Raw genomic sequence first — 414,331 nt, forward strand, 5'->3', positions numbered from 1 at the left:
GCTGTCCCAGATACGACAGGGCTATATGCCTTTAGGACTGGATACAAGGACTAGCCAGCAGCAGAGCTTCTCCCCTGTTATAAGATCAGTTCTCTCTTTTCTTCTTCATTTTTTCATGCTTATATTTATCTTTCCTCCCATGATCTTTTCTTGGGCTCTCCTACTTATCTTTTTTTTTAGGTTTTCTTCTTTTTCAGAGTCCATATTTAGTCAGTGGCTTGCTCTCCCACCAGTCCCGTGGTATCTCTTCATTTCACAAATCTCCTTCGCCTTTCCTGGATGCACTCTACCCTTCCCTCTGAGATGTATTTTTTGTGACAGTAGAAGGATGGAGGAGGGAAGGAGGAACACAACATGATGAGAATAAGAGATTGTGTCATTTGTTTCCAGCCATGCTTGAGGATGATTTAGAAAAGCAGTATCAGCAGAAGGAATAGCATGCACAGATCACAGGCCTTTCATATTGGCCTCTCATGACTCATGCTGAGAACCCATAAGCTTGAAAGGGTGGTAGAGATTTTAATCAAATTCTCTTCTCTCTATGAGCAAATGGATTGATAGCATTAAGCTTTGAGGAACACTGGATTCTCCTAAACAAGATGCTCTTTGGGTCATGCTTGCTCTGAAGCCTTATCGTACTGTTAATGTTATATTCAGTCCACTAAATATAGATAATTTTTCTGATATTCAGAAATGAAGAAAAGGTAATTAGTAGTGTTTGTGTACAAAAAAAGCTGATTTGTGCAGGGAAAACACAAACTCTGCCTCTCTCATTTCCATGACAGAAAGCAACTGTAAAGCTGTAACATACCCATATTCTCTCTTGCCTCCTCATGGAGAGGAGGATGGGAGAAGAAAACTGACTTCTTTAGTCAAAAATGTACTCAAAGGAATTGGCAAAAGTTCATTCAACACAATATCTTAAGCAACTTTTAACTGAGTATGTTTAGTAGCAAGTCATGTTCATGAGCAAATGAAAATTAGAATTTGGATAATATCAGTTAAATTAACTTAATAGAATGACCTGATCCTCGACTTGTATCCATCAGCTTAGCTCCATCGGTTGAAGATCTAACTGCATGTGTCTGACCCTGTTGATGATGTCATCAGAGCTCTTTTGCAACAGGAACATTAAAGTCAACAAGTCGATAAGAGGGAGAAGAATGAGCAATGGGGACCCCTGCTGCTCCTGAATGCTCCAAGAAGTCTGGGGATGATTCCCACGTACAAAGATAACTGCAATTCTTATGCTTAATGAATCTCAACCCTTGGCTGCATCTGCCTATTTAGCTTGCTAGACCTACCCTGCTCCTACACCTCCAGATGATCAGCAGTGCTAGATGGGTAGCCTGAGTCTATTAATGCAAGGAGGTGGTGGCATCAAGTTGCAAATACTGGTTTGGGACCGGAGGTATCTTACCCTGCTGTAACAGTGTTGTATTTTCCCAGTAAGTGACAGTTTGAGATTCTTATGCAGTAGAGCATCCGTATTTATGTAACAGAGGTAGCTCTAAAATGGGTTAATGTGAGCTCTATAAACCTTACTAGATCATTCAAGTCAGTGGTAGAAAGTGCATAAAGACACTAGGTACTGGTGGTATAAAAACACCTTTCAATGTGAGGGCAATCCATGTCAGCTCTATTAACTGGTGTATAGGAAATAGTCTTTCTGTGGCTGACTTTCATCAGGCTTAGGCATTGCAGGTGTATGCTGAGGATTGGTGTCATGTGCAATGGCAGAAGCAATTGTAACTGTGAAAAGCCAGGCAGTTTTAAGTGATTACCATGCTGTAGGCCATGCTTCACCCCCTGCCAACCTCGGTTTTCACTTCTGACTTTCTGAGACTGTGAGGAACTTTGGAGGAACAATTCTTCGTGAGAGGTAGGTCAGGATCCATTGGGCAAATACCTGTCTTTTAAAGAAACTGTCTATAACTCTTAGAGCTCCCCAGCAGTGTTAGCTATGTGCAAAATGTTGCGTGTAGATAATAAAGCTAATGCTGTGCAGCTTGCAGAGTGCTGATGCATACCCTCCAAGAGAAAAATGTCACTCTTGTGAGCCTGATGGAAAGGTACTGCCTCTGCTCAGAGGATCACTGAAATGGTATTTCATTGAAAATACAGATCTTGGAAGGGACTGCATGGCAATCCATGGCATTTCCCTCATGCTTTACACCAATATCCTTCATAGTTCATGTTTCACTACATGTCATGTCACTTTTTGTATTCTTTGATTTTACTTTTAGGGGACTTTGGAATTACCGCTTAAAAACTGTCTCCATTCCTTTTAGTCACTAAATGCAGATTTCTCAAAATCCAACACTGAAAACAATTTTCAATACTTTAAAATTCTCTTGGAATTGATTTAGGACCTAAACCAACAAAACCAAAATATTATTCTACACAATTGCAGTGCAAATAATGCAGCAGCTGTGGTGGCCAGAAAGTGCATTGCATGAGAAACTGTCATAGTGCAGACTGAGGGAGATGCAAATACTGAACACGCAACATGCTTAATAGTGTTTAAATAAACTTGTAAAGGTTTTATTTTTAACCAATTCAAACAAATGTTAATTCAAATACTTGCTGTTGAGCTATGCTGATGGTAAAATGGCTGTGTGTTACTCTCCTTGAGAAATGTTTAAATGCAATTGAGTGTGACATTAAAATGACAGTAGGGGAGAAGGAAAGTCCCCAAACTTGATACTGAATGTACAAGGAGTTTTAACACTGTCAGTCAATCAGTTAGTTCATTAGGAACAAATTCTTACTCACATTTTTGACCTCACTCTCAAAAGTGCAGAGAAAACAAAATCAATTGTTATTTCTGTGCTTGGGTTTGATTTTCACCACCTACAAAGAGTTCATCTTGTGCAGTAGTCACCTTTGCTCCTTTAAGTGTTGCAATTTCAGATTTACCTGTAATGTACTCTACAGCTGAATCAGTACATCACTGTCTCCGCAGATGACCTTTCTGTAGGCAGTAATGCATAGTCCTTCAGAGACAATGGCGTTAGCCCTAGAAGGAAGGGAGAGGATAAAGCCTGGAGGGATCTGTATGAATAAGAAGAATCAAAGAAGCTAGAGTCAGGAAGTCAGAGAAATGTTAGAGGAAAAAATGGTAGCAAAGAAGGGGAAAAGAGCAGTTGGGCAGATTTTGGAAATCCTCCAAAATAGGATCATCTTAGAGAAATAAACCAGTGGGATACTAAAAAGACTGAAAATCAAGACCATGCATAATGGCAGGTTTTCTAGGATCAGGGAGCTATATTTGGAGGTTACCCTTGTTGTGAACCTGTTTTGTCAGGACACGGTTTCAGTACAGATTAACTCTGTCTTGCCCTGTAAATATCACCAACATAAACACAGTTGTATTCCAGAGAAGGCGTGTTCTTTCAGTTGCAGTCTAGTCTCATGATGGACATAGCAGTGCTGTGTTTGAAGCATCTCAGCTCTGACTTTTGTAGTGAAAAGATGTGTTTTCACCTGTTCCGTTTCAGTCAATTGTTTTAAGTTTGTAGAATTAGGCAAAATGGGTTAATATTTCTCAAGAATGTTTTGCTTTATTTTTACATATTCACATGTAACGGTAAGTTTGACATGTTGAGGCTTTGGATAGAGGTTGAGGTTTCATTTTAACTTTCCAATTGGAGAGTTTTTCTTGATTGTGGAAATTTTGCACTTTTTTTTTGCCTTGATGCTTTGGTTTGCCAAAAATTATATAATATGCCAGGTCAGTTTTCAGCAGGCCAAAATTACCCCTCTTCTAAATATTTCTATGTCATCATTAATGAACTGGAAGTTCCTACTTCCCTGCCTTATTCAAAAATGCACCGGCATGTAACTGATTTTCCCAGCAGTCCTAGAGCTTGATAAGTATCTTAGAAGTGAATATGAAGGATCTAGTAGATCTTCATTCAGTATTTTTTTATGAGACTATGTGAATGGGTCTGTGACCCATGGGGTCCCCACGGGTGTTGCCCATGAGATCTTTTCCCTCCCAAAGATGATGGTCTTTGGCCCTTGATGCTCCATGTTGTCTTACCAAGGTCAGGAAGTCCCTCAAGGACCAAACACATAAAATAAGATTTTTCGATTTACCAGCAGGTGGCATTAACAGTGCAGTCAAAGACACACTTTGGGCTTTGCCAGTGAAGAAATTAGCTGATCTGGTGTCCTGGGAAGTTAGGTTTATTCTTGTTACCATTTTACTCACCAATTCAGTCATTTAGACTGCACTTTTTTTGGCCTCTCTGCCACTTTCAAATCTTTTGCTGAATAATTGCCTTCAGTTTCTGTTGTTCGCTGCTCTGGTTTTTTTTTTCTTTCTTTCTTTTTTTTCCCTAAATCATATGGCCTTATTTCTCTTCTCTGACTGGATGACTGAAGTATGTTGCTCTACCAGGCTTGGATAAATTACTAGGAACAAACTTACAAAAGAATAAACAGATTTGGAAAAGTGCTTTAGGTGCTCCCAGTGTGAATGAGAATTTGTATACCTAGATTTGTTATTCATTGAAAACCAGTCACTGCAGTTGTTGTCAGCTGGAAGAGAAGATTTGGGATCAGAGAAGCTTTCAAAATGAAGGCATTCTTTCATCCAAATGGATGTTCTTCTCATGTATCTCAAATTACCATTCACTTTCCCCAATTACTATTCAACAGAAAGCTAACTTCCTTGTCCTTTATGATGTCCTTTGGTTGCTGAGGGAGCAAATCCTTCACATTTCCACATTGATCTGCTCTCTGAGAAAACTTCCAATGGATCTTATGCCAACCAGCATCTCAGTGCAAAGGTTTCACCTGGGCAAATAAACTGATGGATTTACAGCAAAGATTGTGTATCAAGTGCAGTCTAAAAGGTGTCCAGTCTCCTCTTTCAGAGAGTCTTAATAGCATCTCATGTAATCCTTTATTAAGGACTAGAAAAAAAATAATTTAGACTAGAGACTCATGTATTTAATGTGAGTGGGAAGGTTGTTAATACCTCACTTTGCTCTGTAAAGGCTGTAATTGCCACCCATAAACCAAGTATTCCTAGAGGCACTCGCTGCTGTGCAGACATTGTAAAAGAGTGATATGGATTTTTTTCTAGTGTCTAGTGTTGTCAGAGTCCTCCAAGTAAATGGGATTTCTGGGCAAATGCCTTGGTCCATCGAAGGCAGAAGGAGTTTTCCTATCACCTTCAACATAGCTAAGTTTTTTCCTTGAGTTTGGATGAGGCATCTGAGTGAGAAAGGCAGAGACAAACCCAGTGTTGAAATATGTGAGTATGTGCAATGCTGGGAGTGAAAAATGTGGGATTGGTCTGTGCTTAAGAAGACCTGGGCTGAGGAGCTGGGCAACTTCCAACCTCAGTAGGAACTAGAGCCAGAAGCAGCTGCCTGGTGCAGAAGGGAGGTCCCATCTCTGGGGAGAGCAGTGCGCTCTTGGTTCTCAGCTCTGTAACCACCAGAGGCTGTGAGACTGCTGAATTCAGAGCCTGGTGGAGTTTAGGCAGTCCTGCAGGGAGAAATCCTGTCTTCCCTAGCAGGAGAAGCTGCCCCAGTTGAGCATGGAGAGTAGCAGGGCTTGTGAGCCAGGAACTCTTGACTCCTAAAGGGCAAAATACCATAAATCAGCAATGCTTACAGTTGAGCACCAAGGGCTCCAGAGCTGCCCTGCTCCCTAAGCTGGCCTGCAGGACCCCAGGGGGGATGGCTCCTGCAGGCCTCCCGAATGCAGCGATCCCCTCCAGAACAGAGTGGAGCTCGTATCCCTCCCCTTCTAGCATCAAGCATGTTCATGGTGGTAACCTTCCAGCTCTCCCCAGCTTTTTGTTACTAGACTTGGCAAATTGATGCTTAAAAAAAGGATTAGGGGGTGGTGAAAGAGGGTGGCTTTTTCCTGACTCAGCAAATATAAATGCTTTGAAGGAAAATGGAGTGATGTGGAGGCAAGCAGACTCATCAGTGTCAAAATAAGTAAAGAGAAATGATAGTTAACCAATATTTAAGAGCCCATTCTTCGAAAGCCACCTTAGAGGCTAATGGCATGCTTACATCCATTACTTGTCTTAAAGAACTATTTTTCTGACCACCATAGGTGACGTGATATGGAGGCTGGAAGCCTCCCAGGGTGCCAGTTTAGTTTGGGAACAGTGTCCAAGTCTGTTAGCATGCAGTGTACATGCTCAGAAATAACCAGCACGTATTCAGAAAATGAGGAGGCCAGAGAAGGGAATTCTAGGTAGAATTCCCATATTATTTCAGTTTATTAAATGCAAGCTTTGAAAAACTCACGCTTCAGCGGTGATGTTTGCACATATGTGTTATTTTGTCTCTGCTGGCTAATTATGATTCTACCTATGTTGTACTTGGCAAGCAGACAGCATTTGATCAAGGGGACTCTTGCCAGCTGTGCTGCTGAAAGTGCTTTTCAATAAGATTCCAATTTAAATGCTTTATTAATATTTATTATTTACTGGTTGCGGTTGTTGGTAACTTGTATTTGCCCAGGAGAGCTCAAATGAAATGCAGCAAGGTTTTGCTTGCTGGGGAGGGGAAGAAAATGATTCTTCAGTTGCTTGCATTTACTGTGTGGTGTCTAAGTGCTGATGCAAATCCAAGCATGCGTACTATGAGGGTTCTCGTTCAGTAAAGCAGAAGTGCAGATACTTGACCATGAACAGGAAATTTAATGGTTTGAAGCTAAATCAGGTCTCAATATTGAAAGTTACCAGCTGATGATTTATAGGTGTGCCAGAGGTGCTGTCTGCTGTGATTGCTCTCACTGCAAGAACTAACTTTCATTGAAGATCAGAGACCTTGCCTAGGATTAACCTTCCTGACAGATGTTTCCGTCTTGCCTAGTCATTTGGCCCCCTTTCTAGTTGATGGTCCTTCAAAGGTGTGGCTCATCTGCCTTCTGATGAGAGAAAGGATAGCTAGATTGCCAGCTCAGAGGGGGACTTCCACTCTAGACCTCCAATGTTAGGTGAGGTGAATCCTTCCCCCTCTGTCACCAATTTAAACTAGCTTGTTAGGTGTAGGAAAAACTTCACTGGTGCTGTGCAATAAAACTGTCTTCTATTAGTAACATCCACATACACTGGTTGTCCTATTGTCTTTCTGGGAGTTACCCACCCACCACGCAGCGTAGCATGACTGGCAGTCTCTGATGGAAAGTCAGCCCCCACTTGGTTGTCCAGGTGGTCAGCAATGAGAGGGATTGGCAGCCGGTGCTGGAATGGCATTACTCCTGTCAGTGTTTTATATAAAGCAAATATTTTCAACGGTGATCCTCAGAAACTGAAAAGCGAGGACACATTGGGCACAACATTTTCATCTTGGTCCAGTACTGTACCAAGAAAAAGAGCTGCCTCCTCTCATACTAATGAAAAAGCTGAAGTTGGCTTGGCTATTCAGTCACATTGGCTCCCAAGTGTCCACTTGACTCAACACATTTGGACATTTTTAGTAGAGTGGATTGGCCCTTTTTATTAATATTTCTGTACAAGATGGTTGTAGCCTTGAGGCAAAGGCCCTTCTCTCTGCTATCAGAAGTAAGTGTGAGAGAAAAGCAAGAAAGAGTTAAAGGTTTCCTAACATGCAGAGTCTGACAATCCCAGTCTTTGAATTAAGCTCCTGAAAGTTGGATTCAGACACCTCCTTTGGCCATTGCAGTATCAGTCTTCAAGTGTATAGCACATGTGATCACCACTTACCAAAACCAATTTCTGACCTCCAAGGCAGACCTTTTGATTTCTACCTTTCAGTAAGAAGTTGAATGCATGTAAGTGTAATTCTATGAATTCAGGAAAAATCCAGGTTTTATTAATGTGTATAATTACAGGATCTTTTGAGGAAAATTTGTACTAAATATACCTGAAAGTATGTTGCTTTAATATATTTTTCTCTTAAATCAGGAAACAGTATTTAACTGTAAGAAGGACAAATATTCTATTTCTGTAGCATATTTTTCAGTCCTTGAAGCAGCAAAGAATAAACAGGCCTAGGAAGGATTTAGTAACACAAAGGACAAAGTGTCGCAGAGAGGAAACTCGCTTAACCTCTTCTGGAACAGCATCTCGCCTTTATTTTGGGACTGCATGGAGAGGCAAGGCCATAATGCAGCTTGCCAGAAGTATTGTTCAGGAAGCATGAGTACCTGGGAGGGAAAAATGCAAAGGTTCACAAATATAATACATATTTCAATATTAATGATGAGCAGGAATCTCCCAATTTTACCACTTCCTCACATCAGGGTTTTTTTTGAACTGTCAATGCATTTGTTGTGCATTTATATTAATCTCTTCTAATGCATGGTAGCTCTGCTTCTGTTGTTATACTGATGTCAGTTGAGAGTAATTCCAGCAGAGTTAAGCTAGTATGAAGCTGTTGTAAAGACAAAAAGAACTTATTGCGTTTTTCTTTAGGACTGATTGTTTCTTGTGCATCTGAGCATTTAGGAATAACTGTCAATTCTGAACCCCATTTTCCTTCCCCAGGATTTCCTGCTTAAGAAAATGCTTGAGGAGATGAATTGCTATCTGAGAGATGCTTGAAACTTGTATTTGAAGGCAGAATAGACTGCCATCTAGTAAAAGATAAGTCAATATTTCTTGGGGATAGTTCTTGAGACTACTTTTTTGTATTAATCTTTGCTGTACTTCACACTTTGCATTTGTAAGTACTTTTATAAATAAGATTCCTAGCTGGGAATGTTGTTTTCACTGCTCCATATTGGTAACTAAGTTATCTTGATACTAAAGATTAAACTGGCCCTACAGTTGGTGCACAGTGATAGCTTTTTACTTAGGTCCGGTCTGTCTTGATTGGTAAGACTTATGTATGTGCACGGGAAATTTTTCATATGATTGAGAACTAGTGATATTGGTGTATTCACAGGTATTCATTTACAGGAGCAAATTTCATTAATAAATGTTGATCTTTACATGGATTTAAATAATTCATAGAATGTCTGAGCACAGTTATAGTGAAATATTCTGTAAAATTATAGTTAAACAGGTTCACTTCATGTTTAGACTAAAATAAAAGAATCTGGGACTTTTTATTGTTACTTACGCCATATAAAATCTTTGTATTTTTTAACTCTGTTGATGAGAATTCTTATACCCTAGAAGTAATGGGTGCCTACCTGAAGAGTTTGATTTCCAGTTCCTAAGCAAATCTGCTTGGAGATCCTTTAGCAGAGTTTCAGTGCCATCATTACTACAATAATATATAAGCATTCCCACATCGGTGAACTGCAATTTCTGGTTGTCATACATGCACTTAGTGGTTTGCATGCTTCAGTGGTAACATCCTAGAGATGAATCTGGCAGTGCATATAAGCAAGGTGACAGCATCCAACAAACTTACACACTTGAAGGGAAAATTGCTCTTGTGTAGAGACTCCATTTTTGGACAGAGTGAAATCCGTAGGCTGGGACACTCATAAAAGGAGTAGTGTTTGACTTAGCAAAGCTTGAGTAAGCGGTCCAGTTTCAGATATTTAGGGCTCAATTCTGGTGGTGACAGTTGGGGAGCTGCTATAGAGAGTGTTATGAGCTTTGTATATTAAACTAGCAGAAGTTGGCATGGTAGGGGAAAATGGTTTAGTGGGTTAACTGAATCTGGTCAAAATACTTTTCCACTTTGGTTCTAGTAAATATTTTGAAATTGATTTGAGTCAGATGGAAAAAGAGCCAATGTGCAAGTTGCCTAGGACTGAGGATACATCCTGCCATAGTTGAGGGTTGGAGGAACCCAACCCAACCCAGTTTAGGGCTGGGAGAATCGAACCCAGCCAGGAATGAAGCAGGCTTTCCACCCCAAGAGGACATGCCTCACAGGGAGACTTCTGCCAGATTCTTTAAAGTAGACTTCTCTCATGTGTAACCAGAACATGTGTCAGGGCATGGTGTATGGGTCTGCACTTGGCCCCTTGTCCTGAACATCTGAGAGTGGCTGGAATAGAAATGAGAACATCATTTGTCAAGATGGCCCATGTTTTCATTAATATGTAATCCTGCACCTTGTAATAGGATAGATAGCTGTTTGAGGATTGAGTCTCGTATGCAGTGAGTAGGAGCAGTGAAAATTAATTTTTATTTCATTATCTTGAATGGTAAGCCCATCTGCCAGATACAGAATGATGCTGTAGATGGCTTTTTCCATTTTTCTGTGGGGAAACTAATTAAATGATTATAGCTTGTGTGTTAAATAGCTGTTCAAAATATATTGGTGGCACTGCTTGCCATTCAAATTTCATCATGTTGCAAGCAGCAAAGGGAAAGCATGCTGACATTTCCCTCTCTTTGGGATTTCCATATCATTCTCTTTCTTATCTAATCTCCTATCATATCAGATGAGGGCTTCTGTTGGTTAAATGAATGCCAGTAGTATTTCCAAAATCCAGTAGCTATCAGGGTTACTTTATGCAAGGCCCCACTGGCAGTGTCCCGGAAAACTTGAATTTGATATCCAAAAGAGAATTTACTGACTTCTTGCATTTTGCATAATAGATACAGTTTTGGCACACTTCAGGGCTTGAATCAACAAGTCATTGTTTCTGTGTGATAATTCTAAAATAAAGTCCCCTTAGCAAGAACGCTGAGAAATAACTACTGTTAACTGTGGTCATTCCAGTTGGAGTGGGAGTTGCTGCTGATAGCAAACGTAGGTTGATCTCTTCAAAAGCAGCACCCTGGTATCTGGGATCCCATCTGTTCCTGTAGCCACTTGCAAGTTAAACTGAAGTATCACTTAGTACTGTACTGCAGTTTTATCACAAACTTGTTCTGTCCTAAAAACATGAGAATTAAGTAGTACTTGGCATTTGCAAAGAAGAGTTTTAATAACAGCTCAACTGTGGTTCACAATTACAAGTGAAGGAGTGGGCTAGATCTCTCAGATCTACCACAATTTCCAGTTTTAGATGTTGCTAATTTTAGTGACTTTTAAAACTTAAGAAATGAAAACATTTTTGCCAGAGAATTTGAGACAAAAAGAAGAGTAAATTGAGCATTTGAATCTTTTAAAGTATAATGATCAAACTAGGAAAGTAGAGCACGCAAAAGTTGAGAATTTGGCCAGTCTTGCAGTTAGGTTACTACCTAACCAGCCAGCCGAGTTGCGGGACTGACTGTAGGAGAGGGAGTAGGGCATCATAAGCACCTCGATTCCCTTTGTGCCCATAGGGTGGAGAAGCTTAGAAGAGTCAACCTAAAGTGCAGTGGGTGGGTAAGGTGGCAAAGGACACTGCCAGGTGTGGCAACCATTTTTTATCTCCCACCATAAGGACTGGGTGAGGTCTTAACCATACTGGATCCCTTGGGAGTCTAGTCAGACTTTGCTGGCGCCAGGAATCCCCTGTGCCTTCTCAGCTGTGGGCAATGGCACCCATCATAATGATTTCTGCATCTCCTAATTTGCTTTCATAGTGTGTATACCAGTGGCGCTGATTTCCTTCTTGCAAGAAGAGCCCCAGGCTCTGTTTAGCTTGTATTCCTCATCCACGCTGCAAGAACAGGGACTGTAGATACAGGCTGTGTCAGAAAGAATGGAACAGAGAGAAGGAGCAGGTATCTGACTGATTTTACGGATGACTGACTTGTTTGTTATTCATCTGCAATAGTTTTAGCTTGTCTGTGCAGGTTATCTGTGCAGGAGAAAAACAGCAGGTTGGGATTCACTTCAGTTTAGAAACTTCATGCCTACAGGGAGCAGGCTTTGATCAGGACAGTAGGTGACTGATGGCTGCATCTCCTTAGTGAGCACAAGCTTTTCAGGCCATTGTCTCACCATCAGTAAAAGATGGAGTCCATACTGGAGCATGGATATTGCAGGACTGTAGGTGGACATAGGCTCCTGGCATGCATCCCTCCCCTGGCCTGCAGACCATACAAGCCTCTGTTGTTGCTCCCACAGTATCCTCCTTGCCAGAAGTGCAAAGGCAGGTGTGGTTAAGGAGCCTGAGCCTCCATCAGAAGTGATCCCAAAGCCTTGGCCTGGGATGCAGCTCCCATGCTGCAGGACCTCATGACATAGTTGTTTGCTTTGCAGTGTAGGCCATTGCCTTCCAACCCATCTAGACACATTCCTCCAGCCACCCTCGCAGGAAAGCACAGCCCCCTTAGACAGAGGTAGGAGGCAGTAGCACTTAGGTGGGTGCCTGCTGCACACTAGCTAGGGCTGGGAGAGGTGTTACGGAGAGCTTCCTTGTCCCCTTGGAGGTGATGGAGCTGCAGTGGGCAGTAACGCGAATGTGTGGAACCTGTTTGGTCAGTGATCTTCACCTATTTTAGATACTCTAAATAAATTGCTCATGAAAAAAGGTCCAAGGCCTACAAAACCCAGGGGGACTCTGCTTCTGTTAGGAATGCTGATCTAGTACTGGATATGCTTCCATAAGCAGAAGACCATGAGGATTTAATTGTAGTCCCAATAAAGATTAGCTCCAGCGGAGATTAAATTGTGCCTGTGAAGTATTGACATAAACTAGTTTTTCTTTCTGTGTCCTTGTTATTAACACTCCATACTGAAGGCCAACTAACAGCAAAATGAGGTAAAACACTATGTTGACTGTTATTTATTTGTAAGAACCATGAAGTAAAGAGAAGTTAATATTTCATCTTCAGTCTCTAAGTGCAGATATTTAATTACGCACTGCAACCTGGTTAGCAAGGAAGCCATCTGTCATGAACTGCATTTTTTAGCAAATACCTATAAAATGTGAGAGGTCCAATAGTTTAAAAATCATTCATCTCTTATTGGTCCGCATGAGAGAGGTGAAAGCTCAACTATTCCTTCAGTGCTGTATTCCTCAGTGCAATGATTAATGCTCCTTCTATTCAAATAGGTATTCCTTCATTTCATTAGTTTTCACCTTCTTTCTCTGTTTACATAGGAAAATAACTTTTTTCAGTAGCATTAATAGTTTGGGAACGACAACTTTGGAAATCTGTTTTGGAAATGAAAGATTAGTAAGTGGTCTTTCCTCTCTTATTCTGCAAACGATTTCAAGTCTTCAGATTTTTCTGCTTTATCTACCCCTTGTAGGAAGAAATTACTGCTCTCGAACAGTTTCACCAACCGTGCTTGTATGACACCTGTGGGGTGGTCAGGGGACCTACTATGACTAAAATGTGAATCAAAGCTCTGATTTTGTGTAATAGGTATATTTTTTGTATTGGAATTATACTAGATCTTAATTTCTGCATTTTCTGCTGCTTGATATAAGCAAAAAATCACAAACTGCCTGTTGGTGTCCCTTTGGGCACAGCCCCTAGCTGCAATTATTTGTTTTTAAGATTATAATAGAACTGTTGTTAGCACTGTTAATCCCCTCCTTCTGTGGACTGAACCTCCCTTGAAAATGGGATAAATCACAGTGCAACTGGATGCAAACCTTTTGCAGATTTTGTTCAAGAAGAATAGTTTTGTGCCTTGATCTCTTTACCCTGACCTTTCTAAATGAGAACAGTTATATTGATATGATAGCAAAGGCATTATTTAAGCAAAATGGACAATTATTGTGTCACAATTTGTGACAGCTGATCCCAGTAAAGCCATTAGTAAAGTTGCATTCAAAATAGAGGTCACAAGTAATGAGCCATTGATGTTTTAATTCTTTTATTTTTTTGATCCAGGTCTCTGTTCACTTGAGGTGATTCAGTCTTTCCTTCCAGGAAGGATTCCCCACAATCCTCAGAATTATTTTTTCTCTGTACTGTTAAAGTTCTGCTTTCTGCGTTATTACATTCTCTTCCTGGCTGAGATCCTCTTTGGTTCCTCCTGTTTCCTCCTGCTTCCAAAAAAGCAAAGGCAAGAGCAAAGCTGCTTATTACTGATGATCACAAAAAAGAAAATCCCTCTAGTAATTCTTTACTTTCCAAATATTTTTAAGACTATAGGAAATGTAGATTTTCATCTTTTCAACTGAGGAACTTGAGGACATGTTAATGAGGTCAGAAGTAGTGCAGCTATTACCAAAAAGTGTTTTGTTTTCACACCCCTATAGTGTTTTACTGCAGAGTTCAGATGAGGCTTTGTGTGAAGTTTTAAAAAGAACTTGGAAAACCACTTTCATTTAGCTGATGGACATAAGACATTTTTTCCTAGACAATCTAAAAGCACACTACCCTCTTATTTATCCTGTTTGTGAATGCTTTGAGGACAGGACAAAGAGTTACTCCCAAAAGGGGATTTTCACATCAAGTGCTGTGCTGCAAAAGGCATAATACTACACCCTTCTGGGACAGTCTGGAGGGTGTCCGGTAAGGATGGAGGATATGAACAGATGAGCAAATGCCAATTATTTTCCCCTTTTGCCACACAAAACCATGTTTTTGATGGTATTTCCCAAACTAGCTCTTTTAGTTATACTTTAATGTGAAATTAAGCACAAAGAGATGACAGACTGTACACAGCTCTGTAACATTGCCCATAGGAGACTTGTGTATGGGACTCAACAGATTTGCTACAAACACATCACTAAAGAACGTGCATCAGAGAGAGTCACCAAATTCAGGCTTTGGGTATTGGAAAACAAAAGTGTGCAATGACAGACTGGGCAGACAGGATGTCTGATCATTCATTGCAGACTTGTGTTTCCCAATATTAGTTTAGTCATCCCCCTTCATCTGTAACCACCCATCTGAGCAATGAAGTCAAGAGCGAATCAAAGCCTTTGGTGGAATCATTTCTCCACCCACAGACAGTTTTCCTACTAGTTGAAAATGCAGTGTTAATGGTAACTGTTGCTACCTTGTGGATTTACTACTTCCCTTCCAGGCAGAATAGGCCTATACTTGTCATACTGGGTGAAGAGTATCTCCTTTTATACATCTTTTTTGTTGTCGTTGTTACTTGGAATGGTTTGCACAGGGCTTGATTGTGGTGTTCACTTATATTAGGTCTTTTCTCACTGAAAGTCGGGAAGGAAATAATAGAGGCTGATCTGGGGCAGCAGATGCTTATCTGGTCTGATTTACAGTGAAGGAGAAAGGGCTGAGGAATTGGGCAGTAGTTATAACCAGATTGCCTAGAGAGAGGACAGTGTCTGCCCTCAGTTGTGCCACTGCTTTATGAGGAGGAGAAGCTGCACTGAATGTAGAGGAATAAGGTGGGCCTGGATATTCAAACTGTTCCAACCTTAGCTTAAACCAGTTTAGCTGAGGCTTCCCCCCCCCCCCCCCCCCCCCCCCGCCAACTGAAACGCTGACAAGGTCTTGCTTATGCTTTTCAAAGTGCAAGTTCCTTTCTGCCAAGCAGTGCTATCAATATGTTAGCCCCGTGGCTCAGGGCTAACATGAGCAGTGGGAGAGGAGCTTTTGTGTGATGGAAACAAGGATGCGAATGGGAGCGTGCCTGCCGGGCAGCGGTACGACTGCAGCTGATGTGGTCATGCCAAGCTAGTCAGCTTGCAGCTGGCTAAGAGCTGGTAGGAGCAGTCCAGGGGAGAGCTGTGGCTGAAGCCCATACTCCAGGGCTATGCTGTAAGCCAGCTCAAGTGTATCTGTACAAGGTGTGAACATGCCTTGGATTGCACAGCAGACCGATCGGTGTGTGGATCCAACTCCTACCTTCTCTCTTGTTTCTGCTTTTGTCTTGCTTTGTTCTTCTAAGAATTCAGAAAATGCCTTCACGGTATGTTCCCCAGCATAAGCCACCACCTGGAAAGAGTTTGAGGATTAAGATTTAACTGTCTGCACAAAGTGCCTGAAGTCACAGCATAATCAGTTGAAGGATCTCAATTCTGTAGATTCACCAAAGTCTAGGCTCCTGTGTGCAGCTTAGAAAGCTGGGGCAGAGACGCAGCAAACTCCACGGTTATCTGAAACTCAAGTGTAAAGAAAAAATAAATACATACCGAAGAAGAAGAGGACTCGTACTAAAACCAGAGCCATTATTGTATAATACAAGGCCTGAATCCTGCCAACGACTGACTTCAGTGTCTTTTCTATGTATATTGTTAAACATTTGCAAGACATTTTGAAGAGCAGAGTCTTTTAAGGGTCCAGACATGATTTTTATGGAAATTCAGAATCCTGAAACAGTTTTGAAAACCTCAGTCCAGAAGTACCAGCTGTTCCACAGCTTGAATATTCAGTTAGAACAAGAGGAAGATGAACAGTGACATTAATTGTCTTATACTTCACCTTAAGTTGGGGGTTTGTTGAGGATTTTATTATGGGGATGTTTAATGGAAAAAGCACTTTGAATTTAGGGCTTTAAAATTCTCTGAATAGTTCTAGCACCATTCTATATTTTTAAGATTTTTTTTTAAATACTTTTGCTCTCTGGAAGTCTGAAAAGGATTTTGCGTGAGTCTTTTAACCAGAATTTGTGGAAGTTCATGTGAGTGATATTGGGAATTGTGTGCTGTTATCTGAGTAACAAATAAGCAGGTGCCTAGTGCCTATTCTCACCTAGGGTAAGCTGACTTGCATCTACTGAGACCAACAGTGCTGTGTTACTTTACACTAGTTGCTAATATGCCCAAATTGAGTTCAAAGGACTGTAAACAAAACACCCCTATTCTCTGCTATGTTCAGTAGAAATACACATAGATTTAATTTTTCCCATACAGTAAGATATCTTCTTATAATAAGAAAAAGTGTAGCAGCCTTGAAGTTTTTTAGTGCTTGCAAGCTTAATGTTTTTGACTAAGATCGTTATTTGATTCCTCCAAAGGCAATTAATATTCTCAGATGATTGACTCTTATGGCTGGAACAGCAAGTTCTCAGAGCCCGAAGACCTGTAAAGCCAGAGAAGCAGCTGATCCATGTGCTGGTTACTGAGGAAATTCATCAACGCTTCTCATTAGAGTGGTGAATACATAAGTGAGAATATCACATTTACATTCTCTTAATACAGAGAAACAAATAGAATCATCTTAAGATCTGTCTGAAAAACAGCATATTTTCCTCTTAAATTTGGAGTGGATGATGCAGTGGATGAGTTGTTCATCTGCTTCACAGATGTAACTCCAATGCTGTCCAGCCACTCCTCCTTCTTCCATGTAATTCAGCAGATTCGCTCTCTGGTTCCTTCAGCTCTGACTATAACTGCTGCCAGCAAATAGCCAGGTGCCAAATGTAATTGTTTCTGGGGAGGAGAACAAAGACTTTTTGTCTCACCGTGAGAGTTGATTTTTGCTTTTGACATGGAAAGTTTTCTTTTTTGTATCAGTAGCCATTTAGTCATGTTTTAGAATCAGTGTATGTTTATATTGCAACCAAGGATTACTAAAGAGAGCGAGAATGAAAAAACAAATGCCGAAGCACTGAGCTGATGCTTCGGAAAACTGGGCACATGCTTAAATGCCCAGCTATAATCTGTGTCACTGAGCCCATCTACCTGTACATAATTCCAGTACTACCCCAAGTGGCTCCTGGTTTGAAAATGCAGTCATGTACCTACTTTTGCACCCACTGAAAATAAGAGGATGACTTGTCTTTAACTTCAGGAGAAGCTGAATCCATTCTTAAACAGACCAAGGAGTCACAGTCCACTAGAAAGAAGGCAGTTCATATCCTGGAGACCTAGCAGATACTTCTGTCTGGAGGAAGGTAGTATCCAGAATCGCATCAGGTGAGAGTGCCTAGAGGGGACTGTGGAGTAATGTGTTCTGCATGTGGCTCTGTCTTTAAGGAGATATAAGGGCAAGCTGTGGTGGCCAGAGACCATGACATCCCAGGTCTAGAAAACAGGTCTCTGTCATCTTGTTAGCAACTTTTTCATCGGTTGTTCAGGAGCAGGTTCAGAGACGTTTACATGCATTTGATGTGCTTTTTTGAGGGAATTTAGATCATGAGGCCCTTTAGAGTCTTCTGGAAATTATTTCATCATTAAAGTTCCTACTGCTTCTGCCCTAGCATTGAATTGCATCCTTAGTCCTTTACCAATAGGAAGGATCAGTCGAGATTATCGGAAAGCTCATGTGTTTGTGTGTTTCCAACACCAGCGAAGTACTAAGGGCTAGAAAAGACGCCTGTGTGAAATCAAGATCGCATGAAGTGTTGTTATTGGACTGTATATATTTCCTGTTCTTTTTCTTTCTTCAGAGCGTACCAGTTTAACTCCTTGGCTCCAAGCCCCTTCAAGCCTTCTCATCATGGCAAGAATAAGGGAGTAGGGATTGTAATTTTAGAGAAGTGCCTGTACAGTACAAAGTGCGGGAGAACTCTGACCCTTGGCACGTTGTGATATTACATGTGTATCCTATGTCCTGACTTTGGGAGGACTTTGTGTCCTTAACTTTGGTTAATTTTTAAAAAGTGTACTTACAAGAATTCTATGTATAACTGATGACTGGTAGCAATGACTGAGACCTGTTACAGTAACTGTGTATTAATGGCCTGAGTATGTCTCTGATCATTTATAGCTGTCTGTGGTAAGTAAAGATTTCTGTGGCCAGCTTTTCATATAGTGCAGTAAGGAAAAAGGCCAGAACACTTGGATCAGACACCTACAAGACACTCGTGCTGGTGCTGAAGTGCAGAGTGAAATCTGTGAAGCTGAGGGAACTAGTGTAAAAACATGCTCAAGGAAGAACTTGAGATTGCAAGCACTTTAATTTTAGGGCGTTTATAAGTATAAAACAATCCTTTACTATTTAATGAAAGTTGTTACTAATTTTTTTGACAAACTGACATTTATTATGAGCATTTAATGGGTCTCTGCTCTTCTGCATAAAGCCTAAACACAGTGTGAGTATGCAGGACTGCAGTTCAATTCATTAGAAGCTGTGCATGCACATCCAAGAGCAAAATCTCTCTCTAAAAGATTAAATGAGGACATGGACAAATGTCTTGGAATTTAATTGAAGTTTGGGACTAAGAAGAAAAATGGAAAGCTTAGTAATGTCTTAATTTATAAAAATGAAGCCAAAAAAAATTTAATTCTAAGATAGAGATGGTATTTTTTAATCAGATTGTCCACGTAGATGGAGGAATCTAACTATTTGTCTAATACTTTTCTTTGTCTCCTTCCAGCAACATTTTCTGAACATGCTGTAACATAGCTGATGTATTAGGTAGCATATTCTAAAAATGATTAGTCTTGGCAACAAATATTTATTCTATATTGAGGCATTTCTGTGATATTGGAATGAAATGAAATTACTGGCATAAGTGTATAGGAGAAAGTTCCAGGATTTGTTTTCTGTACAGTTTAGAGGGTATAACCTCTAAAACGCTGGTACTGCGCTGTTGTTACGGTCACACCTGCTCCGGAAACAACAGACAGAGGGTAGTTCTGTGAATGGACTCATGGTTCAAAGCACAAAGACACTGCAGTGATTAGGAGGATATCTGTAAGTTTACTCTTAGTTAAGATTATTACTAGAACCCAGGAGGCTGTTTGGAGATTGTTAAACAGATCAGCAGAATGTACTTTCTAAGTCCAAGTTGGTAAATAATAAATGAGCTTTTGCCACAACCTCACTCATAAGAGAAGAAAGGTAAAAGGGTTTATCCTTGGCTCAGGTTGTTGACAGCAATGAATCCAAGGTTGAGTAGATGAGGAGTAAAGTTGTCTTGCTTAAAAGGCTCCTATCTCACATGCTTGCCTGCTGCAACTTGCACATACACACATACCCCCTCCATATGCAGATATGGCTCTGCGTTCTCCCCCTTCAGCCTCTCACCTGGTAATCAGGCCCTGCAGGAAACAGTCTGAAGAATGGATAGCGATCCAATGTGATCGACAGGATGTCATTTGCCGTGACATCTATCTTAGCAATGATTATGTCTTTGCGACTTTCATATTCCTCTCCCAGTTTGTCCCAGACTGGCAGGAGTTTTGTGCAGTCATCGGACCAAGGGGCATCTGCAATTTAAAAAGAAAAATAGAAGTATACAGTCCGGCGGAAGAGCATATACTGGTGCAATTACTGGGACCCATTTAGCCCATAAAGTTTGCAGGGTTTTAGATTTCAGCTGTGGCCAGTCTCTACTTGAAACCATTCAACCTTCATGAGTTTCGTGCCCTGACTCACCAATACTCTGGTGATAACCAGCTACTTCCCTAGTGCGCTTCTGATAGCAGTGCTGCTGTAACTCTACTTAGCCTGTCATTGCAACAATAAACACACAGCACTTGTCACATAACTTTGCTAGAGACGAGTGCCGGTACAACCCAAATAAAAGTCTTGGAGTTCAGGGGAGTACAGCTAGTTGTCTGTATTTATTTTCATGCTGCATGTTTTCTATGCTGCAGTAACTAAGGCCCAAGCTACTACTATTACTAGCTGATATGGAATAGGGTGGTGGTTTGTTGCTGGGAAGGGTCGACAGGAAGATGACTTCCCTTTGCAGACAGAGGAGGAAGAAAAGGAGTTATTTGCTAAACCACAGCTTGTCTTCAGGGTTTAATCCTAGAGCACTGTAGCCATACAACCACACTTACTCTGCCTCTGTCCTTAGAAGCAGCCTGACTCGTACTGTATGGCATGTTATAATGTCCCATTGTACAGCATGAAATTCTAATATCACTTTGTCTTTCAACTTTGAGATTTGATATTATCTTGACAAATATTTACTTAAGAGATTCAGTGTTATTCAGTGCAACCTTAAGTCAGCAAAAGCATCAGTGTTTTCATTGATATGACACACGCTTTTCTTTAATGCTTTCATCAGACAGCAAAAATTCGTTAAGCTGGGCTTCTGTAAAGTACAAGATTTAGTTTGGTATGGAAATGTGAGCTTTCTTTTTTCACCTCCAAATGATCACATTGAAGCAACTTAGTATCTGAATACAGTAAAGGCACTTACAAAACATTACAAACACAGTCATGGTCTCATTGAAGACAATCCTGTTGAAATTCTTCCCGACAAGCACTTTGACAGGCAGCTTGTCCCAGTCATCTGGAATTTCCTCACTAGAGAGATGTAGCTAATCAGAAACAGAAACACAGCTGTGAAAATGCAGGGAGCAGTGAGAAACTGTACTCCAGTTCAAGTTAATGTGGGACTGATTGGATGTTTCTCTAATACCCATCATTACTGTACATTACTTCTGCTATCTCTGTATCTTATCCAGCCTTTCTGTGCTACTCTCTTCTCTCCCTTGAGTAGGGAGCTGGGGTCTGGCACCCCTGGATAGCTGGGAGTCTGGATTACCTGTCCCTCTCTTGAATACAGGCATCATAGTAGATGAGCTGAAAATGACTTTGGCACACAGATGAACTCCTTGTCCTGCATTCTTGTTGTCCAGCATTCAAAAGCTGGAGTACTGAAGAGCTTACATACTGCAGTCTCTCAGAAGAGTGGTGTATAACCCATAAGATGTGTCATACATTGCTGCCTAAATTTCTTCCTTCCCCCTCAAATACAGTCACCACATGGCTCTTACAATGTACATTATGTTTGCTGGCCATTTCTTTTACACCAGCAGTGCAACAGAAGAAAGAGCACATTCCCCATGGGAGCTTGTTTCAGAGTGGGAGTGTGCCACTCTAACAGCTCTTGTTGGAGAAGAAATGGAGACATCCCCATCTCTTCTCCCCTCCTCCTCTCCCTCAACACCAAAATCAGGATCTACTGCTTGGAACTCTTAAATTCTGTCTGCTGTCAGGTTGAGCACTTCATCTCTTTTCCTTATTACGGAAACTAAAGTAAATCACCCTGAAAAGCACTGAATAAGCAACACATTTTAATGTATTTTTCACATGGGTATAGAGGATGATACCTCATTATGACAACAAATGCTGTATTATCAATTGGGAAAGATACCCTCTGTTAAAATTCACTCTGTGACAAGGAGCACTAGGAGTCACAAAATTAAGTTTAAATTCATTTGCAACAAATGCCAAATCTTATTCTACTTTGAAACTGTCAATTTTCTATTTACTGGACCTTCCTGCAACCTCAAAACCCTTTGCGATCAGTCATGAAGCTTCATCTCTCCCAACTGAGGAAGAGAAATATTATCTCCATTATATGATTGGAAAGATTGAGGCACAGAGAAGTTCTAAGCCACTAAAATGTCAGCTGAAATCAACTAAAATATTGGGCCATAAATGATTTTCCTGAATTTACATAGGAGGACTGGAGAACTTTGTAGTCCATCTCAGTTGATCTGTCAGCAAGTGAAGATGAGTACATTAGAGCAAGTGTAAATTCGTAGACTGATGATCAGAACAGTACACAGTGTTTTAGTAATTTAAGGGATGCTTCAGCTTTTCAAGTTTGTTAGTATTTTAACTGGTACAAAGGGACATCTCATTAGTAATGGACATACCTTTGCTTTCCCATCTAGGTAGCTCTGACAAAAATGTCTTAGGTTCTCCACAGTCACCTCATCTGCAGGCATTTTGTACTTTGCATCTCTTGTCAAATTTAGGATTCTCACTGCAGGAACATCAGCTTGAGTGATGCGAAAATACTCAAAAACTCGTCCGTTCCTTGTTTCATTAGTATCCACCAAGACAAACATTATCTGGTAATAAAGAAGCAGTCAAACATCTGGTTGAGTCCTCCGGCTTTGATTCAGACATGTTAGAGAAATGGATCATGCTTGGAGTTTGGCAATGGTTGGGATCGAGCTTAAATGGAAGGAGTCATGTGGAACCATTTTTTGGGGTCAGCCCAGCCAGCAGCTTTGTGGACTTTATGATACCTTGATCCAAGCTCATAACAAATGCTAAAGCAAGCGAAAGGGATGGAGGCTTTCCCTCTGTGCTTTCACACTGGTTTGCTATCATCTATTAAATTAATTTTGCTAACACATCTAAATTTACCCTACAAAACTCTTATTGCTTGCCATAATAAAACTTAGCAGGACAAAAGAGCTGAAATACTTGTAATCCAGATATCTTTACCAATGCTAAAGCTGAGTGCTCTATTACAAGATGAATTACCATTCCGCAGCATTCTGTGTATTTGGAGCAGGAGTGGCACCATAATGATTGATGATGGAAGCTGAAATATCTCTGTGTATGACTGCCTATACCTGTTTGTATGTGTGAATACACCTGTGTGCTGCAGGCAAAAGGCTGTGCAGACTCCTTGCAGTTCTCTTCAGGTTTCGTAGTTGGTTTCAACTCTTGATTAAGGCAATGGGCTGAGATCCTCATGGCATTTCCTGGTGGTGCCAGAAATTGCCAGAACCCTGCTAAAAATGTCTTTGATTGGAAGTTGCTTCTAGAAAGTCATATATGTAAAATCAGAAAGAGGTTTATTGGGCGCAGCTAGAATGAGTGTTGGTTTGTGTGATCTTTATGTTTTAAAGAACCATTCTCCTGTGAAGTTTATTCTTTGAATTTTCCAGATCATTTGCTAAAGACCCAAGCTGAAAAGTAGTTTTTCCAACTATTTTTAAATGGTTTGGTAGACTTAGAGTCAGACTGACAGCAGTGTACTTTTACCAACAGCACTGGTGAGTGTTTTTCAGTTGATCTTTGGCAGTTGGTATTTGCAAAGCAGGGTTCAGCGTTACAAACCTTTCCTCTAAATTCCACAGCAGCAGACTTGTAATTTTCGTAAGTCGCGTTGAATGTCTGTGAGTTCTTTGGGGCGAACAGCAGGATGTGACTTTCAACAGGGACATCAAAAATCTTCACAGATGTCTGGGAAACGAAAGATGCAACATCTGTTCTACTCTTTGTAAGCAGAACAGTGAATCAGATGCTCAGATTATCAGTGTCATTCAGTTCTGGTATTGCAAATTTTACTTTTCAAGACTCAGATAGTTCCCAATCATTTCCATAACCCGTAGATTTTTTTCATTGTTTTAAAGAAGATAAAGTGAGAAGAATCAGCAGCTGCTGAGTATTTGCTCTGTTCCAGGAAAAACCTCATCATTATTCATAGATTTTACAGTCAGAAGGGACCATTCTAGTCTGACCTCCTGTGTAATGCATGCTGAAGAATTAACACTAAAGATGTGCTGAAAGTAAAAGGTGGTATTACCCAGGGAGGCCCAGCTGCAGCAGCTAGACCTGGTGGGGCACTTGCTTCATCAGCAGCTTACGTCTCCTTCCCTGCACAAAGAGCTGTCCTTTTTTTCATCCCACTCCATGATCAGAGGCTACGGGGAAGTAGCAAGTAACTACTTCCACGTTTTTCCCCTTCTAGCTGCCCTAGTGACTGTTACTGCCAGTTTCTTCCTTCCTTGTCTTGGCCCAAAGGACTGGGTTGCTGCATGGGAGTGGAAGGGTTGGAGCCAAGGTAGGGACTGACCTTCCAGCCCCCCATCCCACACAGTTTTTCCAGAAGCAGCCTGAGCCTTCACGTTGACTCTGCATGTTCAAGCTGCATTCGCTGCTTAACCAGCCATTCCCTGTCTCCTCCAAGAAACAATATCTTGCCAGAGAGAAGCATTCCCTCATCTGGATTTGCCAACAGCTGCCTGTTGGGTTCTGCTGATGTTTCTAGATTTGTTTATGGTTGGCCTAGTCGAACAAAAAAAATCCTCAAACACTAAGGAGCAGGCTAGCCAGGCTTAATCTTGGCTTCAGCTATTTTGTATTCAGCTACTTTGAAAAATTGGCAGGACTAGAGCCCCATAAACATTTGCTGAGCAGTGCAGGTGGCCATGTAGCTGTTGGAACTGGGTCTTTTTCTTTGAGTTCCTGTGCTGCTCTGCTGTTGGGGTCATCGCTCTAAGGCAGTGCAAGATAACATCTGTTAGGACAAGCAGGAGACACAAGCACCCTCTCCCTCCCCTGAAATCTTCTATGGAGGTTTTACATTTGGGTATTTTTTTTCCCTCTTCCTTTTTTTCCCCCTTCCTTCCTTCCTTCCTTTCTGTAATATATTGTAGAGGTACTACAATTGAAAGTTTGTAGCAAATGAGAAAAAGCATATAAAATATGATATGTGTTAACCAAATCCCCCTTCTGTTCCAGGCCCTGACTTGCCAAGATGTATATGCACTACTGTCACATACTGCCTGCAGCAGTCTAGTAGCCTACAAACAAGAAATAAGGGGGGATTTCTCATAGATTCATCTGTGAAATGTTACTGGCCTTCTTTCTCTTTGGCTTTTGTTAATAATATGAAATAAGCATACCTCAAGATTATATTCAGTGACCAAATCCAAGGTAAAGGTTTTGATTAATCTTGTTAGCTCCAGTTTGTTTTGGCTGCCATCTTCAAGCACTTCATTATGCACAGGCTTTCCCTTGGATAAATAGTAAAGTTTTGTAAGGTTGTTGGCTTTATCAACTGTAGGAGCAAATATAAAGTCTTTAACATGTTGTTAATCTCCGCTTTGCTTTTTTATGATCCTCAGTAAGTGAAATTCCATATCTTGTAAAATAAATGTCGCAGCTAGGTTACAGAACAAGATTATAGCTAAAATTCAAGATACAGCTGACTGTTTTAATTTGCTTGGTAATCTTAACATCCTGAAAGATCTTTTCTCTATCTAGACACACTATCTGTGACATACGAGTCTTCACTCAGGATGTCCTTGGTCTGACTACTTTGTAGCCTAAATATTGGCGCTACTTCTGTGTGGTTTTGTTCTTATTGTTGGGCCCTTCTTCTAATGTGACTTGAAAGAAGAGAAGATTCCTGACCTAAAACAGGCACAAAGGAAAAGAGGTGAAAATCTGCAAAACTCCCTGAACCTGGTAGCACCTATAGATAATTGGTGGGTTATAAAATCGAGCTGTTTTATCCAGGTCCCTAAATGTAAATTGGGAACCTGAATGTGGGCAGCCAGATTTGAAAGTATCAGTTGTCCAAAGGTTGCTTTTTGCCTCCTCTTGTCTGTAAATACAATATTTGTTATGCTAAACTATGGGAATTTCAGCTAGGAAATTATTTAACCTGAAAAATTCCCCTGCAGCCTTAAGCTGCCATTGCAGTGCGTCACACCTTGCCCGTGAGGCTTGTGCTCCTACCTTCTTGAACACAACAAGAGTGCTCTTTTGGATGCCGTAGTTAGCACAGAGTTCCTCACTGGTGGTCATCCCAAAAGGCATCTCCGGCACGTCTCTTGCTGTCTCACAGAAAACGTCCACACTGTCGTCATGAAGTTCCTAGTCCCAGAAACAGTGTTTTATAAAGACCAGTGTCCTTCGTCCTGCTAGGATGTGAGGGAGTGAGAGCCACAGTGAGGCAGGCCCCTGAAGGCTTGCAAGGTACAGAGCAGAGTGTAAAGTGTGTATAGTTTGCTGTGATTGCCTTCAAGGGAAGATCTTCAGCACAGAGGAGGTCAGGAGGAAAGCTGTGACAGCCCTGCTGCATTCTGCTTTCCAGCTGGTGTCTGCTGGGCTGGGCTGAGACAGCAGGGGTACTGCATGGTCCCGGCCTCCTTCCTGCTCTGATCTCCTCTGCCTTGTACTCTCCCAGCGTTTCCATGCTCCGTAAAGGCGTCTGCAGCTGGGGAAGGATCATGCCGGCAGCTGTTCCCCTGCTGCAGCCTGTCGGCATAGGAGCGAGTGATCTACCCTGACAGGGTGCGAAGGATGAGAGAGGGGCCCTGCTTGCAGGGGGACCTGACTGATGTGTGTAATGCTCTGACTGAGTGCTCTCCAAGGCACGGACCTCCGCTCCTACATCTGTCAAATGCTCACTCTGCTGTCCACCCTCAAACTAATAGTAAATAAGCATGATGAAAGGCAACAGCTCTTCCAGATTTGATTTAATTAGACAATTATTTCGTGCTTGATGAATAGTAATTTATATGCTGAGACCTCCCAAAACATTCTGGCGCTTGCTTTTGTGAGCAGACTGTGACTAATAGGAGGCCAAATCCAGCCTTGTATTTTCTTGGACAGTATTTTCTTGGTTTCTACCCGCTACGTTTCTGGCATGCCCTAGCTCATACTGATGCTCATCTATTGTCACTTCAGCCTCCAGGTGAAATCAGAGTCCAGTCAGACACATCTGCAGGTGCTATCTGCTATCAGCTTGCTTCAGGGAACTCTCCAACATCACTGTGACACCAAGGGCTTCACAATCCGGCCCAGGACTGGGAAACTGCCTTCCTGCACAAATGGCTGCAGGCAGACTGCTGCGAAGCAGCATTCTAGGCACTGTGAGCATTTTCACCATTTGTCCTGTTATGCTGCATGTGTTCACCAACTCTGTTACTCTGGCGCAATTTGGAAATGAATCCTGTTTTCCTCATCCATAAAACTTGGACTATCTACTGTAGCCAGGGTATTTGGGATTTTATCAGTTCAGATACAAGCCAGACATCGTGATGGTAGCTGGGCAGAAAGATACCAGATTCCTCAGTTAGGAAAAAACATTGATGGAGTGTTTCAGATTTTAAAGGTTTCAAGGACCTTCAAGGACTGAAAAAGCAGAAAAAATATTTCTATTTTACAGGCTTCTGACTGCATGCCATGACAGCTTGTATTTACTCTGTGCAGTTTGACTATTGTTCTATATCATTCAGCCCCAAATCCTGAGAACCTTATTTTGCTCTGGAAATTAGTAGGAGTTTGCTTGAGAAAGAACTGCATGAGTTGGATCATATACAATATATTATTTTATGATTTCCTATCCATGCAGATTTCTTAGCTGGCAAGAGCAAAAAAACACAGTTTGCATGATATTTATGAAACCCTGTTCCAACCCCCCTCAGTTTCACTGAAGCTGTTTAAATCGTCCCAATGAAAAGATGAAGAAAAAGCTCTCTTAACATACTAGACAATATTTACTACTTTTTTATGGAGCTAAGCAGGAAGGTACCATTTCTTCACCTGAACAGCCTGCAACTGTTCATGTCTGTGATTTTACACTGTCTTTGAATAGAAATTAGCCTACCTAGATTTTGAGGTCAGTTATTACTCTGGGCAGGGATTACAATGTTTTGCTTGTGGAAAGCCCAGCAACAGTGTATTTGTCACAGCAGCAATGGGCTAAGTCTCTCGAAAGGAAAAGATGGAATAAAATAAGGGTAGGTAAGTCCATAGCTCTGCGTTCCCACCAGCTACAAAATTTGGGATGGTTTGGCAGGAGCCTTTCCTGTGAGGACACAGGAGAGTCTGCTGTGACCAGGGCTCTGAAAACACTGCTGTGGCATCACGCGCTCAGAAGCTGCTGACAGGATGGAAGGTCTCTGTGCCTGGGTTTCATGCTGCATTCGTGCAAAATGCAGCTGAGTGAGATGTTCTCACCTCTGCCTGGGCTGCTTATCTGCAAGTGCAAAAATGTAGATAGGAATAATTAAATATGACGAAATGCAGAGAAAACTGATGGCCTAGTTTTTCAGGCTAATTCTAGGTCTTTGGGATATCTGGGGTTTGGTAACAGTGGCAAACAGTATATCCCAAAGTCAGAAATCAAACCACCTTTTGAGTTTTCCAGTGAATTACCTTAAAAAAACCAATCACTGCCAGATCTTCAGCATTTATCATGTCTTCAGCCTGAGCAGTAGAGTTGATTAACACAGTGCTAGGTCCCGTTCTTCTTTTCACCCATGTAATAAATGTGGAGGCCTCTCTGACTCCTTTGGAAGGAGAAAGGGGTTAAAATGACCATCAGAATGACATACAGATTTCTGAGCAATCAAGGCAGAAGCAGTGGAGGTGCAGAAGGATGCTGAGTGCAAACAGGCTTGGACTCCTGAGAGTGGAGGTCTAAGTTAATTCAAGATGGGCTTGGGCATCCAAATTCACACTCAGGGCCTAGCCACCATCTAGTCACCATTCTTCTGACTCTAGAAAATCACTGATGGATCAGCACTGTGCTTTTTGGGACCTTTACAAATTACTGTATTTCTAATTAACTTCTTAATCATAGGTGGAGAATAGAGATGAGGAAATTTGGACAAGTAGAAAACCAGTTCTGTAAGATTTCATGTGTCCCACAAGTGAATCAAAGTCACAATAAGGTATAAAGAGCTATTGACCTGAGGTTTAATCCAAAATGACTTCAAACCAATTGCAGAGTTTATTGAACTGTCTATTCAATTAAATTAGGTGTCAAAATTGTTCCTTTGCTGCTGCAGAAGGGATCTGATAGGTACAGAGACATGTTAAAATTCCTCTGTGGTCTTGCAGCTTCACTTTTTAGTTTAGACATGAGAATTGAAGCTGAAAACTGTCAAAGTTGTCCTTTAATTCTTGATTGTTCCATCTTTTGGGTCCCAAATTACAGCTGTCAGTTCTACTGAGTTTACAGTCAGTCTGTTGTATTTGGTAGATTTTCTTCAAGCTTTCAGGAGTTTTAGGACTCTTGAGTTTCTTTAAAATATATAGTTTATAGCTATGATGTTTTCAGAGGAATTGGAGCCATGAACTGAGGCTCAAGAGTTGAAAATCACAGCCTTAAAGTAGCCCTTTCACTTCTGTATGACATCCTTGTTGAAGTAGAGCAGGAGGCCAGCAAAGGGTTAAGAAAATTGTATATGAAGAAGAAAATGTATGCCTGTATGCTGTGCAGTGTTAGAGTCAAGATGCACAGTGTAAGTGGGTTATCAGAGATGCAAGTCCTGGTGCTGTGCAATTTAGCAATATGACAAGATCAAGATTGAGTCAGACTAATTCATTTTACTGCCATCAAGTCATTTTGCAGCAGCCTTCACTGCAACTGGTTCAAAATACTATTTTTTTCAAGGCCAAGTAGGCAGACAACCACTCAGGAGCGTATAGGCTGCAGAGTAAAGCACAGAGCAGTATCTAGTGGCCAAACAGTGTTTGACTTCTGCTGTCTAAATGGAGAATCAAGCTCTTGCAACTTATATATCAGCTGTAAAACCCCTCAGCACATATTTAATTTGGTTAATCTTTGTTGGCTTACTTTAAACAGCCTGTAGTTAAGTTTCTTTGGGCCAAATTCTGGCCTTGGTGCTGTAAACAATGATTTTACAAAGCCTAAGATTTATCATTCATGTTATGTCCGCTGTCAGGACAACCATTCAGAAAGTTCTGTCAAATATTTGAATGGATTTCTTAATTTAAGCAGTGTCTAGAGTTTCTTTTGTATCAATATTTATAGGTTTTGTATAATAACTCACTAGGTGGTTGCTGTGCATTTTCAGTTGCCAAGTCTGAATGGTTTAAAAATTTTACCTGATAGGTGAAATTTTACTAGTTGTTGTACATAATCATTTACCAGTCAACAGAAATTAGTTAAGCCATTATTGGTGGTACATGTGTTCTGAACAGTTAGTGCTGTCTTGGGCAAATCGCAGAACAGAAAACAGTTTCTTAACTTCTTGCCCCTTGTTAATTGGTGTCGCTTAAATAACAGGTCTCTGCTGAAATATGACTGTGTGCATGCTGTGTTATGGTACTCTGCATTCACTGTTTCTCAAAAGCATATCTGTCAAGTTCCCCAGTTCAAAAGATGTTCTCTTGTCAACCCTATAGATTTATCAGAGACTCGAGTTGAGTGCTTTCATTCTCATGTAACAGCACTCCTAATAAATGGTTGGTGGGGCAAATCATGCCTTCAGTGGCAGTTGTGCAGCAGCTGTTGTTTGCATAAATCTAGGTGGGACCTTGGTAAGAAATTCAATAGCTAGTATACAAGGAGAAGTAAGTTACTGAAACACTTCAGCTTTCAGCAGCAGCAGCCACAGGGAGCTCAGCAGTTAGAAAAATCAGACCCCTTATTGTTTACAGGCTCAGGAGGCGAACTTTAGGTTTCTTCTTGGGGGGGTGGGGGGCATTGTATGAAACTTGTAACCCAGCTCTGCACAGATACCATGAACAGACACTTGGCCAAGTCACGCATTTCTGGTCAACTCTGTAGAAGTTCATCATTTTAGAGAAAAAAAAAAAAAATCTTGTACACATTTTCAATGAGAGAGAAGCTCTAATAAGGTCTGCATTTCCCAGGATTGTTCAAGTCAGTCGTAATCCAATATTGTGATCTTTGCTTAATAATTTTAAATAAAACAATAAAATTATTTCTTTTTTTTTTTTCTGAGCCACATATGAGCTCCCTCTGATGGCTAATTGCAAAATCTTTTCTTTGGTTTAGAGGTGTAACTTGTATACTAAGGAACCTAATATATTCTAAATTCATTGTTAAAATATGTAGAGTATTGCTCAAGTCTACTTCTGTAGACACACTATCCGTGGAAGTTGCAGTGAACTAATAAAAGTGCAAAACGAGCAGGTTTGGGACCAAATTCTTCTTTGATGTAACTTTTATTCATGTTTATTGTAGTAAATGGGAATAAGTTATCTTATTAATTCTCTGTACTCAGTGGAATTATGGCAACAATGAATTTCTTCGACTGTGTCAATTATACATAGAGAAGCATATTCAGCTATAAACTTGGAAGGTGAATTCAAATCCAAGTTCTTGTATGGATACAGAGGTAACTGTACATTTAATATCAGGGCAAAATCAGTTTGGTAACTTGCATATTTTTTATCTGAGCATTTATGTGCATTTATATGCACAGCAATATAACAAATTAGTACTCCCTGTAATTATACATGCTCATCAGTGCAAAAGACGGTTTACCTTTGCAGTCAATGGGGTCTTTCCTGCTGCCATCCACAAAAAACTTCACAGTAGGAAACTGCTGGATATTAAATTCTTTTCTCAAATCATGTTGGTCTGTGACATCAATTTTGCCAAATTGGATTCTTGGAGCTTCTTTTTTAAGCTGTCGGGCAGCCTCAGCAAATTCTTCGGACAAATTCTGAGATAGTTGAGATAAAGAAACATCTGAAAGGGGTCAACCAAGAGAGAATGGGTTACATAGTCTGCAGTGTGGAGCTTACTAGTGGAAATTGTTGTGTCAGGTAATAGCTGGAAGGGCTGAATAAGTTTGTTTATGACTCTGAAATAACTGAGAAACTATCTTTACTTTTTACTTCTTTCTGTTGATTCTGATTATTCACCATTCCCTGTGTGCTTGGACTGGTCACAGTGAACAACCAATAGAACTGGTTGTTAGTTAGAATAGTGTTTAGACTATGTTGTTAGAATAATCTTTTGTGGGGAAAAATCACATAGGGTTAAAAAATAGCTTGACTAACTGAATATGGGTATGAGTCATACCTCATGGTTGGGTGTGAGTTTAAAAAGGGAGTCCAAGGGTAGAATTAGATATTTTCATGTGAGACTCTTTGATAAGATACCTGATTTTTGAAAGCACTTCACTGAGACAAACTTTTGTAATGCAGGAACTACTTTTGCCAGATAAGATATGGAGGAGGGAAGAAGAGAGAATAAAAGAATACTTTTAGAGACTGGCTGTAGATCTAAAAGAATAGATATTTCTGTGTGCCCTGTGCCAGCCCATCCTCTAGCTCAGATACCTGTTGTGTGTTTGGGGAAAGGAGGAGGCACATTTGCATCTGGGCTCTGTAATTGTAAGCTATATTCTCGTGAAGAAAGGGCAAGAGAAAGAAACTAGGTGCACATTGCTGCTCCTTATTCAAAGGTAAATAAGAGGTAAAGGCCTGGAGCTTTACCATTTTGCAGCTTGGGTTGAAAAGAAAATTAATTTAACTTTCTCTTGATAAAGTTGAGATGCCCTATCTTGTTAATTTTGCTTTACAATAAAGAGCAAAAGCTTTTTCTTTAAACCCTGCACAGAAACTTTTTAATTTCATCAATATACTCTTCAAATAAGAACATATGAAAAACATCCAGTTAGTCTCTGTTTCATAAGTATATATGTGAGCTTATGTGTGTAGATATAGATATATGTATACATACACATGCACACATATGTGTTCCAAACCATAAATCTAACAAAGTAACTATCTTTTGTTCTTTCACAGAATTGCAACAAGAGCATTTCTCTATAGCCTGCCCAGTTAAGACATTGCCCTACATAACTGTAACCAGCAAGCGAATGATCATTTCTATACAAGTTCTAATAAATGAACGAAAGATAAAACCTCTGATCTAACTCAGTGATCAGTCACATTTCTTGCATTATTCATCATCATCATTCTCACTCTGAATCCCAGCCATCAATCACTTCCTTCCACCCACCTGCTACAGTGAGGAGTATGAAAAGTAGCGTTAAAAAATGTTATTTTCTCAAAATATTAACCTGATAGACCCTTCCAGATTCTTACATACATAAACCTATCTTGGCTCAGAGCTGTTGTGAACCCAGGTGCTGGAACAGCTGCTCCAGCTGTTAATATGCCAAAAGGGATCCTTACTAGTAGAACAAAAGTTAGCCTCTATTCAGGGGGCACTCAACTACCATGGTGATGAATAGAAGGTACTTCTTTAAATAAAGTAAATGAGCCTGAAGGCGTCAGTCCAAAGCAAATTGTGTTCTAATTGCCTATAAAATTCCTGTTTCATCAGATAAATGTATTTTGATTTTGCAGAGAGATTTTCTGGTAGATTTTATCCTAATTTCAATTTCTTTTTTCCTAATTATAAAAATGATCTTACCAACCTTTTCCCCAACAACTTTGTAATGTGTTTTCTCTCGTCACTGAAGAGTGTCAGTAGTATCTCAGTTCAGGTGGAGTTTGGTAGATGTAACTACAGAAAAGCAGACTATCTAATAGAAGTTCTGGCCTGTCAACATAAGAAATAGCATATCTACCATATAAAAATCTTGCTGTTTCTGTGGGACAGTGTCGAGCCTTTGTGAAATATTTTTGCTTAAAATGGGTGTAAAGATATGTGGACTTTTTAATGGCATAGGATGTGGTGAGCGAGCATGGACTTGCTATGCACTTTAAGAATGCTGACACTTAATAACTGTATGAATACTGCATGTGACAGTGAGCCTAGAATAGTTAGACTGAGTTATTTGGCTTTCCACTTGGAGGGATATATTGGCCTGAACAGAGTGCTGTTGGTATAATAAGTAAGAAGCCAGTTAGAGACCAGCACCTTCTAGCTAACACCAGAGACAATTTCAATATAATGACTTTTTTCCTTGTAACCTGAGGTTGCACAGCTGTTTTACCACAGCTGGGCATTTGGGGCTCAAATGCTTACTACACGGTGAAATGGGACTCTCTTGGGAAGGAGCCATATAATGGTTGGTTAACTCCAGACAGAAGCAAGCCCTGCAGGACTGTCTGAAGATACTTGGAGGCTTCCCAAATATACAGGGAATAACAAACTTTATGGACATTAGACATGTATGTTGATTGTCTGGTATTCTTAAGATCCGTTTTCCTCTGAAATATTTGAATCCCAAATAAATAGTTTGTTTTAAGAACAATCTCTCATCACTGAATGTCCTGAAGAGGCAGAGTTGCAGGTACAAAGCACAACTTGTCTGTTTAGATATTCAGAGTTAGCATTTGTGGACTCCAGCCCCACTTGAAGCTGAGAGAAGTGAATGCCACCATCCCCCAAAAGGGGGACTGCCCTCAGAGACTAGGAGAAATCCAAGCACCATTAACCTGATAACTGTGAAATGGAGAAGTTCAGCGAGTGAACAACCTTCTTCATCAGACAGATAAAGACTGTTTCCTTGACTACCCACAGAGCATGTGGAAGCATCTGTCATGCACCTTCCCCCTACTTCCCTGAGTGATTAGACTCCTCTTCAGCTTTCCATCAATTCCTTTCTATTCCACTCATTCTCTGTTTGCCTCCCAGGTGCTTTATTTTTCAAGTCACTTCAGTGTCACAGGAAATCATCACTCCTTTTATTTGAAGCCTTCTCTTGAGTTTTGTTTCACTTCCCCTGTTTTAGATTTTCTAGACACTGATCACTTTGGGCATGGGGGCGAGGAAGCAGCTGCCGAGGCTAACCCAGCCTCGCAGGCTCACGCTTGAGGAGAGCAGGGCACCGACAGAGGACAAGGACAGGCGCAGGTGAGACGGGATGGAGTTAGCAGCAGGGTCACCAGGGCAGACATGCCTGGGTGGTGGGACACCTACACGCAGACCCCCTCCTTCGTATACAGGTATGCTGTGCTACAGCTGGCAGAAGTGAGAGGCCCTTGAAATGCTGTCAGCTTAGTAATTATATTGTATTTAATAACAGGAAAATGTCTTCATTATCAGTAGTTTTATTTTACTTGTAAATAAATAGCGAGTAATTTAAGGCATTGTTAGGGGATTTTTTCTTTTTTCCTAGATAGTGTTTTTGACCTGTCTCTTGCAAGCATCATTAAATTCACTCTCACACTGTGTCATTGCAGTTTTGTGAGGTGTCCTTTTCAAAACAGATATGAACCTCCCAAGGAGCATTTTGTCAGCAGATGGAGAGAGTTTGAGCATGGGCACAGAAGATATGGAAGAAAATTATCCAGCATCTGAGAACAGCTCAAGCCCCTTGGCTCAGATATGGGAAGAAGAATAAAGGGCCATAGAACTATGGGAGTTAAAAACACCTGTGAGTATCCTCTTGAATTTTCACTGTTTTTTTTTTTCTTTTTGATAAAAATTGATCTGCAGCCAATCACTTTTTTTAAAACTTGGCAAGGGGGGTCCTGCCTCAAGCATCATTTCTATAGCCACAGACAGTCAGAGAGTATGTTGTCTTTGTAAGGGGAAGCCCCACACTGAAGAGTTATGGTTGTGTTTTTCAGCATCTCCCTTGATTTCTGAAGTTTCTCTTATTTTAGGCACTGCTGTATGAACACCTCCCTCTAATGATCATGTAGAGCAAATCTTAGATACACCCTCATTCCCCAAAGGAGAGATAGGGTGGGAGGGTTGCCACATTTTCTATTTCCTGATGTATGAGAAAGCTTGCATATCTGAGGATTTAAACGCCTTTTTTATATTCTATCTGTCTCATATGTCAGCAACTCAGATTTCGTCAGTTGTTTTCCATGGGCAACCAGAAAACTTGATTAATGTGAAATCACATACGCATTCAAAGCAAAGCCTGATGAACTGAAAGAGAATATAGATTTTTAATCAAACTGTCAAAAATAGTAATTTTTATAGCTCAAACTACTAATACTCTTGTTCTAGGCAATGTAAAACATTCTGTGAGAAACAAGCCCTGCTGCTCTGAAGAACTTAGAGCATGACTGCACAAGGATCAAGATCAAGGGGGTATCGTCAAATATCATCACCTCTATCTTAGAAATGGAGTCAGAGTCATAATGTATTTTGCTTGAAGCCACATTGAATAGATGTAGTAAAAGCGGTAAGAGAATCAGAAATCTTATACTTCGGGAGACTATTTCTCTTGAACCCTTTAATAACCTGAATAAGCCATTGCTGTTTTTTTCATAGCACAACTTACTGAATTAAAATATATTGAAATGTGGGCAGAGGTGATTTTTGCCAATACATAAATGTGTTTAACAGCCCTAAAGCATTCTTCAAGTGTGCGAACATGAAAGTATGATGAGTTAGTTAATTGCTGTTGGCCCCCAATTTCATCCTGCAGTCTATATTGATGGTCTAGTGATTGCTGCGAGCATTGTGAGTCTGCCTGTTGTCATGCTAAATACCAATTTCCTAGCTGTTAGTTTCTGGCATGGTCAGGGAATAATTTCAGCAGTCCCACTTTTCATCTTTCACTGCGTAGGCTGCTTTTACAGTTCCTCTACAGATATATAATTTTCTCTGTGGAAGACTCTTGAGAGGAAGGACAGTTTTGTGTTTAATGTATTAGAGTGGAATTCAGAAAAGCAGGATGTTAATCTTACTTCAGTTGCAAACTTTCTTGTGTGACCTTGAATGAGTTCCCATTCTCTTTCCCAGTGCCAAATACAGCCCATAATCTCCTGTGTCAACCTCTCTACTTTTAAACTGAGCAAATGTAATGTTTGCAGTTTGCAGTGTACTTTAAGATCTTCCGCTCTGCAAATACTGAGGTTTATTCTAGAGTTTGGATCCTTATTCAAAGTATTCAATAAAATAAGCATGTATAAGAGACACCTACCTAAATTGCACATGCTATGTGTCTCTGCAGCAGGCAACTGCAACATCAGCCACTGACTCTTCTACCTGCCCAGACATGTGTTTCCACTGTCCTGCTCACTTTTGGTATGCATATTGTGCAAACAAGTGACTCTTTTCAGAAGATTTACTCCTAAGGACTGACGCTGGGATTGCCAAAGAAGCCTACAAAAATGAGGCACCCACATCCCACTATGTTTCACAATGCATTAGGTTCCTGTAAGAAATATAGTTGTGAGATGCACCTGCTCTGGATGGTTTTGAACTGTTTGCATTCACCCAGACTAGCCAAGCATGGAGAGGAGACCGCTGTATGTCAAAATCAGTTCTTAGGACAGGGGTATGTTTTGGATATTGGCTTTGTGAATGAGCTGACCATCTGGTTTACACATTAATTTAAAATCAGTTGTGCTCCCCCTGTTCCCTAGAAATCACCATTCTTATGAGCTACTTATCTGGACAACAGTTTCTGCTTTTTCAGTAATATCACCTTCAGCTTTTGTGCCTTGAGAGGCAATGTTTGTCTTTAACTCCCATCTTGCCTGTTAAATGTCACTATTTCAGCATGGATTATCAGTCATAGACTGCAGGAATGCTACAGCTAACCCAGTGCCTCACTGGATGCACAAACCTTGTGCAAGAATAGATAAACATCACTTTTTATAAAGGGGAGCACGCTCGGAATACAAAGCAGCAGCACGAGGTCTGCACAGCTTGTGTGTTTATGTCCTATGGGGTTATTCCCCATATGTATCCATGGACTAAAGACTTCTCAGTGAACAGGACCAGAGCTGATACTCCTAAAGGTCAGGGGAGTCAAACATTCATTAATGTCTGTGTCCTCTCCTGGATGCTTCTAACATGAGGCAGAAAGTGGCAGTAGTGTGTGCTCAGCAGCCAGTCTGGGTTCCAAAGTATGCAACCAGCAGGTTAAAGCATTACAAAGCTAGAGCTTGAAGGGGCTTTAAGAGGTCATTGGTCTGACCTAAGGCAAGCTTAACCATATCTAAACCGTTCTTAACAGCTATTTGACTAATCTGGCTTTAAATATTACCGTGAATAGAGATACCAGAGCCACCCTGGGCATTCTCCTCCAGTGCCTCATTCACCCTCCAGCTTGAAGGTGGTCTTTATTCCTGACCATAATGTGGCTCAGCTATGTTCAAACCCATTGAATTGCCAGTGGACACGAAGAACGGTTTAGTACCTGCTTCTTTGCAGGAACAGTCAATGTATTTGAATGCATTTAACATGTCTCCTCTCAGTTGCCATGTGGTCAGTTGCTGATGTGGGCTGATGCACTGCATTTTACTTTTGCAGTAGGCATGTTGTGGGGGCTATTCCTGCCTCTGGGGGCTGGGAAAGCCTTAAACATGAGTGGTATTCACCATACTGTTTGGAGGAAATGAGGGCTGTTCTTGAATGGAGAGATATGGCACAGTTGCACAGTCCTGTGAAAACCATCTGGCAGTAAAAACTGGCAAAGGTTTATGAAAGGCTTTCCTCCTGCCTTGAAGAGAAATGAATTGGGAGATGTGTTCTCCTGCATTCAGACAGTGCTTGATCACAGTTGCTGTCCTGCTCCTTCTCTACCTGGGAAAATTAGAATGCAATAAGCTAACACGCAACTTGAAATGTTTACAGTTTGTAGTGGTGTGATGTTGTGTTTGTGTTTATGAGTATACTTGTGGATGCAGTTTATCCTCCCTGTGGTGACTTATTTTCATCAAAGTGCTTGGAGTTTTTTGTTTAGTTTTTCCTCTTTCCAAGATGTGCAAGTCAAACTAAAAAGCAACACTTATTCTGCAGTTAAGGTCAACCAAGAATGTATGGTGTAAATAGTAGAACCATGCAGACAACACCGATGTAAGGTCTACTTTCTGCTGGTGACAAGCGCTCTATTTTCCCTATGTTGGTAGGCATTTGAGTAATATTTAGAGCTGTTTAACAGGGAGGGAGATGCCACAGACCAGGCAGCAGAAGTGTGCGCTTTGAGATCAGGTGTGAAGAGCACATATAGGGCATGTAACTCAGCGAGACAGGCAGCACGGCCTGCATCCCCAGGAAGGCAGGCACGTTGCTGTGTGCTGCTTGCATGGTTTTCAGATGTTGTTCTCTGTTCTTGCCCAAAAATGCAAAGAGAAGCTGGAACTTTGGTTATTTTCTTGCTGCAGAAAGCAACTGGGATGAGGGTAGGAGGGAGCCAAATTTCTGGGTCGTTACTTCGTGTCCGTGCTGAAATTTCACCCTGTGTACTTTGCTCAGCTCACTAGCGTAGCCTCATGCTGCTTGGCAGAAATCAGCATATCTTTTTATAGTAAACATTGGCTGAAAGAAAGCAGACCTGGGACACTGTGAGGGTGGAGCTGAAGGGCATTAGGAGGACTTGAGAGTTGCTGGGCAGAAGGCATCAGAGCAGGCCCCACCTGATGAGTATTGTGGGACTGGTAAGTAGGTAATGATATACAACAGGGAAAGGGTTGGGATTTTCTCACAACAGATGGGCGTAAGGCAGATCTTAGAGCACTGAATCAAAGTTTGCAGCTCAGCTTTTCTCCATCTTGGTACAGCACCAGAACAAATCCCACTTTCTGGGAAATGTGGGATTCCTTCCCATTCTGTCTCTCTATAATTAAGAATGGGTCAAGAGGAGAAGGGTCTGAGATCTTGCATTAATTCTGAATTTCTGAAACTAATTCCTGGCAGCCCCACAGATTTCCTGTGTGATCTGGGGAATATTGCTTTATCTCTTGTTATCTCGTTTCCCTTAATAGTTCCATGTTCACATAGATTGTTTATTTACATAGCCTATTTTAAAAAGCAGGACATAAAATATTAGGACGTAAAGTATTTTATGGCCTCTGTGTGCAAGTGCATGTCCACATCTTGTCTTTAGCCTCTCTGTGCTGTGGCAATGCAAATGATTACAGCAAATGAACCAGCTGGTTGAGCACTGTGAACTCAGGTTTCCCTCATCACTGCAGGGTGGTCTCTCATTGCCCCAGTGGCTAGTGGCATGACTCCAGAGGGTGCTATTGAGAATGAGGCTGGTGATTTCCAGGTGATGTATCTGGACTCTGGAGCTAGTCGGTCTTGTGACTGATTTCATTATTTTCTGTGGGGACTGTAGGTGCCTGTATGGTTTGTGGGAGGAAAGGCAATCCGTGAGTTTTCGGTAAGCCTTTCAGATAGGCATGGCAACCTTGAATCCAAACCAGAATGTAGTGAGGATGACTAGAGCAGGAAGAGGTTGGGGAGCAGTGTTTCATCTCTGGCTTTTTCAGAAGATGAGGAGTAGAAGGGGGAGATCTGCTTGTCCTTTGCTTCTGAAGAAAGCCAGTAGTGAGGGTAGTGGGATATCAGAGAGAGGTCCAAGACTCTACCCTGAAGTAGATGGAACGAGTCTTTAGATTTCTCACATCCTGTGAGTGCCCAAATCCCTGGACTACTATATTCTGAATAATTCTTTCTTCATCTCTCATTTCTTTATGGAAATTTCCACATGTCTGCTTTCCATTTGGCATTAGGCTGAAATCCTGAAACCTCACCACTTTTTGCAGAATGGAATTGTTGATCAGTTCTGTCAGTACTAATGAGGCTTGGCTACAAACTTCTCTTAGTCCTGGGCATTTAGGTTCTGTGGTTTGAATCAGCTCTCACAGAGCTGCAAATAGAGCTTACTAGGGGGTTTTCTGGTAAATTATTTTTCACCAAAATAATTCATCTTCAGAGGGATCAAAAAAATTCACAACTGCAGGCTGAATTTGGCAAATAGCTTTAAACCCTCTACAAATAAAAATAAAGTCTTGCTTAATCTCAACACTTTCAAAAGTGTTTTTAATCAACATTTAAAGAAATTTCCAAAGTGATTGTTCTGAAAGTTTTTTAAATATTTAAAGCTTCATAAAATTGTTTCAGGATGAATGAAATGTTTGGTATGATCCAAAATTATTTTATTTTATTAGTTTATTAGTTTGCTTATTTTATTTTTTGTTGTTGGAAAAAATACAAGTGTTTTCAGGTTGACCTACATTTATTATTATTGCTGTTGTTGTTGTTGTTCAGGTTTGGTAGGGAGGCAAAATAACAAATTATACACACTTCTGCTAAATTAGGTTATTGCCTTGATTTCAAATATCCCTTTCAAATTCAGGATAGATTTGGGATTTTCAGCTTGTGTTTCTCTCTAACGATTCCTCCAAATGAGTGCTAGTTTGAAAGATTTTCGTATGATTTAAGGCTAAGAAGCTATATAAAAAGTCCAGTGGGTGTGTGTACAGAGCTCAGTAAGCAAAGCACAGTCGATAGTGCAGCAGACCAAGGTCAAGTCCAAGGAACAGAGCCAGGGCTTTTGTGGTCATATCCAGATTAAAGAGTCTCTTGCCCATAATCCTTAGACACGTCCATAATAAACCTATCTCAGAAAATGTTCCTGCCTTAAGTGCTGTCCTTTCCTGCTTGTTTGGCAGAAATGGCTCTTCCTGGAAATTTCCATCACTTTTTAGTTACACTGCTGTCTCCCTCCGGACTGCCTTATCTCTGCTGCTATAGCATCTCTTTTCACTGATCCCAGTACATGGTGTCTAACGTGAAATGTGAAGTCTGTATGCATTTTGACCTCAGTCCTGCTACAGGCTGAATGATCATTCATGATCCAGCAAAGCACTAAACACAAGGCACATATGCATGAAATCAGGCACATTCATTCAAATTCAGCATGAACTTAAGTGATCGTCTGGAGAAGGGATAGAATGAACATTGCCTCATGAGACTGGGCGCTCTGGTAGGTAACAGGAAATGAGAGAAAAATGCACTGAAGGAATATTTCAGTGCAAAACCAATACTATCCCCAGGCCACTGTGAATGGGGGATGCTCCATAAACCCCCTTGACATCCTGCACCTTGTGGTGCTATGAGAGGGGGGCTGCAGGAGGGCAATGTAACCAGAGCCACCCCATCTCCTTGCATCTCACTGTGGGACCCTGTGAGGTTCAGCACTGTGATAATGGTAAATGGAGGCTAATGGAAGGGCCACAGTCCTCTTTGGATCCCAGGTAAAGCCATGCCCAGTGAGTGTTCACAGCATCAATATTTATCACATCTTTAAAAATGTGTTACTGTAAAACAGTTCCCCACCAGCTGAATTCTCCTCCAGCTGTGCTGGTTGCTGGGGAATCTGCTCTAAAGCAATGTTTGTTCTCTAATGAGCTGCACAGAGATCATATATGGGCTTATTATGACTAGAGCCACTGGCAATGAAACTCAGAAGGGCCTTTGAACTCAGCCAATCTTCTTTGATCAGAAAATCATGCCTCTGTGCCAGGCAGAGGCTTTCCTTGTGCCCTGTCACTCCAGCTGCTGCTCTGTGTATGGGAATGGGAATATGTGACTTTGGGCACTGGCCAAGGGTGCCGAATTGCTCTTTTCAGATGCAACATGGATTTTTGCCAGGTTAAAGAGACTGTAATGTGACCCTCAGATATGGGTCCGTGGTCCAGCTGAGCCAATCTAGCAGCCAGCTGTCACTGCATGGAGAGGCCCAGATCTCCCACTCCCACTCAGACCAGGTATTCCCGTTGTTTCCTCAGCACTGGTCAGTGAGCCAGTTCAGGGAGCTAAACCAGCAGATAATTAACCCTACCAAAAAGTGCTCAGTTCCCTGCCTGCTCAGCCAAACCGGTCAGTGGGAAGGCCAGAGGCGTGCTGGTGCTGGGAGGGGTCCGGCGAGCACAGTGCAGGGGGCTGGCTCTTTTGTCCTGGTGGCAGCTCACCGTTAGGTTGCATTACCTGTGCATGGAACAGCAGCCTCGGGCTGGGAGAGGGCACGAGTTGCAGCATACAAGCCCCTGGAGGTGTTTTGCTGTGGCAGTGGGGCTCTCTGCTGCCAGCCGAGTGCCAGGAAATACAGCTTCATGTTTGTGGAGTGGGAAATGATGCAGCGTCTGAACTTCTAGATGAGTAACATCACAAGGATATAGCTTTTGGCATTTGCTTCTGCCATTTTTTTCTGTAAGGCTCTGAGGTGCAGCTCAGATGGTCAGACCTTCTAACTAATAAAATTACTCAAAATGCCCCAATTGTTTCCTCCCCTCACACAGTACATAAAACTAATAGAAAAATCACAAGCCTGCCTTCACCTAACCAAGTGCTAATTTCAAGGAAAGAGTCTTGCAGTCCTATGTAATGAAATTACAGACACCAGAATGTTGTAAAGAGCCATTCCCTGAAGCCCAAAGACCTATAGAGAAGAGATGCCATGCAGCAAAAACCTTATAAAAGCACTACAGCACTGACAAAAATGTGAGAGGTATAAAAGCCCTCTCTGATTTTTGAATAACTGGAGTTTCACCCATTACTGCTGCAAAACACATGCTTGCAAAATTAGGCCGTGGAAGCAGAGAGCAGTGAGTCAGGACTGTGCATGTGTGTGGACCCATCTTCATATCAATAGCTGTCTTATGTAGCAGACTGGTATTTAACCACCCCAAAAAGGAATAAACAGTTGTAGTTTTAGTCAGAAATAGATACATAGACAAAACAAACAAGGACTACTGGAGGACAAAGCAACAGTAAAATAAGCATATGTTAGTGCCCCAGCGTTAGTCGTGCTCAGCAGAGCCGTCACGGTGAGAGGCAGGGGAAATGGGTACTCACAGAACTCCACCAGCAGATACTTCGTTTCCTTCAATGCTCGGTCAAAGTTGCTCTTTTTCAACAAGAGGACGTTGTTCTCCTTTTTGATTTTTGGGAGTTTGGCTTTTTTTGTCTTCGTTTCATTTGGACTTATGCTGTTTACTGCTGGGAAACCTGTGAGAAACAATAATGCTAGAAGGAAAAACTGATGTGTCTTCATCCTGCCCTGCCTTTATTCACACTGAAAAAGAAGGAAAGGAGCACTAAGTGGCAATGTTTGCTGCTCAGATGGCCGTTGCTATATCAGCCAAACTAAGTGGTTGATAAGGCCGATAACAGAGTCTATCACCAGGGGAGCCAAATGTACCTCCTCACTGGAAGATTAATGCAGTTAAATACTTTCCCATTTTTAGCAATGCTTGGAAAAACAGTTTCAGTGGAGAAGGTGGGCTCTTACTGTTCCTGTAAATAACCAGAATATCTGGAGAGAAGGTGAGAGAACACATGAAGAAATACTTGGCCAGAGAAGAATGAGTGTTGATTCATAATGCTCTTCCCTAATTAGAGAACCTGCTTTTGTGGCCATTACCCAGCACAGACCTAGAGACACAGCAGTAAGTGAAGTACCTAGGAAAGTATTTGGTGGCTGCTTCTCTGGTTAATATTCGGTTGCCTGTTGCACTTATGGAGCTACATGTTGTCGATCTGATTCAGAGCATGGTGAACTCAGGGAAAATCTCTCATTGCTTTGAATGTGTAGTTTTAATGTCTGTGTTTCTCCTGTGCCTTGTCTGTGAGGTTCCAATCTCTGCTTTAAGCAAGTCCCATGTTATAGGTCAAGTAAGGTGCTACTTTGTGGGTTAAACCAGAAGATTTTGCCATTGGCCTTCAGTGGTGGCAGAATTTCATCCAGCATGAACAGCTTGTGACCCACATTAATCATCTAATATCTACACAGTAAACTGAATGTACTAGTTGATTCTTAGGACAGCTATAGACTGTATGTCTGTGTATGAGGCCTCCTTAGCTAGTCTTTTCAAAAGATGTTAAGAAATATCTTTGCAAAAATATTAAGAAGGTGCCATCTACTAACAAATGATTATTTCTGTAAATATTTGTCAATCTGTAATTGTAGCAGAAACATCTTTGACCCAGCCTTAAACTGTGCTGAAAGTTGGGGCTAGACTGTACACCCAAAGCTGTAGCCTCTCCAGAGGAGATCAAGCATCTCCTTCCTGGCGGTTGTTTCATTTGTGCAGGCAAGGACTGAGTTGACTTGAGGACAGGTTGGTCCAGATTAGTAGAACCAAACTGACTTTAAAAAGCTTCCTTCAATAAATAACACTTCCTTCCTCTTGAAGAGAGGAAAGCACTGCTTCCCTCTCTTATGCCTGTAGGCTAAAGGATGGAAAAAAGTGGTGTTAAGGCATGAAAGAAAGAAGTGGTCAGAATTGTGGTTGATGTGGTAGTCTCCATATTCTTGGGGGCAGCAGGTGACATTCAGAGTAGTTTGTTTTCATGCCAGGTGTGAGTGGGGTTAGGTTTCAAGCAAACCCTTTCTTATCACACTCAAAAGCTTTGGGTCATAATGCACTTTGAGACTTGCCCTGTTAGCACTCCTACAGGGCACCTAATGGAATAATAAAGAGTTGTGTATTCAGGCTGCTTGCAAGATAAGATCGCACATAAATACAGATGGAACAATCAGGTACTAAAGAAAAAAAAATCAGGAAGATAAGTCTCCTGTTTGACTTTGTGGTTTGTAACAGGCTTTTTTCCAAAGTTGTCTTTCAGGTAACATCCTAGGAGGGTAAAAAGCGTCTTCCAGAAGAGCAAGAAAAAACCAGCAAGGCGTGTTTGGTCTGCACAGGCCCTTTTGTAAGTTAGCCCAGAAGGCAGCCTAAGGCTCCTGGAGCACATGCAGGATGGCAAAGCCATTTGCTAGAGAGTTGTTTTTCCCCTGGCTGCCACTGAAGCAAATCAACTCAAATCCTTCCTGGAAACCTCCAGTTAGGGAATAGGCACCATATTGGAAAGGGCTGTTGACTTCTATGTCCTGGAAGGAAAATGAAGTAAGGAAAGGAGAATACAGAAGTCAGTCCTGGTGGGACGTGTTTCCAATGAGGGATCAAGTTACAATTTTGTGAAGGTGAACATAAAATTGAAATTTTAGGAGTATAATATTTTGTCTTAGGCATACAGCAAATTAGATCACCATTTCTGCACATTTCTTCATCAGTGCTAGCTAGATCTGGCTCTCTCATTTTGTGCTTTACAGTTTGAGAGTGCTGTGGAAAGTCTGCCTTCTGCAGAACTCCTGGGGCAGCCAGCAGGAAATGTCAGGTGCAGTATAAATACAATGGTTGGGCCTTCTGCTTTGTGGCCATTCACACGTTTCATATGTGAACAAATTCTCTTTCCCTTCTTCATTTGCCTCACAAATATAGAGATTTTAGTGATATTAGTTACTAATATTTATTTGAACACTTTGAGCTGCCACTCTCCAGCTACACTTGAAATGCATAATGCAAAGGTGAAAGTAACTGCATAGTATCCCTGTAAGATGGGTACACACTGTTGCCTATAAAACAAGGAGAAAGCCCAGGAAGATTTAAAAGCTGACTCCCTTGAACTGAGGGAAAGGTTCCCGTAGATTTAACAGGGTGTAGATCCTTAAGGACTTGGTTAGACTCACACCAGACTAGATTCTGGATCTGTGAGTAAAGACCTGATTTTCTTGACTTCTAGAGTGCGACTTTAGCTCAAGTATCATCTATTCTGTCTCTTTCTGTATTTTGTGTAGGCAAGACTAGGAGAGACTGGAAGTGGTAGAGTTTTCTTTGCAAGTATGTTTTACAACACATAGCTTTTTCAAAGTTGCACACCTCTGCTGAAGTGAAAAGCAAGTGAATGTCTTCAGAATTTCACCTTCGCTTGCCTAGTGTCACGTCATCTTTGCTATGATGGATGTTTTAAGAGCGAGGAAATTAAGAGTTTCTGACAGCGCCTACAAAGAAATAACAGCTAAACTGAAAAAGCGTTACAAAACCTTTTAAGTCATCATATAGTGGCTTCCAAAATAAAATTTTGTATTTATTCCATGCCTCCAATGAAAACAGAACTCACAAAGAAATAAATAACTAAATTCATCAGTTTTATTGGTGTGTGTTTAGTGTGGTGAATCGCCATCTAGTGTATTTTTAAGACATAGCATAATTACATGGATAGCATAATTACATGGATCATTTTAAATCAATGTAGTAAACAAAGTATCCTGAGCTCAACACATTTTCTAACTAATAGCAGTGCATCGTTTCATTACTGTTTTTCCATAAACGGTTAAAGTAAAAAGTAAAATTTACAGGAATCAAGAGCTAGCTATTTAGAGAAGGACTAGCAAGTGAGACCTTAGAGATGAGGTATGAGATACATTCATCAGCTGATAAACTGGAGGACAAAGATTATAATGAAAAAAAAAAGTTTACAATCTCTTTGCCAGCAGAGGCAGAACACTCATTTTAAAAGTTGCATAAAATCATGGGGGAGAAGGGGAAGAGACAAAAACAACCTGTTTATTCAAGCTGGTTTGCATTAATTCGTCCAGCATCACAAACTAGACAGCTTCCAATACCTGACTGTTTTTAAATGTTTTGTTTATTTATTTATTTCAGATGACTGATCCCTGTAAGTCTGCATCTGATTTTTCTTCCCACTGCCTGATAAATCATCATTTATCATGAGAATATTTGTTAAATTATCAATTCCTCAGTGCTTGCGGATTCTCAGGTCACCTTGCAGATCATTCCATGGATACCACAGGCTTCTTGCATCTCAGATTATTTCATATTATGATTCTATAAACCAGTGTGAAAACGAACCACCAGAATATTTCAACTTTGCAAGTGATGTCTTGGATAAATGGTCACAACTGGAAAAGGTAGTTTCTTTTACTTCATGGAAATCTCAGATGATGTAATTCAATTTTGCTGATGGATGCTGGATAGCATTAGCTACAGAGTAGAATTTAGTATTTTCTTTGTCAGAAATACAGGTATCACTTATGAAACTACTTGCCAAGGATGATTTACTTAATCTGGAGATAGTTTGGGTTGTATTAAATATTTTAAAGTTTGACTTCCTATTTTAATTTCTTCTGTTGCCTTTTAGGATGGAAGAAGACCAGCAAATCCAGCTTTTTGGTGGATAAATGATGAGGGAGAGGAGGTGAGGTGGAGCTTTGAAGAACTGGGATTTCTGTCCAGTAAGGCAGCTAATATACTCTCTGAGGCATGTGGTTTGCAGAAAGGAGACAAAGTTATAGTAGTTCTCCCTCGGGTCCCTGAATGGTGGCTGCTGAATGTAGCCTGTATGCGAACAGGTGAGTAACCTTACCGATTTTGGGGACAAAAAGAAAATAAATAGGAGAGATGTGAAAAACACACTAAATTAATTTAAAAAATTTAAACAGGAGTGAGGCTGCTGTGCCCAGTACATTTCATCTCTTTGTACAGCAGAAGAATTGGCAGCACCTGCACAGTGGCTGAAGCCATGTTGTACTAGGTGCTATGCAAACACCAATCAGTCAAATCACATCCTAAGTTGAAGCCAGTGGAAGCTGAATGCTTACAATCTAAGGCCAAATTTGGACAGTCACATTATCAGTGTGGACGTTTTTAGTGCAGTAAATTATATACCCAGACCATTTAACAATTCAGTATAATATATTGCAGATTTCAATCTTTTCATCTCTCATATGAGGAAAGGCTGAGAGAGCTTGAACTCTTCAGCCTGGAGAAGAGAAAACTGCGGGGGGATCTTATCAATGTGTATAAGTATCTGAAGAGAGGGTATAAAGAGGATGGGGCCAGACTCTTTTCAGTAGTGCTCAGTGATAGGACAAGAGGCAACGGGCACAAACTGAAACACAAGAAGGTCCATCTGAACATGAGAAAAAGCTTGTTTACTGTGAGGGTGACTGAACACTGGAACAGGTTGCTCAGAGAGGTTGTGGAGTCTCCTTCCTTGGAGATATTGAAAAGCCATCTGGACACAATCTTGGGCAATGTGCTCTAGGTGACCCTGCTTGAACAGGGGTGGTTGGACTAGATGATCTCCAGAGGTACCTTCCAAACCCAAACATCCTGTGATTCTATGATTTGCTGTTAGTTTTGCAAATTGTTAGGAAGAATTTGACCCCATTGCATTTTTAGGAGAAATTGGGTTGAACAAAATATTTGCTAAACATCCGTGATGGAACAATTCAGCATCAACAGAGACATGACTAGGTGATTTTGTCCCACTTCTAAGCTCTGTGACTATTGCAGGTTACAGACAGAACTGAGATTGAGGAAATCTAATTCTATTGATCTATCCAAGATTTCCTGCATCATGACTTGGACATGTCATTCAGAATCTCAGTGCCTCAGATTTCCAGTTGTAGAACTTGATAGGTACCCCTGAAGGTGCAGGATGACTGAAATCAATCATTTAGAACAAGTCTACTATAATCCTTGGGAGAAGGAGGTATAGAAACCCAGTACCTTGATCTTTTTCCTCTGAAAACTTGATTTCAATCACATTGTGCCCATTATCCAAACCCACATTTGTTTGTGTTATAAAATTAATCCCCACTTGAGGGATGTGTTGACTGAGCTGTGTATTTAAATACTTAAGATACCTGACTTCCATCTGTTTATCCCAGATCAGAGGTATTAATTCCTTATTGAAATGAACAATAGCTTTATCCCAGATGTAAATATAATCCAAATGCTGCCCTCATTCATATACTCGATTAAGTATATAATTGTCTCACCACTGACTTCCTGAGTTATGGATCATAAAGAGGGTTCTGAAAAACACTCCAAATCTAGATCTTACTAGTGGTGCAGATACCTTTAATATAGATGATGCAAACCCCAGCATCAGTGTTGCAGATTTTGGGTGCTTTCAGAACCAGCTAAGATCTGGCAGGTTGGGTCTGCCCCAGGTCATTCCTTGGCTGCAAATTTACCCAAGTTCTGCCTTTGTATATGACTTCTGTTTTTCAAGGAATAAATTCTTGGCAGGTAACTCAACTTTCCTATGGCTAGGGTCATCTCATATAAACATAGTAAGGAGGAATGGTCATTTTTCTAAATTGCTTTTTTTTTTTTCCCCCAGGAATTGTCTTTATTTCAGGAACATCCCAATTAACAGCCAAAGACATTTTATACCGACTCCAGGTTTCAAAGGCCAAGTGCATCATTACCAGTGATACACTGGCACCTGCAGTGGAATCTGTCATACCTGACTGCCAGTTTCTGAAAAGCAAAATAATTGTATCCAAAGGCAGCAGAGATGGGTGGCTGAACCTCAAAGAACTCTTTGCGTGAGTATCAGCTGTCTTATCAGCATCCCTGTGAGACGAAAGATGCTGTATCAATCAGGTGACATTGCTGAGTTCTAGAGGAATCCTTTGTTTTGGAGTTCATTTCCAAAATACAGACGAGTTAAATCTTTGCATCCCTCTGCAATCCATTCTTCCAACACACTTTTGGGGAGCTGGGTTCAGGTCTGTCAGCTTCTCCTGATTCAGCAGTCTGTCAGCTTCGAAAACCTTACTGCTTCCACTGTGATCACAAAGCAAGTGCACGGAGTACTAATCTTGCAAACAGTCATTTTGTGCCTGTCTTCTAGAGTGCAGCCTAATGCCTCTTGAATTTGACCAGAAGATATCTGTTGCTGACTCTGGGTGCCCAACTGACATGGTGTCAGTTATTTCTTGGTGTCAGTTATTTCTTGACAATCTTGGTAGCCCAGACAGTCTGGATTGCTCATCAGTCTCTTGAACTTAAATGATATAATGTATGTCTAAGACCGTAATCAATGCCTATATATGGCCCCCATTGATTTCAGATTGGGAGACTGTGTGCGTTGAGGCAGAAATTCTTTTTGCATCTACCTGCTGTTAGCCACAAGCACTTTGAGAGCCCTTACAAAATAGTTATAGGTAAAGACAGTGGAATATGCTCTAGGTGCTCACATCTTGAAGGTTATGGTATACAAAGCACATTTGTCACTAGCAGAAAGTCCTCTGTCGCTCTTTCCTGTGATACCTGGTGCAACTGTTTGTTTTGTGAGCTTAAATAATTTTGGACCAAACATTTTCCTATTTATCTCCTAAACTTTAAAAAATATTGCTTCCTTTGCAAAAAAAAAAAAAGTTCAAATAGTAATTGTCATATACTTTCTCTTCTGAAGGATGACATCTGCTAACCATAAATGTGTCAAGACAAGGAGTCAAGACCCAATGCTGGTCTATTTTACAAGTGGAAGTACAGGCTTTCCAAAAATGGTGGTGCAGTCCCACAGCAGTTACGGCATTGGATTTACTGTCACTGGCAGGTATAACTTACAGTTGCTCCCAATGTCCTGATTAAGTGGCATGATCACAATTAAATGAAAATGTGACAGTAAAAACTCCAGTAAATGCAGATATTTTGTGAGTGCAGGATCATACTTTTTCCTCACCTTGCCCCTTTCGCAGTAAAACACTGGTTATTAAAAGCTTTTTATAGATTCGGTTGAGATCATCAGCCACAGTGTTCCATCATTCACAGGGCTGACTGAAGAGTAGCAATCAGGACAACCTGCTTATAGCAAAACCAGACAAAGTTGAATTCTTCAGTATTACAAGGACATTTCTGGAAAACTAAAGCCCCTTGGACCATAGCCTTATCTGTTAAAAGTCATAGTTCATAGATTCCAATCTATAACTGAGCACTGCTTTGCTTTCACTGAATATCCTTCCCTCTGATTTATGCATCCGAAGGAGTGAGAAATATCATGAAAACCAAAGAATATATTTCCCAAGGCATTCTGAGTTGGAACTTGGTAGTATGGAGTCAATAGAAGTAATTTAGTTAGTTTCTTAGAAAAATAAGCTGTGATTTAGCTGATCTCTGCAATCTACAAGGTGGGGAAAGCCTCCCCCAAATGGTACGTTCAGTTTTTGTTCTGGAACCAGATTCTGTAATTCAAGCCATGGATGTTTTGCGCTATTCTGGAGTAAAGCAAACGTTGGAAATGTTGAACAGGAGGGAATGAAGGGAAATGAGAGAATGTTTAAGATTCCCTTTATCTCTTGTGAACTTCAGACTTTCTGAAGACTTTTCTTGCTGACACCACATCTTCTAAGGGAAGCCTCCTGTTCTTTCCTTTAATTATGCTGTGACCTATGCTCAGGTCTCTCTCAGTGTGTGAAGCATTTTTTTTCCTCTCTGCATTATCAGGTACTGGATGAACTTGACTCCCTCAGATATAATGTGGAATACCTCTGATACAGGTTGGGTAAAGTCAGCCTGGGGCAGTGTTTTTGCTCCATGGATCAATGGATCATGTGTCTTTATACACAATATGCCTCAGTTTAAGCCAGCAATTGTCGCAGATGTAAGCATAACATTTCATACTGTGGGTTTTATTTCCATTTTGCAAAACTGAAGCAATCTAGCTGGACTCCAGTGCATACCTACTCACTGCTCTGTTTGTAGCAGCATTCATGGTACCTCTCACATCTCTCTTCTAAAGCAATTGTCCCTTCGTTTGATGCCCAATAAACTAAAGGAACAAGTGGTTTCCCTCCTGGTTAGGCCGTGTGACACTGCTGCAAAGTGGGAGAGATGTGATGTGAAAGATGGAGGATAAAGTGAGCTCAAGGTTACTGCTGTCCTGTCCCACACTTAGCCTAAAGCTCACTCTGAGTATGAACTTCCAGCCTGTTTCAGGATGGGCATGGGTCAGTACTCAGAGTATGACATACACCTGAACTGGGGCCCTATTAACCTGAATTTTCAATGAGTTGCCAGCATGTCTATTCCTCCTCTCTTGTGTTTCTCAGAACCAGTCAGTTGGCCTGTTCTCCTCAACATCAGTCTCTTCTGTAGAGAGGAGAACCAGTCTTCTCCAATACAACTGGAAAAGCTTCATTCTAGTTCACTCTTGTCACTTAGCATTGAGTCTAGGACATAGTTGCCCCAGGAAGCAGAAAACAATCTTAACTAGAACCACTAGATGCACTCAGTGGTCATACATTTCCATGAGTGGTGTTTGTTGGGGGGAAAATATTTTATTTTCTACAACAGCAGGACTGACTGATAGAACTACTCCACATTCAGGATCTCTCATTAAGAAACAATCATTCTCTGTATTGAATGTTGAATTTATGTTGCGTTTTTATGGGTTTCATTTTGCAAACGTTTGAGTATGTAAGTCATGTTAATCACTCACATGTTTGCAAGGTCAGATCCACTGTTGCCTTTTTCTTTCAACAAAATAACTTTCTCTTTTTCTAGACTCTCTCAAGATACCCCATCACCACCTTTTGCACAGCCCCCACAGCCTACCGCATGCTGGTGCAACATGGTTTGAGCAGGTACTGCATGTCTGTCTACTACAGGGGTAGCAGAGAGAGGCTGGGATATAATGCTGTGACAGCTGTGGCTGTTTAGTTCCTTATGTTGCTTTGTTTTTTCAGTTAAAAGAAAGCTAATTAGAAAAATTTGCTCTCAAAGGAGAAGGCTGTGTTCTGAAGCATGTGAATAGCTAGTCATACCTTAGGCCATTCAGGCTCCAAGAATAAGTCTTTGAAAAGACAGCACAATGGAAATAAATGAGTTTTTTAAAGTGTCGCTTCATCTGAACTTAGAGTTCGCAGTTAGCTTTAAGTTAGCAAGGGTTTCAGGCAGCACTGGATCAGGGAATTACTGGAGTACAGTGGAGTTCCCAGATACCTGAAGATGAAGTGAGCTGTTAGAGGACTTTCACGTGCTGAGAGTTATTTAGCAGCTGTTCCCACTGACCTGTTACTTTATAAAATTTTCAGTTCAGGAGAAATGCTCAAAATGATTTGTAAGCAGTTTTCACACCTTCAGTAATGTACTTCTTATTCTCACACAGGTCTTTCATCTAGACGCAAACCAACCTTGTTTTAGTATTGAGCCCAGGCTCTATGTTGCTGGTATCAGATCCTTCAGCCTTCCTTTTGCTCTAGAAAACTCTAGTTGTCTTATTTAATCTTGGATGCTGGCATATAGCCACATATAGAATCTGCTTTCCACCAGCATCTGATGTGCTTGTCCAAATCTTTTCTACTTTTTTGTCAGCTCTCCCAAGAAAACACCTTTGCTCACTCTCTTTCCAACAAAATGTGTTAACACTTTCTTGCCTGGACTACTCCAGAGATAAACCACCCTGCCCTTGCTGGTGACATGTGTAGTCTAGGATCCTAATCCAGGACTGTGTAACAGGATGATTATTGTCATTTCCAAAGTAGCTTGTGAAGTTTTAGGCATGCCAACCCTTTGAAAGTTGAGGGAGGCTGCCCAGTTAAGACCATTCACTGCTTCACTGCTTTTTTCAGAAGTTAAGAAAATTATTGTTGTTTTCTATGCCTCTCAAGCTACAAGTTCATGAGTCTGAAACACTGTGTATCTGGAGGGGAACCACTCAATCCTGAAGTGATGGAGCAATGGAAAATCCAAACAGGCCTGAATATCCATGAAGGTTATGGCCAGACAGAGACAGTACGTTTGTATTCACTCCTGCAATATGCCCTTTCAAAGGTAACAATACTAAAGGCACAAAGTGCTTGATAAATCAGTGGAAAAGGTGAGAATCATTTACATAAACTTTTGAAATAAGCTCTGTATAATATGATTATATAGTTCCAAAATCAGCTAGTTGCAGCTTTTTAAGGTTTATAGGAAGTATTATGACTATGGAGTCCATCCCCCTGCACAAACCATGCACAAATCCTGATCAAATAACTTCATCATCTTTGTTTAGACAGCAAAAATAAAAAATAATTTGTTCTGGGTATCAACTTGCCCTGTCTGGGGTTCTAGTGGAAAATATTAAATCAGCTCATATCCAAGATCTCTCTGTAACTGATCATAACAGAGCTACCAAAAGTCAGATTTAGGGCATTCTCTCAGCTCCTGATTCAGTCCTTGTCAGGACACAGTCACGTGGAGGAAGTGTTTTGCCTAATCCAAGCCAAGGATAAAGTTTACAAGATGCTGCATAAATAAAAAGATTACTATCTATTGTGCAGGTGACAATATGTGCCAATGTGAAAGGAATGAAAATTAAACCTGGCTCTTTGGGAAAAGCCTTGCCCCCTTATGATGTGCAGGTATGTTGCTACATTACATCTTCTGAGTTCAGCTGCAGTTGTGGGTACATGAGTAAGAGAATGCTGGCTGTGCCCCTCTCTGTCTTCCCTGTGTGATATCACAGATATTTCCCTGAGCTAATCCAAGCAATAATGATATGTCCTTTCTGCAGATCGTAGATGACCATGGGACTATTCTCCCTGCAGGAGAAGAAGGCGACATTGCTGTCCGAATCCAACCTAAGCGACCGTTTTGTCTGTTCTCTCAGTACTTGGTAAGTTTGAGTTGGCCTGGCTGTGCCTGTTGAGAATCTCAGGAGAGACCTAGTGCAAAGCTCTGTTGACTTACTGAATCCTTATTGAGCAGGATTTCATCCAGTATGTTCACAAGGTCTCACTAAGTTCCTTGACCACTTTGAGCCTGCTCCCCCATAAAGGTTGCTGTAATACACTGTGAGCTCAGGTAGACTCTCCAAAGGGCAAAAGAAGCATCTTTTTCCCTCATACAACCATCTGAGACACCTACAAATTGATCTTTTAAATCTTTAAAAATTACACATTTCAGTATTTCTGGTGTCAGAGCAGGTCTTTGTCTAATTACCTATCACACAGATGATGTGCACAAGATGAGTGGCACAAAAACAAACTACAGCACAAAACCATCAAGTGTAGATAATCTAATGGCTTTGTGGTAGTGGCGTATATAACCTAACATGACTATTCAAATAGGACTATTCAAATAGCCTGAAAGTGGAACAGGCTAAAAAAATGTGTCAGAAGAATGGCTGTTTTGGTTCAGGTCAAAGGTCAATGTAGGTTAGTATTCTCTCTGGTGGTGCTGAGTAGTAGCACATACTTAAGAAAAAACTAGGATCAGGCAAATATAAAAATATTCTTCTCCATTGCATTTGGACCATCATGCTGAATAACCTTTAGGGAACCTGTCCATGTGCTTAATCCTCTTCTGAACCAACATAATATTTGAGTCTCTCTAACATCCCCTGTCCACAATTGGCACAAATTAATTGCTTGTTGTGTAAAAAAACATATATATATACTCCCTTTGGTTCATTAAGTCTTCCATTGTCAAGCTGTTTTTCCTGTACAATCTAGCCCCGATAAATCAATGTAGTTAATGAAGCTTTTCTTGAAGATCACCTGGTTTGTGCTTTGGTCTTGAAAGTCAGAAGTGAAGAGTTTCCATTGACAAAAGGTTATTGTGGAGATCCCCTGCAATAATAAATCATTTATCTAAGGAGAGTAGGTTATACACTTAAATAATTTGCTGTGATGGATGGGCATTCTGATGGAACACAGCCTTTTTTCTTTAGAACATGAATACACATCTTTTCCAGCTCACATATTTCACTGCAAAACTGCTAATTAATGTGGTTCTGGTTTTTTAACTAAAGGCATAAGAGAATAGCTATAAAATACAGTCTTGATCGTTTTTAGCACCACTGCAAAGTGAGAATTAGATTTCACTAACCATTAAATAAATATTTTGAAATGTTGTTTGACTGTTGTCAGGATAATCCAGAGAAAACTGCTGCCACTGTGCGTGGAAATTTTTACATCACTGGGGACAGGGGGATTATGGATGCAGAAGGATATGTCTGGTTTGTTGGAAGATCTGATGATATAATTAATTCCTCTGGGTAAGTCAGTTGCCTTCAAATTTGCTCATTTTCTTGTTAATGATGATCTGTTTTATCACAATATTCAGTTGGGAAAGTCCGACTGAATGGCTAGCTTGCTACTGCTGTCGTATCTGCATTCTCTTCTAGGTATCGTATTGGTCCATTTGAAGTTGAAAGTGCATTAATACAACACCCTGCAGTCTCAGAGTCAGCTGTTGTCAGCAGTCCCGATCCAATTCGAGGGGAGGTAAAAAAAAAAAAAAAAAAAGAAAAAAAAAAGAAAAGAAAGAAAAAAAAAAGTAGAAAGAATTGCATTTTACTCTAAGCATCAAGTTCCCTATGTGTACTAGGCTTACCTGGAATTAAATATGTTGCAGATTTTGAAATTAAAATAGGTTAAAAAAACCTATAGGTTTAAAAAAAACATGCCCTGACAGATTTTAGAATTTCAGAATTACTTCCCTGTTTGCAGAGTTTGATATGGAAAAAAAGTTTGCATTTTCAGATTTATTGTGGCATCTTTTTGTCCAAGAAATTGTATTCAGGATTTTATTTCTCTCTTTTTGCCAGTAAGCATGTGAAATGATATCCAGAGGGTGTCATTTTTCTTCTTAGATTTCTCAACTTTGCAACATTTCTTTGAGCTCTGGAGTGAGATTTTCAGTTACTTTTTTCTGTTCTGAAACTTTTCAAAAGTTTTAAAGAAGAAGAAAAAAGTGGGAAAAAAAATTAGCAACCCCCCCCATAATTCAGATTATATCCTTCATTGTATTGCATTCTGTAACAGCCAATAGAAAGAGAAAACTAAAGAAAAAACTCAAATTTTCACATTTCTGAATTTTGATACTGAGTTTTGGCAATAAAAATATCCCTTTATTCCCACATCTGGAAGTAACAGAGTCCCTTAACTTTTATGGTACAGGTAGTCAAAGCCTTCATTGTTTTGGCTCCTGCTTTTGTATCACATGATCCAGAAGAACTAACTCGTGATCTTCAGCAGCATGTCAAAAATGTGACTGCTCCTTACATGTATCCAAGGAAGGTAAGTACACCACTTTTCCCCATCTTCACCATAAAAAGACAGGTCTTCTAATTGTGCCAGAATTTGAACTGGTTTTGTCCTGCCTCAGCTCCTTTGTCAACTGTTTTCTGACAAACTCTCCAAACATAATTAAGTAAAGTAAAGATAAATAAAAAAGTCTGTTGTAGCTGTAGCCTTGGGTTCGCTGTATGTGCTAGAAAGGACCCAAAGAGAGGAAATGATGTGATTTTTCTTTGCCAGGTTCCAGTCTTCCTCTCATGGTATAATAGGGTTTTCAAGGGGCTCCAATAGACAGGGCATTCAGTTCTCACCAGGTCCTCCCTTGAGCTCTGTTCAGACTCCCAGCCAGAGCAAGAGAGAAATTCCTACTGGCATCAGGGGGTGGAATCCATCCCTTATACCCAGGAAAGATGCCAGTAACTCCCTGACCCAACAGCTTAAGTGCTGACCTCTTTGGGGTTGTGGTACTTGCCCCTGCAGCTGCCTGCACGATATGGCTAAAATGTACAGTAAGGAATTTCAGTGTCCCAGCCCAGGCTGTGCAGCTTCCCACCTTCCTACCATGGCCATAATACAGGTGTGTCTTTCCTTGCATCTCAGAGATTACTCAGAATGTATTTGGCTAAAAGTGATAATTTTTGCCATTCAGATTGAGTTCGTTCAGGCTCTGCCAAAGACTGTTGCTGGGAAAATCCAGAGGAAGGTTCTAAGGAACAAAGAGTGGGGAAGAGCATAACGTGATCCAGAAACTGATGAGAAAATATTTCTGCCATCCATACCAGCCATAGCACAGCATTTGGACTTGGCATGTTATCATTACCCAGAGCCCTAAGAGAACATATGGAGAACAAGCTATCAAAGAAACAAAAGAAAGGAGACAACACTCATGACTTTCATTGAAGAATAATTCCATCATGGCTATAACACAATATGTGATTTTAGGACCACTTTTGCCATCAATTTATAATTTTTCAGAAAGGAGAGAATACAAATAATTAAAAAGAATAAGGGAGGGAGATGGGGAGATTTGGAAGTGTACAAAGGTTCCGTTTTTTACTAGAATTAATATAAATAGCTTCCTTTTAAAAAAATGTCCAACTACAACATTTTGACAATTACAAATAAATGAGAAATTCATAAAAGTCTTTGTCCTGTAATCAGTATCAGTAGTGATGACGCGGTATTCTCCCTTCAAAAACTGTCACTGAAACATTCCCAAAGTCTTTTGGGGTGGAACGAGAAAGACATATTTTCAAACTACTTCTCTTTGCCTTGATGAATTCATAATCTAGTTAAATGGTTAAAACATGAGCAAAGAGAAGAGACAAAGTGCTTTGGGTTAAGGTGCAAACTGCACACACTTTACACCAATGTAAATGATTACAAGAAGTAGTATTGTACTGCCTGGTCTGTTTTATACGATGTTCTGTTCTCATCACTTCAAAAGAAGCAAATGACAAGTAGAAAGGGCTTCTCCGCAAATCATTTTTGATTGGGTGTCCAGATTTCACCTCTCCAAACAAAAGCTAATCTTTACAATACCTCTTCTGGGAAACACATGTCCTGAAAGCTGAATGAACCAGTGAAGAAGACCAGTGAAGAACCCTGGCAGCTCTCAGTCTGTACTGTTCATAGCAAACAGGTCAGGAATACGTGTTGTTTGTCTCAATGGTACTAGTCATTGAGAAAAAGCAATTGGTACTAAATCAGGAATAATCATTTCTGATTCTTGCAGTATTCAGAGGACTCTGTCATTACTGGATCTTTCCCTCAACATTCTTATTTCGTTTTCACGTCTAAGTTTGGAGGTGAAAAAGTGTTAAAGCTGTTGAAGGCACTCTCTCAGCAAAATTTTGAAGATATTTTTGTGGATCCCTAGGGAATCCTGAATTTAGAATGTTTTCCTCTTGCCAGTCTTGAATACTGTTTCCAGTCTTAATACTCTTCTTGAATATTCTTTATCTCCTCTTTTCTTTACCTGCTGTTGTATAGATTTTGTCATTACAATGCTGTTAAAAATCTATATATTATAGCTAAATCATAGAATTAAAGCAGACTAAGAAATAGGTAATATCTTACTATTATTAAAAAGAATTATCAAATTTATTAAGCTTTGCTATTACAGGAATGAAAGAGGATATGTTCTTTTTCAGTGTTAAGAGTGTTGATCACAACCTCAAAGAAAGGTTACATTTAACAAAAAGCTTGGTTTTTTTACTGCAAGCTCTTTTTTTTTAAGAAAAAAACAATTAAAATGAATATATATTTCAGAATATTACATAAAAAGAACCTCAATAATGTCCATTTTTGGTGTAGAATTTGGGGGATATTTAAAAGACCACCTTTCACCAACAAAACCTTTTTAGATTAATATTTTCCCACCAGCTTCTTTGTTAGTAGAGTTTTGATTTAAAATGTAAGTACAATCTAAGTTCTTAATTTTCTGCTCCATAAACTGATTCTGAAGTGGATGGTATACCTAATTCTGACATGGATGGCATGGCTCTCCTATATACCTGGTGTTGTGATCCCTCCAGTGTATGTACTGTAGTTATCTGAATGTTTGCGCTGGGTTTTAATCAATTTTGCTGTCCGTTCCCTGTATCAAGCACCCACACAGGAACCTGACTCTCTCTGTCAAGGGGAAAAATTCTCTTAATGCTGTTAACCTGGTTCTTTTATTTTTAAGGGGTTTATTTGTTGAGTTGAGGACTCCTTTACTTTCCCTCATTGTCAAAAAGGGCACTTAGAGACATAATAACAGTTTTTATATCCATGTTCTATGATTTTTGTTCAGGAGTTATAGATTTATTTACAGCTGGTCAGTATTTCTCCATCACCCTTCTCCATGTAGCCTTGGCAATGCTATGAATTACTATTGGTTTTGCCAAATTATCTGTTCTGGAGGGAAAAAAAGGGGTCCAAAATTTGAGAAAAATGCCATTTTCTGTGTGATGCTCTTTATTCTCTTAAAACAATCTTTTGAATGTATTCCAATTTTATATCTTTAAGAAGGCTTTGTAAATCTAAGCAAAACACTTTCTTTTTGGTCACTGAAATATTTAGTCTGAATCAAATTAATTGGTTTTAGTCCAATCAAGTTTTGCACATTTTTAATAGTTCTGAAGGTGCAAGTAGCTCTATTCCTGCCTGAACCTCGTTGATAACCATGAGCCAATATTACTGGGGATAGGGAGGCACAGCCGGGGTGAGGCAGCATTGACTCCCAGGGGAATGCTTGCGAGCCCTGGCTCAGCCCTTTCCATCAGCCACTGTTGCCAAGACCATGTTTCTCTTTGACCTTGCTGACTCCAGGGTCAACTAATCCTTGTCTATTTGCATATATACGATATTCCACTGCGTTGAATGTACATTGGCAAAACTTGGGATTCGGGCATGAAACCAGAGTCTCTGCCATTGTAAAAGCTCCTTGTTAATGATATGAATTTTCCTTTCCTCAGCAAATTAGAAGTGAAGAATCAGTAATTCTTGTGAGGGTGTCTGGTATTACTATTTTCAGTGATGATAATGAATGATATTGCTAGTCGTGAAATGTTTTATCATGGGGGAAATGATCCTGCATTAGACTGCAGCAGGTCCTGTCTAAGTACAGGACAGTTCCTGTACTGCGTATATCCAGTAAGTCATGCTTTTATTGGGAAAGATACTCATCACTTCATTAGATTTCAGTGCCTCACCAAAAATTACAATTGTGACAAGACAAATAACCATTCTGCATCCAGCCCACCAGATTTTTTATGCTGTCAAATATCACTGAAAAGATTAAATTGTGCAAGCTCTACATATTTGAGTTCATTTTCGTGATAGGCAGATTAAATATTACTATGACAGCTCCTGCTGAGGAATAAGGAAAGAAACAGACTGATAGATTAGTTACTTTGCCTTGGGGAATAAAGGTTTGACCAAAACTGAGATCAGTGTAAGAGGTGCTATAGCACACGGTGGCAAGCAGACAGCTTATGACAGTGACAGATGGTGGTGAAAAAGTTACAGGCACATCTGGGCAAGGTGAGTAAGGTTTGTCAAGGAACTGATCCGTTCCACAGCAGCAGTTTCATTTGGGGATGTCTCCTAAAGGTAGCAAGTTCATAAATGTGATGTAGAATGGCTAAGCTGGATAAAATGATGATCACAGTGCCATGAACTAACATTTCAGTTGTAAGACAAACCCTGGGGTCGTCTTGGCTCTCACCCTTTGGGCATTTTCCAGCTTAGTCTGGCTGCTCTTGATCTGCTTTGAGAAGATTGCCACCATGAGCCTGGGGAGCTAGAAAGAGTCGGTCCCAGGTATAAAGGGCTTTGGGGAATGTACCACATCAGAGATGTGAGGGTAAGTGGTTACGGCTGAAGATAAGGGACAAGGGGTGAGTACAGTGCTGAAGACAAAAAACAGGGACAAAGGCAAAACTCACTCTCTTTGCAACTTCTCTCAGGCCAGAGACGTTCCATGTGGAAAAGAATTAAATCAAGAGCATACCTATAAATGTCTTTTTTTTTTTTTTCCTAGTTAGTGGATAGCTTCATCCTTTGTGAGAACAGGAAAGAAAATTAAACCTGTATATCACCAGCCACTCACTTAACCTTGTATTGATCCTAGTTACTTGTGCTTAATGGTTAAAAAAAGAAAATCAATACATGGGCCCTGGTTTTAGATTTATCATGGGCCTCCAGGACTGTGCTGGCTCCTGCTCCCACTGCAGGGTCTTCCAGAGAGGAACCAGGTTTTATTCTATGCTTGATAATGTTCATGGACATTTACCAGAAGCTGCTAAATAGCATTAAAATCTCAGTTTGGCAAGGTCCTGAAACAAGCTTCCAGACTGTTGAAAACAAAAAAAGGAGAAAGAGAGTAGCAGTGGAAAGGAAGAGAGTAATTGGACTTCAGAGCATTTAGGAATATTATGGTGAGTACAGATGGAAGATAGCATTCACAGTGAACAAATGCAGAAGTGTCTAAATCAAATTTGAGAACTTATATGATAAAAATACTGAAGTATAGGGTCTTGGGATATATGTGGTGAATGTATAAATTGGCAAATGATCAAGCTAAAGCAGTGAGAAACTTGATGGAAATAGCTTGGAAACATCCTCCAGCTCCATGTGATGGAAGAGAAATAGAGAATCAGCTACTAGTGCTTTGGTGTAAGAACAAATAACCTTCTTACAATGCAGACAACACATCTGATCTTTTGTTTGACTAATGAGAGTTGTGGGCAATTAGCAGCCCCAGGGATCACATCATGAATCCATGAGGATCAGCTGAGCTACCGGCAAGATGCCAGATCAGTGCACTGGATTAAGTCCTTAAAAAGCTGGTAGTGCAAAATATAAAAAAGCAAGATAGGGAGCTTTCCATTTAATTGAATGGTTAAAAACATCAGCTTTGCCATGACTAGCCTAAGTGACTTCAATTAATGATTCCTCAATTCATAACTGGATCATCTTTCTTTCTTTGTCTGGAAAATTTCAGGATAATGATTGTCTGTTTTTTTTCATTATTTTTGTTCCAGGGTTCATAGCAGCAATTCTACCTATTTTCTTATATAGTCTACAGCATCTACATATACATCCTCTTCTGCCATGAAGATGTTGTTTAAATTACGGACTCTAAAATCCTCGTGGACTCTGAGGTCTCCTTGTAGAGTTTTCCATGAACACCCCAGGTTGCTTGCCTCTGATTTATATTCGCAGTATGAGTCTGTCAGGCGGGGTGAACAGGAAATGCCAAAGTACTTTAACTTTGCAAGTGATGTACTGGACAAATGGTCTGAGATTGAAAAGGTAGATGATCTCTGTTGTGCAGATGAGATACTTTAATTCATTTCAATTCTTTTATTAAAAAAATTCAGTTACTAAAAACAATTTGCATTAGAAAGTTATACAAAATCTCACTGTTTTCTGCTTTATTGTAAAAGTATCGTTTCCCTCAATTAGCCCCCCTCTTCCTGATCTCTCAGGCTAGAAAGAGTCCTGTGATACTGCATCTTCCTGTTGTTTTGTTTTGTCCTCTGCCTGTGCTACTTTTGTTTATTAGCATTCTGCAACTGTGTCCAGAATATCAGGGATATTAGGTGAAATATTTCACAATATAGGAGCATTAATGCTCAGCATGAGGCTTGGACTGAAATAGGTCTGAACTAGTACTTGAGTCTGGAGACAACTGGGCTGGTAAAGATTTAGGGTTTAGAAAGGGCGATTTTATTGGGAATATCTGAGCTTGATCCATAGCCATAGTAAGTCCCATGGGACAAAGGAAAAGTAATAGCTTATATGCAAGTTGTGAGATATTTGGATCCTCTATAATTTGCAGCTATTTGTGCATTATAATTTCCTTGTCTTTCAGAAGAAACTGTTTCTGTTTTGAATCCTTGTGTTGTTTTGTAGGCTGGAAAGAGACCATCAAACCCTGCCTTTTGGTGGATAAATGGAAAAGGAGGAGAAGTGAAGTGGAGCTTTGAGGAGCTGGGGTTCCTGTCTCGGAAAGTGGCCAATGTGCTGACTAAAGTATGCGGGCTGCAAAAGGGGGACAGAATTGTTGTGATCCTGCCGCGGATCCCAGAATGGTGGCTGGTGAATGTGGCTTGCATGCGAGCAGGTCAGTGAGCGTATCTGAGCTTTGGAGAAGTGTTTCTTAATGCAAGTAGGTCGAGACAATCAAGAATTTCTGTTGTTTATGATAAAAAAAATAATGTAAATTATTAACCTAGTCACTTGCCTAGCTACCAAATATGCAGGCAGTCCTGATGGATTTGCACTAGGTGCTAAAGGACGGGTGACCTGTGCAGCAAGCGTGGAGATGACAGAAGACCATGGAGGTCACCAGATAGGTCTGCATTTCATTCCTTACAGGAGAGCACAGAGCAGTTACATTACTCCATTGTAACTGTTTGGCTGGGAATGTCAGGGCAAATTCATCTCAGAGGTCAGTTTGGGAGTAGTTAATGGAGTTTATGGTCTTAGAAGAGGATCAGATTTAAAAAATGCCATCCCAAAATAACCTTATTGCTCTTCCAGGAATTGTCTTAATTCCAGGGATATCCCAATTAACAGCCAAAGACATATTATATCGACTCCAGGCTTCAAAGGCCACATGCATCATCACCAATGACACACTGGCTCCTGCAGTGGATTCTGTGGCATCTGAGTGCCAGTTTCTGAAAACCAAGCTAATTGTGTCCAAAGGCAGTAGGGAGGGATGGCTCAACTTCACTGAATTGTACAAGTGAGTATCCATTAGTGACCCTGGTCATGATGAAGAAAGCAGAGTTCTTCTCCACAAGTGCTCATTTACCAGTATTCATTGACTACAGGTATTCATCAAATACCGACATTAAGCCTTTGTGATGTTAATCACAACTGCCTGGTTGCTGTTTCCACATCAGAGCTGTTTAATAATAATGGTCTTATACCAGGAAGTTTCTATTCTGTTTTTCTTAAGGGGAAGTCTGTATGAGAGTAAAGTGTAACACTACGTTCTTTTAGTCTAATTTGGTCAAAAGCTTCTGTGAAGCTTGTTTAGGGTAAAGAGGAGTTTAATCCATGGATACATTTTGAAGTCTGTGTAAAGTAACTATTGAAGTCATGGTTGCATTCTGTGTTTTAAAGGAACCAATCTGCTGACCATTCCTGTGTCAAAACAAGTATTCAAGACCCAGCGTGTATCTTCTTTACCAGCGGAACCACAGGTTCTCCAAAGATGGCTGAACATTCTCAGAGTAGTCTTGGTTTCAGACCCCTGTTAAGTGAAAGGTATGAAAGGTTTGGGCCTGGCTGAACATGCATTAATTTGAGCTGCATAGTAGAGCTGATTAAAAAGTACTGAATAAGAAATACTTGATGTATGGCCCCAGTCCTGCTTCCTCTGATGTCAGACTAGAAGCTCCAGCAGATTTCGAGGGGAGTGGGATCAGCTCCTGTATTTCCCTTTTTTCAGTGAATGTCTCCTAACCCTTCCTTAGAGTGGTTCAAAGGACAGCCATCAGCTGGGAATAGTCTGGAGCACAGCACCAAGAAAGGTCATGCTGTTTGGGCTACAAAAAGCTTTGTGACATGTAGCTGCAAAGAGGCAGAGTTAATATTGATTTCACAGATCACCCTGGTGCCTCAGCAGCCTTACAAATCATGGTGAAATACCTTGTGTCCAACACAGCATCCATGCCTGCTGCTGCTTCAGCCTTATCTTCCTCCCTAATAGAAAGTTACTTCATTGGAATTCAGACTGCTCTCTTTCCCTTACTCTACCCTGTGTTATGACTGGCATCATTTATTTATCTATATATTTATTTATACATATGCAGGTACTTAAACTTTAGGTGTTCTTTTGCCCAATAGCTAGCTCATAAAATGAACCTACTGAGAGTGCCCTTTGCCCATGTACCTAGTTAAAAACCTTGGGCTTGTGTGTTGTGTTTTTAAGTTTTACATTACCTTTCATTAATTTGTTTTCTGCTGTATTAGGTACTGGTTGGATTTGACTCCCTCGGACATAATATGGAACACAGCAGACACAGGCTGGATACTAACTTCACTGGCATCTCTTTTTGATCCCTGGGTTTTTGGATCATGTATCTTTATACACCACCTCCCACAGATTGAATCAGCCGCCATCCTAAATGTAAAGAAAAACTCATGGAGATGTGTTAGTATGCAGAAAGTAGGGAGCAAAACTAGTTCTTAACTGCATATATAGATTTAATTGAAGGTTGTGCACACTGTTTTATTTAAGATACTGTATCCTTTCTCTAGAGCCCCCATTTAGATTTTTAATGTACACAGAAGGAGCCAATCCTTCATATTCTTCACTCGTAGCTGGCAAGTGCATGAATGAAAATCATCCCAAACACCGCACTAATTGCTTGCCTTTTGTTCCAGTGAATATGGAAATAGTATTAGCTAGTACTAATGTAAACTGAAACAGAAGTGATTCTATCTGTGCTGACCAAGATGAAAGTGAATACCTCCCCGTGACATGGACAGAGAAAGGCTTATTCTGCCCATGCTTGAGCTTTGCAGTGTGAATGACATGCAGACATGTTAGTTTGGGATTTTGTTGAATCAAGTATACTGTGATTCTCAGGATGCTGCACCACCTGTAGGAGGGTTTCTTATCCCGACAGGGAGTATGTAGTGTTTTTTTATATAGAAAGGAGAGCTACATTTGCCCCCTACATTGCTGGTTTACTGTACTTCCACATGATGATTTTTTTTCTGAACTTCATATGTCCGTCTTGTTATTTAACTCACTAGACTCTCTCTAGACACCCTGTGGGCACTCTGGTTGGTGCTCCAACATTGTTTCGCATGCTGGTGCAGAATGATCTCTCCAGGTACGTCAAGAGACGATTTACTAACATTTAATTATCTTAACTACACTTTAATGATCTCCCAGATCTAGCTATTTGACCCAAAATAGGGGAGTAATTTAGTTTAAAATATCCTTCATGAAAAGACAGTCATACAAAATGTGTGGACTTTGCAGAGTTTCATGATCAGGTGCAGAGGAACTTGATTCCCTCAGTGTGTGACTTCGTGTGGCCATTGTACATCGTTCTCTGCACCAGTTTGTCACCGACTTTGCTACTGCTTATTCCTCCCCTTTCACACCTTTTCATTTGGACTGTTGCAGGGGTCAGCAATCAGGGCTCTGGCTCAGCAAATCCCTGTGTGGTTGGTTATAAACATGTGCTTAAATCCCAGCTGACTCCAGCAAAAGCCTTACTTTAGGTTTCATGTGTGCTTAACTCTTTGACTGTTACTACTAGTGTGCATAATGTTGAGCCCAGACAAATATCTTTGCTTTATCAGGAGCCAAAGTAGCAGGAATCCTCTGATTTCCACACTCCATGAGAATAGCTGTCCCAGTAACCAGCTCTCCAGTATCACCTGTTTATACTTGCATGCCATTTTGCTACCAGCGACACCTGCAAACTAAACAGGTCCTTATGCTGGCCAATGGATTCAAGTGCCTCTCTTGATTTTTAACTCCCTGTGAAGCTACAAATTCATGAACCTGAAGCACTGCGTGAGTGGTGGGGAGCCAGTCAACCCAGAAGTCATGGAGCAGTGGAAAAGCAAGACAGGGCTGGACATCCATGAAATATATGGCCAGACTGAAACGGTACATTTGTAGGATTGATATTCTGTTAGATCATTATAATTCCTTTTTGCTTTACTGTGTTTTAATGTTTGTTTTCCAAGAACATGGTCTATTTCTTCCTTCATGTTTCTGTGAATGTTGCAGTAACCTCTTTCACAGATAATCACTGAAAGAACAGCCTTACATGGCTTTGTTTACAGAACCTGCCAGAAACATGGGTTGTTGGGAGAGGACGCGCTCTAATTTTTCCATAAATATTTCTAAGTGACTGTGATAGATGAGGGCATAGCCTGTGTCTAAGGAAAAAGACTGGCTAGCAGGAGGATGCATTCTGTACAGGTAGTGGACCAGAGTTCTGCTGGGGAGTTTCTTGATCTTGCCTATTTGTACCATATGGCACTAACATACAGGATCCTATGGATCTTAATTCCTCACTTTAGAAGTATGCTAGAGAATAAATTTATTGAATTCAATGTAAGTATAGTTTACTTGTTTACTGTAGCTAAAACTTGGTTTTGATTGTGATTTTTGCAGGGAATAATCTGCTCTGTTTTTAAAGGAATGAAGATTAAACCTGGATCAATGGGAAAAGCAGCTCCCTTTTATGATGTTCAGGTTTGTTAATGTAGTTTGTTGGCTGCTGTTTAGATGGTTTTCATAAGCGTTTTTTTTTTCCCCTGGAGTAAAACACATGTTGTTTTTCATTCTAGATCATAGACAAAAATGCTAATATTCTGCCTCCAGGACAAGAGGGGGAAATTGCTGTCAGAAACAAACCCATAAGACCGCTTGGTTTTTTCTCTAAATATATAGTAAGGAGTTTATTTTGTCCTTCCCCTCCCCACTCTCCCAAAAATCTCTCCAATTCCATAGTGGTTACAAAGGCTGTATATTTTTTTCTGGTTTCCAGGCTTGCTAGCCTGTCTTTGATTCATGAATTACAGTAGCAATCTGACTTTCTAGAGAGAATCTGAGAAGATTCACTTTGGAATTGAGCGGGAAAATGTAAATCCAGGCTTCAGGTCATCCCATTCTTTGATTCAGATTTTGGTTCGAGACCTTTAAAACCTGGATCTGAAAAAACAGCTTAAAGCGTTTCCCTAACATATCCTTACCAGTGACCATGATCTCGCTGAGGAGTACCATATGTGCAGTGTACACTATCTGAGAAGCTATATAAATATCTATGTTAAGGATTGACCAAAAGATCAAAAAAACTAGAGCAGAACCAAGTAATTGATTTGTTTGGATTGTTGGCAGTTAGAAAAGGAAAGAGAAGAATTTGTCTGATGTTGAGGCAAAAAAAGTATTTTCAAGCATTAAAACTGGAAATTTTTTTAAAAGTCAGCAGTCAAACAACATGCTTTTTTTTAAAGCTGTCTTACCGTCTTTTATAGCAATGTCAGTACAATTATTGAAGATCTTTGAATTAAAAATTAAGTTCCAATGAATTTAACATTGTGTATCATAGCATAATGTATAGCTAACACATACTCAAAATTTAAACTCCTATTTGTAAACCACTGCAAGGATAACCCTAAGAAAACAGCAGCAAGTGAACGCGGGGATTTTTTTGTCACTGGGGACAGAGGGACTATGGATGAAGATGGATATTTTTGGTTTATTGGAAGAGACGACGATATCATCATTTCTTCAGGGTCAGTTTGCATGCTTCTTTTCTAAATCTGTTGTTGTATAAACTTACATGCTGTGCTCCTGACAAGTTTCTGACATGATGGTCCTGTGGTGAATGCACTGGCCTGTGACTTAGGAATACTAGCTTTTATTATTAGCTTTTCGTATATCTGCAGTATCGTCTTGATCATGTCAGTGGCGTCCCTGCACCCCTCTTTGCCTTCAATATCTCATCAGTTTAAACAGAGAGTGGAGACTTCTGGTGGTAGAAGAGGGATATTAATTTAGTTTGTGGGGTTTGGGTTTTTTTTTTTTTTTAACTAAAATTGAAGGTCATTTCTATCAAAGTCAAAGAGCATTGAAACATTTTATTTTGAACATGTTGAAATGAAATGATTAGATATTGTATAGTGCTTGGCACAATGAAGCCCCTATATGATGCGATGCCATAACATGGCATCAGCTGGTACTACAGACCCCAACTATGAGAAGGATGCAGGCTCAGTCAGGGAGCGGCCAAGGAAAGGGGAGAGATGGGGAAGTAGCCAGTGCCCCCACAGTCCTCCATCACATGACCATCATGACATACTCCTGCTTTCTAACACATTTCCATTCTGCCTAAAGATTCTGTAGTGTTGTTTTAAAAAATAGCAATTAAAAAATTTCTTGGTACTGGTTTTCATAACACCAAATCCTTCATTATTCTGTTCTTACCTAGGTATCGCATTGGGCCATTTGAAGTAGAGAGTGCCCTGACAGAGCACCCAGCAGTAGCAGAAACAGCTGTTGTCAGCAGCCCAGATCCCCTCAGAGGAGAGGTAATGATGCTGAACAGCAGCTGGGGAAGCAATATGCTTGTTTAAATATGTAACTGTATAAAGCGGTTCCTGCTTTACTGAATAATGTACAGTTATAAGGCAGTCATGTCACCATGGATAATCCTACTTGGTGTGATGAGTACACCCTTCGCCATTTACATGCTCTGCTCTTCTTAGTCTCTATGGAGAACATTACAGTGACATATGCTTTTCCCTCATCAGACCTTCTTGTTATTAAGCACTTGTCTACACATTGAAGTTGTCTTTTCTGGCTATCTCAGTGTAGCCAAAGTTATACCATAACTGATCCAGCATTAGACTTGGCCTAAATGTATGAGGAAAGCACAGTCCTGCTCTGGGATGGTACAGGCCTATTGTCCCCAAGCATGAATGTCGGGGAAATAAAATATCCCTCAGCTTCAGGGAGAACTCTGCAGAGGCGCCTGTTAACCCCTCCTTCTAGATGCCCTCTGGGAGGATAAAGCAAATGCTCTTGCTGTGAAATGAGGGTCAGAAAACTGCACTTTCAACTTTTCTTTCTTTCATGTACATGAAGTTGGGCACAACCGCTTCATACATTGTGCTGGTTTCTTTGTTCCTCCCTTTTGCATGTCATGACTCAGAGCCATACTACTCACTGGTAAACAATGTATCAGCTCTTAAAAATTGATGGTGTCAGATCACTTTTATTGCTTTTATCTTGTAGGTTGTGAAAGCATTTGTGGTCCTGTCCTCCACCTTTTCATGTGGTGACCTGGAGAGCTTAGCCCTTGAGTTACAGGAGCATGTCAAGAAAACTACTGCTCCATACAAGTATCCCAGAAAGGTAAATGCTTCTGAGTAAAACTTTAAACACAGGACACACATCCATAAATCTCAGAAGAATTATTATTTGAGTTTCCGTGACTGATCTGAAAGAGACAATGGTCAAGATTCAGGTAGAGTACTGACTCCAGAAAACCTTTCTTATATATCATTAGTTTATGTTGTTTTTTATTTAGAATAAAGTTGTTTGTTTAAGCCTTACAAATATTTCTAGGCTGAGTATGCTATGCTAGTTAGATCTTCTCCGTATTCTGAATCAGGGTCAAAATCATAATTCTCCATCTTTTACTTCAACTTTAACCAAGCACTCTCCAGTGACTTTAGTGGAAGTACCTAACTGAATCTGAATAAGGATTTATGCACTGGTCCTCACAGTAAACAAATAAAAAGAATACAGAAGGATACACTTGGTGTTTCTCAGAAATCCCAGCACTACAGGAAGGAGCTACTAGCAGAGCTTTGGTTCACTTGTGCAGAACTCAAGGGAGCTAAGGACCATTAAAGACTTTGTCCCAATAACATCCCTTCTCTCTTCTTTTTCCGTTCATCTCTGTCCTCTGATATCCTTTGGCTCTTCATCCTTCTACTCCAGTACCCAATTTGGTTAGCAGGGAGGCAGCTACACAGATGTTTGGCTATCCAGGCAGCCAAAGAAATTGTTTCATAAGCTGCACATTGTGTTGCCTTGATTTGGCTTGGACTTGGTCCTTTAGACAAGCAGTTCTTACCGATGGAGTGCTCCTAAATTTTCACATGTGCTGAGAGCCAGTCTTGCAAAACCAACTCAAACTGACTCTGTAGTGAATATGCTACATTGTTTTCTGTCTTTTTTTATGTAGATGGAATTTGTCCAACAACTGCCAAAGACAGCCACTGGGAAGATCAAGAGGAACGAGTTGAGGAACAAAGAGTGGGGACGGATGTAACATTGTTTGGAAGCTAACAGAGCTCTTTCATTCAGTTAACACTGTGTAAATTTCTCTGATATAACTGCCCTCCTTCTTATCTGTTTTCTTTAAAAGCCTGAGCATCTAACATCATAGATAAAGCCAAGATGTGACGTTCAAGTCTGCTTGCAAAGCCTCTAATGTCAGTGCCACGGTTTCAGCTCCTGAAGCACTGCTGGGAAAAAGAACAAACCGTATAACTCCATTCTAGCCCTGGATGTTCCAAAGTTCACCAAAAATTTGCTGGTGACCAATCTCTTTTATTTAGCATCCAGATCAAAGAAAACTTGTTGCTGATAGTGATTGCCTAACTCCAAGCTTCAGAAAGGACAGGCATGGATCTGAGTGGTTCATATGCTCTGTCCTTAAAAGGCAGCATGCTTTCAGTGGAATGCATTCCTCCTAGCATTTACTGAAAATGGAAAGACTCCTCTATTGATATCACCATATCACCTTCATAGACCTCTCTGTTTAATACATGTGCTGCTGACAAGCAGGGCCAGCTTCTCCCATGCTCATCAAGTACTGTCTGATACCGAGAGTAGCCATAACTTTGTTGCTCACCCTCTGTACTGATCTTTACGCATAGACAAAACTCCTGTACTGCTTCTGACGGTCTGTGAAAAGAAGTTTGCTGTTGGACGACTGATCCAATCTTTAGAACAGACCAGAGCTGTTTGCCATGCTGGCTGCTTGCTGCAGGACGAGGCCATCACAGCAGCCATTCAGATAGCAGTGAAACCAGTGAACAAACTGCTGTAATCTGGTTTGGATGATTGCATCTCTGTTTAATGTTTAGCTTTATGAAGAAGCATGTACTGTACACAGCCTTACTTGTCACAGTTGCATATGCAATAGTGTGCCATGTTTTAAGGCTGTATTAGTTCTTAGCTGTTCATCCTCAGGCTTTTTTTAATTTTGTCTACTCAAAAAAGATTTCATTTTCTGAGGTGAATTTTCATTAGCTGACAAAAATGTCTCCAGCCTTCAGCAGTCCCATTCATTAAACAAGACATTGCTGGAGAACAGCAGTGTCTTTGGGCAGGAAAGAAGGTCTTTTGCAGCTGTGTCTTACTGTTTGGAGTTCTCTGTCTGCTGTCATCACAGAGTGAGATTTGGAGAATGCTACTTTTGAGAAAAGAAAACATTTTATTTGGTTATGTCAATGAAATAACTTCTGTACTAGTGACTGCTGAAATGAAAGCAAATGTCAATAAATACAATGTTTACTTCGTTCCTCTTTTTTGACAGTCGCTTCGTTTTTTCATGCTACTTAGCATTTCAGAGATTTCAGAACACTTTCAGGTTTTTAGGCGCATAGATTACATAATTATAAAACTAAACATCAAATTATCAGTCGTCTTTGCCCTCAAGTTTCTTGAATGCACTTGTCTGGAAGTGTCACTTGTTGCAGCCTCAAGCTCTTTTCTGTACCCAGTTCAGTTTCCCTTAAAAGTCATGTACTCCTGGACATCCCAGGGGCTCTTTACATCTTCTAGGTCTTTCTGCTTGGCTTTAGTCAAGTGTTTTACTGTTATGCACTCAGCCAGACACAAAAAGTGGGATGATAAATACCTGTGCAGACTGGAATTCAGAGCCCCTGGAACCTGTCTGTGGCCCTGCACTTAGCTAGTTGGGCAGTTAAACTCAAGTCATGTTCAAGGGTTGGGTTTTTTATTTTTTCCTCCCCAAATTTAAAGGCCTAAAATCAAGCAGCTAAATCCAGAGTGGGGAAAGTCAAAAGTCTAAGAAAAGCTCTGGATGAAACTGTACCACACAGAAGACAAGAGTTTTACTATTGATTTCAGTGCGGCCGAGAGTCTTCTGACTTTCTAAATTCTCCTGTGGTTAATTAAGATAATTTGCTCTAGGCTTCAGCACTAGAGCTATTGCCCGTTGTGGTCCATGTTTAGCTGACCCAGAACTGGGTTTCCATTGTGCTTTGCTTATCTGTTTTTTTGCCTGAATGGGCTGGGTTCAAAGTCAAGCAACTTGCCAAGTCATTCATTCCATATCCTGTGGTTGCAGTCCTGCTAGGTGCCACTGCTCCACGCTGCAACTCCCTCTTATTAGGAATATTGAGTATACTTTGTTGTCTCACGTGCAGGGTAGATGGTTTGTTTAATTCTTCTCCTCCGCTCAGGATCAGAGAGTCACCACTAAATTTCTTCTGATCCATGTGGAATGATTTCAGAGATGCAGGCTTGCAGCTACAAGTAGTTGGAAGCAAAATAAGTCTCTCTAACATGCAGCTTTCTTTTGGATCCCCAGAGGTTGAAATGTGATTGGATTGTATCCCTCTGGCCGAAATATGTGATTTTCAACAGACCAGCCTTTCCCTTTCAGGCCTCCTTCCACCCCTAATATAGCCCAGCTTCAATGTGATGTTATTCTCAGAGGCAATAGAAAAGGTAACAGATTTACATTTCTGTCTCAAATGTATTTTTCCTGTTAGGATTGTTTCCTTAGGGATTAGCTTCTCACCCAAAGCTTATATAAGTGACATGGAAATCTTGCTACATATGGTCTCTATTTGTTTTGGAATTGCAGAAGTGCATTATTAGGTTGAAGTTACAAAGCAGCCTCCCCCAGGTGTTAATACTGCCAGTGCCTCTGCCCATTTTGTGTAACTTTTCTGCAAAGACCATACCATTTTCCCTTGTTGTAAAGGATATACCAGCTAAACAGAAATGGATCAGGAAGAGGAAGATCTTGTGTTCTTGTGACTCTGCAGTTTCCAGCCATGTGCTTCAGAAGATAATTAACCCTTTTTCTTGGCATTTTAAATGTTTTTAGAACGGATGACACAGCTGTTCTGAGGACAGCAAACAAGTAAAATAGCTGATACCTACCATTCTCCTGAAGAGAGTTTGAACAGATATAAAAGCAAGCCTTATTATCAAAGTTATTTTTCTGGTTAAAATAAGAACTATTTATAGTAATTCAGTGATTGAGAAAATGAAAAAAATTCTAGTTCTGTTAAATGACTTGTTTCCTTCTTTTGAAGTTTTACAAAGTAGCTAGAAAGCTCCAGTTTCAGCTGGGTACAGGGAACATGTTTCCTGTTTGTTGTTTTCCCCTTAGTGGTGATACCAATTTTTTATGGTCTGGGATAGTGAAGTCCTGAAATTGTACTGTTCCATATGGGGGACTAATGGTTTTATTTCAGAAGATTCGAAATCTCCATTGTTGGTGGTAGGCTGAGCGCCACGTGTAGGACTCCCCTTCTTTTGATGGCATAGCACTGGTCCTCCAAGCACTGGCAAGGAGGGGAATTCCCAATGCAAAGTTTGATTGGGGATTTTTGTTGTTGTTTTTTTGATTGTGAGGCATGTTATTAAACATAATAAAGGAATAGTAAATCGCACAAACAACATGTATTTACTAAAGACTGTCTTAAAATGGAGATGAACATAGGACCACATGCTGTGCTTTAACAAACCCTCTGAGGCTGCTAAAACGAGAGCAGCAGTATATTTCATTAAGAATCTCCAGAATTGCTCAAAAAAACAAATTGAGAATTGAGATTATATGTAGTATATGAGAAGTAATTCCTTAATGTATGATGCTATTATAAATTATGAGAAACTAATAATCAGTTGTAATATTGCATATATGCATATATTTTGTATATATATTGTGTGTGTGTTTTGGCACATAAAAGTGCTCTGCTTGCACTGGTAAGAAAGTTAATATTTAGTTTTATGTCTAGAAATCTGTAATGGATTTCCGGATTATGTTTAGAACTTGGCCTTGCAGATTTGCTGGCTGGTGATTTTTGTGACTTTTCCAGCATTATTTTAGCCAGTCCATTGAGCAGGAGCATTTTATAAGTGATCTACAACTTCATCTCCTTTCCCACACTGTAAAAAAACGGCATAACGAAAAACAGAGCAGCGATGAGGTGAGTTTGGTTTTAGTTATTCATAAGGCATTTCAGACTGTTGATGCTAAACCAATTATTATGCTAATGCTTGATCCAAGTCATACAGTCCACCTATAAAAATAAACATGAACACAGTTTCTAAACAGAATAGCTCTAAGCAAATCCATATGGGAGGGGATTTGTTACTGAAAAGATCAGTTAGAGAAGAGGTAATTTGCCAGTTTGGGCCCTCATGTTGAAGTCCTGGATTTAAGATGCAGACCAGAATTCACCATTGATGTCTGAGCTTTCGTTGTCTGTGGCAGAGCACCAGTTTCCAGCGATTGCTTATTTCCTAATAGATTCCTCTACAGTCCTACAAGCCAAGAGAAAATTACTTTCAAGCATGATCTCACAAGCTTCTAGTGAGGGATAAACCTCTCTGAGTGCAGACAATGAAATCCCCCATGAGAGCAGGGAGTTTCTTTAATGTGATTCTACCACAAAAAAAATTGAGCAAAAGTCCATTGTGGTCAGATCTCCGGGCACGAGGGGCTGCGTCCGCCAAGGAACCCGCACTCCCCGCGGCTCCGCAGCCTGGTGCCTGCTTGAGGGAGTCAGGCTGCGGGCACTGCCGTGCTCAGCTTTTTAAGGCCTCTCCAAATGCTGCCAAGCTGCTCAGGAACACCGCGTTTCTGCATTTAAGTAAATGAATATCCTGGACATTACTCACCTAAGACAGCCCAGGGAATATACCATCCCTACGTGCCCGTTCAGCTGAGAGGACAGTCAGGCAAGGCTGCGAGTGTCACCCCAGCAGCTCAGGCTCCTTGGGCTGAGGACAAATAAGATGTCTACAGGTACTCACTTCAGTTTGGCAACTGATATTTTCTGTCTCCTGTTTCTTTCTGGTTTCTCATTCTCCAGTTCAGAGAAGTTCAAAGTACAGCTATCAAACAGAAGAGACATGATATAAGTGAATGGTCAGACAACATGTATGAAAAAAAGGGCTAGGTGATTTGGGCAGCTGGAAAAACTCTTCCAGGCTGCAAACTGTTAGTATAAATAGCTCAGAGTGTCTATGGATGCTTAAAGGAATAGGCCCCTTAATGAACAGAAAAAGGTTTGTGTCAACTCACAGTGAATAAACTGACTGCACTCACTTAATCCTATTTGAAAAATTCCTTTCTTGTTACTGTTAAATGTTTCCTTTACAACTTGTTCTCTCATTATTAGCAGGCTTTGGATGAATTTGAGTTCCTCTGATGTACTGTGGGGTCTCTCTGATACAGGCTGGATAAAATTTGCCTTTTCCAGTTTATTTGCTCCATAGATTCAGGGATCATACATCTTTGCACATGGCAAGCTACAGTATGATGCAGCAACTATTTTGAATGTGAGACTAAAAACAGTCAGTGTGATTGAATGCAAAAGCTGTTTTATTAGAAGGACTGTCAAATGGAAGGCATGAGGTGAGACAGTGCTCTCGGTGGAGTGGAAATCCAGAAACATGGGTTCAACTTTTGCACCGCCTACAGACATATCTCCTGCTGTATCAGGGATTCCCCCTTAGTAGAAGTCAATAATGAAATCTTCCTTTCCACTGTAAGCTATTCTGAGATCTGTTCTGTTCCCACTAAATGTTGTCACTGTCTCTTTGATTATTGCTTGGTATTTGCTTGTTGGAGCAAAACAGTTTGAACAAAAAATGTAGGCATTGCAACTTTTATTTCAATATAGCAGAGGAAAGGAAGGGCTACGTAAGCTCTCATTAGTTGTGCAGATCCAGCTGTCTCATGTTTTCATTTACTCTGAGACATGTAGGTCCGCTTGTCAAACATGGTCTGCCCACTTGGGGCAGCATATGTATACTTAAGCCATGTTCAAAGTGTATGTGAGCGAGTGTGTGCAGGGGGAGAAGGTTTGATATTTGCTCACGATAGGTCAAAGCTAGGATGTGGTACGGTATGGCCTCACTGCCTTGTACGTGACAAGAAGTTTCAGTGAGTTCACAGCAAATGTAACTCCTCTTTTTTAATCTCCAGAATTTGTCTGCATTTCCCATCACAAAGTTGTGTGGGACACCTACTTTTTAGCGCATGATATTGCAGCATGATCTTACGAGATCTTATCCATTCCACTGTTCTACCATGGTCTTGCCCATTCCGCCAGAGCCACCTCCCAGGCTGGTGTTTCCTCCTTCCAGCCCCATCCCATGCCATCTGAGTCACATACTCTCACAGTGTGATGATTTCAGAAGCTGGGATCCTCGTAGAAACCTGCATGGTTTTGATCTGTTTCTGCTTGTATGCAACTGGGCCCTAGGTTCAAGCCATATTCTTTCCTTCTGGACTGATTGTCAGTGATTCTAATGCATTTATTTCTTGGGTTTTCTTTTTTTCCAACATAAATGAAGTTACAAATTCAAAAGCCTGAAACACTGTGCATGAGCGGAGGGAAGTCAAACCACCCTGGTGTGATGGCAGAATGGAAAAATAAAGCAGGGCTAGATATCTCTGAAGGTTACAGCCAGACTGAATCAGTATATTTGCAGTCACTCACAGACAGCATATAACTTCTAGATGCCTCCCTAGCAACATCTAGAGTAGAAGTTCCCTGGAATAAATTTTGAATTCAGACTGATTCTGTCGTGTTGTTCCCTGGAGCCACTTCAGTGGTATAGATGAGGAGAAATCTCAAGTGCCATAAATCCAAATTTGTGGATTTGTTAATCTCCCTACAAGAAATATCTGTTTCCAGTCTAAAATGCTCGCACTAATGACACCATAGCCAAGAGCATTGTTCTGCTGCTGCTCGCACACTGGTATAAATTGGAGGACGTTTCTGAGAAGTAAAGGGAGACAAATTAGTGTAAAGCAAATTTAAATCAGAAGCATTTCAAGCCTAGCTGATTTAACCTCAAACAACGCTTTGAATGAAAACAGGATTTTTCCCGCTGAGTAAGATCTCTCACTGATGTAAGTCAATGATATTGCATGGATTTCTCCCAGCTGTGCTGGTTTACACCAATAGAGGAACAAGTGCTTGGCTTTAAAATCACAGTGGGAAAGCATGTTTTTAAAAGAACATCTCTTACTTCTCTAGAAAAGATTAACTAGAGAGTCAGCTGCAAAATTGTCCATTTGTATACAACAACAAACCTCATAAACTCAGTTTTCTTTTACAGGGTGTTGTATGTGCAGCTCTTGAGGGGATGCAAATTAAACCTGGTGCATTAGGAAAAGCAGTTCCACCTTACAATGGAAAGGTAACACTGGAGGGGGGCAGTTTATGTCACTGGGGACAGGAGTTATGGGGATGAAGATGGATACTTCTGGTTTGTTGGGCGAGCTACTGATATCATCAGATCTTCTGGGTATGTTTCTGTTTGTTGTCAGAAGATTCGTATTATTCTGTTAGAATTTTGAGTTATCTGCAAAATACAAATTCAGCTGCTATGACTGGATATTAAATGGTAATAGACTTATAATAAGAATTTCACCAAAATTGTGACTTAGGATTGGAATTCTGTGTGACTTTGAATCTAAAGAAAGAAAAAAAGTGCTCAAAATGGTTGGAATTTTTCATTTACACGATTCTTTTAATTTTTAATTTACAGCATTCATTTAATGAAACATTGCATTCTGATATTGTTGAAATCAAAAGATTTGGCTCTTCTTTTCATTTAAAACAGTACAACTTTTTGTTTGAGTATTCATTTGAATTTAAGAAAAGAAGAGTCAAATCATCTTTAAATACTTTATTTTTAACCAAAAAACTCTGCTGTGTTTCCTTTTGGCTTGAATGAAATGTTTCAGTTTGAAACTGACTGAAATCTTTTAACTTCTTCATTTTACTAGAAAGAAAGCAAGGAAATGTGTTGAGGTTTGTGAGTAGCTGGTTTGCTTTGCTTGGCTTTGCCACCAAACCAAAGATTTCAGAATGATTTGCCCAGCTCTGCTCCTAAACACCACATTCTTATGTCCTCTCCTAGGTCTTGCGTTGGGCCGTTTGAGTAGAGTGCGCCCTGGCACAGCACCCAGCAGGAGCAGAAACAGCTGCTGTCAGCAGCCCAGAGCCCATCGGAGGAGAGGTAAGGACATTGCTTTTAGGAGCTATATAAAACATCTATTGATGAAATAACTATACCTGTGGGGGAAATCTTGGCTGGTATTAACATAGTAAAGATGTAGACAGACATCTTCAAGTACATTTAAGGAGACTAAGCATCTAGCTTCCTTTGATTTCAGGAAGAATTAGGGGCGGCGAGGCCACTTTGGAAATCTGCCAATGGCTTCTGGGAATCCCAGTGAGATCCAATACCTTGAAACAATGTCCCCTGGCAATTATTCTTATGAAGACCATTAACCAAGTGTGGCCTGCCTAAGTCACCTCTCTTCCCAAATACCGCTTGAATCCTGAAAGAACGTGGCATGGCGGCTCAGACACTAGTGAAGAGCTGCTGGATACTGGGAATTCCACTGTGCTCCCTATGGGGAATTTTAAGGCCCCTTTGTGGAGTTCAACAAGCAATAAATAAAAAAAAAAGTGGCCCAGCATCTGGCTGGGAACTTACATGTCCACTTGCTTGCAAGCAATTTTATTGTAGAAAATTGTATTATTCATCTTAGTCTTTCTACTGAACATTATTCATCAAGTTCGTGATTGCTGAGTGTTGTCTAACTCTCACTCTCTTTTTTAGGTGGTAAAAGCTTGTATTGTTCTGTCTCCTGAATTTACAGCTCATGATCCTGAAAAATTAATTTTTCAACTGCAAGAACCTGTGAAAAAAGTTACGGCACCCTACAGATACCCCAGAAAGGCAAGTACCGCTGAGTTCTGAAAATACAAGTAGTTCCTGGCAATGCACCTTAAAATTAAAACTGCTCTAATCGAACCTAATACTCAGATTAGTAATACAATCAGGTTGCATTTTGGAATAGTAAAATTTTGTCTCCGTTTTTCTCCTGGCACATCACTGGCTTTTGATCAGGTTTTGAAATGTAACTTTGAAAGATCTGACCCCATCCAAGCTCTGTAAAGAAAGACAGCTCAGTTGAACTTCATAGGCCTGTGCTGATAGGATCTGATGTTGTCTTCTTACATTGAGAGTACAGATAAACTTATCTCAGATTTCACTGTGATTATGTACATGGAAATGAAGTGCTTCTTCATCTGATCAAACTGTGTCTATGAGCATAAATTTAGCCTAAATATTTTAAACAAAGGAATCAGAGTTTACAAATTAAATACAGTTACAGAATATCGCAAGTATTGCAAGACATTTTTAATGACACACTGAACAGAGAAGGAAGATGCTTTGGATGTTACAATAATGGAGGGTTTGGATCCTACAGAGTGGGCCAAAGCCTTGGCTGGTTACAGTCAGTGGCCTGTCAAGCTCTTCAGTAGAGTTATCACAGTTTGCACTGGTACAGCAGGTTTGGGGGAATCACAGCAGGTTTTTCACAGCTCATTCCTGGTGTCAGTGGAGTGTGCAAAGGCAAACAGTAACACAGCTTTTGCATGTGAGGCAGGAATCAGACTCCACCAGCACTGTATCTAGAATGGCTTCAAAGAACCCCAAAGTGTCCACACTCAGTGTTAAACATGATTAGTCTGCCAGGAATAGCATAATAAGCCTTATCTGGATAAGCCATGACATACCGGTTGCCACCAAAATCCCTGGACTTGGCTGTCTGTCTTTGGCTTCCCTCAGTTTCTGCACAGGTTTTCTAGAGACTAATATAGTATTATATTTCCCTACACTTCTCTTCCCTTTTCCTGAGTAATAGCTTTTTCTGGGAGATTAATTTTTATCTCCTTGATTCAAACAGAGCAGAAGGAAAACATGTTGGAGATTTTAAATATAATCCCAGTTTTGGAGGAGAATAATTATAAATAGCATTAGATTTTTAACAGCAATCATAAAAATATGTTGAAAAATGTAATCTGGTCACCGTTTCAGAATGCAATTCTTTTTAAGCACATTCAGATTTCGAATATGAGTAAATACTTTCTGGCAAGGTAATCCACTTAACTTTGTCTGAAGTAATCAGATTGTTCATGTAATCCATTTGTTTTGTGTAAGTCATAAGGTATTTTTAATGTAATCTAATTATGACCTTGGGAAGTAATCGGGTTAAGAGCAATCTAAAAGATATATGCTGGAAGAGATTCTGGTTGGTTTTGGTACCAGTCTGCACTGGGTTTTAAACAGATTTGGCTGGATTTTCGCCAGGAAGCTGTTCTAATGGTGTAAATCGCTCATTTACACCAGGGACGATCTGGCCCAGGAGGTTTCCTTTCTGCTGCAGTCACAGAGTTCTCGCTGTAAAGATAGGGTCAGTCAGACTCACCAGCATGTTAGTCCAGTTTTATAATGATATAAAATCTTAAACTGAACCTGACCAGCAACATCCTGAAGGAAAAAAAAAACCAAAAACAGAAACAGAGAATCACCACATTTCCGTTGGGGGTGTGGGAAGCAGTCCTCACGCTCCCTCATTTGCCAGTGTTTCAAGCAACCCGCTACAGACCCTCTCTTGCTCCCTCTGAAAACCATATTGTGCTCAAATTCAGCGGCGTGTGATTGTCTTACACCACTGATTTGAAGAATTACTAAGTCGCCTAACTGACAAGCTCTGTTTCCCTAAAAAGTAACTTACTGTTTTTGTTGAGCACTGGCACTGGGGTGCTGCCTGTGGGGTTCATCCTCGGAAGAGCTTGTACCTTGTAAAAAAGCAGGCCTGCCACCAAAAAGAAAAAGCTTAAAATCAAGCTGTATTAAACTGCTTGTTGTTATCATTCCTCTTTATAAACTAGGTTGAATTTGTTCAATAACTACCAAAGACGATCTCTGGGAAAATCCAAAGGAAGAAATTAAGGAACAAGGAGTGGGGAAGAGCTTAGCTTTGCTGCTGAACTCCTGGTCAGAACATCCTCATCCTGGTTGCTTTTCTGCCTTCTGGCATCTTATTCCCTATCAGTCTCAAGAGGTGCTGGAAAGTCTCCTGATCAAGAATAGAAGATGCCACTTTTTGATTTGGTGCTTTGGAGTGTTTCTAAAGCAATATATTCCCTATAATTTTAAGCGTGTACAGGAAAAACTGTATTGAAGATAATGATAAAAGAAGGGAATCAGACTTTCCTTTAGCTTTTGCATTTATTTTCATGTTATTTCTTGCTGAAAGGCACAACAAGTTTTAGGACAACTGCAAGTAGGTGTCAAATATTATTTAGTGAGAACGTTCTTTAATTGGTTTTAGTGATCTGAATTCCACATTAGATTTAGCCAGTGCCAGGTCACATATAATTTTGGGATTAGATACGATCAAGGATTTCCTGGGCTGAGTAGTCAGTCTAGTTTGTGAGATATTTCCGTAACAGTCAAGCACAGTTACCTGGGTACAGGTGCAGCAAAGAGAGGTTTAGATCATCCCTGTTAGATCTTATCTCACATTTCTTGTTATCCCGCCACATTGCTCTCACCTCACACACTTCTGCTACAGCACAGCCTGTGTACTCTTTATTCTTGCTTCAAAAGACATGAGTAACAGTTCAACTCCATGGCCAAGGCTTGCTGCATTTACTGGGAGCACAAAAACACCAGTGAACCAAAAAACCCAGGGTTATTTAATCTCAAAATTTCCTGGTTCTGCTGTAAACCCACTATGTGGCACCTTTGAGCACATCTGCTGTTGTATCAAGAGCTTGGGAAAACAGCAAACACACTTTATAGTAAAGCTGTTGATGACCTTTCAGGACAACTAATTGCATTATTAGCTGGCAAACAAACACGAGTCCCGGGAGAGGCTGTGCAGGTGGATCTTGCCTCTTTCATACCCTTAAGCTCTGAAATGGATATTGCTTTGCTTTCCAGCTACTAAGCACGTAATTGCCTGAGATAAAAAACAAAGAGAAAACAAAATACTGCGTCCATGTAGATAACATCAATCCAGATGGCTCTGATCTTGCACTACTGAAACCAGGGGAAAGTTTAAAATTGGTTTCTTTAGGAGCAGAATCAGACCTCAAATGAAAAATAAACCCCCCTCTCTGGCATATTTGCATGCTGTGAGTATTATATTTTTTAAGGAAAAGACAAAAGTGACTGAAAGGAGGGAGGGTTTATTAATCAGCCCCTTGGAGATTCATTCCCTGGAGAAAGTGTTTAGGCTGCCTTCAGTCCAAAGTGTTGTACTGTATCATCTCCCCTGGATGCTTTGCTAATATATTCTCATCGGCAGCTGCTCCGAATCCTACTTTCTGAGAGCAGGTAGTTATGTTTTGATGAGCAAATGAGAAACTTCTCTGGTGTTTATTGCTGCTGCCATGAAAATCATTGGTCAGCTGTTTTTTCTGTATGTGCTGGCAGAAGGCTGCTGTAGTACACTCTGTCCGACAGCACTGTTTGTGGGTTGTCACATTTTTTATTTGTTTGTTCTGGGACTTTGAGGACGAATTAGTCTGCCCCATCTGTGTGTGCTTCGCCCATCATTATTGCACTGAATAATGGTTAATGACATTTCCAAACAGTAGCAGCTGTGTTGTGCGTCTCCGAGTGCACTCACACGATGCAGGCAGCCAGGGGGTGTCACTAGAATTGGTGCTGTAAACCCCTGAAAGCTCTTAGGAATTTCCCATTTCACCCTGGGAAAAGCGCCAGGGCAAAGATTTGGCAGCCATGCAAACCTGTGAGCAAACTTGCTCATTGATTTCAGTCTCTCCAAACTGGGATGATGGCTTAATGCTGTCTCACGTTCATGTGTTAGAAACACAATGTGTTCAGGACATGTGTTGGTTTTGTGTGACACAGCTCAAAGGCCACTTACCAACCAAGGTAAAGCGAGGGATGGGAGAAGTCATTTGCAACATGGGGAGAGAAGATGGAAGATACTGTCCCTGCTACAAGGCATGAAGTTCCTCAGACTTCTGCCTCAAATCCCAACCCAAACATTTCTGCATGGAGCTGCCTCCTTGAAACCTGCTCCCTCTGAATTTCACTGTATCTGCTCCTGAACTGTAAATGCAAAGAACTGAGCACCCACTGTGTTTTTCCCCAGGATTTCACTGGAAATTTTATCTCATTATCATTCTCCTGTTCATCTTAATTTCTCTGACTGAGTCTGTGGGCTCCCAGGCATCTTAAGATTTAGTTATCCTTACTAACAATCCTACCTGAAAAATGGTAAGAGAAGAAGGAGAACCAATAAAATAGCCCAGTCAAATCAGAAAATGAGGTGATTCTTGTCTCACACTGCCTTAACATCACTTGATAGTGTCACTTCTGGCAGTCTGCTGAATGCCCTTTTTGAAAAAAATTAGAGACAGGTTGTCTATCATTACTTTAGCTTTGAGTTTCTGCTTTTTCAGAATATCGGATGTTATTTACCAAGATGGGGAGGGTCATCTCCTGACAGCAAGTTCCACGGGAATGGTCTGGGAAGTTGGCTCTGAGTCCACCAAGAGTCACAGAAAACAGGGAGAGTGAGGCTGTGCGTTACTGGTGCAGAGGCACTGATGACAAATTGGAAAGTTTACTTTTGAGTAATTTCAGAGCTTACAATCAGTATGCAAAAATGACTTAAAAGCTATCAAATATCCCTAACACATAGCAAGTCAGTGATCTTCCTGGAAGATGGGCATACATTGCCGTACCGTGCTGCCTTCAGAGCTCCCACATGTGAGCTCTGACAACCCGATCATGATTCTCCATCAGCCACTATCTATGCTTATTGTTTCTAGCATCACTCTGACTGTTTCCTGCCTCTGATCTTTAGTTGTATAGAGTTTATTGCCTCTCTACATAATTGCTTATAGACTTTATAACATATAGTCTATTTGTGCATTAAAAAGTAACTTTTATTTATCTAGCTCTTATTTTCCCCTTGCCGGACTCATTGCTTGAGATAGCATTACTAACACACTACATCATGACTACAGTAAATTCATCTAACCTAAGTCTGTCATAATTGAATAGCTGTAGCTCATGCATTATGTTGCTGCCTTCCAGAGAATGAGTTTTGTGTCTCGTCCCTTCTTTGTCACCCTGCTTTGTAGCAATAGCTCTATAGTTTGAGTTTTCATTGTCCTCCTCCTTTTCATTATTCTCCCCACCACTTCTGAACTGCATGCATTTGCTCTGCAGAAACTTCCATCGCATGTTATAGGTGATATTTATTGGCACCAGGCTTATGAAAATCTTCCTGTATTTTCATCATACCAATTCTCATACTGTGTTTAACTCTAAGATCTGAAAACAAATCCCCACCGTTGCAGTTTCCAAAGTCGTTGGTGCTGTGGAATAGAATTATAGATTAATGTATGGAGGATTATCCATTCTCCAAAGGCAGTGAATCAGAAATGCAGTCATTCATACTCGCACTATTTCCATCTTCTCTTACCTGTTTCAGTGATTGTGCCTTTCTTCAGAAGGTAATTGGAGAAACAAAAGCTACGTTCTCAGGAGGAAATAATCCCCACCACGGAACGTGACTTGCAATACAAATGAAGGGCTACAGCTGTTCAGAAAGCTAGAGTGAACCTGGAGAAGACAGGAATGCTGCGAAGAGGAAGGACATTGCAAGATACATTTGGTAGAGTTAAAAGAAATCTCACCTGATTAAAAATAACATCTCCAGGTAAGGACAACTTGTTTTTTTAAACATCCCAAGAAATTTGTATTTATTTCATAGTTGTTCAAATACTTAATCTTCTCAAAAATGAAAGATGCCTTCTGCTAATGTTAAGAAAATCTTTAAAGCAGATCTGGTTTATTCCTTTTTCTTCACATGAGTCTTACTTTTATGAAGGAGGTTAAGCGGCTAGAGAGCAGTTATACTTTTCTATTTTGTATCAGGCAAACTGAAGATGTAGCTTCTCTCTTCAGGAATATGTTCCAGGCCTGAGTATCCAATCACTAGCTCAGATCTAAAGGAAAAACAAAACAATAGCCAATTTGTACAAGGATTTCACTGATTTACGGTGAGTGCTGGAATCAGGCTTTTCTTGCATGACATGTTAAGGATGAAGATAAGAATCAATGTTACAAACAGACAATTCGAAAAAAGGAAAAGCCTCCACCTGTCTTTTAGTCTCTGAGGCTGAATGTATCGTGAGCACTACGTTCCCATACATACAACTCTAATTCGGTTCACTCTTTTGCAAAGCATTTTCAGGATAATACGTGATTTCTACTGGCATTTTGTGAAACCAAATGACTGTATGTATTTAGGGATAAGCGCAGTCATCGTGAAGACATTAGTCCAGTAAGCCAATCAATGTAGAAAACTACCTCTAAGTTATTCATGATACTTTGCTCTTCAATTAATATAATAAGGCAAGTGCTGCGCGGTTCATAATCTTTTCTTTGGGTGCAAGGAAAGCAGAGCAAACAGAGCAATGTGGAACCAAGTTCTGCTTAATGATCATTGCAGTAGCAAGAAAAGCAACAATAAGGAAGTTTGTCGCCTATCTTCAATATTGGCTAAAAGCACACACCCCATCGCAGCGCCCTTGCCTCTCCTTGCTAGCAAGTACCTTGGTCTTTGAATAGTTGTGTGTGATGGTCATATCCTGGATTCTGAGGCAAAAAACGGGGACAGAAGATGGCATCCATCCTGTAAACAAATCTGTGTTTGCCATTGGTAGCCCTGCAGGGCCGAGTAAGAGTCCCCTGGTGCCTAAAACATGGGAACAGTGCACCCAAGTCCTGACAAGCTGACAGCTGGATTGAGGACCAGACACCAAAAAAGGTTTCATAAATGGGAGGAAGGAATAGGGGTGGGAGGTTAAGAGGTATAAAAGGACCAGAATGACCTTTAAGTTAACTACACACACAGGGAGGTGGTTGTAGATCTCTGGAACACTTTTTTTTTTTGTCTATTACAAGTAAAGAAATCCCTGGGATGGGGAGGATGAGGTCTGTTTTCCTACTGGCATACACAAGAGCAAGAGGCTTGTGGTGAGGTTTTAAACAAGGACAATAGCTTTACAGATGGACTATGGGAAAGGTACACCAAAGAACATCTGAAGATATGAAGAAGGATGGCAGAGAACCTGGGGCAGGGTCACCGGTGTCGTCTTTGTTCTGCTCAGGCTAGCGAGGTGGGACCTCCCCAGGCTGGTGGCAGGGCACTTCACTGGCTCGTTCCATGCCCTTGCTGTGCAGGGAGAGGCTGTGGCACCTAGCATGAGGTGTCCCTGCTGGCATCCAGCTGCTGGACTGACGGGGCCCCACAGCCTGTCCCTGGCGCTGAGCCACAGCAAGCACCCGGAGCTGTTACCAGCTTCGGTCTCTCACTCACTCTCTGTCATGCACATTGCATCCAAGCAATAAATAATCCGAGTCCCTGGGAGCAAGGTTATGGACGTTACCTCAAGAACAGAGACTGAAGGGGAAGAATGAGCCAGGGTAGCCACAAAGTGGCTGAATATGGGAGCTATTTAAAGATAGCAGCAAGAAGGGAAACAAGTGGAGACCAACCAACCGCCTGCAAAGGGAAACTCTCTTGCTTTTTCATAAAGCAGGGAACTTTTCCTCAAAAGCTTTTTGATTTGCTAAGTAAAAAGGATTTACTAGTCAGTGTCTCAGCTGAGAACAGTTTCTCCTGAGTCCAAAGCTGTTTCTGGTGCCCGTTTTCCCCTAGTAACAACTATAATGTTCCCAGTACACCATCTCCAGAACCGAGTGAGCAGCCAGTCCCAAGGGGTACTGGATGTAGTGCTGGGGCACATTTTGTTCCAGGGGTTCATCCTTTCCAATTGTGGGCCAAATCCTCATGCTGCTTCCACAATCTTTTGGATCCAGGTCTGTCTTTGAAACATCCAGCTGCAACCATACCCATCCAAACTCAGTGGTCACACAGTGCAGCAAGAACTCTGTCACGTGTCCAAAGTTTCAAGTCCCTTCTTTGGCTGGGCAGAAGAGAAATTATCAGCTAGGAGGGGAGTTCTCTGAGGAACCTGTGGACAGCTGAGAAAACAGGAGACTTAGAGTTACTGGGGCTCTTGCTTACCCATAAGAAGTAGGATAAAATGTCATAAAGAGGTAGACTTTCTGCTCTGTATACATCTTTTCCATTTGTAGCTGACAGCTCAGTACGGAATGTGTACATTATACTACTATTTTGATTTTTCTGTCTCTCATAGGAAGGAAATAATCAAAAAGCTCTGACGGTTATCATCACAAAAAGCCCCTGTATACCTGCTTTTGTGCCATGAAGATTTTCCTTGAATTTCAAGCGTTGCGGTCCCCTTGGAACATCCGGACACTCTGCAGATTATTCCATCAGTATCACAGGGCTTTTGCACCTTTGAACTTCTCAGATTATGAAGCCATCAATCGCTGTGAAAAGGAAGTGCCTGAATACTTTAATTTTGCAAGTGATGTCCTGGACAAGTGGTCTCAAATAGAAAAGGTTGCATTTATGACCCTGTGGGTTCAGTATTTTAAGTGAAACTCTGGCCTCCCTGAAGTCAAGGATAAAACTTACTGACTTCAGAAGGACCAGAATTTCCTCCCTTATTTCCATTTTAGCATAATCTTACATTGTAGAAAAAGGAAAGGCAATTTGCTTTAGCATCAGAGAGGATATGGTGCTTTGTCTCTCTCTTTATGACTCTGCTTCAGCAGTGTGTGCAGTGCTGGGTTCATAAAAGCCTCTAAAAAATTTTTGAGCAGAAGTGCCATTGCAAATCAGATAGATATATGCACCAAATTAGATAGGTGCCTTTCAAAAGGGCTCTTTTAAACCAAAGCTAAACATGTGCTTCATATCCCGTCCCTGCAAAGCCCTAGAACATGTAATGTTGCCAAATTGCACCGTCTGCAGTATCACAGAAAATCTGCAAGGAACTACAGGAGCCAGTTACTACAAGTAACCAGCATGTCACTTACCCTTGTGTTGTGTGTAGGAACGAAAGGGACCATCAAACCCAGCCCTGTGGTGGATAAATGGAAAAGGAAGTGAAGTGAAGTGGAGCTTCGAAGAGCTGGGCTTCCTGTCCCGAAAAGCGGCCAACGTGCTTTCTGGCCCCTGTGATCTGCAAAGAGGAGACAGAGTTATAGTGATTCTACCCCGAATCCCGGAGTGGTGGCTGCTGAACGTGGCTTGTATGCGAACAGGTGAATTATATCATTCCTAGTCCTCTGTATAATGCTTGTGCCAAAAGTTGGTTAACAGTTCATTTACAATTACATTTCTTATTTGACTTTGTAGCTTGAACTTTTGACAATCAAAGGTGCTGACAGGGTTAGTCTCTTATGACTGATGGAATTACCTTCATTGCTTTTCCTTCACTTTCTGTGGTTTGTGTGGATTTAGAAATCAATTTAAATTAACTTCAACTGGACTTAAGTTAAAGCTGCTAGAGAAGTTTACGGCCCCAAAGTAGTATTTTATACTTACATTGTGCCTGGGGCAAAGGATCTTATAGAAACAGAAGTGATTTTATGCTTCCCACCTGCACATCTGTATTCAAGTAGAAGCGGAGTCCATCTGCTCGGGGATGTATGACTCACTTTACCCTCACCTCATTTCTGGGTTGAATGGTGCTGGCATTCAACAAATCAGGGGAAGCTATGAAGCGATCAGGACTGCAAGTGAAAAATATTTAATATATTTTTCATTTTATTGCACTTTTAGGTGTTATCTTCATTCCAGGGACAACACAACTGACAGCAAAAGACATTTGCTATAGATTGCTGGCTTCCAAGGCTAAGTGCATTATTACCACTGATGCACTTGCTCCTGCAGTGGACTCAGTTGCATCCAAGTGCCCGTCTCTGAAAACGAAGCTAATTGTATCTGAGAGCAGCAGGGCCGAGTGGCTGAACTTCAGCGATTTGTTCAAGTGAGTGCCTTCTGCCTTAGCTCCATCACAGTTATCTAACTGGAATATTTCTCTAAAATATATTGTTTAAACACATGCTTCTAACTTGTTAATGAACTAGATAACTTTGAGGGGGTGGGAGAGAAGGCAATTTAGTCATTTTTACATGAAGAAAGGGAATATTTGGGAACGGTCAAATGAGTGATTAAAAAAGTAAGTACAGTCTTATAGCATTTAAGTTTTTTACATATGACTAGGAAATAATATGGAAAAAATGGACAGGAAAGCTTCTTTCATTGACAGCTGTGGCCTATTTACCCTCTAAAGCTCAAATGAAAACATTCTCTACATATTACACCAATCCGTATTACTAAAACTTGATAATAGGACTTATACGGATGGCCTATCATTATGAAAGACTGAAAAAGCACATTGCAAAATGATCCTAATGCATTTAGAAATCCACCTCACTCCGTACTGAACTGCAGCTACCAAAACAGGACCTGATGGGCAGCTCATGCACTACAGTGCGTTTGACCACAGAAGGGGTGGTGAAACCTTGTGGGGGAGGAAAGCAAAATATCCTGCTGCAATGTGCCCAAGGCCTTACGTGTGATGTTGCCAGCTAACATTTTGTTAAAAGCATCTATCTAACTAAAATCATATTCTTTCAGGGTAGGATCCAAGCTCTTCCATCACTTTAAGAGCATTCTAGGATGTTGCATTTGCTCTCACAGCCACTGAAATCTTAGCTAGCATTGCCTTTACAGCAGTTGTCTCACTGTATTTCTGCCAGCTCCTTCAAACAGTTGCCCACCTCAGTGTCATCAAGCAGAAAGACCAAGGAAGCAGCAACACTGCATTCTCAAACCTCCTAAAGCTACTAAAATATGATTAAGTGGATTTGATGAATCTGCTTTCATGCTGGGCTGATATTGCAGGGGTCAGGTCCATGGCAGAGGATAACATTGATTTGAAAAAAAATAAAATAAATGTTGTCTAGAACTGCAACAGTCCTGTAGAGACTGTCGCTGGCGGTCAGGCAGGGAGCCCCACGGAGGCAAGGCATGGGCAAAGGATCCAAGCTCGGTTCGCTGAATAATGTCAGCCACTGTTTCATATAACCTTTTTTCCTAAGGGCTGCCCCTGCTGTCCATAACTGCGTGAAGACGAGAAGCCAGGACCCGACGGCAATCTATTTTACCAGCGGCACCACAGGCTCCCCCAAGATGGCTGAACACTCCTACGGAAGCCTTGGTCTGGGATTTTTTCTTTGTGGAAGGTAAAGCATTCAGTTCAGTTATGCCTCTGCAGCTCTGCAATGTGAAGCAAACGGACAGGTTTTTGTGCATGATGCAACTCTGATAGATGACAAGCCTCCCATGGTACTAACATGTAATTTCTTTTGGTGTCCTCAGCTGAATTGTAGCCAGGAAACAAGGATCTTGTTTGATATGGTATGTGGCACCGTTTCAGAAATGAAAACTTATCTATTTAAATCCAGGCTAAATAACATATTTCAATGAATAAGTTACCATATCATTTGCTTTTCTTTATCTTTGCCATCAGTATAAAGGATAAGCAAGAGGTATTTGTTTGAGCTTTGGAGTTTTGGATCAGATTTACCATGCCTTTCCAAGCAAAAAAAACAAAAAAGTTTTTAAATCTCCACTTGCAGACTCTCACATATTAATCACCTTTGTCTTCAACAGATACTGGATGAGTTTGACTCGCTCAGACATCCTGTGGAACATGTCAGACACTGCTTGGGTAAAGGCAGCTATTGGAGGTGTTTTTGGTCCGTGGTTCCAGGGTACATGTGTTTTTATACATGCCATGCCACAGTTTGATCCAGGAGCAATCTTAAACGTAAGAACACCATGCTGATAATGAGCAGTTACTCATATTTCATATTGTTTTCCAGGCAGGCCACAAACACTGAGTCTCATGGGTTTATGGGATTAGCTGTTTTAGAATAGCATAACCACAAGGTGATTGCGCTTTGAATAGGAATACATTTTGCAGCGTGACTTTTTGGGGCATAGGATATAACCAGCTGCTTCTGATCAGTGGGAGTTAGTAGCATTACTTAAACGTCTCCCCTCCTGTATTTCAGTATTGAAATGATAAATGAGCTGAATTACATGTAAATTAATATTTTAAGTAAGCTGCTATGACCCTTAAGAAAGGCAAGTCAGTACTGGAAAACACTGAAGGAGTGAGATCGGCTTGTTCCTAAAGGAAATTATGTTCAAGCTTCTCAAGCCAATGTCAGATTTAATCTTGTGGCATACAGAAAGGAGACTGCTATTATTAAATGGCTCAAAGCACGTTATGTGGAAAATTGTATGTTCCTAACACGTAGGGTTTATCTAGGGATTTTACCCTCAGTTTCATTTGCTTTTTAAAATGGTGGCTGCTAGTTTGGTTTTCACTTTTGTATAAATTTCTTGGCCTTGCAAGCACTTGTTTGCAGCATGTGTGGGGTTTCACATCTTGGCACAAAGTGCAGTAGACAGTAGAGGCTGCTCTACCCATGGTGTGGCTAGAGTGAAGACTGGTGAATGAGAGGCCTTCCCCTTGCTTTTATTTCCCTTGCCTGTCCCTCTTGCTGAGCAGATGTGAAGATAGAAGCAAGGTAAAAAAGTGGGGCTAAGTTCCACCTGAGTGATGGTGAATCAGCTGCTAGTGTTATGGATGAGAAATGAAGACATGTTAGAAAACAGAGGCTTGGCTGAGATCTTTATTTTGCTAGCAAGGCACTCTGTCCTCTGTGTTCCGTTCCAGCCAAAGGAGGATAATATGTTTACCTGCCCAAAAAATACCCCTTTTAATACAGCATCACCCTGGGCCCAGCCTGAGCTCCTGGTGATTCGTCCCTGAGTGCTGTACTGCTTGTCAGGCCCTGCGTCAGGACAGCTGAGGGCAGTGCAGCATGTCCGAAGCATTGAGGCTGTCCCTCTCAGAGAGTATGGGACCAGATAAAAGATTGACATAGGCAAAATGTTCAAAAGAAACCTCTTATTTTTAGGAGCTTACATTTTGAAGTGCCTGATTTCATCCTAGGGTGAAATGTGAGCTCTACTGAAGTCACCTGAAAAACTTGCGTTGTGCCTCCAGAGCCAGGTTTTCACACCAAGGGATTGTCTTTGTGGTTGAAGTGAATGTCAGGACAAACGTGGCACACCAGTAATTCACCACTGTCAATGTGTCTCACCTCTTCAGCTGACGTTTGTGGCACTGTAACTAAACACTGACAGTCACAGCCATTACTCTGGCTTTCCATGTAATTGAGGTTACAATCAGGCCTTATAATTTATGCCCTAACACAGAATAGAAATTAATAGTTAGCAGCAACTTTTTTTCCCCCAAAAAACAATGTTGTTTAACCTCTATTTTCTTTTTAATTTGTCAGACCTTGTGCAAGTATCCAGTGACAACACTGTGCAGTGCCCCAACCGGCTACCGCATGTTGGTACAGCACGACCTCACCAGGTACCTCCCTCCTGTCATCGGTGCGACTGTCACCATGTCTGTGCAAGCTACTGTCTGCTCTCTAGCAGTGCTTTCTATGGGCCCATATAGCCGCTTAAACTCAGAGTGGTGGCAAACGTGCTGAATGCAGGGGGCTCTCAGGAGGCACAACCTTTTCCTTAGCATTGCAGAGAGGTGGCAAATCAAGAAGAATTCTGAGGTGTCACAGACAGTGAATGCAGAGGACAGTGTTTAGCCCTGGAAGCTGCATGGGTGGCTGCACTGCCATCAGTCCGTGTGTCTGTGCAGCTCACCCTTTCCAGCCCCAGTCCAACTGGAGCTCAAGGCATTCTCTCAACCCTAACCCTCACCTTGCCCTATCCGTAGGCTGAGCCTTAGATAAGCCCCCCCCCCGCCCCCAGCAAAGCCCAGACCATAAAACACCCAATTTTCTTTGCTGCCCACCCTTTCCTTTGGCAGCCCCATTCCAGCCCCACTCCAACTGGAGCTGGAGGCTTTCTGCCAACCCTAACCCTTATGCTAAGGGAGTCACAGGGTTCAATATATGGGAGTCAGGGAGAGCAGAGTTTGTCCCTGGCTGTCCTCTGATAATCAGCAATGTCCTTTGTCTTTGAAGTTACACATTTAAGGCACTGAAGCACTGTTTAACCGGAGGGGAACCACTCAACCCAGAAGTGCTGGCACAGTGGAAAAGCCAAACAGGACTGGATATCTATGAAGCCTACGGCCAGACAGAAATTGTATGTTCAGCTTCATTTGTAAAGTGTTACAACTCAACTATCACTTAAAATTCTCAGGGGACTTGTATACAACATTCTTTTTGGTAAATATATAACTTTGCTATATATATATATTGACCAGGAAAAAAAAGATCACATTAGAGTATATGGCATTTGCCTACAAGAGGGTTTGTTATTTTGCTTACAAATTGGTTTTGATGCTGCTTTTAAGACTTGAGCTCTAAAATATCTTGAAATTTTTGTCCAAGAGTCTCAGTGAAGTCCACAAACACTTCGGCTCACACAGGTGGAAGATTTAGATCTTATGCTAGCTCAACAGTGAGCACAATAGAAGAACAGGAATAGCCTCAGCAATGATAAGAAAAAACTACCTGGACTGATTGTCTCTCTTTTGCAACAGGGAATTATATGTGCAAATAGGAAAGGAATGAAAATTAAGCCAGGTTCCTTGGGAAAGGCAACTCCCCCCTATGATGTTCAGGTATGTTGGTCATCTTTTCTGTTTGCTGTTGATTTCTTGGGAAGTAAAACGCAGGAAAGTACAACATACATACAGTACAACCTTCAGTACTGTACAGTCACAGTTAGGGCTGTGAGTCAAACTTTGTTGGTTGATCCATTAGTTGGTTAGTGTTTAGAACACAGCTCTCTTACAGTGGGAAGCTATAATCACTCACGTGCCTTTCTCTTGCAGTGGGAAACTATAATCACTCGTGCCTTTCTTATTGCAGATTGTAGATGAAAATGGCAGCATTCTCCCTCCTGGGAAAGAAGGAGACATTGCCATCAAAATCAATGCCAAGCGGCCTTTTACTTTTTTCAATCACTACTTGGTAAGCCAACAGTGAATTTCCAGAAAGCTGGTTTAGGCCTGCAGGGTGGAGTGTATTTATACCAACAGTAGGAGGTGCAGCACAAACGAGCTATGGCTCTTCTTTTTGACTTAAAGGTGTTAGCTCAAGTATTGATGGCAGCAAGATACAACAACACAAACTTCAGCTAAAGCTAGTCACCCGAACACTTCCCCGGACTATCTCGCCTTGAATCCTGTAACACTAGTACCCAAAACAAGTTGCCAAGCTGCAGCCCCTCTCTCCAATTTCCAAAGAAAGGGTGCTTGTTTCTAGCATATTTCCAGGCGGCCGCTCCACAGCTCCTACATCGCTTGTTCTTCCCCTTGTTTGTGGTGCAGAAGTATTAGGCACACCAGTCTTTCACTACTGCTATCCTCTTCATAATTACAGCCAGCTCTCAAGGCAAGAGGAGCTTCTTGAAATGTACCCCAGATAATGCACAGATATGCGGCATCTGTATTTGTTCCTTCCACAGTTTATCCCTTTTTAGCCAGAAAAATGTACAACAAGGATTGACTGATAAGAATCTGAACTGCACTGCTCAGATCTGAACTTCTTCAAACTTGGTGACCCAGCCAGGGTACAGTTATAAACACCCCAAGGAAAAGCAGCTGAATCAGGGCTAGGTAAAAAAATAGTGACTTTTCTATTTCTCACATTCCAACTAAGATACAACCTCATGGGGCAGGGTAAAACATCCATAGCGTTATAAAAATAAGGTATTTCTTTTTGGACTGAGCAAGGACTACGTGATGTGAAACCTCCATTCTCTCCCCCATTCTTCTGTAGACCTACTGTTTGACCTTCAGTTCTGTGTGTGCCCATGTGATACATTTTCCCCTCTGTAAAAAGCAAGCACAAGCTCTTACCCTCTTTAGACAAGAAGAATGCAATGAAAGATACTATGGATAGTGCCCAAAGAGGCAAAGTTCATCTCTAAGCTTAAGGCTTCTCAGTATTTAGAATATTTAATTGTTGCTTTGTCAACAGGATGATCCAGTGAAAACTGCTTCGACAATCCGTGGAAACTTCTATATCACTGGAGACAGAGGAAGCATGGATGAGGATGGATACATATGGTTTATGGGAAGGTCTGACGATGTCATCATCTCCTCTGGGTTTGTAGACTTCAGTTAAAATGCCAAGAAATGTTTAATAACTGTATACCTTTCCCCTAGTAAGCATTTAATTTCCCTCTCCTAGGTATCGTATCGGACCATTTGAAATAGAGAACGCCCTGATAGAGCACCCAGCTGTTGCAGAGTCAGCTGTTGTCAGCAGCCCTGATCCCATCAGGGGAGAGGTAATTAACGGTCCCTTTCCCGTTCATAAGGTAGCTTGTGTCACAGAGGTTACACTCAATGTCCACAGAATTCACAAGACTCTTAGCATAGCTATCCAAACTTTTCCACCACTTTATCAACAGCTAGGGGAGTGGAAACAGTTTGTGTGCCCCATATTCCATATTTATTTATATACCAATATGATCATTTTTTTCCTAAAGAACATGCCACTGTATATAAAGGTGTCTCTGGTCAGAACTGAAGTACAATTTCATCCACTACATGGAGAATTATATCCCTTAATTTAACAAAATAGGTTTACAGAAAAAGTCCTAGAGTCTAAAAACTGTAAAACAGTCCTTTACAGAACTCTTACAAATTTGGAAGCAGATTTTGAAACTTCACCTTGTACTACTTAGTACCTGGACTAATGTAAGGTAGAAACATTCTTTAGTCCCAATTTTAAATTTGCTTACAGCACAGGTCTGAAACAGCAAGCCTGTATTGCAGGCAATACTCACTTATTCTCAATTAACTGCCTCATTTGCTAGCTTGCTCTAATTTAATTAATACTGTAATTCTTATTTATCTTCCCTTCATAGGTGGTAAAAGCTTTTGTGGTCTTATCTCCTTCCGTTAAGTCACAAGATCCAAAGAAACTGACCTGTGAATTGCAAGATCATGTTAAGAAAGTAACTGCTCCATACAAGTACCCCAGAAAGGCAAGTAAATATGAGTGAAATAAAAAAGAAAAACCTTTTTTAACTGGAGAAAGGCTACGAATAAAGAGATTAGACTCAGCTCATAGCATCAGATTTTATAACAGACCAAAAAGCTAAAGTATGTACTATGCAATAAAAATGACAAACATTATTTTCAAAGATATTGTGGAAAATAATAGATAACTCACATCTGTTTTCAGATAATGTAGTATTTCCCCAGTCACCATATTCTTATCTAAACTAAATAAAGTGGAGACCTCTGCTGTTCTGAATCAAAATTTTATAAATCAAGTCTATTCATTTTACTTTTTTCCTCTTTTGCATCAGATTGAATTTGTCCAGCAGCTGCCAAAGACAATCACTGGAAAAATCAGACGGAATGAACTGAGGAAGAAGGAGTGGGGACAGATTTAGTTTTGTTAGGCAGTCTAAAAAACTTGTCCCCACCAATTCCACTCATACTGGAGCTTTTCCATTACAATTGTAAGTACCAGCATAGGATTATATTGCACCCATTAGACCGGGATTATGTGATAATGCACAAGCTTCAAAAAATCCAACTGTATGGACTTTAAATGTGTGTGTTCTTGCTTAACAAAAATCAAGCCTACCTAAAAAGCTATATGCAAACCCAGCATCTTCTAACCACCTAACACTGTGAGGCCAGATATTGTAATTCAGAAGAGGCTTATTACATTTAATGAGGAAATTATGATAGCAGGTAATGAAGTTCCCAGAGAAGGCTATAGCTCTTGCATGCATCCAAATTAAGTACCCTGCTTGTATGAATCTTGAAAGCCCCAAAGATTTTTAGGAATGAATGTATTTACAATGAATATTTACTAAGGTGAATTATGAAAAAACAGAAGTAGAAGAATGTGGACATCTTTAAGACTACAGCATAGGCAGCTTCTAAATGTCAGATGTAAACTTGACAAATAGATGGTGGCTATTCAGCAGTTTCTTCTGAAGACCTGTAGATCTTGCATAGAGTAGAGCTAGAGGTAGAAGGAAAAAAAACCCTGAACCATTCATGGGTCTTTGTCCTGGGTAATGCAAGTAGGCCATCTTTAATCCTGATCATCAGCATCACCCACCAATAAACATTCACAGTTGGCCTTTGTGTTTGGTCTCTGATGATTCTTTCCAAGGTGTGACCGAGACATTACTGGTTTTAATCCATACACAAAAGGTTTAAGATTTAAAGAAAACACTAATGGAGGTAAGAAAGCAGAGTTTTAATAAATGGAGGGGAAGGGACAGGACTAGGGAAAAAGTCCTCTTAATTTTCCAACTTCTAAAACAATTTTGAGAGAAGAGGAAATTATAAAAGGAACACTGTTGAGAGACTTGAACACATCCTTTTCATTAAACCAAGACAAGTAACACATGGTGTTCTTCAAGACAAGTCTTTTTCCATTTACAACCCACAGGCTTTTATGCTAGAAATGAAATACTGAAGCTAGACAATTGTATAGAAAGCGTACTCCAAACCCTGTTGGAAAGCAGATTATAGCTACACTATTTTGGTTGTTTTTTTAAATTCACTGGGATATCCAAAAAGCTGCTGACAATGGAAACACGCACTGATAGACATTATTTTCAATGTGAAACAAAATTAGTATTGTAAAGCTAAAACTGTAAACAAAAATTACCCCTGCCCCCACCCCATCCAATATGGTATAATAGAAAGCTTCTTTCATAAGAAATTTCCAAGCAGTATTTAAATTCAAGTTTTGAGACATAAAGAAAAAATAAGAACAAAAAAAACTATTCCCCCCCACCCACCCTCGGTAATTATGTCTTTGGAAAGAGCAGCAAAAGGCTACTTGCAGGAAATTACTCGAAAGGGTTCTGTTCAGCAACTACATACAGCATTTGCTATAAGCCAGTAACTGCTGCATACACAGCTATGGTAAACAGACATGTAGTTTTTGCTAAAATTCTTTGCAATGCCTGCACCGTACTTCTACTGTTCTAGAACAGACAATTTATTATTGTAAATTCTCTAACAATATTCAAGTATTTTAATCATAGCAGTTCTTCCTATATACTTTCAAGACTCAGCATATCCTTGTAGAAAGATGAGTGTGTCTGTGTGTAGATATATCCCTTCATCGTACAGGAAAGTTTTATCTCATTCTGTCCACATACAAAAATATATCTTTGAGGTCTGCAGTCACCCAAACTGTCAGATCACTCACTTCCCTAAAAATCCTCTGCAAACAACTGTCTTTTCCAGATCTCTTACTTCTGTCAATACATCCTGCTAGGGCTGATTCTGCACTGCCTTTTGATTTCTGTAGTCATTAGATACAATAAAGGAGAGTCAGTATATGTCAGGTTGGCCACATGTACATATGCATGCACACACACATGCTTTTTGTGCTAGATAAAGGCAATGCAGAACAAAGCTGTAGAAGAATGACAGCAAGTTTCACCTTTCTCTTTTGAGCACTGTTATGTCTGCAATAATGTCAGCTCCACCTGCAGATACACAGTGAGCATTAAAACTCTTACACATGTGGATTTAAAAAACAAGATTTCAAATGAAAACCCACTCTCCTCTTTAAAAAGCCCTCTCAGAACTCTAGGGCAGCTTTTTTTTTTTTTTAATAGGTTTCCTTTGTGTTTATCTTTCCCTTCTACCATATTTTTTACGCTGTCAGCATATCATTCCCCTTGGGCTTGGTTTCTAGTTCGCTGTCATTCTTGTTCTCTTGTTTTACTTCTTTTGAGTTCTCCTCCTCCTCCTCCTCTTCTGGTTTTACTACCGTCAAGTTTTTTTCTTCTGTCACACTTGAAGGCTTTTGCTGTGCATCTTCTTTGTTGCTCTTCACCACCTCCTGTAGATTGTATTTTCTGAATAGAACATAGTCTCTCACCACACTCAAGCAACAGACGTTTTTTATTATTTCCACCACAATAGTATATTGTGGGTTATTAAGATCCACTTTATTTTCTGGATTGAGGCTGCCCACAATTCCTATAAAACAAGAAATAGTTTAAAAGATGGAAAAATAGCATTAGCACACCCTAATGAAAGAATAAGGGTTAGAGAGGGAAAGCAACATCCCCCTTAGTTGTAACCAATTACTAGTTGCTGTAATTGCTTAAAATAGCAGAACAGAGCAGTACTCTTAGAAGACACCACCAGCAGGACTGGAGTAACTGAAAATCTATTCCATTGAACCTACCAAGAAACAAATACTCAATTAAGGTAGAGCTATTTCATGAGTCATATATTCAAGTGAAATAGCAACATGTTATTTCAATATAGCATTCAGGGAATTCAGACTCACAGTCTTTGAGAAAAAAGCTTTTGTAATTCAACATACTTAAGATTTGAGCAACAAAAATGTATGCCCATTAAGCCTACTTTGCTGGAATAATCTGACCTAAGTTATGTATGCAGTAGTGGGCAGCTTATATACTTGTTTTTAATTCTATGTGAGATATATACATACCTGCCAATTCCTTAATTACTTCTTCCCTACTCATATGACTGTTATTACGAGCTTTGTAAACAATCTGAAAAGTACCCTTATTAGGGGCTTTAAACCAAGGCTCAAAAAATGTTTCCGTGTATTTCTTCATATCCTCTATAAAAGCTTTGCAAGTTCCCGAAATGGGTAACATGCGCAGAATGACTCTTGTTTTCTTCTTTTTAGTGGTATGCATATCCTTTAATATATGGTGTACCAGGTTCTCAGGTTCTACAAGAAAAACAGCCAGGTATGAGAAACAAATTGGAGGCATTTTCTTCCCTCCTCCCCCCTTTAAATAATAAGCTGGGAAAACACGTGCTTGGCTGCACTGCTGTCAGCATCACATCCTTTTCTGAAAAGAGTAGATTTATTATACCAAAACCAGATGATCAAAGATTATTTTGCCAAAGCCATACCACTGCTACCTGTAGTGACTCTGATAACAACAAAATTCAGTGGGGAAGCAAAAGGGAAGGAGGAACCCTGTATTTGTTTAGTATAAGCTAGTTCCTCAGAAGTCACGCTCTGCGGCGTGTCGCTAACGCCGTCGCGAGCGGTTTATCCCCGCAGCGCCGCTTTCGCACCTATGCCCCGCGTCCTGATAAAGACGACATTGTTGGCGCCGCTCTCCACCGACTGGAACCGCCGCAGCTTGTGCTCCGTGGAGGCGCGGATCTGGTCCACCTCCTTCTTCAGGGCCGCCTCGACGTCGTCGTCCTCCTCCTCCTCTTCCCTCTCGCTCCCGGACAGCCGCTCCTCTCGATCTGAAAACTGTTCACACGGGTCACGGCCGCGGTAAGCGCGGAGCGGCGGCGCAGCGCCGGCCGCCAAGCGGGGCCCGGCCCGGCGGGGCCCCTTCGCGAGGGGCAGCGTGGGGGTCGCCCCACGGGGTCGCCGCTGCGTTTGGCAAAGCGGCTTAGCAGCACGGACCGTTACTTTTATACTTAATATAATTCAATGCTCTCGCGGCCGGTGCCGGCACGGGGAGGGGAGGGCGCTGGCGCTGCGGTGCCGGACGGTTACCTGCTCGGGCCCGTAGAGCAGGTCCCCGTACTCGCCCAGGAGGCTGTAGGCCTCCCCCACGCACTTGCGCTCGTTCATGTTGCAGGTGATGAGGATGCCGCGCATGCCGGCCTCCAGCTGCCGGCCGCCGCCCCCGCGGGCGCGCTTGGCCCGCGCCGCCGCCGCCGCGAAGTGCGTCTTGGGCCGCCGCTTGCGCGCAGCCCCCCCCGCCGCCACCGGCGGCCCCGCGGCGGCCATGCCGCGCCGCCCGCCTCGCCCCGCCCCGCCGCGCGTCGCGATGGCGTCACCGCCGCCGCGCCGCGCTGTGAGGGCCGGGCTGAGGCGGCGCGGCCCCGCCCGCCCCCAGGCGGCGGCCCCCGGCTCGCGTCAGGGTGCCGCGGGGGTGGGGGCGCCCCGGGGACCCTCCCCGCCGCCGCCGGTTGAGCGCCCTGAGCGGGGACCGCATGCGGTCGCTCCCAATCAGCGGGGCTTTCTCCCTCCCAGAACTGCAGTTCTAGGCTTAAAGTCCGGCTTTTGCGTCAATGATCCCGGACTTTAACAGAAAGGCGCGCTGGGGTCGCAAGGGACCCGGCCGCCTGCGGTGCTGTCGTGGCGCCGGTGCGTTAAATGGCACCGGCTGATGGGCCCCATGACGATGCAGCCAGGCCTTGGCCGTTTCCTTAGCCGCCTGTTTTCCTCATAATGTTTTCATGGTGCAAAGCAGCCGGTTGAAGGAGAAGCTCTATACAGGTAATTTTAGGCCTGGAATAGCAAAGAACATGTGTTGAAACAGAAGAAAACACATGGCCTTTAGCCTGGTTTCTAAAACAAGATGTCCTCCGCACGCCATCGTCCATCAGGGCCTCCTCTCCCTCCAGTAACTCTTGAGCTTCTTGGGCAATTTAAGGAAAATTTGCAAAAAATGTTAAGATCCTAGAAATTTTGTGACAAGAGGTGAAGGAGACAGCTAAGGAGACCTCCCTGAGGACTATCACGCTATTCACACCAGAAAATTTATGCGCTGGAGTAGGGAAAAAGCTTCACAAGTTCATGGCAGCAACTATCAGTTACAACTGCAAGAGCAGGTGGCGTTTTCATCTTATCTAAAGCTTTGTTCCTGCAAAGCCCTTTCTTCCTGAACTGGAAAACTTCCCTACATATTCCTGTGACATTCTCTTGACTTTCTTGTCACAATCCAGTTGCTGTTATTTTCTGTTTACTTCCCTGCCTCCTTTGGGGCACTGTAATCCTCTGCGTAGGGAATTCCTTTAAGGCTGTTCCTCTGCCTTTTCTCCAGAGGATTTTGTTGCATGCATTTCAAAGAGCTATTTAAAATTTTGCTCCTGCAGATTGACTGCAGGTTTCCCTTATTGCTAGGCAGAGAACAGCTTTGTTGTTTTGGGGGACTCTGTTTTGAATCAGTTTCTTTCTGCTGCAGTGAACGTTTCGGGGAGCTGGTTAACATCTCCTTTGATGCTGCCTGTCACAGACATGGGCAGAGCCCCAGCAGGGAGTTCTGGCAAAAGCACGAGACCTGAATTCCAGTGGAGACGGCGGCGTCATCTTCACTGACCAGCACCCAAAAGATCGTTCTGCTCTGAACAGGTAGATGGTGTCTGCAGTCTCTCTGCTGCCCTTAGAGCTGTGGTTTGAGGATGGAGATCATCCAGCTGGAGCGATTTAGGGTGCTGACAAGCTGACTTGTGAATCTTGATGCCCCAATTTAAGTTATGGCTGTCTCCAGCTCTCTAGCGGTTGCCACCCTTAGAGCAGAGGCTGAAGACAGAGGCACATACCAACACTGCAGCCAACCCAGTGATGACAGGGCACTGTGCAAGATGCTGGGCTGTGAACTGGGTGGCAAAGGAGCTGGCACACGTTCCCTTCTGCCTCTCCCATAGGTGGGGAGTGGAGGAAGCAGTAATGCTGGAGCCCCAGGTAGCTGTTTGCTCTGTGCGAGGCAGAGTCCTTACAAAAGCTCCCAAGGCTCCAGATGCCATGACAGAAGCACTGGCTGTGGCCTTGTCACTCACACTGAGGTCTGAGCCCAGTGTAGTGAACCTACATTAGGGAAGCGGGTCCGGGCACTAGCAGCAGCATGCCGGGGATTGATAGTCAGCATCGTCACGGCTGAACGGCTGTGGTGTCCTGAGGTGCCCTAAGCTACGAGCTGGGGGTTGTAGTCACAAAGCCGATCGCAATGCGGTTGCTCCCTGTGCTGCCCCAGCCGGAGCGCAGGTGTGGCTTGGCTGTAGTGAGGCCTTATCACTGTGTTCCCCTGTGGGCGGGAACAGGGGAGGAGAAGGAAAGGGAAGAGATTTGGGATTCGCGCTTTCTCCCTCACCTCTAAGTTGTGCAGAAGCACATCGACTCTTCTCACTGTGCAGGACTTGGCTGCCCCTCGCGTGAGTCCAAAGTACTTGGAACAAACCCAGGAATCCGCTGCTGGGCGCAGTAACAGCACAAGAGGAGGCTTTAAGTGGTGTGGGTGCACAGCCAGGAGTCTGAAATCTGTGTCAGGAGTCAAAGCTGTGACAGATCTCAGCAGATCCGAGGGGGCTCCGTTTCCGTGCAAGGCAGAGAGGCAGTAAGTTGGGACTGACAATCTTTTGACAAGGTAACTGGCCCTCCACCCACCCCTGCAAGCTGCTGGACAGGACGTTTTCTGGCACAGGAACAGTACTGATTTGCCTCTTGTCTGTCTGTGTTTTCCTTTCTCGCTGTTCCTCTCTTTCTTTTGGCTGGGTTTCTCAGCTATGTTTGTTATACACAGACTGAATGTCACAAATCCAGAAAATGTCCCTTTCCTTCACTAAATCACTAAAATCATGTGGTTTTACAGCTAGATAATTATTAATTCAGTAAGGAACTAGCAATATTTATATTGCTTTCTAAATAAAAAACAGTTGACAATGCATAAAAATAATAACTCTAGAGTTTTCAGAACTTCTGCAAAGTTGACTTTTTTTAAGATGAAAGGCTCTGCATCTTGGATTCTTTTTCAGGGAGTCTTTTAAAGTTTCCCCCTCTCATTAAATGATGCTTTTTGCTGACCACACATCAAAATGCTGTTTAAAGCATGAGTACTTAAAAACTTTTTGGGGCTTTGCTAGTTTCATTTCATTTCTGGCAACCAGTGTATCCCCAGCATTGATAAACTAGAAAAACTAGAAATATCATTGTACCAAGTAACACAGTGGTCAGCCAGTAACTAATGAAGGATTGCTGGATTAGCTGTGAAGCGTCTTGGTCCCCACTGTCATTTCTGCATTGTCAGTTGTTTTTTTCATTTCATTTACGGAAGTCACAGTTGAAGTGCTTGGGTAGTGTTCAGTGCCTCTCCATTATGGATGGTAACTGAAATGTGATCTACTGGATTAACAGGGTTTGCAAAGAGGGAAGGAATATGAGTCATAGGAAAGCTACCACACCGACAGGACTGAACGCTGCTGGCTGAATGCAGATTCAGGATCTCAACTGCATGATGGTAACTAGACAGCAGGGACCAACAGTGGCAGATGTGGAACTGTCCTCAGCAGTTATTCCAGTTAACAGTTGGAAGCTATTCCTGTGTAAGTGCAAGGCCTGTATTACACACTGCTTTGAAACCACATGGCTAATACTGGGTTTGTATCTGTGTCACTGTAGCATTTCTCAGAGAGATAATCAGTAAATAACCTTGGAAGAGACTGTTATGGTTCTTGCTGCTGTGCATTTTCTGCTGAAGGTCCCGAGTGCTATGTTCCTGCGGGCTCCCCTGAGAAGATCTCTCCAACTTTGTAGCCAGGGCTATCCAGTTTGCACCTCTCAGAACTCTAAGAATTATGAAGCCATTAAACAACAGTATAGACCAGAGGTGCCAGAGTATTTCAACTTTGCAAAGGATGTGCTGGACAGATGGACTGAAATGGAAAAGGTAACAATTATTTGACTTCTGTGGTGCTAACATACTTCATGCTGGATATCAGTACCAATCCAATAAGCAAGACACTGGAGTTGTGTTCTGATTATGACCTGGTGATCTCGTGCTATTTGAGCTTGAAGTTCCCATGTGCCGCATGGCTGCCCTGTGCATGCGTCAAATAGTTCCTTCCTTTAATCAGTAACTCCAGTGAGAGTGTGAGTCTGAATAAATATGTGTATAGTGAATGAGTCCATGGACTGGACCGCTCTAAATCTGGCACCAGTTCACCCATCTGCCTTGACTTGCACGCTACCTGGATGTGCTGGGCAATCACTTGACTTCCCTGTGTCTCACCGCCTACCCGTAAAATGAATAATATGGTGTAATGTCAAACCTCACCTTCTATCCCAAATGTGAAGTCTTTGCATCAGGGACTTTGAACATAAAAATCTGGATGACTGTGACCCCCAAAATAGACATGAGGTCTATGCAAGGAAAGGGAATATAGAAAAACCATGAAGTCTTTCGCCTTTGTTACTATGTAGGTCTGGTCTCTATAGATGTATGACTGGTTTTGCAGGCTCAGGTTGTTCATGATGAGGGGCTAAACCCATTTACGTCCAAATTGCCAGCAGGAGCAAAGCAGTGGTATAACCCCTCTGACACAAGGTAAGCAATTTTTGCAGGAGAAACAGATTTTGGCAGGCTGTAAACAAAAGGAGCACAGAACAGCCTCTGGAGAAGAGGCTTTGCTCTCCAAAGTGCACAGTTAAAATCTGTTCCCCTGAAAAATAACCTCAGTGTTATTATACCTTCAAACTGATAATAAGGTGCCATGTTCTTACTGCCCAGTGAGTTTTTCACTGACTTATGCAGTGCTACGACTAAGTTCATTTGGCCCCCTTCAGAGCACATTGTATACAAACATTTTAATTCACTTTTCACACGTCATTTAGGTGAGACATTGATCAAAGGTCACATTGTGTGGGCCTATGGTTTTGAACCTTTTTTTTAATTTTAGAAGCACTGAATAGACCCAATTCCAGGTGAAGCTGGAAATGAGCTCTGAGGGCTCAGAAAACTATCTGAGGCACAACTCAGAGGTACCCACATTCATCAGCTGCTTCACTGGCACAGCCTGAACCAGAAGGCTTTTTCTTTCTCGGGGCTGATTACAGTACAACCTCTTCAGGGTGTAACACAATGAGCTCAGAAGGGGAATATAAATTTATATTTCTAAAATTGAATTTATGGGCTATTCTTTCTGAAGGAGAAATTTTTTTGCCTTATTTTGAATCAGAGGCAAATTCCGGTTGCATCCCCAGGTTTATTCAGCATTCAATAAATGATGAATGTTTTTCTTCCTCAGGCTTAAGTTAAAGGCAACATGTTTCTTAAATGAAGCATTTGCACTGTGCCCTGTTGTCCTATAGGAGGGAAAAAAGCCTAAAAACCCTGCATTGTGGTGGGTAAATGGTGACGGAGAAGAAGTGAGGTGGAGCTTTGAAGAGCTGGGAGTCCTGTCCAGGAAAGTGGCTAACATACTGTCTGATGCCTGTGGTCTGCAACGGGGAGATAGAGTTATTCTGATTCTGCCCAGGATCCCGGAGTGGTGGCTGGTGAATGTGGCTTGCATGCGAACAGGTTAGTAAAAGCATAGAAATTATTTATAGATACAGATGTTGTCACATAAATCAATCAATCATTGCTATTTAATATACTCAGAACTACAAACATGCTAATGGGGATGAACATCACTGCCATGCTGGTCAAGAACATCCTTCATGCCAAGTTTTGTCTTCATGGTACTTTTAGAACTTTTTGAGCATGTTCTAGCTGTTAAGGAAATTCTGGGAGTCTCTGTACCTCTGTCATTCTCCTCTTTCCAGCACTTGTGGTGCATCGCAAATGCACCCTCTTATTAACTTGCAATGAAATTAGCACATACTTACCCAAGTGTTTCACATGTTCCCCTGTGGGCTATGTTAAATACTCGGCTTCCCAGTATTTACAGCCCGGAATGTCTGAGTGCCTCACGAACACTAGCAGCGTACCCTGTGAGGACGGCTACATCTGTATTTACTGTATTTACTAGTGAAGAATACAAATCCAGAGAGATGGCATGTCCCAGTGGAAATGCTTTCAGCTCAAAGAAAGTCCTTCTGTTGATTTCTTTTGCTGTCCTGTGTTGAGCCTAGTATTTTCTAACTTGCTTTGATCCTCCCATAGAATTTAATCCATTAAAAAGAACAGTATATTTACAAATGCAGATCTAAATCCTGCTTTTAGCTCAGACTTGTCCTACTAATAAGCACAAGGTAAGCTGAAGACTGTTTACAGGTACAAGTATTGTTCTTAAATATTGAGAATATTCTCCTTTAGGAACTGTCCTGATTCCTGGCACACAGCAGCTGACAGCAAAGGACATTCTCCATCGACTACAGAAATCAAAGGCAAAGTGTATTATCACTGATGATTCTGTGGCACCAGCTGTAGACTCAGTTGGGCCTGAATGCCAGTCTCTGAAATTCAAGCTGCTTATGTCAGAGGGCCACAGAGAAGGATGGCTGAACTTTAAAGAGCTCCTGAAGTGAGTAACCACTACTGTGAAAGTGCCACAGAAACAATGAAAGACAAGCACAGTGATTTGTTGTGAACAGGAAATGCTGGCATGTGCCAAAATATTTTCATCCCTTTAGGACTGCACAGTGGAAAAATATCAGTGTTTATGACACTTTTGATTGCTGCAGAAGTTATTTTAGCCAAACATTTTCAAGAATGTGTAATTCACCCTTTCAAATCACTTTATTCATCATTTTGCATATTTTAAAGACATGCTCCTTCTGATCACCACTGCGTGAACTCAAAGCATCAAGATCCAATGGCCATCTATTTTACCAGTGGAACTACAGGGTCTCCAAAAATGACTGAACATTCCCACAGCAGCTATGGCATTGGCCTCACAGTAAGTGGAAGGTATGGATATCACTTTAAATCACAGATGTATTTCTGTAGCTGGTCAAACAGCAGAAAGAAGGGAAACAGAAGATTTTACCAGAAGCTCTTTGTTTCAATTTTAAAAAACAGCAGTTCTATTAAATCCCAACAGGCCTTTTTCCTGTGCAACAAGGCATAGTTTGAGGTTAGCTGTCTTAGTGTGTATTGCACTTGGCAGTCATATAGAGTTACTAACTTCTTTTTAACATTTCTTTAACTTTTTCTAAACTCTTCATTATGTATAATTAATAGATTTCCCATTTACTGAACATCAGCAGAGAACAAGTTTATGAAGTGTGTACCATAAAAAGGGGGAAAAAACATGGGTCTTCGGCTTCTGAATTCATGTGTGTCTGATTTAGACACAACTCCCACAGGAACAAAATGCTGATAGTTCAGAATATAGGAAAGACTACATAGGCTCATGAGATCTTTAAGTTTATAAAACTGTTGTTTAGAAAATTGGTGTAGCAATGCATTTCATTCTAACTGGCAAAGAGTAACAAAACAGGAGAGACCAAACTAAAAAGTAAGTAAAACAAAAAAAATCCTTATGCCTAAAAAATGATTTAAACAAAACCCCAGCAATCTCATACATATTTATTCAACATCCTGTTTTGAGGCGATATTAGCTTGTCCATCAGTATAATTTTTCTTCGAGAAAAATGCAACATCAGTCTATCCTGATGACATCTTCACTGCACTGTGACTCACTCCTGCTCAGAAGTTCAGTCACTTGCTAATCATCATATAGCCAAGAAAAAACGGTGATGGATTTGCTTCATTGGCACATCTGTTGATATTTTAATATTTGCCCTCTTTCTGCCAGTTAGAGATTGTGAACTCTTTCACTGTGTTACCCAGGTACTGGCTGGACTTGACTTCCTCAGATGTATTTTGGAATACATCAGACACGGGCTGGGCAAAGTCAGGTTGGAGCAGCGTTTTTTCCCCATGGATTCAAGGGGCATGTGTATTTGCACATAAGATGCCACGCTTCAACCCCAGTGTTGTCTTTGAGGTAAGCAAGGAGAGCCCAGCAACAGCACTGTTCTCTCTGGCTGGTCTTCCCTAGATTTTCCCTTCCCCCAGAGCTATGCAGGGGGCAGTATGCTGCACAGTTGTAACCTTCACAGGGAAGTAACCAACTGGTATTTCAGTAGAGAAGGCTGTAAATATAAGCCCCAAAACAAGAGCATCTTTAACATCCCAAAAGTTTCATTCTGTGCTCTTCTGAAAACAGATTTGACTGCCCAAACATGCAAACATTCATTACTAGGCCTAAAAGTGAAGCACACAAGAAATGGGACAGGAATTTGTGGAGCACTTTGGTGTTGTTATTAAAATGAGTGACAATAGCAGATAACTGAGAGTTTTGGTTGCATGTACTGTATAACTCAACGTTAAGGAGTGAAGAGGCAGCAAAGCTAAATTTCTTTAACAAATGGCACCAATGTTATATTCTGTTACATCCTCTGCATGCAACTCTGTGAAAAAAAGACCACCATTATTCATTTTACACAGAATCACTTTATGATCATACCAATGTTACTTTGATGGCTGGAAGTTGTTAGCTAACGTTAGGATACACTGAAGAACACTTTATCAGTCATATACCTACAGAACATCTAAAAAAGTAGCTTTATGGTTTCCTTTGTTTTCTACTTAAGTTGAATTATGAAGAAATTCCGCAAGGGGGAGTGCAGAGCTTTCCAGAGCACAAAGCTTTGGTGTGTTGAACTAACTGTAAAAAGATGTAGATTCTGTTCTGAAGAACCTATTTAAATGTAACTGCTGTATATCGGTGTTGGTGAGTACAAAGCTAACTGCTTTTAGGACACTAACATTTTGTTCATGTGTTTCGTAAGCTAAATACAGAGATCATTACATTATCTCTTGCGATGTAGGTGAGACCTCATGTATTTTGGTAGCGACATCTACTTTTTTTATTCTAACTCTCTAGAGTCTGTCAAGATTTCCCATAACAGTCTTCTGTTCTGCTCCAACTGCCTATCGAATGTTTGTGCAACACAAACTGTCCAGGTAAGCAAAAACAAGGTATCCTTATTGGTGCATTTGGTCAGAACAGTGGACCAGCTGCTCTTCTCACCTTGACTTTACTTCAAATTTACAATGGTGTAACAGCAAATCTAGTCGTGTATTTCTCCACATCTTGAATCTTACATATTAGGAACAAAGCCAGAGCAAAAATTTTAGGGACGGCATAACCATCACAGATTTCACAAATTATAGCAAACTTGCATGAGGCTTTGAAAAGCAGTTTAGTTTATGATATAATAGGATAATAATGATACAATATCATGATTAACATATTTTCCAAAGTGCTTTTATAGTTAGATTCCCCTTCCCTTTGTTTTTCCCCTGCCTTCCCCCAATACCATGATCTACAAGAACAGTGTGTGTCAGTGCAGCTTGGCAACTCTCCTGTGACTTTTTGTTACCATTTTGTTTGAGACCCCAGTTTAGAGTCTAGGGTTAGAAACACTGTATCAATTATTACATTTTAAAATAATGCAGAAGTAAAAGAGCAAGTTTTTTTTTCCTTTTTATTTGCATTTTTGCAGATTTGTTTGTGTTTAACTCCACACTATTGAAATGGAATGTATAGGACTCAGTGAAGATGTTATTTTCATGTGGAAAGGACCCCATGATACAGGAACACGATAATGAAGGGGATATAGCAGATAGATCACTGTGTCTGCTTAACTCTGCCAATTATTTGCTTTCTCTTTCCCACCAAGCTATAAATTCAGAAGCCTGCGGCACTGTGTGAGTGCCGGGGAGCCAATCAACCCTGAAGTGATGGGAGAATGGAAAGAGCACACTGGCCTGGATATTCATGAAGGCTACGGACAGACAGAAACAGTATGTTCAGACACTTTACAGATACAGCAATAAATTCCATTAGGGTTGCCAAGAAAAAGTGATTAAAATGATTATACACAGTCGTGACTTTTAGGGGAAAAGTCAATTATAGTAATCAACAGTGGAAAAATGTAGCTTTTAGAAGTCATAGAATAATCATAACAGTTTCACCCAAAATCCAAGAACTGCTTTTCATTCCAGTGGGCTTTTGAATTGGGAACTAACACAAAAGAAGTATGTTCCTCATTGCTGCATGCCAAATTTTGCTTTAAAACCTTAAAATCTTTACAGCACTGTTACATTACTATTATATTATTTACAGCACTATTTACAGAATTATTTGGAGCTTTGATTCTTAGATCTGGGCGTTCCTGGAAAGGTGCATCAAGAACCGTTCTAGGTCGGCTGGTCTAGAACCATTATAGACTTGACCTACCTAGAACTGTTCTAGGTCAGCCAGTTGAGAACAGCTCTAGACTCATCAACTTAGAACAGTTCTAGACTCATCGACCTAGAACAGTTCTAGGTCAGGTTTGGATGGGTCGTGGGGGTTCTGTGTGAAAGTTCCAGATTTAGGGGATTCCTGGAAAGGTCAGTGCACCTAGAATCATTGCAGGTAGGCATTTTTGTGGGGGGTAGGTGGCCTGTGAGTCTAGAACCGTTCTAGGTCGATGAGTCTAGAACAGTTCACGACTGGCCGACCTAGAACAGTTCTAGATTGGGTCTAGAACTGGTCTGGAACCATTCTAGATCAGCAGGGGGGTCTAGTGACATTCCAGGTTGAGGTTCCCTGGAAAAGGTTCCAGACCAGGGCATTCCTGGAAATGTTCTAGGTCGGTGAGGCTAGAACCATTCTAGGTTCATGAGCCTAGAATAGTTCTCAGTCAGGGGCTCCCTAGGAAGGTTCTAGATCAGGTGATTCCTTGAAAGGAATGGCAATGGCAAAATTCCTGGAAAAGGTTCTAGGTCTGGAGATTCCTAGACAGGTTCTAGATTGGGGGATTCCTGGAAAAGTTGTCATTTATTTCTAGAAGTAATCATTGGATATGCGATTATAATGAAGACTTAATTAGCATTTCTCACAGAGATCATATTCTACCTTTATTTATTAGCTGAGCATTTTAAACTTAAGCTGAAGACTGAATATACAAATCACAGTTTTTTGTGTGTTTTTTTTTTAAACCACTTGTTACAGGTGCTGATCTGTGGAAACTTTAAGGGAATGAAAATTAAGCCTGGCTCTATGGGAAAGCCGTCCCCAGGTTATGACGTCAAGGTAACATACCTCTGGTGGCACTATGGATAAGAAGCAGCTCGCTCTCTATCGCGCTCTCTTTGCCTAACTTTGTCAGAAGAGGTTTGAAAGCTCTAATGCAGTTGTAGTTGTACCATGTACCATCATTTAACAGTGAATGAAAAAAATACATGTGTTTGTTAGTGCCCTGAACTGAGGATGCAGAATAAGCGATTGGCCCACTCTGTTGCACCATCCTCACCAGGATTACAGAGGTGACAACCTTCTGCTGACAATTAGATATCGAACCTTTAGATAATGACTGGCATTAAATTGCTTAGTTAAGAAAGAGCAGGACTGAATGTTGTTTCACGGTGAGAACAGAACTGCTGAGGCAGATACTAGCACCAGATCAATTTGTAAAATTGGAAGGATTTTAGTATCTTTCTGTTCTTAAATTTTCCCACCACATTACTTATCTTCCTCTCTGGTGGGTCTTACTAGCGTAATTTCCTGTTTGCATAGTGCTTGGAATTCCTCAGAGAAAAGACATGATGCAAAGTACACTGGATTACTAGTATTCTTACAAAGCAGTTGTCAGGGTAAGCCCCCCCCCCCCAAAATTGTTTTCCAATGAAGAAAAATATTTCAGTTAAGTATTTTAAACGAGCACCAAGATTCTAAACTTTAATTTAATGTTATGTCATGTCATTTGGTTCCAAGATAATAAAATGGTATTTTGTTTGTTTTTAGATTATAGATGAAAACAGTAATATTCTGCCTCCTGGAAAAGAAGGAGATATTGCCATCAGAGTAAAACCTACAAGACCATTTTGTCTTTTCACTTGCTATACTGTAAGGACACTCCTGCGGTTAAATTATATGCCCTGTTAAATATCCGTCATGAGGAACCCAACGCCTCATTTCATTCACAAAGACTCTGCTTCCTGGCTTGAAAAACCTGTGGGGAGGGGACAGGAGTTTTCATTCCTTCCTGCAGATGCTGTTCTACTTGCACAGAGACTGTCCTACCTGGCAAGGGGAGATCCACTTTCTTTCAATAGTTATTTCTTTTATATAAAGTAAAAGGCTTGAAAGACCACCCCCACCCCCCCAGTCCCATAATACTTCATGGCTAGGAGAAGTAGGAGTGAGTCCTCCATTCCAATCCTTTCCCTGAATTAGGGCAGACTTGGGCTCTGTGAAGTGTTTGTTTCATGCACGGCAGAATTTTTTTTCCTTTTTTTGTAAGAATTTTAGTTTCAGTCCAACAGCCAGGAAAAAACAAATGCATAGTGCTTTTAGTTCCGACAACTAGAAACCTTATTAAATTTTATGAGTGGTATCAACCTATAGTCAGGTTTTTCAAGTAGTACTAAGCGTGTGTATGCTGCCTAGATAACCTCTTCCAGGAGTCAGCTGCATTTGCTATATAAAGAGCACTTACTTATTAATTAGGCTGTGCTGATCCTAAACTTGTCATTGGGATGAAAAATATCAGGATAGGAGGTGCTAAAAATACAAAGGAAAAAAAAAAAATGGGATAATCACCTAAAAGCAAATTCTCAGTACCATTTGCTTGCATATTTCTTGCAGCCTTCAGAGGTTCCTAAAGCCATAAGATATTATTATTAAAACTTGAAGTCCCAATTAGTAAAATGTACTCATTTATCACAATTTATGATTTTTATTTCTAGTTTTGTAGCTTAGTAATGTTGAATTAATAATTCCCCATTATTAATTTCCTGTATTACAACTCCCTTGAATTTAATGCACATGACCATATGTGCCAGTCTAAGTTGACTGTACTATAACTAACTTAAATACTGAATATGCTAGAATACAATTTTCATTTATTTTCAGGCAGTTTTGTATGTGAAATGCAATTTAATGTTTCCTAGGATGATCCAGAGAAAACTGAGGCAACAATACGTGGGAAGTTTTACGTCACTGGAGACAGGGGGTTTATGGATGAAGAAGGATACTTCTGGTTTGTTGGAAGAGCTGATGATGTCATCAATTCTGCAGGGTAATTTAACGCTGGTAAACAAGACATCATTAAACTTGAATAATACTGGTGATTCAGCCATGACATTGTGTTATCAAACATAACTAACCCCCTTTCTTCCACTTTAAAGATATCGCATTGGACCATTTGAAGTAGAAAGTGCCCTAATAGAGCATCCTGCAGTGGTGGAAGCAGCAGTTGTCAGCAGTCCGGACCCCATCAGAGGAGAGGTAAACAAGTTAAACACACTTATTGTCTCATATATAGCTTGTGCACGGCAGAGCTAATAAACCCCAACTCCCAATGGATTTGTCTAGCCGTTGGATGAATTTTTAAACTAAATTTAAATCAGTATTTGCACCCTATAAGACACTGGAGATTCCACACAGGAGCAGACCATCCAAGATGGTTGCCCCATAGCCAATAAGACAGAAGTACCATGCAAAACTTCTCCTGTCACTAAAATACTTAAAGTCCTTGGTAAGTATTGAGCATGCATAAACTGCCTCCACAGTCCAGACAAATACTGAGCACACACAGACTTTGAGAAAACTATCTGCCCTATACATTAGTTATTCTGCAGTTTGTCAGCAACTGTTTTGTTTAAAAAAATCAACATCTTAGTGTTGTGTTATTTCATCAGCATTTGAACCCCCGCTCCCTTATTTTTTTTAAGGTAGTGAAAGCCTTTGTTGTTTTAACATCCAACTATGTTTCACATGATCCGGAAAAATTGATGAATGAGCTACAGGACCACGTTAGGAAAGTTACTGCTCCATACAAGTATCCTAGGAAGGTGAGTGCTTAAACACACAACTATTTTAAGTAATTATTCATCACCATAAGTGAGTTGGCATTAACTACCATATGACTCTCAAATATATGCCACTGAGGTTAAGAAAAAGTCAAACTTTAAGTAAATATCTTATTTTTTATTGCAATTTCCTCCCTTTCCCAATAGATGGAGTTTGTTCAACAGCTGCCAAAAACTATTAGTGGGAAGATCAGAAGAAATGAACTTCGACAGAAGGAGTGGAGAAAAGTTTAGAATTACTTGCTGCTTTTTTATAATATCTTTTACAAAGTAAGATACTGCTGATTTACACTGTAAAGTAAAAGACATTATATTATGGCCTTCTTAGTTTAGGTTTTCACAAATTCTTGTCTGAGTCCCAGCCTTTGGCTGTCCCACATGCTACAGTAATAGCCCATAGCAAGAAAAGAGGCAGACTGGTACAAATGAAATGGGAAACTAACACAGACTAAAGTGCCACAGTTGGTCCACATTAAATAAAATGCCTACAATGGTTTATTAAGTTTATCTTTATTGTTACTTAATTTAAATAAAACAGGAAAAGTTTGAGAGCACTGGTGTTTAAAGAATCACTTTTCAGAAGTGCAACAACTCAGATACATTTTTAAAAGTTACAGCTCAATACAAGTATGTTTAGAAAAATGAGTATAAATAAAATCTGTATCATTACAGTGATGTTTAAAGACTGGACTAGTAAAGAGTTTAAAATACATGATAAAGTAGAAATGTAAGATATTTAATGCCAGCTGTTCATGCTTTAATTTTAGCACTTGCAGCTTGATCAGTTCTCTCACTTCATTAATGAGATAGTTTATGATATATGGGTACTCCGTATGCTTGAGCAATTTCCACTTTTATCTACTTTAACCAAGCATGTCATTTTTGTCCCATTCTCAGAATGCATAGCTAAGATCATTTGACCATCCTGATTATAGTAAGCAGGAAAAAATAATTGAGTTTAAGATTTGGACAAAAAAACATCAATTTTCAAGTTCTCATAGAGGGTCTAAGACACAAATACTTCTTGTTGGAAGAATTTCCTGAAGTATTGGAAGAAGTTCCAAGAGAGGTTAAAGTATCTTCATTCACAGTGAGAACGTTAGAAGATTTCTCTTTTAGAAATGCATATTCCCACTTGAAGTATCCACAGCCTTTCTTATTACCTTCATGCTTACCAACAGGACAACAAAAAAATGCTCTGCCATGATTTGGACCAGTATTTGATACATACAATCTTTTAGCTCTTCGACCACAATTACACAGAGGGGGGGTTGGTTTTTCATTTTTCGCAGCTCTTGCAGATTGATTCAAATTGACTGTGGAGTTCAGAATGGCAGGAGACGCCCTGGACAAGTTTGAACTTCTTAAAGGTAAGGAATGATTAAAAGATGCAGTCTTCTCTTTATATATAGCAAAGGACTGCTTTTTTGCTGGTGGGAACATTTTTGGACTTGTTGGCTTTCTTTTAGGAGCCTCAGAAGAAGTGGAATCATTTCCAGTTAATGCTGAGTGTGATGAAGTAGCATTTACCTTTGCAGATGGTAACTTAAAAGCAGAAAAATTTGAAGTCTGCCTTTGGACCATTCCTACATTATAGATCGTAGTATCAGGACTTTTGTAAACGATAGACTTCTGAGGCTCCACAGGTACCACAGTTTTCCCCAAACTTTGAAGATCTGAACTCATCACAACTGATATTCTAGAAATTGTTGTTTCTTCAGACACTGTTAAAATATCTGTACTTGAGTCATCTTTAAATTGAACACAATCTGAATTTTGTTCATACTGTGATTCTGGTATTAAAGCTACATCTTCCCAGTCAGTCAGCAGAGATAAACAATCAGAACTAGTACTAATATCCTCATCAGAGATATTAACTGAGGAGATGGTAGTGGAGACGAGCACTAGTCCTGACCCCTGTACTGGAGAGCTATATTTGGCAGTACTCATCAGATGCCCGTTGTTGAGCCCTTTCCGAATGCCTGTATGGTGAGACAGCTGTGGCTGTCCAAGAGGAAGAGGAAATCTGTCAGCAGATGCTGTTAAAGAGCTTTGGGCTTGATCATGTAAGTCAGTCCTTGAGCTGCTGCTAGATACAACATGGATGTCTGCAGAGGAATTGATGGTACTTCTCTCCTGTTGTTCTTCCATTTGTACATTGGAATTTTTCATAACCCTGGTAGTACTGTTGTGGTTTTCCTCAGCTGGAGAGCTTATGTTGCAAGTTGTATCTCTAGATGTTTCAGGTCTGCTATTACTTCCCAGTGGAGGCTTGTCAGTGAAGTTTATACTCAGTGTTCTGGAAATCAGGTTCTCCTTTGGATGTGCCTGGGGAGTCCACAAACAAATGGAGATTTGGAGAAATGAATGTCCAGAAGTAGAAATCAAGGTAAATTAATAAGCATATTAGCCTAATGGTGTTCTGTTCAATTCATAGTCAAGATGCTGGGTTGTTTATTTGAATAGCTCATCTTTCATCTGTATGCCAGGTTCTGAAGGAAGTAGAAGGGAATATGTGAAAAAGTTACTAACCTTATCCAAAGATTTAGTAACCTTCAGCATACATCCATCACAAATCATCCTCCAAGCAAGACGGGCAGTATTCCGAGAATCATCCAACCCTTTGAAAGAATGGTTATATTAATAGTCTTCCTTTTAAACTACTACTGGGGATATTTATTATTAATGGAAAAAGGGCATTCAGGTAAGACTTACATAAATGAAAGGGATTCACAGAACTCTGACACATGGTTTTCTAGAGAACAGTTCAGAAAAGGACAGTGGCAGTAAAATTCCCTTTGCTGAACATCTAATGGTCATCTAACCAGAGTTTAATATATGTTCATGACTACTAAAATCCTTGTTTTATCACTTATATCAAATTCATTTTGTGCTCTTACACTAATAAGCTGTCCAGAGCTATCCAGTAAGATTGAGTTTCCTTGATTCTTCCTCAATTTCCTTATTCTTCCCCCACTGTTTTTTCTTTTGCACCCTAATAATTTAATGTTTGGCCATGTTGTGCAACATACACTTAAAAGTACTAGGCCAGATTTCAGAAGAAAAAGCATAAACTTAGAGATGACAAACTCTAATCTCTGAAGCATCTAGCCTTTCTTATTTTGATGTTTTTATTGAACAGAGCATTACATAACTTGAAAAAGTTACAGTAGCTATTTAGCTTTATTATATATATATATATATATATATATATATATATATATATAAAAAAAGATGAGGATCATCATATCATACTCACCAGAATGCTCCCGTCCTGCAAAAGCCATCCCCAAATCCTGCAAAGCACCTTTTAGCCCTTTAGGCTTCCTATTATAGAATAACTAAGAAAAAAAATGCGGGTGATTAATATACAGCATTTCATAGCCTCTTCACAATGAAGTAAAGCCATTTCAGAAGTACCACCTCACGAATAATAAGTCTCACAAAGTCATTGTGCAAGTCAGGTGCCTTTATTTTACAGTTGGGGTAAGTAAGCATAAGAGTAACTAACTTACCCTTTAACAGATCAGTATGGAAAGAACGATGAATCCCCTTCTCTCAGTCTTAAACTAATCCATTCCATCTTAGCCCTGTAACCATTCAGTTGAACTTTATGGCTGACTGAACTGAATAGCCTTGAAGAATACAACTATAAATAATATCTTGGCAATATTATTTTATATTATATTATGGCGACTGTTGTATATTGCAAAAGCATGGGCGTTAATACATTTGGCCCAGGTGTAAATGCCTTTCAAATGAGAAACAACATATTGCTACTCAATCCAGGTATCTCGTTGGACCACAAGAGAGGGCAATATTCACACTGTTTATTTTTAGAGACCTAATTCTGCTGCCTAAGTTAGGAGCCTAAGTGCCAGGAGTCAGTGGACAGGTAGACTCCTGGATCATTTTGAAGTTCCCCTGACTACACAGGGGAACCCAGGTGCTGTTAGCCCCTACATTAGAACTCTAAAGATCCAAATACCTCTCAAAACATGCATGTTGCAATGTTAAATGAGGACTACATAATACACATTCATTTTTTCAATATACATTCACATTCATGTAAAATATATATTCATTTTTTCAGTATTACTCATGCTGTTCAGAATACACTTACTAGGCAAAGCCCGGTTCACACGCTGGGGCCATAACTACTCTCTAAAAAGATAAGGATTACTATCTTCTACACAGCAAAAGGGCAGTAACGAGAGCATGAAAAAACAGGGAAGTTAAAGCAGCAAGCAGAGCAAAAAATTTCAGAAAAGGAAAAGCAGCTGGAAAAAATTCTCCTAGGATTATCACTTATATAGTGTCATTTAATCAAACACCACCACTTACCAAGTCGTTTTCCTAGAATTAAGATCTGTATTAAAATTCACGTAGTTCTAGGCCAGGGACTGTGACACTGAGTGATAGTAACATACATGGAAAGAAAACAAGTGGCTAACTAGTCACTCGAATATACAATATTTGTTTCTAACTTTAGATACAATTAGTATTGAGGTGATAATATGGGTATAAATGTTTCACAGTACTGATTTTCTCACTCTGTATGTTGCTTTGAGATCAATCCAGGAATTTAAAATGTCAGGTTTTCGCAGCTGCTTCCTTTTACACTCATAGTGCAAACAGACACCCAGGTCCCAGTCTGCACAAAAGAACAAATACAAATAAGCCTTTCATTTTTTAGTCCTGATGATTACCAAACAGGTATTTATTATATCTGAAGAAAGCAGAGGTTACTAAAAACACTAAACAGTTCAGCAAGAAGTAATGCAGCCATTTACAAAATAGGGTATGCAGAATATGAGACACTTGTTTAATTAGGCAGGTAACCAGTAAAGTTACATTCATCACTAAAGAACTGCCTAAACTTGGCTTAAAATCTACATAAAGGGACAGAACATCAACATACTAGTAGCATCCTGTACTGCTGAACAGGAAATACGAGGTAACACGTCCATATCAAAAATTTTCAGGTGAAAAACACTAGGATTGTTTCAGTCAAACATCAGGACAAGTGAGTACCTTATCTTAGTTAACAGTGACCTCATGATAGGTGAAGATCTTAAAGATCTCATTAAATCATTTAAGCCCATAAGAATGTTGACACAATGCACTATATGTAAAGCAGAAAAATGGGGTAAATATTGTAGACCATAGAGACAAAGGTGTAGTGAACAGATCAGAATTTAATATTTTTCATATTTTTAGCCTTATCCCAACATGATATATCCTTAATACCTAATAACAGGATTTTGGACATATGGGTGTAAAAAAAAAAAGTGGAGGGCATCTCACTAGCACCACCAAATGTTCATTTTTCTGTGCATTACTCCACAGTCAAAGCAAAGGAAAATTGTATTTACCTGTCCAAGTAACAAAGGTACATAGTTTTGCTTCTGACGTAGAATGGTTTGGAATATCTGAATTGAATAGAATTTTCTTCTCCTTTTGTATCTTTTGAATCCATTTCAAAAACTGTGATAAGCAAATATTTAGAGGGATCCCTTCATCAACTTGATTCTTTATAAAACAGAACAAGAAGTGTATATAAAGGTGTTAGTACACACTGAAATTAGTTTGAGGCTTACCTCTCAAAGAACGATATGTTAATTGTTCAGCCTCTGATAATGGTTTTTCTGTACATAATCTAGAAAACATTTCTGCTGACTTAAGATCCTAAAAGACTTGAGTGAAATTAAAGGCCTCTTTAAAACGCTACTGTAGGGCGATTATACCTGTGTTATGCCAGTCAGTTCTGTACAGAATTCGGAGAGAATGGGGTGCTCCTGAGGCTGGACATAGGTGTGAAATTCAGATTCAATCTCTCCTGTCGCCGTGTTTAGCAGGACTGCTGGAAATTCAACTATGGCAAAAAAGAAACAAGCAAACAACAGCAACGAAAAAAACCAACAGCCCCACAACAAAACAAAACAAAGCCAGAAGAGCTAAAGCTATTCACAGAAACGTGAGGTCACGTTAATCAGGGGTCGAAACGTCAGGAATTGAAGCACCGCAAGGCACCCCCAGCTCTAGGGCGCCTCTCTCGGGCAGGGGCCCCGCCGGACACTCACTGGTCTCGGGGCGGCGGCGCCCCGCGTCCCGCCAGCACGTCGCCTCCAGGTCGACGACGGTCACGTAGCCGAAGCGCTGCCCCGCGGCCGGGCCGGGCGCCCCCCGCGCGCCGCTCCGCGCTCCCGCGCTGCTCCGCGCCAGCCCCAGCTGCCTGCGGAGGGCGGCGGCGTCGGGACGGGACGGGCCGGCTCGGGGGCCGCTTCACCCGGGCCCGCCGACACCCCCGCCCGGCCCGGTCCGGCTCCCCCCGCCGGGGCCTCGGACGGACGGACGCTCCCCTCCCCCCCGACCCCTCGTCCCGGCCCCCTCAGGGCCTCGCCCCCCGACACCCCCCACCCAGCCCCGCCCCGGCCCCTCCGGGAGCCCCAGCGGGAGAGACCCCGCACCTGGCCAACCGCTTGGTGGCCATGGCGGCCTCCCTCAGCGGCGGGCGGGCGCGCGGCGGCCCCCCAGGCGCGCGGCGGCCATTTCAAACCTGCCGCCGCCGGCTGCGGCCCCGCCCCCAATCCGCCCGCTCGGCGGATCGGCTGCTCTGGCCTGCGCGCGCGGGGTGCCGGCGCGCGCTCGCTGCCGTGCGGAGGGAGGCCGCGCCCGCCGGCGTCAGGCGCAGGTAGTCGCGGGCCGAGACGGCGCGTGCCCCGGCGGTGCGGCGGCGGCGGAGGGACCGAGCCCGGCGGCCTCAGAGCAGGGCCCGGGCCCGGGGCCGGGGCGGCGGCGCGCCATGGCGAAGGGCGTCTGCGTGAACGGCTGCAAGAGGCCCCGCGGCGGCGGCGAAGACGGGGAGGAGCCGCGGGGAGCCAGGAAGAAGAGGAGGCTGGGGGATGGCGGTGTCTGCCCCCATGGGCCCAAGCCAAAGGTGAAAACGACGTCAGAACTTTTTTGGCTTTGCACGTGCACCGTGAGGGGTCCGTTGGGCTCGTGTAGCCCTGTGTTGTGTCCGACACCTGCTCAGCAGGCTTATCGCGTTACTTATTGGGATGCTGGAAACAGCAAAGGCCTGTTTTTCTTCCCTCTAACTAGAGGTTAGACTAAAGATAGGTACTAGCACTGTTTCTACTGCAAAAAAAATGTGGAAAATGAACTCATTTGAAGTATTAGTCATTTATATTTAAGGAATTTTGTTAAAAAATAAACTCTCCAACATCACTTGCCCTATAGAAAGTAGATCTTGGGAGCAGAGTTGTGTCTGGTTACTTCACACTTGACACGAGTCAGCACAGGAAGGTCCATCTGAACACAAGGAAAAACTTCTTTGCTGCGAGAGTGACGGAGCCCTGGCACAGCCTGCCCAGAGAGGTTGTGGAGCCTCCTTCCTCGGAGATATTCAAAAGCCGCCTGGGCAGGGTCCTGGGCAATGTGCTCTAGGTGACCCTGCTTGAGCAGGGCAGATGGACTGGCTGATCTCCAGAGGTCCCTTCCCACCCCAACCATTTTGTGATTCTGTGAACCCAAAGTTTCAAGCTCATGGTAACATGTTAGTCACCCAAGTTAAAATTAATTCAGTGCCCAGTATGGGAGAAGAGTAAGCATGTCTGAACTGTGAGATGTGGCTGGTTTGTACCAGATTAGAAACTGAAATTCCTGTGGTTGCCAAGTAGCCTTTGCGTGATGAAAAGAAATTTTTGCTGGTTATTTTGCAAATCTCTAATTAGGCTGCATTGAAAACAATGGTGGCATTACTTATTTGCCTAACATAGTATGAGAGGTGAAGGACTAATAATTATTATTAGCAGGTGATTCTTAACCACTTGAACCTAAAGGGTTGTCACCTCTGTTTAGCTTTCTTGCTCAATGACAAATAGCTTTAAAATTAAACCAGCTCAATCCCACTGGGGCAGGCTCTGTCAAACTTAATGGGCACAGAGCTTATTAGCGTGGTGGGGAAAAAACATCTTATGGTGGTTCTTTATCCTGTGGGATTTGATACTCGGGTTTTTTTTTTTTTATGCTCTCTCTTCCTGCACACCATGATGTCTTTCCATCACACAGCAAAGATTATCTTTAAAATTTTTGCAGATTGTAGGAGCTCCACTGGATCAGGCCACATGGCAAATGGAGGTCTCTACAATCATTTGTTTGCTTACTATTAGCTTTTAGGAGAATTCATGAGTTGAGAAATGTGGCTCTAAGAACGGTTGTGTTGACTTGTGAGGTACAGTTTCGCTCCATCTCTTCTATCTGATGCTTTCTTTCTACAGTTTCCTTAGAATTTACTGAAACTTTTTTTTTCCTGCAGGGGTCAGCAAACCTATCTCTCAAAACAGATCACATAATGCAAATGAAGTAAACAGGCTACATATAGCCCTTGTATAAATGCCCAGAGCTCTACAGCACAAGTGGGCGAATCGGTTGAGAGAGCAGAACACCATGTTTGCAAATTAAGTAACCTTAAGTCTCCCTAGCCCATATTTCTACATATGTTAGTCCTTATTAAATACATCTTTCAGATTAGGGCAGCTGGGTTACTGAAATATTAGTTAGTAAATTTAGTATTAAAGTGTGATCTGAAAGGGAACTTTTGTCGATAAGGATAGGAAAAATTTAAATGTAGTTTATTGTACCTAAATAGTAAATGGTTCTGTTTTACCATATAATTCCCTTCATTTTCCTTGAACTTCTATGATTACATAAAACCTTTCTTTACTAACATTTCCCTTTTACAGGAAAAGTCATCGCGCTTGTCAGCAGCGCTGTTTGGTGAGGACTGTGAAATCAGCCATGACCAGATGTATGAGCTGTTAAAGTACGCAGCTTTGGGAAAATGCCACAATGCAACACAACCCAGGTATAACACATGTTTGGGAAGCTATCGTGTCTCCTGTCCTGCAGGCTGTGAAAACTTATGTAAAGCCATACAGTCATGCTGGTTTGGGAATCCTTGCAGCGCGGTTGCCATAATGACCACCTGTATTATATAGATACAGTTGTTGTTAGACCTGGCCAGAAACCAGGATTCCTCTGCTGCCAAAAATGCGTCCATTTCATAATTTTGTTTCATGCAGTTGTCAAAAACTAAACAGCTTTTTGTGGAACAAAAGTTTCATACTATGAGGAATGAAATACCATGTTAAAAATATTAACATGACATGTTTTATGTCAGAAGTAATTGAAACGCTTTATAGAGTGTTTTGGGAGAAGCGTTTTAATCACTTTGCCCTTTTTTAACCTGAACTTTTCAGCAATGGAAGGGAAAGACTGAGGAGGGTATATAAAGGGTATATAACCTTGGATGGGAAAAGTATGGTGAAATGTAACAAAGCTTGAAATAAAACTGAAAACTTGAGGCAAAAGTGTTCTCACTTTAGATTTTTAATATTGATTGGAAAATGATTTTATTAAACTTCCCATTTTGATAAAGCGATTTTACTCATCAATTTTGTTGACTAGACTGCATCACTACAGCTGAATTTATTTATGTGTATTCATATTCTGATGCATGTAGATGAGGCAGGTTTTGATTTGAAATGCTACTGATGCAGAATTCAGCTACAATTCATTCTCTCTCTGTCTGCCATATTCTGTTGCTTCCAGGAATATGTGGCTGGTTGAGATAAGCTATAAAAGCCCCTTCTCATTGAAGTCATTTGGCACTCTGCCATTGACTGACATGAAAGCTGGACTGGCTCCAAGTTTGTTTTTAAGAGTATTTGATAATTGTTTTCCTTTGATTTTTTTTTTTCATTGCAGCTGGTGCCATATTTATCACCAAAGCCACCTGGCTGGGGTTGTGGTTATTGTTCTGCATGAAATGAGCCAACTCCATTTCTACAAATTCTATTTACAGTTCAAACACCTCAGAAAAGTGTTCCGGCATGTAAGTCCCCAAACTGTATTGCTGCCTACTACACTTCTTCCAGTCATGAAGCCATGTCCCAAGGTTTATTCACTGCAGTGAAGTTATTACCTTACCAACAGGAAGTGGCCATCTTTGAATCACAAAGCAAGATAATGAGAGGATCTACTGGTAGCTTTCGTCAGCTCAGAGCAAAGGCCAGAGCTTTGGTATTCAGAGATTTTTGAGACTTATGTCTTTGAAGCCCTTGCAGGTGAAACATTTATACATCCATGTTTCAGCACTCTGATTGTAATGCTTTCTGCATCTTTAAGATGCCAAGGAGATTAAAAATTATCTCAGTTGATTTGGAATTTACTCTGAGTGTGAGTGAGCAGAATTTCAGTAGTTGTGCTATTCCCACCAGTTGGAAATCTCACCTTTACTATTTGTACTTTATGTCAAGTTTCTCCCATTTCCCAAAAATAATATTATTGTAATTATTTTAATTTTCTGAGTTACAGCCAACATTTCTGAAGGAAGAAAGATGTACTTTGATTGAGACTTCTAGAGAATTCTCCCTCAAATGCAGCAAATGCAAATCACAAATTAACTGGAAAGTTTGGAACTTGCTTTAGTTTCTGTCAGTGAAAGTCTGAGATTAGCCTTCTTGATCATATTGGGCAAGGCAGAGCTATCCTTCAGTACAAAGACCTGTGGTGTATACCATTAAAACAGGGTTTTCTTTTTTTTTTTCTCTTGAGAGAATCTACAACATACTTCCACTACTTATAATTCCATCCTTCTTCTGCAAATTTGGATGGTTTTAGGAATAAAGAGACATCTCTCTATTATTTGCAGCACTTTACCTGATTTTTTTTGTTACAATTCAGAGCCTATAATGTGTCTCTTTTTTCAGAGATTCACGTTACCACCTTCTTCAGCTAACTTCCTAGCCAACCTGTATGGAGAAGGAGCAAACCTGAATCCTCAAAACACTGCACAAGGTATATTGCTTGGTTTTGCATCATCTCTTTCAACCACAGTGATTCACTTTGAATAGTAATTTAATGGCTATGCATATTGTGCAATCCCAACATGCTGCTATGGTAAACTTGTTTACAAAGAAGAACACATAATGGCTTAAACAGTGAGGCTAGTTACCCTAACTAGTTCATTTGCTCTCTCTTGGGCTTATTATCACAAGTAAATGCAAAAAGCAGAGGGAAGGTTTTTAACATATTTAATCCAAAATTCTGATGCTTCCTTACCCATTTTATGATCATTTTATTCTAAGATGTGTCTAGTAAAAGATACAGAGATCTAAGATAGATTCAAGCTAGATAGTTACACATTTGTTACTAATTTTCTTTGTTATACTGAGCAGCAAATCAAGGTAAAGAACAGGTGTGTTGACAACTGGTTTCCTATTTTTATACTCTTTATAGAGGTGATTGTAATCCTACAGGCTTGTACAAAACCTGCAAGAGACTGCAATGAGAACTTCACTGAAATCTTTAGAAGTGTAACACAAAGAACATTGAATTCAAGTCCTAAGTGGGAGAATGAACAGCTGTTACTTTCATTGTGTTGAAAAGTCCTGTAGCATCTGGACTGTAAACCTACTGCACAGTCACAGATCTGAGATGTCAGGTATATTTTCCTTTTAGTGTAAACTGCAGAGAATCCCTGAAGGTTTAACTTCACACACCTGTGGATTCTGGGGTCAATTCAATGTTTGTTTCTTTGTGAGCCACATTTAAAAACACATTTGCTCCTAATATTTGTGGGAAAGAATTTCACAGAGAAGGTTAAAAAAGAAAAAGAGAGAATTTCTTTTACAGCTCACAAAATAAGAGACTATTTTGCTGTCATGCTTGTGAGGAAAGTATGTTCTCTCTGTTACTGAAAGGGACATGGCACAGAGACTTGTAATGTGACTTGCCCATGATCAGCTAATAGTAGCTGGACTGGGAGTAAGATTTAGGTATCCTGAGTTACAGTTCATTGCTTCAGGTAGTGTTTTCCTTGAAAAGGTGCAGCCTCTTAGTGTACATACTAATGGAGAAAACTGACTGCAAGTAGGGATTGCTATCTGAGCTTGACAGATGATTCTGATTTCTAAATGTGTATTACAGGTTCAACCTCCACTAGCAGCCGATGTATTCCTAACAGCTCAAATCTGCAGTGGGATCCTATTATCCAGAAATACGGAGAAGAAAAACAAGGCCTGACTAGCTATACTTTAACTTTAGAAGAGCTGAAAAAAAATGATTATCCCATGAAAGGTCAGTTTTTGAGAGTTTTTTAGATTTTTGACAGTTAGTGGCATGTTTGATCATGTAAGATATGTCCATTGTACCCCAAAGTCATCTCTACTGCCTGCCTGCCTTACTAGATATGTGATGAGTTATATATGAGAGGGGTCTTAATCACAGGTATCTTTTCATTCTAGGCTCCCCTGGGTGTGAGGACTATATGCACACAGAGTGTGATCAGCAGAGGACAGACAGCAGCCCCCTCTTTGGTCTTGATTGTGAAATGGTAAAAATAAATGTGTGGCCTTACAGAGCATAGTCAAGCAATTGATCTATTAGCTATTCTACAGTGAGCCACGCACCCCATGTATTTGCTAAACCACCTCCAACACATTAATAACCACTGCCAGTCTCTTCATTGGTGGCACCAGTGCTAATGCAGCCTTGGGAAGGACTCAGAAAGCAGTTCTGAAGCCAAGAAAGAAATGTTACCTTTGTCCCGTGCAGTGCAGCAGAGCACTTGGTTCTGTCTCAACTCTCAGAACAGCAGCTAGATCCACCAGGCCTGTCCCTGATGCTGCAGTAACCTCCTGAGGAATTCTTCCTAGCCCTCCCCAAGGTTTGGGAGGGGAAGGATTTCTCCCTACCACACACACCTTTCCTTTACCTATCACAGTTCTTCTCACAGCTTGCTGTGGTGAAGAACCCTCCCTTAGCATAGTTTTGACCTTGCAGAAATGCCGAATTGTTATCACCTTTGAGTGACTAAAGATACAGCCAAGCTCTGCTTTTAAATTACACAGCTTCTCCAGAAAAGATGCTCTCGATGTCCGCTGCACAGTGCAGAGTATAAGCTGATTCTGTGGAACTGGCACTTCTTCATAATGGCTTTCTCTGTGATGCGCTTGCCTGTTTGTTTGCTGTGCTTATGGTGGGCCTCTAAGGGTTAAAATGAAGCATGCTACAGTATTAAGCAGCTAGCTGCAAGTGGTAGGTCTCTAAGTAACTCCTTAGTAGTGGTGCTGGCTGTAGCCAAAGCAGATGTTAGCCAAGGTTTTTGGGTGGCAGGCATCATGCTGATTCACCATCTGCCTCTGCTTCTCTCTGACAGTGCCTGACAGCAAAAGGGAATGAAGTCACTCATGTCTCTTTAGTGGATGCACAGGGTCGGTGCCTCTTGAATGAACTAGTCAAACCGGAAAGCAGGATAGTGAACTACCGCACCAGGTGACCTGCATATACCTTTTTACCTCTTCGTCTTTAAGATCTGCAACCCCTTCAAATTAAGCCTGTTAAATGGGACCTTTCGGAGGGCTTTGGCTTGTACACTTTCACAGTTGTCTGCTCCATTTCACTCAGTGTTAACAATACAGTTCTTACTATGTGGTTAGAATAACTAACATTATGCATGCACTTTTCTGCTACCTAGTGCCCCTGTGTCTAGGCAGAAGCCTTTTCATTCTGAAGTGTTCCAGGAAAAGTTGTGTGATGGGTTAATGATACACAGCACAGATTACCCTTTCCCTGCTGGCTATAAAATAGGCTACAGGATAAGTAAGAATATGGGATTGTAGCCTGGGTCTCTCTGCTCCATAGCTAAGTTTGCGCATCTGTAAAAAATGAATAGAGCAGCTCATCAGCTTGCACACAGCTCTAGGGTTGGGCTCAGTTTCATAATAAAAGCAGGCAAAACTCAAGCCATGTCTTCTCCAAAGTTTGGTCCAACGTTAGCCTGGAGGTAAAGTGCCAATCCCTTCAGGTTACTTGGAAGCATCTCCTTTCACATCAACCTTGCAGTGTTTCCTTACCTGTGCCATCTGATGCTAAGAGCAGCATCATTTAAGAATAAGTTATCCTTGAGAACAACCTTTAGAAAGACCTATGGTAGCACAACAGTTTAATATCCCTGCAGTATGTTGGAATAGTTTCACGTAGGAAGCAGTAAATAACATTCTGTCATTAGTCTGTAACACAGAGTTTATATTTTACATGCCCTGCTTGTAATGTCCTCCAGTAAGTGCTGTTGCTAATGTGTTGCTTTTGCCTTGTCCAACTTTTGTTTTGAAGATTCTCAGGAATCACAAGGAAAATTCTTCTTCCAGTGAAAACAAAACTGGCAGACATCCAAACCAGACTAAAAAAAATGCTTCCCCGTGATGCAGTATTGGTGGGTCATTCTTTAAATGCTGATCTTCAAGCCTTGCAAGTGAGTATGCTTTAAGAGCGTTTTTCCCAAGCCTGCGATATTCATTTCAGACCTAAAACTCCCAAACAATTCCTGGTTTTATTAGTAAGCACTTGTTGATAACAAAGGATTGCTTTCTGTTATGAACAGCCTTATGTCTGTAAGTATTTAAAAGAGAAGGACTCCCTGTACCTCTGTAAAACTTGCAAGGTGTTGTTCAGAACCCAAGGGGAAGGGAAATGTCTGTCCAGAAATAGATGTAGTTGCAACAGCAGATTTACCTCTCTGCTTCAGCCGGGTGCTTTTGATAGCTCTGTCATGGGAAGAAGTTAAGTCCCTTCTACATTTAATTTAACAAACCTAATATGCTTGAGTTATAATTACTCTTTCTAACCCAGTCTGGATCTTCCTGATAGAATGTTAGGAAGGAGATTTTGGCCTGTTTCATTATTCTTATCTGCTACGTTGTTGTGGACCAGTTATCTGTCAGTAAGAAACTGCCAGTTGAAATGAAAAGGCAGAAGTACAGATAGCCATGGAACTACTACCCAGTTCCCTGAGACTGCTGTTATATTAAATGCATGATGTTTCTCTTCTCCAGATGATCCACCCCAGTGTTATTGATACTTCATTGCTTTTTGCCAGAAATGAAGGTCGAAGATTTAAGCTAAAATTTCTAGCCAAAGCTGTTTTAGGGTAAGTTTATTACTGCATTGTTATCGGAAGTATTAGAAACTGCCATTGGAAGTCAAAGGGTCCTGCTCTTCCACCAGTAGCATCAGATTTTTTTTTTTCTTCAGTAAAACTCAAAAGGAAGGAGAAGGCTGTACAAACAGACTGATAAGAAAGACTTTACTGCCTCCTTGAAAGATCAGGCAGTGTAATAAATTGGCTAGTCTTTGGGCAAATGGATGCTGTGACACAACCAGATTTGAGTCCTTGTTTTGTACTTGAACCACAAAACTAGCTTTTTTGCAAGTCCGTAGCACTATCAGTGTGTTGAATTGTAAAGCAACAAAGGCACTCTGACTCACACAAATGAGATTTATTGCAGTTATCAAGAAAGAAAAGCTAAGGTATGAAAGTATGGTATACTGACTTAATTGTATTCCTCAGTGTACTAGCTACTATTGGATAGTATGTGTTAGTGATACAGTGCCCTCCATTCGTAAGGTGAACGTTAATACTCTGCAGTGCCACACTTTGCTGAGTTGAAGTTTGCCTCCCTGTCTGTGTGCAAATTGTGAGTTGGGTCATTGGTCAAGGAAGAAGTCAAATTAAAAATAGTTGTGCATCAAAGTACCATGTATTACCACTGCTTCTGTCAAACCATGTAAACAGTGTTTTGCTCAACATTGCAAAAACATTTCTTGCAGTAACTTTTGGGAGTATATGAGTATATCACAAGAATGCTGCTGCACAGAATTGAAATCCTTCTTGAAGAGGGGAAAGCTATTTTGCCCAAAAAAGGCACAGTTTAGAAAAGACAAGATGTTCATCAGTGTGGGAAAACAGATAACCTCCCTGTACATCTAATTTTGATGCCCTAGGAAAGAGATCCAATGTGAACAGAAGCTTGGACATGATCCTGCAGAAGATGCTAGAGCTGCACTCGAATTGGCTCAGTTCTTTATTGAGCAGGGACCAGCAAAGGTAGCTATATCTAATTAAGATTTCTGTCCATTTTGTAAAAGACCTTAATAGCAGAGCACGCAAGTTGTTGCACTTATGAAGAAAAAAACATTTCTGCCCAGCCTCTTTTCGATTTAAAAGAGAAAATGGAATTGTGATATAGGCCTCAATTTTGGCAGCTTTTTACTTTTAGCGTATAACCAGTAATCTCAATAATCTGGACCATTACCAGTGTTTCAGTACTCAAACACTGGCATGAATCAGGGTTGCTGCTGATCTCAAAGAGGAACACTGAAGCAAAGACTGATTTGGACACTTCCAGCCCTCAGAACTGCCTGCCGTTTTGCCAAATGAAAGAAGTGGGGACCTTATATGTCATGTCAGGGATTCAGCTTGTTTTCTGAGTCTCTTTCCTGTGTTGCTGGTTTCTGAGAGGACTTTCTGGAGATAATTGCTGGTTCATGCTGAGAGTGCTGCATGCTTGAAAAATGACATCAGGAAAGAATAAGGCGAGAAGTAAATGCCCGTGTTTCTCTACTATGATGTGCCTAGGTGACTCATAGAGAAGGCGCATGCTTTTTGGATAGCAACAATTAGCTATAATGAAAGACAACTACTGATCTTCCTCCTTCCCCAAGGTAGCAGAACTAAACTTGGAGATGCTTCTGACAACCGAAAGACTGACTGAGATATCACAGAATAAATCTGCGTTACAGCTGCAACAAAATACGATCCAGAGACAGTTGAATGATCCTCCACATTTATCCAAACCATGGTAATAAGACTCCCAAATATGCATGTTTTTCCTTTGGCTGACTCCTCAGTGAAATCAAAGTGTGTTATGTTTTCAGAAGCAATCGGTATCTTCAGAGAAATATAGGTAATTGTAGAATAGCCATTAAAAACTTTCAGAAGGTGTATCTTAGATTTCACAGAGTATTCTAGGCTTCTTTTGATGTTGAGGACAAGAGTATTCTTTAAAATTTTCTCTAATGAACTGTACCATTTTTCACTGACAGGAACTTCTTGAAAGCTTTTGACTTATTACATTGATATGTAGTGTGATTCATAGCTTTCTTTTGTCTGCTAGTTTTTTAGACTGCTTGCAGATGACTGGCCAAAAACCCCTCCTTTTGGGCAGACAGGAACTAGACTCTTCTGGCTTGTGTCAGAGTAACCTGAGCACTTCAAACAAACAGGTGAATGGACTTAGAGTGGGTTGGTCTAAGGAAGCATCAAAGTAGTTCAAAGAAGTTCTTCTTGTTCAGGGAGGGCAATGATTCCTATTTTAAAAAGCTGACTGACAGTAATCTTAGCAATAGTAATACCGTGTTAGCTAAATCTATTTTAACATTTTGGAAGTAAGCTTTGATCCTGTATCATCCTCTCATGACTCACTAAAGAAGACTTTCAATCCAAGTGACTCCTGCCTGAGGGCTTCCTTGGACAGTAATGAAAAGTAAAGTTGTGAATTAAGCTTGATAGCTTTGTTTCTGATCCTTTGCTGTACCACTGCTTTGCACCCCTTTGAGCCTTGCATATGCTGTTCCCTACAGATTCTTCAGAGAGCCCTAAAAGATGTTCCACTGTCCACTTTCAGTATCATTCAGTTCAGTTTGGATCCAGAGTATGTTGCACCTCACCTTCTTGCTGGAATTTGTGAAAAGGTAATTTTTTTTTTTTGAATGAGCATATTCTTCATTGTTGAGTTTGGAAAGAGACTATGTATTTGGAGGCACAGGCAGTTAGTTCCTCTGCTTTGTGAAGTTCCTACTCTGATTTGTGTTCTTGCAGGTGAAAGTCAAGCTGACTGACATGCTGACAATTTACGCAGGTCCTTTTGATGAAAGCTTTTGCCTGAAGTCTGTGAAGAAGGAATTTGGGAGGTGTGGGCCAATCCGATCTCTTACAGTAGTGACAGAAACATACCAGGTAAGGACCAGGCAAAGCATTCAGCTTGCTGACACACAGGGAATTCGCAAGTAATATCTTGGAAAGATGTGAATTCAAAACACTTAAATGCCACTTATTCTGTTTTTTTCTGGCAGCACAGCTACCAGCCATGAGGCTTCAGTGTACAAAAGCTGTTCTGCACAATGACAAAAATAAACACAGCTCGTACGGCATAACTGTTCAAGCTAGTTCCATAGGGTGACCATGAGCTGTTGAAAAAGCACCACCATTTAGGGGAGAGGACTTTAAACTGAGCACTGGGGAATCTGAGATAGATAGTTTCTGGCCCTCCTAAGGGAGAACGGATGTGCTAAGGTCTTTAATGGCAAAAGTGGTGTTATTAATTGCTGAGCTAATTAAAACTTGTTTCTAATAGCTAATGTGTATGGAGTGTTACATATAGAATATAGAAAGGTTTGGGAACTATATTAAAAAAATACCCTTACTGAGATCTGTCTTGAGAAAGGGAGGACTAATGTATTTGAAAAGCCTGAAGTGTCTTATCTGTCATCCTGTTTCAAGCCCTATGTCTGTATCCAGTACGAAATGCTGGAGGCTGCCCAACTTGCTGTGGAAAATCTGAATGGAGCTGAGGTAGCAGGATGCTGCATTAAGGTAAACAAAGCAAACAGCCAAAGCCTAAGTTAGGCTAAGCACAGGAATAGCATATGATATGCCTCCTTTAACATCTTCTGTTTGCAGCACAGTGTTTGGACTAGGTCCTGGCTGGCTGTGCTGTTACCATCTCCCTAGGCCACTAGCACACAGGGCATGTTTATAGCCCTCTTTTCTTTCTTTCTGCCTGCCAGCAGGAATTCTGACCTGGCAGCTGCATCTTTAAAAGAAAGAGCTGAGTAACTGGGTGTTAAAATGCCATATACATAGCAGGAGCTCATAGTTACGTAGTAGTTCTGTATTACAAACATGATTTCTTCATTTTTCATAAATAATCTAAGGTAGCCTCCATTAATCACATTTTTAAATAGAAGGAAAATAGCTAACCAGGCTTTGGTAAGGAGAAAAAAAATCATTGAAAATAGAAACTCAAAACACAGAGCTGCTTAGGCTGACATGCTAACATTTATCCCTGTTGGATCCACTCCAGGTTCAGAGACCTGTCACTGGAACGATGCTGGACTGTGATGTTCTCATAAAGGAGCTAGAATTAGATATAGAAAATGAAGGTGTGATTTATGTGGCGGGTCTAAAGAAGTCATTAACAGAGACAGACTTGCAAGAAGAATTCAGCCAGTTGAAAGACCTAGAAGCTTTGTTCCTGCCAAGGGATCTCCAGAGTGGAAAGCACAGGAACTGCTGTTTCCTCAGTGAGTAGCTTTGCCTGCAGCCCATTTATTTCCTTCAGGCTCGTTCAGCAGCCTTTGGGGACCTGCACAGACACAGCAGGAGCAACTGAAATTTGGTGTGTACAAAGTGGTAGTATCGGAAATGCTCCAGTGAAAGCACATGGTGTGTTGCTTTAAGGAGCAGTTTACAGCTAAATATTTAAAGAAAGAAAACTGCTAAAAAAAAACCCTTCATCTAGAAAAGTTCCAAAATTGGCTCCAGTCCAGAATGAGAGGTAACTACTGTGCAGCTACTCACTGACAAGTGGTCACCTTTAAAAAGGTGAGGGATGAACAACTGGATGGATGCTGTTGCATTTAACTGGCATGTCTATGGCTCTGATGCTCATCTGTAGCAAGCTGAGGATCTCCTTACTGCAGTGATTTCAGTTTCTCATCTCCCTCCTTTTCCACACCTTTAGTCCTGCCCTACAGATGCTAAGGAAAAGGGCAGCAACATCACTGGCAAAGCATTTTCCCCCTTCTTTTTGTTTTGCAGAATTCCAGAAATCAGAAAGTGCTGTGGATGCCCTTGGAGTTATAAACGGATGGGCAATGAGGGGCAGCAGGCTAAGAAGTAGGAAGGCTCTTGCTCCAGGTCACCTCTGGAGATGGATTTGGCAAATGGATCACCACAATGGGAAGCAAAGAGGAGACAGCTTATGTGAGAAAAAGGAGCAACAATCTGACCTTGTGAGTTTAAAGCTAAGTTCATCTTTACTGTAGTTAATGAGAAGGTCAGTGACATTGACCTGGGTTCTACTCTGGGAACCAGAAGTCATAACTTTGAGCAGACTTAGGTGCAGAGCTGCCTGTAGCAGGGTGATCTCTTTGTGCTGGAGCAAAGAGGCTGCAAAGCAGTCTGAAGACATAATATCAAGCAAGATAATGTGGCATTTGTGGGGCACTGTATAACCTGGAGAGCCAGCATAGCTACTTTGGGGCAGCAAGCGGTGCCACACAAGAACTGAAGCCTGCCACTTGAGAGCAGGCAGAGCAATACACAGGTGCAGCAAAGGGCATGGGCGTCACAGAGAGAAATGACTAGTTGTGTAGTCCTACAGGAAAGAACAGCTCTAGTTGCAGTTCTCATTTTTACTGGAGGAAGCGGCAGTGCCATTTAAGTAGGGCTGAACCATTGTGCTTCCAAGTGACAGCCAGAAACAGAATCACTGCTCTCCTCCCTGACAGTGCCATGGGGTCAGTCTCACCATAAGCGCAGATGAATAGGGGATTTTAATGCTTATATTCTGTTACACAGGAGCAGGAGCTAAGGAAAAAGCTGAAGAAGCTAGATCAGCATATCTGGAAGCTTTATAGAAGTCTGCAGAATAACACCCTGTGCGTTGTTCTCTTTCCTGGAGTGAACAGGTAATTTGCCACCTATTTTGCAAAGAGACAAGGAAAATACATTGCCAAACATTTTTATCCTAATCTATGAAAAATTAAAACCCTGCACAAGGAAATGAAAATTAGCTGTGAGAAGGCCTGAAGAAGCTGTTCTACTTACCAGGCTGACTTTCATGTTAGGCCAATAAAACCTGAACAGTAAATCCTGTCCATAAGCCATGCCTGAGCCAGAACCAAGTGCTGAAACCATTTGTGTAGCTGATGGTCCAGATTAGCAAGGCTGAAGCACATACTGTTAATTAGCAGTATAGTACTTATAAGGTCACCTACCATCCCTGTCAGATGTTTCTTCTCTAGTCTGAAGTTGGTTCAGCTTTGCTAGCAAGGCAAGTTTTATGTGCCCAAGAGAACTAAACCAAGTTTCCACAGCAGCCATATTTTGGTTTGGTTTGTTGTATTTTTTTGTTGTTTGGGGTTTTTTTTTTTTTAAACTACCTCACCACTGCAGCTCAGGCCACTATCTGCCCTTTGCAAGGCGACAGTGCCCTGAGTTGAGTTGGGCTTCAGCGCTAGTATCGGGGATGCTGCTAGATGAGGTGGGCTTCCTGCACTTCAAACCCTGGGGCCTGAATTGCCACAGTCATTCAGTGCTTAATAATTAACCAGAAAGGTTAAATCTTTCCCAGGCAAGGCCCTAGCTACTGAGTACATACTGATTTCAACAGACTTCACTCTGTTCTCTTACTGTGCCACTGTTCAGACAGTCAAACATAGGTCACCTCTACCCTTGCTTTTCTTCAGTTTCTCTTCAACAGAAGGGAGACCCTTCCTTTGCAGAAACAGAAGTATTTTATGCTGAAATAGAAGCAGGGAGACAGAGCTGCTCTCAGGAGCATCGCTTCTGCCCGGTTAGGCAGCTAGGCCGGGTTCTTCTTGCCTAGTTGAAAAGCTTCTTGAGGAAAAGCATCATGATGCTGTGTTATCCTCTAGACCAAATACTCTCTCTCTAGAAAGGAGATGTATTCCCAAGCCAAAGTACATTTAGGCTCAATGCCAGTCATAAACAACTCAGCAAGGTTGCATGCCAAGGACTGCTCTTGGCATGCGCTGCTCTAACAATTCAGTTTCTAACTTTTTAAAAATAATAATTATTTTTAAATAACTTGTTTCCTTAAGTAAAGATTGTTTAGCTGCTTCTCCTACACACATGCCAAAGGAATTGCCATCTCATTTTGTATGCTATTATTCCAGCTTACCAGAAAACAGTTGATTGTATATCTAACCTCATGCAAATGGTTTCTTGCACAAGCTCTTCATCAACTAACAGCATTAGTTTAAATTGGCCACGAGGGAGGCCTGAACTGAGGGCTAACCTCTGCAGGGAGTTTAGGAGTGCGCATGGTCCTTAGATCAGCAACTGCCTGCGTTTGAGCTGTAACTGAGTCAGCCTTTTCACTGCTGAACAGTCATTTGCCTCTTATCTACCAATTTATCACCTTGCTTTGTTTACTAACCTGCGAGCTCCACTAGAAAGGTTTGGGCAGGAGGTATCCGTGGAGTTACATACTGTCATATTTCTTCTGGAACAGATTCACTGGCCTCAGCAGGTCCAAATTTACTTCAAGTGCCATCTCCAACTAGGCTCACTTAGCGCAAACTTGCCTGTTGTCTCGCTTCAGTAAGGTGCATGAATCCAGCCCATTAGCAGAATAGGCAGTTTCAGGAGTTTGCATCCAACGGAGGAGACTAGATGCCCTCAAACACTAGGCTCCCATCTCAGGCTGTTTAGTGGCTTGGAAGAAGGGCACTCCAACCCAGGCTTGGAAGAGTTTCTTGCCAAGTGAGGTTCATGAATTACTGTTTTCCAGAGGCCTGACAATTCATAGGAGGTTTCTTGTTTGAGAAGAATGGCAAATAGTTATTGGAGGAGGAAAAAAAATGCAGGGTTTTTTTTCAGCCTACTGACCCTGAGAGTTGCAGGCCTCTCACTACTAGACCAGTTAGCTTATACGCATCAAGACTACTCTGACCAGAAATAACACTCCTCTTGTTTATGTTGCAGCATGCATGGATCACAGTCTGGCCTTGGTCTGATGGGAATAAAAGATGACGGAGAGAGGAGTGCTTGTTAAATTGCCAAGTTTTTAAGCAAAGTCTTTTGTTATGATATTTTTAATTACTTTAAATATTGATGTCTTTGTAAAGGGCTCTTACCATAAGAACAATAGGCTTTCACTCTGTATCTTTTATAAAGTCTAAAAATAAAAGCTATTCAAAACATCTTAAAGCACAAACCCTTTTCCATTAACCCTTTCTTGCTGTGTCACTGTCCCCTGGCAGAGAGCTAGGCAAGTGCTTAGGAAGGGCTGGGGCAACGCAGGGGAAGTGCTGCAAAGCAGCCTATCAATACTGGCCTGAAAGCTTTAATTCAGCAAGTGGTTCATGCAAAAGCCTGACATGCCAGCTGGGTTGGCTTCACTAAAACATTGCAGCTCATAAAACAGCAGGCCAAGTTAGTGTAGTACCTGCAGCAGCTGCTCAGAGGTTAAAAGCTGTTCTCAGGAATTGTGGGGATTTCTGGAAATGTGCTGTGCCAGCTGTTGAAGCAGAGTTGCTGCTTGCTTTCCGGGAAAGCACTGTACTTAGTCCATGGAATGGAGGAATTGGTGATTCACACTTTTTGGACAGTCTCCACTTTCTCCTCCCTCCCTGACCACCCCCCCTTTCCACCCGCCCCCAAAAAAAAGAAGTTACACTCCGACTGCAGAGGGAGGGGCAAGGGCCATTTTAAGGAAAATGCACGTCTAGGCAAACCTCACACATCATCATGTTTTCAGCAGGGAGCTAGAAATGCTGAGTTGCAGTAAGAGTCAGTGCACTACTACTACTACTGCTTTGCAGCCTGATGGCTTTAGACCTCCTGCGCTTTGCAGCTATTGCCACTCTCACCCCTTTTGCATTAGCAAAGTGACTGTCCAAACACAAGGATGCCTAGGAGAGCTTTGGGCACTGAAAAAAAAAAAAAAAAAAAGAATTGTTTGCTACAAGGTTTGAAAACTCAGGAAAAGGGAAGACTAAGGATTTCTTGATCTGAATTAAGAATAGGCCGAAATAAAGCTGAAAGTTATTTCAGCAATGATAAAATACAGCTGATGATAGACTATCACCCCCCCCTACTACCTTCCAACCCCAAGTTCACTTTGCTGGGCTCTTTAGCAAAGACCAGTTTATGGAGAAGTTAGGAATTGGTGCATGGAGGAACGGGCAAAGAAAGGCAAAGCCGATGAAGGCAAATGTAGCACTGGTCCAGAAGCAGCATTAGTGAACTGGTAGTAAGTGCTTAGATCCATGCTGTTCATAGCTAGCATTTAATGCCTCTAAAATGCTTGACATTAAAGCTCTTTTAGACAAGAGAAATGTGGCCAAGCTCTTTTTTTTTTTTTTTTTTTTGAAAGATATTTTATCCACTCCAAGTGAGCCTGACAGCTTAAGGTTGTAGCTATCGCACACAGGGACGAACATACCAACACCTATGTCAGCACTACTACAAAAACTCAAAGGGAGCCAGTCCCTTCCTGCAGCGCTGCCAGCCCCGCTGCTGACCTGAGCACCGCAGAGCACGCGGTGCCGGCAAAGTGCCCCTGGAGGGGCACAGCACGCTGGCCTCCCCATTCACCCCGCGGTAAGAAAACGCTCCTGTTAAGACTGCTCACATCCAGCATCTCCTTGCTGTAGAGACTTGCACTGCACAGTTGAAAAAAAAACCAGCTAGTTTTCATCTTATGCAGTGGTAAAATGATGTAGTCACCTCCCTGCATGAACTACACAGGATTTAGCAAGCATCTAGGATCCCTGCTTGAGAAACTCTGGAGATGACAAAATTGGCAAGAGTCCTATTTATAGGCATGAAAAAATAATTAATTTTTTCCCTTTTTAATTGAAAATGTAAAAAGGACTTCAGCTTTAAATAAGACATTTTGTACAAAGCTTCAACACAAAAGTGAACACCAAAGTGTGCATTATGTAAACACCACAAATGTTACTCATTTGTTCAGTATCGCACAGAACAACGTGCAAATTCCCTTTCCAGTGGATTGGATTTCTGTAGCTGTTCCCCTCCCTCCCCCCCCAAACCTTACTGGAATACAGGAAATCCAGAGGCTTTGGAACATTTACAAAGCTACAGCAGTCAGGATACATTGTAACTAAAGTCTTTTTTTTTTTTTTTCCCCCTTTCGCCTTTAAGGGTCTGATCATTTAAATATACAGAAGTACTTGTACAATAATCTCACAGGTAAATGAATGGCAGATTGGATTAGAAAAAGCACCAAAATATTTAATATACATCTGGCACAAATTCCACAAGAGTCAGTAATGGACAAACCAATACTTTGCTTGTAAGAGAAGAAAAACTCAGACTGCACTTACTTAATGCTCTTCTTTCAAAAGGGACTCAACAAAAAAACATTGCACTCGGAATTGCTATCAGGTAAAGACAACCTCCTTATTACAGCCTATTTGCATTGTGCATTAGATGATTGCACAGTCTATAATACGCTGGTTCCATTCTGTTCCAGACAACAATGGTGAGCAAAATTTGATACAAGAAAGTAACTAACTGTAAAACTACAAAGCAAATGGGACTCAGAAGTAGATGCAGCATCTTGAACTCCTCCCACTTTTTCTCTAGATCATTTCAATTGGTTTCAATTGATTTGGCCACATCCCTAAAAACAAACAAACAAACAAAAAAAAAAAAACCCAAAACCTACATGAAACAGAATTTACTCCAGCCATTTTCAAGCATTACATTTGACATAGCACGTCTGCTAGTGCTGTCTACCAGAGGAAGCATGGTTCTGCTCTAAGACAAGCAATACATTCATCGTTTTCCAGAGCGAGAAAAATTGGATCACATGTGGTATATCTCTTAGGTAAGTCCGAAAAGGCAAAAATGACTCCTGACACTAACTTATGGCAGATTTGATCCTATTTACCCTCAATACATAAGCACTAGAGAGATGATTGAGCAGCTAGGTGCATTCACATATAATTCAATGAAAGCCAGACAAAGTTGTGCTTTCATTATTTCCTTAGTTAGTAGTTACTTCTCTGACAGAAGATGCACTATCAAAACACATTCCTTCCATAAAGAGTGACTTAAGACAAAATTGGGGCCCAAGCTCCACAAGCAAGTATGCCAAGAAGCCTAACTGCATCAAGTAGCTCTCTCGAGCTGCCAGGTCTACCCCCTGCAGCCTGCTAATGCCTCGCAGTTGTTTCATGCCCTCAAGAGCAGCCAGTACCAACCCCCAAATTGCTGGGTTAGACCCTAATCCTGCAAGTCACATCCATTTCCCTTGAAACTCGAGATAATTCACAACAGCACAACCACTCCTGCCAGCCCGTTTCCTTTTTAAAAGGCTATTTTAACTTACAGATAAGAAAGAAAACATATTTTTAAGGTAACTATGTTTAGTGTGACTAAAAAGTCACAACAAAATACGAAGCACTATGCTATGACGTCCTCCTACGTTAATACATGTGGGACTAAAAAGCAGCAGCCAGCCTTGGACACCACTGATGCTCTGTGCAGATTTGCCACCCCTGGTCACACGATCACCCCTCTCACGGGCCCAGAGAAGAGCAAGAGTCAGCAGCTGTAACCGCAAAGCATGGCAACATTCAAGTAAACACACGCATTCAACAGTAGGCAACCTTTAGTCCAGATATAATTTACAGGAAAAAAAGTTACAGCAAGAACGTTTATTGAGGATAAATGTTGCTTCTGTCCGTGTGTAGAGTGACATTATCCAAAAAGGGCTTATCTGTAGAGTGCAAGTACACAAAGATAGAAGCATATATATAAAACAACAACAACAAAGTTGTAAAACCTCCAGAACCTGTTAATGTTTTAGAAGCTAACTACAGAAGGACTGAGGATTGCAATAGTAGTGAGGAACTGCTGCAATTTCAGTGATTTAAGGCAAGCTGTTTGCAGGACTAGTAAATTCATGCTCCTTTTACCTGTCATCTCCTAAGTCACCGCCATTCCCTTGAAATATGTGCAAGACAAATAGTGCAAGACTTCACACCCTCTAAAGCAGCCCTAAAATTGGAAGAATATTCTTGTAGCAACACTTGCTACAGCGTGGCATCTATTTCAGATTTATAATGACAATAATCATGTTGTATTTTTCTTTGGGGGAGGAGAGGAAAGGAGACAGATGTGTTGCATGAAAAAGAGATACCACCCAAATGCATCAGTGAATGCAACTGAGCATTGAAACCAGCGGGGCATCTCCAACACACTCCAGAGCTCTCCAGCTTTGCTCCGAGAGTAAGGGCTCTATCCTGACCAAGATATTGGCCTTAGGGAGTAAAAGGATGCAGGCAGCCCTTACACTTCTGCAGCTCCCGGCTTCGCTGGGCGTTACGGGTACAGCCCAACATGCAGCAAACACAGTATTTTTCATCAGAAGAAAAACACACTCATGGCACTACATCAAGTGGGGTCCGAAAGCTTTTCAAGGGCAAACGGAAAGGCTGATGGCTTGCTCTGCCGTCAGTACAGGCGCCCAGGCAGGGAGGCAAACGCCTGCTGAGGAAGGCCCCGAGCCGCCGGCGACTCTGCTGCGCTCCAAAACTAGCACCTGGAGGAGCTAGGCTTCTGTCTGCAGTTCAGCTTGGCTCCCTTTCAAAGGGTCGACTGCATGCAGATTAAACGCAGCATACCAGAGTACACAAATAGATAATACTTAACTGGGCTCAATTAAAAAAATAAATTACTCATCCAGGCATAAAATCCTGGAAGAAAAGGATAGTAACCTTAAACTATTCAAGTCTAAGAACAAGAGGTAGAGATACCTACGTACTTCATGGTGAAGGAGTTACAGCCTTCTGGCTTACAATCTCAGGTATTTTACTTCAGTTGACAATACAAATCCAAAGATTCAATCTTCAGTAGTCCAGAGAGAAAACTTAACACTGGTGTTTGCATTTGCACACAGTAAAATTTGAGCAGACACTGAGCTTTCACTATTAATTTGAAAGTTCTCTCAGTGCTTGTCTTTTGCGGTATACTGAGATGCTACCCTGAAGAACTTGGACTTCCAGGTTAAGCATCTCCCATTTTAATACGAAAGCCTAAATTCACATGCACACATTTTGAGCAGAGCGAGCTCAAGGGCAGAATTTGGTACGCAATTTATATAGGATTTTCTAAGAAAGGACCGCACTGCAGCACCCGAGGCTGCAGGACCCCCAAGCCTACGACAGCTGCTCTCTGCCAACGAACAGGGACGATACAGCCCCAGCCAACAAATCCCATCCCAGCTGAGGCGGCTCTTAATACCTGGCGCTGCTTTAACTTTGCTGCCTCGTTGGAAGCAAGGCTCAGAGCAGTAAGGAAGATACTGGTGTGGACGGCGCCATGCAAACACTACAGTCGTTAGTGAGCGCATGGCTGTTTCCAGGAACCAGGCGCCGCAAGCCGCCGGTTGTCCCGGGACACGGGTTCCTCCGGCTCCGGCAGACGGGCGAGGAGTGAAGAGCCCCGCAGCCAAAGCTGCGCCACCCCTTCGACAGACACGCTGCCCCTCGGGAAGAGCGGCCGCATCTATCTGCGATCGAATCTTAAGGCGCTCAGTTTTCAGCACACTGGGGTAAATGAGTTTTATGCTCTTACACAGACTTGGCTGAAAAGCTACCGGGTTCAGAGGCTGATCCAGGAGCAGATCTGCCGCCCCAGCCTGGGGAGGCCAGCGCTCGCCCCAGCCGCAGGCCGAGGCCACCTGCTTTCACCCCACCTGCACTGATTTTCCTGCGGTTCCTGCATTACAACCGCACAATACCAGAGAGCTGTAATTCTCCACACAGCATAGCACCAACAGCAAGTAAACTCACAGTTCGGCATTCAATTAATTCACTCAGTCATGTTTACGGCCAGCTACGGGCTGGATCCTGTAAGCCCTAACCGGAAACAAAAGTCTTTGACCTCGGCAACGCACCCACACAAATAAGATTTAGTACAACTGAGCCTCCCATCAACTGGGGAGCCGAATTTTAAAGGTGCTGCAAATTATAACATTGTGCAGGTAGTCAGTGTTTTATTCCTAGGGAGTAAAGTTTCCAGGAATTACATTTCTTTAGGTTTATAAGGGAAGGCAACAAAATGCTAGTGTGAATATCAAACCAGTTTTCCAGTATATTACCTAAACTGTCAAAATGCATATCTAGAGTTATTTATCCCAAGTTGTAGCAGATTCACTTCATGCATCAAGTTTTTTAATCCATACTAAAAATAATAATAATAATAATTAAATAGTTCCAATGGTTTCAAGAATTTCATCAGCATCATTGCCCACTTGCAGGCCTCTGGCCTATGCATTAAAGATTAAAATTATATAAAAATGAAGAGTGAATGTATTTGGCCTATTCCACAGAAATTCACAGTTTAACCATTAAACGAGCATATTTTCAGAGGCTCCAATATCGTTAAAGACTTCCCAGAAACATGTACAAAACCCCACTCCCACCCCAGATGCTCTGCCATTAAGAAGTAAGGTCTGTCGTTGAGAGAGGTCCATAAAATCATCAGGCAATGCGAGGCGAGGCCTGACGCCCTCCGTCACCTGCAGCACTGCGAGAGCTGCACCTTGCCTTCAGCTCCTGGTTTAGAAGTTTAAAATTCAGACAGGCCTGGCTTGTACTTTGTAACTTGTAATTCACAAGTGAAATTAGACTAGAAATAAATGGCTCTTGGCTAGATAGATCACTTGGCTATGTGTACAAGCAACCCAACAGGCTGGAGCGGCCCCTGCCAGGCAGAGCAGCAGCACGAGGCTCTTCTCTAGCACTGAGGACAGGGGACTTCAGCCGCGGGGAACGGTACGTCCTTTCCCCAACGGGAAATAAGACTTTTATCTTCCCGTATATTCACCACCACTATCTTGGAAAAAACTGCAGTAGGCTCGATGTACTGAAATGGTTAAACCTTGATGCGTTATAAATTAATTTCCTTACTGCAATCCACACTCGGAGCACAAGGCAGATGCTTTCCTTAAAGGACTCCAGCCCTGATCCCCGGGAGCTGCCGCAGTTCAGTGCACAAACCAGCAGTAGCCGCTAGGCTGATCTTGTGCGCGTGCACATGCACTGAGTACGCATTTGAGCGGTTAGTTTTCACATTTTGGACATTTTAAATTCTCTTCAGGAAGAAAAAAAAGAAAGTGATGAACAAAGCATTTAATAGCTGAACGAATGAGTAGTCTTAAATTTATAAATACAGTCTTCCTTTACTAACAAATCAGGTCAACATTTGCAACTTTTGCGAACAAAGCAGCCTCTGTTGGGGAAGATTTTTTCCCCCATAACAGCACCAGCAAAAGTCTCACCCTAAATTCAGTTGTACCAGCCTGAGCGCTTTGACCCGCTTTGCTCACCAAATGGGAATACGGCGCAGCGGCCAGACAGTGCTTGTGCTGCAGTAGCTGGGAAGGTTACAGCAGCAAGGACAAAGCTACGGTGTATTTACCTGTAAGGAACGAAGATGAGGGCTCCTCTCCTGCAAAGGACAAACTCACCTGCCTCTAAAACAACTGCATTTGTTTTCCACAGCTTAACACACCTCCTAACACAAGAGCTTGCAGGAGCAGCATGGATCAAACTCTCCTTTTGCCAGGTGAAAGAGATGCGATTTGAGGCTTGTGGGTTTGTTTCCAATAGTTTTAGATACCCACGTTTTGTTAGTGATTGATGATCTTGGACCCAAGCTATTGCATAGGCTGTGTACCAGCAAAGCCAATTACCAAGTTCAGACAGATGTTCCTATCGCCGCTAACCCTCCTGGGGCACAGCGGATTTGCAAAGCATGCCATCTCGGGTCTAATGACAAGCTCTATTTAAAATGTGTTTTCCTTTAGCTTTAAAACCTTTACATAGCACAAAAGCCATTAGATGCTATGGACGATTGTTCAGGTTTTTTTGTTTTGTTTTTTTAATTGAAGTCATTTTATGATCCTGAAATGCAGCTCTGAAAATAAAGATGTGTAATGGAAGCGTATCAAATTCGTTAGGCCAATGCTTAGCTTAATAGAAAGCCTTGGCAATCATCCCTTTTACCAAAAAGTGTAAAAAAGTTGACATACTAAAATTAAAAAAGGTAGCATCAATAACCAAAAAAGTTTCAACCAGTGTTAATAAAACTCCCTTTAAGTCACAACAGTTTCAACAGGCAAATAGTCCCAATACAGGCATTTTAAAATAATAAATTGACTCCTATCCAAATATTACCAAATCAGTCTAAAAATGACGCATCTACACTTTTGTCATTAAGAACACATTAAGAATTCACTTTATCATCAGATGCCAATATTGTTGCTCCAGAAAGTGTGGAGTATTAACTGCAATTTAGCAATTAAACATCGTTTTAAAAAAAATTGGTTTGTCAATATTAATGCAAAAGATAGATCCTTACATAGAAGTACTGTGCTTGCCAGACAAGTAAGATAATACTTTAGGTATAAATCAAACATATTAAAGCAGAGTTATACCACAGTTTTCCTTGAAGACTTAGGGTTTGTTTATTTGTTTATTCTGCTAATGTTTAGCAAACTTAAGAAGCAGAACCTTTGGTTCTTTTAATCAAGTAAAAATATTGTCATATAACCACAAAAATACAACTTCCAGAGAAAATGGAAGTCCATCAAGTCGCCCACTTTCAATAAAACTGAGGTAGTACTGCTCTTTTATTATATGATGTGTAAGAGATTTAGATACAAATCATCATCTACCACTCAGTTGACTGACAGGTACAGTAGTTTTATAAAACAACCCCAACATTTAGTTTGATACTCTGAAAAAAAGGAATGATTTGGACTCATTCACTAAAAGTTAGCTTAAAATGGGAATTAGCCATATTACAAAAAGCTGTTGCTTATGTTGTTTTTAGAGCCTTATTACCAGGGGATTAATGCATTTATAGTTAACAGTTAACACTGCTTTTCATCTTGGTATAAAACCTTAAAATTATTACAGCCTAAAATTTCAACAATGTAAACAGCACTACACACAGTACAGACCTGCCCTGACAGATGTAGTATGAAAAACTTAATCTGGCACTGTATAATTTAGCAATGTTAATTTAACCTAACTAAAAAGATCTACATTGTGCAAGAAATATCAGACTTACTTATACTAATCTGAAGTCTTAAAAAAAAAAAAAAAAAAAAGCTTAACTTGTAGCCAGGGTCAAATATTTCAGGGCAAGAGTAAAAGGAATAACCAAAATTAAGAAAGTGCCTAAAACATGATACAGCATTTTAGAGCCCTTTCAAATACAAGGCAGAAAAAGGTGTAAAGTAGAAAAATCTGGAGCCTCGGCAATTTCCAAAAACATCCAGAGTCTACATTTCATGAAGGGCAGCAGGCTGCTTTTGTCACTGCTGCTTAAATGCTGAAACGCTGTTAAGTCTGTTCTTCCGTACACAGCCCCTCTGTGTCTGAAGACGCAATAATACATTTGGTTTCCTCTTCCTTTTTCCTTCGTTCCATTTCCCACTCCACAAAGGTATCAAAGAGACTAGGCCAGGCCTCGTCTTCGCTATAGTTGCTAAGGTCTGGTCCAATCACCTGAGTAAAATTTAGAAACATGTTCCACGTGTCCCGGGAGATTCCCTTGATTCCTGAGGGGTTCTCGATTAGGAAGTGTAACCACTGGTCCAAAATAGGGGGTTTGTTTTGGGTGAAGACTAACTTCCAAAGGGCAATGGCTATTTCCCGATGTAACGACCGCTGTCCTTCTTCAGAGTCCAGGCCAAACTGGAAGGTGAAACGATAGAGATCCTTGAACTTGTCTTCCTGCTTGGCTTCGTTTAAGAGGCTGGGGAACCTTGCACAAATGCCATCAATGCTGTCCGCATTTATTGCTTTGCAGCCTTCAAAAAACTCCTTCCTATTAAGCAAGAGAAGAGAAATTAGTGAGAACGCTTCTCACCAACCTCACACACTGAACAAAGTCCCATCTCCATTCAGATAGGCCGAATCAACAGAGAGGTACCAAGAGGTACCCCAGCAACGTGCTGCAATACACGGCACGCTCCCACCCCTCTGCCGGGGTCTGAAAACTCTCGGCAATGAGAGCTGCCAAGAGGACAGCCATTTCCAGTTTCTTATGAATTGGGGACCACAGTCAGAACCCACCCACCCTGTGCGGCTGGGGCATTATCAGCGTTTGAAAGATATTTCACTTTACGGCTTTCTGACTACTTGATATTACCATATCCAGTGCCTTTCATTAAAAGAAAAAAAAAAAAAGTAAGCGCACCACAGAAGTGCACATCTGAAAACACTACATTTACTCCCTGAAGCCTCGTACATAAACCAGCTTGATCTGATACTGCCCGTGCCTAAATGCCCATGCTCTGGATGAACTGTTCTCAAGGAAAAGAATACTTCAGCTGTGGCTTTCCTTCAGTTTTTGGTTTCTCTTCCAAGACTGCAAAATAAAAAGGGTGCCAGCTGCGATGCCAGAGAAGGCACCTGCCGAAAGAGCGGATCAGAGCACGGCACCACGCAGCCAGGCTACAAGGCAGTATCTGAACAGAGTCAAAGCAGCAGTATATGAGGCCACAGGGGTAGATGGCTAGCTGTGATTTATCTAATGCTCATGAGCAAGCGCCACAGCATAGTAACCAGCCAATACCAAGGGAAACCACAGATTCTGACGTGGGACGGGGTGGAGGGAGGAACGGAGACAGCGCAGTGCTCCGGAGCACGGACAAGCGCGTTGCTTGCGCACTGCTTTCTGTAATGGGAGAAGCCAAAGCAGCACTTAGCACTTGCTGGATCACGTCTTGAGACCAGCACCAGGGAACGTACCGTTAAACACTGGTAACCTCTCACCCGGGCATTTGCCATCTCTCCAAGAGAATCAAAATGGTGTTAGTAACACTCAGGCTGGTTGGGCAGAGTCGTAGACACTACTTGTCATTCCCTTACCACGTTAGCACGTCTCTGCTCCTTCCGCCCCTAGTAAATCCACATTTGCACTCCACCGAGTACTCTCTTCCATTTGACACGCACCCACATCCACGACACCTCCGAAGAGGCGGGAAAAGCTATCTGTGCTCAGTACGCGACAGAAGGTTTCAGGCTCAGAACACCCAAGTAATTTTAATAGTTATTAGCTGAGTTAAAATAGGCACCATTACTCAAACCAACCTAGATAGGGGGGAAAAAAAAATAAAATTCTCTCTCAGAAAGTGTAGGCAAGTCCCTGTAGGAAGCCTTTACTTGCTCTTACCTGGACAGTGATATACAATCAGGTTTGGGGGGGGGCGTTGGCATTACTGGGTTTTTTGGTTCTCTTTTTGCTGGTAAATTTTAATCCTTCTGTTGTTTCTTGTAGCGTCAAGCATGCTTTATAAGCCTGCTGACTGAGTACCTTGTCCAGAAAGACAGACAGCGCTTTAAATGCCAATCACTGCCAACCAGCATGAAACAGCTACCACAGTGTCAAAAACCTTGGGTTTATTTCTCTATCTCTGATTTAACAAAATTATTCTTGAGATAAGTCACATTAAGTGTAACACTGGTTGGGCAGGAACTTGTCAGCCTGTTTTTTTTTTTTTTTTTTTTTTTTTTTAAACAGAATAACAGTTGACAGCAATTAGTAAGGAATTCCACATATTACTTTAAAGCAGAAATTAATTTCAGTGTGCAACCTTGTTATCATCCAGACGATGCTGGATACAGCAAAACTAGTTTTGGCAAATCAAGAATAAACTAGTTTCTAGAGAATGTCACTACACTGTTCATCGTTAACAACAATGTCCAAAACATGCTTTCAATTCCAAAATCCACTGTGAGGGGAGGGAAAGAGGACAATACAAAGCTTTCCTTCTGCAGTGGTAGGAATTAATTTGGTCAAAAATGCAAGTGTTAGAAGAGATAAGTAAGTGAAGCTAACGAGGTTGTCTCTCCAACATACAGATGATAGGATATATTTAACATATGAAAATAATTACAAGTTCTACAAGAACTAACCTTGTAAATTTGCACATGGTAGCAGCCTGAAATTTCCAAGCCAAAACTAGCACTTTAAATTCAGTGGGATCAACACAGAGGTCATTGCAAAATCGTTCCATTCCTTCTTCCAGTATGGCATCTTCCCGTTCATCCTTATATCTCCTAAACAACTCCCCAATCCTTTGGAGCGAAGACTCTTCTGCACTGGAAACAGCGTCTTTCTTTGTATCCCCAGAAAACGTTGGAGGCTGACTAGACTCTACAGCAGCGTCCGTTTTCTTTGTCCCGTTGACAAGGATATCCCCTGAAGACTTCCCGCAAACCGAAGCATGGTCGTCTTTGTGGACTGCGCTTCTTTTACTGTGCGACTTGCTGCCAGACTCTCTGTCCCCGTTTTTGCTGCCGAGGGTGGAAGAAGGGTTCTTGCACTTCGTGACGCACTGGCCCATGATGTTGCAAGCCCAGCTTCAGAGCAGCCCCCTGGCAGTCGGACACCCTCTCGGCAGCTGTTCAACACATTTCACCATGCCATCAGCGGCAGTCAACTAACCTGAAAAACAGTTCAGAGTTAAATCGCTGCTCCTACACAAAGGATATTGTAAGTGTTAAATACAGAGTAACATTCACCAGTGAGTAAGAGACCAACTTCAGGATATTTCAGTTTTGCATACTGAAAAGGTGTAGTGTACAAAAAGTTGGCATATGCCATAAATTTCAGGCAATTTCAGGCTGTCTTACCTATAAATCAACGCAGCTCACTCAGTGGCTGCAATATACTAACGGGTCCTAATAAAGGAAATTCCTAAAATTCTTACTGTAACATAGGTTACAAAGAGGTTGATTCATGTACAGACTTCATCAAGACAGACTACTCCAACACAGGAATATTTTACAGGAAATAGTTCTGAAAAGTATATCCACATTTTATATATAGAATACAAAACACTGAAATAAAGCACTTTGGGGGAAAAAAAACTGACAGAGACTTATGGTTTAGAATTAAGACTGCACCTTTGGCAAACTGGCAAAAGCTTTTTTTTTTTTTTTTTAAGAATTTGAAATCTAGATTTTTGTTTTTAAAACACACACAGAGCATGTTTGCAGAAAGGAGGCAACACTCACTTTTCACGCAAGATGGTATTTAAGGAATTATTCCTTGTTTCAAGTGGGCTCCTGCCCTTCAGGTAAGGAGAGAGCCAAGGGGCAGGGGGCCTTTTTAATGAAACTTTCAGCCAGACACATGCAGATAGGAAGAAGCCATACTTCCAGTTCAGTTTCTTCAATCTAAATTAAAATGCCATAATGATTTCTTCATACTCTGTTTTTAGAAATCATAATGTTAAAGCCTTGCATATTTGGAGAAGATATTTTACTCACAGAAGAAGGATCTTAAGCTATTCCTATTAAAAACCAACCAAACTCTCTCACAGCACCCTATCAGCATGCGGCCATGCCCTAGAATAGGCCATTTCTTAGAAACATCAACTCCAAGAAAGCAATTGCTTATCATATTCCTCCTTCCTCCACTTATTTGCATCTCACCTCTGCTGTCTGTTAGGCAGCAGGCTCCACAGTAGAAATTGTGTTTACCTAGTCTTTTTATTATAGCTTTTGGGTTATTGCTTCCAGGATACAGAATTAAAGCAAGTAAGAAAAGAGGAATTAAAAATTAAATACAAAGAAAGAAAACAGATGTGATGACAGTTTTTGTGTATTCCTTCTTTGGTAAAGCCCTTCAGAAACTGAACTCCTATTTTAAGCTCTAAGCCAACTCTGAACAGCAGCACCGACAACAGATGAATTCTCCAGAAATTATGATTACAAACACGTATCTTCTCCCCAGCTCCTCCCAACTGTTATATCTATTTTGGCAAAACAGGGTATGTGCAGTTTCACAAGTAAATTTGGTTCCTTTTGCCAACACAGTTTACTACAGCGTGGAGCTAGTTTAATCAGCAGGAGACCTTTTCCCAGCACAACTGGCTTCCTCCCTACCACTTTTTAACACATATAAACTATACCTCCACCAAGAAGTTTCCTCACATAGCAACAAACCTTGTAAATGCTGATTAGTCCTGGAGATTCCTCTAAAAGAAAATCTTAAAACAGACTACATAACCCTTCATACTCTTTCTTTTAAATAAGCCTTCAAGTATGGACCTGCAGCTTAAGAAGATATTTCTCTTAGCACAGGTATAGTCTTTCACTCTTGACCACTTGTTTTATTGCCAGCAGCCAAGCCAACCCCACAGGTTGCGTGTGATGCACCAGTTCAAACTGAAGTCCCTCTGTGGAGGGGAGAGAACATGGAAAAAGGAAGAAGGGAGAAAGAGGAAAGGGGAGAGGAAAGGCCATGGAGGGTAGAATGCAAGAAGAAATATGCATTTTCCTAAACTATCAGCCCAGATATCTACAGAAACAAGGAATAAGACATTTAACAACTCATCAGTTAAAAAATCCAATTTGTATAACTTTTTTTAAAGAAGCAGAAGGAACAAACATCTGGTACGTGCTTTCAAACTGCTAAAAGAGGCACTTTGTAACATCATTTTTATGGGCAAGTAAAGTTCAATCTAATGTATTCAAAAATAACTTCTTAGCTGTCTGCATTTTAAAGGATTCATTAAAAGACACATTTCCACATAAATAACCCATAAGGCGATTCCATGGGTCTTTGGTGCTTCCCAGCTCTTTGTGAATTGGAAGAGAACAGCCCAGCCCTGGTTCTGGTGCTGCCCTGCTGCTGAGGAACACTGTCTTCTCAAATCCACGCCACTTATTTCACCATTACACCAAAACAAATCAGATACGATTAGACACTGTAAATTACTGATTAGTGATTAACTGCCAGATACCAGCCTCTTTCCTTTTTTTCTTTAAATTCACCAGAATTCAGATGCTCTATTTACACATTAATACTTGTTCTTCCAGGAATGGCTTTTATCTATGGGCAGGTTAAGGAATAGCTGCTTATTAGCGAATGGTACTTTCCTCTGAAGTAGCTGGTGGCAGCCAAATCAGAAGCAGGATAATGGACAGAGATTATTAGTCTAATTCACTTTAGTAACCCCAATTTCAAGTTAAAAAACAACAACAACAACAAAGCAATTTACAAGACTAACTTACACACTCTATCCATGTATTTTCTTAACAGAAGTGATTCATGCTGTCACGCTTCCTAAGCAACTGCTTGTATTAACAACAAAAATACCCAGTATTCAGGTCTAAAATTTGACATCACCAGCACGACAAACAGATGGGTTTTATTGCCAGTTGCTGTCACGAGAAGACAGCATTACTTTACATGGAAGAAAGGTCAGTCAGCATTATTAAACCACTATACATCAGGAAGCATCCTCATGGCTGCTTCTGAAAACCCGTGGGGAGTACACTGACATTAATCTATAGAGTGCAAGTTAACCAAGTCCCCACTAACGCACCCCTCCAAACAAGCAACTTTTCTATTCTCCAACCCACTTGCCTCGCAAAGGGCTGATTGCTGCTCCTGAACAGATACAGCCTGGGCTCTGCGAGCGTTGGTGCTCCCTGCAATAACAGAGCTTCTTTCTTCCTCTCTACTGAGGAGATAGTCAAAGAGTAATCCTACTTACTACAAACAAACACTACAAGATACTCAAGTGCAGTTGCTGTAATTTCTCACTTTTCTGATACACGAAACTTGATGCCATGTTCCAGATACTTTGAAGCGCTCTACCCCCAAAATAGCAAAACCAGCTTAAAAATGTCAGACTGCATCCGTTGGCAATTTGCGCATGTATCTCGTTTTGCAAGAGACAAGTCTTACAGCACTCCATGAGTTATCCTTTTAATAAAATGCTTTCACTGTGCCACATCCACTTACTAGTCACCTCCGCTTCCTATATGACTCAGGTTTCAAGCCATGAAAGCAACAAGTGCATAGGAAGGCGACAGAAACAAGTGGGAGAACTCAAGACTTTGTTAAGGTAGGATGGAGAAGGGTTTCAATTGCAGCATCAGGAGTTGCACTGAATTCAGTGTTCAATGAAGATAAAAAGGCACTTTCAGGAAAGCAAATAGAGGTACTCATTTCACTGCAGAGCAAAGCAAATGTCATGTCTAGGTCAGGCTGCTTATGCCCAAGTGAGCACAAGGACTTGCTAAGATATTTCTCCCAGCTGGATTAGGAACCTCAAGTATAAAGTTCTCATGTACCCAAAGGCAATCCTGCACTGGTGGCAAAGCACCAATTCCCAAAAGGACCAGGTCTCAAGAGCAAGCTTACTGGAACAATTTATAAACCTTGACAGTGAGACAGAAAAGGCAGCACTGACCATTAAGTTTTGCCATTTTACTAATAAAGAACAAAATTCAGGGCTAACGTTGGAATGCACTCAGCACTACGGGATACAGGACTCCCAAAGAAGTTTGATTACTCAGACAAGTATTGAGCAATAACCTACAGTAAATGTGAATCACCAAGATGCCCATGAGGCCGTCTTCCACATAACAGGAACTGCAAAGCACAGATGGACAATGATGCTCTCTATTTCTTACTAGAAGGGAATAAGCGACTGGAAACACAGGAAGTCTAGCGCTAGTGACTACAGCCAGTTAAATGAAAGCCACCCTTTAAGAACAAAGGATGTGTCGAACCATACCGCCCAAATGAAAAACTAGGAAAAAAGTTTGGAAAGATCTTGCTAATGGTTGTCTTCTTTTATAAGCTTTGTAAGACAATTAAGTCTTTTCTCCAATGATTTCAAGAGACCAAATCACACGTAACCCAAGGTGTGAAGGAACCAAAACAGTGAAGTGACTCAGCAGTGATTCTCTGTTGGACACAGCACACCATAACACAACTGACAACAGCACAACTGGACAGGGTGAGAGCTGGCAGGAGGAGAGAAGATGTAAAGGGGATATTTAAGTAACCCAGGCAAGCATTTTTGTTTAATGACTATAGTGTTACTGTAGCAATAGAAACAGAATAACAAAACATAGTCAAGCATTATGCTGTTTATTAAAGTGTTGCATCAGAAGGTATTTACAAAGAGTTTCAAAGCATAGACAGTATCAGGAGAGAAGGGAAAAAAACATGTATACAAGAACACCGCAAAGTCAAGTTTAAGAAACCTCATTACAAAAGGGGACACAGCTCAGCCAACCATTAAATCCCTTCCCAAGTGGCAGTTCATCAGCTAAGGCGAAGACAACACTGCTAAAGATAAACTAAGCTTTCACCCAGTCTCAACTTTTTGCAAATAAACAGTCCATAGGGGAATTTCACTATGTATTTTTTATCTTTTTGTGGGCAGGGGGAATAACTTCTATAATAGCAGAGTGGGTGCCCCATCTTTTTCTCCCTCGGAACAGATACGCAAAGCTTTCCATTGGGGAGGCACAAGAGGGCTATGTGACTGTCAAATCAGAAGCAATCCCTGTTCTAAATTTATGCTTTGCCAGTGATCTTGTAAGCAAACATCTAATACTTACATATTTGCAGAGACGCAGAGAATCATTCCCCTAGCTTTTACAGCCTTCTTCAGGCTTTGGCTTTCTGGCTTCCACATGGAACACTGTAAAACAAAAGGACCACACAAATCTTTACATTTAGAAGAGACTACAAAAAAAAACATAAAATGCACTTAACTGCCTAGTAGTGACCATATGTATTTAATAAAACTCAGGAACTCTTTTATAGCCAAAACCCATTTGTTGAAAGAGCCATTTTATAAAACTATTTCACTTTTTGATCTATGAAGTACCATTAACACCACTAATGTGCATTATTATATAAAGCGTAGAGTATGTACTAAATATAACAGACTTAAGTTCAAACTTTTGTTAAAAGTAAACATACACTTCCATATACTTGTACAAGTTTCAGCAAGGAATGTTAATTCCTCACTTCATGCACTCAGGGCAAACCAGAGGACATACTGCCTTTGCCAGTCCACGAGTGCCAGAGAGTTGCTACCTAGCAATGCATAAATTGGGTCTAGAACGTAATTCTCTTTTCTCATTCTTGAGCACGTTCTTTTCCACATTTGTTTTCCCATGTTCAAGTTGATTTGGCACAACTTTTAACTTCCTCGCTCTGCAAATGTGACTAAGGAGGTCTGGAGAGAAGCTGATGGATGAGGGTGCATCCCGTCTGTGTAGCAAGAGCTGCAACTGCAGCACCTGGTCAACAGCTCTGCTAGTACCCAATCTAGAGAACAACTGGGAAAGCTCTGGCAAATCTCCTCTGCTCTACCATACTAACAGAAATACTAAAAAGTCCGATCTTTACAGCTCTGAGTACACCTAGGGAGCAGACAGGAGACGAAACGCTGCCTTACTTTTTAACATGAGAACTACTTTTTCTCATGGCATCAAGTGTGAGTGTTAGCTTGCGCTGTGCTTTCTTCAGCAGAAAGCAGGGAACGCATGTAGAAAGACAACCATGAAACAAATTCCTATTGCACATGCCAATCTCCACATAAGTTGAGTTTTCCCTGAACTTTGGAGCCCTTTATGTAGATTGTGCTGAGTGACCAAGAATAAATCCCAGTTCACATCAAGGCTGTTAAACAAACTCACTCAGGGAAACAGGCATCCAAAACACTTCAAGAACCCTAGAAACTGTGGAGTGGTATTTTTGCCCACAATACACTCACAGAGCAAAAACATTTCTCAGACATTTATCCTCCACGATGGATATTCCAAAAAGCCACTTCCCTATGGAGTTATACTCTCTGCTTCCAAACCTCACCTCCACACCAACACCCGTATCCTCTCCCTACAGCCGCACAGCTCTCTCAGAGCATGCCCCAACTGACAAGGCAACAACATGTGACACTGTTGAAGGCTGACTGGGAGCAGGAGCACCAACCGCCTTAATGCGGTACAGCCGCACACAAGTTCTTGCCTCTTGCAGTGGAAGTATGAGCTTGCTTTTCTTTCTATTTCATCCTAACTTCACATGAATTTAATGAATTTAACATCAATTTCTTGAGGCCACCTGCCATGAAAGAAGTCCTTTTACACGTAGGTTGAGGGCTGATGAAGAGACAAGAGGAGCTGCGTGCTGCACAGCCCTGTTTCCCCCAGAGCTAGCTCAAAGGGAGGAGAGGCAACATCTTAGACTCTATATTTTAAAAACTAATGTCATGGCAATAACCTGCAACCCAAGCACTTATTTGGAAGAAGCCTAGGAGCCACCTAATCTACATTTCCATTTGACTCCTGTACAAACTGGAAGCAAAGGCTTATTTTAAGTTCAAAAGAAGCTGAAAGCTGATGGAGTTGAGGTCTACCTAGCATGGGCCAAACATTTTCCAGGGTTGTGTGAAGCAGTTTCCATGCTGGCTGACCCGTAGATACATACGGTCTGGACCCAGGAGCCAGAAATATTACCACCTGCTAGAATTGTCAGATACAGTCCTTTCCCCGTTATTAGTTTTATTCTACTGTGTTGCACATTGACTGACACAGGCATCATGGCGCAGAGCCATCAAGTGCTAGACATTGAGAAATAATCCGGCTAGTTCTGGAACTGCTAGCAAACAAAAAAAGCTTTCACTTTTTTTAAATATAGTAGTAAGTCTAAACTTCTATGACAACACTCGATTACAGCATGTGGAATAAGGAGGTAGAATGAGTTACCAGTTAAAAAAAACAAGCTATTCAAGCCTGTATTTAAAGGTCATCATAGTTGCAGCAATGTGTTGCGACTGACTTTCCGCCCCCGCCACATTCATCTTGCATGATTTAGGTAAAGAAGCATCAACATTTTTGTGGCACGAGTTTTAATTCATCCGTAGGTCAAGCTTACGAGGACAGAGGCATCTGCATGACCACAGGGCGTCCCCCCTTGGCGGTGGCGAGCGGAGCGTTGCTACCGACACAGCTCAGAAACCAGCCCGGGTGGTTAGTTAGCAACCCCGCTCTGCAACCCATGGGGACAATAAGCAAGCGGGTGGAGCACACCCTCGAGACCATGGGGACCTTCGTTTTGCTCTCCTACCACTTTTTGCACCTGCGTCTTCCATCCCTCTGTGGCTTTGGCTCTCTCGAGCACGGGTGGGCAGAAGATTGCGTTACAGACACGCTGCAGAGCCAAAGCGGCTACAACCCTGAACGCTTGTTCGCAGCAGCTTCTCCAGGAGGAAGAGCTGATAATGTTCTCACAAAAGGCAGCTTTCTTTGCTTTTCTGCATGGAATCAGTGAAGAATTAGCCATATCGTTTCTCTCTTCAGCGGACAGAAATCAAGCATACAGAAGATTTTACTGTTATAGTGGTTTTATACTGCAGTACCAAAGCACTTCTAGCATGAATGAAGCTTGTATGAGCAAAACCATCACTTTTTGAGAATAGCTTATTGCACACCATACCCTGCAGTGAACCTGTCTCAGCAAAAGCATTCTGCCACAGTTACAATGGCTACATCACGGGCTGTCACCAGCACAGAAAACACCTCACCACGTCCCTAAAGGAGAACTGGGCTAGCAGAAGTCTATAATGCACATTTATGCAGAATTATTTAAGAGGAAGTCTAAAAGCAGGAAAAGTCTGCTGCAATTAGTTAAAAAGTGAATTGTAAGGCTTCCTGCAGTTCAAGAACCTTCCAGGGAACTAGAGCCAGGTTATGATTTTGGGAGAATGCAGAAGGGAACTTCTGTCAATCTGTTCCAAATCAGCTTAATAACCCATTTCTGATTAGCCTTGCTTTGAGTTTTGGAATCAAACCACAATACTGGGAACCCTGATCAAACTGGATAAAGTTTGCTCCTACAAAACACACTTGGTCTCCGAGTAGAAGCCAATTATATGGATGCATAAAAAGGGAGTGTTGGGGGGGGGGGGGGGAAAAACACACTTAAGTCCCACTCCCTGATTAACTCTGCAGCCAGCTGTCCACGGACAGACCATGCAGAGTTTTGACTGTCCCTTGGCAGAAGGCTAAACACCAGTCAATGGGAGAACCAAGCTATTAGCAGCCAGACAACATTTATGCTGAAAGCCTGAATACTTTGCCTCCAATGAGATGCAGACTCCTTTGAGAAAGAGCATGTTGGAAAGGCCAAACTAGTTTAGAAGGGAAGAGAGGCTCAAGTATAAAATCTCTCAAAGCCAAATTACAGCAGATCTAGAACCTGCTTCACCGTGCCTGCAGTCCATAACGCTGGGCCAGTTCTCGGTGCCAAGAATCACAGCTGTCACCAAACGCCCAAAGCCACCCTAGAACGAGTCCTGGAAACAGGCAGGAATCTCTTGCTAAACAACCACATGCAGACACTGTGTGCTCTCGCTTCAAGTCCAGGGCTGTAACATCACGGGAGATTTTTCCATTCAAGACTCTGGACAGAGGAAACCTGCTTTCTGCATTCTTTAAGACCGCTCTGCTAAGAGTTGGAGCGTGACAATGTACTTCATGTTCAAACAGCAACAACTAGTCTTAAAAAACCCTCACTGAAATAGAGGTTTCAGATCTGCAGTTCAGTGTGTGCACTTAATTACAGAACAAAGTTTGCTTAAGAAAAAAATATGAATAATAATGTGAAAGATGATAGGGAAAGACAAAGAGTAAAGGCACTTTACTACTTTTGTTCACGGAAGGTACACTGTGCAAAGCAGTTTTTTCAGCAGGCACACATGCAACATTTCCCTTGAAACCCTCCCTTTCTTTTACATTCTCTAACCACACAGTACCTTACAGACTGGTCACTTTTCATTATCTTTTCCACTTCGCCCCATTAGAAAGTTATAAATCTTTTAATAGTATGTACTTCACCTTTTGGGGTGGGAGGGTGGGATGACTTGTTAGGATTACTGTACTTTTTAGAGAGCAAATCCAAGAAGAGTTTGATGAAAAACCATTGGTCCAGTTAGCTAAGTAGTATAATCTTAGAAGGGTGCCTCCATGTAATGTAAATAAGTTAGTGGACCAGCTCACACAGCAGCAGTACTTGTTCTGAGAAGCGGATTTAGGCTATGAGCAACACAGCAGGAAGAGGGAAAACCAAGGCAGTCAGATCATGTGGCCATTCAAGATGATGCCAGCAGTTTTCAGTGAAGATGGAACGAGAACCCCAACCAGACTCTATCCAATTTCCTAGCTAGTACATGCTTTAACAACATGAACAAGCTTTTTTTTTTTTTTTTTTTAACTATACCTAACTCATCCCTGTCCTACCAGCTTTAAAAACCTCCATCTATTTAAAAACTATCAATCCTCCCTCTCTCCCCTCAGATCCTCCTCAAAGTCCACAGACCTCTCAAGGTCCAGCACTTTTGAAAAAGCAAATCATCACCTACTGATTTTTTTCCTCTAACATGCTGATGATCGTAAAAGAATAACACATCAGCATTTTTCCAGGTTTCATTAGAAAACTTTTGCACAGAATGATAGACATTTTAGCACTTCAGTATGTATTACGCATAGCCAAAGCAGCACATGCCAGGCAAAGAGCTACTCTGTGCTCAGATACACCTGGTTCACATCGCTGCAGCAGAGCTGCAGGTTATGGAACCAGCAGAAACCATGTTCCCAGGATATTTGATGCAGACGCATCGCACTGTAAGCAGCTGAAAGTTGCTGTACTACAAACATTTAATTTATAGAATTGACAAAGACAGAATAAGCTAATCTACAGAAAACTGCAACTATCCTGTAGCCAAACCAGAATAACTTTGAAAAAACACCTCAGTCTACACTCCACTCTGCAGTTAAAAAAAATGCTTACTTTTAAATAGAGTTAAGTGTTTGTGGATTTTCTTTTGCACTGAGTTTAGCTAGCAGACTTCACCCTGAAGTGGTTGAGGCACCTTCATACATTATGTTTGGCTAAATATAATTTAGGTAGACATCAAGTGACTCCCCTTACAATAAGATACATTTAAAACTGTAATGTAGTAAACGAGTAACTTTATATTTCTTAGTTTCCAATAATGAAGAAAGCTACACTTATCACACAAAAAAGAAAGTCCTCCTACCAGCTCTGGTTAGCAGTGTCCCATCTCCAGAACAGTTCAACAGCCACAAGAACCTCGGCCCACAGAGCAGTCCAACAGGCCCGCGAAGGTACGAGCCTACAGACGAGAGCCAGAGCACCTCCTAAGATCAGTTCTGGCAGCAGATGTTCACAAGGAGCTTACAGAAGCCCTGCTTGCCACCTTAGCAAGTGTAGCATCATTTACAGGCTGCTAGCCAAAAGAATCATTTATTTCATATAGTTGTGTGGGAACTTCACTAGCAGCTGACCATGCAAATATTGGAATAATATTTAAGTTATGTACATGGAACTGTTTTAAATGAAAGCCTTAAAGCAAGCTGAAATCTTGAAGTGTTTTAAGAGCATATGTTTGGATTTCTAAACTCTGCAGTTTTTAAAGCAGAAAATATACAAAACCACACCTGCAGAGACCTCGGTTCTCCCTACGGATTTGAGTCCTGCTTCCCCTGTTATAGCAAACAACAGTCTAACACCTTACGCTGCACAAACAGTGCAGGCATATTTAGATGTTAACTATCTCAAGAGCTTCAAACAGAAGAGAATCTTTGAGTACCTGACCTCAGTTCTTCAGCTGTAACAGACTCTCAGCTCTCCTTCAGAAGTCTGGTGGGAACACGCATATTCTGTTAATAGACTTTTACTTATCTTTCGTTCCATTCAATAGCTTTTTGTTTCAGAAAACTGACATGCTGTGCAGGTATTCTATCCTGTGTTGCACACTAACTACAACCATAAACTCTAAACAGAGGTAACTGTGCTTGAAGCTGGCATATTTTTATGTCAGACCTTTCACATTTCTTGACCACCCATCACATTTAAATGCTGAATCAGAGTACTTGAGACTCTTTGTACAGACTCATTTGTAATGGAGATACCCAGAACCATGTTCTTGAACATTTCAGTTCTCGAGTCTATTGCTAAGCACATGTGCTTCCCACAATCTTGGGTGGATGATTTTTATCCCTCCCTTTCAATTTTAAAGGGAAAGGATGAGACTGACAACATTAGATATTTCAAAGTGGCAAAAGGAAAAGTTGCATTAAATTACAAAAATCCAGAGCAAGAACTAAGAACTGCCACTTGTTTTTTTGCTATTGCTTGGATGCAAAAACCAAGATTTTGGTATTTTTCAGGACCACATAATCCTCACAGTCTAAAAATACTTATGTTCACTAGATAGGAAAAGTGAGATGAGAAGTAACAATGGCTGTCATACTGTCTTTGGTTGTCTGACTTTTGGGGTATAACAGAAACAGTGACTGAAGGTTGACTATAGCATCCTCACATATTTATAAATAAATTTTGTCTCTTGTAAAACAGACAACCCAAAAGAAACAGCACTTACACACACAACAGAAGATTATCATAGCTCATTCTCTTTACTGGAATCCTATTTGATCATTTATATTTTTGTTAGTTTCCGTATAATATTCCTACTACCATAAAAGAGTTCTTTAACACCTACGATTAACTAATCTCTCAACCATAGATCTTCTAGTGGCAAAACACCACAATCAAATAACCATTTCCTAAAATCTGAATTCTCTGCTTCCTTCGAGATGCAAATCACTTGACCAGAGAGCTGCTCCGCTAGACACACAGATGAAATATAGGCACGCTGAGTCTAACTGCGTTCGTTCCCAGATCATCTTTTGGCCTTTGATTCCCTTTCGTTGCCTTATTTTCTCTGTTCTGATTAACACTGAGATGGAAATGAAAAAATATCACCAAGCTGTCGTACCAAAGCTTCCTGCAGTAGGGGGAATTTCTTTACGCTGACATAAAAAAAATACGGGGTACTTCTGTAAGGACAAATGTGAGCTCCCTTTTGGTTTGCCAGCTACCATCATCCCTCAGACTTGCTCGCCAAAAGGCAGTTACCAAGAGCTGAACAGTTCCAGAAAACCTTTTCGCTGAAGGGTGAAGTCAAGATACAAGTGAACTACGTGAGCACATCTAGAACTCTTGGGTTTTCTGTTCCTGCTTTGGGAAGGCTTCAGCCAGAACTGTAATTATTTGACTCACACTATGAAGCAAAAAAAATAGACAGACAGATAGATACCTGACTGTTTCAAAAGATGCTTGAAACAACTTACTGTATAGAAGACACCAAGAGAACTAGCATAGACAATTTACTAGTGTCATATGTTTACAGGGGGTAAATTGCAGATGGCTCTTTACCAGAAGGCAACATTTGCTAATACAAGTCACCATGAAATTACCATTGTTTCAAGTCAAGTTACTATGTCATTACTGCTGAATAACTTAGAGTCAAGTATACAATTAATTCATGTCACCAATGCAGATAATCTGCAAACCACTGGAGCCATTTAATCTAGTGTTTTTAAAAGGAGGAAGGGGGAAGAGACAAAAGAAATTATTAGACTTCCAGCAACCAGAAGACAAAGCCTATCAGTCAGAGGCAAATAAAGGAAAGGAAGCCAGCAAGATAAGATGCAGACCCCTAGGGAGAAAAAGCTAGAGAGAAGGAGGCCAGTCTGGGAATGCTGATGGAGGCTGTTAAGGGGTTCCCTTTCATCTTCTTGTGCCTAGCAAGTCCCTCAAGTGTTTACAGACTGGTCTTTCATCCTGCAAGAATCCTGGCTAGCAATCTTCAGCTCTTTTCTTATTTTTAAGGATGAGGATGAAAGTAAGTTCTGTTTTTCTAACAAACCCCATACCTTCATTTTTACAGCCTCTTTTTACCCAGAGTAGAGAAGTATTTGTGGTATGTTCATTACTACAGACCTATGTGCCTAATGGAACAAGTACATTGTTTTTGCACTTCACAAGTTCTTACAAACAGCCCAACCCAAAGAAGATTGGTTTTATAGTATTCTGCGGTTCTAAATTAATTGAATTGATAAATGCCTCACCAGCACCAATAAAGAAAACAGACTGCTACAATCTGGGAAAGTTCTGAACAGTACTAGAGGTACTCACAGTCCTGCAGGCTTGAAACTTCATCTGTTCATATCCAATCCACCTTCGAATCACTTTCTGCCACACGAAACCGCAAGTTTACTAGGTGTGAACATTTAGAACAGTCATATCTATCCCCCATTCCTCCACTTCCTTTTCATTCACTTTATATCCCCCTGCCCCAATATACATAGACATGACATACGGGATTTTTTTTCCTGTTCCTTACGTTGAACCAAAGGAAGCAGCAGCAGCAGAACCAAGCCTCTTTCTCATCCACACAGAAATTTGTCAGAACAAGTCCTTTTTCTTAGAAGTCCATCAAATGGTCTGGCAGTCTTTTTCCCTCAATAAATACTTCTCCAATTAATTTTAACACAGCTCTTCCAAAATATCTGTTCTTGGCTGTCTTTCAAACCCATCCCTTTAGTGCAATTGATAAACCCTTTTTACATAATCCACGCTAAGTGCTATAGAAGCAAGATGTAATTATGAATGAATTTCCAAGCTCAGTAAATTTTAAGAACTACTGATGCACATTAGCTAGAATTTGCTATGAATGTGCCAATGTTCAACTACAAAATAAAGCAAATAACTGTACAGAGAAGGCACCAAACCCAGCTTCAAAGATCCAGGAGCAGATTACAGATCATATTGCAGGTTATCAGTCTCAACATGAAAAGGAGTTTCAAAGGCATCACATTGAGCTGTCAAGTAGTATCACAGCTATAAGTTCTTCCATGACTAGTTCTGTAAACTTGTTTAAGGATTAAAATTAGTCATGTCTGCATAGAACTTGCTCTTAGGAAATAATCAGAATTTTAGAAATCTTTATAAAAGTTGGTATTTGCAGCAAGTTTCTAATGCCAGTCTTATTTCACAAATTTGAACTAATACAACATGGATCACAAGCTCTGCTTTTTCTGCTGACCTGCAGGAAATCTTTGCTTTAGACTGTGCACTGCCTTTCATGTAAAGGGCTATGAAGGTTTTCCACAGACTATTAACTAACATCTGCGCTAGGAAGGTATAAGGTTTTAAAGACAAATTACAGAATCAACAAGAGCATGAACTCTTTACTTTCACATGCAGCCTTAACCAAGTGACCATGTTTCCTCTTCTGAGAAATATCTTATACCTGGAAAACATGCAACAACAGAGCTGCAGCAGAGTCCAGATGCACTCAAGAAATACTAGTACTCGGACAGTCTCTCTTTCCACTGCTCACTCAAATAAAGCGCTAATGCCTTAGTTATACATTAACTGTTTAACAAAACGGCTCTTAAACAGATAATAAGAACGTTTCTGGTGGGGATATCTTTTGATCAACTATTCTCCCAAAACAGACCATGCAGCAACACTAAAATTGACAGTGAGGCCTGTCACAAATTTTGAGAAATGTATGTCAGTCCTGTGCTTTTTTGTTTGTATCATTATATGCCTCTTCCTGAGCACTTAACCTATTCCCTCTTTAAGTTATACTGTAAGGCATAATCCTGTTAAAAAAAATGTTACCAGCTGTGGATCACTGCTGTATTTGGATACTTGGCATCTGACTCCTCAGTTATCAAAGTAACATTTTGAAGGAGAGCATATCAGCAGTGTTAACTATTTAAAGATAACCAACTATTCTTTCCAACAACCACAGCACTAACAGGAAAGGCATATTCTTTAAACCAATATTTGCTTAAAACACAAATTATGCCAGTTACAATTTAAGTTGCTATGAGTGGATTATTAGTGTCACCACAGCCCCAAAGAGTAAGAGTGATTAGCACAGATTGCAGCTTTCACAGCAAGGGTAAACATGTTCAGGAGAGGGAGGCAAAGTTAAAATACAAAGAAAAATGGCTGTGCAAAGGCTGTATGTTCAGGTTATGAGAACTATCTCAGAAATAAGTTGCCCTGCATTTTTATATCTCCACTTTTTTCTCTCAAAACAGTGGGTATATACACCTGTTAGCCTGCCACTTTTAAAGGCTGGATATGACGAATATTTGGGCAAAGTGGGTGATTCCTGTTGTCCTAAAGGGGCTGCCTTTCAGTACAGAGATAGGTGGCTTACAAAGAGACGCTGTAAGATCCATGTAGATGGCACACACCAAAAAAACAACAAAAAACCCCAAAGTGCGGCAGCACGGTGACTTCGGCCGCGGACAGACCGACCCAGGGCACCGAGCGCTCCGCGTCGCCTAAGCCGCTTAAACGGCCTGAGAGCAGGAAGCCCGGAGAAATAAGAACTGGAAAAGCACCCCGGACCGCACCGCACCGCGCCGCCCCGGGACGCCTCCCCCGGCTCCGCACCCGGCACCGCGAAGCCCTCGGCGGCGGCGGCGGCTCCCAGGCCCGGCGCGGAGGGGCTGCGGGGGGTCCCGGTGCCCCCGCCGGGGGCGGCGGCGCGGCCCGGAGCTGCCCCACGCAGCGCTGGGGAGCGGAGTGGCGCCGCCGCCGCCCCAGCGGCTCCCGGCCGAGCCGCGCAGCCCCGCTCGGCGCGCGGAGCCCCGGCCGCCGCCGCCCGCCACAGCGCCGCCGCCGGCCCCCGTAGCCCGGCGCGAGGCGCCCCAGCACGGACGGGAAGAGACATGGTCCAATTCACTCACCCTCCGCGGCTCCCAGCGAGACGCTGCCGCTGCCTCCCCCTCCCTCCCCTGCATCACTTCCGGGGATGAGGAGTCAGCTGGCGGCGCGCGGCAGCGGCGCCACGCCACGCTCCGCTCCGCGACGTGCCTGACGCCGCACGCACGCTGAGGGCAGGGCGGGCAAGGGGCCCGCGCCGCCACCGCCTCCTCCCTCGCCCGCCCGCCGGAGCGGGGGGACGGGGCTCGGTGGCGCCGCACCGCCGCGGGAGGGAGGGGAGCGGGGCCCCGGCGCGCCTCTTCCCGAAGGTAAAGAGCGGCGGCGGAGAGCGGATGAGGCGGCGCGGGGAGTGAGAGGGGGGCAGGGAAGGCCAGAGGCCTGGGGGCTGGCTACCCCCCCCCCGCTCCCCGCGTTGGTTTAGCCCAGCCGCGGGGCCTGGCGCGCGCGGAGGGGCAGAGCCGCCCGGCCGACAGGGGGCGCCGCCCCGCCCCCCCCCCCCCCCCCGCGACGGGCCCCTCGGGCAGCGCCGCGGGTGGGGGCGGGGCTGCCAGCGCCATCTTGGGGCCGGCCCCGCCGAGGCGGGCGGCCCGGCGCTTCTGGCGCGACGCTGCGGGGTGCGCGGGGTCTCCGGGGCGGCCGAGCCCGGACTGCACCTGCCGTTACGCCGGCGGGACGCGGCTTCGTGGCCAGAGGCGGGGCGGCCCGGGGGAGGCACCGTGTGTGAGGACCCCTGGGCCTCGTGCTGAGGCCTGTGGCCTCCGTGACCCTGGGTCCTGCTCCGCGGGGGGGAAGCGGCTTCCTCCCACGGGCTTCCTGGCCCCACGGGTTGGGGGTCCTCTCCCGGCAAAGGGCGAGAGCAGGTGCTTCCCCGGGCCCTGTGTTTCTGTGCCCTTGTGCCGTCGGTGAGGCAGCGACAGCAAGCGGCTGTTCCAGCAACTTCCACAAGAGAGCAAAGGCTTTAAAGCTCCCTTAAAACCTCATCCTGTTGAAGGCCCCAAAAGCTAATCCATACACCAGCTCAGCAGAGTCGAATGTAAACACTGATGAGGTTTTTGTCAGCAAAACTTCTGAATTGGACTTGAATTCATACATTTGGTTTCTAAAAAATTAATCTTTTTTCAAAATATGCCCTGGTATAGCGTTCAAATTGTGACTAAAAACCTTTAGTAGCATATGTCCTGGGAGTGAAGTATCTGAAAACTGAAGCACAGGGTTTGTGAAAGTTTTATTAAATGAACCAAGGAATGAGGAAAGAAAGGGGGAAGGGAGGATTGTTCCTCTACTGCATTAATATTTATACCTGTTCTCGAGTTTGGGAGCTGTTCCAATGCTGGGAAATATTTCTATTCATCCATTCAGTTGCATTTGGCTCAAAGCCAAGGTGGGTATAAGGTACATAAATCTATACTGGGTTTTTGTGTCCCTGTTGCATTTCTGTATGCCTTTATATTATTTAAGTAAGGTCATTCAAGGATAGTTGAGATTTTATTCTTTTCACTAAATTTCTAGCACTCCATTAAAACTGTTTTTGTCTGCTTGTGACTCATAGCTAAAAACAAAGGAGGAAAAAGTGTTTCTAAATCTGTGAAAGCATTAGTGACAGTGTTGCACAGGACTATGGTTGAATTTATATTCCTTCAAACTTTACCTGAACTATGTCTGCTTTTAGGAGAGACCTAAGAGATATTAGAGCAATTTGCTTTTTCTTCCCCCCCCCCCATAGTCTAAGTCAGCATTTCTAGTCTGCCTGAGGCAGCTACTTTATTAAAACACAGGAGGCACCCCCAGAACAAGTTTTTGTATGCCCTACCAAAACCAGCTAATGCCTCAACAACCGCAAAACTAAGAAAATGAAATCTATGTGACCTAAAGGGACTAGTTAAAGGTTTCCACTTCCACCTATTCAATTTAGAAAATGTTATAGAATCCTAATTGTTTACAAATTCACTTGTTTGAAATGACATAGGAAAAACAGTGATAAAACCCAAGCCTTTTACTGTTTAATTACATTCTCTTTGCTTTCAGTTTCCTTTTTTTCTGATCAAAAGACCACTCTGTATATAAGGGAGATCCAAGTTCAGTCCCAAATCCCAGGCATGAATACAATGGCAGAATTCGCATCGCAGTTGATGGACAGCATAAATACAAAGACTTAGAGAGGCTAGTTCAGAGGTGTTGATCAGTGTTTCAGATCACTTCAGTTTGCCAGCTGAAAGATACTGGCATAACAAAATCTAAAACCATGTGAAAGTCACCTTGTTTTCAGATGTCACTACCAAACAGTAAAATGGTTCTTTTTCACCAAAGCTGCTTTGGTTGTAAATGGAAACAATGAGGGAATACTTGGAATCAAATTCATCCCTGATGGGAATTTCTTGAAACTTACAGGCTTGCATCATTGGTAGAAATTGAGGATGTGACACCATCGTGGAAGAATATGATCTTTCTTCTTAGTTTGTTTTTCACTGTGTGAATATTTTGCCTCTGGTTTTGCTATGATTTGGGTTTGACTGAATCTTTGGGGGGAAAAAAAGTGTGAATACTAAATCAAAAATAAAAACCCAATCAAGTTGCCACTTTGCTAGGTATATGCTGCAGCCACATGTGGTCAAATGTTTGCAGTGTACTAGCTGTCACAGGCCACTAAATCCTGTTGATTTGAGTAAAAGAAAGTAAGATGACTGTTGTGGAAAGTGGATTTTGAGATTTAGTATCATTGGAAGGTCACTTGGGCGACCTGCCCAGCTATCACAAGAATCCTTGATCCCTTCTCTTCTCCCTCATGGAAATGAAAGGCCAAAATCACTGCTGGTGTAAGATTTGCCTAAAGGACAAATATGAACTGCTGACTTCTAGTTGCTGTAGACAGCTGTGAAATGAAGTGAATTTTTGATTATCTGTTGCATTAGCAGCAGGAGAGAGATTACAGGTGGAATAATTTAGCTTTAAAATAAAATAAAAAGCCAGATAGGCATTTTTTTTGCATTTCTTTAAATAAATGTTAGCCACAGTGTGGATTTGAAAATATGAGATATATATTTCCATACAGGCTGAAGTTGATAGTTTTCTATACTATAGTGTTGATACATAGCCTTTTGAATTATGTCACTTATTTCCCTAACAAAAATGTGACGAGAGCTTTGATTCAGAAGGCAGTCGCCCAGCAGTTTGTCACTGCGTCTTTAAGGCTCCTTGCCAGTAGCAAAGCAGCTGTCAAACAGAAGCTGTGTTGTCCCTAAATAAAACAATTTACATATGAGAAGTTCAAAGCTGCTTTTTCAAATTATTCCACCCAGGGTTCTGTTCCCCACCTTCTCCTCCCCTCAGCAAATATGGTTACAGCATCAGCACTAAGTGTCTGTTCGTTACTAATGAGTGCCCTAGTTAGCTCAGATGTAAGAGGAGAGATCCATTGTTTTAAAATATTCTTTTTTTCCCCACGGGCTATTACTTTCACCCTTTGTTTCCTAAAATCCTCTATGCACTGCTGGCAGATTTGATGTTTAAAGTCAGTAGCTGATACTTGACTTGAAAAGAAAGGATAAAATAAAATAGACTTACAACTTCAGCAGAGGAACTGTGCAAATAGGAGGAAGATGGTAGACACACATTCTTATTCCAGCACTCTTCCCTAGGACACAGCTCTAATTTAGCTGCTTCTGTATGAGTAGTCTCCTTGCAGCTTGCCCTCTGTCCTAGCTTTGCTTTGTGCCTGTGCTGTTGGGGGGCACTTTACAGTGCAGTTGACAGATTCCTTTACTTATTGTTATATAAACTTTAAATTCTATACAAACCTGCAAACAGCAAAAGAATATAGGTGTTTCAGATTATTGAACTTTTGCATCAACCATCCAAAAAACCAAAGGAATGTGTATTTGTTTCCTGAAAGAAAAACTTACTACATTTTACAGTCTAAAGGATTATTTGTTTTAATTATCACCAAAAACGTTTGCATTTTCATCATGCAGTAACTCATACGTTTGCATTTTCATCATGCAGTAACTCATTAACTACTCAAGCCTCCTTTGCAGGTTTGAATACAATGGGATATTTCATGTGCTTGATCTGCGTGTTGATAACAGGGGTTTGCATGTAGATCAAAAGAATGATACAACCCTGTATTGTCAGAACTGTCTGCCAGAGCATCCAGCAAATGCTTATTTGGAGGCCAGTGCTTGGCTTACTTCCAAAGACTTAATTCTAACAATCAACTCAAAAGAAGCCTGCAACCTAACACTTCTACCATTGATGCATTTGTGCATCCAGACCTACCTTTGACCTCTACCAGTTTGTTTTATGCAGTCGACACCCGAGATTTGCTCAGCTAATACAATAGCCATGTACTTTTGGACAAAAACGCCTGTGGTTAACCTCTGTGGGCTGCATTCTGCAATGAAATGAAGGGCGGTAGAAGTTAAACAACGGGTGTGACTACCACAAGATGAGTGTTAGTGGGAAAGTGGTGTAACATCCACTTACCATTCCTGAGATGTGCAATATAATTATGATTTAAATGCCAAAGATTTAAGTAGCAAGATGAGTAGCTAAAAGGACATGAAAGCCTCCCTTATCTTTCTTTCTGTCCCACTTGAATTAATTTTGCACACCCACAAAACTAATACAAGTAGTGTCACTTGACAAAATTACACCTAATGCATGATCTGTACCATCACTTACATTTCTGTAGGTGTGGGCTCTGTTTATACCAAAGAAAAAATTCCAATCTCATTTACAGGGTTTTAAGTTGAAAGTAATTCTGCTCCCTTAGTGGAATCACTCCATTTTTACATTGTCACTCAGATCAGAACCTGACCCATGCTTTGGACTTTGTCCTGTTTGCTCTCATCCTTGTCCTTGATAGAGGGGGAGGAAAGCTTCTCACACCTTCATTTAAGTATCTCTGCAGGAATGGTTTATGAGCAGGTTTGTAATGTTAGAAATTGTTAATTAAAGTCAGCAGTGGGAGCAGCTGGTTGCTGAGTATATATGAAAATCTGCTTAATGTCTTTTACAGCATTTAGTGCATGCAGCAAGGAAGCAATAATATGAATCTGCAGCCTGTATCTATACCAGGGGCATAGGCAAGGGGCTACACAACCCTGTATTAATTCCAGCTCTGAGAAATTAAAGAAAAAGTAAGTTCTAGGCAGGGGAGGAGAAGCAACTAGTGATAAAATTAAATTATAAAATTTTAAACAAAATCTTTATAGATGCAAAGAGACTCTTGGTAGTGCTCAAAATCCCTAAGTGACAGGTGTGATTACAGCTCTGAACAGAGGGTGTGCATGGTCCTGAGTTCTGGCCTCTGAAATTATCTGATGCTTAGATCAGAATTCAAACCTATATTGAAAGCTCTGTTCCCCCCCAGGGTATTCCTCTTATTTGTCTTTATAGATTACAAGAAAGCCTGAGCTGAAAGTCTCCAGGGCAGTCCTACCTTCTGTTAGCTGTCAGCAGGGAATAAGAGTATTACCAACTCAACCAGAGGTGAGACCTTGAAATAAAAGCAGAGGGGTGAGGCCAGGAGGGGCTCTAGGTGAGGACAAGATTTGGGACTTCAGGCTGTGCTAGGTCAGTTCTTGTAACTGGACTGTTTATAGTCTATGTAAAATAATGCACTCTACAGAGGGAGGCAGTGATTCTTCAGATACAAGTACATGCATAGCTTTGTGTATGAGTAATTTTATTGCCTGAAATGGAGCTATAGAGTGGATAATGTGAAGCATTTATTCCAAAGTGTTTGAAGATGTGGGACTGCTCATCTGTTTTATTGTGGATATTTTTTTCCAAGAAATATCGTAAACATTTACTAGAAATAATTTCTGCTGTATATGAAGAATCATTTTTATCTCTGGAGGGAAATATATGATTGGTTAAACATTTTAAAGTAAGAATAACAAATAAAAATGCTCTCTCAAGAATCAGAGAAAGACAGTTTTATGTCTGTAATTCTTAAAATCCGTAACAACATAAAACAACAAAAAGTCTTTAGATCATAGCAGTGGCTAACACAAAAAGGAGTATGGGTCAAATCCTGCCTTCAGGTTAGCATCTGTGACTCCGGTTTTGGTGAGGGGAAGATCATGTGAATGTCGGAAGTCACAGGAGGACTGTACTGAAAAAAAATATCTGAAGGTTAGCAATATTTAAGATTCAGCCACTTGAGAATTGTATGGCCTGAGAGGTGTTTGATTAAAAACGTTCTTCTACTCTCCAAAATACTGGTAATTGTCACAGACTGCAAGGAGATAGGGCAATACCACATCGCCCAATTTTTCACAGTAATTTGGGTGCGTGCATAGGGAAGCAGATTTTCCCGTATCACCAAGCGAGCGCGTGCTCCCTCCAGAGGGCAGTTCAGACTGCCTAGGTTACCTACCCTGCTCCAAATTGTCCTCCAGAGGAGCTGTCCTCCCATCGAAATTACCAGAGCGCAGGCCTGATTTCAGAGCAGATTCAGCCTCAATAGCTAGAGTTCCAGGTTGGCAAATGGATCCTGAGGCAATCAGATAATGTCCTGTCCTTGACACTCGTTTCTCTTTGCATCCGTAATAATCTTTTACTTACTCACTTTGCAGTGTTGCTGCGTTTTACTTGTGGACAGTAAGGCACCTTTGACAGTTCTGAAATTTTCTTCTCATTTTTTCTGCAAATCTAATCCAAGACAGAGTGGAATTTGATTTTGGAGAGGAAGCCATGTTGTTTTTCCAGCAGTGTATTTATCGCAGGGATATTCGAGGTCTGGGATGAAATACTGGCATCGCTTAAATGACAAAATACTCATTTACATAGAATGAGAATAGGATTTCATTCCTGATATTTCACAGAGATTCCTAGCACAATTGTAGGCTTATTCAGCAGGATCAGTAGGTACTCAGATTTCTGAAAAGCATGACAGTCAGGACTTCCCTAAATCCACAGTGAGAGTTTGCAACACAGCAGCATTTCTAACCTCTCCTGTAATGCTTAGATCAAACTGCTTTCATCATCTTTTAAGTATCAAACTCCAGCTGAATCATTAATACACACTGTAATGGTATCACAAATGAGCTTCTTGGCACCTGAAACCTCTACTGGTTTTCAGCAGTATTGTAGTGGCTTTATCATGTGTTCTGTTCACAGATTTCAAGGTGCTTTGCAAAGATAGGGCAGGCATTGTTACGGCAATTTTACAGAGAGAGGGATGCTCGGTAAGAGTTTCAGTGACTTGCCCAATGTCTTGTTGCAAAATAGCAGTGAAACAAAATCCAGGCATCCTGGATCCAGGACTGTGATTCAACAAAGCACTGAGGCAAGCCCTTAATTTTGAGCAAGAGCTTAAGCTGTTTGAATGGACACAGATTTAAGTATCAGTTTAAATACTTCGCTGTATTGGGTCTTCAGCTTTCAACAGCTAATTTTTATTTACAGCTATTTCAGTTCTTCTGCTATAACTCAGCAGATGGATGTTGGAAAATTTAGATAGATGTTGGAAATATTTTTAAACTAACTCAATTGTGTGAAAAATGTACTGCTTGGTGGCCTTCTAGCAACCCAGTGGTCATGCATCTGTTCAGGGTTTTGTGTTTTTTATTTAGATGACACCAGTTACTCGACAAGAAGTTCTTGGCCTTTACCGCAAGATATTCCGAATAGCCAAAAAATGGCAATCTGCATCAGGACAGATAGAAGAAACTATTAAAGAGAAACAGTACATTATAAGTGAAGCCAAAACATTATTCCGAAAAAACAAAAACGTACGTAGGTTTCCTTGTGCCTTTAATTTTCTGAATGATTCTCTCCTTGTGCTCTGTGTTCTCTTAGTGATTGGATATTAAGATATTAATGAGTTGATTTCCCAAAATTTCATTCACCTTAAAAACTGGTGCAAACACATTATAAGGTGTATTTATGTTATAGTTTAAATTTCACCCCAAAAATAATAATTAAAAAAACCATTTCAGATCATCATTAACTGCTTTAGAAGGCTAAAAGGTCTAGGGCTTTCATTAAAAAATGCCAAGAAAAAGCTTAACTCCAAAGATACTGCCTATGAAATTGTCTGAAGCAGCTTTTGATCTTTTAGAAAGCTAGCTAAGTATATCATTACCCATGCAATGGCAAGCAGGACTCAGTTGCTTCTTATACTTTCTTTTTCTTTTCAAAGCAACAGTTATTGGCACTTCTTTTAAAAGAGGCATGCCTTTAATTTTTTTAAGATACATGCACATCTTGATATTTCAGACTTCTTTCAAGAGGGGCAAATACAGACTCCACAGTAATCAAAGATCCTTTTTTTTTTTTTTACCATCACAATGTTTATTTACATCCTATTTCAGTATAGGACAAAATTCAGCTAATACAAAATCATAAAGTGAATGTAAGACCCAATTTACACCACATTTCTGACTTCAAAGGCAGTTTTCTACATGGAATGGTAACAGAATGTAGCCCAAAAGGTCTCTTCTCTTTTTTCCCCTAGCTACCTTGCAATATGATGAATGGGTCAGTGTTGTTTTTCATGGAGATAGTAGTAGTTTACATGTGTATTGTCTTTTTACCAAGAAAATACAGTGTTTGGGTAAAAACCCCCTTTCAGAGCCTCAGCTCTGACTTACTGTGGGCCTTAATATCCAACACCATCAAGCACAGAACTGTTGAGTCAAGGCAAGTGCTAATGTTACCTTTTATGGATGTGAAAAATGCAATCATTGTATGCTTGGGATTGCCAAAAAAACAAGCAAAAGAAAGTCATGTGGCTGTGCATCACTTACACTTGAACTTCTAATTGCTAATTGCCGTGCTTTCTCTTTTTACAGTTGTTTTAACTCTCTGTTATCTTAGGTAACAGATCCAAAGCTGATTAAACAGTGTATAGAAGAATGTGAGGCAAGAATAGAAATTGGACTTCACTATAACATCCCCTACCCAAGACCTGTGAGTATAAATCTAGTTGCAAGTCTTCAACTGTACATACTTAGCCCTCACTGGACACAGCACTGTCACTACACTGCATTTTTAGATAAGCTTGTACTTAAGTGCTGTGATAAATTGGAACCAAACGAGCCAAGTGTATATTTACATATTGTCCATCTGTGAATTGGCTAATTTCTTCTCAAATAAAGAATCAAAGCTGCAATGTAGTTGCATGAGGTAATCTCTCAAGGACTGCAAATATTTAGGTAGTCTTGACTGACCAATGAATCGTAATATGTAGAAAAAGATGGTAATGGAATCAAATGGAATCAAATCCGTTAATCTTTCCACATGAGAAAATAAGAATATTTAAATTATTTAATTATATTACATTTGTGATAGATATAATAATTTTCAGAGTCTATACCTCTTGTAAGTGTTCTTGTAATAAAAGGTGCCTGTCTACCTATCTTGTTGCTTCTGTTCACCTGTTCCTAGAGAAAAGCCTGCCAAATATTACTGAAATTGCTGGAAGTTTTAGTCGTCTTCTATCGCACTATTCAATATAGTTTCGTCACTGCCCTGTCATTTGTGTCTGTATTACTTTATGCTGCCTCCCATAGAGACTTCCTCTCTCTTCCTGTTGATTAGTTTACATTGTCACTTCTATAGTTTCCTTATCAAGCAGGTCATGGTCATAATTAATTTACATCTTTATTTATAAGATGCTTGCTGAGGATACAGTCACTGTTGGCTTCTCTTTCACATATAGCTTGTTCTTCTTCTCAGTATACAGAATAACAATGCACGTGTGGCAAGTAATGCTCCTAGGAATGGGCTTAAAATGTATGCTCCACAGTGGCTTAAAAATCCCAAAGGATCAGTCCTATAAGAGCTCTCTCACATAAACTTGATGATCCGTATTTTTCAGCTTTTACCATATCTCTGCTGCTTTAGTCAGTACTTTTACTACTATTTGCAGCTAAACAGCTATCGTAAAGGGCGACAGCCTCAGCAACAGTAACATCTGACTGCTAACACCTACAGTTTTCAATCACTTAGGGGGGATATAGCTGTATGACTCCCACTAAGTCTTATGAAGTACAAAGACTTTGTCAATCAACGCAAAAGCATGTCACCTATTGCTCCTTATGCTCGTGGAGTCAATGACATTGATTGTGCATTTTAATATGGTATATGTAATCATGACAGTAAGAAGGCAGTCTTTCAACACATACACAACTTGGAGTTATTTTGTGGCTTGTTAGCTAGGTATCAATAAAGCACAGCCACCTTATCTTTTAAGACTTCTACACAGGAATTTATAGTGTTTTCTGTGTCTTTTAAAGGCCTTGTTCTGGAATACTGTATGCAATACTATTTCAGCAAATGTTTTTCATCTCCAAGCATGTGGAGGACAAGAAAGTGATCAGGAGTAGTCAGCATGGCTTCACCAAGGGGAAATCATGCTTAACCAATCTGATAGCCTTCTATGATGGAATGACTGGCTGCGTAGATGAGGGGAGAGCAGTGGATGTTGTCTACCTAGACTTCAGCAAGACTTTTGACACTGTCTCCCATAACATCTTCATAGACAAGCTCAGGAAGTGTGGGCTAGATGAGTGGACAGTGAGGTGGATTGAGAACTGGCTGAATGGCAGAGCTCAGAGAGTTGTGATCAGTGGCACAGAGTCTAGTTGGAGGCCTGTAGCTAGCGGTGTCCCCCAGGGGTCAGTACTGGGTCCAGTCTTGTTCAACTTCTTCATCAATGACCTGGAGGAAGGGACAGAGTGCACCCTCAGCAAGTTTGCTGACGATACAAAACTGGGAGGAGTGGCGGATACACCAGAGGGCTGTGCTGCCATTCAGAGGGACCTGGACAGGCTGGAGAGGTGGGCGGAGAGGAACCTCATGAAGTTCAACAAAGGCAAGTGCAGGGTCCTGCACCTGGGGAGGAATAACCCCAGTCACCAGTACAGGTTGGGGGTTGACCTGCTGGAAAGCAGCTCTGTGGAGAAGGACCTGGGAGTGCTGGTGGACACCAGGTTAACCATGAGGCAGCAATGTGCCCTTGTGGCCAAGAAGGCCAATGGTATCCTGGGGTGCATCAGGAAGAGTGTTGCCAGCAGGTCGAGGGAGGTGATTCTCCCCCTCTACTCAGCCCTGGTGAGGCCACATCTGGAGTACTGTGTCCAGTTCTGGGCTCCCCAGTACAAGAGGGATGTGGCACTACTGGAGCAAGTCCAGCGAAGGGCCACAAAGATGATTAGGGGACTGGAGCATCTCTCTTATGAGGAAAGGCTGAGAGAGCTGGGCCTGTTTAGCTTGGAGAAGAGAAGGCTGAGAGGAGATCTTATCAGTGTGTACAAGTATCTGAAGGGAGGGTGTCGAGAGGATGGGACCAGACTCTTTTCAGTGGTGCCCAGCGACAGGACATGAGGCAACGGGCACAAACTGAAACACAGACACTTCCATCTGAACATGAGGAAAAACTTTTTCACTGTGAGGGTGACAGAGCACTGGAACAGGTTGCCCAGAGAGGTGGTGGAGTCTCCTTCTCTGGAGATATTCAAAACGCGCCTGGATGCAATCCTGTGCAATGTGCTCTAGGTGACCCTGCTTGAGCAGGGGGGTTGGACTAGATGATCTCCAGAGGTCCCTTCCAACCTCAGCGATTCTGTGATTACCATCTGACCACACACTACAAAACAGAGTTACTAAAGCTTAAAATTTACAGGATTTTAATATTGCCAGTGTATTTTACACAATAAATACAACATTTAGGGCCTGAAAGTTAAATCACTCATCATTCTCAGCCATCTGTCCTAGAAATTTAAGAAAATAACCTGGTTTGAGACAGTGTGGTTACCCTCTCCAAAGTGTGAAGAAATTATTTAAAGCTGAATGAAACCTAGTCTGTATAAATGTCTTTTTTCTTGTAGCTTCTCAACATGCAACTAACTGGTGGAATTCTGTTTTCTAGATCCATCTGCCTCCTATGGGTCTCGCCTCTAAACAAGGCCGTGCATTTAGACACCAGGAAAAATTGAGGAAGTTTTCCAAGCCAATATACCTGAAATCCCATGATGATATTTCGTAACCCATCATTTAAGCTGTGATGTGTTTGGACTGTAATCCTGCAACTTTTTTTCATCCAACTATGAATGAAGCTGTTTTGGTCACATGCTCACACATTTCCTGAGGCCAGAAGGTTAACTGAATACAATGCATATGATGGATAAGGTTGGTCTAGTATTTATTACAATTCAACCCCTGACTCATCAATAAAAATAATAGTTTTCAAGCAGTGAGGTGTGATATGAAGATTACTTTGACATCAGGACAAATTATAGCAGTTTCTAAAACTCTGCTGATCCATAGCAGGGTTCTTTGGCGGTTAGAATGGAGACTATATATGCTCAATTGTGGTTCAAGGTAGTGTCTTATATAAGGGTCAGCAAAAAGCAAAATGTCCAGAAGAATCAAGCAGGCATAGCGCCTCCACAGCTTCTGATTGCAAGTAGGAATTTCTTTCCTTTGGAGAGGGTGTGGGTGTTGAAAGGTAAAGTTTGGAATTCCATTACACAACTAAGAGTAAAACATTACAGTGTTGGGTTCCTCACGTTCTCATGAGTGGATGGAGGGAAAACCTTTTCCCTTCTGCGTAGCTATACAGGCGTAAGCTTAAGGTGCTTTGGGTATCTTCACCATGCATTTTTACATAGCTTTTCAACATAGTCAGCACCCTGGCTTTCTCACATTATGGACAGATTTCTTTATAAAAAAGTACCTACAACTACCTTTTCAGTCGCTTGAGTTCAGGGGATATTTCTGTTTCCTATGTCTCCTGTGAAGGGAAGTGAAATGAAAATCTTTCCCCCCCCAGTGGCCACAAATTGTTTTGGCTTCTTCTGATTCCTTTGGCTTTACCAGGCTATCTACAGAGTCTCTTCAGGAAAGTTAGTGGAGCCTTCCGTCCTTCAGGCTAGAAGTACCAATGAGACCAAGCTGTGGACAAGGGTCGTGCTGTACTGGAAGACTACGTAAGCACAGCCCAGAGCTGCTTTAGGGACAAAGGGCATAAGCAGAGACCTATTCTATCCAGAAGTTAGTGATGGCAAGAAAGCAAATTTGAAAAATGCAGTATTTATTATTTTCTGTTAAAGTGGGCAAAACCAATGAAATACCATTTTTCAAGATCTCCAACTCATCAGTAAAACCCTAACAGAAGATGGCAAAGAAATATTCTTGTCTACCATAAAAGAAAGGTTAAAACTGATCACATATGGAAGAGCATAACAGTTCCTCCCCCCAGAATGTACTTTTAAGAGTGAAAGAGATACAGGCCGATGAATGAGAAAGTACAAGGAAACAATCAGAAGTGCTAGTCAGCGTGACAGGTACTGGCTAGCCCAGTTCCTGACTACCCTTTATGGTGTCAGTCCACAAAGGTATCTATTCCCATGTAATTATTTCCTGGGAATGCCTCATGTGGGAAATACCCTCCACTGAACATGTAAAATGTCATTGTTCTGCCTCTCGTTGGAAGCTTTACAAATTTACTGCTGCCAGGAAAACACAAAACTCCTTTAGCCTAGGAAGAGGGGGAGGGAGTACAGAGACAGTAGAAATAACATGATTACACATTGCTTAATCCTTCACTGAAAGAAGTCTAAATAGAGTCTTTTCCTATCCTCATTCTGATACACCACTGTGGAGATATGTCAACTGAGCCAAACCAAAATTTGTAGAGACACTTTTGAATGGAAGCTTAGACTCAGTCTTTGTTATGAAGCTATGACTTGAAACTTTTCATTTTTAAAATTCATGTGGCTAATTAAGGTAGTGATGCTGTGACTCATCAGGTGAATAAACAGGCATGTAAATGAGCAGTCTAAATATACTGCCTGTATTATAGTCACAACTCTTTATGGAGCACATACTGTATATGCTGTGGATGCTGTAGATAATTTCAAAAGAATGCCCATAAAAGTACAAAAGATTTACACCAACCTGAAAATAACACTATGGGATTGAGTTTATTTCTTAAGGGATATATTACTATGCAATTTATAAGAGGCTCAAGTAGTCTAAAGTAATTCAGATGAGTATCCAACTTGTTTAACTGAAAATCCAGTAACCTGAATTGCAATAAGAGCATCATATTATTAGAGATATTTTAAAATGCTTAATAGCCCATTAATTTTTTGAAGTAAGTGTTTGAGAAATGATGGATTAACTAGTGCTTGATCCTCTTCACTTTCCAGCACTGGAAGGCCAAGACTGAAATTTGTTACAACCTCAGGCTCCTCAGCTGAATGAAGGATTAGACCAGCTCTATTGTCAAGTCTGGAGAGCAAACCTTCCCTTCACAGCCTAAGTTAAACCCTGTATGGAAGGGAGAACCTGCCTCAAACAGTATCCTTTGTTTTTGGAGGTCAAACTGCTAAACTACCATGCGGACGGAGCTTCATAAAAAAGAATATCCTCTGTAACTCACTCCAGTTGGTCACTGGTACTTGTTAAACACCAAGGACCATAGCCCCCTTGCAAAATACAACACCAAGTTCTTTGACAAAGTATCTTGAAGATACCACAATATGTCATTTCTGCACATTAATTTTATTTGCAAAAAGATGCTGCCCTAAAATGCCTCTGAGTTCTTGAGAGTTTGTAATGCACTGGGTTCAGTTGGTCAGTGCATACTCTGTCCTGTACTTCCTTACTCCCCTTCCAATAAATCCTGCCTCTTTCCAGTTTATCATGCTAGTCAGGAGATGCTTTAGAATAATAACCTGTCAGGTAGTTTGAAATTCTGTAGAAACAAAAACCTGAGTCAGCTGCCTGAACTCTCCTGTAAGCTAACCCATAGGCAATGCAGTGGTAATTTGTTGACATGACATCTGCCCTTAAATATCAAGTAACACCTTCTCTCTGGAAATTGTCTAACACCATCATTAATAAGGTTGTAACTTATGAAACAAAACATTTATTAAGCCAAATTCAACAGTAACATTACCAAGCACACAACCATTTAAGCAGATGGGATTGGCACCTGCTTATTGAGTGTACTCCTTCATGTTTTATATGGGTGAAGAAGCTCTCATTAAGTTGCAGCAGTGATCCAATCTATTCCAAGGGAAGTATCTTAGAACTGAGATATGATTAAGCTGGGTTAAGTCATCTGATCTGTCTTCTCAGTAATACAAGTTTGTTCTTGTAATACATTTTAGATCTGGAGAACATAAAGGCAACTTGGACTTGCCCCACTATGTATTGATCAGAACTGATGTCAACAGATCCATCTTTTATCCACAGACAGGTCACTTCTTTGATTATACCTATGAATTAATTTTCACGAATGTTAATTACAGGGGAGACCTTCACCTTTCACTAATTTTTCTAATCCTATTAGCCAAACATTCTAACTTACAGGAACTCATAAGAGGAAGAATTTGGGGCCTTTGCATGGTCTTTTTGTCTTTTCATAGTATAATTTTGTCTTTTAGCAGCCCAACAGTGTCAAGATCTGGTCTGCAGTAATTATAGGTGGGTTTTTTTGTAGTTTGTTTAATGTGAGTTTCTGACTGAAAAATAGAAACACTCAACCTGTAATACTAAGAATTCTACTACTACTACTACTACTACAAGGAACTTCATTTGTCTGCAAGTTTTTCACACTTTAATCATGAAATTAAAGTTGGTCCAACTAACAGCTGAGTTGCCTTTTTTTTTTTTTTTTTCCTGTTAACTCAACCAGCAAAGATTGTCAAGTCTCATGCTCAGCCAGTTTATCATTCTTCAGGAAGCCCTAGATAAAACTCAGCAAATAAGGTTGGGAAGCTCACTTCAAAAAAAAAAAAATCACAGAAACATATCTCTAAGATAGATATCTATGAACAGTAAATTCCACTATTTTTTCTCTAATAGTAAAAGCAGCTCAGGAAATCACATACTTCTTCAAGACTGCAGTAACCATGAAATAAAGCAACTTAGCCATACCTGATCTTTGCTGAAGGGGACATAGCAACTGACAGATGCATGAACCTTCTTTTAAAGTCTTTTCCCATATCTAAATCCTTCAGTCACATCTACAAAAGCTTGAAATAAATCTTTATGTTCTAATAGATGCCTTCATCTCAAGTCTAAATATCAACATAGAAGAATTTAGAAAATTATCACAATAACAAGGAGATTGCACACAATGGAGCAAAGACACTGTATCTTCACAAGAAAAGGAAGCACAATAACTGTGTCATTCAATAAACTATCCATTAGTGTTTGTTCATGAAAAGACATTAACCAGAAACCCACATGGCAAGCTACCACACAGTATTTTCCAATAGTTTGAAAGTAATTTATCTCCACAGAATGTAATTTAGCTAATACATACTAGTGAATCTGGTTTTTAATTTATAATGGCTTAATTTATTTAGAGGACTTTGTTCACAAGACTGGCATTATCTGAAGGAGGATGGAGAAACTCAATCCTTGTATTTCAACTTCTCAGTTTAGCGTTTTAAGAATTTTTACTGCACTGTTGCCCCAGTCTCCCTTTCAGCAGTGCCTCAATGCAGGGTATTATCACGGCAGGTAAGCTGTCACCAGGGTCACTTTAAAGCATAAGCTCCAAAGTCCAAACAGAAGGATCCTTCAGAGAGCAGTGACTGAACGGAGCCATCCGTAGGGATGGATCTACTACGCAGGTCCAGCCTCCCTGGGTCTGAGCCTCAGCACGACTAGTGTTGCGTGCAAAGGAGCTGGAAGAGGAGGCTGGTGACTGCTTTGTTCTCTCTGATGTTGCAGTGGCCTAATTAGTGGTCCAAATTGTTCATGGGGTTTTGCTTGCCATACATGCCATCATAACAGTTACAGGCAGCAATTTTAAAAATATGGTAATTACAATGTTTCTTTAAATATATGCACTAACTTTCAATTAATTTTAATGATATCAAAAGTAGAAAGCATCCATGATATTCCATTATGAAGACAAACAGGAAACTGTGTTTTTAAAAGACTAATTTTTCATAATTTTAACTTTAATTTACTTAGATCTTCAGAAACATAACTCCCTTCTCAAAAAAATCCTGTCAATTTGGGTGATCATGCTGTAACGTTCATATACGAGATTTATTTTTGCTGCACGTGCTAAATATAATTCCATCTGAACTGTTAAGATAAGACTAGTTTCTCCCTGTCAGTAAGCTGAAGCACCTGCACACCTCTATCAAATTTTTTTTAACAAATATGCATTAAGACTTCTGATCTGTATCTTTGCACTAGTAAAAATATAACAATAATGATGCACCAAATGCCAACTTACTGTACTGCTTAAGAGGCATCAAATATGGTAGATAAAGATACTGTACCAATTACCTATGTATATTTTATGCAGAGCAGCACTGTACAGTGTACCTGTAACACTGCTTGCTTACCTGTATATGTTACCATTCTTAAAAGTTACTGTTTTATAAGTATCTATATAAAACATAAACCAGTGGTTAATAAAACAATAATGAACACTGTTTTCTCTTATAATAGCTAAGCACAACACAACAGATAAGTTCCTATCATAAGATCTGCATGGTTTAATTAGTTGTAGCAGCATAACTTAATGATTGTAGCATAATACTGAGAACTGCTGAATTATAGCTGTATCTCTGACTTTTTGAGACCTCAAGCAAGTCATTAAGATGCTGCAATCTGGGCAATGAAAAAATGAAGAGACCCCAAATTAGTGGATGTTTATGTGTTGTTTTTTTTTTAATGTTTGCCTTGATCTTTGCGCTTCCCTTGTACTGTGTATAAAACAAGTCTAATGATCCATCGTCAGTAGCTCCTTGGCATGCTGTGGGGATTAGTTAATGACTGCACAGCTCTTTGAAGATGTTCAGGGCTATTTTATTTTTAATTAATGTTTGTAAGTTACTTTGAGCTTCTCTGATGAAAGGGCTTAAAACAAGTACAAAATATCAGCTGGTTATTAGTCCAACATGCAAAAAGGCAAGATGAGGAAGTAAAATCAGACTATGAGAGAAAGGAAGCTTAGCTCCATTTATCAGGCACCTTGGATGTGCATGTAAATAATACTGAAATAAAAAAATTAAAACATCATGAGACAAGCATACTGTTCTGAGAAATGGCAGGCTCCCAACACATGTGCTGTCTATAAGTTTTCTGTAGAAATTCTAGGGCAGATCTTCAAGGACTATCAGTTACTATAGCTTCCTAATACAGCTCTGGCAGTTTATTCTAGCTGAGGATTGGTTTTATATGTTGTGAGCAGACTATTCTCGTCTCCTCCCTCCTTGACCAACACACTCCTGGGATACAGAAGTGGTAGGCAGATCCAGAGAGACCTATTTGCAAGAGTTGTGGACTAGGTTCCCATTAAAATCAGCAGCAAAACTCTATCAATAATCTCTTTGGGCCCAATCTCATAAACAAAAAAGCCCCATGACAACAGCAAGGTGGTAATAGGGTTTCACAAGATTTGTAATGATGTGGGTGACATGCAGTTTGCTGGGAATTCTGTTCATTCTGATCTATTGCAAGATAAAGCCCTGGCCTTTGAAATACGTTTCTGTTTATAGTGTTCTTTCTTTAATCACTCTTCCCTAGTAGGTGAGAATGGCTAAAAACCAAAGGAAATTGGGAGCTGCTTTAAAGTCAGCAGGAAGTACTGATAAAAAAAAAAATGCAACCCTTGGGGAGTAAAGTACATCTTTTAATTATAAAATGTGAGTGTTTTGACTTGCAAACACTCAGTCATCTAACTGGCATAGTGCTGCCACACCTCGATTTATCCAGTGTTTCTGGGGCTTGTCTGAAGGGAGTTCGACTGAGAGAACATAGTTGGTTGAGTGGCCAGTAGTGGATAAGATACCTCTTCTTGCACTTGTCTTGTATACAGGACATGAATAGATGTTTTCATGTAGAAATCTGGAACTTTCTCCAGGTTTCAGCCAAATTATGGGCAAAGAATCATAAAGGATTTTTGGAAGCGATTCTCCAATCAGTAAGGATTCTCTATCCCATCGTGCACCTTCCAAAAAAAGGCCTTTTACATACGCCCCATCTTCTGGCATTTTCTCCATTGTGTGCTCCTGTTTCATCACCTGGAACAATTAAATCATTTGCTTTATTTTTATATGGAGTATACTAAATCCTGTAAGTGATAGTCTGAAACTATTCCTTTAAATGACATTTCTTTTCATTTAGAAACCCTATTCACTGCTGCCTCAGAACATATTTCAAAATGCTCAAAAAAAAAAAATCCTCTGCATTTTCTTACCTCAAATTCAAATCCAATATGATCAATTGGGATGGTGTATTTTCTAGCATAGTTCTGTGAAACGCCCGTCAAAAAAGACTGAGTGAAGTAGAATCCTGATATCCAGAAGACTGTGGGTGGTCCATGGATGACCCAATCCTGATTATGGGAGAAAGAACAAACAAGAAAAAACATATTCCAGGGCTTCACATTTTAAATTCACCACAAAAGGGATGTCTTTCCAGATATACTTGAACAGCACAATGAGTCCTCAATCTTGTTTGGACCCTTTGGATGCTACCATTAGATAAATACTATTCAGAGGCAACAACAAATCACAGAAGTCAGTTATTTATGATGGTAGCAAAAATAATCACTCATTCTGTAACAACCAGAGCTCAGTGCTACTGCAAGAAATTTCAAAATTAGTGTAAGCATATTTTGGTAAATCTAGATACTAGCCAGGAAAAAAAAAAGAAAGAAAGAAAGGATGGAATTTGGGCACTTTTATCAAAATATCCACTTTTACAGTCTTGCAAACACTGATCTAATATGAAAAAGGACCAGATTTTCCTAAATAGTATCTTTACCCTGCACTATGAGGGCAGTCTGTCACTACAGCCAGCACATATAGATCCTCCTGGAGGATATCATAAAGATGCCAGCCAAAGAGATCTTGGGCCAATATCTTTGATGTATATTGAAAAGGCAGTAGGAAAAACAAGCCAAGGGCAGAATGTCCCCATAATATTCTGAGCCATTAGGAACCAAAATAAATTAGAGAAGCCCACATGGTACTCTAATCCAGCAAACGGGAAACTCTTCTGCTTAAAAAAAATCTTCCAGACACTTCTTTTTCACCTCTCTCCTCCCATGACTTACCGTATGGGGTTCCAATATATATCTCAGTACCTCTACTGTTTAAGGTACATCTGAAATTTTAAGTAATTTTAAAAGTACACTAATAATGTGAGGGCAATACTTACTGGAAGGGTGAGTAAAGAATTAAATAGCCTGTTCAAAAAGTCTGTAGAAGTGGTATCACTTTTTACTGAACTTGAGTCACATATATAAAAGTCTATCAGTGCCTGTTACATACTATAGGATTGTTTCTAAAGCATTCTCACTCCTGATTCGGACTGCTTTGAGCAGGGAAGTCATTAAGGCATTGATGCAAAGTAAATCTGCATCTTCTAGAAATAGAAATACAGGACCTACCAAATGCTGCAGTGGATTAGCGCCAAAGTACATACTTCTGACTCACCCTGCTACGCAGCTGCAGAGCTATTTCCAATGCTATTAATTCTGTGTATATTTGGTCATGAATGTGTGCAAGCAGTTCACAATCTGGAGATGTAAGAGTACTACTGAGGGAGGACAGTACTGATACACATTTTAGCCATTTAGCTTTCAACTACCCATCCCGTAGACCTGTCAGTCTCAGTTTAGCATACCTGGAAGAAGACCAAACGAGACAGGAGATCAGATACATAGCTTCCCAGCGGCTTCAGTGATGGATAGGATTTGGCAGCCCACATTGGTGGTACTTTTCCCATTAACATGCTATTGAAAACATCTTCAAGTTCAGATGACATTAACACCTGACCTTTGATGGCTCTGCCTAAATTGACAAGGCTGCTCCGAACAACTTCTGTAAGCCTACAGATAAAAAAAAAAGAAATTGCAACCTCATTATTTATTTCCTATCTGGCAAAAGACCTCTGAGTCTGACGCGACTGAAGGGCTTATTGAAGCCGGAGAATGTCCTGTCAGAAATTCCTTATCCTACCTGAAGTTATCAGAATTATTATTTATCTAGGGAAAAAAACAAACAAAGAAAAAAACACACAAAAATCAAAAGATGGTGAGATTTCCCCTTTTAGACAAGGGAAATAAATGACAAGAGCTTTAAGATTCAGGCACTAGTTAACATTGTATATTGTGAATATTGGGGACTGGATGACTTAGAAGGAATAAAGTGCCTTATCTCAACAAAACAAACTCAAATCTGATTTAAGCTAACACTGCCAGAATATAGGTACTATTTCTGCATTCAGGTAGTCAGCTGCAGCTTTGAAGCTTTTTTAAAAGGATCATTCAAAGCAGAATCCATTGTGTTAAGAAGAATTTATTGTAAAAGGCTGATAATTGTCCAAAGCTTGTGAGCTGCTAGCACTGAGAAACGCAAGCATATTTCAGTATTAGTAATGCTACACAAAACATTAAGTCATACCTGTTGAATCGGATCAATTCTTGCCTAAGCACTGTATTCATGGACTCTTCATAAAGCACTGGGTATTTCTTCATAACCTCTTCAACGTTAAAGTCACTTGGTAATTTGGATAGGATGTTCTGTGCCAAATCTTCAACAGTTTCCTGAAATCACAAGTTTGAATGAGCTTTTTTTTTTTCCTACTTTTATTAAATAAGTTCATCAAAACTCTACAGGTTTCATATTTTTACTGTGTAACCACAAAGGTATTTTAGTCCATTTTCCTAAACAAATAAAGCTTACATGATCATACTCTCTTTGTACATCAACCTGTCTGTTTGTGCATGTGCCTGCTTGCTCCTTCCCTTCCTAATAATTTTAAAACTGTTAGTAACTTCAGTGTAATTTGCAAAAGGCTTTTAGGCAACTTTTGAGGAAACAGGAAGCAGGGTACACAAGCATAATCCTACTATTGCCATAATGAAGGAAAAGCCAAAGTATGCAGCACGGGGGAATGATGGGAAGACCACAGGAATACCCCAGCCATGGGAGAAGCTTTACTCACTAGCCAGCCTCACAGGAAATGAGGCTCCATTGATTCCACTATTCAAGAATCTACTTGTATACAAAATGTAGGAAGTCAAATCCTCAGGGGCTTGGAAGGTCATTTATGTATGTCTCAACGGGGCATGGATTTGACCTGAGTGACCTGAGGAACTGCCAGGATAGGATAAGGAAAGAAATTCCCAGCATCTCCACAACCAGGTCCCATGGAGGTGTAGACGACAGGGAGGGTCAGGGTTCAAGTGATTCCATTCTGCAAACTGCCCCCTTTCTTTGAGCCATACAAGTCACTCAAGCACAATTACAAGTTTGGGGCTGTAGAAATTGAAACAGCAAAAATTGCATCTCAGCAACTGAGCATTCAAGGGATAATAATATAGATTGGAAGTGCTGTTATAGTCCAGACTTCCCCAGGAAGGATACTTTTGTCTCTACTGGACTTATATTGCTTGCCTGACAGTTGAGTGACTTGATGCCATATCCTCACACCCTGGCAAGGCTGGCAGGGATGCTCATGCAACCACTGCTGGATGAAGTTAGGCTATTGCATGAACCTCTATCGTTGGAATTTGCTGAGCGGAATTAAATGTGATAATGTAAAATTGCTTTGGGATGTGATTCAAGGTGTTTACCAACTGTCATCTAACCAAGATTCATGACTGAGGTGAAGCACTTTGCTGTTATTTTAAACAGAAATATGAAAGAAACCTTCCTGCTCAAACTACATGTTCTACTCAACCAGATGGGATTGTGTGGTATTAACGTATTCGAATTCAAAGTCATTAGGATATCTTCTGTCTATAAAAGTTCTTCCACCCAAAATCTGACTGGATCCCTACAGGGACATTCATATCTGCTCCCAAACCTGCAGTCATGTAATGAGAGGTGTTAGATTCCTCTGAAATCTAATGCATGACAGGAAAGAGCATCTTTCCAGAATGCAAGTTGATCTTTCTTCGCCAGTTACCTGAGGGGACTTGCCACCTCCCCCTGCTTCTCTAGGCAAAGTCAGGAGCACTCCACTGAAAAGCTGGTTAGTCTCCTGGTTATCCTTGGTAATGTCCGCATTTTCATGAAGCCCAAACACTTCAGGGTGTGTTGTAATTGGTAAGCCTCGTAGGAATTCAATGTAAGACTGTAAAAGAAACATTTAGGTACCAAAAGTCATGCAATGATATATTCATAAATGATCAGTAAATACAATCCATCTTTGGCAGAACATTCCCATTTACAATCAAACGCATAAATTCCCAGTTAAATCGTCTATTAATTGCCTTGCCCAGTCCACAGAGATAAATATAAAAGTTTTGAATGGTTCAAAGACTCGCTGAGGATTTGTCCTCACTGCCCTCATGCAAGTAGCAAGCTCACCTAATTTCCTATGTTGGCTAATAAACTCCGCTACATTTCATATTATGCTGCTGAAATCCAGCATCAGAAAACAGTTTCAAAAAGCTGAAAGAGCTACATCTAGATAAGCCAGAAAACATACATTTTTATAAGTACAGAATGAACACAACATGGGCATACTTCCAGAATCCAAACACAAACATGCCAGCATTTGGAAAGACTGTACTGCCCCATCCATTCTGTATGGAAAGCAAGAGAAAGGAATGTTCATAATAAATATGCAGGGAGCACTAGTAGGAGTTACAGGAGAGGTTAGGGTGCTGAGTGTATCAGCCCCACAACTGCAGGTTATACTAATGGGTGGGATTTGAGCACATTCGTTACATCCAAGCAGCTGGCAAAAGGGAAAAAGGGGCAGGAAACTGAGGCCAGTGAATCTGTGCACTCATGTATATACCTGCCACCACCTCCTCACCCTGATCACTGCTATCATGATAGAAGTGGTTGCAAGGGGGTGCAGAATTCCCCTGCAAAGTCCTGAAGCCCGACTCATATCAGCTTTTCCAGAATTGTACTGGAAACCTGCACAGGGCAGGTCTCTGCACCAACAAACATCGGAATATTGGAAGATCCCTACCTCTCCATTCATGTGTGTTAGATATCAAGTACCAGATCCATATTTTATACATTAATGATACATTCTGGCATGGCTTTGTGACCTCATGGGGGTTTTTTTGTTTGTTTTCTGTTTGTTGTACTCAGAGCCTCAAAGCACACAGAGAGGCTTTTTCTAAATGACTTGTATCCGTTATCTCCTCACCTCATACGGACCATATGGTGGTATGTAGTAGTCATCTCCAGGTGCAAGCATATACTTGTCCTGCTCTATATCCTTGTTATAGACTATGGAAAGAAGGGACAGGAGAAGACGCCTGTCTTTATCATCTGTTACTCTCCCACCATAGTTACATTCCCCTGGGAAGGGACACAAAATCAGGATGAAAAATTGAAAGTCAACGAACAAGTAAAAACTGTTTAGCGTTAATGAATAGTTCCAGTAAGCTGAAGACCTGAATGTCCAGATCTTCAAAAGCTTTTAGGCACTATACTTCCATTGATTCAACAGAAATTAGGCGCTTTAATACCTTTGGGAATATGGACCTAATTTGTGCATCTTCATAGTGAAAGGTATAAGGAACACTCTGAGCTGGTCTGGGAAACTGCTTCTCATGCCACAGTGAAAAATGTCACATTTCAAATGGTAGCTTGTTTGCTTTAAATTCTCTTAGTAATAATTTTTTAGGCCAGACAACTTTCAAAATATGAACAGTGCTATATAGCTGCTCCTTGTCTCATTCCTTTCATGTAACCTCAAACCTGATTATATATGTACACAGCAGAAAAGAAGGGATCACAAATATGCAGAACCATTGTGCAGAGATTTAAGTAATGGGCAAGCAATGAGGGGAGATTTGTCCTTTGACCAAGACAGAAGAAATAAACAGCACTGATATGAAGTGCAGGAAACAGCTAAAAGTTCACAGTTTATTATCTTTTCTCCTTAATCCCAACCACCAAAATTATTTTTTATAAAGCTAAACATAATATTTGATGAATCGAAAATTGGGAATCATCTTTATAAGTGTGAGAAAGAAGGTGCCAATAACTAGCCATCCTTCTGAAGAATGAGAACTAAACAGCCACAGCAACCAAGAAATATCTTACTAGTTATTTACACAAGTCAACACCTACTGCTTTAACCTGATGAGGATTATCACATCCTCCAGTCAATTGCCAATGCTTACTCTGTCAGGATCTGACATACTGATCAGGTAAGGTGAACAGAAGCCACCAATGTTTTTATTTGACAAACACGAAACAAAGACCAGGAGGTTTGCTGGACCATTAGTAACTCTTCCAGCTATATATAAGTGAAGAGAGCAATCAGATCTGAGGGCTTGGGATCCAATTTGTCTGTATGTGAAAGGCCAAGAAAGTAAACCTGAATGGAATCCAATACATTTGTCAAGCATTTATCATTTTATCACTGTATCAGCTCAAAGTGCGTAGCAAGTCAACACATGGTAGCAAGCGCAACATCTATACCTGTTAGATATGTCAGAGCTTCAAATGGGATTTCTTCATATTCATTCAGAAACATCTGGATCTGTCGCATACTGATTCTGAGGTCAGATTCATTGAACTCATATGGAATATTCCACCCTGTTCAATTCAGAAAAGATATATCAGCAATGGTGCATTGTACTGATAACCCTGCTCAGGAAATGTCGATAGTATTAGACCTCTACTACAGAAGAGAAGAGAACAGCTGCCAGACAATACCTAGATGAAGCCATGGCATTTAGCTGGCTGTGTACTGCACAAGTGAGGAATATGACTCCATAACAATTTTTTATCCCGAGGCACAATTGCCATCATTCCATATAATTAAAAATGAACCCACAAACTCAGACATTTTCGCATCGCTCACTCCTGAACCACTGTATTTACCTGGAGTAAAATACAGACCTGCTTGTTACTTTATGCTGATCTGTAGCTCATTGGAGATGACAAGAACAGGCGTTTTAATTAATTAATTTTAATTTTTAACAATCTGCCCAGCTATTATCTTGTTTGTCTATAACATTCAGAGTAACAGTAAAATAACAATTAACCACAAACATACTCCAGATAAGAGAATCCTTCAGAAAACCTACACCTCTAGCACAAACTAACAAATAGGTCTACTTCTGCCACTAGACAACTGCTTGCTTGAAGCAGTAGATGTTGCTTTGGCAAAAGACCTCTTTGTGACTTACAAAATTCATGGTTTTATTTTAAAGCAAAAAATGATTATCTTCCTTCTGGCAGTCTCGTGCTTATTTAAACAGGCGTCTATTAAAATAGAGACAGTGGTTGTCATTCAAAAGATAACACTTCACCACAGTTACTGTTATCACGAAGGCAGAGACAGGTCAGAATGCAAAGCAGAGAACTTCACATACACCAACAGAATGTGTAAGTTTTACATAGTTGTAAAAATATTTATAATTGCATATATTTCTACATTTTATGAAAAACATCAGAATTCTATACTGTTTTCTAAATATGCCTTGGTCTTTTAAGATTATATACTAAATTTAATAAAAACTGAATCACAAATCTTACTGATATATAACTTGTCTTTTCATTGTTGTGTTATGATCAATACACTGCAACTACATAAATTTCAGTCTCACACCATGTAAACATATGCACTAGCTTTTCTAAAACAGAAGTACACACATAAACAACAAAAACATTACTGAAGAAGATGCATCTTTAATGCTGAAAATTTAAATAGAACTGCTTTTGATGAATAAATTACTGTAGTCGGTGAGAACCACAATAATAAACTAATAGTAATCTATTAAGTTACAAATTAATGTAAATAGTGTATGATACCTTTACTTGTAAAACTGCACTTTCTAGTCCTCACTATGATTAATACTTTAAGTAGCTTCAATAGTAGCTTTGACTGAGTAAGAATCCATGCAGTTAACAGCTTTTAAAAACTTTATTCTGTTCTGTGGAATACAGACTTTACTTTTGTATTGCTGTATTCTTGTAATGGCAATACTACCTTTTCACAGAGAGGGTGTAAAAATGCATTTTAAACTCCTAATCCATTTGAGACAATGTGCAGAATAATCTAAACCTTACCCAGTGGGCCAAAGTTTCTCCTTTCCTGCACAAGAGCATGGAAAAAGCAAAGACCAAAAAGCATTTTTTGCCACATTTCTGGCTTTTGGCAACTGCTAAAGAACACAGGATCAGAGATGGGGTCATTAAGATATGATCGAAGGAGGTTTGCTCTAACCCCTTTTGGAGGTTCATTTGTCATTTTGATGCCATTCTGGAGGATGCTAACAGGAAACTTTTCTGATGGATAACTGGTTAACCACAATCTGAAAAGAATAAAAAAGCACATCATCATCATCATCATCATCAAAAAATTATCAATATTGACAAATCCTCAGTATTGATCTGCAGAAGACTGAGTTTTATTACTTGTTTAACTGTAATGTTTAGATAACATCTGAATTTGTTCTAAAATGCAGGCATAAAGTAGATGATACTGGACAGGTAGAAAAGATGGCATCATGATTAGGTATCTTTATTTTTTATTGCACAGTAAACAACATAAATGTTACTCTGAGCTGTTCATACAAAAGACATACATTTATTTCTTTTTACTAGTGTCTCCAGCAAACAAGAAATACTGATAGAAAAGAGCAAAATACTAAAACTCCTACCTGAATTTATCATTGGTATTCTCAGGCACTATAACTTCCTCACAGATTTTTTCCAAAGCAGGCATCCAGCTGGTTGCAAGATGGCAGTTTTGTAGCACTACCCACGTTCCATCAGTAATAGCCTGATAAATCATATTTGCTGCTATTGGGCCCTGGCCCTGTCCGAGTGAAATAGTCTGAATGCTTGTGCCTCCCATACCAAGATCATCAGCGAATTTTAACAAACCTGTGATGGCAAGTTTCACACATACGAAGAAAGACACAGAAGTCAGTATATATTTTACTCAAATAATAAAAACAACAATCCAGAAGTAGTGTCAAATGCTGTTATCAGTCACTGCGTTCCTTAGGCACTTGATAAAATTTAGATGTATAAAGCAAAACAGAAAGCGATACTAGCCAGGTTAAATGCCTGTCCTCTCCTTCAGTGCTGACTGCTCAGTCCCAGCCTGCATTACAGCTCTCCACTCTCTCTGTTTTCCTGGTACAACTGTTTATGGGGTTAGCTGGAAACTGGAACTTTAGATCTGGGTTAAAAATAAACCTCCAGCTTTGCCATCAAAGCCAGCACCTCCTGGAAATGTATTCTTACAGTGTGGTCCCATATTACAATTCTTCTGGCAGAAAAACAAGTTTAAAAATAATCTGGGTGGTTATTTTTTAAAGGACATTTAACAGAAGCGTTTTAAAGTGTGGGCACACACACCATTTCATCAGCAATCAAGAGAGAGGAAACTTTCTGGAGGAGGAGCTGCAAGAACACTAGGGCAGGTCCCCAAAACCCACCGGCATAATTGTTACATGAGCATGAATTAGAATGTGGCCTGGATGTGAAAATCTGTTAGACCCCTGGAGAGCTGCTCAGAGATCTAGACGTTTCATCACCAGCATATTCACGCCCCCCTCCAGCAATTTTACTATCATTTCACACATACGGACTGAATGCAAATGTTTGAAATAGAAGCTAATACCATCATTGTTGTATTGTACTTTAAAGATCAAATGAAGGGGCTTATACTTTATTATAAGTTTAGTCATGCTCAGTGTCATTTAATCAGACAGAAAAAGATTTTTTTAATATCAATCTCACCTGCCATAGGATCAGCACCTGGTGATAATACAAAAATCAAAGGGGCACAGCAATTGGAATCATTGTAACTTCCTCCAAGATCAAAAGTAGGTGGTTCGATAAATGTTCTTCCCATATTTTCTATAATGAACACCCGCGCTGCTGGAACAATCTTGTCAGGTCTCAAACATCTGAGAACAACCATGCGATCTAACCCCATTAATGTGTTCCACACATCTGGGAAAGCTTCTTCATGGGGTCTTACAGAGTCATATATTAGTTGCCACTTGGAAACATTCTCTCTTATGTGTTCCATTAGTCCCTGAAGGTTTGTCAGACAAGATGCACGTACTAGCTCAGCCCATGATTTGTCGGATAGCCATTCTGGAGCTGGATTGGGGTGAGGATTATCAAGAGCAACACCTCCTGTCAGTAGGAAACGCCAAACCTCATCATCTATTTGGTCTTTTCCCTTCATAATCCCTACTGTCAGGAGGAAGGAGAATAACAGTTTATCTTTCTCAAACAGTGAACGACAGACATTATTATAGATGCTTATTGTGAAATGCTCAATTATATTTTTAATTCTCTCTTCCAGATCATCACTCTTTTTGCTATTAGCAATAGACTGAACATACAAATTAATGAACCAAATCAACGAATACTGATACATAGGTTCAATGTTTGCCAGATCAGAGATGCAGAAGAAGACAATAGCTGAATGAATAGCAACTGGTTTATACCCCATTCGAGTAGAATCTATTTGCATTTCAGTTACAGAAGCAATTTCTTGCTTTTCAGAGATTTCTTCAGATAACTCTTTGGATGAAGACAAAATATTAATTGCTGTTTCATCTTCTAAGATGTTTCCTTCCGACTTTGAAAGGACCTCCAGGATTTTATCTTCTATTTCCTTTAATTGTTTCTTGTTGGCTGCACTTTCTATAATCAGTTTATTTTTCTTTTCTTCTAGCTCAGGCTTTTCCTTTGCAGCTACAATTCCAAGAAGTTGATCCTGAAGACCCAGAGGTGTAATCATGAAGTTGAGTAGACAAACTTTCACAGCCACTTCAGGAAGATAATGAGGATTTCTTAAACGGGTTGTTATGTAAAACCTGAAATCTCTTGAATATTCAATTGTATTTTCTCCTAACCTTATGTATTCTACTCCTTGCTGTTTGAATGTTAGCTTTAATAAAATGGGTTCTAAGAAAGCATCTAGTTCTTCACCAATATTTTCTAGCAAGACTGGTGTTCCAAGATGAATAGCATTTTCTAATGTCCTCACATAATTTGTGTCAGATAATTTGATAACTGAGAGCCTGTTATTTTTCTCCATATTTTTTACCCACTTGTTAGCTTGCCTTTGAGGATCTATCATTAAAGCCCATCTTCTTGAGTTAGAAACAATTAAGCCATTGTCGATGGAAAAAGAATCAATTGGCAGTCCAGCAATTTGCCATGCACGAATTTTGACCGGGTCCCCTAGTGTATTACTTAAACTAAAATCACTGGAGCATGGTATGTTCTTCTCATTGCACAGGACTTGCCATTGCTTTTGACATTCTAGGCGATAATCTACACTGAAGGCTCCCAAATAAGCAACTGTTCCTGAAGATAACAATATGTCTCCTGTAAGGTCTATATACCGGATTCCTAACAGTCGTGCAGCTTCTGTCCACCTATCTTTCTCTCCACCAAGACCACTAATTAGCTGTTCAGCTCTCACAAGCTTTTCTGAACAGATTTCAATATTATTTTCTAATTCTCTCTTCCGGTCATTCATGCTTTCTAACTCATCATTCAAAGCTTGGAGGTGATCAACTACCTCCTTAAGTTCTGCTCGTTTCGTTTTTAGCTTCTGCATTTGAATGTCCAGTAATCCTTCTGCATCTCTCAAACGTTCACGCTTTGGGGCAACCACTTTTGCAACACGATCGTATACCTCCATGGCTCGCACCCACTTGCATAGTCCTTCACAGGCAGATGATACATTTTTTATGACAGCTGGCTGAAAATCTGGATGACCAATAAACCTCTCTCTAATTCTCTTCATTATAGCAGGAGGAATATTATCCTTGTCATATGTCTTTAAGCTCTCAAGGAATTTCAGATCTCCAAGAATTTTTCTAGAGGGTCCCCAGTAGTCTTCCAACATTTTACCTATATTGCACATGTTAAAATCAGGCTTAAATCATGAATGTTCAAACTGAAAAAATACTTGAAACATAATATGAAGAATTAATATCAGTGATTTTACAACAGAATTTTACTATACAACCACTGTTAAATACTTTAAGAAATCCCCTACCTTCAGAAATTCAGACAGAAACATTAGCACCATTAATCTATGTCACACTGGAAACTAGTATGCATATCTATTAATTACATATTAATTCTAAATCAATCAAAAGCAAAATAAGGGAAACAAATTACTATACATTCATTCTTACCTGAGTTTATTAAATAAATCAGTAACTGTGTAAAGGAGTTTCTTGCTAATCTAGGTAGGAATTTTTTGGATGAAAGATACAATTATAGAAGTCTTCAATTATTAAGGCTTAAAATGTGGGGGAATAAGGTAGAAGAAAAGTGGAAGAAACAAGTCTCTTTCCTTCCCTACATCATAAATCCTGTGCAGTTCTATAATATCACCACAATCAGCACAGAAAGAGCTGGTTGGAACAATTATCTATAGCGGGGGAATTCTGTCTCCCAACATATTATACAGCGTTTGGTAACAGGGATTAGAATGCAAACTACAGGTGAATGGTACACAGCACATCTCAAGCTCCTGGAGTTCCTCCAGGCAATGCGAATCTCAGGATGGGGTAAAAGTAAGTTGAAGAAGTGACTTTGTGCCCACTAGGAACATATTACAAAATTTGTGTTACTGTGCTAAGCAAGTGTAACATGTTACAATGGCATAATAAGCTCTTAGCTACACAATGTTATTATAAGTCATTGCTAGCAAAAATTCACTTTTGGTGCACGTGGCTGCATCCACACTAGAAGCATTTCACTGGTACCACACAGCAGTACCCCAAGAATTCCTAGGGCAAGAATAACACAAATACCCATCATTACCACTGCCACTTGGATCAGGCTTTCTCTCTGGTTTCATTCCCTTCATGACACAGATACTCTCCATGACAAGCTTAACAGGACCCGGTGGATTCTGCATGGATTTTACAAGAGAGATGTCTGAAGGATTCAGGGTATCAAGAGCTGCAAGTGCTGCCTCCAAAGCTGGCATGGCCTCAGCAAGGTCTCCTTCACATTCATCCTGTAAAGACATTGCGCAGAAGCCTGTAACCCTTCATACAATATCAGACCCACAAGCTGACTACTCCACTTTGAGAAATTCCTGCACAGCATCAGCGAACCTTCTGTGCTTGTAAGTACCCAATAAAAAGATTCTTCTCAACATTGGGCTTCTTGCACAGACAACTACTTTCACAATCTGTCTGAGTGGTTTAAAGAGGGAGGGCTTGTAGAGAAATGTAGTAACTTCCATTAGATGAACTGATAGCTGAGAAAGTCAGACAAGTTATCAAATTCAAAGTCCTGTCTAGTTTGACAAGGAACATTAAAATACATGTTAGAAACAATTGCTCCTAGTTAAATCTTACAGTGCTAAACAAGAAGAAAACATGTATTGTATAGCTTAAGTCCTTTATCATGCACATGTTGCTATTACAGCAGAAGGCAACAATTACGCCAGACCTCAGCAATTATATATCACTGTCATTCCCAACTAGTCACAAAAAATATTTAGGAATCCTGCAGCTTCCAACAGGAAACTTTGTGCTACAGACATCTGCCTGTGGCCATATATCTCTTATCTAATAGGGCTCAATGCAGTGCTATGCCAAGTTATCTCACCTAAGTCTGAATCAACTGTCTCAGGGCCTGGAAACAGTATGACCTCATTACTCAGCCTAATCAGATCTGCTGAGAAGGAGAATATATTAGTACAGAAACAGCAGCTATACAGCTTTCAGGATCTGAACTAGCCTAGTGAGATTTAGTAAGGGAAGCCATGCTGTACTTTAAGATATGGACATATCCCAAACACAGCCAAAATTTACCTTGTATACATTAGGAACATCTCTTGCAACTTTGATACTTTAGGAGCTTGGATCAGCCCGTTAATACATCATCACAACTCCCATTTACTTGGAAAGAAGTTGGAACCCATTGCATTGCAGGCTTATGCCCGTGTGAACTACCTTAATAGCTTTAGCAACAGCTGCAGCTTCATTAGCCTCTTTTTCATCTGCAGACACTAGTTCCTTCTTTGCATCTACTGCAACTGTTTCCTTTTCAATCTGGATCATCATTTGCTCTGTTTCTGCAGAAGTCCGTATCAGTTCAGGCTGAAGGGCAGTCAGTTCTTTCTGCATCTCTACAACCTGATCAACATAACAGGAAATCAAGAAGAAATACTTGTAAGCGTTGCATGCATTTCTCCTTGATGTCTTAGGAAGAAAGATCAGAAGATACTATATTAACACACTCTACAAAGGGACATTTGATCTAAAATAATTATTAAAATAGTGCTCTAGCCTATTTTTACTAAGAGCTGTTTTACATAACCAAATAGAATTTTTTAAAACTTTTTTTTTTTTTTCCTCACAGTGAGTTTTAGTTTATGGAACCTAAAATAATCCTTTATTACGCCAGTGTAGAACAAATCCAGAAGAAACTAGGAAAGGAGCACAGAGCTAGTGACAGCAACAGCTTCAAATGGGATATTCGTCATCAGGCAAGTGTCTGGCAGCCCCTTCACTTTGTATGTTGGAAGGATCCGTCCCTGGATCACATGGGTTGAGAAAGGAGAGGTTTCATAGGGGACTTGATCGTCTTCCTACTGGGAATCTACGCAGCAATTAATTTTTGTTATCATCTTACAATCTTCAGATTCTCCCCTATTTTGAAAAGGGTAATAGGTACTAGGATGCTGAGTCATGGATTCTCCATATAAGGATTTGAGAAAACAACTAAACTTGTAAGTTTTTTTCCTTCTACTTTTGGTGAGTACCATCAATTTCTTTTAGCTTTCTATTAAATGCTATAATCCAAAGTTACATACCACAGTTTCTCAAAATGGCTAACTTTTCCTGGTGGTCTTCTGAAGAAAATTATTAATAGTATGATGAATATAGTGAAGAGGGAATAAAGACTGCAGCTTTAATTAGCTTATACAGATGCCCTGTACTAAAGTGTTTATATGCCATACATTCAGTGTTTTCAGCTGAAACTTACTTGTGAAGATGCAAAGTCAAGTTTATGAAGTCCCATAAGATAACGGTTTCTCATCATGTCAACTTCTTGCCTTTTGCTATGCAGTAGAGTCTTAAAGGTGAGAATCAATTCTAGATAAGAAGTTGGTGTTACATAGTTGTGTCTTCGCAAGGTACTGTAATAGCTGATGGAAAGCTCTCTCACACTTTCTTGGAAATACTTGCACATTGACACAACCCTAGAGAAAATTTATCCACATTATTATGTAAATACAGTCTGTCATTATACTAATTATGAGGAAATTACTCTAAGTCTATGAAATTATATGAGTGTTAGTAAAGGCAGAATTGTTTTTTCCCCATTACAAAAATATTTTGGACAAAATCCTCCTTTCAGAGAGTGGCCTAATTTTCAGAAACATCAGATATGTGTAGCTAGATATCTTTGACTTCCATTGAAGTCAAAGAGTTGGCTTAGCTTGGCCCATTTATAAGGACAGTTTGCTGATTATGTATGTTTGATAAAGGAGAGGTAACCCTCTGCTTCATACATTTCTAGAGAAATAAACTCATACCCTTTTCTAATGTCATCTTCGAGTTCAACATCCTCTAAAAACTTGTTAGCAACCATTTCCAAAGCATCTGTAGGCCAGGTTTGGAACCAATCAATGGTGCAGCAGTTTATCAGTGAAGGAAACATTCGTAACCGATTCCTGAATGCATTTCCAATAGGGCTCATTGCTAGAAAAAAAAATCATAATTGTTACCTAAGTTTGCTTGCAGTTAGGAAGCAACAAAAATTACCCTAAGAAATAACACACTATACAGACCTAAGACGATATGCAAATTTTTCTTCACTCTTTCAATAAAGAAATTGTACATAGCAAGGGGAGTGGCTTCAATTTTCCTGTTCTCTGTCCTTGCTGCACCTTGCATTTTCTCTACAATTTCAGCTTTCTCATCAGCTGCAAAGATATTAGGCACATCACCAGTATTTAAAAGCATGTTGATATCTTCTACAAATGCTTCATCTTTTATTTGATTATCACAGAACAAAAAGGACACATTCTTGTTAGCCACACCAGCTTTCAGAAGGACTCGTTTAATATCCTCTTTCCATTCATTTATTCCATAGGATTTTGTAATTTCAATTTGAAAGAGCTCAAAGGTATTCATGTAGGTGGCCAGCTTGGTAGCACTTTGTCGGCCACTCCCACCAATTCCCACCAGCAACAGATGCCCATTGTCCTGCTTCAATACCCTGCATATCCTGGAGATATGCTCAATAGCAAATTTGAACATGACCAAGGACATTGGTGCTTTGCTGACATTGTTGTACTCCTCAAGGTAGTATTCCATCACGGTTGTCAGTTGCTTTAAGTTTGTGATTTCATCATACACTTTTACATTACTGTCCGGCTTCAAATAGTCGCCAAAGAACAGGCTGCGAATATTATCATCAGAGATCTTGCCAGTAGGTGAGAGATGACTCAGTACCTACAGAAAAGACAAGAATCAACAAATAATTCAGACTATTATAGAATTATTTTCCTTAAAGTAATAACCATCCTTATCCACCTAGTAATAATACTGTGGGAAGCACTCTTTTATAGCTATTCTAGTTATTACTTTGTCAAAAAAAAAAAAAAAAAAAAAAAACCACCTAAATGGGGTAATAAACTGTAGACTGACATGCAAGTTTCCACCTGTGCCTATCTCACAAAGTGATTTTGCTGTCAAATATAGGACAAGTTTCCAAAAGGGCTCTCACGAAGTACCCACTACTCCCATGGGCTCTTTCAAATCCTAAGTTAAGCAAGAGCACAGATAAATATTGTGTAAGACACTTATTTCTGATAGTCCTCTGTATCTACACAGAATCCTTTTGAAGTCATGAGTCATTCCTATATGGAGTAATTTGTAATAACTTGCCTAAGAATATGTCTAATACATAATACAAATAGAAGCCCATCTAAACTTTGTAAATGCATTGATGGAAATCATTCAAAATGTGTCCAATACTAATGCAGTCTCAAATATCTAAATATTTCTGAAAATGTGTCATTCTCATTCTTGGGCCCAGCACATCACCCCAAAATACCTTATCAATGCTCTGCTTGAAGCTATTTGATGTTGTCTGTTTTACCATCTGAAAGAACACCTTTCTGTCCTCCTGATCAACTAAGCGATCATAGAAAACTCGGTAAACCTCATGAATCCAAAGTCTGATGAGCTTATCTCCATCCTGAAAATGTAAACACAAGAAAATGGGTAAATATAGGCAGAATTTGTTTGAAAACAAAAGGATGGAAATGTCCATCTGGACCCAGATATATCTTATACTAAGCTCAGTGGGAACCTTTCAGCTTCAAGCCATTCAGCACATGACTCAGCATCTGCTAACCTAACTGGCTTCCTCACCTAACGACCACCTTATCTTTCCTGCCAACACAATCTGGGACTCTTATGTCAAAGCATTTTTCCCTACTGTATCAACCTCCCCCCAACATAAAGAAAAAATCTTTCTATGGGATGGCTCATGGGCTGTAATCCAAGCCTTGCTCAAACTCAGTTGCTGGCTAAGATGCCCCCTGAATAGCGTGTAGCCATTTAGTTCTGTTTCTGCACCAGAAACATTCCCCCTGATAGAAATAAATCTTTTAATGCTTCTTTAAACTGCCATTTTAGTGCAAACAGATGAAAAAAATAGAAGGATGAAAGTCATACACATCTGTCAGTATTTATTTCTGGTTTGTGATGACATCCAGAAGCATTTCTGGGCTACATTATTCAGTCTTCTTCACTGATTCCCATTCGTAAAAGAGAGAAAATATATCTTTTTCTCACATTTTTTTCTTTTATATACTTAGTTTTCAAGTGCGAGAGATGGGACTGTCTAGCTTGATGCACAGGCCTTAACAGGTGGACCTTGGGCTTTTAGGCCCAATTGCAATACATATAAACAATATTAATGAAAATGACAGCTGTCTACTTCAGTCATAGTCAGACAAAAAGTACATAGCAAGGTATTCAAGAGCTATCCTGATTTTTATAACACGTAAATATATTGAAATCATAGTTCATGTATTTTATGAGGTGTTTGTTTACTAATATTATACTGATAATTTTAATTTGTCCATTGCTCTTTCTTATAGGAACATAATTAAAAAGGAGCTTACTTGCAAGTGAGTGTGTGGACAGAGCAGCACTCCTTTAATAACCCGGGAAAAATCCCGTAGATTAAAGACATAATGGGATTTGGAAGGAGTTGGGAGAAAATTTTCAACTGCCATTTTATAAATTGCCATTGTAGCATGGACCATCATCTTGCTTAGTCTTAAAAGGGAAAAAGAGATACAATTATGAGATCTGCAGATAAATTACAGGAGAAAATATGACAAAGGTGTTACTGGAAATGTATCATATTACCTTAGAAACACAGACTCAAAGCCTTTGCTAAAGTGCCAGTCAGCAATTGCAGTAAAAATCTTGGCCAATATGTCATCATCAAAAGAACATATAGATATAATATTCAAGTGTCGTGTGAAGCGTCCTATAATACACAGAAAGAGATGCAGAAAGATCTAGAAATGTCCAAGGTTTTTTCCACCTTACAGCTAGTGTTTGTCTAGGATTGACTCTCACAAGAGGTGGACTCAAACAACATTTGAATCAGGCTCCAGCTCCAGGATTTTGTTGCTGGCAAATTTCTGCACCAGCAGTGATACAAAAGGAATATAAACTCATTAATATTTTGTGTCAGTATTTCTCTTAGAAAAACATCTGTTTCTAATATGAAAGATGTGAATCTCCATTACGTTAAGGCTGTTACTACACAAATTTAAATTTCAGTTCAAATTAGCCCAGTCGGTCATGATATAGCACAGTAAAACTTCACAAAAGAACTACCTTGTTCTCAGTTTCAATTTAAAAAAATCCAGTCTACGCACTAGGAAATTTTACAACTTTAGCTGTATCAGAATAGTTGCTGTAAAAAAGCCTCCTCAAAGCACAGTTATAGAGTGTTTATATAAAGCAAAATAAGTTATGCTAGCATAGAGCACCTTATAACAGCATAGCTCTTACTACATTAGGGCTTTACTGACATAACTTTTCCATTAAAAAGTATCACCTCCCTTATGCTGATATGACAGGAATCAAGGACTTGCAGGGAACAAGCTACCCCTGCAGTAAATACAGACAGCCTAGCTTAGCAGCAGGAGATCCAGTTTCAGCTGAGATTTGACATGGCAGCCAGACAAACCTAGCAAGAAGATGTGTCGTCCTCTTCCCTTCCCAAAGGATAGAGAGTGGGAAAAGTGTCCAATTTCTCAAAGGTTAGTATTATTTTCATCATTTGTTTCTAATGTTGATTAAACTCACCCTAAAGAACGGTACAGATTTAAACTTGAACATATAGACTTCTTCTGTTTGGAGTGACCCAGACAGTGAATGTATCTGTAGGTTCACACATGACAGATAAAGGTAGAATTTGTCATCAGCAAAACCAAACCTGCCTCTTAACTTCAGTCACTTAGATAACTACTTGCCACGGTGATACATTTTTCTCTCATGCTTATATATGCTTTATATTATACTTTATAGATTTCTTACCTGTAATATCATTCCTGCCTCCCCCAGGTGGGCCCATGGCTGAAACAAGCAGGACATCTATGATATTAATCTTGGATGTATCTTTCTTGTCATACCAGTGACCATGATCAATCCACTGTCTGAGAAGTTCAATAGGTGGCTGGGCTCCATACGCTTCCTTTGCAGGCATGTTTAGGTCATCTACCAAGGACAGAGGTAATGAGGAAAAAAACCTCAGTGCTTAGGAATCATATCTTATAAATCTACAAAGAAACTAGAGGTAGAAAAAGGTTATTTCTTATTATTTTCTCTTCCCATTAAATAATCATAATCAAATGACATTATACTTTGCAGGCAGACTACGTTACAGCTGATGGTTTAACTTAGTTTGGCTGGTAATTTTTTGTTTTATTTTTATTTCAGGTCACATTGCAACACATTTAAAATGAGGCAATGAACAATAATATTCTGAAGACAAGCACCACTTAATCAAATAAAAACCTTTCAGCGGGGGGCAATGCTAATCCTTTTCTGGGTGCCCTAAAAAAACAAAAAGCACTGAGGCGACCAGAAATTACCAGTCTCTGTGAATTGCTTTCTTTGCCTAAAGCCAGAATTTAAATGATATAAAAACACGAAAAAAGTGTCTTACCCACAAATAATATAGTTTTTTTTCCCACAGGAGGCCCAAATAATCCTTTTCTTCTTCTGTCCAACTTAGACATAATAATATCCTGGGTTTGGGTAGCAGAGGTTCTTGCAGAGAAGTTGATGAAGCTTGGGATGTATTTCTCCTTTGGAAGTTGTAGCAGAAAACTGTTTGTGATAGCTGATTTTCCAGTGCCAGTGGGACCCACAAAAAGCAAAGGGACATTATGCTCCACATATGTTTTAAGAAAAAACATTTGTCTGGCAGTTTCCATTGTTGGAATGATTAGATCAGACACCTGTTCCACACGGAAGTAAACCAGCACATGAAAATCAAACATCCAGTACCATAATCAACACAAACATTTGCAAGCAACTAACTAAAGCAAGCCTGTAGAACAAATCTGAAATTCATTTCTCTGTGAAAACCTAGGTTATAACAAGGTTCTGATAGATACTGCAGCTGGTACTACTTTTTGTTCAATGTTTATACAGTAGCTAGCACAACAGGTATTTGTCTGTATTACAGCTCATAGACGCTATATAAAACCCATAGGGAGAACTGCAGGGTTAAGCATGGCTTAATTCTGTCTCCCTACTGTGCAAAGGGAAAGGAACAGTGCTATAGAAATTTCTTTCTCTTCCACATATCATTAGTAGGGCAGCTGTGCACTAGATATCAAGAAAGGATTTTAGACAACAGAATAAAATGTGATCTTACATCTCTCATGTACTTAATGAACAGAACAGTTGTACCTGCAATGGAATGAAAAACTGAACAAACATTAATTAAATGATCTTGAAATGACATCTGCAGGATAGGTACTTTATACCAAACTCTGCTGTGCTACCCTTTCCTTGAGTTCAAAGCTGCCACAAAATGCAAGTGCCTCCATTTGAAAATGGAGGGGATCTGGGACTTTTCAGTATTGTTCTCCCTATCCCAAAGAAGTAATAAGTCTGTTTGCTTGGTTCATCTGATTAACTCATTTTATAATATCACAGTATCAAACACAGAAACCAAAAATAAAGACGCAGAGCCTACATGGCTTATTGGAACGTTGCAGATCAAACATTAAACAGCCTAATATAATGGAATCAGAGCTAGTGAAGGTTGCTGATGTATACCTCTAAATCATTTTGTCAAATAATTATTGTCTATAATGAAAGATATCAATGCGAACCTTAGCTGTGGGAGAGAGAACTTGCTCTTCTTTTGTGATGTAATCAGTCCACATGTTCCACTGCCCACTGCCATGCTTGTAAAAATAAAAGTCAAAAACACTCCCTGTTGATTGAAAAAAAGAATATAGGAAAATTCACTGATTAAAGAACAGAAATAAACTCCTATCATTTTAGTGTGTGAAGTTCTGAAATTTTACTCCTTACTTCTTTTCATCTCTCGTTTAGAAATAACTTCAATACGAGACATTTTGGCCACTTACACAGTCCACCCTCATGAGATAATGAAGGCCTTCTAACACAAGAGACCTTCCTCGACCCACTGTTGTTATTATCAGGAAATTATTTTAGGGCTGACTCCACTACGTTGTTTGAGTGCAGTCTGAGGCATATGCTACTCCTGGTTAGAACAGCGGGGAAGGGGCACTCAACTGTGCAGCCCAAGGCTTGGCAGATGGTAGCTCTGCTGAAGAGTTAACATCTGCCAATGCTGAGTCTTCTTATTGTTTTATAAAGAACCAAGCATGCACAGTTATGAAGAAGCACCTTTTTCTGGGAATATATTGGTTTTGGTAAGCTTCACACTTTTGGGGCGTGGGTTTCCATCATCCATTCCCATTAGCAAGTTGCGGTAAAATAAATCAAATTTTTTTCTGCTGTCTGCATCAATGGTCCCGGCAACTGTCCAAACCAAAGCAAAAAGGAAAAGTCCCTGCAGCCACAAGAAGATCTGTTGACTAGACATGCTTTCCTCCTCCTCTTCATTGGATTTCTTTATTTCATCTAAAACACATATTTTGAATTTTAGTTAAATACCATAAGCATAAATAAGCATAAACCCCCATTCAAAATGCATTTGGCAAAAGTATTCTGAGACAGACCCAGAACGTTGTCTTCAGTGAAACAAAGCCAATCTACATAGAATGATGATTTCATATTTACCAGATGTGTAAAATACTGTCTCCAAATAAAAATAAATGAGAAGGAAAATTATTTACAAGGGTCCTGTATTTCTTCTTCTGACATTAGCAAACAGCAAGCAAAACCTATGCAATACACTCACAAGATCATGTACCAGTTTGTAAGGACACTGATGTCCAAACGTGAAAGCTCTGTATGCTAGTTGAAGTACTACCGTTAATGCTAATCAGTGAGAAAGGACTTGTGTCTTCTGATCTCAAGCAGCAAAGGAATTTCTTTGGTATTTCCTTGCATCTGATGACCTGCATCTTGTTATGGAACACATAAGGAAAAAAGAAAAATTGAAATAAAAAGAATAATGTTTAGAGTACTTACCAAGAAGACAAGTATAGAGTTTCATCATGCTGTAAGTCAGATGAATAGAGGACGTTTGGACTATGACTTTGCAGTGAAGGTGAATAAAGTCTAAACAGGGCTGGACTAGCCACATAAACATGTCATTGACCTGCCAGGAGAAAAGAAATGGTTTTAAAACAATGTAGAAATTGCCATATATCCTACTGCCACATGATTCTCTCTTAATAAAGCATAAGGCATCAGAAATTCTCCCTGAGTTGACAGAGGGAAGATCAGGAAAGGACCTATGTGAGACAGTAAAGAAGCAATCACAAAGCCACACTATCATTATTTGACAATGAAAATAAGTGGCTTCTGCCACAGAGAGGTTTTCACCAGGAATTTTGCTACCCACTTACTAATCCAGACAGCAGAGCACTGCTTCTGCCTAGGGAGACTGCTGCTCTGCTCAGGCAATGAGAAAAGTATTCCAATGGAAACAAAGACAAAGGCTCCATCACCCCTTAAAAAGGAGTGGCCTCTACTGAGGACCCAGCATAGATACTGTGCTGCAGCAGGAGTTCCAGAAAGCACTGACTGCTACCTGCGGGAGCTCCACAGCACGCAGGGGAGTAATGACCAAGGCTGATGGTATCTGCTCCACGGACTCAAGGGGGAGAGCAGGAAAGGAATCATGACCCAACCCCTTCCCAGGGACCGTTACTCAAGGAGAAGCACTAAATGGTCAAGTTATTTGCTGGTTAAGAAATAATTATTTTGCTTTGATGAACTAAGAAGACTGCTTCAATAAAGTCATCTACTGTTCATACTTCTTTTGAATTTGGTCCCAATTTCCTGCAAAAACTCAAAGGGGGTCTGTCAGATCACAGAAATCAAAGCTTTTGCCAGATCTAATCCTACTGTGGACTGATTTTTTTGATTCTTTTAGTGTATTTTAAATGCCCAATAAATAGGAATTTTACTCTTGATAAGATTAAAAGCTGATTCCCACTAACACATGCTTTTGTTTGTATCTACACTGAAGATATAATACACAACACAAAGAGGTCTCATTCATGCAAGCAATCCAACTCACGAAGGACTATTTAGCAAAGATTACTGAGGTGAGTAAGGCTTTTCAGATTAAGTTCTTAATGAAAATAATGTTATTATAAGCATTTCTCAAGCTATACTCTAAATGTCTCAAGCAGAAGGATGAGTTCAAAAAATTTCTAGTCATCCATTCCTTCCCAAATTTTCTTTCAAGTACCTGTGGCCTGTAGCAACATCTGACATTCATTATTACAAAATAATTTACCACAGCCTCTAGGAGGCCTGGGACCTCCTAAATCAGGAATGTGCTTCAAAATTTTGATCCTAAATGCCTGCCTTCAAGTCAGCAGTGCAAGCAAACTGCACACATCACCTTAAGGTAAGTCTTCTAAGTGAGACCTATGCCAAAAAATTAGGGTTCGCACCAGCTCTCGGTGTTTCTCCTGCAGGTTTGGAGGCAGTGTATCCATGTAGGAATCCTTCAGTGGCTTCCAGCCTAACTGCTGTGGGTCCATATAGATCATACCACACCTGGGAAGAACAAACAACTATGGAACAGGAATAGATGTTCAAGGTGGGATAGTTCAAGCTTGAGTGCTTTCATATTACCTGCTGACAGTTGCTGGAGATGCCTCCTCCAAGTCTGCTGGCTCAAAGATTAAACTCATTTTTGAATTCATCTGAATTATTTCACCACTCATTAAGCACAGCTAGAAGGAAAGCATCACGCAAACATGATTTAGTCATGTCACTGCTGATCATTCAGTGAAAGCAATGCTTGTCATAAAATCACTGAACATCCTGCTTAGTGTCACTTCTCATTCACTCATTCATGTTCTCATAGCATGTGAAATTTTCTGACCTTGTCTCAACTTTTCCATCTGTTATTGTAATAGCTGGCAGAGACAGAGAGAACAATGCTAAATCTTTAGCAAAAGCAGTAATGACCTGCAGCTTTTTTAGTTAATATATTCATTAAGTAATTTAAGCAACTTCAGTTTTCAGTTACAGAACTGAATTTATGTATTTCAGTTTCCTAAAAGGCTCAGTACAATTTCTTGTGGCTCAAACAAGCCACAATAAATAACCTCACTTCAGTAAAGCAGGAGCAAGACAAGGCTTCTAAGGGTAAGTAATAGCCTAACAACACCTATTAGACCAAGTGATATAACTGGGGGAAAAAAATCATGCTTTCAAGCACATAAAGCTTTTCCTGAGGCTCATACATCACCTTGTTTATATCCCTAGACCGTCATGGTCACAATACTGCTACTACTAAAATAAAGCCAAGTATCAGGTAATCGGCAAAAATTAGGCTACCTTTCTATTATCATCCAGCACAGTGTTCATGTTTTCTATCCAAACTGCATCCACTGGGCCATCAAATATAATCCACTTCCGATCATCTGTGGTAGAAGATGCTTGTTCCCTGAAGGCATTTGCAAGAACTCCATCTGTCCACTCATGGCTTACAGGATCAAAACTGCCATACAACTGTCCCATAGAAATTGCTTTGGGATTAATAATTTTATATTCAACAGCAAATTCATCCATGGATTTTGCTGTGTAAGAAGACAAATAGGTCAGCTTGAGAAAGCTGATAAGTTAGTTTCATTCAACAAATGAAGTACAGAGTAAGAACATTCCTGAGAGGATCACACTTTAGTTGCCAAAGGCAAAAAAGACTGGACATTTGGAAGCTAGATAGCAGTAAATAAGAACTTCCTTTACTTGTACAAGGAAAGTTCTATGTGCAAAAGCACTTGAAAAAAGGAAGAACAGAGCAGAAGAGATTTTATTCATTTATGAGATCTACCTACAATCTCCCCACAGAGTAGGTCTCTTGAGTGAAGTGACATTATCTTTATTTAGTCACTTTTCAGAAAGATCCCACACTTAAAATGCTATTATTTGATGAGAACAAACAGGAACACTGGAGCTAGTTTTGTAAGAGTATAATGTACCAATACAATGCTTAACAAAATCCATAAAAGCATTATATGTATTAGTATGCTTTTCTGTATCAGTTTAGGACAAAAATAATTCAAGGAATAGAAACTTTCCAGTAGAGAAAGCAGAATATACCAGAATTAACAACCTGGGCATATCTCTGCAAAGAACATTAGTCATAGAATTAACTTCATTTAAGGAGAAGTTTGTTACCTGCACACAAATCACCAAGGGCTCCAGCTAGCACTTTGTATGCACAGGTCTTCCCACCCAAAGGATCTCCGACAATCATGAAACCATGGCGCACCAACATCATTTCATATATCTGTAGCAGTGACAAGAGACTGATTCTTTAACAGAGCACAGAAGTAAGCACAACGTGTATGAAACTACAGGTATCTTTCCTGCACTCAGATGCACCAGGACAAAATATCAGTCAAACACCTGCACTACACTAAGGCTGGCCGAAGTGTAGACCTAAATTAGAGGGCAGTCAAATTATTATGACAATTCATGCTGCTGTAATTTAAGAAGTCCTTGCCCTCACTTGGCCTCTCTTTCTCCTTACTAGAGATCATCCCTCAACTGTAATAGAGTTAATGTTCAGGAGGTGAATACACTCATCAGCCACTGCTGTTCGCAGCCCAATATACAAGCATAAACTGAAATCAATGGTTATCAGTGAAGCTAACACACAGGGATACGAACTACAGTTCTGAGGATCTGACGTAAACCCAGTCCCATCGAGGTTGCTCTTGGACTGCAAGGCTGGTAACTTCTTCAGTTTCACCACCAGAAGTTGTCAGAACACAAGTCAAAGCCTTCAAATAGAACATTTTATACTTTCCTCAACCTCAGCGTGCAACTTTTTTTAATTTGGTTCAATCTCACACCAGAAAAAAGCACTGGTCAAACAACAAATAACTTTTCTTCCCCACTTAACCTGAATAAATTCATGCAAACTCCTAAGAAGATATTCTTTATCCTACATTAAGGCTGATATTTTCTGGTTTAGCTTAAATTCCTAGCCAGTTTATAATACCCTGTTTAAATGAAAGGTAAAGCATGTTTTGTAAAGCAGCCTAAGCCAATTTAGTTCTGTTGCAGGGGTCCCTCATGATCCTATCCCAGCCCACGCATTTCTGCCCTTTCCATTACACTGGCACTAGGCTGTGTTACTCATAAGAATGAAAAGTTAATCATTCTTTAAACGTCACCAATACTAGCACATGGGAGGCAAAGGGAACACAGTGAAGGACAAGTTAGGGTGACAAATGCCACGCCTTTCAAGAATGCTCAAGGAGTGAGCAGAACCAGGAACAGAGACTGACCCAATCTGGTGTTCTATTCATTAGGCTACTCAGCCTCATCTGTTAAGAGATTCAGTTTAATTTCTATCCTGAATCATAAGACCTAAGATGTGGCTGCAAAGGTTAACTCCTTTACAGACTGGTTGAATTCAGAAATCACTGCAATCAAAGTGGGCTTTTACTCCATGATTTTTTCCTCAGTAAAGATAGGCTGTTTGTAATGTCCTATTAATTGCTCATTTAAACTATTAAACTATTCATTCATCCATGTCATAGCCAGACAGTCAATGAAGAATGTTTCTTAATCATCTGTTCCCACCTTTTTTTTCTCCCCAGAAGTAAACATGTGAAAACAAACCTGAATAATTTTTCCAATGAACCATGGAACTGGTTGAAGATCCATCCTTTTTATATTTTCATTTAACGCCTGGACAAACAGGTCATAGTCTGGTGTAGGAAGAACCACTCCAGGGAACAGGTCAGATATAATACCCTGTTAAGGAAAGATGGATTAGAACACTATTTAAACACAGATTACAAAAAGAGAGAACTCCCAAAGCATAAAAATCTACAAGGAAAACAATACTCATATAGGTAATAGGAGCTGAACAGGAAATGTCTTCAGCAGGACTAAATTAACTTCCAGGCACCAACTGTAACCTAGCCATGAAAGTGGATCTTTGCCGAGAAAGAATTCAACTGTTGTGCTTTTAAATGACTTGTTGATATCCCCCACCAGGTAGGGGTAAATGTATTCTGTATTGCATGAGAGAGAAACCAATGCCAGCGTTTTTCATATATATGCTGATATTGTAAAAGGAAGCTTAACCTTCTGCAACTTTGCCCCAAAATGTAATACAGGAAAGGATGAGAAAGTGGCTGGAAGAATGCAAATAATTAAATAGAAGGGTACATGCTCTGCTTTTTTCAGAGCATCGACTCTGCATGTGCTTATACCCTAGCTTTTAGTTCTTTAAATTAGTATTGATTGCTCTGTAGCTTAATATATTCACTACTTTCTACAAAAGCAGCACAGAAGCAGAAACTTCACTGTTTTCAATCTGACTTCAAATTTCTAATTGATACAGTTTAAGCTGTCCACATCTCTTTTGCAGCACAAAGCTAGAATGCAAACTGCAAAGAATGGTTTCCACTGATGAAATAGAAATGACATTTTAGCAAATTATCGTACATAACATTTTACAGACTAACTTAAAAGTCACCACTAAAATTTTGTTTTTCAAAACAATACTAACTGAACCAAAGAGTACCCTCGGCTAGATCAGTGGAGTGAAACAACTGTACGCTAATAAGGCAGCATTTGAATCAAACTATTCTAAATGAAGATGATGACCTGCTTCTGTAGATTCCTATAAGAACATTCAAAAGAATCCTTGGCGAAATGCCACTTCATCATCACAGAACTTGAACACACCCACCTGATAGCTTACCTGAAACAATGGCACATCCTGTGCCAAGAATTTGGCCAAGTTAACATCCAGCAAAGCCCGAAGTAACAATACACTTTCATTTTCAATTGGGTACTTCAGTTTTAAGTTTCCTGCTGCCGTCAGGACAGATTTGACAGCACGCATTCCATAATCATAGTGATGCTGAGATGACAGCTGCTCCGAGCATAAACGGTAAGTGGCAACAATTTTCTGGGCAAGACTGTGGGTATTAAAAAAATCACATGTAGAATGAAAATATCTCACCAAGCAAAGAAAATACTTAAGAACCTGTATGCACAATGTCAATGGAGTGACTATCAGGTATATCAGCTGACAGGATGGCTCAAAATGCCTAGGAAGTAAAACTATAGATTGTGATGTGTCACAGAATCTGTGCGCAATTTAGTTCTGTTTGATATTATGATACATTTTCCCAATGGTTCAGCATAGAGGTACATATCTGTCAATATGAGGTGGTAAATGAGGATTGACAATAAAGCAGGAGATTAAAAAGTATTTTCTGGAGAAATAGGACAGGGAAAGCCTCCTGGAATCATATGCCTCAAACATACATATCGTCATGCATGCCTTGTAGAGGAATGAGAGGTATTTCAGACTGAATCGATGTGGAAAATTCAGTGTGTCTTACCTCCGAGAATCCAAAAATCCCATTGAATAAAGTGAAATTTCTCCAATCAAAGCATAATCTGGAACCATCATAGCAACTGTTCGGAACAATGCCTTTAACAAAACAATAAGAGATAAGCTTAGACTATGGAATCTGGCAATAACTTGTGCTTGTTTTGTGAGAATAGCAGTTCTCCATATATTCATGAACTTCTATACTCTGTACTCCATTTTCATGACTTCAGGAATCATCTGAAGTCAATGGGACTGCATTATAATTGTTACTAGAACTGTGACCTTATTGAGAGGTCTGCACAAAGCATTGTGGGTACACATATTAAGAAAGATTCATAATCCTAAAGAACTGTTACTAGACAAAATGGGAGGTGTTATTCATTCCACTTCTATAGTGGATAAACTACCACATGGAGCGATTAAATGACTTGATTAAGGTCATGCAAAAAATCAGTGGATAAACTGGGAAAGAAAACTAGGACCATATCAGTCTTTCTGCAGCGTATCAGCAACTTGCTTAAATATAATGGATTTAAACTGGGATTTGAACCCCCAAGACATTGTAAACCAGGAGAATTCCTACTTAGAGAAAGCTAAAAAGCTGTAAACTGGTGTCAGTCAGATGAGACCGAGACTTTCCCTCTGTGCATTCTGTACAATCCTAAATATACTATTAAAGCTTAACAACTAGCACAGCAGAATACACTTCAATGGGTTATATCATTGTATTACTTGATTGCTTTCTTTCTATTCTTACTATAATAGACCAGAAGCTGCAAATTCTGTCCAATTTCTACAGGAAATCAGGATTTCAGATTTACCTTCAGATTATCAGGCAGCTCTGCCCGTCCAGCATAGCCAGGATTCATAGTGATAAACACAGCACAGGTTGGATTAAGAGAGATCTCTGTGCCTTCAAAGATGAATGTTTTGAGTTTGCGAATAACAGCTTGCTGTATACTAAGTATTTGTTGTGCAACTACAGATAATACTTCAACCTAATAAAAACAGAACAGATTGTAAAACATAAGACACCTGGAGACAATATAAAATGCTTTTATTTATATACTTTGATGGCTATATATTGAATTCCTCCAAGTAAAAAATCATCCTGTGTAAGATCCAGTCTGATATCTTAGCCTAAATATTAGGAGTCCATTGAAGCAATCCTCTGAAAGTTAGTGCCCCCGTTGCCTATTCAGCCAATGCACAGAGGTCAACAGAGGCTTCTGAAAGCCTTCAGAGGGAAAAACCATGTGCCTGAATGTAGACATCTAAGCTAGGTGGACAGGAACTCGCTCTGGAGGCCTCCAAAAGCACTTTCCTCTCACCTCTGACTATATAAAGAAATTAGACTCTTCAGAAAGACTGATTCACTCAATGCCCAAAACTGAGGGGCAAAGCAAAGACTGGGTAAGGCAGGCTAGAGCCAATCCTCAGTGCCTTAAAGTACCAGGATAACAGGATACTGGAAACAGAGAACACTGACACCTGAGTTCATAAAAAAACAGGCTATGGCAGATAAATGTGATGGAAAATGAATGTGTTGGGAAAATGAATGTGTTAAGGATACTAAAGTATTCAAAACAGATATAAAACCTAATGGATTTTCCAAATGTATTAGTATTGACTTAAATCTAATTCCATCAAAATAACAATAAAACTCATTCAAAGTCATTAGTGACCAAATTAGAAAAAAATCAAAATAAGACCAAGTTTGGGATTAGACTGTTTCTGGTTACATAGCTAGTTAACCAGGTCACTCAGTTAGTGACACTCAGCTAGCCACCACAGGAGTAACCTCACGGGGGTTTGCCTGTCCTGTGCGGGAAAGAGACAAATGCAGCCCCACAGCAGCAACTTGAGAAAGGAAGAGAAGGACAATCCTTTCCCAACAAAAATCTAGGCTATCTTATTACACCCGAGTCAAGTGAACTATGAGTGCCCACATACAAGAGAGGAAAAGCGTTAGAAATTGTACAGTGACAGTTTTTTCACCTAAAATAACCCAGACCTCAGACTTCTGCAATAAAACATACAGAGGCGTGAGCTCCTACAGCAGGCAGCTATGTATTTACTTCTGTGCCTGTGATTATCAAAACAAAGAGGCTCCACTGCAAGCTAATGTAGAAAACTGGCAATAATGCTCAATCATGTCTAAATCTAAAACTAGTCCTGCATCTTAAATTAAAGCCTTGTCACTTTATCTTTCTCAGTTAAAAAGTTACCTCAATTCTGTTGAACTCATCAAAGCAGGACCATGCACCAGACTGTGCCAGCCCCTTGAAGAACTTGCCCATTGCCTTGTAATCGAGACCATCTGAGCAATTAAAGACCACGCACTACAACAAAAACACACAGAGAACATCTCTCAGTATTAACATAAAATTCACAGTACAAAAATTCTTAGCATCTAAAATGGGAAGTGATTATTACTGCTAATTTTGGATGACAGCAATAGTACAGACATAGTCCTAAATGTGAGCTCTCTACTATGTCTGTGAATAGAGAATAGGTAAGGAACAGTGGTGCTTTCTTATGAATAGCACTTCAAGAAATAGCCACATCTCCAAACACAAACAATCCAAAGAAAAATTGTCTGTATTTTCGTACCTGCTTAGCTAGCGCTTTTGCTAGATCTTTTGTTGTTTCTGTTTTGCCAGTCCCAGCAGGTCCTTCTGGAGCACCACCAAGATTTAGTTTCAAGGCACCCATTAATGTCCTACACAAACAATAACATATGCATTAGAAGTGTAGAGTCTCTAACGGTGGATTGTTTTTGAAGGGATGGACCAGTATGAGCCTACGTATGTTCCACTGGTAATGACTGACTTGTCTCCTAATGACTTCACATCTTGCCCTATCAAACCATTATTTTCTCTTAACTGATTTGCAGATGTGCAAGCTCACATTTATCTGCTTAGCCTACAAGGTACCTCAAGACTTCTCAATACATGCATTCAGCATCCATATCCTCAATTGCTGAAACAAATGCATAATGCCATAGGAAAGGTGGCAGAGTTTGCAAAAACACATGCTTCCATCAAGCGGCTCTCCTCATGACAAGAACTTGAAGCTAGCTTTCTAAATTAAGTCAATTTTTAGAAAGGGCTGAGAAAGCATAAAAGTTGTTCCCATAAACCTGAGAATCAGCTTGCTCTCTGAGTGACTGTCATACTAAAAACACGCTCCCCATTAAAGAGTGGAGCCATGTAACAGTTTCCTGAATCTCATCTAAAGGCTTCGCCCCAGAAAGTGGTTGTTAAGTTCTGTTGAATGGAGTCTACTTGCTCACTGCTCGCACTGCAGCTGCATCTGGCACAGGCAAACCCACAGTCTTAGCTCAGCTCTAGCTAACACTAATGACGATGACCCCCCATTTACAGCCAAGCCACCAGCTCATGGCTCTTTTGACATCATTGTGAATGCCAGTCCACAGCAGAAGAGGAAGCCTTTGCCAGCACAGGAAATGAAAGCACTTGACTACAATTTGTACGTGATGGTGAGTTCACAGCTGATTAGCACTGAAGCAAAACACCATATATTTGCCTAAAATTACCTGGTGAGATGACCTGTGTCTCTAAGGCATGCTAGAAGTGAAATATCAAATCTCCTTGGGGGATGAAGTAGAACTGGAAGCTAACTGCAGTCAAACATCTGTTAACAGCTCTATAATTACCTCCCTTATTTTGCAGGCAGGCTCACCCTATCTGTATGTCTTATTTCAAATATATTATGAGAGCTACTATACAGTTCTTTACAGTTCCATTATCATGAGCTGCCAGGCTTTTTTAGAAGCACATTCTTGGATACAACAAATACTATACTCTATTAGCATAGGAATCTGTATATTGTAACTATTATACCATATTTGGGCAAAGAAGATGCATAAGATTTGCCTCCAAAACTTACAGAAAGATCTTTGGTGCTGAGGTTCCTCCTATCATTAACTGAAATTAAATATAGATCAATCAAAAAATGAAAACATTATTCACAGGCAACATGGCTTTACCTATAACATCGATCTGTCAGTGGGGTTATAACCAGGCGTAGAGAATTGCCCAGATACTCATATCCATATTTGGCTTCTGTTGTAATCATTCGCACCATCACATCCCTATCTTCCCAGTAATATCTCAGCTGAGAAATCCACTGGAAGTCATTAAGATCTGTGATTTTGTCTTCAGCCAATTTTGCAACCACATCACGAGCTGCAGAATAAGAGACAGCTTATTAAAAGATCCAAACCCATCTACCACTCTAAATGTTAGTTTACTCAAAACAATGTTTAAGTAAAAAAAATTCACTTGTAACTAAATATAAGTAAATCAACATTCAGAGCAGTAGGCTGGCTTTCATTTCAGAAAGAAAGATGCATCTGTTTTGTTTAGGGAATCATCTTAATTTGATCTAGATTACAGTGCTTGTTCTAAGTAGATGGGAGAGAACTGTGCAGGGTTGAGAAATCTCCATCAGCCTAAAGAAGCTCTGCAATCACTCTCTAAAGGTTGCTTAAAGCTAGTGGCTGAAGGAGCCTACATGGGATACTTGCTTCCCACTACTGCAGGAAAAAAACAATGCTTAGTTAAATGCTTGGTAGAGTGCAAAATCCCATCTTATGATCAAATTCTGCCCTGACATACAGGCCAGGAAAAGCCAAAGAAGTGAAAAAATGCTATTTAGGACAGAATTTGACTCTAAACATAGTGCGAGATCCTCGACTGCCATACAGTAGGATGGTTGACCGCTGAATGATGTTTAAATATTGATGTTAAAAGCTTACTTTCTCTTCCTCTTTTCTTTACATGTTGGAACAACCCAGGAAACAAGCTTAGTGTTATTAAATATTAAACTGAGCTGAACAGAGTTTCAATGAAGACTGCAAGCACTCATGAGGAAAAGTTCTGCTCCAGTGCACAACTCATAATATCATGCAGTAAAATAAAAAGTGAAATAATTTTTATTTCAGTGTCCTAGGATGATCTAGCAACATAAGAAAATATTTTAGAGGGATAGAATAACATTTTTTAAGACAGTTTTAGACTTCCACCTTCTTCAATTATTGCTGAAATAACACATTTAGCAGTATAACATTTCCCAGCAGTTGAAATGCAGTTATCTTCTGGAATTCTGATTGAATATTCTCAAACCTCACCACCATTCCCACCCCCACAGCCCCCCAAGAATTAAAAACATGATCCCAAGATGGAAAAGAAACAAACACAAAACTTGAAAAGCCCAACAGATAAGCAAGATGTATACTCGCATTGTTGGATTTAATAGTAACACGGCAATCAATGCTTAATAGGTAACCAAATGACACCTTTCAGTTGAATCATATATTGCATATGTAAAACACCTGTTTAAATATCTGCAGAGGTAAAACTTGCTAACAATCTATTTGGACCAGGACTATAATTTCAGGGTCCTGAAATTACTAGTCTGAATTCTTCCCAATACCAAAACTTCAATCAGCGCAGAGAAGATGGTGAGAGGTGTCAGGGATCTTTGTTGTGTTTTCCTGATCCTTAACCACACATCTAAACTCTCTAATCCCAAGCCTCTAAGGGGCCTCTCACCAGCGTTAAGTGTAGTGGGGGCCCATTCCACCAAGGATCAAAGGTGCCATTTCCTTTTCCTTCCAGCAGAGGTAAAACAGCAGCTATACTGCTTCTGCTAGCTTCACTTTAGTTGGGTGATTCCAAATACAAAGCACGCAGGCCTTTTGCTCCTTTTGAGCATGAGAAATGCTGGCATAGCTAGAGAATGAAGCCTCTTATTCCCAGTGAGGGTGTACATAGCTTCCTTCCTTCCTCAATCCTGCTGCTGGAAGGAAAAGGGAGACTGATCTAAGAAACGCTGAGACTAGGCAGCCCACAAAGGTCGCTGAAAGTTGCTCAGGCTACAAGCCCAAATAAATAACTAGCTGGCTCATGCATGAGTCTAGTCTGTATATCTAATTTTCACCTCCTGAAAATTAAAATGAGTAATGAAAATCATTACTATAACCCTTTAACTCATTTTATGGCGTGGTCCTTTCACTGGAGAAAACATTCTAGCTGCCTCTTTCAAATAATTCACCAAAATAATGATAGGAGCACTGCCTCAGCTGTAATGAGAGTACCAGCAACTGCGCATTTACCGTGTACATCAATGACAGTAAGAGCCCCAAGGGTTAGCCGAGCTCCACTGGACAGCTTTCCTCTCACTAACTCAACGATGTCTCCGATTTGTAGATTGCTCTTCTCCAGGAAATCCTGTCACAGAAACAGGACACAGGCATTAATGTAATGCTGCAGCTAACAGTTCCTAACCTCCCATGGGTGCAGTCATTATAGCCAGCCTTTCCAAGAAAACATAGTAATGGAACTCCTGGCGCTATACAAGCATTTAAAATTCTCCTTCATATATTGCCATTTTATTTTACTAGGAACACTTCAAAAAGCTTTTTATGGTCTGAAAGTAAGCGAAGTAGAAGCCTTTTATTTCTTCCTGATAGAAATGACAAAATTCTGTGACAGAAGATGTGCAGATTGTCTCCATTGAGTAAATCTGGATCAAATTTCTTTTAAAACTAATATTCAGCAAATTGAAGATTTTCCTAACTTTTTAAACATTTGGAATTACTTTCTCAGAAGTCTTCATTAATGACCTAGACAATGGGACAGAGTACACCTTCAACAACTTTGCAGATGTTATAAAGCCGGGAAGAGTGGCTGATGGACCAGATGGGTGTGCCGCCATTCAGAGGGACCTCGACAGGCTGGAGAAATAGGCCCACAGGAACCTCATGAAGCTCAACAAAGGGAAACGCCAAGTCCTGCACATGGGAAGGAATAACTTCATGCTCCAGTATGCTCTGGTGGCCAACCAGCTGGAAAGCATCTTTGCATAAAGGACCTTGCGGGTCCTAGGGGACACCAAGTTGAAATGAGCCAGCAGTGTGCCCTTGCAGCAAAGAAGGCCAACAGCATCTTGGGCTGCATTAGGAGGAGCATTGCCAGCAGGGTGAAGGAGGTGATCCTTCCCCTCTCCTCAGCACCTCTGAGGCCACATCTGGAGTGCTGTGTCCAGTTCTGGGCTTCCTAGTACAAGAGAGACATGGACATAGTGGAGCGAGTCCAGCAAAGGGCCATGAAGATGATTAAGACATCGGATCATCTGTCATACAAGGAGAGGCTCAGAGAGCTGGGATTGTTTAACCTTGAGAAGAAAAAGCCAAAGGGGGATCTTATCAACGTGTATAAATGCCTGATGAGAGAGAGTAAAGAAGACAGTGCCAGATTCATGAACTGAAATACAAGAAATTCTACTTAAAAATAAGAAAAAACTTTTACAGTGAAGGTGGTCAAACATTACAACAGATTGCCCAAAGAGGCTGTAGAGTCTCCGTCTTTGGAGATATTCAAAACTCAACTGCACATGGACCTGAGCAACCTGCTCTAGTTGATCCTGCTTTGAGTAGGGGGGTTGGACTAGATGATCTCCAGAGGTCCCTTCCAACCTCAACTATTCTGTCATTCTATGAAGTCCTTTTCATTTTTTTTTAATCTATGGATTGTTCAGGAGAATTTCTTTGAAATCACTAAATATTTTCAGTTCATCCTATTCTGACTGGATACATGGAATAAGGTCTTCAGCTGGTATTAAACAACACAGGCAAGTTAATTCTGGGATACAGAAACAAAATGCTAACATTAAAATCTATCCTTTGATGTAAAAATTATTTAAATGTCACTATTTCCATATTTAAAAGGCAGCTAAAACAATCTGTTGATAGAATTAATCCCAAAATAAATCTTACACCATCTACCCAGCTCTATCAGGATCTGACAAAAGCCTGCTGAATTCAACAGAAATTATATCCATTACTTGAGTGTGCTTTTGATTAGCCTCAAAGAAGTAATACCAAAGACCCTTGTGATGACAAAGGCACTTCAATTGCACAAGGAAAGTCCCTCGTGCAAAATAACAACCTTGGCTGCTATATCTTTATCATAAGGAGAATCTAGCAATAACCAGCCAAATAACTGTACCATCCTACTAAAAGAGACTTTCTGCCTGCTCGCTCCCCTGTGGCTTCAAATGTAAAGACAGGAGTTACAAATAAAAATACCTAGTGTTTGATAGCAGTTTATAACTTTTTGTTCGGCACTTTTATTTATACCAATAACATCTTGTAAGTAAAAAGTAATATGATTTCCTTCCATGGAACTACTGATTTATACAGAAGTAAACGAGAATGAGTCCCTGCTAAGAAATAAGAAAAAAGAAAATAGAAAATAAAGCACACTGCGAGCAAACTGTAATATGTTGTTGACAGAGGATTTTCTTTGTTAGGAGGAGATTGTTATTATTAGCACTAAACTCTTTTTAATTAATAAAAAGGTAAAAGATAATCTTACTAGTAAAGTTCCCTTGCTTATAGCTTCAGACACTTCTTTTGTCCAGTAAATGGATGAAACACAAATCACCACCTGTCCAGGCCACTGAAGCACCCATGTTTTTCGAGGAACCTTAAAAAAAAAAAAAAAAAATCCATTCCAGACAGAGAAAGTCATGCAAGCACACTAGATAATGGCATTGATAACAATTCTTTCCCCAAAGGTTAAGTTTCATGCTGAAAATAAATAAGAGTCAGCATGGAAAGCTTGGTTAATTTTCCTTCAAGAAAATCAGATGTAAAACTTTAATCTGATACTATTGGACAGGGAGATCTGGATTCCACTCAGCTTCAAACAGTTTCCTGGTCAAGACAAATTTGAGCAACTTGTTCAAGGAAAGTTGCTTGTGAAAGCTATGTTATACTATAATTTAGAAACAGGTAGTTACCTTAACATATCCTCTTGTGCCATCCTGAAGAACCTTTCTTACACTAGCCAGCATCATTTCCTCTACTTGCAAAAGCCATTTTTCTACCATGCCCTTCAAACAAGAAAAACAGATGAGTCGATATACATTTCTTGATTAAACTCCATTTAAAGGGCAATTGAGTTAGGCACAATTGAATTGTGTAGGCTTACATATGCTTTCTTCTGCTCTGGGTGTGGTATACAGGGAAAAAAAAGTTGAAAATCCCTAAATTCTGACAGCCCTACCATAGCATAACACTGCCTGGCGGCAGGCAATTCAAGCTAACTCTAAAGGCAATCCAGCTCAAGAAACAGACAGGCTTTCATATAAGCATGAAGGGAAAATGAAGATCATGGCTTGCAAGGTCAGTTAAGCTTGATCATTCTAACCCTGGGCATGTTTTGTTCCTGGAAGATGAAGGGAAAAAAGGTGATGTCTGTAACCCATCTCTCTTTGGTTATCGCACAGCAATTCAGCTGCACACCATTGCCTGGGGCACAGCAGAAAAAGCAGGAACTCAGATACATCTCCAAACTTAGAAACTTGGAAGTCTGTAATGGTGTGATTGTGATGACCTAATTTTATTTTAAACAAAATTATAATTATCTTATTCACAGTGTACCATCATACCTTAAAGTTCAATTTATATTGTGAATCACTACTAGCTTTAGCAGCAGCTAAAATGGTATGAATTACTCCTTTTACACACCAGTGGGAGACATTATCAGTGTGGGAGTACAGTAACGATGATCCTGTAATTTCAAGATCCAGGGTACCTTCCTTTTGTCTTCCTGCCATTTTCTACACTGGCCCAGCTCCTCTTCTACTTTCTACAGACACTGAATAATCCAGGTCTCACATGCCTAATGAAACAGCGTTCAGATAATGCTCTCGCTCTTGCATGACCTTGTGTGCAAAGAAGGCAGAGTGCTCCTTTACTTGGCTAGATGGCACTATTTCTGCTCAGCCCCCTTTTACACTAATGTTCTACCTCTTTAGGGGCAGCCATTCATCTTTTCTTCATTTCTCTCTGTTTCTGCTGTGCCATGTAATGTTATATATATTTTAAAAGTAGTAGATGCATAAAGACACAGAAAAGTGCCTGGAGGAATTTACCAAAAAGATGGAATGCCGTAGTCCTTTCAGTAGGAAATCCTTTTTGTATGAGACAGTACCAGTCTGCACCTTCACCTCCTAAACACCTTCCATGATCTGATTCTAAAAGTTTTAAATAGCATTCCCCCAAAAATGTACACTTTAGGCAAAGCATTAGTTTAATATTATAGTAAAAACATTACTTTTGCTTTCACTGGATAGATTTTATCTATGAAAGGAACGACTTCTTTCTCTGAACTGATCATGCCTATGATCTCCAGAACTTCCGTGAACTCCAGTTTAGCAATTCCTTCAAAACACTTCTTTAAATGTGGCTGCACTCGAAGCGGATCCTTTGTTTCAGACAGTATTTCAAGCAGCTCATCATTAGACAGGAAAAAGAATCTGTTAGAAGGATACAGTTAATGAACATGTGCTTTCCAAACATGAAAATTGTCATTAAGAATCTATTATACGCCAGATGAATTGAATTGTTTTTGTTACTTAGAACACCAATATAACAAAGGAGCAATTATCTCGAATCCCTTTTCTTAAGCAGTTTTTAACATTATAAAACTCATTAGACCTGTTTTTTCAGAAGAATTTCAACATGTCCGTCCTTTTATGCAGAGGAAGAGAGAAGAAGGGTTCTTAAACCCACTCAGGAAAGACCAGAGATATCTATGCAGCCAGAAAAAAACTGGTAAAAACATACAATCCTGCTCCTCATAATCATATATAATCCCTATGTATTACACGCCACTGCACAGCTGAAGAGGGTAGGGCTAGGCCATAACTTGTGAATCAGCCATGGAAAGGTGGCAAGCTCCCTCAAAAATTCCCTGTAAGTGATAATGTGGTTCTAAACACAAGTTTATGCTGTGCTGAGACAGATTTTGCCTCCCCACCTCTGTCTGTCCCTGGCATTGCAAATTTAGCTGGAGCTGAGGAAGATGAATTGAAGTCTAGAAAGAAGAATAGGTTTTCCTTCTTTATTATGTGGGACTGTGCTTATGAAAACATGTGCTTAGGAAATGATACTTACCAGCTCAGTAGAAATGGTTTCAAAGAGTTTATGGCTTTTTGTCTCTAACTTAGGCCTGTTCAATTAATTTACCTTGGGAAAAATAATCTTTTCTTCTCCAAGTAAGTATTCAACCCCTTTTGAATTTCTTCTAAGAGAGTATTTGCTTCCTGAAGTCTGTCCAACATCATGGGTTGTTCAGTTGCAACAAGTACCTTTGTGTCTTTAGCCTTTATAAAAATAAACACTCAGCAGAAACTGCTAAAAGTTTATATTCAATATGATTGCTATATGTCATTTTACATTAAAATTGTTATCAGTGATTACATATGTTGCAAGAAGCTAAAAAGCTAGATATTGTCTTTGTTGTGTGGCTCTTTATTATTAAATATAAATAATACAAATATATATTATTCAATAGTTTTTGCTTTTTCACACGATCAGTTTTACCAGTTCGAACTATACAGACAATACTGGAAAACAGAAACATGCACAGGAATTAAAATCTTTACCATTTTCTCCTGTGTCTTGGACTTGCTACATTTTTTCCCATTCACAAATAAGTTCTGTCAAACACAGTCACAGCATGTCACATTTATTTTCTGTTCTTGCCATCTAAGTTGCATTTGCACTTTCTGTTAACACTCTTAATTTTCAAGGCTACACAGATTTCAGAACAGGCTTCATCATTCACAGGGTTTGAGCTGTTAAATAGGTCTCAACTTCTATTTTGTTACACTGATTATTTCAGCACCTTCATCACACACTGCCTAATATTTTTGTGAAAGATCTCAGCTCATACTGCCACTAAGTATCTGACTTTTTAACCAACTTCTTATTTATAAGAAGCTGAAAAAGGTCCCCAATTGCATTTATTATCCCTATGGACTTATCCTGACACACTAACAGCTCAGTATATATTCACAAAAGTTTCTAATAACCATCTCACCACATACTAGAGAACAATCATATGCAAAAAGAACATTTTAGTTGCTCTAATACTGTGTGATTCTGTGAAAAGCCTAATCCAAAATCCAATTAAATCAAGAGGAGAGTTTCTACAGATCATCAGTGAACTCTGAAGCAGATACTGCAAGTACAAATCATTCATCTTTCTACCTAATTCTCATCATTTAACTGTACAAAAGCTGGAAAATTTAGAATTAAAATGCTAACTGAGCTGTACTTCATCCTGCAATACCCAGCCTCTACAGAAATCTCAAAACAGTAGTGATTTAATCTACCACTTTTACTGCAAGACTTGATTTTGGTGGGGCTTAGTAAAGGATTTTCCACTCCAGATTACAACTTCTTGTGATTTAAATCCAAGTATCTAACTCCAGAAAAGCTAATACATCTTTATGATAATAATAATGTTATCAATGTACATAAAAATGCATGCTATATTAAATGTAAGCCCTTACCACTTGTGACATGATGTCTTTCCAGCATGTATCCACAATCCCAAACTTTCTACCTTCTTCAGGCATTTGAGCTATAATGTCTTCTGAACTAAAAATTGGTTCCAAATACAACCATGTTGCCTGGCATTTTAACCAGCTATCTAGAATATCTTGCATTAAAACAAGCTTTTCTTCCCAAGCCTGTAATGAAAACATTTAACACTTAAGACTTCTAAGCAATCACTTTAAATTGCATATTGATGAAGCAACCATGTAAAATCCCAGATTATTACTTAATTTAATGCAGTGTCTTCTGCATTGCATTCCTGTGTGGTTATTCTTAAAGGACTTTGAAAATATACCACTCTAATAGTTTCCCCTGTATTACTACAACCTTACAGGAAAGAAGCTCTTTAAAAAACCCTAAGAAGTCAGGGACTGACAATCCAACACTGACTTATATCTTAGCCCCACAAGTAGTCCTATCAACATTACTTCTATGAAGGAAGACTTCATGTTTTACCAGCATTTCGGGACTGGTTGCTCCTTCTCTGTAAAGTAATTGATTAGAAAATAAAAAACTCTCCCAAGTCTGAAGGAACACCAGACCACAGCGAATACTTCCAGGTTTCTTCAAGGTTATTCTCTTTACAGGAGTTGCTTTGGCTGATATACATCTACTTTTACCTTTAGCTGGCAATCAAATGAGAGGATACTTAACATCTTAAGGAAGCTCATATGCACGCTTGGAAAATTAATAACCGTATCAAAGGAGAAGGAGCTTTTAAAGTACTTACACAAGACTCGGTTTTTCAGCAGTGAAAAGTAAAGCCATGTCTTTCAGTCCCAACCACCTACTCTGTCCTACCTATACTGTAGATCACTATGTTCCTCATGGAGGGGGTGTAGTTCACCACTTGCGCTAGCATCAGTTTGTCGAGATGACTCAATTGACTTTGCAAGGTGATCAGCATTAAAAATAATCCATAATTCTTTTTTCTTTCTGAATCTAGAGCATTTCAGTCTGGAGCCAAGTTTGGAGCAGGTTTGCAACAGGTATCAAGGAAGTATATCAGGACAACTAAGAAGGCAACAGATCAGCTGGAAACTTTACTTAACCTGCTGTTGTCATCAAAAAGATGAATCATGTAACTTACACACAAATGTAGTTTTGTCATTTAATAGCTAAAACTATTTTGATTATTGAAAGAATGAGTATTATCTTCCACCAAAAAAAGCAAACTTATATCAAGAATTAATCTACATGTGGCAATCAAAGGACGTGAATCATTTCGCACATTAGCTTTAAAAAAAATAAACAAAAAGAACAACTGAACATTTTTTAAATAAGGGAGACATTTTACAACAACAACAACAAAAACCAACTTATAAACAATGGACCCATTCTTGCACAAGTACTTTTTAAGCAACTTGTGGGAGAACAGCCTAAGTAAGAAGTGCAGAGGTGACCAGCATAGCAATCCAGAATCTTGTCTTTTAATGCTACTTGTGTACTTTCCATCTTGACAAGGCATCCATCAGAGTGAGTAAATGTCAGCTCACAGGCCCTATATACAATTGGTCCAAACTTCGGCCCAAATGCAGCTAATTTATGGAACTCTAGCAGTCCAAAGCTGTTCTAAAACCAGGGGGAGATTCTTCTGGAATAAAGGATTTCAGATAGCATTGCTTTTGTGCCTTTCACAGTCTAGAGTGTAAGATATACGCCAGGGAATGTATTTAGCCAGACTGTATTGTTCATTAACCTGCAAGGGGTAAATCAAGACCGTTAAGGTAGCTCTACATTAGTAGTTTCTTTTCATTCCCCCAGCTCTCATGGGCAGCAGCTGTATCTAGGATTGGGCTTAACGTCCACAGGAAAGGATGGGATTTAGGGCTTAGAATTACTTACAAATCATCGAAATTAGCCAGAAAAAAATTCAAGTCATATCAAATACTCATGCGAAACAGATTTCTGCTTTCTGCATAATCCTTCCTTTAGAAATTCTTTTTTTTTTTTTTTAAACAAAAACGAATTGCTACAGGAGGCTCTGTTTTATCAGTCCTCCAGGAGATTACACCTGTACAAACAGGAGGACAGGTAACAAAAAAAGACCTTGAAACTCTTAAGGATTGTGCCAATTCCAGAAGATTACAAATGCATTATCTCTTACAAGTGGCAGACCTGTGTCTCACTACACAACACAGTAGGATTTTTTTAAATCAGCTGACATGTTCAAGTTATATAACTGAAAAATCATGTTTATAAGGACTGATTTATCAATGCAGCTACATTTTATTTAGCTGCAAAGGAAGCTTTGCACACCCTTCTCTGGAAACCATTAATTCAAAGCTCTTGGAGAAAAATATGAATATTTGTGCTCCTTAGAAACAGTTAAAAATTATATAACTCTTTATCATGCCAAAACACCTTAAAGTACTTGGGGAAAGTGTATTATGAAAGACATGTAAGCTCAGTAAGCTCTTCCTTACCCGGCATTCAGCTTCAATCGGTTGGATGAAGGGAGAGCCACACATTGTCTGAGTCTTAACAATGTGATCATCCAACAAAAGCTGGATGTCATCAATTGCTGACAGGATGCTGGTATTCTGTAAATACATCATATTTTGTTAAGGCAAATGAGAGTTGCTTCATTTCACTGCTCTTAAAACTCACACTCATTCAGCTTCCTGTTTCCCCCTTTTATCTGAGGATTGAAGGTAAGAAAGTAAGAGAAGCAAGGCATCAAGAAAGACTGCAACATGTTTGAAGATACAAAACGGTATCTCCACTGTATATCTCTATTTCACCAAAAGTTAAGAGAGAGAATGGTGTTGTGAATGGGAAGCTAGCCAGGGATTCCAATGACTTCTAACTCAATCTTCTGCACTGCATGTGATTTTCTGTGCCTCCGGACAAGTTAAAATTTCACTACAAATGAGCTTGCCATACAAAACCAGCAGAAGCTCTCAAGCTCACAGATTTGTTAGGATGAGTATGTTGAGACCATGAGTTATCCAGACACTAAGGTAACATCAGCCATCTAAATATAAGGTAAGATAATGGATAAGTTTACCCAGACTCTTGGATATGATTCCACTTTCCATCACGCAACAATGAGTCAAGAGTAACTTCCCTCTAATATTTCCGAACTGCTATTGAGAATTAAAGTAGTTCTTTTTAACAATGTATTTACTGATTTGGTGTTTACTCACAGTATCCCTGTACTTCACCAGACTGAAATGTAGGTTGACCCATTCTAATTTCATTTTCTCCATTGATTTCTCTAAGGAATACTCCTTACTAGCAGCTGCTCCAATAGGTTCCAGTCTAAATTGGAATGAAATGTATCTTAGAAATATTTTTGAAGTGCAGCTGAAGATAAAAAAGAAAGCAGTCATAGACAAAGTTGTATAACTGACTACCTTTCATATATATTCATTAATAATATCATACACTCTTATTTTAGGGAATATTTTTGGACTTTCAGGGTCATCAAGTTAGAGATATTAATCACTAGAATATTAAGTTGGAGATCAAATACAGACAGAAAATTGTGAATGTATGTGCAAATGTGTTTTAAGAGTATAACTTTGGTTCTTGACGCCTTTGTTCCACAAAAACTTTCAGCAATTCCATCCTTAGCTTGATAAAATACAGCTGTGAAAACCTGAAAGTTCTTAACACAGAAAAGCCCTGAAACAAACTAGAATATGGTATCTGACATATTAAACATACTGATTGCTAAATAAGCCCCCTCTAAAAAACTGAGATTACAGTAAGCTTCTTACTCATCAAGATGTTTTGATAGCCCAAATTCCAATATGTTTAGAAGGGTAATAGTTTCATCAGGTGTGATTTCATATCCTACAATTTCACTGATCTGAAAACAAAAAAATAAACAAAAATCATTATCAGGATGTATGTTTGTAAGAAACTTATCAAACAGCAAGAAATAAAAACTAAAGAAATATCAGTACAACTCCCCCACTTTGCTTTTCTGCCATAAATTATTAGTTCAAAGAAGCTCCTGCCTGTACCATTATAAATTTCTAAACTGGATTTATTACGTGACAGGATAAAGGATTTTCTCATTGTGAAATACAGAACTATTACTAATATACGGACTAGTATACTGAACTATCAGTTTCTGAGGTAGAATACTTCCACAGTTAAAGCGGAGTTTAAGTACCTGCTTCCAGTGTCTCTCCTTCATTCCACGATTGCAGACAATTGACAAGACAGGAAGATGCTGTTTAAATTTATCAAGTTTATATTTCATATTTTCTGCTAAGCGTCTAGGCCCAGGCAAATCTGGAAAACTCTTAGTGAGCTTGTACATAGTCCTCCACATATTCCCAATTTCTTCTGTGATTTCATCAGCATTCAATTCCTGGAGAGATCCTGAATACAGCAGTGTAAAAGAGCACAGAGAGAACTTGGCGTAAGGGTATTACCAAAGACATGCATTTACACATATTTATAATCATTCTCCTTTAACTGGAAAACAGTTGTGTTACAAAGAATTATCTTAGTGCAAAGCGCAAGTCAGAAATTGTTATTTCATACTGCTTAACAGTATTTATTTCTTCAAATTTTTTTTCTCACAACTACTAATCAACATTTGCAGCTTCTACATTCTTCATTAAAACTTAACTAACTGAAAATGACACATTCCAGCAAATGAGCACCAGAGCCTCACCATTCATCCATTCCTCAGATTTGGTATGGAAATTATATGCCGTTATCCAAAGTTGCTCAAAGGGTTGTTTGTTTGTAATTATAGTTTGCAGTAGAGGAAATTGACTCTTCTCCTGTTCAAGTAATTCCTCTTCTTTATTAATAGCCTTTAAGGAAAAAAATATTATTTCCATCAAAAATTCCTACTGCTATTTAAACATTTTAATAGGTAATATTGGATACAATTTTTATAGGTCCTAAAGCTAGTCAGTTCTGTAGATTTAGGCCTGTGGATTTTAGGTAAATAAGGTAACTGTGTTCTTGAAAATTCCCTACTTATTTGTTGGTATCATTCGCTACTCAAATACCTTTTAAAATCTATTTCCATTTAGAAATAAATTATGCGCCATGGCATTCATTAAAACTGAGGTTCCCAAGTTATTAAGCCACTTTGAAAACTGGATGAAAGCTCCTCTGTTACATGGGCTTATGGGAATTCTCTTCAATCATGATTACTTGTTTCTAGCTTGTATTACAGAAACATCTGGGACCACCAACCAAAGCGGATGCTATTTGCTGTGCCCATACATAGTAAGAGACTGTCTTTGCCCAAGAGACCTTACAGGATAAATCAACCTGCAAAGATTTAGAGGAAAAAAAATACTGCCATCTTCATTTTACAGGTGGGCAAGTAAAGCACAGGTAAACACTGTCTGAAATGCAGACACTGAATTCAGACAGAGTCCCAGGTCTATGCTTTAATAATGCCAACAGACAATTTAATCATTCCATATGAGAAGCAGGCAGAGAAACTGCCAGAGACTTACATTCCAAAATAATTTCTAACTTTATATATTCACTAAGCCGATTGTAGTATCATTCAAATCGCATGGACCATCCCCTCATCATAATCATATATTAAGAACTTTACCAACTTAACTACTTATTCTGATCAACCTGTAACAACATATCAATGCAGTTTACTCGCACTAAATAAATATACTAGATGCCTTTAAATCAGGTTAAGAGTATTGACATGAAGGGATTGTGGCAATTTATTTAGGTCCTAAACTGATTTAATTGGTCCAATTTTCTCTTTTGAGTAGACTTAATTAAAAGCCTGATCCTTGAGTTCCAAGTATGCAAAAATCTCATTTGTCTCACTGTCATTTAGAAATATTAATTAAGCCTCACAATACCCGTGAGATCTTTCAAAGGTAACCGGTGTCATTTCCCAGCAGAGATGCAGCTGCGACTGACTATTCAGCCTAGAAGTACCCAGGAAATTGGCTGCAGATCCCTGGACAGAAGCCAGGAACCTTGAGGTTCAGCTGCTTCTTCTAACACCAGCCAACTTCCCTTTCCCTGATGTAACATTTATTTAAGGCCTATAGGCAACTTCTGGAAACAATACAAACATTTGGAAAACATTTGTTTTTAACTGGGGACCAAGCAGAGGGGACTTAAATGCAGCTCTAGCAGCACAAACCCTGATTCAGGGAAAATGCCACCTCCCAAGCATCCTCCTCCTGCCACCTCTGCTGAAGAATTCTGTTTTCTGTGGATGGAACCTGCTACTACAGAAGGCCTGAAAACATTGAAATTCAGTATTTCAATTAAAACATTCCCCTAAAGAAATCCCCACCACCACCAAATATCCTCTTCAACTCAGCAGTAACACTGACTCATGGGGACAAGATATTGGCAACATGTTTGTGAATTTGGGAATCTTAAAGCCACCTTGACAGTACATGCCCAGAGCCGTGAAAAAAAAAAACCACAGGACAGGAACTAAACTTTCCCTCATCCAACACATTGCAAACCCACTCTGTACCTTAGCTGGGCAAATAAATACTAACCTCCAATTCTGTTACTGCATTATCCAGATTCTTATTTAACTCTCTAAATTTCTCAGCATTGTTCTTCATTTCTTCCATGGTCATAACATCTCGTTTTTTGTAGCTTTCTACTTCTCTCTTATAACTCTCAAGAGTTTCCTCAAATTGAGAACACCTGAGATAAAGATAGCTAAGGTAATACCATTTTCTGTTTCATTCCTTTTCAGATTTTGATGATTTTATGAATTATAACAGGCACTGTCAAATGAACTCTGACCTCAATATTAGTTTAAAATAAATACAGATTCCACTGAAAACCCATTAATTAATCAGTTAAAACAATACTATGCAGTTTACACATTTAGAATTCAGGGACCATTTTAAAACCCCTCAACTGATTTAGTTCACTTACATTTGCTGCCTTTGCTACCCAAAGGAAATAAAGGCAGAGTGAAAACAATGTGACAAAATATGTGTAATACTGTGCAAGGCAAAATAACAGGATAAAATTGTGACTATTCCAGTAACATCTGTCCTTTCACCCTTCAGACTTATGTGAGGACAGGAACATCCTAATCCACCCTGATAATATTTTTCTGAAATCTCCACAGTACTGCAAGCCAGGTTTCTCCCTTGCTTTCTCACTTCTCTTTCAACTTTACTTATTTGACATTACCTGCTTTTTACCAACATTGAGCTTTTTTTTCCTTTTGAAATGCCCAGTGAAAGAAAACATCTTGACCCCATACCTTTTAAGCAAAGCCATCTCTGCACAATTCCTCCTGTTATACAGCTGGGCTCTACTGTTTTCAAAGATTACCTCAATCTGGTCAGGCCAATGGAAAACAGTGCTATTCAGCTTTATGTCATCCGCTAAAATAAAAAAAAATATATATATATATATACACATATCCTTAAGAAACTATCCTTTAAGCAACAATCTAATAGAGTGTGAAGAGTAAGCAAAATAACTAAACTGCATTTAGGAAGAAGTGATATTTCTTTTCTAAGCAGCTACATATTTCAAACTGTTGACTGAATTACCTTCAGTGCAACGAGAACTGTTCCCTAAAACATGTTAGGCTGACAGCAAAACTCTAAAATCAAACGAGCATGTGAAATTCTCTGAACGGTATCTTCGCTATTCAGAGGAAATTGATAAGAACGCCTATTCCAGAGTAACTATTCCACCAAACTATATTCCAGTCCAGCTACACAGAGAGATAGACTATTCCAAATGAAATGTATATAATATACCCATACATAGTGAATAAAAGTAATATTTAAAGAATTTTCACTTCACAATGTAAAAATGCTGAATTATTCACAAAAGCTACAGTGCAGTAGCTACAATCAATATAGTCTACGAGCAGACACTTCCATCTTCCTATTTGTCTATCTGTTCAGCACACTTAACTCATTATAACTAACTGCAGGACAGACGCTTACTGACCCAGCTATACAGAATATGTAATTATGAAATACTGCACAGGCAAACACTCCAGTCCAAAACATGACAGAAAAACGTCCTGGCTTCCCTGGGCATCCTCATTTCCATTAGAAATAAGTTCTAACAATCATGGCATATCCTAACTATTTCAATCACTATTTGATCTGAACATGTATTCTGTCTAAGGTGAAAGGATCATCCTGCCACTAAAAGGGATATGAATTAATAAAATTGTTTTTGTACTAATTATGTACTAATTTTGCACTAATTATGGCACGTTTTTGCTCTGAATAGAAGTGCAAACTAAAAAAGCACTTTCTACAGATGTTTCCTAAATTTGGAGAACAGCCTTTATATTAACTGAAAACTGCAAAGCATCACAGCAAAGTGACATAAGGACTCCCTTGAACTTCTCTTTCAATATTCAGCTGCAGAGATGCAAGTTCTCACACTTTCCAAAAGTTGTCATAAAGCCTTTGAGACATGACTTTCCAAATGTTTTTTCACTGAGGTTTTCGTATTGAATATCCTAGAGATATAATACCATTTGACCAGCCTACATGGCATTAATCTGATAATACCTCAGCCATTCTCTAAACCATTAGAAAAGCACAGTCTCATAGGGTGCTATTTCTCTAAATATAAAGCTAAGATCAAGTAGAAAATGACTGCAAGTATTTTTTTTAAATCATATTTGTTACACATTTTCAGCACACTTGCTAAAGTAAGTATTACAGCCAGCCTCAGCTCAGCAAAAATTTATCATTTGGAAGCAGGGTACATTCTGTTCCTAGCTCCACCAGCAACATACGTTAGGGAGTTCCCCCACAATCAGATGAATGGCACGAAGCCATTTATCCTTCTTACACAGAGGTTGCGTTTCATCCTTCAGGAAAGTATAAAGAGTACATCAGGTGTTAGTCTCTTTGAAATATTGGGGCTTGTCTGTGAAAAAAACTTGCTAAAAAACATACCAAAATAATTTGGGGGGTGTAAAGATGCTGGCTGAATTTTCTCATATTGGAGAACATTTTCTACATATTGGCTTGCTCCAAAATTATCCCAAAATTATTATTCCATAAAAACTATTTCAATACACTTCCATGTACAGGAAAACCTTTGCTGTGCATTAGTTTGCATTCTAAACTATAGTGTGATTATCCTCAAAGTCCCTCCAGCAATGAATAGAGTAGGCAGAAACCCCTTTCATAAAGGACATCCCAGACTACTTGATTTTATTAGTTTGGCAATAAATAGCATTGGCTGAATCATTGCCCATTCTATAAAAAAGTTGGAAAGCATTCTCAATATGCAATCTTTCATCTGGAAAAGAAGAAATAAGATTGTTGGGCTTTTTTTTTTTTCCTTCTTGCATTGGTGTATTTTTGCCTCTTGTGAATCCTTATTATTTCCTATTTGTCTCACTTGGAACTTTCCATTAACATTTTAGAAGATGAAACATTTATCTGTGTAGAGCCCAATATCCATATATATACATATATATGCATATTTTCCTATGGAGATTTTTATATTCTGTAGTTTAGACATACAAGGAAGATCAGCATAGTCCATGAGGAATTCCAGTCTGTATGTTGCTTCAGAGATCTGCCGTCTCAGTTTAAAAACAGTAACTTCGCTAGACTTCTTTAAGTATGCAGTAAGTTCCACTAACTCTTCAGTGTTCGAAGGCACCTCACTCACTCTCTCTGCAATTATGTTATATTCATTGCAAATGCTACAACAAAAAGAAAACCGACATATCACTGGAATCATAAATGAAAAGAGATGCAAAATCTTGTTCATGAAGTTTTTCTTTTAAACATGAATACTAAGCATCTTCATAAATTAAGCATTTATTTATTTAAGTATTCATCTTAATTAAATATCAAGATGAATACACAAAGCAAGTTTATTAAGGATGCATTTATTAAGGATGCTATTTTACTCTACACAATCAATTCTATTGTCCTACTATGTTTACGAGAACTGGTATATAAGTGAATGATTGTTAGATTGGTTCCAAATTACCACTAACAACATATGAACAGGTTCCTTCCCGTAGGTTTAGAATTTCCTGTTTGAAGATCTGACTTGCTGAAGAAAAAGAGGTTTGAATGCAGTAAGCAACAGTTCACCCCATAATCACCCCATAAAAACAAAATTAAGCGTATGGCATTAAACAAACTTATAAAGAGAAAAATTATACAATGATCAGGTTTATTTTATTTTGTTATTTTCCCTCTTCTCAGTAATACATTTTCTTGTTCCAGATTCCAGATCAGTACTGCAAGTATCTACACAAACAGCAGGCACTTTAACAGCAACCACACACGAAGGAGGGGTTCATTTAAATGAACTCAAGCCTTCGAAATGTTATGTGCTTGGCCCAAGCTGGTTATCTAGATCCCCTCCATAGTCAGTGGAGACACAGAGGCCCCACTAGAGAATAGTTCATCTCCACCTGAGAGATCTTTTTCAGACCAGTGGGATGAATCATTTCCTTATAGTGATTGTCGCTCTCCATTCACTGTGGAGGAATTCTTTACTTGCCAGGCTTTTTTAATACATTTTTAATTCAGAGAGCCATAATTATCCCACTACACTAGAGTGACATTATATTTTAAAGTTCCCTTTCTCCCCCCCCCTTTTTTCCTAACTTACCAAGCTCTGAAATCAGGACCAGTACTCCCCTGGCAAAAAAAGTCAAGGACAGCACAAACACAGAGTCGCACAGTGAATTCTTTATGTTGCTTTAGCTGGGAGCTAGCAGGGGAAGCAAGGACCTCAACTCAAATCCTAGGTCAGCAAAGGCTGAATGAACAGTGACATATTTCCAGTGTAAACTTTATGTATACCCCGTACAGACTAAGCTGTATATTTACTTACAAGTATTTCTGTACCTGTTCAATTTTAAATACCTAGTTTGGTGTCCTTGCACATGGCTGGCCAGTCCTACAAAACCCAGCAGATGAACAAAGCCCTCTCAGGTACTGATCTACATCGTCAGTCCACGCATCTAGCAATAACTATGCATGCTAACGACAGGTACCTGTTATTTAATGTTCTGTTTTCCATCACTTCAAATTCAATCAATCTGTCTTTAAGATTTTGGGTCCTATTGCAGAGTTCCTCATTCAATTGTACTGCATCCAGACAGAACATGGCCAAAGGGACAGTGATATGCATGGAAGCAATCTCCCTTTTCAGTTTTGTTAAACTGTCAATCTTCTACAAATGGAAAATAAACCTGTTATTTTTCCTTAAAGTCCGTACATGAAAAATGCTAAGCAACAACTAATTAATTGCCAGCCAGAAAATGGACAATATATTTCAAACAGAAAGAAGAACTTAATTTTTTATTTTCAGAGCTCAACTCCTGCCCACAGAATCCAGGGCAGAAAGTTCTGCACAGTAAATAAAATGCAAAAAATTGTGATAGTTAAGGAGTATCACAAATTGCTCATAAGAAGTATTCAGCCAGCGGCTAACCTGGGAATGAAGCAAAAAAAGAGGACAGGGTTGACTAAGGGCAAGAGTCGAAAGACCAGCAAGGTACACAATTCATCAAATACTCTGGGCAGTCCTCTACTGGACTTCCACTAGGAACTTGCCCCAACCTAGCCCGTAGAAGGCAACTGTAGAGAAACCTTCTTCCCCCTTGTCAGAGCAGTCCTGCAGCAAAGGGCTACGTAAATTGAGATGTTTTCCCTAATACTTTCCAGGGTAAGACAAGCCATTTGTATGGAAGTTCTTTGGAACAGGCAATATAATAGGAAGTTTAATGTATGCGTTAGCTGCTGTATGAACATGTAACAGTTGTCAGTTATATATTACCTTACTAAAAGCTTCTAAAGAATGACCCTCTTTCAAAAAATCAGTAATGTCTTGCTCTGCATTGCTGTTCAAAAGATCGCTGTATTTCCTGTACACGTTTAAATACCTTAAGAAGAGAAAATCACAAAAGCAAACACAAGATTCCAATATGAAGATTTGCTATAACAGGTAACTAATCAACTCAAACCGGTGAATGTTTGAGTCAAACAGATAATGTTACGAATCTGAGGATTTGGATGGGCAAGGGAGTTAAACAGCCAAAACTTACTTCTGTGGGCCAAGTATGTTGCTCTCAAAGATCTTTTCAAGTTTGTTCACAAACTCTGAAAATAACGATTCATCTGGTTTGACTGTACGGAGAGTGAGATCATCTCTATTTAATTCTGGAAATAGAAATCTTTCTACCTAAGGGGAACCATTGCAAATACTGTGATACCACATACAACAGTGGAAATAAAGTACTCTATTACCCATTTACCCACCACTTTAAAAAAATACGTATGATTTGGTAAGAGATTGTAATGCAAAAAGGCTCTGATTCATATTTAACAGTCACTTCAAAGCACTCTTTGGTGCTTTCCTGGAAAAAGGTTCCAGTCAGGAGCAAGCTTGGGACTTTAATGCTATGTCTCTGGAGCTGAAATGCCATATTGTTGAATGCTCAAACTGTCTCTTATAGGCATAAAATCTGTGCTCAATTACTCACACATTTACATCATAAGTTCCAATGTGAGCATGCAAAGGAAGGATTCATATGTGCTCTTGGACCCTGTGCCCAACAATTGAATGAGTTGTTCCTCACTCTTTAATTAGAAATGATAAAATATCCCAAAGGCTGTTGCATAATAGAATGGAACAAATGGAATATATCCAAGTACACAAATTATTTCTGTTGCAGAAAAAATTATTGCTGTAAGAAAAACTGTAGCAACAAAGGTAGTAATTACGCCTGAACAAATTTTCACTTGGTTACACACACATTGCTTGCTTGTGAAAACTATATGAAAATTAAACCAGAGCTTTAATATAACTTGAATCTGAAAAGGAGCAACTGCTATTCTATCTTCTATAATCACAAAAGTTCATGCAGTTCCTGACATACAACCCTCATCTTTATCTTCTATATGTCAGATTTCTGCCTCATTTATAACTATATATTTATATCATAGACAGCTTTTATTCACACTGTATTTTGTAGGCAGCTATAACTTATCCAGTACCTTTGGAAGGTCCTCAGCACTTTGTAGGATCTCCATGAAGCAATGGCTGATTAAATCCCAACATTCTTTCAAAGGTGGCTCAAAGACAATCTTGGGTTCTTCCACACTGAGTTTGACTATTAGTATCTGAGGTACAAAGAACTGCATTTCTTGATACGGTTCTGTAAAATCATTCCCATCCTTAGAGAAAAGAATGAAAATTGTACATGCCAGAGAAATCAACTATAACTATAATCATTTAAAAAAGATTAAAACTTCCCCAAATCTCTTTTAACTACACAGCACGAACAGGATCTTCTTTACTGATTCTTATTCAAAACACTGATGCTCCAATACACAAGACTTTTACGTGCCAACTCCTAAACGAAACTGTAAAAGTTGGAATTAGGGAACTGGATCTAAGCCTAATTGCCTCAATTCCCACTAAAGTAACAGAAGTAAAGCACTAACTACCATATAGAATCAAAACCCTAAAAAAGATCCTTAATGACTGACAGAAATAAAATCCAGCAACAAGTGCAAGATTTTTTTTTTTAATTGCTTGGATGGTGAATAAGAATTGTCGTACACCCAAATTCCTTTTACAGTAACGGAGTCCTAATTCATGACTAGAATCCTAATGTAGATGCTCTAATGATAAAAAGAAATCAGCAGCAGCACCATCATCATTCAGATACAAGGCTTAGCATAACTTTGACAGTGTTACGTGTGATCCTCTTGCTACAATGCAATATTTCATCTCCCACATTCATTCCATTTAAATATGTTTCATGTTGTCTTATCATGGTAGATCCTGGGTGATCCGATATTTAAAGAACTCGTTTCCACTAAGAGGCGACTTTATGGTAGCCAAAACAGTAATAAAAACTCTCAGTCCAATTTTTTTGTTTTTATAATTAAATGTATTACTTCAAATAACAAAAGGCATTCATCTGGTACACCCAGGGACACCACATATATCAATTGTCTCTGCAAAGGATTACACACATGACTATGCACGCTTTTGACTTCAAAGGGGGTTATTCATGTGCTTTTAGAAAAACACATTTAAGTCTTTTGACAAATGAAAGCCAATACAAATAAAATTTTAAAAAGCCTGAAAAAAGTACACCCATTGAAGACAGAGCTAGAAACTCCTACAGACTGCTAATTATAACCCTACTGCAAATGACTTTTTATGCAAGTAGTTCTTGACCATGAGAAAAAATTCGAGTATGCACAAAGGCTTGAAGGATCCAGACACAGCTTATGAAGGCAAGAGCTATCTGGAATATTTTAGCCTTTTAAGGGTATTTTATTTTATGGCTGTATGGATTATTATCTCTACATAACACTGATAATCATAAGCATAGATATACTTCACAGCGTATACCTTGTGGATCATAAAAAATGCAAGAAGATCTTCTAAAGAGTTAATAACCATCTCACGTAATTGTAATGACATGAGATTTGCTACCGAACCAAAATAGCTTTCAACTCGCTGAGAGGAATCACAGTTATGTTCAGGAGCAAAATGAAGCCATTTCCTTCTCTGATCAAAGAAAAAGGATACACAAGTTGGGATCCACCTACAATAAAATAACATGGACAAAGTATTTAAAAGCTTATTAGTCTTACCTTGCTCCTGGCAATTAAATCTAAGCTCAGTAATTACACAAAGAATAAGCAAATTCAGAGGGCTAGTAGAGAACAGTTAACTAGATGTCAAACAAAACTGTAAAAAGACATTGAGGAAACTTGATTTTTTAAGCTAAGGATGCTTGTTATCATTGGGCTCTAGTATTGGTTCAATGAATATTAATAGACTAAACACTAGGGACAATATTAAATGATTAGCATTAAATGGCAACCTTGAGACTGGAAGAGATCTCGAGCGGCAGAATGCAGTCATCTACGATCACAGGCTATCGCCTCAAAAAATCTCTTACTTAAATTGATCAGCTTCCATAACGAAACAAGTTCCATTTTCTCTCACCACTACTACAGATTTAGATATTAGGCTGGTTTACCCCACTCCTCCCATGATTAGGAAACTTCTCATTTCCAGTCTATATTTATTCATAGTCAGTTTATTCCCATTTGTTCTTGTACAAGCACCCTCTTGTAGGTTCAACAGCCCTTTCAGCACCCAAGATATTTACTGCTCTTCTATACGTCGAGAGAAGAACCATATTCTCCCTTTGTTTTGTCAGCCTTGTGGTTGGGACCAGTGTCATCTTAGTCTACAGCCTGCTTTATAAAGCTCCCTAGTTTTTCCCCGATTTTTTATGGCTTCTAGTAAACTAAAAAACAAGAACAAACAAACAAAAACCCTGAAGGCTCTAAGACCTGTGGGATACAGATGTTATTAGGCCTGGTATCTTTCAACCTGAGCCATTCAACAGCTTTCCTAAAAATCCTTTGAAAAAGACAGGGCTCAACAAGGATTTGCAGTGAACTGAAGATAGAAACAGTTTTAAAAAGGAAACATTTCTATTCACAAGCAGATCTCTTTCAAACTTCTCCGTGCACTGAACGAAATCAAAGAGCCATTTCCCTCGTCAGTCTAAGTTCAACTGATTTCAAGGGTTTTACAGAGGAGAAGCAAAATGATTCAGGCTAATGCCACAAGTGGATAAACATTTGCAGCTCAAAGGGAAATCCTTAAAACTCACAGGTTTCCAACACATCTGCTTAATTTATTCCAAATTGACTGAAGTAAATAAGGATGTCAAGTTGCCTTTAAAAAATACACTTTCAGGTGCAAAGCTGTAAGATCAATGCAGCCCCAAAATTGTGATCTCTAAGAATTTTCCACATTCCTAACACTTAGAAAGCTTCATTCGTTAGATCATCTACTTTCTCATTGGCAAACAGTGAATAAGCCTAAGATGCTCTATTTTTCTGCTGTTACTGCAGTTGGCACTGACTTGTTCTGAAGAATATCATGAGCTTCCACACAATGTCTTCGAATGAGATCCTTAAATTCAGTAGACAGCAGTGGCAGGTCACCACAAAGCATTTCTTTTGTGCGAACAAACCTTAGATGACTGTACCTATAGAAAGTAATACAAAGAGCAGATACTTCAAGGAATTCTGTTAAAAAAATATAAAAAGGAATCAGGAAGGTCTTGAAAGTACTTAAAAACACAAATAATATTTGTTTCATTGATGCATGTCACTTCACTGCAAAGTTGTAGAATGAGTACATTTCCAGTGTGGTTTTTTTTTTTGGTTTTTTTTTTTTTTGCTCTTAGCAAATGTTAAGGCCTCATGAATTTCACTTTGTATTGGCAATACTTCAAATTGTTAATTTTTAAGAAAAAAGTAATTTTTTTCTTAAAATGGTTGGAATCATTTCTGTCCTTTTCCTAGATTTGTTAATGCATCCAGACATTAAAGAACATACAGAATGACAATTCCTGCTTCTATTCCACATTAATAGTAATAAGTCCTGGCTACCCTGTACAGAAAAAAAATAAAATTTCATCAATATGGCATATATCACAGTCTGTAACAAACAACAACTGAAATCCCTGCAAATGTTACTTAAATAGAGAAAGCAGTTCTCAAGATTACTAACTACATATTTAACTCCACAAGAAAACATGCCTCTCCATTTTCAAAAGTGCCCAGTGATTTCACACCTCCAATTACAGACATCTGAAAGTGACTCAAATTTAAGAGAGATGAAAGCCCTCTTTTTGCTAATTTCAGGAATCGAGACAAGAATCCCAAATCACCCTTAATCTGAGGCGGGACTCTTACTTTAACAGCAACATATTTAACACAGGGGATGATCTTTTCATAGCACTGAGTAACTACTCCTGACTGTTTGTAGACATGAAATACATACTAATGCTTGCACTCAGAATCTGCAGGAAGCAATCATTGTATGCTGAGATTCTTACAGGCTCGCTATTTTGGTGTGGTGAAAAAATCTTTAGAAGACGGATCAGATTTTGTCATTTTCCTCTACAAACATCTGAACTATCTTCAGGGGTCATGAAGAGAAGAAATAAAAAATAATTTATCCATGGAAGAACTCTAACCTTGCATGCTTGGTTAGAGAAGCAAAAAGAGCAGGTGCCACCAGGATCTCAGTAGCATGGGTAAAGAAGTCAGCAGATGCACTCTAACCAAGCCATAAAATGGAACATTCTCAATTTAATTATGATCCTATAAACAAGACCCCTTACTCAGAAAGCCAGAGCTGTTGCAAAGTATGCATCAATGGATTCACTGTGAATAGATTGCTTTCATTCCAGCTTTTCACTTCTTCGTAAGAGCTATGCCATGGGACGGGGGCACGGACCACTCTCTGGGGAAAAGAGCGTGGGGTATTTCCAATAAACAGTCTCTCTCTCTCAGCTGGATCCATCAAGATGTAATCAACTAGAACAAATCATATATAAGTTTGTGAGACTGCATGTCAAACCTGTATGTGCAAACAAAATATCTCCACAGTTCAGAAAGTCATAGAATTCTGTACATTTAAAACTTATGCAGTATCATATAGTTACTTTTACACTTTTAGGATGAAATATAGCACAATAATGAATTTACCAAAAAAGACAAACTAAAGGGGACTTAGAAAGATATCAAAGGTTATAGAACTCAGAGTGAAAACTATTCACTCTTTCATTTTTATGTCAAACTGTAATAAATGAATGAGATGCCACACACACTGGTCAACACATTTAAGAAAATTAAAAGGAAGTATTTCACACCTGGAAAACCCAAGAGCCAAATGCTGCATCTGCATTTTAAGAGGAAATGGATAATTTTATTCATTCAGTGTATTATAAGGGGAAATAGATTTCATGCCTCCAGACATATCTCGTGTGCAAGAGTTGGGAAGCAATTGTAACTCACTGCACAATCAATGTTTGGTCTTATCTGAAGGAGCAGGAACTGGTCAATTCCAAAATACCAGTTCTGAGAGATCATATATTCCATTTGAAAACCAGATCTCTTGATTTTCTAAACTCTGGAACTAATTCTTACCTAGATCATTTTAAGAAGATAATGTCTGTTGCTACAAGCATGTTTGGCACTCTACAAAATACAATCAAAGGAAATCCTGATCACCAAGACACTCATCACAGCTTAATTGTCATTTATTTTACTAATATAAGGTAAGTACTTCATGAACAGCAGATCCAACAAAGCCTTGTTACCTACAGCTTGCATCTCACCCATGAGGACCCCACATGAATTCTCCACTGTCTGCCTTGAGGTCACCTCCTTCTGTAGTGCTCTGAGTGGCAATTAATAGCTCTCTCCCTTCTGCCCCTCTACATACATTCATAAAATACGCACTGAATTTCTCTAAAGTCATAGTCTACTATCTAAAGTCATGGTCCCCTATGCTGAATTTCTTTGAGATTATCTAACAGGAGGGAGGTATTAAAATAAAAACAGATATACATGCACAAGAGGAGTGAAAGCATAGTCTAATTTCTTATGAAACCACTTCCCTCTTGGCCATAATGCGGATGTAGATCAACCTAACACGACTACGAAACTAGAGCCTCAGAGGGAACATTCTGCAATGACAGCAACTGACCTTACACACTCAAGCTACCCTGAGATACAGTCTCATTCTCTGAAGACTACAACGTATTAGCAAACACACAGCCATCACCTACTCCTTCAGCCAGAACAATTTTTATGTTCATTTTATACTTCGGTAAAGTTAATCACTGATTTACAACCCAACACAAAGAGAAAGAACCAGGTAAAAAAGCTGGCAGGCTAATGCTGAGTGCCCCCATTCCTTTGGTAAGGAGCAGATTAGCTGAATTGACCTCTGAAGTCCAATGACTGCAGTTCAGATGAACTATGCTTTTTTCTGCTCTGATTTCATTTTTCAAATGGGTATTTTCTAGTAAAAGAGTTCTTTCAATTGCCAAGTGTTGAATAGTAGGAAACACCTATCACACCCATATGAATGTAAATATAAACATAGTTTTACTGGTATACGGATGTGAAATACGGAGACATCTTTGTCACTGAAAGTTTGTAACTTAGAGCTGAGGCACAAGATTAAACAGGAACAGCTAATTTGGCCTGTATATTTGGACCACATTTTAGATACCCAGGTCTGGAAAAAAGCAGCATGTTTGGACTTTGGTGCTACATTCAGTGATCACTGGTCAACTGAATTTCAATATTTATGACATTCTTTTGTACTTATTTATTTATGATGATTTCTATTTGTTGAACATGTACAGTGTAATACCATATAATCATCGTCTATTTAATTTTCATTAATCCTGTAATGGCTTAAATGAAAACCTTTGAACTTGTGATATGATCTCAGTGTAATATCTGTCTTCACTGGAGTTGAGACAGATAAACTTGGCTGTTAATGGGTAACAGTGATTTACTGTAGAATAACAAAAATGTTAGTCTGGGAAGTATCTGCTTAAAAAGCTTAGTTTACCCTTTCCCCACATCAGGATCAAGTATACTTAGACTGTTGTGGACAGATTCTTGTCTACCATGAATTTAAAAGCCTCCACTGATTAACAATTTGTTGCAGTGCTTCACTATGTTTTCAGTTGCAAAGTTTTCCTAATAATTGATCTGAATTTCTCATACTACAAATTAAGATTATCACTCCTTGTCCATCATCATTTGATCCACGCCCTCTTTTATATATCTGAGGAAATTATACAGAATTATGCATTACGAATGCAATTTGGATTTGAATTAGGAATGAGTATAAAACAGGAATAGACTAAAAGATTGTAAGCACACAGAGCTACTAAACTGTATACTGACTGTATATTTAAATAATGGGGTGTAGGGCTTAGTAAATAGGTATTTGTTGAAACTGGAATTTTATGTTGCATAATCATCGATTATATTCTCAGATATCTATTGTAGCTCTGTTGACCCCAAGGGAACTCTCCATGGATGCTAAGAACAGAATGCAGACTTGCTCTCAAAATGCACAAAACATTTACACACTCTGAATTGCTAATAAGTTTTGACTCTTACCAATGGCTTTCATGAGGTTGATACGATAGTCTGCCTTAATCTCTTCTTTCAAACTTTCAAGTAAATTCTCCAGGTTTGGGTTAGTGAGAATATGAGCCGGAATACGCTTTAAAATTACATTCATCACTTCCTTGTCCTGAGGTGCCAGCATGTCTTCTTGTACTCCATTATATATGTAGTAACAGTATCTCTACAAAATAATGTTTAAAACATTAAGCTTATTGTATGACTTTTCTGACAGGTAATGAAATATAATGAAATATTTTTAGCTTTTTTATTTCTTGAAACCTTTTCACAATTGAAAGGCACTTGAATATCACGCATTTTGGCTATCTGTCTCTTGGTTCTTTTCAAAGCACTGCCAATGCCTGACATTCTTACAATACTTCCATCCGTTTCAGTATAAGCATATATACCAAAAGAACTAAGTGCAGTGTATTAAATTAGTGATGTCTGGTGCACAAGCCAACGTGAGAGGTTAAGAATTTGGCAAGATAGGTTTAGTTGCAAACGCTTTAGAACAAAAAGCAGACTGAGTAGCTGGAAAGAAACAAACAGGAAAGGTACAGAGTTGACCTAAGATTTAACAGCACTTAGCTACACTGAATATTTACAACTTCTAAACGTCGTGCACTGTCTTCCTCTCTCAACTGTTTTTAAGTAAACAGTTCACAGATATATATTGCTGATGATTATTTTTGCTACTTTTCTCAACCTTAAAAAGCAGAGTAAATACCTCTATATCATTTTCTGAAGGTGGCTTTTCTTGCTTATAGATCTTTTCCTCATGTAAGCGCATGATAACCAGTTGTTCTTCTGGAGTTAATGGTTGGTTGTCTGTATAATGTATGACATTTAATTCTGGCACATGACCAGGTACATACAGTGAAAAGGGCTCTGAACTGTTTAACAAAGTTGGTGTACTTCTGAAACAAAAGAACACAAATATAGTGAATAAAGAAGCTGTAATGGATTCTTAAATCAATGTGGACAAATGCCAAGCATATATAAGCCACTGACACTGTACTGAGGATGAGCGTAGCCTATAACGAAGTACTTCAACTATTCATTAAAAAACTCAGCAAAGTTATATAGCACAATGTATTACTTTAACAGAAAGAATACAACATGCCATTTTAATATAATGTAAACTTTTCAGGTGTACAATGTCACTGAGACAGGCAATATCTCAAAAGCAACTCCATCAGAGGCAGTCCTGCTAGCGCTATTATTTAGGTTGCCTGAGATCTCCCCCCACCTTTCAGGTGATTATCTCACCAAACTCTTAACAGTCTGAGCCAAAAGTTTAACTCGGCTCATCTGCATATACGTGTTATATTACAGTCTTCACTTGCATGATTATACACTGTTTTCTATATGACTTTTGCCCACACTGCTTAGGACGAACAATATTCAGCCAACAAGCAGTTATTCAATAATTTTTGCCTTGTTTTTCAGTATGTCCCTCCATACTTTATTTACTCCACACTATCAAGTCCTTACAGAATCACAGAATCGCTGAGGTTGGAAGGGACCTCTGGAGATCATCTAGTCCAACCCCCCTGCTCAAGCAGGGTCACCTAGAGCACATTGCACAGGATTGCATCCAGGCGCGTTTTGAATATCTCCAGAGAAGGAGACTCCACAACCTCTCTGGGCAACCTGTGCCAGTGCTCTGTCACCCTCACAGTGAAAAAGTTTTTCCTCATGTTCAGATGGAAGTGTCTGTGTTTCAGTTTGTGCCCGTTGCCTCGCGTCCTGTCGCTCGGCACCACTGAAAAGAGTCTGGTCCCATCCTCTCGACACCCTCCCTTCAGATACTTGTACACGTTGATAAGATCTCCTCTCAGCCTTCTCTTCTCCAGGCTAAACAGGCCCAGCTCTCTCAGCCTTTCCTCATAAGAGAGATGCTCCAGTCCCCTAATCATCTTTGTGGCCCTTCGCTGGACTTGCTCCAGTAGTGCCACATCCCTCTTGTACTGGGGAGCCCAGAACTGGACACAGTACTCCAGATGTGGCCTCACCAGGGCTGAGGAGAGGGGGAGAATCACCTCCCTCCACCTGCTGGCAACACTCTTCCTGATGCACCCCAGGATACCATTGGCCTTCTTGGCCACAAGGGCACATTGCTGCCTCATGGTTAACCTGGTGTCCACCAGCACTCCCAGGTCCTTCTCCACAGAGCTGCTTTCCAGCAGGTCAACCCCCAACCTGTACTGGTGACTGGGGTTATTCCTCCCCAGGTGCAGGACCCTGCACTTGCCTTTGTTGAACTTCATGAGGTTCCTCTCCGCCCACCTCTCCAGCCTGTCCAGGTCCCTCTGAATGGAAGCACAGCCCTCTGGCGTATCAGCCACTCCTCCCAGTTTTGTATCGTCGGCAAACTTGCTGAGGGTGCACTCTGTGCCTTCATCCAGGTCATTGATGAAGAAGTTGAACAAGACTGGACCCAGTACTGACCCCTGGGGGACACCGCTAGCTACAGGCCTCCAACTAGACTCTGTGCCACTGATCACAACTCTCTGAGCTCTGCCATTCAGCCAGTTCTCAATCCACCTCACTGTCCACTCATCTAGCCCATACTTCCTGAGCTTGTCTATGAGGATGTTATGGGAGACAGTGTCAAAAGTCTTGCTGAAGTCTAGGTAGACAACATCCACTGCTCTCCCCTCATCTACCCAGCCAGTCATTCCATCATAGAAGGCTATCAGATTGGTTAAGCATGATTTCCCCTTGGTGAAGCCATGCTGACTACTCCTGATCACCTTCTTGTCCTCCACATGCTTGGAGATGGCCTCCAGGATGAGGTAGTTGAAAAGAGAATTTAAACATCGCGTCTGTCTCTTTTATGCTACTCACCATCATTTTATCTTAATAACGATTAAGAAAGTCACTGCCATAGCACTTTCAAAGAGGATTATTTCTCTCCCTATTTTACAGATGAAGAGAACAAGCATCAAAATACAAATATCCATTACAGCTGAATGCCAAATTGGAGATAATTCTAGAAGCATTATAGAGCACTTAAACACTCACAGCACAACTGAGTGGCTTTATTTCTACAAACTACATTTTTACAAACTAAACTCTAGGTTCTCAAGTCAGCAATCAGAAAAGGAAGACCTTTTGGTTGGCATGCCCAAGAGTGAAATTTGCCCAGCCTCAAAGAAGCAGGGAAAGGTGCTCATTTAGCAAACACTGCAGTTTCAGATTTGAGACACATACTTTTTGTAGAGGCTTAACATTTCATCAGCATCCAAGTCAAAAGAAAAATTAAAGCACAGCTCAGATACCCAAACTGAGTGTAAAAAACTGTATCTTTTTAACATTACAGTACATTACCTATCAGAATCACACTGACTTCTTTTTGTAAGTTTGAGCCTTTTTACAGAAGAGGCAAATTCTTTTGAAGCTTTAAGCACCAGTTAAGAAAATCACATACAGGAATGTTATTTCAAACAGGGTATTATTTCAGACTGCTAAAAAACAGAGCTAAGTCAATTACACCAGGTAATGAAATAACAGAAAAATACAATGCCACAAAGAAGGTTTTACTATTGACTTAGGCCTAAGCAAAATGTTTCAATCACATTAAAGATTTTGCTGAGTCTGGGCCTATAACGTAGGTCCAGGAAAGCATTCAGCATATGCTTAAGACTTCAGTGCTTACATATCTCTCTGCAAAACCCATTTTCAGCATTAGGACTTTCTATTTTAAACTTAAAAGCAACACAATAAGAGATACAGTTCCACCAAATATGCCGCACATGAAAAATCTGAGGAGTACAAATTATTATCATGTGCTTTTCAGAGTAAAATAAGCAGACCTTTTAAACAAATGAACATGTCATGCCTTTCCTCCAAGAAATAGACTGTGGCCTGCTTGCCACATCCTATCCATTTACTTGAGAAGTCCAGTGAGAGGAATCAGGTATATGATAAAGAAACTGTTAAGAGATCTAATGAGCAAAACCAAACCCTTCTCAAATAGTGTGCAAGGGGAGTAAGCAGGTATGGAAGCTAGTATGTCTCATCTATCCCACGGAAAAGAAACTGAATTTCTAACACTTCAGGGAAGCAAAGCAACAATGCAGGATGAGTATCTTAACAGATAGACTGATGAATGGTACAGACTTTTTACCCTTGATACAGAAGACATTTAATTAGATGACTAGGAAATAAAGTTCCTGACATAATTGACTGGTTTTGGAATTCATGCAGACTAAGTAATGAAGTTAGTTCGACACCTGCAAATGGTAAGACACTTTATAAAAAAGAAAAAAGGTTTCTTAGGCTGTGTTTGATGCATGTATTGGTAAGCTTGAACAGCAAGAGTTTTACAACTCCTAAAACCCCCGTTTGTATTATATCACAATGTCATGTTGAATCAACAGCATATAATATCTCATATTGTAAGATTACATATATATGTATGGTTTGCCAACAAATACATCAATTATATGGTTTAGACATGAGCAGTGTATTAAACAATGTCATTTGGAGTTGATATTCAAGGGAACATTTTAATGCCTATCTCCCATCTTGTTTCCTAGGCTAGGCTTGTGAGCGTGAGCATAACAGGTGTGCACGCTGAACTTGTTTCTGTGTTTTGCTGTTGGAATCAACTTTTATTTCTAGCAATAATAACAGCTAACTTGTATTTTGTCCATTTTCAGTTTCGCAAACGACTCCCTACAATAACTGCGTGCAATTGTTTGGAGGGATGAATCTAACAAATCAGTCAAAAACCGTCTTTACCTTTACTAAAGTTACTCTTGATTTTGGAAATTTGTCTATAATGACCATGAGGTGATAAGCTTGTGAGCCTTTACCAGGAAAGAGTGATTTTGCCAGGGATGATGCTTTAAAAGATAAGCAATTAGGAATAAAAATGTATAGAATAAACAAGGCTAAACCTATGAGCACACTCAAACATGGATACACGGTGAGGCTGTTCTCTGCTTTGCTGAACCCAGTGATGCGCTTGCCATTGAGGAGGACTCTACTTTGTGCACATTTTTCAGTTTCAGATCCCGTGCAGTAAGAGTGTAGTTATTAGCTATGGAGTCACTTGGGCTCCGGTAGTAACGTTGTTCTTTGAATGGAACTGCCAAAGTCCATGACACTTGCTGCATCAAAGGAGGATAATAGCTGTTCTTAAGGACAAGCTGAAATTGGAAAAAAAAAAGAAGTCTTACACTGCACAGTGATTTTAAGAGGCTTCTTGGAGATAGAACACGGCTAAAGATCAATAGTATAAAGAGAAAATACACCATTCCCACTCAGTGAGAGTCATTTGACCACCACTTTATTCTTAGATCCTAATGCTCCACACACACATGAGTAATTTTACACAGCTCTTCAGTGGGAGTATTCATGCATTTTTGCGTAATCAAGGCATTTTTATAAATAACAGAAAGTACTAGCACATTATTTAGTACCATTTATTCCCACCACATCTCCCTCTTGCTTCTTCTCTTTTCCTTACATTTGGTTAAAGTTAAAAAAAAAAATTCTTTTTTCTCAAGCCTTTGTTAATGACTTGTCTGCACTTAACACTCAAGCATCATGACAGGTAAACGACAACATGAGTTAACAAATTCAGCTGTTATCTTTCTCTCTCTCCCACACCAATAAAAGATTTGTAATAGATTTCTTCTGTCTGTTCATTCCATGTTCTTTCTAGGGTGACTCGGTATCTATTGACTGACTTGTCATCAGTCCCAATGTCCAAACTTTAATGAGATAACTCACAGTTATAAGGGACATGAGACCAAGAAATACGAAGCTACACTCATCCTCAGGGAGAAAATATGCATAAGAAAGAACCATTAATGTACTTCATATCATGGTTCCTATAGCTCTCATTTTAAATTCATATTTAACTTTTGTTCTGTATCACATCTTGTTTAAAGATTTTTTACTTAGTTGGAATAACAAACCATATCCCTATCACTCATGTCTTCCTTTTATAGCACAGCATTACTACCATCAGTTTTAAATCATTCTTAAAAAAGCTTCTAAATACGTTCATGATATCCCATCTTTGGTTCCCCAATATCTCTTGCCCTTCCATAGGAGCTGCTATTAAATTCATCTTCACAGCTGATGAGCATGTTATAATTTCTGAAAAGACAGTGTATTAAAGCACAGAATAGCTACTTTTCATTTATCCCACAGATGCAGCTAAGAATTTTTTCTTAATCTATCATAAGCTTTAGTGAGAATGATAACAAAACAGTCAATCTGAAATAGGTGATAAAGTAAGATTATTACTTCTCCTTTGCATTCTTCTTCCAACTGACAAGGCTAATCTTATCAGCAAAGAAAAAGGCATTCACGCTATTGCTGAACTGCAGTCATGCTCCTTAAATTAGCTTCTGCAGCTTCATAGAATATTTTCAGTTCAATTTCTTCCACCCGCTTTGTACCTGAGAGCTTTCCAGAAAGGCACGGAGCAATGCAAATAGTACAGATGAGTAGGTCCCTGAATTACAGTTTTGTGGAACAAACTGGTACATGAATTAAAAATAATCCAGAGATTTGGAGTTTTTTCCCTGGGAAGTCACTGCGCATCTTTGGGAACTGCTGAAGTCAGCATAAGCTCTGAATTCTCAGCTCCCCTCCGAATTAGGTCCGCTTTCTAAATTGTGTCTTTTTCCCCACTAGGAGCAAGACCTTCCTGGATGCAGTGCAGATGCCCTGCTAATGGTGATACCAAAGGGAATCCCTTGGGCATAAAGTGGGCCAGAAAAAAAACAGCCATTCCTGGAAAAGAACAAAGAATGTCACCTGTCAAAATCTACCATTTATGTAACAGACCTGACATGACACAGGAGTTTCAGGCCTGGCTAAATCCTCTCCCATGTCCTATATAAACCTTTGATGCACACCTACGAAGTGTGACTGATCTTCAGATGAAAATAAAAGAGTTTTATACAAATCTTTGTCAAATAAAATAAATTTCACTTTTTTTACCATTAGAGTATCTTTTTCAGTTAAAATTTCCTAATTTTAAACAAAGTCCAAAACAACACATTTTCCATCAGAAGTTACTTTGATTTCTTCACAAACATTATCTTGCTAATGCAAGGTATTCTAGATGAACTGAAGTACTGACACACACTTTGCCACACAAGCAACTGTGAGGCATTTAGCGTGGGGAAAGCCATCCCTTTTCTCTTCCTCCCATAACCGCTAGCACAGGCGACTTTTATTCCTGTGTCATATAGTATTGGTTGTAGTTGTGCAGCTGTGCAAAGCTATCCCTTTAGATCAAGGCTGTACCTGTCAAACTCTCAGCTGGTTTTAGAACAGCATTCTAATTCTTTTTTTTTTGTGCTCTGCCATAAAGTATTTATGTGGAGAAAAAAAAAAAATCACAATTTGTTTGGAAGAAAAATAAAATATTACTATTTGCTTCCTTTCCCAGGAACTTTGAATTTATGGTCCATTAATATTAGTATTTTTAAAATTTTGAATTAACTGTTTTGAGTTTTTAAGTTCAAAATTAAATTCAAAATTAATTTTAATTCAAAATTTAAAAAATACCAATACAAATGGACCATAAATTTAAAGATCAGTTTTAAACTTCCAAAGTGTAATGTCCATATCATAATAGAAGCAGTAATAACACTTTTAATGAAGCATCTGACAACCTGTTTAGTACTTTAACTTAGTAATTTAATTAGAGTTTCCTAAAATCATTCTAGCACTGTAATTTAATGGATACCCTGATGAAAGTGAGGATAGCACATACCTGATACAATTCTGAAGGCACAGCTGAAGCAGAAGCAGGTAGGGGTGGTAATTCCGGTATGCCTTTTGAATGACTCATGTTATATACAGAATCATTTTGCAACTAGAGGGAATTGAAAACAATTTCAAAAACATTTATAAACTACATTGCTTTGAAAAAGATTCATTCAGGAAAACAGAGACTTTCAGTTTGCATTGAAAATGACATATTACAACCTTTCTAATGTTAAGGAAAAGGACATTCTGCAGAGTGGGTTACTCAGCAAAACAAGCTTTCAAGTTACACCATTCTCTAGTCATCTGATAAACTATCTATTTACTAATAAATGTCAGAGTTAAGAAAAAACACTAAAATATTTCTATATCACTGAAAATAATTCAAACATTTTAAAATATTTTTAGTTGAATACATGTTGTATGGAGTTTGCAATAGTGTAAACACTGGATATTATAATATTAAAGCATCTCAGACTGTCAAACTGACAACGAAACAGTCCAAGCTGTGTGAACTGCAGAACAGAAACACAGGGCTTCACTGGGATGAAAAAGAAGGCAAGATTTTTTATGTCAGTAACAACTCAGTTCCAGAAGAAGCTGTACTGCCAGGATGCAAAGAACGTAGTGAAAGGACAGATTACTCATAAGGGCTCTGCAAAGTGTTTTAATGCAAATGTAAGAACATCTAACGTGTCTTAGGACTATGTTCTACCTCTTCAAGGAGATGGTACTTTGAGGTAGCCTTCCAGGACACTATACAAAGTTCTCAAAAGATAATTTCTCTTCTTGTATTTTTTCAGAATTATTTAGCCCACAGTGTTTTGGGATGTTTTTTCAATAGCAAATTTCTATACCATAGGCTGAAAACCCGCTCCTATTCTGCTTCAATTTTTTCTAAACCATATTTCTTTAGGAGATGTATGAGGAACAAATTCCCCAAAACATGAAGTGACACTAGCAGCAAAAAGAGGCAGAAGTATGCAGTATCTGAACACCAGTGCATTAAATCATCATGAAAGAGCAAGTTATTACCCAATACAATTGTCTGAATAATGTATAATCATTTTTACATAATTTTAATACATTTTTAGCAAGTAGCTATTGAATTCTGATATATGACTGGAAGACTGGGCTCCCAAAACCTGGTTTTCAAGCAGACAAAATTGTGCTTTCCTCAGCATCAAAATACAGCCCATTCAGAAATAAAATCTGAGGAAGGAGTGATCCGATTTACCTCCTTGGCATTCTCCAGCACACACCTCCCCGGAGACATTATCACTGCCAAGTTCTATTTTACTACAGGCAGCAGGAATTATCTTTGATTAATGACCAAAGGATTTGGCTTTTAGGGTACTTTTAAAACGAACAAAAGTTAACACTTCCTACTTTAAATGCTTGAGCAAAGGAATCCTTAATAAGGAGTATTTTATAAAGGCTAAGGTCCAAAGAATATTGAACAAAAAGGAGCATCTTCAAATCGAGTTTTTCTCGATGCCAAAGCCTTCAGAAAGGGCCAATTTCATCTGAAGCTTTGAAACCATCATCGATCTTTCACACAGCCCCAGTAGAAAGAACTTACCCTCAGGAGCCTTGGGGTCTGTGCTGGCTTCATTGTGTTTATCTTTCATCAAGCTGTTTGCTGCTTGCTTAAAAGTTTTTGGTCCCCCCCCTCAAGATGAGCATCCTTGTAGTTATGTGCACTGAAAAAGAATTAGAGAATCGTTTCAGGTACTACAGAAGGCATCAACCCATGTAGCTTCCTATCCAAACTGCCACGAAGAAAATCTCTCTCCCAACTCTCTCCTTCCTTGTTCCCGTCCTTCTCCCAAGTAGCCCACACTAAGCCTTCTTCCCCTCCAGAGCATATACTCTTTTTCTCTATTCCTGTTCAAGTTCACTTTTCACCTTAAACTCCCTAACACTCTCCAGATATCTTTCAAACAAGTTTTTTCCACCCTCTCCTTAACCAGGTTCCTTCCCACTGCCTGTTCTCTTCTAATGTCCCGGGGCCTCTGGGGCCCAAACGGTGATTCACAGCACATGGATCCACACACCTGCTGCCATGAGAGAGAAACGCACACCAAAAGGAAAGGGAAAAGAGAAGGAGATGTACGCCTTACACACCCACTGGGTGCACCTGTGAGCAGGGTAAAAGCGGTACTACCTGCGGGCGCCCTCGCTGCCAGTCCCTCCGCCTGTTCCAGCTCCGGGAGCTGCTCCGACACTGCCGTTCAGTCCTCAGCTTTGTTGCCAGAGTTACAGCATTGCCGGTGCTAGGAGACAGGAATTTCCACCGCCCTCTCTCCCCTCCGCTGACGGCAAACAGCCCCTTGCAGCACAGCGTTGCGTGGGGCCGCGGTCAGGGAGATTCGGTTCCAGAACCAACATGCTATTGTGCGGGTTCATTTTACCTCTGAAAACTTCCAGTAGTTTCTCCCAGAACATTGTATGAGCTAAAGTAAACGCAGCAAGGGAGCTCCCATAACAATAACAGCAAGAAAAGTGCAAATTTTCACAGCAAGAAGTGGACAAAAAAAACCATTAGGGATTCAAACTCTTGAATCCAAATCTCTCCAGCACTTTCTCATGACTCTGAATCAAACTCTGGAAAGATCTGACGACAGCAGGTGGCATACTCGTACCCTCATCTACTCCAAGTCTCTTCCTGCGCACTGGCCTCCCACTCATGGCTGGCACTGCATTCAAGGAGTCCTCCTTCAAGACCCTTCACAAATCTGAGCCGTCACTACCAGACATAGTATCTAGAGCAGCCTCTTTATGTCGACCCTCAAGAAAGGCCTCACACCAGGTCCTCTGCCTAACCCAGCCAGCCCTCCAACCCAACGCAAACTCTTTGCCAACATCTTTAGATGCTATTTTTCATTCTGTTTTCTGTAGATTGTGAGAAAGGCTGATATCCCTGACATAATGGCATTGTCTTCCTTGTGTCTGGTGTTAGGTCAAGATAAAAGTTGAGAGTTGTCCTTTCCTGGCCACATGTGAAAGCTTCTGCCATAACTTTGGCTGCATTTCAAACACAAGATGACTTGCCCTGCAAGCGCGCAGGGTAAAGATGCAGCACTGCTAGTTCGGGAACTGGCAACCGCGCAGCTAGTTCACCTGGGAATTCTCCAAACACCCTGGTGCTCGTTTGCAACACGTGCGTTTTCCTGCTAATTCAGGCTGATGCTGGCATGAAGACAAGCTCAATTAAGCAACAGTTATGGTAACTATCATTTCTCTGTGTACGACTCAGATGCTTTTATATGCATGCCCTTTAAAGTTAAATAAGTTACTTGTGCTGCTTGGGAAGCATTAAAATCAGTTATTTTATATAGAAAAAGATTATATATGAATTTTTAGCAGAATGCATAATTATGCATGGTAGGAAAATAAATTACCAACACGTACAAGACTATCTCTCAAACTGCAGCTACAGCATGTTTTGAAAACATGCCAGAAATTTAAAGTCTTCAATACAGTTCTAAGCACAGCAGAGCCATTAAACTTTATATTGCCATTATCACTGGATTATGTCACACTATAATTCTACCAGCTAATTTTTCCCTATGCTCCCTTTAAAAATATATTAAAAAATCAAAATTTGAAATTCTCTTTTATAAATAAACTAGTCTTCTAGGAATGCTATTATATTATGCCCTTTATTAACGTCAGATACAAATATTTTAGCAGTTTAGGCAAAATAAATTCTCCCTCACCATTCTCTTCTTTTTGGTATCCTGTGCTGTGCTTTTAGTGTTAATATAGGTTCTCATTTATTTCCTCTACCTACACAGATCCTTATACCTGAAGAGCTCATTGAAATCAGCACCTCAAAGACACACAATTCTGGCAGCCAGCTAAAAGTCACATAATTTATAAAAGCTCTCTTTGCATTACAAAACTGGCATGCTCCAAATTAAACATGCTATTTATTTTGTTGCCTTTAAAAATAATCATGAATCCATTAATATTCAGTTTTGCAATACTCCCACGGGTGGCACCACTCAGAAAGGCTGATTAACAGCAGTCATGAGAAACATGAATATTTTACTGATTTGTGACAGTAATTTGCAGCATTAAAAATTCTATATAGCACAAAGTCCTGGTATTCACCAAAGTTTTAAGCTTGCATGTAAGACCACCATAATGGCTCTACAAAACGGCAAGGCCAAGGCGTAGTGCAGCGCACCTAAGGGAGCACCACCGAAACGAGTGGTGCCGTCTGCCTCCGCCCCAGCCGCTCACTCGGGCTCAACAGAGCCCCTTCTAATCCCAGTGCGAGCCCTGATCTTCCTGAAAACCCAGCAGATTTTTAAGAACGATTACTGTTCCCAAGGAGCAGCTCCCCAAACAGGTTTGCCCCGCGGCCGCCCAGGCTCCTGGGAGGCAGCAGGGAGGTAACAGCATGTGGGAGCAGGCCCCCAGGGCCGGGGAGGCGGGAGCGCTTCTTTCCAGGCTCCCTGCCTTCGCCAGGCGAAGCATTTGCTGCCAACTTCACCGTGCCGTGCCGCACAGCGGCCTGGAAATTCACAGTTTGCCAAAAACTGCCTTCCTGGCCCCCTACCCCAAAGGCAGGAGCCCCTCTAGCTTGGGAGGCTGGGATTTAACACCTGCGTTTTAGCCGTTTCTGGCACGTCCAGCTGTGACTCGTGGCAAGGCTGCGATAGCCCAGCGAGAGCCCGAAGCCGCCGCCGTGGCCTGCGCGGTCACCCGCCTGCGCCCCGAGTTTCGCCAGCGCCTCGGCCGCTCGGTGGGAGGGATTACACCATCTCTCGCGTTTCCTCATCTTCCACCCTTAATTACAGCCCCGAAAAGCCCAGGGCCGTAACGGGGTGCCCTGACGCCGCCAAACCCGGGAGGCCTGCGGAGCGCCGGGGGGGCGGCAGGCCCCAAGCAAGCCCTGGGCCGCCCCGCCGGGACCCGCGGCGGAGCCCGCGGCGCGGCCCTGCCCGGCTCTCGCCCGCGCGGGGAGGAGACAGCGGCGGCGCTTCCCCCGGTCCCGGCCCCGGCCCCGGCCGCCGCATCCGGCAGGCGGGCGGACGGACGGGCCGCCGAGAGGGGCCGCAGGTGAGAGGGGCGGCCGCGGCCGGGCCGCGGGCGGGAGGGCGGCCGGGCAGCGACGCCGCGCCGCGCCGCCCCGCTCCGCTCCGCTCCGCCCGGGGGCTGCAGAGGCGGCGGCTCGCGGCCGCGTCCCAGCGGGCAGGGCCGGCGCCGCACGGCGGCCGCTCCGCCCCGCCCCTCCCGGCTCGGCTCGCCTCGGCTCGGGCCAGGCCGCGCAGGGAGGCCGCCGCCGCCGCCGCGCCGGGCGGGGAGGCCGGGGCTGGGCCCGCCGCGGCTGGGCCCGCCGCTCGCCTCGGAGCGGGGCCGGCGCGGCGCGGCGGGGCGGGAGCAGGCGGCTCCGCGGCCCCGGCCCCAGTGCGAGGTCGCAGGCGGAGGTTCCGCGGGCAGCGTCGCCTCAGAGGTAAAATTTAGGTCTCCCCGCCAGTTGGGCCGTGTGAAAAAACTGCTGGCGGTGGTTTCGTGCAGCAGAAGCCCCCAGGAATCCCTTTGCCAAGTTCTGTGCTTTTGCTAGGAAAAAAAAAAGTATAAAAATTCTCTGTGAATAAAGGGAGGGACCGAGTATGGAGACTGAATATCAAAGCAATATTTGCGTAATAAATGTTTAGATTTACAAGCAGGAAAATGTGTCTTTTAATCTCGCAGTGATAATGTTCCCTGTAGCAACAGTAGATTCAATTTGCAGAGGAAAAAGGTCTTTGCACTGATGTTGTCTTTAAACTTTGACAACTAAATATGTTCAGAATGTTTCAAAGTATTTGGCCTTTATCTGTTGAGTGTTGAAGCTGTCCAGGGTCTGGTTTCAGTCCCGAGTATGAGGCTGCTCACAAAAACACGCTGATATAAGCACTTTAAGTTTGCAGTACTAACAGTGATAAATTGTCTAAACTAATAGTTAGATTTGCCTCATTACTGGTAATTCACTGGTAACGGTGCCCTCACTGTTAAATATGGGGTTAATGTTATAAGGGAAGAAGGTGAGTCACTTTGTATCCTGATCCTGGTTCTGGCTTTGGAAATGCTTTAGAAGAGCTTTCCGACAGAACCCCTGTATTAAATTTAATCTCGCAAAGAAATGTTTTAAACTGTATAGATCTCATTGACTTGAAATCTACGTTCTCTGTTTTTAGGCAAGAGAAATATTTGATTTTTCACAAAACATTTGCATGAGCCTGTTACTAATTTTACCTTTGTTTTTAAGGAAGGTTGGATGGCTGAGTGAGAACGTTGTCCAGAAGTTTCACGGTTGTCACCGAGGATTCCAGCATGTCTAAAGAAATGCAGGAGCTGCAGAAGCAATGGCACTCCGTGGTACAGTCCATCCACAGCAACTCAAACGTGCGTTCTGGATTGTATTTTACATAACACGTTTATAAAGATACTCCTTTTATAAATCTTGGAATATCATATCCTGATTTATTTAAATGCAATTTCAAAACCTTTAAATTAATTTTTTTGAGAAAATTAGCACTCCCTTTTTTAAACAAAGATTGAGGAGCCTGTGGGAATGGCTGTCCTAACACGTCTTCAGCAGTCAAAAGGGAGGCCTATTCTGCATTTCTGTGTTTTACTGGTAAAACCATTTTACTTAAAAGTGGCGTTTTAGTGAAATGGTTGTCCTGCTATAAAAATAACTAAAACTGCTATACCCCTTTCCTAAGGGAAATCCAGCATATAGGTATGACTGCCTCAGTAAAAAGGATTTTCTCATCTACTTGTAACTTTATAAGTAAATTCTTACCACTTCCTGTGGTACAGACATGACTGTAGTGTCCTTATGCTCAATACAGGAGCAAGTTGCAGATACTAGTGAGACATGAAAACAAGGAAGTTCATCATCTTTCTTTGAATGTAACAGTATTTTTGATTTCTAAACACAATTCTCTAGATCAAAAATCATAGCTGTTGAAACCTCACTGAAATCTGTGCAGTTAAAGCATGACCTTGTATGTGTGGGCTGCTTTTTGGGGGGAGGGGGGGTTAATTTGTGCAAGAATGGGACTGGGAGGTTGATGAGAAACATGGATGTTTGGGTAGGCTTATATTTGCTATGCAGTTACCTACATTTGCATTAAATCCTCATGCTTGGGAAATTTAGAGGCAATGGTTACTCCCTTTAATTCAAACTCTATACTTACAAAAAGAATGGTATCCATAATTTTAAATGAAGTAGCTGTGACATTTTAAGTTATCTATGACAAGAGGTAAAAATAAAATCTGAAATATTTTTCTTTGATCCACAGGTTGTTGCATTTATGAACTCTCGTTTTGGCCAATACTTAGATGACCATCCTTTTGTTGCCTTATCACTCCTGATGTTTGTTGCAGTGTCTGCTATTCCTGTTGCATTTTTTCTGATTTTTGTTGTTACAACAGTCATAATGGCCTGTATTGGCGTGATAATTATGGAAGGTATTGTATGCATGCATGCATTATTCATTTCCCTTTTGGGACATGACATCCTTTCCTTTTTCTCTTCTACCTTCTGGAGTTCTTAGTGAAAGCAACTTAAGATTTCTAAGTGTAGCCCTCAGCTTTCAGCAATAGTCAAAGTCTTAACACAAGAATAGTAATCTAATTAACTGTAGCCTCTTCAGGGGAAATCCTATTTCTCTTTTTCATGTCAGCCACCTGGATGTAGCTAAACCAGTTATTCTGGCCATGCATAGTTTTCATTTCTGGCCTATGGAGTCTTTTATGGGAGAAATTTTCACAGGTTTTATTTTATATAATAACATATGTCAGGGATTAAAACTTTCTGAAGTATGATTGCTTCCAAATATTCTGTATGTCTCCGGCCAAGTCTGTCTCTGACCATTTCTTTGCCCCTTCACCTCCAAGGGCTACTTGGGGGAGAAGTAGGACAGACTTTAGCATGGCATAGGGTAGTAACAAGGTGCACAGTGTTTTCCCTGACAGCTGTATATACAGTCACTCCAGTCCTTTGGTATTGTAACATGCGGAGTTTGAGGAAAACATATTGGTCTAGTTTGAACAGATCTTCCTTCCTCATCACATAAATAATAGAAATGTTAAAAGGAGTGTTTCTCCTTTAGAGGGCTGTCTGGGGAATTCCTGCAGACTGAGGCCCTTGACTATTACACAAGTCAGCTAGTTGATTGCAGTAGATAATTTTCCCTAATGGTTTGAATTGGAATTGTGATAGAAATTATATTCTTCTAACTGACATATATGTAAACTGTTTAAATAACAAACTGATTCTCTTTTATTAGGTGTTGTAATATCGATAGGTGGCATAGCCCTCCTTTGCGTGCTGTGTGGCCTGGGCGCACTTTCGCTGGGAGTTTCTGGAGTACTGAGTGTTTGTTACGTCATTCTTTCAACTCTGGTCAACTACTGGTATGTTCAAAAGTAAGTAATAGCATCTTGAGCCGTTCTCTGATTTCAAACTGTACTGTTGCATTGATCACTGTGTTTACGAGTAACAGCTACTTTTGGATAGTTTAATAAATCTTTTTGAATGCTAGAGCATCTTTGGCTACCCTGATGATTTAATATACGGCATATAAATATCTAGTCATCAATAAATATTTTAATGAGAGTTATTACCTGCCCTCTTTTCTCTTTAGGAAAGAGGAAATATAAATAGTCCTTAGATGTACATTTGCTAACACAGCATAACATCAAGCAATAAAATATAACTTTGTCTCATTCAGAATAAATCTTGTTTTAACTGTCATTAAAACGTTTCCAAATTGGACTCTGCACAGAGGATGAAGCTTTTGCTCAATTATACAACAGAGTTCCTTCTGCATGGTGCAGTGCCCAACTATCTTGGCTTACCTGCATTCGTAGAGTAGCAGGGGACCAAAATTGTAGCTTTGGGACAAGTAGATGGGTAGTTAAATGGGACACCGTGGCCAAAATTAGATTTGTGTGAAACAAGTTTGTACAAAACCTAAGATTAATACATTTTTCCAGATGTTTTTAAAAGATTTTTTTGCTTTGTTTGCATAAACTTGTTTTATTTGCAAAACAGGCTGCTGACCGTGTGCTCTCTGCCACTCATCTCCCTCTGCTCCCAGAACTTTGTGCTTGGAGGCCTATTTCAGTCACTGTTGCCTTACTCACACTTTTGCCAAGAATCTAGCTAAGGCACTAGCAGGTTGTGCTGGAGTGCCACCTATTGCCCACTTAAATTACTAGCAGGGAATTAAGAACGATAATCACTTCCTAAGCATAGGGCAGAGCAAGAAAAAACAATCCAGCTGCTCCCTCTTAGTGCTTGCTTTCTCAGTTTGCTCCTTCTTCACAGCAGTACATTTGCACAGCTCCAGGAACACACGAAATTGCCTGTGGAGACCATGATATCTTCAGGAACATGCAACACGGTGCAAGGCCCAGTGTGCCTGCATTTGTTCCAGGGCTCCCTGCTGCTCTTCCTGGGCATGCTGTCAGGTCTATATCATTGCCAACTGATTCCAGAAAAAACTTCTTTCTTACGTATCATATCATAAACCAGCCTACAAACCAATCATATTTGCTTAAAACTTTGATGTTAAACAAACAACATCTGGTAGATCGCTCTTTATATGTTCCTGTGTCTTTTGAGAAAAACTCTGGTAGACCAGCAGTTCCAGAAGTCCCATGCTTATATCTCATGTTGCTCAGTGTTCTTTGGGAAGGGTTAAAAGACAATAATCTTCTAGAAGAACAAACTATAAAACCATTCTTCTCCCCTTCTCCTTTATACAGGGGTCAGATAAGGAAGCAGGAAGCTAATGGAACTTCGCTACAGAAGAGTCCTTCCATCTTGGATCTCTCTGCCAATAATGGAAAGAGCGAATAAATGGGATTATCCCCATTTCCTTGATAGGCACTTAACTGTACTATTCTGACCTTTACAGTGTAATTGTTTACCTGCTGAGCATTCAAGCTCTGTGCACTGCTTATAGAAACTGAAAAAATCAATATGCTTCTTATATTGTTACTGTAACACTAATAGTAACAATAGCTGTTAAGCAGTGCATTGTGGTATCAAGTCTTATGTGCATGATGAAATGTTCCACAGAATTTGGTAAAAAGATATACTAATAATTACTGTTAAGTCAGTGACAGGTGAAAGAAGGGGTAGGCAGGTATTTGATTTCCCATTTACTACTGGATTTCTAGATGGAGCATCTTTCAAGATTTGTATGCAGCAGTTGGCTGTTTTGGTACATGGTAAATGTCAAAGCTCAGCAACACTGGAAAGGTTTTTTGAGTGTTGAAAAATATTCTAAGCCTTAATGGTCTTTGTTAAAACATTATGAGCATACCATGCTAATGCTTTATAATATAAGAAAAGGAAAATTGGGTTTTATTATACGTAGCTAACTCATGGTATAAGCTTTCACGTACCTTTAAATATTGCATTATTCTGAAGGGATATTTTCTTTGTTTTCCTCATTGCCTCATCACATCCATGGTATGCAATTAGATCTTGCATTTTGTCATATTTGTTTAGGTATTTAAAATGCCAGTTTTGCTTCTCAGTTTTAACTTCTTGTATGTATTTTGTTTAAACTTTTTTCATTTTTTGCAAATGCTATACTATTTTTAAGCATCAAGCAACTATATTAGTTTAATAAAGTATTGTTTGTTTAGCCAGGTTGTCTTGTTATTGTTATTCTATCCTAAAGTAAAAACAAGTTTTCCAGATCTACTTCTGGGAAGGCTACACTTGAAGTTAGATTTTTCTTCCTACTTGATGTTAAAGTATTTTGGCTGGCCAATACCTCCTAAGTCACAAACTGCAGCCAGTTTGTGTTATATGGGAATACTCTGCTTTTCACACCTGTAAAGTGAAAACAGAATCCTCAGGACTAAATTACTGTAGTATTCCAGTTTGGTATGAACAAGCATGTGGTTTGACCACAACAGGATATTAGAGTCTAGGTTTTTCTTTGCTAAGATGATGCCATTTATTGCAGACCTAGTTTACACAGACCTTTTTTGATTCTGTAAATGTAAGAATACTTCAGCCTAAAATGAAAATACTCAGCTTTAAGGTTAGTTAAATATACAGATGTGGCTAACTTCATGCAGTATGTTTCTTGTTCCTTGTAAAACCGTAATAGCAGTCTTATATTTCAAAGCTTATCTGAGGGATGATGTGTTCCACATTGTTCTGGTGGTTGTGTTTTCAGCTGTGATAATAAGTTGGCCCCACACTTGGGCAGTAGAGTGGAATTACGCTTAGCCATACTCTGCTTCCTGATCCCAGTTCATAAAAGGCTTTAGCATTTACTAAATTCCAGTTAAGTGTGAAAGACCTGCAGAATGAAGATAACAGGAGATTCCTTTCATAGTTTACTAACTAGATACAATGTTTGTTCTTTCTCAGAAGTGCCAAAGCTTTATCACAACCAGAAATATTTTTTCAAACTTAGTTAACAGCAATATACAAGGAGGAAAAAAAAAACAGGAAAAGTGTAGTTTCTCTACTTTCTTTGTACCAAAAGCTACTGCTATGATTTTGTTTAAAGGACATGCAGCCTGGAGAAATCCATCTAAAGATGAAACAGATTTCACATGAATATATGTGCATAGCTTTTTACCTTGCCATTACTCCCACTTTAGGACCAAATCTGCAGCTGTTGTCAATCACAGGAGAGCTTTACTGGTTTACAGCAGCTGCAGATCAGTGGGGGGAAAAAAGCAGACTGCTGCACTTAATGATTGTGTGGTGCTGACCAGTGATAAGAATGCACATCACAGCTATAAATCATACAATCCAAAAGCAAATTCCAGCTTTATTTCCCAGTGCATATGCTGGACTGCAAAAACCCAAAAGACACTTATTTGCAGATGAAGCAACTCCAGCTACACAGTATGCTGGGAGATTGAGGTGAAGCAGGTGTTTTGCACAGGCTGCTAAATGGATTGTATTATTCCTTCTGCAAATGGACTAATACCCACTTTTAAGAGCTATAAAGAACCCAAATAAGAATTATTTCTAAGTGCTATAAATCCTTATGGCTAGAGGTAAAAATGAAATAACATTCTGATAATTATCCTTCTTGCCTTTCACTAGACTCCTAGCCCCTATTGTTAGAATAGTCATAGCTTATGTCTAATTTTATTTTCTAAATGTCTAGGCAGTAATACCTTCAATCTAGGAGCTTACTGACTACTAAGTGCAGGCTAATTGTTATGAGGAAGACAAAACAGATCAATATGACCTGATTTTAACAGAGTTACCATCTCATTCAATGTTTCCAATTTTTTTTGCTTTTCTTACATATGGAATTGCTGTAATTTCAAATATACCTTGAAAATACATCCCTTGTTCATCTCCTATTCTCTTCTATCAATCTGCCTAAAATGAACATACAACTCTTTATGATTATGCTTGGGACACCTCTAAGTGAATTGAAATGGAAAAGTACCTGGCAGGAGAGAAATAATGATGCTGTATATCAGCTGTGCTGCCACTTACCAAGCATAACCAGAAAATATCATTTTCCCAGGTAGTTGCTCATGCAGCTTGTACCTTTTTACTTTTTGGGCAGTCCTGGTTCAGAGGCTTGAAGAGATTAACCTAAATCTTGCTGCAAGCTTAAGTGCTAGTTCTTTAGATTAACATAGTTCTTTACAGAATGAATTATACATTGAGTTATTTATATTCAACTACCCCCTAAAAGCAAAAAAAAAAAAAAGCATTTTATTTAGCGGATTTTATTTAGTTCCAGGCCCCATTAGCCTCTCCAGAGTGCACATTCATTGCTTACTCCATCAGTGGATCCTGATCACTGCTTTCAACACCAAACAAATGAAACTCTGCTCTCCCTGCAAGCACATTTCCAGCGCTCTGCTGACAGCCTGGCAACAGGCAAAGTGCCTCATTTCATCCTGGTGTCAGTGTTGCCTGGTGGTGGTGCGAGGAGCACAGGAGCTGCTTTCTGACCCATGTAATGGACTCTGCTGAGCCTCAGAGCAGTTAGCTTCACAAGCAGCTCCATGCTTCTCTGAGGAATCAGCAACCTTTTTCTTCCATGTGAAACACTAACATCATCAAGCCGCTGCTAGGGGCCAGTTCTTACTGCAGGATGGGCTTTGAAACAAATCATCCAGAGAGCTTGAACAACTGCATCTCCAACAGCTCCAAGGCTGTCCAAAACTTTTCTAGGGCTGGTGAGTGCAATAAACAATAAGTGAAAATACACATTAGTATATAAACTATAATGTTTGTAGGCGGGGGAGAAAATCACTTGCTGTGATGGTTTTGAGGAAAGCCTGAACACAGATATTAATATCCCACACAATATATGTATCTGAGACATGAATACATGTATATTCTGTATGTATGCATTCAAAAGGGTGTACATGCACATGTATGCAATGACAAACAAACTGGAGCTCTTCCATTCTGTTATGGGGTATGTATCCATGCATATGGAGGGGTGAGTGTGTGTATGCACATTTGATTATAGAGACAGACCTAGAGGTACATTAGAGACACAGCCAGATCCCTGAAAGAACAGAGTTAAATACATGTCTTAATTCACATATTTGTGAAAGCTGATAAGAGAGTGCCTGTGATTAAAAAACAAAACACAAAGCACTTCCCCATCTTACATGGGCCTAAGAAATCCATTCTTTGCATGCAGAGCACTCTCCCCATGTACTAGAAGACAGCCTGTCCACCTGTGGTCATGGCACACCTGACTTTTTCCTGCCTGCATTTGTCTCCACAGGTGACCCCAGCAGGTTGAGCTATGCCAGCTTTATCATGCCCACCCTGTTTGGCATCAGTTGTCTGTTAGGCATTATTGGTAACAGCCTCATTATCTGCAGTCTTAAAGAAATCTGGCCCTAGCAGTAGTGTCCCAGATATCTTAATCAGCCTCTCCATGGTAGATCTGCTCTTCCTCCTGGGCATGCCCTTCCTCACCCACCAGCTGCTGGGGAACAGAGCCTGGCACTTCAGGGAGACAATGTGCACTGCCATCACTGCACTGGATGCCAGCAGACAGTTCACCAGCACCTACATCCTCACCACTATGTCCATTGACTGCTATCTGGTCACTGTGTACCCCTTCACCTCCACTTGCTTCAGGAAGCCCCCTTTAGCCATCCTTGTCATCTGTGTGCTCTGGGCCCTTTCCTTCCTTAGGATTACACCTGTGTGGATGTATGCTCAGCTCATCCCTTTGCCTGGAGGGCTGCTAAGCTGTGGGAGTTGTCTGCCAGACCCCCACCCCAGCAGGACATTTATTAGAACACTCTCTACCAGTTCTTGTCTTTGCCATCCCTTTTGCACTTATCACCACAGCCTACAGGAGGATCCTGCTGAAGATGGCCAGGCCCTCAGAAGCACTGACGAACCAGAGATGCACCAGGGCTCAAACCACAAAACTGACCCCTACAACAATTGCTATTTGCACGGCCTTCTTCATCTGCTAGGCACCTTTCCACATCCTACAACAGGCCCAGTTTGCCCTGACTCACCCCACCCTGCCTTTTTACTAGGCCTACAACATGGCCATCAGCCTGGGCTATGCCAACAGTTGCCTGAACCCCTTCATCCACAGCTCACGGGGGCAAAGCTTCTAGAGGCAGCATGTGGTGCTGTTAGACCAGCAGCAGCTTCCCCAAATGGCAGCAAAAATATTTGAGGGGAATGCAAGTGAGTCAGGGCAGCCACTGCTGCATCTAGTGTCCGTCCCTGGCAGGTAGCAAGACCTGCAGAAACAAGGGGATGCCCCATCAGGCCAGATGGTGTCTGCTGCATGCAGCGATCCTGTGTCCCAGAGCCAGGCACTCTCCTCCTTTCCCCAAACAGAGGCAGTGACAGTCAGCTGAGCACCATGCACCACATCTCCCACAGGCTAGAGTTCCACCATGCCTGGAAACAGACTTCCTCCACAGCAGCATTTGGGCAGAAGCTTTGTTTGGCATTGCATCTCCATTTACATCTTCCTTGACAGGTATGAACTATATTTTCCCCAGCAGGTGAAAAGCTTTCAAGCGCTTTATTAGATGACCTGCACACACTCAGATTTTTTTTTTTTTGGTGTTAAACCCTAGAGAAGCAGGGACCTGTGGTCAAGGGCTGAGACACTGCCACCATTTGAAACTCAGGGAGTTTCAAGTCTGTTTCTTGCCTTAAGCTAAAAAAGAGGAAAGAAGAAACATGGACCATTCTGGATCATTTTTCTAAAATGTGACTCAAGCATAACACATTTTAAACATTTAAAATAATGCAACTGTCATTTTCATCTCCTTATTTCTAGCAGGCCATCTCTGCAAGACCTTTAACAATATGCAAGACATCAATAATTTTCTGTAATTTTAAAGACAAAACTGCCCATTTTGCAGAATCAGCAATTGTCAAAATGTCCACTGAATATTTCCACATGTATTTAAATTTAAAGTAACCAGATTTATTCACAGTCACTCTAAGAGACAGTTCTGTACCATCTTGTTAGGAGAGAGCAGCAGCCCAAGTGAAATGATAGCTGCCTAAGTCATCAAGCTCCTTTGCAGTGGAAAATAATGCCTGGATTCTATGTCAAAAACACCATAACAGTTTCTTACCACTGGCAGTATATCATGTACATGTGCACATCACCAGGGTATCTCCTCAGCCAGCAGCAAGCCTTTAGGAAATACACCTCAAAGTATTACCCAGGATTTTCAACATGATTGCGAGTGGCTCTATTTTCACATGCCCATCTTCAGCAACTCTAAGGACTTGACAGTAGGAACCACTGAGCTGCCATTCTCTGCAGAAAGAGAAATCTCTTCACTGAAGATAGCAACCAAAATTTCTGGGCTTTAGTTTTAAAACACCAACTATTCTTTTACTAATAGTAGAGACCTACATCCAGAGAAACATTAATGAATAGAAATAGGCAAAAGCAAGTGCTCTTTACTTTCCTACCACTTCACATCAAAATATACTCTTTAGTTTTAAAGGTATGCTTACCTTTCTGTGATAGATTAATTAAGCTTAAGATAAAATAATTTCAAAAGATTGTAAAAACCAAATTTCTTTTAATCAAGAATTCAAAGATTGTTAGCAAACCAAATCTCTAAGTTTCCATTTCAATAAATTAAAAATGACAAGTTTTAACACTACCTTCATTTGATTCCCGATCCCGTAAAGTAACAAAAAACATTGCAAATGAAGAAACATACCTGTGATTATTCATGCTTTGTGTAACCTGGAGGATCTCTATTTCCAACCCTTTAGGCTTCTGAGAACTATTTATTTTACTACCTTAATAACACGTTGATCCATCAAGCAACTACTACAAAACCACACAACCAGCAATCCCTGCAGCAAGGTGCTAATAGCTTCGGGAGGAACTTCCAGAGACACCCTCACGCCTATCTCCAGAAAGAAAGCTCTCAGGGCTTTGGATCAGGACCCACATGCAAGCAGAAGGCTGAAGGGATCTAATCCTTTTCTAGGAGTTTCCTTTATCCCCTCATCTCTTGCTGAAAGGAGCAGATATTGCTCAATAAACTCAGCAGGCACTGAAGCCAATGAATTCATTCCAGCTCAGAGTCTGGCCACATGAACCATTTCCTTCTGCATTTTAAATTGATTTTTCATTATTTAATTCATTCTATCATAAGCACTTAACAGGAAACCAAAGCAGCTACCACAAAGTACAAGTAGGACATGGACCAGTTTCCCCCTCCTGCTCTGACCTTTGCACATTTATCAGCCTCTGCATTTCAAAGCTGCTCACCAGGCCTTTTTAATAAGGGCTGTTTTCACTAATGTACATCACCACATTAGCGTGTTATCTGATGCAAATATGCCAAAGCAGTAAAACTAGGCAAGCACAGACCAGGTGTTTTTTTTAAACTAGAGACAGTCATCCCTCAAATGAGAGTGTGCAGTAGAGCCAATAACTTCTTGTTACAGGGGGAAAAAAAAAAAAACAAGTTTTTGTTGTTGTTGATCGCAGTAGTCTTTCCTGTTCTTAAAATCCCTGAGAACAAAGATATGGCCACATCACACTGCCCTATGTGACAAGCTTCAGAAGCTGAGGAAGACTTCAGCACACCTCCATGGACGGCTCCAAGCCAGCTGACTCAGCTCCTCCTGAAGCCATAGACCCAGGCAGGCAGCCACCGCAGCCCCGGTGTCCTCGTGCCGCCTCTCGGCGGGGCGCAGCTGGTCACAGCCCCACACAAGCACAGCTCCTGGCCTTTAGAGGGAGGCCAGGGAGACTGTGCCAGGCCCCGCTTTCTCAGCCCTCTCAGCCTCCTGCTGAGCAAAGCAAGCCCAGCAGGGAGACAGCAGGAGCCTTTCCCACCCCAGCGGCACCGGTGCCCACAGGCTCCGTGGCTGTGCAACGCAGGGACATGGCCTAGGCCTTCTGCAATGGCATGGCCTCCCCCCAAGCGGCCAGCAGCCCCAGCTCAAAGAAACATGCCTCAACAAGCAAGCGCTCCTGTGGCCCCAGTCCCTCCACCTTGGGGGACCCGAACATCCCAAGCGCTTCCAAGGATACATGCAGCAGCCACCCTTGCTGTGGTTACTGAACCAGGTGCTCCAGCTCAAGCTGGAGAGACTCATGCATCTGCCAAGCAGCAAATGCCTCTTTTTGGACCCCAGTGCTGACTCCCACATGCAATAGATTTTTGACCCTTTTTTCCTTCACTCCCTCCTCTTATTGCACCATCATTCACTGCTTTACTCTCCTGCACATGTGCAGGAGGGTAGGACATCAGGCCCAAAGGTAAAGGAATCCTCCCTACTTTTAAAATAAACTTAGAAATTCCATGGGTGATACACTTGAGCAGGGACTGAGCAACACCAGCACTTGTACCAGAAAAGGAATTCATGTGATACTGAGCACCAAGGGAGATTTATGAGGTGGGGCAGAAAGGGATTTTCTTTAGTTTAAGTATGTTTATGAAACTATTAAAGTTTCAGACTTCCCCCCACAAAGTCAGGGAACAAAGCACAGCCACACCACCCTGGGACAACTGTAAAGCAAATCCTCTCACAGGCCAGGGACAGATCTCTTCTGTGCCCTGACAGTCCTTCCCTAAGCAGATAACACTAGCCAGGGACAGGAACCAGTCTAAAACAACCTTTGCTTTGTCCTGGATGGCTATCACTATATGCAACAACTTTGTTTAGTGTCACCTCCCCAGCTAATAAGAATGGCATAAAGAATAGATGAAGTCAAAGAGTAAAAGTAAAGTTCTTACCTTTAAGTAAGGGCAGAGGTAAGTGAGGTATTTTAAGTGTCTTGATGACTGAGAACCTCCAGATTTATGTGAGCCATATAAGGAATATTTTAGTGTATGGGGATGTTACCTAGTATTTCTTTTACATAGCATTCATGACAGCTGATGCAATGGTTTTTAGTAAAATTCAACAATACTGGAGGTTCAAACTCCATCTAACAGCAAGAAGCAGGGAAATACTTCCCTGCCTGACCATGCATAACAGCTGAATAAACAGCTCATCTTTCCCCACAGTTAGGAATGAGGAGAAAGAGAAGAGAATATGAGCAATATCCTGTTTGGCTCAGAAAGAGCTAGCTTATCTGTTTGTGCTTTTATGTCCTGTCAACTACATAAAACCTCTTTATCAAGCACTACTTTTCTAGCTTTTTCAAAGGAACCACACAGTCAGGAGCAATACTGCACTGCAGCTGCATCTCCACAGTACATGTAAAAGAGGAACGGGAAGAGGCTGCTAGCTAAAAATCAGACACAGCACTGCTTCAGCTGTTTCCTAACTCCACAAGGGGAAGAATAGTACAGATGAACTGGTGCTTAGGTGTCTGTCATCTTAGGGAGTATCTGCTTAAGACTGGATGTAACTACTATATTACTGCAATAATTATGACTCAGATACTATATTAAAGCTCAAGGCAAAAGTTCCATCAACTTCAGGATAGGACCAAGACCATAAATTCCCTGCCCAATATAAGCACCTCATACTGCAGCCAAGTACTAAGTCACCAGGACTCAAGACAAGCACAATAAGGTGGCTTGCTAGACAAAGCCTAAGTAATCATTTCAACTCTCATCCCTGTTTGATAAGGGATAGTAAAGGTGATTTGAAAATAGATTACTCTGATTTGGAATGCATAATTTCAACATACTTTTGATTTTAACAGTGGTTAAGAACAACATAAGTCATTCCTAATGATCATGGTCTCAATATTTCATGCTCTTTGCAGGAGGAATTTGTGTTAACTTTTAGAAAAAATGTAACCTGAAATTCTAAACCAGCAATAGTTGGTTTGGTTGGTATACTGTGAACTTAAGTGCTTATTAGTGAAGTAGGTGCTTCAGCACACACAGCCCTAGTCCTACCTGCTAACGCACTGTAGGCTTGACTATTAGTATTAGCATTAGTAGAGTATGGGCATATAGAACCTCATCTGAAGTCACTGCACAAAGAACAGAACTGGACTTCTGATGATCACATCCCTGTTTACAGGGAAAGTTGCCAGAGAACATTTAACCTAAGGTTACTGCACCCATAGAGCAATGACACTTTCACCTATTTTCATTTTGTCTGCCACACTGCTTTACACAGTCAAGGAAAGGCATATAAAAATACAATTGCAGATGTATAGAAAACAAAAAAGCATACCTGTATGACTGAAATTACCTCATTTTAAATGGACTCTCACTTCTACAGATATTGTTATCATACTGAAAGCAGCAAACAACTGTCATGATATTTTAAAAACATGTGCTGACTTTTCAACAAAATTCTTATTTACTGTATTTCTTGCCATGAAGTTGTGCTACTGCCTTTCATGCCAGGTAAGTCACTTTTTAGGAAAAAGCAAGCATCATTTATGGGACAGCAGGACTAGAGATCTGCAATATGCTTGTTTAACTCTTCACTATCCAACAATTCTTCAGTGACTGGGAAGTACAGCAGAGCCTCATTAATCCAAGCACTTTGGGACCCCAGCTTGTTTTATGGAGGAAATATTATTTGTGCAAATAACACTTGAAGGGGACATTGGCAACCTTCACAGCTCTGCTGGCACAATGATATGCAAAAGCAATAGCTTATTCCAGTTTTTGTACAGGTTAGGAGCTGCATGTAAGTAAAACCCTATTAGAAAGCTATCAGATGTCTCATTGCAGGCACTTCCTGATTCTTTATAATTTAAGTGCCTCCCAGGCAGGGGAGAGGGAAGAGTAGAGACACAATAGGTAGGCTCCTTCTTCTAAATGCCAGTAGAACTCATACTCACTGGAGTGTAATGTTACAACAGACAAAACAGTTGGCTTAGTCCATTACTTGCATTCCCTCTTTCTTTTCAAGAAGCACCCCTTCCCCACCCCCCCTCAGTTTTCAAAGACCAAAACACACTCCCATGGCTGCCTGTTGAACAGTCCTGGAACTGCTGGCCACCAGACCATCAACTCTGGCAGCAGGCAGAGCTCTTTTCACTCTGTGGGAGGTTTTCCCAATACCCTTTCAAGGAAGGAACTACCCTGCTGTGCTCAATAAAAGGCAAGATCCAGCTTTACTGTGAATACTCTAAGGCCCTTTCCTAAGGATTAGAATTACATAAGCAAGGGGGAGGAATTTACAGCAACATTTTAATCAAAACAAATGCTGGGTTGTCACTAACAGAGGCTTAAACAAAGCCTAATTTTAATCCCCAGCTGCAGCACAGACAGCTCACATTTACAAAAGGATCAGCTAGAGGAGCTGCACTTCCCTCTTGCACCAATGTCTGCAGTATTTTTTAAAACACAGTTGAATGGAACCACATTTGTGAAGAGCACTTGGTGAGCATTCCAAAAGAAGAGTGGTTGCAAAATCCAACAGGAATGTGAAGTGGCAATGAAATATTTCAAAACAAAAGATTCAGAAAATTCAGAGTTACTTATCACAGCAAAGCCTTTGCAACCATACATTTGTAGGCATTTTTCCCATAAGAGGACAACTAGCAGTCCTCACTTTGACTCAGTCTTTACTTTAAGGAGATGCACGAGAGAAAATACACAATGGAAATTACAGCATAAAAATGCTGCACTAAACTATCTACATCATGGATTAGTAGACAGCCACAAGAAAGTAAAGGCAACAAATCTGAAATGGATCCAGTAAAACACTGAACTAGATTTTCTAAAATCCATAGTTAACTTCAAGTACTTAGCTTCTGTCATCTTGCAGTAGTAAGAGCAGTAGAATCCAGAAACTACTCAATAATGAGTAACAAACCCCATTAAGATACAGCTTTGTTCAAACCATTGTTTTTTCAGAGCATTAGGTAATCCCCAGGTGACCACTACAGCAATACACTAGTCTAGCACACTAAAAAAAAAATTGACAAGCACTTAAGCCACCCAGGTTTTAAGTTCCAAGTTCTGCCAAGCCTAAAATGTGCTTATTTACTTATCAGCAATCCTGGATGGGCAGACAGGCTCTTCTGTGCCTCAGCTTCCCAAAAGCCATCAGCAATTGTACTATCTTTTTCTACAGAAAAGCTTTAAGGTTTATAGACAAATAGAACAAGGTAGTACTGTGACTGTTCTCACTCCCTTTGGCTGGGCTGGTTGCAAAGAAAGCTTTCCCTGTTACCCAGATCAATATAGTCAATACAGATACCTCAACATTTATAAACTGTTTAAATGACTGTAGATTACAAGATCTGTTCTGATGAGGATGAGTTTCTCTACTTAACAGGTGTTCTTGGTTTCATTACTTATTGCTAGAATCTCCAAAATAAGCCACTGCTTAGTCCAGAGACTAGAACAAGCAGACAAAGCATCAAAAAAAATCTAAGATACTTTACTAACAGTATCTCTGAAAATGAGGATCAGATCTTCAAAGACAGAGTTGGCCAGACAAGCTACTGTTAACTGTAATAGGAAAGAAGGTAATGATCAGCTGGCACATCTGCAGCATGAGATGCTCCATTCTTTCAAGAGCTGATCAGAGGCAGATATAAAGCACCTGCTGGTTAATGAGATTAATAGAAATCCTGAAGTTAATATCCAGTATTAGAGGACTGGATCAGACTAACACAAGCTACAGGCCATACTTAGAAAAATATTGTTAGTGACAATATTAGGAAAAAAGCACAGAAGTAACATTTTCCTCCTACTATCCTTGCTTCCAAGGATGAGTTGTTTTATTTTACAGTACATGCACACCTCAAACATCCCCTCAGAGCTTCATATTTGGTTGGATGGCAAGGGAGTTTAGGAGCTTCCCACCCAGCCTCACCATCAGCCTTACTGTGGCACTGTACCCACTTCCTGAGCTATTTGTGGGCCTATAGTGCAGGTCAGATCAATGAAGCAATTTTGACCAGAGCATGAGCACACATGCACTTTTTCATCTGACTCATTTGAATAATCCATTTTATAGCACAGCCTTCTGAAGAGCTCTAACATAGACACAGCACTAAACTCTACTGAATGAGCAGACATGGGAAGAAGGGCAGAACTCTTTACACCAGCTGTGTCACATAGCAGCAACACCTGAACCAAGAAAAGAGCACTCATGTAATACAGCTCTTAGCTTTTCATTCTTCCATTTCAGCATCTTTTAGTCCATATTCAGTTTACCATTACATGATTTAAGTACATAAGAGGATCTTCAAGTACTTACCACTGTTATATCAGAACCAACATACTCTGACAAGCATTTGCTAAAGCATTGTCAAATATATTAATTACAAGGTGTTTAGCTAAGGTTTTAAGTTGTTTGATGTTAATGCCCTACTTCACACACCTGCTGATACAAGTACCAGACTGCTTTAATTTCACTAGGCAGATGATGTCCAAGTCTTAGGTAGCTTTGGGAGTTTGTCTGAATCTTTAGATGAAAGATGGAAAGTTTTAGAATTCCCAGTGGAAGTCAAAGACCATGACCTGCCTGGTTGCCTAGTATATTTTTCTGTTTCCCCATCCGAAAAACAGGGAAAATAAACACAGATCTCCCCATAAAGTAGGAGAAGAACTATTCTTAAGTCTTACTCAGGGCTCAGGCTAAGTGCATCAGTTCTAGTTTCAGCTAACCCCCATGGCTAGCTGAGACACCAAGATCAGTGCCACCATTCATAGAGTAGCATCTGTCTTTGTCCTAGTTTAGTTCCTTGAACACCACAGAGCCACAAGGAAGTCTAGAACTACATACCTCAAAGCAGTTCCGCAGTCACATTCATAATCCAAGTTTATTTGTAGAAACTACGTTAACAGACCACATTTACCATAGATGCCCTTCTCTTTAGGCATTTAAGGAAAGCCAGGAATAGCAGTACTGTGGCTATCAGAGAGAGAATACTAACAACAGTCACAGTCACATTGGCCCATGCTTCCTTGCTGAAGAGAGTGCTCCCTGTGAAGCAAGCAGAAAGGTAGGTTCAGCAAGGAGCCCCTTCCCTTAAACTAAGCAACATGCATCAGCAATACTTTTAGTACCTTGGTTCTCAGACCATCCTTCTGGCACAAGGAGGACAGGACCCCGTAAGCTCACCACAGAGTTCATGCCTGGCTTCCCACTCTCTGCAACAGTAATGTGGAAGAGGTGAGTCCCACAGGGCAGATTAGGCTGCCCTGTTTTTAGACTAATACCTTCTTAAGCCTTACCTCGCTTGCTTCTAGATGGCTTGGGGCATCTTGTCAAGCATAGAGGAGAGTCTGGCTGAAAGCGGTCACACAGCAGGACACTGCAGTGAAAGTACACCTAGAACAGAATGAGTTGCATTCATTTAGACACAATAACCACTTGTACTTACTGCTCTAAGCAGAAGGAGAATGTCACCTACCAGACCAGGGAGGGCTTTATCACCGGACATAAAGGCAAAGGTCTTCACTTCCAGCCTCTGGCGATAGTTAGCATAACTGACACCATGCCCCACAGGATGAAACACAGTCCTGTAGCTGTCCAGATCATACTCACACCTACCCAAAGGGTGAGAGGAAGCAAGTCAGAAGGGGCTAGATGGAGGTCAGTTTTTCAGAAGCAGGGCAGAGCTCAATGCAGAGATCCCGCTATCCTCCTGCAAGTTCCAACATAACAGGGCAGCATCACTGAAGTACCTAGAAGGCCACCTCTAGTAAAATCCCCTGTACCTGGGGCTCTGCTCCCAAAGGGTGGAAGAGAAATCAGGGATATCCTCCTGCCCACTGCCAACAGTGGTTTCGTTTGCACCCATCTAGCAGGATACTCACCCATCCACAACAATATTCCACTGGGGAAGTGAGCTTGGTTCTTGTGATGCTGTTGCCCAACAGTCATCCAACACCAGCTGGAGGCTGGGATCATTGCGGTTCAGGACTTGGACTTCCAAGAAGATGGGCTGCCGCAGGTACCTTACTATTGGGTACTGGTCATCACGGTATGGATGTCTGTATGAATCCTCTGCAAGAGAGAAAGACACATTAGGTAAGCCAGCATGCAACAAGAGGGTCCTTGAAGAGCTCTAGGCCAGAGAGTTTCTTCAGACCAGCCAACTCACCAGCTGCAGTCCATCCCAGGAAACTATGCAATATCACTGGTTTAAGACCTCCACCTCAAATGCCTTAAGGGAAGTGCATCAGCCCCATTGAAACAATGAAACAATCAAATCCTCATTAGAAGTCCCATACACCAAGACAGTCCATTACATATGAGCCCTCAATTTCACCACAAGCTCCCAGTGCTTCCCAGCCACCCAAGTCTAGAGTCAGCCTCACCTGGATAGCTTAGAAGAACTAAGGAGAGAGGACCTTGATTCACTGAAGAAGCCAAAGGAGGAAGACTGTCTACCTTTATAGTCAGGGAGGCATCACCATTGCTGAAGGAGCACAGTACTGTTAGCCTAGAACAAGAAAGGAGCAAGTAGGCCTCACATTCAGATACAACATACACAAGACTAGATAATATCTAGGGAAGAGTTTCCAGACCCACCTTAGTTCACTGTCCCTTGAGATCATGCGCAGTGGAAGGTCTGCCCACAGTGCCCTCACCTCATTCTCATAGATGATCCTCTCCCCATCAAACTGGGGGGGAGAACAATGTTAGGAAGGGCATTCCCAGTCCATGGGGCCCTCCCCCATCAACCTTGGATAAATGCTTACCCAATACCTGGTCCCACATCCACTCAGTGGGACATGAAACCAAACCCTATCATTCAAAGGGGACTTAAAGGCTGGCTTGCATGCAGGATCTCTGAGCCTAAGTGTATCCAAGTTCAGTGGTGGTCTGGTACTCTCAGCAAGGACTTCAAAATCCATGTACCCATCCTGAGTGCATACAGCAGCTGGAACAGAGGTTTACATGAGATGTCACACCCAGTCTGGGGCACCAGAGTATGCCAAGAGCTATTACTCCAGCTAGATAGCCTTTCTATACTATCAAGAAATCAATTCAAGAACAAGCTATACTGAAGTATTGCTGCAAGTTAGTCACTTACCTATTGGTGTGCGCTGATCACAAGGGCACTCTGGATGCATCACCATTGCCACAGTCTCCCCATGGAGGTGAAAAGCCAGTTTCAGAGATGACATGTAGGCCTGAAGTCCTGAGCAACCCTCCCCATGTAGCTGAAAGACAAGAGTTACTTGCCTGAAGCATCAGCACAAGATCTCCACTGCCCATGTGCTAGAGGCCACAGGGTAGCATAGACTCCTCACAACTAGTTTGGTAATTTACAGGGCTCTAGACATGTCAGACACCAGTACACTGAGAAACATTTTTACCTCCAGTTACTTATGCTAAGAGACATCATGAAACTCAAGTTGCCTTTAAGTGATGCCTATTCACTATAGTCAGATCATGTCCTACAGCTTGCATTAATCTTGATCACAAGTGCCTTTGGCATCCACAGTACACATGGCTGCCTTGACAGATGTTTGATCAAGTTCAAAGTTATTGTGCTCTAGCTCCCAGCAAGCACCAGGGAGTTAACCATGACAAGAAAACCCCCCATGATTTGAGAATGTATGAACTCACCCTGGATTTCAGGACCCCCCTGCTAACATGCAGCTTGACCCCTTTCTTTGTGTCCAGAGCAATCCCATTTTCCTGGAGCTGGTCAATGGGAATGGTCCTATCTTCCACACCCACAGCTGTAAGAGTCCCTGGGAAGGCTGGGATGGCAACAGTCATATGTGTTGCATTACAGACTGCTGGACCTGCAACAATATCTTGTTATATCTTACACCACCATCTTCAGATCAGAAGCAGGCCAGACCCCTCCATGCATTACCTGGGGCACAAAGCATTCTTGACTCCACTGTCAGTCTCCGCTCAGGAGGTCCATATGTGAGCTTGAGTGCCGCAGTATAGAGTACCTGGTCATTTTGCTGCAGAAATAGGTAGAGTCCTATTAGGAGGGTACTTGGCTCAGGACCCATCACAGGAGCAACACCAGAGCCATATGCTATAAGCCTGGCTAGTGCTGTTGAAGCCTGCAATAGCAATTTCCTCCCATCTCACCCTTTCAAAATAAGTCTGCTCATGAGACTGCAGGTCAGATCTTCACAGGACAGATTACAGCCAGACTTTCCACTGTAGTAGAGCCTATCAGCTGCACTACTGAGGTGCATACTGATCATTCCCATTTTATAGGGCTGAGTTGTCAGGTGACAACTGCACAAGGTGATACAGCTTTGCACACACCAGCTAAGTAAGGTACTGCATCAGCTTGATACCAGTTCTGGCCATAACCTGCAAGTGCTTTCCACAGACCTATAATTAGGTGATGTCTGGACTCTGATAAAGCAGCACTGTCTCCTCTGCATGCCCCTACCTTGTAAGAGACAACTCCAGTTGCACCAAAGGCCACCTGGAAAACCAAGTTGTGTCCATCAGCTAGAAAGCTATAGCCTTGCTGCATGGCTTGTCCAAGACTCAGCTGGTGCATCTTAGTTCCATCATCAATTGACAGAGTCCAGGTCATTGGAGTTACTGGAACCTGTAGAGGAGAAAATCTGCCTTAGGAAGGCAGAGTGAGGCATTATACAGTTCCTCACTTTGCAGGGCTGCCACCTGACAGCTTTTACATTCAAGCTCCCTGTAATCATAACACTGAACTAGGTTTCCCAACAAGATGGGAACATCCCATAAGGGGGAACTGCTCCAGCCTAGAGATATCAGGTCCAGTTTAGGTCCCTAACCCAGGCACTCCCATCTCCTCCTTTAGAAAGTCTGAAGGCACCTACCACATGCTCATCACTGAAGCTTGGAATGAGTCTTGGGAAAGTAACCTGAAACACAGAGCACAAAGGTTACACCACAGGAGCAGACAGCAATCAGTTTCACTTTTAACAGAAATCACTGCTTTAACTTTCCAAAATAGTACTGCTGTCAGCAGAACAGGAGCAGCAGCACCCCAGTTTTCCCTGCAACAGGGCTGGAGCCAGACCATGTGCATCGCTAATGACCATCTGTAGACCAGCTCTTCAAAGAGCTAAGGGTCATGCCAAGTTAGAGCTGCAGCCAACAGACCTCCCTGAAGCTGGCTAGAGCCTTCCCCCCACATCTTTCTGCAGATCCCAATCACAGTTCTGGGAAACAGCCATCATGCCTTGCAAGCCTATCAGCATCACCCACAGCACTGCCATTCCTCTACTTACTGCCATGAAGTCTTTTGTACAATTTGTTGCACCAGTAAAAAAAGGAGGGATGATTTCATCTGCATGAACAACATTGCAGTGAGCACTGTAGGTTACATTCTTCTCCCCTTCTGTTGTGTCATTTACCATCAGCTTCACCCACAGCTGGTGCCGGCCATGCTGTAGGCAGAGGATACCAATCAAAGAGGCAGCAGAACTCATATTGCAGCATGAGAACAAATAAAAGCCTTTGAGATTAAACTCTAAATTTCAGAGCAGACTTAGTTGTTCACACTAGGGCCAAGGACAAGATTAGCTATTATTTAAAAAGAAAAATAAGCCCTTATGGGAAAGGGTGGGTTCCCTAGGACAGCATGGAGCCACAGAATAGGCTGAAGAGTAGGAAGTACTGAGAGAACTGCAGTAGTCACAGGGAAATCATTAAGGATTGCCTGACTTATGGGCTGTAGGGCCAGAGAGCTGGCTGTTGTTCACTTGTTTCTTGATGACAAAGGCCAATACCAGAAATCTAAGGGCACTTTTTTAAAGCTTAGAAGCAGCTGATGCCAGTAAAGTCTCTGCTTCCAAAAACATAGTTTGAATTAGCCTCCCAGTTATTGCTTTCACTCAATAACTGAATTCATAGCTAGTAATAGTCATTACATGTGCATACCTATGCACATTGATAGATTAAAGTAGTGCTATGAGACTCTTGGACCTGTTCCATCTCCCTACAAGATATCATTAAGTTTTAAAACTAACTAATCAGTTCTTGACTTTACCTCCAGGCTAGTGCAGTTCACAAACAGGACACTGAGCAAGAGCCTCTCATAGTCCACCAGGTAGTCACAGGACACCATTTCCTCACCACTTGCATCTAGAGAGAGAGAGGGAGCCATCAGCCCTGCAGGCAGGCCCCTGCCTTCAGGCTACAGTCAAAGATGACTAAGTCAGGCCAGCAGCAATACATACCTACTACAGACCCTTGCCAGGAGTAGTTGCCCAGCTCTCTGGAAAACTCAACCTCCATCCTGTCTGCGTGACAGGTCACACTCTCTGCAGAGGAAAGGCCAGTCAACTTTGCCATCACACACCCTGCCAAGCCCACCAGGTAGCCAGGCCCTTTCCATGCCCACGCAGAGGAGGACACAGCCCCAAGGGCACCTCACGCCCTCACCCAAACCACTGCCAGCCCAGGGAGGCCTCATTACCTAAGAGATCCTGGTCCCCTGAGCCACCAGCACAAGGGGCTAAGGGCAGCAAAAACCCAAACAGGAGCAGCAACCTGCAAGCAGAAGAGAACCAAATGAGCAAGTGAAGAGAAAAGGACCCAGCTCCCAGGCCAAACAGCAACCCCCACTCACCACATCCTTGAGGTGCCTAAGCACTGCTGCTCCAAGACCAGCCACATCTTGCCACTGCCACCACCAGGCTCAAAGTGAATTGCCCTGGGAGGGATTATATAGGCCCTGGCCAGGCCCCACACAGGTGCAGCCCTTCTGCTGCCAAGGGGACAGAGAGTTTGCACCTGCCTCTCGTTAAGATGCAGTCCCTGGGCGGTGAAGAGGAGGCTTGTAGGAGACCTCAAGATGATGTTAAGTCTTCAGCATTGGCTGTTGATTTGACTTTTAAGGGAATTTTTTTCTCTGACAGTGTTCTCCCTTTATTCCCTTGCCAGATGTTGCATAGCAAAACACAGACATTTAGGCACTTAGTTTTTAAAAAAGAGACTTCTGTACCACTGAGATATTCTGATGATTTAAAACAATTCCATTGTTGGGTTTGTACGCAATTGAGAATATTTTGTTTCCCTGTATTGGCAAATCTGCAGTGCTGACATGGTTTTAATTAGGAGGGAAACATGACTGGCAGATTAAGGAGGAAGAGAACAAAGTCCTAGATCAGATCTCTAGACTGGAAGCTCTCTGGAGGCATAGGCTGGAATGTCAGCACCAAAGCTGTGGGGAAGAGGCCTGGCAAAAAAGAAACTCAGATTTATTTTTCAGTTTCCCCAATGTCTTTGGATTCAGCCAGGCTTGTAAAAAAACCAAAGATGCATATTTTTAAAAGTAAGTGAATTCTTGAGATGTGAGAAAGTGAAAAGATAGATCTTAGGAACAGAAGAAAATAAATATTACAGATGGTAATTTAGGAATGGGATGTTAAACTGGGCTTCAGGGAATAACAAATTTTGCTCACATGTATTCACCTGTCTTTCCTTTTGCAGTTAGAGGCCTATGCCTAGAGCAGACTTTAGGAGCTCCCAGCCCAAGTGACAATAGCCTCATTTCTCTTAGAGACTTGCAATTTTGAGAAAGAGCTGGTCTATCAGGTGCCAAAGTGCTGGGAACTTGGATGGGACAAGAGCATGGGCAGAGGCAGGTAGCTGGCAGCGTGTGTGACTGTCATCAGCATGCTCTGTAGCAAAATAATACAATTTTCCTGAAGGCAGAACACATAGATTAGTGTAAGCATTTTAAAAAGTGACATTATTTAGAAGCATCTCTTTAACACTCATCCCTGTGGAAAAATGGCAAATACAGAGTTAAAGCTATTATGCAAATGGGGGTGTCAAGCGTGCATTATACCAACAAGCAGACACTAGTTAGGATCCATAACTACACCAGAGTAAATGGCACCTAGTGTTGGTAGCATGGAAAGAAACAGGACTTGCTTTTGCCATCAGTAGGACTAGCATGTGGCTACCCTTTGGTGAAAAATTAATTTTCCAGAGACTCGTGAATTGGAAGTCACAAAACATACACCAAGAACCCCTTTTTTTTTTTCCTTACAATCAGACTAATTGTTTCCAAAAGCAATGATTATACAGAAGACTAATGAAACCAGCTCTGAAGCCATACACTAGTTTAACGTATTATGTATCTATTCTTATCAGGTTGAGTTTAATTAATACAGTCAGGAAAAAAAAGGGCTTCAAGTGCACGCCCTTGAAAGAATTGCGCAAATGAAATACTTTCAGGCAGGATCAAATCCAACGTAAAGTTAAAACTTACTCGGTTTCCCTGCCCTGATTCACAGCTTCACTAAGCTGGTGGAAAGACTCTAAGACCCAGGGAGCTGTGTATGGTGCTTCCAGAGCCTGGCTGCCCCCGGGCTGGTCCTGGCCAGTGAAGCTGGCTGGTGAAAGCTGTCTCACATCGAGTCTGAGTGATGCTGCCAGCCTGGGGGCATCTGCGGAGGCCTGAGCAGAGGTCATGCATGGTCTCGTAGCAGACGGACAGACCGTCCTTACCTGCTAGAGTTCACAAAGGGTTTTGCCCGCTCTCAAATGCCTTGTAGCAGGTGGTGGCTTGTGTTAGGCAAAAGATAATGTTGGACAAGACAGTATTTAGCAGGTAGAGCAATGCCATGGCCACAGTCACCACAACTGGATTCCCCCTGCAGCACATTAGCAGCTCTTAATGCCAATCGGTCAGTACGTAAGCTTGTAGGAAGTAGCTCATCGAAGTGCGCTAAGGTAATTGGTTGTTGCTACATTTGACATGTCTGAATTGAGAGTGTGTGACTTAAACTACCGAGAAAGCACAGCTATGCTTCTTTTCAAAAAATTCAGTTCCACCTGTCAGAATTGTTGAACCTGTAAGAATAGTTATGGTCCGAGTTATATAGCTAAAGAGTTAATTCATGCTCTGCAGGGCAAAACCATCTCCATGGCTCTCATCTTTTTCTGCTGCAAAAGCTTGGCAGGTCTCCTCTCCTGTTCCTCTGCTTTTCTCTTCTACTTGTTTGATTTTCTGACTTTTGGAAAAAAAGGCATTGCCCAAAGCCAGTGCTGAACACCCCAGAACACGGGGCACTGGATACTGACCCTGGAGAACATGGACCATGTCAGCACAGGTGCATTTTCCCTTGGGCCTTGGCTGTCCTCTTCTGTCCTCACTGGCGGTAGGACAGCGTTTCAGGCAGCAACGAGAGCAGGGCTCGCTTTCCTTTCCACAGGACTATTTGCAGCACTGCTGAAGTTATTACGGAAAAAGAGGCAAGAAGGAGGCTTTAGCAGTGCAGAAAGCCCAAAAGCCAGGTCACACCTTCTGCTGTGGAGCGCTCCCAGCAAGAACGCTTATTCCAAGTGCCGCAAGGACACGACGAAGAGCCTCGCCGCTTCCAGCGCCACGAACGTCCCCCAGGCTGCTTCTGCGTGGCCGGCCGGGCCGTGGCGGCGGCTGGGCGAGGACACACGCGCCTTTGCTCCCGCTGCCGTCGCTGCCTTTCCAGCCCGGGCGCCTCTCCCCGCAGATGCCCTTGCTCCTGACACGAGCCACGCGGGCAGAGCGCGGGGCTGCCCTGGCGCCCCCGGACTCGAGCCCGGCTGTGCGCGAGCCGAGCTCGCCGCGGGACGGGGTCTCAGACAGCGCCGGCCCGTCTCGCCCGGCCTCTCTGCGGAAGCAGGGCTGCTCCAGGGCACGTACAGCGGCAGGCGTTTTGCCTGTGTAAGGAGTGAAGAAATAAGCTTTATTGTTGTTTAACTGTTGTCGTCATCTCTGAATTGTGTGACCGCAATGACCCCGTGTGACCAATTTCATTCTTCCCCAAGCCCATCAACGGGATCCAACGGGATCTCATTAGACAAGCGGAGGAGACCTCCCCTGCACGGCCGTTACCGCGCTGCGTTTGCCACTTACAAAAGTTGCGATGAGGAAATGTTGTGCTCGACAATACCCCATGCAAAACAGATGGCACAACAACATCCCTGTTTTTCTCCCAAGGCATGAAGTAAGACCGGGCTCTGAATTATCTGGAAAAACATAACTAATGGTTCGTTATCTGGAACAACATAACTAATGGTAGTCTTCAAATAAGTTTGAATAAACCCTAAATAGTTCGTTTAACTGCTACTGTTATATTTAAGACAGTTCTTAAAAATTTAGAGAAATAATCATAGACATAGCAAAATCCAATAACAAATCAAACTGCTAGTTAAATAATTCATTAGTTTACAACAACACGTACAGTCACAACAGAGTTTCTCCTGAGCCTGGTAAGACATTTCAATTGGAAGCGAAATGGTTTTGAAGTTCTTTTCAAACCCCAGAAGAAAAGCTTCATTCTATCTACACAGGGAGTTTAAAAAGTTCACAATTTTGAGCCCTAGTCTCAAAAGAAAAATCTCCACTCAGGCTGAGAAATTTAACTCTCTCAGGCTGAGAAATTTAACATCATTTGATGTTGAATCACTTATTGCATTTAAGTTGAGGTTTTTAGGTGGGACAAAGATTAACAAATACCAGGATTTTAGAAATAGGTGGAGATTTTGTTTGATCTTTTCTTTCTTTTTTTGTGATGCTCCTTTTGTGACATAAATAATAAGAAAGTTTGCAAAGTCCTGGAGCTTCTCTCCAGTTGAAGTGGGTTTTGCTTTATCTCTAATTAAAACTTGCAACAAAAATTTTCCACTCAATATCAGATAAAGCAACTTTTTTTTTAAATAAACATTTTCACATGTTACATGATAAAAATTACTCTGAGATCACCATTTTGCGTGCTGAATTGATTACCAGAAAAGCTAATGAATGTACTTCTATAGTAGAAAACAGCAATCTTGAAAAACAGAATAGAAAATTCTCCTTTGCCGGGAGCTCTCATCCATGGGTGTGATTAACAGTGTGAAATTTAAACATACAGGAAAAAATCTTGTCTTCTCTCTCATGCCAGGCACTGATGGTATGTGCCATGCCTGCCTCAGTGATCCACTCATGAGAGACGAAGAGCTAGAGGAATAAAATTCAGTGGCATCAAGCAACAGCCAATCTAATATATTCACAACAAAGTATATGTATCACTTGTCTTCGTCCTGCAATGTTTTTTTCTAGTATCTGTAAATTTAACCCAGTGTTGCACCTGGTTAAATAGAAAATGGAATAAATAGCCTTGCGTTTTTGGTTAGAAAAGTGTTGATAACAACACAGGGAACTTAAAAAGGGCTGAAGGTAAAACTGTCCTCTGATGCCGGATGGAGGTTGGCCTGGGTGAAGCAGGGTCCTTCCCCACTGTCCCGACACTGCAGGGTAGCACCTGGGGACAGCTCCCACTGCGGACTACACGCAGGAAAACCAGGCTTTAGGTTATTCCTATGTAGACCTGTTTATTGGAAGATTAAAATCTGTTGCAGGACCTGACTGACTCTCCTTGTCTTCAGGGAGGAAAATGTAGGTAAAAGCTTGTTCTTGAAGAACCCTTCAATCCCTGTCTGAGAAAATAATGAAGAGAGAAAGGCCGTTTGGAGAGGTCTCCCATGAATTCCATGCACGGCATTACGGGAAAGAAACACGGTTGCCCCCCATTCAGTAACTGCACCAATTCAAGACAAGGACTTCGTTTGCGATTGCTCCTGCCTCTGTAGCAGGGGACAGAATAAGTAACAAAACCTCGCTGCTAATTGCCGAGAGTACATTCTCTAAGATGCAGGTTTATTCAGTTAGTCCTGGAAAACAGCTTGACAAAAAGTAACGTTTAGCTGGCAGCTGTCGTGAATGTGAGCAGAATCACAGAGAGCCTCCAGCATTTTATTAGGTTATCTATAATCTCTTACTGATTTCTCCTCTACTATTCTTTTAAAACTACCATTTTACTTAGCTTTCGCTTAGTTGTTCTTCTGAATCTCAAAATCAGCATTATGGTCTAATTCTATAAGCCTTTCCTTAGAGAGGTAGCCCTTAATGATGCAAGCCATTCCAGTGAATCAACGGGAACAACTTCTAAAGCCAGAGGCAGGTAGGTGGCAAGGGTCCTGTTCCACGGCGAGGAGCGCAGGGCAAGGCAGGGCCATAGGCGCAGGCCCTTCGGGTTTCTGCTTCTTGAATTCCCCGTGCTACCTTGCAAAAATCGTTCACATTTTTTCACCTGCATCTAAAACGGAGATAACAATACCTGTGAGATGAATTAGTATTTGTCGAGTGTTTTAAGATCTTCTAACGAAAGGGAATTTGAGGTAAAAGGACCACACATTAGACTGGTTTTGCCTGCTGGGACTGGTGGACCCACTGACCGGTTTAGCCGAACACCACCCCAGCCCTGCCAGGGCTGTTTTCCACCCACACGTTGATCCGTGTATGCAAAACAGCTCCAGGGATGTGGCCAGTTCGCAGGGCTTTTTTTGCAGGCTGCTTTTTAGATGCAGTAACCCAATAAATGACAGGTTACAAAGGACATCACCGGTAAAGGTAACTGCTTACACAGTATTTTGTCCTATCAAAAATCAGGGATACTTTATTACCGAGGGTGAAATCTGGTCTTATTGACATCAGTGGCAATCTCCCTTTCAAGTCAGCTGTCCCAGAACAGTTAGGCAAGAGCAGCTAAGACACCAAGAAGATGAACGAATCCCTTCTACGTTTGAATAGTCAAATGCTGCAGTGAGCGGGCAATGCAGTCACCTTTCAGGAAATGAAAGCGTTAAACATCCCGCTGCCTTCTTACTGATGCAGCCTTCCGGATGAGTCGCCTCCTAGGGTGAACTTCGCCTCCTCATTTCCATCCTGAAGGTGACATCTCAACTTGTCATTATTGATTAACTATCCCTGTAATGGAAGGGTGGCTGTACGGTCTGGCTGCGGTTCAGAGCTGCTTTGGGAAACCAGAAGTTACTGAAAATGTCCACCAGGTATCACAAAGCAGCAGCTGATGGCAATTTGGAGCTGCTGAAAGAAGCCACTAGAAAAGACCTCAATACTTCAGACGAGGATGGGATGACGCCCACCCTCCTGGCAGCGTACCATGGGTATCTGGAAGCTCTGGAAGTCACATGTCGGAGGGGGTAAGTGAATCAGGCTCCGTTTCTTAGAGCTTGTGGCACAAAGCTATAAATAGTGGTAGTGATCCTAATGCTGCCAAGATGTCAGCCCCCAAAGGCTGAAAGTCCTGGTAATTTCTTTCTATGGGCTGTCAAAAGTTGTTTCTCTTCAGTCACACTGATTTGGGCCATGAACCTGCAAAGAGACCTGTGTATGCCGGTCAGCGCAGCCACCTCTACAGCCGTGGGACCCTGTCACGGACACGGAGTCCGCAGGGAGCAGCGGTAGCAACAGGGCTCTGGGATCCTGCCTTGATGGAGGTCAAAGAAAACCTACTGTTTGTCTTCTCTAGAGGTTGACTTATGTCCTTTGAGGATCATATACCTTTGAAACAGGCTCTGTAGAGAAACAGCTTGTTTGAAACATTTTGAGCAAAAAATCTCTATCATTTGCTTCCAAAGGGCAGTCAATACCTGTGAAGATCTAATGCTTTTCTGAGGCAAGTCACAGCTGATAGTTTTGAGATGGCAATACCGAAAATTGTTGTTTCTCTGCTCTTTATAATATTAGCAACTACCATCATGCTAAAAAGTTCATGATACTGTTTCAGGAGCTCAGGTAGGATCCTTGCAAACTGAAAAAAGAAAAAACAATAAAGGAAGGTTTTCTACAGGTGTATTTGCTAGTAGTAATATTTCTGATTGGAATCATTTAAATATACTGCATGCTTAAAATATATTATTGAAAAGGTCACTAGCTCCCCGTATCATCCTCTGTACTCTCTCTGCTTGAAGCCTACCTTTTAAGCTGCGGGTCTACAAAAAGATCTAATAGAAGAGAAGCTTTTCATGTGCAGAGATAGAGTAAAAAAAAAGTTTTTTCCTGGGCTGAGACGAAGATTAAATTGACCTGTATTTTCACTTGTAATAGCTGAAAGAAGACTGGAGGAAAAAGTTGAATAGCTATTTGGATGTATTTCAGTTTTCTTTTCTTAAAAATAGAATTGAAAATATCGACTACAGATAGGCTTGTCATAGATTTGCTTTATAGCTCATCGAGCTCAGGTGTGGTTGTAATAACACAATAAAAAAGACCTTTGGACTGTATGATTATTGCTGTGTCCCCAAAAGCAGCAAAAAATACACTGACAGATTTTCAACTTGTATAATCAATACAGCTCCAAGGAAATATCTAGAGTCAATACAGGTTTGTCTGTGAACACACACAAGACAGAACTTCTAGCTAAGGAAACAATAACAAGAAAATCTTTTTCAGAATTTGAGTGCAAAATACATATTCTACCATATATGTTGATAGAAGTCACAGTAGATGACAAAAAGATCAGAATTTCTATATATGTGTTAGTCAGCGTATTTCTGACTGTTTTTCTTGGTATAGGACAACTTTGGGATAGTATTGCCCTCAAAATCTTCAAACATATGCATTCACCTCTATTTTAATCCAAGATTCCTTGACCCAATCCATAGACTGAAGAAGTCAGAGGTATCGCTGTAGTCTTACTAGTCCCTGCTTGGCCTCTGGCAAGAAGCTGAATTGTGGAAGATTTTCCCTATTCTACAGGCCAGCAATGTTTTCTTGTGAGAAAGTATTTTAATTATTTTTAACAAACTCTTCCTCTCCTTGAAGCAAAGGTGGTTTCAGGGCTTTCCTGACAAAGGCACTCAGATACAGAATGGTTTTCTTTGGAGTGGTTGCAGATATTAGGACTCTGAAGCCTGCAACACACTCGGCCTCTGGAAAATGTGGTAATATTAACAACAACTCCCTTTCATCTTCAAACAATTTGTCTTCCCAGGCATTAAGAGATATTCTCTCTGCCTGCTGTGCAGGTACACGGCCAGTGGCAAGACCAAGCAGCAGACAGCAAGCAGCAGATCTACTCACTTTTGTGTGAGCCCCCTTCTTCATGCTTGGGAAAGGAGAGAAAAGAGGAGTATGAGAACCCAAAGTAGATGTTGGACTTTACCCAAAGTCCCACTGCGTAGGGAATCAACTCTCCAGCTTGTGAATTGTTTGAGAGCCAAAGGCTAGAAGGCTCCACAGGGAAAAGAAACCGCAAACGGCTATGAAGGGACCTGGGGGGATGGATGACCCAGCACTTCCAGGCACTTCTGAGCCAGATGCAGGACAGTGCAGCCTATTTGCTAACGTGGGAATTAAGGAATCTGGCTTCCAGGGCATGCTCTACCATGGTCAGGCAGCTCTCTAGGGTAGAGCCAGAAAGCAGAAGTATGTACACGTTTTCCACATGTCTAAGTCAAAAACTTTGATCCTCAGCTGCCACGTCCTTGCAGCAATGCCTGCGCTCTGGCAGCCTGGCGCACTCAGACCTGCTGCTGTTTCTGCATGGGAGCAGCTCTGTGTCTGGGTCCGCAGGGACCACAGTCTCCCTCTTGCCTCCTGCTGTGGCATTTTAGTCTGAAGGATGATCTCACATTTACCCCTCCTCAAATATATCAGTGCTTTTCTCCCCATGATGTGCAAAGCCAGAAATCGATACCTAAAGGAAATTCTGTGACAAGACCCACGGAACAAATCCCCCAAGACACTTAAATGTTTAAAACTCCCAAGAGAGGAAATTCTCTTTGTAAATTTGACCTCTGAAGTTATTAAAGATTCTGGAATACTGTGACTGCCTGGGTTATCGGGCACAGAAGACTCACGTGCTGTTCTGAACCATTGCTAATATTGATCCTCCCAAATATGACTGAAAAGATTTAAACCAATTCTAATCTGCAGGCAGCAGTTCAGTGTGAAATGAATGCAGGAGTTAAAAAGAAAGCAACACTTTTCACTGGCTTTAAATTCAGTTGAAAAGATGTGGCATTTTGTTTTCAAATGAGCTTCTGCTTTCCAAACCCCATGAGCAAAAGCAGTTTAAGGAGAACAAAAGAGCTGAAAGAAAACAATGGCTTCTATCTGAGCTTAATCTAACAGCAACGGAGACAAATGGGTTGTCAGGACTTGACTCGTAATCATCTACCTATTACCTACCAAAAAGGTTACTGATGTGGGTAAATATGTATCACCGTGATCAATGAAGAATCCTCCTAACATTGTCCCTGCATGTGACATGCAAAGGGAAAAATTCTCCAGTAGCTTTTAAATACTCTGGCCAAAAGCCATTGAAACAATTTTGCCATTAACTCCAATGAGTTTAAGTCAAATTCTGAGCCTGCTTTCAGCAAAGTTGGTGGTAGGGCAGTCAGAGCTGCAACCACTTGTCCTTGCCTGCACACGGGGTGGTTGCTGGCTACCGGTCTATCGCAGGAGGCAGGTGGGACCCACAGGGAGCCAGCGAAGCCGTACCTGCAGCACCCCGGCAGGCCCGGGGCTGACACAGAGGAGCCACCCCAGCTCCATCATGGGGATCTGCAGTCACACTCAGCCCCAAAGAGCTTGCTTAATTCAGAGAGGGCTGGGACTGAGCACTGATGCCACACAGGCAGCCAAACTCCGTCCTGGGGTAAGTAGGTGCAGCACCAGTCTAGAGAATGGAGCTAAGTCGGGTCGTTTTCATTGGGGCTGTACTCAAGCAAAGCTGAGTTAACCTTTTAGTAACTGTTTGATCCCAGTGCGGTGTTGTGTTGGATATGTCCAGCTCACTCTATGCTATTTTCCTTCTCAGAGGTGATCCTGACAAATGTGACATCTGGGGCAACACTCCTCTCCACCACGCTGCTTGCAACGGTCACATTCATTGTGTTTCTTTTTTGATCAAGTTTGGTGCCAATATATTTGCTCTGGACAACGACCTCCGCACCCCTCTGGAGGCAGCTGCCAGCAGAGATCGAAATGAATGTGTCAGCATCCTAGACAAAGCCGCCACTGAACAGAACATGCTGAATCCAAAGAAAGTCTCCAAACTCAAAGCACAGGCCCAGAGGAATGCAGAGAAACAAATCAAGGAATGTGAGAAGCGCCAAGAGAAACACCAGCATGAAATGAACCAGAATTATATGAAAGAAAAGCTTGGCTCAGTAAATTCTTCTAGAGGGACACACTCCAGAGGAAAGGTGTCTAGTCTCTTTGCTTCAAATACAACAAGTTCTTTCTCCAAAAATCTGAAAGATACCTTCAGATTGAAGGCAAAAAAGACAGCGGATAATGCAGGAAATCAGGAAACACAAAGCAATGGCCAAGAGGATAGAAGAACAACTGTGATGCATTTATTTGATGAAAAAGAGGAGGATGAATTACTGAATGACCTTAGAGAGGTAAACTTTTCTGACAATGACAGTCAGCTCTCTATTTTCAAGCGACCAGGTCTTGGCAAGATTGTATTTGGAAGAAATTTGGCTGCAGATATAAATCCAGAAGGCATATCTTCAGGGAAAGAGAGTATAAGCTTCAAAATGTCCAGCGAGCTCTTTCAGCATGAAAATGCTGAGAATGGCAAGGAAGATGATGCTGGAAATGAAGCTAATATTCCTTGGAATGAGGAGGAACTTGTCTGGGATGAAGAGGAAGGGGAGAACACCCCCCTGGAGGTATTTCTGGCATCACAGATGTTGGATGAGTTTCTTCCAGTCTTTATGAGGGAAAAAATTGATTTAGATGCCCTGATGCTATGTTCTGATGAAGATCTACAGAGCATTCAAATGGAGCTGGGGCCAAGAAAGAAAGTCCTGAATGCTGTGGATAGAAGAAAACAGGCACTCAAGAACCCCGGAAAAACTACAGATACTCACTTATAAATAAACATATCTGTTGCTGTACCCTGCACACTGATTCATTATCTTTTGCTCTTTTACAATAACATGCAGTTCTTCTCAGATGTCTGCTAAAGCAAAAGGCAAAGAGATTACCAGTTCCTTTAGCACACACAGCAAGGCCAAAATGCTTGTCTGGATAGATGACTGCAGTGCACAGGACATAAATGCAAGCATATTCTACCAAAAGAAAGAATTTGAAAATAGAAAAACAAACAAAAAAAAACCCTCTAGATTTAAAACTTTCTCTCTCTGAACTGTCTTATGGGGATTGGATGTCTTTTGGTCCAAATAATTTCAAATATTAGTGAAGGCCAGGCACATTGCATTCCTTACAGAATCACAGAATCACAGAATCACTGAGGTTGGAAGGGACCTCTGGAGATCATCTAGTCCAACCCCCCTGCTCAAGCAGGGTCACCTAGAGCATATTGCACAGGATTGCATCCAGGCGCATTTTGAATATCTCCAGAGAAGGAGACTCCACCACCTCTCGGGGCAACCTGTTCCAGTGCTCTGTCACCCTCACAGTGAAAAAGTTTTTCCTCATGTTAAGATGGAAGTGTCTGTGTTTCAGTTTGTGCCCATTGCCTCGCGTCCTGTCGCTCGGCACCACTGAAAAGAGTCTGGCCCCATCCTCTCGACACCCTCCCTTCAGATACTTGTACACATTGATAAGATCTCCTCTCAGCCTTCTCTTCTCCAGGCTAAACAGGAAGTAGCTGCCTTGGCCTGCTCCCTGGGGAAGCCAGGACCATCTGACACGAATTAATCACTCACACTGAGGCACGTGAATCTAACCATGTTTTTGTAGCAGCCACGCTCTGACCAAGAGCTCAGATTTTAGAGGCACAATTACTTATTAACAGGACTTAAATCTTTAAAGCCTTTTTTTTGAAAAATCTCTTTCTACAGCCCTGCTCCATTAGTCAGCTGTGATTTTCTTCCTTAGGAGTGTACTGCATTGATGGAGGCTAACCCTAGTTAGTTATCCATTTTTCATGCTTCCTTTTTTCCAAGTCCTCTTTTTTTTTTACTTTGATCTGTTTATTATAACTGCTTTTTCTTGGCTGGACTTTATACTGTATTCTTTTCTCCTTGGACTCCTGTACCTCAGCATGTTGACATTTTCTTCTGCTCAGCAGACATATCGATTCCTGCGCTTAGCACAGTAGTTAAGCCAGAGAGCATCCCCCCAGCCCCTGTTATTAACCTGCTGGGATGTTTTGTGTTCAGTGAAGACACTCCCAACCCTTCAACAAGGCAGGCAGGAAATGGTGAATCTTGCATGCTTGAAAGCATGTGACAAGTGGATTTTGCAGGGTCAAATCCTGTCATTCTTGCTCACACAACTGCTTTAAACATGCAGTGCAGTTTGCTTGACTGGGCCTATAATCATCATTCCCCAGCCTGATTTACCTACCAAGCCATATTGCCATTTATTTTGCAAGGTAAAGTGATTTAGAATTGGCACTCTCCCCGCACTGCTGGTTCTTCACCTGCCTAAACAGATGCCTGTGACTCATCCAGATTTGGACTAGCTGTCACCACACTCTCAACACTGCCAGGAGGGTTGGACCCATTAAACAACTGCCCTTAGCACAGACCAGCTTCAGTAGTTCCATCACTTTACCATTTTGGCAGAGAATTCAGCAGAAACACGAATCCAGGCTTTGAAGTATGCTGTGTGCTCAAACACCATCCACCCCACTGCTGGGCGAGAGCACAAGCCAACATTAGTTCTTGGCAAACATGGAATAAGCCATGCTCTGCAGGTGTGGGCCATGAAAGGGCTACAGCCTGGGGGCTGTGACATCTGTGTTACTGCCTGGGAAGCCAGGTTTGGCCCACAGCTTCCCTCAGCCTCACCAGCAGAGCTTCCCAGGAAGGCCAGATGCCTCCTGCTCATCCTGGCAAGTGCAGGAGTCGCAAGCCCATGCTCCGGGGCTCCCCCCTCTTCCCCTTCCCACAGCTGCAGTGCCCAGGTTCTGCCACCCCAAAAACAAGAGCTGAGACTAGGGCTATACTGCGCTGAAGACTTAACTCTAGCACACGTTAGCGAACATAATGTGTTTCTCCAGGTCAAACTTGAATCAACCAGACTAGACCCATTTGTCCAGAGAGATGCTTTCAAAACTTGAGAGCCTGTTGCCACCAGAAGCCAAGGGGAAGCAGACATGAAGGCACCTGGAGAAATAACACTTTGCAGGGAGACAGGGCACTGCATATATCCAAATTCCAGTGAAAAGCTGGCTCTTTACATATCTATCTGTAAATCTGCCTGACTGCTGCTACCTCTGACTATCAGAGATAGTGGCAGAGACTGTCTGCACATAAAAGGATTTATTCAGTTGTCACAAAAAATCTAGGGGGTTTTGGTATGTCCTTAGGTATCTGCAGCAACTTTATGGAGTGAGCAGATGTGGTACAAGACCTACAGGAGTTCCTTGTTCTCCTGGAGGTGCAGCTAGAGACCAAATAGGAAGCCCCAGGGCATCTAACATGGCACTTTTAGGCAATATATCTACTCTTCTAAAATTAAATAAATAAATGGGGGAAAAGATGCAATACTGCTAGTCCTTTTCTTGGTGGGTGGTCTTGAAAATTGGCTCTTAGTATAAAGCAGCCATCTGGAACAATTTTGGAAAAAAAAAAAATTTTAGTTTAACTCACACACTTTGCTGTTTTCCAAAGTGTTCCCACCAACTCTATTGTTCCGTTTATAATTTTAAGTCTTTAAATTTGAGAGTCCTAAATCTGACTCATTAGTAACATTTGTATAGTGCCTTCCAGCTGGATGGACTTTATGATTGCACTTGTGATACATATAGTCCAGTTCAAACACAAATCATAAATCCATGGGATCCCACATGATCACAGCCATAGACATCAAGAGGGAACACACAGCATGGACAACAATTACAAAACCCAGCATCACTGTGGAGCAGAGAGAGAAGTCACTGCAACTGCTTGGGTACTTTATTGACAAACTGAAAATGAAACATCCTTCTTCCTCATCTTAAGAGGGGAAAAAAAAAAAACCAAACAAAAATAAAAAACACAACACCACACACACACACCACACCAGAAAAAGCTACCACCACCACCCCCCCCCAAAACAGATGAACAATGGACAACAAAATGAAAGCCAAAGAAAAGCAATGGTATCTATTTAATTTTAATACACATACAAGTTACACCTGTTTTTTTTCCCCTTGAAGACTATCTTTAATTTGTAAGAGAAGGAATCATAGAGCTAAGGCTATAATTTCCAAAGAAATGTAAAGACAACACCCAAGCAACTCCCATTGTAACTGAATCCAGACCTTTTTATGAATTCAAGCTATTCAGAGGCAAAATGCTGAAGCCAGGCTCCTAGAACCTCCTGTTGCCAAGGAAGGCCAGGAACATGGTGGGTTTTCAGAACCAGGTCTTTGGACTGGCTCTATCTACTTTCCAAAGCGCATAGTCTGTGGCAGAGTACATGTGAAAAAAATGTATGCATCTTCTTCAAAACACTATGCCTTATCATGAATTGCAAACCTTGTTTCACACAGGCACAAAACTGGGATTATACTGTCATAAACAGTAAGTGAAAGTTTCTGTACAGCTCTTTAATTATGGAGCATCTATACCTGCTACATTCATCTCGTGTTAGTGGAGTTCCCTCTCACTGAAGTGACAGGATAGGTCAAACACACATTACTGAACATTTCACAAACAACATGAGGAAAAAAAAAAGCATGTTAAAAAAATTGAAAAGTAATTTTGTTACAATTAAAAAAAAATGCAAAAGCTAATAGGACAACCTCTGTTCTTGATATTAAGAAGACCAATGGAGTTGCTCACAATTTTTACCCACATAACGCATCCTTTGGCTCTATTCACTCATGGGTCTGGTACCCTTCTATGCTAAAACTGTGCAAATTACAAACTCTGCCACTCACGACCCTCTTCCAACTAGTTTACACCAGGCTTATAATTTGGAGTATTATTTATGTCACACCAGCACTGTACTCATTAACCTCTTCTGTACTTACTTATGCACCATCAAGGGTTTTAAGACTACCTGCTTCTAAACCTTCTTCCTGTTTTTCTGCTGTACTCTACTGGCATCATTATAAAATGACCATGTCATGTAATCCTTTTACAAAATGAAAAAATACTTAACAGCCTACATGAAACAATATGCAAGTATAAATAAAATTTCATAAGGCACAGCTCTAGCCTGAGACAGGAATTCATTCAAGGGCAATAGCTATTTTTCAGCAGATGCTCAATCTTTTGTAAAGCAGGTGTATAACAACACACAAATGGAACTTTTCCTTATGCAGGACATCACTCGGTTCTCACGGAGAATCCTGCCCCAGCACCACCCACCAGGATAGAAATATAATTGCCGCTTGATGCATGGTACCACCAAGCTGAACATATTTGCCTGTACACTTGAAGTTTACGCCCCTGTAATCAGTCAGCATAGGTCCAACCTTAAAGAAACTTTGAAAGGAACTTACAAACACCATAGATTAATACCAAAAGCTCCCTACAGGACATAGGTAAAAGTTTAAACAGAACACAGTTTTAGTATTCACACTTTGGGTGACTACTTAAAACAAGAAAATGGCAACACTCCACCCAGGAACATGCTAAGGAAGGCACTGAATACAGTTCCCTCCCAGTTAACACACACATAGTATTAGCACCGATTTTTTGCACTCTTAAGCCTTCCTGACCCAGGTGCTTTATGAAAACAGAAATCTATATAAGTAACGATGTCTCCATACAGTCAAAAGTCCCTCTCAAGAGCACACTCTCAAATGAAAACTACAGGGTCTAAGGGCAGAGCAAGAGGAATGTGGGGGTGGAAGTAAGGTCAATGACTTCCAGACCTGAGGCTGAGGGGTCTCCAGGAGCCCAGGGTGGGCTGTGTTCCCAGGACAGACTGCAGACTAAAAATCACTGTCTGTGTAACACTGAACCACAGTTTCATTTAAAGTACTATCACAGGTAACAACATCATGTCAAGCTCAGACTCCAGTCTCCAAACTGATGTATTTTACTCCAGCATGAATTACCTCTCTACAAGATCTACCACTGTTTTCTGCTATGTAGGTAGTTAGTGAAGAAATGTGTTCATTCCAGAATGGTAACAAAATACATACAGTACTTGTTAGTATTACTGCAAACATCTAACACTTGCCATTACATTAAAAAATACATTTATTAGTAATACTGCATATATCTAATACTTGCCATTAGAAAACAGTAGAAATACTCTATTGCTGAAGTTTTAGATTTCATTTTGAAAGTTCTAGAAAGGCTACATTCAGATAGGATTGCTACCTTTATTGTTAAAAAAAATCCAAGGAAACTAAGTGCAAACCATTTTCTTGGTATTTTATGGCCTTGTTGGCATTGTAGACTTCTCTTTAGTTACCAGCTGACCATGAATCATAAACGAATTTCGCTGCTACTGTATCTTCAACTGCCATCCCTGGAATAGAAGTAAAGTCACCTTCAAACAGTTCCTCAGGTGTATGAAATTTAGACTCAGAACAGAACGATTCAGGGAATTATCTAACTAGACAGGAACCTTTGAACATAACACTGTAGGTGTTTTGGAGGTGAAAGTTTAGAGCCATGATATACCTGTCAGGGGTCCTATATGAAGTTAATGTTGCAGTATGAACCTAACTTTCAGTGTTCACATCGTGACTTGGCCCTTTTAGACACGTCATTTAGCTCAGAGCATGGTAAGCCATCATTGTTCCTGCTCCTTCCCCCCCGCCACACTGGCTCCAACACCACTGTGCACTGTCACACTGTCTTTAGGTCAGACAGACTTCATAACAGCAGCACTTTCATGTTGGAGCCGCGTTTATAAAATACAATACTGCAGTCGTGTTGACTAATTGTGAAATGGAAAACATACTTTTCCTATTGTTTGTTGGCTTTCCTATCATTTTTCATTACATCATTCCTACTAGACTGAGAAATAAACAGGGAAAATGCAAATCACATTCTAGTTTCTTCTGGAGAGTGCATTGCCACAGCAGTTTTGAAGATGATCAGCAGCTTTCCCACGCACAGGGGACCTATTAAATAACAAGGCATTGTTTTCTGTCAGACTTGCATGCAGAAGGGGCTGTTCTTACCCAGCGATTTAAACACTGTTGTTTTCTCAGCCAGGGCTGGTTTTGTACCCTTCAGTACCTCTCCCAGTTCAGCAAAAATCTCTGCCTGTGAACAAGTACATATTGATACAGAAACAAAACATCGATCCATACATAAAGAGATCCATACATAAAGAAACATACATAAAGTCCCTCAGGGGAAAAAAAAAGTTGAAAAGAAAGAACTTTTCCAGTTCTTTTATTGCTTAACGGATCCCATGGTGGAAGAGATAAGCATTCAGACAAATAATATAGAAACTGGACAGAAATCACAGAGGAGTGGAATAGTTTTCAGAAAAAAAAAAACAACAAACAAAAAGACAGCTGACAGATTTTCCCCAGTAAAAAAGCTTTTAAAAATTTGATAGTCTGTTAACTTACCCAACAAAATAAACAGTTACACACACTTTACAGAATTTGGACCTCTTATGTTAAACCCCAAAAATCCCTATTTATTCTGCACAGACATTAAAAAAAAAAATTCTCTGCCATCATATTTTTTCAGATCACCGTCTGCTTGACCACTATCCTCCATTCTCTAGAGGCTTGGTACATGTCAATCACATTGACAGGTTTTAAAAGATTTGGGGGGGAAAAAAAACCCCACAAACAAAACTACAGAACATTCAGGAAAACATAGATCTTTCAAAAGATTATTTTGCTATTGTAAACAAAGGCCAAAGCTGAAAACATGCTAGTGTGATGCGCTGTTATGCAATAGCTGAAACAGAAATTTCAAGATTCTAACATGAATATATAGAAGTCCCAGTGTAAAAACTGTTTATCTTTCAGCCTACGTATGGAAAGTCTTAACATCTACATTTGATGCTCTAAGAAGTTTCAGTGCAGCACACCATCAATAACAGCTCATTTCAGACACAAGCCAATCACCATAAAGAGAAGGGCCATCATTTAAAAAAGTCTTACCCCTGATAATATAACATCTCCTGATTCAGTAAGAGCAGCCTCTCTGGAATCCACAAAGAGAACACAATTCTTCATCAGTTCATCATCCAGTTCTCTCCAGTCTGGTCTGCTTGCTCCAACAGCTAAGACAATAAAATTGATGAATTTGGGAGGAATGTTTAAACAAATTCAAAACATGTTTTGCCCAAAAGACATGTGAAGCAACAATGGAGATTACTGGGGAACTATAACATACAAACAATCTGATATGAGCACAGGAGACATGTTCATTGATAAGGAAAAAACCCACCAAGCAGGAAGTGCCTGAACGATTGGGAAAAATCCTGGATTTCTCTGAACTTGGCCTCAGCTGTTACGCTGAGGTATACATGCCCTGTTTCTGTAATGTGCTAAGCCCTTCAATTTCTACTAATGTCAATGAAGGATGACACTGGGTCCAGCCCTCCAGAAGGGTTACAGCTTATCACAGTATATAGTATCCTTGACCTTTAGTCAATCAGATCCTGATCCCACTGAAGGTCTTATACTCAAGATAAGCAAAACAGAACAACTGGAATCAACGGGTCTTTCTGCATTTCAACTTGCTAAAGAACTAAACTGCAATTCTTCGAGGAGTCAGTCTCACAGAAGGGAAATTCTTTGCTGGCACTGTTTCCACCTCTTTGGACAACTAGTCAAACTGTTCCCTCCAAATAATGTTGACAGGACAGCAACAGAGAAGGGGAGGTAGCTCTGCACCACCCTTCATCATCTCATATCTATAAGAAATGTAAAGGTACATATAACTATATGTAGTTACAAACAAAACAAGCCTTTGTTAGCAGCCTTGAAAATTACACCTTAAAAAAAAAGTGTTTTTTCTGCTTATAGGAGATTCCATTAGAATGGGATTTGATCATCTGGCAAGACAACCCAGGAAGTTAACATTACACAGACTACAACTCTTCTGCAGACAGTAGCCTCAGCTTCTGGGACTGTCAAGTCACCAATTTTCCTCAAAGCCTTCTCCCTTCTCAAAACACACACCACACACAGCTCTAAGATGTTCAGTATTAGATCTGTCATAAGAACATCATTGTCAGCAGACTCTGGGCAACTGAGGCATAAGAAAGTGATCTCCCTCTGTCCATTATCTCTTATATCCTGCCCTTTCATCAGATCATTTCCAAATGCCCTGAATTTTATAGTCCTTTTATTTGATCCAGACTATGTTATGTGTCTACAGAGGAAAAAATATGATTTAAAGGATCCCTCAATTATCCTGAACAAATCAGAACCAAAGTATTTTGCAGCAGAAACCTGCACATCCAGACAGGTGGTTGAATGTTATTAACTAGGATTTTTAAACCCATAGCTTCTACCATTTTCTTGTAACTTTAGAAGCATGCCAAGTGGTGCTAGTTACAGATTTCCACTTCTCTGGAAAAACTGAAAACAAATCAAGAACTAACTTTTTTAATATAGCAAAACCACTATAACTTCTTCTGGGCTAATAAAGAAGTCATACTGTACACAAATGTTTTAAAAAACATCTGACTTATGGAATAGAAATATTCCACGTTGCCCAAATGCCTCCTCAAACAGCAGGAATGCCTCAGTGGAGGAAAAAAAAGACAAAGAAAAGAGAGGGGTCTTTGTGTGAGTGTTGCCTCAGTGACTGTAGACCTTAATTGATTTTGGTTGTACTTCTGGCTTCCATGCCTTGACATAACACAGACAACAATATTCAGTGACAAAGGACTAAATTGAGTCTGAAAAATTGGTAAGATGCTGCTGGAACGTGGGAACTTCCTTTAAATTGTCCCCTTTGACAAGCCGCTTTTGTCTTATTACCAAGCCATTTGGAAAGTGCACAAGGTCATCTGAACCAGGCCCAAAATTGGTAAAATAAACAAATGCCGACATGTCCAAGGACTCTGTACAATAGTGCAGCAACATCATTATCAGGCAGGAAAAAACCTCACCACATTAAACGTCAAATTGTGAGGTTCTTACTTGAGTTAAAAAGGTACAGAAACCAGGTTAAAAAAAAAAAAAAAAAAAAAGTGTGATCCAGCCCCAAAGGAACAAATAAAGGAGCAAAATTGGGTGAAGAGATGACAGCTAGAAAGGAAACAGTAGCATGAACTAGAATCACTTTGGGAATAATGTTTGTATAGGGTTATTTAAATGGAGGACAAGGTGAACATCAAGTGGGCACATGGTGGCAAAGATGAGGCAACACTAGGAGGAAAAAAAAAAAAAAAAAAAGATATCCCATGCTCTAGAAAACATCCAGTGCTGGAGTATGTAGGAGTTCTGGCTCCAGACACTCTGGAGGACAGCACTAGGGAAAGGGGTCCTCACTAAAGGGAAACAGTAAAAATGAAAAAAGGATTTATTCCGAGAAACAGAGTATTGTTCTTCAACAGTTTTTGATGCTAAACAACCTAATTAAAAAAAAAAAAAAAAGTGTCCTTAAGCGACAAGAATGTAGCATACCATTGATATGGGCACCTGGTTTTACCCACTCTCCAAATAAAATCGGTGTTGTTGCCATGGTGACTGTTATAATGACATCAGCCCCCGTAACTGCCTCCTGAGCAGAAGAGCAGACCTGCACTGGACCATTAACTGAACGGGCAAACTTCACCGCATTCTCCTTGGTGCGATTCCATATCCTGACCTTCAAGAAAAAGACCAAACATCACAACCTGGAAAAATTCCCCTCACTGACACAGAACAGACTTTGTTTCAGTTTTCAGCAGATGATTACATCTATCCTAAAAGGTTATTTTCCCTTTAAAGTTCTCATCAAATAAATGACTAAGTTTACCGTGTGGGCAGCTACATTTGAATACTTATTTTGCGATGGCAGGATAACAGCTCCTCGTAGAGCTGTATTTATAAAATGTAAATAAAAAGAAAAGTGTAAAGAAAGCTCATCCACATATGGCATACATAGTAGACTTTTCTTACATAAAGAGAAAGAGACTGAAATGACTGTTTCCAACTTTAAAAAATAAAATTGAGCAGGAAATTCTACAGATGTTCAGAGTATTGGGTTCTCTAGAAATATAATCAAAATATGATTAATAAAATACGATTAATCCCTTAACTGAAACTTTGATTTTAGTATGTTTTTTCTATAATAGTGCTCCTGAAACATAATGGAGAAAAATAAATATATTCTGTTAAGATGTGTCCATTACCTCCTTAAATGTGAACAGCTCTGTGAAGATATCGTAATGGCTATATGCTTGAACACCAGCTCCCAAAATGCACAGCACTTCTGCAGAAGCTGGCATTAACAACTAAAAAATATCAAATATAAGAAGATAACAACATACGTGTAAAGAAAACAGCATATACATATATTACCTTACATACCAAAATACTACAAAAGAAATCAGTATCCTTAATCCTTTTAAAGAAAAAAAAAAATCATTTAAATGCAAAAGCTAGTATCAATTCATGTTAATATAAAACAATATTCAATAATATAACAATCAATTTTGTGCAAAAGCTAGCATCAATAGCACCAAAGTACCCCCAAGCTTGATTTTGGTGTTTAATTGTCCAACTCTTGAAATCCAGACTTTAACATGCAACAGCACGAGCCAAATTCAAAATCTGGGGCCTCGGCACACTCAAATATTAGTACACTGCATTACACCTGTGTGACTAGTGAAGCGTAGAACCTCAGTGTTGATGTTCTGCACTGGCTGAAAATAGGACTCAGCACTGAAAGTCATCAATACCTAAAGTGATAGCTGTGCCCGGCAGACCCAAGATAAACCTTCTTTTGCAATTCACTGAAGCCACAAATCTCAGCGGACGCAGAAATCGGCACTGTAAGAGGCAATCCTTACGCAATCAATGTTAGTAGATCAAACATTGTGTTGATGCAGATAATACTGCAAAAAAAGGGATTTTATTTGGAACCCCTTGAACATCTTAGTATTGCACAGAAAATACACTGCATCACTAGATAGTGGCTTTTACCACAATCACTGGCTTCCTTTGGAAAGATATCATCTTTACTGGCACTCTGCAGCTTACTGTTTCCACCTCAGTTTGTCAAAAGATTCAGAGATTAGTTTTGTCTGCTTTTGAGATAGAACAAAAAGAAGAAGAGAGAGGGGGGGGGAAAAAAAAAAAAAAAAAAAAAAGAGTTATTCGTTCCTAAGCATCAGGGCTAACAAAGGCTGGTTTGTCTGGGGATTTGTGTACTATATTACCAATGTCCTTCCAAGTATGATGGTATCATCTCCCTCCACTGTCCTGTACCTGTCTTTTCATTGGGATGTCCTGAGCTCCTCTCCATTTCCCACAGATCCACTCAACGCTACCTGCAGGGACCGAAGGGTATGTGGTGGCTGGACTGGAGCTATTCAGAGGCAGATCATTCCTTGGCTGCCAGCTAGTCCAAAACCAATCGAGTAAGAGCTAAGCTCTTCCCCTCAGCAAAACACTGACAGGATCCTTCTCTCTTACCTGGCTGTCAACATTCACAAAGCTTTTAGGAACTTAATACATTTGTAGATTTTACTTCTGTCACATTTGATTGAAATAGGTCCACAAATTTAATGTTTATTAATAGGACACAAACGAACACAGTCACCACAACCACATTTCCTTAGGAATTAACAAATCTATCTTGCCTGTTTTCCTATCAGTCCACTTCATCCATGTCCACATTTGAAGTTTAGACAGTAGGGGGCCTGCTCAGCATTTTTTCAGCCTCAGTCAATTTTTCCTCATACATAAAACATTTCCCTAGATATCCTGTATCCCTACATATACTTGCCCTGTATCCCAACATACCATAGCTCTAGATACAACAGATGGTGAAACTCCTGACTAAAAAACTGTGACGCATTTGTACCAGGTACTGTTAAAAATACGGGTGGTTCTGAGGAACAAATTTTAAGATTCAGTCCTATGGTTGCTTTTCATTTTCTGGTTTAGTTCTTGTCTGTGATTCATCAGTACTTGGCAAGGGGGAAGAGAGGGCTGCTGGAGTCCAGCCCCAAGCTATCCTTGTGTCTTGTTTATGCATTTGCTGTGGTCACTCACTTCTGCATAAAAAGCTTTTGAACAGTGTAGGCTCTCAACTCTTATTCTGCTGCAAGAAAATAAAAAAACCAAAACTCATTGATCACATTTTCAGTAGCAAGAACTCTTTTCAACATTCCTTTCAAAGACACTGATGCACTGATTTCAAAGGTTTCCTGCATAAAAGCATTGAATCTTTGAAAAGCAAATGCCATAAAGGGAACAAAATTACAACTAAGAGCTAAACTCAAACACTCCTGAAAATTTCCCAAAACAGCAGATGACAATTAAGGGTCTGATCTTGAAGTCCCTTCACCAGCCAAGCTCCTTTGAAGCCAGCAGAGCCTTGACTGCATAAAAACTGTCAGAATTGGCCACGTATAGAATGGTTGAGATGAATGAAGTCCTATAACCTAAGGGCTTCATGAAGTAGAGAGGTCAACCTTCAGTCTGATGTAGAGCTGATGAGGAAAATAAGAGGGCCAGAGCTGAAAAATACTTTTGTTTTTTGCCCATTCTTTGAGGTGAAGACTAAGACTTTGCTTTGCAATAGATAACAACCTGTTTTCTTCCAACTGTTAGAAGTCCAGCCAAAAATTTGTTTTAAAGAAGAATCTGAAAGCAACAGTTTCCAGCTAAGACTGAAATGATATAAAGCAACCTACAGCAAGATTTACCCCATCTGTTCCTCATGCACTGAAGTTTAGGGCTGTAGTCAGGGCTAATCATTTGGGAACTCTCCAATGACAGCAGAGAAAGAGACAGACAGACATCTCTGAACAAGTCATCCACCCATCTTAAGATGGCCTATATTGCTACCTGGAAATGTGCTTTTTTTTAATCTTTCTCCAATGAATCCCACCTGTCTTAACCAGAGAACAGAAGATGTACATCTAAACAAAACCGAATTTATCACTGCACCTGTATTGCCCAATGCCAAAGAGGAACATGTTAAGACAAAACACAAAAGGGGGGGGGGGGAAATCAGAGGAAGACACCTCAGTAAATTCCCAGAAGAGTTTGCAGAATGAACCACAAAAATATAGCTCAAATTCCTTCTCGCATCACATACAAAAATATTAAAACCAGGCATGACTCAATCAATCAAAGAGAAAAATGCACTTTAAGTTTTCCCTGAAGGTACATATATTATCATAATTGTAATTTAAAGCTATATTTGAAGAAGATTCACATGGACTGAAAGCCGTTTACATCGTTCCCTCTAGCTATTCTATACATAACACCACCTACCAATTCTACCCTGACTTAGGACACAGAAGACATACCTTGGTAGCTATTGCAGAAACTGCAGCTGTTCGTTTTGCTGTAATGACACTGCCATCTAGAACCTTAAAAAAATAAAAAATAAAATAAAAAATAAAAAAAACAGACTGAAGTGAACATTGAAAACATGACTAAACTCCAATCATTTTTACCCAATTTATGAATCATGTGAATTATGTGTTATTAGGAGGCACAGACAAAAATAGGGAAGTCAATAACTGCTATTACAGCAACCACATACTATATAAATCATACATATAAATTGCACAAATTCTCCACTATTTCAGTTCTTTCATGCCCTTCCACCAGCACAAATAGAGTGAAAACTAGTCAAAGCTAACCCTTAACTAACACATAGCTATTCCTGTACTGCGCTTCCCTGACTCTCCAATACAGGGACCAGGTTGGTTTAACTGCAATACACTGCACTCGAATAAGACTAAGGACCAGTGCAAGCTGGCAGTGATTCAGGAGTCCTGCACCATCCTAGTTCACAGTAGAGAGATGACGAGGAACTGTGGAGAGCACAAGCTCCAAGGAATTCCTTTAGTGTGGAATGAGAGTGCCCCACTGTGTATTAATTACCATGTAAAAATGAATTATGTGGCTTAAGAAAGTGACTTTTTTCTGATATAGTTTAGGAATAAAAGCCCAATGTATTTTTCCTTCTCAGCTTCAGCCCTTTGACAGTCATTATTATAAAAGTGTAATGGAAAAGGGTTAATAGTCACAAATTCTAAATAAAATAAAGGAAAATCACCACACCACAAAACAGACCCTAAATACTATTTCCTACAAGGCCAATTGTAAATCTCTTTAGATTTAGACTTAAAGATGATGCAGGATCAGTTCCTTATTCAGCAAGGTTTTTTTCCCCCCTTTCAAATGTAGGGTAAGCTTTTCCTCATTATTTTCTCTCTTCCACTCACCCTCTGAGCCAGCAGTTTGCCTTCAAATCACAACTTGTAGTGAATATCAGAGGAAAGGAAACAGAGTACACTTTAACACACATGAAAGATGTAAGACTTTAGGCCAAATGATAATGTCGCTAAACTTATGCCAACTTAGTAGTTAAACTTATGCCAGTTTACACCAGCTCCAGCTTCTAAAAAACAAATCACAAGGCAGAACAGATAAGGCATCAACAGAGGAAAAGGCAGAAGCGTACAACGGACTCACAGCTTTTAATGTGCCATTTCTTGGCTCAAATAAGAGGACAGTTGCTTGGTGAGAAGGCACAGAAGAATCTTCCTGGTGCTCATAAAAAGTCACCAGTTTGGTTGTCAGCGCATCGTCCGCAGCACTGTAAGCGGGCATGACTCCCAGGAACCTTTAAAGAGGAAAACCTGTAACTTTGGCGTGAAAGACTAAAGCCGCCAGAACGGTTAATACCTAACGGCTCCTGGCAGCTTAATGAGCAACCCCGACCGCCCCCGCGAGCCCTGCCGAGCCTTTAATTTCCTTCTGCCGTTTCTGTCCCGTCTCCCGCGCCCCGGGGAGCCTCCGCCGGGGCTGCGGCCCCCCGCGAGCGGCCAGGACCGGGGCTCCCGGGGGCCGCCGGCCGTTACAGCCGCCTCCCCCCCGCCTGCCCGCGGGCCCCGGCACAAGCGGCCCCGCTCACCCGCCGTGCGGCCGCACCGGCACCACGGTGCGCACGGGCTGCACCACGCCGCCCGCCGCGCCGCCGGAGAAGTTGGCGAGCGCCGCCTCCAGCGCCGGCAGCAGCAGGCTGGCGCGGGGCAGGTGCCGCTCCACCTCCGCGCGGCCGATGAAGGCGGGCGGAGCGGAGGCCATGGCGAGCGGCGGCGCCGTGTGCCGCCCGCCCGCCCCACCCCGGCCCTAAGTACCGGGCGGGACGCCGCCGCCACCGCCCCCGGCCCGGCCCCGCCCCGCCGCGCTCCGACCCGACCCCCGCAGGGCGGCGGCGGCGGCGGCAGGTCCCCCCCTACCTCAGCCTCGGCCTCGGCCTCGCCTCCCGCCATCGCCGCTCGCCGCCGGGCGCCTCGGGGACCTCCCACGCTCCCGCGAACGGCGCGGCGGCGGCGGCTCTCTGCGCATGCGCACAGCCGCCCCGGAAGCCAAGGGGGAGACGCTCTATCTCCAAGGCCTAACCCTAAGCACGAGCAGTAGAGTTCTGTCATTGGATCGCTAGAAAGTCAAGCGGCGCGGGGTGCGCCGGGAAGGCAGGGTCTTCCTCCGGTGTAGCCATCTTGTTCTTCTCCCGAGGCCTCGGTGGAGGGGAGTGGGGAGAATGAAGGGCTTCCCGGCTGTCGCGAGCTCCCTCTCGGTACGCGCTGCCGCGGGGGATCGTGCTCTCTGAAGGGGAGGTGGAGGCGGTTTGGCCAGGACAGCCGTCGTGCGGCTCTGCCCTCCGCCGCCTGTGGTGTGGCGGTGCCCTTGGGAAGCCGGGAGGTGGCCGGGCCGAGCCGGGCCGCGGAGGGGCCGAGCTCGGGCGCCCCCGGGGAGGCCCGCTGAGCCGGCGCGGGGCTGGGGACGCCTCGTTGGGGATTGCGGCTGGAGGTGCTCTCCCAAGCAGGATGAGAAAGAGCTTCTCGGTGGCAATGTTTTTCGAGGTCAATTTTAGACACACGCTACTAATTCATGAATAAGAAGGCTTGGAGGTTAAAATTAGATGTCTTACCAAATTTGGGGAGGGGGAGAGGAATTTTTCCTAGGTTTAAAATATGTGGAACAGAGTCTGTAGCAAAACAAGAGAAATTATGTCATTGGTACCCCTACTGCTGCGTGTATTAGTATTTCTGATGCTCAGTTTTTAGCTTGAGATGTAAGAGAATTTCTTATATGAAATCAAGAGCAATAAACAAGTAGATTCTACAAATATAAACAGCTTCCAAGAAGGGTGGAGGGGAATAGCATTTCAGACTTGAAATCAATGGTTTTTGATTTCAAGGGAAACCACAAGAGCCTTCTGAAGGGAAGGCTCTAGTGTTGCTGACCCCTTCAATTTGAAGGCCTACTTCTGATTATGCTTTGTGTTTCTGGGACTTGTATACGTATCTTCTTTCTAGGCAGTAGTCAGTGTAGATAAGTTAGTATTCTGATAGGTGACTCTTTAGGAGTCAAAATGCCTGCACCAAATAAATAAGAAAATTATCTCTAAAGTTGTGTTCTGTATATGTGGATTAGTATATCTATTTGTTCACTTAATTGCTTAATACAGTGATCCTACAGGCTATATAGTATCAGTAGAGAGTCACAGTACACAACAGAAAAGGAAAAACAAAGTTTTATTACAGTGGTAGTTCTTGAACTTCCAAAGACCTCATGTAAGTCACTGAGTGAGTTCCAACAGGGATGTGGAAACAATCAGAGGAATTACAAGGGAATTGTTATTTATGTTCTGGGGCTTGGAGTTGTTCATTGTATTTCTACTTTAAAATCAGTTGTTTTTTAGTATGTAACGGAACATGTTATGAACTAATTCAGAAGATCCATTTTCTTTGTTATGCCTTCTCTTTTAGAAAAGACTTTACTCACTTAAAGTAGCTCCTAAAGTTGCGGCTTCAGCAAAAGTAGAACGAGTGAAATTATCTCCAGAGACGCAGGATCTTGAGGTCAGTATGAATATTTAGTATTTTTTCTCTCTCTTTTTTTTTTTTTAATTCAGTCGGAAAAAAGCAGAACGGTGACAGTACTTACAGTGGATCACTAAACCATATTTTTATTCTTAATACAGATTACAAAATTACCAAATGGCTTAGTTATTGCGTCTCTGGAAAACTTTTCTCCAACTTCAAGAATTGGTGTGTTCATTAAAGCAGGCAGCAGATATGAAACTACTAGTAACTTGGGAACTGCACACTTGCTTCGTCTTGCATCTAATTTGGTAGGTGTTTATTCTCTTTGTTACTATTTTGGCAGTAGATGAAATGATGGAAGGTTCATGACTGCAAAAAGAAGCGATAAATAAAATTTAATTTAAGAGATCTGATAAAGTGGATGACAATGTACATAGATTTTTGGTTACCCAGGTAAAATACAAGAGAAATGACATAACTTCCTGGAATACAAACACTCATGTTTATTTAGAATTGTGCTCTCTAGCAGTGTCTTAAACTATATACTTAAATTAATATATATATATTAAGCTGTTTACATAATATATGTTATGTAAGCTACAGTAAAAGATAATTTGGATGGTTGATAGGAGCTCTTTTTTTTTTTTTCTTTTTTTTCCCCCAGAATGTTTCTGAATATCTTTTCTTACTACTGTAATCAAGATAATTTAAGCTCCCCTTTTCCCTTCCTATCTTATGGCTAATTGCAGTTTTACAGGAGGCTGGGTCAAAAAAGGTTCAAAAAAAGGATTAGACTAATTTATTGACAACAGGTCCACAAACTGATGCTAAAAGGAATAGGTAGGAATGTACCTTCTAAAGTCTCTTACACAGCTGTTATAGGTGCTGCAGGAATACCGCGAATGGATGGTGGGAGGGTGTTCTCTTGTCATTGTCAGATAAAGAATATTGGGCTAAGTGGCCCGTTGGTTTCACCCACTGTGGATGTTTCTCTTGTTCCTGTTTATCTGGCTGTAGCTGTAGCTGTAAATACAGCCTCTGTTGCCTAGTGGCCAGGCTGTGATGATTAGAGCTGTATAGCACTACAGGTGTGTCTTTGACTGCCGTTGTATGTGTTCAATCCACTTCAGTTTCAGGCAGGAAAAAAAAGTATCCCAGCTGCTTATTACCTCCCTCCCAAGTGCTGCTGGAAGTTACTTTCCCCAGAGAGCTGTCAGCATAATACTATGTGTAGGCATTCCTTGTCCTGGTTGTGTCAAGCTTATCTGCTTTCAAGAATCCTATTAAATGTTCAAGCAAACCTGGATCATTCCCATAGAATGGGGCTGAGGACAACTGTGTGAGCAGTTACATTGGCAGGTCAGAGAGGATGATCAACGTGAGGGGGAGCAGGAATGCAGTAAGTTGGCTGTACTCAGTTGCAGCCTGAACAACAAGCGTGACATGTTCTGTTGGCCTCTGCTTTAACATTTTAAGCAGTCTATGTATTGGGGGTTTATTTCATTTGATATGAACAATGCGTCTTCAAAATCCTGAGGGTTTTTTCTTCTCTGTCTATTCATTTATACAGAAGTCACATTCATTAAAACATAATGTTTCAACTTTGCTTAAGCACTGAACAACCACAGGCAAATCTGTTCTTAAAGTAGTTAAGATTTTATATACCTCTCCGCCTTTTTTTTTCTTCTTTTAATAGACTACTAAAGGAGCATCTTCTTTCAAGATTACTCGTGGCATTGAAGCTGTTGGGGGTAGCCTGAGGTTTGTAACTACACAAATAATCTGTTTTGGTAAGATGCAAACAAGCTATATGATAAAAGAAGACTTAAAACAATAAGCATTACAATATGTAGGTGGATAAGCTCGATACAGTAATGGTCCTTCTGAATGGTGCACGTTAACAAAGAATGTCTTTTGTACATGCATCTCATTTTATTAGTTCAAGAGTGCATCCATGATTTCTATTTTAAAAATACTTCTTAGTTAGGGAAATACAAATGTTGTGTGCCTGGAAGAAATATGATTTGTACAGAGAGCTTGATGTTCTTCCAGCCTTTTCAATCTTCAAAATTAAACTTCCAGAAGTCTGTAGATTTTTTTCCAATATTTTCATCTTTGGTGAATAGATAACACTCATCTTATGGCACTGTTGAGAGCAATGTGGACAGTATCTGGCTTCTGTGATTTCACTGGTTAAAGCCTAAAAAAACAAGCCTCAGACATAAGAAAGGGATCTCACTATGCATGCTTTGTTGCAATGTATCTTAAAATTGTCCAGTAACATTGTTTTATATAGAATTTGGTTAAAAGCAATGTTTTAAATAACTTAAAACTCTATCCTTTTTGTTCTCATTAAACAAAGAACCTTTGAAGCAAGTGGAAAGGATAGACTGTGTTGTCTATGCAAAAAGAATAATTTCTAAATTGCCTTGTTTGCTACCTAGATGCATTTTTTTTTATTCAAGTTTTACTATTCATCCTTATTTGTTGTTTTACCTTGAATTATCATGGTATCTTAAATTCTAATGATTACAAGACATGTATTTTTACCAAAATTTTTAAGATATGAGTTTTACATAAATCTATTTCTGCTATTAGCACCATGCGTGTTAAAAGTGCTAATATAGTGTTCCTTTAAACAGTCACCTTGAACAGATTTAAGGTTAACTAGATGTTCTAGACAGTATCTTGCTGAAGATTTCAAACAGTGGGGAATATGTGTTAAAATCCACTTCTTCCTGTGTTCTCTGCTGAAATGGGTTTTACATTTTTTCTCATTCAGTGTGTACTCAACAAGAGAGAAAATGACTTACTCTGTTGAATGCCTGCGTGACTATGTGTAAGTACCCAGACATACTGTGAACTGAATTACCACAGGTTTTCTATCAAGCTAGTCTGTAGTAAAATTAGAGACCTATCACTTTAAAGGGTAGGAGTAACAATAATTTTAATGTCTATATAATAAAATCAATATATTATCATATTAATATTCAGCTTCTGTATTCATTTCCTGAGCATATGGATGCCACAGAGCTGAAGTTGAACTCTGTACAGTAGTGCTAATACCTATTCTGACTCCAGTAATAGGTTTTGTTGTTAATGTGTTTGGTTATGGATTGGTTTGAATTGCTTTTCACTTTAAAAGAAACATATGCTACTTGTGTGGTTTTTTGGTTTTTTTTTAATCTCTCTGTAACTTTTTTCATCTAGTGATACAGTAATGGAGTACCTCCTTAATGTCACTACAGCTCCAGAGTTCAGACCATGGGAAGTAACTGATCTTCAGCCACAATTAAAAGTTGACAAAGCAATTGCATTTCAGAACCCACAAGTTGGTAAGTGTATTTTCTGATCCACTGTGTTGTCTTCATGGGAGTTTACTTCAAAATGCAAAATTTGGGAAAAATAGAGGATTTTTTTGTAATGTATTCAAATATAAACAGTGTTCTGTAAAAGGCTTGAGTTTGAATGACTGTTTCATATTTTGATATCAAAACTGTATGTATTTTCATTACCTTGAAAGTGCATTCCAGTTTTAGGTTTAAATTTAGGCTAGTGAGTTTAAAAAAAAAAATGCAAACAAATCTTTAGCTAAACTGAGCCTATTCCAATATAGCTGCCTTAATTGAGTTTTAATCGTCCAAGTTCAGCAGGTAATTCTGCACAATAAACATTATTTGTACTACTCCATTGCTCTCAAGTATGCTCGCTTTTGTAACCCATTAGAGGTGATGACACAATGTTGAAATTTGGAAAATGACTTATATTTGACTTATATTGAAGTAATACTGTTTTAGAAATTTGTATTATTGTTTCAAACTTGTATCAAATACAGGGTAATTTCTTAGTAATTTAATATTTTTAGTTAAAATCGTGTATTCAGAAACATAACTATAAAGAGAAGAATGTCAGCTTTGTCTTGAAGAAACGGTATATATGAACAAATAAAGGGGATGTACCAAACAATAAGTACAATGCTATGGAATACAAGAAAAATATAATGAGAAAGTAATTAAAAGCATTAGAATCCTTCATCTGAATACAGAGATGCACAAGACATCATACAAAGTTACAAATAATGTTAAAAAGATAAACAGTCTGTTCTTTCTTCTTCAGCTCAAGAACAAGGGATGCTTACGGTGAAGAAGATGAATCTGAAACTAATTTAAAGAGTTTGATTTTTGTTGTTTTTTACTACTCCCCTTTCCCACTCACTCACAACATTGCTGGCATTCCAGACCTGCTTTTGCAGATTTTGCAGTCGAATGCTTTAAAATGGACCATGGCTCTGTTTCAGTAGGGTAGCATTTAGTTTCATTCATAATCTTCATTAAAATAGCTATTATGTTAATCATCATCATCATTGACCCTTTGTTCCTCTTAGGAGTTCTGGAAAACTTGCATGCTGCAGCTTATAAAAATGCTCTGGCAAACCCGTTATATTGTCCAGATTACACAATTGGAAAAATTACTTCGGAGCAGGTAGGATTCTTTAATTTCTGTTACAAATCTGTTCTTCAGGTTTCTTTACCAAGGATACATGGCAAGGAAATGAATTTAGGAAATAGTATTTATTATGTTACTGGTCTGGTGCTAAAATAATCTGTTTCCTTAAGCTTTCAGTTTTCAGAATATAATTCACATTCACATTTAGAAAGGCTGTTAACATATATAGCTTTCTGTTGACAGTAAGACTGTCAGTGAAATGCAGGTGTTCATATATAAAGGGGTTTTATAGCTGTCGCTGAAGAATGTGTAAAATGCTATTCTATAGACAGTTACTTTTGGAAGCATTGGGGTTTGATGCATCAAGATTTACAAGGTCTAAACAGTGGATGCAGCAATGACAGAAGTACACTTGCCATTTTTGTTCTTTATTTAAAATACCCTAAAATGTGAATTTACTGTTGCAGCTTCACCATTTTGTACAGAACAATTTTACAAGTGCGAGAATGGCGCTTGTAGGAATAGGTATGTATGTTCTTTAATGCACATTGCAATTCATAAAGAAAAACTACTGCAGAAATTTGAGTTAACTATAGAAATAAAATGTTAAGGTACCTTTAAAACTTATTTTTATATAACTGCTATAGCTTTCCAAAACCATTACATTCTTTGGAACAAACTGTTGTACTGCAGGTGTGAAGCACTCTGACCTAAAGCAAGTTGCAGAGCAGTTTTTGAATATCAGAAGTGGAGCTGGTTCTTCTGGTGCAAAGGCTATCTATAGAGGAGGTAAGCACATTTCTTATATTTGTTCTGAATGACTGATTTTCTGATTATTATAACTATAGTAGTGTAACTGCATAGTTTTCAGTTCCATCTTTGAACACTACGTGTGGTACGGGGGAAGGGTATCTTCTATCTAAATAAGCAGATGATGAGAGAAAGCAAATATCCTTTCTTCTTCCCCTGCCATGAAAAGTTCTGGGATAAAACTGAACCCATATCTCCTGCAGAGCTTTAACTGCAAAATCATTTATTCCATAAAGTGAAAAACAAGCTGGCATACAGCTTCTCCTGGCATTTTTAGAAAGATTCCCTTAAGAATTGGGGGAGATAGGGAATAAACTAAGGACTGTCTAGAAGTGGTGGTGGAAGGCTTTCTTTTGGGGAAGATCTGTTGACTGTGTTAAGTCTTTCATACAAGACAAAGCAATGCTTAGCTTTTTCAAAGCAATATCTTGCATTAATACTACTAGCTGTCTTTTAGTTGGGGTATCAGACTACTCTGTAAACAGGGGAAAATATATAAAGTTTCCAACATTTAATATTTGACTGAAATAACTTCAGGGTTTTTTTAAGCAGAATAGACATTTTTATGAACAAAAGTTATGCTACTTTTCTGAATATTTGTTATCTGGAGCCTCAGTGGGTTTTACTAGCGCATACTATATGTGGTTTTGGATCAGATTCAAATAAGGCATAACAACATATTTGGTTTTCTGCCTGCAAGAATGTTTTTTTGAATGCAAAAAACTTTTTAATGTTATTTTTCAAAGAGTATTTTTTAAAAAGGGTTAGTAAAAAATAATTATGAATGCCCTCGTAGGACTGTCAGTATAAAAGAGAGCTAATGGTTAGGAAGCTAACATATGACCTGCAGCTTACTGGCAGCTTCTTGCTGTCTTCCTGAGTGGACATGCGATAAGTTCGCACCACCTGGCTTTTCCCTCATGAAATCATTCCTTGCTAGAAATGCTTCCTTTTCATACCTGTGAAGGTATAGTAGTTTCTAACTGAACACTGCTTTACTCTTTATTCTGCTATTATATTTTTAGGAGAAATCAGAGAACAGAATGGTGATAGCCTTGTCCATGCTGCTATTGTAGCAGAAGGAGCTGCTGTTGGAAGTGCAGAAGCGAATGCGTTCAGTGTCCTTCAGCACGTTTTAGGTGCTGGACCCCTTATCAAGAGGGGAAGCAATGTTACCAGCAAACTCTCCCAGGGTATTGCTAAAGCAACTACCCAGCCATTTGATGTAAGTTGAAAGGATTACTGCATTTTGTGTTTTAAGTAAAATGCATACTATCCTTTGCAAGGTTAGTATTTCCAGCTAGAATCTTCATTAGTTCATTCCTGCACAAATTAAAAATATTTCACAAAAGGCCTTCCAACCTGATTTGTTTTCCTTTGCAGAGATGGAATCTAGCTTCCTGAATTATAGCATTTCAGATCCTAATAGTAATTATTTTCCTATGCTTGATACTGAGTTGTTAGGATACTTGAAACATAGCTGATAATAATGTTTGTTTTGCAGGCTTCTGCGTTTAATGTTAATTACTCTGATTCTGGGCTCTTTGGTGTTTATACCATCTCTCAGGCCCCAAATGCTGCAGAGGTGAGTTTCTGATCAGAATTTAAGTATTAAATTTCTATTAATATTAATAACATTACTCTCAAGTGTTTTGATTTGTGATAGTGACTGATTGATCTGAAAAGTCAATTCATCTGGTTTCTTGCATAAGAATGTTGCGTATTCAGTTATGATTTAACTCCATTAGCTGTGAATGAAACTTGCTTTCTGGGAAGTACAATTGCCCAATGTGAACTTGAGCTAGTAAAATACCTTGATTGCTCACTGTAAGACTTTACAGGTGTAAGCCTAAATAGATTATGAGGAATGTGCTGTCTCCTGAAGCTGGCAGAACTGAATATTCTCATGTAAGAGTGAGATTGTACAAATCAACATGTTTTTAAAATCTAAACCCACATTGCTTTTTATCGCACTTTGGTATTTGTTACAGCGTTTTTAGTTTTGTTCTGAAGATGCTTAGTGTCAGGGTCAGGCTAGCAACCCTAACGCTGTCAACCACTTTCTAAAATGGTTGTTCTAGTCAGATAATAGAAATAACACGTTGGAGTTTTTAATGCTGGAAGAAATTTAAAATGATTTAATTTTCCTCAGGTCATTAAAGCTGCTTTGAACCAGATAAAGGCAGTTGCTCAGGGCACCATCACAGATGCCGATGTCACAAAGGCAAAGTAAGTGGGTAAAGAGCTGTCTAATGTGTTATAAAGAGAAGCTACTTATCATGTAGCTACTTGTCAAACACTTAGACTGTTCTGTACAGCAAGCCTTAGAGCAGTCCTATAATTATTTCTGTTGAGAAGTGCTAACTATCCTGCTTTAAAACTAAAACCCTATCAATACTCTTGTTGTAAAGCTACATTGATTCTCTGCTAGCAGTAATTCCTAATAGAAGCTTGTTAAATGAGTGTGAATGTTTCATAACTGTTTCTATGTAAGAAATTGGTAAGCATTAGCAGATGCCGTTTTAATCATGCTCAGTAATACTGAGATGTATTTAAATTAGAATCCTAAATTGCATTATTTAGGTAATTCCCTTTGTGGTCACACTGCAGCAATTCCCATAACAGTCATTTAAACAACCTTACTCTTCTGCATCTTCAAAGAACAGTAAAAATGAGGGTCTTCAAATGTAAAGCACTGAATTAGTGATACTACGTCCAGCACTCTAAATATATGCCCCAGGAGTATTTTGAGATGTGGAAGATTACTGTGCCATTAGAGATGCAGTAATATCAACAAAGTTTGAGAGTTCCTGATTTAGAGAGTTATGCACATAAGTGAGATGGTACTTAATCTTCAACCAGTGTTAAACTGCGCTGAATGTCTAAAGCTGTAGTTGCATAATACAACAGCATTGTACAGGCTCACTCAAGTAGAAGAATTAAAGTATTAAGACTGTTGCATATATAATACCTTTATAAGATGTCAAGTAAAGCTTGATTACACAAAACATGATAACCTAGATATGATTGGTTGTGCCTTAGTCATTAGTAGCTAAGCGTTGAAATATCTGCCTTTATATTTGGAATTATTAGTTTTCTAAAAAAGGACCCCCCTAGTATTAGGAAGTTGTGCACAGCCCTGTGGCATTTTTTTCTTCCTTTCTGGTATGACTTCTTTTTTTCACACATCTTCTATATTGTCCTGTAGTGACAAAAAAAAAAAGTCAGTGATACTTGCACAGAGATTTGCAGTCTTGCAATTCAGTCAAAAATACCAAACTACTTAAACAAGGTTCTGTAGAATATGATTTCAATTAAACCATTTTCTACCATTTCACCTTTTTAAAAATAGAAGCACTAGCTTTTAGAAATAAAATTTTCCAATGTAGCAGTGAGACTGCCTGAAATGGAACAAAATTATAGTATAAACCTGCCATCTTCTAAAAGACATTGAACTATTGTAAAAGGAACCTAACCACTTATGTTCATTGCTTCTTTGTACCTTACAATAAAATTGCTCTGCATTAATCTGTTCTTGATGAGAAACTGGAATGAATTTTAAAACTAATTCTTCAACATATGCAGAATTGATTATTTTATCTAATTTCTGAAATACTTGCATTATTTACTTCAAATACAAACAAGTTTTGAGCTAGAGGTCTTCTGACCGTGTGGGGTGGCTGATCGTTCCAAAACAGTAGGTGTTTCAACTACCCTGTCCCCTTCCTAACCACAGAACCCTTCCATACTTGAAAACCTCTCAGAAAGGAGAAGAATCTTGAAAACATAAAAGGCACTGAAACCTTCTTGCACTTGCATTTACATAGGGGGGAAAATAGGTAATAACAGGACTTACATGCTCAGTCATTCTTAATGCTTTTTTGATGGCAGAAATCAGCTGAAAGCCACCTATTTGATGTCAGTGGAGACCTCGGAGGGGTTACTGAATGAAATTGGCTCTGAGTCCCTGGTTTCTGGCACACACACATCGCCATCTGATGTTGCTCAAAAGATCGACTCTGTAGCCACTGCTGATGTTGTGAATGTAAGTATGTGTCAGCATCCACAGGTGTTCCTTAATCACTGTGTAAGGTTTTTTTTTTAATACTAAACTGATGCTCACTTATGTGTGTTTATAAACATGCATATATACTATCTTTAAAAAAGCAGTAACTTATCTATAAATCCTAGCTGGCTATCTTCTGAGGCCCGTTTACTTTATTAACAGAAGACCCTTTAAATCCAATACATTGCAGAGCTAGTGTAGCTGAGAGTACATGAAATTCTCTTCTACATCAACTAAATTTACCAAAACTACCAACTGATATTCATGAAAACTTGATATTAGTTCCAGTGCAATCACTTCTAATACAGGCTTTTAGGATTACTGAGTCTAGACTATTTGGTCTGCATACTAAAACAATTAGGCTTTCATTGATAAGTTGACATAACAGCCTTGCTTTTTAAAATTATCTTGTTGCTTATACATGAAGCAGATTTCACCCAGAAATCCATCAGAAAGAAATTCTAAGATAGTAAACTTTTTTTTTTCCCCACAATAGTCACTTATTTGTGTTGCAGTAGCAACTAGCAGCAGCATTAGTATTAAGGAGATAAACCCTGTGTCTTGTGATGTAATAATAATAGGCAGAATACCGTTTCCAAAGAGCTTATGCCTTTCACCTCTGACTATCATGCTGCCATGCCTGTTTAAACTATACAGTAATGAGCTGGATTAGCAGCAAGTCAGTTTAGACAGCAAAATTAAACTAGTTGATTTGATGACCTACTACAGTAGTGTTGCACTTGGGGGGGTTTTAGTAACTTGAGGCAGAGGCTATGAGCAGCAAGATAAACTCTGGTGAATATTTTCTTATATCCAATCTTTCTGATTTATTTTCAGGCTGCAAAGAAGTTTGTCAATGGGAAGAAATCAATGGCAGCTAGCGGGGATTTGGGAAATACTCCTTTTCTTGATGAGTTGTAAAAACAAAGCTGCGAGGCAGATTCAAAATGGACCTGAGCTATAAGTCACCTGTGTTCTAAATAAATTGCTACTAACTTGTTATTTATGAATTCAGTTCTTTCAGAAAATTAATCTGGAGTAATTGTGGGCTTGCACACATCAGATAAAGTGCTGAGTTCATATATTTTGTGTTGAGTCTTTTCCACTGAAAATGGTATGTAAAAGCTGATAACTCTGGCTCTGTACATTGAAGATAAAACTATAGTGAGAAAATGATATAGATTTAGCTGATATAAAAAGAAGGAATATCAAAAATGGTCCTTGTGATGCAGATAAAACTTGTAATTGCCAATAGTTCTCCATGTATTCTTGTATATTCAAGAAAAACTCTTGATAAACTTTCTGCCTGTGCCATCCTTATATCAAGTAAATGAAGACACCCTCAAAAACAGATGAATGTATTTTAGCTTCTTAGAGCTTGCATGCTTTACTTTTCGAGGACTAGCAGAGGTAATGCATTTGAATGTCTTCTCCACAAGTAGCATGGATAGACCTCTGACAGTAGGTAGGGTGCTGCTAGAAGTGACAGCTTTGTGTGGCTACTGTATTGTTTTAAATATCCTAGGATGCTTAGATTTCTGGAAGTCTAAGCATGGTTCACCATCATCTTCCAGTGTAATAAACTTCACAATCTAATATTAAAAGTGAACAGGTATAATACGACTTCAGAAATCTAGGTTTTGAAGAAGTCAGGTTTTGAGCTCTTCCAAAGGAAAGCCAAATTCTTCCAGCCAAAATGCGTCTGATACGGAAGAGTAGGAGGAAGAGGAACTGGTCTCATTCTTTTCCATAGTCCAGTATGAAGTAGATCTAATGCCAATAGTATCGAATTCAGAATTGCCCAATGCATCAGTGTCATTATGAAGTATAATGTCACATCCAATGTCTTTGCCTACTGTAAGCGTGTGGCTTGTATCAGATGCATGCCAAATTTTGGATAGTGATGGTAATTTATGGGTCAACTCATAACATGATGATTGGGAAGATTTATACTGCAAAGTTTCCAAGTCAACATCATCATCGCTACTGGTCCCGATGTCGTCTTTGTCTTCAGTGTCTTCACCTGATGTGCTAAAAGTATACAATACAGCATTACTCTGACATGCTGCAATTCCCCTAGCCATTTTGTTAACTTGCCTAATCATCTAAGTTTTTAGTCAATACTCAGGTTAAAAACAAGTTCATTAGTTTTGAAGATCCTGTAATATGAAACTAATGGTATTATTCATAGTTCTTTGCATACTGTTTCCCTTGGGCTCTAATATAATAGCTAAGCTGTAATCTGGGCAATAGAAAAGCAAGCTATCCTTTTTCTGTTGCTTCAGAACAGTAAATAATTTGGTTTATTTAAACGAAAGTTTAGAGGTTTAATCTTTTGGAAAAAACCCTTGCTGCTTGAGCTTCCTTTCTGTCTCATTGCAATTCTAGTCTGATTTGCTCCTTTTACTATTTCTCTTCCTTCCCCTAGATCTGAGGTTTCTTTTCTATTAAAACTTTGTGCCTCAGGAAAACTTGTAACTGTCTCGTATCCCATCTAGATTAATTATACTTACCATATGAGCCACTTTTAGGATTGAGAGCGATATATTTTTTAAAGCTTCTGCATGCTGTTTTTCCTCATATGACAAGCTTTTTTTTTCCCCTCAGAAGTTTAATTTAAAAAGTCATGATCATTAACTGCTTTCAGTAGTTTGATTAAGAAACAATAAAGCTATTTACATAGTTGTAGGAAGTCCTCCATCTTGACCTCATCAGCTACTTGTCATTGTTTGGATCCTTGGCTATTGTAAATGGGCATGGCCTCTTTGACGTCAGAGAAGTTATTGCCAGCCAGTCTTTTTTATGGTCTCTGCGGAGGTGGGAAGGGGCACGTCTGAAATTAATACTGACCTTGTCTTTATTGTAACTAGAAAAGTGAATACTCTTTTGGTATTTGTTTACTTTGAATCACAGTTCTCCATTCCATAAAAATATATGAGAGAAAATAAATGTTTACAGGCTCTTCAACATTTTATCCTAAAAAGAAAAAGCTAACATACTATTTCCTGTTTTTCTCTAGAGTAATAAGTAAGGTGTGAAACTCTAGTTATGTACAACACATTTCTTACTCTGCTGTCATAGGAAGCTTTACTTCAGGAATTAAGTCAGCCACATTTTGCCAGTGTTGAGGTAATTCAACAAAATCTCTGTAAACCCTGATTTGTAGATTAGTTCCTATTGGAATATTGTGCAAGAGTTGCCTCAGCTCTCGCAGAGTCCATCCTAATACGTTAGCAAGTCCAATTTTTATTAGAATGTCACCTGCCAAGGGAAGAAAATTGACAGTAGTCAGCTTAAAAGACTTTTTCAAATTTACTGCATTCATATTACAAAATATGTAATCTTAACCACTCTACTTTCACATTTTTATATGAAAATGCACACGTTAAGCAGCTCTTCAAACCAGTTGGATGGAGCTTTGTTTTTGCTTGCTTTTTTAATGAAAGAAAACCAGCAGCTCCGTTAAGAACTAACCTTTTTAGAACACTAAGGAAAGCTACAGATATTTACTGTAGGATTTGTCTGAGTGAATGTGCTAAACTTTGGATTGCCTACTCAGTGCTACCTTGCCTTTCTGTGTTTTTCTAGGAGAGAAAGGTACAGTGGTGAATGCTCTGATCAGTAATGCTACTTTGGACTAGGTAAGACTCCAGCAAGGCTGAGTTGAGGTTATACAGCTGCACTGCTGACAATTCAGCTGTTGGCATCTTTCCACTGCTTCCTCGTATCTTTTCACAGCTGGAATGGCCTGTCTATATGTATCTGCCGCCTACCCTTGGATTTCACCTTGCTGTGTAAGTGTTGGTATGGAGCCAGTTAGGCCCCTTCCTCTACAGTGGTTAAGTTTACCTGTGTGGAGTCAGGGAATCTGCGTAACTGCTGTGTCACCTTGGGTTCATCCCAGCCCCGGGTTTGACTGTCCTCGGTGCCTGGCCCTCTGCTCTGAGAATGACCAACACATGGGCATGCTGCAAGATGCTGTCAGGGCAAGGGGGGAGATGCAGGAGATGCCCACGAGAGCTGGTTATAGTGCATAATTTAACTGAGGAGTTCCAGCAGAAAGGTGTGTTGGTTGTGGGGTTTTGGGGGGTTTTTTTTGTTAAGGGATAAGGCGGCAGGTAGCATTCTTAATGCAGGCCCCCAGTGGAAAGCATGGAGCTGCAGTTTTGCAAAAAGCAGTACTGCAGCCAAGAATGATGGAGCACACAAACCCCAGGACCAATATATATGCTGGGGAATTATAAGATGGGCTTTGAGGGGTTGTGGGGGTTGCAATTACTGGGTAAGCCTGTAATTTTGGAGATAGCATGAGGCAGGAAGAATGAATCTGCGGCAGACTAGAGCTCTATCAGCACCCTGTCAGAAACTGTTGCACTGAGGAGCGGTATCAGTAAACATTATGTACTGAACTGCAACAGAACAGCATAGGGGATTTAAACAAGCAGTACAGCTGTCTGCTGCCAAATTAGGCAGAGCAAGGAGCCTCTCTCCATCTGCTCTATTTTTTTTAACCCTTTCGGGTTAAAAATGCCTGTGCCAGGAACTGTGACAGTAAGTCATCAAATTGTTTGCCTGAACTGCTGGCTACCACTGCTAGTTTTCATTCACTTTTTTCCACTAACTTTTCCTTCTACTCCAACATCATCACCCCCTCCCTCCACACTACCTTAGCTCAGGATGTTAGCTCTACTTGGGTGCAAACAAAAAATTTTGGAACAAGTACCAGGATAGCAGAAAATAGTTTGCCAACAGTTTTATGTAAGTTCTCAGCCCCAGCTAATGGAAAGGTAAATCACCCAGATTACATGTTTCAAAATGCGTAAACATAAATATACTTAGGCTTTAAAATATATGCAGGATATTGTTGGTGTTAAACAGATTTTTCAGAATTGTTCTGTTTTTCTGTCCATATTGTCCCAATCTGGAAATGTCAAATCTAAGTCAAAGATAATACTGTCTGGGCAAGTCAAAGCCGTCTCTGATCTGCAGACAGATAATTTTGCTTCTCTGCTCCAGCGCCTAGAGTCTGAAACACTACCCAGCTTTTCAATTTACCTATCAGTTTTTGATCAATATCCTTCAGTGGCCACCGAAGATTTGCCTTTGGATAACCTATGCAGAGTAAAGGTAGTTTGAAGAGGCACATGTGCTAAGCAGCCCTGTTTCTTCGTGTTGGCATGGAGAATAGGGCATACATATATACGTTTGGTGAGTTTAACTGTAGGATTTTAAGATATTAGTGCCTCCCACTATCTCTTAATTTTTACCCTCCCCCCTTACAGTCAGCAGAATGGCGCAAGCTCTTTCAGACTATAAGCAGTGATAATATTCTTTTACTTTCCAGACTGAAATTGTGCAATAATACTCAGCCTACTTAACAGAAAAATTAAGTCCGTAAAGGTAAAAAACAATTAATCATAAGAAAACCTTCTAAGCAGTGTGTTTTTGTATCGTCCTTTTGTCAAGCCCCATGCACCAAAATAAGCGTGCTGCTTGCAGTACCATTAAGAGATGGATCATCTACAAAATACCATCTTCACTGCGAGAATATATAGCGTTAGTCTTAAATATAAAGTTTTTGTAAGTTCATTCTAAACATGAATTGAATAAATTCAAGCTGTTTGCTATCTTTTTTGTGGAATGTGCTGACTTAGATCCAGGTGCTCCATGAAGGATGCTCAAATTGTTTCTTTTGGCTGCAACAACTAAGATCAGCTACAAAGGCACAGTGTTTGTTACCAGTCATCAATCCCCTTTAAAACAGTTCAATACTTGCTGCAGTAAACCAAAGGCATTACATGTCATAAATAAATTGACCCCATGTTTTTGCAGCCTTTATTGAAGATGCTTTTGTAACTTATATTTTTCAAACTGTTGCAAATAGAACTACTCGTTTTCAGTGATTCCTCTTCTGTATTTTATGCCTTACAGATGTAAAAAAGAAAAAAAGTATCATATATATGTCTTTGTATACAATGTTTTTTCTTAAGAATAGCTGAAAACTATCAGCTTCTCAGATGATAATACAAAAAATACACTTAGATGCAAATCCACTTCTATTTTGTGCTCAGGATTTTTCCATTGATTTTTATACTCGGATCAAAAGTGCAAACCCTTTTCTAAAAAGAGGTCCTGAACTTCACCTGATGGCTTTTACTTCATCAAACAAGTAGATCCTTTCTCCTAGTGCTTGAAATTCTAATTCTCTCTGAAAGGTGTGAGAAGAAAGAGCTGCCCAAACTATAAAGACAATGCTGGGAAAATTGTTCTTGTTTAAAGATACGCATTTTCAACAGACAGCCAATATATTTCTACATGACTTCACTACCCTCAAGTCTTTGCTTCATAGATTTCCTCATTAGAGACCATTTAAAATTTAGTAATAACATAGCACACAATCGTTCTCAAACTGTATTTCATGAGGCTAATGCAATTGGTCTGGGGACCCATATGAAGCAGTCAAATTTACAGAGATTTCAATTACAAGATTAATATAGGTGTCTGGTGTTCTACAAGAAACCTTAAGGATTAGTAATAATCTGTTAGTACTGATATAGCACATTTCAGGTTCAAAGTATTTAGCAAAAAACACCTGCATGAATTGTTAGAACACAGAGACTATTGCAACTACTGTAACTATTCTGTATAATAAAGAGAAATAAAAAGCAAACAATAAGGCAAAAAAATTAAAGCCTTCAGAAAAGTTTGTGTTGCTTGTAGAGTGAAATTATTTGAACAACAATGCACTGAACAAAATCAAATAATTAAAACTTTAGTTATTATATAGAGGTAATAGTCAAACTATTTTTGGAGAAATCTGCTGATGAATCAGTAGGAAATCTGTTTTTCCTGGAGAACAATGTACAGACTTAAATCTTGATCTGATTATGAAATAGTCACCCATAACAGCTATTTTAAGATCACAGGTATTTCATTACAAAGGAATGCTGGCACTGAGCTTTATAGAGTTTGTGCCAGTTTCTTTTTCTCTGTAATTTTAAATTGAGTTGCTTTTGATCTACATAAGTGTAAATATAATCAGAAGCAGGCCCAAAGCATAAATGCAGGACAGGAATATTTTAATGCTATTAAATTTGAATATTAGTATTGTTTGGTTTTACCTGGTTTTAGCTTTCCATTGTGAGCTGCAGAGCTTTTCTCAACAAGACTTGTTATCTGGAGATACGGTCCATTCTGAATGATTATAAGTCCTAGTCCTTGTTCACCCATCCTAATATTTGCCTTCAATGTTGTGCTTAGTGTGCGCTGAGAGACGTTTTCCAGTGCTGGCAACTGCCCTTTGAGAAGTGAGAGGAAAAATTTACTAGTTGAAAGTGTGATATCATTCTTCAATCAAATGTTTAAGGAGACACTTGACCAGGTGCTGAAACCGATTCTTAATTGTCCAAACAGTTAAGTCCCTCATCCTTCATTGCTTCTCTAGATATGCATTGCCAGCTGAATTGCTGCCAAAAAGCCATACTAACAATCCTTTAAAAAGTTAGTGTAGTCTGGAAGCTAGCTCTCTGCAAATAAATATTCTGAAAGTAGTTTTTACACAGAACACTTAGCAACTTATTATTTCTTAAAAATTCACACATCACTGAAAGAAAAAGTAATACTGCTGTTACTTTTCATTAGAAATGGTGATATATTCAAGGAAGGTAAAAAAACACAGAACAGAATAACAGCACAGAGGAGTTGACAGCTGTTAAGGATTTCAAGAAAGCTTTGAATTCCTATCAAAAATGGATTTTTCATACCAATATTTATAGAGGAGATTAATTTCTAAATTTCCAGCAGATTGGTTTCACACCCTACTGCTGACATGAAGGAAGGGACTGTACTTGCCAGATTTAGCACCTACAGAAATAAAATACTCTTGAGCATCCACTATCCATTAAAATGCATAAAACAAGTAATACAATATAAATGACATTATCCCAGTGTCTCCACCAAGAAATATAATAGGATAATAAACTAAATCCTCCATCTCTCAAGCCTGCTCCTCTCATGAAGAGCCAGGAAAAGTGTAAGACTGACACACAAGTGCTTGAACCTCCTACAATAAACTGTCTTCCGTTAAAACTGACATTTTAAAATGCTCTGTTTTAAGAAGAACTAATCTCTAAACGTAACTTCTAACAGTAAGGTAGCAATAACTTTAAATGCTAGAGCACTTCATCTCCAAAGTTTTCAAATCATTTAATGAAAATTCCGACCACTTTACCCTTCCTCTGTAAAATACAGAAACTTGATTATCTTCCCAGTAGCTTCAGTAAGCTTTTGATCAGGCCCTAAATGACCAGATAGAAAGTCTATAAAAGAATTTGGATTAAAAGTAGGGCAATGTGAATATTTGATTTGTCAGTTTGGCTGCTGAACTGAAAAACAGAGGGAAGCAGAAATAGTCTGAAATTTTTTTTCCTTCCCAATTAAAAATGCATGCTTTTTTGTTGATGTTAAGAATATTTTTGAGTGTTGAGAATATTATATTTGATTCGAATAAAATATTTAAGTTTCACAATCATGTAAGAAAAGCAAAGGAAATAAGACCCACTTTGGAACGCACTCTCATCTGTTGATAGTTCTGAGAGGTCAGACGTCTGACCTGCTACTATTTCTCCAGTGAATGCCCAGGAATTTATGCAAAGTGGAACACAATCAATAGAAGGTATTGAAACCTTTCCTATGGTGATTTTGGTCACTTTTCAAGAAATGCATGTTTTGATCTTTTCCAGTCAGAACAGGGAACTGAATCCTAGTTTCCTACTTCCAAAATGAGTACTTAACTCCCAGGCCAGTAAATGTAAACAGATGATACCATGAAGCAAAGCTATTTTTTATTATTTTCTAGCCAGAATAATTCAGCAAATGCCATTAAAATTCATGAATGACTGTAGGTCAGCTAATGATCAGCACCGAAACAACAAACAAAAAATGCTAATAACAAATCTAGCTAACTCTAATTAAAAGCCAGAATCCTGGTTTTAAACTTGTTTTTATTACATTAAGTTATCTTGTTGCATATGAGAGAATTCAAACTGCAAAACTGCGACTAATCCAGAGCCTACAAAACATTTAGGAGAAATGCCATGATTTCACACTTTTAGATGAAATTCTTGATTTTTACCATACCTGATATCAGTCTACATAGTCTCCAAGGAAAGCGTCTGGATTTTCTCTTTGTTCTTTGCTGGAGAAGAGTGACACATTTGACAGAACTTACCTTACAGTTCTCCTACCATTGTCCTCATTTTTTCCAAGGTCACTCTTAAATTCTGCAGTTTCTGCAGTAGCATGGGGTCTCATCCCATCCTCTTCTGTTGAAGTAACATCCTTTCCCTTTTGTCATCCGCCTACTATTCCACTCCAAATACTCAATCACAAGAGCAGAAATGTCTCTTGATACTAAGAAAATTTGGGGCACTGGGGATCTATGAAGAAGATAAACTTTCTGGTAGTAAAAGGATTTAAAAATTTTGAGATTACCTGAAATACAGGACTGGAAGAAGAATACTGGGGCAGCAGTGAGGAGATGGAAAAGAAAAGAGGAAGAGAGACGAACAGAGACCGAAAGTCACGGGTTTCATGCCCACCTGCTGGCGCAGCAGAAGACTGGGTATGTTCCATTGAGCCAAGACGAAGAGATTTTCTATGCAGCCAAAATCACTGGGCAGGCATGTCCCAGGTGAGTCTCCTGGAAATGAGCTGCTGCTCCATGGTTGCCTGTGGAGGAAGAGCAGGTCGGCAGGTAAGGAGAGGGTTTCAAGCCCCGCGACCGTTTAGAACATGACGGCGTGTGGGTTCCGCGGCAAAGGCACCAGTGGGATCCGCGTGGCGAAGGGACTGGAGGCACCCGCGCGGTGCAGCAATTGCAAATCTGCCCACCAGCCGGGGCTCCACTCTAGTGACACAGGCGTGGGGACTGATGCAAGGGAAGTCTGGCTTTTGGCAAATGACGTGGTTGTACTGAGCAGATTGTTTCAGCCTGGAGGAGAAATGTGGTTTAGGCTGCCCGTTTGTGAGTATTGCAGCTCAGACTCTCCGTCTGGGGCCACAAGACTTCCCAGGGAATGCATAGGCAGCAGTGTCCCTCCCAGACAACACCCGTAGGCATGTACTTGTCTCTTAATAACCCGAGAAAGATGAAGACTGGATTCTGTCTTCTGGATTTCTGACTTCAGATTTGCCTGCATGTCGGAAGCCCGTGAGAAAGATATCTTCCCTTTCTGTCCCCTCTCTACACCGCCTTCCTTTATTCCCTTTGCCATGAAGCTTATTTGGAAACAAACTCATTTTGAGGCAGACTTTTACATAATGCTTGTATTAAAAACTGTTTAAATACCACTTAAAGCCAGTTTATAGGATGGTTAGAGATCATTCTTGGAAATAACTTCTTTTCAAGACTACTGGATTCCCATTGTTAGTGCAATATAATTTTGAAGTCTTTTAAATAAAAATCACTTCTCCCATTTCTGCCACACACCAATTGTTCCCTGTTTAAAGGGAACAGTTCCAGCTGTTTTTCAGCAAAAGTCTTACTATTTTCTCCATTAAAAGATCTGTCAGGGAGATTTCAATAGAACCTAAGTACTGCTCTTGTCCTCCAAATAAAAATTGCTAGTGATTCCTCTTGAATGTGTCAAGATTTCTTTACTAATATCTCCCTTTGTTTGCATAGGGTGCCATCTAATAACTGACCTGATCATAAGTGATTCTCAATATTCTTTAGAGCTACATAAAAGACTTCCATAAAAATAAACAGCACAGACAATTGCTTGTTTGGTTTTCAGATATGTTTTGTATAGACCACAGTTACGCTTGTCTGTAAAAATAGGTGGGTGTTCACTGCTAGCAGGAAAAAAGCACTTTGTGCAATTAGGTATTTCACAAGTACCTGTAGACGTGGGGGCTGCTAGACTAACAATTATTAGTTCAACATTGCCGTGCTGGTGGGAGGATCGGGAAGGCACAGACTTGTAGTGGTCAAAGCTAGGTTCACCTCCCACATTTAGCAAACTGTCCGTTTATTGGCTCCAAGGCCTTCTTCCCCTTGAATGAAGTTTAGTCCATGGAAAAGCATGTAATCAAAAATCACTGTATTTGGGTGAGTTTTCTAGCCAAGATTAATTTGGACAGCAGTGCAACACAGCATTTTCACGGCACTCTACATCCTTGAGGAACCTGCATGAATTGCTCCTTCCACCTTCTCCATTTTTACCATTGCTTTTGCCCCTACAGAAACAACTCTCAAATTTAAGCAACTACCCAACATTTCAAAAGGATAAGGACTGGCAGAGACTACCAAAACACGTGATGTTTTTTGAGATGAGGGCAGATCTATGACCCCTCGTCAGCCTGCCTCATGCAGCATTGACCAAGCTGCTTATTGTCATCTCTCCGCGAGAGGCCTCGCCGGAGCCACCCCGGGGCTGCGGGGCCTCAGACGAAAGGCGCCTTAGGGGATGCGGGCGGAGGAGGGTGCCACGGGCCGGGAGCAGAGCCCCGAGGGGCCGAGCTCAGCCCCGGGGCTACCGGCTGCCGCCACACACGAGAGGCCGCGCGGCCGCCCCTCCCCCACCCAACGGTTGCCACCGCCCCTGGCGGCCCCGCCCGCGGCAGCGCCCCCTACAGGCCCCTCAGCGCCCCGCCGGCATGTCCCGCCCCCTCCTCGACGCCCCGCCCCTCTCCTCGACGCCCCGCCCCTCTCGCCCCTCTTCGCACTTCGGGCATTCGACCCGCCTCCTCTACCAGCCGGTTGCCCGCCTCTTTTATACAAGCACCGCCCCCCGGCCCGTTCTTCCCCGCCCACCAGGGGAAGCCCCGCCCCGCCGTGCGCCGCTCCCTAGAGAAAGCCCGGCGCGGCCTCCCGAGATCCCCCGCCCCGTCTGGGCGGAGGCCCCGCCCCCCGCGGTAAGCCCCGCCCCGTCTGGGGGAGACGGCGAAGGAGAGTGGGTTTCCCTTCCGGAGTTCACCGCCGCCCCCCCGCCCGCCGGGTTCGCTTCCGGCTCCGTCCGGGGGGGCCCGTTGCTGGCGCCGCCGCCGAGGGGAGCGCGGGCAGCCCGGGGCGCATGGAGCCGCGGCTGTGAGGCGCCCCCGGCCCGGGCCCGCTGCGGGAGCCGGAGCCGGGAGCCGCGGGAGCCGGAGGAGATGGACAAACTGACCATCATCTCAGGATGCCTCTTCCTGGCCGCCGACATCTTCGCCATCGCCAGCCTGGCGAACCCGGACTGGATCAACACCGGCGAGTCCGCGGGTGAGGGGCGCCGGCGGGGGGAGCGGCGCGGGGCCGGGCCTCTCGGGGCAGGCCCGGGGGCGCCGGCGGCGGCGGTGGCCGCCCCGAGGCGCCCGGGGGGCCCTGCCTCCGGGGGGCCGCGGCGCGGAGCGGCTGCCCGGCGGCTGCGGCGCCGGCGGCTCCCGGGGCCGCGCTCGGAGCCGGCCCCCGGCCCGCGGGGCGGCGGAGGGCCGGTGGGCGCCGCGGGCGCGTCCCGGGGCTCGGCCCCCGCGGCCGCGCAGCCCGGCCCCCAGGGCCGCAGCAGGAGCAGGCAACCCCCGTCGGCGGTCTGCGGAGGCCGGGGCCCGGCGAGCAGCCCCGCTCGTCGCCCGGGGTCAGTCACCTTGGACAGGGAATTCGGCCGGTCTCTTCGCCTAGTTTGTTGCAGGTTTTGACTCCTGCCTTCTCCCTTGGCGTTTCCTTTGTTGCAGGGAGCTTTGCATCTTGTTCTCCCTCCTCTTTTTTCCAGAATACTTCCTGCATGCTGATTTTTATCAGCTTTTAAGCCTCAACCTCATGTTTTTTATTTGAGAATCTAACGTTGTTTTCATTAAAAGAACAAGGATTTGTGCATCTGCCTTTTTGCTAATGATGTAATTGTTTGTATTACCAATTTATTTCAGCCTCTTGATAAGGACGCACATGTTCTGGTGAGTTGTGTAGGGACTGGTTGTTCTTTGATCTCATATTCCAGAGAAGCCCAGATCTCCTTGTTGGGGAAGGAAGCCATTCTTACCAAAAACAGATGGAACTAACTTAACCACCCTTTCATAAACTTCTAATTTCTAAGCAAGCCACAGGTAGAGAATAGAGAAAAGAGGTGTTAGGGTAAAGGTTTCTGTCATAAATTCTTGCAGAGACTTCTTCTTTTATCTTGCATCTTCCATGCCTAATACTCAGTGCACAGGAGAGGGTAAACCTGATTCAAACAGGCCATATCTCCTTTACTTGGATGAAGTAGAGCATTAGAACTATGTCGGTATTGGGGATTTGTGATTGATGACTGGGCATTCCCAGTGACCAGACTGTCCTTCATTATGATATGCTTGAATTGCTTCTAGTTGCCTAGTCTAGAACCTGGCTTTTCCTAAATGGTCCAGAGGAGAGGAACAAGGCACTTCACCTCCCCAAGTGCCACGTTCAGGAGCTCCCTTGGTGACTTCACCGTTATTCTTATAGCTAATTGTGATGATCTGCCTGCCTATGGCTATATAAAATAGTTGGTTCTTTCCTCTTACAGTTCCACCTAGCAGCAGTGCTGTGCTAATGAGCCCTTCTTTAGGGGACTAAAGTCAAATAAAATAATCTTCATTTTAAATATTTAAGTACGTCTTTCTTAAATCCTTCCTTGTGTTAATAGTTCATATGCAATGAGTAAGATGTTGCACTCTCTGCTTATATGGAAATGAGACAACAAAAAGTATTTGAAGAAATCACTGATGGAAAAAGGTCTTTTGAGAACTAAGCATAGTTCATTAAAGTCAGTGTTAAGGAAAAATGTTTAATATCTATTCATAATACAAAAATTGTTTCTGAGATATTATACCTAGAAATCATTAGTTCTTAGTTACTTGACAGATTATTGCTTAAAGGTTGATTACCATTTCTATCCTGTACTGCTTTATATGCAGATAACAGTTTTACTTTTAAATAGCTTGAAACTTGGCAAACATGAAATCTGTATGGATTTTTCTAAAGGACTTGACCATTCAAATAATGTTTTGACAGACTTAAGTTTTTCCCCCCCCCCTGTGTTTTGGAGCCAAAGAAACTGTTGACTTGATAAAAATCTTAAAGGAGAGCTGTTATATCCTTCCTTAATGACTGTTTTGTAGATTTTTATTGATGTGGGATGCATCAGACTTCATAAGACTTCTGGTTAAAAGCATGTCTAAGTGTGTATTTCTAGTACTTAGACCTTCTAAAATGAGCCTTTCACCCCAGTTGCAAAGAAGGGAAGTACTAAGATGCCCATTGAATCAAGGACTTCCTGTCGCAAACACTGTAGTATCAAATTATGAGATAAATGCTTTTATGAGTGCCATTCATTACCCAGGGCATGCCGTGGAGAAGTACGCTGTAGGAAGACACTGCCCTGATGGTAAACCAGTCCCAGCTGCTAGCAGGATTCAGGGACTTTTAGCAGACTGCCATACTTGGATCATGTTCAAACCCTCCAACTTTCATATGAGCCCCTAAGTCGTAGGGTTTTCTTGAAACATCCTGCTTTCAGCTGGTGAAAGAAGCTTTTTATTTGCTTAACCTCTGTGTTTTTAGGTTCCTCTCCCATGGGAATAATTCTAGATTCTGCTTCTACAAGTAAGCTCAGTACCAAGGAGAAAGGAGAGTAATGCTGTTTCTTTGCTTGGCTGCTGTCTTCAGGGTTTTGAAAAACAGCATGAAACAGCCTGGTCTTCTCAATACTGCAGCTGCTTGAGAGTCGCATAGAGCAGAGGTCTTGGCAAATCTGGGAAGAAAGCACTGCATTGGCTCGCTCAGAGCTGTTTACAGCCATTAAGATTGGAAAGCTGGGCTTATGTTTTCAGGAGGAAAAATCTGTTCTGACTGGAATGCTAAACAATATGTACACCTTACTCCAGTGGTAACTATGACTTTCTGCTGAATTAGATAACCAAATAAAATAGCTGCTTAAATGCTTTTTTTTGAAAAATCTAGATTTTTTTTTTTCTTTCTTAAAGAAGCTTATGTTCTGGGGAAATGGATTGGGGTGTGTGTGTGGGGGGGGTGATTCTTCTCCTAAATCTCATTCTTGTGAAAAGTTTTGTAGTCATTGGAAAGATGTTGGCTATAAAAATTTGTCTTCAGCATTGTAATTATAAGCAAATGAGATCCTTGAAGGTTTCAGGTGCTTAACTGTCTTTAGACCAGAGAGGAATTCCACCTTTGTCAACCTGGTTCCAAGTCTCCAGTTGAAGCTTTTTCTTTTTCTAGTTTTCTAAGAATTGTTTGTTAATTTGCTTTAATGTATTTCATATATCTTTATAAGGAAAAGCTGAAAAGTAAATGGATTTATCTTTCAGAGAGGTCTCAGTGAGGTTTAGTTATTCGTACTGTGCATGTACAGAACTCTGCAAAGTCAGATCTGGAAACCAGTGACTTCTCAGTATTTTTACACTGACAGCCTTTTCTTACCCAACCAATATTCTGTGCAGGAAGTAAGGACAGAGCTGGCTTTAATTTAAGCCAATGCCTAAACTCCCATTGATTTCAGTAGTAATGAATTTTGCTATTGTATCTGTACACTTCTTTTGCAATGAACTTTAAAAGCTTATAGTTTTGTCTCCATATGTTCCATTTTGTGTGGGAAGGTCTCTAATGATTTTTATATTTTTCTTCAGTATGAGGGGAGGGGAATATAAGTTATTCCAGCTTCAGTGCTCAACATTTTTGTAGGTAAAAGGGTATGAATAGTATGCAGAGCTGAAATCGGACATGTTAAAAGCTTTGTGTATAGGGGAGGTTGAAAATTTAGAATGCTTTCAGGGAAAGTCAAATAATTCCAAAGGAGAATTTAATCAAATGAAATTCCTCTTCAGAAAGCTATATTATCAGCTTGTTTATGTGACTTAGTCATCCCTTCCTATGTAGCATGATTGTTCATTTGATTCCAATTTACAGTATAAAGTGTGCTTTTTATAATAGCAGTCGTTAAGTTAATATGGATGGCAGAATTTAAGGCTGCTAAATCTTATGGGTAACTTCTAAAGTAAATATTTATCACATCCCCTTAAGTTACATACATCACAACAAGGTATATAGCATAATCTTGCGGCCATAGCGCATATGCCCAACAGTGTTGACTTGGGTGAAATTAGTGTTGAATATAGTTTCCCGTTTCATCTTACCTCTCTGACATAAATATCGAGGTCATTTACATTAACAATAACAGTTTGCATTTAAACTGCCTTGTACATCATGCTGTGCAGTAACGGTAGTGCTGGTAAGTTGTGAATCTGCAACATGCTACTTATTTTCAACTGTCTCTGTTTTGTTCACAAATGCGGGCTCGCCATGTATCTTCCAAAGTTTTATGTGTAGTGCTGGGTTTTGCATAGAGCAAGCTATACCCAAGAGGCTGTTCCCGATAAGGGTGTTGACTCCCAGGTCCTGAGGAATAAGCTGGCTAATACTACATGGCAGGTTATTGCTGCTCAGTGTTATTCTCCTGTTTGAGCCGGCTCTTCCTGAGGAAGTTTGCTCCGCTGTTCCCACAGGAGCTGTTGCTTTGTTGGGATCAGCTTATGAGGCATCATTAGTGATATGATCAAGCAGTGATTTTCAGCTGCTGCTGAGCTTGAAACCATACCTCGGCTGAAATATTTTTCTCTACTTGGAGTTCTGGCTATACATGAAATAAACCCAAGACCACATGAAGGTACTTGAAAAATCTGTAGTGAACCAATATTTCTAAATAAAGCATCAAGAACTTAGCACTGGATGTAAACTTCTGTTCCAGCTAGCACTGTTGTTCAGAATGCAGTTGTTTGCTGAAAAAGTAGTGATATGTTATGTAAAAATCAGTATGGCATATTATCACTTACCTCTGCCCTTCAGGGCCTGTGCTGAGAACCTGGTAACGTACGGCACTCCTCTATGGAGGAATTGGGCTAGAGAGCAAGCACTGTGCTATCCACTAGGAGCAGTTCCTCAGTGTTTGGTTTCTTTGGTTTGTGCATAGTTGGCTTTCCAAAAACTAGCTGTAAAGGAGTTCTGGTGATCATTAATTAAGCACTGTACTATATATTTAGTATACAAACCACTTCATGCTTCTCCCTGTTCTTACCAATAGAGAAAGAGGGAATGCGATAGGAAGCAATTCTTTAAAATTATTTTTTCCTAATGGTGTTTGCACCATCTCATGTAGGGACTGCAATAGAAGTTGTTTGCTTTTCATTGATCTGTTTGGATTGTGTGCTGAGAATACAGAAAAGGGATGGGTGATGATACAGGGAATGAAGAATTCCGTGCCATCATGCCCTAGAAATGAGTGACTGCTGAAAAGCAATCTGCAAAACCCTCATGAAAATCCAAGGCGTTAAAATTAGGTTCTTAAATACAATTTTCCAGAATATACTTTCCTTTTGATAGAGGGCCCAGGTGTGCGAGCATGGAGGGAGAGGTGCTGCTCTGTGATGTGTCGCTGATCTGGACACCTGGGGGATTAAGAACCTGCCCTAAAGTGTAAACGCTGCTAAAAGTACTTGCATTTTTGGAGTTGTTGCCAGTGCCTTAAAAAAAAAAAAAAAGTGCCAGTCAAGCACCAGCAAAAAATGTAGAAACATAATAATCTGAATACTTTAACAAGAGTAGTCTGTTACTAGGTGTGCCCGGATTGGAAGCATCAGTGCCACCCTTAAAGTTAATATTTCCGTTCCGCTTCATGATGGCCTATGTCTTTCAAGTGGATATAAGCATCTGACAAAGCAGAGGGCTTCAATTGTGTTTGCGTTCTGTAAGGGACCAGGCCTTAAGGCACAAGAGAAATTAATAATAAGGCATTGTTGTAATAGAATTAATTTTGTGCTTGCTCAACCACTCAACATTTAAACATATGGAACTATTTTATGTGTAGGAAGAATCTCATGAGAGCGAGCTGTGTCAGCCTGGTTATTAGAGCCTGCCAGAGCAGAGATGAGAGATCTGCTCATGTGTTTGTCCGTAGAGGAACTGATGTGTTTTATATTTGCTTTTTAACAAATCCAAATTAACACTGCTTCTGTTAGGTGAACATTTTGCTTTCTCTTTAGTGTGTGAAGGTACAAAACTATTAGTTTGTGTCTCACCAAATCCTGTTGAGTTCCTCAAACTCTTAATTAGTGCTAAAGAATTAGGTAAGAAACACCTAATTTACTGAGCATACATCTGGGAGCCAGTGACTTGTATTTTCTTTTTAGATCTAGCATCTGGCACCTTGGATTTTGGAAAGTTATTATGGTAGTGCCTCAATATCTTTGTAAAATAGAGATGGTATTCTTCATGACAGAAACTCCTGTAAGCATTAGCAGTGAAGTATTAACTTATATATATATATATATATATATATATATAGTGTTTTTTTAAATTTCCCTTTGTTTCTTATTACAGTTTATTTTACCAAACAGGGGAAAAGAATAAGAATAACTGGTATTTTTTCTATATTTTGTTGGTACTAGTTGCTTTTGCTGTTACTTGAGTTTCGGGTGTTTGGAATAACTTTTTTCTGCTTAAGGTATTTTCTTCACAGCAACCTGTACAGTTACTATAGAACTAAATTATATTCAGTGTGTGCAGATATATGTTTTGTTGTCTTTCCATCCACACTTCCTTCAAGAAGTATATGCTTCTAAATCTGCCTTATTGACCATACAAATTGTGGAAAAGGTACCTTGCAAAGACTTTGTGGCTTCAGGAACAGTCTATATTTTACTAGTAGTAATGATTGTTTTTTATTTTTATTTATTTATTTTTTTTAATCACCATGGAGCTGATTTTAGGCTTGTTGACACAATACAATGGTGAGATTAATACAAGATTCACTTAAATATATGGGCATTAAAAGCAAGGATTCAGTAATATGTACCACAAACCAAGGATTTAAAATAGTCTGAAATCAGCAAAATGGACTCCCGTTAATGACTTAGGCTTATTAGAAACATTTGTACTGTTTAGTTTCCAGCCAGTGCTTACATATGAGCAGCATTATGTAAACTCCATTTGTACTTTTGCCGAAACAAAGAAGATCAGTAGGCCAAACTTTTAAGTCTGACCTACATTTTTATAGGTACCTCACAACAGTTCAAATTCTTCCAACTTTTTTCTTGCGGCTCTTGAAACAAAGTAGAGAGAACTAACTTTTCTTGCTTGCTGAAACACAGTATGTAGGATTACATCTTATGCAGGGGTTCTTGTCCATCTAGTTGTAGTAACCTTTTCCAGCAGTGCTGATACTTGTCTTTCAGAAGAAAGTAACTAGAGTGATTCATGGATGAGGAGGAATATTAACCTCTGTTGAGGTTAAATACTGCTCTCTATTTTAGAATCAAGTACAAAATTGTATTTGTAGTATAGTGGAACAAATACAGTACTGAGGCTGTTTTTATTTTTTGTCCAGAGGAATACAGGAAAAAATATAAATGATCATAAATGACTTATAAATTCTGTATAAATGATTTATAACATTATTTTAAAATAAGTTTATTAAATAATTATAAATCATTGTTATTGTATTTCTGCAGTGCCTACGAATTAGTACTGGGCTGAGACTACTTTTATTGGTAGCTATAGGAATGCAGAGCAAAAAGATCATCTGTGGTAATTTTACTGCAGTCCCCTTTTGTGTGCTGCCACCACCCTTCTCAAACTCCCTTTTCTTCCTCCAGTCTCTGACTCATGGAGATATACACAGACCTGAAAAAAAATGGAGATATGGCCAAGAAAATGATCTGTGCAGGGTACGTGCTTCTTCCAAGGAGGGGGGGAAACAAGCTAGAAACTCTGACTGGCAAAGCACTTAATTGCCTGATTCCTTAGGAATCAGTATAGAAATAAGAGTCACAGGCTACATCCTTTCTCAGGGTGAAGCTCTTCATTTCTTCCTATTACAAATGTTTCATACTTGATTTCATATTTGATGCATTATCTTGTATACGTTTATAAATCTTGTAATTAGAGCTGATTACAAGAGTTCGGGCTCTCTCAGGTACCTTAGGAATAAGTAATTTGTGATAGCTTGGCTGTTGGATGAGCTAATCAAATATGAAACACTAGCTGCTAAGAGTTAGAGGTTCAAAATTCCAGAGCATGCAAGGTCCAATTCCTTTCTTTGAGCAAGATACACTAGGCTTATTATGTCTGGGTCCTTCGGAAGAATTAAGTGCTCCCCTGTGTAGACATCAGAAGCCTCCCGGGGATTTACTGCGATTTCAGATGCCAGCATTTCCTATCCATGTGATGTAGTGTGATATGCAACAGTTGGCTGCTGCCCAAGCGCCTTGTGGTAGCTGCAATTCTGTGGCATGTATACGAATTACAAAGCACATTGGCATTATTAAGGATGGCGGTCTCTCAAGGTGTAATGATTAATAATCCATTTCTATGTTTAAATATTTGCCCAGTTGAAGACAGTTTGCATTAGGCCTTGAATTTAACAGTGAGAAACTCTTTGTGCAGATATTTGGGCACTGCATTAGGAGGGCTGAGCTGTCTTTGAGCTTGGTATTTCCAAGAACTTAATCAAATAGCAATGTTTGTAGGTAGTAAAGCCAAGTAGTTTAGCTTTGTAACGCTCATCACTGAGCCAGCTTCCCAATTTTTGGTGTTGCAGTTCCTGTTCCTGAGTTTCCTTTTCTGCTGCTCTCTGACCATTGCCCACGTTTTCTTCTTGCCTTGTTTCCATTGCCCTCGCTGTTGCTAGTGTCCACTTCCAGCACTTGGCAGTCTGTGGCATGCTGAAGAAGCCGTATTTTCTGCTGGAGATAACGTGAGCAGAGCAGTGTGGCTTCTTTTAAGAAAGACAAGTGCAGAAATAGGTGCTGGAGCACCTATGATAGAAAGTAAATAACCAATGCGACCTTCACCCCTGAGAGAAAGCCTTCCTGTCGTTCTGTCAGGAGACCGGGAATCTTTCCTTCTCGACTGTAATATTCATCTGCAGGTCACAGGTTTGCACTTGGCTTTAAACTATCAGAGCAGCTGTTGGGAAATAGTGATTTGTAGGAAGTGAATGGACAACATCTGTCCTGTTCTTACTGAAAAGTGCCTGAATCTTACACAGCATTTCTCCAGCTGATGCCTACTGGCCATATCTACAGAGCAGAACCAGAGTTATCCTCCTAGACCACCCTGAAGTAACCTGCTGTGGTGGTATATCCTGAAAAGAAAGTTCTGTCACCGCTGTGAAAATAAGCAGTGGACTTCTACATGCTGGCTTCCAACAAGAGACAGTTTTTCTAACATCTCATGGGATCAGAAGCACGAGTCTTGCTCACTTGCAGCAGGATGAGTTCCTCAGGGATTTTGAAAATCCTTCACAAGCACCAGATCTGTTTTAAAGGAACAGAACTGATATCAGGGTGGAACACTGAAGGATAATTTTGGTTTTCCACAATGGATAATTTTTTGTAGGTGCCTCTATAGATAATCTATAGGATCTTCATAACCTTGCAGAACCTTGTAGCGTAGAATTACACATTACTTTTAGTTAGGCTGTTAAAAATTAAAGTACAGATAGTCCCAAGAAACACTCAGGCTCACGAAAAAATTAGTACCAGATATCTTAAAAAATTCACTGTCTCCCATAGCATCCTCATAGACAAGCTCAGGAAGTGTGGGTTAGATGAGTGGACAGTGAGGTGGATTGAGAACTGGCTGAATGGCAGAGCTCCAAGGGTTGTGATCAGTGGGGCAAAATCTAGTTGGAGGCCTGTAGCTAGCGGTGTCCCCCAGGGGTCAGTACTGGGTCCAGTCTTGTTCAACTTCTTCATCAATGACCTGGATGAAGGCACAGAGTGCACCCTCAGCAAGTTTGCTGATGATACAAAACTGGGAGGAGTGGCTGATACGCCAGAGGGCTGTGCTGCCATTCAAAGAGACTTGGACAGGCTGGAGAGGTGGGCGGAGAGGAACCTCATGAAGTTCAACAAAGGGAAGTGCAGGGTCCTGCACCTGGGGAGGAATAACCCCAGTCACCAGTACAGGTTGGGGGTTGACCTGCTGGAAAGCAGCTCTGCGGAGAAGGACCTGGGAGTGCTGGTGGACACCAAGTTAAGCATGAGGCAGCAATGTGCCCTTGTGGCCAAGAAGGCCAATGGTATCCTGGGGTGCATCAGGAAGAGTGTTGCCAGCAGGTGGAGGGAGGTGATCCTCCCCCTCTACTCAGCCCTGGTGAGGCCACATCTGGAGTACTGCGTCCAGTTCTGGGCTCCCCAGTACAAGAGGGATGTGGCACTACTGGAGCAAGTGCAGCGAAGGGCCACAAAGATGATTAGGGGACTGGAGCATCTCTCTTATGAGGAAAGGCTGAGAGAGCTTGGCCTGTTTAGCCTGGAGAAGAGAAGGCTGAGAGGAGATCTTATCAGTGTGTACAAGTATCTGAAGGGAGGGTGTTGAGAGGATGGGACCAGACTCTTTTCAGTGGTGCCCAGCGACAGGACGTGAGGCAACGGGCACAAACTGAAACACAGACACTTCCATCTGAACATGAGGAAAAACTTTTTCACTGTGAGGGTGACAGAGCACTGGAACAGGTTGCCCAGAGAGGTGGTGGAGTCTCCTTCTCTGGAGATATTCAAAACGCGCCTGGATGCAATCCTGTGCAATGTGCTCTAGGTGACCCTGCTTGAGCAGGGGGGTTGGACTAGATGATCTCCAGAGGTCCCTTCCAACCTCAGCGATTCTGCGATTCTGTGATTATGAAACAAAATTCATGAAAAAGGGAATGGTTCTGTTTTTGAAAGGGAGCACTTCCGCTAAAGTAACTCTTTTTAGCAGTTTTACATTGAAAAGCTGAGTGACATTTTATAAAGTTTTATGGAATTGTGCACTTTGTTTCTTAACTTAATTGGTGTTGATGACAAAAAACCTATACTCAGGGACCCTGCTTTCCTGTGGCATTATCTATAGATCTGGATTCAAAGCTTGCTTGCTTCCCCTTCTACCTGTCCCCCCCTTTTCCCCCCATGTAATTTAGTTGTATTTTAAGGAATAAACATGGGATCAAAATAACAAAGAATGGGACAAATCGATTGTTCGGTGTACTTCAGCACTGCTTTGCTGTGAGTGCTTCACAACAGCTGCTTTGAATCTAGGTTCTCTTTCCACTTTTTAAATTGACAGACAAAGACACTGATGTTATTACAATGTCTCAATAAAGCTGCTTGCTTTCGCAACAGAATCTTTGTATACATCAAAAAAGATTCACCCTGATTTCCATGATGGGCAAGGCAGATGTGCAAATGACAAGGAGCAGTTTAATCTGTAACCTCCTGAGTATGAGCTTAAGGTAACATACACAGCCTTTAGTTGTTATGTCTTTATACCACATGTGAAGTGGTCAAAAAAAAATAATGAAGGTAAGAGAGATTGTCATGGTCCTCAAGTTTTCTGAAAGTTCACTTTTGTATAGAAGGTGATTTGTTTGACTTCCAAGTATTTCTACAGCTTGCCTTGCCAAAGCTTTTGCATTAATATGTAGTCTTCTCTTGTGAAAAACTGAGATATTTCTTAATGCTGCAATTCTGTGGGGGTTTTTTGGTTTTTGGTTTTAAGCATGCACAGCAGCTTTATTCCCATGGTCAGTGCAGTAGGGGAAGTGTCAGCCCCTGGGCTGCCACGGTAGAGAAGGATTCTGATCCCTGCTCTTGTGAAGGAGAGAATGCAGTGCTGCTTCTGGGCCTGCTGCTGAAAGCAGTGTTGTAGGCAGAGCGCGCGGTGGGGGAAGAGGAGTCACAAGGGTGAAGAAAGAACTCGCTTTTTTCCTTCGGTTGAATTCCATTCTGAAACGAATCATGCCCCTAAATTCATGTGTTAATGATGCAGTTCTCCATTGTAAAAACTTGTGTGGGACGAAGCCTGTTTCACTTTGTTTTTTTAAACCCACACTTAATTCAATTTTAAAACTATGCAACAAGATTGTACAGGAAACTTGAAAAGATTGACTGGCCAGGAAGTTCTGATGTGGTCTCACATTCTTTCAGTGGAATATTTTGGGTCATTCAGCAATTACAAAAAAGCACCCTGAATTTTAATATATGGAAAGAGTGGAATAAAGGGAGTAAAGGCTAGAAGTAGAGTTCAGTTTGTAAAACAGTAACTACTGTTTTATGTCCGATGTAATCTGAAGTAAAGGCTTTCTGTAAGTGTACATTCAGTTAGATGAAGTTAGCAATAAAGATGGAGCAGTTCTTGCCTGTTTATACTGAATCTAAAATTAGAGAGAATTCTGTCTCAGAATGTCGGTATAACAACTGTATAAACATATGTTAACAGATATGCTCTTTGGAGAACTATATAACATCTGATTGCTTTTTAAGAATAGTCCCACTTGTACAGAAAGGACTAAGCTCTGCTGTTAAGACAGTCATATTTTTATCTCAGTAAAGTGCAAATTTAACTGTTCGTGAGTAGTCTGTCTTCTCTTATTCTATCTGAAAAAGTCTCCAGACTCTTTTACAGTCTATTTTTGTAGATGCTGTTTTGTGATAAGGATGGTGGAGGGAGAAAGTGTTTTTACCACATAGACGGCACCTGTTATTTGCCCAAATAATCCGGGTTTAAATTCAGCAGGCTTCTAAAACAAGGATTTGCCTTGCAAAAGGGATAACATAATATAACTTTAAGATAACTTCTGAACGTGCTCCCTGACTTCCTCTTCTTCTTTGATTTTAATGCTTTTGTTGTGATGGGAACATGAGTAAATGCCTACTTTTGAGAATTACCACTGCAGAGGAAGAAACGTTAATTTGCATGAAACATTTGCCCTGTTTATAGTGGGGGGAGGGGCGGGGGGGCCTTAACATGTTAATCAACTAGGAAACTATGTGATGGCTGTTTTGGAGGGCAGATTCTATGTAGTTAAGCTGTATGTCAGTCTGTCTTGCAAAACATGTAGCATTATTTGTAGAGAATAAATTCCTTGGACCTGTACCTAATCCCTATTTAAAGTGCAGTTCAACCTGTATTGCCAGTTGTTACAAGCCTGTCATAGACAATTTTGGCAACCATTAAAAAGTGCCTTTAGGAATCAAAACTAAGGTCAGGTTTTATTCTGCTTGAAATATTACTCTAGTTGCTATGAAAAACTGTCTTGGGACATTTAGGTGCCATTCTTTAATTGGAAAGATGTCTTACACAGTAAAGCAAGTCTGGTAGACAGATAGTTATCCTCTATTTCCCTGACTTGTAGAGTGGAGGAAATTTGTGTGCCCAAGGAAGGGCTTGCATGACCAAAAAGGTACTTAATTTTTCCAATTATACTAGTTGGTCTATTAATTCTACCTACAGCTTTGCTTTGCCCATCTCCTCAGACTGCAATAAATACAATCCTGCCATGAGTTGCATGATTTGAAACATTGTCTCTAAATTGTTACTATTCTTTATTTGCTTTTTGAGTATTTTGTTATTTATCAAGGTCCATTGTACTCCATGGCAACCTGAGCCTAAAATTTGTTCTCTGTAGTGGACCAGGAGAAATTTAGGCTCAGCCATAAGGAAGCATTCAAGCACATAAGGTGTGTTTAGGCAGAGCGTTTGTGGAGGCAGCCACCTAAAATCTGCAAATATGTTTCTAACCATATAAAAGCCAAAAGGCGTTTCAACACTTCTCTTTTCACCTAACGCCACTGGGTGATTCATAAGACCGTGGAGGAGCCAGATCAGTGGGTGTCCTTGGAGCACGTCTGACACAAACTGAGATCAGCACAAAGCACAACAGTTACGGCTGACAGGAAGATGATCCTTATTTCTCTTGAATTCTGCAGTCATTTGATAAAAAGCGCAAGCAATTTTGAGGGCAGAATCAGAACCTGGATTTTTTTTCTCTCCCCTTGAATGCCCTTGTCACCAGTCTGGAGAAACTGTTTCAGATTGTAAACAGGAAGGTTGACAGATATTCCCTCTTCATAAATAAAGAGAGAGAGAGAACAATCGGATACTTTGCTTGGTGTGAATTTGGGGTTTTGGTGCATCTGTCCTGATCAGCTGGGACATCTATTAAATCCAAAAATCAAATGACTTGATAAAATAATGCTTTTAGATATGCAAGAGGAGTTAAAAACAGATGGCCCTGAGACCCAGTTGTTGCCAACCCATGGACAGACCAATGTGAGACAGGACTCCTTACGTGGAAGGAGATGCACTAAAACGTGAAGACCTGGAGTTTTGGCATTGCTGCTGGTGCTGCTGTGAGCTCTGCTGCTGCAGGAGATGGTGGTGCTGCTGTGACCAAAGCGGCCTGGCCAGCCGCGAAGAGCACATCAGCACCGCGGTCGCGAGGCAACAAGCAGAGCGCTCCGGAGAAGGCTGCGATAAGGACTGTGTGGGGTGGTTGATGGAGAGCTATCATTTTACAGCTCTGTCTGAAGCCAAATATAACTCTGTTAAAAAGAACACAAGCTCATCAGATGTTAAATGGCAGAACAGCTGTAGGTATCATAGCTTCTGGCTTTCTACTGAACATATGGTAGAAAGCTGGTGTAGCTGACTAGAAAAATCACTTTTAAATATTGATACTGCCTTTGATTATTTTTTTTTCTTTCTTTTCTTTTTCTTTTTTTTAAGGCACAGAATTCTGTCAACTCTGAATAGCTCTTTTTTTGGTTGGGGGAAAATGTTAAATAACTGGAGTCTTTTTTGTTTGCATTTAAGCTAAATAAAATCTTAAGTTTGTTTAAATTAAAAAAAAAAAAAATCTGTTTTTCCAGGCCATTGCCACTTCAGTTACTGCAAGGATTCTAGTCCTCCCTGACAACGCTATCAGATTGTGAAAATGTTTACGGTGTCACAACATAAACCACCAGAAGGATGCGACTTATTAGAGATCCTGTTTACCAACATTTAATTAATGCTGTCTTCTGAAGTAGGGAAGAACACCTTTGACGTGGGCAGATTTCTTGGCTCTGATATGTGAGAACGCACAGAGCCTTTGTTATGTCCTCAGGAGAGCTGTTCCTGCGTTGTTGCCTGAGGATAACTCTTTCAACGTGTGGTGGTCCATCCCTAGTTCTTTTTTTTTCTCTTTTTTTTTAAAGCATGATACTGAAAATCTTGCATGTTGGAATCCAAAAATAAACTTGTTTCTGATTGGCCCAAATGTCTGTAATGTAAATAGGTCACAACTCATATAATGATTGTCATCTGTAGTAATAAACTTTTCTAATACATGTAAGTCATAAGGCTCTTTCCCAGTTTGTAGCTCTTGTTTGTGGGAGGTTTTGTTTTTTTGTTTTTTTTTTTTAACCCCTTTTTCTCTTTTTTTGGTGGGTGAAGGGAGGGAGAAGACTGTGGTTTTTGTGGAGGGTGGGATTTGGTTTGAATTAGGAATGATGCAAGGACTGAATTGAAAACTTTTGAGAAGACTCAGGCACCAGATGGTCTTCAGCAGCAAGGCAGGCTTTTCTGCTAATATATCACAACCCTTTAACATTGAGGTTGGCCTTTAAAAATGAAGAGTCCTCTTTTAACAAGTCAGTGAGCTTTGGAGTTGCCTCTAAGTGCCAAAAATGGTACACTAATAAATCAAGTTGTCTGGGCATTAAATTGTTAAATAGAATTAAATTAATAGGCTCATCGTTGCTATCATAAGCTGTGTTTGAAGTTAGAGGAGTTTCTTCATCTGTTATTGCCAATATAAGTATTTTTAAGGAGCTCACTTAGTCCCTTGAACAAAGGAACATGCTTTCCATCTTTAGTGCAAGAAGAATGGTGCATTTCAAAGGTGGCTTGAATGGGAGAGAGCATTCTGATTTCAGAGAAGGGAATAAACAGAGTAGGAGAGAAATAGCAGCATATAAAAATGTGCTCTGTCTTGTAATTTTGATTTGAGTTATTCTTGAATAGATGCATTCTAGATATAGCAAGGACTTTCAAATAAATCTAAGTCTTCATTAAATCTGATCTTTTAATATTCTATATATACTTTTTAGGTGCTTTTTTCTTTTCTGAACGACGAATATCTAATGGGCATATGAACTGATCTTGCATCTTGCAACTGACTTAATAAAATGATGCTGGTCTGCTTCAAAGTGAGAAATTCCCAGGCTTTTGGTCCAGGGTTACAATAATCATTGGATAATTAAAAAAACAAATAAGAATGAGTTCCAAAAAAGTTAAGATCTGGAATAAGAAGGACAGGAAAGATAATCATTCAGAATCCCTTTGTTTTGGACTCCTGTATATTCTCTGTCTTTGCAGTTAATCCTCTGTTACTTTTTTAAGCCTTTATCTAGATCATCCTTAAAGATTCATAAATCTTACTTCAGCAAGTCTGAACTTGGTTGACTCTTAGTCTATCTGAACAACATACTTAAAACATCCGCAGTAAAAGAATCAATCTGTCATGCCACATCCTGAATACGGTACTTGCATGGTAACCTTGAAGTTATTTTAGAGGTATAAGTGCTAAATGGCATCTATTCAAACTATCCCCCCCTTTCTTCACAAATGAATTAATTCTTTATGTAAGAATAGTATTCTTTATGTAAGAACAGATACAGTATTCTCATACTTGACTGGAAACTGGCTACTGATCCTATCTTATATTTTGGTCCTTTTATATGTCCATTATAGCTATTTAAGTGATCCAGATATTATGCTGTCCTATAGCATTGATCTAAGCAAAAAGTGGAGGGAAGAAGGGTGTTTTTTGACTTGCTTACAATTACTTAACTGCAGATAATTGCATGTATGTGCTATTTTACAAAATGCAGTGAGATGACATTATTTTGGGCTGTAAACGTTTTAAAGTTGCCTTAATGGGCCAATAGTCTAAAAATTAGATGAAGATTAACTGCATTTCCTTTAAAACAAAAAAAACAAAAAAAAACAAAAAACCTCTAATTCTGATCATTTTGAGATGCACAAAAATTCTTTGAGCTATGCCTGTGCGTATCATTGGGTGGCACCTTACATCGGAGACCCTATAGTTCTGTTTGACTGTTGCAGCATCTACCATACCTTTTAGAATCAAGATTCTTCCCCAGTGGTGGTGGTCTTTCTTTCCTTCTCACTTCTGAGGTGCTTCACAAATCAACTGTATCTTTTCCTCCTGCTAGAGTGGGTGCATATCCTGCAAAAGCGTAGCTTCTTCACTAACCTTCTGGATGGCTTGCTCAGAAGCATGACTAATCTCAAAACAGTGGCTACAGGGCCAGAATTATTCCTGGATTTTACACTGAAGTAAGTAGAACTAGCTCTGTGCAGCCTGGAGTAACCTCCCAGGTTATGGCAGGAATGGATCTGCAGTGTCAGTTCTCCGGATTTTGGGAGAGACAGAAGAGAGACTGCTCTGTTTCCAGGGAGCTCACACTCTGAATATAGAATTCATGGAAATTTTCCCCAAAACAAAATACATATAAATAAACCTTAAAAAGTCATTCCCTCTTCACCCCTGCATAGTAACATCATTTGAAGTTGCCAATTGCAGGAAAATAAATTCCATATGTAAGGCTGGGAAACATCCCACTTAAGAAACTGCCAGATTCCTTGGGTGACGCTGAAAAATTTTCTTGGAAATACATCCTCCTTATTTGGTGTTATGGGCAGTTATGTTGGAACTATTCTTACCTTACTCTGTTGTTTGTTCCTCTCAGGAATTCCTCGCCTATGCTTCGCTCACTTTGAAAACAGTCCTCTGTCAGTGAGGCTTGGTTGCAGGCAAGGAGCAGCAGATGTGTTAAAGGCAAGTTGGCCAAAGCCAGCTTGATGGTTATCCTTAACATTAACTTAGGCAGTTAGTCTGACATGACCAAATCGCTGCATTATCCTTAGACCTTCAGTGTTTCCCCTCTGATCAAGTAGCAAGCTACAGCTATGCGTTAGAGAGCTGCAGTCAGTTCCTTCTCTTAGCTGGACCTAGACCTTTTTCCATTCAAATTTATTAATTGGATAGAACTTAGAAAGTTTCCAAGAACAACTGCCTTTCCTCCTGTCCTTGCCTGTGGCCCAGTAAGAGTTGCAGGGAATGGTTTAACAAAGCTGCCCTTATCTTACACATGTGGTTCTCTGGCATGTGACTGTTGCCTAACCAGCTGCTATGAAAGTTTTAGTGTGCCCAAATAACGTAGCTCCATGTACTGTATTCATTACTAAAACATATAAAATTTATTGGTGTCCTTGCCACATTGGCAGTGCTCTAAGATTTACCTCACCAACACTGTATTAGGAAAAAAGTCCCCATAAACTGTGCTCTTTGCTTAGCGAAGATAGTTTAACAAGTCCACGGCACACTGAAGAAAAGTACCTTTTTCAAGCAGAAATTGTCTGGTGATCAGAGCTGGGATTTTTAGCAGAAGCACACCGTCTCATGAGGACTGTGAGACAAGGAGGGCTGAAGGGAGTAGTGGGATGCTTTAACCTCCTCACTAGGCACAGTAGCCCGTAATATTTATCTGGTGTTAGTAATAATCATTTGGCCAAGGATGTGGTTGATATACGGAAGGTAAAAGTGAGGAAGCCGTGGTCAAGAATATGAAGGGTTACAGATGCATTTAGAACCATTTTCTCTAAAATAAGAGGAAAGAGTAAAGACATTTTAAAGTGGAGAGAGTAGGGGAGGACAGAGGAAGGACAGGTACCCCAAGCTGCTATGAGGAAGAGCAGGTCTGAGGACTTGGTTTGTGTGTTTGTGCAACAGCCCTGTGCGTAGCTGCTGAGCTTTGTGTCCGTCTGATATCTGAGCCCCACCTCGTTCAGTGCATTGTGCTTTTACCATGTTTTTATTTTTATACTGTAAGCTCTTCAGGGCAGTGGTACTTCTGTGTCCGTCTGGCAGGCTGTTGACTCTGGGCATTTTGGCAATCAAATAACAGACGAACAGCAAACATCTGAATAGCTGTTTGTGTGCCACTGCCTTCCAACTGTGGTACCAGTGTGCCACTCTTAATAATTCAGAAGGGATGGGAGAGGTGGGGGAGTGCAGGGGCTGCGGCAATCTTTGTTCCTCTCCGGCGCAGTGCGCGCTTCCTCCTCCGTGGCTCTGCGGTTTCCTAGGAAACGGGAGACGGGTGGCACAGCCCGCCGGGCCGGACTGGGACCTGCGGGTCGGCCGAGGCAGGCGATGCCTCCGCACGAACGTGGAACGCCACGGCTTGCCTTTCCTTGCTTTCCTGTCCCCTCTTTCCCTAAATGATTTTGTGAAACTTAATTGGTAAAGGTGATGGTCCCCCATTATAGTACAGATGTAAAGCGTCTTTTTAGAAGCGATTCTGGGGGAAGTATTAGTAGAAATATTCGGTGTCAGAAAGTGAGTGTTATTGGTGATCTGGAGGAGTGGGTTGAGATAGCATAGGAGCTGGATCATGAAATCTTTCACTGGTATAGATTGGAGTCTGGGAAATAGTCACAGTCACCACTGAAAGGTTGTTTAACATGTTTGAAATGCACCGGTACTTCAGGGAGCACGTTTATTGGAGAAGACTAAGGGCCCTTCGCTGACATTTGCTCAATGCAGTGTCCTCTGTTTTGATCAAGGCTGAATCTCATTTTTAGTAATTATAAATATATATCCTAGTCACCTCTAGCACTGGCTGTACTGACCTGCATTGATGCCAGGCTCAGAAGCTAAGGAAGGAGAGTCATAGGAAAGAAACAGAGCAGCCCTCTGTGTCTCCAGGTTGTCCTTGTAGCTCCTGACGGCTGTGCGTTACTGGCATCGGGAGATGGAGGATGGGCAGGCATGGTTACTCCACTGCACGTGTTTTAGAGCTATAGAGTGTATCCATTTCTAAGCTGCCTAATCTACTAGCATTAAGTGTGCTCTTTGTTCTGTACCTGTGTTATGTGCTTAGGTTTCAGTGATTATGCTGGAATTATTCTGAGGGAATGACCAAAACCCTTTTTTACCTAGGGATAGAATGGGACTTGATGACTGCCTTGGGATGGGCAGTCAGGCTGTTCTCCAGCTACAGGTGGAAGGAAACTATTCCGTTCAGTATGTCTGTCCCTCCATTCACTGACAGACTAGATAAGGCTAAGCCAGGCTTTCTATACCAAGTTAGTTTGTTGGCAACTGCCCGCCAATTGTTTGCTTCCTTGCTTTGGAGATGGACCAAGACAATCTCATAAACCCATTCTTTTGAATTCCGTGGCGAATAAGTACTCTTTTTCTGTGCCAAAGAACAGCCTTACTTATGGAACCCGAGGGTATATGTGTATAGGTTTGTGTCTGTCTGTCTGAGTGATTCTAGCTGGCTCACATGAGGTTCTGTGGCCTCAGGGGTTGATTCACTATGGGTCCAGTCTTCTCCTGAAGTCTGCATTCAACAGGAGATTTGTCACTATGGGAGCAAGCTGTGAAGGTTAATTTCCTTATGGGTCAGCTCATTTCCATATGGGTCAGCAGCAGTGGTACACAGGCAAGGTATCCCTGTATAGTGAATTAAGCTTGAACTTAAACTAAACTTACAAGAACATAATGAGCTTGTTTCTCCTTTGAGGAACCTTTAGAAATAGTCTACAAACCTTTGTCTGCCCTCCTGCTGACTCCCAAGAGGCTACAGACTCATGGTTCAAAACCCTGAATAGTATATCTACTTCAAATTTGCAATCAGGAAGAACACTTAAGAGAAGGTACTAAGTACATGTTAGCAAAAGCTTAATTATGAAGTAAAGTTCTGTATTATTCCTCCAAAACAGCAGATCATGAATTTTATTTGCTGATGCCTTAAAAAAATGTTAAAAAAAAAAGGGGGGGGGGGTGGAACAACATACTCAGGCACCAGAAGTGATGTACTTAACAATTTGGGAAACCTGCTCTGAATGGTTCCTTACAATTAGCTTTGTGTCTTCAAAAGAAATGCTACCCTGGTTCTCACAATTCAGAGGTTTAACTTGTACTCTTTTTTTGTTTGAAGTTGTGTTTTTTGGAGAAAATCAGTCTTTGGAACAATAGCTTGACAGCAAAAAGTTTGCTCTGAAAAATAGTAGATCAAAATGGAGTTCTCCTCCAAATACGGCACTACAGGGCTTAGCTTTGGTCCCCTCTGTGTCTGACATGTCAAATGTGCTCATTTTACTAGAAAAATATCTTTTATATATATATCCAGTTCAGCAGACTGCATCTGAATTCTGAAAGATGAGTTAGTTGTCTCTTTCTAATGCATCCTCACCTGTAGCAACTGTTCTGCAGTTCAAAGTAACGCTTTTGGAGACCACATTGCTTATGGTGGATGTGCAGGTATGTGCCTGATTGGAAGGAAAGAAACAATTTTGTTAATACACAAAATGGAATAGAATCCAGCACAATGGTTCTTAGCAGTGTTGATTTTGCCAAAGTTAAAGTGTACTAAGCACATTATTGTCTCTGAATTCAGAAGAGATCCCTGAATCCAGAGAACAGATTTATTGAGCGCATGATATAATATTTATGAAGTCATTTTTTAGTTTAGAACTGCAGTTTAGACAATACTGACTTTTGCTACAAGTATAGTAAAATTGTGGCTAAATCCTTGTCTTGCAGAGTGATTGGGATTAACTTCCTCTTCTAAGATATACGATACTGCAGTGGATGGCCTCTTCATCCCAAAACTACAAGAAACTACTCAGTGTTTTGTATGAGGTTCTGCAATGTGTGTGTTTCAGGGAGATTGACTTGTAAGCACATATGCACGACTCCCCTCTACCCTGCAGCTAATGTAAAACTAAAACATTACAGGCTACGAAAAAGAACCTGAGAAGCAATTCATGTAAAACTGTGTACTGTACAGGTACAGGTGAGCTCTGCAAGAGTACCTGTGTAATTCTGGCTGAGTTCTCTGTAATCCTAGTGTACAGCAATGATCTGATTGATGCATACCTTGAATAGAAACTGCCAGTTTTGTAGTTTTATAATTGTCAGTTTTGTAACTGACACCTTTTTTTTTTTTTTTAAGGATTTTGCTTAAGTTTGTAGCTGAAAATTCATCTCTGAATCTTTCTGTTGATGAATATGTAATTAAAGGGACATATTCGAATAGAGCTAAAAATTTTTAGCCTAAACAAAGGTTACAGAAAGCCTTCAAAAGAATTGATTCCTTAACATTGTTGCTCTTGATTCTTCACCTCCTCTAGGAGGGTGTCAGAAGTGCTAAATCTAACATAACATGATATTCTGCCTCCTAACGTAGTGATTCTAGGCTCACAAACTAATTCTGCTGGTATTCATTGCCAAGGTATAAGCAGGCAGGACCTGTACGCTTGCAGAAACTGTCTCCAAGGTCCTAGGACATCCATGCTAAGACTTGCTTTTGACTATTGGCTTACTTTATTTCATGCTTTTTTCAAAAAAGAAGATAAAAAGTATGGCAATTGTTTCTCCCTCCAAAAGACGTGCTGAACCAACCTCAGTTTCCAAGTCTCACTGTAATAACATTTCTAAGTTTTCCCTCTCTATTTTAAACAGTTCAACTATAACAATATTTATTTACAATAATTTATGGAACATGATGTTCACTTTAATATTATCCACTTGTGATTTTTACTTCTAATTTAGATAAAGGGCAGTTGTGATTATTTAGGAAAATGATTTAGAAGAGGGGACAAAATTGAGAAATACAGGATTTATTCTTTAAGAGGCACTGTAAAAATGATTTTTAATCTTGCATGTTAATTTGGTGTTAAAATTTTCCAAATAAAGATAACTTACTTATTAAAGCCTACTTATTGAAGAGTCTTGAAAACACTAAATTAGATTTTAAGTCAGAACTATTTGGATTTAATAGGAAATACCTAATATTGTGCCACTTACAGAATTCTGCATGTTGTGATGTGTCTCACACTCAGCCCATTAGTTGCCTTCCAGTTTGCTACTGGAAGAGTCAACTACAATTTAAAAATTATTTTGGGTTGCTTTTCTGGTAGACTGCCACTGTGACAAAACATTATGGTTCCTGTAACAGTCTTGCCCTTTCTCTGCGACCTTTTCTACTAGTAAAGTAGATATCCCAGTTTGTGTGTGTAGTGACTCTTGTTAGCTGTCAAAAGAATTGACCTAAGTCTCTTGCATATAAAGATGCTTAAAGACTCTGTCAGGAGGTATATTTTGAAAAATGTATTTAAAATCTAAGTGTGATATAAATGCAAATTCCACTGCAGGGCTTTGTGGAAAAAAGCTGTATTTACAGATGAGGGGAAAAAATGCATTAGACAATTAAAAGCATTTTAGGGTGCTGCAGTCCATCAGAGGGCTCTTTCAGCTCTTTCAGTTCAGTTTCCTCCATCTGTGCTTTTGTTAGATGATAAAAGTGTTTCTTCTTGCACGCATGAGGAAATGATCGTATCTACAACTCAGCTACCAGTTTAGCTAATACTGGCAGGCTTCATAGGAGAGCTTTATCCCTCTGGTTAGACCTGGAATGCCACTCAAGAACCAGGTACAGCTTGTAACCATCTCACTTCAGGTTATGCAAGTGTGTCATGAAAGATCTGGAGTGCTGTGTCCACTTCTGGGCTCCCCTGTACAAGAAAGACATGGGTTTATTGGACCGAGCCCAGAGAGGGCCAAAAGATGCTTAAGGGCCTGGATCATCTCTCATATAGGGGTTGAGAGAGCTGGGACTGTTTAGCCTGGAGAACAGAGGGCTCGCGGTGGGGGTGGGGGGACACCTTATCAATGTTTATAAATATCTGATGGGAAGGCGTAAAGAGGGTGGGGCCAGACTCTTCTCAGTGGTGCCCAGTGACAGGACAAGAGGCAATGGGCACAAACTGAAACACTGGAAATTCCACTTGAACGTAAGAAAACACTTTACTGTAAGGGTGGTTGAATATTGGAAAAGGTTGCCCAGAGAGGCTGTGGAGTCTCCATCCTTGGAGATATTCAAAAGCCATCTGGATGTGGTCCTGGGCAACCTGCTCTAGCTGGCCCTGCTTGAGCAGGGGGTTGGACCAGATGATCTCCAGAGGTTCCATCCAACCACAATTATTCTGTGATTCTGTAGCATGTTTACATGTTTATACATGTTTAAAGCATGCTGCTCTTATCCTCTGTGTTTGAAAGGCCTATTGAGGCTGATCAAAGAAAGAATCCCTCATTTTTGGACAATCCTGAGTTTTGGTTTGCCATTGAGCGCCCCTCAGAGAGGGTTTTGAAAGTTTATTTGCCTCTCTGCTGTGTATTTTCAGGTGCTCTCACAGTTGGCCTTGTGCGACAGTGTCAAACCATCCATGGACGTGACAGGACCTGTATTCCTCCACGGCTGCCTCCTGAGTGGGTCACTACGTTATTTTTCATCATTATGGGAATCATTTCACTAACTGTCACATGTGGTTTGCTGGTGGCTTCCCACTGGCGAAGAGAAGCTACTAAATATGCCCGCTGGATAGCATTCACTGGAAGTAAGTGACCTCAACTACACAGTTGACCTGTATGCAGGATGAACTGGTGGAGTCTAGAACAACACTACCAAAGGGCAAATTAAGTTGTTGTACAGTGTTGTCAGGGAACAATGGTAGAAGGGCTCTTTTTCTGAAAAACATTCTTTCTCTTTAAATACCATGTTTGAGAGAAAAATAAGATTCTTCAACATTCAAGAGGTTGATATCTTAAGTGACTGATAATTGAGAGAGATTAACAGTTTGTGGGCCGAAGGTGAGAGAAAGGAAGACCTTGCATTCCCTGACCCCTTTGCCTTCCTTGGGCAATGCCATTAATTGACCCAAGAAAATGAGCAGAGAGAGAAGAGGTCAGTCGTAAAGCATGTGACTGATAATCTTTCATCCTTCTCCACTCCCATATATCCAGTAATTCCTTCTAAAAGAATGGAATGGCTTAAAATTCCCTCCCCTAGAAAGAGGAAGCAGTTGATGGATCTGAGACTTACTACAGTCTGAAATTCATCCCTCCTTGAGGTGTCTCATGAATACCTGATGAGGGGGTGATGCTGGTTCAGTCCCGCTTTATGCTCACAACGGGTATTTTATTCAGAATATCTGCATCCTAATTGGCTATGCAGGAGGATTGCCTACTGCAGAGCATCTGCTCTGCTTCATAGCACTGAGACTTTTTCTTCCACTGAGTGACCCGCAGCAGTGCCTTAGCTGGAGGAGAAGTATTAGTGTTCTTCTGCCTCCCTGGATTCTGCTTCATGTGAGCACCAGCATAAATCTTCATGGCCAAGGCTAAGCCTCCTCTAGCAGCCCTGTGTTTCTGCAAAGGGGAACATGTCCTATGGCTACTGTTATAACAAGTATGGGGTGTAACTTTCAAACTTCCTTTTCTTGGTGTGTATATGTGTGTTACAGGCTTAGCCCAACTGTGAAATGGTGCCTTAGTGGTGAGGATGACAGCATGAAAAAACTCAAAACCTGAGGGCTTTTAAATTGGCTTGAATTATGACATACCACTAAGGGTAGCATGAACACTAACTAGACAATGCAAGCTTGTGGTTTACACAGACATAAATCTGGTTTAATGAGAGTCTATGACATCTAATATGAATGAGAGTTAGACTTGTTTTGGGGGAGGGGACGACAACATAAAAAGCACTCAGCTTCAACAGAGGCACACTGAGACGCTTGTACCATCAAAGCCATCCTTCTGACAACTTCGCTACATAGCATATTAAATTGATAGTGCAGCTCTTGCAGACAATGGAGCTATTGCTGAATCCATTGTGATTGACTTTTATTTTCCAGTGAATGATTAAAATAGCAGACATAAGTATTACTGAATGTTCCATCCCAACTTTTTCAGTTGCCCTGGTTTATCTGCCCATATTTCATGTACATCTAATGTGTGCAGGGAGGGTTTAAAATCAAAATGCCACATAAAATTAAGATGCTTACAGTGAGCTAAACTCAAAGCTCCAAGGGAAAGAGATTTTGAGTACTATATATTAATAGTTGATACCATAGTTCATTAACTGAAGGTTTTTTCTGAATACACAGCTTGTATTTTGGGCTTTACATATTTTACTTTTTTTTTTTTTTTTTTTTTACTATCTCCAATCATTAAATGCTTGCATCTTTAGTTTTCTACAACTGTGATGGTTGGTTCAGGCAAAAATTCTGATGCCCTAAAGCTGCTTTTTCCTTTAGATTCCTTTAGTCTTCCAACATGTCCATTATTAGAAGTCTAAATATAGAAGGACATTGCTTTATTTCAGCACTTGCTTTTGCCTTTTTGTTATGAGATGTTTAATAATGAAACATATTAATTAGGTTTGTTCTCTCGCAACTCAGAATTATTCATAATTCTGTTAACATGTGATCACTGTATTGTTGAAATTCCAAAATTGAACATCTTTGATATTTATCTCCAATACATAAGAGCTTCTGACCTTTGTATTCCTGTTAACAATGATTATGAGAAATTTTATTGCTTAAATCACATCTAAGAAAAGTCACTTATGGAAAAAAAGTGCATGGAAAGCAGCGCTCCTTATTTTTCAATATGATGAAACTGACTTTTATGATTCATTGGATGGCAACCCTAATTAGAAATCTATTTGTAGATTACTATTAGTGAAACATGGAGCCATGTGGAATAAACTTGAAATACCATGAACAAGTCCTTCCTGTGAAATGGCAGAGTGCTGTATTATGAAAACACATGTAACTCATTAGAAGAGGGTAGAGAAAACATCAGTTTTATAATATCTCTTCTGCAGGCAATTTCAAGACTCAACAGCCCAGTACAGGCTACTAGCAAATATTCTTCTCACCAAACTTTCTGAATACAATACAGGACATGCTATCTTAGGTGGCAGTAAAGTCTGCTGGGATTGGCAAAGGCAGCTCTGGGACTCGCAATTCCATTCTTTCCGGATGCAAGGGGGTGTAGTTTAAATCATAGTATCTAAGAGTGAAGGAATCTTCCTGCTCAGGCCTCTCCTTCCAACTCTGACAACAGCATGGAGAGGCTGGTAAGAGGTCGCTCTTTCCCAGTTCCTGCTGGAATTTGACCCCACTGGGTAGAATCAGTTTGTATCCAGATTCTCTCTAAGAGCCCTTCTGTTCAAGGGGGAGGAATGCTGCTCAGAGAAGTCATGAGAAAGTCTCCTCCTACCCCCAGATGACTGTCTGAAATACCTCTTTTTGGAGGAGGAGGATGAAGACCTCCCTTGCAGAAGAGAAAGGTCTTGGAAGTGCAGACCCCTGTAACTGTTCTAACACCACCACACAGGGAAAGAAAACCTAGCTGATTCCCTTGTCTTGATTCATGACAGTCCCATGAAAGACTCCAAGGGACCATTTGTTGTTTTTCTCAAATGATATATATCTGTGGAGTACAACCATGCAAACATTCCTCAGCGCTTGGTTCCTTTGCTCACTTTACAGAGCACAGTATGGTAATTCAGGGAAGAAGAGTCCAGGTCATAAACTAGTGCTGATTGCTCTGGCATGCCTATACCAACCCCTTCAAAGAGAAACAAAGGTAGGATGGAGATTTTCTGCTACACCTAAAAGATCAAGATAGTATTAGATTGTTGGGTTTGGACACTGTTTTGGATTGCGGTGACTTAATATCCAGGCAGCTTGTCTCAGCTTCTGTGACAGACTGCAGTCTTCACTTTCATTTCTTACTGTTATAATGGCTGTGGATTGGATCCATAGGTCCTTGAGTGACTATCTTCACACATGCCCCTCTGTACTCAGCAGATTTTGTTTCTGGTACTGATTTAGGCAGAGGAAGCTGCTTGCTTTTCTTTCTGTTTCTAGCAAAGATCACAAGGGAGTAGCTCTCCTGCAGTATGAATCAGAACTTTTTTTTTCTCGGCAGATAACTGTTTCTCTCCTTGGTAGATCCTATTTCTTAATCATATTGAGAATAAGGTTTGTAGTTTTCTTAAGAAAAACTAACTGCACTCTATAGCTTCTTACATTTCTTGTAGAATTTTTGCTTGTAATCTTGTAGATGACTCCAGATTTCAACAATGCATCTACAGTCAGATACTGCTGAGAGTGATCCTGTCAGTCTTGTTTAGCTAAAGGATACATGAAGGACACAAGTTTGATCTGTCAGTCCTCTGTTGTATAAACCTCTAAGGGGATGCATCTGAGAAGTATTTACTAGCACACCTTTTGTATCCTTCCACAGCCATTGGTGGTTTTATTGCACGGAAACTTGTCTTTCTGGCTTCCCTGTAAAAGGGCTTTGTGGAGAGCAGAGGTATTTCCCTCCTCCAGATCATATTGTGAGTGACAGAAGTCCTCTAAAGGCAAATGCAATTTTCTTTCTTTTGCTATAGAGAAGTGTCTTTCAAGTATGACAGTATTCCTACTCATGTGATAGGTATTTTCACCTTGGGCATAGATACCATCAAAGCTATCATTGCTGTTTGAGTCCCATTAACTCTAGTGCCAAATTTGCACAATGTAATGAAGAATGGATTCCTTCCTAGCATTCATGATATTCTTGGTACTGCTTGGGTCTTTACGTACTTCTTCCAAGAAAGAAGCATTGCAAACTCATAGCTGTGCCTGTGCCTCATATGTTGATAGCAGCCAAAGATTTGGTCAGTTATTCCATTGCATGGTATTATTTGCCTGCTGCACAAGTATGAGTTAATGGCCTATTACCATCTCAGTTTCTATACCGCTTCATCACTAACTAGGCCTCTGACATAGTGATGTAGTGACATAAGTTGGTAGCAGACAAGTACCTGGCTTTGGTATTGTTCCAGGTATCTCTGAAACTGCTCCTTTTTTGCTAGTCCTACTTTCAATTTATCTGAACCGCTTTCCTTTTCAGAGTGGTTGTTATGCCATCTACTGTTTTAGAAGATAGGATGTGATGAACCTGTGAGAAATCGTAAACGTTGTAATTCCCCCCACCCCCAATATGTTCCTAGGGACAGATGCTGTTAGGTTCCCTAATTAGAAACTCTGTCCAGAGCTTATTCTCTGTGGCGGCCACCTCGCTGGTCTCCTGTATATTGTAACAATCTTGGCTATTGCAGGAATCCACAGAATATCCCACAAGACCTGCTTCCATCTTACACAGATTCAGGTCTCCACCATCTGCTCAACTAGAAAGGGAATTCTGTTTTTGCCACCATTGGAGTAGATGCTCCTCTGAGATGTATCAAGGGAGGAGATGCTGGACAGAATACTTAATGATATTTCTGCCTTCTTTCCAGCAGTTACCAGATATTTCGGTTATTTCCTTTGTCTGAGGATTTGAATGTTCATGAATATAACGGACTTGATTTTGGGAATGCAAGTAGCAATGGGGCAGAGCAATCACACTGTTAACTAATATTGGCTATCCTGCAAACATCTGTCCCTGGTGCTCCCCAGCGAACAAAGTGCTTCTTGAGTTATCGAAAGATTTGTGGCAGATGCTGGTTTCTATGTTATGCATCTCTAAAAAGGCCAGCAGGCCCTACTACAAACTACCACAAGCCCTCCTAAAGACTAGACTATAGCTTTTTCGCTCTTTTAATATGCTGTATCCTGAATTCTTTGAAGTTGCTGTCATTGGATGCTCAAAACAATTTCATGCTAAAGAATTAAAGGAACTCATTCTTTTTTTGACAGCCACCATTCAGAACCAGGTTAGAGATGATCATGATATTTGTCTTAAGAGAAACTGTAATCATTAGATGCCTTTCTTTGCAAATTCTCCTACCTAAGGAAGAATTTGAAATCACAAAGAGTACTCTTGAGTGAAAAGTTCCTTATAGGTTGCTAGAGATGCTGCTGGAAATTCACTGAACTAATATGACCAGATATGGAGATTTACAGTTGGGTTTACAGCTTATATAAGAAATTCCTATCCTCTAGCCAACATATCTCCTTCTAAAAGAATACATGCTAAGTTAGCTGAACACTTCCTGTCTTGGATTTTTTTCTCCTTAGTTTCTATTTTTTGAATGAATTTGTCATTCAGTCTTTTCTTAATGTCTTCTCAAAATTTTTCCGTAGTTCAGGCTTCCTAATCTGACATAGACTTTGGTGAATCACATTTTCATTTGCTATCTCTGTAGACTAAAAGTTCAGACTGCACAAAGGAAAATTGCTTGGAAGCCCTTACAGCAGAACATGTGCACTGCTATTTGGAAGAGAAAAGTTGGCCAGTTACATCTGTAATAAATATTGTTTGAAATGAGTATGCACATCAGCATTCTGAACACTGTCTGCATGTGCAAAATTTAATCTTTCTCTTGTTGCCAACTGAGGGAGAGGTGAGGTAACTGCACCCTTCTGTCCTCGGGTGAGAACACAAGGAGACACTGGGCACACGCTCCACTTGGCAGTCCGATGCTGCTAGCAGGTCTCAGGCCTAGGAGCATTGGTACATGTATGTACTACACACCACAAAGATCAGTGGCTTAGCAGAGGCAAATAAAGATATGTTCTTCTGCCATATGCATGAGGCCATCAAAACTTTTTCAGTTGTGTAGTTCTTGATGGTAATAAAGCAGATTTAATCTTCAAAGTGCAGGTGGTGTTTTCAGAATCCTGAACCTATTTCCTATAAGTGTGTTATTGTTGAAGTATAATATAAGTTTTGTAAATAACTGGAATGCTCTTCAGGGAAAAACTGGATGTAACAGGAAACATGCTGAGTTATGATAATGTGACTCATCCTCAGAATATTGTTGAAACTGTTACTAATTATATGTTGTGTTTCTAATTGTGTATTATCAACCACTGTTTTCTGGACCACTCAAGTATAGAGTCCTTCTGTGCTTATACAGATCTGTTCAAGAAACACATACCCAAGGAGTCTCTCTTTACCTAGGCCAGTTATTGATTAAGCTATGCTTTAAAACGGGGAAATATTCTTTAAAGATTAGATTCTGTAGTAAGGAGTTACGTGGACCAATAATCATGGAGATTAAAAACTTCTAGATTATGTAATGTTTAACATCTGGTTTCTGGTTCCTTAATTTTATTTTAACAGGCAGCCTAACTAGGTAGCACTGAGCAAGAATTTACTTGCAGTTGCCCATTAATTTTTTCTTATGGGCTCTTTTTTTCCACTTTAAAAATAATTTGCTAGTACTGTACTGTTATATTAAAAGCAAGGTACGAGCTCCCTCTAGAGGCTAATTTGATTTTTTTCTAGTAAATATTTTTATTTAGCTGAAAGGCTCATTCTAGTATTAGCAGCTTTTGTGTAAGCTGCTTCATATGTTTGGGAATGCAAGTAACAGCTGATGTTTTGATGTGGATCATGATTTATAAAACTGATCTATTTTGTTTATGCCCAAATCACATTGGACATTTTTTAAATTCAGATTCATCATGCCCATAACTATTCTCTTTTACAGAACACGAGTATTTATCCTCAGAGCTGAGACCTGCACTGTGCAAATTGTAAGCTTTGAGCCTTGAGGTGTAAAAAGATGTGATAAACAGTTGGTCTTGGGTAAACTTTAAGTTCATAAAAATGCTGTTAGTATTGGCATGTAACACTCTAGCAAGACAAACTGGAGCATGTGTATTTAGCCAGGAAGAATAGTAGAGAAATTACATTTAAAAATTAGAGGCTGCTCCAGCCCATCATTTCCTCATTTGAAAAGACTAGAGACTTTGTCCTGTTAAAGGCTGAGAGCTCAGGTGAGCTACTGAATTTGGTTCAGGTATTTGTTTTAGATGCTTTGGAAACAAAAGCATCTGCAGTGCTCTTAGCCATCACCTTAATCCCTGGTTCCTGTGCAATTACTGTTGCCACTGTTTTTACTGTTGCTTGTTGAAATTTGACTTATGGGGAGGCTCAAGCAGAGAACAGAGCATCCCTGGAGTTTGTTCTGTCTGTCTGTTGTTGTGGAGACGAGAGAAGGGAGACAAGGACAGCACCTCTGTCCCTAACTAACAAACAATGAGCAGCATCTGTGTTAACTGAGTGAATAAATTAGCATGTAGTGCACCTTGTTCAGGCAGGGGCATTGTGGATTCGCTTGAATTTTCTTTTTCTGTGGTTAGGTTTATGTGTAGACTTTGAGGACTGAGGTATATTTCAGTGTTAGCTGTGCATCATGTTAGGAGATGGTTGTATGTGTATTTGTAAGTTTGGTGGGAGAACAGAGCAGATTCACCGCCTCTGCCCCCCAGATATAATTTAGTTTGTTGGTTGAATGGATATTGGGAAGCCATGTTCCATTCACAATAAATAAATGTTTGAAATAAATTTGAAATATGTGGAAGTGAAATAAGAATAAAGCACTAATAGTTGACTTAACTGGTAGAGTCAGATAAAGTTATGTGTTATTCTAATATAGAATAAAAAAAATGTATATTCTTGAATATGCAATCAATTCAAAAGCTAATCCTTTTTATCGTGAAGAATGCCTTACCTCTTAGAGAAGCCATATTTAGAAGTCATTCTTTTGACCAAGACAGTAGAATCGTGCATGTTGCCATGTTCAAATTAAACAGGGTTAGTTATTCAGAGGTATTTTACAGGAATACTGAAATTGTCATCCGGGACAGATTACAATACTGGATGTTCTCTGTTAGATCTGAGCAGAGCACTGAAATGTGCTGCGATGCATGTTGGTCACTATTACCTGAAGGCCTGTGAAATCCATAATGTAGTTTTAATGAATGGTTTTAATAGGGATTCCAGTTTGTTTCTTTGTGTATCCACAAAGAATCAGTTGCAAGCACAAACCATGCAAATTTTCCACTAAAATGATTAGATTAAATTAATTCGGAAAGCTTCCTTTGGACTCCAGTGAAAAATCGTAAGGATATCTCATTAAGAAAACATTCATATAACTTAAGGAAATGGTGGCATATTTTAATCTAAAAGAAACTGCAATGACAAACTATGCGTTTTCTGTTTTTAGCAAAACTTTTACAAAAACGTAGAAAAAAATTGTGTGGAAGGGGAGGGCAACCACATTTGGAAAAAGACAACCCTTTGATAACAGAAAAGGAGTTTCTTCAATGCTGAATGTTATTTTTTTACCTTGACTTTGGGGGAAAATGACACTGGAGAAATAATGAAGTCTGTGATTAGACCCATGGGTGGTGGTAGAAGTATATCCTCCAAATTTACATTATGTAAAGACAGTTCATGATCCAGTGAACAGAACTGAAATTACAATCAAACTGGAGGTGGTTTAGTTTTTGTTAGGAGTGGACATGGGATCTTTTAAAAGGAAGATACAGACAGACTACTCAAGCATTTCAAGCAAGTTAGGCGCTGGAGTATCTCAGCTCTTCAAGTTGGTCAAAATATTTGACTTCCATTTCTGTACTGCAGAAACTGGTAAATATTTTTACTTTAATACAATACTGATTTTTTTTCTTTTCTTTTTTTTCAGTGATTCTATTCTGTATGGCAGCCCTAATATTTCCAATAGGATTTTACATCAATGAAGTCGGAGGTCAACCATATAAACTACCCAATAACACAGTGGTTGGGTCTTCGTATGTACTATTTGTCTTATCCATTTTCTTTACAATAGTGGGACTTCTATTTGCTGGCAAAGTTTGTTTACCTGGCTGATGAATGTCTGAACTGCAGGACTTTATATTGGAAAAGAGCAAGACATCAGAGTTGCATTCTCAGGCTGATGCCTAGATCAGACTATCAAACACTTAAAAGAGGAATGCTTTGACTTGTTCTCACTATGCACTTTGGATTAAAAAAGGAGAGCCTTTCCCATAACCAAATACAGACAACGTTGACTAATCTCCTGAGCATATTTAATGCAGTCAGGTCTGCACTGTGATAGGAACTAGTGAAGAATGCTTTACACTGAGAAGCATAATGCCCCACGTTACTGTACTGTTCCTGTTTTTAATGTCTAATGATTTGGAAGTCAAAGTATTTATGAACTTTGTGGTAGACCAGAGGGTTGCAGAGGAATACAAGTGAGGCTGGCCTCGCTGTTTAGGAGATTAGTATTTTACATCTTCCTTCTGATGAGCAAAGCCTTTGGCACCAATATGGATCAATCTTGCATTACTGCACCAAGAAGCCAATAGATCAAAACATGTTCTCTAAAATGTATGTAACAACAAGAAGACATACATCCCCTCCCCCCCCATCAGCTCTAGAAAAACACTAAGGAACATTTTAGAGGGGGAATTCTTCCTTATATTTATATAAATATATATATAAATATATATATATATTTTGCTGATGCAGTATACAGTGTGTGTGTATGTGTGTGTGTATATATATATATGTATATATGTATATGTATACACACAGATGGTTCCTGGAAAAGAACTCAGAACGCTTTGCTAGCAAAACACTGTGGTGTGCAAAACTAGAACTCAATAGAAAAAAGCCATTTCTCTGAAGGCCACATAGCTGAGAGTCTTCAGTTTACCTCATTCTTTGTAGCAGCCCTTGATTTTAACAGTTTTTTGTAATAGGTACAAACGATCCCATGCCTTTCTAGGTGCAATTTTAAGTTAAGCTAAAATTCTTTTTATGGTAATTTATTTGTATATGAGGGTAGAAGGTGAGATCATGTCATACCTTAAAGTTAAAATCCTAATTTTGGGAAACTGACACTATTTAAATTATTAGCAACTGTTGTACAGAAAGTCTCTTTTTCTACTGCTTTGTTACATTAACATTCATACATGTTCAAGCACAGCAGTTTTCCATAGATAAGCATTTCTCTAGCACATGTAAAATGCAATGTTTAAATACTGCAATCACTATTCCACTGTAAAGATGGATGAACTTAATTTTCATGTGAGCATTAATTCATCTTTACAAAAACTGAGCAATATAATTGTTGTAATTGTTATATGCCTTGTTCACTAAGATTGTTATTATAAATGTGGATTTAAGGACCATCTAAATTTGGAGTAAGTATTCCTCACTGAAAGTAGCTTTATTTTTCAACACAAAAATAAACCTTTGGATCCATAGGTGGTGTTATACTTTGCTACACAGTCTAACCTTCCAGAAAGAAAAAAATTTGTTAATGTTCCTGGGAAGTTGCCTGCAGTATTAGTCTTTATTTCCCAGTTAATACTTGGTTTACCTTTCTGAGGTACAGTATGAAAACAAAAAAAATTCTGTTTCACGTGCTGTCTTGTTGAGCTTATAAGAAAAGCTGCAGTACTAAACTCAGATTTTTCTAAAATGTAAGTGAAAGTGTACTTTAAGAATGAGGATGTTGTTTTAAAATATAATTAGCTGTTTCCAAAATAATCACTTACCAGATAAGCTTAAGTGTTTGAAAAGAAGACAGTTTGCACAATTATTTAAACTGTGTGCCATTCAGACCCTAATGGGTCCCTGTCCTCAGCCTCTGCCTCCTCCTCGCCCATCTCCTACCAAGGTATTTTAATTGAAAAAACTGCTGGATTAAATATGTTTTTCTTTTGACATTTTTGAAGGAATTTGTCACTAGAATGCTCTATAAGTGACTTTTTTTCCAGTCAGTTCACTCACAGGTGGAAGGAAGTGTTCACAGAAAACTACGTTTTTCTAAAGTATTCTAACCTGTAAATATAGCCAGATTCCTACTTGGAACTGCTGGTTTAAATTTGATTTAGTTCCTAATTTAAGCCTTGATCTGCATGGGTAGTCTGATCCCCAGTGATGTTGGTGGAGGTGTGTATGAATGAAATATCAAATGCCTGGTTCAGTTGCTAGATGGGTGTCCAAATTTTCAGCATTATCACTGGTGTTTCCTAAGGTACAGTATTGACTAAAACTTAAATCATAAATTACAGTGAAAAAATAGAGCTTCTTCTTTCTTGCAATGTCAGTCTTGTAAATAATTCTAGGAGATTTTTTTAACTGGAACACAGGCTTGGGGAGGAGAGAGTTTCTCAGCTGCTAAGATTTCCCCCCCAGGCTTACTTATTTCAGTTACAGTAACATCATGTATACAGTGGATTTAGGCTTAGATTAAATGGATCATCATTTAATCAAAAATATAAACACTTATGTCAGAGTATACCCAGTCTGTGGCTGGCTGGCTGGCTGGAACTTTATCTGATCTGCCAATGCTACTGCTATAAATTATTAAATGATAGCATAGATTTAACTAGCAGATTGTTCGATTAAATATTTGAGCATTTTAAGTCCAGAAATAGATAGAGCCATCTGCATTTTAAAAAAACACACCCTGTAAATGAAAAGAGACAGCTGTCAACAGTTGCTTTTAATAAGGTCGCTAAGTACTATATAGTACAGTATTAATTTATAGCAGAAAATCATATCTTGTAAACTGTATATAAAACACTGTTTTATGGTGCAATCATTTGTCAAACTTATGTCTGTTACTTTTGTTTTAAAGTTGTGTGCATTCTTTTCATACCTAAGAGCATCACTGTAAAATCTGCTGAATACTATTTATAGGTTTTATTTGCACAATGTTTAGTTTTAAACTACAGGAAGTTCGTACTGAACATGCCTAAACATCTGTAGACTTTTTCAATTCATGAAAAGCAAATGTTTCCATATGAATTTTCTTCAAAGGTAATCCCGTATATGTTGAGTGTTTACGTAAACTTTTCTGATTCTGTCAGCCATTATATATAACTTTTTGAAGGACAGCTCATTTCATGTCATTAGAAATTCTTAGTCTTTTGCTTCAAAATTCCCCAGAAAGTTTGACATCTTGTCATAATTTAATTTGTGTGCATTTTATAATTTATTTGGCTAACACAATGTAAGATCAGAAACTTGAAATACCTTCAGGAGAGAACTAGTTAATTTGTCTGTATAAATCCTATAGCTGAACTCAGATGAAGTAATCCCCCGGAAGCTGTTTGTCTCGGATGTGCTTCCTTGAACGTATAATAATTTAACGTTCAGTTTTCAGTTATCTTGCTGGCAAGTGATGCCGTTTTATCCAGCATGCTGGCAGTGTGCAACAACGCCTGAGCCTAATCCTCTGGTTGATGTAAAAAACCACCAGATTTGGGCCCTCCGATGTATAATACCTGTGTTTCAGAGCCGTTACTTAACCACTTCAGAACACAACTGTAGATTACTGTTTGCCCCAACAAAAAGTGAAAGCTGTCCTTTAAAAACTTCGTGAAGGATGAAAATAATGAAGGAAAATGGTGTCTGCAGATGGGTTGTCCCGCCCGGGGGGCCCGAACCCGCGGCCTCCCTCTCCACCCCGCCCCGCCCTGCCCTTTATTAAGGATTGTTTTCTAATTGGTTAGAACATTTTTCAATTAATGATTTCCGAGCAAATGTTAATACAGACTGTATAAAATGAACATAATTTTCTTCACTTGTATTTTTGTTATTGAGCAAGTTTATCAAAATAAATTGTCTACTAAAGCACCTGGCCCCGGCTGCGCTGACTGGAACCCGCCGCCCCCCCCTCACCCCCGCTGTGCGCACGCGCCGCTCCCGCCCCGCGCGCAGGTGTCTGCTCCGCCCTCGCCCCCGCCGCGGCGGCCCTGCCTCTCCCGCCCCCGGGGCCGCCCCGTCTCCCGCGGCAACGCGGTAACACAGCGGCGCCGCCGCGGGCGGAGAAGGGGTCGGGCGGGCGCCGCGGGGTGCCGAGACTGCTGAGGGGGCCGGGCGGCCCCGCGCCCCGCCACGGCCGGGAGCGGGGAGGGAGGGAGGGCCCCCAACGCCCTCGGGGCGCCCCAGCCCCCCCCCCCCCCCCCGCCTGAGGGGAGCGCGGGCGGGCGGGCGCGCAGCGCGGTGGCGGCGCCCGGCGACGTGAAGAAAACGGTTTAAAAATCGTCCCGGCTCCGGGTTCCTTGAGCCCAAGCCCAAGCGGCCGCCCGCCGGCGCCCCCGGCCCCCCCGCTCGCCTCGGCCGCGCTCGCCGGTTTTGCCGCGGTTCCCCTCTGCTGAGTGAGCTGTGGGGCCCGGCTCCTAGCAGCGGTGGATGCGTACAAGTAACTGAATAAAATCCTTCAGCAGCTCTTACAGAATAATTCTAAGTACATTCTCTGTAGACTGGTAATCGTAACTTCTCCTTGCAGCTGCTTTTTTTGTTTTTCTTTTGCTTTTATTGCACGTGAAATGTAATTATCATATAAACTGCTGTCAATGTTAATACCTTTCAGAACATTGAATGTACCTGATGTTCTAAACTTCTACTCTAATACGATGCCTTTTCATTTTTCTTTAAGAAGGCTAAGTCTGTTCGTATAATGGATGCATGCATCAGGAAAATGGCACAGTTGCTGGACGATGATCAGTTTTTGGAAAAAGTTGGGTAAGGGTACTGTTAGAAAATCTTACTGGGAGTTTATAAGTAGATATGGAATAAATAATTGTAGGTCATATAAGCTATGTACTGTTTCCTTGGGAGCATTTCTGGTACATCAGATGGAATATGTAAGCAAATGACAAAATACAACTTTCCTATGTGCGAGCTGTTTTATAAAGACTTTGTGACAATACGGGAATATTATCGGTTATGTAATTATCCCATAAAGCTCACTGTCCTGTAGGGTAAGCACAAAATCCTGTCTAATGAGCGACCACCCACCACGGCAAGATTTTGCTGTGACTGATCTAGAACGAGATAATGGACTGCTGGTAACCCATATCAACCAGACACACGATTTACTGGTAAGCAAGTTTTCCTACTAAACAGAGCAACTTTACAAGTGATGCATAGAGCTTTCTTGCTATTGCTTGTCCTAAAGCCTGCTTCGTTGTCAAATGTGGTTTGTAGCAGTGGCTGAAATTATTTTGTTCATGGGTATGTGCTGCCTGGCTGCAGCCGTTCCTGGAACTTGTGTTTTTGTCACATTTGAACAGTACATTTCATTTCTCATACTGCATTTGGTATTTCTCATTTGATCCGTAGAGAGTACAAATGATGAAAATTCAGTCTAAAAAGGTGCAAACCACAGAAGAATGGCTAAGAAACTACAGTTTAGAATCCTTGCAGTTAACATTAAAGCATCTAATAAATGAAGGCAATATTATTTTGTAAGTACAATACTGCCATTTCTTTAATCAGTCCTAATTTGCATGCATCTCTGATGCTAATTATGCATAATATTCTAGGAATTCAAGAAGTGCAGTTGAAGAGATAGAGTTAACAGAAGAGACGGTTACTGATTTTGAGTCCAGACTTTCTGAGTAAGCATACGTCTTGTTTAGGATGTTGAATTGTAACTGTTTCTATACCCCCTTCTTGCATTACATGCTCACAGATATATACTTTTTTTTTTTTTCCTCAATACTAATCTGGTATCTGTAGGAATTTCAGACTACCTCAGTATTAATTCCCATCTGCTGAGATTTAGGGTAGATGATAATTACAAGTCACTACAGTTGAGATTTTTTTTATGAAGATACTTATAAACTAGGTTTTCAACTGAAGCAGTAAGCTCATTTTAGAAAGGCAACTAGTGAATGGTTAGGTTTTCTCAGGTAATACTATACATCTGTGGGTAATAACATATTTCTTGTAACTTGGATTAGTTTCGAACTATCGATATAATTGTGAAAAGCAGCATTGCTTGGTTTTCTGTTCAACAAATGGAATGCTGAAAGGAGTTTGTATTAGAATTAAGAAGGAAGGAAAGCCCTGTAGCAGATACTTGGAAGCTGAAGTTTTCTAAGTGAATTTTAAATGTGTGAAATCAAGGAAACTTGTGTTGAGAAAGAGATTTAATGAATAGATTCATTAAGCTGTACAATAATCATAACATTTTTGCCAGTCTTCCCAATATTTTTGTTAGCCTATTCCTAGGAGTGCTCACTGCATTAGTCTAGAAGATCCAGACTCTTCAGAAGGTCCATCTTCGGTACTTGCTGCTTGTGCCATCTAATTGAACTCTTCCAAATGCAGTTTAAAAAAGAAGTTGCTTTTGTATTTTGACAGGGCAAAAATTTTTTTTTTCCCCTTTGAAATTTTGATTTTAATTTTATGTTCTCCAAATCATAAAACCATGCACAAAGTATTTAAAAATAAGTTGCTGAAAATAAAACAATTTTGGGAGACAGTAAGCACTTGCGTTACATGAGTTTGTACCTCTTTTAAAGTTAAATTGTTGAAAGTTGTGCTACAGTTAGACCAGAACTTCAGTGAGTGTGCTGCCTTCCAATCACAAGTTATCTTTAATAAGTGTTTTAAACAATTGAGTAGTTTGTATTAAATACATCTCCAGATAATAAGCTAAATAAGTGTGATGAACTAAACTGGATTTTGCCAAAACTTTTCATTGCTTCATGCATACGCATGTTGAATACCCCTCTCCTTCTCTGAATAGAACATCAAGCAACTGATTAGAAAACGCTTTCAAGGAGCTGTTTTTCTCAGACAGTTACCTGTCTAATTAGTTAAACAGCTCTAGGGGAATAAGTATTTAAATGGTCAGCCCTGCGACCACCAGTTGTATGAGAACACTGAAAACAGAGTCTTTTTTTAAAAAGTAACTGGGCATCTGTGGGGAAAAAGGACATAATGAAGACAAATGTTTGAGAGTGATATTGATGCACAATGCAGGAGAATGCCTTAGCTAAATGTGTGCTATGCCTTTTGTCAGAGCGGTTGAACTTTATCGACAGCGAATTCAGTGGCTGTTAGAGGACAGCAAAAAGGTAACTTTAACTTTGTAGTGCATTTTGAGAGGGGAACTGTATATGGTATTAAAGAATAAATTAACCTTTGAATACTAGTACAAAGTGGCTTCCAGAAAGCTTAGGCATTTTCCTTATGCACTATGAGTTACATGTAGTGTGCAGTGATACTTGTCTTGACAGTTATTTTTTTTCTTGATCTTTTATTAGCATGTGGTTTCCTGCTTTCTAGACAATCTTTTTCTTTCTGTTAGCAATCAATTTCTCTTAATAATCAAGACCCCTCAAGGCCATTTAAACAGGACCAGACAATGCTGAGCTTACCTGACTGGAGCAGGGCCCTCAAGAGTGCCCTGTGTTGCACTGCAGGCTGATCACCTACTGTACCTCATAGTGCTAACGGTCGGGTATGGGAAAGGGACATTATAACTCCCTCTCAAAGGAGATGAAAAAAGAAGCAGTATCCCAAAATCTAGCTTCCACAAAGCTGCTTCCACAAACCTGTAGGAGATGCTGTAGACAAGGTATTTCTTCCTCTTTTGAAATAAAAAATTGATCATTTCAGGAAGAAGGGAATATGACTTCCTGATAAGGGCAAACTAGGAGCCAGTAGTCCCTGTTCCTTGTTCTTGCCTTTTTTTTTCTTTGGGGGGGGAGGGGGAGTGAGCTTTGTCACTGACTCTTCTTTACACTAAAAAGCTTTAAGTGAAAATAAATATACAGTATTTGAATTGAAAATGGTATTGTACAGAATAAACAGTAACATTTTTAAACTTCAGATAAGTTTAGTATTTGCAATGACTTTACTTTTTTAAGGTGTTTGGCCTTATAAAAGGAACTAAAGTTGGACTTGTGGTTGATGTATCTGGTATGAGTTACAGACCAAGACTGGTGGATTTTCAGAAAGATCTTTTGGTAAGTAATAATGAAGCAGGTTTTGGCCACTATAACATTAATCAAGTCTCTGTATAACTACAAGCAAGGAACTAAGTGGAAAAAACATCCTTAAATTCATAATATATAATACAGTAGAAGTTTTTTGTTGTAGAGAAGTACTTTTCAAATGCCTTTGAAAGTATAGTTTTTGCTGATGTCGAGACCCCGACAAACTCCTGTTGATACCACATTAAAATATTTCCATCTTTAGAAATTTCTTTATTCATCTGTCAGCAACCCTCTATAGAATAAACTTGCCTAACAGAAACAGCTGTAAGACCTAGAATGAAGTTGTGTATACAGCTGTGTAAGTCAAATACAGTTTTCTTATGCTTTTATGCTCTGTTACAACACGAACTTCATTACTTTGGTCAGAACCTTGGCAAGTTAATCTCTTCCTGAAGTTCCAGAAGAAACTTGTCCATTGTTGTGCTATATATTTCTATGAAGCATTTCTAGTAAGGAAGATATAATGTGGCTGTTTCATTATCTAATTCTGAATCTTTGTACACCTTCATTTCCTACATTCAGGAATTATTTAAATTTGATTTGTTTAGCTCCATTTTTTATTTGTGCACTTTATATAAAACTACTTAAAGAGAACTCAAGTAATACTTGCTCTGATTGACTTAGGCCTAATGCCTGAACTATTGTGTAGCCTTACCCATGAACATGTATTAAATATCTTCTAGTAATTGCTCGGTGGGTGAACATACCTCATCTAGATCATTATGCTCTGTTTCATATGCACATCGACTGAAGAGAAAAAATGATACCAGTACAACAAATACTCCCATCCTACTGCCCCTCATTAACAAATTGGCTGCATTAGCACAGATTTTCAGGTTTCGTCTCAGTACTCCTTACTACGTATTTGAATTTGTATGTCATCTCTTGGAAGTTCTTTTCTCTGTGGTGGCTGAAAACACTGCTGTCAACTATTTTTAGCAAATTGCTATTTTTATTCTTTTGCATAATAACTCTACTAGTAACAGCATGGATACTAAGGCATTAACACACTTTTTATTTATTAGCGCTTAATAGATGAGCAGCTGTGTCATAAGAAGCAATTGTACTGCCTTTCATTCAGTACTGAACTTTCATATCTGTGGGAGAGTCCAAAAAACATCGATGTTCATGTGTAAGTAAGTTAGCTACTCTGTAAAATAAAGGCATTTCAAACAAAGTTTCCATTTAATTAGAGCAGTATCTTGTTGATAATAAATAAAATTCTTGGTCTTGTGCCTGTAGTGATTTGTAAAAGGAGGAAAAAAAACAACAACTGAATTTTAAGTGCTGTCAGTGATTTCAGGCAGCTCGTTCTTGCATTAGATATCTTAGCAAGTCCTGTGGTTTGCAGTAGTCTTCATGATCTATGTTACTCAGGATCTGCATGTAAAGGTGTTTTTTTTTTTTTTTTTTTTCCCTAGACTTCATGAAACAAGACAGTGGGTACAACAGCTGGAGCCTGGTGGAGGCTGTAATTTGCTGAAAGCCTTAAAACATGTCCTTGCAGTGAAAGAACTGGATTCCTTGGTTCTTATTGTAGGAAGCTGGTAGGTCCGTTATCTGTCGTAGCATCCAGCTTTAACTTGGATATGGAATTTATACAAGAACATGAATTCAATACAGAAATAAATAGAAAACTTAAGATCCAGGTTTTATATCTAAGTTGGTATCACTGAATTTCTTTAGTTCTTCCCTCTTTTACTGTTTATAAATCCTCTCTCTCCTGATACAAAATTGCAGTTTTCCTTTGCAGATAAGTTAACAGACTCTCAGTGGATTAGTGCAATAACTCTAGTGTTACATCAGTAAAAATCCTTCAACATCATTGAGGATCTTGCTGAAAGCATCCACACTTCTGGGAAGATTAGACGATTAGCTAGATTTTACTGTGAAATAACATTGAACCTGCAAAGTTAGTCTTCTCTCTGTAATCTTAGTGATGCTGATGAAAAACTTAAAATGTCTGATTAAATAAACGAAACCAGTCTGCAAGGTCTGCTGAGATAGAGTAAATTATGGACTTAAATTTTGCAGTTCTGTTCTGGTCATTTGAAAAATTGCATTACTGGAGTCATGATTACAAGAAAAAGAGATCACAGTAAAGGTTCTGGGAGTACTACTGTACTCATTTATTCATTGTGTTTATTTTAAATGTGCAAACAAGGGATGGTGTAAGCTTGGCAAGCTTGATAGTTAGGGTGATTGACATTACATTTCACCTGACTTACTGAATATAGCGTTCAGTTAAAAGGTTCCAAGTTCTGCCTAGGTCTGCTTTGAACTGTAATTAAAAGATTATAGTGAGTGCAAGTGAAAACTTCCTCAATTTCTGTCCCTGGCAGAAGTTTAGCTGGAAGGAAAGGTTTTTACGTGCCATGAAGAACCACTAAAACTTGGGGAATGAAAGCTGTGTGGGTCACTAAGCTCTAAACACAAAGCAAAGTTTTACTTCCTTTGATGCCTTTAGAAGAGAATGGGCTTACATGCCCTCACATACAGCTGAAGATCTGAGTCGAAGTTTCTATCGCAGTTTGTCAAAGGGGTCAAAAGCATCATTCATGATTCTTAGTTCTCAGGACTAGCAAAGAATAAATTTAGAACATTTCATCCAAGACTCATTATGAACCAAAACAGAATCTTAGTGCTTTTACTTCAATTCAGGTTTTCAGGGCTGAGTTAAACCCCAGTAGTGGCATCCCAATAACGATTAAAAGAGGGAGAGGGGGTCAAATTATGCTAGTGACTGGATTATGTTCCCGTGATTTCTTATTTCTTTCCCATTTAACATCTTCTTTCCTATCTTCTTTAATGTGGCTTTTTTTTTTCTGTTTGATTAGTATTGTTAATCTTTTTTTTCTTTTCTTTTTCTTCCTTTAATCAGCCCTGATCAGTCATTGGAAATACTGGCTGACTATGTTCAGCAGTGTATGCTGGGGAGAAAACTGCTGATTCATGCTGTTATATATGATTGTAGCAATCCTGCCTCTCTTGTAAGTAATTGTGTTAATACGTGTTTCCTTAAGTATCCTGTCATATATTTCCTATTCAGCTGCAGTGTCTTTCTCATAAACTTGCAGAGATGCTAGACTACTCTTTAATGAGTTCCTGAGATGCTCTTTTTTTAGAGCAGATTTGCACAGGTGAAAGAACTTGTTTGGAGCATCTCAGTTTCTTCATCGTAGTTGGTACCAAAGTCAGAGGTGGCAAATAAATACATTTGTATTGCTCCATCCCCAAGTGGTGCTCACTGTCTGGGCAGCTTAGGGGCAGCAGTTATTTCCAGATAATGGTCCTGTGTGTTTACAGAGAGATTCTGTGACTAAGAGCTCTTTTGCAAGCGAAAGCAGAGAGGTAGGGGGCTTCGGGTAGGCAATACCGCAGGGAGGAGTGGGAAGCCAGATGGATCGTAGGAGAGAGGCAGGGACTTGGGAGTGAGATCATAGGGCTATGGCAGACTCCGGGATAGGAATATTTTTGTGTGGAATAACATCTGTGCAAACCCTGCAACACTGCTCAAATTACACTGCAATGGTTGATCAAGTGCAATGGTTTGGATGCTGGCAATGACTACAAGTTTGAAGGAAGAGGAGGGCAGAAAGATAAGCAGTTACTCCTGATTAGTTTCTGCACAGAAACTTGTGTTTAGCTGTTGATTGCTAGTTCAAGCATATCCCAAAGGTACAATATTGACTTCAGTGGTAGGGAGGACATGGTTGAAGTCCTGATTTGGAGAGATGAGATGAGATGTATGTGTGGTAAGGGCATTGCAGTAGTGGGGAGAAGGATTGCAGTGGTAGATAGTAGAAGAGAAGGAGATGAGAGAAGTGAAAGAAGAAGCAAAGCACTTAAGAGGTAATTGTGGGCAGAGGAAGGATAGCTTAATATTTGTACCTAGACTTCAATGACATACCCTTGATCTGACTAGCACAAGCTTGCCTTGAAAGGAAAAGCAGTTAACTTTGGCATTTTAACACAGAGTGAATTGAACTTGTCCCTTATTGCCTATTTTTTTTAATTTCTTTACTGAGTTAGTTTTTCCCCATATTTTTAAAATAAGACTAGTAAGAAAACAATGAAAGCATCTTATAATGATTTTGGCTTTCTTGCTACATATACCTGAAAGATTCTTTCTCTATCTCTAATTAAGAATTGAATAGCAACAAGCCATGTTATCAAAGGAGATGACCAAATCCAAGTAACTATTCTTCTTCTGATTTATATATGCAGGCAGTTCTAAAGAACCTTGCAGAAGTTGTAAGAGGCCGTTATCATTGCTACTCTTCAAAGGGAGAGGTAGGTGAAGGCTAGAAGGGCAAAGGACTTTTTCTTTTGTAATTCTTCACTCTTAGAAGGTAAACTTCTCATCATCTGATTGGCAGTTTATAGCAAGACCGAGTGCCAAAAGTCATCTTCAAGGAAGTGCTGAGGATGTGCTCAATAAACATGTGTTTAATTCTTTCTGCAATTGAAAATGCTTTCCTAAAAGTGCAATAAATTTGCAAATGTTGCTCATCGACTCAAAGCTGGTGCATAGCGTGAAAGCAGTGACAGGCTTATCATTGTAGAGCAGTTCAAGAATTCCTTGTTTATAACATAATGACTTCTATATACAGTGCATTAGATGCATCTACACTTGATTCTGCTATGCCAGGCAGTCTTGTGTGGATGAGTGCACATCAAAACAGGAAAGTTGGGATTGGTTAATATTTGAATAGCAGGTAACTTTTTTTTTCACCCTTGTTTTTGTATGTACAGAATTTTGATAGTAGTGATGTTGATCTACTACTTCAGGAATACCAGAAGGCTGAAGACTTAATCAACAGCATCAAACAGATTTTTCAGAGACGATTCGGTGGCTCACTTATTAGTAGAATAGCGGATGTATGTATTGCATTTGTTATTTTCATATGTACTTTGAAGTCTCATGAGTAGAAGTCTGCAATGCTCACAATATGAAAATATTTATATGATTACTCAGGTATTTTGATAAATAAACTTTGGATATCATGTATTGACATCTGTTATAAGAGTAAATTAAGGCCCCAAAAAATGCAAAAGAGACGTTTTGCTAGACGTTTCTCTGAAATGCAGCAACCTTTGCAAACCAACCAAAATACAGTGGAAGAGCAAGTTTTACCATGGTCATAATGAAAATCTAAGAAAAATCCTTAGCCTACCTGTGTGCATGATCATTTAAATGAAGTTCCAACAATCCTTTATATTAGTAAAAAGATACTTATTCCTATCTGATTAAGGCAATGCTTACACCAATTGCAAGATTGTAAGAACTTGTCTAGATCCATTACTAGTGTTGTAGTTAAGAAGTTACAGTTTCTGTGTTAAACATATGTCTCTGTGTTGGTCCTACCTTATTGTGATGACTTGGCACCATTCGTTTGGTAACAGTTGTCTTGGTAATATTTCTATCTTCATGCCTTACATGACCAACATACCAGAAGTTTTGCTTTGTCTTTTCTCCAATGAAATAATTTCTAAATGCTTTTGATGAAATTTGGATGAGGAAGATAAAGAATCTCCTGTGACTTTTCTTCTTTCTGTGGAATATTTGGAGAACTTCTCCTTCTGCTTTATTCTGGTAGAAGGATTATTTGCTCATGTCTGTCTTTCATCTTGTGCAGACAGGTATATTAAGCGGCTCTTTTGGCTTACTACTCTCATCTCTATACTTTCTAGGGGCCTGGAAGCTTATAAAGTGGCTGAGTTCAGCTATGATTGCCAAACTGTCATGCTACAAACTTAGTAGCACTGTTTTACAAATCTATGGCTATGTAAGAATTTTTTTGTTAACAAAATAGTCTGCTCTCTGTCACGGCTGATATGGGCAGTCGTGTGAGGTGGATAAGTCAGCTCTGACAGAGGGACTGAAAGCTTCCATCCGGTGTCACTACATATCTGGTCATCTGACCTGGGACACTCCAGGCTGCAGGCAAACTGCTTGTGTGCAAATAATATTTCTGGTTCTGTTCCCCCTCATCCTCCGTGTTCCATATATATAGTAGTAGTATGTAGAATTCTTTTATATTTCTCTTCCAACTTCATAATTACTAAGGACCATACAAACTATGTACAGAGCAGAAATCACCCTGAAATGACTTAGAGGTCCCATATCTCCAAAGTAATAAAAGCTTGTTATTTTGGAAACTTACTGGTCAAACCTTCTATAAGAAAAAAATCATTTCCACAAACTTTGTCCCTTCATAAAACAAAGGTCTCTTGAAATAAGGGCATTCAAACACCCTATAGGAATTTGTTTACTTGTTTCCACGGGTGTGAATGAAGGTAGAATGTGGTTCATTTTGACTTTATGTTCAGTGCAGATAGCAAAATGGAGAAATCAGAATTTGATTTGTGTATAATGAAGATCCTTTTCCTGCTTAATTTTCTTAGGGAAATGTCTGCCACTGTGTGCAAACATGATGTTTTCATTTCCCTTAAGGATTTTTGCATTGGAACACTGTCCCCCAAAAGCTATTTTTAAGAAGACCCATAGTAGTTATGTTCAAAGTATTTCACTTGTTCGAAATCCCAGCACTTCAGTGAACATAAGTAAAACTAATATTCTATACTAGATATTTAGTATTGAGGAAAAAAAGTATGCTGACGCTTACAAGAGTCCTTCTTAAAATCTATTTTAGGTTTCCACAAAATACGCAAGTACAATACCTTCCAACTTCTTACCAAAGCCTCCAAAACATGAAGGACCATTAGTTATTCAAATACCAAGCTTTCCAGCCAAAACCTCAAGAGACTGGTTAAAGACAAATGGATTGAAAGGTAGCACAGGAAAAAAAAAATCCTAACCTGTACGAAACATAAATTGAAGATAAAGCATGTGTTATATTTAATTTCTTTGTTCCTTCCTACAGCTAAGAAGTTAAACCTTTATCAGGTTTTGGCTCCTAATGCTTTCTCTCCTGTGGAAGAATTTGTACCTATTCTTCAAAAAACAGTATCATCAACTCTACATGAGGTAAGTGATGGGGACCCTTTGCTTCTTTTTCCTATTTTTATTTCTACTACTACATTTTTCTAGTCAAAATCAGTACTCTGTAAGATGGTGACATTCTACAGGCTTTAATTGAAGTTAATTTCATGCTCATGTAGCTTATATAGGCTTCTGTAAACACCTAACTGCATTGTTTATTTTTCTAGAAAGCCATGATGCAGTTTGAATGGCATGATGGAACTGTGAAAAATGTCCATGTTGACCCACCAGTATTATACAGCTATCAAGTGAGTTGTCTGTGGTGACTTGGCCTCATCAGGGCTACATTACCATCTAATTATCCCGATGTTAACTGTCCTGTTACATAAGTATTCGAGGATTCATATGCAGACAGCTGTCCATATAAGTCTGCAGTGATCTGGTCAGACTGGGGACACAGAGACTTACGGTATTTTGGAAGGAGGCTAAACAAGAGAGAGTCCAGCAGCACTGCTCACAAATACAGCAGTGTGTGCATTTTGTGATTTATGTGTAAGAAAGTATTTGCATTATTTTACCCACATATTTATGAATCCTTTAAGCTATATACTGAAAGGATACAGACTGATAAAGTGCTCCTGCTTGTTTTAACAAAACTGTCCCATTTCACCTTCTTAGTTTAACTGCAAAAAAAAGTTGTCTATTTTGTTTTATCCCTCTGAAAGTCAAACAAGTCCCATAAGGAAAAGTGTCTAATCATTATTGATTAGATCAAGAAAGACTCAAGACATAGAAGGAGCGTTCTGGGAAGCAGTGTAGCGGCAAGCTTGGATGGTTGTTGCATGATATGAAGGATTATGTGCGAAGGCACATTACATATTTATAGCAGCAAATCAGAGCCTATTCCTGCCTTGGCAACCTAGCCCAGCAGATGTTCAGGAAAGAGAGTCAAGGCAAGGGATTATTTTGAAATCAAAAGCTTGGTCTTAAACTATCAAATAATCCATAAGACTTATTGAATAAGGGATAAAAAGCCATACTGTGACACAAGTTTATTTGGTAGTTGAGCTTGTCTCAATTACATGAGCAAGTGGGTGAATAGAGATGGGGAGAACAGTGAGATAAGACTAATGAGAAAAGAGTATTCCAGATCAGTAATGTTGATTTCTGCATGTGGGAAAGATAGCAGAAGCATATGTCAGTCTGCAAAATGAAGAAACTCACAAAAATAAAAATTGGGTTGCCTGGATCATGACCTAGCACCAGTCTATATTTTACATTTGGACAATATTTACATACGTGTGAGTTTCTCTCCCCTGTATAGTTTGAGTTGGTTTCCACAACATCCAGCACCCAGTGTCCTTCTATTTGAAATACTGCTGTGACACCTAAAGACTAGGAATATGGTACAGTCCATTAGGAGACGCTGGTAGGATTTGGGAGATACAGTTTATATTCTGACTCTGCATCTGATCTGTACTTTCAGATAAATTACATTACCCTTTTCACTGTGAACCCTTCACTCTTTTCATGTGGGAAGTAGCTTGTATTCTTCATTGTAAAATGATGAGCTCCAAATCTAAAAAGCTCTACATGATTGCTAAATGTTAATATTCTTCAGACGGCCACTTCAGAAATAATTCACTCTGTGGTGCATAAGAATTCTTTCATGACTGTGAACAGCATTTTAGCCTTGACAATGTTCCCACAACAGTCTTGTCATGCATTTAGACAGAACATGTTTTTGCTAACACGAATGTCAAAAGCAAATGATCTAGATGTATTTTCAGCTTAACCAAACTTGTTAAGAGTCACAAAGCAAAAATTATTTCTGATTACTTTATAGAAGGTTGGTATACTTTTGCTTTACTCAAATGTGTCAGTTATACCTGCAAGTTGTGTAAGCTGGGTATTTGTATTTCATATTTTAGTATACACTCATCCAGTTCTTTATACTTTGTGTGAATTCTGAAAACTCCACCAGCATAGTGCTGCAAACAACATTATTTAAAAGCAATTAGTTCATACTGAACCACACTTATCTCTGCAGAGTGGTCTGTATCTGCAGAATTTTGTTGTGCTCTGGGTGAATATACCTTTCTCTGATGTACCACCTGGGAGGACAACTTGGACAATGTGTGACAGGGCCACTGCGCTGCCACTGGATACCGCATGTCTCTTGAGAAACCGTGAGGACTGGAAATCAAATTCTCCTAAGTTTTTCTGGTTTACCCCCTCATCTACATCTTGCACGCATTTTTCCTCTCTCTTTTTCCAAAGTGAATGTAGTTTTGAGGAAGCTACAGTCTTCAGGCTCATCTGGGCATGTGTGGACATTGAATGCAGCAGTTCTGGTTTTACATCTTTGTGTGGAAGATGAAATATTGTGTAGGGGTTTGAGTCCTGGGAAAAAACACGGATTGTGTCATTGTACAACATGATATGATGAGCAGAGGCACCCAGTGCTTTCTGATCTAGAGGTCTACGTTCTACAGTTGAGGCAAGACAAGAACTGTCCTCCTGGAGCAAAAAGTAACGATTGCCAAATGGAAGTTTCTAAGTGGTGATTGCTATTAATTATCAGGAAATTAGTGGGAATTTTTTTTTTTTTTAATGAAAGGGTACTAGTTGGTAGCGCACGCCCTGTTTTGTAGACTCAGAAAGCTGGATAGGATTCAGGAAAAAAGTAGGTTTGTCCAATGCCCTATTTAGTTTGAGACATTTGCATAATGTTTATAAAATACCTACTCCTTGCCTTCCAGCCTGCAACTGTGTGTATAAAGGATATTTCTCAATAGACTTTCAGGCCTTGAGGAATCCCAGTAATTTCTGTTTGATGTGGGTGTTGTCTGGTCCAGAAAGTTCATGGAATCTGGATTTTCAAAAGTTCAGAATTTTTCATTAACCTGGAATTAGCTACTACTCTTCTGTAAATGTCTGGGCCAATCTTCATTCTTTGCTCATAAGGCTTTTGAAGCATCAGCAACTAGAAGAGGAGAGCTGTTTAACCTTTGCATGTGTGAATTAGGAAGCAGTACAGAGTTTGCCATGGAATATTGAAGGAGTTGATGAAAATGATTTAACAAGACTAAAAGTGAAAAAACATCCAGCCCACCTCTGAGAGACAGAGAAATAGGTTGGTTGTTAAATTATGGAAGGCTGAAAGTAGACTGGGTAACTGTTCCTTTTGGGTGGCATGTGTGGCATACTCTAAATTGTAATTAAATGTCAGAACAAGATGATATCTCAGTGGCTTAGTCTCTAGGAATATACATGAATTTTTCCACTTGGTAGCTTTTTAGCAAGTAAATGATTTTTTGCAGTGTGCAGGTAGCACTAGCTTTGGTACCTGTCAGGAGGAAGCCATATAAAGACAGCTTACAAACACCATTGTAAATAGTGTCAGTGGTGAATTCTACAAGAACAATGAAATCTCTTATAGATAATAGATTTATGTTAAGTTCAGATTGCAGCGTCTCAAGTCAGAGCAATTTTTTTTTGCAGGATATGTTCTTCAAGCAGGACAGAAGATGTGCCAAAACAGATTGGCTCTTCAATTTGAAGAAGAGGGAAGACTGGGACAACATTTCCTATTGTTTTAGTTAGCAGTGATTGCCACATTGGTGTCTTTAATCTTCAGTGTTCAGTGGAGCTCTATAACATGTCGTCTTATCTTTCTTTCCATTTTCCTCTAGCTACATTCCACACTGCTCTCTGGCATCCCTTACATTCACCCTAAGCTTTTGTACTCACTCCACAAACACATCCCACTTTGCATTTGCCTTCAGCCTGATAGTTGCCAGACTTTCTGCAAGAGGATAGCAAGACTTCTGCTAGAGGTTTTGTTCTCAAGCTTGCAGATGAGTTAAGAACACTGTTAGATGTGGGATGTTAGCATTTTTTGGTATTTGCCATGGTCAGTATAAGTATATAGTAACCTTAAAACTACTAGTGCATAAGGAGAGTGTTTACACTGTACAGAATGTTGAGGATTTGCACAAGCACTTTGTTAGATCTTGTACTTGCAGAAGAAGTGGGAATAGAGATATATATACAGGTAATATATGAAAGGCTGCTGCGCTTCCTCCAGGCAGCAGTGATTCTTGAGGTCTTACCCCTCGGTCAGAATGCAGGGTGTCAAAGAATGAAACGAGTTTAGCGAACTAGAAGCTGCTTGGGAATATTGGCAGCCCAAGATGTGTTATGTAGTGGTTTGTTTATTCTTTCTCTTTTCTCTCTTCTGTACCCCTCCACTAGTGGCCCTGAGGAAGGGCTGTGGAAACGTTTCTAGGCATTAGGACAAAGATTTTTAAAAAGCCGAGAAGGGCTGAGAAATCCGTAAAAGCTCTGTAGTCAAACCACAAAAGAGAATATTAAGTTTAACAAGCTGATCTGAAAGCAGCCTCTGACTCCTTGATCGCCAGTAGATGCTCATGTGTTTTGCACTCCAAAAGCATGCTACCCTCAAGCTTTTTTCTGAGGCCAGTGTCCTTCTCTAGCTTGGTTTGGCCTGAGGTGTGTCATGCAGTACAAACATTTACAAAGGGCATGTGCTGTAGGGTTTGAACAAATTGCCTTAATGTCTTCAAATCACTATGGTGTTAAGGAAGCATACATGTTCAAAATGATTTTACACTTTATTTGTAAACTATATTTTGAAACAGTCTGGTGGGGGGTTTTTTCTGTTTTTGTGCGCTTGGCCACTATTTTGGGACAGGATATCAAGGAGAAGGTGAAGAGGAGAGTTTAGACCTTCAGACACTTTGTGGGTTTTTTATCACTGTATGTTCTCCTCATGGACTTTATTCTCTTATCTTTTATGCTTTTCATTCATTTTGACAGTGGCATTTTATTCTTAGTTATTTGTTTCATAACTGTGCTGTCATGTTACTTCTAGATTAACCATTTGGCAAAAAAGACTTACTTGAACTATTTATTTATAGCTTAAATTTTCTATATTTTGTCTGCAGAAACTCCTTGGTAAAATGGTAAGAATCTATGAGAGACGAATTGACTGGCTGTCTGTTGCTAGCAGAAGAATATGGGGAAGTGTTTGTGAGAGGAGGTATTGTACTCTGACAGCCCTTTTTGTGTGTGTAGGCAGTGGTTCTTATTTGCAAGCCTGCTTTGTGTATAAGTGAGCGCCAAGGAATACAGGCCAGAAAATAGTCAGAGGTAGTGGCAACAGTTGCAGGTATCACCAGTGCAAGCAATCCACTTTTGAAAACAGACATTGATATTCAGCACTTTTAATGATTCAGTGAATTTACCATCATCAGTCAACGCACAAAACTGCAATTTCCGTGAGACAGGATGAGACTCTTAAATTTGCGTTATCAAGCAAGTAGGCCTTTGGGAAATGTTCTGTCTTAAATCACACACAAACAGAACCTGATGTTTCTGGCTAAGGGTTTACAATCAGCTTTCCAAACCCATGTTATTAGTGTTTATACCTAGAGTATTTCAGCACTTATGGCTTCTTATCAGGAGATGAGGTTCAACCTATCAATTACCTCCTGCTTCCACCACTTGCTGAGGTGTATTCTTGTGCCAGATGTCAAATATCAGTGTAGATATACCCTAAAATCTAACATCTTTCCCTGCAAGAGGTTTGAGGTCTATACCTGACTGTGTATTTTATTGTATGTTTTTTTTACATTGTGTCTGAGTCTCTACTACATCTTCCAGCTTTAGTTGCACAATTGCTTCTTTTTGTCCCATTTACCAACCTTGAATATGAAGTTTCAGAACATAGGGAGATAGCAGAGACAATTGTTACTTAAGATTTTCTTGTTCATTCATCAAGGATTGAATTAGCCCTACTGGCCACTGTGTTGTATAGGGAACTCATGTCCCCCTGACTGTCCATCACACCTGTGATTCTATTCGTAGTCACTACTCCCAAGAGATCTCCTGTCCGTTAAGTATGACGAGCCTGCATTGTCTCTACAAGCATGACTTTATGTGTGACCATACTGAAGAAGGTCATCGTTAATACTTTTTCCCAAAACAGGCAATATATGTGCCAGATATCATCAGCCAGGCCATAGCTGAGCAAACAGTCTGTCTGTCACTGACTTGCTGGGAGAAAAGTTACCACATGTCTTTGGAGAGATGCTACATATGTTCCTGGAACCATGGCTGGGGAGAGGACAACGAACTGTCCGACAGCTTTTCTTGTTGGATAACTTCCAAACATTTCAGCCATGTTCTGGATATTCCAATACTGAGAAGACAAAGGACCTATTTAAGGGTCAACAGCCAATATGGTGCTACATGCCCTGATTATCCCATAGCTTAGTAAAGATAATGTTTTCCTTTACTGAGCTAACATTTTGCAGATTTTTTTTCTATATATTCAGTGTTCATACTTTTTTTTTTATTCATGGTTAGAAGATACTTTCCTTAGTGAGTTAGAGTACAGTGAAGATAAGAATATGTAATTACTTTTTTTTTTTCTTAATGTAGGGTGGTTATACTTGTTGATATATCAGTGACAAACTCTAGGTACATCATCCATATTCAACATTCTCTGCGACTTTTGCTTGAGGAACAAATGTCAAATAAGGATTACTTCAATATTATAGCGTAAGCAGACATTTAAGATTATCTTAAAATAATTGTAACATAATGCAAGAAGTATGGTGATGGATTATAGTTACTAATGAGTATATTTTAGATTTTTTTTAATTAACATTTTATGGTGAAATATTTGCAAGAATAGTACTGATGCATCTTTATTGGATAGCTGTATTGATGAGATATACAGAGGTCAAGTTAGTAATTAAAATCATTGTTTTGTGTGAGGCTCACTGAAATTGGATGCATCATACATATAATGTTCTCTTCCTATTGTATTGTTCATAACAGTATCAATTCACATGTCAGAAACTTTTTCTAGAAGAGAATTTTGGAGACCTCTCAGGTACTAATACTGAAAATGCCCTTTAAATTTTACAGTAACTCTAATAGTTTTTCTAATATATAAAAGTGCTACAATTCTGCACTCATAACAGTGGTCAGAAATTTATTGCACCCCTGCCAAGCAGCTGCTGGTCAGGTTTCTGAATGGCAGGTAACAGCGAGAGGCAGCAACTCCAGGGTCCCAGACTCCGTGGGAGAGCAGAGCCCTTGTCTCGCAGGAGGGACGCGGCTGTGGGCCGCATCTCGGGGTTGGGATTTTGTATGTTTGGTTGGCTGGTTTGGGTGGAGGGGAGGACAGTCCTTCCTAGCCTCTGCTGAGCTTTTACCAGGTCGTTTAGCTTCCAGTCCAGGAAAGAAAAATGTATTCAGACCCACTGCCTTGAAAAGCTGTCCACCCCTGAGTGATGGATGGGTGTGAATAATTAAATGGTTTGAAATAGAAGTTAGCATCAGATAATTTTACATCTATAATACCCCAAATCATTTTTTTCAGTGAATTTACTCCATACATTTGTATGTTGTAAAGCATAATCTGAAAACTAATTGCTGTTATCTTTCTGTAAAAGATTTGGGAATGACATTGTGCCTTGGCAGCCAGAACTGGTTCCTTCCCAACCAGAAAACTTACAGAATGCTTGGAGGTAGGATCAAATAGCTTAGTCATACTTTTTAATTAAGCAAATGTAGATACCATAAAACAAGTATAAGAGCATCAGGTCTAATCAGTGTTGTGAACTATTTAGAAAATTGAAAAGTTGATTATATTACAAAAATAGTTTACTATGAACTGTTCTACACTGTTTGTTTGTTTCATGATGGTTTGTTGTGAAGACAGCATCATAACGTTTAATATGTCTAGTGACTTTGTATTTCCAGTGTTCAGCCTACGGGAACAGAAGTGTCTATGTAAGAAATGCACTGGTTACATGAAAAATTCCCAACAACTTCGAATTCAAGTGAGATCTGAAAGTCAAGCTGTTTTTTTTCCACACGCACTGGAACCAAATTCCCAGTTTCTGCCTGTGGATTATACCCTCAGTGATATCTCTGTAGTTTTACTTTATTCCATAATAAAGCTATAAGATCTGCTATTACAGATATTCTGCATAAAATGCACAGATAATTCTTTCTTCTCAGTGCTCTGAATCTTATCTTAAATACTAGTCTGCCATGATCACAAACCATGGTGGCAAAAGGTTACCTGTAACCTGGTTTTGCTGGCTGTCATTGTTACAATTTTCAGACTCCAGTTCATTGTTACTTAGGATTCTTAGTTCTCTCTTTATTGCTTTAAGCAGGAAAAAAAAAAAATCTGTTATTGCTACATTCTTTGAACTGTGATTATTTGTAAAACTTGTCCTTTCAGGTGGGCATTGAGCTTGCAGTGCAAAGGGAGTAGAAATTTCATGACTGCTCTCAGGAGAGCTGTGGAAGTAGACTTCAAAGACAAAGATAAACACAAATCACAAGGAATGTACCTGCTTACTACTGGAATACCTGATCAGGAAACAGTGAGTATCATCACAGATTTTGCAACTCCTATTAGTAAATTCCTATCACAATTAATCTCAGCTTCGTTTTTCTCTCTTTTTTTCTTTGTGCTAGTCACTGTAGTTTGTTGGCAGAATATTTCTCCTTCACATACCTAAGCCAGCACAAATCTCAGACTTCAGTTTCTACAATTGCTGTTTATGTGTTGTAGGTAGTAAATACTAATCATGGGTAAATATTAATCATAGATAGTTCTGGAGATGTTTTGGGGATTCTTCTCTTGCTCCAGCTCTGGCTATCATTTCACTGGCAAATGTCTGAGTGTGAAGAAGCCAACTCTGATTTTTCATATTATGATATCATTTCCTTTTAATCCGTGGGAACAAAACTGCAAGTAATTTTACAGTGGAACTTTATGATACTTTATGAGTATGTAGAGAAAGCTGCCGTTCTGAATAACAATAATCCATTGCTTGGGCTTGTATTCATAGTACATGCGCTCTGTGGCTGCTTAGCCGTGTGCACTGCCTAGAATTTCCAAATGTATGGTAGTCCTACTGGAGCAAGTATGGGTGTGCAGCAGGGTCTCTCTTGCTCTCACTACCAAACTTCTCGAAATTCTGGACAAACCTAAGAAACTGTTAAAAGCCTATGTGGATAACAAGAAGTATGTGTCCAAAAAATCCAAATGAATGGTTCCATCCCTACTTCTTTGCTTTAGTGCATGGCTACCTTGAAGTCTGTGACTCGAGTCTTTGCCCATATCCACACGTCTCGCATCTTGGCTGCAGCAGTACTATTACCATTGCCACTAGTAATGACAACAGCAGTAGTTTTTGTGTATATGCATGGTTAGAAAAGGCATTCAGCTACTCAGGCTGTATTCCTGTACTGCACTGCTCAGGTTGGGAGTGTTTGTACCACGGTTAAGGAACCAGGTGAGTTGAGAGAAACTCCTCTGAGGTAGAGGGTCACTACTGTGTTTTTTGTTTTGCAGGACACAGTTAGTGCTTATGTGGCTGAGACTTGCAGAGGTTGTGATTTGCAGCTTCATGTCTGTCTGTTCAGTGTAATGAAGGATGTTGACTCCAATGGCATTATTCCAGCTCGCTATGCTAATCCAACTGAAACTGCCATTGCTTTTAAAGAAATAGTACAGGCAGCTAGTGGAAGATTTCATTGGTTTGGAGAAGCAGGTATGTGAAAAGGAAAGTTGGCAGATACTTCTTTTTCATTAGTTAATATTCTTTATTACTGCATCTTTTTCCCCAAAACAAGCACCTTACTTTCTAGGATATGACAAAGCTATACTAGCGCTGAGATATAAACAGAGGTCCTACTCTGATCAAGGCTTTCAGTTATATTGCAGAATAAATGTTTTATTATAATGCACCGTTAATGCAGGAATTTGAATTTAATTGAAACAGATATAATTGTGAGAACTATAATCTGCTAGATATTTTCAAGATGGACACTTAAAATATAGTTACTAATGTAGTAGGTCCAGAATGCCTGGTACACAGGAAACAAAGACTTTTTTTCTTTTTCGCTGCTTTTTGGCGTGCTCTAAAAGATGTTGTACACATAAGATAATGGTCTACTGATAAGCATGGTCTACTGATAAGCATGTATTTGACTGTCAGGTATTTTTGAAAGTGATGATATCAACATTATTGTGTCTGAAATGGAAAAAGCAATCAACTACTCCCAAAAGGTATGAATGTTTTGTTTTTCTTCAGGGGAAAAAAATCAGCAGTGTTTGCTTAGCTGACAGTGCAGAAGATGGGACAAAATGAAAATCCTTATGAGATAGGTAGCAAGGACCTGGAATGTGAGAAAATAGAGTTTAGTAAATATGGACTAGAAAGCAATTATATAATAGTGCTGCTGTGGTTGATGTTGGACTGTCAGTGATTCCATATCAAATATGAGGAGATTACAGTTAAAGTGATTCTCCTCTTTGTTGCTAATCACATGATTTTCGAGTACAATTAACTGTTCATTTATTCCTATAGAAATCACAATGGAGGGAGGGGGTGTTGTTATTGGCATAATATATTTGTTCATTTCTAAAACAACTGTTTTCTCAAGCCTACTAAGTTGTAGAACTGGACAAAACAGTATCTCTCCCTATTGTATGCACTTGACTTTTTCCAGAGATAGCTAGCAAAGTAGCTGAGGTAGTATAGCCAGCCTTGCAATATGATAGTTGCTTCTTACAAAAAGGTAATTAGAAAATGTATGCAGTGAGATTTCTGTCCAGAGGTCTGGGCCAGTTGTTGCATGCTAGCCTGAGCCACAGAGTTTTTGTTAAGAAAAGTCGGGGGCAGGGGGGAGGGAATATTCTATGGGATTTTATGCTATTTTATATTATAGTTTAATACTTGCATATATTTGGTTCATCTTCCTCTCATCTGTTACAATTTTGGTTGCTTGTACTGTTTTCTTGCCTTTTAGAACACTTACTCAAAGAAGGGAGGATTTCCCTCCTATGTGTTTGAACAAGCATAGCATGAAGAGGCTCTTTTTCCTTTAGAGGTGTTAAGTGTTACCAGATTGATTAATTTGGTATTAATTGCATGTATTATTAAAATAATAAATGTCTGTCTTTGAAATGTTATTTGCTTAAATTGCCTGTGTATGAATTATTAAACAATCTGAATTTTAATTTCAGTGTGCACTCCTAGTGAAATCCTTAAAGCAGCGTTCAGGAAATCAGTCTGTTAATCCATTTATACCAGAAAGAGACTCAAAGATGCTTGTGAAGAAAGAGAAAAGAAGGCCACAGAAATTGCCATCTCCAAAACCCACAGCTCTGAGTCTGGCTAGAATGGTTTGAAATTCTTCAATGTCCCATTTTTAAGATGCTGTCCATTTTTGTCAGTAATCTTACCTGAGTATCAGATGAGTATCTCTTTTCAAGACAAGTGCTCAGGCTGAAAGTTTGAAGGAAATAGAACATTACTGCGATAGTATTCTGAGTTTACATTTTAACTTGCATTCAAAATGTTACATAAATAGAAAAAGAACATCTTTTTTACTCCTGCTAAGTGATTAAATATGATGAAAATACATTGTAGTGTCAAAAATTGTTTAAATAATCCCTCCTCTGACCTTAAAAATTTGGTGTTTAACGAAGACAAAGGCAGAGCAGAAATTTACTTTACCAAGTTACCTCTATTTTGCAAGACCTTCTAGTGAATATTGAATTGTATGGTATCCTGTTCATTTACACATAGGGCAGCTGAAGCTGAGTAGCATAGACCTAGGATTAGAATTCAGGATTTGTCTCCTGTGCTTAATTCCATGGTGTCACACTACTTCTATGAGACCTTTAGGGTTTTGTGAATGTTTTCCTTGTTAATTTTGACTGCATACGCATCAATACCCATTGAGTGGGTGTGTGAATCTGTAATACACATATGGCTAATGCCAGTGCTTACTTTGGTATATACATGACTAGATACAGAACTTCATATTTCAGAGGATATACTTAACTTTTGACATGAAATTCTGAGGTCTCATCTTTGAAATACGAATAGCGCTTTCCAGTATATTTGTGTTCATGTTGGAAAGATGTTTGGAGGTAAGCTCAACAGGTCTTCTGTATTATTTTATCAAAAACGGTGTATATTCAATACCATTTCACAAATGCAGGGAAAGAGTAATCACTCAGAGATATGAATACATTGAATAGTTTTATATGAATTAAACTTGTAGAAAACTGATACAGGTTAGTCTATAGATGTCTGGTATTTCTTTCATCTGATATTTACAGTAGAGCTGTGTAATAAATTAGAAAATTAGATGTCCATTATTTGAATGTTCTGTGCCCCAGCAAAAGTCTGATCTTACAACAGCAGTAAGAAAGTTTTTAGGTTGTTTAGTAGAGAGTACTCAGCCCTTAGAGGGGTCAGCCATGCCTAAAGGCAAAATTACTCTTTTCAACACTGGGTTTCCAATATTCGATACAACTCTGGAAAAAAATACTACGTAACATATTCTGTAAAATAGTGCCATTACTATAATAGACTGCTGCTTCCAGTGGTAAAAGTGATCTAAAGTTGTCTGCCTCTAAAGATGTTAGTGTTCGGTTTTTTGGCAACAGTTGAAATTGGCAAGATAACTGAAAAGACCAATTAATTACTTAACTTGGCAAGAAATCACAAGTTAACAAGTCTCTATTGCAATCTGCTGATTTGTCAGAAGCACCAGAGTAAATCAGGAATTAGAGAATAATGAAGGATAGTTCCTGTTTTGAATAAGCTATGCAGTTACGATCTAGTTGAAGTATTTTTTTAATTTGTCTATTTCCTGTGCTTATAGTTTATTAAAGACAACCATGGTGAAGAGAGAAATGCTGACGTAAGAGCATTGAAATGGCGTCCTACTAGTGCCAAAGCAGAAATTCCACCAGGTCCGTATGGATTACGGGATTTTTGGTCTTCTGTTTGTTTTTGTTAAGAAAGTATTAAATTAGAAGAGAGAGATTTAATTTAAAGTTTTAGAAATGTTTGCAATTTTACATCTTTAACCAAACTGATAGGAAACATTGCAGTTTTAAAATTACATCTGTAACGGTTTTAGCTGTGATGTATCAAGCTTTCTTTTAGGTTGGAGGAGGAAGGAAGGCTGCACAGTTGTGTAACTACCTCCAAGTCATTTGACTGAATATACATCCTATATAAGGAAATGTCAAGTGTATGTGGTGGGAACTGCAGCCCCCCTTTGTCCTGTGCCTGAAATAGTATTTAGAACCTCACTTCTTTTGATTTCAATTCCTATTGTGCTTTTTCTCAAAGGCTCAACAATTCAGAGACTTTATTATTAGTTTTATAGAGAATATCTATCTTAATATTGTTATAACCCATTTTTATTAATACACCGTTCCACTTCATTTTTGTGTGATGCAGTAATGACAGGAAAATTTTAACACAGTTGTCAGGTTGTCTGAAGTGCTGACTTTGGCTACTGCTCCTGCTATACAGTACAGCTTTTAAATTGGTTCTAGTCATTGTTGGCCCCTTAAAGTCCAATTCTTTTCTCTCCCATTTTCATACTTTTTCTGTGTTGTCTTTCTCTGCAACTTTGTTAACATCTGCAAATTTTTTTGAATTTTTGCATTAAATTTGAGCATTGATATCTACTATTATTGAAACCAGATTGTTCATGTGAAGCAATGTTTAAAAATCTGGATTCATTTTTGCATGTGAGGTGCTGCGTGAAATGTTCATAGGCTCTTTCAGTAAATTCTATGCTTATTCTAACCCCTAATCTTTTCAAATTATGCCCTGTGACATTCTTCCTGATGGTAACTTATAAATTCCTAGAGGTTTTGGTTGCCATTTGTATGAAAGTAGCATGAGCAGATCTATAATATGGATTTTTCTTAACCAGGATCTAAGAAAAATAATATTTATATCTGTGGCAACAGGAAACTATGAACTGAAGAAGAGAGTTGCTTGTCAGAGTTTTATCCCTAGCTGAAACGACAACTTTTTTTATTGTAGCACAAACAGTAAAAGAATGGTCTCGGATTGGGAGTAAAAGAAAACATAAATCAAGGAAACAGCCAGAGTTCTCTATGTCAGTATTTTATACTGATAAAGGAAGAAATGTGGGTAAGTGTTATCAAGATATGGTGGGTAGACATACCAGCCTTTTATTATAAAAATATTTGGATATTAGTGCACCGATAAACAGTGGGCTTTAAATTGTGAATAGAAGTGAGTTTAACATATCAAATAGTGCACCTCTGTGTGTGCGTGAAGTGCTTTGAGATCTTCTGTCAAAGGTGCTATAAGAAAAATTACTGTCATTGTGGTGTAGAAGATTGGAGGCGGTATGGTTTGGAATCTTCTGCATAAAATGAGTTTTAAAAATAAGTGACTTTTTATGTACATTGTTTTAAGGCAACTTTGATACATTTTTTCAAATGCAAAACTCTGTGTGAAATGATGGTCTTTTTTTTTTTTTTTACCAACAGGAAGACTGTCATGTGTGACTTCAAAAGGGCTATGATTTTAACCCAAGGCTCCCAATATTACTTTATTCGTGTTCTTACTAGGTGCAGTATACCGAAAGTATCCAGAGACAATGAGCGTAAGGAAGTCTGTTCCTTCTATTACATTACCAAAAAAAGAAGAAATCTGCTCAAGCAAACAGGTATTTAGTTCCTTACTAATAAACTGCCATTTTAGAAAAATCTTAATATGAATTAATATGAATATGATAACTTATTTTGATTCTTCTGTACAATGTATTATTACATAATAATCAGTCTTAATATTTACTAATTCAACCAATTGCTCCATTTGTTTGTCTTACAAGTGGCTGGCCAAGTACAGTATTAAGAAGCTTAAACTGGAATTGCCCAGACTGATGTTTGGTCCACACTGTATTCACCAAAAGAAAATTGTGGAGTCTCTGCACAAGAAAGTATCAGCAAAATATTGTACTATCTTCCCTAGTGTAGAAATCAATGTAAGCTTTTGCAGATATCATATATGTGCCTCAATGAAATACCTTTGTGTTTGTTTAAGACAATGCACATTGATCACTGATTGTGGTTTGCTAGTGTGATGTTCATCCTACCATTTCCTGCTGTTCTAAATCACCCTACCAGTAGAAAGCTAGCAAGGGTCTTGTATTCAGTCTGAGAAACATTTAGTGTATTTGAAGTGCAAACTGCATGGGATCTTTAGACTGTATGGGATCTCCTCTGCTCATACAGTCTGAAAAATTTATTTTAAAATAGGGACTTTTTTTAGTAAAGTTTTTAGAAATCATGTGTGAGTGGAAACTGGGAAACTGTTGGATCTTGATTATTGTGGTTTGTGGAACAAGTGGAGAGAAGCATAGCAAGTTAAGTCCAGGATATTACTGATCTCTTGCATGTATAAAACTATCACAAATAATGCAACGGATGCCCCTGTCCAGTCAAATTATATAATTTTGTTGCCCTGAACAACTGGCTGAAATGAGAATAGGCTTTCCTAATTTGAGTAAACCAATTATTTAGTAGCAATAGAGTCACAAAAGTTTTCTTGTGCTGTTTCATATATTTAAAGACAAAAAAACTAATCTCCCTGGTTTCTAATGCAGATAATGCATATAGACCAGCTGAGCTCACATCTGCTGAAATAAGATGCTCTTGTACAAATTGAATTTTTACAGGGGGTTGTGAAACATCTGCAGTTTCAGCCTAAAGAATTGGAAAGCTACGCTGAACAAATAGAGAAGGTGTTGCAGCGCTATATACAAAGAATACAGTGGCTTCTGTCAGGTATTGCATCAGTTTTTCTGTAAAGCATAATTTAAACATACCAAAAAAAAAAATCTTCCTATCTGCTATTTCCACTAGGATTAATCTGGACAGGTAGTCGAATATGAGGTTCAAACAAGGAGCTATTGTCCCTATTCTTCTGTGATTTGTAGCTGCAGAATTGTTTCAAAATTCTTTCTTGTTTGTTTTGTGTTGCAAACTATGCCCTGGAAACTACATTTTCATTTTTCTTAAAAAATATATATATATATATATATATATATATATATATATATATATATATATAGTCTTGGTTTATGAGTGTTTGGTTGTGAACAAAATATTAATGAAGCGTAAGCTTGATATGCAGACAACAGATTTGAGTGATGCCAGCTGCCTCTGTTAATACCAATAAATTGTTAACCTTGAGCCTTAATGCGATAGTTTAAATGACAATGTTATTTCACCTTTTAATACTTGTTTAATATGTCAATGCCTCCATTCTGAAACAATGTCTCGTGGTTCCTCAGCTCTAGATGTCTTTGCCATTTACTGTCCAGCAACTTGAAAAATAGGGCAATTTTAGCAAATACCTCAGAGCAGTACACAAGTGTTGTTATAAAAATGTCCGTTATACTGTAATTTTACAACAAATGTAAATGTAAAAGTAAGTTTAACATCAAAATCATACAAGTACTATTGTATTCATATCATCCACTTTGCATTTCATTGAACTGATTTTTAAAAATATTTGGATGAAGGTAAAATAGGGTTTCTAAGTTTACATTACTCTGATACAGGAGAATTCAGCATCTCTGTAGCTGATATACTTGTAGCTTGCTGTGAAATAATTAGTGCTGTGATGTATATTTTTACTCTTTTTATGTTATGTTGATGAATACAACTAGGCAGATGTTCCTACTGTCAGAATTTATCTGTCAACAGAACATATACAATAATAGTTGTAGGAAAAATGCGCTTTTCTGCATCTTTTACTAAGAATGGGCACTATTCAGAAGTTCAGTATCCCTGTTGGTAAAAGTATTTTGATCTCTCTGTTGCTCATAAAGATGTTTGTTATGAAATAGATTAATTCTTTGCTGAATTGCAAAGTAACATCAACAAATAGTTTAATGGAAGTTGCCACAACTGGCTGATAATTAATGCTTGATAGTGCTGGATTTGAAATGGCAGAAGACTTTTCTATTGTCAGCCCTGAACTACCTAGTTTCCCTTGCCCATTAAAATTTGTTATACAGAAATGTGCCCAGAATAACTCCTAAAAACTGAAGATTCTACAGTATGCTGAAAAAAATGGTATATTCAGTAAAATAAGCCTATGAAATGACACTTAATTAGTCTTAATATTGTGGTTCAGGAAGCCGAAGATTGTTTGGTACCATTTTGGAAGCAAATGTCTGTGTTTTGATTGATACATCTGGTTCCATGGAGCCTTATTTGCCACGTGTCACAAAAGAACTTACCTCCCTCATCTGGGAACAACTGAGAAAAAATGAAGTCAGGCATGTATAAACTACTGATAAAGATTGAAATATGTGCTACTTATTTTTATGTAATGCTGCATAGTAATTACTAATAACACTACTGAAACTCAGTACAAGTAGTTACTGTATGGTAGTGTATAAGATGCATATGACATGAACTGCTTTTTTGTTGTTCTTTGTAACCAACTTCTGATTCTCCACTCTGTAATTTTTGGGCCTCATTTGCCATTGGTGATGCTGTTTATCCTTTTGGGCTCATCGCTCTCATGGCATCTTCTGGTGACTCAGAACAAGATATGCTTTCTGACACTTCCAAAGCTGAAGACTTCATTCCAATACTAAGTTGTTGGGTTCTTTTTTTCTTTTCTATTTCAAAACTGGTTTATCCAAGATGATTGATAATATTGATTAGGGTTAAATGTTGTGAGCCATCTTTTTCCCCAGGTTTAACCTGCTGAGCTTTGCAGAAAACACAGAGAGTTGGAGGGAGTATCTTGTGGAGGCAACTGATGAAACATGTCATGACGCTGTACAGTGGGTGTCCAGATTCCAAGCTTATGGTAATACATGCATCCTTATGGCTTTACAGGTTAGTAAACTGCATATTATATTGTGGTGAAGAAGAAATGGTGTATAGTGGTGATAAAACACTGCTATCTGACAGATAATATTTTAGGGAAAATTATTTGGTCAAAGTGCACAACACTTTTTACATGCAAAACATTGAACAGTTCTGGAATCAAGCCACTGTTCCTGTCCCCAAAGCTCATAGATACTAGAATTCATTGCTTGTATTGAATTTAGGAAAAACGTGAAATGTCAGTAGTTGCATTAACCTCTATGCGTTCAGAGAGTACTGGAGAAGAAAAATAGCCAGTTCTTCAAAATGATGTTTATGTAAAACTATTGATTGTGATATATTTGCTCAGGGCCAAATGGGGACTTGTAGAGAAGCAATGGTCGTTGGAACGGCATACACATTGGGTACTATTCTTGAGCTTCAGTAACAGATGAAGAAATTTTTCTCCTATAAAAATTCTCAATGTAGAAATTCACAGCAATAATAATTCAAAACAGGGACTGAAATGGCTTGCAATTTCATGAGATTTAAAATTTAAATCAAAAGAGAAATGTTGCCTTAAATGACTGATTCTTGTTGGAGATACCCTTACAGAATCTCCATATGAAGTTTCTGGAATTTATGGTGAATCAAGTGCAGTAGAATTTTAAGACATGTCTATATTAGAGAAATGTTCACTGAGCCAATTACCATAGCAAGCTTTCATAATATAAAAAGGCCAAACCCTAATGGGCCTGATTTTCAGACATTAAGCATCTATAACTCCCAGTATACAAAGCGTGGTCAAAAAATCTCCTGTCAGCAGTTGTCTAAAACCAGATCAGTGGACCTGCTCACTTTTAGCTTATTTCAGTGAGTCAGTTTTTGATGATGCCTTTCTCACAGATTTATTGCATTATGCTACAAACAATCTATTCATTTATTTTTAGGAAGTTATATCTTTGCTAAGCAGTAACTATGATCTCTTTCATACCTAGTGAAAAGGAAAAGACAATACTAACTTGATTTATGTTGTGGTAAATACACAGCTATCTTATATTATTGGAATAGCGTTTTCATTCTTAAATATAACTTTTTATATAAAATGTCCTAATTATTTAAGATTATTTTTCTGCTTTTCAGAAGGCTTTCAGTTTTCAAGATATAGAGGCACTATATGTATTGACTGATGGAAAACCAGATACCAGTTGCAGTCTCATTTTAAAAGAAATTGGAAGATTGAGAAAGAAACAAGATATTAAAATCCACACCATTTCTTTTAGCTGTACAGACAGGTACATGATATTTTTCAACAACAACAACAAAAAAAATCTTTAAAATTACTAGTTTACTTGCTGTCAAAGAGGGCTGCGTTGTCATGCCATGTGCTCAGCTCGTGGACACCAGGATTGAGCTAGGCCTTTATACAGGTGGGAACTGTGTGGGCTGTTCTGACCCAGGTGTTTGCCACATAGAGTACATCTCCCACAGTTCATATCCTTGAGAGAATTGCCTTCAAATACACGGAGAAGTGATATGCATCACTAGTCTGCAGCACTGAGGTCAGTCCTGTGGTTCTGCCACAAGCCTTTCATACACACATCCCACCACCACCCTAGAGATCTGGAGAAAAGTAATATACTTACCCTGGATTGGAATCAGAAGCACTAGGAAAGTGCTGATGCAGGCCATGGGAGGGTGTGGGTTAAAGATATTTCCCTGTATGTTCCTTTGCAGGGATCTTTGCACGGTTCAGAACTGGAAACCCTGGAGCAATATCAGAAAGTATGCGCACCTCTAGATTCTCCTGCATGGTGGCTTTATGGCCCAGGGAGCAGATAGCCACACAGGCAGCAGGCTTTCCAGAATAGGTGCATATCTACTCTGCCACCCCAAAATGCAGTTGTCCCAGGTCTTCAAAAATCCAGCCTTTGTTTTCTTGAATTAAATGCAGCATTGCCTGCCAGCCCTCTTGTCCTCAGTGGCAGGCATGAGGTTAGCAACTTCTGGATAATGCCACTGGGTTATCAAGCTGCCATGAAAAACTCTTGACCCTCTCATAGCACAAATTGACAAGCAGTATTGTTTCTGTTGGGTGCCAGGTTGCATTCCTCTGAATGCTGGGATGGATGTTGCCAGGTAAAAACTTTGAATTATTGGTGCTAAGATGAAAAAGTCAACTTTAAGTGTTTATGAAGAACTGTGTCATTAGTGTTTTGAGTTGATTTGCATATCATTTGGTTAACTGGTCAGTAATCAATCATTCTCTGTTAAGCAAATCTGCTCATAAAGGAGACAGGTGTCACTTCTGACTACGAGTTACTCCGAAACAAAAACTGCTGCTTCGTTTTGGAAGAAATTAGTAGTTATGGAGATTTTAGTGTCCAGTTCTAGTATTTAATTAATCCTTGCAGCTTAATAGAAATTAACGGAGGTATGACTATTAGAACTGTTAAGGGTGCTAATCCCTGGGAGAGAAGACTCTAAAATGCCACAGAAAAAAATTGTAGTAAGGGTGTGTGATTTAGATTTAGATTTCTCATACTTGTAATGAGAATATAATAACAACTACATTAGTTGCCCCAAAGATGAACCTTTGGGATAAGTAATAGGGGCTACAAAAGAGTATAAAGAATAGGGTACACACCAAATGCTCCTTCCGCTGATGGAGTCTCCCAGCTTTTGGCTTTTTTTCCATGTAAAATATTACTACCCTTTCCATGCCAGCTGGGCTTCTGAGTTCTTTTGTTTTAGTTTCTTTTTTTTAGTTCCGTTGCTGTGCTGAACCTCTTGTCCAAAAATAACCTGGTTTTGGAGGTCGTGACAACTAAGCAGTGTATATTTTTTATTAGAAGTTGAAGATTAGAAATGGCATAGAAGTTTATAATCAAGTCCTCCAAACTACTTGTTTGGACATAAGATTTTTTGAGAAGTTTTTATGAAATTCTTCTATTGTTGTTGCTGTTATTCTAACAGTTTTTGTAAGTAACCTACTACCTTATTGTCAACAGAAGAGCTAATGAATTTCTGAAGAAGCTTGCTTCCCAAACAGGAGGGCGCTACCATTGCTGTTCTGGAGATGTGGATGGACAATTAGCAGCACACAAAATGTTGACAGAAGGGCTTGATGATGATGATGTATGATAAGTGGTTCTTTGGTTTTGTTTTGTTTAATTTCAACACAGTTCATCAGTAATCAAACTGCATTTAAAAAAGAAAAATCATTAGAAAATAAATGCAAGACTCCTCAGATACTTTACACTGAAACCAAACAGACAAATATTAACATCTGGCCTTGCCTCTCTGCCAGCTGCCTTGGCAAGGTGACAGAACCCTTGGAAGAAGTATAGAACTCAATATAATTTTTGAAAGAGAACTGGAAAAAAATCCTGTATCTTGACACTTTGATTTTAAGCCAAGTTTAGCTTTTATTGTGCCGCCTTATCCTCACCATCTTGTATTTAGTTTTTGTCATTGTAAAATCAGTGTTATACAGTGTTTAGCAAAATATAGCTCCTGCAAGAGACTTCCATGATTACCACAGTAGAGAAATATATTGGCGAACAGAACCATGTTCAATGTAGAGTTGCTTTGCTCTCCCTCTGTAAATACAAGACTTTTCCTGCCAGTATGTAGGAGCAGTGAGATTTAGAGCTTTGGCTCAGTTAATTAAATTATTAGAAATTGCAAAAAATAAACAAGTGCAGAGTAAAGGATAATATTTTAATTCTGTTTTCAGGATCCAGTTTTCCCTTACTTTGAAGGAGATGATTTAAAGAAACTTACTCAAGAAGCAGCAAAAGCCAGAAGTTTTTTAAAGCAGGCAAAGTCTTTGAAGTGAGTATTTATAAAGAATCTTTCAATATTTGTTTTTTTGTTTTTTTTCATGAAGAGAGGACAAGAATATCTGACTTAATGTCTGCCTTTTATAACAGAATCCCTGTTTCTTCCTTGTACTGTCAATTTTAGTGTTTTCTTGCAGCTTGGAAACTGACATGCAAACAAGCTGGCTACTTTAGAGGGATTTACTTCTAAGGTCTTGTACAATTAGCTACCATCACAGTAGAGGATCTGAGCATATTCTAACAGTGTATTAAACTTCAGGGCTATTTTTTCTGTCACTAGTGGTCCCTCGATTTCTCACTCTTATTTCAAAGAGAAATTACATGAAGTTGTTTCTCTCCCTGCCGAGTTATGTCATCTGCAAATCATTATATTTCTTTTCCTATGTATTATTGAAAACTGTCATTAATGTCAGGCAATGTCCTTTTTAGCACCTCTTCCTTTAGTCTGACCTCTTATTATGGAATACAGATTATTTTTATTTTCTAAAATCTGCATGGGCTCCTTCTATCCTACCTCAGCCTGACTTCTCTAACTGAATCATCGTCCATTCTCTGCTGGAATTATGTCAGACCTTTCTTCTGTTCTCAAACAATCCTGTCTCAACCCATCTACTTTTCCAGTTACCATCCATCTCCCTTTCTCTTTGCCTCTAACAACCTGTAAAATGTTTTTTTTCTTCCAACACAACTGAAATTAAGAAAGTTTCTACTAACCTTTTTCTGGGCAGATCCTAAGCCTTCCTATTCGCTCTTCTTATGTTTCCTGATTTACCAAAGCATCTGACAAAATCATTCTCCTTTCAGAAAATTTCATCTCTGTCTCAGTCATTTTTTGCTTCCCTAGATTCTCTTTTGACCCTTAATCTTCTTCCTTTCCCCTGAAGTCATCCGCCCACCAGAATTTGTTATGCATCTTCCCCTCTTTCCTTCTTTACTGCAGTCTTTGGTTATCTTATCTCCAGGTAGAATTATCATGCTCTGCCAAAGGCTCCTCAGGTTTGTATCCCTTTCTTTCCTGTTCTTCATCTCCTCTTAGGCATCCTCCCTTGACATGAACTTTTTCTCCCTTTTCTATTAACAGTTATATGACAGATAATGGTACAATGTAGTGCCAGGCAGAGGTATCCCATCTGTCTCCAAATGAGCTAGGTCAGTTCCTGGGAGCAGCATAGCCATGATAGCATTGTGCTTCATCTGTGTCTCAGTAGACTGAATTGGCTCAGGTGGCACATCATTCCCTGCCGCTTCTGGTATCACTCACTCGGAGCTAGCTCTGATAGCAGCCTAGAACTGGAGGGAAGGACAGTTAAATTGTATTGATCCTTATGTTCCTTCAGTGTTATACTTCCTAACTGCCAGTCCAGAGCCAGAAAGTGCCACTTCAATGGTAATAGCTGGCCAAAAGTGGTTGGGAAGAGCTTTATAATTCATTATATCTCCACAATTATAAGGTTTTCTGTTACACAAAGGCATGGCTAAGCAGACAGAGATACATAGCTACTACATGTCTCTATGAAAAGCTGCTGTAATTCTTTGTTTTTTGTTTTTAATAGGTTATTGATAGAAACATGGAATGTAAACCAAAAGGACAATTCTGTCTTTTAAAAGAAGTGCTCAGGTAAACAGTCACCATTAATAGATAAACTATATATAAAGTATGATCTATGTCAATATAAGGGTAATGTTGCATAAGCTTTGTGTAAATAAGTATTAATTTCCAGCAGTGGCTTTCTCCAAAGTTGAAAACATTGTAATGATTGTAGTGTTTAGCCTAGCTAGTTCCATGTAGAGCCTAATACACACAAAGAACGTTCAAAGAGAATCATTCTGTTTGGGCTAGGCAGACACATGTTTGTATTTATGAACGGTTTTGTTCTTTTTCAAGAGCAGCCTGCTAAGCACAGGTTAGGACCAGATGTAATGGCTGTAATAACAATTGCTACATGGGGTGCATGATTTACTCAGTTAAATGAACAGAACTGATTGGAAAAAGACCCCATTAACAGTAAAGACATGGTCTGCAAATGCAGAACTGTTGTTACAAGACAGTGGGAGAGGCAACTGGACAAACAAAACAGCTCAGAGAGCCAACCTGCTGCTTTTAAGTTAGCAAAGCAAAAATTACAGGAAAAGATAAATTGCTCTGTGAAAACACAGTAATGCTTTCTTAGGGGAAATGAGAAAGACAAGAGGTGACAGAAGCAGTTGTCACAGAGCCTCTTTAAGGGGAAAAATGGACATGCAGACAACTGCAGAGGCCACTAGAGAACTTAGGCCTGCCAAGATGCTCATCAAGGAATTAGTTAAGGCAGATGTATAGTGAGACTGTTTTAAAATCCTTGTTTCTATAGCTGTAGTTTGTATTTTGGTTTACAAACATTGCCCAGTCATTCAAAGAGAAGCAAAAAGTCCTGTCAGACCCACTCAGTAAAGAATACCTGCTTCACAGAGAACTGAACCTGGTGCTTGGTCAAATATGTGCAGAATTCAGTGTATAGGGACTGATTGCTGAAGAGAGAGACTTGGAGAGGAAACAGGTGTATAACCATCCTGTAATAGCAAGAAAGTCGTTACAGACATGTAGAGACAGAGGCTAGTGTTGCACATCTACTTCAGACTTCGTCCTTCCAAGGTAAACTGTATTGCTTGTAAAATGTATAGGAAGACATTCCTTTTAATGTACTTCAAAAAGTACATGGCACTGTAGCACAGTTAAGCACATAAGTCAGGAAAATTGCAAGTTACTCAATTTATACTTTTTTTCCAGTGTCATTTTTATCAAGTGTGATGGTGAGCCCACGTGGTTCATACGTTTTGATTTGTATTTAAAAACCTATTCATGTGCTTGACTTGTAGGATTAAATTTTAGACCAACAAAGGGTGCTGAAGAGGTTTGGAGTGGTACCACGAACCTGCTTCCTTTCAATATGTGTTAAAGCTTCCAGCTTCAAGTGGAAAGAGCAGAAGAGGTACTCTTTGTCTCTGAGCTTCTGGCAAGAGGAGAGGTTACAGATGACAAGTACTGCTGACTTATTCCACTTGCAGACTTTGCAGATCTCAGAAGTCAAGCCCTGAACTCTCCAAAGTTTAAACATAAGTAGAGGATAGTTGTCTATATAGGTAATACAAATTATAGAAAATGAAGTGAATTTCTAATACAGTTAGTAGCTACACACTCTTGTTTCTCTGGAGACTAGGAAAAATTATTGTACTGCATCAAACTAGGAATTGCTTTGGTCCATTGGCAGTATGTCCAAGATGTCTTTCTGGCGGTTGGTTTGAGATTTGATTGCTGGTGCTTGTTATCCCTAACAGATGGGACAGATGGCTATGATACTAGAAAGAGAATTCTTTATGCCAGTTTTGAATTAAAAAAAAATCCAAGAAACAACATTAGTAGAGAAAACAAAGCTTGGAATGAATGTTTTTTCCAAAAGAAGTTTGCTAATAGTTATTTCCAGTCTTTGCTTTTTATGTTGTCAGTAGTGAAGGATTTAAAGTGGATGATTCAGAAATCTGCAGACATGTAAACAAGTAATATCCTTGTTGCTGATAAAGTCTGGTTATGTTTGTATAAGCAGACACTGCTAGTCTTCACAGAAGTTCTGCTAAATTCTTACATAAGGGTTTCCTATTCTATGAAGATTAAAAATATGTTTGCCAGAATCTTATAAGAAAATCCAGTTTAAATTAATTGCAATACTCTGAGGCCTATATTTTTCCTGTTGATTTTTGAAATACGCATTTTTTAATGAGGAACTCGGTGATGACAGCTCATTAGTATTTTGTAGATGTTTAGTGGGTAGGTCTTTAAGAGGGTTAGGATTTCATTCCAAATGCTTAATATATGTAATATTTAAGAAAAAGGGGTTCAGACTACAAAATTCAGATACTTTATCTGAGTTTACTCAGGAGTCATTCTTACTCCTGAGTGCCAGCTGATGGAAATGATTGGATATACTTTGATCTGGAAGATACTCTTTTCTTTTCCTCCATTTTCTCTCCACAAAGAATTAAAAACTGTTTCCATCGTGAAAGTCTCTGTGGTGTTGTATGCTCTGCACCAGCTTACTCCTGCATTCCATGTTAGTAGCAGCCCACTGTACAATACTGCAGTTAAAAAAAATCCTCTGAAAAGATCACTTGATGTGATTTTATTAGTGCATGTGTTAGTATCTATATAACTTCTGAGATGCTTTGATATGAAAATGTTAATTAGATTAGTAGGATTAGTTCCTGGGGGTATATAAATACTAGATGATGATCATTTGTAAAACAAATGCATTTGTACTAGCAGAAATGTTAAACAATAGATCCAGGTAGAAGAGACAGGGTTTCTGTATTGCCAAGAAGAGACACTCATTTATTCCTCGGAGGTTTTAAGAAATGCTACAATATTGTAGCATGGATTCTGATAAAGGTCCTTTAAAAAGACTTTAAGAGGAAATATACTTGTGCAAGTACATTAAATGATATCAGAGACTCTTTCTGAAGATAGTAATGTAAATGTTAGATTTTGCAAATGGGGATAAGCAGCAAAACATTTCAGTGTGGTGTGTTAGACTATGATCTGGCAGACTCCTTGCATTATGGCCTTTTTTTCTGTACAATATTTGAGTTTCATAGTTTATTCGAAACAACTTCTCTGAGTGACAACTCAGTTTACAAAATTTCTCTATAGACTGACTGTCAATGGATCTATGTAATCCTAAATTCACTGCAACCTGCATTAACACTCATTTACATGGACAGTTGTTTGTTTTGGTTTAAACTAGTCATTTGTTCCTGTGGGCAGGGCAAAGCAAGTTTGTAGCTCTGGGTCTCCTGAGCATGCTCACAGTGTAGGCTTGAAGTAGGTGTTAGGAATTCAGGAGTCTGCTAGTTGCTGGTGGTGTAAGCTGGCAGTTCTCCTATTCAAGAAAAACACAACAGAAAAGTTAGGAACAAATGTTTACCCTAGGATTTGTGTAACCACAGAAACTTTAAAACAACGAGGTGTTACAGTATTTAGGCATTTCATCCCTCCAATTTCACTTCTTTTGTAAGTGTTCTCAGGCTGTGGTGCCTCTCTTGTCCATGCTTCTGAAGCCTTGTTACCTTGCTGGTTGGTCAGTCCTGCTCTCTACTCAGAGCAGCTCCTTCCTCTTCAGTATGGTTTCTATCTCCTGCCTATTACTACCTGGAAAATCTTGTCCTACCTGCTCCCATCAATCTGAGAAATATTTAGTCAGAAAAACATTTTAAGGAGATAGATCATTAGTGGATCACCTGATTGAGTGCTCTGTTAATGATTTTTCTATGTTGATCTCATATATGTCATTTGCCTTCCCGGTTTGCACTTCCTGGAATGCAATTCATTGTATTTAAGACATAATAAAAGGAGTTTTGTAATTGACAAAGACATATATTTTTCTGCCAGCTCGTTTGTAAGTCATGTCATTGCTGTGACTCACTGAATATCTTGATTTGCATACAATGGATTAAAAGCAAACAGCTAAACCAGTTACTGCCGTCAAGGATGTGGCCTACCACCTATCAGAAGATTGCTGGTTTTGCAGCAGGGGTGGGTAACCTCTGTGTGAAACAGCTCATGTACTGCCATAATTTACAGCTTCCAATTGCTGTGGTAAACTGGTACAGATGTTCATATTAGCTCAGTCAGTTGGACTGGCAGTTCAGGCATTCCTTTGTGTATGGTTCAGCCTTACCTGCTTTGGGGGAAAACAGCCTTCAGAAGAAAGGGGGGATAGCTGGGGGCAGTAACAAATTCCTCCATCTATATATGTCTGTATTTGTAAGTCAACACCTGAAGCCTCCCACGACATGGAAGTTCATGCTGCTTCTAAGGAGGAAATCAACAGTACATTTGTGCTAGGCTCTGTCCTTTGGAGTTCTGTCCAGTAAGAATTGCTCTGTGCTTTATAAGTACGTTATCTACTATTGGTATTTAGATTTGAAACTACAGAATTCCAAGCTTTAAGGACCTAAACATGTTAATTCTAGAATACAACTAAATCACAAGGATTTTCATTGATTCATTTTAATATATCTTAACCAGTTAGATGTATGCAGGGTACTTTCCATTCCATCAAACTTCAGTGCTCTCCAAAATCCATCTCAGCAGATGCTTATTAGATGCTTTCTGAATACTTTAAAAAGGAAAATCCAATTCCAGAATCCTGATAGCATCAGAAAATACCCTACTCCTTCCATGTCTCTGTTATAATAAAGAGAATCTAGCTTTCAGGTAACTATACTGAACGCAGTAGTGGTAGTACAGTACAAGAGGATGGATAGTCCCTCTCTCATATCATGTTGAGGCTTCATCAGTTGGAATCTTCAGTTCTACCTGGAGACTGATAAGTAAATTAGGCAGACCCTGTAAAACAAAAGTTGATATGCTCTCAGAGATGCAGGCTGCTTCTATCATCGTGGCCAAATTCAACGTGATTTCCTAGTTAATTCTCTCTTGAGTAAAACCCTCATCTCTGAGGCAGACTGTTGGGGGGGGGTTCTTCCTCCTTCCCTGTTTGGAAAGTTCTTCATCCTATATTAGGATTTTTGTATTAATAATAACAACAGAGGGAAATAGAACTTTGTAAATTAAACTTCTTAGAAGTTATGCAATTATGATAAAATTTTAAAAGATATCTAATTGACATATTGCAAAATAGATCTTACAGGTGCAAAACTGTCCTGTGGGGCTAAACATCTGACTGCAGACTGAAAAGAACTGTTGAATTACAATGTAAGGCCTTCATTGCAACAAAGGCCTTAGTGACAAGAAGCAGAGACTACTCTGGCTGAATTCTTGGAGAGGCTTTTGTCAAAAGTGGCAAGCCTGTTGTTCTGCTTGATATAAGATAGCCCATATGGGCAATTTCAGGTGGAGTTCAGGTAAGATGATAAATGCCTTTTTCACAACACAAGCCAAATTGACTTGGCTTTGTTGTGTGAAACTGGTTCTTAATTATTGAGTTAAACTATTGAATCTTGTGCTAAATGTTTACAAAAAGCAAGTTCACAATAAATTATTCTTACATGCTCATAACTTAATCTAATCAGAATTTGCCTCCAAAAAGGAAAGCTGGTTGACTTTAGTCTACCAGTTTGAAACATATGAGCTGTGTTTCTCTTCCATTCACCAAATAATCCCAAACTGCAGTGAGTAGATTTATATAAAAAGTCTAGTCTGTTACTAATGGAGAATACTACATAGAGTATACTTTTCAACACTTTGTTCGGTTTAGTCATATGACAATATATTGAAGTATAGTTTCCAGAAGAAAAAGTTTCTCGGATATATTCAAGGCTGATATGAGAGACTCTAAAAGTTCTTGATGGATGTGAGGGAAATGCCTGTGTTAAGCATTTCACTTCATCTGCAATGTCATGAGCAAATCAAGTGAATGTAATTTTTTTGCATGTCTTCTGTAACTGTATCTTACTGTATATATTAGACCTCTGGTTAAGCTAATATTGTGTCAGGTTCCTCATCCGTTTTGTGCTACGTTTAAAGAAACAGTTTCTGTGTTTGTAACTTTCGGTAAGGAAAATTCTTGAAAATATACAAATACTGAAATCTTATTTTATGAAGGGGAAAAAAAAAGTGCTTTCATGTTTACAGCCAGTGCAAAGGGTGTGTAACAAGCCTGTGTTTTAGGGAGGTCTTTAGAGGCCTGAAGAAAAGAAAACACTCTTATCCCAGGCATGGAGCAACAGTGATAAGCAGATGGAGTCTCAAGTCTCCCTGCTTAGCACTACATCTGGAAGAAATGGTCAGTAAGTTTAGGCCGCAGAGTCAGCACTTGGAATAATTCATCTTCCTCTTCTCTTCAGTCCATCTTAAGGTGCCTCTCATGCCCTCTTAATTTCTCCACTGTTTTTATGGGCATGATAATAAACCATGTAAGCAGTGATGATGATCTGTACTTCACTCTTCCAGTGCAATGACAGTTAAAAACCCTTTGCATTTGGAAGGAACCATATTAGAATTTTTTTCAATAATCTTCTTTTAAATCTGCATACATGTCACTTGAGGGGTTTTTTTGGTTTTTTTTTTTTTTAGTTTTTAGTTTTCTCTGTGATTCCTATATGTAAGAAGCCAAGCTGTTGTCCCTATTCTTTATACAGAAACAAGCCTTCATTCAGTACAAGTTAATGCAGCATTTTTGTTGAGGATGCATTTGTATTTCTTCCCTTCCAATATTGCATACTGCCCCCTTTTCTAACGAGACCTAGGAGCTGATAAAGGGCATGTCCAGTATTGCTACTGGAAGTTTGCTTTGTTGCCGTCTGGTTTCTTCCTACAGTTTCTCCCTGACTTGACAATGCAGTCTCATAGTTATTTCATTTAACCTGTAAATCAACCTGTGTAGCATGCAAAGCAACTGCAAATGCAAAGTAAATGAGAACAACCTATTTTGAAAAGCATTTTGTATGACATGTTCCAAGGCAATACTTTGTAATGTTTATGAGCGGTTGTTTCCTTTCAAGAGGAAACAGTGAAATATGGAGAATCGTAACATACAATAAATACACAAAGATGCAGGAAAAAGGAAAGAATAGAATGAGGATGCTTATGTATGTTAATGAAGACTGAGGGATTTAAGAAGAATCTGATCTCTCAGCTTTGCGGCTAGCTGTCTGAAGAATGTAGAAGAAAGCTTTGATTTTTCAGACTTCTTTTTTTAAAAGACAGACTTTCTGCAACCAGAAAAACATGTTTAAAATATGAGATAGGCTTGTTTTTAGAAACAATGTATCTGATTGTATTAAAAAGAAAAAACCATTAACATGTGGCTGGACATGAGAAAAGCAGAAAAAGCATGGTTTAATCTCGTTAAACGCTATATATCCATAACTTTATTCTGTTATTATGCAGAAAAAAATCATATCTCTCTTTATACGAAGGACAAGCTATTGAAATGCATATTGATGAGCACTTAATGTTCTTTTGCTAAACAGAAAATCAGAGGGAGCTCACTGCCCAGAGCATCTTAACTTAGTTCTAGCATACAGTTGTTCTTTCACAGTATTAGCCGTAGGAAATGTGCCATTTGTGTAATAATGGGAATAAGAATCTGCATCCTCTTTCGCCTTCTGCCAGGGACTTACAGCACGACACTGCGCAAGGTTCTTAGCCTCTGCATCTTGCTTTTCTCGCTTAGTAAGGAATGTGAAGAATTCTGTCCTATTATAAAGTTGTATTTAATGTTGGATTTGGATGATACATGCTTTTGGTTTTAGATTACATCTCTTGTTGCGTTAATATTGCATTGTAATGCTGTTTTAAGGGCTACTTCACTCTTTAGAAATATTTGATATATGCCAATGTTTATCATTAGATTAAATTTATATGAAAAATAAATATTGTGTCCTGTCCCAGATTCAGATCCCATGATTTCTGGTTTTTGAAGCACTGATAACATGAATAAATTGGACCAATGCATGCATGCACTGAATTGTTTCTTTTGAAATGCATTTGTATTATGAAGGAGCATGTCACTATATTTGTTATTCTTTCATCTTGACTATCACAACAAAAACAATTGCATGTCAAATGTTGCTACCAGCCTGATAGAACTTCACTAGCAGGTATATACTTTTAAAATGTGACAATATTAAATTGTAAACTCAGCTGGGTCTTTTGGGCTCAGAGGATCTAATGATCTGCCATTTGATCATGTACGTGTGCTTCTAGTTTATAACCAAATGGTAAATGACAAAAAAAAAAAAAGAAGATTTAGGAAATCTTCCTTTTTGCTTAGAGGAAATCTTACTATTTGAACTTGCTGTGCAATTTAGATTAGTGCATCTTCTTCAGTCATATTTGCATTTTGTCATCCTTTCTGCACTTTGAAAAATTAGGATGGTCAGTTGTGTATGCTTGTCTTGCTGTAATGTGATGTTCCTGTCAACTGCTAATTCAATGTCTTTTGTAAATCAAAATATGATGATTCCTTTGTATGCAGATTTGCTAATGTACAGTAGTTTTCTTTAAGTGTAGCTTTGAAAACTGTTCCCTAGCTTTTCAAGCTGAAACTATTTCATCAGAATTTTTTCATTCTGTCTCTGAAGGTTAAATAAAATTTTCCTGAAAAATTCTAAGCATAGGAAGATGTAATGTTTAGAGGAGAGTCCTGTTTCTGTCTATAAGTTCCATTTTTCTTTTCCATAAATGTGAAAACCCTTCAGATTTCCATTCTGATTTAAATGTTTTTTAACATTTTGTTATCACTTACTTAAAACACGAATACCTCACCACTGTCACTGCACTTCCCTCTGCTCTCTGTCATGTTAGAGTCAATACTTGTTATAAGAATGATTGTTTTTGTAGTCATAAATAGCTAGCTACCCTTCGTCACAACTACTTATACCCTATAACTGATCTGTCCAGACTTCTTTGGAGCTACAGAGAGGATCAGAGATTTCATACACTGCCCAAACCAGTCAGGCCACTCTGAAATCGCATGTTTGTATCAGTAGTACATACGACTAGGGACCTGGATGTGAACAAGTGCACAAGAAAGTGTTCAAAATCACATGTGAGCGACCCTGCTTTAGAATTTTAAAAAAAGTGAAATAAATTAAGAGAGGATATTTTTATGCTAGAGTTATTTTTGCAAAATCCTAGAACTGTTGTGATACATTACTTAGAAAATAAGCATTATATTGCTAAATAGCAGTAATGCAGAGCAACAACTTGATAAAGCAGAGGAGTGGGGGTTATAGATTCAATTTATGTGTATGTATTTCTTTGCTCATTTTTCAGTTTGTAGGTGCTGAAGATTGCTGTAACTCATAACTTCTGACTGGATACAACGTGAACAACTGGAATATCACCCAAAGAGGTTTAGATTTTCAGAATGTGCTGATTATTGCTTGAAACAGATAGAGTGGTAAAAAACTCAAAACTGCAGCTCGTGATGATAGATATATTTGAGCACGGTACTACTATGAATTTGTGGGTTTTTTTCTGGAGCTCTTGTTTTCTTTTTCTGTTAAATGTCAGGAATTCCTAGTGCATTAGAAACAGGACATATAAATGACTTCTTTCTTCAAATGCCATTTCCACACACAATGTAATTTATTCCTATTAAAAATCACAACTTTCCTGCCAATTTTAGTAACAGAATGAAAAAACACAAGTACATTAGCTCCTAGTCGCAGTACACAAAACTAAAGAGGAGTAGTCTTATCTTCAGATTACTAGAATCTTTCAGACATCCCCATATCTCTATAATGATTTTATTATGCTTTATTTTTTAGAAAGAATTTTGGGACAAATGGCATAAA

At 40.2% G+C, this 414,331-nt stretch overlaps 20 protein-coding genes across 34 annotated transcripts; 12 read left to right on the plus strand and 8 right to left on the minus strand.

Annotated features, from left to right (window-relative positions):
- Positions 1-13,650: 13,650 nt before the first annotated feature.
- Positions 13,651-44,292, minus strand: PDILT (protein disulfide isomerase like, testis expressed). The gene is made up of 10 exons (XM_067306548.1): positions 44,202-44,292; positions 43,371-43,523; positions 31,374-31,580; positions 28,268-28,401; positions 23,432-23,590; positions 22,231-22,428; positions 20,763-20,883; positions 19,637-19,818; positions 15,569-15,658; positions 13,651-13,791 (listed from the first exon to the last, which is right to left on the minus strand). The coding sequence occupies exons 1-10, from the start codon at positions 44,290-44,292 to the stop codon at positions 13,717-13,719; spliced, it is 1,410 nt and encodes a 469-aa protein (XP_067162649.1). The 3' UTR covers positions 13,651-13,716.
- Positions 44,293-47,085: 2,793 nt separating this feature from the next.
- Positions 47,086-58,273, plus strand: LOC106491314 (acyl-coenzyme A synthetase ACSM4, mitochondrial-like). The gene is made up of 13 exons (XM_013950878.2): positions 47,086-47,286; positions 47,517-47,727; positions 49,509-49,716; positions 50,589-50,732; positions 51,620-51,776; positions 52,679-52,758; positions 53,785-53,908; positions 54,439-54,519; positions 54,672-54,773; positions 56,029-56,156; positions 56,286-56,385; positions 57,061-57,180; positions 57,830-58,273. The coding sequence occupies exons 1-13, from the start codon at positions 47,086-47,088 to the stop codon at positions 57,914-57,916; spliced, it is 1,743 nt and encodes a 580-aa protein (XP_013806332.1). The 3' UTR covers positions 57,917-58,273.
- Positions 58,274-62,781: 4,508 nt separating this feature from the next.
- On the plus strand, positions 62,782-72,719 carry LOC106491316 (acyl-coenzyme A synthetase ACSM4, mitochondrial-like). The gene is made up of 13 exons (XM_013950879.2): positions 62,782-62,982; positions 63,586-63,796; positions 64,216-64,423; positions 64,807-64,950; positions 65,659-65,815; positions 66,448-66,527; positions 67,195-67,318; positions 67,832-67,912; positions 68,008-68,109; positions 68,828-68,955; positions 69,651-69,750; positions 70,457-70,576; positions 71,415-72,719. The coding sequence occupies exons 1-13, from the start codon at positions 62,782-62,784 to the stop codon at positions 71,499-71,501; spliced, it is 1,743 nt and encodes a 580-aa protein (XP_013806333.1). The 3' UTR covers positions 71,502-72,719.
- A 15,888-nt stretch (positions 72,720-88,607) lies between these two features.
- Positions 88,608-99,081, plus strand: LOC106491284 (acyl-coenzyme A synthetase ACSM4, mitochondrial-like). The gene is made up of 13 exons (XM_013950849.2): positions 88,608-88,808; positions 89,305-89,515; positions 90,036-90,243; positions 91,361-91,504; positions 91,935-92,091; positions 93,638-93,717; positions 94,334-94,457; positions 94,858-94,938; positions 95,189-95,290; positions 96,302-96,429; positions 96,515-96,614; positions 97,197-97,316; positions 97,644-99,081. The coding sequence occupies exons 1-13, from the start codon at positions 88,608-88,610 to the stop codon at positions 97,728-97,730; spliced, it is 1,743 nt and encodes a 580-aa protein (XP_013806303.2). The 3' UTR covers positions 97,731-99,081.
- Positions 99,082-99,680: 599 nt separating this feature from the next.
- On the minus strand, positions 99,681-101,958 carry THUMPD1 (THUMP domain containing 1). The gene is made up of 4 exons (XM_067306182.1): positions 101,828-101,958; positions 101,389-101,575; positions 100,784-101,032; positions 99,681-100,302 (listed from the first exon to the last, which is right to left on the minus strand). The coding sequence occupies exons 1-4, from the start codon at positions 101,930-101,932 to the stop codon at positions 99,974-99,976; spliced, it is 870 nt and encodes a 289-aa protein (XP_067162283.1). The 5' UTR covers positions 101,933-101,958; the 3' UTR covers positions 99,681-99,973.
- Positions 101,959-102,365: 407 nt separating this feature from the next.
- Positions 102,366-116,156, plus strand: LOC106491352 (acyl-coenzyme A synthetase ACSM3, mitochondrial-like). Of its 2 annotated transcripts, XM_013950934.2 has the most exons (16): positions 102,366-102,556; positions 103,245-103,411; positions 104,194-104,423; positions 105,455-105,722; positions 107,144-107,354; positions 108,093-108,300; positions 108,543-108,686; positions 109,572-109,728; positions 110,671-110,750; positions 111,470-111,593; positions 112,789-112,869; positions 113,581-113,682; positions 114,729-114,856; positions 114,966-115,065; positions 115,512-115,631; positions 115,797-116,156. In XM_013950934.2, the coding sequence occupies exons 4-16, from the start codon at positions 105,501-105,503 to the stop codon at positions 115,881-115,883; spliced, it is 1,764 nt and encodes a 587-aa protein (XP_013806388.2). In that variant the 5' UTR covers positions 102,366-102,556; positions 103,245-103,411; positions 104,194-104,423; positions 105,455-105,500; the 3' UTR covers positions 115,884-116,156. The 2 variants fall into 2 exon arrangements, with proteins under 2 accessions (XP_013806388.2, XP_013806390.2); XM_013950936.2 differs by lacking the exons at positions 115,512-115,631; positions 115,797-116,156 and having other exon boundaries at positions 114,729-114,870; positions 114,966-115,046.
- Positions 116,144-122,173, minus strand: ERI2 (ERI1 exoribonuclease family member 2). The gene is made up of 8 exons (XM_067306085.1): positions 122,120-122,173; positions 121,733-121,884; positions 121,397-121,524; positions 121,025-121,181; positions 120,203-120,303; positions 118,909-118,990; positions 118,182-118,270; positions 116,144-117,977 (listed from the first exon to the last, which is right to left on the minus strand). The coding sequence occupies exons 1-8, from the start codon at positions 122,140-122,142 to the stop codon at positions 116,637-116,639; spliced, it is 2,073 nt and encodes a 690-aa protein (XP_067162186.1). The 5' UTR covers positions 122,143-122,173; the 3' UTR covers positions 116,144-116,636.
- A 193-nt stretch (positions 122,174-122,366) lies between these two features.
- Positions 122,367-138,506, plus strand: REXO5 (RNA exonuclease 5). 3 transcript variants are annotated; one of them, XM_013950961.2, is made up of 19 exons: positions 122,367-122,589; positions 124,397-124,518; positions 125,421-125,547; positions 126,425-126,512; positions 127,644-127,793; positions 127,961-128,049; positions 128,875-128,990; positions 129,831-129,969; positions 130,550-130,644; positions 131,499-131,601; positions 132,219-132,355; positions 132,671-132,779; positions 133,137-133,247; positions 133,375-133,512; positions 134,056-134,148; positions 134,639-134,858; positions 135,376-135,569; positions 136,138-136,247; positions 138,289-138,506. In XM_013950961.2, the coding sequence occupies exons 1-19, from the start codon at positions 122,455-122,457 to the stop codon at positions 138,356-138,358; spliced, it is 2,346 nt and encodes a 781-aa protein (XP_013806415.2). In that variant the 5' UTR covers positions 122,367-122,454; the 3' UTR covers positions 138,359-138,506. The 3 variants fall into 3 exon arrangements, with proteins under 3 accessions (XP_013806415.2, XP_067162167.1, XP_067162168.1); XM_067306066.1 differs by lacking the exons at positions 131,499-131,601; positions 132,219-132,355; XM_067306067.1 differs by lacking the exons at positions 122,367-122,589; positions 124,397-124,518; positions 125,421-125,547; positions 126,425-126,512 and adding an exon at positions 127,101-127,158.
- A 6,951-nt stretch (positions 138,507-145,457) lies between these two features.
- On the minus strand, positions 145,458-166,825 carry DCUN1D3 (defective in cullin neddylation 1 domain containing 3). Of its 7 annotated transcripts, none has more exons than XM_067306287.1 (5): positions 164,363-164,544; positions 164,179-164,259; positions 155,730-155,812; positions 150,273-150,804; positions 145,458-148,179 (listed from the first exon to the last, which is right to left on the minus strand). In XM_067306287.1, exons 4-5 carry the CDS (start codon positions 150,701-150,703, stop codon positions 147,693-147,695), a joined length of 918 nt encoding a protein of 305 aa, XP_067162388.1. In that variant the 5' UTR covers positions 150,704-150,804; positions 155,730-155,812; positions 164,179-164,259; positions 164,363-164,544; the 3' UTR covers positions 145,458-147,692. The 7 variants fall into 7 exon arrangements, with proteins under 7 accessions (XP_067162388.1, XP_013806337.2, XP_067162387.1 ...); XM_013950883.2 differs by adding an exon at positions 161,789-161,838 and having other exon boundaries at positions 164,179-164,380; XM_067306286.1 differs by lacking the exons at positions 164,179-164,259; positions 164,363-164,544 and adding an exon at positions 166,758-166,825.
- A 137-nt stretch (positions 166,826-166,962) lies between these two features.
- On the plus strand, positions 166,963-182,344 carry LYRM1 (LYR motif containing 1). 4 transcript variants are annotated; one of them, XM_067306290.1, is made up of 6 exons: positions 167,018-167,042; positions 172,129-172,221; positions 174,312-174,470; positions 175,558-175,650; positions 178,613-178,872; positions 180,897-182,344. In XM_067306290.1, the coding sequence occupies exons 3-5, from the start codon at positions 174,312-174,314 to the stop codon at positions 178,727-178,729; spliced, it is 369 nt and encodes a 122-aa protein (XP_067162391.1). In that variant the 5' UTR covers positions 167,018-167,042; positions 172,129-172,221; the 3' UTR covers positions 178,730-178,872; positions 180,897-182,344. The 4 variants fall into 4 exon arrangements, with proteins under 4 accessions (XP_067162390.1, XP_067162392.1, XP_067162391.1 ...); XM_067306289.1 differs by lacking the exon at positions 172,129-172,221 and having other exon boundaries at positions 166,963-167,042; XM_013950900.2 differs by lacking the exons at positions 167,018-167,042; positions 172,129-172,221 and adding an exon at positions 168,096-168,115.
- A 2,187-nt stretch (positions 182,345-184,531) lies between these two features.
- DNAH3 (dynein axonemal heavy chain 3) lies at positions 184,532-257,497 on the minus strand. The gene is made up of 62 exons (XM_067306285.1): positions 257,029-257,497; positions 256,444-256,564; positions 254,869-254,970; positions 252,052-252,277; positions 250,452-250,521; positions 247,846-248,035; positions 247,110-247,299; positions 244,301-244,496; positions 243,032-243,157; positions 241,495-241,690; positions 240,123-240,302; positions 239,171-239,307; positions 238,903-239,008; positions 238,118-238,296; positions 236,619-236,803; positions 234,368-234,491; positions 233,640-233,793; positions 231,803-231,947; positions 231,293-231,504; positions 230,892-230,983; positions 230,316-230,430; positions 229,593-229,709; positions 227,121-227,300; positions 225,790-225,926; positions 224,876-225,077; positions 223,557-223,649; positions 223,130-223,240; positions 220,867-220,981; positions 218,737-218,935; positions 217,338-217,446; positions 216,953-217,066; positions 215,546-215,722; positions 214,732-214,823; positions 214,083-214,302; positions 212,990-213,124; positions 211,535-211,646; positions 210,692-210,933; positions 209,981-210,081; positions 209,797-209,902; positions 208,358-208,487; positions 207,608-207,844; positions 207,064-207,167; positions 205,884-206,178; positions 205,253-205,432; positions 204,068-204,191; positions 203,818-203,974; positions 202,740-202,883; positions 201,469-202,135; positions 201,214-201,379; positions 200,661-200,877; positions 199,625-199,807; positions 198,480-198,678; positions 195,414-197,555; positions 194,324-194,549; positions 193,731-193,975; positions 192,135-192,251; positions 190,849-191,003; positions 189,646-189,813; positions 188,136-188,278; positions 187,357-187,561; positions 185,924-186,061; positions 184,532-185,747 (listed from the first exon to the last, which is right to left on the minus strand). Exons 2-62 carry the CDS (start codon positions 256,474-256,476, stop codon positions 185,394-185,396), a joined length of 12,216 nt encoding a protein of 4,071 aa, XP_067162386.1. The 5' UTR covers positions 256,477-256,564; positions 257,029-257,497; the 3' UTR covers positions 184,532-185,393.
- Positions 257,498-259,865: 2,368 nt separating this feature from the next.
- LDAF1 (lipid droplet assembly factor 1) lies at positions 259,866-265,531 on the plus strand. 3 transcript variants are annotated; one of them, XM_067306170.1, is made up of 5 exons: positions 259,866-259,934; positions 261,127-261,263; positions 262,169-262,337; positions 263,159-263,297; positions 264,642-265,531. In XM_067306170.1, exons 2-5 carry the CDS (start codon positions 261,192-261,194, stop codon positions 264,733-264,735), a joined length of 474 nt encoding a protein of 157 aa, XP_067162271.1. In that variant the 5' UTR covers positions 259,866-259,934; positions 261,127-261,191; the 3' UTR covers positions 264,736-265,531. The 3 variants fall into 3 exon arrangements, with proteins under 3 accessions (XP_067162271.1, XP_013806340.1, XP_067162272.1); XM_013950886.2 differs by lacking the exon at positions 259,866-259,934 and adding an exon at positions 260,213-260,328; XM_067306171.1 differs by lacking the exon at positions 259,866-259,934 and adding an exon at positions 260,213-260,328 and having other exon boundaries at positions 261,131-261,263.
- A 2,445-nt stretch (positions 265,532-267,976) lies between these two features.
- Positions 267,977-269,483, plus strand: LOC106491288 (melanin-concentrating hormone receptor 1-like). Its single transcript, XM_067306203.1, is given in 5 exon segments — positions 267,977-268,061; positions 268,625-268,718; positions 268,720-269,122; positions 269,125-269,164; positions 269,167-269,483. Coding segments are annotated over 5 exon segments (939 nt in total).
- Positions 269,484-278,086: 8,603 nt separating this feature from the next.
- On the minus strand, positions 278,087-283,302 carry ZP2 (zona pellucida glycoprotein 2). The gene is made up of 15 exons (XM_013950854.2): positions 283,217-283,302; positions 282,456-282,614; positions 282,042-282,086; positions 281,630-281,794; positions 281,087-281,183; positions 280,831-281,012; positions 280,292-280,421; positions 279,957-280,138; positions 279,787-279,878; positions 279,573-279,697; positions 279,069-279,258; positions 278,663-278,798; positions 278,484-278,580; positions 278,316-278,399; positions 278,087-278,232 (listed from the first exon to the last, which is right to left on the minus strand). The coding sequence occupies exons 1-15, from the start codon at positions 283,292-283,294 to the stop codon at positions 278,087-278,089; spliced, it is 1,908 nt and encodes a 635-aa protein (XP_013806308.2). The 5' UTR covers positions 283,295-283,302.
- Positions 283,303-290,002: 6,700 nt separating this feature from the next.
- On the plus strand, positions 290,003-295,247 carry ANKS4B (ankyrin repeat and sterile alpha motif domain containing 4B). Its single transcript, XM_013950887.2, has 2 exons — positions 290,003-290,208; positions 293,835-295,247. Exons 1-2 carry the CDS (start codon positions 290,045-290,047, stop codon positions 294,901-294,903), a joined length of 1,233 nt encoding a protein of 410 aa, XP_013806341.1. The 5' UTR covers positions 290,003-290,044; the 3' UTR covers positions 294,904-295,247.
- Positions 295,248-298,060: 2,813 nt separating this feature from the next.
- On the minus strand, positions 298,061-310,156 carry CRYM (crystallin mu). Its single transcript, XM_067306478.1, has 8 exons — positions 309,961-310,156; positions 309,519-309,669; positions 308,342-308,404; positions 305,210-305,311; positions 304,500-304,683; positions 302,019-302,140; positions 301,074-301,158; positions 298,061-300,412 (listed from the first exon to the last, which is right to left on the minus strand). The coding sequence occupies exons 1-8, from the start codon at positions 310,131-310,133 to the stop codon at positions 300,348-300,350; spliced, it is 945 nt and encodes a 314-aa protein (XP_067162579.1). The 5' UTR covers positions 310,134-310,156; the 3' UTR covers positions 298,061-300,347.
- A 366-nt stretch (positions 310,157-310,522) lies between these two features.
- UQCRC2 (ubiquinol-cytochrome c reductase core protein 2) lies at positions 310,523-322,202 on the plus strand. Its single transcript, XM_013950915.2, has 14 exons — positions 310,523-310,626; positions 311,822-311,914; positions 312,037-312,186; positions 313,575-313,639; positions 314,661-314,717; positions 315,089-315,213; positions 316,263-316,360; positions 316,792-316,849; positions 317,018-317,113; positions 318,160-318,359; positions 318,639-318,719; positions 319,287-319,363; positions 321,026-321,179; positions 322,038-322,202. Exons 1-14 carry the CDS (start codon positions 310,591-310,593, stop codon positions 322,119-322,121), a joined length of 1,374 nt encoding a protein of 457 aa, XP_013806369.1. The 5' UTR covers positions 310,523-310,590; the 3' UTR covers positions 322,122-322,202.
- Positions 322,203-322,299: 97 nt separating this feature from the next.
- On the minus strand, positions 322,300-328,430 carry PDZD9 (PDZ domain containing 9). The gene is made up of 3 exons (XM_067306549.1): positions 328,322-328,430; positions 324,269-324,461; positions 322,300-323,297 (listed from the first exon to the last, which is right to left on the minus strand). The coding sequence occupies exons 1-3, from the start codon at positions 328,428-328,430 to the stop codon at positions 322,850-322,852; spliced, it is 750 nt and encodes a 249-aa protein (XP_067162650.1). The 3' UTR covers positions 322,300-322,849.
- Positions 328,431-333,199: 4,769 nt separating this feature from the next.
- On the plus strand, positions 333,200-370,327 carry MOSMO (modulator of smoothened). The gene is made up of 3 exons (XM_067306378.1): positions 333,200-333,459; positions 357,289-357,501; positions 366,387-370,327. The coding sequence occupies exons 1-3, from the start codon at positions 333,354-333,356 to the stop codon at positions 366,569-366,571; spliced, it is 504 nt and encodes a 167-aa protein (XP_067162479.1). The 5' UTR covers positions 333,200-333,353; the 3' UTR covers positions 366,572-370,327.
- Positions 370,328-370,961: 634 nt separating this feature from the next.
- Positions 370,962-408,421, plus strand: VWA3A (von Willebrand factor A domain containing 3A). Its single transcript, XM_067306472.1, has 34 exons — positions 370,962-371,036; positions 371,145-371,230; positions 371,469-371,589; positions 371,831-371,955; positions 372,034-372,108; positions 373,521-373,575; positions 374,371-374,469; positions 375,525-375,631; positions 375,921-376,046; positions 377,381-377,489; positions 378,727-378,792; positions 379,255-379,380; positions 381,156-381,294; positions 381,387-381,490; positions 381,673-381,753; positions 386,416-386,510; positions 387,914-388,033; positions 388,936-389,010; positions 389,736-389,880; positions 390,858-391,056; positions 391,504-391,574; positions 392,535-392,693; positions 394,187-394,277; positions 395,371-395,481; positions 395,928-396,025; positions 396,191-396,343; positions 397,037-397,145; positions 398,503-398,647; positions 399,074-399,218; positions 400,332-400,483; positions 402,200-402,326; positions 402,928-403,025; positions 404,587-404,651; positions 405,890-408,421. Exons 2-33 carry the CDS (start codon positions 371,166-371,168, stop codon positions 404,636-404,638), a joined length of 3,543 nt encoding a protein of 1,180 aa, XP_067162573.1. The 5' UTR covers positions 370,962-371,036; positions 371,145-371,165; the 3' UTR covers positions 404,639-404,651; positions 405,890-408,421.
- The last annotated feature ends 5,910 nt before the right edge of the window (positions 408,422-414,331 follow it).

Source organism: Apteryx mantelli, chromosome 16, assembly GCF_036417845.1.
Source record: "Apteryx mantelli isolate bAptMan1 chromosome 16, bAptMan1.hap1, whole genome shotgun sequence".
Classification (NCBI taxonomy): Eukaryota; Metazoa; Chordata; class Aves; order Apterygiformes; family Apterygidae; genus Apteryx; species Apteryx mantelli.

What these genes read in the sequence shown, in the direction of transcription:
- PDILT (XM_067306548.1), bottom strand. Translation starts at nt 44,292, where the DNA reads ATGATTAATGTGGGTCACAAGCTGTTCATGCTGGATGAAATTCTGCCA. An exon ending in CTGTGGAATTTAGAGGAAAG is followed by an intron (nt 22,429 to 23,431) that starts GTTTGTAACGCT and finishes CTTTATTACCAG; the next exon opens with ATAATGTTTGTCTTGGTGGA. An exon ending in ACCTAGATGGGAAAGCAAAG is followed by an intron (nt 20,884 to 22,230) that starts GTATGTCCATTA and finishes GTTTCTGATTAG; the next exon opens with CTACATCTCTCTAGTGAGGA.
- LOC106491314 (XM_013950878.2), top strand. Translation starts at nt 47,086, where the DNA reads ATGAGAATATTTGTTAAATTATCAATTCCTCAGTGCTTGCGGATTCTC. An exon ending in AACCTCAAAGAACTCTTTGC is followed by an intron (nt 49,717 to 50,588) that starts GTGAGTATCAGC and finishes TCTCTTCTGAAG; the next exon opens with GATGACATCTGCTAACCATA. An exon ending in GATATAATTAATTCCTCTGG is followed by an intron (nt 56,157 to 56,285) that starts GTAAGTCAGTTG and finishes ATTCTCTTCTAG; the next exon opens with GTATCGTATTGGTCCATTTG.
- LOC106491316 (XM_013950879.2), top strand. Translation starts at nt 62,782, where the DNA reads ATGAAGATGTTGTTTAAATTACGGACTCTAAAATCCTCGTGGACTCTG. An exon ending in GTTTTTTCTCTAAATATATA is followed by an intron (nt 68,110 to 68,827) that starts GTAAGGAGTTTA and finishes AACCACTGCAAG; the next exon opens with GATAACCCTAAGAAAACAGC. An exon ending in CAGATCCCCTCAGAGGAGAG is followed by an intron (nt 69,751 to 70,456) that starts GTAATGATGCTG and finishes TTTATCTTGTAG; the next exon opens with GTTGTGAAAGCATTTGTGGT.
- LOC106491284 (XM_013950849.2), top strand. Translation starts at nt 88,608, where the DNA reads ATGAAGATTTTCCTTGAATTTCAAGCGTTGCGGTCCCCTTGGAACATC. An exon ending in CGTGGCTTGTATGCGAACAG is followed by an intron (nt 89,516 to 90,035) that starts GTGAATTATATC and finishes TTGCACTTTTAG; the next exon opens with GTGTTATCTTCATTCCAGGG. An exon ending in GATGTCATCATCTCCTCTGG is followed by an intron (nt 96,430 to 96,514) that starts GTTTGTAGACTT and finishes TCCCTCTCCTAG; the next exon opens with GTATCGTATCGGACCATTTG.
- THUMPD1 (XM_067306182.1), bottom strand. Translation starts at nt 101,932, where the DNA reads ATGCGCGGCATCCTCATCACCTGCAACATGAACGAGCGCAAGTGCGTG. An exon ending in TGCTCTACGGGCCCGAGCAG is followed by an intron (nt 101,576 to 101,827) that starts GTAACCGTCCGG and finishes CCGTGTGAACAG; the next exon opens with TTTTCAGATCGAGAGGAGCG. An exon ending in AGTAATTAAGGAATTGGCAG is followed by an intron (nt 100,303 to 100,783) that starts GTATGTATATAT and finishes CTTGTTTTATAG; the next exon opens with GAATTGTGGGCAGCCTCAAT.
- LOC106491352 (XM_013950934.2), top strand. Translation starts at nt 105,501, where the DNA reads ATGGTTCTTGCTGCTGTGCATTTTCTGCTGAAGGTCCCGAGTGCTATG. An exon ending in TGTGGCTTGCATGCGAACAG is followed by an intron (nt 107,355 to 108,092) that starts GTTAGTAAAAGC and finishes ATTCTCCTTTAG; the next exon opens with GAACTGTCCTGATTCCTGGC. An exon ending in GATGTCATCAATTCTGCAGG is followed by an intron (nt 114,857 to 114,965) that starts GTAATTTAACGC and finishes TCCACTTTAAAG; the next exon opens with ATATCGCATTGGACCATTTG.
- ERI2 (XM_067306085.1), bottom strand. Translation starts at nt 122,142, where the DNA reads ATGGCCACCAAGCGGTTGGCCAG. An exon ending in ATCTCAAAGCAACATACAGA is followed by an intron (nt 118,991 to 120,202) that starts GTGAGAAAATCA and finishes TTTTTTTCTTAG; the next exon opens with TTATTCTATAATAGGAAGCC. An exon ending in TTACTAAATCTTTGGATAAG is followed by an intron (nt 117,978 to 118,181) that starts GTTAGTAACTTT and finishes TGGACTCCCCAG; the next exon opens with GCACATCCAAAGGAGAACCT.
- REXO5 (XM_013950961.2), top strand. Translation starts at nt 122,455, where the DNA reads ATGGCGAAGGGCGTCTGCGTGAACGGCTGCAAGAGGCCCCGCGGCGGC. An exon ending in CACAATGCAACACAACCCAG is followed by an intron (nt 124,519 to 125,420) that starts GTATAACACATG and finishes TTTTCATTGCAG; the next exon opens with CTGGTGCCATATTTATCACC. An exon ending in CTAGCCAAAGCTGTTTTAGG is followed by an intron (nt 130,645 to 131,498) that starts GTAAGTTTATTA and finishes TTGATGCCCTAG; the next exon opens with GAAAGAGATCCAATGTGAAC.
- DCUN1D3 (XM_067306286.1), bottom strand. Translation starts at nt 150,703, where the DNA reads ATGGGCCAGTGCGTCACGAAGTGCAAGAACCCTTCTTCCACCCTCGGC. An exon ending in ACCATGTGCAAATTTACAAG is followed by an intron (nt 148,180 to 150,272) that starts GTTAGTTCTTGT and finishes CTTGCTTAATAG; the next exon opens with GAAGGAGTTTTTTGAAGGCT.
- LYRM1 (XM_067306289.1), top strand. Translation starts at nt 174,312, where the DNA reads ATGACACCAGTTACTCGACAAGAAGTTCTTGGCCTTTACCGCAAGATA. An exon ending in TATTCCGAAAAAACAAAAAC is followed by an intron (nt 174,471 to 175,557) that starts GTACGTAGGTTT and finishes CTGTTATCTTAG; the next exon opens with GTAACAGATCCAAAGCTGAT. An exon ending in ACATCCCCTACCCAAGACCT is followed by an intron (nt 175,651 to 178,612) that starts GTGAGTATAAAT and finishes TCTGTTTTCTAG; the next exon opens with ATCCATCTGCCTCCTATGGG.
- DNAH3 (XM_067306285.1), bottom strand. Translation starts at nt 256,476, where the DNA reads ATGAAGCCAGCACAGACCCCAAGGCTCCTGAGG. An exon ending in GCAGAGAACAGCCTCACCGT is followed by an intron (nt 250,522 to 252,051) that starts GTATCCATGTTT and finishes TGGTGCTTAAAG; the next exon opens with CTTCAAAAGAATTTGCCTCT. An exon ending in AACAGAACATTAAATAACAG is followed by an intron (nt 236,804 to 238,117) that starts GTACCTGTCGTT and finishes TTTTTGTTGTAG; the next exon opens with CATTTGCAATGAATATAACA.
- LDAF1 (XM_067306170.1), top strand. Translation starts at nt 261,192, where the DNA reads ATGTCTAAAGAAATGCAGGAGCTGCAGAAGCAATGGCACTCCGTGGTA. An exon ending in CCATCCACAGCAACTCAAAC is followed by an intron (nt 261,264 to 262,168) that starts GTGCGTTCTGGA and finishes TTTGATCCACAG; the next exon opens with GTTGTTGCATTTATGAACTC. An exon ending in AACTACTGGTATGTTCAAAA is followed by an intron (nt 263,298 to 264,641) that starts GTAAGTAATAGC and finishes TCCTTTATACAG; the next exon opens with GGGTCAGATAAGGAAGCAGG.
- ZP2 (XM_013950854.2), bottom strand. Translation starts at nt 283,294, where the DNA reads ATGGTGTCCTGTGACTACCTGGTGGACTATGAGAGGCTCTTGCTCAGT. An exon ending in GCTTCAGTGATGAGCATGTG is followed by an intron (nt 281,795 to 282,041) that starts GTAGGTGCCTTC and finishes TCTCCTCTACAG; the next exon opens with GTTCCAGTAACTCCAATGAC. An exon ending in ATAAAGCCCTCCCTGGTCTG is followed by an intron (nt 278,581 to 278,662) that starts GTAGGTGACATT and finishes ATTCTGTTCTAG; the next exon opens with GTGTACTTTCACTGCAGTGT.
- ANKS4B (XM_013950887.2), top strand. Translation starts at nt 290,045, where the DNA reads ATGTCCACCAGGTATCACAAAGCAGCAGCTGATGGCAATTTGGAGCTG. An exon ending in GAAGTCACATGTCGGAGGGG is followed by an intron (nt 290,209 to 293,834) that starts GTAAGTGAATCA and finishes TTTCCTTCTCAG; the next exon opens with AGGTGATCCTGACAAATGTG.
- CRYM (XM_067306478.1), bottom strand. Translation starts at nt 310,133, where the DNA reads ATGGCCTCCGCTCCGCCCGCCTTCATCGGCCGCGCGGAGGTGGAGCGG. An exon ending in CCGGTGCGGCCGCACGGCGG is followed by an intron (nt 309,670 to 309,960) that starts GTGAGCGGGGCC and finishes TCCTCTTTAAAG; the next exon opens with GTTCCTGGGAGTCATGCCCG. An exon ending in GAAATGGCACATTAAAAGCT is followed by an intron (nt 308,405 to 309,518) that starts GTGAGTCCGTTG and finishes TATTTTTTTAAG; the next exon opens with GTTCTAGATGGCAGTGTCAT.
- UQCRC2 (XM_013950915.2), top strand. Translation starts at nt 310,591, where the DNA reads ATGAAGGGCTTCCCGGCTGTCGCGAGCTCCCTCTCG. An exon ending in AAAGGCTATCTATAGAGGAG is followed by an intron (nt 317,114 to 318,159) that starts GTAAGCACATTT and finishes TTATATTTTTAG; the next exon opens with GAGAAATCAGAGAACAGAAT. An exon ending in CAACTACCCAGCCATTTGAT is followed by an intron (nt 318,360 to 318,638) that starts GTAAGTTGAAAG and finishes TTTGTTTTGCAG; the next exon opens with GCTTCTGCGTTTAATGTTAA.
- PDZD9 (XM_067306549.1), bottom strand. Translation starts at nt 328,430, where the DNA reads ATGGGTGAACAAGGACTAGGACTTATAATCATTCAGAATGGACCGTAT. An exon ending in CAATGGAAAGCTAAAACCAG is followed by an intron (nt 324,462 to 328,321) that starts GTAAAACCAAAC and finishes TTCCCTTGGCAG; the next exon opens with GTGACATTCTAATAAAAATT. An exon ending in AAGCTTCCTATGACAGCAGA is followed by an intron (nt 323,298 to 324,268) that starts GTAAGAAATGTG and finishes TTAGATGATTAG; the next exon opens with GCAAGTTAACAAAATGGCTA.
- MOSMO (XM_067306378.1), top strand. Translation starts at nt 333,354, where the DNA reads ATGGACAAACTGACCATCATCTCAGGATGCCTCTTCCTGGCCGCCGAC. An exon ending in CAACACCGGCGAGTCCGCGG is followed by an intron (nt 333,460 to 357,288) that starts GTGAGGGGCGCC and finishes GTGTATTTTCAG; the next exon opens with GTGCTCTCACAGTTGGCCTT. An exon ending in CTGGATAGCATTCACTGGAA is followed by an intron (nt 357,502 to 366,386) that starts GTAAGTGACCTC and finishes CTTTTTTTTCAG; the next exon opens with TGATTCTATTCTGTATGGCA.
- VWA3A (XM_067306472.1), top strand. Translation starts at nt 371,166, where the DNA reads ATGGATGCATGCATCAGGAAAATGGCACAGTTGCTGGACGATGATCAG. An exon ending in ACCAGACACACGATTTACTG is followed by an intron (nt 371,590 to 371,830) that starts GTAAGCAAGTTT and finishes TTTGATCCGTAG; the next exon opens with AGAGTACAAATGATGAAAAT. An exon ending in TTATTAGTAGAATAGCGGAT is followed by an intron (nt 379,381 to 381,155) that starts GTATGTATTGCA and finishes AATCTATTTTAG; the next exon opens with GTTTCCACAAAATACGCAAG.